Below are 548397 nucleotides of genomic sequence, written 5' to 3' on the forward strand. Positions count from 1 at the left end.
CAATATTCAAATGGCCTGCTTTCTGCCACTTATCATCCCTAGAATGAGCCAACCTTTTACCCCTCAACACCAGCTGCTGTTCCTCTCATGGAAGCAGAATGACTCAATACAAAAAAAGCCTTAAGACTTGAACAAGGAAGAACAATGCCTATCTTTGTGCTGAAAGACAAACTTGCATCCACCAGAAAAAGCAGTTTTGTAATTCTCTCACACTTGACTTTGAATTATTAGCACTTCTATTGGATACTTTCTCTTAGAGAAGACATGATATGTTTGGCTGACAGAAGCCACAACAATGACAACTCAAGCCCTATGAGTTAATGTGCATTTTTGATAAATATCTCACCTAATACTCAAATATCAATCTTTGAATATATTCATCTCCCTATGTACAAAGTGCTTTAAACAGTGTTCGATCCTTTGAAGAGCAGATTTTGTCTGAAGTTGGGACAAAATAAGTGAATTAGACTTACGTAATACATCTCATATTATAAGCAAACAGGCTTTAGAAAGGCAAATTCACCAATCATTCCAGTCGATAACGTTAAGAATGTAAATAGCCATTTCGAAGCCGCTGTGAGGTTTTTGAGCATCTAAAATACTGCCAATTCTACTAAACCTTTAGAATCCACCCCTCTGATCCCAAGCCTTGTTCTACTGGCCTGAAACTTTGCCTTGCTCCCTCTGCAATTTGGAGAAAATAATGCAAATATTGGATTTTTAGGTGTTCTATGCTCCTGACCTTGCCACATAAGGTCAAAGGGCAAAACCAGCTCCACTAAAAGAAATAAAACCAACAGAAAAAGACAGTCCCCATCATCATTAGGACTGGCAGCGCTGCATTAAGGCTATGAACAAGCATAGAGAGGGTTGTAGCTAGCTAAGCAGCTATGGTAAGTACAACACGACAACCATGCCACTAGCCTTTTCACAGTGGCATCTAGGAACACATCCTGGTCATTCTCTAGTCAGACCACAAGCCCCCTCTTACTAAGTCAGACTGTTGTCCTCTCTAGAATGGGTTAGGCAGTTTGGCACAAGGGGGAAGGGGGATAGATTTTGGTCTGCAGCTTTGTTATATCAATGATGAGTCAATTAGCGGTATCCTATCCTCTAACATCGCCGGAGCACAAGTGCAACTTTATAGAAATGTCATATTCACAGTCTACTGACCCATATTATGTGGATGCCTTTATTCAAAGCAATGTCCATGACTGACATATTTCACCATGTCTGTGCTAGATAAAAGCCAGTGCCATACTGTGGACCACTCCATACCGCAGCAACACTAAAACCATTAGCAAATGCCCCAAATAAAGTCTGAACTCAAATTCTGATGCAAAATGAATGGTTACACGCAATACTTTAGTTTTTTTCAATCTTTTTTTCACTCTTCTCGTGACACAAAAGTGCTTTGCTCATTGTGATGTCATCACTTCATTATCCAGTGAGGTGTCTAAGTTAAGGTCTCATTGACCCAATACATAAGAATACCTGGGTTTTTATTTTGTATGTCAAAATACAGTCAATATTTTAACCCACATCTGCATCATCCCAGGACACAAATTTGAGATGGATGCAATCATTAGCTCCGGTGAGTTGATTTGTAGATAAGAGTATTGTATATTGTAGATTTTTGCTAAAATTCCACATAAACATAATCTGATAAACCCATTTTCTCATTGGTTGGATGGTATTAACCAAAGGTCCTCTGACAGCTATGGAACATATGGAGCAGACAAAGGCTTGTCTCCACACTGTGAAAGAAGAGTAAGATAACGTCCTCCTCAGCATTAGGTCAGGTGTCCTACATGCCCCTTGAACCGTTGTTCCTTCACAATACCCCATCTACTTCCCTCTAGCATACACCTGTTGAATTGATTTGGTGTTGCCACTCATGTGAGCTTCACACCACCCCTCTTACTCAAAGCAGCACTTATTGTCGCCAAGACAACAATGAGCTTTTCTGTCCTGCCAACAAAAACACACTGTACTTGTTCTGAATCTGTTATACAGTAGGTGGTAGTGGTCGTACAGTACACTGGTGATATTCACTGATATATAACTAACATCTGAGGCAATTCATAGTTATCACCACCAGATGTCCCACAAACCCCTATTGAATCTGTCAGTAGATCTATGAGAATGAAATATCTAATTATTTCAATGAGTAAATCATATTATATTTACTCTTTCTCTCTCTGGTCACTGACTTAAAATGAAGGGCATCAACCAGCTATATCTGTAGACTCTAAAGGAATTTTGCAAACTATCTTTGTATCAAATAGTACACAACTTTCACAACATACATACATACATTACATATACCTCTACATGTAAAATAATATACCATGTTCCATCCTTATTTTAGTACACTACTCATGGATATTTTGTTCAGTTGACTGTGAAGCTAATGGAATGATGGCAATAGAATGATTCCCAAACCTTAAAAAACACTTTCGATACGTTGGTCACTGGGAGAGATTTTGCACCATTTCCTGGGTACAACAAGCGTGAAACTAGAAAAACGATAGAAAAAGGGGCTACACACGTCACAGTATCTGGACTCCTTAAATGATGGCACTCTATAATGTGAAGAACATGTTTTCTCACCCATCATTTGTAATGATTACTGTACAGTATCTAGTGTGCATTGCAGCGTCTTTGAGATATGAACACTGTGAACGATTGTTTTGCCTTTATTGTCACCACTCATATTAATTATGTCTTATGAGCAACATAACTTTTTCTGTTAAAATTCGCTGACCATGCACTGTCACGGATACAGTGTTACAATAATGGTTTTGAAGCAGTATGCCATATTGGTTCTGTACAGGTGAGCAATGCACTGTCATGTTATTTTGAGTTTGCCTTTTTTTGAGAGCTTGATGCTATTTTTGAACGTTATTTTCTGTATTATTCCTCCCAGCAAGGCTTCAATGGTTTCCAAATGGATAGGCATCCTGATGCTAGGACTAGGCCAAGCAGGCCATGTGATTACACCACTATGTGGTTCTGCACTATACTGCTCAGACTAAATGTGTATATAGATACTAACTGTATTTCCAATATAGAGGATTATGGTGTAGATAGAAAGGGTCACATCCTCATTTTTTTAGTAAATTAAAATTCTGTTTGTTTTTTTATCATCTGCTGTTATGTTCCTACTTGCCTCTAGCATACACAGTCTGAATCCTTGTACCACAGAGTAAGCCCAGATAACCCCAGTTTCCATGTCGGCTGCCATTGTGCAGTCATAGAGGGAGCGAGATAGATAGAGACATAGATATAGAGAGAAGTGGCTGTACCATTGGTGGCCCCTGGAGGACGCTGTCACACAGTGATGTCCTCCTCCAGGGTTAATACTGATGCCCCCCCTCCATACACACACACAGGCAGGGAGGCAGGGACATCTGGGGCTGAGTCATCTACAGTAGGCACTTTTTCACCTTTTGGTCGCAGGACTTGTCCCTGGGATCTAAGAGCTTAAGAGCCCCTGCAGCCCCCAGCAATGGAATGATAACACACTCAAAGGGATTCTTCTACTGTTTCATTACTTGACCTTCCTTCCAAGTAAAGGGAAATGTTGCAAACAAGTTCTACAGTCTAAAACGCATGAGATATTCTAGATCAGGCTGGGGTATTTTGGCCTCCGGTGGCCCCCTACTTTTCACAACCTCTTTTCATGGGTGGTAATTTCAGTGCCTGTTCAGCTCTGATACTCAGACAGTTCCACCAGGTTCATCAGACAGTTAGCTAAGCACCTCTCTTCGTCTAACATGACGTAACACATTCATGTGTGTACAGTCAAGGCCCCACATGTCTTCATGACAGAGCTGAATAGAAACTTGAACTGGAATATCCCACCTGTGCCAGAGAGACCTCCTCTGCCCCCCTGGTATGGCACTGTCACAGGACTACCACAGGGTGGTGCTGTGCTCTGGCCCCCTCTAGAGGGCAGTATCATAGACTTCCTGCTGTAGGGCAGGGATAGGGTTGGGGGCGAGGTCCCGCTGCGGCAGCATGGGAGCAGGGGGGTGGTCCCACACAGGGTCTCTGATGGAGGGGGGTGTGAAAGGAGGTGGAGGTCCAGGGACCATAGGACTCTGGCCCCTCAGCTGTTCCCTAACATCCTGCTCTAGACTGGGAGGCACTACCAGCTGGTCCTCGGGGTCCTGCTGGGCAGGGGCAGTGAAGTAACCCGACTTCTTCTTAGGGGCCTCCACGGCTACCTCAATGAGGTTGTGGCTATCTTCCGGGGCCACCACGGAGCCGTTGGAGAGCTTCTTCCCAAAGAGGCTGCAGGTGGAGGGGGACTTCTTTAGGTCGGAGATCTCCCTGCCACACACAGCCAGCAGGCAGCCGTTAGTGGCTGACACCACCACGCTGTTCTGACGACGCATCTTTCCGTTGGGGTAGTCTGAGCGCGTCTTGTCCAGGTTGTGGTCCTTGGGGCTTGCGGCTGGCCCAGAACGGATCTGGAAAGCACAGCAGTGGATGTCCACCTCCACCTCCAGCTTGCTCCCGTTGGAGATGACTCCCTCTAGTGGAGCCTCGTCATCACTGTCCAGCCCGTTGTCAGACTGGTTACTGGAGAAGGTGGCACAGGAGGGCTGGCGCTGGAACAGGACTTGGTGGGGCCCCCCTACCCCAGCTGAGCCGGGTCCCGCGGGGGCACAGAGCGTGGCTGCAGGGTGGAGGCTACAGCGCCTCTCAGGTCGGGCCGTGGGGCCAGAGGGGTGCTCGTCAGAGGCCGTGGAGCCCGCCTCACTCCCCACCTCCGAGGCCGAAGTCTCGCTGTTGAACTCTGAGGCAATGCCACTGCTGGAGGAGGGTGTGGCCGGTTCCCCTGGGGGAGCAGTGACAGGGAGGGGTGTTGGAGGGGGTCCCCGGGGTTCAGTACCAGTATTACCATGAGGGGTCTCACAGGTACAGCTGTCCTCCCCGATGTGCAGGGATACCACCACCGCCCCCACATTGTCCCGGCAGCCGTAGCTCTGGGCCAGCGTGCAGAGCTTCTTGGCAGCTGCGCGGGGGTCCCTCACGGCCTGCACGGTGCACACGGCCTCCTGGTAGGACACCCTCTCAAACAGCGCCCGGTTCCCCAGGATCAGGAAGTCATCTTGGGAACACAGGGGCTCGGTGCGTACCCATGGCTTGGGCAGCACCCAGGGAGACAGATAAGAGCATCCCAGCAGGCGAGAGCAGCATGTCACTCCACTCACCTTGTTATCCTGCAACACAAAAACACAGGAGGGGACTCAGCTCTGCACTTTGAATACCTCTGAGCACAAGGCATCACATCAAACGTTAACTAACAAGTAGATCTTAATGAACACAAAGGCCCTCACAAAGACGTGCATTCACACACGCCTGACTCCCCACAGTACCTCAGTGATGATCGCCTTGCTGAGTTTGACCCTGTCCATCTCTTCGGTGCTCTGCTCCAGGCTGAAGACCTTGGAGAGGGGCAGAGGCTGGCCGTCTCGACACAGCACCGCCTGGCAGCTGCCCACGTTGGCCACCGTCAGGCTGAAGTAGCTGCCCAGCTCCGACGGCTCGTGGTGGATGTAGCAGAGCAGGGCAGATGCACCCAGCTTCTGACCAGCCATGCCCAGTTTCCTGCATCATACAACATAGAATGCAACTATCAGCACATGCCCTGCAATTAGCTAGCTTCTTTGTTAAATAAACATTAAAAGTAGACCATTATGAATATTCATTATGTTGGTATTTACAAAAGTTAATTACTAGCTAATGCAGTTGTGATTTAAGTTAATCAAATGTAAATGAACACGGGATAGTACAATTTTAGGCTTGTCTTCCCTAAGATGCAACAGTATTTCATAGCACGGGCGCAACTTTCATTGGGACGGCGGGGGACATGTCCCACCCACATTCTGAAATTGCATTTTTGTCCCCCCCAGTTTTATCTTTGGAATGTGATACAAAACGAAGCAACAGTGTGCTTTAGGACCATGCGGACGCCTGGAGCGGTCAGGTAGGTTGTTTGGAGTGTGTATCCAACTGGATAAAAAAAATAATAATAATAATAATGATGCCCCCCCCCCACTTCAAAAACCAAAGTTACGCCCCTGATTCATAGAATACTGAAATTTGCCTACATTTTACTTGTATTAGAGTAAAAGTGTCTGTGTATGCATGATGCTCATACCTGTGTGAGGTGAGGAAGGTGTTACTCATGTACACACTGTCCACACTGGAATGTAACAGCTCCTCCGACAGCACATCTCCCATGGTGCACTGCAGCAGACGAGGAACCTCCTCATTGCGGTCCCCGTCGAAGACGCCATAGGCCGCCTCAACACTATCCCCAAAGCGGTCCACTGCCAGCACAGACACACACAACCTGTCCCCAAGGAAGAGAAAACACTGTATGTATAGATAAGATAAACACAAAAAGTGTAAACAAAATGTGTTTACATTTTATGTGTGTAAATCCCGTTATACAATCTTGCTCATAAGCATACAATCTTGCTGAAATTCAAGCCAAACAGGAATAACTCATCTATACTTGAACACAGTGAGACAGAGCCCTATTCCTACGGAGGCAGCCGGGGCTGAGTGTTACCAGACACGGCCCCCTGTGACACTGTGGTGGTCATGACCCTGTGAGGCCCTGTTAGGGCAGCAGCCAGGCAAACTGGGCACCCATCAATGATGCAGGGGACACTGCTTTATACCCATTGTATCCACAGGAAGTATTAGGCTTCACCGTCTTCCCTACTATTTAACAAGATCCGCTGCCCAGGGGCCTAGATGCCAGCCCCAACAGACATTCACCCAGGCAGTGGAAGCTGTGCTGGGGCTGTACAGTTAGATAACTAAGTAACTCCTCCATACATGCATATGATAGCCCCGGGTAGGGTTTAAAATAGGATCCCAGCCAAGAGGCAAAGCAGAAAAGAAACAGGTTGATATGGACTATGAGAAGCACATCCTCTTCTCAGACCATTTAATGTAGTGCTGCTCACAGCGATTCCCTGAAAAAGGAAATGCTTCTTAAAGGTGCTCTCTAAAACCACACGTGATCGCATAATCCCATTTATACCCTCATCAGATTGTCATGAATTAGGGCTTCACTCAGGCAAAATACACTTTATGATGCTCTCTCGCATACATGCTCACTCACTGTCTCATAATGTAACTCTCTCCCTCAGCCCTCCTCCCTCCCTCCCTTCTGCTCACTTGTTCCTCTGTCCGCTCATCTCAGAGTAGCCGTGATTCCACAGGGTGGAGGAGCCCAGGGAGTCCCCGGCCATCATGGCTGGCTTCTGGTCCAGCTTCAGGGTGGTGATGTGACTGAGGAGAGAGACACAAAGAGATGGGGGCATTACCTCACCATGCACTGGGCCGAACCATAATTCACACTGTAGCACAGGTAATATTATTTATCTCATAGCTTATCCAAGTACACCAGCGGCCTGATACTATGCTGTGCAGTGTGACACTGTGGTCTCTGTGTGTCACCTGAACAGGTTGAGTGTTTTGTGCTCCAGCAAGAGACTGCTGTTGCCAGTCAGGTCCAGTTCGTGCAGGGTGGCCATTAGAGAGTCTGGCAGTAGGATCTCAGTCAGCTCATTACAGCTCAAGTCGACCAGCTACACACACACACAGGGTGGAGGGAGAAGATAACACACACTGTTACACGGTATAACATTGTAATAAAGACATACACATCTAAAAGACATATGCATAAACAAAACACAAACTAGGACTGACGCCATTTAGTCGATTGTTGGTTGACCGAGATTTCTTTAGTCTAACAGTGCACAAGACACCTGTCTCAGTGGACTAATCCATTGCGGAGGCCATGGGGATGGCACAGTCCATCACTCTAAGACATGTGATACTGAAATTGTATATGGTTATATTATGTACAAATAACGGTACAACACTAATAAATCGAATATTATTTAATAACAAATGCGCTTTCTCCCGCATTGGATACGGTCGCTGTCCGCGGTTCTGAAACATAACCTTCAGTGCGCCGTAGAATTGACGCCTTTCCCTATGTCGCTACGTGCATAAGAGCAAAGTTAACCAGCATATTGGGATTGAAAACAATGTGGCGGAGCCAGCAGAAGCAGAGACAAGGAAACAGCCCTTGCCTTAGCCTAATTGTCAAAAAACTATTTGAGGAGATAGGAAACCCCATCTTAACTGTAAAATGTCTTTACAAATCATCCATATGCACTGCCGTTCAAAAGTTTGGGGTCACTTAGAAATGTCCTTGTTTTTTAAAGAAAAGCTACTTTTTTAGCGACTCCGGGATGCTGGCCTTCTAGGCAGAGTTGCAAAGAAAAAGCCACATCTCAGACTGGCCAATAAAAATAAAAGATTGGCAAAAGGACACAGACACTGGCCAGCATCCCAGAGTCGCCTCTTCACTGTTGACGTTGAGACTGGTGTTTTGCAGGCACAATTTGATGAAGCTGCCAGTTGAGGACTTGTGAGGCGTCTGTTTCTCAAACTAGACACACTAATGTACTTGTCCTTTTGCTCAGTTGTGCACCGGGGCCTCCCACTCCTCTTTCTATTCCGTTAGAGCCAGTTTGCGCTGTTCTGTGAAGGGAGTAGTACACAGCGTTGTACGAGATCTTCAGTTTCTTGGCTATTTCTCGCATGGAATAGCCTTCGTTTCTCAGAACAAAAATAGACTGACGAGTTTCAGAAGAAAGTTCTTTGTTTCTGGCCATTTTGAGCCTGTAATCGAACCCACAAATGCTGATGCTTCAGATACTCAACTAGTCTAAAGGCCAGTTGTATTGCTTCTTTAATCAGAACAACAGTTTTCAGCTGTGCTAACATAATTGCAAAAGGGTTTTCTAATGATCAATTAGCCTTTTAAAATGATGAACTTGGATTAGCTAACACAACGTGCCATTGGAACACAGGAGTGATGGTTGCTGATAATGGGCCTATGTAGATATTCCATAATTTTTTTAATCAGCCGTTTCCAGCTACAATAGTCATTTACAACATTAACAAATGTCTACACTGTATTTCTGATCAATTTCATGTTATTTTAAATTGACAAAAAAGTTGCTTTTCTTTCAAAAGCAAGGACATTTCTAATTGACCCCAAACTTTTGAACGGTAGTGTATATCTACAGAAATAAGACAGATCCTGCTTCTGTTGCCTGTTTGAGTGTTTGTTTAATAGCCTACTGATTCCGTGAACACCAAGTCTCATGCAACAGCAAAATGTCAGATAAAGCAATTTCACAGATTCGTCTGTTTTTAATCTTTGCTATGCTGTAATTTAGGTTTTACAATTTTTGGGGGTTAGTACAGACCGGTATTACTTATAATGTATTTAGATTTGTTTACACTGTTCCAAACAGGCGGGAAAATGATATTGTAATCTAACAGCACCTGTTTGTCACACATAATATGCACCCAGCTCTCGCTCCTATACCCTCCTTTTCCTTGATCTCCTTCTTATTGTTACAATTATCATTATGAGCATCATTATAATAATAAGTAATGTCGTTATCATTAGTAGGCTTGGTATAGTATCCTTGTATAACCACCATCGCGCTGTAGGCCTAAGAGCGTGTCCTGTTTAGCATTAATACCGTAACTTACTTAGACCTATATTTCAATATATAGGCTACTGTACCAATCAATCAATCATCAATTCGTTCATGCCATCACACAGCATATGAGACATTCATGCTTTGAAATGCAATCAAGCATTTTAGTTTTAAAATTAAATAACAAAGGGGGCTTTGAATAATTAGCCTAAACAATAAATAAACCTCAATTCACAAATGCATGCAACTGATTTTAGTCTGCTGTAATAAAGGCTTTACCTATTTATTTATTTTCGTTAGAACAGACTCTGGTACACTTATTTAGTGTTTTTTACACTGTTCTAAATGGTCAGAAAAAATCTAATATTTTAATCTAAACAGCAACTGTTTGGCACACAACCAGTAAACATTCGCCTGTTTTGAGTTTCTTTTTCACATCCTCCACATCCATTTTGCTGTCATGTGTTACTGTGTTCAGAATTTGTTATAACCAATTTATTGATGTGATTATGATAGGGCCTGACCTATAGCCTATTGGTCACATGTGATGAATACATGTTTCACGTAAAGAGAGAAAGGTTGAAGGAATAGGGAATGTTTTTCCTAAACAAATTAGAGATCTCGGTAACAGAACTTTTCAGTCAGAAACAGGTAATGGCTGTAATTATGTTGCAGCTTCAGCATGGACAGCGCAATAAACACTTGCTGTGCTGGGGTGCCTTTTTGCTGCAGCAGGGAGGAGAGAGACAATGTGCACCAGTCACACAGGCACTCGCTGTCATTTCTTTTTTGACACAGTGTGACCATCGGGATCTTTGAGTCATTTGTGTCTTAATTATTTAATCAAACAGTGGGCTTAAAGCATCAGACAAGCTCAGTGCAAATGTAGTTGATTTTATTAGGGTGTGTCTGTCTATATATTGAAAAATACATTTCAATGTTTTACTCTCGGTCAACAAATATTTATTTTTTTTAGTCGGGGGCAGCCCTAATATAAACAGATATGAGTGAAACTGACCTTGATCTCTGGCAGGTTGAGGATCTCGGGGAACACACTGATGTGGTTGGAGTGTGCTATGAGGGTGTGTAGCCTCTTACAGCTGGACACAGTGGAGGGGATGGTCTTCAGCTTGTTGCCACTCAGATTCAGCTCCTCCAGCAGCTCCAGTTTACTCAGTTTACTGCACACACAGAGCAGTATAGAGATGTCTCCACCACAGAACAATGGCTCATATCAGATCTAGAGAATAGCTACAGTATATTAGGAGCAATAGAAAACATTTTATGTCTAGAGACGCAATCTCTAAAGTAGTGGTTAACCCCCTGTGTAGAATACGTCCACTGATTGAAGGCATTTCCATTCTTCATAGGTACTGTATGAAGGCAGTATAACTGGGTGTGGAGTTGGTTACCTGGCAGGGAAAGAGAGCAGCTGGTTGTAGGCCATGTGCAAGACTCTGAGGTTCTGGTGTCCCACCAGCAGGGCAGCGCAGTTCTCATTCAGTTTGTTCCCCGTCAGGTACAGTTCCTGGAGAGTGCTGAGGCTCTCCTCTGATTGGCTGCTGGGGGGAATTATCTCCAGGGCATTGGCTGACACGTTCAAGTACTTTAGGCTAGGAGGAGGAGCAGAGAGCGATGTATGTAAATAGGAAAGAACCCAGAATTAATTGCCAGTGATACAAGTGATGTAAATGTGTAATATCAAGTCAACATTAGATGATTTAGACAGAACTTCCTCTTAAAGCTGTTATGACAGAGGAGAGTTAAATGCTCTTGTTACCAACACTCAGGCCATACATTTCCTTTAACAAAACAGATTCAGATAAAGGATGACAGGGAGAAAATCAATAAGAATACATCTTCTAGTGGTGGCTCTTTTAAAACACTGAGAAACAAACGTTGTTGACCAATGAGGCACTTTACAGCCGTCACACTGGCGCTCGATGTCTCAGCATGGGAGACAGAGTAGAGTAGCCCAGGCCTAATGGGTGCCCAGGAAACAGTAGAGCGTCAGGCTGTTGGTGGAGGGGGGGGCTCACGTTACAGTCCGACTCTCTGACTGGTCCCCAGAGCCACACCCTCCAGAGCCTGGCAGACACAGCCCAGTGGACCCAGTCAGTCCACCTCTACTGGAGCAGCTAACCAGGGCCATCACATGTCTACGTGAAGTAAGACATCTCTTACAGACTGCAAACCAATTTAAGCTAGATACATCAACCACATCAAATATTTATACTATATTTCTACTGCATGATGTAAGGAGGATGTACTGTAGGGCAGTGTTTCCTTTCAATATGCCCGATCCTGTTTTGTCCTTTAATTGGTTGTTGTGGTTGAATAGAGGCACAGTGCCACTGCTGCTCCGGGGTTTAAAGCAGCAGCAGTAGCGTCCTCCGGCCCAGGGGAGACAGAGCATCAGCTGCAGCCTTCAAAACACCTGTCAGGAATGGAGAGAGAGGTAGAGAGAGGGAGAGAGAGGACAAACGCCAAAGAGAAGGGTAGGAGAGAGGGTGGTGTGAAGAGAGAGAGGAAGGGGGATTGACCCACTTTAAGGCCTTGTAGAAGAGGCTCTCCGGGAGCTCGCCTAGCTTGTTGTGCTGGAGGTCGAGTACTTCCAGGGGGACGTGGTCAAGTAGGTCAGGCAGTCTCTGGAGCCTATTGTTCCCAGCCAGCAGCTTCCTCAGACTCAGGCTGCTGAGCAGTCTAGCGGAGGGAGATGAAAAGAAAGAGAAAGAGCTAAAGAGAGAGAGAACATCTCCTGCTGTGAATTTGATCACTTCTGAAACTGGGGGAAATCTTGATGTACAGAAACTCCACAGCCAACAAATCCATCAACGTCTTTTTCAACTTGGCAGCCTAAAGATACCAACACAGCACAATTTACTCCAGAAAGAATAACAGAGGTCTCATCTGCAGCTACGCCGTCAAGACGAATATTATCTTGTTTGCGAATGCTTTGGTCTATTCAAATGCAAATATAGTTGTGTTAAAGGGTAACGTTAAATGATGGGTGCTTTGAGCAGAGTGCTCCAGCACTGTCATACTGAGATCACAGTCTGCTGACAGAAAGACGACAAGCTGTACGTTGGCTTCACACAGCCAATGAAATCCTCTCATCAGCTGACTGTCAACACATCTGCTGATGTTTTAGGCACAGTTATTTCTGGCCGGACATTGGCTAAATGATGCCCAATGTTAATCAGATTAACATGGTGCTCATTCTAATAATAATTGCAGAATGTTTAAAAGCCAAATCCGGATGATACGAGATGGACAGGTTAAACATATAGCACAACATGATGGACAAAGTAACGGCCTTTAATCTACCTTAACAAATATGCATGTTTAGAACATCTTTAGATGCATAACTAGATGAGTTGGAAGTGAGGAGTTTGAGAAGGACGAACTAGTCCTCGTAGGGAGACTAACCTGGCTGGTAGTTCAGACAGGAAGTTGTGTGTAACATCCAGCACCTCCACCTTCCTACTGTCACACACCCAGTCTGGAAGGTACTCCAGCAGGTTCCTTTTCACAGAGGTCACAGTCAACACAGTGGTCAGAGGAGATATGACCTTTTTACCTCCAACTGTACATATACAGTGCATTTGGAAAGTATTCAGACCCCTTGACTTTTTCCACATTTTGTTACGTTACAGCCTTATTCTAAAATGGATTAAATTGTTTTTTCCCCCTCATCAATCTGCACACAATACCCCATAAAGACAAAGCAAAAAACTGAAATATCACATTTACAAGTATTCAGACCTTTTACTCAGTACTTTGCTGAAGCACTTTTGGCAGCAATTACAGCCTCAAGTCTTAGGTATGACGCTACAAGCTTGGCACACCTGTATTTCCATTCTTCTCTGCAGATCCTCTCAAGCTCTGTCAGGTTGGGTGGGGAGTGTTGCTGCACAGCTATTTTCAGGTCTCTCCAGAGATGTTCGATCGGGTTCAAGTGTGGGCTCTGGCTGGGCCACTCAAGGACATTCATAGACTTATCCGAAGCCACTCCTGCGTTGCCTTGGCTGTGTGCTTAGTCCTGTTGGAAGGTGAACCTTCACCCCAGCCTGAGGTCCAGATTGCTCTGGAGCAGGTTTTCATCAAGGATCTCTCTGTACTTTGCTCTCCTCGATCTTGACTAGTGTCCAAGTCCCTGCCGCTGAAAAACATCCACACAGCATGATGCTGCCACCACGCTTCACCGTAGGGATGGTGCCAGGTTACCTCCAGACATGACGCTTGGCATTCAGGCCAAAAAATGTAATCTTGGTTTCATCAGACCAGAGAATCTTGTTTTTCATGGTCAGAGTCCTTTAGGTGCCTTTTGGCAAACTCCAAGCGGGCTGTCATGTGCCTTTTACTAAGCAGTGGCTTCCATCTGGCCACTCTATCATAAAGGCCTGATGGGTGGAGTGCTGCAGGGATGGTTGTCCTTCTGGAAGGTTCTCTCATCTCCACAGGGGAACTCCGGAGCACTTTCAGAGTGACCACTGGGTTCTTGGTCACCTCCCTGACCAAGGCCCTTCTCCCCCGATTACTCAGATTGGCTGGGCGGCCAGCTCTAGCAAGAGTCTTGGTGGTTCCAAACTTCTTCCATTTAAGAATGATGGAGGCCACTGTGTTCTTGGGGACCTTCAATGCTGCAGAAATGTTTTGGTACCCTTCCCCCTCGACACAATCCTGTCTCGGAGCTCTATCTACAATTCTTTCGACCTCATGGCTTGGTTTTTGCTCTGACATGCACTGTCAACTGTGGGACCTTATATAGACAGGTGTGTGCCTTTCCAAATCATGTCCAATCAATTGAATTTACCACAGGTGGACTCCAATCAAGTTGTAGAAACATCTCAAGAATGATCAATGGAAACAGGGTGCACCTGAGTTCAATTTCGAGTCTAATAGCAAAGGGTGTAAATAAGATATTAGTTTTTTATTTTATATACATTTACTAATATTTCTAAAAACCCGCTTTTGCTTTGTCATTATGGGGTATTGTATGTAGATTGATGAAGAAAATTGTTTTATTTAATCAATTTTAGAATAAGGCTGTAATGTAACCAAATGTGGAAAAGTGAAGAGGTCTGGATACGAATGCACTGTATATGAAAAAAGGTACCAATATACCAAGTTCATGATGAGAAGAATAATGTTGATGGATTAATAACATTATTAACACCTCTTCCTTACTGATTGAGAAACTGAGGCCCTGGCCACACAGCACTCACCGTGATAGGTCCATCTGTGTCAGCTGGTTGGGTACTGGGTAGATGTTGACTGTGGTCAGGCCTGTGGGTAGAGGAAAAGCAGTGATCAGCAGCCAAGCTAGTGATGGCTATATGCATTATGTAACAGTAACAGTGGTAGAGGGCCTGGAGAGACAGGGCCAGGGAGGGAGGTGCTACACTCACGGTTGCTGCTGGCGTGGAGTGTGCGCAGGGTGAAGCCACTCAGTGTTAGTGCCCTCAGCTGGTTTCTCTGACAGTGCAGGGTTTCCAGGCTGCAGATGGAGCTCAGGTCCAGGGTGGCCAAGTGGTTGTCCCTCAGGTCTAGCTGGGTCACCTGCTTCACTGCCTCCAGGGCCTCACTCTTCACCCAGCGTAGACCGTTCAGCCTGCTTACAGTACACAGCATTAACACCCAGGCCTCATACGATACACAGCATTAACACCCAGGCCTCATACGGTACACAGCATTAACACCCAGGCCTCATACGGTACACAGTATTAACACCCAGGCCTCATACGGTACACAGTATTAACACCCAGGCCTCATACGGTACACAGTATTAACACCCAGGCCTCATACGGTACACAGCATTAACACCCAGGCCTCATACGGTACACAGCATTAACACCCAGGCCTCATACGGTACACAGCATTAACACCCAGGCCTCATACGGTACACAGCATGAACAACAAGGCCTCATACAGTACACAGTATTAACACCCAGGCCTCATACGGTACACAGTATTAACACCCAGGCCTCATACGGTACACAGCATTAACACCCAGGCCTCATACGGTACACAGCATTAACACCCAGGCCTCATACGGTACACAGCATTAACACCCAGGCCTCATACGGTACACAGCATTAACACCCAGGCGTCATACGGTACACAGCATTAACACCCAGGCCTCATACGGTACACAGCATTAACACCCAGGCGTCATACGGTACACAGCATTAACACCCAGGCCTCATACGGTACACAGCATTAACACCCAGGCCTCATACGGTACACAGCATTAACACCCAGGCCTCATACGGTACACAGCATTAACACCCAGGCCTCATACGGTACACAGCATTAACACCCAGGGGTCATACGGTACACAGCATTAACACCCAGGCCTCATACGGTACACAGCATTAACACCCAGGCCTCATACGGTACACAGCATTAACACCCAGGCCTCATACGGTACACAGCATAAACAACAAGGCCTCATACGGTACACAGCATGAACAACAAGGCCTCATACGGTACACAGCATTAACACCCAGGCCTCATACGGTACACAGCATGAACAACAAGGCCTCATACAGTACACAGTATTAACACCCAGGCCTCATACGGTACACAGCATTAACACCCAGGCCTCATACGGTACACAGTATTAACAACAAGGCCTCATACGGTACACAGCATTAACACCCAGGCCTCATACGGTACACAGCATTAACACCCAGGCCTCATACGGTACACAGCATTAACACCCAGGCCTCATACGGTACACAGCATTAACACCCAGGCCTCATACGGTACACAGCATTAACACCCAGGCCTCATACGGTACACAGCATTAACACCCAGGCCTCATACGGTACACAGCATTAACACCCAGGCCTCATACGGTACACAGTATTAACAACAAGGCCTCATACAGTACACAGTATTAACAACAAGGCCTCATACGGTACACAGCATTAACACCCAGGCCTCATACGGTACACAGCATTAACACCCAGGCCTCATACGGTACACAGCATTAACAACAAGGCCTCATACAGTACACAGTATTAACACCCAGGCCTCATACGGTACACAGCATTAACACCCAGGCCTCATACGGTACACAGTATTAACAACAAGGCCTCATACGGTACACAGCATTAACACCCAGGCCTCATACAGTACGTAAGCGAAAATCAACAAGGGGCTATGCATTCACGACGTGGAAGGTGTGTTCCAACACGATGCGCTAGCGGAGTGGAACTGACCTTTCAAGGAGTTGCATTTTCCAGAGAATACAGAGCCCCAAGTTGATTATCCCTTTTATACCATAATAATACTATGATTTAACACATTTACCACTAGAAGTGTTAATTTAACAATGTCAATAATGTTTTCAATTTGACTTTGCTTTCAAAAGCAGCTCAAACATAGAACATGTAAGAATTATAGCCATTGAATTCTACCCTGCTGATATACCGTGCGTTATAGGGAAATAATGCACACTCTAGAAGGCCCTTCAAGCCAGTCAGAAATTAGTATTCAACAATACCATGGTATAAACAGCATTATTAACTGGGTGATTCGAGCCCTGATTGCTGATTGGTTGACAGCGGTGGTATACCACGGGTATGAGAAAATATGTATTTTTACTGCTTTAATTACGATCGTAACCAGTTTATAATAGTAATAAGGCACCTCGGGATGTGTGGTATATGGCCAATATACCACGGCTAAGGGCTGTATCCAATGAGTCGTGCCTAAGAACAGCCCTTAGCCGTAGTATATTGGCCATATACCACACCCCCTCTGACCTTATTGCTTAATTAACACACAGGCCTCATACACATAGAATTAAGATATTAACATCAACATGATGTTAAAGCACTGGCTTCAGACAAACAGAACACTGGGTTAGAATGCTGACAGCAGACATAGACACAAGACAGAACATAGTCAACAACTAGAAAACAAGTATTGGTGCTCCTCCTCCAAACCAGAGGCCAGTTCAGGTGAGGAGTGGAGAAAAGCATTAGTCCATCCATCCTCTTTGCCTGGCTGATGAGTTCCAGACTGCCCCTGTGTGTCTCCCTGATCTGATCTCACTCCGCAGTACCTCTACTCTCCCTTTTATGAGCCCAACTGGCCTCCTAATCCTGCAGGCACCCAGCCCCCATAAATCTAGCCCATCCCTCCACCCAATAACTAATTCTCAAGGTGAGGCAGAGAAAGAGAGAGGGTGCAAGAGAGGTAGAAAGATGGGAGGAAAGAGATGAATAATGACTAAACTTTAAAACAGTGACAGGGAATCAAGGGGGTGATACTGCAGGTTTTTAGGGGATCAACCTCACTATCAATGGCTGCATCAGAGCTGGATAGAGAGATGAGAAAGGCATTTTATATGAAAATGGCTAGGTGAGGCAGGGTCAGGCATCGTGGTGTGGGGCATTTGGGGGGGGGGGGGGGGGGGGGGGGGGGGGGCATTGAACTGCTGCTGCCAACTCTGAGATTTACTAACAGGGGAGCTCTTATTACCATTGTGTATTGATCCTGCATTATGCATGCTGTGACTGATGAGTAGTGTGTATACTGAGGGATGAGGGAGGGAGAGAGTGAGAAAGAGACAGCGAGCGAGAAATAGGAATAGAAAGAAAGACGCAAAGAGTACAGACTGGTCTAGTTCCTCACCGCAGGTCGATGTTCTTGAGGTGGCTCATTCTGGCAAGGATCCCCAGCTCCAGGGTCTCCACCCTGTTCCCAGCCATGGCTAGCCTGTCCATGCCACTCAGCCTATCCAGCACACCAGGGATGTGGGGGAAGTTGTTGAAGGAAAGCCCCAGGCTGCTGAGCTGGGCTAGGCCGCCAAGCTCTTCAGGAAGGAAGCTCAACTGATTCCCATCCAGAGACAGGGTCTGCAGACTGGGGGACAGAAACAGACATATGCATTTCTTTCATCTGTTTTCTGAGGATACACAACTGTTTGGCATTCCATAATGAGAGGTGAAAACGTCAGTGTTTGTATATTTGAAAATCATGCTGCAGTAAGTGAGCTGAGAGCATGAAAACTGGCCTGATTTTAAAGCTTTTATTTAATCTCATTGCATAACAACAAACAGCTGAACTTAATGCATTGGTTCAATAAAAAATAAAAAACACACACACACACAGCTATAACATGATCAATAATGATTCATTGCTAAGAGGAGCATGTGGGCTCATGTGGCCAGAAAGGGGCTAATGTGAAGAGGCGAGCAGCGGGGCGAGTGGAGTGTACTGCACCCAGCAGCACAAAATGTCCAACCCAACATCCAGTACATAGAGGAACTGATACTCATACTCATATTGACCACCATGGAATTACACCCTACCTAACACAGCTAGAGTGGGAATATTAGAATGTACTCTATACCAAACTGAAAAGATACAGTTGAAGTCGGAAGTTTACATACACATTAGACAAATACATTTAAACAATTCCTGACATTTAATCCTAGTAAACATTCCCTGTCTTAGGTCAGTTAGGATCACCACTTTATTTTAAGAATGTGAAATTTCAGAATAATAGTAGAGAGAATGATTTATTTCAGCTTTTATTTCTTTCATCACATTCCCAGTGGGTCAGAAGATTACATACACTCAATTAGTATTTGGTAGCATTGCAACGGAACGACTTGATTAGTGTAGTGTTAGCTAGCTACATAGTTGTCTTTGCTGTCTTTGTATCTAAGATAATTGTGTAGTTTAGACTAATTCGGTTAGCTAGCCAGCTATTTTCGTCCTTTTAACGTAACGTAGTCAACACTGCTAGCTAGCCAGCTAGCCACCGAATAGCAACACTGTAGAAACTATTACATTCAACGGATCAACGGAACGACTTGATTAGTGTAGTGTTAGCTAGCTACATAGTTGTCCTTGCTGTCTTTGTATCTAAGATAATTGTGTAGTCTAGAGTACTATCGGTTAGCTAGCCAGCTATTTTCGTCCGCCGCGCTGCCGTTCTCCTACCTAGTCAACACTGCTAGCTAGCCAACTTCTACCGAATAGCAGCACTGTAGAAACTATTACATTACAACGGAACGATTTGATTAGTGTAGTGTTAGCTAGCTACATAGTTGTCTTTGCTGTCCTTGTATCTAAGACAATTGTGTAGTTTAGACGAATTATCTAGCCAGTTACCGAGGTTACCTAGCTAGCTATCGAGGTTACCTAGCCAGCTACACTCTCAAACAAAGTCAACAACGCAGCCACTGCTAGCTAGCCTACTTCAGCAGTACTGTATCATTTTAATCATTTTGGTCAATAAGATTTCTGCAACGTAAGCTTAACTTTCTGAACATTCGAGACGTGTAGTCCACTTGTCATTCCAATCTCCTTTGCATTAGCGTAGCCTCTTCTGTAGCCTGTCAACTATGTGTCTGTCTATCCCTGTTCTCTCCTCTCTGCACAGACCATACAAACGCTTCACACCGCGTGGCCGCGGCCACCCTAACCTGGTGGTCCCAGCGCGCACGACCCACGTGGAGTTCCAGGTCTCCGGCAGCCTCTGGAACTGCCGATCTGCGGCCAACAAGGCAGAGTTCATCTCAGCCTATGCTTCCCTCCAGTCCCTCGACTTCTTGGCACTGACGGAAACATGGATCACCACAGATAACACTGCTACTCCTACTGCTCTCTCCTCGTCTGCCCACGTGTTCTCGCACACCCCGAGAGCTTCTGGTCAGCGGGGTGGTGGCACCGGGATCCTCATCTCTCCCAAGTGGTCATTCTCCCTTTCTCCCCTTACCCATCTGTCTATCGCCTCCTTTGAATTCCATGCTGTCACAGTTACCAGCCCTTTCAAGCTTAACATCCTTATCATTTATCGCCCTCCAGGTTCCCTCGGAGAGTTCATCAATGAGCTTGATGCCTTGATAAGCTCCTTTCCTGAGGACGGCTCACCTCTCACAGTTCTGGGTGACTTTAACCTCCCCACGTCTACCTTTGACTCATTCCTCTCTGCCTCCTTCTTTCCACTCCTCTCCTCTTTTGACCTCACCCTCTCACCTCCCCCCCCTACTCACAAGGCAGGCAATACGCTGGACCTCATCTTTACTAGATGCTGTTCTTCCACTAACCTCATTGCAACTCCCCTCCAAGTCTCCGACCACTACCTTGTATCCTTTTCCCTCTCGCTCTCATCCAACACTTCCCACACTGCCCCTACTCGGATGGTATCGCGCCGTCCCAACCTTCGCTCTCTCTCCCCCGCTACTCTCTCCTCTTCCATCCTATCATCTCTTCCCTCTGCTCAAACCTTCTCCAACCTATCTCCTGATTCTGCCTCCTCAACCCTCCTCTCCTCCCTTTCTGCATCCTTTGACTCTCTATGTCCCCTATCCTCCAGGCCGGCTCGGTCCTCCCCTCCTGCTCCGTGGCTCGACGACTCATTGCGAGCTCACAGAACAGGGCTCCGGGCAGCCGAGCGGAAATGGAGGAAAACTCGCCTCCCTGCGGACCTGGCATCCTTTCACTCCCTCCTCTCTACATTTTCCTCTTCTGTCTCTGCTGCTAAAGCCACTTTCTACCACTCTAAATTCCAAGCATCTGCCTCTAACCCTAGGAAGCTCTTTGCCACCTTCTCCTCCCTCCTGAATCCTCCTCCCCCTCCCCCCCCCCCCCTCCTCCCTCTCTGCAGATGACTTCGTCAACCATTTTGAAAAGAAGGTCGACGACATCCGATCCTCGTTTGCTAAGTCAAACGACACCGCTGGTTCTGCTCACACTGACCTCTTTCTCCCCTCTCTCTCCAGATGAAATCTTGCGTCTTGTGACGGCCGGCCGCCCAACAACCTGCCCGCTTGACCCTATCCCCTCCTCTCTTCTCCAGACCATTTCCGGAGACCTTCTCCCTTAACTCACCTCGCTCATCAACTCATCCTTGACCGCTGGCTACGTCCCTTCCGTCTTCAAGAGAGCGAGAGTTGCACCCCTTCTGAAAAAACCTACACTCGATCCCTCCGATGTCAACAACTACAGACCAGTATCCCTTCTTTCTTTTCTCTCCAAAACTCTCGAACGTGCCGTCCTTGGCCAGCTCTCCTGCTATCTCTCTCAGAATGACCTTCTTGATCCAAATCAGTCAGGTTTCAAGACTAGTCATTCAACTGAGACTGCTCTTCTCTGTATCACGGAGGCGCTCCGCACTGCTAAAGCTAACTCTCTCTCCTCTGCTCTCATCCTCCTAGACCTATCGGCTGCCTTCGATACTGTGAACCATCAGATCCTCCTCTCCACCCTCTCCGAGTTGGGCATCTCCGGCGCGGCCCACGCTTGGATTGCGTCCTACCTGACAGGTCGCTCCTACCAGGTGGCGTGGCGAGAATCTGTCTCCTCACCACGTGCTCTCACCACTGGTGTCCCCCAGGGCTCTGTTCTAGGCCCTCTCCTATTCTCGCTATACACCAAGTCACTTGGCTCTGTCATAACCTCACATGGTCTCTCCTATCATTGCTATGCAGACGACACACAATTAATCTTCTCCTTTCCCCCTTCTGATGACCAGGTGGTGAATCGCATCTCTGCATGTCTGGCAGACATATCAGTGTGGATGACGGATCACCACCTCAAGCTGAACCTCGGCAAGACGGAGCTGCTCTTCCTCCCGGGGAAGGACTGCCCGTTCCATGATCTCGCCATCACGGTTGACAACTCCATTGTGTCCTCCTCCCAGAGCGCTAAGAACCTTGGCGTGATCCTGGACAACACCCTGTCGTTCTCAACTAACATCAAGGCGGTGGCCCGTTCCTGTAGGTTCATGCTCTACAACATCCGCAGAGTACGACCCTGCCTCACACAGGAAGCGGCGCAGGTCCTAATCCAGGCACTTGTCATCTCCCGCCTGGATTACTGCAACTCGCTGTTGGCTGGGCTCCCTGCCTGTGCCATTAAACCCCTACAACTCATCCAGAACGCCGCAGCCCGTCTGGTGTTCAACCTTCCCAAGTTCTCTCACGTCACCCCGCTCCTCCGCTCTCTCCACTGGCTTCCAGTTGAAGCTCGCATCCGCTACAAGACCATGGTGCTTGCCTACGGAGCTGTGAGGGGAACGGCACCTCAGTACCTTCAGGCTCTGATCAGGCCCTACACCCAAACAAGGGCACTGCGTTCATCCACCTCTGGCCTGCTCGCCTCCCTACCACTGAGGAAGTACAGTTCCCGCTCAGCCCAGTCAAAACTGTTCGCTGCTCTGGCACCCCAATGGTGGAACAAACTCCCTCACGACGCCAGGACAGCGGAGTCAATCACCACCTTCCGGAGACACCTGAAACCCCACCTCTTTAAGGAATACCTAGGATAGGATAAAGTAATCCTTCTGACCCCCCCCCCCCCCCCCCCTTAAAAGAGTTAGATGCACTATTGTAAAGTGGCTGTTCCACTGGATGTCATAAGGTGAATGCACCAATTTGTAAGTCGCTCTGGATAAGAGCGTCTGCTAAATGACTTAAATGTAAATGTAAATTGCCATTAAATTGTTTAACTTGGGTCAAACATTTTGGGTAGCCTTCCACAAGCTTCTCACAATAAGTTGGGTGAATTTTGGCCCATTCCTCCTGACAGAGCTGGTGTAACTGAGTCAGGTTTGTAGGCCTCCTTGCTCACACATACTTTTTCAGTTCTGCCCACAAATTGTCTATGGGATTGAGGTCAGGGCTCTGTGATGGCCACACCAATACCTTGACTTTGTTGTCCTTAAGCTATTTTGCCACAACTTTGGAAGTATGCTTGGGGTCATTGTCCATTTGGAAGACGCATTTGCGACCAAGCTTTTAACTTCCTGACTGACGTCTTGAGATGTTGCTTCAATATATCCACATAATTTCTCGCCATGATGCAATCTCTTTTGTGAAGTGCACTAGTCCCTCCTGCAGCAAAGCACCCCCACAACATGATGCTGCCACCCCCATGCTTCACGGTTGGGATGGTGTTCTTCGGCTTGCAAGCCTCCCCCTTTGTCCTCCAAACATAACGATGGTCATTATGGCCAAACAGTTCTATTTTTGTTTCATCAGACCAGAGGACATTTCTCCAAAAAGTACAATCTTTGTCCCCATGTGCAGTTGCAAACTGTAGTCTGGCTTTTTTTATGGCGGATTTGGAGCAGTGGCTTCTTCCTTGCTGAGCGGCTTTCAGGTTATGTTGATATATGACTCGTTTTACTGTGGATATAGATACTTTTGTGCCTATTTCCTCCAGCATCTTCACATGGTCCTTTGCTGTTGTTCTGGGATTGATTTGCACTTTTCGCACCAAAGTACGTTCATCTCTAGGAGACAGAACGCGTCTCCTTCCTGAGCGGTATGACAGCTGAGTGGTCCCATGGTGTTTATACTTGCGTATTATTGTTTGGACAGATGAATGTGGTACCTTCAGGCGTTTGGAAATTGCTCCCAAGGATGAACCAGACTTGGAGGTCTTTTTTTCCCCTGAGGTCTTCTCTGAGGTCTGATTTCTTTTGATTTTCCCATGATGTCAAGCAAAGAGGCACTGAGTTTGAAGGTAGGCCTTGAAATACATCCACAGGTCACCTCCAATTGACTCAAATTATGTAAATTAGCCTATCAGAAGCTTCTAAAGCCATGACATCATTTTCTGGAATTTTCCAAACTGTTTAATGCACAGTAAACTTAGTGTAGGTAAACTTCTGACCCACTGGAATTGTGATACAGTGAATTACAAGTGAAATAATCTGTCTGTAAACAATTGTTGGAAAGATGACTTGTGTCATGCACAAAGTAGATGTCCTAACCGATTTAACAAACTATAGTTTTGGCAACAAGAAATTTGTGGACTGGTTGAAAAACTAGTTTTAATGACTCCAACCTAAGTGTATGTAAACTTCCGACTTCAACTGTATATTTTTGGCGGACTGATATAGGGTGTATATGTGTGACTGTCTTACCTCTGGAGGTTGCCTATCTGTGCGGGGACAGTGTTCATGCCGTTACAGGAGAGGTTGAGCTCTGTCAGGGTGAGGATCTCACAGACAGACTCTGGAAACACTCCCAGGCGGTTATGTGAAAGGTTCAGGCTCTTCAGCTGGGAAAACCTGTGGAGAAGGAGAGGGTTTGAAAGACTGGACCTGGCTTTTCTGACATGTTCATTGAATGACCAAATAGAAATATTTTCTTCTTGTTGCAAAGCTTTGCTTGTTGCGACAAGTCTGATTATACAAATATATGTATTTTGTGGGCTCATTGTGTTGGTTCAGGTTGTCTCGTTCATCTTAATCGCTCCATTGGAATTTGTGTCCTCGTTACTACGGGCTGCTGACATTTTACATTTTCGCATCGAGTCCTCTTCATGGACCGGTGGGTATCATATCCTTATCAAACCAAAATCCCATCTCTCACACACACACAGACAAAGTAGCAATACAAGCATTTTAGTGAATGAAGTGATGCAGAACGGATGGGGGATGGAGGTGGCCGTTGTGAGTCACAACACATGTTGGAGCACAGACCACATCCGAGAAGAACCTCCCCACCCCCTCCTCCCCCCCTCAGGCTCCATCAGCCTCCCTCACTCTCCTAGCCCTGCTCTGACTCTAAATATACAGATAAAGGGAGTGACAGGAACACACAGAGAGAGAGACACAGACAGACAAGACACAGAGAGAGAGAGAGATGGAGTGATGTGTACATTTTATTCCTCTCAGCTACCCGGCACAGTAGATCCTCTAGAATGTGTTCTTTCCACAGCCCTTCACACACGTACACCACTTATTCCATCTCGGCCCTTCCTGTAATGCTTGCCATACAACAGGAAGTACTACAGAGGGTAGTAGATCATTAACATTTAATATAATTCTCTCTTTTGAGAATGCTAGCTTGTTCAAATATGCTCCAGTTGTACCATAGGAGTGGACATTGAGCTAAGCGCCCCTCCACCCTCCCACAAGGTGATATGCAGGCTGAACCACTGTCTCTGAGCAGACCACAAACGACAGATATACAGTCAGAAGAACTTATCAGCACCGACTAGACCATAAAACAAGATCTGTGATAAACAACGTACATACTTGTAGAACATCATATGACATGCTTACATAATGCATTTGGGTAAAACGGTCAGACTTTGTTGTAACATTACCACACATTGCATTGTAACAGTGAGGACAAGTTGATCTGTCGACGGATTAGGATTTAGTATTGAGGTAAGGGTGTTACTGGGCAGGTTGAGTTGGGAGATTTGGCAGGATTGGTATTGGGCTACAGGTTTTGCTTGGCATGTTTGGACTTCGTATTAGGTAGGGTTTTCCTGAGTAAAGTGTGTCAGTGGTTGGGTGCTGCCCTGCCTGGTGAGAGAGTGTATTTACCTGGGGAGGTTGAGCAGTCCTCCGGGGCCCTGCAGGGACATGAAGTTGTGTCGGAGGTTGAGGTGGGTGAGGTCCTGGCTGTAGAACAGGTACTCTGGCACCTCCTCCAGACTGTAGCATGACAGATCCACCAGGCTGATGGTCTGAGAAACCACCTGCAAACACAGGACATGTCCCTTTACTGTTTCCTGCTCCCAAATAGTTTTTTTAATGAAGCTTAGTGATAATAGAACAAGGTTTTGACCAGAAACCACCTGCATGGAGCAAATGAGGTTTGCACACAAACACACACAGAGTAACGGGCAACTTTAATTAAAAAAGGTTGAGTCGGTTCAATAATGATTCGATCACAGAAGGGAAGTTGGAGTCATACGCTGTCTTCAGCATTACAGAACGATTTATGGAGCATTATAAATAAAGGAATACTGATAAGGTCATGTTGTGAGTCCATAACAAAACAGGATGTTCACACAGCTCTAGTGTTGTGGTCAAGTAGAGTTGGCAGCATGAGCTCCACAGAGGTGTGTGGTACTTAATCATGATCCTCACAGTAAGTGCTGTGTATATCCAGGGGTGGAAGTAGATTTCATTTCTTCCCAGAACGGGACCTTCTATGTGTGCAAGTGCTTTTAAAATTGTTTATAGTCCTAATCATAGAATTACATAGAATCCCTATTCATTTAATAGGATCTCTATGGGTCTATAATAGTAAAGATTTGTCGTTTAACTTTCAAAATGTATAAGCTTACCTTTTAATGTGGCATACACACAGTCATGATGTTTTCATCTGATTGTCAAACAATTACTTCAAAAGGCTAATGTACAGTAGGCTACCTGCACACTTTACTCTGGGATGGTGTAATCATTTTTTGGAAGGGGGGTGTGGAAATAAATTGTTTAAGCCTCATTTAGATCTTTTTCTGCTTATAATTTCCTACATTTGGTCGGCTACTTGTAAGCCACGGTGTCTATAATTAGATACATGCAGCTTCTCGTCAATAGTTGATGCTTGCCTAGAAGACTAAATAAAGACTTGCTCACCAGAATGATGTCATAAATCATCAACAATCTACACTGAACAAAAATATATACGCAACATGTAAAGTGTTGGTCCCATGTTTCATAAGTTGAAATAAAAGATCCCATAAATGTTCCATACGCACAAATAGCGTATTTCTTTCAAATGTTATGCACAAATTTGTTTACATCCCTGTTAGTGAGCATTTTATCCTTTGTCAAGATAATCCATCCACCTGACAGGTGTGGCATATCAAGAAGCTGATTGGACAGCATGATCATTACACAGGTGCACGTTGTGGTGGGGACAATAAAAGGCAACTTTAAAATGTGCAGTTTTGTCACACAACACAATGCCACAGATGTCTCAAGTTGAGGGAGCGTGCAATTGCAGGAATGTCCACCAGAGAATTGAATGTTAATTTCTCTACTATAAGCCGCCTCCACCATCATTGCAGAGAATTTGGCAGTACATCCTACTGGCCTCAACTGCAGACCACGTGTAACCATGCCAGCTCAGGACCTCCACATCTGGCTTCTTCACCTGCGGGATCATCAGATCGTCAACAAAATCTTTGAAAATAATTGAAAAGCTGTGAAAACGATCCAACATGTTTCTGAGAATATTTCAATTAGTCTTTGATGGATATTTTATGTGGTTGAAAATGGAATACTTTCAGCTTCTACGTCGCTGATAGAAATTGCACTTTTCGGCAACACAGCACGGTCCCTAAACGCTAGAGGTCGACCGATTAATCGACATGGCCGATTAATGAGGGCCGATTTCAAGTTTTCATAACAATCGGTAATCGGCATTTTTGGACGCCGATTACATTGCATTCTACGAGGAAACTGCGTGGCAGGCTGACCACCTTTTACGCGAGTGCAGCAACAAGCCATGGTAAGTTGCTAGGTAGCATTAAACGTATCTTATAACAACAACAACAAAAACATTCTTCACATAATCACTAGTTAACTAAACATGGTTGATGATATTACTAGGTTAACTAGCTTGTCCTGCGTTGCAAAAAATCAATGCGGTGCCTGTTAATTTATCATCGAATCACAGCCTACTTCGCCAAACGGGGGATGATTTAAGCGCATTCACGGAAACAAGCACAATCGTTGCACGAATGTACCTAACCGTAAACATCAATGCCTTTCTTAAAATCAATACACGGAAGTATATATTTTTTTAAACCTGCATATTTAGTTAAGAAATTCATGTTAGCCGGCAATATTAACTAGGGAAATTGTGTCACTTATCTTGCGTTCATTGCACGCAGAGTCAGGGTATATGCAACATTTTGAGCCGCCTGGCTCGTTGCAAACCAATTTGCCAGAATTACACATAATTATGACATAACATTGGTTGTGCAATGTAACAGCAATATTTAGACTTAGGGTTGCCACCCGTTCGATAAAATATGGAACGGTTCCGTACTTCACTGAAAGAATAAACGTTTTGTTTTTCGAAATGATAGTTTCCGGATTTGACCATATTAATGACCAAAGGCTCACATATCGGTGTTTATTATATTATAATTAAGTCTATGATTCGATATTTGATAGAGCAGTCTGACTGAGTGGTGGAAGGCGGCAGCAGGCTCAAAATTTACTCCGTTTTGCCAGCAGCTCTTAGCAATGCTTGAATCACAGCGCTGTTTATGATTTCAAGCCTATCAACTCCTGAGATTAGGCTGGTAATACTAAAGTGCCTATAAGAACATCCAATAGTCAAAGGTATATTAAATACAAATGGTATAGAGAGAAATAGTCGACGCGTCATAATTCCTATAATAACTACAACCTAAAACTTCTTAACTGGGAATAGAAGAACTGGGAATATTGAACCACCAGCTTTCATATGTTCTTGTGTTCTGAGCCAGGAACCAAAAAGTTAGCTTTTTTTACATGGAACATATTGCGCTTTTACTTTCTTCTCTAACACTGTGTTTCTGTGTGTGTATATATATATACACACACATACATATACATACATACATACATATACATATATATTTTTGAAAATCGGCTCTTTTTGGTCCTCCAATAATCGGTATCAGCGTTGAAAAATCATAATCGGTCGACCTCTACTATACACGCATTTGAATCATATTTTGCCACTCCTGTTCGAGACAAAAATGTACATTTGGTCTATAATTTTACTGCGAGGAACACTTAATTCTGCAGGAGTTAACATTATAGTAGGCTACATATGAAGCCTACATTCAGTGTCCAGACTTCTGTTACTATTCCAACTATCATTCGGGCATCCATACAGTGTACTGTGCAACCGCCATTTGATAAATGCCAAGAGACATCAGTTACAAAACACAAAAGTCTTACGAATGGCATTCTGTGATTGTCCTTCATTAGGCCTACAAGTCTTGTAACCTGAATTGATGTGTACACTCTGTCTGTGCGCGTCTCGGTCTTGGCCACTCATCTCTGCCTTGGCAAAATTTCAGTGCTATCGTCGAACCAAACGGCACTATTCCACACCTCTTCAAGTTTATTCGCAAATCTTTCACATGACTAATGATAAATAGTCTAATAGGCTACAGTTTTCTTGGAATCTGTTTTAATTATTATGACAGGCTCATGTTTTACCGGTACGGTGAACCCTTACTATTTATTTTGCCAGGACTCCGTACTGGACCACTCTGGCTTACTTTCACCCCTGACTATATCTGATTTTAGTCTAGATGTTTTGCATTGTTCAACACTCCCTGTCCCGCCACCGCTTTTCATTGGCTATGCTCATACAGTCATTGGTCACTTATCTACATGTGCAGAATGCAGCTGAACAGCATTTCCTTCAGCTCTGAAAAGATAGACTGTATAGTTGTCAGCACAGGGAGGACACTGTCTGTCTGGGGGTTGTAGTTTAATACATTTCTCAGTCTGAAAACATGCTCGCTTCAATCCACCACAGGACTGCATACTGTGCAACACCCCAGAAAATAGATTGGTTGCTCAGCAGAGCATGTCGTCACATTGCTTTTAGGGATAAACAAACACAAAATCTTAGAGTACTCATCAGCTAGCTTTTAAAAAGGCCATCAAGCGCTGGTCAGAGAGAGACAGATGAAGACAGTTGAGAGAGAAGGAGAGAAAGAAAGAGAGTTTTGGGGAAATGAGAGAGAATAGAAATTGAAATAGACAGAGAGAAAGGCTGGGGAAGTGACCTGCATGTTGACTGGCCTGAGAGAGGAGAGCAGCCTGTGGGGTAGAGGCTAGCTAGGCAGCAGTGGGAGCCCTTGATGCCCAGTGTGTGTGGCTGTGGAAGATGACCCCCTCCTCCCTGTATGCATTCAGACAGCCTCCAAGCCTTTCTGTCTGGGAGGAACTGGGCACGCCACAAGGCCACTCACCAGGCTCAGCTACTCACATACAGGCCACTGTCAGAGCAAGGAGCCATTAGCCAGCCAGCACAGCCCCCATCACAACAACCCCCCTCCCCGATTCAGAAACACACACACACACTAAAACAAGGGCTTGATTGTGTCCAGCCTGGCATGAGGATTGCCCCAAATCCACCATCTCATCCACCCTTCCTCTAATTCTTCTCCCCGCATCTCTCTCTGCCCCTCCAGTTCTCTCAATCTCAATTCTCCCCTCCATCTCAAGCACCAACTCTCTCTGCTCCTCCATACCTCTCTATCCTCCCCTCCATCTCAGGCACCACCTCTCTGCTTCTCCATACCTGTCTTCTCTCTCACTCCTACATCTCTCTCTATTTCTCCCTCTGTCTTCTTCAGCCTGCCCTCCCCTCTCTCTGTCTTCATCTCCAGCCAATCATGTCGCCATAGGAACATCTGATGTCTAACTCTCCTAAACTGCTCCCGTAGTAACAGGGCCATTCCAGCGCAGTGATCTGCACCACGGTGGTTGGTTGGTTGGTTGGTTGGTTGGTTGGTTGGTTGGTTGGTTGGTTGGTTGGTTGGTTGGTTGGTAGGTCGGTAGGTAGGTCGGTAGGTAGGTCGGTAGGTTGGTAGGTAGGTAGGTAGGTAGTGAGGAGAGAGAGAGAGCTGGAGAGAGAGGGAGAGAAAGCTCCTTGACTTAGCATGGATCTACTACTAATTGGATTTTCATTTTCAGTTGCCTTTTTTTCTCCACGGCTCATTGTGTGTCTGCTCTGCCTGGAGGCATTCACAGAGCTCGTTAGGGCCCAGTAAGGGGCTGGGACACAATGGCCATTAATTCAGAAATTAGAGGCACAGCAAGAGGAGCAGAGCAGCCAGGGAGGGACAGAGAAAGGGGCTGAGGATACTAACTTCATATAGTTGTACTGAGACCCATGTGCAAGCACACAGACAGTACACACAGACACAATCAATGACCCATGCACCCTCCTAGCCAGTTGTTTAATCAAAGCCAGACACTGCTGGTCCTCTGTCGTCGCTGCAGAGCCAATCACCGAGGTCACCTGTGTTCCACAGCAGGACTATGATTGAATGACAGACCAGGTAGTGGGCACTCTGTAACTCTGCCCTCTCAGCATACTGCACACTGATTCCCAGCCCAGAGGAACCAACCAGGACCACCCCTCACTGTGTTTCCTGACAGAGACCTTGCAAAATTGATCAGAGAAAACATACACAAAGCTTTGGCACACAGATTGTCCTACATATCAACTCTGACAGGTAAACACACTTACTTTTGAAGCCTGCCGATGCCACCTCTGATAGTCTGCCAGTGTGTCGAAGTTAACAAAGTATGTCTGGGCCTGAGGTCCGGCTGAGCTGAACATCAGACAGTGTTGTCTTCTCTTCACCTCCTCCACCTGAATGTACAAAACAGAGATGTTGAGGAGGACAGACACATCCACTGATGTTCCAATGTTCCCAAGAAACTACTATAAGGCATTATGGTGCCTACTGGCTCCATCCATATAAGGCAGAGACACATGTGCTTAAGTGTGCCTGAATGTGCATGTCTATGGCTGCATTTACACAGGCAGCACAATTCAGATTTGTTTTAAACAAATTGGTTGTTTGACCAATCATATCAGCTCTTTTGCCAATAATTGGGCAAAATATCAGAATTGAGCTATCTGTGTAAACACAGTGTGTATTTACGCCGTTCTCATTGTGCTGTACAGTGCATCCCCTCTGTCCGTCTGTCAGTCCCAGCTGTGTTGTTGTATCTGTGATCTGCTGTTGTCTCTGTCTCTCTTTGACCCCTGGGGAATGTATGGGTTTGGAAAACAACATCTCTCCAACCCCTGACCTCTAACCCCTCACCTTTCCCCCCACCAGGGGCAGGATGTGCATCTTCCCCGTCAGGCTGTCTTTGACGGAGGCCACAATCAGACAGGTGCCACACAGGAGGACCTGGCGCTCTGCCCACTTGTGCAGCTGGGTCTTCCCCTTCCTGACGCTGAACACGCCCGTCAGCAGGGTTCGCTCCTGCTGGTCTGCGTTCATTGGACACTCTGGGGAGGAGAGGGGTTAGTTAAAGAACATGGTCACATACACTGCATTCAGAAAGTATTCAGACCCCTTGACTTTTCCCACATTTTGTTACGTTACAGCCTTATTCTAAAATGTATAAAATTGTCTTCCTCATTCATCTACACACAATTCCCCATACTGACAAAATTAAAACAGGTTTAGAAATGTTTGCAAATGTATTCAAAAGACAAAACAGAAATACCTTATTTACATAAGTATTCAGACCCTTTGCTATGAGACTCGAAATTGGGCTCAGGTGCATCCTGTTTCCATTGATCATCATTGAGATCTTTCTACAACTGTATTGGAGTCCACCTGTGGTAAATTCAATTGATTGGACATGATTTGGAAAGGCACACACCTGTCTAGATAAGGTCCCACAGTTGACAGTGCATGTCAGAGCAAAAACCACAAGGTAGAAGGAATTGTAGATAGAGCTCCGAGACAGGATTGTGTCGAGGGGGAAGGGTACCAAAACATTACTGCTGCATTGAATGTCCCCAAGAACACAGTGGCCTCCATCATTCTTAAATGGAAGAAGCTTGGAACCACCAAGACTCTTCCTAGAGCAGGCTGCCTGGCCAAACTGAGCCACCAGGGGAGAAGGGCCTTGGTCAAGGAGATCCTTGATGAAAACCTGGACCAGAGTGCCCAGGACCTCAGACTGGGGCGAAGGTTCACCTTCCAACAGGACAACAACCCTAAGCACACAGCCAAGAAAAGGCAGAAGTGGCTTCTGTACAAGTCCCTGAATGTCCTTCTGGCCCAGTCAGAACCCAGACTTGAACCCGATTGAACATTTCTGACACTCCCCATCCAACCTGACAGAGCTTGAGAGGATCTGGAGACAAGAATGGGAGAAACTCCCCAAATACCGGTGTGCTAAGCTTGTAGCCTCATACCCAAGAAGACTTGAGACAGTAATCACTGCCAACGGTGCTTCAACAAAGTACTGAGTAAAGGGTCTGAATACTTATGTAAATGTGGTATTTCAGTTTTTTTTTCAATTATACATTTGCAAAAATGTCTAAATACGTGTTCTTGCTTTGTCATTATGGGGTATTGTGTGCAGATTGATGAGGGGGGAAAAAAATTCTATCGATTTTAGAATAAGGCTGTAACGTAACAAAATGTGGAAAATGTCAAGGGGTCTGAATACTTTCCGAATACACTGTATCACACACACACTGTACGTACACAGTGCACATACATCCCACCCACACCCTGTACACAAACATTACGTTAATACCATATGTTCTCAAAAGGGGTAGTGTTATCAAGAGACAAAGACAAGGAGAGGGCTAGACGCTGCCAGAACATGAAGTCACACTGATATCAACAGGTCCCGATGATGTCACCTATGCATTAGTCAATGAATAGGACATCTCTTCCTGGAAGTGTTCTTATGTCAGCAGATCAGCCCAGCCTATAGTCTCATTATCCTCCACATAGAGAGCTGATATCTCTAGAGCATGCTTAACATCTGCTATGACACACTGTAATAACGTATCAAAACCCATTTATTCGCTGGATGGAATCTAAAGATAGTTTGAAGGCTTTATAATCTATGGCTCATCCATGGTAGAGATCAAAGGTGTGAGTGTCACTCCCTCTAACATCTGATCAGAGATCACTGGGCTCTGCATGTCTAGGCTGCTGACAAGGTTGATCAAAACACAAGGTGATACAGGTGAGCATTCATTGGCCCAACTCGAGGTGTCCCTAGCTTTTAATCAGTCTCCCCTTATCATTAACACACACACAACTTTGCGATTGTTCTCAGAGATGCTCTAACCCAGATGCATCAGTCAGGTTGATGAATGAGTCAGGCTTTTGTCACATTAAAACCCTCGTTCAATCTAATTATGTAGCAGGGAGGTAAGGATAGTGTTGCAGCCTGAGTATGCTGCTTCTGAAGGACACAAACAGCAGGCCTCACTCCCTCTGCTCCGCCAGGCCTCAAGTACACTCAGGTTAAAGGCTGGTCAAATAAGCACAAAGGGCACACAACAGCTTTTTTTTCTCCTCTGTTTTCAATTTCCCTTGAAATAACAAGGTCTGCGTTTTTCTTAAAACCACCTCATTGTCTCCAACTCCCAGAGGCAGGCAGACATGTCCTCGCTCTCTGCCCTTTTCTTCTCTTTCACGTCTAAGGAGTGGCGGCCAGGGATCAAAATGAAGTCAGGCTGCTTGACTTTGTGCTGTCTGGAAAACCCATAATGAACAAGACAATGGCATTTGACAGCAAAACTGGGCCGCTGGCGCTGGCTGGGGATCAATAGAGGTTTCTGATCCCCGGGCTTCCCCTCTGTGCTGGAATTGTGGTACTCTGGTCCTCTTCTCTCTGACAAAGGCCCTAGGGGCCAAGGGCAGCCAGCCTTAGAAGGAGAGGGAGAGGGAAAGAGCAATCGAGAGGGAAAGAGGGATAGAGAGAGAGGGGGGAGAGCTGCATCATTGTCCTCTTTGTGTCTGTGTCAGTGAGGGTGAAGGAGGCTGACCTGTCAAAGACAGACTTGTAGCCCTGTAGGTGCTCCACATACAGCCAGGAAGACACGGGCAGACAGGACGCTCTCTCCCACTGGCCCCACAGCAAATCCACTACAAACAGCCACATTCCTCCCTCATCCACACACTCATCCCATTCTATCCCCCAATGAACTGCTGGTTACCAGCCCCCTCCCCATAAATCTCTTTCTCACTTTCATATCTCGCCTTCCAACTGAATTAAACACCTAATAATCACCTCCCTTTTCTTTCCACCTCTCTGTGAAATGATCCAAGAACACAGCATGCCAATACAGCACGTCAATACAATCTCAGACTACTGACTCAGAGTCCCACTGAGCATTCTCACCTCCAACATCACACACAGGAAAAACACTGCCTCATTATTATAAATAGTGTTGACTCTGGTGCAGTGGGTTGTGAGAGAGGGAATGGTTGATATTGTGTTTGTAGCTAGCGCACAGTGATGACCCAAGTTGGAACAACCCCCAGAAACACTACAGATGTAAGCCCTCTCTGAACAATGGAGCCAGAGGGCCAGACTGAAAACGCCGCTTCTAACTAGAGTTAGTGTTTTCTACAGCAATAAGAGGAAAGTGAAAGTCACTCAATATTTGGGGGTTTGATTGCATTTTGAGAGATGGCAGCAGAATGTAGCTCAATGACAATACAGTGCTATTTTAAACAAACCGTAGCCCTAAAAAGCCCTTCAAATCAAATCTACTTCGAGATCTTCTGACTATTATGCAAGATGTCAACAAGCGTTTCTAAATTGGACATCCCCCTGGACTCGACTCCAAATCTGAGGAGCAGGCCTCTGCACAGAGCAGCATCAAGCTGAAAAAATTTAACACACAGAGACACTTAGCTGTGCTCTGCTCTCCCTGCTCTGGCCAAGGAAAAAGGCCACCCCCATTAACATGGTTGTGTGTAAATACCCACAGCCTATACTGCTGCATTGCTACAGGGTGTTGGAAAGTACGTACTTTATCATCTCATGCTATCAGAATGACGGGGAATACAAGATCATACTTCAGCAATAAGGCCTGAGGGGGGGTGGCATATGGCCAATATACCACAGCTAAGGGCTGTTTTAAAGCGCCACGCAACACAGAGTGCCTGGATACAGCCCTTAGCTGTGGTATATTGGCCATATATCACAACCCCCTGAGGTGCCTTATTGCTATTATAAACTGGTTAACAACTTAATTAGAGCAGTAAAAATAAATGTTTGGTCATACCCATGGTATGCGGTCTGATATACCACGGCTGTCAGCCAATCAGAATTCAGGGCTCGAACTACCCAGTTTATAATTGATAATATAGGCTAATGGCATTCGCAGTATCTCAGATGTGGTCTCATCACCAATGGTACGCAATTACCACACAACTTTTCCCCCCTGTTGCATTAGGCTCTAATGTACAACAATTTACAGCAGTCAGCACAGCTCAAACACCCAGCCAACAGACCTGAAACATTCACAAAAACATACTCTTTAAGATTCTTTGTTCATTCTTTAATGAAAGACAACTCCACTGTTTGCAGTGTGCCCGGGATAGCGAGAACACTAACACTTCAACTTCCTCTCCCAACACAACAATAACACTTTCTGACAATCACTCTCTCATTCAATCACAATGAAAACAAGTCTCAGCCATTCACGGCAAACTGCTGCACCCAAAACAAACACGCATGCTTTCCCACCATGTCAGAGTTGCCAGGGAAACGATGAGTAACTTGGAATCAAAGTCTGCTCCAGCCTAGTACATCTGCACCATCTACACTCCCCTGCATATTTATTTGAATATTGAAGCAAAAACTTTAAGTTTGGCTCTATACTCTTGCATTTTGGATTTGAGATCACATTTTTCATTTGAGGCAACAGTACAGAATGTTACCTTTTATTTTAGGGTATTTTCATACAGATCTGTTTTACTGTTTAGAAATTAAAGCAATCTATGTGTCTAGTCCCCTCATTTGAAGGTGTCATAAGTATTTGGAAAAATGTACTTGTGTATTAAAGTAGTCAGTCAAAAGCTTAGTATTTGGTCCCATATTCCTAGCACGCAATGACAGCATCACGCTAGATACGATACAATCTTGTTGGATGCATTTTTAGTTTTCATTCTGTTACAGATTATGTTGCTCCCAATAGAAATCAATGGTAAATAATGTATTGTGTCATTTTGGAGTCTCTTTTATTGTAAATAAGAACAACATATGTTTCTAAACACTTCTACATTTAATGTGGATGCTACCATGATTACAGATAATCATGAATGAATCGGGAATAATGATGAGTGAGAAAGTTAAAAGGCACAAAGATCATACCCCCAAGACATGCTAATCTCTCATCATTACCATTAACAGGGGAGATTAGCATTTGAGGGGTATGAGCCAAATTAAAAGTTTTAGCTTCAGTATAGAGCCAAATTAAAAGTTTTAGCTTCACTGTCCAAATAAATACAGGTATGTCGGGGAGTGTATAATTACCCCTTCACCCCTGAGCAGCAGTCAGCCACTCCCACACCAGTGATTTATGATATGGACCAATCTCATTGGTCATAAAATGTGTACAGGTCTGGCAGAGCGGCAGATGTTGTTTAACTCTGTTCTCGCTCCCTCTTTCTCTGTTCTCTGTTCAATAGCAGCAGGGTGGGAGTCCTCGGCAGCAGGGGTAGAGAGAGGACATGCCTAATCACTAAACCTAGTCCCACTTCCGCTGCTCAGTCACTGCCAAGCCACAGGGACAGAGTAACAAATCACAGTGCATGTCCTGGGTGAACCCCCCTCACACCCCTGCCCTCTGTCCCTCAGCTCTAATGTCCCTGTCTCCTGTTGACGGTAGTCTTGGCGACAGTGGTCAAGTCTTTCTTCAACAGTCACCAGATGGGCAGGGGAGTGAGGTAGGTCAAACTGTCCCCTGTGGCATTGAAACTACCGTACAGAGACACAGAGTAAGAGAGAGAGCGAGAGTCAAAGGAGGTGGCAATGGGCCAAGTGCATTCTGTAGACCCAACACTCGTACATCAACTTTCCCTATGGAGTATCAGCACCTGAGAATCCCCCAAACCAGACTACGTTTCAGCTGTCAGCCAGACATGACTCCAGACAGCCCCGTCCGTCCATCCAGACTGAACAACTGCCTTGATGTTCTGTCTCCAACAGGGAGAACTAGAAGAATATTGCATAGATTAGGTTAGTTTGCAGTGGGGGGCCAGTGGAGGCAGAAACAGGTTTACTGCAGCCCAGGATCAGAACAGCAGGTCATTTTTGGCAATAACATCAAATCAGAGCCGCGCAGGCCCCCTCCGTGACCTATTCTTACTGTGAGAAATGCAATTCATAAAGTCCTTAAGCTTGCTTCCATACTAGGGAAATAAAATAAAATGAAAACTGCTTCAGCAGAATAATGCAGACAAGTCAGACAGAACTATGGGACAGTGGCAGTGCTTACTGGATACTGAACAATGGGAAGGTAGAAAGTCCAGCTAGCATCTTTCCGATATGCACATCTTCCCCATCCCTCTATGGTTCAGCAATAGGATGGAGGGGTAATTTCCCAATAAAGATTGCATTGAAATAGACCAATCTAAACTGACAGGATCCCATCCACCTCCGAGACACCCAGCTCTTTAAGCCACAGATTTGCATGACTCAAGGCTGAGGAGCCAGTGTCGGACCCTGGAAAATCTCTAGCAGTTGATTGCTGACTCACATCTAGAATCTGCATATAATATTGAGAAGAGAAGGTAGAGAGATGCAGAGACGCTGCTCGGGGGGTGGGGGGGTCATGTCTCATGAGTAGGAGCACTCTTCCTCTCCCCCTGGTTGTGCCATCCCTCTCCTACCCCCTCCTCCTCTCCCTCCCTCTGTTATTCAGTTCATCAGTTAGTGACACCAGGAAGTAGTGTACTGTAATCCTGCTCCGTCTGCTCTCTGCTGACCTGTCCCTCCAGGCACTGACCATTACAGATGGGTCAGTATGTAATAGGGGCCCAGCAGACCCCTGTGTGAGCAGCAGCCCAGTGGGCTCTATGGCCTGGCTGCTGGACCCCCTACGGTTTGCTCTGGCCCCTGTGTGAGCAGCAGCCCAGTGGGCTCTATGGCCTGGCTGCTGGACCCCCTACGGTTTGCTCTGGCCCCTGTGTGAGCAGCAGCCCAGTGGGCTCTATGGCCTGGCTGCTGGACCCCCTACGGTTTGCTCTGGCCCCTGTGTGAGCAGCAGCCCAGTGGGCTCTATGGCCTGGCTGCTGGACCCCCTACGGTTTGCTCTGGCCCCTGTGTGAGCAGCAGCCCAGTGGGCTCTATGGCCTGGCTGCTGGACCCCCTACGGTTTGCTCTGGCCCCTGTGTGAGCAGCAGCCCAGTGAGCTCTATGGCCTGGCTGCTGGACCCCCTACAGTTTGCTCTGGCCCCTGTGTGAGCAGCAGCCCAGTGGGCTCTATGGCCTGGCTGCTGGACCCCCTACGGTTTGCTCTGGCCCCTGTGTGAGCAGCAGCCCAGTGGGCTCTATGGCCTGGCTGCTGGACCCCCTACGGTTTGCTCTGGCCCCTGTGTGAGCAGCAGCCCAGTGGGCTCTATGGCCTGGCTGCTGGACCCACTACGGTTTGCTCTGGCCCCTGTGTGAGCAGCAGCCCAGTGGGCTCTATGGCCTGGCTGCTGGACCCCCTACGGTTTGCTCTGGCCCCTGTGTGAGCAGCAGCCCAGTGGGCTCTATGGCCTGGCTGCTGGACCCACTACGGTTTGCTCTGGCCCCTGTGTGAGCAGCAGCCCAGTGGGCTCTATGGCCTGGCTGCTGGACCCCCTACGGTTTGCTCTGGCCCCTGTGTGAGCAGCAGCCCAATGGGCTCTATGGCCTGGCTGCTGGACCCACTACGGTTTGCTCTGGCCCCTGTGTGAGCAGCAGCCCAGTGGGCTCTATTGCCTGGCTGCTGGACCCCCTACGGTTTGCTCTGGCCCCTGTGTGAGCAGCAGCCCAATGGGCTCTATGGCCTGGCTGCTGGACCCCCTACGGTTTGCTCTGGCCCCTGTGTGAGCAGCAGCCCAGTGGGCTCTATGGCCTGGCTGCTGGACCCCCTACGGTTTGCTCTGGCCCCTGTGTGAGCAGCAGCCCAATGGGCTCTATGGCCTGGCTGCTGGACCCCCTACGGTTTGCTCTGGCCCCTGTGTGAGCAGCAGCCCAGTGGGCTCTATTGCCTGGCTGCTGGACCCCCTACGGTTTGCTCTGGCCCCTGTGTGAGCAGCAGCCCAGTGGGCTCTATGGCCTGGCTGTTGGACCCCCTACGGTTTGCTCTGGCCCCTGTGTGAGCAGCAGCCCAGTGGGCTCTATGGCCTGGCTGCTGGACCCCCTACGGTTTGCTCTGGCCCCTGTGTGAGCAGCAGCCCAGTGGGCTCTATGGCCTGGCTGCTGGACCCCCTACGGTTTGCTCTGGCCCCTGTGTGAGCAGCAGCCCAGTGGGCTCTATGGCCTGGCTGCTGGACCCCCTACGGTTTGCTCTGGCCCCTGTGTGAGCAGCAGCCCAGTGGGCTCTATGGCCTGGCTGCTGGACCCACTACGGTTTGCTCTGGCCCCTGTGTGAGCAGCAGCCCAGTGGGCTCTATGGCCTGGCTGCTGGACCCCCTACGGTTTGCTCTGGCCCCTGTGTGAGCAGCAGCCCAGTGGGCTCTATGGCCTGGCTGCTGGACCCCCTACGGTTTGCTCTGGCCCCTGTGTGAGCAGCAGCCCAGTGGGCTCTATGGCCTGGCTGCTGGACCCCCTACGGTTTGCTCTGGCCCCTGTGTGAGCAGCAGCCCAGTGGGCTCTATGGCCTGGCTGCTGGACCCCCTACGGTTTGCTCTGGCCCCTGTGTGAGCAGCAGCCCAGTGGGCTCTATGGCCTGGCTGCTGGACCCCCTACGGTTTGCTCTGGCCCCTGTCAGCGCAGCTTAGTGCTTCAATGCTGTTTACTTCGTTTTCATTGGCATTTTCTGATAAGATCCTGGCAGATCAATAACTCATTAGTTGACAAACTTGGTCAGCCCTCATATGATTAACTCCCCTCTGCTGAGACACTAAGGCTCCCAGGCTGGATGTGAGCTCCAGAGCTCCGCAGCAGAACCAGGTACGGACCGGCCGAGGTGAAGCCAGACCCAGTGGACCAGTGCCAGGACTCACATGCCCCCTCAGAGCTGCAGCTGTACGCCATCCCCCAGGTCTCTGGAGCGCTGTTTTCATAGAGAGTGCTTTATTAAGTCAGCATTTATTCATGTTTACTCCCCCCTCCATGTTTGTTTTCATCTCATTGGAGCGCCACAGCAGGCTGTTGTGAGTGGGCAACAGGGCTGTGGTTCGGGGGGGTTCGGAGGTTAGATTCCTGTACAAATAGAGCCGTGTGTATTTTAATAACTCACACAATGTTCCCTTATCAACACCTCTCTGACATGGAAAGAGAGAAGGAAGTCATAAACCTGTGCTTAGCAAAACCCTTCAACACCTCTGCAGTGTGAATACCAACACATTTTAGAAAGGTGCGCACAGCTCTTGCACAGGCATGTACACCAACATACAGCACAGTGAACGCAGGATTCATGGTCACACCTTAATAGAAACACACTTAATTACGTATAAAGCTGAACTATTTAAGAGTGGTAAGTGCTTTGTCATGTGTCAACTGATCACCCTTATTCCACCCTTTATATAGAATGGCATATGCTTATAACAACTGATTTGTGAAGCCTTTATGCAGGCCTTAGAAAGGGTTTACAAAGACATCATTAAGTATCAACATACTGACAAACCCTTCCTATGATGGCTGTACTGTTTACAGCTGCGGCAGAGATCCCCTCATCAGCTCAATCAGGAGGTTAGGTTACCCCTGACAACGGCTGTCAGGCACCTGAGAAAGAGCTATGTACAGCACAGGGTTGTTATGGAGTTCTCCAACTAACACAGCCCATCTATTTCATCACCACTGTGTGGGTGGAGAGCTCTTTAACAACCCTTTAGATGTGTGGGTGGAGAGCCTTGTTACCCCATGACTGTATGGGTTGAGACATTTTACCATAGTTCTGTATGAGAGTCCTCATCTGATCCAATCCAGCCACCCTGCTAGCCTAGATAGGTTGCCAGGGTACCAGTGTTCCCTGTGTTTTCCCACAAGCAGCTAATAAAAGGTGAGGGAGATCTCTCACAGGGCTTGGCCAACCTCCGGGCCACAGGTCTGCTCTGCTCAATAACACCACGGCACAGCACAGCCAGCTCTCACAGGACTGGGCCGAGCAGCGGAGAGACCAGCGCTGTTCTGTTCCCACTGTAGCCTACACACCGTGACTGAGAATGAGGTCTGCAATGTGCTGGAGAGCCGACAGCAAGACAGAGTTACAGCACTGAGAACCAACCAGACAGACAAGAGGGGCATGCTTTATTCTCAATACAAAATGCACATACACTTTAACTATAGTTTTAGTCTATTTTAGCACATAGTGACAGTACATGCACTGAAACAGCCTGAGTATGTTCAGAAGGATTTCTCTGGGAAGTATCGCGAGGCTGTGTGGTGAATACCTGAGCATGTGCAGTCAGTGGATGGGGAGGGAGTGGCTCTTTCACCACGTGTGCGTGTGACAGTGTAAGAGAAGGCTTTGCCAGCCAGAGATTGTGTCACGCTTTCTTCCCCTCGCGCTCTAGTTCCCTCTAGTTTTCGTTCTCTCTCTCTTTCATTCTCACTGTCTCTCACCACAGCATGGGCGCGGCCACAGCCCCAGCCAGTCAGACAGTGACACTGACTTAGCAACACAGTGCTAGGCCCAGCCAGTCTCAACCTGGTTATTAATAGGACAGGCATTACAGAACATCAGGTCCCCGCTCCTCTTCCCCTTACAGCAAAGCCTATCAGGACTGATAAGAGGATCATTAGACCTGCCACTACCACACAGGATCACAAAGAGGGAGGAGTGTGAGACTCGAGGTGTGTGAGAGAGACTGACAATGATATGGACACATCACACGATTGTAAATACATCTTCCTCGTCCCCCTAAGGGGACCAGTGTGTTAAAATGAACCAGCATGCCACATCCATCCTGTATCTGGTGCCATACATCACAGTGACTCAAGGATAGTTAGTTACTGTTGGGGCTGTGACAGAGCGGTGACGCTGCCAGCCAGGCCCACAGGTTGACGTTTATTGTCATGAGTCTTGTCCTGGGGGCTAAACTGAGCAATTTCCCCTTAGTTTGGCCAGCTGCAAAGTCAAAATTGACTATATTGAAGAATTCATGAAACAAAAATGTGATTTTTGGTCTTAAATAAAGGTTAATAAAAAATGATCTAGGCAAGTCAGTTAAGAACAAATTCTTATTTTCAATGACGGCCTAGGAACAGTGGGTTAACTGCCTTGTTCAGGGGCAGAAAGACAGATTTTTACCTTGTCAGCTCAGAGATTAGATCTAGCAACCTTTCGGTTACTGGCCCGATACTCTAACCACTGTTCCTAGGCCGTCATTGTAAATAATAATTTGTTCTTAACTGACTTGCCTAGTTAAATAAAGGTTAAAAAAAAAACACGAAGAGTTTGGTTTTCGACTAGCCACGTGCTAGAGTTATCGGCAGGCAGACGAGCAGTATTCATTGTTGTAGTACGGATGAAGCCTGAGCTGGAATGGAAAGCTAACTGAAGCTGGCTACCTTCAGAAAACCCTGAGTGGATCTAGCTTGCTTCGTAGTTTACCACTCTGGCCCTGATAAACCAGCCTGATTCTTTTTAAAGTACTAGACAGATTGAGACTAGCTGGGTGCTGAAGCTGAGTGTCTTCACTCAGGTGTTAAAGTATAGAGAGGCGCAGACAGAGAAAGCATAATCTTTTAAGTGGAGAACATGAATTCTTCTAAGTACAAAATACTGCTCCACAATCTCTGACAGACCGATCCGCCAGCACGATCAGAGGTGTGTCTTGCTGCCAGTATGAAAGCTAAAGTACAACAAGCCCAGGCCGCTTGGCTCCTGCAAACAGACAGACAGTATACAGACCCAGACACAGAGATACAATATTAACAGATATGCATAGTTTCCTTGCCTATTGAGGTTTCTAGCATGATAATACGAGAAAGAGTACAATTTTTCCCCCAAAGTTACAAAGACTGTTATATGCATAAAAAGGTTACGCAAAAATAAACCCCAATCCAGGTGAGTGAAGCCTACTTCATTAAGTCAGGGTAGCGCTAACAGCCCTGCAGTTGGGAGAGTAGTGGAAAGACACACACGTCATCACAAACACACCGACACACACACTATGGACCAGAAAAACAAGACCAACAGAGCCAGGTCCATTGACAGGGCTCCAGGCCTGGTTCCAGCAGAACAGGCTGAGTCCAGTCAGAACCCAGTGAAGGAGAGCCTTGACAGGCCCCCTGGGTCACTACTCACCACTGTAGAAGCGGATCATGCAGCTGAGGTCCGAGTTGGCCGCCTCTCTCTGAACCCGCAGAGGGTCCTGGTAGCCTATAGCAGCCAGGTAGTCATACACCATGTGGAGAGGGCGCTCAGAGGGGTCCAGCCTCCTACAGTGACAGAAATAGAAACCGTCAGGATATACGCCAATCACAATCAATACCCTTAACAGGCACCCAGATTCTCCTCGACACGTATAATTAAATTTGTACATCTTTGCCTCCACGCTTGGAATCCAACCAAAGGGGAATAGTTCTTCAACCATTTCTGGCACACATTTGCATGCGCGCAAGCACACACACTCACACACAAGCAGAGACATTCCAAGCCATCATTCCCTGTGTTATGACAGGTAAGGTCCAGAGGACAGCTGTCATGCCAATCAGCAGCGCTGGACACAGGTGTTTCACTTTCAGACTTGGGGAATTGCTGAGGCTCCTCTATCAAAACATTTACAGAGTCCGACTCCGTGCCGGATGTCAATCAAGCAGAGAGAGAAACTATCTCCGCACAGGTATCAGGTCCAAAGTTTGTAGTCAGATATGGAGGAAGAGCATCCTTAATCATATGAGGCACCTGCTAATGACCAACATGCACTCTAATAACAATAGCCTCTAAATAATGCGTCTGAATGGTATGGTGATGTGATGGAACCCCTTTCTTTTAATGTTCTGTGTGAGTCCTCTGCCTTATTGCCCTAATGAAATCATCAGCTCATTCCATGGCTAATCCTGTTAAGGGCCTCTCATGCTGCTATCAAACATGAGGTCTGCTGTGCCCGCAATCTGTGACCCCCAGCCTGTCACTGGCAATGGCACGCCTTCAACAACACCGCTGATCTGCACCTGAACACACCAAGGATATCTGCTACAGAACCACCGTGAAGACATTACAGCCAGAACCACTGTGAACCACTCAATAAAATGTGTGAGGGTATTTTTCACAATGACCCACTGTCTATGGAAGCCCCAGCTTTGCCCAATAATTCATAATATGCTGTAAATAAATAAGCCTCAGATTTGACAACTCTTTGTGGCATACAGTGTGTGATTGTGTTGCTTATTCTAACGCATCTGTAACGCAGGTCAAATAATGTTGAATTCTTATCGTTGCTAGTGAGATTCCAGTAACCAATCATATTATACTATTGATATGTTTAAATTGACAGCTATTACAATTCAGCTGTCAGAAGCTGTATGACGAGCAGTTTATTTTGAGCCAATCAAAACTAAATACTCTTAGTCCCTTTCCTAACCTCACGTTATAACACCAGTTGGCACCAACAAAAAAAAGTTAAATAAATAAAAGAGCTAGAGCTTCACGTAACGTGAAAAGCTACCGCCATTCGATGGAAGAAAAACGAAGTTTCAAATTGTTGAGAAGTTGTATAAAACTTCACTAAAAAAAGCGAGAACTGGATATTAACACTAATTTATCTATACATACGTGCTGTGAAGGGATTGAGGGAAAGATTGGCGCCAGGATTTGGTGAGTTCTCAAAAGGATAACAAGCTGATAGCGATTAGGCTAGCTAAGCTAATTCTAGCATTTTGTGCGTGTTCATACTGAACCAAGCATACGCACAAGCCGTTAACATTTAGGCTGGCTCAGTTATCGATCAATTGAAATAGCAAACGTTAGTGATCATGCATGGCAAACTATTTTAGTTTTCATACTTTTATAAAATGTGACTAAATAGCATCAATTTTGGTACACATATGTTTTAGATTACTTTATAAGAAATTACGTGTAGGTGTAAAGACTAGTACTTTTCATTTGCCCGGGCTAGTTATTGTTCAGTCCACATGAACTATAGTGATCTATAGTGCTATAGTTAGTGTAAAGCACTTTGACTAAGTTTTATTTTCTTATTCCTGAAAGAGATTAAAGCTAAGCACTATATTAATGGTTATATGAAAAGGTACTCATGGTATATATATATTGTGGGATCCTGTTTGTAAAACAGGTCAGGTTTTTTGAGTATGGATTCAGTTCTACCAAGGATGCCTGAACCCAGGACATCAATAACATTTGCATGCAAAGATTTATTTTCCTTGGAAAACACTCAATTTACACTGCCATACTACAGTGTGTTAGGATTTTTCTTACAAGGCATCATTCATTGCATTGGGATTGTTATAAGCACATGCTACACTTAAACACCTTTCAGTGTTTTTTTTGGCACAGTCACTCACATTCTATTCCATGTCATAGTGGTTTATTAGTCAGTATTTGTGAATTGAGTGGATTCATGTTTATTGTATTGCTATTGAACTTTGAAATCAGAGAGACCCTCGGATTAAGACAGAGTTGGGTGCACCCTAGTAAACTATAGGCAGGATATATGGCCGATATCTATTGTACCATTGATGTTCTTCAATATTTACGCAAGGTGATACGTTTTTTTTGGTAAGTATTCTTATTTACAAGCCAGCATTCTTTTCCTAAATGATTCAGTAGTCTGGTTTTCATTTCCCCCTACTGCTCCAGTAGCAAACCTAACTGGTCCATTACAGTTTAATCTTAAACAGTAGCCCATAGTGTTAAGCAATTGTTACACATGACCACTTTAGAAGAAGTCATCATTGGCTCTCTCCATACATTCTAAGAGAGAGACCCACCCTAGTCGGTAACGCCTGATAGCTAACTTCCAGCGCAGGTCCTCTATGTACTGTAGTTTATGATTACCATGACGCTAAGGCAGAAGTGACTAGTTTCCAGCCACAGCCCTTGTCACACCAGGGCGATGGTGAGGTGACACAGCGTCTGGTGGCTGCTGTGGCACTTCCTTGCCCACACTCCCTCTGCCAGCGGGGTCTAACAATCAGGATCATGTCTGCTGGTCACACACAGTCGTGGCCCCAGCACCTCACACAGGATTTAGACAGAACCCTGGCAGGCTCGGAGGGATGACTGTCAGTACAGGACTGCCTGTAGACCATTCACACAAGCTCTGAAAGCATGTACATTTATTCACAAATCCACTCGCCTCGTGGCCACGAGTACAGGAGGCTCTAAAATCTACAGTCGCTTAATCTCTCAAAAGACACAAAAGCTCCTTTCCTTCATTTGGGTAGCTAGATACTTTTCCTCAATTTGTTGTGTATATGTGGGTGTTTAGACATTATCCAGAATTTTGGTGAAGTATATATCTATTTTAAACCTAGCGCTTTGCGCAAGATGTGTCAAAGTGTAGTTCACACATGCATAATCTATGAGCAGAATTACTGTTTACCTCAATTATCTACAAAATCCCTAGTTTGAAAGGGATTTTACTGGAAGCTGTGCAGCGCCATTTTCCCTAAATTGTCCCCCACGTATGGCCAGCCCCCTAGCAATTAGAGTTTCAGCCAATGAGCTTTAGTTCCTCTGCATTTGAGTGACAGCTAGCAAGATGCACACAGCAGAGAGAGCGAGAAATAACGTGATGCACACATCTACACATTTTCTGGGACCATTTTTGGCTTCTAAGTGCTACTTTCAGAACTACTGGCTAAAAAGTATACAAAGTACCGGAAAAACTCTTACTATGGGCCTTGAAATTGTAATAACAAGAATACAACAAACACTAATAATAAAATCAAAAGGTACATGAAATGACTCAGTGTTGACACTTCCACCAGGCAGCACAGTTATCCAACAGTCTTCAGGGTGTGGGAGGAGACAAAATGGCACTACTGAGATAAATCTGACATTGTATCACCTGTATGTGAAATGACTTCGATCAGAGTTCCCTTAAGGAGAGAGAGGAGAAGCCTAGGTGGTTACAGAACCAAACCTGAGAGGTTTTCAGGCTCAAATAAGAAAGAAAGAGACATGCCTGTGCTGATCCAGTCTTTTCAGAAAAGCACTTTACCAGCATAGTGCTAAACTGCCAGTGCATATCCAGCTGTATTAATAGAATGTAGAAATGTAATTCACGTGGTAGAGGGCTCCAGCTGGTAAAATCAATATCATAGGGGGAGGTAAAGAGCATCCTACAGCAAGGTGTGTAATTCACTACAAATCTCAGTCATGTAATACCTTGTTTTTCTTCTGCACAACACTGAACCACATGACCCATTTAGTGCATCCTGCTGAGCGTTTAAACAAAAATAGTCTTAGAGGGAGTGAAAAGCATTCCCTTGCCTGGCCTGACCAAAAAAAGCCAAGAGGAGAGCAAGTGGGTGTAACCAGATTATAGCCTGTGTCAGAGGCATCATCATGAGGAGTGAAAATGTAAAAGTGCTGTCATAAACAGCTGTCAAGTCACTGTCCGTGTCAGAATACCCGTACTTGCGTTTCTAAATAGTAGGCGATTTGGATTTGGTATGCGAAACAAATGTTTTATAGTATGTGCATTTTCGAAAATGTTGTATGCTTTAAATGCCAGGATGTCATTCTCATTTTGGCTTTTCATCTAGTAGAATTCGCTGCACACTATTGAGGAAGAGAATGGTCTTTCGAGACTCACATGTGTTTGACAACAGCTGATAATCAGGTGAGGGGACGTGCTGTATCAAAATGAACGAATAGCGGTAATCAATGCAATTGTGCATTAGATGACACATTCTAATTAGAAGGAGCCTAATATACTGATATTTGTTGTTTACTGCATTCTTTTTTTTACTAAACAATACGTTCTAAATAGCATGTAGTACGATTATTACACAGGATGCAGTTTAAGTAAGTAGTAGGCAAGACAGATTTTGGACACGGCCACCGGAACGTGCAGAATTGTGGGCCACATAGGTCAGTCAAAGTCTAGATCTATGAGCCTGCTCCTGTTCTAGACAAGCAGCATAGTTCTCATAAGCACTCAAGAAAACAGAGTACAAACCTGGCACAATGTGTAAAAATAGAATGGAGGAGTCGGCAGTGCCAGAATGAGGTAATTTGTAACTACAACAGTATGAAAAGGTTTGAGACTGATGTAGCTTTGAGACTAGGTGAATAAAGCACAAAGAAGTGATATTGAACATGAATGGGATTGTTTAGAATTGGAATTTAACACTGTAGCAATAAATAGAACCAATGACACTATGAGAATGCCATCTAACATATTCAAGAGTTGTGAACATAACACCGTGGTACTAGACGTGAGTGTCAGTGGGAGAGGAGAGTTGTAAAGGTGAGTATTACCTGAGCAGGTCTCCATGGAGCTGCAGGTATAGTCCCTCTACTTCTCTCTGGGCACACAGCTCCTCCACCGTGGTAGTGGTGGAGCATAGCACCAGCCGCAGGTCTGCCTGGAGGGTGGAGGAGGCCTGTGGGCCCGAGGCTGGGGGCTGGGGGTCAACTGTTCCCCCGTACAGACACACACAGCCTCGCTGGGCATCCCCCTTCAGCCAATCCCGCTCCCGCGATCCAAAGCGGGTCTTCCTGGTAACACAGCCTCTGCTCCCATTCCTCTTCATGTTCCGCTGGAGAAACAAACATTAGCTGAAAAGACTGCCACCACCGATACACTGTAAATGTATTGGGCGTGTAAAAGAAGACAAGTTGTCTTGCAGCAGCCTTGCTCTGAATCAAGGATATCTCAAGCTGCATCATGTTCCAACACATCCAGAGGACAAATTCAATTAAGTCAATTTGTCAGGTTGGCAAAACAAAGTTCATTTAACATTTAACATTTACGTCATTTAGCAGACGCTCTTATCCAGAGCGACTTACAAATTGGAAAGTTCATACATATTCATCCTGGTCCCCCCGTGGGAAATGAACCCACAACCCTGGCGTTGCAAGCGCCATGCTCTACCAACTGAGCCACACGGGACCGACGGGAAGTTCAAATGAGATTACCTGCAAAAAGCTCATGGGCATTGGTGAACTTAAAACGGGGTCCTTGCTAAATCTGTGAGCCCAACTCTGAATGACGTGTGCAGCGTGTGTCAGAATCACTGGCCTTATTTTCAAATCTGGAGAAGCTCGGAACAAATATTTACACAGGGCAAGAATGGCACTGTGTGAACTGGACCCTGGCTTTTGAGACTGGTGACCAGGCATTAGGTCATTAGTCAGACACTGATGAAGTCATCCTCCCACGATGCCCTGCATTCCCACAGCTGCCCGGCACAGGCAGGCAGCTGCTGGCATCCACACTACACTGCACCGCAGCACACACACACACACACACAACAGAGGAGACAGCAGGGCCCCGAGCCGCAGCTCTTCAGCACGGCAGCTCCAAAGACACACACAACAGGCCTCAATGTGCAATGACAACACACACAGCTCAATGGGTGACAGGCAACATATGCACACACTCTCTCCCAAAAGCAGAGAACCTCACTATGTGCAATGACAACATATACATCAATGGCGACAGGCAACAAAGGCACACACCACAGGTCTCTCTATGTGAGTCTACAAGACGGGCAAACTCATTCACAGAGAGGCTGCCACGACCCTGAGCATCGACAATTTCCCAGACAGTCATTGCCCTCATTTCACTCCATCACCCCTACAACCATCCAAGGCCAGAGGGCAAAGAAAATCTGTCAAATAAAGCTCCAACGACTCAGTGATCAGAAGATCAATTAACAAACCATGTTCTGAGATGTCAAACAGGGATAAACATCAGTGCATTCATTAAGTATTCAGACCCCTTGACTTTCCACATTTTGTTATGTTACAGCCTTATTCTAAAACACAGCCTCATCAATCTACACACACAAATACCCCATAATCACAAAACAGGTTTAGAATTTTTTGCACCATATTTACATAACATTCAGACCCTTTGCTATGAGATTTGAAATTGAGCTCAGGTGCATCCTGTTTCCACTGATCATCCTTGAGATGTTTCTACAACTTGATTGGAGTCCACCTGTGGTAAATTAAATTGTTTGAACATGATTTGGAAAGGCACACGTGTCTATATAAGGTCCCACAGTTGACAGTGAATGTCAGAGCAAAAACCAAGCCATGAGGTCGAAAGAATTGTCCAGCTCTGAGACAGGATTGTGTCGAGGCACAGATCTGGAGAAGGGTACAAAAAAAATGTATGCAGCATTGAAGGTCCCCAAGAACACAGTGGCCTTCATCATTCTTAAATGGAAGAAGTTTGAAACCCCCTAGAGTTGACTCTTCCTAGAGCTGGCCACCCGGCCAAACTGAGCAATCGGGGGAGAAGGGCCTTGGTCAAGGAGGTGACCAAGAACCCGATGGAAACTCTGAAAGTGCTCCAGAGTTCCCCTGTGGAGATGGGAGAACCTTCCAGAAGGCCAACCATCTCTGCAGCACTCCACCAAATCAGGCATTTATGGTAGAGTGGCCAGACAGAAGCAACTCCTCAGTAAAAAGGCACAACAGCCCACTTGGAGTTTGCCAAAAAGGCACCTAAAGGACTCAGACCATGAGAAACAAGATTCTCTGGTCTGATGAAACCAAGATTGAACTCTTTGGCCTGAATACCAAGCGTCACGTCTGGAGGAAATCAGGCACCGCTCATCACCTGGCCAATACCATCCTTACGGTGAAGTATGGTGGTGGTAGCATCATGCTGTGGGGATTTTTCAGTGTCAGGACCAAGGGAAATAGGAACAGAGCAAAGTACAGAGATCCTTGATGAAAACCTGCTCCAAAGCGCTCAGGACCTCAGATTGGGGCAAAGGTTCACCTTCCAACAGGACAATGACCCTAAGCACACAGCCAAGACAACGCAGGAGTGGCTTTGGGACAAGTCACTGAATGTCCTTGAGTGGCCCAGCCAGAGCCCGGACTTGAACCCGAGTAAAGGGTCTGAATACTTAAGTAAAATGTAATATTCCCGATTTTTATTTTTGGTAAATTTGCCAACATTTACCCTGTTTTTGCTTTGTCATTAAGGGGGTATTGTGTGTGGATTGAGGGAAATAAACTATTTAATCCATTTTAGAATAAAGCTGTAATGCAACAATTTAAAAAAAAGTCAAGGGGTCTGAATACTTTCAGAATGCACTGTACCTGAATTTGTCCAATAGAAACTCATTTGCAACTGTTGGACTAAAGATTACACCCTAGATCAGCTAAATGCAGGCAAGAGTGTGCAAGGCGGTTTTGAATGTGTAGCGGTCACCTTGATTACTAAAAAGAATCTCGACAGGTGCACCTGCCGTGTAAACTTTCATTCATAGGCTAGTTTAACGAACCTCATGATGAGTAGGTACAGGGAAAGTATCATGGAGTAGCCTAAACCTATTGAGGTTACATTGAGCTGGGTGAATAAAATATGAATGACAGTCAACCAATATGCTGTAATAGAAATAAGGCCATGCTCATGAAAAACAATTATCATCCTCTATCATCATAATGGCACCAACCGCCACTGATGTGTATAAACTCACCACTCATTGGTTTAAATCTTGGTTGGTTGAATACACGGCTACTGTTAGTTGCAGCAGCAGCCATTCATGATTCAATGAACATAAAATGTAATGGTCCTTCCAATGAAGTTGTCTTTTCGATATTTATTATTAGTGCAATTGTAACTGGAATGTGTCATTCTCCATGACAATATCACATGAGAGATTGGTGAGATAAGCAGTCTATCCATAGAAGCATGGATGAGTTTCATGTCAGCCTATGAAATTTATTTTCTAAATTATTATGCATGGGGATAATTGGCACAAGCCATTATGATTTATGTAAATGGGCCTAATGGGTTCATGAGTGACATAATGGCGGAAGAACAGCACACGAATGAGTAAGGAAACAGTTAATCACATGTCTTGTCAATTGTGCTTGCTCACTGAGGGCTCGAAACTACTGAACAATCTCAGTCCAAGATTTCGATGGGGCCTACCGGTGGTCCGTTAGCCTATGCAAAACCGAGTCAATAGGCTATTTAAGAATTTCAATGTGGTTTTTATCCAATGACAAACATGTAGCCTAAATGGCGAAACACATTGAAAAGTTTACAAACGTTACTCTATCCATAATAGCTTAAGCTATTCATTTTCAGCAATAAACAGCAAGTTAAATCGTGTTTTGACATGTTCTGATCTATAGCCTAGGCTATACTGTTGTCATATTTGCAAATGATACACAACAGCAAATATAGTATGAAACATTTACAGTAGGATAGACTAACAGCTTAGCACGACAATATGTAGCAACATCTCGAACGACTGCCTACTGTAACAGTTCAGTCAAATGTTTTTGTTACAATCTAGAAAGAGCTACAGTGAAAGGAAGCTGCTGGCGATATGGTTCGATACATTGTTGCACTCAACGCTATACTTTCAAAGCCAACATAATTATCACTATATAAGAGAACATCAATGATGCTCAAACTGGATGACGCGTGAGTATAATTTCACACGCACTTCGGCCCTGTTAGAACCGGGAACTGTGCGATTGTAGTATTTTGATAAACCTTCAAATTTGACCTGCTTGATAGTTACCTTTAGAACGCGTATCCCCGTTCCGACACGGTTTCCTGTACCATTGCGGTCGCCACGACCTGGAGCTTGATTAGATCCCGCTTCGTAAACCAGTGTGTCCGTACAACCCCTGCTATCTTCGACACCACCTTTTTTTCGCTCCATGACGGTGCCATTGACCGTGCCCGGTATATTATCTTCTTCCTTCATTTGCATGTGTATATTTAACTACAAAACCCCCAAAAGAACGTGGAACATGACTGGTAAATTCCAATACATGCGGCAGCTGAAAAATACCATTCTCGTTCGGTGCGACGCCATAACGACTCTGAACCTCACCGCTGTCAGATAGACCCAATCAATAAACATTAGAGAGGCAGGGTAACATATTATTCATAAGGCACTGCCCATTTCAGAGTCGAGGCGTACTGAATTATTCATTAGGTTTCCTATACACCTATTACACGTGTGCTTTACCGCATTAACTGTCTTGCGATTTTGATTTAATGCACTCAATGTACAGTCGTGGCCAAAAGTTTTGAGAATGACACAAATATTAATTTCCACAACGTTTGCTGCTTCAGTGTCTTTAGATATTTTTGTCAGATGTTACTATGGAAAACTGAAGTATAATTACAAGCATTTCATAAGTGTCAAAGGCTTTTATTGACAATTACATGAAGTTAATGCAAAGAGTCAGTGTTGACCCTTCTTTTTCAAGACCTCTGCAATTCGCCCTGGCATGCTGTCAATTAACTTCTGGGCCACATCCTGACTGATGGCAGCCCATTCTTGCATAATCAATGCTTGGAGTTTGTCAGAATTTGTGGGTTTTTGTTTGTCCACCCGCCTCTTGAGGATTGACCACAAGTTCTCAATGGGATTAAGGTATGGGGAGTTTCCTGGCCATGGACCCAAAATATTGGTGTTTTGTTCCCTGAGCCACTTAGTTATCACTTTTGCCTTATGGCAAGGTGCGCCATCATGCTGGAAAAGGCATTGTTCATCACCAAACTGTTTCTGGATGGTTGGGAGAAGTTGCTCTCGGGGATGTGTTGGTTCCATTCTTTATTCATGGCTGTGTTCTTAGGCCAAATTGTGAGTGAGCCCACTCCCTTGGCTGAGAAGCAACCCCACACATGAATGGTCTCAGGATGCTTTACTGTTGGCATGACACAGGACTGATGGTAGCGCTCACCTTGTCTTCTCCGGACAAGTTTTTTCCCATATGCCCCAAACAATCGGAAAGGGGATTCATCAGAGAAAATGACTTTGCCCCAGTCCTCAGCAGTCCAATCCATGTACCTTTTGCAGAATATCAGTCTGTCCCTGATGTTTTTCCTGGAGAGAAGTGGCTTCTTTGCTGCCCTTCTTGACACCAGGCCATCCTCCAAAAGTCTTCACCTCACTGTGCGTGCAGATGCACTCACACCTGCCTGCTGCCATTCCTGAGCAAGCTCTGTACTGGTGGTGCCCCGATCCCGCAGCTGAATCAACTTTAGGAGACGGTCCTGGCACTTGCTGGACTTTCTTGGGCGCCCTGAAGCCTTCTTCACAACAATTGAACCGCTCTCCTTGAAGTTCTTGATGATCCGATAAATGGTTGATTTAGGTGCAATCTTACTGGCAGCAATATCCTTGCCTGTGAAGCCCTCTTTGTGCAAAGCAATGATGACGGCACATGTTTCCTTGCAGGTAACCATGGTTGACAGAGGAAGAACATGATTCCAAGCACCACCCTCCTTTTGAAGCTTCCAGTCTGTTATTCAATCTCAATCAGCATGACAGAGTGATCTCCAGCCTTGTCCTTGTCAACACTCACACCTGTGTTAACGAGAGAATCACTGACATGTCAGCTGGTCCTTTTGTGACAGGGCTGAAATGCAGTGAAAATGTTTTTTGGGGATTCAGTTCATTTGCATGGCAAAGAGGGACTTTGCAATTAACTGCAATTCATCTGATCACTCTTCATAACATTCTGGAGTATATGCAAATTGCCATCATACAAACTGAGGCAGCAGACTGAAAATTAATATTTGTGTCATTCTCAATTTTTGGCCACGACTGTAGGCGATTTCTTATAATTGCCCTAGAGGCTTATGATACTTACATTTTGAAAAATGGTATATCTTTACATAAGCACTCATCAAATTATTCCTCATAGGGAATCAGAGCAGCCAATATCCCATTTCATTATGGTCTAAATTGGAACAAGTAGATTAATGACAAAAATACCCTGTTAAAAAGGCATGTCAAGATATGTCAATAAGGCAGGCCTGGGCTAGGGGTATGTGGTTAAATAAAGGCTAAAGGTTAAATAAAAATAAAATGTTTAAAAAAAAGGGGGGGTGAATGAGGTAACCAAGGCACTCATGTCTCTTCAGGGTCATGGAAAAGCAGTATAGGGGGTGGGTCTGAAACAGCAAATTCAGCCAGGTATCTTTCAAGCACCACTTGCCTGTTGCTTCATGACTTCTCCCTTGAGTTGTCCTCTTGAGTACTGAACTTATAGCAATGTCCAGCCAATGGGTTCATCAGCAGACATCAATATACCACAACTGTAAAAGCAAACAGATGTGTTCAAGTGGTGCATGAGAGAATCCTGTCACTTCCATTCCACCTGGATCACTGTTAATTGACTCCCATGACTTGGCTTCTTCCACTACTGTAGTTTGTTTGGCTCACAGAAAATCAATACTCAACTACCTGCCCACACAGAGGTACTTTTAACAGCTTGGACTTGATAATGTTCCTCAAAAGCAAATCAAGAATCACTGACCTAAGAAACTACTCCCGTGGAAACAGATACTGGAACTTTGATCGAAATTCTCCTTGTTTGTACGCTGCTCCAACCTCACTGTGACTCAATCTAGTTTAGTAGGACAAGTAGCCTATGTATACTGAAACATGTCAGATAGGCTATGTTAAGCTGAAAACATCTGTGTAGGCCTGTTCTAAATCAGTTATGTAGGTGAACCCCATTTGTAACTATACTAAACAAAAATAAATGCAACACGCAACAATTTCAAAGATTTTACAGAGTTATAGTTCATAAAAGGAAAATCAGTCAATTTAAATAAATTCATTAGGCTCTAATCTATGGGTTTCACATGACTGGGAACACAGATATGCATCTGTTGGTCACAGATACCTTAAAAAAATGTAGGGGCGTGGATCAGAAAACCAGTCAGTATCTGGTGTGACCACCATTTGCCTCATGCAGTGCGACATCTCCTTCGCATAGAGTTGATCAGGCTGTTGATTGTACCTGTGGAATGTTGTCACACTCATCTTCACTGGCTCTGTGAAGTTTCTGGATATTGGCGGAAACTGGAACACACTGATCCAGAACATCCCAAACATCAATGGGTGTCATGTCTGGTGAGTGTGCAGGCCATGGAAGAACTGAGACATTTTCAGCATCCAGGAATTGTGTACAGATCCATGTGACATGTGGCTGTGCATTATGCTGAAACATGAGGTGATGGCAGCAGATTAATGGCACGACAATGGGCCTCAGGATCTCGTCACCTCTGTCCATTCAAATGGTCATTGATAAAATGCAATTGTGTTCGTTGTGTGTAGCTTATGCCCGCCCATACCATAACCCCACCGCCATCATGGGGCACTCTGTTCACAACGATGAGATCAGCAAACCACTCGCCCACACGACGCCATACACGTGGTCTGCGGTTGTGAGGCCGGTTGGACGTACTGCCAAATTCTCTAAAACGGCGTTGGAGGCGGCTTATGGTAGAGAAATGAACATTGAATTATCCGGCAACACCTCTGGTGGGCATTCCTGCAGTCAGCATGCCAATTGCACTCCCAAAGAGTTGACAAATTAATGATTCTGGTCAACAATTTTGTTTGACTTTTTATTTATACCCTTGATCATCATTTCCTCCAACCCAAAGACAATAATACACAGCATAAGTCTAAAATATCCCATGTATTTTACAGCCTCTCAGCTTTAATCATCATTATTCATATTTTCAGTCCATTCACACCCACTTTGAAGACATGGGACTCTGATTCAGTTCAAAATGTTAAACCTGTCTGGAAAAGTGAATTTCAAAAAATGTTTTTTTCCTCCCCATCTCAAATCAGATATGTTGTATAGTCGGGATAAATCTGAGGGTTACATATAGATTCTCTTTCAAAAGTACAATGGACGCGTTATGATTTCACAGGGAAAGTGATAATAGTGGCTAAAGTCAGATGCGCCTTCAAACCGCTTTACACACAGAATTCACCTGGCCAAATATAGAAGTAAAAAACAATTACATCCGAATGAGTGGTGTGCACTTTAAACTTCCCCCCCAAAATAAAAATACCCTCAACATTTTCAAATGTACAACCCAACAAGGTGGTGTGTTGAATTTGTTGAAAATATTTGAACTTTTCTTGCATTTCAAAGAGGATTACATAAAGAGTAGAAATGACACTATTTACATTGGCTCTCACATGCAGCTCAGAAGTTGTGAATTGAAATCATTGCAGCCAATTTCATGTCCTACCAGGTGACTGTAGCAAGACATGCCAACACTCTCAGAGATATTTACACACACGTATACTGGCTGATTACACAAACTAAACACATCAAAAGCTGCTCAGACCTCTGAGGGGTTCTTTCCTTTACAAATGTCCTATTTAAGATGCAGTGTCCAAACCAATGGGATTTCACCTTCATAAGCATTTCTCCTTTAAAACTATATGGGGGCACTGTATCCTTAAAAGCGTTAACTGGTCAAACATGATTGACACAGGGTCATGCTGACGGAATCGAACCGATTAAAAACAAAACATTCAAGACAAGATACAAGTATGAGATGTCTTTCCCTTCCCTATAGCCTTATATATCTTGACCAGCTCCCCCTTGTGGAAATGAGCTCACAGCACAGCTAACATGCAGCTTTAGCTCAGTGTTATAGTTGTGTCATATCACAAGGACAGGTTAAGCAGCACTGCATTAAGATCACAGGTCTTCTGAAAAAAATGTAGACACCAAAAGGCCATACACACAGCAGAGAGATCAGCCTCACACTTCAGTCCTGATTTTAGAATTGGATTTCAATAAATAGAAAGGATCACATTTCATCTTAGAGAGCCTGAACATCATCTACCCCGCTGGCCGGTTCCTTGTAACAGAACCAGGCCTATTCTCTGCTCTCTCTACAAACCAGTCCATAAGACGGGTTCCTTAATGCAGTCATCAGGAGCGATGAACAGACTCAGTAATAGAGTGGATGATGACAGGCAGCCAAGAGCACCTTGTATCTGTCAACCCCAAGAGAGGACAAGCACCTAACTACTTAATGAATCATATACACCACACAGATTAAACCTCTCATAACACTCAGGATATTCAATCTCCACCTTACAATAAAAGGTATGTGCAACAGCATCACAAGGGTAAAAAAAGAAGAAGACCTCAACACTTCAGAGAAACTCTGGGCCCATTCTCATGTCTCTGAAATCCAATACAATTAACGTGGGGAGGTGAGATGCCAGATGGATGGGGAGAGAATCTATAGGACCGGAGAAAAAACAGAATGACCTGCGAATAGGAGACTTAAAAAGGGGTCCAACAATGAGAATCGCTCTCTTAGAAGGACCATGTGCACTGTAGGTAGGTCATCCATCCATTAATTAGCTTGCATGTCTGACAACATACATTTTCTCCAATTACTTTTGCTGGGAAAGAAAAAAAACGATAAAGCACATTACATACCAAAGGAGGCATTACAGCATCTTAGCAAGAGGCCTACTCTTAAGGAGCATATGAAAACAGATTAGGCCTTTGAGGACCACGAATACCGACAAGGTGCCACCTCGGTCACTGTGCAGCACTGTGCTCAGCTCACAGACCTCTCAGTAGTACAGTACATCACTCACAGACAAAACCAGTTCTGCCCAACCAAACCATAAGAGGACATTAAGAAACCAACAGCCTACTCACCCACTAAATCATCAGAAAATAGAAGATACGTCCAAACTTCAAGAATATGATGAGAATGCAGCTCATTTGCATCGTTTCCAGATGATTATTTTTTACATATATGTATACAATTATATCCTTAGCTAATCTGCATCAGTCTTCAAATGGGGTTTTATTTCATTTGATCATCTTTTGTTGTTTCGGTTTACAATAATATACAATGTACAGGCAGCCGATTATATCTTTTGCGATGACTGATGAAATAGGGAAGTCTTTTCTTTAGACCATATTGTTGACTAAGATCTATTCAGACAATATACACCGTGAGTAATTGGAAGTCTTAGAAAATAGTTGGTATCTAAAAAAAAGGGATGAAAGAAAAGATATTTGACAAATCTTAAAAGCCCTCAATATATACAGAAAAAGCCAATATAGCATTGTCAAAACAGAAAAAAAGTTAACTGATAGAATTAAATCATTTTCTCCATATATACACATTGCGCAAAAATATTTCCAAAGCTTATTTCCAAAGCTAATAGCATCTCCGATTTGGTCACAAATGTTTGATAGTGTAGCATAGTGAATATCAATAAGCATATAGTGCGATTGAACATCTGAAGGTCTAAACACATACAGCATCATGGGGCAGCTAAGCGTGTTAGTAATGAGATGTCCTACAGGTGCCCACTTGATTGCAGATCATACAGAAGACTAAATACAGCTATCCAGGTACTGTACTGTTGATAGTTAACAGGAAGAGAAAACATTGTGAGGTATTCAGGTTAATGTTTCCGACAGCTTGGTCGGGATTCTGATTTGGAGAAGTATGACAGCCAAGGAATCACACCAAGCTACACTGATATCCGACTACATCATTTCCACTCTAAATGCCAGAAAATCAGAGTGAGATGTCTCTAAAATCAAAGGTCACATTCTTCTTCGACTCCTTCCATCCAGCCTGTCCGTCTTGCCTGCTCTCTAGTCAGGATATTACCCACAATAAGCACTCCCTGACACTCAAACCCTCTTCACACAGATCAGATGAGACCAGTTTAGGGACTTCCCATCTAGTTATGTCAAAAGGCACATCATTTTGATATCGGGCAATAACGTTTAAGTCAAATCACTGCAAAAAAAACAAAATCATAATACCACAAAAATAGTGCCAACAAAATGGCCAGCGCCCTCAAAGAGAGCCACAGAAAAAGACTGCAAAGAAAAAGCATTCAGTGCATATAACTACATTCAAAATAGACTTAATGTACATACGTAAGTGTCATCTCTAGGCTGGCTATGTCCAGCCAGGTTAATAGTCTAAAAAGAGACAGACGTTTTGACGTCCCAAAGCTGTGAATCTTACATTTTAGGCTGTTTGTTCAGTTGCGTGGAAGATTCAAATACTTACAAAGTTAATATTCAATGAATCTCTGTTTAAGGATTTGCCTATAACTAAGATGTGTCTCAGACCCGCACTGATATACAATATCCATATTGCTTCAATAACCTCAGCTTGATCTAAGCAATTAATTGTTGAATTTAACAAGATGGCTTGAATAAACTGTAAATAGTGCCCATCTATGTGAGAAAAACAGTGCTATACAGGGCAGTCAAACAAAGCAGAAATGTCCATCCTCTAGATTCCACCTCAGAAAATAAACTTTTTCAAGATAGCGGCGTACTATGGTTACCAAACTGCTGACAAAACTAAAGAAAATGGAACCATACTGTGTGTTTACCAGTCCATGACAAACAAACACACTCCAGCCTTCAAAATATGCACTTTATCCATTTACAGTATCTCAACCCTGCTGAGAGGCCTCTCTGGCCAACCAAGGTGAATGGGATTCAAACAACTCTCAAACTGACTTCAACAGAGAAAACTGATGGAATTCAAAACGACTCCACACATCTTTTGCCTTCTAAATCACTCATGAGATAGAGGGTCAAATTAAGTTTCCCCCAAAATTAATGAGTGCTCTGGGTCTTTAAAACCTTTCTGCTGCCAAAGTTAATGGATATAAAAGAGGGGAAAAGTCATCATGTGAATGTTTGTATAATCTCAGTTACCCCAGAACTAAAATCTCACTAATTTGGTCAGCTGCGTGATGTAGTTGTGGGACCATACGTATTAGAAATTGGGAGTTCCCGTATTAGAAAGCCCCCCCACTTCCACCAACTTCCCCACACAAGCGAAGCAGTCAAAGTTCAAGCACCGCCTTCGGCCAATCCTGATACATCCAAATAATCAGTGACAAACTGATCCTACGCATTCCATCCCGACAGATTCTTCGGTTTACACCCAGAATCTGTTCACCAGAGATTAACCTTTGTATTGCAACTGAAGACCTTGCATTTGAAGCATAGAGCTGGAGATCTTTATAACAGAATGTGTTATAGTCACTTTGGAGACCAAACTAGATTAAATACTGAGAGCCGAAGTACTCCAAGTTTCCAAACCCAATTGGGAAAGTGGTGAATGGACAGTGTGCAAATTTCATAGAGTTAATTAAGTTGCATCTCATTCAGGCTTGAAAATAGAAAAAAAAATACCCATGTTAAATTCCTGTAAGATTAAAAACATGAAACAAAAGAAAAAACAGACTGCTTAAACAAGTGCATAGCCAACAGCTATTTTCTATGGTGGCTTAGAGGGGTGGGCATACCACAGAGAGTGCAATGTGGGCGTACGTGCATTGAGAGGGCGAGGAGATGGAAATAGTGGCAACTGCAAAGCAGACAGATTGAGGTGAAACCAATCAAGGAAAAGAAGGGTGAGTAAATGTATATGTTTTCACATATTTCTGGTGATGTCTATCGTCGTTGTTGTGGTTGTCGTCATCATGGTCTTCATACCATCTTTTTTTTGTGTGTTTGACATTCCGCTGCTTCCCATGCAACCCCAGGGCAGCAGTCTGCAGTGATGTCACAGATGGATCAGTCGGGGTAAAGGGGGGGAGGGGAGAATCTTTCCCATAGTTCCCTTGGCGGGGTCTTTAAGAGCGAGAGGGCACAGTCATCATTGCCAGGACTGAGGAGGAAAGTTGTTGACCTCGGCCAGGTCTTGGACAGGTGAGCCTTTGTGGGTGTACGTCAGCTTGACCCTCATGCGGAGTTGTTGCTGTAAATCATGAGAAAGACATGTTTATTAAAGCAATATGAACTACTCAATGTAGAGCTGAACTCTATAGGAGCCCTCTGCACTAAATTCCTCTGATAGCACCAATAGATCAGGAAACTGAATAAGAATGTGAGGAAGATGAGGACAGACAGGAACATCTCTTACCTTCTGTGGGTTGAGAACTCTGATGACCTGTGTGACGCTTCCCTGGTTGAGTGCTGGGACAATATTACTGCTAGGGGACAAGAGCTGCAGCTGGAATGTCTGAAGGAGAGGAACACAGAGCTTAAAAGACTGCTCCTGCCAAGTCTGCTTCGTAGGACATGCGCCTGCATATTCCCAACGTTCACTAAGCTGTACATTGCTACAAAGGTCAATCATAGAACCACACATATATTTTGTAATATTACATAGTTATACAAAATGTGACTGTCAAGTCATGGCTCACCTTTGGTACTGCAGCCTGGAAAACAAACTCTGTCATGTCAGCCTCGGTGGTGTTGGTGGCGTGGATAGTGATGACTGCTATGTTCGGGTTCGGGTTGGTCCTCTCAAAGGTTAACTCTATTTTCAAGCCATTCTTGCTATACGCTGTCATGGGGGGAATAGCTAAAGACAAGAACGCACAAGTCAATACAATTCAGAGTGAAAAAGTAGTACCAAACATAACCCCCAAAAAACATTGTATGAACTTGTATAAGGTTGCATTGTTTTGAAAGGGATACATAGGGACACAGAGTACTCCACATACAACACCCGTTCTGCCAGTCACATTCTGTTAAAGGTCCCCAAAGTACACACATCCCTGGGTCGCTCCTCTTTTCAGTTCACTGCAGCTAGCGACTGGAAAGAGCTGCAACAAACACTCAAACTGGACAGTTTTATCTCAATCTCTTCATTCAAAGACTCAATCATGGACACTCTTACTGACAGTTGTGGCTGCTTTGTGTGACATATTGTTGTCTCTACCTTCTTGACCTTTGTGCTGTTGACTGTGCCCAATGTTTGTACCATGATTTGGGCTGCAACCATGTTGTGTTGCTATCATGTTGTTGTTATGCTGTGTTGCTACTATGCTGTGTTGTCATGTGATGCTGGCTTGCTATGTTGTTGTCTCTCTTGTTGTGATGTTTGTTTTGTCCTATGTTTATATTGTAAATAAAATTTCTTTAAATCCCAGGCCCCCTCATCCCCACAGGAGGCCTTTTGCTAGGCCGTCATTGTAAATAAGAATTTCTTCTTAACTGACTTGCCTAGTAAAATAATAAATCAAATTTAAAAAATAAACATGGGGGGAGAGGGGTTTGGATCAAATGACAAATTTGAAAGCTTCCCTGATGAGCGCTAGCTCTCACCTGCTGAAGTATCATTAAACAGGGGCTGTGAGGAGAGGCCATCCAGGAGGAAGGGGGGCTGGGAGATGGGCACAGAGGGGGCAGGAGCTGGATCACCTAGGGAGGGGGACAACAACACAGGGGGTTCCAACAGGGTACAGGGAACCACACACAGACATAAGTGATACCACTAGTGATAGTTCACAAGACAAGTTGATTCCTGACCAAGTCAAGCAGGATGTGGAGTGACTAATGTGGTTTCTTGATGAAGGAAGGTACAGGGCAGGTGAAAGAGAGAATGGGTGAAAGAGAAAATAAGAAACCAATCAAGTTGCCCTAACCAAGGACCACGGTTGGTCCACCTGTGCTTTGGGCTGGAGGGAAATAAAAGGAGAGAGAGATAGAGACTGTGGTCCTACCAGACAGTGAGAGGTCCCCCAGTAGGTCGAGCAGCTCTCCTCCAGCCGAGGCAGGCTTGGTGGGCAGGGTGGTTTGGATCACAGGCACCACATCATTACCTCCCAGCAGGTCTAACAAGTCATTAGCCTGGAACAGAAGAGAAACTAAATCATAAAGCACATGTAGACTGAACCTGTAATACAAGGCGGATTTGCAGATTAAACCTGTAATACAGGGAGGTTTTGCAGATTAAACCTGTAATACAGAGAGGATTTGGACAAAACATCAGTGCTCTGAATAACATCTCATTTACGCTTTGTTTTAAAACATGGTAAAATATTTATAACTCAAAAAAGGAAAATGTAGACTACTTTATATAATCTATAGATTGACATGCCCAGCAGTTTAATTTTCCTACCAGCAGGGGTCCTTGTTTGACCAGTTTGTAAAAGCATTAGCAGACTTACTCTGATTTGTGGACTTTCACCACATGAATAGAAATTAAAAAACTTAAAGAATGTGCGTGAGTGTACGTGTATTCGTGCGTTTTAAAGAGCTTAAGGGATCGACTCAATCTGTATCGCTGAAGATCTGCGCTACAGCGCAAACTACATTTTACAAAATGTTCCCGCACCAGCAAAGACCGCATTCACGGTAAAAGCTGCTACATTTGTCATCTCAAACAGGAATTACCTTTACATTTCATTTGCGTATAACGCTGAACTTCAGTGATTCGGATTGAATCAGATGTTGATCCACTGATTCAGCTACACATCGTCTGTGACAGAAAACCTCCCAGCAATGGTTAGTACAGATATGTCATGTGACCTTGCCCTCACCTGGTTGGCTGGCTGGGTGACTAGGGGCAGGTGTTTTGTGTCAGGCATCGAGGCCTCTGTCTCCCCATTGGTCTGCACGATCTCTGTAGGGCCGTTGGAGGCCGTTTTCTCCATGATGGGCATTCGCTCCAGTAAGGCAGGCCTTTAGAGAATGAGAGAGGGGGGGGGGGGGGGGGGGGGGAATAGGTACATTTCCTTGACTTAATGGTAACTAAACAAGGGGAAGCACCAATCATTTCTACAGAAAAGTGCTTGTAATGAATGGGAATACATTTTGGAGCATACTCACCTCATGTGATCATATTTCTTGAAAAGTGCATTGTACTCCACAGCTCTCTGTTGCAGCTCCACGTCGATGCTGCTGCCGTATATTGACACCACCTTCTTGATTCGGCTGGAGATTAAGACAAAAATGTTAACCTTGAGTGTGCGTCCTTCCATTCATTTCAGAGCTAAGGGGGGGGGGGGGGGGGGGGAATCATCATAACCTGTTGGATATTCTCTCTGCTCAACACAGATGGACTTACTTGACACTGCTGAAGCGAGTAGACAGCTTCATGATGGCAGTGAGGGAGTAACCACGGGTTACAGGAGCGGACAAGTTGGACACAAGAAGACCTTCCAAAACATCCAGGACTTCATCCTCTGTCACCTGTTGCAAACAAAATGGGAGAAAATATATACACTTCAACTTGAGGTCGGCAGTGCACGTAGACGTGTTGTGTGTAACGTTCTAGATGAAATAGTTGAGGTGATTGAGTGCTTGAGGGGGTCTACCTGGATGGGCTCCTCCTCCTCACACTGTCCAGATACCAGCAGGTCTCCATACTCCCCTATACACCAGGATGACACCTGGACCAGTGGTTGCTATGGCAGACAAACGCTTATACTTCAGAAAGATCAGATTCACTGTAACCAGTCCTCCTCAGAGAGGAAGGGAAACATCCACACACTGTTTGCTACTTCCAAATGTGATCTTTAGTGATCCAATAACGTTTCAATCAACATATTCATTGTCAGGTTCCTCTTATTTGCCTGGTTACTGGGCTGTTTCAATGTGTGTTTTCCCCTTATCATACAAGGCGTGTGTATGACCAGAGATGTCTCGGACCTGTGAGATGTCATCCAGCAGGGCTTTGTAGAGTCTCTGCACCGTGTAGGCATGCATCTCCACACTGTTGGTGATGAGCTGGATGAGGTTGGGGACAGAGTCGTCTCGGACATAGCTCCCCGCCTGGACACAAAAAGGTGTTGTTAAAAATAAAAAAAACATCTCAAAATGGATAATGAGGCAGATGATAATTTTGTATAGGGTCAGCAACAAAAACACTTTCAAGACTAGACACCAAGTGTCTAAGATGGTAAAAAGCAGCTGTTGTCAGATATGATGAGATCATCATTTGCAGTTCAGTCGATGGATCACTCAAGGATTCGTCACTCAACAGTCAAGCATATTTATTTCTTTTACCATCATCTGTGCAGAGAAAAGTATTTGATGAAATTATACATATACCGTTGTCAGGACTCTCATGATGGTGTCAATGTGCCATCTTTTTGAAGGCGCATACCTGTGAAACAGAACACGCATCAGTCACCTCTGCATTACACTGAGTGGAGGATCATATAACCATGAACTGAAAAAAGTTGGACTGAGGTTTACGCTGTCAGAAAATATATGGTTTCAACAATGTCATGCTCTGACGATGGATCACTCATTTTTTCATCACACAGCATTTTAGTAAGTAAGCCACACACATTAACCGGAGGATGCAGAAACAATAGTTAATCATTGGAGGTGCTTGAGGCCACTGGCTGTAATCTATTCTCTAAGCCTACATTCCTAATGCAAGTAAACTGAGGCATTCCGTCAGGATCTGTGTGAACAGCCCACATGCAAAAACGACTGCTGCCATGGCTTCATGCAATCACTACTAATCCTTCTATTACTTCTCGAACCACTACTACAACTGCTGAGCAACGGCCAATAAACAAAATGAGGTGGTAAAGACCTACAAGCCACGGGATAATGTTGAGAACGGTTTCACATGGTGCAACTGCTTAATGTTGCTATGGAACTAGCAAGAGCCTTCTGATTGGCAAAGACTGATCTCTACGGATCTTCCAGCTCTAACTGGACCAAACCCGAGCCTTACTTCTCTGCAGCCAGGAAGACTCCGGACGCACAGTCCGCTTTGAATTCTGGGTCACAGGAGTCCAGGAAGTAGAGCAGCTCCTTCATCATGCCTCGGATGTTATTCCCATTCACCAGGGCGAAGCTCAGCTCCATCGCACGCCTAGCGAGGAGAATGGGAGGACGATAAGACAAGGAAATCTCTACATCTTCTGCAAGTAAGGGTCAGAAATGTATGTACAGTGACTAGCAGTGTTTTATGTACTAATGTCTATACTGTATGTCACTCATGTTCTCCTCATTTAGGTGTAGGTCTCACCTCTTGATGGACACATCCAGGTCTTTTAGACAGTCCACAATGGTGCTCCGATGCCTCTGCACTGCATTGTGGTCCGTCTGTACAGTCTTAAGTAGGGACGTCAGTGCCACATATCTTGAGGGTGGACAAAAAGACACCATAAAAGTGTTATATTACCTGGGACTTTGATGACCTATGTTCAGATCATTCAATGAATTAGTTCCCCAAGTGTGTTACTTACCTAATATTTTTGTCATTGTTGAGAAGGAAGCGTCCCAGTATGTTGATGGCCAACACCCTCAATCCACTTTCTGATTTGATGTCCATTATGGTCAGTACTGTCTCGTAGAGGATTGCATTGCCTACATTTTTACTGGTCTCGGTGTTGGTTGCCACCTACAAGGGCGAAGAAACCATTAGTCTGATTGTAAGGCCATATCTCTAGGGCAGTAAGCCTCGAGTACTATTGATTAACCTATATTCTCACCTGTGCAAGAATGTCATTCATTGCTTCACTTGAGTCATCATCACTCCTGCCCAGAATTCGCAAGAGTCTCAATATCCGCACCTGCAATGAGGTCAAGGGGCATCACTGACTGGCCTAGCCAAGTTGGTTACAGAAGATAAAATTATTTGAACTAAACACAAGGTTAAAGGTCTCACCTGCAGGAAGGGGTCACTGATGCCAGACACGTCATGCTCAGGAGAGTAACCAGACATGATCAGGTTCTTCAGGATTCTCACCAGCTGTGGAACCAACTACAAAAGACCAACAACAGGAGAGGGGTACCATCAAGGGTCAAGGTCTTTATTTCTAAGGAATCAGTGTCCAACCTTGTTAGTGAAATAACTTGACAAAGTATTTTGTAGAATGTGCAGTTATTCTTTACATTCTCTTGATTTAATCGTCAATGTAACTTACATTTCTGGGTTATGGTAATCAAGACAGCATTGATTGTATGAAAACATTCAGTTAGGATGTTGAGTTTTAAAAAGCTAATCGAACTGTGATGTCACATTCAATCACATCTGGATGAAATTTAACCCGAATCATAATTCTTACCAGGAATGCTAGGCAAGAATATTCATATACAATTTGCACCAATACGAATATATTTTTCTGAAATATATATTTGTACGCATACAGACACATACCCCCCTTTTAACAGACATAAAACCATCAGTGTCTAGTGAAAACACCTGAGGTGATCAATTGAAAACAGATCCATCATGTTGTTTTCAACATACGGTGATCAAACGAGTTACACATTAGGTTGATGATGACACATTGACAATAGTGAGAGTCTAAGATGTCTAAGAAACATTTTTAAAATCCTGTCATGATATCAAAAAGAGAACACCAACATATGACCGCTGTAAAAGTCTAAATCAAAAAGACAAAAAGGAACTTTACGGAACACAGATTTGATTACATCTACAGTGACCGTGTGATTACTAGTAACAGCATGCACCAGCTATGAAACCAGAATGTACTCTTACCTTCTCATTCTAACACAATGCAGGAATTGTAACAAAGACAAATGACAGAAAAAATATGAGATAGATGTTAGGGAAGATTCACTTTTAGAGAGCTCAAAGTCATGTTCTGATCATGAACATGAGGGGTGGGAGACTGGCTCAAGGTTGTTATGGCTAAGGGAAAGCGGTACAGAGCCACTAGAAATACAGCGAGGAAATAAGCGAGGCAAGGAGATACGATTGAGACATAGGCCTACTATGAATGTAGAGCAAACCTTAAGGGGAAATGTAATCCAAGGATTCAAAAGGCAAAATATGTTTGAAGTATATCCAAAACAGTCATAGTGAAAGGGAAATGAGTACTAAGAGAGAATGAAATGTAGAGTGAGCTTAGGGCAAATGCTTAATTAACTCCCTAAAGATTTGATGACGTGTTACGCTGTTACCCAAAAACTCTTGATAGCAGTAATTTCACTAATTAGATTGTGGCTAGCCATACCTTTCTGAAGTGTAAGAGCATGTCAGGACTTCTTTCACACATTTCAGTGAGGAGGACAACAGAAGTATGGAGAACACCTTACGGAGACAAAGAGAAACTTGTTGTTTGAATAAAGGTCAACAAACAGCATCCCCGATGGACAGTAGAAGCTCACAAAATTTGCACAGATTTCCTTGCCAATTCCCTGGGAGTCAATGTCACAGCATTGTTAATAAAATAAGGAACATAGTCTATGGGGAAGCTGTTTGCTGGTTCCGTTGTGGTGGTTTATAATCTGGATTCTCACTCTTAGTAAGTGTCAGTTTAACGTCATTAAGCCCAAATTTAGCACTACAAAGACAACTACGGGTATGTATCTAGCATCAACTTACCCTCCCCAAATCCTTACCTTGACCATTGAGGGGAAAAACACAAAACTGAACTTACAGTTTCTATGGGCAACTTAATCTATCAAACTCGTTTAGAAACATATTCGTAGCAATAACGTTGGTTCTGACAAGAGCATCACTTTATAAAGCTGTCAGAACATCAGCCATTGTACTATGACAACCATCAGTGTCTAGTGAAAACACCTGAGGTGATCAATTGAAAACTGAAGGACGCAGCAGCCCCACAGCTCATCAGGAAACAGTCATTAATCCAGCTCTGTTCACTGAAGGACATTTCAACTGTATAGAGGGCACCAGTCCAATTTTCCCTTTGAAGGACACAGCATCCCCATTTTATCTGTGAGTGACCAAACCCAATGCTCTCTGTGCAGGACATAGTTGCCCCCAGCCCCCGGTTGTCTCACCGTGGTTCTTCTCGCTCAGCAGGTTTTTTGTGGCTGGGAGGAACATCTCCATCAGCTCTGGGACTTTCCTGATGACGTGGACCGCACACAACGCCGCCTGGGGAGAAAATTCAAATGTTTTCCAAAGTGCTCAACTATGACATGCTAACACAGACCTGCCAACCTTAAATAATTTTTATGAGTACGACTTTACCGAGGCAACACCCACACTGCTCAAATCATAAGAAAATGCACTTTTTAGTTGTTGTGCCTAACAACGATTTTGTCAGAAGACCGTCTCAGTAGGAATGTTAGGCTATAGACTTATGGGTACTTGGCTGCTCTTCAGTATCTAACCAGAAATGCATTGACATTTCTGGGGGGAGTATAGGGGAGATCTGGAGGGGGTCAGTCAACTTCCCGCTCAGAAAGTTGGAGCATTTTGCATTTTTGAAAAACCTTTAACTGCCATTTCCTGAACAAAAATATAAAATGCAACATATAAAGTAGAGGTCGACCGATTATGATTTTTCAATGCCGATACTGATTATTGGAGGACAAAAAAAGCCGATACCGATTAATCGGCCGATTTATTATTAAAAAAATTATAATTAAAATATCACACACACACACATTTTTGTAATAATGACAATTGCAACAATACTGAATTAACAATGAACACTTTTATTTTAACTTAATATAATACATAAATACACATACGCACACAGCTCTAAAGTGACAATGATACTGAAGAGTCTGCTTAGGAGACAAATACTCTCAACTGTTTGAATAAAAATAGACTTTAAGTTACCTGTGATGAATGTTGAAAACAAAAACTTTAATTTCTATATGCAGGAAATCCTATTTTAATAATGGGCATGGTAAGAATTGACAACCAAAGTGCGAGTCATAATTCCCATGACACCTAGCAAAATCTGAAAAGCGGTTCCTTCATTTATTCCATAGGATATTTTTAGATTCACTTAAAATAAGGTCTGTGTTTCGTGTAGGCTTACATCACCGTGCCAATTTTATAACTGTGTAGATATCCATAGGACAAGGTAACTCTGATCAGTATTGGCTAAATATAAGCGAAGATAAAAAAAATTGTAGAGTGGATTTATGAAAATATGTTGACAAACGTTTCCTTATCCTAGTGAGATTTACACGGGTATCAAAACGTCGAGGCGGTTTAAGCCTGCACGAAACACAGACCTTATTTGAAGTAGATCAAGACATTCTCTATGGAAGACATGAACGGTAAAATAACGAAGGAACCCCTTTCAAATTCAGCCGCAAGTTATTACAGGAATTATAACACGTCGACTATTTCTCTCTAAACCATATACCTTTGACTAATCCGGAAACTATCACCTCGAAAACAAAACGTTTATTCCGTTCCGTATTTTATCTAACGGGTGGCATCCATGAGTCTAAATATTCCTGTTACATTGCACAACCTTCAATGTTATGTCATAATTACGTAAAGTTCTGGCAAATTAGTTCGCAAAGAGCCAGGCGGCCCAAACTGTTGCATATACCCTGACTCTGCGTGCAATGAACCCAAGAGAAATGACACAATTTCACCTGGTTAATATTGCCTGCTAACCTGGATTTCTTTTAGCTAAATATGCAGGTTAAAATATATACTTGTGTATTGATTTTAAGAAAGGCATTGATGTTTATGGTTAAGTACACATTGGAGCAATGACAGTCATTGATTGATTGTTTTTTATAAGATAAGTTTAATGCTGGCTAGCAACTTACCTTAGCTTACTGCATTCGCTAACAGGCAGGCTCCTCGTGGAGTGCAATGTAATCAATGCAAGATTGGATCCCCCGAGCTGACAAGGTTAAAAATCTGTCGTTCTGCCTCGTTCCTAGGTTGTCATTGAAAATAAGAATGTGTTCTTAACTGACTTGCCTAGTTAAATAAAGATTAAATAAAGGCGTAAAAAAAAATATATATAATTTAAAAAAAAATCGGCACCCAAAAATACCGATTTCCGATTGTTATGAAAACTTGAAATTGGCCCCGATTAAATCGGCCATTCCGATTAATCGGTCGACCTCTAATATAAAGTGCAGGTCCCATGATCTGAAATTAAAACGTTCCATATGCACAAAAAGCTTATTTCTCTCAAATATTCTGCACAAATTTGTTTACATCCCTGTTAGTGAGCATTTCTCCTTTGTCAATATAATCTATCCACCTGACAGGTGAAGCATATCAAGAAGCTAATTAAACAGCATGATCATTACACAGGTGCACCTTGTGCCGGGGACAATGAAAGGCCACTCTAAAATGTGCAGTTGTGTCACAACAATGCCACAGACGTCTCAAGTTTTTGAAGGCGCATGCAAATGGCAGGAATGTCCACCAGAGCTTTTGCCAGAGAATTTTATGTTAATTTCTCTACCATAAGCCACCTCCGTCGTTTTAGAGAATTTGGCAGTACATCCAACCAGCCTCACAACCACAGACCAAGTGTAACCATGACACCGCCACATCCGGCTTCTTCACCTGCGGGATCGTCTGAGACCAGTCACCCGGACAGCTAATGAAACTGAGGAGTATTTCTGTCTGTAATAAAGCCCTTTTGTGGGGAAAAACATATTCTGATTGGCTGGGCCTAGCTCCCTAGTGGGTGGGCCTATGCCCTCCCATGGCTGTGCCCCTGCCCAGAGCACAGTCACATTTTTCTAGGTTACATTTAGGGGTTTTTGATTATTCTAATTAATAGGTGTCTTTATGTGGATAGTCTAGTAAAAATGTAAACTGGCTCCTTAAATTTTGTTTGGGGAGAACATTTAGAATAAGAGAATAATTAAATTACTGGATATAATGTAGTGGTCTAGCTTACTGTAGGCTATTTGGAATATGAAACAACTGAACAAGGTCTATATCAGCTTGTTTCAGATCTCCATCCTTGACCTAATCCATCAAGGTCTGACTACTAGGCTACCATTCATCAACATGCCTTGTCATTGGTGAACTGATTATTATCACAACATTACCTACTGTTGACATACAGCTGGATCAAGAGGCCAGATCAACAACTGATTAAATCAACATAGGCCTACTAATCTTAAGACAGTCTAATATAACTTTCTGTGAAGGAGGGTATTAGCGGAACAGCTCTCTCTGCCATGTCTGTTGACTAAACACTGTAGCTAACTACATTTGTCTTCGTGTAGAAGGAGCTAACTACGAAATAGTGGTTGTGTGCTTGACTAACACATACAACATTGGAAAATGTATTCGCCGAATAGTTCGTTCTCCATTTTCCCTACCCTTTTTTGTTACACATCAGCGATATCAACGGACAAAGTGGAGAGCTGCCATTCAGCTCGAGGGAGGAAAATAGTAGACTACTACAACTACGGGGGGCGGGCCGGAGTGGAGAGCTTGAGATTTTTTCTCTTCGCCCAAGTCCTGATTGGCTCAGCTCCAACTTCAGACGGTTGTACCAATAGAAGCGTATTTTGGGGTACTTCTTCGTACCAGCATACTTTGACCTCAAATTGTGTGCATGTTACGTAAAACGAGTGCAGGTTGGCAGGTCTGCTAACGAACTTTAAACTGATCACCTGACTAACACTTCTTTGTAAAGAGTGAATGTGGGCTAGGTGAGAATGAGGTACCTTTTTCCTCAGGTAGGAGTTGGATGTTTTGAGCAGCTTCTCCACCTCTCCAGCCAGGTCTCGACACATCTCTGAGGAGCCCATGCAGCCCAGAGTGCACAAGGCCAGGCCCTGGACATACTGTGTGCTGTGATTCAGATCACTGAGGAAGGACAGGGGGAAGAATGAGTGGATAGCAGATAATATAACTTTATTTATATAGCGTATAAAGTAAAAGTGCTTCACATCATAAAATAAAAGTACTAACAAAGAAATATAGACAGGAGGAAGGAGAATGAAAAAAGATAACTAATTAAAATCATACATTAAAAGCATCTTTATAAAAGTGTGTCTTCAAAAGGGATTTAAAAACAGGCACTGAATCTTCAAGCCTGATCTCTGGCAGACAATTCCAAAGTCTAAGGTTCTTAATGGCAAATGCCTTTTGTTTTCAACCTAAACTTTGGAATGTGGCTGTATCCCCGTTCATAGGGAGATAATAGATCAGAAACATAGGATGGCGCTGATAGGTAGAAGAGAAAGAGGAAAGAAAAAAATATAAGAAACAGGAAGAGGTAGGTAAAATGGACGACGAAGGATAGAGCGGGGTTTACAGGAAAGAAGAAAAATGTGCACGAGAGCAAGAGATTGAGAAAAAGATGCAACAGCTGGTCCGGCAGGTTATGGGGCTGTTTCCGTATCCAACATCAGAAGCACACGCTGCTGGCGAGAGCACCACTCATGAGTAACATTTCTGGCAGTAACAGAACACTGGTGTTGGTGCACATCACCACCTCCTGCAGCACAGCTCTTATCTCTACTCCCACACTACAAATCAGCAGCTGTTCCTGTCAGGATAGTGTGTTTGAGCCAATGCGGTTTTGGCCTGCCTTACTTCTTGATGCAGTTTGTCATTAGTAGATGGACGTCCTGCCTCTCGTCCAACAGTAACATGGCTCCCAAGTACCCTATCCGTTTGTCAGTGAACTTCTGGGACGCAATCAACTTCAGGCACTCCAGCTGGAAAACAAAACTCATCAAATCAAATTCTATTTGTCACATACTTACAAGCCCTTAACCAACAATGCTTTAAGCAGTTAAGAAAAAAAATACAAATAAGTGTTAAGTAAAAAATTTAAAATAAAAGTAACAAATAATTAAAATAGCAGCAGTAAAATAACAAGCGAGGCTATATACAGGGGGCACCGGTACAGAGTCAATGTGCGGGGGCACCGGTTAGTCAAGGTAATATGTACATGTAGGTAGAGTTAAAGTGACTATGCATAGATAATAAACAGAGTAGCAGCAGCGTAAAAGAGGGGTCTGGGTAGCCCTTTGATTAGCTGTTCAGGAGTCTTATGGCTTGGGGGTAGAAGCTGTTAAGAAGCCTTTTGGACCTCGACTTGGCACTCTGGTACCGCTTGCCGTGAGGTAGCAGAGAGAACAGTCTATGACTGGGGTAGCTGGAGTCCTTGACAACTTTTAGGGCCTTCCTCTGACACCGCCTGATATAGAGGTCCTGGATGGCAGGAAGCTTGGCCCCGGTGATGTACTGGGCCGTACGCACTACCCTCTGTAGTGCCTTGCAGTCGGAGGCCGAGCAGTTGCCATACCAGCCATTGATGCAACCAGTCAGGATGCTCTCGATGGTGCAGCTGTAGAACCTTTTGAGGATCTGAGAACCCATGCCAAATCTTTTCAGTCTCCTGAGGGGGAATAGGCTTTGCCATGCCCTCTTCATGACTGTCTTAGTGTGTTTGGACCATGATAGTTTGTTGGTGATGTGGACACCAAGGAACTTGAAGCTCTCAACCTGTGGGGGCGTGCTCCATTCTCCTTTTCCTGTAGTTCACAATTTGTCTTGATCATGTTGAGGGAGAGGTTGTTGTCCTGGCACCACACGACCAGGTCTCTGACCTCCTCCCTATAGGCTGTCTCATCGTTGTCGGTGATCAGCCCTACCACTGTTGTGTCCTCGGCAAACTCGATGGTGTTGGAGTCGTGCCTGGCCATGCAGTCATGAGTGAACAGGGAGCACAGGAAGGGACTGAGCACGCACCCCTGATGAGCCCCTGTGTTGAGGATCAGCGTGGCGGATGTGCTGTTCCCTACCCTTAACACCTGGGGCAGCCCGTCAGGAAGTCTAGGATCCAGTTGCTGAGGGAGGCGTTTAGTCCCAGAGTCCTTAGCTTAGTGATGAGCTTTGAGGGCACTATGGTGTTAAACGCTGAGCTGTAGTCATCCGTTCACAAAACTGCGCTCTTCAGCGAGAGACACATTCACTGCCAGAAACAACAAGACATTAGGTTAATAAATTAAGAACAGTGTTCTTTTTAAACATACCTGCCCAAAGTGCGCTGGGTAGCCCAGCATGTGCATGTAGAGTAGCTTAGCCACATTTCTACAGCGGTAAGTGTTGTCTTCCTCTCTGAAGGACGAGCGTATAGCAGCACACTCTTTCTGGATCATCTCACGCTCCTCTGCCTGGGTCCGAGCCGTCCGGATGGTCCGGATCAGCTCCCGCAGTCTGATCGGCGCTGGCATCCTCTGGAAAACACGGAGAAACTAAACATTTGGCACAGGTGGCCTTACTGCAAAGTCATATTCTAATCTGACAGCCGATAGGTGAAAGTATGTCATTATGAAAGTATGGGGGGGAAAATGACAATAACATGAGTAACTTATTTGTTTCTCCAACATTTGTATTGCTTAAGGCATTACTACAGCCGTAAATAGAGGACAAATCCATTAACACGAATGAAAGAAAAATGTCTGGGGTGATGGTGGGTCCACAGAGTGTCTGTTTGTATGCATTTCTGAGTTAAAGTGCATGTAGATGGGGGGCTAGTAAAATCACCTGACCACCACTTCTGTCTAGCTCATTATGGTTATCATTATGAAGCCATGGGTGCTCATTCATTCTATAAGATAAATGCATACTCCTGTAATGGTATTTTTTGGTAGCCTATGTAATGAAAAACATTTGAATAGCAAATTAGCATTGTTCTGTGAGTACAGCCTCAAATGTGACAAGGAAGTGGAGAATTCCTTGCTCAGAAGCTTGTGAAGAGAACACTAAGGTTTCAAACCAGTGGAGGGTGATTAAATATTGAAGGGGCACATGCTTGGTGATGAGATTACATTCTCCAGTATTTACCTGCAGCCACACAGAGGAATAACAATAGGAGCACAGTGCCCCATTTCTAAAACACCAGCCAGGTACAGACCTGGCAAACACAAGAGAACTCACAGTACCGTGCCTCTATGATGTTACTAATGTACTCCCATTCTAACAAGAACGCTGCTCCATGAGAGGATGCAATCAGAATTAAATGATTAGACACAAGCATATAATCTCACCCCATTAATGATACAGTGGGGAGAACAAGTATTGGATACACTGCCGATTTTGCAGGTTTTCCTACTTACAAAGCATGTAGAGGTCTGTAATTTTTATCATAGGTACACTTCAACTGTGAGAGACGGAATCTAAAACAAAAATCCAGAAAATCACATTGTATGATTTTTAAGTAATTCATTTGCATTTTATTGCATGACATAAGTATTTGATACATCAGAAAAGCAGAACTTAATATTTGGTACAGAAACATTTGTTTGCAATTACAGAGATCATACGTTTCCTGTAGTTCTTGACCAGGTTTGCACACACTGCAGCAGGGATTTTGGCCCACTCCTCCATACAGACCTTCTCCAGATCCTTCAGGTTTCGGGGCTGTCGCTGGGCAATACGGACTTTCAGCTCCCTCCAGAGATTTTCAATTGGGTTCAGGTCTGGAGACTGGCTAGGCCACTCCAGGACCTTGAGATGTTTCTTACGGAGCCACTCCTTAGTTGCCCTGGCTGTGTGTTTCGGGTCGTTGTCATGCTGGAAGACCCAGTCACGACCCATCTTCAATGCTCTTACTGAGGGAAGGAGGTTGTTGGCCAAGATCTCGCGATACATGGCCCCATCCATCCTCCCCTCAATACGGTGCAGTCGTCCTGTCCCCTTTGCAGAAAAGCATCCCCAAAGAATGATGTTTCCACCTCCATGCTTCACGGTTGGGATGGTGTTCTTGGGGTTGTACTCATCCTTCTTCCTCCAAACACGGCGAGTGGAGTTTAGACCAAAAAGCTCTATTTTTGTCTCATCAGACCACATGACCTTCTTCCATTCCTCCTCTGGATCATCCAGATGGTCATTGGCAAACTTCAGACGGGCCTGGACATGTGCTGGCTTGAGCAGGGGGACCTTGCGTGCGCTGCAGGATTTTAATCCATGATGGCGTAGTGTGTTACTAATGGTTTTCTTTGAGACTGTGGTCCCAGCTCTCTTCAGGTCATTGACCAGGTCCTGCCGTGCAGTTCTAGGCTGATCCCTCACCTTCCTCATGATCATTGATGCCCCACGAGGTGAGATCTTGCATGGAGCCCCAGACCGAGGATGATTGACCGTCATCTTGAACTTCTTCCATTTTCTAATAATTGCGCCAACAGTTGTTACCTTCTCACCAAGCTGCTTGCCTATTGTCCTGTAGCCCATCCCAGCCTTGTGCAGGTCTACAATTTTATCCCTGATGTCCTTACACAGCTCTCTGGTCTTGGCCATTGTGGAGAGGTTGGAGTCTGTTTGATTGAGTGTGTGGACAGGTGTCTTTTATACAGGTAACGAGTTCAAACAGGTGCAGTTAATACAGGTAATGAGTGGAGAACAGGAGGGCTTCTTAAAGAAAAACAAACAGGTCTGTGAGAGCCGGAATTCTTACTGGTTGGTAGGTGATCAAATACTTATGTCATGCAATAAAAAGCAAATTAATTACTTAAAAATCATACAATGTGATTTTCTGGATTTTTGTTTTAGATTCTGTCTCTCACAGTTGAAGTGTACCTATGATAAAAATGACAGACCTTTACATGCTTTGTAAGTAGGAAAACCTGCAAAAATCGGCAGTGTATCAAATACTTGTTCTCCCCACTGTATGTGTCTGACTCAGAGATAGAGGGATTGGATTTGTTTTTATAGGTAGGCGGCAAGATGTTAATGACAAATACACTGTACTACTTCCCATTTGATAAGTAGACTTCCTGTGTTGTATAACATTCACCACAGAGGCCAGCAAGGTACAGCAGGTTGACCACCTAGTCTGTATGTGCACACAACTACCACAATCCAGTGGCCTCTGGTCAAGAAGAGGAAGCCTGCATGTTGGATCTATACACTAGTTGACTAAAATCGGTCTCATGCCCATTTCAGAGGATCAAATATACAAACAGGTAAATGAGACCATGACTAAGTCAAGAGCACAGTATGAAGACAGGTTAAAACTGCTTCTCCCCGATCACACTTGTAGGCGATGTCATGGAAAATTTGGCTAGCTAAATTTGGCTAGCTAAGCTCACGCGTAGAAACACGTCATCGGGTCTAACGGTCATCTCTCTAACGGTCATCTCGCACCGAACTGCGTAGTTTTTGACGAAAATGTAAATGTGTCAGTTTGTCACTTTCACGAGGTTGAAGTAATAACATGTTCAACTACTTAGGACATTTTTTATAATCTAGGATGCCTTTAGACTTCGAGAAAATTAACAACCAAGGAAGAATTTCACTTCCCTTATTGAATTCTCAAACCACGGCCTGGTCTGTTTGTTCCGTTCTGCAAGCGTTCCCGAAGTCTCGCGATGTTGCGCCTCTGGGTTTAGAAACTCTGCGTTAAAACCCTGCAGGAATTCGTTGGGTAAATGGTGCATGAGCACTGAGCTGCATCACAATCCTTCATGAATTGTCTGCTAGTGAGGATGAGCCCAGCGGTGGTGTGAGAGCAATCCGGAAACACAGAGGAAGGATTGCTCTCTTGGCAGTTAAGAGATAGTGACAAAATTGCTCAATAGGCTTTTAGCTTTAAAGATTCAGTAGAGAAAGAAGTAACAAACTGGCACAATCAGAGCCATGGATATGCGGTCTCCCTTGAGGGGAAACTACGAATGTGTAATAACTACACATGAAACACAGATGCCAAGTCATATGATGTGACTCTTACGACAAAAGACCAACAGATCTCGGCATTCCAAAGGAACGTCGTCATTGGGTGTGCTAAACAAACTCTACTTCCTGCTTTCAGAAACCCCTATAGCAATGACACGTTTGACTTTCAACACCTGAGTTAAAGCAATTAACACTGCGGCCTACCCTCTAGTGTGGTACATTCAGAAAGTGTACACTTACAGTACTACAGCCAGACACAGCAGAGTGACAGAGGATGTAAGAGAAACCCTGGGCAGGCTGAACAAAGTCAAGGGCCTGGCACCAGCAGTGGGTCTGGAGGAGGCCTTGTTTATTGCAGTGAAGGGCCTGGTGAGAGGGGTGTGTGTTAATGCACCACCGCCACAACAGGGGATCCATCACACGCACTATGCCAGGAACAAACAGGGAAAGTTATTACCGCTGGCTCCTGCATGCAGAAAATAGGTGTTTTATGGCTTCCCATCTCAAAAGAAGCAGGGCTCTTATCTGTTAGCATGGATAATGTAATTAAGCAGTTACAGCAAGAGGGATGACAGTAATTAGTTGCTGAACAAAGCTATTTTCTGCATCTAGCCGCCTCAGAGCTGACGCTGTTACTGAAAAAAGAATGCACAGAGCAGAGACCCTCTTAGAACTAGGGAAAATATAAAGGCTGTACACACAAAAAGGTCCAACAGATTACAGACAATCCAATAATAACACCAGTTATGTTATCACATCAAAGACTTTTTCCAAAACCAGGGTATACGGTATTACCGTTAGTGCACACAAATGGTTATATTTCTTTAAAAAATATACACTGCTCAAAAAAATAAAGGGAACACTTAAACAACACAATGTAACTCCAAGTCAATCACACTTCTGTGAAATCAAACTGTCCACTTAGGAAGCAACACTGATTGACAATACATTTCACATGCTGTTGTGCAAATGGAATAGACAAAAGGTGGAAATTATAGGCAATTAGCAAGACACCCCCAATAAAGGAGTGATTCTGCAGGTGGTGACCACAGACCACTTCTCATTCCTATGCTTCCTGGCTGATGTTTTGGTCACTTTTGAATGCTGGCGGTGCTCTCACTCTAGTGGTAGCATGAGGCGGAGTCTACAACCCACACAAGTGGCTCAGGTAGTGCAGCTCATCCAGGATGGCACATCAATGCGAGCTGTGGCAAGAAGGTTTGCTGTGTCTGTCAGCGTAGTGTCCAGAGCATGGAGGCGCTACCAGGAGACAGGCCAGTACATCAGGAGACGTGGAGGAGGCCGTAGGAGGGCAACAACCCAGCAGCAGGACCGCTACCTCCGCCTTTGTGCAAGGAGGAGCACTGCCAGAGCCCTGCAAAATGACCTCCAGCAGGCCACAAATGTGCATGTGTCTGCTCAAACGGTCAGAAACAGACTCCATGAGGGTGGTATGAGGGCCCGACGTCCACAGGTGGGGGTTGTGCTTACAGCCCAACACCGTGCAGGACGTTTGGCATTTGCCAGAGAACACCAAGATTGGCAAATTCGCCACTGGCGCCCTGTGCTCTTCACAGATGAAAGCACATGAGCACGTGACAGACGTGACAGAGTCTGGAGACGCCGTGGAGAACGTTCTGCTGCCTGCAACATCCCCCAGCATGACCGGTTTGGCGGTGGGTCAGTCATGGTGTGGGGTGGCATTTCTTTGTGGGGCCGCACAGCCCTCCATGTGCTCGCCAGAGGTAGCTTGACTGCCATTAGGTACCGAGATGAGATCCTCAGAGCCCTTGTGAGACCATATGCTGACACATGCACATTTGTGGCCTGCTGGAGGTCATTTTGCAGGGCTCTGGCAGTGCTCCTCCTGCTCAAAGGCGGAGGTAGCGGTCCTGCTGCTGGGTTGTTGCCCTCCTACGGCCTCCTCCACGTCTCCTGATGTACTGGCCTGTCTCCTGGTAGCGCCTCCATGCTCTGGACACTACGCTGACAGACACAGCAAACCTTCTTGCCACAGCTCGCATTGATGTGCCATCCTGGATGAGCTGCACTACCTGAGCCACTTGTGTGGGTTGTAGACTCCGTCTCATGCTACCACTAGAGTGAGAGCACCGCCAGCATTCAAAAGTGACCAAAACATCAGCCAGGAAGCATAGGAACTGAGAAGTGGTCTGTGGTCACCACCTGCAGAATCACTCCTTTATTGGGGGTGTCTTGCTAATTGCCTATAATTTCCACCTTTTGTCTATTCCATTTGCACAACAGCATGTGAAATGTATTGTCAATCAGTGTTGCTTCCTAAGTGGACAGTTTGATTTCACAGAAGTGTGATTGACTTGGAGTTACATTGTGTTGTTTAAGTGTTCCCTTTATTTTTTTGAGCAGTGTATATATATATTTAGGCAACATGGATCTTAATCCAGGAGGGAATTGATTGTCTCTGCTGTAACCAACAAGCATTATCTTGACATCTAGCCCCTTAGAAAACCAAATGCATAGCTGGGGCCCTGAGCTGGATATAATTATCTAAGATGTGCCAAATTTAAGTTAACTTACACTCACCGGCAGGTTTATTACGTACACCAATCCAGAACAGCCTGAATTCTTTGGGGTATTCTACAAGGTGTCAAACGTTCCACAGGGATGTTGGTCCATGCTAACGCGATGGCATCACGCAGATGCTGCAGATTGGACGGCGGTCCAGTCATGCTGCGTACAGCCCGTTCCATCTCATCCCAAACATGCTCTATTGGGTTGAGGTCTGGGGACTGTGCAGGCCACTCAAGTAAACTAAACTTGCAGTCATGTTCCAGGCAATGTTTTTCCAGTCATCAATTGTCCAGTGTTGGTGATCGTTTGCCCACTGGATCCACTTCTTGTTTTTAGCGTATAGGAGTGGAACACGGTGTAGTCGTCTGCTGAAATTGCCCATCCGCGACGAGGATCAACCAGTTATGCTTTCCGAGATGCCGTTCTGAACACCACAATTGTACTGCGCTGCTATTTGTTCGTTTGTGGCCTGCCTGTTAGCCTGCATGATTCTTGCCATTCTCCTTCGACTTCTCTCATCAACAAGCGGTTTTACCCCACAGGACTGCCGCTGACTGGATGTTTTTTTGTTTGTCACACCATTCTCGGTAAACCCTAGACACTGCCTTGCGTGAAAAGCCCAGGAGGGCAGCTGTTCTGAGATACTGGATCGGGCGCGCCTGGCACCGACGATCACACAACGCTCAAGTCACTTGTTTTGCCCATTCTAACGTTCAATCGAACAGTAACTGAATGCCTCGATGCCTGCTTTATATAGGAAGCCACGGCCATGTGACTCACTGTCTGTAGGATCGATCCATTTTCGGGAACAGGGTGGTTCTCGTTCTCATTGAGAAAAAACGACAGTTGATTAACACATCTGAACAAAGTGGACAGGCTAGCAAACTGTCCAAACAGCTAGAGATGGACAGAAGGGTGTGTTCATAACAATTCAACTGTCCTACCTTGTTAACTAGCAAATAGATCCAATTTGGCTAAACTTCAAATAGAAATTAGCTGGCTACTCACTGGCACGTGAGCTTGCGCTTGAGAGATTGTTTATTTTCTATAATGCTTGCTACAAGAAGTGTCATTATTAGTGATTTGTGCATTATAATTGGTTCAAGTTCAATTTGTAAAAATAATAATAAAAAAGGGCATTTTCATAGACTTGAAAGCCAGTTTACTGATTATTGCAAAAAAGCAGGTTAAACTATTGTTACAAAATAATTAGTGGGTCTTGTGGTTGTGGAAGGCTTAAATGTAGCCTAGGTAACTTCACAAGCCCTCAATTCATTAGATTATTGCTGACTGTTTGACCTTTAATTGTATAGCAAAGCTTATTTAGATTAAAAAAACATATATTTTTAAATTGAGATATACACACACAAAAGCATGTGGACACCCCTTCAAATTAGAGGATTCGGCTATTTCAAGCACACACGTTGCTGACAGGTGTATAAAATCAAGCACGCAGCCTGCAATCTCCTAGAAAACATTGGCAGTAGAATGGCCTGTACTGAAAAGCTCAGTGACTTTCAACATGGAAACATCATAAGCTGCCACCTTTCCAACAAGTCAGTTTGTAAAATGTTCTGCTCTGCTAGACTGCGCCGGTCAACTGTAAGTGCTGTTATTGCGAAGTGGAAATGTCTAGGAGTATCAACGGCTCAGCCGCAAAGTGGTAGGCCACACAAGCTCACAGAATGGGACACGTATCACATAAAAATCATCTGTCCTCAGTTGCAACACTCACTACCGAGTTCCAAACTGCTACTGGAAGCAACATCAGCATAATAACTGTTTATCGGGAGCTTCATGAAGTGGGTTTCCATGGCCGAGCAGCCACAAGGCTAAGATCACCATGCGCAATGGTTTCATAACAATCGGTAATCAGCATTTTTGGACGCCGATTATATTGCAATCCACGAGGAGACTGCGTGGCAGGCTGACCACCTGTTAAGCTAGTGCAGCCAGCGAGGAGCCATGGTAAGTTGCTCGCTAGCATTAAACTTATCTTATAAAAAAACAATCAATGTTAACATAATCACTAGTTAACTACACATGGTTGATGATATTGCTAGTTTAACAAGCTTGTCCTGCATTGCATCAATGTGGTGCCTGAAATTGTTTCACTTCTCTTGCGTTCATTGTAAGCAGAGTCAGGGTATATGCAGCAGTTTGGGTCGCCTGGCTCGTTGCAAACTGTGTAAAGACTATTTCTTCCTAACAAAGACCATAATTCATTTGCCAGACTTTTACATAATTATGACATAACATTGAAGGTTGTGCAATGTAACAGCAATATTTAGACTTAGGGTTGCCACCCGTTCGATAAAATACGGAACGGTTCCGTATTTCACTGAAAGAATAAACGTTTTGTTTTCTAAATGATAATTTCCAGATTTGACCATATTAATGACCAAAGGCTCGTATTTCTGTGTTTATTATAATTATGTCTCTGATTTGATGTAGCAGTCTGACTGAGCGGTGGTAGGCAGCAGCAGGCTCGTAAACATGAATTCAAACAGCACTTTCCTGCATTTGCCAGCAGCTCTTCACAATATTTGAAGCACAGCGCTGTTTATGACTTCAAGCCTATCAACTCCCGAGATTAGGCTGGCAATACTAAAGTGCCTATAAGAACATCCAATAGTCAAAGGTCTATGAAATACAAATGGTATAGAGAGAAGTAGTTCTATAATAACTACAACCTAAAACTTCTTAACTGGGAATATTGAAGACTCATGTTAAAAGGAACCCCCAGCTTCATATGTTCTCATGTTCTGAGCAAGGAACTAAAACGTTAGCTTTTTTTTTTTACATGGCACATATTGCACATTTACTTCCTTCTCCAACACTGTGTTTTTGCATTATTTAAACCAAATTGAACATATTTCATTACTTATTTGAGACTAAGTAGATTTTATTTATGTATTATATTAAGTTAAAATAAAAGTGTTCATTGTTCATTCAGTATTGTTGCAATTGTCATTATTACAAATATATATAAATATTTAATTTAAAAAAAATAAAACGTCCGATTAATCGGTATCGGCTTCTTTTGGTCCTCCAATAATCGGTATCGGCTTTTTTTGGCCCTCCAATAAATCGGTATCGGCGTTGAAAAATCATAATCGGTCGACCTCTAGTGTAAAGCTCACTGCTATTGGACTCTGGAGAAGTGGAAACATGTTCTCTGGAGTAATGAATCACGCTTCATCATCTGGCAGTCCGACGGACGAATCTGGGTTTCGCGGATGCCAGAACGCTACCTGCCCCAATGCATAGTGCCAATTGTAAAGTTTGGCGGAGGAGGAACAATGGATGGAGGAACAATGGGCTAGGCCCCTCAGTTCCATCGAATTGAAATATTAACGCAACAGCATACAATGACATTCTAGACGATTCTGTGCTTCCAACTTTGTGGCAACAGTTTGGGGAAGGCCCTTTCCTGTTCCAGCATGACAATGCCCCCATGCACAAAGCGAGTTCCATACAGAAATGGTTTGTCGAGATCATGTGGAAGAACTTGACTGGCCTGCAGAGAGCCCTAACCTCAACCCCATCGAACATCTTTGGGATGAATTGGAACGCCGAGTGCGAGCCAGGCCTAATCGCCCAACATCAGTGCCTGACCTCACTTATGCTCGTGGCTGAATGGAAGCAAGTCCCCACAGCAATGTTCCAACAACTAGTGGAAAGCCTTCCCAGAAGAGTGGAGGCTATTATAGCAGCAAAAGGGGGACCAACTCCATGTTAATGCCCATGATTTTGAAATGAGATGTTTGACGAGCAGGTGTCCACATACCTTTGGTAATATAGTGTACATTGTGAATAGCCCATATGTTTGTAAAAAAAAAAAAAAAAAATTTAGGCCGTATTTCCCAGACCTACCGTGGAGTTTGGAGGAAATTAAATGGAACAAGGAAGGTGCAGAAAAAGGAACATAGTTGCATGAGCCAGTATGTTGATAATGTAAGAATTCAGTGATCAAAGTGCAATGGAAGGTCAGTGCACATTACAAAAGAGCAGGGGGACTCGGACTTCCTCCTTTCCATTAAAATTGAAACTGGGCAGCATAGATGAGATCCCATGGTAAATCGTACATGGCTTAGAGGTGTTCTTCTTAGGCACAATGCATTAGCAACCTCCGTCGCTACCCTGGTAGCACAAGAAAGTACAATTAACTGCAACAAGTAATTCACACCCTATAGTCCAGCAATCTGTTTAAATGCATGAATCATGACAACACACATTCAGCACCTAGGCTTAATGACTCGAGCAAAACAAATGCTTATATTTCCTGTGACTGACAAGTAACCAAAGCCCCAATCAGCCTCTGTGCTCATAAGTGTGCGCACACAACAGATATGGAAAATCCAGTCTGCTAGACTAACAAAGACTTTGAGGAAATTTTGGTTCTACTACAACGTTGCAATAGCTTTTATAGGCACACATTCTTTTATTAATTACAACATGAAAGACATAACTTTTTCTTTATTATGTCCCCAAAATCTGGCACAAAAGATGCATTTGGTCTCGACAGAAAGGACGGGTTGAGCACAATAGATGGATTAGGAAGACCATAGGTGGAGAAAGTTTGCACTTGCTGAACTGTTGGGCAGCTACCACCAAAGAAGCACTCACCAACATCCGCTTTGCTCAGCCTCACTTACTCTCCCAGGACAAAAACAGTACTGTTCAGCTGTATGGCCACGCTACAGATTTTAGTCCCGCTATATTTCACAGGAGCTTGGACAGCCAACACTGTCATTTGGTCAAGCCAAGTGACGTAAACATTGCTGTCAAATGGAATGACTGAGGTGAGGCATTATCCTGATCAATTAGAGGGGGTGGATCTCAAACACCCCTGAACTTATTCCTGTCCCAGTTGAATTAGGCCCTTGTCCTCCACATGCATACTGATGCATTTGATCATGCTACTTAAGACTGCTTTGGGAACAAATTGGGCATAAAGGAAGAAATAATAATGATATATTGAATGTTATCAACACCCTCATATAGCCACAGAAGGGATCATATCTGACACCAGCTGTGGCAGATTTCCTGAGCAAATGGAATTGCCCATTCCTCTCCTGAGACTCTAGAAGATACACAAGCCTGCTGAGCCTAGCAACCAGTGGTAAGAGAAAACAACCTCAACACACGGTTGAGTCCACTGGGGACATAGGCTATTCTATTTCCAATGTCCAGACTCCAGAGACAACGCACTCCATCAATGAGGCTCTTTCCAATTGAGAACCCCGACGCTATACAATAATACAGCAACTGTATAGGACTATGTGCCACAATTTACTTCCTCCTTACCCAAAGTTATGCAGATGAAGTTCATTAAGCTACAGAAACAATTCAAAGCCACCATTGTAGAGGAAGCGCTCCTTTCAACACAATATCCCAGCATATTGTTCTCTTTGACACTCATTTTGCTGTCACTGCTCAGCCAAGCTCTCACCGGGATATTTAATTGGTAGTGTTACAGCAGGCTGCTACCTCCATTCCAACCTAAAAACAATTCTGCAAGTAGTATGACAGTACATTTATACAAAACATTGACCTACATGGTTTAGCCAAGTATTGGCCTACCAATAAAAGTGTGTACTGTCAGAAAGCCTTCATTGAATAGGCTGAAAATGCAGGTAAAACATGGGCACTTGTCAGCTGGTTTAATGCAAATACAAAGAACATGCAATGAAAAAGCAAGTCGATCTGAGTATATGACACTGATGTTGACTTCAGGAGAATCGACTGACCGAAGAGGTGGCAAAAGGGAAACAGGAAATCACAATTCAAAAGGAGTCAAATATTTTAAGAACTTTCTACACAGATGCAAGCAAGCTCAAATAAAAAACCCAATGGCTGTACTAAATAGCCTAAGTGAAGCAGGTGGCATAATAACCCACTAATTTAAAAAGTCTGAGGATGGCACAACTTAAGAAATTAGAGGTTTGCTACAACTAGCTAACACACTTGAGAATTGACACTTGTCGAGGTGTGTAAACAACTTACATAATAACGTTAGTATATTAACATTCAATGTAACTTCCCTACACAACCAGTATGTGAGTATTGTAGCTAGCTAGTTAACGTTAAGTAGCAACAATACCATAGTAGATAGCTAGTTTAAGTAACGTTATTAACCTTAAATTCATTGCAACCACGTAGAAACAGTCAAAGCTAACGTTACAACAGTTACACCCAAGCTAGGTATAACACACATCGTATTTGAAGCGTGGGTATACGTTACAGTTCAACTTGAACACATCAAGGTATTGCGCTAACTAAGTTAACATTAGCTAGTTACTTAGCTAACATAATTGGCTAGCTACAGTAGTTAGCTAGGTAACTTCCACGTCGGTACATATCTACATTCTGCATACCAAGTAGCTGGCTAGCCAGTAGCGTTAGCTGGGTAGGGTGGTTAGCTTGCTACGGTAGATCACAAGCCCACAGAAAGATAGTTAAATTGCTAGTCATCTTTTGAACGCAATACTTTACGAACCTTTAACCACACCTGTCAAATATATTATGCATTGTCACGTTACCACTAGTTAGCATTGGCACTAACAAGCTAGCAATCTAACGTCCGAGCAGAGGCCATTTCAGGGCGAACATGGCACAATTACAGCCTAATTTCTCAGACATAAGTAAACCCTTTTAGCAAGTGAACATATAGTGCATAGCTAGATAGCTACGCAATCGCGAAGAGGCCTTCATCGCACTGACTTAGCTAGCAAGTTAGCTAGCTAGCTAGTAGGATTAGTTAACTACATAGCTGCCTTTCCTACATACCTGCCGGTACATCTCGTTTGAGTAACACAGCAAATAACCAAATGCAATATTGACATACATTGAAGGCGTATAAGCAAGTAAAAGTTAAGTATAAAAACAGATTTCTAAGGTTAAAGATCGCACAAGTACAGATCAGGTAAGCATACCAGCTAGCCGACAACAGGCTAACGCTTCTCTGAAAGACAACCCCCCACCGTACACTGGCTGGTTAGCTCAGCCTCACTTCCGATCCTCTGTAGCACCAACATGGATTATTGTCACCGCGGTTTAAGACAGTCGTGCTGATTTGTCAGCTATAATCAAATAAACAAATATGTTTAACTGACGTAGTTGTATAAAGTTATACTCACTAGCCGTATTGATACCAGAAAATAGCTGGAATCTTCTCTATTTGCGACGGAGGTAGGAACAGACCAGACATTCAAAATGGTGGCTCTCCTAGCCTCGACACTTCTACCGCAGGCGGAGGGTTACACCGAAAAACACAAAACTTCAACGTTTGTGGAATGAGAAAGAAACGAAGACCTCAAACAGGCGAGCGTGCAAATTATTTGCAGAACTCTCAATTGGCTAGCAAATCCACCAGCTTCGACACTGCTATGTGATATTTGATTGAGTAACATGGGTTGCTGGTATGTATGTAAGCATTACGGTAATACGAACATGTTTATTTAACCACTGCAATAATGCTATAGCTACTAGTAACTAGCTAAATAACCCCTTATAGCTAGCTAACATATGCATGCCCTTCTAGCTACACTTGTGAGCCGTTTAGAGATACTAATGCACGTTTCGAGTATTGTAATTATACCACGCCACAATCTGATTATGTTTATTGGCTGGTGTTCTACCTAGCTATGTAGCTATTTGATGTATCGTATTTAGATGTGTCCGAAATGTGCGGATGAGTAATAATGTGTCTATAAACGTCGTGCTGCGGTTCGCACACCTCACCTCGTGGCAATCAGTGATGACGTCAACCTGTAATGTTATGACATTTGTAATTTTGTGAGGTTCGTTGACTCCATCTAGTGTACTTTACAGACAATGCCGCACTAAGTTCAACCAGGACATGCGCTTCATAGCATCTTTATACTTTAAAAAATATATTATACATTTATTTCCGCCATCTGAAAATATACTGTATAGAAACAACTGGAGCGGTTTTTCAACCAGCGTCACCAGGTTTCGGACCAACAAGCACACTACTACATGTGCTATAAAGGTCCAGTACACTCCCATACTTGGAGGCACTATATTCCCCTTCTTCCGAAAGTATCCCATGCACAAACCAGAATGTGAACAGTGAAAACGTCCATTAAAGGCCAGAAAAAACATGGGTTTCCCACTGCTGGTACCAGTATGTGTTGCTGCCCTAATCCAACACCTAGCAACCTCATCAAAAGAGTCGGGACTACCACTCCGACTTCACTACACTGGTGTCAGAAATGGGATGGCCCCTGATTGTGCCTGTGCCCCAAGGGTGCAGGGAACTAGAGAAGTGCGAGCCGGACACCTCGAAGGAAGGTGGTAATGTGTAGCGACCTTAAGATTCTGATCTCTTAGTGTAAAAGCTAATGTGTTTAACAGTCGCAAACACCCGGCTTCAAACCCTGCCAGTTGTGACTTCCCTCTGATTTCTCCAAAATAAGAGCGAACAGCTGGAGCACGTTTTGAACCAGCAATGCTGTGGTTATGGGGTGAATCGAGTGCAGTACCACCTGTACCATAAAGGTCTAGACCTCTTGGTAGAGGCTGTAGTGTGCAACGTGCCACGTACAACAGGTAGGCTATGTGACTGTAATGTTGGAGAGCAGACTGAATTTTGCAACCATGTCATTGAATCAGTTGGTATAAATTGTTTTGTTACTTTTGGGGGGCTTTGTGAATATAGGCCTATTTCAAATTCACAATATTAAAATTGTCAGTGTGTTTTAAAATTACCTAACATACAGCCTAAAATCCTTAAAAAATATGCAATATTTAAATATTATAATACATGAAATGAGGAGAGAAAGAAGTAGGCTCAATGTATTATTGTGTGCATTGTTGACGGTAGTCCACTGCTCCTATGTCATCACACGTTATCTACCCTCAAATGTTTTGAACATCCCACAATGCATTGCTGTGCGCATGTTGTGATCATAGATATCAGCTGTGCCTGTGGGATGAAAATTAAGACCATATGAAGGTCAGAGATGCAGTCCGAGATTGTTTGCTATGATGGATGACGAGGAGGAGACTTGGCTGACAATTGTGGCACGTATTGGGAGCATGGAGTGGCCAGAGATAGCCAGACTACTAAATTGGGCTAAGGAACAGAAGATGGGCTATCAGTGCATGTTCTGCAAGCAGCACTGCAGATGAAGCCATGGCATGAGCGTGGTGAACGGTTAGACGTGGTTATGGAGGAGGAAGAGCCGAGTGCAGTGGGAAGATGTGTGTTGAGGAAGAATGGCACCAAGTACAAACCGTATTCTGCTGTGTCTGATGGCTCAGAAAGTGAACCCAAGGATGAATTACCTGTGGTGGCATGTGAGGTGAAGACCTCCGATCCTTGCTCCGATGGTCATGCAAAGGAAGATTCTGGCCCAGTGGGAGTGAGATTTTTTGAGAAAGTGGATCCTGCCTTTTGGCTGATCCATGTGTAGTCTCAGGCTGGGTAGAAAATAAGTTGGGTAATGTTAAATCGGTGAAGATATTATCGGTGGGGAAAAACGGTCAATTGTGGGGGTGCCTGTGTTGCTGGGGATCAGAAGTGCCTGGTGCGAGAGAGACAGGCTGAAGTTGCCAGGGTCAAAGTAGAACAGAAGGTGTCACGCTGAGGCAGGGAAGAGCGTAGAGGATGATGGATCAAGGGTGAGTAGTAGGCTTAGGCCAATACAGAGTGATTTGAATTTGTGCTTCAGTAAGGTTGGCTTCTTAGCATTCATTGCCATGGTTATCAATTTGTACCGCAGAAATGGAATGTAAATCACAGAAGTTAGATGTTGTGGTGGCAGTACTTGGGTGTATAAGGTTTTACTGCGGAAGAGATACAAGGTGTGTTGAACCAGAGTCCGGTCCTCCCAGGCCGTCGGACTGGTGTAGGATCAGTTAGGGTCAAAGTAGTGGAATGAGGTGGTGATTATTATATATATATTTTTTTTAATTAAATAGGTGTAGGGTTAGTTGGTGGTGCATTTTTTTTCTTCCTTTCTCCAATTTTTTTGTGTTACAAAAATTGACATGATGACCACACACTACCGCACAGTAGGTGGCAGCATGCACAAACAAAATGTGCGAACTTCATTATACCGAAGAAGAAGAAGCTGTGCCTGTGTATCGCTGCAGTGCATTGGCAAAGCGACAGCAACGCAGGATTGTAGCTGCTCGGGGCTGCTGAGCAAATACCATCTCAGGCCGGGTTGGATAGGACCCTATCGCAGTTTCTATCATTTGAAAATTATATATAGATCGACTGGAGAGTGTTTTAAATTTAAGTGGATCAGATTGTAACCAAGCCATTTGGGCTTATTTAAACATTTTATATAGGCTATTTGTTTTGTATTCATTTAAATGACCTCGACTCTCACCAATGGTGTAAGCTGTGTTCATCTCTACATGGGTAAACAATTTTGATCATCGGGTATTTTGTTATTTATTTTAAATCATTTTTTAAGTGATATTGTTGTACTCTCGAAAGGGAGTCCCTTTACGGAATACAGCTGGATTGCATAGGGGAATCTTCCAAATCTGTCTGGGCTAGGAGGAGATTCGATTTTTTTCCAACCGGGAGTGGGGGATAATATGTCCAGGCGAAAACAGAACAACCCCTTCAAAGTTAATTGTAGGTATCTCAGGTATTGTAAATGCCATTTTTACTTGTTGAAAAGTAGTGAGGAGGATCATTTCCATCCCTCTAACTAGACAATTGTTTTCGCCACCGTTGCAATTGTGAACTGTAAGACAATGTGTCAATCACCATCGTTGATACAAGCGCCTGATACAATGTTTTAGTTCAACCTATGTGGCGCGTAGACGTCAACATTTTTATAATTTTGATGATACATTGAATCACCGCGCGTGACACCGACGACTGTCTGTATCTTCGAACCAAAAAAATGATCATGAACCATTATTAGGCTACTAATACTATGATATTAATATTTGTATGGAGATGACAACCTCACAATTGCATGCGCAGGTCGTTTTCTCTAAGGGAAACAATTCAGATAGTTATTTCCATGTGTTTACCGGCGCTTATATTGGTGGTTTTTAATTACATTCTTTGTTTGAGGCAACATGAAAACCTGCTGTGGCATGCTTTTTTCAACTCTTGTTTTGAGAGTACGATATAGCCTACCAATGTAAATGAAAATAAATAATGTTAGTCTTGAGATTTGGACAGATTTCACCCTTCTTGGTCTCAGAATCCATTTAAGATGTTGTCCCTCATATAATGTCAGTTTAAACTAGGTACAACATGCTTTTGCGTTGACTGTACTTTCTGTTTCTCTGGATAAGCTCTCACATTGACATCTCAGATTCAGATACAGAACCAGTACAGCCAGTGGAGAATAGCAATGTCGGTCATACTACTAGCATTGTCAATGCCTGGGGCCAAAATAAGAGACCATATATATATATATTTTAAATGGAAAGGTGCACTGCTTGGTTTCTGTAATCAGAGCCCATTAAACACGTTTCGTTAATCTATTTTTACGTTTCTGTTCCATAAGTGCTGTTGTGTCTCTGTCATAGTCACCAGCTTAGGGGAGGGTGTTTTTAAGTGTCACTGACTACTTTGGCTATCTGCAAGAAACATTCCTCCAATTCCAATGGGAGACTACTCCAGAGCAGGTATAGTCTAGGTACTACAGGTTTGGTAGCTGTGTAGTTGCCTGACAAACATTTCTACTGATGGTGATGTCCTTTTCCTATGCATGCTAAAAGGTCAAACTGAGTGCATGATGAATTGGCCTGCTGATCCTTCACAGTGTAGGCTACTGGATGCCTGAGGACGCATAAGTCCACCCAAGGGGATCGAACCCAACAATACAGTGAGGTGACCATGTAGCCTTTAGGGTCCTTTTCTAAACATAGGCGAGGCTAGTTTGTTTAAATATGGTGTAGAAATACGTATTGTTCTAATGGCCTCAATAATCCCTATATGCTAACAACATCTGTCACGGGAAACAGTAACACAGTAAGGATGCATGATGTGCTGATAGACGTATTGGTCCATAGAACTCTGTTGTTCAAACACAGTATAGTAAAACAACAACATACATTATCAATCTTAAGGCGTTTTTTGGGGGGCTTCTAAAGTGACGTCTCCAAGCTTCACGTACAACTTCTGACTGATAGTTATGAAATAACAACAGTCTTTTTTTATTACCCTCAGAATGAACAAGACTTTTGCACTTTCCTATGACCACAGTTGGTCCAAGACAAATTCACACACACACATACCACATAGGTTATAAAATGATAATAGGCCATTTTTTTAACCCACCATCTAATTAAATATTATAATAATCCTTAAAAGTGGTGTGTGTGTGTCCTGAACTGATGTGAAATGTCCCTCAATGTAGAGCAAACTTTACCAGCATGGGAAAACTAATCAGCTAGCCTGTCTGAGCCAATCATGGCTGGGGTAGAGGGAAAGCATAGCAGGGGAAACAGCAGCTCTGTTAGAAGTCTCATTAGCCCTGAAAGGGTTAGTGACGATAAACAGGTCTGTTTTGATAGCATGCGTTCAGGTTGTATCAGAATAGTCTTCATTGTGGATCTATAATGTATCATCTTCACAACACACATGCTTGAGGAAGCCATACAGATGGGTCATTTTGTGTTGATTTGTCTGAGAGCAGAGTTGGGTCATTTCAGACACTTCACTGGGGAGGAGGGCTCCACAGAGAGGGAGGGATTCTGGAGAAAAGGGGTGATGGCGGTTTCCTCCGTCTTGCCTTAATTAAATACCAGGCCGCCAATTAGGCGAAGTGAGAAATGATCTGGGAGTCTGGGATTATCTGATGTCTGTGTTTCACCATTCCCATGGTCCTGAACACCACAGTGCCTGTACATGGATGGAAGGCAGGGGCCCCAGCACTTCCTAGAGATTCAGACAGTATTTTGTGTGTGTGTGTGGCATCTGTCTGTGTGTGTTGGAGCAGAGGGTGGGTAAAAAAGAGGGGAGCTTGAATTCAACAGGAGCCCCATTGCTTAGTGTTTGAGTAGAGTTTTGGCATTCTCTCTTTTGTCTGTTTTGTTTTGTCCCCCTTTCCTCCTCCTCTCTCCCTCTGTGTCTGTTGGCTGATGAGTTTGTCTTTGTCTGGATTCAGTCAGACACTGCGTCACCTCCTGCCTACAGACACGCAGACTCAGAGATAACATCAGAGTGGCAGAGACATGGGGAGGGAGGGCGGGTGGGAGAAGAGAGACAGATGTACAGACAGAGCCTAGCAGTGGGGGATGGGTAGCTCTCACATCAATCATTGGCTGTGTGCCGTGGAGCCAGTCTGTAGCAGTTCATAGTTCAACAATCAGACCCACTCTACCAATGCTAATGAGTGCCTGAATCACTATGGGAAATGTGCCCAAACTATTTTCACATACTATACTCCGCTAAAAAGTTAATGCAGGAATGACAGCCCTGTGAAGATTAGAGGGGAGTTTTTTTTTAATGATATATTTTATTCCTCAACCCTCTCGCACACAGACCATGCTCCTCAGTGGTGTGTTACTCCAGGATTAGAACAGAGGCTGTAATTACCTCTGCCAGCCTCAGGTAACTGAGTGGAAAGACTGGACAGGAAGGGGAGGGGCAATTCTTTGCATTCAGAAGCAGAGGGTGATAACTGGAGGGCTATGGAACCTAAACTGTTGCAGTTTAAATATATTTTTCCCTTCGAGAGATATTAAAATGATCAAAATAAAACCTCCCGTTAACATATACTGATGACAGGAATGAGTGTACTGTCACTAACAACTGGAGAGGTCCTGTGCTCCCATTCCAACCGTGTCAAGCTTGGGTGTAGATCGGAGGGGAATTGGGATACTAATGCAATGAGCAGAGATGCTGTAAAATGCTGAGCGCCATGTGAGGGGTTTAAGCAGATACATATGGGCTCCTTGGTATGAGGCATTGGCCTCCCCCTCAGAGCTGCTGGTATGGATATAGAACAGTCAGAGCTGCGTATGAGCAGGGAGGACAGAGGGTGAGCCAGGCTGTGCAGTGTGTGGGTGGTACTGAGAGAGGGAGATACAGTGCCTTGCAGGCTGCTAGTGGAAAGGAGTGCAGGCTGCTTCCCCCTGGGACTGCAGCATGCCTGGATAAGCGTGTATGTTCGTTCTGCTTCTGTGAAAATTGGGGTCTGGTTGTGTGTGAGTACATGTGTCAATGTGCGCTTCTGCGATGTGTTGATGCAGCATTATATTGGCATGTCAGTGAATATGAAAGCATCCATGTCAACTGCATATAGGCTAGGTGAATGATTGTGTTTAAAGGTTTAGGCCTTTCATGTATTCTATGTTGTGTTTGTATAACCGTCTTGTGCTAGTGTATTATAGCAGCTATGATGGGTTTATGTGTGTAGCTACGACTCCTTTAATGCTGGATAGGCTTGCTATTCTAATCTGAAGCACTTTCTTCAGTATGCTAAGTGTGGTAGATTGCTTGGATTTTGTGGCTAGTCAGCACCTACACCAGGTAACTGAAGTGCAGGCTACACACCAGGCTCTCTGGTGTTTATGCCCTCCATGTTAAATATTACAGGTCTGTGCTCTAGAAATGTCTTCCCCTGACTTCATGATCACGCTCCGCCTTGCACTACTGACCTGTCAATCTTCTGTTCCAGGGCTGTCATTCCTATGCCTAGCACGTTTTACCTCCAAGGCTTTGTCTACTGGCTGTATTTTCCTGCATTGTCTTGTAATATATCAACTGTCTTTTTATACACACCTGACTCAAATTAATATATATTTGTTTTTATGTCATTGAGGATTGCCTCAATCAAGATTACGATGGGAAAGTGACCGCCCATTTTGCCTCGGTTCCTCGATCTTCCGGTTTTTGAATGGGCTTTAAGATTATACAACCAAATTCCCAAATGCTGTCATTTAAGATATACAATTATATTCTTATTTGTGTATTTAATTTACTTCTACCTGACCTTTTAAGATGTTCAATTGCATCCTGTTTGCGTGTGTGTTGCGTTTCAAGAACATAAGAAAAACTAAAGTCGACATGTAGTGGTCACACTTTCCCATCCTAGCCACTCTTATTTTTGAACGTTGCTATGGGCACAGCCAAACAACGGAAGTGATGGATTCGACTTCCGCTTTACTTCTCTACTGCAGCTCGCCGGTGGCAAATTTGCCAATGTCAATTATTTGAAGGAGACATTTTATAGTGTACAGTATAAAAGTTAAGTAAACGAGTACATAAGTGTAATTTTACATGGATTTCATCCACGTTCTCCATTAGCTAGACCTACTAGGCTAGTTCTGTTGTGATAATAACGTTAGTTGTGTTGTCAGAGTTAAGGGCCAGGCACAAAGCCAATAACTATAATGATAAACTATAGGCTACATAACTATAACACGTTGGTGAGCATCCACACTAGAGGAAAGTTCTTATTGTTCTGAAGTCCTACACCTGTCAATCAACTGATTAACGCAGCCTACTGCACGCTGTCTATTAATAAGGTGACCATGAGTTCTCTAACCACAGATACTGGTTCAGACCAGTGCTTTCAGGGTGTGTTCATTGTCATAGTGACAACTGCAAATAATACGTCAATGTAGGCCTAATGTAAAACAATATAATAACTCCTACTGTATTTAAATGTAGCATTTCAACAACAAACGCCATATTGCCTGCATATCTATTACACCATTGCTCAAGTAGTTTGCAAGTGACTTCCATTTTTCTAATGGTTATCAATTTCTTTGGGTCTTATTTTTCACTGTGCTCATCTCTCTGTCCTGTGCAACTATTTGCAATGCAACAGTGTTATCATAATAAGTGGCCAAAAGTAATCACACCAATGCACTTTCTCTCCTCAACAATCTGCAGGTACTGCAGGATTTTGTTCCAACTAGGCACCACACCTGACCAGCTGAGCTAATTGATCAGTTCAATGTTTGTCTAAATTCAACACACCTGATCCTCCAGGTCAATTAAATAATAAACATGAAGTAACTGCGGCACTCCAGGACCAGTGTTGTCTACCCCTGCTATAGCCTGTTGTGAATGGGAACAGCTGGAAAGAGAGGCTGGTAATGTGTAGCTGACGTAACTTCGGTGGAAGTCGTGACAGTAATAAGCTAAATATTAGCTAGATATTAGCTAGATATTAGTGCTATAAGCTAAATATTTACCAGTCAAAGTGCAAGAAAAAAAGTGTTACTGTTATCATTTGAGTGCACAGTTATTGTCCATGTGATGTAGGCTAATTTGAATAACACCTCAAACGTCCGATTTTGTAAAAAGATAACTGCATATGGTTATGCCTGGTTATGCAACCATTTGGATCAGTTTGGGACTATTCTCAACAGTTAAGAAGGTCCAGAAAGGTACATAAGCAGGCCACTCGTGTGTTCTGTCAGGATGTAGCCCAGTGTTAAGCTAGGCCTACTATAGGAAAATATGGGCTTCTCCTTTCCAACTCCCTGCCCGTTCTTAATGCTGTAGCCTATTTTACATTCCGCAAGCATGCATCTCTCTAATAGGCTATTAGTAGGCTAAAGAAAATAAGTCGAAATAAGTGTCCAACAAGCTTTTGTAGTATGGCTCTTTCTGGGACCCCACAAGATGTAAGAGGAAGAGACCCCAGGTGCGTAATTGCGCAACAGACAGACAGTCTACATCCCATGCCTGTCTCCTAAATTAGAAGCGTATGCATATTAACCCGTAATTCATAAGCTCAATGTTAGGCTTAATACTGCAGTGAATATATACAGTCAATTTACAAAAGGAAAAACAAGTTTATCAGATAAGGAAATCATAGGTAGTCTACACTGTGCTATTGAGGCTGCGCTGAGTGCTCTCCCTCCCAGTCCTCTGGTACCAGCTGGAAAAGCTACCCTATTTGTTTTTTTAGGGACAATAAATGTATCCTACCTAGGCTACAACAACACAATGTAATGAAGAATTGTATTGTTTTCAATTGAGTACATAACCTCTAGTCTAGGCTGTAGGCTATTCACTGTAGTTTGTCATTTGAGTAATGCTCAAAAGCCTAGCGTTTTTAATGTTCATTTAGAAATGGCTGCATCTAGCTTGCCTGATTGGCAACCATTTGAACCATTTGGATCAGTTATGGGTTTTTACTCAGCTGTTAGCCTACAAGGTCCAGGCACATTAGCAGGCCAGTAATATGGTGTATTTCGTTCAGGATTTATCAGCGAAAAGAAACATGCTAATGCAGGGATTTCTAGTGGCTCGAATATGAATTATGATAAGGAAGTTGTTTCTGCATTTGGCTTCCGTGTTTTAAGTGTTTGAAAATCAGGTGGATTTGCCTAGAGTTAAATTGGGCCACCCCTCCCTCGGATGGTCTTATCATCTCCCTGTGACTCCTCTGTTCACAGGGCCCTTCCACAGCACCGGCTTTGCAGGCCCCCTCCACACTATTAACATGGATGGCAGGGACGATTTCATTGAGGACACCGAATGCCACAGCAACAATTCCCAACAGGACAGCATTTCAGGTAGGCATTTAGGGCATTTCCCTGACCCTAATGTGACATACTCTCTGTAGGGGGTGTCGTGAGAGAATATGACTAGCTCTGTGTTCTGTTGTCTGTCTATATTGATAGGGCTGTGTTTGCCTCCATAGAAGACAGTGATAGCGACCTGGACAACCACGACTCATCCTCCAACACCTCAGCTGACGACCACATGACCTCCACCAAGAGAACACACCACAGGGGAGTTAAAGAAGTGAGTGTCACTGTCAGGGTTACCCATGGAGGGGTGTTCTCTCCTCCTAGCACTGTGTGGTCACTGAGTGCGGGCCTGCCTGGTTGCTGATTCACACATGCACTTCCTTCCTGATTTGTGTTCTACAGATCTCAGGGTCATCTGGCCCTCTAGACTTATGTGGAAAGGTTATTGCCCCACCCCGCACTGTCCATTTCCAGAATTATGTTATTCAATAATCCTACAGAAAGAGATGCAGCACAAGAATACGTCTGAATACATTGCGTTTGTAAATTGTAAACTGGCGATTCACAGAATATCCTCACACTTTCAGACCCCAGAAACAGAAAGCATCTCAGGTTGTGTGGTGTGATTCACACCCATAGCAGAGTCATACAGTGTGTCATAGTGACAGTCAATTAGTCACTGGGGGCCTGAGGGTAATTCTCTCTCATACTCTCAACCACACACACACAGAACCTTATGACCTACCACTCAGGATTCTTGCTCCCAGGACCAGCCATAGAGGTACTGTAGAGAGGATGAGCATATCCACCCTTTAGATGTACACATTAAATCCTCTTCTAATATTTACCCTACATTCTCAGTGTAGGCAGAACCACCATTACATAACTTACTGTATTATTACACAATCATTAGCATACATATTACGGATGAAGCAGATCTGTATGGTAGCTCCACATAGCATCCACAGTATCTGGGTGTACAGTAGTACTGATGCCTCTGTGTTTCTCAGGAGAGCGAGGAGGGGGCCGACCTGATGAACAGCTGTGTGTGTCCTCTGTGCACCCTGGAGTTCAGCAGCCCCGAGCAGCTCATCACACACGTCTACCAGGTGAGGACAGTACAGTACCAGACAGCCCACCATGGCACCAAGTATTCAGACGGGGCCAAAGCCTCCTTGGCTTCAGCGGTTGGATCAGGGGGATAATGGGCTAGGGGTAGACAATTACCTTTAAACCTCCTATGAGCTACTGTCATCACCACCCTGAAGAGGGAAGGATAATTCTGATCCAGTCATGTGATCAGTCTCTGGGTTATGTGTCAAACCTAAGGTTTGGATGTTTCAACTTGTTTTAAGTTATCAGTGTCTAACTGAGCCAGAATTACACGTTTACCACCAAACCACTTCCTCCTTCCATTCGTGTTCTTTCTCACATGATGGTGGAGTGTTAACCACATACGTTTATGCCACAATTGTAGATATGAGTATTCTTAGATATGCACTGTTGGGGTTTGTCCTCACTTTTAGGTTGCTTATAAAATACACTGACAAACAAAGAGAACCATTGTGCTTTACCTAATTAAATAACTATAACTCTGTCTGTCTGTGTGGAGCAGCACACATCGTTGATGGGCAGCAGTAAGAACTACGTGTGCCCAGTGTGTGGGCGCACGCTCAGCTCGCCAGGCTCCCTGGGGCGCCACCTTCTCATCCACTCTGAGGACCGCCTCTCCAACTGTGCTGTGTGTGGGACACGCTTCACCAACACCAACAACTTCAACAGGTCTGTGCCTCCTCCACCACTGTAACTGACAATTAACCTGTAAGTCTATGTCGTTGTTTTTTGTTTTTGTTTTTTGTTTACGTGTTTGCTATGCAGGGGAAATGATAAGACAAGCGGAACTATGTGACTAAGAACTGTTGTAACGGAGATTATTATCGTAGCAACACACCGTTGGAGTGAAGGCAATCCCACGCTGTGTTAGCTAAGTTTTCATGTCTTCGGGTATAGTTCGTAAAGGTTGAATTGTGTATGTTAGGAACGTTATAATAATTAACGTTATAATAATTAAGGATGAAGCGTGAATTCATGCCAGGAATAATAAGTGTGAAGTTTTTGATTTCCTCCCTTCTGTAATAAGCAGCCAATGAGGTATTTTTCCTTTATTCATGTGTTTAATCTGATACTGTTATAGCTCCGGCTAAACTGTTTATGTATGTAAGCACTTCAGAGTTATATAAAGCTAATAAGTCACTCGTAAGACAAGAAAGTTGTAAGAGTCTGCTTAACCCTATTTTCATTTATTTTATAGTTCTCACGGAAGGTGATAATTCTGACTAAAACTACAGAATAAAGCCGCCAGTTAAGATCAAGGAACGGTTGTGCTCGTGGTTACTGGAGGGAGCTACAACCACTACTACCTAATTTCAGTCCTATACCCTAGTATAGTGCTTCAGCCTTTCACACACACAATGACATGGGTTATCTACAGAGTTTAGAGAGTTAGGCTGTCTGTCTGAGCTAGCCTGTAACAGCTGTGTCCTGTAACTACTCACATCTCTGCCCCCCTACACAGGGAGAAGCTCAGAGAGGTCCTGAACACAGGCAGCAGTATGGAATGCAGCAGCGGAGATGAGAACTGTTCCATGTCCCGGTCTCTCTCCAGCAGCCCCATGGGCAACCCCGGTCATGGCCTGGGACACGGCCACGGGCCCGGCCACAACCAAGGACACAACCCTGGCCGTGGCACAGGCCACATCCCGGGACACAGCCACGGCCCGGCATACAACCCCGGCCACAACCAAGGACATGGACATGGCCCAGGACACAACCATGGCCAAGGTCTCGGACACCTCCCAGGCCACCCACTCCCCTCACTGCACCACAGCCTCCTCTCTTCACCCCCCTCCTTCCCTGACACCCTCAGCCCCTCACCAGGCCTACCCCTGCTGCCAGACATCCTGAGCCCCATGCCTGTGCACCCGGCCGGAGTGCTGCTGGTGTGCAACAGCTGTGTGGCCTACCAGCAGCTGGTGGACGCCCAGTCTCCCATGAGGAAGTGGGCCATGCGCAGGAAGAACGAGCCGGTGGAGGCACGCATGCACCGTCTAGAGCGCGAGCGCTCCGCCAAGAAGACCAAGCGGGAGCACGAGTCGCCCGAGGAGCGGGAGCTGCGACGACTTCGGGACCGCGAAGCCAAGCGGATGCAGAGGCTGCAGGAGACAGAGGAGCAACGGACACGGAGGCTTCTGCGCGACAGGGAGGCCATGCGGATGAAGAGGGCCAACGAGACGCCAGATAAGAGGCAGACCAGGCTGATCCGTGAGAGAGAGGCCAAGAGACTGAAACGGCGGCTAGAGAAGATTGACCCCTCCCTGAGAGGTCAGATAGAGCATGATCCAGCTGCTATGGCTGCCCTGACGGCAGACATGAGCCTGTTCCAGTTCCCCTGCCCCATGCCTGTCCCCTCTCTGGACAACAGCCTCTTCATGAAGCTGCCCTAGCAGGACCAGGTCACTGGGGGCAGCACACTGGGCCACTAACAGTTACAATGACCTCTCCACTACGCCTATGGGTTGAGAAGGCCACAGATGGAACCATTCCATGCTGGTTGAAATTCCAGCAGCTTCTGTGTCCAACAACTTGATACCCGAACTCCTGTGTCAACAAATAACATTAATTTATTACAGACTAGCAGGAAATAAGAGCAGATTCAAGAATGTTTCACTAAATGGTAGGTATTGATAAAGCATGTTGTAAAGAGATTTGATCTGTTTTGGGGGCTAGCAGACTTTGACTTACCAGCCCATTGTGACAGGAGCAGTTACACCCTTCCATATTTTGCACATGGACCTTCAGTGATGGGAATGAGTCACATAGCCAATAGCTCTCCCCTCGCCTCTGGTCCCTTCTGCTAGCAAAGTCGCTGGAGTTTACCGGTAGCTACACCTCTCTCACACGCTGCCAACGTGGGTCTCTGCTCTGGCTAGCTCATATCCACCCAATCAACTACCTCAGTAAGGGCTGAGGCCGAGCCCTCTGTGGCCTACGTTCTGACTCCAAGCGTCTTTACACGTACACTACAGAAGAGAATGCGGGTTGTTTCCTTAGTTTGAGGGTGTGTTTATATCTTTAGGACGTATTCACAGCTCACCGGGAGAATATTCAACAGGACAGAACATTCAGTAAGACATAGTCCGAAATGTACGGTATAAAACGGGAACGATAGAAAACGGACCTGTCGTATACATCACATTTCTATCCGCTATGCTCTGAATATGCTGTACTATTTAATGAGCCCTGTTTTGAGCAACATTATCCTCCATTCCAGCACATTCTCTTCAACTCAAAATATACTGCCACTACTGTAGGTCTCTTTGCCTTTTATTAGTCACATTGACCTTCCTCAATCTGTTTTTCCCTCGTACCTTCAACACTCATAACCTTTGCCAAGTAGTTGGTAATAATTTCCTTTTTACTTTATGTATCTTCTGTTGCATTGACATTTTTGGCTCATCAAACCACAATCCTTGCTGCTGTTACTGTTCTGTACATGTTAGTTACCTCTAGGACATTTAGGACTCAACATGTGAACTGAGAGTGCTAATTTACTAGCATTTTTCTAAATGCCCCAAATTGTCATATTTCCTTCCTAACCAACGTATTGAAATATGCTCATACAGTTGAAGTCGGAAGTTTACATACTTAGGTTGGAGTCATTACAACTAGTTTTTCAACCACTCCACAAATTACTTGTTAACAAACTATAGTTCTGGCAAGTCGGTTAGGACATCTACTTTGTGCATGACACAAGTCATTTTTCCCCAAAAAAATTACAGACAGCTTATTTCACTTAGAATTCTGTATCACAATTCCAGTGGGTCAGAAGTTTACATACACTAAGTTGACTGTGCCTTTAAACGGCTTGGAAAATTCCAGAAAATTATGTCATGGTTTTAGACGCTTCTGATAGACTAATTTACATAATTTGAGACAATTGGAGGTGTACCTGTGGATGTATTTCAAGGCCTACCTTCAAACTCAGTGCCTCTTTGCTTGACATCATGGGGAAATCGGCCAAGACCGCAGAAAGAAAAAAAATCCACAAGTCTGGTTCATCCTTGGGAGCAATTTCCAAACACATGAAGGTACCACATTCATCTATACAAACAATAGTACACCAGTATAAACACCACGGGGCCACGCAGCCGTCATACCGTTCAGGAAGGAGACACTTTCTGTCTCCTAGAGATGAACGTACTTTGGTGCGAAAAGTGCAAATCAATCCCAGAACAACAGCAAAGGACCTTGTGAAGATGCTGGAGGAAACGCGTACAAAAGTATCTATATCCACAGTAAAACGAGGCCTATATCGACATAACCTGGAAGGCCGCTCAGCAAGGAAGAAGCCACTGCTCCAAAACCGCCATAAAAAAGCCAGACTACAGTTTGCAATTGCACATGGGGACAAAGATCATACTTTTTGGAGAAATGTCCCCTGGTCTGATGAAACAAAAATATAACTGTTTGGCAATAATGACCATCATTATGTTCGGAGGGAAAAGGGGGAGGCTTGTAAGCTGAACTCCATCCCAACCGTGAAGCATGGGGGTGGCAGCATCATGTTGTGAGGGTGCTTTGCTGCAGGAGGGACTGGTGCACTTCACAAAATAGATGGCATCATGAGGCAGGAAAATTATGTGGATATATTGAAGCAACATCTCAAGACATCAGTCAGGAAGTTAAAGCTTGGTCGCAAATGGGTCTTCCAAATGGGCAATGACCCCAAGCATACTTCCAAAGTTGTGGCAAAATGGCTTAAGGACAACAAAGTCAAGGTATTGGAATGGCCATCACAAAGCCCTGACCTCACTATAGAAAATTTGTGGGCAGAACTGAAAAAGCGTGTGCGAGCAAGGAGGCCTACAAACCTGACTCAGTTACACCAGCTCTGTCAGGAAGAAATGGGCCAAAATTCACCCAACTTATTGTGGGAAGCTTGTGGAAGGCTACCCGAAACATTTGACCCAAGTTAAACAATTTAAAGGCAATGCTACCAAATACTATTTGAGTGCATGTAGACGTCTAACCCACTGGGAATGTGATGAAAGAAATAAAAGCTGAAATAAATAATTCCCTCTATTATTCTGACATTTCACATTAAAATAAATTGGTGATCCTAACTGACCTAAGACAGGGAATTGTTACGAGGATTAAATGTCAGGAATTGTGAAAACTGAGTTTAAATGTATTTGGCTAAGGTGTATGTAAACTTCTGACTTCAACTGCTTGTGTCAGGGTAAAAGCTATATTTTGAATAACTAATCTTTGCATTTTTCCAGTGATCTCACTTTGCAGAGTTCCACTCTCCAATGAGCATGTTCTAGACTCATTATTAAACCCGTTGACCCTCGACCAGTTGGGAGAGATCTCTGGTCTTATGTTTCATTGACCTCATTCCAATTGATATTTATGCAACATGTGAATATATATTTTGTTTTAAAAAATTGGGGGATATTTTTTTTGTTTGGTATATAATAGATGAAAGTACACATTTTGCCATGTTTGGTTCTATACTGTATGTATTTGTTTTTTCCTTCTCTTTGGTCATATGTTCTCAATTTCTTGCCAAAGGTTACCTCCGATACGCAATGTTTCACAACTGAGCTCTGCAGACACATATTGACAATGTTACAGTACATGATTCGTTTTCTGGAGTATTCCTTAAGATGGGAACTAAGACCGGTTCTCAGTTTGAGCCACTACCAGGCTAAAGCCCACAACAGAATAGCATCCCGCTCAACAGGGAAAAGCTATTATATTCTAATTGTCCTTAAGAGTGTAGGAGCGGTTCAAACCTCTATGCAACAGTGCTGTTTATTCCAAGGGAAATTTGACTATTAAAACTATGCAGAGTGCAGGAAAAAACAAATGGACTCAAATGTATGGAATTGTGCAACTCAGGCGATGCAACTCAGTGAGGCCTCTTTGGCCATAGATTCAGCGCCCTGGTCCATGAACTTCTTTTCAGCAGGGTCATATCACTATCCTAATTTAAGATACACAGAGAGCAGAGCCATGCTCACGACAAAGTTGTCACACACGGTCATTATCTTTGCTACAAAATCTGTACCAACATTTCTGCCAAGTACTGAACGTATGGACACCTTTTCAATAATGAATACTGGGTATTCTGACTGATTTGAACTGGCAGCTGATATCATCCTCACACAGTGGAATAATGCAATGGAAAATGTGGAGTACGCTCTTCTCTGACATTAAAATACTACAAAAGGAAATTGTATCAACAGTTTCCCAGGTTCTGTTTGTGCTTTTGAACAGCACTGTCTAAAGCTCTGCCTAGCGTGACAGTCTGGATTAGGTTAACACTGCATGTCGTGAAACTGCATTTGTCCTAGAATGGTTCAATATGAGCTTGTATTCTACTGTTATTCTATGCCTGCCTGTTTTTGTTCAATTTAATTGAAAGATGTTCTTTGAACTTTGGCCTTTTTACTAGTCTATCAGGATATTCTCTTGATGTCCATGTTTACAAAGGAAATCCTTTTAAGAAGGCCAAAATCAATGAGGGTAAACAAAAGTGAAAAACAGAACACTTTATGCTCGTTCTGTTGTCACTGCTCAGAACGGTACTTTTACGGCAGCCGTTCTGCTACTGGATTAACAGATGTACAGATCATGTTGAAAGCAGGAATAGAATGTGGAAATAAACATTGACTTTGACACCTGCACTGTGTAGTAATCTGTCTCTTCTCTTTCAGTTCACCCTACACACCAGTCAGCAAATAAAGCATGCCACTCAAATGGACTGGCTCTCTCCAGGCCACAATGGCCTCTCTATTCATGGCAGACACAGTGTCATAAAACTCTATAACACCTACACAGAGTAGTGCTATCCAATGCTAACTCTGGGGTGTGAACAGAGCAGGAACATGGAATGAAAATATCACTGGTGTACTGTAGTTAAACAACTCTATAGTTCATTCAGACATGATCCTGAAACTCAAGTTTGACCTCTGTGGTAATTAAATCATTGATAACACAAAGCTGCAGATGAGATGGTTTATGACCCTGGAACTAGCTCCAGAACCCACATATCACTTCTCCATGTGGACCAGTCAAAGAAGAGACCAAATAAAACACAACTCTGGACATAGGGTAATAGTAAGTATATATATATATATATATATTATTGTGTTTACTTAACAAACATGATAAATGCAATGTCTCCAAGAAGTTAGCTGTAACAATAAAAATACAATATCTTTGTGTCCTTAAGTACATAGAATTAAAACAGCAAAACAAAAACAAAACAGCCTTAAGTAGTTCACAGCGGTACAAATATACAGTACAAATCTATTTTATTCAAAAAGGGTACAAATAAAAAAAACGCAAACAAAATAGTTATTAATGCTTTGTAAAGTTCAGATAGGTGTAGGGTACTGTATTCTAAGGGAGCACTTTGGGTAGACAACTAAGGCTTTTGATAAGAATCAATACATATTGGTACGGCCATACGATATTAAAACTCACTATACAAAAGTTTATACAACCTGGATTATATTTGAGGATTGAATATTACATATACATCATTGCATATATTTTGCAGATTTTATACTTTTAAAAAAGGATGCCGTTTCTTTTAAAACTGGTCAAATGTCACGTAAAAAGCAGTAACTTTAGTGCCAAAATACAAATGTCAAATCTGAAAATACACAACTCCATTAAAACTTTTAACCATTCCCATCTTCCTGATTTAATTCTGCATCTCTAGTGCCTGGCGACAACACCATCCCATCCAGTCTATTTACCTCAGTCATACAAGATCAGACCAACAGGGCTACTTTATACAAGGGTCATAAAGCCTTTTTCCATAATCACAAAACAAAAACAGACCATACAGTTACCAATAAAGGAAAGTTGTCACTGGTTTGAAAAGCCTCACATTCTCTCCCATGTAGATCAGACAGGACCAGAACTAAAATACATTGAGCACAACCTCACCTTCAGGGACCTACTCCCAACGTCCACTCACATTAACAACAGAGGGTGGTGCGTGTGTTTAAAAAAAAGAAGAAAAGAAACAGCGAGTCAGTTACTGGTCCAGCTTTCAAGCAGTGCTAGGGACTCACTCTTACATGATCCCTCACTGTAACCTATCCCTATCCAGAGATACAATCCATCTCCAAATGCCTTTCTGCTTATGAATAAAACACCGGGAGAGTGCCAAGAGTGAACTGATCCACCTTTGCAGCTACAGAAAAACAGGGAAACTGTGTCACTTATAAGCATCATTCCATTAACACATTGTACAAAGCAGATCTTAAGGCGTTATTGACAAGCTTGATAATAGCCACATAAAACATTATCTCTACAAACATGCACAACAGTCAAGTGATTGTTTCATTGGGTTTTGTGTTGTTTAGCGCTAATAATTAAAAACTTCAATTAACTAACCGTTAATTTTATAATACTATAAAGGATGGCAAATTAGTGCAATTTTCTTTCTTGAATAAAATTGTAATAAGAAGAGTGAGGTCAAAAACGTACAGGTCAAATGTTTCCCCTTTCTTACGATGGTTAGAGTCAAGAGAAGAACCTAGAAAACTGCTGAAGTAGCACTTTCACGCTCCAAGCAGAAGTCCGAGAACGATGCTAGTCTGAGTGTAACAGAGGGCGTGCTGCTAATGTGCCTGTCCACTTGACTGTCTGCTGAGAGTCAGAGTGGTCATACAGCCACTACCACATACTGTGTTCAAGACAGAGAGGAAGAGGTAAAGAAACAGGAGGCACTGCTTGCACCTAGAATGGTTGTCCCAGACCACAATACTGAGTTTGATACACATGTTGTGTGGCATGGCAAAGGGAGGAGAGGTGGTAAGACACAGAAGTGCTGTTTGTGCATGTGAGGAGTTCTGTTCCATGATATTTTACTGCAGTAAGAATATCTGGAGGAAAGAGTGATGAGCAGTGGGGTGTTCCAGCAAGCAGGATCCTTACCATAGCCAGTTAACTTTGATAAGCAGCCAAATAAATCTCTTAATTTTCATTGAGAAAACTAAACCTGAATATGGATTGTTGGTTGTCAAGTCAATTATACCATTACAAATTTCAAGTTCATAATTCTCGAAAAAAAATGCTGTTATTTACATTTTTTGGGGGACCGTTAGCTGGCTAACTCATTGATCCTGCTTTCTGGAAGAGCCCCCAGGGAGGTGGGACATGAGATGCAACCCATTCACAAAACATTTGACAACAGTGCACAGACACAGGCAGGCTGTTGACATCGTTCTTTTTCAGAGCATCTGCACTCTCCACACCATCTCCTATAAAATGTGAGACAGGCCCAGCTGAGAGCCCTTGGTAAGGCAGTACATTTTGGAGAGTAAAAGTTCACCAAAGAGAAGACTCTGACCCTACAGGGCTGAATACACACCTTAACATTCATACCATATCTAAACAAGGTATTGCTACACGTGACCAAGAGAGATCATAAGGCCAAAATCTAACTGGATATCCATGCACATAATTTGAATTTCAGCACAAATCCATAGATGTCAATGACAGATTTACATCAATTTGAGTTACACATGCATACCTATCTCTGGTCATGATTTGGCCCGTACTGCCTGGCAGCGGAAGGTGGAGGTCATAGGCTGAGCTGACTGGAACAAAACACTGTGCTGAACTTAGGTTAGTGACAACTAAGGGTCTGAACAAAAACTTAACCTGACAAAATAAATCCACTATATTCAGACACCCAAGAGTGGGCACTGATAAGCAATAGTACTCAGATAAATCAGTGTACAATGACTGCATCAGCCACCTTCTTATATACATTACAAACCTGTCCTACCCCGTAGTAGGTACACTTTGACACTGAAGAGCAGAATACTTCAGAGTTTACTGCATAGCACATGCTTATACTACATGACGTTTTCAGGTATTCTGTGTAACTGTATTGCTTATAGCAAAAAACATTTTAACAAACGTAATCACTGTAAAAAATAAATGAATAAGTATTGAGCGGTTTATGGCTAAATGTCTACTGCTCCACTGTGTAAAATCATCCAGCTCATCTCTGTATGGCATTTGACCACTACCGTATTTAAAAACATTTATATTTCAACAAAATTTCAGATTGGTTGTCATGACGGTATCAAATGGTATGTGACTCTGCCCTGATCAGGCCTAACGGACCTCCCCTCTCCTTGTTGTCGAAGACAGTCAGAGGTTTTATCCTCAGTGAACCGTGAGTCCCTGGGGGCTCCACTCAACAGAAATGTTCCAGAGGCAGTAGGGTGGTGGGGTTGGAAGGGGTGTATGAACTAGATTTGACACAGCCATCTATAAATAGCGTGGATGAGGGACTCCAGTCCATTAGAAGGCATTGGGTGTCACCACACACAATCACCAGTCTTCACCTCAGAGCTCAAAGCCCAGGATACAGGTACAGACAGGCCAGTAGATAGATGCTCTAACACACAGTTAGCTTCTCACACAGTATTAGTGAGCCTGGGATATTAATGCTTGGATCTGTGTTGGAGCACATCTTGTGACACAGGTGATATCAAAACAAATACACATCATTTACAGACAGGACTACCGGTTCAGAAGTGACCAGAAACATTAAAACTAGACAAAACTGACGTGAAATGTCTTTCTGACAAGAGCATTAATAGTAAAGACATTTTAGAATAAAAAATAACTGGAATTACTATAAGCTAATGGGAATATCTGGCTGCTTTATGGAATGACATATCAAACTAAATGTCTGGCTGCTTTATGGAATGACATATCAAACTAAATGTCTGGCTGCTTTATGGAATGACATATCAAACTAAATGTCTGGCTGCTTTATGAAATGACATATCAAACTAAATGTCTGGCTGCTTTATGAAATGACATATCAAACTTAATGTCTGGCTGCTTTATGGAATGACATATCAAACTTAATGTCTGGCTGCTTTATGGAATGACATATCAAACTTAATGTCTGGCTGCTTTATGGAATGACATATCAAACTAAATGTCTGGCTGCTTTATGGAATGACATATCAAACTAAATGTCTGGCTGCTTTATGGAATGACATATCAAACTAAATTTCTGGTTGCTTTATGGAATGACATATCAAACTAAATGTCTGGCTGCTTTATGGAATGACATATCAAACTAAATGTCTGGCTGCTTTATGGAATGACATATCAAACTAAATGTCTGGCTGCTTTATGGAATGACATATCAAACTTAATGTCTGGCTGCTTTATGAAATGACATATCAAACTAAATGTCTGGCTGCTTTATGGAATGACATATCAAACTAAATGTCTGGCTGCTTTATGGAATGACATATCAAACTAAATGTCTGGCTGCTTTATGGAATGACATAAACTAAATGTCTGAGTGATTTTTACATCTGCTCTAATTGCACTTCATCTTGATTTTATCCACTTGAAGTTTCTGTGACTAAAATCTGTGTCCGAAAAAGGAAACTGCAGCATTTTGTCTTGGCTAATTTGTAAACAGTGTCAACCATGCAAGTTAGCTTCTCTATTGCCAAAACTACCTTAAGAATACTGTAAAAAAATGTAATAACTACAAAAACATTTGTAATTCCCATTACAAGGTCAGTGTGAATCAACAGGTGAAGTTTTCTATGTGCAATACAAGACAATCTTAAGGTCCACTGGAAATAATATTGCCATGGACAAAATAAAACAATTCTACATAAACCATATAGGGTAACCATATAAAACCATATAAGGTAACCATATAAAACCATATAGGGTAACCATATAAAACCATATAGGGTAACCATATAAAACCATATAGGGTAACCACATAAAACCATATAGGGTAACCATATAAAACCATATAGGGTAACCATATAAAACCATATAGGGTAACCATATAAAACCATATAGGGTAACCATATAAAACCATATAGGGTAACCATATAGGGTAACCATATAAAACCATATAGGGTAACCACATAAAACCATATAGGGTAACCATATAGGGAAACTATATAAAACCATATAGGGTAACCATATAAAACCATATAGGGAAACTATATAAAACCATATAGGGTAACCATATAAAACCATATAGGGTAACCATATAAAACCATATAGGGTAACCATATAAAACCATATAGGGTAACCATATAAAACCATATAGGGTAACCATATAAAACCATATAGGGTAACCACATAAAACCATATAGGGTAACCATATAGGGAAACTATATAAAACCATATAGGGTAACCATATAAAACCATATAGGGAAACTATATAAAACCATATAGGGTAACCATATAGGAAAACCATATAGGGTAACTATATAAAACCATATAGGGTAACCATATAGGGTAACTATATAAAACCATATAGGGTAACCATATAGGAAAACCATATAGGGTAACCATATAGGGTAACTATATAAAACCATATAGGGTAACCATATAGGGTAACTATATAAAACCATATAGGGTAACCATATAGGAAAACCATATAGGGTAACCATATAGGGTAACTATATAAAACCATATAGGGTAACCATATAGGGTAACTATATAAAACCATATAGGGTAACCATATAGGGTAACTATATAAAACCATATAAAACACTATCAGTGAGGATCAGAGCCCGAACCACCAGTCCATCAAAAATGAGACTATTCTCTCCAGAAGAAATGCCTGGTTTTTGAAAACAAATTATTTTCAAAAGGCATGCTTTGATTGTGAATCTGTAATAACCATACAAAGAACAAAACATTTCAGAGCCAAATTGTGCATCACCTTTGAAAAGCAGGAACGTTTCAGGTCAGGGTTAAAGATAGTATTAGGTCTGATACGCAAGCTGTATATTTATATAAAAACAATAACAAAATACACAGAAAACCCCAAATAAACAGGAACGCCACTATTGCTTTGATTTTGGTAACTGAGCAAGGATTGACTGGTCTCATATACCCATTTCACACCGTCGTGTATGCTGACCTGGCCAGATAACATATCTAGTGCCATCCTGCTTTTAAACGAGCAGAGGCACATAGTTAGCTAGCCATGAACAACCTAAACCAGGCTGGAAAATGGCAGGCTAACCTTAAACCAATTATATTCACTGGAAAGCAAGCCAAAAGATCCCCCCCAGTTTGTGTTGAGACAATAGTGTGAAATAGGTATGAAGCAGGGCCAACTCCATCCCCTCCAACACACACAGGGCTCCCCTCATAGGCCCAGGGGCTGCTGCACTGAAAGAGATTCTATGGTTGCCAACATGGCTCTATGGGGGCGGGGGTCCCACTCTTTGGCCCTCACCGTCCACGACGGGCTGCGGCCTGAGCAGGCCAGTTGCCTGCAGCCAGTACTGCTCCATGCAGGCTTCATTCCTACAGGTGACAGTAGTGGAGCAGCCCGTGCCTCCAGTAGTGGTACCTACTAATACAACGACAGTAAACAGTCACCAGTCAGGCAGAGGAATGCTGAGCGGTATAGCAGGCAGGGAGGGCTGCATTCGGGAAGATGAGTGTTGTTTTGTCTTGTGGTCACTCTGATAATCACTATGATACTGGAATGCATGATCTCTTTTGGTTTCTTTCGAAAGGAAAACTGACATGTAACCGTGGCACAAAGTGGGGTTGGGGTGTAAAATGAAAAACGGGGAAGCGTGGTTGGTGCCTTACGAAAGGAGTGAGCGGTTTCCTAGGTTCTGATTGGTTGATTGAAGGAGCTGATTGAAAGACCTCTAAGGCTGCCTGCCCTCCTCTCAGACCCTCTCTCAGCAGACTGGGCCCTACGAGGAGAGGCAGGGAGATGAGGGAGAGTGTCTGTGCCTTAGTAGAAGTCCTCTGCTCCTACTAGAGAAGCACACTAATTGACAATGACACGTCAAGAGTCTGCATCAAGAGAACCAACATCATTAGAGGGAAAAGCATCTATGTGCCGATGCCAGCAATTCAGCACCGCAAGTGTGCCTTTAGTCTTTTCTTCTTTTTGGGAGAACGCTTTTGAAGGTAACAGACCAAAATAGAAATGTGGGGGGAGACAGAGCATAATAGGATAGCTATGTTCTTGTCACTGTGTCAGACCCTGTTGTCTGTCTACTATATTCTCCCCAGTCTTGGGTTTCCAGAGGAGATAGTTTGGTCAAAAAGAGAAAGTCCAGTGAATGCGATCACCTCTGATAAGGATGGTTCTGAGGGGTTGGTTCACCTCTGATAAGGATGGTTCTGAGGGGTTGGTTCACCTCTGATAAGGATGGTTCTGAGGGGTTGGTTCACCTCTGATAAGGATGGTTCTGAGGGGTTGGTTCACCTCTGATAAGGATGGTTCTGAGGGGTTGGTTCACCTCTGATAAGGATGGTTCTGAGGGGTTGGTTCACCTCTGATAAGGATGGTTCTGAGGGTTGGTTCACCTCTGATAAGGATGGTACTGAGAGGTTGGTAGGGCGGAAGGAAGATGCAGTCTGAAGACTTTGGTAGGTGATTCACCAGCTACATACACTCCCTGCTTCTGCATCCGCTCCCTGTCAGCCTGGGAGAGCAGAGACCCAATCTCCTGATCACTGGACCAGGAGCTGTCCTGAATGACTGACAGGCAAATAGAGCGGACCTGACCAGACTCCAGACCAGGTAGTTCCCCTGAAAACAAAGAACTTGTAATCTTATTATGTGTGCAAAATATCAAACATTCAGAGGCTACACTCTTTTTCCCCTTTCCCCCTCTCTGATGCTTTCACTCCTCTGACAGTCTCTTCTGTGGTGTGGACTGCCATGGTTGGTGCTACTTCCCAGCATTAGAGCGCCCCTCGATGGACAGTTTGACCTCCTGTGGGATGAAGGAGGGTCGAGAGGAGCCGGAGGGGCACAGCTGAGGGTGCGCCCCTTCCTCTACCTTCATGTATCTCTGAAGGCCGGGGGCAGACCAGCGCCTCTGAGACGCGCTCGACACTGTCGACACCACTCCCACCCCCGCCCCTGGACGAGCAGAACCCTCTGTGTGCAAATAGTAACTGCTCTGGCTCCTAGTGTGCTCTGCTGAAGTCCTATTTGGTCTGGTGGGCATCTCACTCTGCCCAACACCCCCTAGTTGCATGGGCTCCTCTTTATCCCCCCTCTCCCTCTCTCTGTGGACACGTTCCATCCTGAAGTGAGGCTGTGGCCTGGGCTGCTGGGGGGCAGGGGGCCCCATGGGCTGGCCGATGGCCCCTGATGTGGAGTTGACTTTGGTGGAAGTCCTGGCTTGGGTCTGCTGCTGCTGCTGCTGTTGCTGCAGGGGCTGTTTCTGTCGCTGGGGCGGCTGCTGCAGAGTGATGGACACACACACGTCTCCTACCTGCAGGTGGTGGCAGGCCAGGCCATAGAGCTGGGCCGTGCGCTCTGGGCTGCAGGAGGACCAGCCCTGCCCAAACACAAAGAAGGGGTGTTCCGGGGGCACATCAATGGTCACCTTGCTCTGCTGCTCGCCCACTGTGAAGTGCAGCGCCACCAGGCCGGGTCTCTGCTGGCTGGTCCTGATGTCCACCACCATGCTGGAGTCGATCTTCAGCCCCCCGCTCACCTCAGCACTCCGCACAAAATCCTGAGTCTGCAGGTCCTCCACGCGCTTCAGCTCCCCCGTGGCCAGCTGGATGATGGCCCCCTTCATGAAATGGGAGGGATTGGAGGGGGCAGGGGTGGGCGCCGGGGCCAAGGCCTGCGTGAGGGCTGCCGCGAATGGGACAGAAATAGGCTGCTGCTCCACGGCGGCCAGTTCCACCACAGCCCTGTCTGGGAGGCACACTCTGGCTGGAGACTCAGAGGCTTTAGAGTAGGTGGTGGGGGAGGCCATGGTGACAGCAGAGGTGTCGTCATTGGTCTGGCTGGGGTAGTGCTGGGGTGGCTGTTGATGTTGGTGATAGTCTAAGGGGACCAGGACTGTCTGTCCATTGGCCAAGATGACCGCGTGGCCTGGCTGCCCTGCCTGCTGTTGATGGGCCGTCACCCTGGGGTCTCCATACACCGCAGGGTGGATCGCGTATGCTGTCCGGCCAGCACTCTCCCCTGCCTCCCCATGAGCCTCTCTGCCTCTCTGGGAGCCCTGGGATAGGTTCAGGGGACCAAAGGACACCTCTTTGCGCCCTCCACTCACACCTTGGACAGGAGAGGCTAGGCGACCAACAACCTGCTGAACCTTGAGGATGACAAAAGATACATCTTAACACATTTCAATCAACCTTTTTATCTTTAAAATGTAAAAAATTGTGTCTGAGAAAAAGGAAAAAAGACTGAAGTTTTGTCCTCCTGTACCTCCTCTCAACCACCATTATTAAGCATCAGAAAGCAGTGGTTTCCTATCAACTCTAGTCGAGACCACAAACCAGAGCATTTTTAGTCTTTCCTTGAAGCAGCAGGCAGTGTGTGGATGTGACTGGTTGCCCAATGATCAGCACACCCTCAAGTAATAAAGGAAGGAAGTGGAGGGGAACATGGATATTGTGCAACTGTCACAGCAGACACTATAAAAAGTAAAGTGCACTAAATAAAGTCAGAATTTTGGACAATTCAAAATCAAATCAAAACTCTCCTTATTCGAAAACAATTTGAAAATAAAACATTTATTTAAAATAAATAAATGCGTGTAAGTTACTACAACAAAACCTCAAGTCTTACCTCCAGGTCAGTGTCTGGGGTGCTGCGCTGCCCAGGCGAAGCCCTCTCGTCCAGCCTGCGGCTCTTCAAGCTTCTGTCCTGTGCGTGCTCCAGTGCTGCAGAGGCAGATGCTGCCTGCAGCAGCCTTGCATTCCTGGCATTGTAGACTGAGTCCTGGAGCATCTCCCTGGCTGCCTGCTCCCTCTCCCCCCCATTCACCTCCCTATCCCTGTCTGTCTCCTGCTCCCTGCTGTAGGGGTCCCTGGGGGCAGGCGCAGCCCTGGTGCCCTGAGGGTGGTAAAAGACAGGCACTCCCCGAGGACTGAGCTCTGCGGCGGGCAGCGGGCCCAGGTGCTGCTGGTGCTGGGCAGCCTGTTCCGAGGTCAGCATCAGCGGGACCCCTCCGGACGACCCCACTTTGGCAAAGGCATGGGCAGATACATGGGCCTGGGTAGGAGGGGAGACCAACCCCTCCTGTATGACTGACTGGTAGGGGACCAGGTGGGGCTGGGAGAGGGCAACTGAGGGGGAGATCAGGGTGCTGGGAACAAAGCCAGGGGGGACTGCATAAGGGACTGCACCGTATGGAGAGACAAACTGGAAAGAGGAGTGGGGGATCTGGGCATAGCCTAGAGGGGGATAGGAGATACCTGGATGATGCTGTAGGAGAGATGAGGGGACAGTGTAAGCTGGAGAGATATGGCTTAACACTGGGTGTAGACTGGTCTGGGAGTAGGAGACAGAGGGGAGAGCCACCCTATAGAGCATGCTGTACTGGTCAACAGGCAGCCCTTGGAGGCCCTCAGCACTCTCTACTCCATAGTGTAGACCAGGCTGAGCATGCAGCCACTCCTCTGCTGTGCCACCTCCCTGAGTGTCACCACCGACCCCTGAGCTCTGAGTGGAGGGCACTTCCTCCCCCCCTCCCCCACCACCACCCCCTCCCACTCCACTGCCTGCCCCTCCTCCCGCACTACTACAACTGGTGCTGTTGTTGAGATCCCTCTTCTTGGGAGGCAGGCACTCCTGATTGCGCTCGTGACCCGGCTTCATGGCGGTGTCGTGTGGTCTTGTCTGGGCGTGAAAGGTTCTTTACTGTGCAACACGGGGAGTGGAGCCTGTTGGCCAGGCAGTCAGCACCACAGGAACCAGCTCTGAGAACCTGCAGCTGACCTCGTCCACCGCTTCACCTAGAAACACAGAGAGAGACAGTGTGACCAGCCGCCAGACGACCCCAAGGATTCACCTTAACATACTACATCAACACATACTAGACCCACGTCACAAGCCAGGCTTAGAGTGCCAAGATGTTTGAGAGTGTGTTTTCAGACCTAGACACAGGAGATCTACAAAAAGATGGACACAAACAAACAGAATTTCAGTTAAAGATGCACTATGCAGAAATCGCTCCGCAATTTACTGATTGCTAAAATTCTAATAGTTCGCCTGATTTCAGTTTGGTGACAAAACAAGCAAGTATAGTATAGAGAATCATTGTACCTTCTAAACTGCTTTGAAGTATATTTTCCATAACCAAAAATATTGTATATTCAGCTGTTTGAAGCTGGTGTACAAAACCTAAAGTAAAAGATGCAAAAACAACACTTAAGGGACAAATAGAAATAGCGCACATAGAACACATCTACTGCTTCTTAGACTTGCTTTCAATCAGAATGACAGATCTATAAACACACGTCTATGTGAATTTGGTCAGGTCGCCCAAAAAGCTACATATTGCAGCTTTTAACTCTGGATATTATTTCCTTGAATAATTAGGCCTATTTGCCATCATGTGACGACAGGAGGTGAGAAAACCAACAGCCCCATAAAGATCAGGCACACACTTCAACTCATTTATGGTCTATGCCATATTGCTTTCTCCCCATGGCAACAAGTTATGTTACAGGCTGAACTGTATGACATAGTGAATCACAGCACAAGAGGGAGAGTGAGTAAGAGAGTAATGGAGAGACTTCTCTACACCTCAGCTGCTGCAACCAGAAATGCTTTCAGATTATTCAGAACCATTTTTTTCAGCTAGCCTAATTATATTGTCTTGTCCCATGACACGGTTGTGTCTTTTCTCCACAGTCAATTGGATTATTAGTAGGAATCTAGGCGAGGGAAACGTAAGGGTGAAGACAGATGAGACTGTTAAACACCTACACAACAAACCCTCTTCCACCCACACACATCCTCCCTTTCTTTATAAAACCTTATATAAACGTGTTAAATGACCCACATTCATATCACATGCCTCACTTTCCATGTGAAGAGGAGCGCAGGACACTTGATATTTTCAGAAATCTAGTGCCAACATTTCCCCCAATATAACCAATCTTTGACATGTCCATGAAGAAATTAGCGTTATTCGCTACAGTAGGCCTATTTGGTGAAGGATGCTGTTGTCATCTTCTTTGAATAGGAGCAATGGTCTCAAGGCATAGATCATGTTGTCATTCGCAATGTAAAACATTGGACAAACTGCACTATAACTTAACATGTTCACATCTGATATTAAATTGATTAAGCTCTCTTGATAGTTCTATAGCTAAAACTGAAATTTGAGTTGGGATGGGAGTAAAGAGTAGCAATCTAGTTGGGTGTTTCCTCATGTCATTCAAACAAGCTTGAGAATACTCATACTGGCTACAAAACATGATCAAATAATTGGATGACAATTACCTACTGTTGTGGGCATAGTTAGAAAAGTAAACTTTCGTGGGATGAAAATAATAGTGAAGTGAGAAGGCCAGGCAACGTCAGAATTTATGGCTTGACATCAGCGAACACTAGTAATGGCTAGCTAGCTAGCTGGATAGCCATTTATCACCTGTTATTATCGGTCAAATATTGTATCTCCAGACGCCACGACTTCCTGTCTTCTCGTGCACTTACCTCCAAATATCATTGTGGATATGCCTCGACTGCCTTAAGCTTTCGGAATAGTTAATATGATAAAGAAATATGGATGAAATCAGGGCTGATTAGTCGAGCCCATTTCGGAGGCCAGCAGACGAAAACCCAGTGGCGCTCCTAGATGACGTCAGACATAGTAAATTCGATTTCCTGGATGATTTTGAGGCATATAAATCCGATCATTTTCATAAATTTGAGCTTCATAGCCAATAAAAAAATACGCATGTTTACCTTCTGCTAGGAATACTTGATTTGCCATTTCCCCCCCGAATGTCTGCATGCACAATTATCTATTTCCCTTTAGAACACACATTGCCTTGTTCCTCTCTAAATGGCAATCCTCAGGCAATAAAAAAAGGTGGTATTTTAGCCATTATGGGTATCTCCTTGAGATTCTTTAGGAGGTGCTTGAATTATGAATGCAGTCATTTCTCAGATTTACAGTACCGGTATATTATTGTGACGTGTTGTTTTTGCAATTTTCCCGGTTGATGCTCCGAATTTACAGCAGGGGGTGCCGGTGGCATGCTTATTGATATACGTTACAGTGTGTACAGTAGCTTTGCATTTTCTTATCCATACACTGACTGTAGTATGATCTGGTTTGAATGTAATCAGACCTGCATATAACATGGTTAATATATTAATTTGAATATCATGTGAATATTTTCAGTTTCCCTCATAAATCTGTGTTGCAGACATTGCTAATCGTCTCATTTTGACAGCTTTGCAATCCAGCCCAGTCACAAGCGTTGCAGCCATTTTATTGGGTGTCTGTGAAATACTGAGTACAAGATTTTTCACACATATCTCCCCCCCATAACAAAAAACAATGACAACTTCAAAAATTGTTAGCATTTTTATTTGCTCTAAGTTCCTTAACATTGAAATTTGGCCTTACAGCTGTGATCCCCTGTGGTCAGAGTGTTGACAGTGCTTTTGCACTTCAGAACCCTCAATTTTCCAACAAGTGTTCTGCAAGCATTAAATGTGTATCTCCAAACTTGACCTAACACATTGACACTCCACAGAGCAAAGGTACAACATAACATTAATCCCAACATGGTACTTCAGATCAAGCACTTACATTTGGCTTCCAGATGCAGCTTTTGAAGTACTCAGTCTCTCCTAATGTCATTACTCTCGGTGTAACAACATGCATAGTAGAATAAGTGATAGAAGTGAACCGGTACATTGAACACAGTAAGTAACCCAAATTTCCATCTAAAAAGGAATTTCCTACATTCCTGTTTTAGACCATTTGCATAACTGAATAAATATGTGCACTGTTGATCAATATCAAATTGTGTCAAATGAAGAGCACAATTGTTATACAATAACAGTGCTGAGTGCACCAATGGTGTGAATTAGTGGTAAACTAAAACAAGGGCTGTGCATTCATGGAATATAAACTAAAAGTAGGGGCTAAAAATCAGTAAGTACCATAATTAGAAAATAGTCAAATAAGTAATTTCAAGCAATAAAACTGTACATTATTTGCCAATATTATTTTCACCTTCTCAGAATTCAAACAACCATCACCATTACCAGTAGTTATTTCATACAGCTTTACTTCATATTTGGGATTTGTCTTGTTAATATCAGGGGAAGGAGCAATGAGGGCTCATTAGAGAAAAGAGATTCCAACTGTTTACATGTCTCCACTTCAAACCCACTCTGAAACACATCACCTGACTATGGTGAATAGACATGCCGATTGTCTGAGCATCAGTTCAGGCGGCATCCAGCCATAAGCAGCATCAGTTCAGGCTGTGTGGGTGTACAGTAATGATAGGACAGGTATCCAGCCTGCCCAGCAGTTCTTTACTGCCCACAGCTCCAAATCATACATGTCCAGAAACTAATGCATTTCAATGACAAAGCCATCAAGGGAAAAGTTGATTGATGAATGTCCACAAATGTATTGTCTCGAACGGTGAAGACATTTTCCAGTGCCAGTTCCCTGGCATTTTATTGGTGTGTTGTGTGATTGAAGATAATTTCCTGCAAGAAGGCCTAATAGTAAATACCCCTGTCTGTCCTTCTCCTTTCACTATTCATGATTTGGTTATTATTCATTCTAGAAATAATGCAGTACCTTACCAGAAGGTCTCTAGAAATACAACTAAACTATATTAAGTGATACAAATAAAGCGATAAGTGTCTACCACAGATTTAACTCCTCCTCATAACTCCTTTTTTCCTTCGCAAAGTGTCATCAGCACTACATCAATGTCACTACAAAATCATATTCCACTAACATTCTTCTACGTACTCAACTGAATCTAAAACTAGAAAGTGAAACTGGAAATCAAAATTGACTTCCTACAGAGAGCAACCCTGGCAAACCCCTGAAGAAATGTGCGATTTAAGCAAAGATGAATAATCTTGTGCAAAAACAAACAGCTACATCACCACATTCAACTGAGCTAGCCTCTGGCCTCTAGCATGATAGGACATCCCTTCTGGACTCTAAGCACTGATTTGAGTGAGAACTTTAGCCACGGGACCTTAGAGTGCCTCATTGGCCAGAGTTTCAGTGGAGAGCCATATCTTTGCCCCGTTCAGGAACTTGCTGAGAGGAGTGCCCAGGATGCTGCGGCGGCACATGTTCCCCACGGGAGAAAAGGGGAAGGAGGAGCTGAGGTACTCTGGAGTTGAAGAGGGCTCGTGGGTGGAACCGGCCTTAAAGTACATCCTGCTGTGGTCTGATGGGGGGGCGCTGGGGTTGGAGGTCGGGGTGCTGCCCCCCTTGTACTGGCGTAGCTGGCTCTGCAGCTTCTCTACCTCATCAGCCAGCTGGGAGAGCTTGTGGTATGCGGTTACAGGGCCGCCCTTGGGGATGCTGGCTTCAGGGACCCAGCGCAGGAAGTAGAGCCTCCACAGGGCCAGGTGTGAAGGCAGGAGCTGGGGGATGAGCATCCCCTGTAGGTCTGCGGGCCGGGAGACCCAGTCCCTGAAGAAGCGCTCTGTTGGGCTCTCCACCACTTCTCTGATCTGGGAGAAGTCTGGTTTGAGCCGCGGCACCAGGGAGTTCCGCCTGGTCAGGGTGAGGCTGTCATGGCCGTCCATCAGAATGTTCCTCAGGGAAGAGGGCATCCCTCGGAGTGTAGAACTGTAGTTTTTCTGGACGAGAAAGGAACACACACTCATTTACAAGTTATTTCATTTAGAATTTACATACATGTAGATGGTGTTGATTTTACTTTGATGGACATGACATTTTGATCTTCATGAATTCAGGTTATTTCCAGGCATCTGGGACTGTCCCTGGATAGTCTTGCATAGCTATTCTTGCAAAGCTCCCTAATTTACTCATCTAGAATTTAATTGTACTTATCCTGTTAAGGGGTAGTTGACAACTCTCTTTCATTGTATTCATTTGCATTCTCAAACAAAGAGAGCAAACTGACCTTGGTGCGTCTGAAGGACTTCACTGTTCCATTCTGAACACAGGTGGCACCTTTTCCAACATACATGGGGTTGTTGAAGAGGGCCTGGTCTTTGGGGGTGAACTGCTGTGACCAGTCCCAGACAGGGGGGAAACGCAGGGCCTTCTCCTCCCCCAGAGGGATGCACTTACTCTTAGCAAAATCCTGTGGAGTAGGACAGTTAAGGTTACTAATACTGCACACAGCTGCACACAGATGCGTTGACGGAGTTGAATACAACCGCAACTATGTTGTTGAGGGGGAACCTCCTGTGTTTGTGGCTTTTTGTGTGTGTGAGCTCCTCACCATGCTGTTCTCAGTGCGCTGCTGGGGACAGTTGAAGAGGAAGGTGCTGAAGACAGGGATCCACATGCTGTCACTGAGCACAGTCAGGTATGTCTCAGTGAACTCAAAGGCTGCTGGGTACTGATTTATAATCTGCCACACACAGTCCAGGAACAGCTGGAACAGAGGAGACTGAGGGGATGGAGGAGAGGAAGAGGGGGAAAGGTAGAGAATATTGGGATTAAGGGCGGCAGGTAGTCTAGCGATTAAAACCGTTCGGCCAGTAATCAAAAGGTTGCTGGTTTGACTCCCTGAGCCGATTAGATGAACAATCTGTTGATGTGCCCTTGAGCATGGCACTTATCCTGAGCGACTTACAGGAACAATTAAGGTTAAGAGTGTTTGCTAAATGACTAAAATCCCTGGGCACAAAAACAATGACAACATTTCAAAGTACATCTCCATGTCAAGTATGCAAATAGACTAAGCCTACCTCCTCTTTGTCATTCTTCTTCAAATGGTTGCACCGGTCGAGGAAGCGATGGCCAGCCATCACCCACTCCTTCTGCACCAGGCTCTGGAAGCCAGTGAGGCTACGGAAGTGAGGGTCCAGCATCAGTTGTACCAGAGAGGACACCACACAGCTCAGGTCCCTGTCTTCTTCCTCTGGAGAGAGAAGAGAGGCGAAAGAGAGAAGAGAGAAAGAAAAGAAGAGAGAAATACAGGTCAGACAGACAGACAGACAAACAGAGGGGGAACTATACTTATACAGGAAACAGACAACTAAAGGACAAAACCATGTATTTCGTTACCTTGCAGAATGACAGACACATGTTTTCCCTCCAGCAAGTAGACTACCTCGGCTGAATGCTTCAGGAAGGTCCTGGAGCCAGGAATATGAAAGGATACAGTTGACTTTACTCTAGGTACAAATATGTAACATTTACACATACATCTTAAGTACGACATTCATTAACTCTGACCAAAAGTTGAGTCCAACCAAAATGATCCTATACTTGTTCATGAAATATTACCACTATTAAAAAATGTAAATAAAAGGACTAATATATATACCAGATGGTAGAGAGAGAACCAGCAGGAGCGTCTGTCAATGCTAGTACTTTTCTAAATGAAACTTCATGCAGGACAGGACAGCGGCAATGCCAGTGCAAACAGCATGGTGAGCCAACCTGCAGGGCCAGTGGCGTCTAAATATTTGTACATACCTGACATACTCCAGCCATCGAGAGCTTTCCATGGACGACAGCCACTTCTCCTCAGACTCCTCAAAGGGCTCTGCACACAAACAAACACACAGTCAAACATCCCAAGAGCTTTCAGAATCCCTAAGAGCAGCAATAAAAGCCTAAGAACAACAAAGTGCCTTCATAAAAAAATGAATTAATTAAGCAACAAATAGATCACAACATTAATTTGATTGATTGATATCAATTCCTCCGACTTACCGATGACACAGATCTGCCGCACTTTGACAAAGGCAGCCTGGATGTCCTGGATGTTGGGCAGGTTCTTGTCCAGGTCGGACTTGAGGACGTCACTGCGCTGTGGGTGGCTCTTTGTTATGGCACTACAGATCCTACCACAGCACAGAGCAGGAAAAGACTGTTGGAAATGGTCTTAACAGCACTACTTATTTGACAAGCAGTTTATTTACTTCTCTTTGGTACTGCGAGTCTGGACAGAATAGTTTGGCAATCTCACTTGTCAGTTATGCCAAAATAACAAATCACAGTGCTGACATAATCACACTATTTGAAAGGAAATTGAAAACAGATGATTGTAGTAAACAATATGAAAACGTCAACAAATATAAATGGATTCATTGATATTCTATTCAGTCTTATTATACCTCTGGTCCAGCTTCCTCTGCTGCAGTGGGTCACTGATGCTGGCCATGCGCACCAGGGCACTCCCGTTGGGGTGATTCCAGCACCACAACTAAGGGAAACACACACAAACACATACCACCGTGTCATGTTTCAGCAGTCACACACAAACAGTCCCCCTTGTTCTCTCACTTACAAACACTCACATATGCTCAAATGCATAGTCACTCCTCTCAAAGCACTTAACAAATCAGAGTCACTAATACTTGATAGAAACAGTCGGTCTAGGGAATTCTGTCTAAAACAGCAAGAAAGGCTTTTATTAAGCAAAAGCTGTTGTTTTTTGGGATGAAAGAGGCTGGCCACTCACAGGTATGCGGTGAGCAGTGAAAAAACATAAGTACTGCTTCAGGTCTTGATCCGCCAGGGACACTGGGACCACAAAGTACTCTGGGAGACTGGACAGAGAAATATAAGAGGGAAATATGCATAACAGAGATTTGATGTCACTGAGTCGTGCGTCATATTAGCCACAGCAGATTCTGAATGGTTCACCACAATATGAAAATAAATAACTCAAAATCTGTGGCAGCAAGTGAAGCAATTACTACATTTCCATCTCCACAAAGATTATATTATATAAAGTGTCAATGGAAGCCATTACCTAAGTGTGTTACATAAAGTATTACCATTCTGCCTGATGATGATTATGACACTAATGAGCTATGTTAATCATAATCCAAATTTAGAAAATGAGCTCAAGGCCTGCAGTAACCCTCCCTCCCCCTCATCCCCACTCCTCTAAACTATGTGGGCCCCACCTGGATGAGACGATGTAGCCCTCGTTGATGGAGCACACCCTCCACTCTGCTGCACCTGTTCTCTTGATCTCTCTGTCCCATTCAGAGGGCCGGTCAAACAGGGGCATCTGCAGTCCTCCTCCGGGATCTACGCCATTAACTCGCTCCCCTGCACATGTAGCAGTGAGTTCTTGCTAATTAAAGACACACACCTGCTTGCTGTATTTCCTTCAACTCAAAGATTGCAACAATTGTAAATATCTGTTGATGCCCCGGTGTTCCAACGAAACTCAATTGATCACATTGTTCTGTTAACAGTGTATTCGGCATGTTTTCCTTTAGGTTTCTCACATGTCAAGACATGTACAGTGGGGATGCTATTGATAGCTAGAACAGTTTGGCAGGCCACAGGGAATAAGGGTGTGTCAAAGCCTTTTCACTCAGAACCAGATGATTAAGCAATGTACTGTATACTTACCCAGGGATCCATAGTATTGCTTCCCTACGTACTCGAAGCCAAACAGCAGCTGGGGATCAGCGGGCTGGGAGTAGTGAGCGATGGCCAGGCAAACCTTAAATCAAAGGGTGGGGCAAACAGATGACTTCAAAAAGGAAGGAACTGAATAGGTCCAGGCAAATATACAGTACATACAGTGCCTTTGGAAATATTCAGACCCCTTGACTTTTTCCACATTTTGTTACGTTACAGCCTTATTCTAAAATGGAAAACATTCATATTTTTTCCTCAGCAATCTACATACAAACCCCATAATGACAAAGTAAAACAGGTTTAGATTTCTTCGCAAATGTATTAAAAATAAGAGAGAAATATATATATTTTTTAATTTGCTAAGATTTCTAAAAACGTGTTTTTGCTTTGTCATTATGGGGTATTGTGTTAACTACCTGTAGCTCAGGCCCTGAAGAAAGAATATGCATATTCTTGGTACCATTTGAAAGGAAACACTTTGAAGTTTATGGAAATGTGAAAGGAATGTAGTAGAATATAACAACACAATAGATCTGGTAAAGATAATACAAAGAAAAAAACAACCATTATTTTGTATTTTTTTGTACAATCATCTTTGAAATGCAAGAGAAAGGCCATAATGTATTATTCCAGCCCAGGTTCAATTTTGATTTTGGCCACTTGATGGCATCAGTGTATGTGCAAAGTTTTAGACTGACCCAGTGAACCATTGCATATATGTTCAAAATGTTGTATCAAGACTGCCCAAATGTGCCTAATTTGTTTATTAATAACTTTTCATGTTCAAAATTGTGCACTCTCCTCAAACAATAGCATGGTATTCTTTCACTGTAATAGCTACCGTATATTGGACAGAGCAGTTAGATTAACAAGAATGTAAGCTTTCTGCCAATATCAGATATGTCTATGTCCTGGGAAATGTTCTTGTTACTTACAACCTCATGCTAATCGCATTAGCCTACGTTAGCTCAACCGTCCCACACCGATCCCGGAGAAGTTTTAAGATTGTTGAGGGGGAAAAAAACAATTTAATACATTTTAGAATAAGGCTGTAACATTACATAAAATGTGGAAAAAGTCAAGGGGTCTGAATACTTTCCGAATGCACTGTAGGGCCTAGTTATACGAGCCTGGAAGTTTTCCTTTGCTGCTTTTTGACTGTAACACCAGAGTATATGCCTTTATATTATACTAGGGAAATTGTTTCCATAGCTAAGGCTGGCAATGAGGACTAGTGAAGAGCAGAATAAACAACCTCTGAAGAATCAAAACTGTTGCTTTGTGAGGTGTTAAAGTTCATTGTAAACCATTGTTATGTAAATGCAGGATGAAAAGTAGCAGTGGCCTGGCTTTGGCCCCAGGTGAGAGCAGATCTGCCGGAGCCATGGCCCAATGAGACATGGGTGCCGGCACACATAGATGGAAATAGAAAAGTCTTAAGACTTTTGGGTAAAACACTGTGGTAAATCCTGTATGGAAATGCACCACTTGTCAGGTCAGGGAGTCTGGAAAATCTGCTGGCCCCAACAATACAATCTAAGGGAGATGGTCTGCTAGAATCTTTAAGATGTGACGGCAGATAATTCTGTACTGTGAATGGACAGGTTTCAGTGACTCCATAGGATATGCGGTCCCATTTCAATGAGTTGTGTCTTTGAAATGCACTTTGAGGCACGTTCTGGCTGCCTCGGAGTCTGCTGACCACGGCCAGAGTGTTTTTCTGTTCACCTTTTACAGGAGTTGTTTTTATTCATTTGGAGGTGATGCTTTTATTGGCTAAAGACTCAGGAACCTGCTTGGCAACTTTCAATAACACTTCAAGCTGTGCCTTGGCTACAAGGGGCCTCTACCTTTACTACAAGATCCCACCATTTAAAAAGCAGAATGTATTATTTAGCCCAGACATTCTCAACTGCTGAGGCACTAAGTCATGTTTTCTGCACCTTGAAGGGTAGATAGTATTCCTGTGTGAGAGTACTATGAAAAGTCAAATAGATTGTCAACCTTGAATTTGACCATTAATAAAAATACAAGTAATTTCACCACGTGCTGTATTTCATTTTAAGTGAGTGACGAAGACATTCATTTATGTCTCACTATTTCTAATAAAAGGCAAACGTTGAAAAGCAAGGGCAAACATTTGAAAGACTTCAACCATTGAACCATACTCATGTATTTGTAAGTGTGCCTTGGGACTATCTGGGTAGCTAAGTTGCACCAAGTATTCAGACTTAAGCGTGGCAGCCAGGATTTCATTTAAGTGAAACCTAGGAAAGCAAAACTTAGCAGAAGGCCTATTTCTATTGGGATAGAGGGCTGAGTCTGGCGTTTGGAGCTTTCCATCAGTGGCAGTTGCATAGAATTACACAATGCTGTCCATTCATTGGAGGAGCTGCGACCAAAATACAGGGCACAAGGAAGGAACTTGTGTTCATGTATGTATGTATGTATGTATGTATGTATGTATGTATGTGTGTGTGTGCCTCTGTGTATATTTGAGAGACTGCTCCCAACTCTGTAAATTCCTTTGGTATAATAAGCTATTATAGAATGGCTTCATTCCATATGTCACAAACAAAAACAAGGATCAAGCCCTGGTTTAGCTCCCCACAGTAATTACACTGTGTGTCCCCATATAGAAATAGGCACAGTGAGTGCAGTTAAATCCCACTCTGTACCATTCCAATACTTACAGCGGAAACACCCATTCATAAAAAACACCATGTGTAATCAGAAACAACCAGGAGTTAGCATTGGACTTCAAAACAGCTGTCATAACAGTGCCCAAGACACAACAAATCAAATTGTCATGGGTTACCAAACCCCTCCCCCCCCCAAAAAAAATTAAAAGGCCCTGGAAGGCAGAGTAGCCAGGCAATGTTAATAGTTACTTCTTAGTTCAATATCTTTCAGGTGTGTGTTGAAGCGCTTCAAGCGCTAGCTCCCCCTTTCTCTGACAAACTGCTCCCATGTGGCATGCACCATGCGCTCTGGCTGGAGATCTAAGGTCACGTGTGTACATAGAAGCAGGCTGTCTGGAAGATATGAGGTCTGCGGTCTCCCTGCCACAGCCATGCAGAGGTCTCAGGGCTGCTGCTAAGAACACTTGGAGGCCTTACTCCACATAACACAGAATTCACTTTTGGACCAGAACCTGGGGTGCAACAGCATCTGTGTTTGCAGAGTGATCAGAAACTAGAGGGCTGAATGGATGTTTTGTTCCCTGGTTGTTTTTTGTGGTGACTTTAAAACCTCTCTATCCGGCTTCATATGTTCCAAGGGGCTTGCAGGTTATATCCAGGGTGGCTCCTTCTCCTTCCTACCCGGTTCCTTCTCCCCCCTACCCGGTTCCTTCTCTCCCCTACCCTGCTCCCTTCTCTTCCCTACCCTACCCTGCTCCCTTCTCTCCCCTACCCTACCCTGCTCCCTTCTCTTCCCTACCCTACCCTGCTCCCTTCTCTTCCCTACCCTACCCTGCTCCCTTCTCTTCCCTACCCTACCCTGCTCCCTTCTCTCCCCTACCCTGCTCCCTTCTCTCCCCTACCCGGCTCCCTTCTCTCCCCTACCCGGCTCCCTTCTCTCCCCTACCCTGCTCCCTTCTCTCCCCTACCCTGCTCCCTTCTCTCCCCTACCCTGCTCCCTTCTCTCCCCTACCCTGCTCCCTTCTCTCCCCTACCCGGCTCCCTTCTCTCCCCTACCCGGCTCCCTTCTCTCCCCTACCCGGCTCCCTCTTACCCGGCTCCCTCCTACCCGGCTCCCTTCTCCCTCCTACCCGGCTCCCTTCTCCCTCCTACCCGGCTCCTTCTCACTGCACACAGCATCACATTGTCTAGCATGAGCTCAACAGGCCCACAGGGCTCGGTAACACTGTATACAGACTTAATTTTTTTATATTGTGTTATTGACTGTACGCTTGTTTATTCCATGTGTAACTCTGTTTTGTTGTTTGTGTCACACTGCTTTGCTTTATCTCGGGCAGGTCGCGGTTGTAAATGAGAACTTGTTCTCAACTAGCCTACCTGGTTAAATAAAGGTGAAATAAAAATAAAAACTCCAGGTGAATGCTCTTACCAGGCCTGTTTGTTGGCTTTGCTGTCAGAAATAGAAGAGGGGAGAAGAGGAGTGGAGAGGGGAGGAAAGGCACAGAAAGGAGGATACAGGGCAGCCTACATCGCCCCAGAAGGGCCTCCTCAGTGTGTTTGTCAATGGGGTTACCATACACATACAGGCCTGTTTGGTTTTCTGGGAGAGGACATAGCACACATGGCATTTCTACTCATCCAAAATAAAGGATTAACTAGTGTCATTGCCAGCATGTTTGCTCTCATACTCACATAATGGGACTTAACGCTGATAATCATGTAGGCTAGCAAGAGATGATTAAAAAAATAGTTAAATCTGACAGTGGCAGTCTTTTGGAAACAGCTATACTGACAGCAGAGGCATTCCATTCCACAGTGAATTACCAGTGAAATCCTCTTAGAAACTAATCCCCTGTAGTGGTGAGGCAGAGTTGAGTTGGAGGATTACCATGCTAGATGGCTGGTATTTAGCATCAGGTTCAATTCAAGAGTCAAAACCATGTAAAATGTATATAGTGTTTATACATCAAAAGTGTCCATTTTGTTCAGAAAGCTTATATCGCAAACCTTTTTGGCGCTTTGAGGCCCAGCCTCGTCGAAGCGGAACCTGATGATTCGGAAGTCCTTGCAGTAAAGGATGAGCTCGGTGGGATTAAACTTCAGCTTCTGGTTGGAACACAGAACCTTCTGCTTTCCCTTAGCATCGTTCACTGAGAGGAACAAAGACAAAACAAAGACCAGTGCTTATTAGGGCTAATGGATATGCAGATAGTAACAGTAGTAGCCTGGTCCCAGGTCTGCAGGCCTAATGTTTTTGAGAGGAGTTGGGCTAAAGCACATACAGTACAGATCTGGGACAACACTAGTATAGTGTGGTGTAATGTACATGTGGGCAGCTGAGTGACCAAAGATTCCACGGAAAAAATGATTATCTATGTCATCACAGAGCTTCAGAGAAATTCAACCAAGTAAGAAACTGAAATTGATCCACAAGACATCAGCTGTCTAAAAACAAATGAGGAACCTCATTCTTCATGTTCAGATGTCCCTTTATGTGATAATACTCTAAATATACAGAATAATCTTCTTCAGAGGTTCCTCGAGTATTACATATGGTAAAACATTTTCCACAAGATTTAACTGTTTATTTCACCCTCTGAAATATACTGAACAGAATTATAAACGCAACATGTAAAGTGTTGGTCCCATGTTTCATGAGCTGAAATAAAATATCCTAGAAATGTTTCATATGCACAAAAAGCTTATTTCTCTCAAACGTTGTACACACATTTGTTTACATCCCTATTAGGAGCATTTCTCCTTTGCCAAGATAATCCATCCACCTTATCATCCACCTTATAGGTGTGGCATATCAAGAAGCTAATTAAACAGCAAGATCATTACACAGGTGCACCTTGTGCTGGGGACAATAAAAGAACACTCTAAAATGTGCAGTTGTCACACAACACAATGCCACAGATGTCTCAAGTTGACAGTGTGTGCAATTGGCATGCTGACTGTAGTAATGTTGTCGTGTTAAATTACTTAATTAGACATACTATGCTGTTTTGACTTACATAATTGTTCATTGTTATATGATAGTGTTTTTTTCCCCTGATGCAGGCTTGTTGTCTTGTGAGACAGTTATAAGTCTGGGTGTGCAGATAAGAGCTGGGTGCGACCGCAGTATGTGACATCCCGTTTGTACTATTTGTAGAAACTCCTCTGTATGGAAACTTGCAGGAAAGAACAGACAATGGTGGCAACGTCAGCTATCTACAGAGACAAACTAAACGCCTTTTATACACTATGTTCCCCACCCCTGTTTGCACACATCTAACTACCACAAAAACAAAGAGGTTGAACTTTTCTATAAAAGCTGAGAGCCAACTCTGTTCGTAGAGCTTTCAACTCTGACTATTCTTAGTGATGGTTGATTGCTTCATTTTTGCAAATCATATAATAAAATAGTTGTTTGAAAGAATCTGCAGTCTCTCTTCCTCTGACAATTTGGCGACAAGGATGGGATGGCTAACTCCGCTTGCTGATTGCTCCCGAGGAGACCGAGGTTGCGTTAGACATGGCAGGGAGCCCCACACTCCGACTAAGCAGAGCAGAAAAGGGACCCGCTCGGACCGGCAGGGAGCGTCAGTGAGTGGATACGTCATTCAGAACAGACAAAATAAATGTATTGAGTATGTATGTAGTATGCTTATTGGTCTTAAGATACAAATTCATTGATTTGACAAATGTTAAGAAAATGTTGAGCAATGTTATAAAGTAACGACTTCAAATAAGTGGTATAGTCGTTGTGCGTTCTCAATGGTCATTGTTAATTCTGGCTATTGTTGCCAGCAGCACAGTTACAGTCACCAACACTTTGGATAACCAGCCCTGCTAGGGTGAGTAAAACAGTCAGAGTGAGGTGTTCTCTTATTTGTGTCTGGAAGTAGCTAGCTACTTTACTATTTATATTTTTGACAACTTTTACTTCACTACATTCCTAAACAAAAGTATGTACTTTTTACTCCTTACCTTTTCCCTGACACCCAAAAGTACTCGTTACATTTTGAATGCTTAGCAGGACAAGAAAATGGTCTAATTCACACGCTTATCAAGAAAACATCCCTGGTCATCCCTACTGCCTCTGATCTGGCAGACTCACTAAACACATGCTTTATTTGTAAATGATGTCTAAGTGTTGAACATGCCACTGGCTATCTGTAAATAAATAAAAAACAAGAAGATGGTGCTGTCTGGTTTGCTTAATATAAGGAATTTGAAATGATTCATACTTAAGTATATTTTATCAATTACATTTACTTTTGATAGTTAAGTATATTGAAAACCAAATACTTTTAGACTTTTACTAAAGTAGGATTTTACAGGGTGACTTTCTCTTTTACTTGAGTCATTTTCTATTAAGGTATCTTTACTTATCCTCAAGTATGACAATTGGGAACTTTTTCCACCACTGGTGAAATCCATAGATTAGGGCCAAATTTATTTATTTCAATTCACTGATTTCTTCATATGAACTGTAACTTAGTAAAATCTTGAAATTGTTGCATGTTGCATTTATATTTTTGTTCAGTATATAATGATCTTAGAACCAGAAGGGGATTATTTGCATGTTTCCATGGCACACCAGGAATCTAGTCTTGGCCTGTGTACCACCACCTGCACACACCTTCACTACCTTACCAGACAAGGATAAGACCAATGCCTCGTCTCGGTTTGTGGTGGGTGGAGCGTTGGGTCAGTGTTTTTGCCAAGCTACGGCTCTCATAAAGGACCTTTGTTGAGGGCGTACTGAGTAGAAAACATTGCTTCGTGCTCTATCAGCTCAGCACAACAGCCCCACGCTCCCAGCCATGTCAGCAGAGAGCGAGGCTATGAGTTACACAAACAAGGTTAATCCGGAACAGGCTTTTCAGCCAGGGCCCTCTGTCTGGGCTATGACCTCATCTATGGAGATACTAAAAATGGATCCGTGACCAGGGAGAGCAGGCAGGCAGTCACCAAAACTGGTTAAAGTAAATGGTGTGTGTCAAAAATCAGCCTGGTATCAGCCTAAACACAGAATCTGGGGTCAGCCAGATGGGACGTGATTGGATCTGAGAGATCCGACTGGTCCCTCAGCCATCAGAAAAAATCCATTAATGGGGATTTCAAAGGAGGAGAGCACAACCTGTCCATTGTGCATTCATAGTTCAACAGCTGGGTGTAGATGAAGCATTACAGCTGCAGCGGTCCAAGAAGTGTGGGGGGTCTTACAAAATCCACTATATCGGTCATAAAGACAGAATCGTGGGGGGCAATGCGTTTCATAGGTAATTTATTTTACACAGGCTATATAAAAAAAAAAACATTACCTGTCAGGAACCTAAACTGCTCTTTATTTCTGGACTAAAGGGACTGCCAGTGTCATATGAGTAGGCTACTTTCCACTGAGAGTTATATTCTGGTGGAGATTGCCGTTTGAGTTTGTTTACGATCTCGTCACCATGGTTAGCATAATAGCACATGGTCTTACCTGTCACCACTTGCTCCACACACGCCAGGGGAACATCGTGCTCTCCAAGCAGACGGTTGGCAACCTGGAACCTCTGAGAGAACAACACAGAGATCAACATGGTGAGGAGAGGAGGTACCTGGGGAAAAAGCACACAATAGTTCCAGGGAGACCAGAGGTTTTAACTGGAGCAGAGTGGGACTGCACCACATGTTATCAACAGCTGAGAGGAAAACATTTGAACCATCTGGAAATGCTCTGCCAGGAACACTGATGATGATACTGTCGTTTTTGTATTTCAGTGAAATATAATGATTAACATGGAATCAGCTGATGAATGGAGATCATTGACAACTTTAGAGCAAATGTGTGAATCTAAAAGTTACCCCATTTGCACTGAAAGGCAAATCCACAATTCTGCCATCAATGAGGACCATTAAGATCAAGGCTGATTTCCAAGAGCAGTGCAATCCTTCCACGAGTTCGATAAACTTTTGTTTTTCAAGTAAACAGATCTGGGATGACTCACTTAAGTTGTTTAAGAGGTGAAGGCATCAAAATATGCTGAACACAAAACAGGTGGTCTAAAAGCACAGGGTGGGAAGTTACATAAAACATCTGACACTGGAAGAAAGACACCAGTGTCCTACAAACCTTTTTGTTGATGGGTATTTCACAACAGACAACAGGCCTATCCTACATGCTGCTTATCATGTGACAACCTTGACCACACTTTCTCCAATAAACTCAGGTGTGATCATGTAGGGCCAATCCCCCGGGACACAGATTAAGACTAGTCTTGGACTAAAAATACATTTTAATGGAGATTGTCTCGGATTAATCCGTGTCTGGGTAACTGGCCCATAGAGCTACAGTCATTTTTGGGAGAGAGGCACACATCATGTACCACAGGAGGTTGGTGGCACTTTAATTACGGAGGACGGGCTCGTGGTAATGGCTGGAGCGGAATCAGTGAAATGGTATCAAAAACATCAAACACACGGTTTCCATGTGTCTGATGCCATTCCATTCTCGCCGTTCCAGTCATTATTATGAGCCGTCCTCCCCTCAGCAGCCTCCACTGGAGTGCACTCACATTGAAAATATACCTGCTTGGGGAGGGCATCATGGGTGATGAAGGAAACCTTGAAGTTGGTGCATATCAGCTTCCCCCACAGGTCACCATGGCTGCTATCTGCTCCGATGCACTTCCTCACAAAGCTCACTTCGTTCACCACAATCTCCCCTGAGGATGACAAACAGGAAGTAACATGAACCATGACATTTAGGTTTCAAAGAAAGGAGGTAGAAAACATAGTCCTAAAAGGGACAGAAATTGAAGGTGTGAGTGTTAACCACAAAGTTATTTTAAGTCTTACAGCGATGAAACAAAACCTGGGCTGATGGCTGAGTAATATGACATGAATGAAGCTTGGGAAAATGTGCTATGGAAGTGGAATGATCACATACTGAGATGTCTATCTCCTAGTCTCATTCAGGATTCTGCCATCCAGCCAGAGGCATCCTGTTACGCTGCTGGAGAGTGATCTGTGCATTTCTCCTCTCAGGCCCTCGAATTGGCTCTAATGATCCCACATTCCAGTCTGAGGCATTGGGTCAGGGTGATGGAAATACCTGTCAAAGAATAGCTAGAACGCATCATGACAGAGGAGGTCAACACAACACTCTCTGTTGCCTAACCTATAGGCCTAGTAGCCCGTTGTGACCTCTACTCTTTAACCCCTCTTTGGTTCCAGTAGCACCTCAGGACAAAACACAAACACCCACAGCCTGACAACAACCTGGTGTCTGAACCAAAGAGGGTTCCCTCCATTTACAGGACTTTCCTCTCCTCCTCACAAACAGATGTTTTTAATTACCTCCATAGCCCAGATGCAGGCTCCAAGAGGTATTTATTTTTCAATATAAAAAAGAGCCCATGATGAGTCACATACACTGCTGACTGTTTCTACTCCAGGATCCTTCTCTCTCTCTGGCCATTCAGCGGGAGTTCACAGACTCAGCACATGCACTACGGGCTTGCCAGGAAAACCCCATGAGCCAGAGAATGGGGATCAGGTGGGCCTAGCTGTCCTCCTCCTGGGAAAACGATCTGCCATTAAGAGAACTGAGAGCTCAGCATAAACTTTTAACTGAGCCCAGCCTCAAACGGACAGAGACCGCTTTGGTTAGTAAGGCTGCTTGATGGATCGAGGTCCTCCTCTCAAGTTTTACATCCAGATCAAAACCCCTCTTCATCAAAGACCGGTCTACCCAATCCTAAACTAGGCCTTAACTTTCTAGACTAAACCATTCATGTTGTTTTTATTGATGTTGCCGTTTCCTGTGTCACTGAACAGGGACCTAAGAGGTCTGACAGTAATTAGCTCTCAAACTCGCTGGCAACATTGAAGGACATGAATGTTTATGACGAACCATTGTCTCTCTCTTAAACACTTCAAATCTAAACAATGACAAGTTCAATGAATGCAGCTGCTACCTTTGCATAGTGCAAAATTCCTGACATTTCATGACAGATTAAGCATGAATTTACCATTGCATGAAGTGAAGACCTAAAGTAGTAGACACTGTAAGATAGACTAGATCATGAATGCAGTGCAGTGGTGATTCCCTCTCGTTTTATATCGTGGCAGTATGGTTGAGTGACACTGCAGCATCGCTAGACTATAACAGCTGGAGCTGCTTTGCAGAGGGTTACCGTAGGCCAGGCAGCGAACAGCCAAGGAGAACCAGGCCCAGCACTGTAAACAGGATCATCACGTCAAAATGACAGTTTTTCCCTCAGAGTCAGCATGAGTTTAACCCATTCAGCCCAGCTGTAATCTGTCACTTTCTATTTAGCTGGTTTCTTTTGATACAATCGTTCAGATTATACACTGCATTTTCTATGAGAAAATTAGAGCCTGACCGTATATTGAAATTAGAGCCTGACCATGCAATCAAAATAGAGCCTGAACGTGCATTCAAATTAGAGCCTGACCGTACATTGAAATTAGAGCCTGACCGTATATTGAAATTAGAGCCTGACCGTACATTGAAATTAGAGCCTGACCGTACATTGAAATTAGAGCCTGACCGTACATTGAAATTAGAGCCTGACCGTACATTCAAAATAGAGCCTGACCGTACATTCAAAATAGAGCCTGACCGTACATTCAAAATAGAGCCTGACCGTACATTGAAATTAGAGCCTGCCCGAACATTCAATATAGAGCCTGACCGTACATTCAAAATAGAGATTGACCGTACATTTACAGTTGAAGTCGGAAGTTGACATACACTTAGGTTGGAGTCATTAAAACTCGTTTTTCAACCACTCCACAAATTTCTTGTTAACAAACTATAGTTTGGGCAAGTCGGTTAGGACATCCACTTTGTGCATGACACAAGTAATTTTTCCAACAATTGTTTACAGACAGATTATTTCACTTATAATTCACTGTTTCACAATTCCAGTGGGTCAGGAGTTTACATACACTAAGTTGACTGTGCCTTTAAACAGCTTGGAAAATTCCAGAAGATTATGTCATGGCTTTAGAATCTTCTGAGAGGCTAATTGACATAATTTGAGTCAATTGGAGGTGTACCTGTGGATGTATTTCAAGGCCTACCTTCAAACTCAGTGCCTCTTTGCTTGACATAAAGGGAAAATCAAAAGAAATCAGCCAAGACCTCAGAAAAAAAATTGTAGAGCTCCACAAGTCTGGTTCATCCTTGGGAACAATTTCCAAACGCCTGAAGGTACCACGTTCATCTGTACTAACAATAATATGCAAGTATAAACGCCATGGGACCACGCAGCCGTCATACCGCTCAGGAAGGAGACACTTTCTGTCTCCTAGAGATGAACGTACTTTGGTGCGAAAAGTGCAAATCAATCGCAGAACAACAGCAAAGGACCTTGTGAAGATGCTGGAGGAAATAGGCACAAAAGTATCTATATCCACAGTAAAACGAGTCCTATATCGACATAACCTGAAACGCCGCTCAGCAAGGAAGAAGCCACTGCTTCAAAACCGCCAGACAAAAGCCAGACTACGGTTTGCAACTGCACATGGGAACAAAGACCGTGCTTTTTGGAGAAATTTCCTATGGTCTGATGAAACAAAAATAGAACTGTTTGGCCATAATGACCATCGTTATGTTTGGAGAAAAAGGGGGATGCTTGCAAGCCGAAGAACACCATCCCAACCGTGAAGCACGGGGGTGGCAGCTTCATGTTGTGGGGGTGCTTTGCTGCAGGAGGGACTGGTGCACTTCACATAATAGATGGCATCATGAGGAAGGAAAATTATGTGGATATGTTGAAGCAACATCTCAAGACATCAGTCAGGAAATTAAAGCTTGGTTGCAAATGGATCTTCCAAATGGACAATGACCCCAAGCATACTTCTGAAGTTGTGGCAAAATGGCATATGAACAACAAAGTCAAGGTATTGGAGTGGCCATCACAAAGCCCTGACCTCAATCATATAGAAAATGTGTGGGCAAAACTGAAAAAGCGTGTGCGAGCAAGGAGGCCTACAAACCTGACTCAGTTACACCAGTTCTGTCAGGAGGAATGGGCCAAAATTCACCCAACTCATTGTGGGAAGCTTGTGGAAGACTACCCGAAACGTTTGACCCAAGTTAAACAATTTAATGGCAATGCTACCAAATACTAATTGAGTGTATGTAAACTTCTGACCCACTGGGAATGTGATGAAAGAAATAAACGCTGAAATAAATCCTTCTCTCTACTATTATTCTGACATTTCACATTCTTAAAATAAAGTGGTGATCCTAACTGACCTAAGACAGGGAATTTTACTAGGATTAAATGTCAGGAATTGTGAAAAACTGAGTTTAAATGTATTTGGCTAAGGTGTATGTAAACTTCCGACTTCAACTGTATATACACATGGAGTACATGGTGCAATGAAATGCTGACTTGCAGGTGATTCTTGCACTGTGAAGGCTACTCCTTGTAGATGACGAATAAACAAACGTGAACATGTTACTTATGAATTACGCCCAAGGCTAGGCCTATTTGTTCTTGCCTGTATTCCATGTTAAACATTGTTTACAAGCTACATTATATCACCCATGTCACTGCATCACAAGTTGTTTAACGTATGCACAAGAATGTAACAATAACACTTTATGGCCTGTGAGTCTTATTGAAGATGAAGAGTGGGTAGAGTAGGGTGGAGATCTACTGTTATGTTTCACAGCATGGATTAAGATCAGACAAGGAACAGAGAGAGAGACTGAAGAAATAGGTTGTCACTCTTTAATTGCTTCCAAAGCTGGGTCTAATAATCTGCTGGCTTGATGAGTTAACAACTCTTTTGTTGTTGACAAAAGTATAGTACTGCCTGGACTGCAACTCTGCCAGTAAGTAACCTGGGTTACCACAACATCTAACAAACAGTACTGTGGTCATGTCATCAACCGCCTACATCATAGCACTCTCTGTTTATCACAGAGTTGGCTACTTTCAGTGCCTATTCAGATAAATGTCAGTTGGCCAAGGTCATGGTCTATCATGTGAACTGAGGTAACACAGATTCAGAACAATCACAAGGCCTATCCTGTGTGTGATTGTCATGTCAAAAACATGTATATCATGTAATCATACTGGAGGAAACAAACACTTCCTTGGAGCAGGTTCTCCTTTTTGACGAAGTCCACAAAAACCTAAATCAAATAGGGCTATTCATGTGATCACACCTGCCAACTGACCCACCCTGGCTTTGCTTCCTGGGGTTTTGTAGCTTTCAAAGCAGGCCAAATGTGTTTGTGTGCAGCACCTAGCAGACCAGAACACAGTTTGGACATCTGGTGGCGAGGAACAGGCTCAGAGACCCAACATGGTCTCTGTATACAGTGATTATCACAATCCTCTGAGTCACACAAGACTAGGGAGAAATACCTCAGTCACAACACAAAGATGGCAGTTAAAGGGACAGATATGCTTCAGCGATCCACCTGTACAATAGTAGAGTACAGTGCGCCAGTAACACCATCACATTGCTGATGGATAGCGACAGGACACGTCATTTTGAGAAACTCATGACTTTGCCCATATTAGCCTAGCTTGTGTGATTAACGGAGCAGAACTCATGTGCTGACAAACTAAGTGGTGAAGAGAGACTGAGGACAGTAGGAGAATGTGGGCCAGAGAGGTGAGAATGTGCTTGGGAGTACAGAGAGTTAGCTTTGCCTCATGCAAACACCACTGCCAGTGGAGAGGCCTCAGCTCACATTCTCCTACTGGGAAAACAACAGTGGGACATCTATTACAGTACCTGTCTAACTATCATTACAGATGCCTACAGTTCAGATGAACATGTGTCATAAAGGTGACAGTGTGTCAGCAAGGAGCCTAAACAAAACAGTCAATGTTGGTCATCTATGTTTGGACACCCCCACACACACTCCAGAAACACAGGTCACATACAAAGAGAGAGAGAGAGTGTGGGGGGTGAGAGAACTAGGCCTAGAGGAGGAGAAAAATAAAAACATTCAGAGAGAAGAGGGAGAAACCCAACCAGACAGTTCACTAATTAGAGGTGGGCAGCCAGCAAAGGATCCAGCCAGGGATGAAGAGAGAATCTGAGGAGGACAGAGAGATAAACAGAGAGCTACAAAAATTAAGGGAGGAGGACAGATGAACAGAGAGAGAGGGGAAGATAGAAGAGAGAGGAGGACAGTTGAGATGATTTGTTGAGATGAGTTAGCCCCACTGTGGTCCTCTGTCTGGTCAGTTTGGTGTGGACTTGAATGGATCATTCAAACAGAGACCCCTTTGAATGGGTCATATTCAAGTCGCACAGCAACACTACCGAGGAGCTGGGAGGCCCACAAATAAAGCCCAAGTCTATCCATTCAGGGCCACCCTCAGAGCCATGAACTAAAGATCAGAACATAGACCATAGTGTAAAATCAAACCTGAGATTCAATGTAGGCTAAACTGTTCATAGTCCAGTTGAGGGAGAGGAGGTGACTATCGTATTTTGTAAAGCAAGGCCAGGTGGCACTGCATGAGTGCATCATGTTTACTTTCACTGCCAGCATTCATTGAAACACACTGGCAGAACCCAACAATAACAATAGCTAAACCTCCAGCCAAGGAACAACCGGTATCCCTCTATAAAACATACCAGCGTCTTAAAATAAGCAGCTGAAATAGATGAGGGTAAAACTATACAACCAAAGCAAGGCTACACAGGGTGACAGTTTTACTCACATATGCGCCTAAATATTGCCGTGCAATGTAAAAAAAAAAAAATATGAAGGATTCTAGTTTTATTACATCAAATATTAGTCATTGTGCTCCTAAATGTATTTGTGTATGCAAACATTTTCCAATTTAAGTCAGTGTAGAGCCCTGCAAAGCAGAGAAAATAGAAATAAAGTGCAAGAGGGAAATTTTGTTATTATTTCAGCAGCGTAAGTAAAACCAGGCAAGGCGCATCTATTTTAGAATGAAGGAAGGTCCATCCTCTGTTGCTTAATTATAAGGAGTGAACGCCTCAAAGGGAAATTCATCCAACAGCACAACCTCTGATTCACAACTTGTCCTCAGACTCAGATATAGACCTAATGACACTTCAAGGTTATACGGTCAAGTGTTTCTCAATCTTGCTCCATTATATCAGTGAGTTCCGCCCCCATAACAGCCATGAATGAACCTAAATGCTTAAGAATGTTGTTGGCTTTTTTGCAACAATAGTTTATGGGGGGGCAACATGAATTGAGTGGAGGGTCATAGCCCCTCCCTGTACACAGATTGATGACTGTTTTTTTGACACATGAATAGACTTTTCATTATTTACATTCTCTTTAAATTATCTTAATACACTGGAGCAAAATGTAATATGGAGAGGTTGGGTGTCAGTTTAGCTCACACACAAACACTGCCAACTTAATGGAAAAAAGTAATCAAACCTGAGGCCCTGCCACGCATTAAAAATTCTAAGTTGCAAAGAAAAACACACAAAAGGTGAGAAATAGTTTTCAGTGACTGACGCTCTGTGAACAGGAAATACCCTTGTGAATCTCTTATTGTAAACTCCTTAAAACAGTCATTAACCATCCTCTCTGAGCTGGGATTTGACTGCAAAATAAGGAGGCATATCTGAACCAGCCCATTGTTAACTAAGGCTAAATTATGCAGAGTTAGTTGCAGTGATGAAAAGGGGGCCAGGCAGGCACTGCATTGTCATGGTGACTTGAGACAGCCCAGAGAAAATAGACTTTCAGTTGGATGAGATTACCACAGCCTAATGATGCGACAATAAGGGATGCCAAATGTCTGTGGGGAAAACCACAAGTCAGGTGCACTGACAGACAACACATTCAAAACAAGAAATTACATTTAGCTGAAGAGATATGGGAGTTTTCACTGGCTGGTCATTAAAATATCAGTCATCTTCTACCTTAGCATGAGAAGAAAGACTATAGCTGGATGAGGTCAGCCTTTACTGGTTATTTTTCAGGAGCGGGATATTTTGATGGGTGGTTTAATTTATGTAGCCTCTACATACTCATAACATAGTTGTTAGTTACAAATAGAACAGTCAGAAACAACAAGCTAGCTGTGGCAGAGGGAACTGTAAACTCACCTGGAAGTAACTTGGCCTCTAACTTCTTGATAGGTGGCTGTGGAGTTTTTTTCAGATCAGTCTGCATGAAATATAAAACAGAGACAGTTTGTTAGTCTATAATAAACAACCTAAATGATGCACAACATATAGCTAGTGAATTGAACAAGTAATCCTAGCTAGCTAACTACTCAGTAATAGCAAGTAACTGTTAGTATACCGAGGACAGAACTTTGCTAGTCAACTAAGGTTACTCACCTGTACAGGCAGAAGGTAGGATTTAAAGGTTGGTTTCAAGGGCTTCACAGAAAACATTATTAATAGCTTAAGTCCAATAACTAAAGATGATTAATGGATACTTCCAAGATTTCATTGAGAAAATAATGTCAAACGTTAACTAACTTGTACCTTGGCTAGCACAATAACAACAGCTAAAAAATAAACTGCTGAAAATGTGAAGTAGTCAACAATACAGTCCATTTTTCGAGATATATTTCCCCATTTGGATCAGGCCGGGATAGCTTGCTGGGTACCTCCTTTCGTTTCGTGTCAACACAGATGCTGTTCTGGCGAGCTCTGGTTGTCCTCCTCGTGAACAAGTTACTAGTAGCCAGCTAGCCTTGTAGTTAGCTGCTAGCAAGCAACTTCTACTTCGTCAAACAACCTAGCTAGCTTTAGCTAACTAGCAAGCATTACATTCGCAAAACTTTGCGAACGCCTAGCTGCAGACCGTGAGTTAATTCACTAATTTACTGGAGAAGAACTCCACAACGTAAACCCTGCAGGCATACATCAGTGATAACTTTCGTATTTAGCTAACAGCATTATATCCAAGGCTTTGCTATCCTTTTTGCTATGGACACAACGGCCATGTTTACATTCGGGAGGAGACAGACAGGGGAGGAGCATCGGTCTATGTTGCACCCCCAAGCACAGATCTGGGACCAGCTGTAACTGACTCCTGTTCAGATTTAAGATACAAAACGGTGAAAAAATAAATGTAAGGGCTTTTGACCTACAACGGAGTGTAGGGAGGGCCCCAGAAAGTGCTATATCTTACTCTCTTGATTCCTCAAGCATCGTCTAGTCCATTCATTTATGTCTATTTAAGACACATTTTGATTTGATTAATCATGTTTAGTATACACTATCGCCTATTGATATTGCAATGATTGAGTACAATGGACCCCCCCCCCCAAAAAAAAAAAATCACGTACATTTTATTTCTGCAATGTTTATTCAATGTTACAAAATAATTAGGTAATCACACATATGACACAATAGAGAAACAGTAAGCACAACTGTAGGACTGAGCACTAGCACCATCTAGTGGAAACGTTCAGTAGAGCATGAATGAACACAAAAACATTAAATTAAAAAAGAAAGTGAATCCTCCTTTTCTCTTTAATGTAACTTAATTTTTGTGATCTAAGTTTTTATTGAGTCACATAACCTGTACAATCAATAAGAATCACAATTGTTTTTTTAACCAACACTCAACCCCTCCCACCCGCCATGAAAGACCAATCATGAAAACATTATCTTTACCTCACTTTATCTACATCATATGAGTAACTATTGGCTGCTAGTAACTCATACTTTCGCTCCAATCCTGAGGGGGCAGGTGGATGATGTCTGAGTGGCCTGGGGGTCAAAGGCCTCATACTCAGTATTGAGCATGACTACAGAATATGGCTCGACATCAACAGCAGCATGTTCTTCAGCTCCGTTCTGTGTATTCACAGGATCTCTCACTTCAGTCAGCTTCAGAAGTGAGAAGAGCCCCTCATCCTCTCCTCTGCCCTCAGCATATGGGGAGCCTACACCCAGAAAGAGGAAGCAGTGGGGTTAGATGGGTTTGAAAATCTGTCAGTACTGCAAATTCCTTTTACGGAAATAATATGCCAACTTACAGTCTGAGTTAAGTGTCTTCTCTCCATCTTGTTCTCTGCAATGATTAAATAAAGTATTTATTATTATAAAATTCCATATCAGCAACATGTAATTAATTAATGGCTATCAGAAATGTTATTTTCAAATAATGAAATACCTTTTCATTCTCAGAGTGTGAGATTCTGCTGGAGGAAGAAAGAAACAGAAAGCCCATGTCAATAACATTATATGATTTTTTTTTTTTTTTAAATACATACCTGATGATAGAGCATACAGTATGTGGGTTTTTACTCACCTTGCGAAATCTTGGTATTTTTCATCATGACAATGACAGTAACAAACAGGCAGGAGAAGAACAAGGCTCCCACTACATACAGTGGTATGTAAGGATCCCCTTTTAATAAAACAAAGCATTCAGAATGAAGATCAATTAGGTATTATTCATGATCATTTTATGTATTAGTAATAACAATATACTGTGACTCACCAGGAGTATATAACGGGGCTGTGTCATTCCTGTTGGTGTGGTTGTTGAATTCTCCATTCACAGTGACTGTGACATTAGTTATTACCTTCCAGTGCCCTTTACTATTCTTAAGCACCTGTAAGGCACAAACATACTGTCCGCTGTCTGAATATGTGGCATTGCTGATCTTAAGGTTATGAAAGATAGGGTTTGTTAGGGGAATAGATGAAGTATTTGACCTTCGTTTCAGTAGGGCCTCATCAATGAGACAATGGTGGTCATATAATTCTACATGACTATCATAAGAATAAGAATAAAGACATGTGCTACTGTTGCCACTGATGGTTTTGATCCAATACACTGAAAATGGAAAGCTAGAGTAATCTTTGGCTACTGTGAAACTACATGCCAGGTTGACTGATTCTCCATGCTGTTTGGTAACAGACGTTTTAGTTTCCACACCAGGGCAGCATATCACCACTACAGAAACAGAACATAATTTGATGTTAAATATTTTCATAAACAGATATATGTCTATATACAATATATTGTACAGTATACTGTAATGTGAGTTGTATATCATTTAGAAATTGTGAAAGTTAGGAAATGTGAACTTACTCTCTGGTTCAACAAATGCCACAATAAATGATTCCACCTGATCTTTTGAAGGTTTAAAGGGGAATAAGAATCGATCATTTGATGGAAAGTTATGAAAACATGCAAAGAATCCAGTGACGTGTTCCTCCAATTTGATATTTAAACATTGTTTGATACTGTTTATGCAGGGTTTTTTTTCTAGTTCAAATGCTGTACGATTGCACATCAAATCTCGGTCACATTTCTTGTCATTGTCACAAAGACTGCAATTAAAAGTGCAATCCACTATGTTGTCTTCATCTAGATCAAGTTGCCAAATTCTCTCTTCACATTGTAGGGATATAGCTTCCTCTTTCTCTTGATAATTTAGATAAGTGTTCCCTTTGAGAGAGAAAAAGGTTTCCAAAGTTAGAATCAAGCTCCTCGATTGTACACTCACAAACCCTATTATTCAAGTCTTAAACTGTTGATAAAAATAGTTACCGACCTTGACATTTTCCTACGAGAGTCATCACCATGAAGATAAATAACATATCCATGATCATTGAACTGAGATTACAAATCTGTTTTGTTGCTGATTCACAGAATGAGGAAACAGAGCAGAATATCACAGGAAGGAAGAATGAACAGAGGGTGTTTGTGGTGTTTGTATGATATACAGTTGATGTTGAAAGTTTAAATACACTTAGGTTGGAGTCATTAAAACTCGTTTTTCAACCACTCCACAATTTTCTTGTTAACAAACTACAGTTTTGGCAAGTGGGTTAGGACATCTACTTTGTGAATGACACAAGTCATTTTTCCAACAATTGTTTACAGACAGATTATTTCACTTATAACTCACTGTTTCACAATTCCAGTGGGTCAGGAGTTTACATACACTAAGTTGACTGTGCCTTTAAACAGCTTGGAAAATTCCAGAAAACAATGTCATGGCTTTAGAAGCTTCTGATAGGCTAATTGACATAATTGAGTCAATTGGAGGTGTACCTGTGGATGTATTTCAAGGCCTACCTTCAAACGCAGTGCCTCTTTGCTTGACATCATGGGAAAATCAAAAGAAGTCAGCCAAGACCACGCAGCCGTCATACCGCTCAGGAAGGAGACGAGTTCTGTCTCCTAGAGATGAACGTACTTTGGTGCGAAAAGTGCAATTCAATCCCAGAACAGCAGCAAAGGACCTTGTGAAGATGCTGGAGGAAACAGGTACAAAAGTATCTATATCCACAGTAAAACGAGTCCTACATCGACATAACCTGAAAGGCCGCTCAGCAAGGAAGAAGCCACTGCTCCAAAACCGCCATAAAAAAGCCAGACTACGGTTTGCAACTGCACATGGGGAAAAATATCGTACTTTTTGGAGAAATGTCCTCTGGTCTGATGAAACAAAAATAGAACTGTTTGGCCTTAATGACCATTGTTATCTTAGGAGGAAAAAGGGGGAGGCTAGCAAACCGAAGAACACCATCCCAAACGTGAAGCACGGGGTTGGCAGCATCCTGTTGTGGGGGTGCTTTGCTGCAGGAGGGACTGGTGCACTTCACAAAATAGATGGCATCATGAGGGTGGAAAATTATGTGGATATAGTGAAGCAACATCTCAAGACATCAGTCAGGAAGTTGAAGCTTGGTCGCAAATGGGTCTTCCAAATGGACAATGACCCCAAGCATAAAGAATTGCTTAAGGACAACAAAGTCAAGGTATTGGAGTGACCATCACAAAACCCTGACCTCAATACTTTAGAAAATTTGTGGGCAAAACTGAAAAAGCGTGTGCGAGCAAGGAGGCCTACAAACCTGACTCAGTTACACCAGTTCTGTCAGGAGGAATGGGCCAAAATTCACCCAACTCATTGTGGGAAGCTTGTGGAAGACTACCCGAAACGTTTGACCCAAGTTAAACAATTTAATGGCAATGCTACCAAATACTAATTGAGTGTATGTAAACTTCTGACCCACTGGGAATGTGATGAAAGAAATAAACGCTGAAATAAATCCTCCTCTCTACTATTATTCTGACATTTCACATTCTTAAAATAAAGTGGTGATCCTAACTGACCTAAGACAGGGAATTTTACTAGGATTAAATGTCAGGAATTGTGAAAAACTGAGTTTAAATGTATTTGGCTAAGGTGAATGTAAACTTCCGACTTCAACTGTATATACACATGGAGTACACGGTGCAATGAAATGCTGACTTGCAGGTGATTCTTGCACTGTGAAGGCTACTCCTTGTATATGACGAATAAACAAACGTGAACATGTTACTTATGAATTACGCCCAAGGCTAGGCCTATTTGTTCTTGCCTGTATTCCATGTTAAACATTGTTTACAAGCTACATTATATCACCCATGTCACAAGTTATTTAACGTATGCACAAGAATGTAACAATAAAACTTTATGGCCTGTGAGTCTTATTGAAGATGAGGAGTGGGTAGAGTAGGGTGGAGTTCTACTGTTATGTTTCACAGCATGGATTAAGATCAGACAAGGAACAGAGAGAGAGACTGAAGAAATAGGTTTTTGCTCTTTAATTGTGGGACCAGTCAGCAACCGCCCACCATCACCCCCATCCATCACTACTGTGTTTACTTCCAAAGCTGGGTCTAATAATCTGCTGGCTTGATGAGTTAACTCTTTTGTGGAGACAGAATGCTGACAGGTCTGACAAAAGTACAGTACTGCCTGGACTACAACTCTGCCAGTAAGTAACCTGGGTTACCACAACATCTAACAGTACTGTGGTCATGTCATCAACCGCTTACATCATAGCACTCTCTGTTAATCACAGAGTTGGCTACTTTCAGTGCCTTTTCAGATAAATGTCAGTTGGCCAAGGTCATGGTCTATCATGTGACCAGAGGTAACACAGATTCAGAACAATCACAAGGCCTATCCTGTGTGTGATTGGCATGTCAAAAACATGTATATCATGTAATCATACTGGAGGAAACAAACCCTTCCTAGGATGAGGTTCTCCTTTTTGAATAAGTCCACAAAAACCTAAATCAAATAGGGCTATTCATGTGATCACACCTGCCAACTGACACAGCCTGGCTTTGCTTCCTGGGGTTTTGTAGCTTTCAAAGCAGGCCACCTGTGTTTGTGTGCAGCACCTAGCAGACCAGATCACAGTTTGGACATCTGGTGGCGAGGGACAGGCTCAGAGACCCAACATGGTCTCTGTATACAGTGATTATCACAATCCTCTGAGTCACACAAGACTAGGGAGAAATGCCTCAGTCACAACACAAAGATGGCAGTTAAAGGGACAGATATGCTTCAGCGATCCACCTGTACAATAGTAGAGTACAGTGCGCCAGTAACACCATCACATTGCTGATGGATAGCGACAGGACACGTCATTTTGAGAAACTCATGACTTTGCCCATATTAGCCTAGCTTGTGTGATTAACGGAGCAGAACTCATGTGCTGACAAACTAAGTGGTGAAGAGAGACTGAGGACAGTAGGAGAATGTGGGCCAGAGAGGTGAGAATGTGCTTGGGAGTACAGAGAGTTAGCTTTGCCTCATGCAAACACCACTGCCAGTGGAGAGGCCTCAGCTCACATTCTCCTACTGGGAAAACAACAGCGGGACATCTATTACAGTACCTGTCTAACTATCATTACAGATGCCTACAGTTCAGATGAACGTGTGTCATAAAGGTGACAGTGTGTCAGCAAGGAGCCTAAACAAAACAGTCAATGTTGGTCATCTATGTTTGGACACCCACACACACACTCCAGAAACACAAGTCACATACAAAGAGAGAGAGAGAGTAAGAGAGAGAGAGAGTGTGGGGGGTGAGAGAACTAGGCCTAGAGGAGGAGAAAAATAAAAACATTCGGAGAGAAGAGGGAGAAACCCAACCAGACAGTTCACTAATTAGAGGTGGGCAGCCAGCAAAGGATCCAGCCAGGGATGAAGAGAGAATCTGAGGAGGACAGAGAGATAAACAGAGAGCTACAGAAATTAAGGGAGGAGGACAGATGAACAGAGAGAGAGGGGGAGATAGAAGAGAGAGGAGGACAGTTGAGATGATTTGTTGAGATGAGTTAGCCCCACTGTGGTCCTCTGTCTGGTCAGTTTGGTGTGGACTTGAATGGATCATTCAAACAGAGACCCCTTTGAATGGGTCATATTCAAGTCGCATAGCAACACTACCGAGGAGCTGGGAGGCCCACAAATAAAGCCCAAGTCTATCCATTCAGGGCCACCCTCAGAGCCATGAACTAAAGATCAGAACATAGACCATAGTGTAAAATCAAACCTGAGATTCAATGTAGGCTAAACTGTTCATAGTCCAGTTGAGGGAGAGGAGGTGACTATCGTATTTTGTAAAGCAAGGCCAGGTGGCACTGCATGAGTGCATCATGTTTACTTTCACTGCCAGCATTCATTGAAACACACTGGCAGAACCCAGCAATAACAATAGCTAAACCTCCAGCCAAGGAACAACCGGTATCCCTCTATAAAATAAACCAGCGTCTTAAAACAATCAGCTGAAATAGATGAGGGTAAAACTATACAACCAAAGCAAGGCTACACAGGGTGACAGTTTTACTCACATATGCGCATAAATATTGCTGTGCAAAGTAAAAAAAAATGAAGGATTCTAGTTTTATTAGATAAAAAATTAGTCATTGTGCTCCTAAATGTATTTGTGTACGCAAACATTTTCCAATTTAAGTCAGTGTAAAGCCCTGCAAAGCAGAGAAAATAGCAATAAAGTGCAAGAGGGAGGTTTTGTTATTATTTCAGCAGCGTTAAGTTTAACCAGGCAAGGCGCATCTATTTTAGAATGAAGGAAAGTCCATCCTCTGTTGCTTAATTATAAGGAGTGAACGCCTCAAAGGGAAATTCGTCCCACAGCACAACCTCTGATTCACAACTTGTCCTCAGACTCAGATATAGACCTAATGACACTTCAAGGTTATACGGTCAAGTGTTTCTCAATCTTGCTCCATTATATCAGTGAGCTTCCGCCTCCATAACAGCCATGAATGAACCGAAATGCTTAAGAATGTTGTTGGCTTTTTTGCAACAATAGTTTATGGGGGGGCAACATGAATTGAGTGGAGGGTCATGGCCCCTCCCTGTACACAGATTGATGAGTGGTGAGTAGACACATAAATAGACTTTTCATTATTTACATTCTCTTTAAATGTCTCCTTGTTTATCTTAATACACTGGAGCAAAATGTAATATGGAGAGGTTGGGTGTCAGTTTAGCTCACACACAAACACTGCCAACTTAATGGGAAAAAAGTAAACAACCCTAAGGCCCTGCCACGCATTAAAAATTCAAAGTTGCAGAGAAAAACACACAAAAGGCGAGAAATAGTTTTCAGTGAATGGTGCTCTGTGAACAGGAAATACCCTTGTGAATCTCTTATTGTAACCTCCTTAAGACAGTCATTAACCAACTCGCATCCTCTCTGAGCTGGGATTTGACTAAAAAATCAGGAGGCATATCTGAACCAGCCCATTGTTAACTAAGGCTAAATTATGCACAGTTAGTTGCAGTGATGAAAAGGGGGCCAGGCAGGCACTGCATTGTCATGGTGACTTGAGACAGCCCAGAGCGAACAGACTTTCAGTTGGATGAGATTACCACAGCCTAATGATGCGACAATAAGGGATGCCAAAGACCTGTGGGGAAAACCACAAGTCAGGTCCACTGACAGACAACACATTCAAAACAAGAAATTACATTTAGCTGAAGAGATATGGGAGTTTTCACTGGCTGGTCATTGAAATACTTAGCATGAGAAGAAAGACTATAGCTGGATGAGGTCAGCCTTTACTGGTTATTTTTCAGGAGCGGGATATTTTGATGGGTGGTTTAATTTATGTAGCCCCTACATACTCATAACATAGTTGTTATTTACAAATAGAACAGTCAGAAACAACAAGCTAGCTGTGGCAGAGGGAACTGTAAACTCACCTGGAAGTAACTTGGCCTTTCCCCATTTGGATCAGGCCGGGATAGCTTGCTGGGTATCTCCTTTCGTTTCGTGTCAACACAGCTGCTGTGCTGTGCCGGCGAGCTCTGGTTGTCCTCCTCGCGAGCAAGTTACTAGTAACCAGCTAGCCTTGTAGTTAGCTGCTAGCAAGCAACTTTTACTTCGTCAAACAACCTAGCTAGCTACAACCTAGCTAGCTTTAGCTAACTAGCAAGCATTCCATTCGCATAACTTTGTGAACGCCTAGCTGCAGACCGTGAGTTAATTCGCTAATTTACTGGAGAAGAACTCCACAACGTAAACCCTGCTGGCATACAGCAGTGATAACTTTCGTATTTAGCTAGCTAGCAGCATTCTATCCAAGGCTTTGCTATCCTTGTTGCTATGGACACAACGGCCATGTTTACATTCGGGAGGAGACAGACAGGGGAGGAGCATCGGTCTATGTTGCACCCCCAAGCACAGATCTGGGACCAGCTGTAACTGACTCCTGTTCAGATTTAAGATAAAAAACGGAGTAAAAATAAATTTAAGGGCTTTTGACCTACAACGGAGGGTAGGGAGGGCCCCAGAAAGTGCTATATCTTACTCTCTTGATTCCTCAAGCATCGTTTGGTCCATTAATGTATGTCTATTTACGACTAATTTTGATTTGATTAATCATGTTTAGTATATACTATCGCCTATTGATAATCCAATTGATATTTCAATGATTAAGTACCATGGACCCCACCCCCCCCCCCCCCCCCCAAAAAAAAATCACGTTCATTTTATTTCTGCAATGTTTATTCAATGTTACAAAATAATTAGATAATCACACATATTACACAATATCAGAGAAACAGTAAGCACAACTGTAGGACTGAGCACTACCACCATCTAGTGGAAACGTTCAGTAGAGCACGAATGAACACAAAAACATTCAATTAAAAAAGAAAGTGAATCCTCCTTTTCTCTTTAATGTAACTTAATTTTTGTGATCTAAGTTTTTATTGAGTCACATAACCTGTACAATCAATAAGAATCACAAATGTTTTTTTAACCAACACTCAACCCCTCCCACCCGCCATGAAAGACCAATCATGAAAACATTATCTTTAGCTCACTTTATCTACATCATATGAGTAACTATTGGCTGCTAGTAAACTCATACTTTCACTCCAATCCTGAGGGGGCAGGTGGATGATGTCTGAGTGGCCTGGGGGTCAAAGGCCTTGTACATGACTACAGAATAGGGATCAACAGCAACAGCAGCATGTTCTTCAGCTCCGTTCTGTGCAGTCACAGGATCTCTCACTTCAGTCAGCTTCAGAAGTGAGAAGAGCCCCTCATCCTCTCCTCTGCCCTCAGCATATGGGGAGCCTACACCCAGAAAGAGGAAGCAGTGGGGTTAGATGGGTTTGAAAATCTGTCAGTACTAGAAATTCCTTTTACGGAAATAATATGCCAACTTACAGTCTGAGTTAAGTGTCTCCTCTCCATCTTGTTCTCTGCAATGATTAAATAAAGTATTTATTATTATAAAATTCCATATCAGCAACATGTAATTAATTAATGGCTATCGGAAATGTTCTTTTCAAATAATGAAATACCTTTTCATTCTCAGAGTGTGAGATTCTGCTGGAGGAAGAAAGAAACAGAAAGCCCATGTCAATAACATTATATGATTTTTTTTTTAAATACATACCTGATGATAGAGCATACAGTATGTGGGTTTTTACTCACCTTGCGAAATCTTGGTATTTTTCATCATGACAATGACAGTAACAAACAGGCAGGAGAAGAACAAGGCTCCCACTACATACAGTGGTATGTAAGGATCCCCTTTTAATAAAACACAAAGCATTCAGAATGAAGATCAATTAGGTATTATTCATGATCATTTTATGTATTAGTAACAACAATATACTGTGACTCACCAGGAGTATATAACGGGGCTGTGTCATTCCTGTTGGTGTGGTTGTTGAATTCTCCATTCACAGTGACTGTGACATTAGTTATTACCTTCCAGTGCCCTTTTCTATTCTTAAGCACCTGTAAGGCACAAACATACTGTCCGCTGTCTCAATATGTGGCATTGCTGATCTTAAGGTTATGAAAGATAGGGTATGTTAGGGGTTTAGATGCAGTATTTGACCTTCGTTTCAGCATTGCCTCATCAATGAGACAATGGTGGTCATATAATTCTACATGACTATCATAAGAATAAGAATAAAGACATGTGCTACTGTTGCCACTGATGGTTTTGATCCAATACACTGAAAATGGAAAGCTCGAGTAATCTTTGGCTACTGTGAAATTACGTGCAAGGTTGACTGATTCTCCATGCTGTTTGGTAACAGACGTTTTAGTTTCCACACCAGGGCAGCATATCACCACTACAGAAACAGAACATAATTTGATGTTAAATATTTTCATAAACAGATATATGTCTATATACAATATATTGTACAGTATACTGTAATGTGGGTTGTATATCATTTAGAAATTGTGAAAGTTAGGAAATGTGAACTTACCCTCTGGTTCAACAAATGCCACAATAAATGATTCCACCTGATCTTTTGAAGGTTTAAAGGGGAATAAGTATTGGTCATTTGATGGAAAGGTATCACAGTGACGTGTTTCTCCAATTTCATATTTAAACAATGTTTGATACTGTTTTTGCAGGGGGGTTTTTCTAGTTCAAATGCTGTAATATTGCACATCAAATCTCGGTCACATTTCTTGTCATTGTCACAAAGACTGCAATTAAAAGTGCAATCCACTATGTTGTCTTCATCTAGATCAAGTTGCCAAATTCTCTCTTCGCATTGTAGGGATATAGCTTCCTCTTTCTCTTGATAATTTAGATAAGTGTTCCCTTTGAGAGAGAAAAAGGTTTCCAAAGTTAGAATCAAGCTCCTCGATTGTACACTCACAAACCCTATTATTCAAGTCTTAAACTGTTGATAAAAATAGTTACCGACCTTGACATTTTCCTACGAGAGTCATCACCATGAAGATAGATAGCATATCCATGATCATTTAACTTAGATTACAAAGCTGTTTTGTTCCTGATTCACAGAATGAGGAAACAGAGCAGAATATCACAGGAAGGAATTAATGAAAAGAGGATGTTTGTGGTGTGTGTATGATATACACTATATTAACAAAAGTATGTGTACACCTGCTCATCGAAAATCTCAAACAACATAACAAAATCATGGCCATTAATATGGAGTTGGTCACCCCTTTGCTGCTACAACAGCCTCCACTCTTCTCGGAAGGCTTTCCACTAGATCTTGGAACATTGCTGCAGGGACTTGCTTCCATTCTGCTGCTCTTTAATTACTTGTTATTTTTATTTTATTTCTTATTTTTATCAATTTTTTACTTAACATGTATTTTTCTTACAACTGCATTGTTGGTTAAGGCCTTGTAAGTTAGCATTTCACTGTAAGGTCTACAAATACAATTTGATTTGAAGAGGTCAGGCACTGATGTTGGCGATTAGGCCTGGCTCGCAGTCGGTGTTCCAATTCATCCCAACTGTTTTCGATGGGGTTGAGGTCAGGGCTCTGTGCAGGCCAGTCAAGTTCTTCCACACTGATCTCGACAAATAATTTCTGTATGGACCCTCTGTTTTCCGTTAGACAGGTAACTCTTTATCCACAATATAGCAGGTGGTGTAAAGCCAAAACACATACGTTTTTCCAGCAGCAGACTATGATCGATAATGTCAATAGCCGCACTGAAGTCTAAAAAAACATCCCCCACAATATTTGTATCATCAATATCTCTCTGCCAATCAGCAGTCATTTGTGTAAGTGCTGTGCTTGTTGAATGTCCTTTCCTATAAGCATGCTAAACGTTTGTTGTCAATTTGTTTACTGTAAAATTGCATTGTATCTGATCAAACATATTTGTTTCCAAAAGTTTACTAAGGGTTGGTAACAGGCTGATTGGTCGGCTATTTGAGCCAGTAAAGGGGGCTTTGCTATTCTTAGGTAGCGGAATGACTTTTGCTTCCCTCCAAGCCTGGGGGCACACACATTCTAGTAGGCTTAAATTGAAAATATGGCAAATAGGAGTGGCAATATTGTCCGCTAGTATCCTCAGTAATTTTCCATCCAAGTTGTCAGACCTCGGTGGCTTGTCATTGTTGATAGACAACAACAATTTTTTCACCTCTTCCACACTCACATTATGGAACTCAAAATCACAATGCTTGTCTTTCATAATTTGGTCAGATATACTTGGATGTGTAGTGTCAGCGTTTGTTGCTGGCATGTCATGGCTACATTTGCAAAATATTGCCAATGAAAAAATCATTAAAGTAGTTGGCAATATTAGTTGGTTTTGTGATGAATGAGCCATCTGATTCAATGAATTATGAGTTTTCTTTTTTCCACAAAATGTAATTTAAGGTGCACCAAAGCTTTTTACTATCATTCTTTATTTCATTTATCTTTGTTTCATTGTGTAGTTTCTTCTTTTTATTCAGTTTAGTCACATGATTTCTCAATTTGCAATACATTTGCCAATCGGTTGTGCAGCCAGACTTATTTGCCATTCCTTTTGCCTCATCCCTCTCAACCATACCATTTTTCAATTCCTCATCAATCCACAGGGATTTAACAGTTTTTACAGTCATTTTCTTAATGGGTCCATGCTTATTAGTAACTGGAATAAGCAATTTCATAGATGTGTCAAGTGCAGTGTCTGTTTGCTCCTCATTACACACCACGGACCAACAAATATTCTTTACATACACAACATAGGAATCACTACAAAACTTATTGTATGACCTCTTATACACTATATTAGGCCCAGCATTTGGATCTTTGGTTTTCCTAGATATGGCTACTATATTGTGCTCATTACATCCAATGGATCCGGATACTGCTTTAATAAATGGAACACTAGTCACTTTAATAATTCCACTTTAAGAATGTTTACATATCTCGCATTATTCATCTCATATATATATACTGAATACTGTATCCTTCAGTATCCATTCTTTACTATCTATTGCATCTTAGCCGCTCTGTCACTGCTCATCCATATATTTTGTACTTATATATTCTCATCCCATTCCTTTACTAGATTGTGTGTATTAGGTTTTGTGGAATTGTTAGATATTACCTGTTAGATACTGCTGCAATGTCAGATCTAGAAGCATAAGCATTTCGCTACACTCGTAATTGTAACGGCTGTCCTCCTCCTCTTCGGAAGAAGAGGAGGAGTAGGGATTGGACCAAAGCGCAGCGTATGTTGAATACATAATGATTTATTAAATCCAGACGAAATACGATAAACACTTGAAATGATACCAAAATAACAAAACGACGTAGACAGACCTGAACATGGAACTTACATAAATACACGAAGAACTCACGAACAGGAACAGACTACAAACAAACGATACAGTCCCGTGTGGTAACAAATACGGACACAGGAGACAACCACCCACAAACAAACAGTGTGAACAGCCTACCTTTATATGGTTCTCAATCAGAGGAAACGTCAAACACCTGTCCCTGATTGAGAACCATATAAGGTTAATTACCACTGACCTAAACATAGAAACACAAAACATAGAATGCCCACCCCAACTCACGCCCTGACCAACTAAACACATACAAAAACAAGAGAAAACAGGTCAGGAACGTGACAGTAATAACATCTGCTAGTCATATGTATGTGACCAATAAAATTGTATTTTATTTTATTTTATTTGAAGCAAATTTCTGCAGCATTAGTAAAGATATGATCAATAAATGTTAATTATTTAATTCCTGTGCTGTTGGTAACTACCCTGGTTGGTTGACTGATAAGTCACTGGTTACAGTTTGAAGCTTTTTCTTGAGTGGGCAGCTTGATGAAAACCAGTCAATATTTAAATCACCTAGAAAATATACCTCTCTGTTGATATCACATACATTACAAAGCATTTCACACATGTTATCCAGATACTGACTATTAGCACTTGGTGGTCTATAGCAGCTTCCCACCAGAATGGTGTTCAGGTGAGGCAGATGAAGCATATTACTTCAACAATATTTAACATGAGATTCTCTCTAATCTTTACAGGAATGTGGTTCTGAATATAAACAGCAACATCTCCAACATTGGAATTTCTATATTTTCTGTAAATGTTATAACCTTGTATTGCTACCACTGTATCATCAAAGGTATTTTCTAAGTGAGTTTCAGATATAGTCAGAATATGAATTTCATCTGCTATTAGCAAATTATTGACTTCATGAACCTTGTTTCTTAAGCTACATTATGTTACCGTGGGCTATTTTGAGCACTTTTCTTCTGCGATGCTTACTTGTTTTTATTGCTTTACTGGAAAGCTTAGCAGCAGCAACTGTGGGCCCTGTCTATATAAGGTCCCACAGTTGACAGTGCATGTCAGAGCAAAAACCAAGCCATGAGGTCGAAGGAATTTGCAGCAGAGCTCTGAGACAGGATTATGTCGAGGCACAGATCTGGGGAAGGGTACCAAAAAATGTCTGCAGCATTGAAGGTCCCCAAGAACACAGTGGCCTCCATCATTATTAAGAGCCCAATGGTCACTCTGACAGAGCTCTAGAGTTCCTCTGTGGAGATGGGAGAAACTTCCAGAAGGACAACCATCTCTGCAGTACTCCACCAATCAGGCCTTTATGGTAGAGTGACCAGACGGAAGCCACTCCTCAGTAAAAGGCACATGACAATATTCTCTGGTCTGATGAATTATCTATATTTTTTTTCATTTAACCTTTTGGGGTTAAATTAGAAAAAAGAAAAAAAAATGTGGTATTGTGTGTAGATTGATGAGGGGAAAAACAACAATTTAATACATTTTAGAATAAGGCTGTAAGATAGCAAAATATGGAAAAAGTCAAGGGGTCTAAATACTTTCCGAAGGCACTGTATAGTGTATGTCAGTGTGGTACAGTTTAGAGAACTCCCAACTATTTTGCTGTTCTTTACATTTAATTGAAAAAGAAACTAGTTTTTGAAGAGTTCATACTACACATATTTATGCATGACGTCTCAAAATTCGGCCCATTATAATAATCTGCATAGGAATATTCATATCTATATGATTACTTACTACTCCAATGTGCTGCAGATATGACTAAAACATTTGTTATTGGACGTTAAATAGAAGTAATTCAAAGTATCTCAAGGTAAGTAAGGAAAAAATCTAAATCACCCTTTCCCCAGTGATCCTTTTGCAGCCTGAAGTTCCTCTCTGGCCAATGTTTGTGTTTAGAGCTTTTGCCCTGCAGATGTCCCTACTTACCTGTTTTTACTGGCTTTGCCGTGCATCTGTAACTCTTCATCAACGATTAATGTTCATATTATATTTTAACCATTATTAGACTCTCCAAATCTTTGAATATCAAAATTACATTTTTCTCACACACACATACACCACTGGTGCAGCACACACCCCTGCTGCCCGAGCAAGGCGGGGTCCCACAAGCCTTTGGATTGGGGTGCCCCCGGAGCGCGGACCCCCAGATAACAAACATATGAACATCTCATAAACCTCATGGACAAATGTGTAGAATACAAGGAAATTAGCTCCAAAACAGTAACATTTTCTCTTAGCCTCATGGCAAAATTTGTAAAATAGCAAGAGATTAGTTATAAAACTGCACATTTTTCTCTCTGCCTCATGGCAAAAAGAAAAAGGTTTGTTTCATACTTTATTTGGATAATTCCAAGTAGATGGTTTGTGAATGTTCAATTTCATTTTAGTCAATGCTCAAGGGCACCTCAGCAGATTTGTTTCCTCGTCGGCTCAGGGATTCGAACCAGCAATCTTTCAGTTCCTGGACCAACCACTAAGCTACCTGCCACCCACAATAACTTTCAACAACATTTCAACTAACTATCCACTAACCTTAACCTTTATCCTAACCCTAAACTTAACCCTAGCCATAACCCTAACCCTAACGCTTAGCCTAAACCTTATTCTAAAACTAACCCAAACTGCAACCTTAGCAAGCACTTGCTTACCAACATATACAGTAGTTTTTTGATAGTATGACCATCTGTAGATCATCTATTTGGGACTATCCAAATAAGGTGTGGCCAAATTATTGTTATTTTGGTTGGGGTGTCTTGCTCGAACTGCGCTATGCCACTGACATACACACACACACACGTTCTACAGATGTTTGAAATCAAATCAGTTGGTGTTCATGGCAGCAGCATAACCTGATACAGATTGTCATGGGCAGCATGCAAGCCCTGCATGCCATTGTTAGGCCTGTCAGACAGGTTACAACTACATTACACCCACAGGTTACATCTGCTCCCTCCCTGCCTCACTCCACATCCAAACTGTGCCCAGTTAAAGATCTGGTGCACAGGAGATGTCATCATTTGTGTGTGCTACATATTGGTGACAGTAGATGTGGTGAGCTGACACATGATGGAGTTGGAGTTGACAGAGTTGACTTGTCAAAACATTACAGATATCCAATCAACCAAATTACATTTTGAATTTGGCTGTGAGAAACAGATTTTTTGCAATCGTATATATATACATATATATATAATTTTTGTTTTAATTTAACCTTTATTTGACTAGGCAAGTCAGTTAAGAACAAATTCTTATTTACTATGACGGCCTACAAGGCCAAACCCAGACGACACTGGGCCAGTTCTGCACCGCCCTATGGGACTCCCAATCACGGCCGGTTGTGATACAGCCTGGGTGAACTCTTTCTATATTTGACACAGTGAACAATGAGTGCTTTGTCTTCATCCCACTACTCCAGATATTTGTGATCACACAGTTGTTTACATCTGTCACATGAGACATTTTTAAATGTAATACTGTAACATTCATTCACATGGTTGTTATTTGGGTTATGTTAATTACAGTGCCTTTAGAAAGTATTCACACCCCTTGACTTTTCCCACATTTTGTTGTGTTATAGCCTGAATTTAAAATGGATTAAATTAAGAATTTATTTGTCACTGGCCTACACACAATACCCCATAATGTCAAAGTGGAATTATGTGTTTTACATTTTTTACAAACAAATTCAAAATGAAAAGCTGAAACACCTTGAGTCAATAAGTATTTAACCCCTTTGTCATGGCAAGCCTAAATAATTTCAGGAGGAAAAATGTGCATGGACTCTAATAAATTGCATGTGCAATAATAGCGTTTCAAAAAATGTAATGACTACCTCATCTCTGTATCCCACACATACAATTATCTGTAAAGTCCCCCAGTCGAGCAGTGAATTTCAAACACAAATTCAACCAAAAAGATAAAAAATATATATTTGTAAAAGCTATCACAGGAGTGATCTAAAAGTATCATAAAGTGTATAATGCTTGTACAATATGGTCCTCTTTCGGAATAAATTATTATTAAATTCAAAGCTCTTATTTGTCTGATTTGATTGCGCAACACTTTCTACCCACAGCAAATGCGTTCTCCAACGAGCCCAAAATCATCTGGTGGGATTCCCTCTGGAGTGACGCGTCCAGATCCCGCTCCTATTGGCTGAGGGCTAAAGACGAATTTTCCATTTATGGATTGTTTGGTTAGGCTGCTCAGTCAACAGCCTCGAAGTTTAACTTCACGGCTCAAACATACTGCAGCATTCGGAGCCTGAGTTTAGTTCCTGTGCCGATCCACTTTTAGACAAAGCTACAGTATGGACAGAGCAACCAGGTCCTGAGGAGAATCCGTGCGTTCCTGCTTGGAAGGCATCTGGGATCCTATTGTTTATTTGGAATTTGTCTTACTGCAAAAACAACAACGTTTTACAGTTTTTAGTACTAGACGACTACTGAGACAGCCCCTGTTCAATACGGAATACAAGGATATATTGTTACTGTCTGGGGAAGGAGAGAAAATGGTAAGATAACTTATCTGTTACAGACTGTTTTTTTGGATAATCATGTCATATGGCTATGAAGGAACACGATAATGTATATTGTTGAAAGGGATGTGACAATTCTTATAGATTCTTAAATATACAGAGATCTAATGGATTCGTGACACTATGACGTAAAATTTCCATCACATGTCATAACATTGTTATAAATCTCAAGATCAGCATATTCCTATTGCACAGTATCAATACTGTCAATACAAGGGGACAATGTAATTTTATGAAATATAATCTTATGTTTTAGCCTAATGACCATATCATTTTTATGAATTGTGAAAAAAGGTCGGTATTGCATCCTGTATATTGTCACCAGACTATTTGGAGAAATGTTTAGTTTAACTTGGTTAGTCGTTCAACAAGGTCATGTTGTCATGTGTCATAGCCTACTGAGGGGCTGCAAGGGTCATTTTTAGAGGCTGTTGTGAAGTTGCCTATTATTGTAACCAATAGCCATTATGTTTTTAATTGCCATAGAGAATAATAACATAGCTGGATGTATGAGTGCCTACTTCACAGAATTATATATTTTTAAGTAGACAGGAATTGCAATCATGTTAGGTTTTGTTTTGCTACAGTGTAAAGTTCAATTCAAAGAACAACATGGACTAAATGCGTATTCTAGTCTCCTTTATGCCATCAATCCAATCTAGCAGGTTGTATGGAATGTTGATAAGAATGCAACAACAATCCAATCCACTATTTTCCCTCTCCTATTTGGGGAGTAGCCTACCTGCCATATGTTTATGATAAAAGTTCTCTCTCTCAAACTCTCTCTCTCACCCTCCTTCTCTAACTGAGCAGGATTTTGTATGAGGACGAGAGATATAGTAAACCATTAAACATTGAACCAATAAAATGTTTTGGACAACAGTGTGTATCGGATACCAAAGCCTTAGTGAGACATGCTAAAGATAACTGGATCATGGATCTCTTGAGATCTAGGTCTGCCCTGTTCGTTGTTAAACTTGTTTGTTTACTCTCTGTGATACAGGTGGGTCACACTGCTCACAACTAAGTCACTATGTCAATATGGAAGTAAACATCTCCTTTTTAACTTTCATCTCACTTACTTACCATATAATTATACATCTGTAGGGGGGGGGGGGGGTGTTGTAAAAGAAAGGGCGCTTGCAGATACAGTCACTATAGCAACCACCTATTTTGACAGACATGCAGCTCCCACTTCCTAGGTATAGTGTTGGTGCGTGAGGTACGGCCCTACTTTGAATAATACAGGTTGGTCATGGAAGAGGAGACAGAGAGCAGCGCGTGTGTTATCCACATGGAGACCGGTTTCTCCTGCTTACTGAATGTCATCCCAGCAGCTTAAGCGTACCGGTGAGCGTTATGGAGAAAGTTGTCCCTGTTGCATGGCCTCTTCCTTTGTGTTTAGACCACAGTTCATGAGGCCATTGCCATTGTGGCAGATATCCCAATGTGGATATCTGCTCAAATACTGTTTATTGAATCCAACAGGTCAACTGCAGTATTACATGATCTTTAAAGGCAGAGGTTGGGTCTAATCAATGTTGTATATTTTCTTTTGTTTGATTTAATTAAATAAGATTTTTTTTACATTTTGTATCATTTGTTCCGCTTGAATTGCCCAAATTCACTGAAGGATGTTGCTTGGCTTGTAATGTACTGTACACTTACTGTACAAAACATTTAGGAATACCAGCTCTTTCCATGACATAGACTGACCAGGTGAAAGCTATGATCCCTTATTGATGTCACTTGTTAAATCCACTTCAATCAGTGTAGATGAAGGGGAGGAGACGGGTTAAAAGAAGGATTTTTAAGCCATGAGACAACTGAGACATGGATTGTGTACGTGTGTCATTCAGAGGGTGAATGGGCAAGACAAAAGAGCCTTTGAACAGGTTATGGTAGTAGGTGCCAGGCGCAGCGCTGCTGGGTTTTTCACGCTCAACAGTTTCCCGTGTGTATCAAGAATTGTCCACCACCCAAAGGACATCCAGCCAACTTGACACAACTGTGTGGAGCATTGGAGTCAACATGGGCCAGCATCCATGTCGAATGCTTTCAACATCTTGTGATGTCCATGCCCCGGCGAATTGAGACTGTTCTGAGAGCAAAAGGGGGGGGCAACTCAATATTAGGAAGGTGTTCCTAATATTTTGTACACTGTGTGTATTCTGACGTTACCAACCCTGCCCTATGTCCATATATTGTCTCTCTAGAACAGGTCAACCCTGTTATGCAGTCTCACTGCTCTGCTCCCAGTGCACAGTGTATGGATCCTGTAGATCTAAGAAGGAATCCAAGGAACAAACCTTTACATAATACATACTCAGTAGCACATAACTGAGCTCTATACCTTAGCTAACAGTCAAACTGAGAACATAAAGTATTTTCATGTTATATCAGGACAATGAGGTATGATTATAGGAGATTTAACGGAACTATTTTACTTGAGCTTCCATTGGGGTAAATCCATATAAATTGAATAACTTTTTGACAGCCTCCCTTTTGATTTAAACAAAACTTTCCATACATGTTTGCCCATGGAAGAAGTGCTCAGAATGCAACTTTTTGCACCTGAATGCCAAAACCTTCAGGAGATAGAGCTGCTCAGATTTGACCATTTTGCATACCCCACCATACCATGAGACATCATGTCTTCATTACTGGAAAAGATAAATGGTTGAGTTTGATATCATTTACAAACAGGGTTGTGAAACTATTTGATAGTTTCTTAGACTCTACTTTACATCATCTGAGGTTTTTGTGCTATGCCCGCCATCGGTTGAGACACAACATGCTCTTGAATACAGAGTGGGTGTCATTTCAATCATGGAAATATCAACCCTATCCCTTCAGACCACTGCAATTTAACTGGTACACTGTTGAAATTTGAATTTACATTGTAAATTCTAATTACTACCACAAAGAGGACCTCCGGTCCACCCACCGTCCAGTGTCAATTTAAATGGTCATGTCTGTTCTATTATCTATATTTCTATGATTTCAAACTTCAATAGGTTTCCTATGGAGGATTATTGACAGTAGAATTTAAAACAGATTATTTCCATTCAAGTTAACGTTGTCTGATTTGTGGACCTCCAACCATTTTTGTGGTACAATTAAAATTTTCAAATGGTATTCCCATTTTAGTACATTTATCAGCCAAAACATGACACCCACCCTGTATTCAAGAGCATGTTGTGTGTCTCAACTGATGGCGGGCACAACACAAAAACCTCAAATTATGTTAAATAGGGTCTAAGTACAACATCCAAATATATATGTTTTTAAATTGACTTTTAAGGTAAAAAAATAAATTATAAAACTGTTTGACCACTCTGTTTGCAAGCTTTTAAATTTAATCAACCGTTTATCTTCTCCAGTGATGAAGACATGGATATCTCATGGTATGGTGGGGTATGCAAAAAATATCGACTTTGAGCACCTTTATGGAAGCACTCTTTATCTCTTTCTGACCACTTCTACAGTGGGCAAATATGTATGGAAGGTTTAGTTCAAATCAAAAGGGTTGCTGTCAAAATTGATTGAATTGAAATGGATTTACCCATTGTCCTCCTATACGAGGTACCAAAAAATGCATGCATTTACATTGCTTGATGACTGGACGACTACCTCTCTGTAGGCTCATAGTGGTTTTAAAAACATTCTTTCTCCTTCTGTAGTAGATTCCAATGAATGAACCCAGATATGAGGATAGATAGATTCAGCATGCTGTGCACACACCATCTAAATGAGCCAGCATTAGACAACTTTTAGCCTTGAGGCACAATCTGACTCACTTCAGAGGTAATATTCTGCAGTGAACCCACTGCAGAATAATGCCGGCCTTTGATATTCCCCTGGTTCTGCTGAAGTTGGAGATATTCCTATTTAGGCTAGCGCTTGTGGGCGGTTCCCTGGCATGGGTGCTGAATTGCATGCTGAATGACCAGAAGGAAATGGAGTGGTGTCCTTCTTGTGAGGTAGCTTTAATGACAGTAGAACATATATAGATCCCTTCATCAGTGACAGATTTATTGAGCATAATATTCAGTAAGCAGAGAATGGTAAGGTTGAGTTCAAAACAATATCAAACTGTTGGACACAACTGAATGTATCCTTTCAATGAACCAGGTGGAATACATTTAATACGTCTTGCATCTTAACATTTTGCACCACTGGAAAAATTGGACATGAAAGGAGCAATTGTTTTTCCAGGTTTTCTCCAAAAGTAGGTTGCTGTTTTGCGTACAAGATCATAGCACGTCATCTGGATGTGTCAGAACCTGGGCTCGTCAAAAACAGACTTTCTGTCAAATAATAAACCTTCCCCAGATATTCTCCTCTCTTTGGTCTGATGTCAGAGATAAAGAATGAACGTAATGCACCAATGCGAAACACAATGCAGTTACTCGGTGCAAAACTCTTCCTTTTTGAAAGGCTTTTTGGGGCCACATTGAGCGAACTCTAATATTTGGCTTGTGTGGAGAGAAGCAGTCTGTCACTCTGACTGTCTGGAGCACCAGACGGTAGCATCACTCATAGGCCCCACTGCCAGATGCTGAATACTAGGTCAGTATGACAGCATATGTTTTTTATCAGCCTTTCTTGCAGGGAGGTGAATGCTCAGTAACATCGCTCCATTTCAAAGCCTGCGCTCCATTTTCCACCATTTGAGACCTTCTCTAGAACATGGCGAACACCCCTTCTGTAGAACTAGGGAACTTGTTAAATTTGTTCACAGAGGTCCAGTAAACCTACACTCTCCTCTTTATCAATCCCACACATATTGGTCTTTGTTACAAAACTCCATCTTCATGTTCGTGGCGTTCCGTAAGCCATCACACAGGTTCTAAGTTCCGACTTACTGACTTCCAGAACAGATGGCAGAATCAGACTGGATCAATGCTCTGCCATTGTCCTCTGGAAGATGTAGAATCAGATTTATTCATGGGTGTTATTCATGGTCTGGGCTATACTATTCTGATAATGTTCTCACAGAAGCTCCCCTGAAGGATATTTACTCATTAGTTGTAACCCCTTGTGGTTTGTTTGTGCAAAATGAAAAGTTAAAAGGACGAATTAAACATAAAATGAGCATTGCTTTAATTTAACTTTTTATTGAAGGTTTAACATTTTCATTAGTTTTATGAAGAGCTGATGTTGACCTTTCTGTCTTCAAACAGATATGCTGTCTGATGTCATGCCACATCCTGCCATGTCTTTTAAAGTGCATCACATTAGAGGATACCACTTCATGGTGTCCATTCATGATGCCTTTAACACAGCAACTTCCTCTGTTTGGCACTTACTTAGTATTCCTCAGTAGTTGAGCATGGTGGCAGTTTGTTCTCCAAACCAAAACCCCATTGTTCTTTACTGACAAGTAAATGTTCCCTTTGTGCAAACTAATAGCACCTGCTAACTGTGGCCATTGATGCCTTTATAATGTAGGGTTACCTGTCAGTCTAGTGGTTTTGGAGCAAGCAAAAATATAGAGGATTCTCCTTTTTAGATCCAATTGTATACCCATTTTCTGCCTCACCTTTGTTTAATGAACGTTTCCATAAAAATAAAAAAAATTCTGCTTTCCTCAGTCGGTTAAGTGATGGCACAGTGATAAGGCAGGCCTTTGATATTCTTTGAAATCTGAAACATATCCCTCAGCAACCTGGGCCAGCTGTGAATGTGGTGGTCAGGTGAGGAACAGCCAGCTGCATTTTCCCCTCTGTAAAGTGATCTGGGTCTGTGTGTCCCGGCCAGCTCACTGTCAGCTCCCCTCTTCTCTTCTGGCTTGCCCAGGTTTCCTGCTGCCCAGCCCTTGGTACAGCACACTGTTTGTGAGCCTGGCTCTCGCACCACTACCCACAGGACTGGGAGCCCAGCAGGCCTCTACCCTCACTGGGGCTGCAACCCAATTGAGAGCACAGTCTGTTCTCACAGCGAATGTCTCCCATTACCCCAGTGAGGGATGGGGAGGACTGTGCCAGGCTGCTCTTTGGTCCCATGCAGTGGAGGCCACTTTTGGTCAGACTTCTAGGCTGATGTGATATCTTCTCTCTCACAGACAATACCCACCTGTTCCAGTCTGGCCAACAATTAAACAGCTGCTATGTTTTATAAAGGTGTCATGTGTAGTAAATGGAAACTCATGTTTTTCCTTGAAGTATATAGGTTTGACGTATTTTAGGCAATTTCATGCTGTGAGACAAAGATTTCACAACATTTGTCACTATAATTTTCATATTTTCCAAACGTAGTTACCATGATATCAGCCCCATTGGGCACAGCTGGAGTCTTCTGTCTGCCTCTGGATATTTTCTGTCTTGTCTGTGGATCTGAGCTGAAGTGACAGGGTTATGTTTGCTCACTAGCATACAGACAAACATGCCCTGAATTCCATGGGTGATGCCTGCGTTCCAGTAAAAGGATAGCTCATCTCCCAGGTCTATCAAACTCTTTCCTGGGTGCACAGATTAATCATCAGTCGCATGTCAATGTTTATGTCACTTTAGTGTTACTGGTGCATAACTGTAATAATTCTTATTATAAACTGAGTGGTTCGAGTCCTGAATGCTAATTGGCTGACAGATGTGGTATATTAGGCCCTATACTACAGGTATTTAAAAAAAAAAAAAACATTTACTGCTCTATTTACGTTGGTAACCAGTTTCTAATAGCATTAAGGCACCTTGGGGGTTTGTGATATATGGCCAATAAACCACGGCTAAGGGCTGTATCCAGGCACTCCGCGTTGCTTAGTGTTTAGGAACAGCCCTTAGCCGTGGTATATTGGCCATATACCACACCCCCTCAGGCCTTATTGCTAAATAATAAACAAGTAGCACCACAGTGAGAGACAAGTACACCTTTTTTGTAATTTTCAACAGATATCCACTGTCTACAGTCTCCCACACTAAGGAGGTGAAACTCTGTTCAGCAACAAATAAGTAATAAAGTCCTATATAAAGCTTCTATTTGCATGTGTTTTCTCACCCGTTAGGACAGCTGTGGAGATGGAAAAATGTCATGCTCTGCCAAGAGCTGAGTTCCCTCTATCTGTTCAGCTTGTTTCCTTCCCACTGTCGCATTATGTCAAAAGATCATAGGCCTCTGATTCAGCGTTTGGGCTCCAGCACTGCCCCATGGAGACTTTATCAACCCATCTCAGTCTGTCACCGTGCCCTAGGTCACCATTGTTATCACCCTGCGTCACTTCTCAGATTAAGTCTAATGGCTCATTATGGCTTTCCTATAATCATCAATTAGCATACTATTGTGCCACACAATTTCCCACTGTATTGTGCCAGTAATACCCATAATCTCATTAGCTACACGACCAGTCAAACGTTTGGACACACCTACTCATTCCAGGGTTTTTCTTTATTTTTACTATTTTCTACATTGTAGAATAATAGTGAAGACATCAAAACTATGAAATAACACATATGGAATCATGTAAGATGTAAGATGGCGCCGAAGAACATGGCTGACGTTTTACATTCTCCAAACCAACCAGTTATCTTTTTTGTTGCGTTTTGTGTAACTTATTTTTTAACTTATTGTATACATAATGTTGCTGCTACCGTCTCTTACGACCGAAAATAACTTTTGGACATCAGAAAAGCGATTACTCAACACGGACTGGAAGAAACTTTTTCCTTTAACGAGTCCGACGAGAAGGATATCCTGCTTTCACTGGAAAAGGCCCAGATCCATGCCTTTTGCGTGAAGAATAGACGCCGGAAAAGGGGACGCAGATCGGGGATCCTTCTGAGAAGCCAGAGGTGACCGAGTAAACTCCCAATGCCTTCCATTCTCCTTGCTAACGTGCAATCATTAGAAAATAAAATTGATGACCTATTACTAAGATTATCCTACCAATGGGACATTAAAAACTGTAACATCTTATGTTTCACCAAGATGTGGTTGAACGAAGAAACAGACAATATAGAGCTGGCGGGATTTTCCATGCAAAGGCAGAACAGAGACGTTACCTCTGGTAAGACGAGTGGTGGGGGTGTGTGTCTTTTTGTCAATAACAGCTGGTGCGTGATGTCTAATATTAAAGAAGTCTCGAGGTATTGCGCGCCTGAGGTAGAGTACCTTATGATAAGTTGTCGACCACACTATCTACCAAGAGTTCTCATCTGTATTATTCTTGGCCGTCTATTTACCACCACAAAGCGAAGCTGGCACTAAGACTGCTCTCAACCAACCATAAACAAAGAAGAAAATGCTCACCCAGAAGCGGCGCTCCAAGTGGCTGGGGACTTTAATGCAGGCAAACTTAAATCAGTTTTACCAATTTTTACCAGCATGTCACATGTGCAACCAGGGGGGAAACATTCCTAGACCACCTTTACTCCACACACAGAAAGGCATACAAAACTCTCCCCCGCCCTCCATTTGGCAAATCTGACCATAATTATATCCTCCTGATTCCTGCTTACAAGCAAAAACTAAAGCAGGAAGTACCAGTGACTTGATCAATACGGAAGTGGTCAGATGACGCGGATGCTACACTACAGGACTGTTTTGCTAGCACAGACTGGAATATGTTCCGGGATTCATCCAATGGCATTGAGGAATACACCACCTCAGTCATTGGCTCAATCAATAAGTGCATTGATGACGTCGTCCCCACAATGACAGTACGTACATATCCCAACCAGAAGCCATGGATTACAGGCAAAATCCGCATTGAGCTAAAGGCTAGAGCTGCCGCTTTCAAGGAGTGGGAGACTAATCCGGATGCTTATAAGAAATCCCGCTATGCCCTCAGACGAACCACCAAACAAGCAAAGTGTCAATACAGGATTAAGATTGAATATTACTACACCGGCTCTGACGCTCGTCGGATGTGGCAGGGCTTGAAAACTATTACGGACTACAAAGGGATACCCAGACGCGAGATGCCCAGTGACGCGAGCCTACCAGACGAGCTAAATGCCTTTTATGCTTGCTTTGAGGCAAGCAACACTGAAGCATGCACGAGAGCACCAGCTGTTCTGGATGACTGTGTGATAACGCTCTCGGTAGCCGATGTGAACAAAACCTTTAAACAGACCAACATTCACAAAGCCGCTGGCCAGATGGATTACCAGGACGTGTACTCAAAGCATGCGCGGACCAACTGTCAAGTGTCTTCACTGACATTTTCAACCTCTCCCTGACCGAGTCTGTAATACCTAAATGTTTCAAGCAGACCACCATAGTCCCTGTGCCCAAGGAAGCGAAGGTAACCTGCCTAAATGATTACCGCCCCGTGGCACTCACGTTGGTAGCCATGAAGTGCTTTGAAAGGCTGGTCATGGCTCACATCAACAGCATCCTCCCAGACACCCTAGACCCACTCCAATTCGCATACCACCCCAACAGATCCACAGATGACGCAATCTCAATCGCACTCCAACCGCCCTTTCTCACCTGGACAAAAGGAACACCTATGTGAGAATGCTGTTCATCGACTACAGCTCAGCGTTCAACACCATAGTGCCCACAAAGCTCATCACTAAGCTAAGGACTCTGGGACTAAACACCTCCCTCTGCAACTGGATCCTGGAGTTCCTGACGGGCCGCCCCCAGGTGGTATGAGTAGGCAACAATACGTCTGCCACGCTGATCCTTAACACTGGGGCCCCTCAGGGGTGTGCACTTAGTCCCCTCCTGTATTCCCTGTTCCCCCTCAACTGCGTAGCCAAACACGACTCCAACACCATCATTTAAGTTTGCTGACGACACAACAGTGGTAGGCCTGATCACCGACAACGATGAGTCGGTCTATAGGGAGGTCAGAGAACTAGCAGTGTGATGCCAGGACAACAACCTCTCCCTCAATGTGAGCAAGACAAAGGAGTTGATCGTGGACTACAGGAAAAGCCAGGCCGAACAGGCCCCCATTAACATCGCTCCATAGTGGAGCGAGTCGAGAGTTTCAAGTTCCTTGGTGTCTACATCACCAACAAACTATCATGGTCCAAACATACCAAGACAATTGTGAAGAGGGCACGATAAAACCTTTTCCCCCTCAGAAGACGGAAAAGATTTGGCATGGGTCCCCAGATCTTCAAAAGATTCTACAGCTGCATCATCGAGAGCATCCTGACCGGTTGCATCACCGCCTGGTATGGCAACTGCTCGACATCTGACCATAAGTCGCTACAGAAGGTAGTGGGTACGGCCCAGTACATCACTGGGGCCAAGCTTCCTGCCATCCAGGACCTATATAATAGGCGGTGTCAGAGGAAAGCCCATAACATTGTCAGAGACTCCAGTCACCCAAGTCATAGACTGTTTTCTCTGCTACCGCACGGCAAGTGGTACCGGAGCGCCAAGTCTAGGACCAAAAGGCTCCTCAACAGCTTCAGCTTCTGCCCCCAAGCCATTAGACTGCTGAACAATTCATAAAAATCGCCACTGCTGCTGCTGCTACTCGCTGTTTGTTTGTTACCTATGCATAGTCACTTCGACCCCACCTACATGTACAGATTACCTCAACTAGCCTGTACCCCTGCACACTGACTCGGTACCGGTGCCCCCTGTATATAGCCTCATTATTGTTATTCTTATTGTGTTACTTTTTATTATTACTTTTTATTTTAGCCTACTTGGTAAATATTTTCTTCTTCTTGAACTGCACTGTTGGCATTTCACGGTAAAGACTACAATTCTTGTATTCGGCGCATGTGGCAAATAAAGTTTGATTTGATGTAGTAACCAAAAAAGTGTTAAATAAAAAATAAATGTTATATTTGAGATTATTCAAAATAGCCACCCTTTGCCTTGATGACAGCTTTGCACACTCTTGGCATTCTCTCAACCAGCTTCATGAGGTAGTCACCTGGAATGCATTTAAATTAACAGGTGTGCCTTGTTAAAAGTTCATTTGTGTAATATCTTTCCTTCTTAATGCGTTTGAGCGTCAGAGGAGACTGCGTGAATCAGCCCTTCATGGTCAAATTGCTGCAAAGAAACCACTACTAAAGGACACCAATAAGAAGAAGAGACTTGCTTGGGCCAAGAAACACGAGCAATGGACATTAGACCGGTGGAAATCTGTTCTTTTGGTCCATATTTGAGATTTCTGGTTCCAATCGCCGTGTCTTTGTGAGACGCAGAGTAGATGCACGAATGATCTCTGCATGTGTGGTTCCCACCATGAAGCATGGAGGAGGAGGTGTGATGGTGTGGGGGTGCTTTGCTGGTGACACTGTCTGTGATTTATTTAGAATTCAAGGCACACTTACCCAGCATGGCTACCACAGCATTCTACAGCGATACGCCATCCCATCTGGTTTGCGCTTAGTCCCATTATCATTTGTTTTTCAACAGGACAATGACCCCAAACACACCTCCAGGCGGTGTAAGGGCTATTTGACCAAGAAGGAGAGTGATGGAGCACTGCATCAGATGACCTGGCCTCCACAATCACCAATTGAGATAGTTTGGGATGAGTTGGACCGCAGAGTGAAGGAAAAGCAGCCAACAAGTGCTCAGCATATGTGGGAACTCCTTCAAGACAGTTGGAAAAGCATTCCTCATGAAGCTGGTTGAGAGAATACCAAGAGTGTGCAAAGCTGTCATCAAGGCAAAGGATGGCTAATTTGAAGATTTTAAAATGTAAAATATATTTTGATTTGTTTAACACTTTTGGTTACTACATGATTCCATATGTGTTATTTCATAGTTTTGATGTCTTCACTATTATTCTACAATGTCGAACATAGTAAAAATAAAGAAAAACCCTTGAAAGAGTAGGTGTGTCCAAGCTTTTTACTAGTACAGTATGTATGTATGTATGAATGGATGGATGGATTAACTGTACATATCACTGAACCAAACATCAACTGTAACCCTCAATGAAAGGGTGTGATGTAGCTCTGCAATCAATTAGCAATTCTATAGTGACCAACAAAATATAAGATTAATGTCAGAGAATCTAGAGAATGTCAGCTGGAAATAATTGAAACTGTGCTATATTGTTCCCTTCAAAGCTGGAGAGGACTACAAACAGCCTACTGCAACATCTATCATTTTTATTCTTCTCACATTTTAACTGCACAAACTCTTTGGAATAAGATTTTAAACGAGAAATGTATCAAGTATTGCAGTGAAATCTGGTGTGTGAACATTTGCTTTGTGACAGTGAAGCTGATTGTGATTCATTCAAGGTTATCTTTGTGGAATGTAAATGTTTGTCATTGGATTCATTGTGTATATTCAGAACAGTATGTCATGCTGTATTTGGGACAATTTTTCAAGGTGTGTGTGTGTCTGTAGCAGGGACTGAGTTTGAGCTCTCTTCCATTAAATTTTTAGAGCTGGTCAGCTGCTTGGACTGTTCAGACACAAAGTAAGTCAGTGACAAAACTAAGTATTCCAAAATAAGTATTTTATTTTGATCTCTCTGGGCATGCGGTGTGGAAACACAGTGACAGACAGCAGCCTCATACCCAGTCCCAGACAGACTGTAAATGCATGGGTGTGTAGAGTAAAGGTCTGTGCCAGTGTTCTGTTGGGTAGGCCAGGTTATTACCAGTGTTCTGTTGGGTAGGCCAGGTTATTACCAGTGTTCTGTTGGGTAGGCCAGGTTATTACCAGTGTTTTGTTGGGTAGGCCAGGTTATTAGGCCATACTTGGGGAGGGTGGAATGCTTTCTGGCGAGAGGTCGTTGTTGATGACTTCCTGAGTGTTTAACGTCAGCTCAGATGGGAGTTGTGCTGCTCTTGGTCGTCAGCCAGCACCCATTTCCCGGAGCGCCTGGGCGTAAGATGCTCTAACCGGCATCGTTAGTCTGCCTGTTTTCTATGCCATCAGGAGTACACACAGCCCTTCATCTCTCTGATGCTACCTTCCTGGGAGCCATGCCAGATATGATCATTTAGGATAAATTATCACCCAATCTGGCTCTACTGTTCCTAGGACATTCCTAGGACATCCTAGGACATGTTCAATCTTTTTATTCAGTCCAAAAATAGATGGCAGAAAGAGAGTTTTAGTTCTTGCTAGTGTTTAATCAAGCTCCCACACGTCTGGCTTTGATTAACTTCTCGGTTATGCTTCCCTTTTGTGGGCTGCTAATATCTCTTAAAAGCTGTTGTATATTTGTATGAATCTGTCAAACTTTGTTTAGGCAGGGCAGTTTTATGGCAGGCTGTAATTTATGCGCTCTAGTAGTGGACTTACTGTACAGTTGGCACCTAGTATCCTCTCTGTATAAGTACACAGCGGCAGCAAGGCCCAAAAAACAAATATTGACTTGTATAGAAGCTCACCTCTGTCGGACAGCTTATCACACAACTGATGTTATTGACACAGGCGGTTTATGTGTCTTTGTGTCCTCTTAGTGAAATGAATGTGTTCTCTGCTGTTGCCCTTTTGGACTGATCGCTATGTCAGGCATCTGTTTGCCCCCCTGAAAGGACTGGTTCATAAGCAGAGGAATGAACTTGGTGGAGCCAAAGGAGGAAAATAACCCATACATCCAATGTATAAACTGGGCCCTTATTCTATTTATACCATGAACAAGCACAAGGCATGCTTTTCTACACACCCAGCCAGCCACACCCCTTATGACGAGGTTCTCTTTCACATTTATTTCTGACGTGTCGCACCACCACCACTGCCTGTATCCCTCCTGTTCTGTCACTGTCGAAGTTATCTCTCTTACTCTCCATTGCGGTGATTAAAATTCCAGGCGCTGAAAGCACTCAACGTGTCTTAGAGAATATACATCCACCTCTCTTTGCTCCAGCCACACAATTCAACAGTGTCTGACCTTCACATACCTATCCCACAGTAACTTGAGGCACTCTGGGCTCATTTCAGCCATGTTATGCCACAGTAGTACTGTGCCCAGGACCCAGACAGTTTTGGTACACATTGTAAAAACAACTCCTGCTGCATTGATGTGTTTTCCAGTGAGTGGCCTTCCCTCTTCCCCTTCTCCCATTCAGGAGTTCTCCTGTCTAGTCCTGGGAGGTCCTATGTCATATATCTGTTTTAAATGGGCCAATTAGTCCAGTCCATAACCCATGACTGCTGCTGGGCTAAAGCCTCACTAATTCAGAGGGTTTTCTGTTTATGGCAATTGACTCTCCTCCTGGCAACAGTCTCATCACAAGAGGAGATACCAAACTTCTTACTGATGCAGAAGGTGTCTTAGACCCTGAAGATGGAGTGTTTACCATGTCATGAAAGATTTATAGAGTTGATTTCTAAAGGTCTATCTTCAAGATACCCAGTGGATATTGAAGGGTGCATTGGATTTATGAGAAGTGGTTGGCTCCTGACTAGCAGGTGATTTCACAGCTTAGAAGCAGTATTTGGTATAATCCTTCAGTCATAGGGGTTTTCTTTTGAGAAAACATCATTTAGAGTGGTAATTTATACTATAAAAACACGTTGCTAACTGGCAGTGTTGTAGCTTGACGTTTTATTCCAATACTGACTCCTAGAGAGTGCTACCCATATCCCTTATGAATGAGTATGAATGTCAGACCACCCAGATGTGTTCCACAGTAAAGGGATATTGAATGACCGTATAGCAGGGGTCCCCAATTACATTCAGCTGTGGGACGATTTATCCTTGAGTGGATGGTCGGCAAGAATCCCAAACAGTATTTGACAAAAACAAAAAGATTTCAAACCTTTATTATATTGGGATAAAATCACATATGCCTCTCTATTTATGCGAAGGAAAACTTGGGAACAGATTTCCTAAATTTAAATGACGTTCAGCTGATTTCCTGGTGATTTTACAGTATTTTATGTCCAACAACAATTTTATTTTTTATTTTCTGCAAAGAGAACTTGGGGGGGACAAATAAAATCATCCAGCGGCTGAATTTGGCCCGCGGGCTGCCTATTAGGGAACTCTGCAGTATGGCATTACTTGTTGGGAATGGGAGGGTATCCCTACAGGTGTCACACCTCACACAATGGCATTTTCTTATCAGCCATGTTTACAGGAGTTAATTGAGGTCTACCTGATTTTACAGGGAGTGAATGTTGTTGCCACAGCAATGTTAAGCAGTGACATGGGACCCACTTAGGTCTAGTTCAGGGAATTCTATGTGTGGCACGCATCCACCCGTTAATGTATGGCAAGCTGAAAAAGAAGGAGGGAAGGTTCTCTTTGACAGAGAGAGCAAACCGCCATACAAAAACTGAGACCAGGGAGATATTGTCTTTGCAAAAATATATAATTTCTATTATTGTCGCTGGACATTTGCAAGAATTCCCTTCCTATTCGAGGGCTCCTAGCTGGAAGCTGTGTGACTGAAACCTGAGACTGGTCTGGACAAATAGCAGCCGCTGTGTGGCACAGAAAATCATTGGTACAAATGAGAGCCCGCTGCAAATGGTTTGTTTGCATTCAAGCAGCAAGAAAAATAGTGTGGCTGTTCTTAAAAGAGTAGGCCTACCCATGGCGACATCTAGCTTTTTTAAGTCTTTCTAAGTTCCACCCTATACCATAGCATGTGATATTACATTTAATTATTATTTTTGTGTGGCTTGAAGTGGGTCTTAACATAAACATTGTCATGTATTTAAGGGGGAATTATAAACTGTAGGTGTATTCTCATGAAATATGACATTTCACATGAGTTTCCATGGATCAGTACATAGGAGGAGAGGTTTCAAAAGAGAAGTTCCTCTATCTCAGCTTACACCTCTCCTTATCTCTCTGTTTGTTCTCCCTGGGGAGGACACAGGCACCCAGCTATACAGCCCTACCTAGCCCTGCCCAGCCCAGCCCTACCTAGCCCTGCCCAGCCCAGTCCTACCTAGCCCTGCCCAGCCCAGCCCTACCTAGCCCTGCCCAGCCCAGCCCTACCTAGCCCTGCCCAGCCCTACCTAGCCCAGCCCAGCCCTACCTAGCCCTGCCCAGCTCTACCTAGCCCAGCCCAGCCCTACCTAGCCCTGCCCAGCCCAGTTCTACCTAGCCCAGCCCTACCTAGCCCTGCCCAGCCCTACCTAGCCCAGCCCAGCCCTACCTAGCCCTGCCCAGCCCAGTCCTACCTAGCCCTGCCCAGACCAGCCCTACCTAGCCCAGCCCAGCCCTACCTAGCCCTGCCCAGCCCAGCCCTACCTAGCCCTGCCCAGCCCAGCCCTACCTAGCCCAGCCCTACCTAGCCCTGCCCAGCCCAGCCCTACATAGCCCTGCCCAGCCCTACCTAGCCCTGCCCTACCTAGCCCAGCCCAGCCCTACCTAGCCCAGCCCTACCTAGCCCTGCCCTACCTAGCCCAGCCCTACCTAGCCCAGCCCTACCTAGCCCTGCCCAGCCCAGTCCTACCCAGCCCTACCTAGCCCAGCCCTACGTAGCCCAGCCCAGCCCAGCCTTACCTAGCCCCTGCCCTGCCCAGCCCTACCTAGCCCTGCCCAGCCCCACCTAGCCCAGCCCAGCCCTACCTAGCCCTGCCCAGCCCAGTCTTACCTAGCCCTGCCCAGCCCAGCCCTACCTAGCCCTGCCCAGCCCAGCCCTACCTAGCCCAGCCCTACCTAGCCCTGCCCTGCCCTGCCCTGCCCAGCCCTACCTAGCCCAGCCCTACCTAGCCCAGCCCAGCCCTACCTAGCCCTGCCCAGCCCAGCCCTACCTAGCCCTGCCCAGCCCTACCTAGCCCAGCCCAGCCCTACCTAGCCCAGCCCTACCTAGCCCAGCCCAGCCCTACCTAGCCCTGCCCTGCAGGCTACAGCTCTCTCCAGTTCACACTACCCTCAGCTACCATCTAGAGTTGATTTAGTACAATTATGTAACAAATTCTTAGAAAAATAGGGCCTCTTTTCACTTTACGTAAAAGCTTATTCAACGTGTACGTCAGCCCTGGCCCAGATAAACAGTATAAGAACTTAGACAGTTAAGGAGTATTGTTGGTTTTCTCTGCATTATTGATGTTGGTATGTCTTTTCTAAGCAGGTGACTTCAGGGTAAGCTGCACAGCAGAATGAGAGAAGCACTGCAGCCTGGATTCTCATGTCTATCACCTATACCTAATAGATATAGACCAAACCTGGGGCGGCAGGTAGCCTAGTGGTTAGAGTGTTGGACTAGTAACCAACAGGTTGCAAGATCAAATCCCCGAGCTGACAAGGTAAAGATCTGTCGTTCTGCCCCTGAACAAGGCAGTTAACCCACTGTTCCTAGGCCGTCATTGTAAATAAGAATTTGTTCTTAACTGACTTGCCTAGTTAAATAAAGGTTAAAAAAATGCATGTTTCCAGGTGTTAATGTCTCCCAGACAAACACTGAACTGACTCTAATCGGTGTAAGTCACCTTTTCATGCCCATGAGCTTTGGTAGCGGGTTCCACTGGCTCTGGGTATTTTCATTCATGGGTAGTTATGGCTGCCAGGCTAAGAGACCCAGACAGGGTCAGAAATGTTTTTACTTATTGACGCGAGACAACTATTAGTCCAAGTCTGGGTAGTGTTCTTAGGCTTGGCATGGATGTCTCCTCTACTGGCATGGTGCTGAGCAGTGGTGAAGCTGGCTCCCCGTTGGCTGTACCCTGGGTGTTGCTGCCACTTAGACAGCAGGCGCTGCCATGGTGACCATGGTCCAGTCTGGGTCCAGATCCAGCTGAGGAAGAGGCTGCTGTCTAGGGTGCTCTGTGACCCTAATGAATATCCCATCCCATGGAGAAGCTGTGCATGGCAACAGCCCCATGATGCTGCTTATTGTTACTTCTCTTTTCTCATCTTGAAATACCCCGGATGATGATTCAGACTGTTCAGACTACTGTCTTTAATATTAGAGACACCACAGTATTCTCAATCATCATCCAGGGTTTTTCAACCTCTCTCTTTGATTGCTTTGTTTTCTCCTCTTGACTTGTGGAAGGTTTACTCTCTGTCAGCACTCTGTTCCTGGCACTGCTCTGAAATGAGTGGTTTTTAAAAGTGCAGATTCAGCAGTTAATCCAGAGCAGTGATAGAGTCCAGGTGGAAGCACTGCTTATTGTTGGCCTTGATTTAGTTCTATTTAGTTTATGTCAGTTAAAGGGGCAATCCGGAGTTGAAATAATAACAAAGCGCCCCTGTTTCGGTAAAACGTTGAGAGATGGGGCTGGAGACACCACTCTCAAATTCATAGGCCGAGCTATCAACATTATAGTTTTAACCATGTTTTGAGGCTATATGGTGTTTGTTTACATTTACTTTGTTTACAAACATTGAAGTAAAACAAGCTGATATCTTGGGTTCTGAAGGGGTACGACAGTTTAAGCTCATGAGGCATTTATAAGTTATATTCTTCAAGAATCAATTAGTACGCACCAAAGATGGATGTTACAACTGCAAAGGTCATAGCTGATGTATGGCTGTGTGACCTGGCTGTGACCCGGGGTCATGGAGACAGGAAGTACTAACTGACATCATGCCTTCCAATGCTAGATATAGTGTGGTTGGTGTGGAGGATCACAGAGTATTTTCTTCAAGGTTTGGGGTGGTTGGGGGATTGGGATTTTTTAATCAACAAAATGCATGATGGCATTTCATACTGTAAGACTTAGTATATGTGCATCTATCCAAAGCTTCTCAAAACGGTTTAAATGAAATCAAAAATATTTGATAAAATCATAATCCTTCTCTGGGGAGGGCAACCTGACTCAGAACGGAGCTGCTTTCAGAAATCAGGTCAACTGAACTGCTACATGGTAGCACATGTATGCACTTATCCAACACTGAGTAAAACCCTTGCATGAACAAAATACATGTGTAGCCTGATCCTGGCCACATCCCAAGCTATATCCACCAAGATACCAGCATTTTAGTACAGTTTAGCTATGGGGCATTTCCCATGTAGTTCAAGACGGTACATGCAAACCGGCTTTGGACACTGCAGCTGGGTTTGTGTCTTAGTGAGGTTTACTGTAGACATCTGTCAAGACCTGACCTTAGAGAGCCTTTTTATTTCTCTATTTGGTTAGGTCGGGGTGTGAATTGGGTGGGCATTCTAGTTTTTATATTTCTTTGTTGGCCGGGTATGGTTCCCAATCAGAGGCAGCTGTCTATCGTTGTCTCTGATTGGGGATCATACTTAGGCAGCCTTTTTTCCACCTTTAGTTTTGTGGGATCTTGTCTATGTCTAGTTGCCTGCGAGCACTACATAGCTTCACGTTTCGTTGCTCTTTGTTATTTTTGTTTGTGAGTTTCATCGGAAATAAACATGTGGAACTCTATGCACGCTGCGCCTTGGTCCGCTCATTTCAACGAACGTGACAACATCCAATAGCCTCTGTCTTCATCAGGACCAAGAGGCTCTCTCCTGCAGTTTGCACTGAAGACCATCACTTCATTAACAAACCCTATCTTAATCTGTTGATGACAGCCCTGAGTCTTTGCTTGGTCTTGGCCAAACCACAACATGCTGGGCAGCTCAGCCTGCAAGGCAGCTGTGGGAGGGAGGGAGGGAGGGAGGGAGGGAGGGAGGGAGGGAGGGAGGGAGGGAGGGAGGGAGGGAGGGAGGGAGGGAGGGAGGAGGCTGCTGCACATAAGTCTTTTTATTGCTTTGTAATATGATATCACACAGTTATTCAATTTATCTTTTCAGTTGACAAAGACTGTGAAAGACATATTTGAAGATGTTTCAAATGTCATATTTTCATGTTTCAAATCTTCAAACAATCAAATAACACTGTTGTAGTCATGAATAATCTAGGCTAGTAAAAGATAATCATATTTATCGAATGGAGGAGAGTTTATCTCATAGATTGTTACTGGAAAGAGATCCAGTTCTGTAGTAGAGTGCAGCACCCAGAAAGTGGTCTTCTTAACACATGGTGGGCTCTGTGTCAAATCCAAGGTTGGAAAAGGAGAACAGAGTAAAAGTGTGGAATGGGGGGGAAAAGTGCCGCCTGTTGTACTGAATCAAACCCAGCCATTTCCTGAGTTCAGCTCTGCTCGGCACTCTCCATATATGGTAATGGTATTTGCATGGAAAAAAGCCTGGCATTATGAATCTGGGGTTGGTGCAGATATTCCTCAAATGCTGTCGGGATAACTTTAAGGAAAAGGTCTGGTCCCAAACCTGGGAGACTTTAAGGAGTTGATTGTTATTTCAGAGAGAGAATGTTATTTCAGAGAGAGAGTGAGATCAAGTAATGAATCAGGTTAATCCTAGATCTCTTTGGACAGAGGTCACAATCATACTTCCTGGGATCAAGGTTGTTTTGGCATCTGTGAAACACATAATATGTGACTGGAACTGTACAGAAGCAAAGATCATTAGTTATGACTGATGCTCTGTAGTATGCTGTTACTAAGGGCGGTCTGTGTGTAGAAGGTGGTTGTTAAGATGTACTCAGAGGGAAGTCAGTGCTGGTTCCATGGTGATGTTATTATTGGTAGCTCCCAGTCCAATCTGTCTCCTAAGGGACTGTATGCTCTCCGACCTTCAGCACGGACTGACTCACCTCAACTTTTCCACTAACCTGGGGAATCACTTACCAGAGAGAACAGCATCCTGCTCTAGGCCAGATCTCAGTCAAAACACATAGGTAGGTTTCAACCAGAGCCATACATCAGCAGTTTATGGCACAGCATCCAACAAGCAGTCACAATGATTGGCTTTATAACCACTGTCATCACTAAGCCATTATACATTCTTATCAATGTTTATAAACTATTTTGTTGGTGCGTATTGATGAAAGTTATTAGAAAATCTCAATGTACCCAATGTTCTCCTCTAACCCCCATGGAAAATACTCTGAACTTTTGGCTCCTGTGTTTCCGGCATACGTCCTCTCCCTCTTCAAGTAGAACATTATCATTCCCAACAAAGCAGCAACAGGATAAATATAGCACTCTAAATAGCCTAATGTGGTACTTCATTTTCATTTGTGGATGTAGGGTTGTGTCCTACAGCATACATGGTGCTGGCTTTAATAACATTTGCCTGGGGTTGGTCTATAGATCTGGGCTGTTTTATGCATATGTGTGGTGGACCCAACTGCAACATCTGTAGTAGATTCCAAGCACAATGCAGTTAATGTCATTGCCACTGCATTAGAGCATGACAATGAGATGAAGCTGATGTGTTGGATTTCAGATGAGTATGGAAATATAACAGAGAAGCTCAGTATAATATTATTATATGTTATTGATCAACTAGTCCTTTTGTTCTGAATGTTTATGATAGCTGCCAGGAGACTGTACTGTTTCTCCTGTGTAAAGGGCTCTGTGAACCTCTGACTTGGCTCATGCTTTATCAAGAGTCTGTCTGAGTAGTCTCACATACATATTTTGATTGTGATGTAGTCAAACATGGAAATACAGTATAACAAATCAGCTGTCTGTGACCAGGTGAAAAAACCTCTCCAAGCCAAACCTTCATATCATAATCGCTATACACAGCCTAAATCGTTGTCACCATATTAGCTAACGTCATAGTCAACATAGCTACTAGAACTATCGCGTTAATAAACCTTCTACAATCATGCAATACAGTCAGTCAGCAAGCAGTTTAGCAGTTACACCAGTGGGCCTTGGAGGTAAAAAAATTATAAAACCAGAAGTTTACCTTGACTTGGAAGCAGGGCCTAAAATTAACACCCGCCACGTGCCAAATGCGGGTAGATTTAGGCATTGGTGGGTAAGATGTCTATTTCACCAATTACAAAAAAATTATTTGATCTATTTTAGAATAAGGCTGTAACGTAACAAAATGTGGAAAAAGGGAAGGGGTCTGAATACTTTCCGAATGCGCTGTATATCTTCAAATTCCTGAGACACCAATTTCCCAGTGTCCCATCAATATTCTTGTAACGCCCTGGGCGTCGGGGGGTGTGAAATCAGACGCAGGAACAGCAGAGCTTCAATATGTTGTTTCTTTAATGCCCAACTGGCAAACAAAATGTCCAACACGGACTTACTGGGTGTCATACACAACTGTCCCAAAACACGGGAGACAAACCCAGTCCACAATACATATGTCCACTCCCGAAATCCAAAGCTACAAATGAACAATCCCGCACAAAGAAGCGTACGGGCTGGCTGACTAATAAAGCCACACTAATTCCCAACTACCTGAACACAGGTGATACAAATTAACACATAAGGGAGGGGGAGGAAAAAGAGTCAGTGGCAGCTAGTAGGCCGGTGACGACGACCGCCGAGCGCCACCCGAACGGGAAGGAGAGCCTGCCTCGGTTGAAGTCGTGACAGTACCCCCCTCTGACGCGCGGCTCCCGCAGCGCGCCGACACCGGCCTCGAGGTCGACCCGGAGGACGAGGCGCAGGGCGATCCGGATGGAGGCGATGGAAATCCCTTAACATAGATGGATCCAAAATGTCCTCCACCGGTACCCAGCACCTCTCCTCCGGACCGTACCCCTCCCAGTCCACGAGGTACTGCAGGCCCCTCACCCGGCGTCTCGAGTCCAGAATGGCCCGTATCGTGTACGCCGGGGACCCCTCGATGTCCAGAGGGGGGGAGGGACCTCCGGCACCTCACCGTCCTGCAGGGGACCAGCTACCACCGGCCTGAGGAGAGACACATGAAACGAGGGGTTAATACGATAATAGGAAGGGAGTTTTAATCGATAACACACCTCGTTTATTCTCCTCAGGACTTTGAAGGGCCCTACACACTGCGGCCCCAGCTTCCGGCAGGGCAAGCGGAGGGGTAGGTTTCGGGTCGAGAGCCAGACCCTTTCCCCCGGTACAAACACGGGGGCCTCACTGCGGTGGCATTTAGACCTCTATAATCAATACACGGACGCAAACCTCCCTCCTTTTTCTTCACAAAAAAGAAACTCGAGGAGACGGGTGAGATGGAGGGCCGAATGTACCCCTGTCCCAGAGACTCCGCGACATATGTCTCCATAGCCAACGTCTCCTCTTGGGACAAAGGGTACACGTGACTCTTGGGAAGCGCAGCGTTAACCTGGAGATCTATCGCACAATCCCTGCCCGGTCGATGTGGTGGTAATTTCGTCGCTTTCTTTTTACAGAAAGCGATTGCCAAATCGGCATACTCGGGGGGAATGCGCACCGTGGAACCCTGGTCTGGACTCTCCACCGACGTGGCACCAATGGAAACTCCCAGACACCTTCCAGAACACTCCTCTGACCACCCCTGGAGAACCCCCTGTCTCCACGAAATATTGGGATTGTGCCGGGCCAACCAGGGAATACCCAGCACCACTGGAAACGCAGGCGAATCAATAATATAGAGACTGATACGTTCCCTATGATTCCCCTGCGTCACCATGTCCAGGGGAACTGTGGCCTCCCTGACCACCCCTGACCCTAATGGCCGGCTATCTAGGGAGTGCACGGGAAAGGGAGAATCTATCGGCACAAGCGGAACGCCCAACTTACGGGCGAGTCCGCGATCCATAAAGTTCCCAGCTGCACCTGAATCGACTAGTGCCCTATGCTGGGAAGAGGGGGAAAAATAAAGAAAAAAAATTGAGACAAACATGTGACCAACAGGGGGTTCTGAGTGAGTTTGGTGCTGACTCACCTGGGGTGATCGAGAAGCGTTCCGCCTGACATCTCGACTCCCAGACAGACCCCCCCAGCACCGATCGGCCGTGTGTCCTCTCCGACCACAGCTGGTGCAGGGGGAGCCTCCTCCTCCGATACCCCTAGGCGCGGCCCCTCCCAACTCCATCGGGATGGGAGCCGGGGCGCTGGGTGGTGGAACGCACAGGACCCTCTCCGAACGCCCGCGGGAAGCCAGCAGATTATCCAGTCGGATGGACATGTCGATAAGCTCATCCAGAGAAAGAGCGATGTCCCGACACGCTAGCTCCCTGCGGACGTCCTCCCGGAGACTACACCGGTAGTGGTCAATAAGGGCCCTGTCGTTCCACCCTGATCCCGCGGCCAAGGTCCGGAACTCCAGCGCGAAATCCTGTGCGCTCCTCTTCTCCTGCCTGAGATGGAATAGTCTCTCACCCGCCGCTCGGCCCTCTGGGGGGTGGTCAAACACGGCACGAAAACGACGGGTAAACTCCGGGTAGTGCTCCTTCGCTGAGTCCGGGCCATTCCAGACTGCGTTGGCCCACTCCAGAGCACGACCCGTTAGGCAGGAGACGAGGACACTCACCCTCTCCGCTCCCGAGGGAGTGGGGTGAACAGTGGCCAGGTATAGCTCCAGTTGGAGTAAGAACCCCTGGCACCCTGCCGCCGCTCCATCATAATCCCTCGGGAGCGTAAGACGGAGCGCACTGGAGCCGGGGGATGGAGAGTCCTGAGGGGGGGGAGCCGAAGGTGGAGAGAGGAGCCCACTCCTCTCCCATCGCTCCATTCTCTCCATCATTTGGTCCATGGCTGATCCGATCCGATGGAGGACGGTGGTGTGGTGGAGAACCCGTTCCTCCATCGATGGGAGAGGGTTGGCTGCTGCTCCTGCTGACTCCATTTTAGAGGTGCGGGATTCTGTAACGCCCTGGGCGTCGGGGGGGTGTGAAATCAGACGCAGGAACAGCAGAGCTTCAATATGTTGTTTCTTTAATGCCCAACTGGCAAACAAAATGTCCAACACGGACTTACTGGGTGTCATACACAACTGTCCCAAAACACGGGAGACAAACCCAGTCCACAATACATATGTCCACTCCCGAAATCCAAAGCTACAAATGAACAATCCCGCACAAAGAAGCGTACGGGCTGGCTGACTAATAAAGCCACACTAATTCCCAACTACCTGAACACAGGTGATACAAATTAACACATAAGGGAGGGGGAGGAAAAAGAGTCAGTGGCAGCTAGTAGGCCGGTGACGACGACCGCCGAGCGCCACCCGAACGGGAAGGAGAGCCTGCCTCGGTTGAAGTCGTGACAATTCTCTTCATTCACACATCTCCATTGAGGTGTTTATGAGCTCCCAGGGTATGGAATCACATGTAATGCACCCTGCTTAGCGCGCCAATGAGAGGAGAAATCAGCCTTTTCTTCTTCTGTTTTAAAAAAAGTAGTAAAACATGATAATGGGAACCGTCTGGAAAATTAATGGAGCAGTAATTTATGTCTTGGCTCCTGAGTGAAAATGCACATAGAAATAGTCTGAGAAGCTATTAACATTACTCACTATGTTCCATGCTAAGAGTGAGTCTGTAAAGAGAGGTTGTGGTATTTATTTTGTTGGTGTAAGAAAATTGAGCCACCCCTGAGAACGTTAAGGGTTCATTTGAGCAGTCTCTCTGCTTGACTTTGTACAAGTCAATTACTGAAAGTTACCATGGATTTCCATTGGTGTATTAAATCTACTGTGGTGTTACTTTATTTTCCTGTAATTTCACCATGGTTTTGCTCTGTGTTGCTTTGAGAAAGTACATCTTAGTGCAACTGTGCTTTTTGTCTTCAACCACAAATTGCCATTTAACAAGTGATTGTCACTTGTTATTCAGCAGCATTCAGTCTGTTGTAGCCTATGGAATCTGAAATATGGAGGTGTTGCTGCCATCTAATCTATGCACAAGCCCTTTCCAATCTGAACCGCTTCAAAAGTTTAAACAAAGCATTCCAGAACCAGGAAGAAAAAACAGGCGTAGAAATACAAATCGTTCAGCTGTACAGTATGTAAAGCTGCACTCCAGTTGAAAGGTAAACTAAAATAGAATAGGGGGGGTTAAAATGCTCTTTCTCAGTAGAATCAGGAGGCAAACAAAGTGTTAAATGGCATTGAGATGTGTCCAGTGTTGACTAATGTTCTGGATCTGGTCTGTGGCTTTGATTGGTTCTCCATCCAGGAGAATAAGACTCACTCCTCACAGCACATTGTAATCCTTTCCCCAGTAGCCAGATGACATTGACTCACAGCACATGATGAATGACCTAAGCTTTCTGGAGACCCGCTCTCAGAAAACAAAATCTAACTGGAACGGAGGTAGGAGAGGAAGAGAGAGGGAGGTAAAGGGAAAGGTCTGACAGCAGTCAGAACACAACATCAAAGAGCCAACATCAAAGAGCCAACAACACACTGAAAGCACTTTTGGGAATCCTGACCTTGCACCTATTAGAAGTTTAAAAAAAAATCAAAACTCTGCATGGGTGAAAATGAGTTACTCAGGGGAAAGCAAAGCCCAAGTTCATTTCAGTTGTTGGACAGTTTTCTGCTAAAAGTTTTGACTGCCTACTCTAGTACTCTCACCAAATGTGATGATTTCAGTCCCAGGTAAAGGTAAGCTTCTGCTAATGAAGTTTCTATGAGATTATAGGACCATGATTTTTTTTTCCTGGTCAGGTCACGCGGTCAGGGAAAAATATTATTCTGTCCTTTATAGTTTGATGCGGCTGCAAGCAGTCTGAAGGCACTAGTGGTCTGAAGGCACTAACAGATGTGTATTGTGTTCTGTGTGTTCCAGGGGAGTCGGGGCCATTACCGGTACCACTGGCAGAGCCACAATGTCAAGCAGAGTGGAGTGGACGACATGGTGCTCCTCTCCAAGATCAACGAGGACGCCATTGTGGATAACCTCAAGAAGAGATACATGGACGACTACATCTTTGTATCCTTCACATTCACACACAGTTCACACCTCGATGAAGAATGGCTAAGCCCTGCCGTAGACACACTCCCACTGTTCCCAGAATAGCTGAGTGACCATTCACAGTGCTGTAATAACTCAGATTAATGATCTAGTGTTTGAGGCTCCAGACACTGGGCTACTCCCACCATGTATCACCAGTGGAGAGGGGGTGACGGGCCTCTGCGCCCCTATCTGGACCCCTGACTTCAGCTTCCTTCAGCTTCCTTCTCCTCCAGGCTGGAATGGATCTTAATCAGGTTTACTCTGGTTTAATCTCACCATGCAGCAATATGGAAAGAGGAGGGGGGGGGGGGGGGGGGGGGGGGTGCTGAGAAATGTACAGTATGCCTTGCACAGTGAATGTGAGCAGTGCAGCTACTTTCCTACAACAGTAATGGTTTTGGTGTGGCTGTGCTGAGAGCATTCAGGGCCAGATCTGTAAATGCCCCAGGCCTGTAGGCCTATACAATCCCTAAGAAGAGTATTCAGCTTCACTCTTACAGACCTCAAGAATATATTGAGGTTTAAAGTTTTGTTCTTGTGCCCATATAATGTATCCAAGTAGCGTTGAAATGTTTGAGTCTCTGAATGACCCTTTTGATGGAAGATGTTGAACGTTCTCGAAGGAGCTCATTAATTAAAACCTCATCTGTGTCCTGGCAGTCTTTAGGATTATAGAGTTGAGCGGATGCTGGCCGTTTTAGATTGAAAACTCTGAGTCAATCCTCTGATTGTGGTCAGAAAATAGCATCAACACAGAGTGTTCCAGCCAGTGGCGTACTGGAGCTGGGGTCACTGCAGGGCGCCCTCAATACCAGCTTTATGTGCCGGGAGCTGCTTTGGGCTGCAGGGCCAAAACCTCACATCACTACACTGCTGGGCTGTTCACTCTGATGTGTGAACACTGTGTCTTTACAAGGCTTGTGTCCAATCACCACACACTCCAGTACTACCACACAGATGCACATTGCAATGACGTCATGGGCCCAATTACTCACAGTTAGGTCATTTTTCTCCATCTACTCCAAGAGAGACTCCGTCAAGATTTATAAATGTGTTCTGAAACTGCATTGTCTTAAAGCGTAAAATGAGTGGAGGGTTGTCATTGGTGCTCAATGCAGATGACTAGTGAGCTCTGGGAATTCTTAGTGTTCTTTTTTCCTTTGACCATGTGAGTCACTGGGACCTGAACAGTTGATATTACTGGTACTTATGTGTCATTAGTATGACCCTTAACCCATAACCTCTACAGACTTACATTGGCCCTGTGCTCATCTCTGTTAATCCGTTCAAGCAGATGCCATACTTTGGGGACAAGGAAGTGGAGATGTATCAGGGCGCGGTGAGCAGCCTTTTCTCTTTCGACAGGAGTATGAGACAGGGTACCAAAAGGTTTTTCTATTTGGTAGAAAATACAACTCTGCTATCAATGTATTCAACTTGTATCCTAATTGTTTGCACAACGTCACCTCATACCTCATAGCAGCTAAGAGTAATTGTACTTGGAAAAGTTAAGATAAGTCATGTTTTTAGGATGATGTTATCAGTAGAAAGAACAAAGTTTTAAATGAACTGGGTTAGGTGTGCTTCAAATACTTTTTCCAGCAGCACCCCTCAGTTGGAGCAGATTTAGAAACGTGCATTACCCATTGAAAAGGCCTGGCAATACCTTCAGTACAGCCTGTTCAAGTCTGTATTATTTAAAGTGTTCTTGGCCAGCGTACTGAAAGTGGCCTTGGCTGCCAAATCGGACGTTAACTATGCTTGATAAAAACAGTTAGCCCTCTGACTTTATTACTTCATTACATGAATTACTCCTAATTCCTTACAGTCTTGCCCTTACAGTCAGTTTTCCACTTAGGACCAAGAAAATGGACCCACCCAGTTTTTTTAATGAGATATGCTTAGATCATGATCTCTGTTGAACCCCCAGGCCCAGTATGAGAACCCTCCTCACATCTACGCCCTGGCAGACAACATGTACAGAAACATGATGATCGACAGGGAGAACCAGTGTGTCATCATCAGGTGAGTCTGCCTGCCTGCTTTTCTCGTTATTATGTCTCAGGCACCTCCCCTCCCTTTCAATGTTTGTGTATGGGGAGAAAGGGTGACAACTGACAACCATAACAACAGAGCTGGTATGTGGGAAATGCCTGTGAATGAGGCAGAAGTCGAGAGGCAGAGAGGGGTAGGAGGAGACTGCATGGTGACACAGGTGGAAGAGTGCTGCTGTTGAATGTGATGATAATAGATAGGAAGGGAACCAACAGGATCCACCACCTGACTGGGAGGAGTGCTGCTGAATGACAGTGCCCTTCTCAGTCTGGGTTCTTCAACCAGTCTTAATCCACCCTCCATATATCACAGCCTGCTGGGAAAGGAAAACTGGGAAAATACACCTTCAAGTCTAAAAAAAATGGCCTCAAGTCTCTTTTCTTGTGTCAGCTGGTTGATTTCAGAAAATATTCTCAGGATGTAGAATGAAAACAAAACACAGCGTCTATTTATGCATTAGCTTCCTGCTTTTATAAAACAGGAATTGCACCTGCATAGTACTTTGTTGCCCATGCATGGGTCCTCTCTCACGGTACAGGAAGGGGGAGGGACTGTTCCTCTGCTGTTATGGATTGAGAGTGGATGAGTAGTGACAATTAACACATTTGGGAGTATACTGTATAATACACATGGATACGGATTATTCGCCTCAGACAGACAGAGGATCACAAGATTGTTTGAAAATGTAATGGACTCTTTGGCTATGCTCCAAATATAGCTTCCTTTCCTCTTTAGACCACTCAGCTGAAAAGACTTGACAGTTGAAAGCAATATGATTGAACCAAACCAAAGTCGGTCTTACCAAGCAGTGGTCAAGGAGGAAATGTAAAATAGCCTAACTGGCCATTAAAATGTGTTTGGTCACAGCCCTGGATTCCTGGAAGCTAGTGGTAGTCCAGAGATCCTTCCCTAGTGTTGTGAAGCCTATAGTGGGTAACATGACTGTACAATGGGTTCCCATGGGAGGAGGCCTCCCAAGGGAAAAGTGTTGTCTCATAGTTGAGGCTTTATGTTGTGGGCCAGTCACCTGAGGCCCGGGGCTTGGACGGTTACTGTAGTGCTTACCTCATGGCGAATGGCCCCTGGTTCAGCACTTTCCTCCCGTTGTTTAGACAGCTGCCAGTACAGATTCCCACATGAAAGGAATGGAAGTGGATTTGTGATGCACCAGATCAGCAAACAAAGCCCTCCATGAAATTGCTGTCCAGGCAGTGTGGTCAGCACTGTACTGTGTTGGACCTTTTTCTTTCCCACTTATTAAAGAAGTCATTCAACATGACATGAGTCATCTGACGTGGTCAAGTGGTGTTGACTGGGCTTTCTGTCAGGGCAATAAAGGGCAATAAAGATGTAGAGTATTATTATAAAATAGTTTTACATTTTTTATTAACTAACTCCCTGAGTGGTTAAAACACAAATGATGCCATCATTTCATATATAGAAGTGCTTGCGCTTCTACAAACACTGACGCTGCAATATTTCGAATCACATAGCACCATTTGTGTTGTGCACAGTTTTTGCCGTCCTTTCTTATCAAGGCTCTGGCCAGTGAGTTTACAGCTCTATCCCGGAAAGGGTGGCCTGAAATGTAGTGTCTAATGACACACTATACTCTACCCTCTGCTCATATAACAGTTTTCTTCTGCTTATTAATGTTACCCTCATACTGAGTAGAGTTATTCCTTTGGGTTTAGTTCTGTAGGGAAGTGTATTTTCTCCTCCATTGATATGACATGCTTGGTAATGGGTCATTGTTTCATGGGAACAATGACATGGGAAATGGAGAATCCATCTAAGTTTTACAGTTTGTCACTGTTAATGGATGGACCCTTCAGTTGCAGGAAATTATGCTATCCAACAAGTTGAAATTAAGCCATACTTCAGTCACACCTTCAGTACTACACTGTGTGTGTCTGTGTCTGTGTGTGTGTGTGTGTGTGTGTGTGTGTGTGTGTGTGTGTGTGTGTGTGTGTGTGTGTGTGTGTGTGTGTGTGTGTGTGTGTGTGTGTGTGTGTGTGTCCGCCCGCCCACTTGTGTCATACGGTAGTGGCTTGGGAACACAATGTGCCTAATCATACAAATATGCATAACTGGTATCCATCGTCCCACATCATACTCAGCATGCATTCCATTTCACTCATAGCTGATGTCTGTAATGATCACTTCAGGTGCTTTCTTTGTCAAGCTGAGCTGTGAGTGACATCAGTGAGCCCAGTGATTCAGCGCTGAATGTAGTACTTTACAGTAAGCCGTCTATAACGACATGACTCTCCTTCTGTCCTTGTTTGGCCAATAAATGGGAGAGGAAGTCAACAATGTGTTAAGCATCTGCGTGCTGTGTAATTACAACAATGGGCGCACCCCTCAGGAGGGTAAAAATAGGATGTGATTCAAACTCCAGCCCCTAGCCTGCTCCAGCTGAAAAGAACATGCCCATAAGTCCACCGTGTGCAGATGGGTTCCCTTAATGGTTAAGGTCCTACAAATGCTTATTGGCAAAGATTAGAGGGAACATTGGATCACATTTGGTCACTAGTCAGTGTACTGACTGTATTTTGAGTGCATTGTAGTGACCACTATATCTAGAATGATTATAGTTGTTTTGGTTTTGAATAGCTGTGTAGCAAGCTAGACTGAATACTATAGAGGAGCAGAGTCTAGTATCGGCCTACGGGAGATGAATAAGCATATAGAGTTGCTTTGATGACTTCTTATGGCGTCCTCTAACGGTCTGCAGCTGGGTCGTCTCAGAAGGGCATTACCGACATGACTCCCCTTCAAAAATGAAATAAAAAAACAGACTCCTGTCATCCACTGCCAAACCACATATGTCTAAATAAGTATGACCCTGGTGAAGTGAAAGGACAGGAGGAAAAATGCAAGGAGAGGTTGAGGAAAGAGAAGGAAGAAAATAAACTGGGCAAATGTGACAAAACAGGATTAGTGTTATTAGCCCCTTCTAGAGTGGGAGGTTTACTGCTGAGATGAGTCTGATTTTGGTTGGCATAAACCACAGAGAAGGAGAGCTGAGTGAATATAGGAAGTGGAGTCTCTGTGGACAGGAAGTCAAGAAATGGCATTTCACCTGGTAATTCTGGATGTTTGAAAAAAGTTGCTTTGAAGTGAAGGGTTTGGCTCAGCTGGGAGAATTAGAGGAAGAGCATTTTGACTGGCTCAACTTCTGTTCCTACATCGCACATTAAAGAGAAGAGAAAAGAGGCATGGGTCAAATCGAGAAATCCCCTCCTTCAATAGTAGGCCACCTTCATGCTAATTGGGGATAAGAAGAGACAATAATGGAGCTTTTTGGTAAACCCTTACTGACCCTCTTAAAACCAGGCTTAGAGGAGATTTTCATGGAGTGTTTTTAACATGCTACTGTCTGGTACCATAAATCTACAACTGCTTTTTCAGCTTCGCAGTTCAGTTGAATTTCCACAGAGAAAGTGTATACTCTCATTTACTTGTTATTTCCAGAATTGTGATGTCCTCTTGAATAACAAGGCAAGGCAAGCAGAGTAATTACATCATCTGGTTACTGACAGCCATTAACTGTCAACTGATACAGTTGACAACAACGTGGGCATCCTTGAATTGTACATTGTGTTTCAGAGGACTGCCCTGTTATATGCACCATTCTGACCTTTCTACTTTGTGTTTCAGTGGAGAGAGTGGTGCAGGGAAGACTGTAGCAGCCAAATACATCATGGGCTACATCTCCAGAGTATCCGGAGGAGGACCCAAAGTGCAGGTGAGCCCAGAGAAGCTACTTCCATTTTACACCGTAAAACACCGCTCAATTACAGTTGTGAAAATGTGATTAATCTCAGACGATCACACACACATCCACTGTCATTTACAATGTACCTTATGAGGTCAGTCCATCCTAATGACCGGTTGCTGCTTCCTGTCTAAACCTCCCTTTTCCGCACCACCCAAACCATCTCCTGCCATCCCTCCCTCCCTCCAATCTCCCATTATCATTATCAGTCCATCATCAGCCCATCCAACCCCCAAATACCCTTCTTCCCAACCCCCCCCCCAGCAGCCATCTGGCCCCTACACTACTCAGCAGATGTCCTGTCCACAAGCCACCCCTCTCCACCAGCCTCCCTGGTATTATTGGCCCACTGAAAAGGGCTTGGAATTTCCAGTCTGTAGGAATATAAGCTGGATCACAAGATGCTTCCACTCAGACGCAATTGTGATGGTATTCATTTTTTCAGTCTGATTAGTACATTGCTTTTTCCACACTGGAATTATTGTAGTTTAGTCAAGGTTTCAAGTTCAAAGCTAATGTTAGCTATCATGCTCTCAGTGAGTCATGTGGAAAAGGGTGTATGACTAATTACTGTACATTTTCAATGTAAAAAGGGTTCGGAAAATATTCAGACATTTTGTTACGTTACAGCCTTTTTCTGAAATGGATTCAATTGTTTTTTTTCTCATCAATCTACATAATACCCCATAATGACAAAGCAAAAACAGGTTTTTAGATTTCCTTTGCAAATGTATTACAAATAAAAAGGATTACATTTACATAAGTATTCAGACCCTTTACTCAGTACTTTGTTGAAGCACCTTTGACAGCGATTACAGTCTTCTTGGGTATGACGCTACAAGCTTGGTGCCTGGTTTCCTCCAGAAGTGACGCTTGGCAATCAGGCCAAAGAGTTCAATCTTGGTTTCATCAGACCAGAGAATCTTATTTCTCATGGTCTGAGAGTCTTTAGATGCCTCTTGGCAAACTCCAAGCGGGCTGTCGTGCTTTTTACTGAGGATTGGCTTCCGTCTGGCCACTCTACCATAAAGGCCTGATTGGTGGAGTGCTGCAGAGATGGTTGTCCTGCTGTAAGGTTCTCCCACCTCCACAGAGGGACTCTGGAGCTCTTTCAGAGTGACCATTGGGCTTTTGGTCACCTCCTTGACCTCCTGGCCCTTCTCCCCCAATTGTTCAGTTTGGCCAGGCGGCCAGCTCTAGGAAGAGTCTTGGTGGTTCCAAACTTCTTCCATTTAAGAATGATGGAGGCCACTGTGTTCTTGGGGAACTTCAATGCTGCAGAAATTTTAAGGTAACCTTCCCCAGATCTGTGCCTCGACACAATCTTGTCTCGGAGCTCTACGGGCAATTCCTTCGACCTCATGGCTTGGTTTTTGCTCTGACATGCACTGTCAACTGTGGGACCTTATATAGACCAGTGTGTGCCTTTCTAAATCATGTCCAATCAATTGAATTTACCACAGTTGGACTCCAGTCAAGTTGTAGAAACATCTCAAGGATGATCAATGGAAACAGGAGGCACCGGAGCTCAATTTTGAGTCTCATAGCAAAGGGTCTGAATACTTATGGAAATAAGGTATTTCTGTTTTTTATATTTGCAAACAAAACTTGTTTTCACTTTGTCATTATGGGGTATTGTGTGTAGATTGATGAGGGGGGGGAAATTATTTAATCCATTTTAGAATAACGTAACAAAATGGGGAAAAGGTGAAGGGTTCTGAATACTTTTTGAATGTACTGTACATGGTTCTGCATTGTTACTGGCTATGAGTCTTATGTGCCTTGCATCTTTTAAATCATTTTAAGATGTACTGAAAAGTGTGCTTGTAACGTTTGTTAAAGAATGTATTTAAAATAAGTCTATGTGCGGTCTATGTAGTATATTACAGAAATTGCCCTTGGAATTTCTATTGTTTTATTGAATAAGGTCTCCATTGTGTTGGAAACCCCCTACCTCTCTCAATACCCTTCCTGCCCCGTTGAGCTTTGTCAATCCCTCTGCCCACATGTCTCATTCACATGGTCTCCCCAACTCCTGTGTGCTTGTGGTAAGTGTAAGTGCCTGTGGTGTGTGTGTGTGTATGGGGGGGGGGGGGTAATGTTTTGTGAGTGACTGTCACTTCACTACCCCTGTCAAACACTCAAACAGACAGACTGAACAGCAAAGTAGTTGTCTCTGATTATCGTCACCCTATATCGGTTTCTGACTGCAGGATGCATATCAGATTACCATGCCGCTGAATCATATGCATGCAAATCGATGTGACAGACACAGCATGTGTTTTTAACCTGGAAATTGTAAGTGTTTTGAAGTCTCACGTGGCTCTCACAGAGCGGTTTGATTAGTTACATAAATATGTAAGGTTTAACTGAGCCCTGGGGTAAGTACAAAAAGCTGTTACACTAGAACCGCCATGCCACTAAAGTTTTTTTTCTTCATAGAGGACAATAGTTCAGGGACGCAAAAGGATTCCAAGAAATGCTACCACTCCACTTAATTATTCAATAATAGAGAGAATAATAGTTTGGTCTCCACGATGCTGTGCTGATTTAAAACTCATGGGCTCCTGATATGCAGATGGCTCATGGGAAAGATAATGTGCTCCAGACGCTATGAGAGCGGAGCGACGGTGGAAGACGGTGACGGTGCATGTTGATCTGCCAGCAGGGATGTGGATAACTGCAGAGTGTAGTAGTCTCTCCCTACCCACTGCCTCTATACCCTACCTGTCACACTAAAACGAGCCTACTGTCTGTCTGCTCCCTCACAGCACGTCAAAGACATCATCCTCCAGTCCAACCCCCTCCTGGAGGCCTTCGGGAACGCCAAGACAGTGAGGAACAACAACTCCAGCAGATTTGTAAGGGTCCCACGTCTTTCCAAATCTCTTTTTTTTATTAGCGGAATGGGGGCGCCTAACATCATATGGTTGGCACTGTGTTCTGCCCTGGAATGATTTGAAGGTGCTTTGCGGTCGTTTCCGGAACCAAAGCAAACACAAGGACGTCCAGTGAAAATAGAGAAGAGAAAAAAAGGAGATAGTGAATTACAGTGTGCTCCTCTTTTTATAAGCTGTGTTACTGCCTTCTCCTGTCTCCTCTTGGCTGGGGCTGCTAGCCTCGTGTGGCCTGGTTAACCAGGGCTGTGGGGACACACTGTCCAGAAAGAGTGGGCACTCCACTGCCAGTAAAGATGCACATAGAAAAACACATACTATACTTTAAAGACAGTTAGTTAGCTTGGAAAGAGGTTTTAAAGGCAGTCTTTAGTGCCCTCTAAAGCCAGTTTATCTACTTACAGCATTCACAACAGAGCTTAGTGGTAAGTATTGTATTCAGGTTGACAGACAAGGCAGTACTGTCTCTGTTCTTAGTTTTCCTGGTTTAGTTTGGGAAAAGTAAATGAGGTTTGACACATGGTCTGAGAAATGGTTGAGGAAGTCTCCCTGTAGGAATAGTGTCTCAGTGTCTCAGTGCACTTTGGGGCTTCAGACTGGCTGGGAATGGGATAGACATTACAGAGGACAGACCTGTCTGGAGGAAAGAGGGAAAGGGCGAGGGAGAGAGCGAGAGAAAGGGGTTAAACTTTAGTACACACATACCACTGGGTTGCAGGTGTGCACCCAAAGTACAACTCATGTGATGGTTGTTATTTCCTGCTCGGAGAGGTCTGGGTTTTAGCTTAAGCGAGGCCTGCGCTGATACTAAAGCGCCACACTCTCCTCCTTCAGGGGAAATACTTTGAGATCCAGTTCAGCTCCGGCGGCGAGCCAGATGGAGGGAAAATCTCCAACTTCCTGTTGGAGAAATCGCGCGTCGTCATGAGGAATCCTGGAGAGAGGAGCTTCCATATATTCTATCAGGTGAGGGACTCCAGTAACATGGTGTGTTTTTATCATTTTCCTGTTTAATAAGAGTGTTTATGGACATTTTAGAACTGGGGAAATGTGTACAGGAATTGGCTCACAGTGTCCATGAGTGAAATTCAGCATTCAGGACACTAACAGTAACAAGTGCCATTTGGCTCCTGAAAGCAGGTCAGGTTGTTCTCACTGTGTACCACTTGAGGTCTCTGGAAGAGAGGCAGCGGTCAAACACCCATGATGCAACTTTCTTGACACATGAAAGGAGAATAAAGCATATGACTCTAAATTGGGTGTAAAACGTGTGGTGCTGATCACTTAATGAGCATGTGTATATGGTGCTGCCTGTCTAAAAGACGTCTGACATGTAGAAATGTGAGGAAAGACAATGTGAGTTCACAGGTTGAAAGCTCCTGTAGACCTTTGAGTCTAGAATTACTATATACAGGTTCTTACTTAACAGAAGTGTAATCATCTAACACTGTCTTCTGTTTGTGCAGTTGATAGAGGGAGCCACTGGAGAACAGAAGAGCAGCCTCGGAATCACAAGCCTAGATTACTACAATTACCTCAATCAGTCTGGATCCTACAAAGTGGATGACATCAACGACAAAAGCGATTTTCAGGAAACTATGGTACGTTTACTTTCTTTCCATTGTGACGATTCTCTCTCTCTCTCTGCCTTTCTTTCTCTTCTTCTCCGTCTGTCTTCCATTCTCCTCTGTTGTTTTCATTTTGTACCCTGTACTCCACCTGTTTTTGTTTTACCAGTGAAACCACAACAGGAGTAATTAGAGGACATGGTTTAGGTACCACAGCAGTAAGTAAACACACGTTTCATCCCTGGGTTCATGTCTCCTGTTCTGTCTCTGTCCTCTACCAGCATGCCATGGAGGTGATTGGCATCTCAGGGGAGGACCGTGGGCTGGTGCTGCAGATTGTAGCCGGAGTCCTGCACCTTGGGAACATCAACTTCAGGGAAGCAGGGAACTACGCCGCCGTTGAGAGCGAGGAGTGTACGTACCAACCCTTGTAACTTTGTTTATGTAGAGGGCTAGGTAGAGCTTGTTGCTTGCACCAATCCAGTCCTTTCACATCTGTGAGGGGAGTCAACAGGGTGTGGGAAGGGAGAAAATGGTCAGGTTGAAATGCAGTTAGACTGTCTCTGTCTCTTCACTCCCCAAAGCTTCATTGTGTTAATGCAGGGCTGCAGCCAAGCTCCAGGCCACGCTGAATTACCAGAGAAAATAAAAAACAATTTTCAAGGTCTGGGCACATTACATCACAGACTAAAATTACTCAGAGAAACGCAGCCTCTTCCTGCCCCACTCCTACTCTTCCCCCGCCCCTCTCTTCCCCTTCCTCCCTCCCACCCTCCTCTACTTCCTTGCCCACCTCACAGCCACCCATCCAGGCTGAATGATGCAATGTATCCCCTCTGGTTATCCAGGGTACAAAGCGGCGTTGTGTAGAGTCTCTGCGTTTCCTCTTCCCCCCTATATCACTTCCAGTCTGACTGCAATGTGTTTCACATATCAAGACCCCTGGTTCCCCATATAAAACCACACCAACACAAGTCTGCATAAACATCTGCTCACGCTCAGCCAAACAAATCCCTGCCTCAGATCCACTAGAAAGAACACTCCCTTGTACTGTACATATAAACCTCTAACCATCCATCAGACTGGTATGGATCATTATTTTGGGTATAGATGAACTGGCTGCTCGTCATTGATACTATCTATATCCTCTTTGAGGGAGAGTGCATTGGCAGGCTACAATAGGAGATGCAGCATGGTCCTGAGGATAGACTTGGCCTGTGCTGTGGTATGGAGTACAGTCAGTCACACCCTCATTTCCCAAACGGGGGCTATTTGATCCGTCTGATGCATTCTCAGACACCGTCAGATCCAGAGACTGAGATCAGTTTCCTTCTGGGGGAAGTGACTCAGTGTAATGAGGCAGGGAGGGGCTCTCAGGAGAGTCCTAATGGCCCTCCGAATGCTCAGGCCTCTGCTAGGAGAACCCAGTTGTTGTGGCTGTGGCAGGGAGGAGGGAGCAATGAGTCATCACCAGACTTGATTGCATCCCGTTTTGTTGTTGAACCCTTTATTTAGTTAGATCCAACGTATTCAGAATGTACTGGTGTTTTGTTTCATGAGGAGAGTGTGTGCCACACATCTGTCTGTCTCTTTCTTCATTCTCTCTCGTCTCTCTCTCTGCAGTCCTGGCCTTCCCTGCTTTTCTGCTGGGGATTGACCAGAAGCGGCTGAAGGAGAAGTTGACCAGCAGGAAGATGGACAGCAAGTGGGGCAGTTCTATGGAGTCCATCGATGTGACACTGAATGTGGAGCAGGCGTGTTACACACGGGACGCCCTGTCCAAGGCCCTGCACTCACGTGTTTTTGACTTCCTAGTAGAGGTATGAATGGACACTCCTTCTCCATGACCTGTTGACCTTTAGAATAATACCCGGTCCTCTCCCTTCATAAATGGCCAAATGTAACAAAGCATTTGCTTTCTGTTTCAGTCCATCAACAAAGCCATTGTGAAGGTTCATCAAGAATTTAATATTGGCGTGTTGGATATCTATGGATTTGAAATATTCCAAGTAAGTTTTCTGTAGATTTTCCCTTTTATGTTTTGTGATTTACATATGGAAATCATAGCAGAAGGTGATACATGGTCACTACATCTCAGTAATCATAGTAAAGTTTGGGTAGTTAAACAGCTTAAAGACAGAGGATCAGACCGATTTTGTAAAGTGTCTGGATTATGTCCCATCTCTTGATTGGGACAGCATTCTTTAATGGACCTTTCTAATCTGATTAGCTGTTTGTTTGGGTTGCATTATTGGGGGTCTCACTGATGCCCCCCAAAAAGGACTGGCCTTGATTAAATAATGAAACGGGACAGCTTCAGTGTCGTAGCGTGGCTACAGTCTCAAACCATGATGTACCTGTCCTCTGATACCTAACATGAGCTAATGTAAAGCTGTAAGTTTAGATAGCATACAACTGTTATCTAAACAGTGGTTGGGTCCGTCCACAGTCCTTATGTTAATACACAGGCCTATTACTAAACAAAGCACAGAGAAAATAAACCTCCTGTGTTAGTGCTCAGACGACCTGAGATGGGATATATTGGGTTTCTTTAGATAAAACATTAGTCTCAGGTCCCAGGTCTATTGTGGTGTAAAGTATTGTGGAGATGTTTTCCTCCAGCCATGCCAGGCTGACTGGTAGATATCCTCGTCTCATAAACAGGGCCCATTCAGGAAGCCCAGAGGAGTTCCCCAGCTCTCTGTGTCCATACGGATGACTTCACTCTCACAGCCTCTCTGGTTTATCACTAACACACCATCTCTTTCTGTGTAGAAAAATGGCTTTGAGCAGTTCTGCATCAACTTTGTGAATGAGAAACTGCAGCAGATCTTCATTGAGCTCACACTTAAAGCTGAGCAGGTAATGTTTTGGGCTTTTTCACTCATTGTTCTCACACCTTTTCACCAGCAGAAGCTACTTGTCTCATGTTTAAGTAGAGAATCATCGTCAGACCAATCACTCTCCTCCCCCCTCTCTCTCTAGGAGGAGTATGTACAAGAAGGCATCCGGTGGACTCCTATTGAATACTTTAACAACAAGATTGTCTGCGATCTCATTGAGAGCAAACTGGTAAGCAGAGTCCCCAGTGCCCACTATTAATTTAATGCATACCTTGAAGTCACATATATAAATGGGATAACAGGAAACAGTTGTGAAACTACTTTAGATAGATCTGTAGTTTGTTATGCCTGCCATCTTAATGCTCCAAATAAGAGCAAACACTCTGCCAATTGAGTCACAGTAGGGCCACTGAAGCCTCCCCACTCTTCCCATGACCGGCAGTCTAACATCCTCAAACGTGCCGACTTGCCTCTTAATTTGATTTATCCGTCCCGCTGAGAGGCTTAATCCATGAAATCCACAACAAGGGCGACCCTTAAACAAGCTGAGATCTGAGGCAGCCAAGCAGGGAGTCTGTGTCCAGTCTCTGACTCCTCTGTTTTAGACCAAGCCCAGTTGGCTACATCTGTGACTGGCAACTTTACCAGAGCTTCATTTACACTAGTGACAGAAACCTGTGTTCTCTGTTTGTGACTTTGCCACAACTAAAGAGCCAGAGACACTGCAACTACTGTCCCTAGTTAAGGCCACTGGCCGCCGTGTCCATGGACACAGCGTGGAGCCAGATAGGGTAGCAGCTGTGTGTGTGTGTGTGTTGTGATGACATCATTCAGTGTGTGGATGTGTGATGTTCTGGGATGCAACGCGGTAGCTAATTGTAAATTGGCTCTGCTGTTATGCTTTGAGCTGGTGGAGTACACAACGAATACTGTAACCCATGTTTATCACTTTAGTCTATCCATGACATTGACATTACATGTATTTATGTGGAATTCAGAAAGAGTGTCTAGTGTGTGGAGAAAGTTGGCATTGTCAGTTATAATCAAGATGGTCATGGGGGATATGTTAATGTTTTAGATCTGATGTGTCGTGGCTGAGGTTATTCTCTCTGCTCATCTCTTTGGTTCTCCTCCCAGAACCCCCCTGGCATCATGAGCATCCTGGATGACGTGTGTGCCACCATGCACGCGGTGGGCGAGGGGGCAGACCAGACCATGCTGCAGAAGCTGAGGGTGGCCATCAACTCCCATGAACACTTCAACAGCTGGAACCAAGGTTTCATCATCCACCACTACGCTGGCAAGGTCTGCAACACTGCAGTATACCTCTCTTCTCCTCTCCTTATCCCTCTCTCCTCTCATCTCTCGTCTCTCTCCCTATCTTTCTCTCATTCTGTCTTTCACACTGTTGTGCTCTTTCTTCTTCTCATGTCATCTCTTTCTCTTTTTCCAGTCCTTTTCTCACTCTTTCTCCATTTTTCTCACCCTTTCATTCTCATGGTTTGTGCTGTGTGCTTCAGATGTGTTTGGGTCTCAGCCTGGTACACTCTGCATGCCACAAGTCCTAATGAACCATGTCATAATGGCTTGGAGGGGTTCTGGTCCTAAGTCATCATGGCTTAGAACATTCCTACAGTACCAGCCCAGACTATAGTGGCTATACCAATGATCTATACACACTCTATGTATATGAAGCTGTAGTTGGGAAGCAAGCTTAAAAATGCAACATTGGTGGTCTTGCAGAGAACCTGTCGTCAATCGTTTCTCTTTTGTCAATGAATTCTTTGTTGTTGCTCTTAACATTCTCTGTTAATTTTGATAGTGCACCTGGACTGAGCAGAGGGTACTAACTGCTATCTGAATGGGTTAACTGTGTGCTATGATCGTCACTAACCCTCTAACATCTCTCCTCCAGGTGTCCTACGACGCAGAGGGCTTCTGTGAGAGGAACCGTGACGTCCTCTTCAGTGACCTCATCGAGTTGATGCAAAGCAGTGAAATGTAAGTCACTCATCACTTATGCAAGCATTAGAGAGCATATGCAGCTAGCTGTTCTTTCTGAGACCGGTTCCTGGGCCTCCTTTGAGCCACCAGTGGCCATCTGTGCAAACAGCCTCCACAGCCTCTAAAGCCCTTTTGTGTGTAGCCTGCAGGGGGCCCTGCACGGTGGGCCATGCCAAGACCCCAAAACCCAATTCAGATACGTGATCTCAGACCCCCCCCCCCCCCCCCCCACCCCCACACACACACACTTATAGACACACAGACACAAATGTGTGGAGGGAAAGGAGCCTCATTCCTTAGCGCAGCAGGCCTGCTAAGAGAAGAAAGAAAATATCATTATAGTCAGCTGGACATTGTTAGTGTGCTGCTGGTCCATCTGCACACACAAAGCCCACTGATCCTCCCTTATGTCCACATGGCCTTGATTAAAAAGTTTAAGACCAGACAAATACTCATGCAGGGAAAGATGGTAGCCCTCATGTGTAAACGTTTGCACATTCTGTGTCCTGACAGTCCCTGTATTTGTTTTTACTTGACTAGTATGTTGGTCAACAACAAATAAATAATTCCTTAAGCAGTAGATTTCTTGAACTTGAACCTTGTTGTTATTTACAACAGGTTTATTTGAGGACTGCAAAATGAGCACTTTGAGCACTTCAAGTGATAAACAGAAATGTTGAGATCAGAACTGTTCTTGAGGTTCTGGAATGCTGGCAACTATGTGCTACATTCTGACCAGCACACATCCATCATGGGTTTAGAGACCATGTTGTGAGTGAGGACATTCTGAGTGTAGCATGATTAAAAGGAATGAGTATAAATAAAATACCATATTTGCTGGTATAACTTTCCAGTCACAGTGCAATAAAAATTCAAATTTTTGAGGATGTAAAAGTCACAGTTTGGCAGGAGAGCAGCTAAAAACCACAGTTATTCAAACTTCAGCTCAGTTCCCTGAAGCTAAACAACAATGTGAGCTGAGTCACTGGCAGCCAGCTCAGAGATTCCACAGACCTGAGTTTGCTGCTTCTAAGAAAACTAAAGTGGAGAACAGTCTTAGCCTGGTCTTCTATATACGTTGCCAATGTTGTCTATCAGTCCTTATTACACCCTGGTTCTCCTCTACAGAGCTTTCATCAGGGCCCTGTTTCCAGATAACCTCAACGCCGAAAAGAAAGGCCGGCCGACGACAGCGGGCAGTAAAATCAAGGTGTGTTGAGCAGCTATGAGACGTGTGTTTGTACGCCGTACATCAGTGACATGGGTGTATCTATGGGCCACGCGCCTACCTGACCTTATCACTCTCTGTCAGGTGCAAATCCAGAGCTTGCGGATGAAAAGCTCATTCACTCCAGTGTTGTTTTAGTGTCGTCGCTGTGTTCTAGCGATGACAGCTTTAATCAGGGTTCAGGTTCTCTCTCTGACACCCATCAGTATCTTTCAAGCACAAAGATACCACCTTGTAATCAGTCTCGTCGGTGCTGTGTCCCTGAACACTACAGCTTGGAGTACAAACAGTGATTCAACAACAACATGTAGATACAGTTGGTATGTTTTAAACACAAACTATTCTTCATCCTCTCCCTCCTCCTCTTCTTCCTCCTCCTTCTCCGTTCAGAAACAAGCGAATGACCTGGTCCAGACGCTGATGAAGTGCACCCCTCACTACATCCGCTGCATCAAACCCAACGAGACCAAGAAGCCCAAGGACTGGGAGGAGAGCCGGTGAGTGTTTGAACACTGAAATGTCAGGGAACAGCAAAATACATAGTCTTTGAAATGTGTGTCAAACTAAACCGTTTTTTATTACATCATTTACAGTCCGTTCTGGAGATTGCCAATTGATATTGAGCAGGATATCCCATTACTCAACTCAATGTTGTTAGGTCTGCTTGGTGAATCACTCACTGGTATTGTATTTCCCTGTTCTGGCCTCTTTAAGACTGCGTGATGGAGGAAGTCTCTGAGACACTCTTACACTAACTCCCTCTGTTTTTCCTTCCCGCTCTTTCTTCCCTGGCTGGGTACGAGATGTACTGATGCAGGGTGCTGTGTTGTTTGGGCCTAATGGCCTTCCTTTTGTGAGCAGCAGTGAGCTGGGCTCGGGCTCAGGCTGGACTGCCTAATTAGCACCGGAACTGCTGTTTTCACAGGAAGCCTGGGTGCATAAAGAGATTCTTTAGTTCCTTACAGTATCCTTAGTGTTGGAAAATATAAATTATTTTATAGCCCCACCATGAGGTTCATTATAAAATATAATTGATCTATTTAGATTTACTTTAGAAATGGAGGTAGATGCTGACAGATGAACGTCTTCACTGCTATATCTTTGTGGTGAAGGGTTGGTTGAGGCATCTGACCAACCTTCTTCATACATCCCAGCCAGACTGACCCTGTATTCCCCTTTCTCTCTTCTTTCTTCAGGGTAAAGCACCAAGTGGAGTACCTGGGCCTGAAGGAGAACATCAGGGTGAGGCGCGCTGGCTATGCCTACCGCAGACTCTTCAGGAAGTTCCTCAACAGGTAAGGCCCTTCCTTCTGGGGGAGAGTGGCATAAAGGAATGAATGAATTCTACACTTTCAGTGTAAATCAAATCAAATTGTATTGGTCACATACACGTGTTTAGCAGATGTTATTGTGGGTGTAGCGAAATGCTTGTGCTTCTAGTTCTGACAGTGCAGCAATATCTAACAAGTAATATCTAACAATTTCACAACATATACCCAATACACACAAATCTAAGTAAAGGAATGGAATTAAGAATATATATATGTATGAGTCACTTTCGTGTGATACGATCTGCCCTGTCCTCCCAGAATGACAGTGGTTGGTTTTGTACGCTCCTATCCCAGTCGGCAGTACAGGGTAAGGCGGTCTCTCTCTCATCTCTCTCAGGAAAAGGACACAGGGTCGGCATTTGCAGGCAATCAGGAAGTGCTCACTTTGCTAATGTTCTGGTTGGCAGGCTCGAAGGAACAGGCTGTGTGCTGAGCCTCCTGATGAGAACCACTGCTATAGAACACAGGGAGAGCTCAGGGCTTCTGTTGTAGGCTTTACTGTTTCATACACATACTATATAAGAGTCATTGTGAAAAAGCACGGCTGAGTTTAGAGTTTGGTTATTGTATTAGACTTGTGGTGAATGTATTTTCTTAATGGCCCCAGACCTCTTTCTTCACCCTTGCATCATATAGGACAGAGATAGCAAGAGTATACCGCTCCTTTACACCTGGCATAGGCCTTACATTGCTCACTCACTTAATCCCGCGCAAATGCTGCAACAACATGTCCAAAATTCTAAATGAGGGTTTGGTTGTGGATTTTTCTCTCAATCTCCCTCTCTCCTCTTTGTCTTCATCTAATTATCTCTCTCTCCCCCTCATTATGTTCCTCAGGTATGCCATCCTGACTAAGGAGTCGTGGCCTACATGGCGTGGAGATGAGAAGCAGGGTGTTCTTCATCTCCTACGTGCAGTCAACATGGACCAGGACCAGTTCCAGCTTGGACACACAAAGGTCTTCATCAAAGCACCTGAGTCGGTAAGACCACCCCTCTCTGACCTGCCTACATACATTTAGACCACCCCTCTCTGACCTGCCTACATACATTTAGACCACACCTCTCTGTACCACCAACCTGCCTTCATCCAATGAAAATGCCACCTACCTAACGTTCTTCTAACAGGTTAGAACAGGCGTATAATTAGATCTCTCATAGGCTACAGGCTGCCATGGTGTTGTTGATATGTGCGTTGGCATGCAATAATTCTGTTGTCAGGGAGAGAAATCCAAGACTCAAGAGTTTTTAGACTGAACACCATAAAAGATTGTAGTATTCAGGAACATGTCAGTATATCTGTGATTGGGGAGCAGGAAGGAGGGGGTTAGACCCAGCTCTGGTGCCCACGTCAGAGCTGTTGAGTCAACACTACACTGGAACTCCTACACCAGTGCGAGTCTGTGGTCAAGGAGGTGGTGGGACATTGGAGGGTGTTTTTTCCACCGTAACTGCACTTTTCCCCACTGCTCCAATGAAAGCCGTGCTTGTGGCTAGCCCGTGAGATCACTTATTGACATCTGTACACACATACATGAAGATACATTACATAGTCCTGAATCAGGCCTTGTGTGATTCCAGCAGCAGACTGCCAAGTTCCCCTTCCCCCACATTGCCCTCCTGAGCCCATGCGACTGAGGTGTGATTATGAAACACAAATATCCCACAGGGGCGGACCCTGCGATTACCCAGCTGCCAGACTTCTCAAAACAAACCTCCCTCTGATAAGACGCTGACACAAAGTCATTAGTTCATGGCTAAAGCATTTTTTTTCTCTTCATGCTATTAGATGACATAGTTTGAGTCCATGCCAAGAGTAGAATCACTCTCTCTTCAGAGTAGACTGTCTCACAAGGTGCTAATGGTTAGCCCTGTGAGACACTGTCAGAGGTGTGACACTGTCAGGTGCTGCTCAGAGTTAAAGGTCTGGATGGCTTAAACACACTCCCAGCCAAAACACTGGCTCCACAGTCTCTTTAACAGTCATCTCCTTCCTTTCATAGTTATTCTTATCCTCACATTGTTTTTTTCCCCCATTTTATTTTATTTTTTAAAATTTTACCCCCTTTTCTCCCCAATTTCGTGGTATCCAATTGTTAGTAATTACTATCTTGTCTCATCGCTACAACTCCCGTACGGGCTTGGGAGAGACGAAGGTCGAAAGCCATGCGTCCTCCGAAACACAACCCAACCAAGCCGCACTGCTTCTTAACACAGCGCGCCTCCAACCCGGAAGCCAGCTGCACCAATGTGTCGGAGGAAACACCGTGCACCTGGCTACCTTGGTTAGCACGCACTGCACCTGGCCCGCCACAGGAGTCACAGATGCGCGATGACACAAGGATATCCCTACCGGCAAACCCTCCCTAACCCGGACGACGCTAGGCCAATTGTGCGTCGCCCCACGGACCTCCCGGTCGCGGCCGGCTGCGACAGAGCCTGGGCGCGAACCCAGAGTCTCTGGTGGCGAGCTAGCACTGCGATGCAGTGCCCTAGACCACTGCGCCACCCGGGAGGCCCCCCCCATTTTATTTTAACATGTATAAAACATTAATTTCGTTAAATCAATCATACATTTTGTTCTATTATGAACTTACTTATGAACTACTCATACTTGTTTTTATTTTTTTTTATTCTTAAACTTAACACTTTTGATCGATATTGTTATTTACTACATTGTTGATGAGCGTTGAGGAGTGTGTGCATGTCACCAATAAACTTGGATTTGATTTGACATTCAGATCTAGTTTGAATGTGTTTAGTAACTAAAGGGTAATTTGATGTAAAGTGATAGGACATGACCGAGCCTGTGTGGCCTGTTACAGGGGTGTGGGAGTGCCAGGGCTGCATTGGGCACGTGTGATTGGGCATGATGTTTAGTCTGGGACAGGGGTGGGGAGATTTGATGCTGGGTGTCTGGGGGGCCATCAGGAAATGAGAGGGAGGTAGCTGAGCCAGGGTGGGCTTAGGACTTGATGGCAGACCCACCCATAGTACTGTTACTATCTGGGCGCATGGGTCTGGACATTGGAGAAAATAGCGTATTAGGCAATGCTCGTTTCAGGTTCCAAACAGTCCACCTTTCGCTTTGGAGAGAACATTATAGTGTTATGCTATTATATACTCATAGGAATCTGAAAAAAACCTGACAACTTGGAATTGTGTTTGTATATTCAGATTTCTTCAGGCATTAACAATATGTCTGTACAGTCATCCCTGTCATTGTATTTGGGTGTGTCTACACTGAGGTATGCCCAGTATGTTTTGCTGTCACAGGTTGTTCAGGTATAAATGTTTTCATATCTGTGCCTCTCTCTACAGCTCTTCCTGTTGGAGGAGACAAGGGAACGTAAGTTTGACAGCCATGCCAGGGCCATCCAGAAAGCCTGGCGCAAGTATGTGGCCCGCAAGAAGTACGTTCAGATGAGGGAGGAAGGTGAGTGACAATCATGTTTTGAAAAAAACTAAATAGCCTAATCATCATGACTAATATTACAACTTAGATGTCAAATAGTATCAAGGTTCTGGTCTAATGCTTCTGAAAATGAACTGAATTGAGACTGTATGTATGCATTCTTGTCTGACTGCCTGTCCCTGTGTGTCCGTCCCCAGCCTCTGACCTGCTGGTGAACAGGAAGGATCGGAGGAGACACAGCCTCAACAGGAACTTTGTAGGGGACTACCTGGGTATGGACGACAGGCCTGAGCTACGACAGTTCCTGGCCAAGAGGGAAAAGATTGACTTCGCTGACAAAGTCACAAAATACGACCGTCGCTTCAAAGTGGGTGTCTTGAGCAGCAGAATTCTCTGCTTGTTTCTGATATTGTTAGTCCAATGACCATTTGTCTCCTCTCTGTCCATATGTGTTTCCAGGGCATTAAGAGAGACTTGATCCTGACCCCGAAGTGTATGTACCTGATTGGGAGAGAAAAGGTGAAGCAGGGCCCTGAGAAAGGTCAGGTGACCGAGGTACTGAAGAGGCGGATTGATGTGGAGAAGATCCTGGCTGTGTCTCTCAGGTAAGACCCAGATATTATGACCCAGGTCCTAGGCGCCAGGAGAGGCTGGCAGGGTCTGCCTAGTCCCATACTGACTGTTTAGTGTTTATTCCCCTTAGGCAGTAAGAACACACAGGACCAGCAGACTCAAGGCCTCGCAAAGTCAGCTAGTTAAAGTGCAACACTTTTCACCAGCTGTCACAAATAGATGCACAATGTACTGTACATAGAGACTATTGGTCTTGTCAGTGATGTCATCCAAACGCTTGTACATTCATGGTATCAGGGTTTCTGTATTTTCAAGTACAAAAGATACTACTCACTGGGTCTCAATAAGAAACTTGATAAACAGCTCAGGAATCAGCCCCCCATTACACATGAGATTGTTCTGTCAGCTCACAGAAACCCACCATGTTAAGCTACAGCTATCTGCAGAAATGTAAAAGCTACAAAGTCTGGATGTACGATCACTCAAGTCCCCATGTTCCTTTACATGTCACACATGGGGTATTGCAAACATGGACGAGATTCAAACCTCTTGTATATGTCTGCTCCTGTGTGTGTGGGTGTGTAAAGGCTATTTGAATACACATTCTCAACACAACTACATAGTACGCTTCAGAGTAATTATTTTATTCTGCCTTTATTTTACCAGGCAGGTCAATTAAGAAGAAATTCTTATTTACAATGATGGCCATTTTGTTTTGTTAAAGTCACCAGTAAAGACAAATAATACTGACAGCATCAGCCCAGAGGTCAGGTCAGGTCAATTATTACGACCCACATTACTCTGTGACCCACTAAGCTTTACATTTGCATATAACCAGTGAGGAAAAAAGAAAGAACAAGAACTTGACTGGTCAAAGCCGTGTTTAACACTCAACTAGATTATGAGTGTAACTGTAGGACTTGTATTATCATATAGCTTGTTGTTCAGTACTTCTATATCTGTTTGAATGTTGCACATGACATTGTAGAAGACTTTGTAGAGGCACAGACGTGGCTTTTGAGTCTGTGTGATTGAGTGGGGGGTTGTGGGTAATATGAACCAGGTGGTGCTGGGAGGGAAAGCAGGCATTGTAAAAAGCTCATTGGAGAAGACTTTAGTTCATTGGGGGGAAACAGTGCATCGCTGTGTGAGTTGCAGGAACAGGTTTCCCTTTCTCCTTAGTTACCTGCTGCGTTGTTTCTCGCTGGTTATATGCAAATGTCAAGCTTAGTGGGTCATGAAGTAATGTGGGTTGTAATAATTGACCTGACCTGACCTCTGGGCTGATGCTGTCAGTATTATTTGTCTTTACTGGTGACTTCAACAAAACAAATGGCTGTCATCGTAAATAAGAATTTGTTCTTAATTGACCTGCCTGGTAAAATAAAATAATTCATCTGGAGCGTTTGGCGTTTACATGCAGATGTACTATGTTTTGTGACAATAGAATCGAATGTCGAATTCACAATCGCTCTCCTCCAACATATCAGTTCAAACTTCAAATCAAACTTAATTAATATCTGTCACATTACAGTGCATGTCACAAAGTTGCTCCCCAGTCCCAACTGATTGGTCTGTCCCTCAGCACGATGCAGGACGACCTGCTGATTCTGCATGAGCAGGAGTATGACAGCCTGCTGGAGTGCACCTTTAAGACCGAGTTCATCAGCCTGCTGGCCCGCAGGTTCGAGGAGAGGACCCAGAGGAAGCTGCCGCTCAAGTTTGGCACCACGTACGTGCTGTAAACACAAACATGCCTTTAAACAGACAATGGGATATATGGGTGGAGTGGAAGTAGACAAAGCTTTGGTCAACATTATTTACAATACTCTGGGGTTGTTCTGGAAATACTGCTTTTGATTTGGTACTGAGATAACGGATGACATTTCTCTGGCAGTTTCCAGTGGATGGTTTGAGTCAGTGGTTGTAAGGGAGATCTCTCTGCTCTGTCTCTCAGACTGGAGCTGAAGCTGAAGAAGGAGAACTGGGGTTTCCTGAGTGGAGGCGGCTCCAGACAGGTGATGTTTGTCCAGGGCCAGGGGGACGTGGCTGTCACAAAGCCCTCCAGTAAGACGCTGCAGGTCAGCATTGGAGCCGGTCTGCCCAAGAACACACGTGAGTATTACAGGAGTAGTGTGTACCATCCCTCCACATCAGGATTCAATCGACATGGTGTTTTCTTAGTGTTGTCTGAAACATGCTGTTTACTGACTTAGAGTCCCCTTTGTAGGTCCCACCAAGAAGAGCTTCACTCAGAGTCGCTCCAGCGTGTCCAGAACCCATCAGAACACTCCCACACGGGCTGCCCCTGGGCCTCCAGGTAGAATAATCATTAGCTGATGTAGGCCCTCACCCCTGTACATAATAAAGCAGTTAGCAACACTTGATGACAACCATCTTCCTCTTTGTCACAGTTTCCCATCAGAATGGTGGTCCGAAAAACACCAACCACATGGCCAATCAGAGGAACACCTCACAGCATTCCAATCAGAGGCCTCCGTCAACAGGCAATGGGTCCCGCCCCTTCCTGCCCAACAACGTCATTCTGAAGGAGAGAGGCAGCAACCATCCTAAGCCCAACCAGCCAAACCTGGACTGTTTGAAGGTCCCTGACCAGGGGGCGGCAGGGTGAGTACTGGCACCAACAGCCCTGATTACCTCCCAATACAGAGCTCTAAGGACTGATAACTATAATGACTTACTATACAGATATGTTTGCTCTTACAAAAACATGTAAATACTGAGGATGAGTATGGTGTGTAACATGGTGTGTATGAGGGTGTGTTTGTGTCAGTATGGTGCAGTGTTGTTTCAGTGCGCACACACACACACACACACACACACACACACACACACACACACACACACACACACACACACACACACACACACACACACACACACACACACACACACACACACACACACACACACACACACACACACACACACACACACACACACAGAGTCCTGCTGTAACTTGGATGATGTATTCCTTTATAGTAACGGAGGCGCCTGGACAGCTTCGAATGGAGGAATGTGAGTCAGTGTTTGCGGTGTGTTGGGTGATGGTTCAGGCCTTAGCCAAGCCAGGCGCAGCTCACTGGCATGATGTGTATATCTCTCCCTGGCTCTCCTGTAGCTAGATGCTCTCCTTCTTGCTTGTAGACATCTCTCTAACAGAAGGCAAAACCTATCATCTGATTGGATGAAACTACTGGAAAAAGTCGGAGCCCAGTAACATGCTGTCAATCATTCTGTTGTTGAAGAGTTATTTTGCTCCAGAATTATACCTTCAAAGGCATGATATGGATTCCTGATATGGAATCTATTGTCATATAATATCGCTAGATCCCACTGCTTGCAAATTACTGGGCTTGCTTTTTTCTCCCAAAATCGGGTCTGGTGTCAGTTAACATGGAAAACCTCCATTGGGTACGTCTCAATGGTTTTGAGATATCCTGGATACATATCTTGGGGAAGCAAGACATTACTTTTTTATTGGTGATTCCTTTGGTGTGATAGTTCGCTTATTGGTTGACTTCGTGAAGGGGTTGTGTGTGTTTTTTTCATTTTTCATCTCTAGCCTTCTCAAGTTAATTCACTGTATTTACAAATAACTTTCCAGTGTTTTACACTCCATAATACCATGTGGTGATTTCCAATGAGACTTACCCCCACACCATGGGGTTACCAGTGTTTTATGCTAACGTGAGCTCTAGTGTTGTGTTTCCACAATAACTAGTCTTTAGTATGACACTAAAGACTTGTGGTGCGCATAATCAACCATCTTTGCATCTTTCAAAACTGTTGCTTTATGAGAAGGTGTTAAAGTTCACTGTTAGACATTGTTATGTACTGTAAGTACCAGCTGAAAAGTACCCAGGGTCTTGCCTCGGCTCCAAGTCAGAGCAGGTCCGCCGGAGCCATGGCCCAGTGAGACACGGGTGCCGGCCCGCGTAAATGGAAACAGAAAAGAGCCTTCTGGGTAAAACACTGGGGTAAATCCTAATTGGAAAGGCACCAATAGTGTTGTACATAGTTGTACTGAGACAAATATATGGGATGGCTCGCCATCTTGTGGTGGAACTGTGCATATCAAATTCTATTTAGTCAGGTGTCTTTGAAAGAAACAATGGAGTAAGCACAAACCAATCCAATAATAACTACCACACAAACTCACATGGTATGTTCTTTCATCCCAATATTGATAACTTCACATCCTTTGCTAAAGCCACACAATCACCAGCTTTCCTAATGACTGACTGTAGTGTTCTAGTCAGCCAGTAGAATAGTGTCACACTAATGAAGGATAGGAGACTTTTCTTTGATATCTAAGGCTCGCTCCTGTTGTCTTTCTCTTTATTCCTCAGTGTCCAAAGACAGTCGGTCAGTAGACCACCACCAGGAGGGGGGCGACCCAAACCTGCCCCCAAACCCAAGCCCCAGGTGCCCCAGTGCAGAGCCCTTTATGCCTATGATGCTCAGGACACAGATGAGCTCAGCTTCAATGCAGACGACGTCATCGACATCATCAAGGAAGGTAATACATAGGAGGCAGAAATCACATCATCGCACAAAGGGAAAATTATTGGATTTTGTTTGGTGGGGGGTGCATAAAACATTTGCACTTTAACGCTTTCACACTTTTAAAAAATTTAACACTTTGGACTTTAGTCCCATTGTAAGCAAAGTCTTCTTTCTTGATCAGATGCTTCTGGCTGGTGGACGGGGAGGCTACGGGCAAAGCAAGGCCTGTTCCCCAACAACTACGTCAGCAAGATCTAGGCGCTGCATGAATAACAGCTGACTGTCAATCACCAGGAGAGAAGTACACACCTCTACTGACTGAAGGGAGGAGATAGAGCTACCAAACAAAACAGAGATTTTGTGAGAGAAGAGAGAAACCAACATTTTTTTCCACCACTCCTGTATTGTAGCCTTCTTCTGGATGTAACTTCCTGTTATTCTGGACAGACGAGTGTCAGGCTTGCAATGAAGTTCTATTTTTATGAGGATCTGAGGGCAATACTTTATTGTCCAGGGGCAAATCGCTACACAATCCCTGTGAGCACTGAACAAATATTTATTGTATTTATATAGCTTTCTACATTCTCCCTCCCTATCTTTTTCACTTCGCTATGGTTATAAGGTGATATTGTGGATGCATATAAATGATATGCATGATATGTGGAACCAGGTTGTAATTACATTTTTCATATTTCTCATTTTGGAAATGAAAGGGTTTTAAAATGAATTCTGGGTTGTTTCCAAGAAGCCACTGTCTGTTTAAACAATTATCTGAAAGGGGATTTGTGCTGCTAAGCTGAATTTAGATGTATTGGCTATAAAAATATGTTGACAAGACATTTACATAAAATGGACATTTTAATAGTTCATTGCACTGTGATTTTATAACTTCGGCAATGCATTTCACCAGAAAAAACAATGATCAAATGGGTTTGATAACCAAGTGCTCAAAACATTGCCAATTGTTATTGGTCAGCTAAACAAATGCAATCACTTGTGGGAAAAGGAAATGCAGTGTAACTTTCAATAGGTAAGTCTTCAGGAATCCCCTGCTCTTATTTCCAAAACGCGAGTGATATCCCTAGAACTCTTGGGCCACAGTGTACTGTACTCTGTGGTTTATAAGCACTTTATCAGTAGCTACAGGTATTAACTTGGACAGACTGGTCACTTCTGCCACAACTAGTAATTCTTGGATATTTTGAAAGGTTGCCAAACTAGAGATGGGCCTAGTTACTGGAGAATAATTTGTTTACATAACGCTACAATTCTAGGTATACTGTATGTATATCTTGACATTTAGGAATTATGTCAATACTGTGTTAAATTTCACTTAATTTAAATTGTATTTTCTACTCAATTCTGCTTTTATTACATTTGTGCACAGTATGGGTCATTAGACGGGGGGGTTGTTCTTTCAGGTGAAAGCAAAGAATTCCATTGACCTCGTTTTCTTGCTGGTTTCGCATTCTCCATTTATGAAAATCATTAAGGGCTGGTTTCAATCCATATCACGGAAGTAGCTTGGAAGAGCCGTGTTAAAAATATAATTTCCGATTGAAGCGTTTACCGTGAATGTAGTCTAATTGCGCTGCAGCAGATCTTCAGCACTATGGATTGAATAGAGCCCTAATATATATATATTTTTACAGGCATAGTTGTGGTCCTGTATGGTGGAAAATACATTTGTGCATTATGGCAAATGAGTCTTAACATGTACTAATGTAGTTACTGTGCTTTTCATGCAATTAAAGACGTTAGTGATTTTTGCACGCTCAACCCGGCCTCTTTCTCATCCTGCCCTAGCTGGACAGGAAATACTACTTCCCCATAGCTTGGTCCTAGATGTTTGTAGCTTTACCAGTTGGTCAATAAGCGTTGGCGAGACTACATGTTAACTGCAACATCCCAGGGTAGCTTGATGAAAGGTGCAGCTGTTTGTTCAGGAACGCAGGGCTGTAAAACCCTACAGTATAGTCAATAAACTTTAAATGAAATACAGTAATTATGGTAGAGGTAAAGTTACATGTCTTAATGAAATGGCTGGCCCATAACGTTATTGTAGCACAACTATTAGTTGTGTATGAAATGCATTATACTCCTGTTCACATTTGGAGTGTTAACACTTTGACTACAGGTGGTGTTTCACTCTTTGATACTCCATTAAGAATAAAATTTAAACTAGGGTGTGGCTTTGGATTTTAATGACTATTCAACATTGACTTACCAAATAATGGATACACAGCTATGTTTAAGCATACACTCAAAATGCATCTAGACAATATTTAAGATGGTTCAAAACTTTTATTTGTACAAATTTAAATATTTACACGTACTTAAAAGCAGCAGTCTAAAAAGGCTCTCACAATAGATTCTTAAAGACAAAAAACTAGTTAAAAAATAAAGTGCAGCAGATTAAGAATCAGTCCGTAATCACATGACATCATGGTTTATGTTCTGGGAGCAGAGCAGCAGCCATGTCATTTACAACTGCAGACTTCAGCTGAGGGATGAGGCTGATCCTCATTAGCCTGCTGCTTGCATACTTATTCTTGACAGCCTGGAACACAAGTTAGTCAATGGTTATGGTTCTTTCCAAGATCTGGCATGTAATCATATTACCCAAATCCAATGGTTTAAGATTAAAATCACTAGAGCAAGGTCAAGCTCAGACAACTTACCTGAAGCTTTGTTCGCCCTTCATTGACAGAGACAACATTTTTGGCGATGTGCTGTATGATTGGCTTGAGGTGGTTCTCATTATAGGTAGAGTAATGCTCCTGCGTTGGAGTCTGCACAAGAAGCATAACCAATAGTAAAAGAATTGACCATATGTTGCTAGCACCAAATCAGTTTGAATGTAATCTATGATAATCTGAGTGGACACATCCCATAAACATCCCAATAATTGCCAGGAGAGCAGCTTACCCAGTTGAGCTCATCAAGCAGCAGCTGGGAGAGGCACAAGGCTGCAGCAGCAATCTCAGAAGGATGGTAGTGCACCATGTCATAGTCAAGGAGGGTCAGTTCCATGAGGTATTTGGCTAGTGTGTGCTTCTCAACATCAGCCTGAAAACACAACCACTGGTTAAGTCACTGCATGCAAGTAATAATGTAACCTTCTGGTAACCCGTCGGTTGTTGATTGCTTTTCCACCTCTAACAATTAAATAATTGCAGTTCATGTTGATAGGCAATTTCAAAAACTACACCAGTAAAGGAAAAACTATGAAAACATACATGTCATTGAATAACCTACATTGCCAGCCTTGGAGGCTCTCCTGAGGAAGTGTAGGGGTAGAGGCCGTCCAAGCTCAAAGTTCAGACTCTGCAGAATCAGCTGTTCCATCTCCCGAATATGGGCCTTGGTGAATGCATTGTCTGTGATGTAAACGAAATCTCCAATCTCCGGGGAATACATCTCTTCATACTTGGATGCCAACAACATGGCAGTCACGCCAACCAGCTGGAGCTTCTTGCGGCCGATAGTTTGCACCTTGATAGAGAGGGGTTATAAAAAAAGTGAACAAAGGGATATACAATTCTAACCTTTTTTTTTAAACGAGGCTTACCTGAAGAAAGCGATCTAGGATGGCCACAGTCAAATAAAGAGTCTCCTGCAGTAGCTGGAACCTGGAATGCACCTGAATCAGCCAGTCAATCAGGAGAGCGCGCATGCGTCCATTGATCTCATAGCCATTCATGTACTTGGGCCGGACAGACTGCTGGGTCTGTTGAGAGAGGAAGACATCAAGATAGACAGTGAGACCAGTACAAAATATTTAACGAGTCAGCACCATGTTAGCCTAGAGAGAAAGCACAAGTTACCTCAAGGCGCTGCAAATATCCATAGATGTCCTTTATATATTCAGAGCACAGTTGTGGCATGTCTGAATCCCCTTCGTCAATGTCTTCTACAGCAAGTAGAGCTACTGAGAACGCCTGACACAATTCCTCTTCTTTCATGGACACGTTAGCAGACTCTCCAGACTGAGGAACTTGAGGCACTGGGGAACGTTGAGGCCGAACAGCTGCTGGCTGGTCTTTTTGGTTCATAGATTGTTTGGTTGAAGCCTTAGCAGCAACAGTCTTCTGTATAAAGTATAGAGAGGCATGTTTGAGAACGATCTGGGTGAGTAACTAGTGAAATCAGACAGACAATGGACCAAATATTACCGTGCAAGACAACATACCTTGGACAGCACCGCTTTGCTGGCATTAGGAAAGTTGGACAACTCTCCAAGCACAGCCCTTCTTACTCCAGCTACGTTTGCTTTTCCCATTAGTGCTGGGTTGTCTGCGTTCCTTAACTGTTTAAGACAAAATGACCCGTCAAACCAACCATGTGAACACAAATTATAACTAATCAAAAAGTTTGGCATCGCTTGCTAGCTAACACAGCAAAGAAATTGCCTACTAACGTCGTCAGTTAATGACAAAACGTTCAATTTAACCGTGCCACATTACACTAGGTAACTTACCTAACTAGATGTTCAGGCAGGTTAAATAACTCAATTTTAGGCATTGTAGTTGTTTAACTACTAGATAACTTGGCTAGTTAAACAAAAAATAGCAAGCTGAAAGCAGAAAACTACGCAAGCCGTATTACTTTAACAAACACAAGTAACGTTAGCTGTGAGTAACATGCACACAAACAAATTAGCTAGTCCATATTGTAAAAACTCACCGCAGCACGAACTTCTAATGACGACATCTTCACACTTTGTTAAAAACACGGCAGTTAGACAGCCAGCTATAATGTGCAAAACGCCGCTTTTAGTTCTGTTATTTGCTCGCTATCTCCACAGACACAAGGCCCAAGTAAACAAGTCTCAACGAACAATTCCACAGTCATTCAAATACCGCTCTGTTGATTCTAATTGGATACCGCTTCATAGAATGCACCTCTTTCATTGGTTGCCAAAGAGAAACCACGAATGACGTCGCACAATCAGAACGGATCTCATTTCTTTTCCTCTTTTTTTCCAACAACAAATCAATACAGAAAGTACACGGGGGAACACAAGTTTACATAAATAAGATACAAAGGACAATTGGGCGAGGGGGTACAATATCACATTACACAAGGACCTTAAGGGACATACATACACTTATAATTCTAACAGCTTTTTTGTTGGTAGAGTATTTAATTGTCTTAAAATATAGTACCATTTTTTTTTTGTAAGGTAAGACAATGTGGTGTTTTGTTTGTAAATGTATATTTGTGAATATGAAATTTGGCCAAAATAATAATTAAATGAATTACATAAAATTGTTTCAACTTATATCTATCTTAGGTAAAGAATCCAAGCAGTACATCTCTCCACAATAGTGTAAAATCTTCATAAATGTATATATTGCTGATAAATTCACTTGGCCAAAATAACATATATTTTATGAATTGACCAAAATGCTAATCTTGGCTACTCTTGGCTAAACACTACACTTGGTTTTCACTGATTGATGAGTAGTAATAAGTAAGGGGAATATTCATAAAATCTACATAGAATGCATAAAATAAGTTTTTTATTCTTGCTGCAGGCTCTTTGGATACATGGATGGATACTTCAGTTAATCTTTACTTAATGATTCGCCATAAGGACTACAGATTATAAACAGTTTATACGCAGGAGCTGAATAGGCATTTTACTGCTATATCACATCTACAGTGCCTTCAAAAAGCATTCATACCCATTGACTTACTCCACATTTTGTTGTGTTACAGCCTGAATTCCAAATGGATTAAACAGAGACTTTTTTTCTCACCTTATCATCTAGAGAAAACATGTTTTCATATTTTTTTGCTAGTTTTTTTGTACATGAAATACATAAACATCTAATTTACATAAGTATTCACACCCTGTCAATACATGTTACAATCACCTTTGGGAGCCTTGAAGGCAGCAATTACGGAGTCATTCTAGGTAAGTCTCTAAGAGCCTTGCACAACTGGATTGTACAATATTTGCCCATATTTTTTAAAGAAATTCTTCAAGCTTTGTCAAATTGGTTGTTGATCAATGATAGAAAACCATTTTTAAATCTTGCCATAGATTTTCAAGCAGAATTAAGTCAAAACTGTGACTTGGCCAATCAGGAACATGTACCGTCTAATTTGTAAGCAACTGTGTTTAAGGTTATTGTCCTGCTGAAAGGTGAATTAATCTCCCAGTGTCTGGTGGAAAGCAGACTGAACGAGGCTTTCCTGTAGGATTTTGCCAGTGCTTAGCTTCATACCAATTCTTTTTTATCCTGAAAAACTCCCCATTCCTTAACGATTACAAGCATACCCATAACATAATTCAGCCACCACTATGCTTGAAAATGTGGAGTGGAACTCAGTAATGTGTTGTATGTGAATATTTTTTATTCTGTAGTCTTCCTTTTCACTCTGTCAATTAGGTTAGTATTGTGGAGTAACTACATTCTTGATCCATCCTGTTTTCTCCTATCACAGCCATTAAACCCTGTAACTTTTTTAGTCACCATAGGTTTCATGGTGAAATCCATGAGCGGTTTCCTTACTCTCCGGGAACTAAGTTAGGTAGGACGCCTGTATCTCTGTAGTGACTAGGTGTATTGATACACCATCCAAAGTGTAATTAATATCTTCACCATGGGCAATGGGATATTCAATGTCTGCTCTTTAAAAAAAATGTAATCTACCAATAGGTGCCCTTCTTAGCGAGGCATTGGAAAACCTCCCTGCTCTTTGTGTTTGAAATTCACTGCTTAAATGAGGGCCCTTACATATCATTGTATGTGTGGGGTACAGAGATGAGGTAGTCATTCAAAAATCATATTAAACACTATTATTGCACACAGAGTCCATACATCTTGTGACTTAAGCACATTTTCACTCCTGAACTTGAGGCTTGCCATAACAAAAAGGTTGAATACGTATTGACTCATGACATTTCAGCTTTTCATTTTTAATTAGTAAAAAAAAAAATGAATTCCACTAACATTATGGGGTATTGAGTATAGGCCACTGACAAAAAAAAATCAAAATGTAATCAATTTTAAATTCAAGCTGGAACACAAAAGTTGGAAAAAGTCTAGGGGTGTGAATACCAATGTTACCAATATTTTTTGTTGATAGTAGATCCCTCAACGTGCAGTTGTGAAATATGGACCAACATGCATAGGTGAATGGTAAGACACAAATAAACAGACACAGGAAAGAGTTCTAACTTTATTAATATTATTTTAAAACTAATATAAATCCCATGGAATATCATCCTGGTGCCATTAAGTCTATGAATGCATGGATACCTGCCATAAGTACTGCATTCCAACACTCCATTCAAAATTATTATTTTTTTCCAAAACTCAGCAATCAGAGTGGAAATACATGGCCTCAGCGCACTCTCTTTACAACACTCCTGTCTGTTCTCTCCTGTGCAAGTATATGCAAGTTAGCAAGTCGAGAATAATATTAGTGTTATCTTTTCAATGGCAGCAAAGAGAGATTGCTGCTGCACAGCTACAGAGAGAGAGAGGGAGAGTGTGGGTAAGAACAATGATCTGGGTTGTAAGAATAATCAGCTACTTATTTATTATTCTGAGCTGAGCGCTGTGTATTTCCCTCTGAAAAAAGAAACGGGGATAAACCAATGCCATTCCCAGTTCCAAACAACAGATATCCCCAGGTTGCAGGCTCATGTGAAACTGGTTGCATCTGTGGGCCTGAGATCCCCTTATAGAACCCAGTTTTCCATCTGGGGCCTGTCTGAGGGAGGAATCCAAACAGAACACAGAGACTGTATCATCAGCAGACCTCAACAATCATTCCATTGAAAAAGAAGGTGGTGCAGGAGAGGTGTAAGACACGCATGTGCATTTTCTGGGAGGTGAGGTGAAGTTTGAGTTTATTCCCACTCTAGAAATACTGGGTGAACACAAATACAGCAGCTGATCAGGTTAACATGATTTTTTCCTAATTAAGGAATGTCTTGATTTACCTTCTTAGAAACGAAACATCTTCCACTAGCAAACCACATTGTCTAAACATAAACTAATCAATACAATGATTGGTAAAATGAGTCCTGCAATGTTTTTAAATGGAGGTTGACATTCTACTCCAGTAAAGCAAGGCATTAGGTATATAGAAATGCTTCTTTACTTGAGCAGCTATCCTCACCTGCAAGTTGTTAGGCCATGAGAAGCCCACAATACATGTGCAAAGAAATGCATTGCGAGGAGCCATGCAAAAAATAAAACAAATAAAAATAAAATATGACACGAGGAAACAATCAAAAGCTACATAAAAGCTTTATAAATACAATAACATTTTAAATCCTTAATGGAGATGTCAATTCTAGCAGTATTGTACTGTGTGATAGCTGGCACTCTAGGCTCAACACTTTTTTAGCCTGATGTTTTTATTTTCTCATAGTGGATCTGCGCAGGTAATTCATGCCCTCTTTGGTTGACTGCAGTTCTGAAGAAAAATTCAAACAATAAACAACAATGAAAGAAAATTCCAACAAAGAGTTGTTAGAAAAACAGCATCAACTCTCAACGGCAGACAACTGCGCCTCGATATCCACTCTGCAGATGGGGCACTTCTTATTGGTGAGGAGCCATTGGTCCACACACAGTTGATGGAAGAGATGCATACAAGGTAGGCGTCTGTGGAAGAGAGAATATATTGTTAGACAGACTTTGAATTTCATCTTCATAATGAAAAGATCTGGTAAAGTTGGAATGAAATGACAATGAATACAATTAGTTTAATTTGGTTTGTTGAAAGATAGAACATTTACATTCACACATTACAGTTCTTACATTACACCAACAGAGGGCAGAAACTCACTTGATCACATGAGCACATATGTTGAGCTCCAGAAATGTCCTCTGAGACCAGTCATTTTCAGACACTCAAAGGATTGAGTTTTCTGCTGATTACTATATTTGGGTGTTGAGAAAATCTCCACGGCATATCAAGAGAAAATGTGGGAAAGGAGTGGTCGTTCTCACACAAAAACAGCCCCGCATTAAAACACACGCTACAGTATAACTGTACCTGACGTCCTCCCCTTCCTCCAGTATTGACAGACAGATGGTGCATTTCTCCTCTGTGTCTTCGTCTGCCCCCTCATCTTCTTCTTGCTTACCATGCAGCTTTCTCTGTTAATGGAAACATTGGAAAACACCATTATAGATACACAGCACCAAAAACAAAGTTCCCACAAAGACAACTCTTATTCACATTATAAAGACGTATTAAACAGGGAAGGCTGAGACCATTTTATGAGGGTTACCGTCAAACACGATAAATGTATTCAGGGTTCACAGGCTGTAAACATTACAGGTACAGACCAACTTGCGAATAAACTATCCTTTATGACTGATAGAGAGCTTACTGTATACAGTACAAGCATTATGAGGGTGAACACATATCCCTATGAGGACAGAGATAACGGTCATTTTGTCCTGGCTACAAAACATGTCATCCCTATGGATCAAGGTAATATGGATTTGAAAAATATATATTTAAATAAATATTCCAAAAAAACCTATCAAATGTTTCTACTGCCGAATCCCCTTGCCCCCAACACTACTACCATTAACAACTATAAATGAGCAGAGACATGTTTCCAAATTGAATTTGTTCGTTTTTTTCTCACCGAGTCAGAGGTTGCGTGCATATTTTTCCCAATAGTTGCCCATGCTTCAGGGGTTAACTGTTCGTCAATGTCTCGCTCAGTCTCCAACACCTTCTGTATTGGGCAGCAGGTTATTAGGTTACTTATTTAAATACATTTGGAAAACTAGATGGAATCTTTCCCTACAATGTTTTCTAAAGGCTGAAACTTTGGTTGAAAGGGACACTTTCTAGTTTCTACAGCATCTGACTTAACGATAGCAATACATTCATATTTTGAAAGGAGCACAAAATAACCACCGAGTGTGCACTCTGTCCCAGAATAAAATCTTGTGCAGACATGCACAAAATACATCACATCAAACTACATTAAATAGGATATGTTCTGAAACACACACACACACTTTTTTTTATAGGAGTGCTCTCACCTTTTTGTACTTGTGTGGGTAAGTGCACCTCTCTATGGTTCCCTGAGAGGCCCCTCGGTTCACAGTCCCCAATCTCTCCTCTAAATGCAGCAGATCCTGAGGAAAAGGGCAGGAAAACAACCCAACGTGAGACTGAGCCAACTCAGTTCCACACAGCTCATAAGCCACAGCCATAACACGCTCTTAGCGCCTTCATAACTAATTACCAGGGCCAGGAGTGTTTCCTCACCACCTGACCTGAGCAGGAAAAACTCCAGGCCCTAGTTACTAGCTCTTTACTAATCGAGTGTCACCTCATAAGTTCGTCCAAATCCAGTCATTCTGGATGAGATGTAGCGAATGTGCGGGTAGGTTACTTCAGACATGCCAGTGTGCTGTGAGGGAGGCAAAACAATTCCATGGAAATATGTTCACTTCAGTGGAGTACAGTCATTTGTTTCTGTGGGCTACAGTTCATGAAGCACATATAGCTATAGTATTATCAATTAAGTCTGCTGACACTGCTCGACATGGGTATAAATTCCAGCTAGCATTGAGAAAAACTGCATTTTTGATAACCGCAGAAGGTTCACAATTTCATATTTTCGGACATTGTGCATTAACTTTTAACATCTTTTCAAAGAGGCATCCATTGATTTCAGGCAACTGGTTATGTTGAATATGCACTTGAAATGCCTTACGGGCCACCATTAATTGCCAACGCATTATTCATGTGGCCCAACAAACCATCCTTGAAAAAACAGATGTTATAAATAGAGGACTAGCATCATTCATCTAAGCCATACTTCTCATGTATTCTAACGTAGGCACGTGTGCTTAGAGTGAGGGTGCCAGTCGTGCACTCACCATGAAGGGGATGGGGAAGTGGTGCAGTCTTGGGGGAGGGTGGTAGTGGGGCAGGTGAGGGTGCAGGTGTCCTGAAGGATATGGCGCCACGGTCACTCCAGCCTCGATACCCAGCTCCCTACAGAAGAGAACCAGACCAACAACAGTCCTCATCAACTCATACATTGACATCACAGATGCCATTTCAACAGTAAAGATGACTGACTATATCCTTAGTGCACAACAGGCCACAAATACGTTGGTTAAAAAAAAAATCTCTTGGCCCTACACACAAGGCATTGGCCCTCAACTGCTCTAAATGGTACTGACCACGCAGTCCTCTGCTCAGGTTGGCGTGGGTGGGACGACATGGTCTGGGGCACGTGGATGTGGTGGCCATGGCCGTAGTTGGGGTGCATTCTGTGGGGGTGTGGAGGGGGGCGCTCATGTGCTCGTCTGGAGACAGAAAGAGAGGTTTATCAGAAACACAAGAGGGAAAATACCATAATATTGTCCCTGTAATCAGACAATTGGATGCTACGGTCTGTGTTTGCAGTTGTGTTGCTCCCATCAGACGGGTTGGACAAAGGCTACACTCACGTGGGGTGTTGCATCATCCTGCGTCTCTGAACCTCCATCCTCTGCAGCATCTCGTGCTGGTGCAGCCTCTGCACAGAGGTCCCCAGCGCGGGCATGTGGTGCTGCAGGGCCTGGTGCTCCGCGGGCAGGTGTTGGGGGGCACTGGAGCCTGTGAGGTGGTGGGCAGGCAGAGGGGCAGGGGGGGGCGGGGGCACGGCGTGGCCAGGGGGGTGGGAAGGCAGGGGCGTGTGGAAGGGATGGACGGGGTGGGGGATGACGTAGTCACCCTGTGGAGTGGGCTGAGGAGGGGGAGGAGGGTTACCATGGGAATGGGGGCAGGTGTTAGAGGGCTGGTGGTGCAGGGAGCGTGCCAGGGGGGCGTCTGGGTGTCAGAGAGAGTGAGAATGGTGGGAGAAAGTTGATAAGTAGTTAGTAACACCTTACCAGATCGCCTTTAAGTCCCCTTCCTAATGATGACACCTGATCATCATCATCAGTTATGACTCTCCTCACTGAAACATGCTGCCTGGCTGCTCCCTGTGCTGAGCAGGTCTCCCACCTGAGACCCCGTACAGACCCAGACCCTCTGTCTCTGTCCCTGTCTCCCTCCCTGTCTCCCTCCCTGTCTCCCTACTGCAGAGAGAAGGTGGCCGGAGCAGGAATGACTGTCTGACGTGACTGAGTGTAGGGACTAGACAGGTGCGCCAACAGTTCCAATTATCCCTCTAAATATGGCCCCACCAGGGAGCCTCGCCACACTCCTTCTCATTCCACACAGATCTATTCTGAGGAGAATCAGCAATTAACAGGGCCTGTTTGGTAGCACACCCGCAGCACTTAGCACATTAAACATCAGGTGTTTCTCTTAATTACTATTAGCACTGGGTTTCAAGAGTGCCGTTGTCGGCATAATCTTTCAAGGTCTGGTGGTAATAGTTACTGTATATATCCTAAAGGCTCACGTGTTTAGTACAGTAGTATGCAGGTTCTGCATGGGAATAACACACTATAGTTACTACTGCAGCATTTCATATTCCTATCAAATCAACACTTAAACAATAGAAACCACACACAAATCTAACCACAAAATAACTTCACCCCCCAAAATAAAAGGCCATCTCCCTTTTGGTGCAGATGTAGCTCTACTCACAGGAGGGGTGCATGAAGTGCCTGCAGGTGGATAGCTGTGGCTGTGGCTGAGGCTGGGCCACCATGGCTGAGCTGAAGGAGTCCACCACTGTGCTGGGCTGGCTGGGCCCTGGCCCCGTTGCATTCTGGGAGTTATAGGCAGCGGGCCGCGACGTGGAGCCTGGACAGCACGGGTCAAAGGCTGATGTTCCATGGAAACTACCGGCCCCGCTGCTCCGCAAGCCACTGTTGCTCAGGTCCACTGGCAGAGTCTGCTTGGGAGGGGAGAGACAGAGATAGGAGGGTTGGAGAGGAATGAAAAGGAAAGAATGTAGGTGAGAGATACAGGGAGGGGAGGTATGGAGAGAGTAGAACCAGGCTATGATGTTATGGTGCTCCTGTCTGACTTTGATCTCTGTAGTGACCGAATATATAACTAACCAGCAAAACACTAAACTAAAACCACAGGGCTTCATGGTCCAGCCAGCACAAAGCACAAGATACAAGTACAAGACAATGGGCTTCACAGTTTAGACTGCAGTAAACCGTCTGAGAAAATTCAATCTAAGTGATGGAGTTTCAAATCATAGTAGCAGCCCTCCCTCGTTGAATTATTCAAATAAATAATAATATTTAGACTGATGCATAAAACATGACTTATTCACCTTATTCAGGCAGCATGTCTCCTTTCTCTGAGCTGTAGCTGAGGGCGGTACCTATATGTAGGCCAAGCCCATCAAAGGGCACAGCATTTTGCCTCACCCATGCAACTACTTCCTCCTTTTCATGGTAGAGACCTGACGGCCCAGTTTTGAATACTTGCCCCAGCCCTGCATGAATTATGTAGGAATCAGAGAGTATCAAGACAGAGACGGAGGTCTATGGAGGGAGCCCCTAACCTGACCTGCAGACACAGCCCTCTCAACCCCAACCCAACTCATTACACTTTAACCACACACTGCTCCACTTTGATGGTAAATAATACAATTCAGCAGCTCCTAACAATTAGCAGAATTTAAATTATTCAGCGGTGAATCTGGCTTCAAGGGAGGCTGCCAGCTAGATCCTTTGTAACGTTTTTGTTAAGATACCAGTTATTTGTCTGTTTCAGTTCCTATTCTGTTTTTTCCTTCTTAAGCCTTTTTAATCACCTTGAATATGATTCATTGGCAGATATTGATGGAGCCGTTTGTTTAGATACAAAGACTTAGTCAAAGATACATTTGAATGCGATGGTGACATCTGCCAGGGAGAACATGGCTTGCATGGTTTACTAAAACTATAAATTATTTCTAATTTATCTCCAGCTATTGTAGGAGGAAAGGGCAGCCTTTTATCTCATCAGATTCTATTAATTTAGCCTACTTTTATAGATTTTGGGCAAGAAAGAAAATATGATCAAATACTTTCATGACTTAAAAAAATCTCATTTTAATAATGAAATATATTTATAAAATGTTACTGCTATAAGAAATGCATAAATTCTCTGGTCGATATATTAAAGTTGGGGAAACCTCCAATGCTACAACGTAAAAAACAACAGGGCATCTGAGCATCAACACTCAGGCCTACCTGGTCGTGGTATTGGGTGGAGCTGCTGCTGCTGACCCCTCCCCCTCTGCATGGTGCAGGTAGGGCAGTGGGCCTCTCTAGGGGGCAGCTGGGCTCAGGAAAGGGCAGAGTGGGTGGAGGTGGGTGCTGAGGCACATGGTGATGGTGGTGGTGGAAGTGGTGGGCGTGGCTGTGCTGCTGGGAGCCCGGCTGCTGGGAGGGCTGGGCCTGCAGGCAGCTGGAATGGCCCAGGGTCATGTGACCAGGGGAGGGCCCTCCGCAGGGGGAGTGCTGCGGGCAGCAGGAGGGTAACCTGGGCATGGCCGTGCTCCCACTCTCTCCTGCCACGCCGGACGATCCTCTTCTGCTCTCATCTGATAGAAAGATGGAAAACACATTTAAGCTTCAATCATTATTCATAGATGACCCACAGGGAAGATTACTAAACTTATAAAAGGCACACAAGGTTGACATCACTCTTTCTGGAGAGTCTATGGTCTGTCTTACCCTCTGTGCCTGCGGTACCCCTTGGCCCCTGTGCCAGCGTGCTGTCTGGGGCTGGGCCTTGACCAGGGCAGCTGGTGGAGGGGCCCGGAGCATCGTGGGGCTCTGAGGTAGAGGTATGATGAGAGGAGGATGAAGAGGAGGAGCTGACAGTCTGAGGGTGAATGCTGTCAGAGGTGGATGGCACGACAGAGAGATCTGAGGTAGGGAAAAGAGACAGGTAAACAGATTTAATAGGTGGGAATTCATTACATAGCACACATATCCATATGTTTGTGTGTGTGTGTGTGTGTGTGTGTGTGTGTGTGTGTGTGTGTGTGTGTGTAGCAGGGTTTCCGTTAGGAAAATGTGGCGCCGGACATTTGACCGGCAGCATTTTAATTTACTGGACATCTGAGACATTTACCGGACCCATATGCATTGGGTGCATAACCTATTAGGGCATCCACCCACAGTGATTTCTGTCATTCTGAGCACCAACAGAACACGCAAGTCAAGGACGCAATGATGTGCCGTCCTTCTTACCAAATTCTGATTTGCACTTTAAAGAGGTTAGAATAACTGTCCACATCTACTTTTCATCAGCCAACGAACAGCAAAATCACTAGCCTGTCAATCTACTATCCTCCACAGTAGAACAGTTGACCTAGTCTATTGGTCAGCTTGTGGAGAAAGAAATAACCTATTCCAAACACTCTGGGATAGTTGAGGGACGAGAGAGTCCAAATTCATACAACCAGTAATGCCTAGGCTACATAAAACAAACGTTAAAAAGCAATGAGTCTGATGCAACAGATCAGAACGTTTAGCTTAAAATGTTGATCAACTATTATATGCGCACAATGCAGAAAGCTACGCGCGCGTGAATGTTCGTTCCATAACCCAATTAGCGGGAAAACACTTGTCAAAAGGGCACTGCACACGTGATTGTGGAAATTTAGAAAGAGGGGAGATGTAATATGCAACAACTAGCATGGGTTGCTAATATGACTAGGATTGTGCCTTGGAATACTGGACAATTAAAGAAAGTTGATATAAAATAATTGCCTCCACGGATATGGTCTGATTTTGGCTCGTCTACTTTGAAGCAAGGTAAGACATGCCTCATATGTAGTAAAACGTTCAGGTTTCAAACCATTAAGTATATGTTTTCAAAATGCATACGGCCTCCAGCTAATTGCAAAGTGGTGTGTGACGCGCTGAGGAAGCCTGACTTGTGTTGTCTATGTATTTACTGTTAGAGACGCTGTAGCAGCAGCTCTCGCGCTCTGACAGATTCTCCACTCAAAGGCTCTGTGTCTGTATGCTGTAGGCTTGTGATAAATAAGATATGCCTACATAACGAATATACACAGAGTGAACAAAACATGCTCTTTCCATGACAGACTGGCCAGGTGAATCCAGGTGAAAACTATGTCGTCGCTTGTTAAATCCACTTCAAATCAGTGTAGATAAAGGGGAGGAGACAGGTTAAAGAAGGATTTTTAAGCCTTAAGACATGTGTGCCATTCAGAAGGTGAATGTGCAAGACAAAATATTTAAGTGCCTTTGTATGGGGTATAGTAGGAGCCAGGCGCACCGGTTTGTGTCAAGAACCGCAACGCTGATGATGGGTTTTTCACGATCAAAAGTTTCCCGTGTGCATCAAGAATGGTCCACCATGCAAAAGACATCAGGGCCAACTTGACAACTGTGGGAAGCATTGGAGTGAACATGGGCCAGCATCACTGTGGAACGCTTTCGACACCTTCTAGAGTCCATGCCCCGACGAATTAAGGCTGTTCTGAGGGCAAAAGGGGGTGCAACTGAATATTAAGGTGTTCCTACTGTTTTGGATACTCAGTGTAAGCCTACTATACACACAGCAATTTAATCTGCTCTCCATTTATTTATTAAAAAAATCGGCCAAAAGCTGGCTATTACCGGCTAACGGAAACCCTGATGTGTAGACTGGCTGCAGTGCCTTGGCAGCCAGGGAGAAGAAGAGACCTCATTAGCATTCCACAGTGTGCGCTCCATCTGCTTTTCATAGTCACAAATTAATTTCTCCTCCTCCTCCAAAGAAATGCAAATGCACTCATATCTCACACTGCTCTGTTATTCTGTTATCAGTCACACGGTGCGAGACCATAAAGAGAATGCACCAAATTTGACTTTTAAGTCACATTAATGCTTTGGTCTGGTTTGCTAATGCCTCAGGTTAGAGGGCAAACTGGTCTGGGAAAACATAGCCATTAGCCAGAGATATGCAGGATGTTGGAATGGTAAAGCCATTACAAAAACAGTCAGTCCACACCTGATATATTAAAATAATAATAAATAGAATTTCTAATGTGATTTTCATTTAAATAAATAAAAACAATGAACAACTAGACAGGGAAACTGAAACAAAGAACCCATTTTTAAAAGGTGTATATGCAATGGCTTGGGCTATCATGAATGTATGAACTGAAATGGAGTAGGCCTATACATCTGGTGAGAATAACGTACGTATATAAATTGGGGATTATTAAATACACAGCTCTTCAATGGACTTTGTAATTCAATGTAGGCTATACTCATCAGGAGTCAGCTGTATATCCCCTAAATCCAGAGTGAAACACTTTACCCACAAAAGCTTTAATACTGCCAGGTGCATTTCATTCCTTGTGCCTAATGCCTCCACATTTACAATGAAGAGCATGCTTCTGGCTACTGCTCCAGTGGCAGGCATCACTGTGACATTTTATCATGTTACAAACATGATAGGATTGACAGTATGAAACGACATGCATCAGAAATGCATTGGGTTGATGTGTAAAAGCCAACCAATGAAAGAGCAGTCGCTCTCAGGGGCACGGTCGCTATTAATATCCCTCCATTTGACGAAAAGATACAGATGAATCATTATTAAAACAGTGTTCGCTTACGGGAACATTTCAAATTGAATTGTGATGACAGGACAATTCTTATTCAAGTTAGCGACAGCCACTCGCTCGCAAGTTTAGAGAGATGTGTGGAAGAAGCTAGCTAATCCTATTAAACAATAGAGTGTGAATGAGAGTATTTAATTTGACATGTAATATTTCCCAACTCCCTAGCAGTGTTGAGCTGGATCATGTAAGAAAGCATTAGACTCATCAAAATCCACATTCATATGCTGTGCGACAGTCCGGCTATTGTATGCAGCATCTATGAAAAAGCTGTTCCCCAATGTAATTGATTTTTACACATATAATCACCAGATCTATTTTCTTTCTGCCTCAAGAGTAAACTTGCTTCTCTGTATCCGTGTGTGTGTGTGTGTGTGTGTGTGTGTGTGTGTGTGTGTGTGAGAAAAAGAGTGTAAGAAACACACACAGAGAGAGAGTGTATGTGCAACCCATTGTATGTTGTTCATATAAAAATGACTGTCCTTCTTAAGAGGACAAATACCTCAGAGGACTACTGTAAACTCGCCTTTGTGTTGAAAGACGAATGAGCCTAGTTTTGAAAGAAAAGACAGTGGAAAAACAGAGGCCTAAGTCTAGGACCTCTATGTGACTGTTACATCATATAGTTCATCTCAGAGTGGTATTGCGGGTCGGCACGTTCTCATGCTCACCATCCTCATCCACTGTGAGGTCCACCACCTCCCCGGCGCTCTGGCGCAGAGGCTGGATGACGGTAGAGAGGCGGTGGCGGCCGCGGGGCTCCTGCGGCCGGTTCTGGGAGCAGCTGGGGCCCCAGTACATCCTGCCATGGCCCCCCACCGAGCGAGGCCTGTGGACACAAACACACAGCCAGTTAGATAGGAAGGAGAGGAGAGGAGGGTAAACAGCCAGATTACACAAGGCTTCAGTTTTCAGACTGACTGGGACCACACTGATAATGCCAGGTTTTCTGGACCCTGGGCTACGGTATTGTAACAATTCTATGATATATTGCTGACCACACAGCCCTCTCACTGGAGACCGGTGGTCAGTGGATGAGACCCAGTCCATAGGACTTCATGGAGAAGTGATAAAATCCAGACAATTCAGCCCAATTTTCCTCCCGAAGCAAATCTCTTGCTTTCCCAGCCTGATCGTCCTTTAAATAAATATATGAACAACAGTTCATTTTATGATGTCATTTATCATGTAGTAAAAGGGAAAGTTGAAGCGTTGTCATTTGGAGGCAGGGGACTGTCCACAGTGCATTTTCTGTGTGTCGAGTCCAAATCAGCTCACTCTGGGAGCTGCTGGAACGCCTGGCTGGAATGTAAATAAGAGCCAGCTGACGTGAGTGCTAGCGCTGCAGCTAATTCATAAAGACAGTCTACACACAGCCGTGCGCATGAGAGAGACACACAGCTGTGCAAACCTTTGAGAACCACACAGAAAGATCATGTTTGTATCACACACATGGTTTCATCCACCACACCCACTAAACTCCAAAACAACCTTGTGGAAAACACATTTCAACACACAGAGACACCTCTACCTCATTTAGCCTCATCAACCACACATATTTGCTCAAGTCATAACCATTGTGCATCATTGACTGCGCTCTTTCCTCTCTCCCTTTCCCAGTCTTCCTCTCTCCCCATCTCACTGCCTCACTCGTTCTTCCTGCCTTTCTCTCTCTCTCGTGTGATGTGGGAGTCCAGAGGGTGTCAGTGTGCCGTAAAGCAGTATGAGAGGGGGGAGCCTAGGGGATAGAATGCCTGCCGTAAAGCAGCCTGTCATGGAGACATGGAGAGATGAGGCTGAGGAATAGAGAGAGAGAGCAGTGAACCAGGCCTGAGGGCCGAGACCAGGCTGAGGGAAGGGGAGAGCCAAGAGCAGAGAGACCCCTGCTCCTCTCAACAAATGGCTGCTGCTGGAACCTCTACACCACAGGTTGCATCATTAAAACAATAAGATTACAGACAAGCATGGTGGGCTGCTGCTATTCCAGTGAGACCAGTGTGTGTGTGTGTGTCCCCACTCACACTCCGTCTTCTCACACCACTCAGCAGAGGAAATGCCATTCTAAGGAAGGCAACAAAAACCTATTAGTGCAACTTCTGATGTTGGCAATGCAGAAAAGAGGACGAAAAGCCTCCATGGCATGTCCCATAGGGCAGTTCACACACACACACACACACACACACACACACACACACACACACACACACACACACACACACACACACACACACACACACACACACACACACACACGGAGCAGTGAAGGTGGTACACACAGAGAGCCAGTACAGGAGGTGTGGCTTGATTGCACTAATTGGCACCTGCTCCTCCTTTCTCCCACCTCGGGGCCCAGGGAGCAGGCTAGCCCACCAGGGACAAGCACCTAATTACCCACAACATAGACCTGGGATTATTTTGTAAATACCTGTTTACCACCGTGGCCTCTGAGGGGTGGAGGCGAGGGGAAAACAGAACACAGTAAACATGAACACTGTGGGAACTGGGGGCTTGGCAGGACCACGGTTTTGCCATCTCCACGCGCACTCTGCCAAATGCCTGAGGGCTTAGAGAGGGCTCGACAGTGGGGTAATGTGGGGCTAACTGCAAGGATGGGATCTATGGACTGTGTACAAACTGGGCTATGGTACTGGGGGGGGGGGACAGAAGTGCAAGCTGCATGTTCTGCACCAAAATCCAAAGCCTCCACTGATACTGAATATGGCACGCATGCACTCACTCCCTCTATCCCAACCATTGGCCTCTCTGCACTGTAAACAAATGATCTTTCAGCGGAAAACCGTCACTGCCAACCCTGTCCAACTTTTTAGAGTACCAGACGCGCGGCAAATTGGAGATTCATGTGCTTAGACAAACATTATGGATCACACCTGGTTCAGTTCAGTCCTCTGAAAAGGTATTTACAAAACATAAAAGATTCATACTGATAAGAACTGAACATATCAAATAAATACATGTTTGGTGGAATTAGCACAGATTGTCTGTATGTTTATTCCATTTCATGTACAGTATAGAATGGAGATAATTATCTATAACGTTTTTCTTAGCACATGCCCCCAAGTTTAGTCTCTATAGTAGAGGAATGCTTGTCAACTCTCAAACAGGGCCAATCACTAGGGCCAGCTCACAAGTACTGGCTTTTTAGACACGATTCCTAATCAACACTAAAAGCAAAATCATTTTGTAAACATAAAAACAAATTATCTCAAATCTAGTGCAAAGGCATTTTAGAAGCATTGCCTCTATAGCTAATACCGGACACTCATTCACTCTTCATCGCACAGTCTTCTAAACTCCCGACTCCATTTAATTCCAAGATGTTTATATCTATTTTTGATTATACTTTTGGTGACGTGGATCATAATTACAGTCTATCAGGTTGCGTGATCCTCGTAATGTTACGTGGAAAATACAACTAATGGGACGCAGAATTAAATGTATATCACACTCGCACAAATGCGACCAGTTATTTTTCGTATTTGCATTTCTTTCACTAGCAAATGAACTGCTGGCACTTTAGAGCACACTGAATGTCCATCTTATGTTCGCTAACGTTAGCTTGAAACAATTAGTGTTTACCTTTCCACAACACACGGAGTGGAAAAAGGATTTGTCCATGTGTTTTACGTACAGCTGACAGTCGGCAAACTCAGCATCACAACAAACAGGAGGGGCAGACACGTGGTAGCGTCCAATAATGATCTATTCATCTCCAGGTACGTTGACACAAACTCTGTACATGTATGTGTGTTGCAGCTCGAGAATCAGGATGTTAGATTTACTCAGTGGATTCATTTTTGTTTTAAATGTAAAAAAGTATAATATGAAAAATACCAAATCAGGCCCTATTCATTTATGCGTACTGTGTACATGGACAGAGAATTGCATAGTTGGTACGCAAAATGCGTGCATGTTGGCAGGTCTGCATTACTCATCCTGGTGCCCTTTGACCTCTACACCCAGTACTCCTTGCTACACTTCCCCCTTCAAACGGCCCTTCTCTGCATTCTCCTGCAAGCCAGGGCATCTCTGGGAGGTGCAGGCAGAGATGGGGAGATAAAACACACACACGTAACTAGCTACACTCTGTTCATTCACTTCCCGGAAATACCTAGGGAGAATATGGTCAACCTAGCATGAAGAGAGAGGGAGAGAAGGAAGATAGAGGGAGAGAGAGAGAGAACCATGGGAGGGAGGGAGATCAAGGGAGAGAGATAGATAGAGAGCCAAGGGAGTGAGGGATATCTACAGGGAGAGAGAGAGGGAGCGATACAGCAAAAGAGTAGAGGGAGGGAGGAAGTGTGATAGAGCAAGTGAGGGTGCGCCAGAGAGAGGAGGGAGATGGAGAGAGGGGGCTGGGGTGAGGGAGAGCAATGCTTATGTAAACCCATCTGTATCACACTCCAAATATTTACAAGTTCTCAGAAAAAGACAGCCTTCTATTTCTTAGAGGGCCCTTACTGATCTCTTCTCTCCTTACTGATCTATTCTCCCCTTACTGATCTATTCTCTTCTCCCCTTACTGATCTATTCTCTTCTCCCCTTACTGATCTATTCTCTTCTCCCCTTACTGATCTATTCTCTTCTCCCCTTACTGATCTATTCTCTTCTCCCCTTACTGATCTATTCTCTTCTCCCCTTACTGATCTATTCTCTTCTCCCCTTACTGATCTATTCTCTTCTCCCCTTACTGATCTATTCTCTTCTCCCCTTACTGATCTATTCTCTTCTCCCCTTACTGATCTATTCTCCCCTTACTGATCTATTCTCCCCTTACTGATCTATTCTCTTCTCCCCTTACTGATCTATTCTCCCCTTACTGATCTATTCTCCCCTTACTGATCTATTCTCTTCTCCCCTTACTGATCTATTCTCTTCTCCCCTTACTGATCTATTCTCTTCTCCCCTTACTGATCTATTCTCCCCTTACTGATCTATTCTCTTCTCCCCTTACTGATCTATTCTCCCCTTACTGATCTATTCTCCCCTTACTGATCTATTCTCTTCTCCCCTTACTGATCTATTCTCCCCTTACTGATCTATTCTCCCCTTACTGATCTATTCTCTTCTCCCCTTACTGATCTATTCTCCCCTTACTGATCTATTCTCTTCTCCCCTTACTGATCTATTCTCCCCTTACTGATCTATTCTCCCCTTACTGATCTATTCTCTTCTCCCCTTACTGATCTATTCTCCCCTTACTGATCTATTCTCTTCTCCCCTTACTGATCTCTTCTCTTCTCCCCTTACTGATCTCTTCTCTTCTCCCCTTACTGATCTCTTCTCTTCTCCCCTTACTGATCTCTTCTCTTCTCCCCTTACTGATCTATTCTCCCCTTACTGATCTATTCTCTTCTCCCCTTACTGATCTATTCTCCCCTTACTGATCTCTTCTCTTCTCCCCTTACTGATCTCTTCTCTTCTCCCCTTACTGATCTCTTCTCTTCTCCCCTTACTGATCTCTTCTCTTCTCCCCTTACTGATCTCTTCTCTTCTCCCCTTACTGATCTCTTCTCCCCTTACTGATCTCTTCTCCCCTTACTGATCTCTTCTCTTCTCCCCTTACTGATCTCTTCTCTTCTCCCCTTACTGATCTATTCTCTTCTCCCCTTACTGATCTATTCTCCCCTTACTGATCTCTTCTCTTCTCCCCTTACTGATCTATTCTCCCCTTACTGATCTCTTCTCTTCTCCCCTTACTGATCTCTTCTCCCCTTACTGATCTCTTCTCTTCTCCCCTTACTGATCTCTTCTCTTCTCCCCTTACTGATCTATTCTCCCCTTACTGATCTATTCTCTTCTCCCCTTACTGATCTATTCTCCCCTTACTGATCTATTCTCTTCTCCCCTTACTGATCTATTCTCCCCTTACTGATCTCTTCTCTTCTCCCCTTACTGATCTATTCTCCCCTTACTGATCTATTCTCTTCTCCCCTTACTGATCTATTCTCCCCTTACTGATCTATTCTCTTCTCCCCTTACTGATCTATTCTCCCCTTACTGATCTATTCTCCCCTTACTGATCTATTCTCTTCTCCCCTTACTGATCTATTCTCCCCTTACTGATCTATTCTCTTCTCCCCTTACTGATCTCTTCTCTTCTCCCCTTACTGATCTCTTCTCTTCTCCCCTTACTGATCTATTCTCCCCTTACTGATCTATTCTCTTCTCCCCTTACTGATCTATTCTCCCCTTACTGATCTCTTCTCTTCTCCCCTTACTGATCTCTTCTCTTCTCCCCTTACTGATCTCTTCTCTTCTCCCCTTACTGATCTCTTCTCTTCTCCCCTTACTGATCTCTTCTCCCCTTACTGATCTCTTCTCCCCTTACTGATCTCTTCTCTTCTCCCCTTACTGATCTCTTCTCTTCTCCCCTTACTGATCTCTTCTCTTCTCCCCTTACTGATCTCTTCTCTTCTCCCCTTACTGATCTATTCTCCCCTTACTGATCTCTTCTCTTCTCCCCTTACTGATCTATTCTCCCCTTACTGATCTATTCTCTTCTCCCCTTACTGATCTATTCTCCCCTTACTGATCTCTTCTCTTCTCCCCTTACTGATCTATTCTCCCCTTACTGATCTCTTCTCTTCTCCCCTTACTGATCTCTTCTCCCCTTACTGATCTCTTCTCTTCTCCCCTTACTGATCTCTTCTCTTCTCCCCTTACTGATCTATTCTCCCCTTACTGATCTATTCTCTTCTCCCCTTACTGATCTATTCTCCCCTTACTGATCTATTCTCTTCTCCCCTTACTGATCTATTCTCCCCTTACTGATCTCTTCTCTTCTCCCCTTACTGATCTATTCTCCCCTTACTGATCTATTCTCTTCTCCCCTTACTGATCTATTCTCCCCTTACTGATCTATTCTCTTCTCCCCTTACTGATCTATTCTCTTCTCCCCTTACTGATCTCTTCTCCCCTTACTGATCTATTCTCCCCTTACTGATCTCTTCTCTTCTCCCCTTACTGATCTATTCTCCCCTTACTGATCTATTCTCCCCTTACTGATCTATTCTCTTCTCCCCTTACTGATCTATTCTCCCCTTACTGATCTATTCTCTTCTCCCCTTACTGATCTCTTCTCTTCTCCCCTTACTGATCTCTTCTCTTCTCCCCTTACTGATCTCTTCTCTTCTCCCCTTACTGATCTATTCTCCCCTTACTGATCTCTTCTCTTCTCCCCTTACTGATCTATTCTCCCCTTACTGATCTCTTCTCTTCTCCCCTTACTGATCTCTTCTCTTCTCCCCTTACTGATCTCTTCTCTTCTCCCCTTACTGATCTCTTCTCTTCTCCCCTTACTGATCTCTTCTCCCCTTACTGATCTCTTCTCCCCTTACTGATCTCTTCTCCCCTTACTGATCTCTTCTCTTCTCCCCTTACTGATCTCTTCTCTTCTCCCCTTACTGATCTATTCTCCCCTTACTGATCTCTTCTCTTCTCCCCTTACTGATCTATTCTCCCCTTACTGATCTATTCTCTTCTCCCCTTACTGATCTATTCTCCCCTTACTGATCTCTTCTCTTCTCCCCTTACTGATCTCTTCTCCCCTTACTGATCTCTTCTCTTCTCCCCTTACTGATCTCTTCTCCCCTTACTGATCTCTTCTCTTCTCCCCTTACTGATCTCTTCTCTTCTCCCCTTACTGATCTATTCTCCCCTTACTGATCTATTCTCTTCTCCCCTTACTGATCTATTCTCCCCTTACTGATCTATTCTCTTCTCCCCTTACTGATCTATTCTCCCCTTACTGATCTATTCTCTTCTCCCCTTACTGATCTATTCTCCCCTTACTGATCTATTCTCTTCTCCCCTTACTGATCTATTCTCCCCTTACTGATCTATTCTCTTCTCCCCTTACTGATCTCTTCTCCCCTTACTGATCTCTTCTCCCCTTACTGATCTCTTCTCTTCTCCCCTTACTGATCTATTCTCCCCTTACTGATCTATTCTCCCCTTACTGATCTATTCTCTTCTCCCCTTACTGATCTATTCTCTTCTCCCCTTACTGATCTATTCTCCCCTTACTGATCTCTTCTCTTCTCCCCTTACTGATCTCTTCTCTTCTCCCCTTACTGATCTCTTCTCTTCTCCCCTTACTGATCTCTTCTCTTCTCCCCTTACTGATCTCTTCTCTTCTCCCCTTACTGATCTATTCTCTTCTCCCCTTACTGATCTATTCTCCCCTTACTGATCTATTCTCCCCTTACTGATCTATTCTCCCCTTACTGATCTATTCTCCCCTTACTGATCTATTCTCCCCTTACTGATCTATTCTCCCCTTACTGATCTATTCTCTTCTCCCCTTACTGATCTATTCTCTTCTCCCCTTACTGATCTAATCTCCCCTTACTGATCTAATCTCCCCTTACTGATCTATTCTCCCCTTACTGATCTATTCTCCCCTTACTGATCTATTCTCCCCTTACTGATCTCTTCTCCCCTTACTGATCTCTTCTCCCCTTACTGATCTCTTCTCTTCTCCCCTTACTGATCTCTTCTCTTCTCCCCTTACTGATCTCTTCTCTTCTCCCCTTACTGATCTCTTCTCCCCTTACTGATCTCTTCTCCCCTTACTGATCTCTTCTCCCCTTACTGATCTCTTCTCCCCTTACTGATCTCTTCTCCCCTTACTGATCTCTTCCCCCCATGAATATTTCTGAAAAGGCCAGGCACGTTTAGCATTATCAACTCCTGGATAACGCCGTTTAAAATAAGTCACAGTGCACAACCTGAATAAATCTACAGAGGAGCACTGTCAGGGAACAATCAATCACGGGCAAGCTAATCGTGTGTCTGTGGGACAGAGGGAACATGGAAGAAATTAACAGGGCCACTAAAGCTCCAGTCAGTCAAGCCAAGTGGGTGAAATTCTCCATTGGGGTTCCAGACCTGCAGAATGGGCTCAGTGAGATGGTGAGCCCAGAGAGAGTGGTCAGATGAGCTGGCCTCTGGAAGAGGGGCTTGGCTTCACTGCTAAAAACAACCGGAGGCATGTGGCCTGCTCCCCAGTGCAGCTCTTCTCTGGGTACGCTATGCACTATGCAGAGCTATGGAGAGACCCTATCTGGCCCCCTGCTATTCTACTCCACAGCAGCCTGAACTGGTCTCTAAACCTGTTCTTTAACGGCTCGTCCACACAAATCAACAGTATGTTATTACTCTTCTTGTTCCTGCTCTGGTTCCTCTTGCGCGCGCACACACACACACACACACACACCACACACACACACACACAAAGGCCTGACTTTGGACCCAGGTCATTCATTTTCCTGAGATGTGAAGACTTGATGCTATTAACCCCCCCCTGCCTAGAAACCCCCCCGGTTTTCCCCCACTCCCCGCATTCCACTCACAGCACATACACACAGAGGACTGGGAGCCTGGAGATGAGTCACGTCAACGGTCAGAGCCTGAGAGAGGGAGCACCACTAACTGACCTTAGGTTTCACACAGAGGGTCCCATTCTGGGAACAGCCAGACACTACTCAACACTTCATTGCACTGCCCTACATACAGAACAAATATCCTACATCTAAAAACCTACCCTTGAAAACAACATGATCACGTTCCTTGCAGTCAGTAAATGTATTATATGATAGATACTGTAGGTCAATATGGGATAATATCATAGGACTAACTGGTCAGATATGGAGTTGCCTATTTTAGGGTTGTTTGTAGAGTGTGGAGGGGGCTCCTCTCATCCTGATAATAATGGGAAGTGATGCCACATGACTGGTCATACCAGAGAGACAGAGGCTTCTAGAACCTTCCTGGCCCCAACGGGCCTGTTTAGACAGAACACTCCATGACATGGCTGTGTACCTCCTCTCTAGCCATCATTGAGGAGGCCATATTTGGCTGATTATCTTCCTGAAAGCATAATGACCGGGAATAACAAAACATAAGCTTATGGCTAACAATGCTAGCATGCTATGGATTACATTAGTAAGGAGCATAATTACACAAGGTGGATTAGCTAGCTAGTAAACAGTATACAGCGCCAGGAACCAACCAATCCCCTAACATGCAAATGAATGACACGGCCTCATTAAGTTTGCATTTATGTAGCCAGCTGAGTATTTACTGAAGCAAATTAGTGATTCATTCAAGGACACAGCAGCTGGGAGGCTAACCTGGGATTACTAGCAGTCTCCATCTCCTCTCCAGTCAGCCATCCATCACCCAGATCAATAAGCTTTACTACCTGACTGCCACCCTGAACATCTGCATGTCATTCAGATGAAATAGAAAAAACATGAAAATGCACTGGGCTCATTGGGCTGGCCACTCCTGATATCTTTAGACCTATGGTATGCTTTGTGCACATCTAGAGATTGGTGACAGGCACAGGGTAGAGATAATTTGCCTATTCAGTAAACCTGCACAATGTTACTTGTTGAAGTATTTTTAAGTGTCAGAACAGTGTTTTGACCTGCAATGGGATAAAAAGGATACATAAAATCACCTATGTAGGTTTATTTTGTTTACTTTACTCCCGAGATACCGAGCCTTTACATACAAGCAGGAGTGACCTGTCATTCAGGGCTGTTTTGAGCTCCATCTGTTTTGCTTTTTTGTTGTTGCCTGTTTTGCATGTTATTCTGGCATTAATACGTGTCACATATCAGTTCACAAACAATGAAAAAACTAAAATATAATTGAGTTAATAAACCTGCATACAAAGTTGGTCTCTTTTTTGCTTTCTTGAGTAAGGCAGCTCCAAAATGCAGGCGTTTCAGCCTAGCTCAGTGGTTTCTGTGGTGGGGCAGCCAGCGGAAAATACGGAGCGAAGGGGTTGGTAGTGTTCTCGAGTTGCGCCGTGATTGGCTCAGTGTTCTGTCACGCATGGGGAAACTAGATACAAATAATAATAATAATTTAACTAGGCAAGTTAGTTAAGAACAAATTCTTATTTACAATGACAGCCTACATCCCTGCAAAATCTACGGGTAGAGCATGAAAATTCAAGCCCCTTAGGTGCTGCCATAGAATTACATTAGAAGTGTCCATCCAAGAAGGCTTAAGGTCATTGGCCACAGATAAAATGACTTTAAATCACGTTATAGGTACAGTAGCTTGGATTGGAGTGATCATGTCAACATCTTACTTTCAAAATCTTAGCTAGCAGTCATCATCATGAATCAGTCGACAATCTACTGGCAATTCCTTTTCAATCCCTGTCATATGAAGATAAATAATAAAAAAAGAAATTATAAATAAAACGTATCGGTGCTCATCGGCCATTGGACATAAACATTACACAACAAGTTGGAAATCGCAAATTGCCGTGCTCAAAACAGCTGGGAACTCTGAACAGGGAAATCTCAGACTTCAGTGAGTTCAAGACAATTGGGAACTCGGAAGAAAACGAGCTCCGACTGGGAAAATAAGTTTTGAATGGTCATCCAACTCGCAATTGCAAGTTGGGAACTCGGGCCTATTTCTAGAGCTCCGACGTCATCATGATTCGCCCTTGTTAATTTCAGAGTTCCCAGTTGTCTTGAAAGCACCATAAATCCAGAGAATGCCAGACTGATGAGAGTTTGATGCCAAAATTTGCCCACGAAAGACAGCCGCGCCACCTTCCTGTTCAAGTGAGCACAGTACAACAAGGTGAGTCCAAAGATATCTTGTATGCTGCTGCATAAATGTAACATGCCAGGGAGATATGTATCCTGTAGCTAAGAAAGTAATATTAAGAGTATGTTGTGTAGTAAGCTGTTAGTAGCCCACGTGCCTCACCCTAATAAATGTAATCTATTTTCACCTCTTAAATTTTGCCTACTGTTCTGACTTGGTGGTGCCTATAACCTGTTTTAGAGAAATGCAATCATAGAATATTGTAAGAGCTTTCATTGTCTGCCTATATGCCCCTTTATTTATCCTACAGTTCTGACTTGGTGTACAGGGAGAATACCGTAAGAACAGCCCATTTCAAAAGTGCTAAACAAATAGTAATATTGAAAACGTCTGTCCTAACTTGCTCATTAGTGTCTTAATCAAAATAACGCATTACCTCATCCGCACGTCGTCCCCTTACGCCATAGTTTGTACATCTCAATTGTCAGTAGTAAGCACATTTCTTTAAGCAAGTCAGCCATATCAGCTATGTTTTTTTAAAGTCAGTAAATTAGGCTGAATAAACTGTTTTGCTGCCCGACAAGGCTCCGCTGATAGCCAAGTGTAGCAGTGGTAAGGTGTTGGGACAGCTTTATGTACAGTGCATTTGTAAAGTATTCAGACCCCTCAACTTTTTCCACATTTTGTTACGTTAAACTTATTCAAAAAAGTATTAAAAAAAGAATCCTCATCACACAATACCCAATAATAACTAAACAAAAACACTTAAAAAAAAATAATCTTGCAAATGTATATAAAAAAATATCACGTTTACATAAGTATTCAGACACTTTACTCAGAACTTTGTTGAAGCACCTTTGGCAGCAATTACATCCTTGAGTCTTCTTGGGTATGACGCTACAAGCTTGACCCACCTGTATTTGGGGAGATTCTCCCATTCTCTGCAGATCCTCTCAAGCTCTATCACATTGGATGGGGAGCGTCGCTGCACGGCTATTTTCAGGCCTCTCCAGAGATGTTCGATCAGGTTCAAGTCCGGGCTCTGGACATTCAGAGACTTGTCCCAAAGCTACTCCTGCATTGTCTTGGCTGTGAGCTTAGGGTTGTTGTCCTGTTGGAAGGTAAACCTTTGCCCCAGTCTGAAGTCCTGAGCACTCTGGAGCAGGTTTCGCCATAGGGATCGTGGCAGGTTTCCTCCAGACATGCTGCTTGGCATTCAGGCCAAAGAGTTCAATATTGGTTTCATCAGACCGGGAATCTTGTTTCTCATAGTCTGAGAGTCCTTTAGGTGCCTTTTGGCAAACTCCAAGTGGGCTGTCATGTGCCTTTTACTGAGGAGTGGCTTCCGTCTGGCCACTCTACCATAAAGGCTTGATTGGTGGAGTGCTCCGGAGATGGTTGTCCTTCTGGAAGGTTCTCCCATCTCCACAGAGGAACTCAGGAGCTCTGTCAAAGTGACCATCAGGTTTTTGGTCACCTCCCCGATCAAACCCTCCAATCAATTAAATTTACCACAGGTGGAATCCAATCAAGTTGTAGAAACATCTCAAGGATGATCAATGGAAATAAGATGCACCTGAACTCAATTTTGGCTCTCATAGCAAAGGGTCTGAATACTTATGTAAATAAGGCATCTGTTTTTTTTATTTTTAATACATTTGCAAAAAATTCTAAAAACCTGTTTTCGCTTTGTCATTGAGGTATTGTGCGTATATTAATAAAAAAAATGTTGAATAGATTTTAGAATAAGTCTAACGTAACATTTGGAAAAAGTAAAAGGGTCTGAATACTTTCCCAAAAGCACTGTAGGCACTAACAGTTTGTGGGCACCGTTTGTCACCGTTATAGTGCAATAAATGTATTGTTTAGTGTTGTGGCATGTACAAAAGTTTTCTACAAGATAAACGCTACAGTAACTGAAACTGACCATTTGAATGCTGGAACAGAATTTCTGCTGGAATTCTGCTCATTTGTCTCACAAGAGACAAGGCATATCACAAACAGAGAGCAATTCATTTGGGTTGACAGAGTGACTTTGCTGGCAGGAGTGAAATTCATAGGCCTTGCTATTTCTGGCAGCAGAGGGTGAGATAATGGAATCAAGCTGGTGTAAATGATTCTCAGTGCTATGCACCAAGACACCTCAATAACAATTAAAGGAGAGGGGTTCAAGGAGAGAAAGACGAGGGGAGACAACTAGAAAAAAACTCAGAGAGGAACACCACTATAACAGCACCGATATACTGTAGCATAGGGCTCTCACACTGGCACTGCTGTAAAATCCCAATGCATGAGATCAACTCTTCTCAGGTCAAGGCAGAGATCATTTTCAAGAGGACATCCCACATGAGTCAGATAGAGAAATCATGTAGGCCTAGGTCTATGTGGAAAGACTACACACTGGGTACCCACTTCACAAAGCCTGCCAAAAGCCCTGGTAACCTGTAACCAGCTGGCATTTATTTCCAATGTTTTAGTAATCATATCGGTTCAGGAGAGCGTGCCGCGAGAAGAAAAGCAAATCCACCTGGATCTAATGTCCTGGTTCTCTAGATCAGAGACTGTACCAGAGAGACTGAACCTGCAGTTCCCTGACAGGGGCATCAGAGGTAACTGGACCTGGATCAGAGTGAACTGAGGGTCAGATGAGAATGCCCTGGGGGGAGAGAGGGTCTCTCGTTAGATTGTTGATGGAGGATGGGGAGAGAGCTTGTGTATTACTGTATGGCAGCCTTGCCCTTGAAGACAGCGATAGCAACAGCTGGGAGAGCGGTGGAATGCCAGTGCAATGCTGCAGCCTGCCAGCTTCACGGCCAATCCCAGATGAGCATTATCTCCCCTGCCACAGCGATACCAGCAACTTCTCCATAGGGGCCAAATAGCACTCCAAGAGCCGACACTGCATTTTTGAGGTATCCTGGAAAAACACTACCCCAGCCCAATGTGGCAGTCTCAGTAAATGTTATGACACTTGATGAGAAGCCAGTGCTCAGCGAGCCTCTATTAGACACACCAAAGTTGACTGTGATTATATCGACAGAGCCACGTGGATAAAGTACTGTCAATACTGCAGGGCCAGGCTGTCTCAGGACACAAACGAAGGCCGGTGCCATTTAGATTGCTTTCACAGCTTAAAGATGGGGGGAAATATTGAGGTGGATGTTTTTACTCCCGAGAGAGAGAATTTCACAGCCAAAGTACTTTACCATGTCACTTCATTCGATTTTCCACTGTGGTTCATTAGCTCTGTACAGCGTTGATCTCCTCAGAGAGGAGACAGGGGAAGGTGCTCACCTGAAGCCATCTCCCACGTTGACTATCTCCACCTCGCTGTCGGTGGAGGTGACGTTGATCTCCTCGCTGGCTGGGACAGGGGGTGCTGGGGTCGCCTCGATCACCACCACGTCTTCATCCAGAGAACCTGGAACACAACAGTCAAATCAAATTGTATTAAATGACTTGCGCCGAATACAACTGGTGTAGACTATATAGTGAAATGCTTGCTTACGAACCTTTCCATTTGATGCAGACTAAAATATATATGTACATTTTTTAACTAACACAAGAGGAATAAAATAAAATACACAAGAATGGAACTATATACAGGGAGTACCAGTACCAGATCAATGTGCAGGGGTACGAGGTACTTGAGGTAGATACACTACAAATACAGAAGTATGTGGACACCCCTTCAAATTAGTGGATTCAGCTATTTCAGCCACACCTGATGCTAACAGGTGTATAAAATCGAGCACACAGCCATGCAATATTTTTATTTATTTATTTAACAAGGCAAGTCAGTAAAGAAGAAATTCTTATTTTACGCCGCTCTATGGGACTTCCAATCACGGCTGGTTGTGATACAGCCTGGAATTGAATCAGGGTCTGTAGTGACGCCTCTAGCATTGAGATGCAGTGCCTTAGACTACTGCGCCACTCGGGAGCCAAAAGCTTAGTGACTTTCAATGTGGCACCATCATAGGATAACACCTTTCCAACAAATCAGTTCGTCAAATTTCTGCCCTGCTAGAGCTGCCCCAGTCAACTGTAAGTGCTGTTATTGTGAAGTGGAAACGTCTATGAGAAACAATGGCTCAACCACTAAGTGGTAGGCCACACAAGCTCACAGAACAGAATAGCAGAGTGCTTGAAGCACGTAAAAATAGTCTGTCCTCGGTTGCAACACTCACTACTGAGTTCCAAACTGCCTCTGGAAGCAACATCCGCACAAGAACTGTTCGTCGAGAGCTTCATGAAATGGGTTTCCATGGTCAAGCAGCCGCACACAAACCTAAGATCACCATGCGCAATGCCAAGCGTCGGCTGGAGTGGTGTACAGCTCGCTGCCATTGAACTTTGGAGCAGTGGAAAGGCGTTCTCTGGAGTAATGAATCACGCTTCACCATCTAGCAGTCCGACAGACGAATCTGGCTACGGCGAATGCCAGGAGTACGCTACCTGCCTGAATGCATAGTGCCAACTGTAAAGTTTGGTGGAGGAGGAATAAAGGTCTGGGGCTGTTTCACGGTGTGGGCTAGGCCCCTTAGTTCCAGTGAAGGGAAATATTAACGCTACAGCATACAATGACATTCTAGACGATTCTGTGCTTCCAACTTTGTGGCAACAGTTTGGGGAAGGCCCTTTCCTGTTTCAGCATGACAATGCCCCCGTGCACAATGCGAGGTCCATACAGGAATGGTTTGTCGAGATCGGTGTGGAGGAACTTGACTGGTCTGCACAGAGCTCTGACCTCAACCCCGTCGAACACCTTTGGGATGAATTGGAACGCCGACTGTGAGCCAGGCCTAATCGCCCAACATCAGTGCACGACCTCACAAATGTTGGTGGCTGAATGGAAGCAAGTCCATGCAGCAATGTTCCAACATCTAGTAGAAAGCCTTCCCAGGAGAGTGGAGGCTGTTATTAAGCAGCAAAGGGGGGGACCAACTCCACATTAATGCCCATGATTTTGAAATGAGATGTTCAACGAGCCGGTGTCCACATACTTTTGGTAATGTAGTATATGTACATGAAGGCAGGGTAAAGTGACTAGGCATCCGAATAGATAAGAGTATACTGAGGAGAGAGACATCCAGCAATTTGTAAGTCCTGATGTAAACATTGTTGAACTGATAATGATCATATAAAGTAGCTGGAAAAGTAGCCGGAAATTCACTTTACGTAAATAAAATTGCATCCTTTTTAGTATGCAGTTAATTCCAGAGAGGTTATACTATACATGTCTGTTGCTGTATATAGCAGGCTCTGTTGCTAAGATGGCTGGTTGACAACACATCAGCTCATGTGTGTTACGCAGCAACATAAACAACCTCCACCAGCATCTTCTGGTGGTTCTTCCTCACCAGGGAAGAAACACACCCAAAGCTAAATAGGAGTATCAGTATCAGTATAAATGAATAGTGATTGTGGTGTGGGTGTGCAGGCTAACAGTCTGTGTACTGGGCCTGTGTGAAATGTAGGTCAGTAAATGCTGCTCTGCTCTCCACTGTCTGCAGGATTTGCAGTGCAATCTCTGCATCTGCACTCTGATTGGTCCCCTGTCTAGTATCTCTCATTCCAGCCATGCCTGACCTGGCCTCACTGTCAGGAAGAGTGTGCCCAGGGTGTGTTCAATACACTTAACAACACAACCAGGAAGGCAAGAGGCTTGTTTTTGTCACACCACCCCAAACAGCTAGTTCTAAATGTGGTCCTTATACTCACTGTCTGTTTGATCTACAGACATATTTTAACAGATTTAAAATTACAGATCAAAAACGAAATTCATTCTAGTCCACTGTGTATTATTACTATACTGAAATGATTGTAACATTAGGTTCAACTGTGCCATGTGTTGTTTGTGTGCGTCTGTGCAGTGAGCAGTGGCTTGTTGCTCTAGTGAACATCAGCACTCCCCTGAGTGAGTTCTATTGCACTGGTCCACTGGGTGCTGCTGCTTAGCACCCTCTCCTAGCCTAGCTACCTCTCTCCCTCATGAAACATGCTGCTCTACACAAACACTTCCTGGTTCAGGGAATGTAAATAAGAAGACTATATGCCCTCACATCTAACAATGGCAGATGTGACTATTGACATTGACAAATAAGAGAAATGTCCTGGCAGCTAGCTTTGAATAGATATTTATTTCAGTGTGTAGTGTCTGCATTCTCCATTTTGCAGTTGAGAAAAGGCAGATTGTGACCTCAGGGTTGTTTGCAGCTTGGCATAACACACAGTATGGACAGTTGCAGATAGAAATGTAATGTATAGAACTGTTATGATTTTCGTACCCTACTGCAGGGCATATGTCTATATTGTGACATGAATACAGGAATTACAGTACTAAAACACTCCTGTCATGTCCATGTATTTAAAGTCTGACGAATGGCCTCTGGCCAATAGAGATCTATCTCTACCGACTGCCTCCTCTCCTCTCCTCTCCTCTCCTCTCCTCTCCTCTCCTCTCCTCTCCTCTCCTCTCCTCTCCTCTCCTCTCCTCTCCTCTCCTCTCCTCTCCTCTCAACAATGGCATAGTTTCTCCTCTGAGAGCCCTTGTTGTTAGCAAGCTACAGTGGGGCTTAGTGCTTGAGTCAGTCCTCTCCACCCACCTACTTCCCATAGCAAAGACAGAGAGGCAGCCTCGCCCCATGGCCCCCTCGATCCTTCCCCAGGGCCACTGAGTGGAAACACTATTACAGCTTAGCTACATGAAGACATTCAACTGAGAGAGGTGAAAGAGGGTAGGGCAGGAACGGAAAATTAAGAGTTCCTTGAAAAATGGCGTTCTTTGGCGAGTGTTGTAGCGGTGCAGCTTGGGAAACAGCAGGTGGTTGTCAGAGGCGTGCTGTGCTGCTCTACCCTGCTGTACTGTGGTGTGTTGTGGGAGGAGAAGCTGGGTGCATAAACCCAGACACCTGCAGCTCAGACAGAGGAAGAGGCCTGGTTTCTGGGCTGCCAGGTTTGGAGCTCCGGGTAGCGGTGCGAGGTCAGTTAGCCCCCATCAGCAGTACCTACCCACCTTGCGTGCAAAGTCTATTTTCCACTGGTATTCACAGGTCAGGGTGACTCAGCGGTGTGATAGAGAGGAGCCAGTGAGTGACCTCGGTAAAACAAAGAGAATGTGCTACATAATAATGACCGTGTGCAAGACTGAGATATGTGGGAGGGAAGCTCCTATTGCTACTCAACAGGAAATTCAAAATGTGCATATATAGTCTGAAACTTGAAATGTGTGTGTGCCGGGCCATTCTATAGCACCTTTTATAGACAGCGATGCACGCCCTCATTTGGATGTCTCAAAGTGAAACACATACATTAGAGCTCCATCAAAGCATGTATATTCATGGTAACTGGCCTCAGAGGTTCCTAAAGAGGCATATGAATATGAGAGGAAAAACCTGAAATGTCTCTTGAACATAGCCCTCTTTGATTCAGGCAATGTAAATTCATAAACATCCTAACAGGCTTGGCCATGGCCCAGGGGTCATATTCCAGCAAACCCTTGGGCTTAACTTCTATGTGTGTATTCTACTGCACAAGAGCTATGTTCAAAAGAATGGAAAATGCTGGACTTTTCACCGCCTCTACCCGTGGCACCTACGAAGCTGCACAGAGCTCAAACACTGTGGACAGAATAAAAAAAGTGTAAAAACTGATTCTTCAATACCCACAGATACACCCACAGAGATGGTCGCCTCGCTTCGAGTCCTTAGGAAACTATGTAGTATTTTCTTTTTAAATGACTATCGCCACCCATAGCACTCACTTCTGTCATCATGACGTGCTTTGAGAGACTAGTCAAGGATCATATCACCTCCACCTTACCTGCCCCCCTAGACCCACTTCAGTTTGCATACCGCCCCAATAGGTCCACAGACGATGCAATCGCCATCACACTGCCCTATCCCAACTGGACAAGAGGAATACCTATGTAAGAATGCTGTTCATTGACTACAGCACAGCATTCAACACCATAGTACCCTCCAAGCTCATCATTAAACTTGAGGCCCTGGGTCTCAACCCCACACTGTGCAATTGGGTCCTGGACTTTGATGGGCCACCCCCAGGTGGTGAAGGTAGAAAACAACATCTCCACTTCGCTGATCCTCAACACTGGAGCCCCACAAGGGTGCGTTCTCAGCCCCCTCCTGTACTCCCTGTTCACCCAGGACTGCGCGGCCAAGCACGCCTCCAACTCAATCATCAAGTTTGCAGACGACACAACAGTAGTGGGCTTGATTACCAACAACGGTGAGACAGCCTACAGGGAGGTGGTGAGGGAACTCGTTAGTGTGGCGTCAGGAAAATCAACCTCTCACTCAACGTCAACAAAACAAAGGATATGATCGTGGACGTCAGGAAACAGCAGAGGGAGCACCTCACTATCCACATCGACGGGACAGTAGTGGAGAAGGTGGAAAGTTTTAAGTTCCTTGACGTACAGATCACGGACAAACTGAAATGGTCCACCCACACAAACAGCGTGGTGAAGGCGGCACAACAGCGCCTCTTCAACCTCAGGAGGCTGAAGAAATTTGGCTTGTCACCAAAAACACTCAAACTTTTACAGATGCACAATTGAGAGCATCCTGTCGGGCTGTATCATCGCCTGGTATGGCAAGTGCACCGCCCTCAACCGCAAGGCTCTCCGGAGGGTGGTGCGGTCTGCACAACGCATCACCGGGGGCAAACTACCTGCCCTCCAGGACACCTTCAGCACCCGATGTCACAAGAAGGCCAAAAAGATAATCAAGAACAACAACCACCCGAGCCACTATCTGTTCACACCGCTATCATCCAGAAGGCGAGGTCAGTACAGGTGCATCAAAGCTGGGACCGAGAGACCGAAAAATAAATAACATCTCAAGGCCATCAGATTGTTAAACAGCCATCACTAACACAGAGAGGCTGCTGCCTACAAACAGACTCAAATCAGTAGCCACTTTAATAAATGAATCACTAGTCACTTAAAAAAAATTACACTTTAATAATGTTTACATATCTTACATTACTCACCTCATATGTATATACTGTATTTTATACCATCTATTGCATCTTGCCTACGCCGCCTGGCCATCGCTCATCCATATATTTATGTATATATTCTTATTCCATCCCTTTACATTTGTGTGTATTAGGTAGTTGTGAAATTGTTAGATTACTTGTTAGATATTACTGAACTGTCTGAACTATAAGCACAAGCATTTCACTACACTCGCATTAACATCTGCTAACCATGTGTATGTGACCAATAAAATTTGATACACCCACAGATACACCCACACCCATCCTAGTCATGTGATATTGTGCTTTGTTCATAAAATAGCCTAGCTTTGACTGAGCTAATTCATCAATCAATATTTAGGCAGCTTTTCTCATTGCTGTTGAGCACACAGAGCGGGGAAGGTCAGGCACAAACCAAACTAGGCTCAGGGATTAAAATGGTCTCTTCCACGATCAGAGGAGGAATGTATCTTTTACTAGAGCTTCATTTTGATAATTTTCTCTGAATAAAGTAACATTTTACTGGAGTCATGTGTTTGAGAGTGTAACAAGCATTCGGTTGATGTTCACTTCCAAATCAAGTGTCTTTCCAAATAATGGGGGAGAGGGAGACCGTAAACAACACACAGTTCTGGCTAGAGTGAAAGTGCTGCCAGCCTGGTGAAAGAAATCCAAATTCTGAGTGTCTTCAAATAGCCCTGGTAGGACATCTTTCAGCAAGAAGGAACAAAAACATTGTAATGGTTGCTTGGCCCCCAGGCTACACATCTCATTTCCAGAGAACAACACCACAGAGGCCAAATATATTCCCCCCAATACAGTTACAGTGAGACTGAATAAAACTGTAGGAATAGGCTGTGTACACACTAAATGTATATTCTGAAGGCCATTCATGCATTCCTTTGCTCAGTCTTTTCTCTGAGGCAAAACATATGGAATTGATCTCAGTTCTGAGCAAAGCGGATTCACCGAAATTAGCTTGCATTAGATTCATTTGACATGAATGAATTTGACAACACATTTCTGGGGTGTGATGCAACAGACTTGGACTAATGTGGACAAAAGTACGAGATGTTTAGCTCTGCAACATCAGGAAGTCCATGACCTCCCCACCCCACCCCCACTCCATACTAACAAGGCCTGCAAAGCAGACAGCTGGGAAACAGAGCAGTTGGACAGGAGTGAACGGTGCTACGGGTGGAGTCTATCTGTGATTCAACTCTGGCTGGCTGGCTAACAGTGAGCGACTCCTTTGCCTGTGATCTTTTTATTTATTTTTTATTTTACCTTTATTTAACTAGGCAAGTCAGTTAAGAAGAAATTCTTATTTTCAATGACGGCCTAGGAACAGTGGGTTAACTGCCTTGTTCAGGGGCAGAACGACAGATTTCTACCTTGTCAGCTCGGAGATTCGATCTTGCAACCTTTCGGTTACAAGTCCAATGCTCTAACCACTAGGCTACCTGCCGCCCCGATCTGTTTTGTGGGGTGACAGGTAGACTAGTGGTTAAGAGCATTGGGCCAGTAACCGAAAGATCGCTGGTTCGAATCCCCGAGCCTAAGTGAAAAATCTGTCAGTGCCCTCGAGCAAGGCACTTAACCCTAATTGCGCCTGTAAGTCGCTCTGAATACGAGCATCTGCTAAATCACTAAAATGTAAAAATGTAATGATCAGTACAATTTACCCTGGTCAGTGCAGCTTCATGTCATACGTCATTGCAAGCTCAGTGTCAAAGGAGTGAGGAAGATTTTTCTCTCTATGGGGATTGTGTGTGTGTTTTTTTCTCACAAAATGCCAGCTATTGTTGTTGTGGGGGCGGGGGTGCTCATTCTGGAAGTGGGTTATTCTTTTGAATCGTAGATGGAGCAGACCTTTACTGACAAGTTGCTGAAATACCAGTCCCTTGTGTCACGTCTGAACAGCCTTGGCTATCATTGCAAACGTTGTATGTGCTCTCTGCTATGTACATAGGCTGACAGTATGTGGGCTTCAGATTGCAGACCTGCGTAGGACAAAGGCAAAGCAGCTAGCGAGGTACTGCTCTGTGTCAGCTGTCATGGGCAGCGGGGCTGTATGGAGAAGAATGTGCTTCTGTATCCATAAATGTCCATATATACATGACATATTAAATGTTTGAATCCTTCGACTGTAATGTGTAATTCAAATAATATTATTTAAAATATATGTGTGTGTTTGCGCAAGAGAAAAGGTCCGAAGCACACACCAGAGTGCATAAGGAGGGTGAGTTTACCTGTGGCCACAGCTGCGCTGCTTGGCTGGCTGCTGCTGCTGCCATCTACATACAGCTCATCCTCTGCCTCTGTGGACGAGGGTGAGGATGACTCGCTGGTCAGCTCCTCACTGGAGCTGCTGGTGCTGTGGAGCAGCGCGTACTTCCTGCGAGCGATTACCTCCCGCTTCTTCCTCTGGAGAAGAAGGCGCTCTTTCTGCTTCTGAGTCCGCTGGATGCCGCCGGGCCCAGGCTTCACAAACCGCTTCCTATGCAGTGACCGCCGCCCGCTCAGACACGGCCGCTTCAGCAGCACCGGCTCCACCTCCGACCGTGCCCACTTATGAGAGCGGCTTCCCCGAGTCCGACCCAGAATGGTGCGCAGACCCACCCCTGTCCCGCCCCCTGTGGTGGAGACCGGCGCCTGCTGTGGGGGCTGCGGTCCCCCTGCTGCTCCTGTCCCTCCAGCCTCAACCTCTTCCTCTGAGCTCAGAGTGTCTGAATCCCCGAAGCGCAGGCTGGAGGAGGGAGAGGAGGCACAGTCACTGAATGAGGACTCTGGGTTGCGTTCGTCCTCGCTGCGGCGCTCCAAGAGATCTGGCTGGTGGCGCTGAAGGGGAAGAGAGCCCTCACTGACACGACCCTCCTTCAGGGAGCAGTCCGAAGGCCCTGGCTGTTGGCTCTTGCGCTTTTTGCGTCCGGGCAGGCCCCTGTCTGGGTCTCTGCGGGCCCCTATGTCCCTCAGGGGCCGGTGCCTGGTCTCAGCACACAGTGGTGCAAACTCGCTGCCTGCCTTGCCGATCACCTCCATGTTGGCAGGGAAGCTCTTGGCTGTCTCCATGGGCTCTGGGTTGGCCAGCGGACCCTTCAGGTGCTCCTGTCTGCCCTGGGCCTCAGAGGGCACCTCGCTCTTCATGCTGCCTGGTCCACGCAGACGCAATGCCAACTAAACTTCCACTAGCTCCTATAGGTCCATTGGCGGGCCCGCAACTAACCTAGTTCTGTGAAACAAGAGAAGATAAACGTTAGACACGCTGAAAAATAATGATTGCACTTTGTTAATGGAGGCAATTTATAAAACAGAAAGATGGGCTAAATGTATTATGATAATAATTACATGCTGTGGTAATATAGAGGCGCTCGCTATCTCGTCGTGTACGAGGAGAAAAGCAAAAACAGTGCACCATGGTTTGTTTGTGAGAGCAAATTAATTGAGCCCTTGGGCTGAGTCAGTTGTGTAGCATTTGTTGTATTATCCACTCTTGGCAGTGCATGACTCAGACTGGGTGGTAATCTGGGACTAATCTCAGTATGTTCGCTAGGCTTGATGCTGTAATGAAGGAAACTGATAAGCAAAGTAAGGTCATGCAGCCTGGCAATATGGAAAAGGTGGAAACAAACACTGGAGCATATCTTTTACCAGCTCAATTCTATATTGTAGAGTGATAAAACCATGGAAAGGCTGCGTGGGGAGATTAGGAGACATTTTCATAATGGCATTACCGGAACAGAATTGACTGGAGAACTCACTTATCTATAGCTTCAGAAGGTACCAGGCTACAAGCAACCAATGCTAAGCTAAATCCCTTTGATATAGATCTTGTAAATAAAAACAAGCATGCTGGCATCAAAACACTAGCCTAGCGCAAACTCTTACCAAGATGGAAGATTCTAGGCCTTCATATAGGCCTAATCGCACCGCTTTCCTCCTATCCATCCACCCTCACCATTTATCATGCTTTCCCTCTCCATCCCTCACCATTTATCTCACATCCTCCTTTCCTAAAATTGTCTAATCTAATCACACCGTTTCTACTTCAAAATTAGCCTTTCAGCAAGGGTAGGACAGAGTAAAATGTATTCTGCTTCAATGCAGTCACCTCAAGTCCTTTGAATTATGAAAGCAGCCATCTGTTTAAAAAGGCATGTTGGCTCAGTTCATTAGCCTACTTCTTAGTGTGGTATAACGTGCACACACAGCTGGCAGTGTGGTGTTGTTCTATACTTGATCCACCAGTAAACACCTCAAAACTGAGATTCAGAATAAAATCCTACTTTATGAGATGTGTTTTATTTATAAGACACAAGTGAGCTGAATTGGACATTGTTAGCTATTCTTTAGAAGCCTTATAATGGTTGGCCTAATGAAGCCGTACTGATTAAACAGTAATGTGTGAAGACATACTAATTGCCATTCTCCAGCCTGCAATATCCTGTGTATTGACACAAGGCTCAGTATGAAAACAATGAACTCTATGGTATAAAGCCTTGTTCACACTACAGGCCTTAATGCTCAAATCTGTTTTGTTTTTCAAAACCGCTTTGGAATACTGACTGTCCAAACAGCAAGTTACAAGTAATCAAATTGGATGTGTGGGAGTTTAGTCAAAAATTATTTAGCTGACATGGCTACGCTAGTTGTCATTGTAACGACAGGTGTGGGCGCAGTAGTGTAGGCTGATAGAAAGCAGGAGCACCACCAATCACTCAGAAGTTATGAAGCAAGCTAAGGTGACAACAATGGCTGTCATGGACGTTTCCCAGTCGCTAAAAAATGTATAAATGCATCATGTAATAAGACATTAAGCCTCGAGGATAAGATGAGCCAACTTTCAAAACGAGTCCTTTTTGGCTAGCCACAGCAGTCAACTAGCTAGCCGTTTAGCTTTCTAGCACATTCACTAGTTTGTGTGTGTGGTAGGGGCATTTATTTATAATAATGACAATTACAACAATACTGAATGAACAACGAACACTTTTAATTTAACTTAATATACATTACATAAAAATCTATTTAGTCTCCAAAAAATTATGAAACGTGTTCAATTTGGTTTAAATAATGCAAAAACACAGTGTTGGAGAAGAAAGTAAAAGTGCAATATGTGCCATTTAAAAAAGCTAACGTTTTAGTTCCTTACTCAGAACATACAGTTGAAGTCGGAAGTTTACATACACCTTAGCCAAATACATTTAAACTCAGTTCTTCACAATTCCAGACATTTAATCAGAGTAAAAATTACCTGTCTTAGGTCAGTTAGGATCACCATTTTATTTTAAGAATGTGAAATGTCAGAATTAGAGTAGAGAAAATTATTTCAGCTGTTATTTCTTTCATCACATTCCCAGTGGGTCAGAAGTTTACATACACTCAATTAGTATTTGGTAGCATTGCCATTAAATTGTTTAACTTGGGTCAAACATTTCAGGTAGCCTTCCACAAGCTTCCCACAATAAGTTGGGTGAATTTTGGCCCACTCCTCCTGACAGAGCTGATGTAACAGTCAGGTTGTAGACCTCCTTGCTCACACACGCTTTTTCAGTTCTGCCCACAAATGTTCTATAGGATTGAGGTCAGGGCTTTGTGATGGTTACTCCAATACCTAGACTTTGTTGTCCTTAAGCCATATTTTATTGTCATTGTCCATTTGGAAGACCCATTTGCGACCAAGCTTCAACTTCCTGACTGATGTCTTGAGATGTTGCTTCAATATATCCACATAATTTTCCTCCCTCATGATGCCATCTATTTTGTGAAGTGCACCAGTCCCTCCTGCAGCAAAGCACCCCCACAACATGATGCTGCCACTCCCGTGCTTCACGGTTTGGATGGTGTTCTTCGGCTTGCAAACATCCCCCTTTTTCCTCCAAACATAGCAATGGTCATTATGGCCAAACAGTTCTATTTGTTTCATCAGACCAGAGGACATTTCTCCAAAAAGTACAATCTTTGTCCCCATGTGCAGTTGCAAACCGTAGTCTGGCTTTTGTCTGGCGGTTTTGAAGCAGTGGCTTATTCCTTGCTGAGTGGCCTTTCAGGTTATGTCGATATAGGACTCGTTTTACTGTGGATATAGATACTTTTGTACCCGTTTCCTCCAGCATCTTCACATGGTCCTCTGCTGTTGTTCTGGGATTGACTTGCACTTTTCGCACCAAAGTACGTTCATCTCTAGGAGACAGAACGTGTCGCCTTCCTGAGCGGTATGACGGCTGCACGGTCCCATGGTGTTTATACTTGCAAACTATTGTTTGTACGAATGAATGTGGTACCATCAGGTGTTTGGAAATTGCTCCCAAGGATGAACCAGACTTGAGATCTACAAAAAAAAATCTGAGGTCTTGGCTGATTTCTTTTGATTTTCCCATGATGTTAAGCAAAGAGGCACTAAGTTTGAAGGTAGGCCTTGAAATACATCCACAGTTACACCTCCAATAGATTCAAATGATGTCAATTAGCCTATCAGAAGCTTCTAAAGCCATGACATAATTTTCTGGGATTTTCCAAGTAGTTTAAAAGGCACAGTCAACTTAGTGTATGTAAACTTCTGACCCACTGGAATTGTGATGCAATGAATTATAAGTGAAATAATCTGTCTGTAAACAATTCTTGGGAAAATGACTTGTGTCATGCACAAAGTAGATGTCCTAACCGACTTGCCAAAACTATAGTTTGTTAACAAGAAATTGTGGAGAGGATGAAAAACGAGTTAATGACTCCAACCTAAGTGTATGTAAACGTCTGACTTCAACTGTATGAAAGCTGGTGGTTCCTTTTAACATGAGTCTTCAATATTCCCAGTTAAGAAGTTTTAGGTTGTAGTTATTATTTGGACTACTTCTCTCTATATCATTTGTATTGACTATTGGATGTTCTTGTAGGCACTTTAGTATTGCCAGCCTAATCTCGGGAGTTGATAGGCTTGAAGTCATAAACAGCGTTGTGCTTCAAGCATTGCGAAGTGCTGCTGGCAAACGGAGGAAAGTGCGGTTTGAATGAATGCTTACGAGCCTGCTGCTGCCTACCACCGCTCAGACAGACTGCTCTATCAAATCATAGACTTAATTATAATAAACACACAGAAATACGAGCCTTAGGTCATTAATATGGTCAAATCCGGAAACTATCAATTCGAAAACAAAATATTTATTCTTTCAGTGAAATACGGAACCGTTACGTATTTTATCGAATGGGTGGCAACCCTCAGTCTAAATATTGCTGTTACATTGCACAACCAATGTTATGTCATAATTATGTAAAATTCTGGTAAATTAGTTACGGTCTTTGTTAGGAAGAAATGATCTTCACACAGTTCGCAACGAGCCAGGCGACCCAAACTGCTGCATATACCCTGACTCTGCTTACAATGAACGCAAGAGAAGTGAAACAATTTCAGGCACCGCATTGATGCAACGCAGGACAAGCTAGTTAACCTAGTAATATCATCAACCATGTGTAGTTAACTAGTGAATGTTAAGATGTATTGTTTTTTTATAAGATAAGTTTAATGCTAGCTAGCAACTTACCATGACTCCTTGCTGCCTGCACTTGCGTAACAGGTGTTCAGCCTGCCACGCAGTCTCCTCGTGGATTGCAATATAATCGGCATCCAAAAATGCAGATTACCGATTGTTATGAAAACTTTAAAAATCGGCCCTAATTAAATTGGCCAGTCCGATTAAACCGGTCGACCTCTAGTGTGTGGTTGTCAAACTAACATGTTCTATCTAATCTAACTGTCAGAGTAGCTAGCAAGCAACAAGATATGCCAAATAGCAGTCTAAAAACCAGTTGAGGGCAAATAAATCAGATTTGACCCTTCAGACAAGTCGCAAGGCCAGGAATCAGATTTGTATCTGCTTTCAAACCATGTAGGGTGGTTTCAAATGTGGCTTGTAATATCAGATTCCATGTCCTTTTTGGCTGTTCAGACTGCAGGAAAAGGACATTTGCATCAGATATGCAAAAAAAAAGAGAAGGGATTTGAGTAACTTCAAACTGCCAATGTGAACACGGCTTTAGTGGCATAGGCTCTAGGAATGCACACATTATTGTAAGTGAAGGTTCTGTTCTGTCTAATCATCAAACACATGAATTTACTGTTAGTCGGGCCCTATAAAATCCGCGATGCGGAGAATGATGGCGGAATCACCGAATCCAGACATTAAAACGGAATTCAACAATATTCAAAAACATATTGAACTTCGTAGGGATTCAAGTAAATGTACTGAAAAGTAATACATTTGCCTAAGTTTATCATAAGACACGAACAGAATGCATCAGTGATTTGTATTTCCTGCAACTTTCTGAAGAGGCAATGAGAATGCCCGTCTGTGTGAGGTGCGAGAGTCTGCCAGTTTGTGTAGCCGTTAGCGATGATGCTAATTCAAACCTGTCTTCTGATGGAAAAGCTCTCCCAAACTTTCTCAATTAATGTTAACTACAAAGTAGCCTATGCTTACCTGCCAGAATGATATCGTGAGTATTTGTTTAGCAAACTCTACCATCATGTCTGCTATAATAACAGCATTCTCTTGCTAGCTGCTCACTTGAATTAAAGTGTAACTACACTCCAAAATATAAATATCTTAGATTCTTCCCAGACCTAAAGAATTGTCTCCTGGTGTGGTTTAAGCATTTTTGTGGACTTAGAAAAACAACAAAATTGGATGTTCTATTAAAACGTGTTGTCTTGAGAGCGAAAACCAAACAAAAACAGGAACATTTCAGAAACCTGGGAAAACAATGAGAGAGAAACGAATTGGGCAAAAATGTAAACAGATTTTATAGGGCTCTACGGTAGCACATCTCAGGCAAAGAGAAATTAAAGCACCCAGCAACAGTGGTCAGTTGAATTCCATTCGTTGACCCTGAGATCTTGATGTTACACAACACCACACGACGTGAGCATGCAGCACTATTAGCTTATTTAGTGATCATAAAGTGTGTTAAAATCTGCACCAGGAAAGTAGTGCAGAGTGTAATTTGGTGTGTGAGCATACACTAGAATGCAAACCGACTGGGTGCCTGGGGTGGAAGCCACTTCCCCCACCCATTGTTTGGACAAGAGTGATTCTAGAGTTATGGATGTTACATTTTCATGGAAAACCACACATTTAAAATGTCTCACAGAATGGACAAAATATAAATTAAAAGTTTGATGTGTTTGTCTATAGTACCCTTTTGGGGGAGTGTATACAATATTGGCATGTTGGTTTCACTTTAAAAGGACAACATGACTTTCTCAGGTTGACATGCCGCTGGAATTCTCCATATGCATATTAAACCCCATTAGTAGGTAGAAGCCTGCAGGAAACATAAGGATTGTGTGGGTGCTTGTCTTCAAACAGCAGCTGAACCCTGAGCGGGTCAATCACTAGGGATCATCACAGTAGGTAGGTAAGCATTCAAATCCTGCATTTACCAAATATAAACTGAGCAGACCTTCCAGCCAAAGAAAGCACAGGTTAGTGTAGAAACCCTGCCATGTAGGCAGGCTGAGGACTGAAGTCAGATTTAATGCCGGTAGGGCTGGAATCCAAACTGACAAGTTTCCTCACGAATCCTCCACAGCTCGAGGATTCGTGTAGCCCTGAGTTGACTACCATTAAAACACGATATCCACCTCACAAACTAGACAACAGGAGAAGGTATCTGGCCAGGAGCCCTCAATGTGTAGCCTCGCCTACTAAAGCAAACTAACATTGACAGTAGCACTGAACAAATACCTGATACAGTATTCATGAAAACACTCATGTATCATGTCTGTGTTTCCATCTCATGAGCAAAGAGAAAATAGAAGATGCCGCAGGTGGAGACTTCTGGGAACTGGGGCGTTCTGAGATGCCCCCTCCCTGGGTTCCGATGTATAACTGCTGCCAGGGAACCAAAGCCCCAAACCACGATCCTCTGGGGCTCCCCCTGTGAGCCACTGATGAGCTCCTGTGCCACAGAGCAAGCAGTGCATGACACTCAGCAACACAGCAGCCTCAGTGGACAGCCACCTTGGCAATCAATCCCCCCTGGCACCAAGGTGGAGACATTTCAGAGGAGAGGGCGTTTATGGGTAACTGCTTCAATTCATTCCTTGAGGAGCACAATGCAGACCTATCTTGAGCTTCACAGTACACAGTTTCAGCAATGGCTACAGAAAAACCAAATCTACCACCTACGCAAGGACACACATAAATTATTAACCTATCCCAAACCTTTACCTAATTTAGCTTTTACTATTTTTAGTGCAGGTTTGTCAATGTGTTCTGTGCAAGGTGTGACTCAAATTGTGAGGTGTATCAGAACTCATTATGCAGTAACTCTACCAGTCAATAATTGTAGAAAACGCCACAGCAGTGCAATGAACTGCAGAACAGGAAGTTACACATTCTTGTCTCTACAAAAGGTAGCCAACATGTTAGCCAAGAAACAAAAAGCGCACAGCTTTGATTAAGCAGGCACAGTACTTCATACATTGCCGCTATGACATGCCCTTCTGAGAAGCTAATATGTCATCCTCATCACAATCACAGGGATTCTTCTATCTAATGTCGTATGACGCAACCAGCACTGCTAACATTGACAGCATTACATACTGCAAAGGTGACGGAAATCCCCTAATGCACTGACAAGAACGGCCATTTGTATAAACTAATTTTTGCATTCAAAGAAGGAACACCTAGACAACCTTTGAGTGATTAAGCATCGGTTTCCTATTAGCGTATGGTACTATAGGACTAGATCCTTGATAATTTTAGGAAATGGCAGAACACCGTTAGAATTATATGAGCTAGAAATAAACTTAATTGTAGCTACACACATTCCCTTGTAACTATGGCAGCTTCTAAAACCCACTGGATGCCTTATTGCAGAGCAGTGGCACAGTTATAGAATGATAATAGTGTGGCCCATTTCAGCATTCCCCCTCAGCATGGTTTTTGTTTTTTTGTCAGTTTTCGTTTGACTTGATAAAAACAGTGATATGACTGTTCATCAGAAGTAATCACGTCTGTTCTGCCCACAGAATTGTAGTAGTATTGAAATAGTCCTACATCATGGCACTATTATCTCAAGCCTGTATTTGAGATGTCCAAGCTTTTTCTTATAATAGCTCGCATAATTTCAGTTTGTGACAAAATAAGCAAGTATAGTGTAGAGAATCATTGTACCATCTAAACCGGTGAAATATATGTTCCATAACCAAACATCTCGTATTTTCAGCTCCTTGAAGCTGGTGTACAAAACCGAAAGTAAAAGACGCAAAAACGAACTTTAATAACGTAAGCATAGAAATAGAACATAGAACAGAGCTACCGCTTCCAATGCCCCGTTTCCACTGGCACTTGAAATTTGGTCCAGATTCGACCTGGGTCGAGGGAAACCCGGGCCAGCGCAGCCTAATTTCACAACTGGCGCCAGCTCGATTCGAATTCGGGTTGGTGACGCCATTACTATGCAACCACCAAGCGGTTCACTGCTGGATGCGGATACGTTTAGCTAGCTTGTCTGGGCTTGTTGCTGTTAGCTAGCACATGGACAAGCAGTACTGCAGTAGCTATACATAACACAAATTACCATAATAGCTGGGTCCTTTATTCATTATTACACTACACAAACTTTTATGAGAACTGTCAGCCCTCAAATGCTAGCTACCTAACCTTAGCTAGCAAATCAGAGTAGAAACAAGCTAGATAACGTAAGCTAGCAGGAGTTTTTGCTAGCCAGGTCGTATTGAAAGCTAGCTAGCTAATAGCCAATACCATGGGAAGCAAGGTAGGAATTATTAGTTATGCTAACAACGACGCCAACAAGCTAAATACATGGTTGGCTGGCACGAGTATAGGGTAACGTTTGTTACAGCATGGTGAGGGTGAATTAAATTATTCAACATCTTGTTCGCAAGCAACATCAGCGAAGCCAGCTGCAGTCACATATTGGCTACCTAGCAACATGACATAATTTATCATTTCTGGGGGGTGGAAATGCAATTTGAGCTAGCCCACCAAGGCCAGGCCAGCCTGGGTTGACTTCAAAGTGCCAATGGAAACGGGGATTTAGTGTTTCTTTCAATGAGAATGACAGATCTGTAACTCATATTTCTATGTGAAATTGTTCGGGTTGCCCAACAAGTTACATATTGCAGCTTTAAATCAATCCATTGATGTGTTATTGTTCTTCAAATTGTGACTATGAGATGGGTTGTCTTCTATCATAGATAGAGTGGCATCAACGCAAAAGTAATGGCATCAACATCGTGAACACAAACCAAAACATGTAATGAGGGAAGAATTATTGGTGCTTCTTATACTGGAACAGTACAGAGAATTTAGGGCAGGATAATTAACGATTGACTGGTCCCAAGTGTACACATCAAGTTTCCTAACAATAAGTCATTCGGTTGACAATGTTCTCCTTCATGCGATTAAAAAAATAATAAAATAATCATTGACAGTATTTGCCTAATGTTTTCTGGCTTGTACTAGGCCTCAATCTGAGATATTTCCTCATTTTGGTATATGGCTCTTTAGGTACGTAACCATACTAATTGTACAAGCCTGTCTATGTATTTAATCTTTATACATAATGCATCAAGATTACAACCAAAGCCATACCATAATTCAAATGACCGCTGCAAATGTCTTCAGCATTTAGTTTTCTTCTCTAGCAATATTAACGTAAATCAACAAACCTAACACGCTACCAGGCTGATTTGACAGCGCAGTTCCATTACTTGAAAAGAATGTGATGAACATTCATCATCATCCTCCTCTCTGATGTGTCTGCCACAGATACAAAACATTTTGATGTTGCCTAACGTTATCCAGCACTAGTAAGCTAACGTTTAATTTAGTCAGTTATACGTGTAATTGTCTTATTTGGTTAACTTAACGTTCTCTACTTGGGTTACGTCCGAGTTCATCGTAAAATGTAATAAAGAAATGGTTATAGCTACATGGCCTTGGCTAACTAGTTTACTTAGTTAGCAAGATGGAAGAGCTGCAAAGCTTCACAATCAAATGTTGGGTTTCTAATGAACTCGCTGATAAGATCATATTTGCTAATAACAAATGTAGCTATCTATCTAACTCGTTAACGTTAGCTAGCCAACCCCAAAATGGCTCACAACAAGACATTTTAGCTACTACCGTACCACGCTAACATTAACTACTGAATCTTCAGAGCAAACAATAGCTTGCTAGTTAGCTACAGTACGCTGGCTACTGTCTGGTCGTGTTAGCCAGCTAACGTTGAGAGAAAAACAAAGACAGTTATCTAGCTAGCTATATTGACTCAACACATACCTGTACTCTCTTGAAAGTGGGCTTCTGTGTTATTTCGTGGCTCCCTTTGAATTGCATATGTCCTGGAACTTAAATAAGGGACACAAGTAAATCGCGATCGAACGACAGTCACCGGGTAGTGAAACTGACAACAGGAACAAAATCGAAGTGGGCCCGTGGCAATACCAACGTCGTTACAAATCAGCGCCTGGCTAAAGACCCGAGAGAAAAATACTTGATATTTTTCTTGGCTCTATGTGGCATATTAACACGCTACGCAATACATACTGTTTTTTCTACGATAAAACACACATTCTATTTGCCATCAGGGCCCTCGATGAAGTCCCCATTCCTGCCTCTTCGAGGCGACCACTGTTGTTTACCCAGGTCGACTCGTCCGTTTACTCTCGCTGGCACCTAGGTTGGGTTGCTGGACTTGAGTGAAGCTAGCCACAATAAGGATTAGCCACAAAGGTGCCTGGTATTTGCGATTCGCCTTCAAAATAAATGTCCCCCATTGAAACACGCAAATGGATACAAATAGTGGAATAATGCCATATTTGGAATATATCCTGCTAAACAAGGCTGGACTGTTGTTCATTAAATCTAACAAAAGACAACTAGTTAATTTGACCAAAACAAATTGAAGTCGCACTGTGAATGTATTCGATTTCAGAACTGCGTTGGTGACATTCGTAAATGCCCTGTACAGCCTTATCTATTGATGTTGGGTCCATGAAATGGAGTATCAGTGTAACGGATGTGAAATGGCTAGCTAGTTAGCGGGTACGCGCTACTAGCGTTTCAATCAGTTACGTCACTTGCTCTGAAACCAGAAGTAGTGTTGCCCCTTGCTCTGCAGGGGCCGCGGCCTTTGTGGAGCGATGAGTAACGATGCTTCGTGGGCGACCGTTGTTGATTTGTGCAGAGGGTCCCTGGTTCGCGCCCGGGTCGGGTCGGGGCGAGGGGACGCCATAAAGTTATACTGTTACATTGGTGCCGTGACCCGGATCACTGGTTGCTGCGGAAAAGGAGGAGGTTGAAAGGGGGGTGAGTGTAACGGATGTGAAATGGCTAGCTAGTTAGCGGGTACGCACTACTAGCGTTTCAATCAGTTACGTCACTTGCTCTGAAACCTAGAAGTAGTGTTGCCCCTTGCTCTGCAGGGGCCGCGGCCTTTGTGGAGCGATGGGTAACGATGCTTCGTGGGCGACCGTTGTTGATGTGTGCAGAGGGTCCCTGGTTCGCGCCCGGGTCGGGGCGAGGGGACGCCATAAAGTTATACTGTTACATCAGCCTACTCGTGACACCCACAGAACACAACTGTGAAGAGTCTACACAAATATGAGTGTTTTAGCACTTATTGCGGGACTTTGACACCGGTGTGAACTGACACACATAAGCTCACCAGTCAACCTACTCTGTGTATTTACATTCATATTGAAATGTACAGCCTTACCCATGGATCTTGGGTCCATGAAATTCTACGTCGCAAATATTTCTGTAAACTCTTCAGCGTTGTGTTCTGTGGGTGTCACTGAGTAGGCTGATACCCCATTTCATGGAGCCAAGAGCCATAGTTAAGGCTATAAATCAAATCAAACTTTGTCACATGCACCGAATATTTTTTTCATTTTTTAAATTTAACTAGGCAAGTCAGTTAAGAACAAATTCTTATGTACAATGACGGCCTACCGGGGAACAGTGGGTTAACTGCCTTGTTCAGTGGCAGAAAGACAGATTTTTTACCTTGTCAGCTCGGGGTTTCGATCCAATACAACAAGTGTAGACTTTACCGTGAAATGCTTACTTACAAGCCCTTAACCAACAGTGCAGCTCAAGAAGAGTTTAGAAAATATTTACCAAATAAACGAAAGTAAAAAATAATAAAAAGTAACACAATAACATAACAATAACGAGGCTATATACAGGGGGTACCGAGTCAGTGTGCAGGGGTACAGGTTAGAGATCATTTGTACATGTAGGTAGGGGTGAAGTGACTGCATAGATAATAAACAGAGTAGCAGCAGTGTACAAAACAAATGGGGGGGCAATGTAATAGTCCTGTAGCCATTTGATTAGTTCTTCAGCAGTCTTATGGCTTGGGGGTAGAAGCTGTTAAGGAGCCTTTTGGTCCTAGACTTGGCACTCTGGCACCGCTTGCCGTGCGGTAGCAGAGAAAACTGTCTATGACTTGGGTGACTGGAGTCTCTGACAATTTTATGGGCTTTCCTCTGACACCACCTATTATATAGGTCCTGGATTGCAGGAAGCTTGGCCCCAGTGATGTACTGGGCCGTACGCACTACCCTCTGTCGAGCCTTAAGGTCAGATGCCGAGCAGTTGCCATACCAGGCGGTGATGCAACCGGTCAGGATGCTCTCGATGGTGCAGCTGTAGAATTTTTTGAAGAACTGGGGACCCATGCCAAATCTTTTCAGTCTCGAGGGGGAAAAAGTTTTGTCGTGCCCTCTTCACTACTGTCTTGGTGTGTTTGGACCATGATAGATCGTTGGTGATGTGGACACCAAGGAACTTGAAACTCTCGACCCGCTCCAGTACAGCCCCGTTGATGTTATTGGGGGCCTGTTCGGCCCACCTTTTCCTGTAGTCCACGATCAGCTCCTTTGTCTTGCTCACACTGTACATTGCAATATGCATGTCAATACGCACAATAGGCTGGTTACCTATTGATCTTGGGTCCATGAACTGGGGTATCAGCCTAGTCGTGACACCCACAGAACACAACTCTGAAAAGTTTACACAAATATTAGCGTTGTTGTTCTTCTTGTGGGACTTTAACTGTGGGATATCACCTCACTATCCAGCCTATTGTGCGTATTGACATGCATATTGCAATGTACAGTGGGGGGGGGGATTTCCCACAGTCAAAGTCTTGCAATTAAAGCTACGACGCTAATATTTGTGTGAACTCTTCACAGTTGTGTTCTGTGGGTGTCACTGAGTAGGCTGATACCCCATTGCATGGACCCAAGATGATGATGATCCATAGGCCCAGTCAAAACTGTTCGCTGCTCTGGCACCCCAATGGTGGAACAAACTCCCTCACGACGCCAGGACAGCGGAGTCAATCACCACCTTCCGGAGACACCTGAAACCCCACCTCTTTAAGGAATACCTAGCATAGGATAAAGCAATCCTTCTGACCCCCCCCCCCCCCCCCCCCCTTAAAAGATTTAGATGCACTATTGTAAAGTGGCTGTTCCACTGGATGTCATAAGGTGAATGCACCAATTTGTAAGTCTGCTAAATGACTTAAATGTAATGTAAATGTAATGTAAGGGAATACATAGCAATATGAATGTCAATACAGAGTAGGTTGACTGGTGATCAAAATCCCGGTATATATAGATATTGGTGATAGTGCACAATAGCTACGTCAATATTGCGAGCCGTGAGGAGTAATGGCGGCTGGTAGAGCTTTTTGAGTTGACGCGACAAATTCAAGATAGAAGAACCATTTAAACCGTTTGCTATTACAGCGGATGAAGGTGCGGGAAAAGCGTGGAGATGTGGGAATGGACAGCAAGGAAGAAAGAAAGCAGTTGAGTGTAGAGGGAAGCTGTGTGGTGAGGAAGACTGGCATCAAGTACAAAAAGAAAAAAACGCAACCGGTAGCAAAACATTTTTACTTGACGAGTGAGGATGAATTACCTGCGTCTCAATGATTGAGTCTCTGACGTGATCGTCCTGTCCGGGTTGACGCCCCCCTCGGGTTCGTGCCGTGGGGGAGATCTTCGTGGGCTATACTCAGCCTTGTCTCAGGGTACTAAGTTGGTGGTTGAAGATATCCCTCTAGTGGTGTGAGGGCTGTGCTTTGGCAAAGTGGGTGGGGTTATATCCTGCCTGGTTGGCCCTGTCCGGGGGTATAGTCGGACAGGGCCACAGTGTCTCCCGACCCCTCCTGTCTCAGCCTCCAGTAATTATGCTGCAATAGTTTGTGTCGGGGGGCTAGGGTCAGTCTGTTATATCTGGAGTATTTCTCCTGTCTTATCCGATGTCCTGTGTGAATTTAAGTATGCTCCCTCTAATTCTCTTTCTCTCTTCTCTCGGAGGACCTGAGCCATAGGACCAAGCCTCAGGACTAACTGGCCTGATGACTCCTTGCTGTCCCCAGTCCACCTGGTCATGCTGCTGCTCCAGTTTCAACTGTTCTGCCTGCGGCTATGGAACCCTGACCTGTTCGCCGGACGTGCTATCTTGCCCCGGACCTGCTGTTTTCAACTCTTTCTCTCTATCGCACCTGCTTTCTCTAACTCTGAATGATCGACTATGAAAAGCCAACTGACATTTACTACTGAAGTGCTGACCTGTTGCACCCTCTACAACTACTGTGATTATTATTATTTGACCCTGCTGGTCATCTATGAACGTTTAAACATCTTGGCCATGTACTGTTATAATCTCCACCCGGCACAGCCAGAAGAGGACTGGCCACCCCTCAGAGCATGGTTCCTCTCTATGTTTCTTCCTAGGTTCCTGCCTTTCTAGGGAGTTTTTCCTAGCCACCGTGCTTCTACATCTGCATTGCTTGCTGTTTGGGGTTTTAGGCCGGGTTTCTGTATAGCACTTTGGCCTAAAGAGCAGGAACCCAGACTTCACCAAATAAATCAGAAATACAGACAGTGTCATCCTGCAAGAAACATGGTCCCATCTACCAAATTACCAGCTGTTACACAGAGATCAGACGTAACCAACTCTATTAAATTAATCAAAGCAGTAACATTTTACATTTGGCTAGAAATTCTAAAGGAAATTATCTCAACAGAGTAAAATGTCCTCCTGTGTGCTACCTATATCCATGAAGACAGCTTCTCCATCCTAGAGGGAGAGGTCAATCATTTCCAGGCCCTGGACACATGCTAGTCTGTGGTAACCTAAATGCCTGAACTGGACAAGAACCTGACATTCTCAGCACACAGGGGGACAGACACCTACCTGAAGGTGACAGTATTCCCTCCCAAATATGCACCCATAGACACAACTACGACAAAACAACCAACAAAAATGGGTCACAAGTCTTGTAGCTCTGTTGCACGCTGGGTCTGTACATAGTCAATGGTAGGCTTCAAGGGGACTCCTACACTAGGTACACCTACAGCTCATCCCTTGGCTGTAGTACTTTAGATTACTTTATCACAAACCTCAACCTAGAGTCTCAGTCAGACCAATGAGCGTTCACAGTCAGACCAATGACACCCCTATCAGATCAAATCAACATCACAGCCTACTTGAACAGAATAATTGAACAGAATAATAATCATGAGGTATCAAAGCCAACCAAACTGCATACTGTTAAGAAGATGGAAGGAAAGAAGAAACCTACCACAAAACTATTGGGCAACAACAAATCCAATCCCATTAAGACATCTTCATGGACAAAACATTTCACTGCAATAGTGAAGCTATAAACTTGACAGTAGAAAGCCTAAACGGTATATTTTACCTTTCATTTTCTCTATCAAGTCTAAAAGTGTCAAGCAGACAACCTAAGAAAATTAACAACAATGACAAATGGTTTGATGAAGAATGCAAAACCCTAAGAAACACATTGAGAAACATATCCAACCAAAAGCACAGAGATCCAGAAAACCACAGCAGAATTAGGACGTTACCCGCTAGTTGTCAAAATCCAGAAAAGAGCTGTTAAATTCTACAACCACCTAAAAGGAAGCAATGCCCACACATTCCACCACAAAGCCCTCACCTAATGAGAGATTAACCCAGAGAAGAGTCCCCTCAGCCAGCTGGTTCTGTTCACAAACACAAACAGACCCCACAGAGCCCCTGGACCACAACACAATTAGACCCAATCAAAAAAGATAACTATTTGACACACTGGAAAGAATCAACAAAAATCCGTTCTATATTCTTACTATAACTATTTGCACATTGCTAAAACACTGTACATAGCTGATAATATATAGTAACACTTGAAATCACAGGAGGTTGGTGGCACCTTAATTAGGGAGGATGGGCTCGTGGTAATGACTGGAGCGGCATAGGTGGAACACTATCAAATACATCAAACACACGGTTTGATGCCATTCCATTTGCTCTGTTCCAGCCATTATTATGAGCCGTCCTCCCCTCAACAGCCTCCACTGTGAAATGTCTTTATCTTTTTAAAACCTTTTTGAATGCAATATTTACTGTTAAATTGGAATCTTTTTTTGTTGTTGTTTTGTGTCTTCTCACTTTTGTTTATTTTACTTGCTTTGGCAATGGAAATGCATGTTTCCCATGCCAATAAAGCCCATTTGAATCGAAATGATAGGAATAACATGGGTTTCAGTAAGGTTGGGTTCTTAGCATTCATATCCATGGTTATCAACTGTATCGCAGAAATGGAACGTGAATCACAGAAAATATATGTTGGCGTGGCAACTGCAGAGAAGTACTTGGGTGTACAATATGTTGTTGCAGAGGACAAGGTGTGTTGAAAGATAGGGTCCAGTCCTCCCAGGCTGCCAGCCTGGTGTAGGATCAGATAGGGCCAAGTAGTGGAATAGGGGTGAGGTTTTAATGGGTGTAGGGTTAGTTGGTACAGTGATTTTTCTTCCCCTTTGTGTCACAAAGTGTAATGAATTTGCACTCAAGAACAGTAGGTAGAAACAAAGGGCTATATAAGAGAAATAGATGAATAAGGTGGCGGCATGCACTTTAAACGTTTGTTTGCGGACCGCCATGATATCATAGAAGAAGAAGATCGATTAATAATCAGGCCGTGACCAGCCTCCCACTCCAGTACAGTAGGTGGCAGTGTATGCATATTTCAGTTGGAAGCGATCCGCCAATACACATTTTGAGAATAACTTTGGGGTCATTGCGTGAGCATGCGTGCTTCCCTTCTGCACACACAAGTTTACAACAACACATCCAACAAGGTAAAATGGCGTCGGGTGCCATTTCAACGGAGTCAAAGAAAATAACAGATTTACGAGTTATAGATCTCAAATCTGAACTCAAGCGAAGGAATTTAGATGTCACAGGTGTGAAGAATGTTCTAATTGCCAGGCTGAAACAGGTAACGAACTCAATTTATTTGTACTTGGCGAACGCAAAGCTAACGACCACTAGGCTAGCTAATGTTAGCTACCAAACAGTTGTACGAATTTGATTGATTGAGGCCGTCCTCAACTGCTGCCAGCTAGATAGCTTAGCTATCCAATTTGTTATGGGATGAATGTGTATCTATGTACAGCTTGGTATTTTCATAGTTGCTAACTAACGTTACTGTTGGATGGTGTCTTGTTTTCCAACTGCGATACTGCGTGCACGCGGCCTGTCTTTGCAGCGTCAGGTTGACATGGTAGCCCACGGTCCTGCATCGATGCAGTCGATGTGGGGGCGTTGCTAACTAATGTTAGCTGGCCATGACATCTATCGCATATATGTCTCCTTTTAGAAAATTAGGTTGCTTTAGGCCCACATCACATCCACACACACATTTCGCAAAATACCTTGATCAGAGTTAACGTTTATAATTCAAATGAAAAATCTAATTTTATTTTTTAAGAACAATAAGAGTTTAGTTTATTTTGTAAATATCTTATCTTAAGTAATTTTTTTATACATATAAATCACTATAATCTGACTTGACAGGAGACGTTGATATGGCGAATCTCATTTAAACCCAGGAAGCAGCCATTCATCAGTTTCTCAAATTGAATCCTGTCAAAATACGTTAGTTACTCATTAAATAAGCCGGTATATAGGTTTCCACTAGATAGCACAGCCATAAAGTCAAAATAGTCTATCATAAATGATATGATCGTGCTGTTTGTATTGAATGTCACTGTCTGTCAACTTGATTACTCAATTTTCTCTGATCCTGTGCACCTATGTTGTAAACTTTCATTCATAGGCTAGGTTGTAGCAACCTCATGATGGATATAGGGAATATTCAGGTATTATGTAGTAGCCTAAACATATCGATGTTACATTGAGCTGGGTGAATGGAATATGAATGACAGTCATAAAATATGCTGTAATAGAAATAAGTCCATGCTCATAATTTGTTGTTGTTGCCCTCCATCACTTTAAATGCACCGACCACCACTGATTTAAGTTTAGGCGTAAGGTTAGCAGTGTGGTTAGGGTTAGCTGCTAGGTTTAAAATCAGATTTTAAGACATTATATTGTAGAAATAGGTGGGGTTTATGACTTTGAGCCTGGGGTAACTAGTGACAACCTGGTATGTAGGCCTAAACAATGCCTCTTCGGCAGCTCCAATGTATTGAGCTGTTCTGTTGTAGACTTCCGACCTGTTCATAGCAGTAAGGTTAGTGCTATCAGCGATCCTTGTGACGTGAGTGATATACATTGGAGGTGCAGAATAGGCATTTTTTTCAGTTGCTTGTACATTTTTATTTAGACCTTTTTTGGACGTACATCCTGGCCATGCTGGCAGTAAATGACGATAGTTGCTATTCAAAACTCCATATTTGGTGAGTAATGAACGTATTTTAACTTGATGAGTCCCACCGTAACGCCTGTGTGCGTTTTGGACTTCGAACCCCTTTTAAACGTAGTGTGTTTGAAATACGTACTTCTGTGTGATTAAGGGGGGCTGAGCTAAAGCGGTGTTTGAGGCAAGGGCGGATCCCGAAGGGGCCCAGGACTGGGTCTTTTTACTAAAATGTCTGTGGAGTCCGAATGGTTTGAGCTACAAACTATAATCTTTAAAAAGGTGAGACTCCATGTTTTGCTCTATGACGCTCACAAGCTACATAAGAGTCGTTAGAAGGGTAAGGTTTACTTCTACCTAGAAGAGCGTAGTGACATGGTTTCTATAATACTGTAATAAGCTCACATAGTTGTTGTCACTGACTAGTTGGATATTCATATCACAGTGAGCAAACAATTTCTGTACTTACAGCATTCATATAAATTCATTTTCATCAGGTTTATGCTTTGGCGGACCAATTTTTTCTCTCGAGGTTTGTCAATGAAACTCATGAATGCAACTGTTTTATGTCAAATTGTTTTGTGTTCTACTTGTTGTCCTGAAAAGAAAATGGTCAAACACTTCATTGTGAGGCTAAATATAAGGGCGGGACATGCAGCTAAATTAATGTCAGATAAATGACTAGTAATTACAATAGTGTTTTAATTTTTTAAAATCTTTATTATACTTTCTCAGGCCATTGAGGAGGAAGGTGGAGATCCAGAGACCATTGAAATTCCACTCCCAGCAGACACGCCTAATAGAAAAAAAGCTAAAGGTAATTTGACATTCCTAATATTTTTTAATTACTGTTCAATATTTCTGTTTCCAATTTGGATGATATGACTCCATTACTTCTTTAGGAAAGAAAGTGGACTCTGACACTGACAATCCAATGGAAGATGAATCCTTCTCCAAGGAAGATGAATCCTTCTCCAAGGAAGATGAATCCTTCTCCAAGGAAGATGAATCCTTCTCCAAGGAAGATGAATCCTTCTCCAAGGAAGATGAATCTCCTACCAAGGAAGATGAATCTCCTACCAAGGAAGATGAATCTCCTACCAAGGAAGATGAATCTCCTACCAAGGAAGATGAATCTCCTACCAAGGAAGATGAATCTGCTACCAAGGAAGAGGAATCTGCTACCAAGGAAGAGGAATCTGCTACCAAGGAAGAGGAATCTGCTACCAAGGAAAACAAATATTTTTCCAAGGTGAGTGTCACATGAATATGTTTACGTTTGTGGTATGTTTGTGTTTACCCCACTCTCACGGTAGACTAGAGATCATTAGGTTACCATACCCAGATCAGATATTGTTTTTAAAATTAAATGCTGGTATTCAGATCGGTTAACCCTGTTTAACTTCTTATGGCTGCAGCCCGAGGCCGCCCACAATATGACAACAGCCAGCTCAAGTGCAGGGCGCGAAATTCAAAAGATATTTTTTTTAAATATTTAACTTTCACACATTAACAAGTCCAATACAGCATATGAAAGGTACACATCTTGTGAATCCAGCCAACATGTCCGATTTTTTAAATGTTTTACAGCGAAAACAGCACGTATATTTATGTTAGCTCACCACCAAATACAAAAAAGGACAGACATTTTTCACAGCACAGGTAGCATGCACAAAGCCAACCTAACTAACCAAGAGCCAACCAAACTAACCAAGAAACAACTTCATCAGATGACAGTCTTATAACATGTTATTCAATAAATCTATGTTTTGTTCGAAAAATGTGCATATTTCAGGTATAAATCATAGTTTACATTGCAGCTACAATCAGAAATTGCACCGAAAGCAGACAGAATAATTACAGACACCAACGCCAAATACCTAAATACTCAAATACTCAACATTTCTGAAAAATACATAGTGTACAGCAAATGAAAGACAGGCATCTTGTGATTCCAGCCAATATTTCCGATTTATTAAGTGTTTTACAGCGAAAACACAATATAGCGTTATATTAGCTTACCACAATAGCCAAAAACACAAGCCATTTCCCAGCAGTAAAAGTTAGCGATCGTAACAAACCAGTAAAAGATATATAATTTTTGACTAACCTTGATATTCTTCATCAGATGACAGTCCTATAACATCAGGTTATACATACACTTATGTTTTGTTCGAAAATGTGCATATTTAGAGCTGAAATCAGTGGTTATACATTGTGCTATCGTAGCTACTTTTTCCCACAACGTCCGGATATTTTTCTGACACTTTTTCTGACACACATATTCTGACCAAATAGCTATTCATAAACATAACTAAAAAATACATGTTGTATAGGAAATGATAGATCCATTAGTTCTTAATGAAATCGCCGTGTTAGAATTCTAAAAATAACTTCATTACGACATCCAGCTTCGGTATAGCTAGAGTACCCAAAAGAGTACCCAAAAGCTGGGCGCCGACGACTAGTTCACATGTACGACAGATATATGAAATAGCATCATAAAATGTTTCCTACTTTTGCTGATCTTTCATCAGAATGTTGGACAAGGGGTCCTTTGTCAAGACCAATCGTTGTTTGGATTTAGAACGGCCTCTTTCCCTCTCGATTTAGCAAGCACACTAGCCAAGTGGCACGAATCTCTCCATGTCAACAAACGGAAGAGAACGGAACACGGCAAAACTCCCGAAAAAATTTCAATAATCTAATAAAACTATATTGAAAAAACATACTTTACGATGATATGGTCACATGTATCAAATAAAATCAAAGCCGGAGATATTAGTCGCCTATAACGAAAGCTTTTCATAAGGCAAATCCAGGTGCCTCCTCGCGCTCTTCAGAAAACAGGAAATGGGTGACACGTCATACAAAGAGCTTGTATTCCACTTCAGACCAAGATAAACACTCAATTTCTTCTCTCACCGCCTCTTGACATCCAGGGGAAGGTGTATGAAGTGCATGTATACTAATACGTATCATGCCCATTTATAGGCAGGAAGTAGAACAGAGCCTCGATTTCAGACTTTCCACTTCCTGGTCAGGAAGTTTGTGCCAAATGAGTTCTGTTTTACTCACAGATATAATTCAAACGGTTTTAGAAACTAGAGAGTGTTTTCTATCCAATAGTAATAATAATATGCATATTGTACGAGCAAGAATTGAGTACGAGGCCGTTTGAAATGGGCACCTTTTATCTGGCTACTCAATACTGCCCCTGCAGCCCAAACAGGTTAAGTAAGGCATTAGACTGACACTATCTTTATATGTGTATTTACCTTTCACGTTCGTCTATTTCAGGAGGGAGACGAGGATGACGTTGAAGAAGGTATGTTTGTGCCCACACCCTATTGAATTGATTACTTTTTGTGGGGGGGGATTTGCAGGTAGCCCCCTTTGCGTGAAGGTAAGAATCTGCTATGCCCCCTCCTTTATGCCTTCCATTTATTTTGTCTGCTGGCTGGATACCCAGCCAGCCATCTATCCAGGACTCATTGTTCATGAATACAACATAGAAGGGACATCCTGTTTGTGGAGGACTTGCTTCTTTTTGTCACAGTACTTTTTTTGAGGATGGGATGTTACCTACTCTTCCAGGCCTGAGATGCAAGAGGGCTCCATCAACCATACAGACTGCATAGTACATTCCCTCAAGATAAAAAGCTCAGGAATCAACAAGCTTCTTTAAGGTGAGGGAAAGGTTTGCACTGAAGAAGGCAAGCTGAGTTAGAGGGAGTTCCAGTGTGTGCTGATGATACCATGGGGGACTCCTGCCCATCGGGGCCCATCCTCCTGTAGCACCCCAACTGCACTACAGATGTCTCAGGCGGAGAGAAGAAATCATCGCTGAGAATGCTCAAAGACCAACCAGGACATGATGTACAGACTAGAGGACACATTTGCTAAGGACTTGAGCCAGTCACTACAGTCACAAGGACGATTAAAGATGACATCAATTTTTTTGTCAACCATCCCAAGTCACTTAAGACAGACTTTTATGCGGGAAAGAAGACATGGGAGATGACCATAAAGACTATGATGGGAGAGCCCTGGGCAGTAGAACGGCCATAAAATGAGACTGAATTTGACATCTATGGCTTTGGGCACAGATTATTTTTTTGGTTACGAAAGAAGTTGGACAGATGGCCTTTTCCTTTCATTTGAACAAATGCCCTCTCTTCAAACTGATGAACGGGACTGGAGCTCCTAATGACAGGAGCATTGAAGAGTAACTTCACTGTACAGTACACATAACTGTAAGGATCGCAAAAGAAGTATTGGTGGTGAAAATGACATGAAGATTATTGATCCGCACCATCATTTTTCAATGAGGAATGTATGTTTTGTGTGTTCCTGTGGTCTTCTACCCTTCGATGACCACTAATACTAAACTTGCTTTCTATTCTACTTCCTAGGTCAAGTAACAGACATGTCAATGTTAAACATTGTGTTTTTTTTGCCATGTTTTATCCTTATTAAATCCCTCAGATATAACTGATACAGATGATGGTACTCGCGAAAATTCTAAACCTCCACCCAGTGAGGACGGCCTCCCAGAAACCGAGGTTGAGGCAGAAGCCGAGGCGGAGGCCGAACAAGTGGAGGAGATCGAAACTGAAGTTGCCGTCTCCGCTAAAGAAGACGAGGACGATAACATATCCGTCACACTCCAGAATGAAGATGCCATCACGCTGGATGTTGATGGTGATGACCTCCTGGAAACAGGTAAACATGTGAAACTTCCAGATTCAGAGGCAGACAAGGGCTGTGACGAGCCAGAGGCCTCTGCTGAGATGAGCCCCAAGGATGCCATGAAGATGGAAGTGGAAGGCCATAAAGATGGTAAGAAGGATGACGGGACGAAGGTTGACTCCTCTAAGAAGGAAAGCAGAGAGGCCTCGAAGAAAGCTGAAATGGGAGACAAAGACAAGGATTCTGGGAAGAAAGGCCCCTCGTCTACTGGGGCATCAGGTCAAGGAAAGAGGTTTGTCTTTCTAGCTATGTCAGTTCTTTAAGATACTACTACCAAGTTCCAGCTCACTGTGAACGCAGCATTGTGGGTAGCCTCAAGATTTTTTTTGCTTTTTTTCCTAATGAGAAATGTTCATTGATGTACCTAATGAGCCTCCCATTTGTTGCTTTCATTTGGTTGTTTTTCTGAAGTTGGGTAATTTGTGTCATTAACCAGGAGCTGAAAACAGATGTTACTTTCACCTTTCCAGCACGTTTGCCTTTTCCAGTTCCCACGTAGGGCTTTTTAAAAGGGCAGTAGTCCCTGTGATGTCAGTTTGTCAGAAACATATGAAATGATTCGCTGTGAAGTCGAACGCAATACTGAAGATTTCATTGGTCCAGGGAGTAAATTGGCTGAGAACATGACCCATGTCACCCGTGGAAAAGCAATGAAAAAGGCCATTATGGGAGTTTTGTCCAAATGCAAGCCTTGCCCGTGGGGATAAAAAAAAAAAATGCATCAAAACAAAGTGTTTCTTAAAAAATAAAAAAGGTTTGCCCTGGTCTACGTCATATTCCGCAGGGGCTTTCATATACGGGCACTCATCTCTTGTTTCTTTTTATTTGTTGTTAAATCTGCTTTGTAGTTCTTCAAAGGACAGAGATGGAAAGGCCACAAAAGATGACAAAGGTAAGCATTTTACAGATACATTTCTCAAGTCGTCACTACTAATGATCAGACGATGGGCAAGCATTGGCCTTTATGTAGTGTATGTAAGCAATGTGCAGTATTGACTGGACAGCCAAAATGGCATATTCTCAAGTGTCAGAACAAACAGAATTGATCAGTACCGCTGGTGTAATCTGCGTATTACCCAGTTTTCTTCACATATCTAAAAAGTAAATTTCTTTGGCATTTTAAAGGTGTCTGAAATGATTTAATTTAGTCAAAAGCACCTGCATTTTAACATTTAATGTATGTAACATTAGGCTGTTGTAGATTAGTTTGTACAATGTGTAGACATGTAAAAGCCTCTACAGTGCATGTATGTTTTGAAACGACCCTATTTCAGGAAGTATCAGCAGTAGTAGTGCAAGCAGCTCCACTCGAAATATATGGGTGAGCGGCCTGTCCTCCAACACCAAAGCAGCTGATTTGAAAAACCTTTTTGGCAAATATGGGAAGGTAAGCCTAGAGCTTAAAACATCCATAAACTGTTTATTGTGGTGGGGTACTTGGGTTTGATGTTTCTTACTGTATGGTTGTCATGGTTTTGCTTTGACTTAATGGAAACAATTTACTGGTTTACTAGGGGAAAGGGGGATACCTAGTCAGTTGTACAACTGAATGCATTCAACTGAAATGTCTTCCGCATTTAACCCAACCCCTCTACAAGCAACATGTAGTTGCTCCGCCCCTAAACAAATTCCTGTCGCCACAGGTTTTCAGTGCCAAAGTGGTTACTAATGCTCGCAGTCCTGGAGCCAAATGTTATGGCTTGGTGACAATGTCTTCCAGTGCAGAGGTGGGAAGGTGCATCTCCCACCTGGACCGCACAGAACTCCACGGCCAGCAGATATCTGTTGAAAGGGTAAGCTGACAAACAGTTGTTTTGCACATTGTTCAGCTAGAATGTTGAGAGCACGATTACAATTTTACAGTACAGAATCTTTTCTCTGACTTCTATCTTTTGTGATGTCATAAAACCTCCAGAACTCTTGACGATTCTAAGATTCCATTTTGAGAGTTTTTTTTTGTTGCAAAACAACATTGGCTGACATTCTCTTCTGAGCCATTGAGCCAACATGCGCTCTGTAATTTTCATTGTAGGGAGAAACAAGGTTCAAGGTCCTTTTGTTCCTCAATTAATTTAAATTCCATTGCTTCAGAATTGTGACGGAGCCTTTAAATACTGTGACGGAGTATTTGTTGTCTTTTTAGGTTAAAAGTGATCCCTTCAAGAAAGAACCTTCAAAGAAGGAATCAGATGACAAAACCAGCTCCAGCAAATCGAGTGACAAACGTAGTGCGTTGACAAACAAGACTAGCACTAGCAAGTATGTGAGGAAGAAACACAAAATCTGTCTTTTTCAGAAGGGGGACATTTGAAAGAAATGTTCATTTCTGTTTCTGTTCTTTTTTCCCAACTGAAGAACCCAGCCATCCTCCAAAAAAGAAGAGAAGAAGTCCGACAAGCCATCAGACAAAGACGGCAAGGATTCATCCAAGAAGCAGGAGTCTAAAAGCACAACATCCAGCTCAGGCCCAGATGCCTCCAAGAAAGATGATAAAAAGCATGGTGGAAGTATGTATGCTCCTTCTCAGGTTTTTTATGTATTGTGTTGTAGTGTAGTAAAAATTAAAACCTCTGTCCTGTTTTGTGTAGGGACCAAGAGCCCTGGCAAGATGGTGGTAATTGATCATGCCAAAGGAGACCTGAACAAAGTGAGACCACCATTCAGGAGGGGGAGATTTGACAAGCCGGGTTTCACCACCAACAACAACATGATGCAGCGGAGACCCAGATATTTCATGCCTCCCGAAGAGGTTTGTCGCAGTTTTTTTCCCTATCTGACAAAGTTTGATCATGGAACTTTCTTTTTCAATGTTCACCTCTACATGCTTGTCTTTCCTAGATGGAGATGAATAGAGTTAGAGTTTTCCCCAACAAGGGAGGCAGCAAAGACATCCTCCCCTTTGAGAAGATGAAAGAGCAGAGGTTGCGCGAGCGTATGGTCCGGCTGGAGCGCGTCCGCAGGGCTGTGGAGCTTCGCAGGTCAGCCTGAAACAAACTCCTACTCTAATTGTTGTACTCTGTAGTACTGTGATGATGCTGGGTACTAATGTTTCTGTGACTTACTGTCCCGTCAGGCGGCGTGAGATAGCGGAGCGGGAACGCCGGGAGCGTGAGCGTATCAGTCTGATTAGGGAGCGGGAGGAGAGGGAGAACCTGCTCCGGGAACGTCAGAGGCTTGAGGTGGAGAGGCAGAAACTGGAGAGGGAGCGCATGGAGAGGGAAAGGCTGGAGAGGGAAAGGATCCGCATAGAGCAGGTGCTTGGACTCAAATCATTAAGGATGTTTAGTCAACTAGGCTGTACCTTAGTTGATTGTTGTAAAAACGACAGGAGTAAGGTGAGTTGTTTACTCATTGTTCATCCTGGTGATCTGTCAACAGCTCCCAGGAGCATTTTGAGCAAACCATTTAGTGGATTGATAATGTAATGCTGACGTTATCTCGCTGTGATGCAGGAGCGGCGTAAAGAGGCGGAGCGTATGGCTCGTGAGCGGGAGGAGCTGAGGAGGCAGCAGGAGCAGCTCCGCTACGAGCAGGAGAAGAGAAACAACCTGAAGAGAGGCCGCGATGTGGACCACAGGTACACAAGGCCACACCGTAGTTGGGGATGGGATGTTTGTCTGGGGTTTGTTCTGTGTAGTTGAGGCTCTGATCGTGGACAACCAGCTTCCACCATTATGTCCATGACGTTGCAGGATAGGTTACAGTACTGCTTTGTCGTTGTCCCTGCACACAGACTTGTCTCCCATACTATCCTGGTATGTCTGCATGCTACGGCAGACAGGGATGCTTGGTCTCAGACATGACCAGCAGATGTCAATTTGACCATCAACTGAAAAGTGAAAGATACAATTTGGTATCATATCTGACCAAGCTCAAAAAGTGGTATTCCACACCAGTTTACTTGTCGCGCAGTTAAAGCATATTCTCCATTGAATGTTTCAGCCGGAGGGATGATCCCTACTGGAATGGAAACAAGAAGATCCAGCCAGAGTCTGAGGGCCGTGTCAACCAGGGCTCGGACTACAACCGCCAGCAGAACCGCTTTACTGAGTTCAGCCCCCGGGAGAGAGGCAGAGGCCTCCCCGAGGCTGCAGCCGTGGAGCCCAACACCATTGAGAGGTAGGCCCTATTATTTATAAGTGCTTTTTGTAAATAAAGCAACCTGGACCTAAAACGGCAAAGAGCAAGCTACACACAGCCCACATAGCAGTTTAGCATGTCTATCCCCCTCCAGTAACATTCAGCTCTTGACAGAATCTGACAATCCATTTTGGGTGTGGGGGGTTTTCAGACGTAACCGCTTCAACAGTGAGCCTGAGGCCAAGAAGTCCCGCCCCGCTGCTCGCAGGGACAGCTCTGGGTTTGAGCGCTACACCAAGAACTTTGAGACTGTCCGCAGGGCCGAGCCTCCTCCAACTCCACGCGCAGACATCCGTGACACAGACCGCAGAGAGATCCGTGACAGGGATGAGCGCCGGGCCGCGCCCATGCCTGAGCGCCGGGCCGCGCCCATGCCTGAGCGCCGGGCCGCGCCCATGCCTGAGCGCCCAGCAAGGGGCAGAGCACCCATGCCTGGCATGTCTCATACCGGCCGCTCCCCCAGAGGCACCGGGCACGCTGGTCATGCTACTCATACTGGGCATGCAGGATGGAAGAATGACGGCGGCATGAGTGCACCTAAGGGGGACATACGGTGAGAATGGATGGATGCCTAGTGTGCTTGTTTGATTAAAGTTGTAGACAATGGCCTTTTGTTGTTATCCGTGTGGTAATAATCATGTCTCTGTGGTTATGTAGTGGAGCTGTGCGTACCGGAGGTATGCGGCCAGAGCGTTCGGGCAGAGATGGCCAGGGGCCTGCTCTCAGAGGAGGCTCCTCAGCCAGCCGAGGAAGATCCAACTTCAGTGGCCGGGATGGAGGAAGACCCATGGTCATGGCAGACCAGGTCAGCACCTCACAAATCCCCCATAGCTAAATCTACACATTCAATACCCTCCATTTCCTCTATTTTAGTTACATTTCAGATGGGGAATTCATAACTACAATCTCCCCTGTTCTCTACCCAGCATTTCAGCTCTGGCCGCCAGGTGGTGGTGGAGCGGCATGGCCGGGACCAGCCGGCCCCCAGGAAGGAGTGGCATGGTGGGGCTGGATCCCAGGGAGGGGGCTTCCCAGACAGCCGCAGGATGGGAGACAGCCGTGGCAGCATGATGGCCCCACACTCAAGGTATTCACTGCCGTTGCATTAAGACTGTACTTCTCCCTGTTATGGTTAAACTCAAATATACTAATTGATCAACATTTAAATAAAATATTATTTATGGGGGAAAATATATTTGTTCATGATATTATGAATAGGAGAGGTGGAGTTATGTCACGTGCAGTTAACACAAATATGTGGAATTGTTAGCTCTATATAGAATTACAACCAACTGATTGGTGCATTACTGCAAAAATGGAGGAGGCAAGTGGAAGGGGGAGAAGGGGAGCTTGTTTGTCTGGCCTTTTATTAAAGAGCAAAATTGGAGAAAGAGAATTGTCATGAATAGAAAAATATACCAGTTTTATTTGAGGACCAAAATGTTGACCATGGTACCATACAGGTTGCAAAATACTTGAAGAGATTTCCAGTGTGCTGATTCCATGGCATATGGTTTTTAAACTGATACACAAAACAACGCTTGCCTCAAAATGTAGTTTTTCTATTTAAATTATTATACAATATTCTTGCCAACAAAAGAATAATGTTATGTATATGGGGCATACAACCATGTCAGCTATGCAGATTTTGCTGCAAAAAGACAATTTGACCACTTATTCTGGTATTGCTCCTGTGTAGCCTGTTTCTGGTCACAGGTTCAGGAGTGGTTAAACAGTCATAACATTGTTCCAAAATGAGCCCTACAAATAGCACTGTTGGGTGATCAGGAAAGCTGTAATCAATCAACAAAATATTTATTTTTTATTCACATCTGTTGATAATATCCCATTTAGAAAGGTTTGAGAATCTGTGTAAAACATCACAGAACAGTTGAAAAGGAATTGGCACAAGGAAATCAAGAGCAGGTGGTCTATGGAGATAGGTGGGATGGGCTGAGAGAAGCCGAGGGGTGGATTTAATTTGTAATAGTTGTGACTGAAATGAATATATATCATGTGTACTGGACTTGTCTGAGCACTATGAATTAGGCTTGGGTGGTATCCATATTTCCATACCGTCATTTTGCCATGCCGGGATATACCGTAATACACCGTAATACCTACACTGAACAAAAGGAGCACTATTTTCAAACCCCACTGGATCTTCTGTAATTTGAAGGTTAGCAATGCTAACAAGTAGATGTAAAATCCCATAGATAATGCTAACTAAATACTAAAGAGGACATTGTGTACAGTCTCTGACCTAAAGTATTTGCAGGACAGACAAACCAGCTCAAAGTTATACAAGTAACAAAAAAATGCTCCACAGTTTGCTGCATCCACAAAGCAAATATTAGCAAGGCTCTTGATCCAGGAGAGGATTCTCTGCTGTTACCAAGCAAAGCTTGATTTTGAAAGAAGCTAACCACTTAGCTAGATGGCTAAATAGCTACTAAATTAGCAAACCAAATCACAACTGTAGAGCATTTAGCACATTTTAGACAGTTAATAGGTATAAGATAACTAACTCGATCACCTGGCGTATGCTACACAAGTGAGTGACTTACAGGTAGCCTAGTGGTTAGTGTTGGACTAGTAACCGGAAGGTTGCAAGATCAAATTCCTCAGCTGACAAGGTAAAAATCTGTCTTTCTGCCCCTGAACAAGGCAGTTAACCCACTGTTCCTAGGCCGTCATTGAAAATAAGAATTTGTTCTTAACTGACTTGTCTAGTTAAATAAAGGTTAAAAAAATCAAGGCTCTGGTCTCTTGTTGTTGTGCTTATAAACAAACACCATGTGACTGAGGACTACCAGTAAACTTCATAATGACAAATTGTGACAATCCTTACTGATTGCACAAGTTGACTGCAGGTATTTATTTAAAGTAGCTACAAATATTCAAATTCAACAGTATTGGCGGTATATTTGGCTATTTCCGCCCAAGCAAACTATCAATCCAAGTGTAAAAAAACTCCAATGAATCCAAATGTGTGATATTATGTATAAAAAAAAAATATATATATATATACACATGGTACTTTTTTTATATGTAAAAATCTATTCTGGTAGAAGCCATGTTTGAGCTTCTATGTCTTTACTGTATGCTCCTTTAGGCAGAAATTTATTTTTGTTTCTCCAGCCACTCTTCGTCTGCAATGAACAGAATCGTGCAGATCACCAACAGTTCCATGTCCAGTGTTGGCGGATTCAAGCCCTTCAAAGGAGCACCCCGACGGTTCTAACTCTCCCCAGATCAGCTTCAGCTTATTTTTCAAAAATACATTTTTTTAAGTATTAAGTATATCTTTTGAGTATTGTGTTTTAAGAGGCTGGTTTCTAGCCATAAGGTTGATATAGAAATGTTTTGTTCTGTATAGGTTACCTCAATGTATGGTTTCCTAACAGTTGTGCTGTGACTTAAACCCTGTGCACATAATGTTCAACTTACCTTCAGAATAGAATTGTACAGCTTTAGTTATTTGTAACAAGTTTGATGTTAACTGCTCTTCCCCTAACTGAAACTCCATGTACCGTATGTAAAATGTAAGCAGATCAATGTATTCTTTAACCATCATTTTTAGTTATGCCCCTGGTGCTTCTGAAGGTTATTAAATGATACATCTTGCTCATTTTGTCTTCGCTCCTACATTTGACTCAAGTGCACATATACAAGACATCACACATTGAGTGGTTGTGAAAAGAGAACAAGTTTTTATTTTTTATTGTCCATGTACTTTAATAATCAGGCTGAATATCCCTCGTCTAAGGCATTTTGTTACAGAAGAAACACCATCTACATTTTGCAAAGGTACTGTGATAGGCTACATACATTATTTGGTCATATGTATATAGATAAACATTTGAACCTTCCAACACGAGGATTGACCTTTTTTGTGTGTGGTTAAACATAAGTGAAAATATTAACATAATACATAATTGAAATTATACTCTGCTAAATGTCATTAGTATGCATTTGTTGCATTCAGTATTATGCATCAGAATAACATAATTGCATTTAATCTCAACAGAACAAGTTAAATCAATATGGTGGATTGCGTTCATGTTCTGTGCTCCAGAATATCTGATTTTACACATTTCCCATATGAAACTACTACTAATACTTTTCTCCAATCTATACAGTATCAATGTCGAAATAGCCAACTTTTAAAATCCCTTCCCTCTAGATCAGGGGTGTCAAACTCATTCCACGGAGGGCCTAGTGTCTGCAGGTTTTTGGTTTTTCCTTTCAATAAAGCCCTAGACAACCAGGTGTGGGGAGTTCCTAACTAATTAGTGATGTTAATTCATCAATCAAGTACAAGGGAGGAGCGAAAACCCGCAGACACTCGGCCCCCCGTGGAATGAGTTTGACACCTGTGCTCTAGATGACCAGCCAGCGGCATTAGTGACATATTTTTGTGTGAAAAGCTACGCAAATGCTATTAAACAATTCTGGCCTTAGCAGATAAACGGGTGAACAGCTACCTGAAGTTCAAGTTGCATCAACTTTTATTGAAAAGGGCTACACAGTACTTAATGTACTTTTAGCCAAAACATTTAACCAGCCCTTTCATACCTTTGTCATAAAGAAACAATTGAGCATTTCATATTCAACTGACTGTTGGAAGAGCTACTGTTGTAGCAATTCTAGACAGTATTCCATTTTTACAAGGTACCCAAAGAACAAAAGCACTCTTGCACAATTTCTAATTCTGTATAAAATGAGGTATTTTCTCTTCTCTTAGGCTGTTTACACAGGCAGACCAATTCTGATCTTTTTTCTCACTAATTGGTCTTCAATCAGATCTGATGCGCTTGGAAAGAACATGCCTGTCCAAACACAGCCTTAGTAGTGCATATCAATGTAACAGTGCAAAACCAATTACAATGACTATATGTTCAAGGACTACCTTGTTAACAGACTATTGTTTGTACAGTATTTACCGCTCCAGCACTATAACAAGGCTTACACATATTCACTCGAGACATTCCACAAACAAAATCCTTATCAATTATTTTGAGGAACAACATTCAAGCTGAAACACATAAAACAATATCTAGATACTGGTAAATAATGCAATGTAATTTTTTTTTAAATGTGTGTGACGCATGTGTTTAACATCTTGTTGCTCCCCCAAAAACCTCAAAGTAATTAGATAAAGTGGCCCTCTGAGGTTCTCATCATAATACTCACTAGTTGCCTTTTGAACATCGTTACAAATGGGTTTAGGCCAGTATAATTCAAGCTGCAGTGTGACGGTAACTTTAAAATGGATGTTATTTTACAAAAGAAACAAGAATATGGATTGTGTCCCTGACACTCAAAGGGACGTGGTCCTTCGCCCATCCCCCATCACCCCAACCTTTCACAAAATCACTAGTCAATAATGACATACTGTAGCATACCATAAACAGGATGTACACGCTCGCTTCAACATAGATGTTTCTCTTTAAGTCCTGTCTATTCAGCCATATATTACTTTTTGGGTAGTCATTGTGAACATACAAGCAGCAGCAGTTTAATTCACTTTCGAAAAGCAGCCTTGAATTCCATTACAAGGGGCAAACCTATTCTAGTGTAAAGTCATAGTGAATTCCTTTGACTAGGTAGGCCTGAGAGAAGCTCAGAAACCCATCGTTATGCCATCCGTGAACATAACTAGCGATAATTATGCACAGCCTGATAATATGAAGTCGACCTAGTTAGATACCATGTGTTGAAATCATTTGTTACTGATACCTATACATGGTTACACATTTACATTACAACACATTCTCTTGAGGGAGTTACTACAAGGTATATTAAATACTTTACAATGGTATATATCAATCATTGCTGTTGCCAAGGCAGCTAATACACAAACAATTTACAAAAGACACTCAAGGATATGTCCCTTCAGAGAAGGCCTGAGAGTATTTCTGATGTCTAGTTTAAAATCTACAGATTGTCTCATTCTGGTAATACACCTGTTTCCGTTTATTCTTATAAAAGATATTGTAAATGTTGTAAGGCATTTTATATACAGAGTAAGTGTGGCCTCGTGAGGACCGTATAGACAGGCTGAGCTAACCCCAGTCCTCAAGTCCAGCCTGCAGATAAGCCTTACTACCGGTTTGTCAGGTAGCCTGCAGCCAGTAGCCAGGCAAAAATAAATACTAAGTACTGGACTTGTCCTTGAAGGCTGGGGTTGTCCATTTCTGGACAATGAGAACAAAATGTAACAACCAAAAATGGGAGACCCCTTAACTAGCAGCACTGCGAGGAGTCTCCCCTATAACTGTGTTTCTAGGTCTGACGTACAACACAAGGCTTGAGTCAAGGCATCCAGCTGGAATGTGTAGATAGAAAACAGTAAATCTCTCAGGAGGCAGTACCATAGTAGGACACTGGTGCAAACTACTAGCTAGCTCTGTCATAAATGTGCATTAGGTATGTACACAATGTATATAAATTTGTTTGAAAGTCAGATGATGTAGGAGAAGCACATGGATTCAAACATGGCTACATTAGAAAATCCTACTTCCATAACTCAACTAGGTCACGAGGCTTCCCATATCGACAACATCCCATATTGACAACATAACTGCCGGCAGATCTGTGTGACATTGGGCACTAAAGACTATTAGTGTGGGATACTATCACTCTTCCTCTGCAGCCAATAACCAATAACCAGCCAAGTCTCTCAGGGAGTGAGTGACAGAAGTCAAATTAGGTGCACCGTCCTGTGTTTCCATGGTTCTGTCTGTGTGATTGTCCAGACTCTACTGGATGTGAAGCATATACAGCAAATATGAGAAATGAAATACATGGCATATCTTTCAATCCAACTTCTCATATACATCGGAAAACATTCTTGTTGACGTTAGGTTATTTCCAAGTTGAAATTAAGAGCATAAATCAATGCAGCTAAGCATATCAGCCACACATACACACTGTAGACACCAATGCCACACACACACCAGAATTCAACACTGCCATACTCTGGTAAAGCCAATCTGGATAGGGCGAGTCTTAAATGGCAGATGAGGGTTGGTAGAGACAGCCCTTACCAGAGTATGGCACTGATTTACAGGCCTCTCAGGAAGAACAGGGATGTGGGTAGTGTTAGAGAGATATACAAAAGGCTTGTCACAACAGGGTCTTACATTCATTTCTAACCGGCAAAAACAAATGAATCCCTTTCAATTTAAGTATATACCAAAAGAAAATTGTTCTCTAAAATACTCTTACACACGCATACAAGCACACATGCAAACACACGCAAAAACACACGCAAAGTAGTAATTTGGCATCCATTAACGTGGCGAAGAGACAGGAGTGCTTAGATATTACACTCACTGATGTCACTATCACCTCATCTCTATCCCAATAAGACTCTGAACACACTCTTGATTATCTCCAATTGGAAGGAGCTAAATTACCCCCACCAACCAAAAGCTAGCAAACGAAGGTTGAGTTTTCAGTGAAAAGTCTAACGCTCAAAAACTGAACTGAATCAAAGCAGGCATATCTATACATATGTGCTGTAAAAAATAAAAATAAAATAGCTTATCAACTGCAATAATGAAAATGAATGAAAACGATTTCCTTGAAAAACGTTGGTGTCATGAGAGGAGATATTTCAGATTCTGAATTCTTTCCCTCCCAGCATCCTGTTTCTGGAATTGTTCTCATTTTGCTATAAAACCACCCCCATTAACCTTGACCCCAGATCACAAACACTGTGCGACTTGTAACAAAGTTTGGCCAACTGTACAAAAGATTAGTGGTAGTTGTCATAGCGTCCTTTCCTCTGTTGTCCGGGCCCACTGAGGGTAGAGGATGGCAGGCACCAGTGGCTTGGGAATGGCAACTCCTCAGTTTGTCTCATCGCTATCTCTCGCTTTCAAAAGTGGCTGTTCGTAGGCTGTCAGGTCAATGTGAAAAAAAATGCTGCCCCCCTCTTTCTCTATCACACAAACACACAACCATCCTATGTTACAATAGAACACATTTGTCTTTATCCTTGGGCTCTTTTTTGGGTTTGCGCTCCCCGGCAGAAGGCTGCTTCCCTGGGCTGGGCGTGGCTCCAGCTGCAGCTGATGATGATGATGCTGCTTCTGCTCTGTCTGCTTCGTCACTTCCCTCTGCTGGCTGCTGCACAACACAGACAGGATGGAACAGGAGTGTCAAGCATAATACCTACCTGTTGCTTATTCAAGCGGGTGAATAAGCAACATTATAAACTGGGTGGTTTGAGCCCTGAATGCTGATTAGCTGACAGCCGTAGTATATCAGACCGTATACCACGGCTATGACAAAACATGTATTTTTACTGCTCTAATTAAGTTGGTAACCAGTTTATAATAGCAATAAGGCACCTCGGGGGTTTGTGGTAAATGGCCAATATACCACGGCTAAGGGCTGTATCCAGGTACTCTGCTATGCGCCGTGCATAAGAACAGCCCAGAGCTGTATTTGAACATAGAGATACATTCAGATAGAACATGTATTGTGTACAACAGAATCATGTCAGCTATATATTTCATTTCTATCTGACTAAGCCCCTGACTGCTATATCTATATAAACTGACAACCCTTACCCTTTTTCTCATCCTCATTCCTTCTTTTTTCCTACACATCTTTCTCTCATCATATTCCTCATTCAATTCCACTCCTCGCATCTTCCCTCCCCCTTCTCACAAGTTCCCCTCCTGCTCAGAGGGGTTGGGTTAAATGCGGAAGACACATTTAAGTTGAAGGCATTCAGTTGTACAATTGACTAGGTATCCCCCTTTCCCTTTCCCTCCCTCCCTGGCTCCTCCCCCGACCTGCGCTTGTGCTGCGGCAGCCTGCTCCTGCTCCTGTTCCTGGTAGTACTGGGAGGCTCGTCGGTCCTCCTCCTCCTGCAGCTTCTTGGCCAGCTCCAGGTCACTGATGCCCTCGGGGAGCTGCTCCCACTGCAGGTCCTGACTCTGCTGCTCCTGCTGCAGCGACAACGCCATCAGGTAGTCCTGCATACAGAGAGGAGAGGGGGGGGGGGTAAAGAGAGAGAAAGAGAGAGAGAAAAAGAGAATAGAACCAGATCAATGAGTCTCACGTCATGGTGTTTACACTGTTACCAGAGTGATGTGCCACTGCCAAGTAAGCCTAGTTTAAGTAAGCCTAGTTGTAAGCTACAAAACACCACCCATTTTAAAGTCAGGGCTACACACCTCTTTCTTCATTCATAACCCTCATGTAGAGTGAAACCAAATATTTTCCTGAGTGCAGCATTAGACTGTCTTAATTGTCGGCTATGATATGACCTCTCAAGCATAAGAGTGTCTGGGTGGATGAGAGTGTGAGTAGAGATGACTCCTCCCCCCTCTCTGTATTGGGTGAGGTGGTGAATATGGACCCTGGCAGATGGACAAGCTGCAGGGCAGCCCTGCCACCAGGCCTAACGGGCCAGCCAATCAGCTGTCGTCTGCACAGGGGACACAAACCACATCATGCATTATTAAACAGCCAATCGAAGTGCAGCGTGATGCAGCGCAGTACATAGGGAGGCGCCACATGTCACGGTCATTTCCTGATCAGGCATTCAGACAGAGCAGATGAGCTTTGAACATATATTATTGAGGAACTTTCCCCCACTACTTCTCCAGAGTAGAGCTGAGTGCAGATGGAGCAGGCTAGGAAGCCACGGGGAAAACAGAGCCCAGATAGAGGGGATGTGTAATATTTACTGTACCCTTTATACAATCCACTCTGTTTTTATTTTATTTTACCATTATTTAACAAGGCAAATCAGTTAAGAACAAATTCGTATTTTCAATGACGGCCTAGGAACAGTGGGTTAACTGCCTTGTTCAGGGGCGACAACGACAGATTTTTACCTTGTCAGCTCAGGGATTCAATCTTGCAACCTTTCGGTTACTAGTCCAACGCTCTAACCACTAGGCTACCTGCTACCACAATCAGGTACACTCTGATTGTGACTCCCCCTGACCTAGTATTTTTGTAATGCTGCACTGTGACTGTGCACCTTGTTCTCCATGGTATACATCCTCTGCAAGAGATATGTGGTGCACCCAACAGTGCGAAATGGCTGCCATGAGTCAGCTAGATGGGTGTTCAGCATTGTTTGTCATTGCTCCCATTAATGAAGTGGAACTGGATCAGAGGGCCCAATTGGCGTAGTGGTCTGACCTGGTCTATCTGGTCCTGCTGTCCGCGGTACACCGTCTCTGGGTCTGACGGGGGTCGCAGGCGGAACTCAGAGTCACAGAAGTTGCCATCCCCGTCTACATTGTGCAGGCTCTCCCACACCACCTTCTCCTCCGTCAGGAAGCCCTGGTCTGTCACCAGGAGGTACAGCTGGCCCTGATCACACAGAGACACACATTATACATCTACACACTTTCACACTTGGGGTCATGGGTGCTACACACAGCTTGCTTCACTTGGCAAGCATGCTCACACACACACTCTCACACAGACAGGCCTGCTCAACTTCCCCTGCTACAGATAACAGGAAGAGCCTGTCCCAGCTGCAGTGATAAGTGGAGGGACCACAAGGCGGTTGAAACCATCGTAGATAGCATTAAGACTCGAGGTGCTGAATAGGTCCCCATCACGTGTCTACCATGCTCCTTGGGGCATTTGTATTTATGCCCTCACACCAGCTTCAGAACCCTGTGTACTGAGCATTAGATCACCTGGGCCTGGGATATGGGGAGATCTATTGGGAGGGGGAGGACAGGGAGAAGGGGAACGCACTAACAGTGCTCAGCTGTTAACAGATGGTTGAAAAGACTTGGATGAAAGAAAGTCCCCATGTGTCAACAACCTACAATACATAGAATGGGGTGATCTGATCCGGAAGCTAGCAATACATTTGAAATAAAGGTTTATCTGGGACTGAGTGATATGAATTCGGTAACATTATGCAATTAATTTATATAACACCCTTTCCCACTACTAAGAGGACAAGGCAGACTTAATTAACTTGTTTTTGTTCATAATGGATGGTGGTTTTGGGACGCTGTAGCAGAGGAAAGTAAGGAAGACCCATTCACAGTAAACAGTACTGCAAGGCCCCATTTGTCATAACCATGAAACAGTGGATATTGTCTCGTCAATGACTTGAGTGGTCATTCACCTTGAACTTGATCATGGTGCTGAAGTGGTTGTTCCTGAAGAACACACAGAGCTCTCCTTCCTGCACGGTGGACGTGAGCTCACACAGGCCGTGGTACGTCAGCTGGGTGGCCGTGCTGTGCAGAAACTGCTCGGCTACAAAGCCTGCAGGTAGAGAGAGAGGGAGAAAGAGAGAGAGGGAGGGAGAAGGCAAGAGATAGAGAGCGAGTCAGTGAGAGAGAGACAGACACACAAGACCGACAGGCTGACAAACAGACAAAGACTTAGGGACTGATATAGAGATATAAAGTGATGTACAGACGAACAAGGATAGACACACTGACCTATAGAATGAGACACAGAGAGAAAGAGAGCGAGATAGACAGAGTTGTATTGAGTGACACGAAGAGACAGGGGGATATTCTAACTAAGACGAGGAGACAACTAGACAGACCGTGGAGAAGCACTGGAGAGGAAACTGAGACACAGCTCTTCGCCACGCTAACTGACTCACTCTTTCGTTATTTGTTTATTTATGTGATGATGCTAAAATGTTTATTCTATTCTACTGAGCCTTTACTTTATGTTCGTATTCTTATATTTTATTCTTTCTTATTGTTGTTGCAGAACCTGCAAGTAAGCATTTCATTGGACGATGTATACCATGCGTATCCCGTATATACGACTAATAAAACTTAAACTTGATGCTAAAAGCATAAAACATTCAGCCCAGAAGAAAACGTGCCTATGACAGGAATACATCTGAACTGTCCTGGGTGAGCAATACGAGCAGCGTGAGAGAGGGAAGGGAATAGAGCTCAACTGAAGTCAGTCGTCCACAGGAATGTTTAGGCCAGGCCTCCGTTTATCTGCTCAGCGCAATAGGAGGAAATGTCGGCCTTATCAAGCAGCCTGGGATGTGTAGTGGAGAGGCAGCGAGAAAGAAAGCAAGCAACACATCCCCCCAGTCGGTCGGTCCACCCACCTTCCCCAGCCAGCTCACTGCTGGCCGACTGTTTGCAAGAGATTATCTTCTCCACCAGCTGGTTGTAGCTGCAGTTACCCACTGCCTTCACTGTGTCGCCCATCTGGAGGGAACATAAGAGGAGAGGGCATTCATCAACCATTGTTGTGTTCTATTATGCAGTGAAGAACAAGCGACAAGAGCATATTGTCATGTTTTCAAAAGAAAAATACTCAAGAGGAGCTGTACGCTAACCAGTCATTCTGAAGTAATTTCTTTCATAAATAATGTGTGGAGTTGGTTTATTGTCTATATGACAAACGGCTATAGAGTACCACAGTATGAGTTATAATACCCATAAAACCTAGTGGTCAAACAGGGAAATGGTTCCAATCGTTTTTCCACCATTAATTTTTCCCACAGGGGATTTTAGAAACACTTAAAATAAGGGCTGTGTTTCGTGTAGGCTTACCCTGGCGTGACGTTTTGATAACAGTGTAAATCTCTCTAGGACAAGGTGACTTTAAACAATATATTTGCCTGTATATCATAGCAATAGCTACATGGGTTAAAAAGGTAAACTTAGCGTTATGATGTTGCCATGAGCAGCAACGTAGTTACTGCAATGAGTGCGATGCAATACTTTGCTCTCACAGTCACACAGAGGATCTGGGCATGTGCACGGGTTTGCTTCACGCTGCTACAACGTGGTAACTACAGGACCAAAACAGCAGAGAAGTCCAGCCTCAGGCTTCAACGTTCTGAGTTATTGCGGATATTGACCCACTACTGCTGTTTTCTTTGTGCATTTATGTCAACTCGCTGAGTCTACTTTTAAAGGGGGCTGAGAGAGGGAAGGGTTCTCACCTGCAGGTCCACCAGCCAGCCGTGGTAGAGAGGGATGTCCAGCAGGTCAAAGACAATGCACTCTGGGGTGTACTCAAAGACCCGCACCCCTGTGAACTTCACGTTGACATCCAGCCCTGTCTGCAGCTTGTGCAGCACCGCCATGGCATCACTCATATTCTGGGGGACAACAAATAGAAAGTCATGTTCCTTTTCAAGGTCTTTAGCCAGGGATGTTAGTCTTTGTAGAATTCTTGTTAAGTATGGCATTGAAATAAGATTTGACATTGGAATAAATGTTGAGGACAGTGAACTAACCACTGTCACATACTACAGCAGTTACAGCTAGAAAAACAGCAGACTCACCCACAGAAACCTGCTAGTTTGTACTATCAGTTAAGTATACAAACTTTACAAATCAGAAAGTGTCCTGACCAAGGAACTTCCTGTCTACCGTACTCATCACTCCCTCCTGTCGTTCCCCCCTCAGACACACAAAAGACTAACAAGACCCGTCTGTAGCAATGCGCATGCCCCGCCCACCTGAGGATCTGTCTTTTTCAGCCATCTGTTTCCTGTGTTTGAGGGGTGCAAAATCCACGTGTAACTTAAATCTTTCTGAATTGATTGCTTTCACTTTACTTCTACGACTCCATCATACTTTTGCTTGTGCCTGTCTTTTTTATTCATTAACGTTACGACCGCGGAAATATTTGTAATGACCTGTCAAACACACTCCGGTAACGCCTGAAATGGGCTGAATGGAATACATTGTCTTTCCGTTGCATCTATAAGAACACTAAAGCTTCTTTTCGCGGATGTAACACATCTCAACACAAGAATGATCACTTTATTTTGATGGGTGTTCATTTTTTTGTGGAATTGAAAAAAGTTGTAATTTGCTACAGTTGAAATGTTGACAAATTAAATGCACTGAAATGAAAGCAACTTCTGAAAATGAACACTCGGATTATAGTGATATTATGTCTGAACTTGCAAACAATTCAAAGTATGTATAGATAGGTGTAATCTATAGCCAAGCGTGTTGATTTTTAATCCGAGGGTATCCTGCTATTGGCACAATTGTTGAATTATGCAACAGAATGTGACAACAGTCATTAATTAGGCAGTCTAGACAGCACAGGTGAGTGCAGGTAGACCGAGAGTCCAAGACAGAGGAAGTGTTTGTGGTTGCAGCCCTGTTCCACCCCTTTATGTTAATGTTTTCATTTATGCAAATACATCCATTGTATTTATGCAACTGTTTCAAGTACACATTTTCTTTATTTTAACATAAAATATAAAAGAAATACCTGACTTATATATACATATATATATCTATAAATAAAATGGTGAGTGCACCCCCCCCCAAAGAAATAAACACCTGAATTCCCAACAAAATCCCTGAATGCCATTCATTATTTTTCAGTGCCAGTAAAATGTTTTATGTGCTATAATTCAGTCAATCCTGATGGATAAAAAAAAATGATATAAAAGTTTGGAGTATCTTCATCTATTGTCCAACTGCTGCATTTATTAGAATTGTTTTCAAAACCTTTTAACAATTTTGATGACCGTTGCTTTGGTCTGTGTCACAGGGAGCCTCTGCAGCTGTCCCCACACCCCACACGCACAGAGAGGTGATAGTGGGTGACTTTGTGTGTATTTTCTCAATTTTCTAAGAGGATAACCTGTCAATAAGAGGGAAAATAAATTCCCAAAAGCAGGGAGATTCTCCAGCTTTCGCACTTAGCGGTGTGAGTCGTTGAAAAGCCTTTCGCTGGACGATCTGTGTGTGTGTGTGTGTGGGGGGGGGGGGGGGGGGGATTAGGACGCCTGTGGACAGTTGTGGGGAGGATTAGTATGGTTCATGTAACAGACCATGCAGCTGCTCCACTCCAAGGGAAGAGAGCTTCAGTCACATGACATCAGATGAACCCCCTGAGAGCTACTGATTAGCACCTCACTAAGCGGGGGACTTCATCCACTTCCACAGTGCTTTGCTTTGCTGTCTTAAAATTAGTGGATTCGGGTGTAGTGGAAACATTCTCTGGAGTGATGAATAATGCATCACCATCTGGCAGCCCGATAGACAAATCTGGGTTTTGCGGATGCCAGGAGAACTCTACCTGCCCCAATGCATAGTGCCAACTGTAAAGTTTGGTGGAGGAGGAATAATGGTCTGAATTTTTGGGGGGGTCATGTAGTCCATCATTGAGACACACAGCAAGGATTCTCTCTGCTTTATCCTCCATGTTTTCCTACTTGTATTCTTGAGGACAGGTGCTAAAGCACAAGTCAAACGTGAGTCAGCGCTGTATATACAAAATGTGCCTACAAGCAAAAAACACACACACTGACAAGTGCACACACAAACGTGTGGGCACTGCGTCTCTGTCTAGCGGGTGGCGAAGCTGGCAGCACAGTAAGAGATCAGGAACGTGCCCGCCCACTGCTCCCGCTCTGCCCAGTGCCCAACATGCTGCCTGCTCTGCACACCCACGCCCTCCTGCTGTGTGGCCAAGCCCTGCTCCACTCGGCTCCAGCCGCTCACAGTCTACAGATTATGACCTGACTACATCTAAGTAATGCCACCCTAACCACACTAATCATAAATTCTATGCTGAATATGGGATCCACACAGAGCCTGTGGTATTTGCATGTGATGATGTACAGTAGACTATTCCCTGGTCACTGGACAATGAAGGCCAGTATTCAATGGTTCCACTCCAGCTTTTACGGAAGAGGGAGACTGATTGGATAAACAGGCCGGCCTTCCTGTCACATGTTCCACTAGCAGGCTGGGAGCCAGATCAACATTTAATTCCCACAGCAGTCACACACACACACACGGCCACGCTCATCCGCCAGCTCAAACCAGCAGGTCTCTCTCTCTCTCACACATGCTCTGCTTCCACTTGGGACTGGTGAGTGACTCCAGACCTCCATCCGCTGGCAAATCAGGCTGATAGGACCACGAAGTTGACTGACAGACTGATTGACACACAGGCTTTGCTTCAGTTTTCATGTCAATGGCACACTGGACAGCTCCCCGAGTATTATGGAGATCTGGCACAAAACTTTATTAGGTAGTGTTAAAAAGAAAAACGCTATTGCAACCTCTTTGCAATAAGAAATTGAGACCAAAAGCTCAAGAGAAGTTCCAAGTGTTTAATACCAAGGATACAGTCAGCTGAGTGCACATATTTAGAAAGTTCACAAAACATCTTATCCTCTTCCCTCCTTTTTGTCACCACCCTCTTGTAGTTGTCACCTCCCCAGCTATACATTTTATGACCCCAATGAGTTTCCCTCTGGCTCCCCTGTGGAATGTCCATGGTCCTCTCTTTGTTTAGCCAGATGTCAGAATCCCACCTCGTCCATCTTCTGTTCTGGGCTTGACCCTGCTCTCTGATCCTAGGCAATTTCCTCTTCTCTGATTGGGTTATGGTTTCTAAATTAGCATACACACAGTTTCAGGACCTAAACTCCATTAATACTCACAGTAATCATTCACTAAACAGGATAAAAACTACAGTTTAACATGTTACAGTTTAATAGAATCCATCAGTAGCCCACGTTAGTTTAAGTCTGCATTTTAGTCTACAACTGTGCACTCTTAAAATCCACAATCATGTATATATACAGCAACACACTCCCATCCTGCTACATTATTTTTTAGGAGCATCTCCATCTCAATAAAATAGAACATTCTATATCGTATAACCATAAAAGCGCTGTCAAGTGAATTGTGCTACAGTGTGCAAACTCTCAGGAGTGCCCTTTATCATGGGAACATTACCAAGACCAGTCCTTGCGGAATAAATCTTTACTAATCGCTCCAGTTTCTGAGTTACTGTTTAACAACAGCCAAGCAATCGCTATTTTAATCCTCATATCCTCCGACAGATGATGTTTGATGTTTTGAACCCAGAATTTATAAATAGAACTCTGTTATGATGAACTCGTTCAACGCTCTTCAAAATCATAAAAGGAGCTTGACTATTCAAATATGCAGCAGACAATATCAAACAAAAAGTCAAGAACAAGATATATATATATATACACACATACATATACAGTTGGAATCGGAAGTTTACATACACCTTAGCCAAATACATTTAAACTCAGTTTTTCACAATTCCTAACATTTAATCCTAGTAAAAAGTCCCTGTCTTAGGTCACAGTTAGGAGCACCACTTTATTTTAAGAATGTGAAATGTCAGAATAATAGTAGAGAGAAGGATTTATTTCAGCTTTTATTTCTTTCATCACATTCCCAGTGGGTCAGTGGGTTTACATACACTCAATTAGTATTTGGTAGCATTGCCTTTACATTGTTTAACTTGGGTCAAACGTTTCAGGTAGCCTTTCACAAGCTTCCCACAATAAGTTGGGTGAATTTGGGCCCATTCCTCCTGACAGAGCTGGTGTAACTGAGTAAGGTTTGTAGGCCTCCTTGCTCGCACACGCTTTATCAGTTCTGCCCACAAATTTTCTATAGGTTCAAGGTCAGAGCTTTGTGATGGCCACACCAATACCTTGACTTTGTTGTCATTAAGCCATTTTGCCACAACTTTGGAAGTATGCTTGGGGTCATTGTCCATCTGGAAGACCCATTTGCGACCAAGCTTTAACTTCCTGACTGTCTTGAGATGTTGCTTCAATATATCCACATAATTTTCCTCCTTCATGATGCCATCCATTTTGTGAAGTGCACCAGTCCCTCCTGCAGCAAAGCACCCCCACAACATGATGCTGCCACCCCCGTGCTTCATGGTTGGGATGGTGTTTTTCGGCTAGCAAGCATCCCGCTTTTTCCTCCAAACATAACAATGGTCATTATGGCCAAACAGTTCTATTTTTGTTTCATCAGACCAAAGGACATTTCTCCAAAAAGGTACAATCTTTGTCTCCATGTGCAGTTGCAAACCGTAGTCTGGCTTTTTTATGGCGGTTTTGGAGCAGTGGCTTCTTCCTTGCTGAGCGGTCTTTCAGGTTATGTCGATATAAGACTCATTTTACTGTGGATATAGATACTTTTGTACCGGTTTCCTCCAGCATCTTCAAAAGGTCCTTTGCTGTTGTTCTGGGATTGATTTGCACTTTTCGCGCCAAAGTATTTTCATCTCTAGGAGACATAACGCGTCTCCTTCCTGAGCGGTATGCCGGCTGCGTGGTTCCATGGTGTTTATACTTGCGTACTATTGTTTGTACAGATGAATGTGGTACCTTCAAGCATTTGGAAATTGCTCCCAAGGATGAACCAGGCTTGTAGAGGTCTACCATTTTTTTCTGATTTCCCCATGATGTCAAGCAAAGAGGCACGGAGTTTGAAGGTATGCCTTGAAATACATCCACAGGTACACCTCCAATTGACTCAAATGATGTCAATTAGCCTATCAGAAGCTTCTCAAGCCATGACATGATTTTCTGGAATTTTCCAAGCTGTTTAAAGGCACAGTCAACTTAGTCACTAAGTGTCAAACTCTGGCCCGCGGGCCAAATTTGGCCCGCGGGGTAATTATATTTGGCCCGCGAGACAATACCAAATTACTACTAGAGCTGGCCCGCCGGTATTATACAGCGCATTCACCGCTAATACTACGAATCCCATAATGCTCTGCTGTTGTTTTCGCGCGCCAATCAGGACAGGACCCAGAAACGCCCTCTCCTCTGTGACAGTAGTCATAGCAACATAGACGCTACAACTGTCAGCGCGCTATCCCTTCCCAAAAAATGGCGAAAAGAAAGGCAGAAAACAGGAGCTTTCTGGACAAGTGGGAGGCAGAATATCTGTTTCCATATGTAAAAGACAAACCTGTTTGTCTTGTTTGTGGAGTCAACGTGGCTGTAAGTAAAGGAGTACAACATTAGACGACACTATGAAACGAAACACCATGACAAATACAAGGACCTGGACATGACTCAAAGGAGCCAGAAAGTAGAGGAGATGAAAAGAAGTTTGGTTTCACAACAGAATATGTTCAAAAAAGCCACATCACAAAGTGAGGCTGCTGTAAAGGCTAGTTATATAGTGGCAGCAGAGATCGCAAAATCAGCCCGGCCCTTTAATGAGGGAGAGTTCGTGAAAAAGTGCATGATGAAAGTTTGTGACCTCGTATGCCCAGAGAAAAAGCAAGCATTTTCAAACGTGAGCCTGAGCAGGAACACAGTAGCTGATCGCACATGTGATCTTGCCACCAATCTGTATGACCAGCTGATGGAAAAGGGAAAAGATTTCGTTGCGTTCTCCCTCGCTGTGGATGAGAGCTGCGACGCATCTGATACTGCTCAGCTGTCAGTCTTCATCCGTGGAGTGGACTCAAATCTGTGTGTTACGGAGGAGCTATTGGGATTCAAATCAATGCATGGCACAACCACAGGAAAGGAAATCTTTGAGGAGGTTTCCAAATGTGTAACTGAAATAAAGCTGCCGTGGGATAAACTCGTTGGATTAACGACAGATGGTGCGCCAGCGATGTGCGGTAAAAAGAGTGGACTGGTGGGCATGGTTCGGGAGAAGATGCGGGAAGAGAACTGTGCAGGTGAGCTAACTGTTTACCACTGCATCATACATCAGGAATCACTGTGTGCCAAAGCCCTAAAGATGGAACATGTTATGACCACAGTAACACAGGTAGTTAACTTTATAAGAGCCAAAGGTCTGAATCACCGGCAGGTAAAAAAATTTCTAGAGGAGTGTGGTTCGGAATACGCAGACGTGCCGTATCACACAGAGGTGAGATGGCTAAGCAGAGGAAAAGTACTGAACAGATGTTTCGAGCTGCGTGAGGAAATATGTCAATTCCTGGAAACCAAAGGGAAGGATACAGCAGAGCTCCGGGAGCAAAAGTTTCTGTGTGAGCTGGCCTTTCTCTGTGACATCTCGAGCCATCTCGATGCGCTGAACCTGCAGCTTCAGAGGCGGGGGCGCATCATCACAGACATGTACGCTGCAGTGAGGGCCTTTAAAACTAAACTGTGCCTGTGGGAGAATCAGATGCTGCAAGGAAACCCTTGCCATTTTCCCTGCTGCCAAACCATAAAAGCGCAGATCTCTACCGCCGTATTCCCATGCGCACAGTTTGCTGAAAAACTCAGTGTTCTCGCCGCTGAGTTTAGCCGGCGATTTGCCGACTTCGATGTCCAGAAATTTAGGTTTGAACTGCTTAGTAATCCCTTCGCAGTTGATGTGGAAAATGCACCAACCAACATCCAAATGGAGCTGATTGAACTCTAGTGCAACGACACGCTGAAGTCAAAGTATGATGCTGTGGGCGCCGCACAGTTTACACGGTTCATCCCTGACACAACGCCTCAGCTCCGCACCCAAGCTGCTCAGATGCTCTCCATGTTCGGCAGCACTTATCTATGCGAGCAACTTTTCTCCTCGATGAAGATGACCAAAACAACTCACAGGAGACGTCTGACTGATGAACACCTTCGCTCGATACTGAGGATTTCTTCAGCTCAGAGCCTGAGCCCAGACATTGATGAACTAGCATCCAAGAAGAGATGCCAGGTATCTGGCTTTGGCACATCAGATTAGATCAGTGTGCAATAATTAACGTTTTCTTTGTGCACTTTTTCTTGCTACAAGGCATGGGCTTGAATGGTTGATTGATTTATTATCATTTTATTTGTAAAATTATTAGCCAGTGGAAAAAGTTTATTTTGGTATTTAAATCAGAAGGCTGCAAATAGAAAAGAGGCATACGATTTTTATTTAAATTTTATTTATTTAATAAATGAATGCCATTGATGTGTTTTTTCATTTGAAATTCGATTTTGCATGTCTCCACTATTAAATTATATATTGTATGGTAATAAGCGATGCTTGTTCCATATTCAATGTTAAAGCAAAACTTGTTTGGGTCCATATTAAAAGGTTCATTTGTTCAATGTTGGCCCGCGACTTTGTTCAGGTTTTACATTTTGGCCCACTGGGTATTTGAGTTTGACACCCCTGACTTAGTGTATGTAAACTTCTGACCCACTGGAATTGTGATACAGAATTCTAAGTGAAATAATCTGTCTGTAATTTTTTTGGGGAAAAATGACTTGTGTCATGCACAAAGTAGATGTCCTAACCGACTTGCCAAAATTATAGTTTGTTAACAAGAAATTTGTGGAGTGGTTGAAAAACAAGTTAATGACTCCAACCTAACTGTATGTAAACTTCTGACTTCAACTGTATATATAAACTCGGCAAAAATAGAAATGTCCTCTCACTGTCAACTGCGTTTATTTTCAGCGAACTTTACATGTGCAAATATTTGTATGAACATAAGATTCAACAACTGAGACAAACTGAATAAGTTCCACAGACATGACTAACAGAAATGGAATAATGTGTCCCTGAACAAAGGGGGGGGTCAAAATCAAAAGTAACAGTAAGTATCTGGTGTGGCCACCAGCTGCATTAAGTACTGCAGTGCATCTCCTCTTCATGGACTGCACCAGATTTGCCAGTTCTTGCTGTGAGATGATACCCCACTCTTCCACCAAGGCACCTGCAAGTTCCCGGACATTTCTGGGGGGAAATGGCCCTAGTCCCCACGATCTGATCCAACAGGTCCCAGACGTGCTCAATGGGATTGAGATCCTGGCTCTATGCTGGCCATGGCAGAACACTGACATTCCTGTCTTGCAGGAAATCACACACAGAACAAGCACTATGGCTGGTGGCATTGTCATTCTGGAGGGTCATGTCAGGATGAGCCTGCAGGAAAGGTACCACATGAGGGAGGAGGATGTCTTCCCTGTAACGCACAGCGTTGAGATTACCTGCAATGACAACAAGCTCAGTCCGATGATGCTGTGACACACCGCCCCAGACCCTCCAACTCCAAATCGATCTCGCTCCAGAGTACAGTCCTCGGTGTAATGCTCATTCATTCGACAATAAACGTAAATCCAACCATCAGCGCTGATGAGACAAAACCGCGACTCGTCAGTAGAGCACTTTTTGCCAGTCCTGTCTGGTCCAAATCAAATGTTATTGGTCACATACACATGGTTAGCAGATGTTAATGTGAGTGTAGCGAAACGCTTGTGCTTCTAGTTCTGACCGTGCAGTAATATCTAACAAGTAATTTAACAATTTCACAACAACTACCTTATACACACACAAGTGTAAAGGAATGAATAAGAATATGTACATATAAATATATGGATGAGCGATGGCCATGCGGCATAGGCAAGATGCAGTAGATGGTATAGAGTACAGTATATACATATGAGATGAGTAATGCAGGGTGTGTAAACATTATATAAAGTGGCATTGTTTAAAGTGACTAGCGATACATTTATTACATCCAATTTTTAATTGTTAAAGTGGCTAGAGATTTGAGTCAGTATGTTGGCAGCAGCCACTCAATGTTAGTGATGGCTGTTTAACAGCGGTCCCAGCTTTGATGCACCTGTAATGACCTCGCCTTCTGGATGATAGCGGGGTAAACAGGCAGTGGCTCAGGTGGTTGTTGTCCTTGATGATCTTTTTGGCCTTCCTGTGACATCGGGTGGTGTAGGTGTCCTGGAGGGCAGGTAGTTTGCCCCCGGTGATGTGTTGTGCAGTCCTCACTACCCTCTGGAGAGCCTTACGGTTGTGGGCGGAGCAGTTGACGTACCAGGCGGTGATACAGCCCGACAGGATGCTGTCGATTGTGCATCTGTAAAAGTTTGTGAGTGTTTTCGGTGACAAGCTAAATTTCTTCAGCCTCCTGAGGTTGAAGAGGCGCTATTGCGCCTTCTTCACTGTCTGTGTGGGTGGACCATTTCAGTTTGTCAGTGATGTGTACGCAGAGGAACTTAAAACTTTCCACCTTCTCCACTACTGTCCCGTCGATGTGGATAGGGGGGGGTGCTCCCTCTGCTGTTTCCTTAAGTCCACGATCATCTCCTTTGTTTTGTTGACGTTGAGTGTGAGGTTGTTTTCCTGACACCACACTCCGAGGGCCCTTACCTCCTCCCTGTAGGCCGTCTCGTTGATTTTGGTAATCAAGCCGACCATTGTAGTGTCGTCTGCAAACTTGATGATTGAGTTGGAGGCCTGCACAGCCACGCAGTCATGGGTGAACAGGGAGTATAGGAGAGGGCGGAGAACGCACCCTTGTGGGGCCCCAGTGTTGAGGATCAGCGAGGTGGAGATGTTCTTTCCTACCCTCACCACCTGGGGGCGGCCTGTCAAAGTCCAGGACCCAGTTGCACAGGGCGGGGTCGAGACCCAGGGTCTCGAGCTTAATGACGAGTTTGGAGGGTACTATGGTGTTAAATGCTGAGCTGTAGTCGATGAACAGCATTCTTACATAGGTATTCCTCTTGTCCAGATGGGTTAGGGCAGTGTGATTGCGTCTTCTGTGTACCTATTGGGGCGGTGAGCAAATTGGAGTCGGTCTAGGGTGTCAGGTAGGGTGGAGGTGATATGATCCTTGACTAGTCTCTCAAAGCACTTCATGATGATGGAAGTGAGTGCTACGGGGCGATAGTCATTTAGCTCAGTTACCTTAGCTTTCTTGGGAACAGGAACAATGGTGGCCCTCTTGAAGCATGTGGGAACAGCAGACTGGGACAGGGATTGATTGAATATGTCCGTAAACACACCAAACCCACTGTCGTTTGTGCCCATAGGCGACGTTGTTGCCGGTGATGTCTGGTGAGGACCTGCCTTACAACAGGCCTACAAGCCCTCAGTCCAGCCTCTCGTAGCCTATTGCGGACAGTCTAAGCACTGATGGAGGGATTGTGCGTTCCTGGTATAACTCGGGCAGTTGTTGTTGCCATCCTGAACCTTTCCCGCAGGTGTGATGTTCAGATGTACCGATCCTGTGCAGGCGTTGTTACACGTGGTCTGCCACTGCGAGGACGATTAGCTGTCCGTCCTGTCTCCCTGTAGCGCTGTCTTAGGTGTCTCACAGTATGGACATTGCAATTTATTGCCCTGGCCACATCTGCAGTCCTCATGCCTCCGTTTCTTTTTTTGATGAGTTTATATATATATATATATATACACACACACTACCGTTCAAAAGTTTGGGGGCACTTTGAAATGTCCTTGTTTTTTAAAGAAAATCACATTTTTGGTCCATTAAAATAACATCAAATTGATCAGAAATACAGTGTAGACATTGTTAATGTTGTAAATGACTATTGTAGCTGGAAACGGCAGATTTTTTATGGAATATCTACATAGGCGTACAGAGGCCCATTATCAGCAACCATCACACCTGTGTTCCAATGGCACGTTGTCTTAGCTAATCCAAGTTTATCATTTTAAAAGGCTAATTGATCTTTAGAAAACCCTTTAGCAATTATGTTAGCACAGCTGAAAACTGTTGTGCTGATTAAAGCAGCAATAAAAATGGCCACCTTTTAACTAGTTGAGAATCTGGAGCATCAGCATTTGTGGGTTCGATTACAGGCTCAAAATGGCTGAAACTCGTCAGTCTATTCTTGTTCTGAGAAATGAAGGCTATTCCATGCGAGAAATTGCCAAGAAACTGAAGATCTCGTACAACGCTGTGTACTACTCCCTTCACAGAACAGCACAAACTTGCTCTAACCAGAATAGAAAGAGGAGTGGGAGGCCCCGGTGTACAACTGAGCAAGAGGACAAGTACATTAGAGTGTCTAATTTGAAAAACAGACGCCTCACAAGTCCTCAGCTGGCAGCTTCATTAAATAGTACCCGCAAAACACCAGTCTCAACATCAACAGTGAAGAGGCGACCCCAGGATGCTGGCCTTCTAGGCAGGAGCTTGGAGAGCTACGACTGTACGGCAGTCAGAACATTTTCCTTGGACAGTAATCGAGACTCTGGTATGTACACACGCACACATGACTGTTCTTCTCCCCGAGCGATGACGTCCGTGAAGAGAATAACATTCACAGATGTGCTGGTTCTTTGCCACAGCAGAGTGGAGAGAAGGAGGAGAGGAAGAAAGGCCATGCCCCACCCACATTCCAGGCAGCATGGATAGGGATGGGAGTGTGGATGGGAGTGGGAATGAGAAAGCCATCCCTGACAGGCCATGTGAACCACTCAGAGCCCCAGCACTGGCCTCGATCTGAACTCAGCCATGCATCCCTGAGCACCCTCCCACAGCGATGTGAAGAGACATGACCTGCCCCACATGACCATGTTGTGCCATAGGCCTGATAAGACGCGGCTTATGTAACCTATATAGGGGCTAAACGCAGCTCTAGGGCAGTGAGCTGTTTTTTATGTAACCTATATATGGGCTAAACGCAGCTCCAGGGCAGTGGGCTGTTTTTCCATATAACCATAATCATCATGCTGCTTATTTTCATCTTACATAAATATACATTCATTGGTCTTTCTGGAGATTCATTCCCAATGCAAATGTTGTGCAAATGCACATGACCGTATAAACACTCATCATCTTAACATTGCATCGTTGCCCATTAGAATATGATATATTTCTGGATAGAAGAGGACAGGAACTGCAGTCACTAAATGGCAGGCAGGGATATTTTAGGCTGGGAAGTGAGAACAAGTGATCCCCTTGGCGTGGTGCGAGTTAATAGTGTGATGCTGCTGCTTTACTTTTTGGCTGCTGCTCTGCCATCAGAGATCTAAGAGGGAGAGGGGGGTGCCCAACAGCCTAGAGCCTGCCTGCCTCATCCTGCATGCCTGTCTGATTCTCCAACATGAGCCACAGACAAACACAAAGAGAGATGGACCGGTAGACATGCGTATGATCAGTGAATAACTGCCCTTACTGATTGTGTTTAGGCAACAACAGTCCTTACCTGTTCATAGTTTAGCCGCTGGGCTTCTGAAATCTCTTTCGGCTTGGCATCGAGGATGTAGTCTCCTGCAGGGGAGAGAGAGTGAGGGAGAGAGAGAGGAGGAAGCAACATCAGAGAACCTGGGGATACAGGCCAAGTAAAGCAGCCACAGACACACAGGGGAGCTGAGAGGGAAAATATCATCAGGGTAGAGCCCTGCCCGCTCACCAGTGACATCACAGCCTGCTTACGTCAATCCCAAGTGAAGAGGTGATATTATCGACTATGTTCTGATTTCATAAGAAGTGTCTAATCCTCAGTGAGAAGGGGGATGTTGAGTGTTAAGCGCTGGCCAGCTGTTTTTCCAGGAAGGGCTCGGCCAGGCATGCGGGGTCAGTCAAGCCCTAGCCAGTGGGGAGCCGCTAGAAAGGTGTTAAGGGCTTAGTGTAGGACCTAGGAAGAGCAGCCACTGGGGCAGGCAGGGAGAGCCTTGTGAAGAGCCCTGTGGTGCTAATCACAGTGCACCTGTCATCCAACCATTAACATCGCACCCAACTCCACCCTCCCCTCTCTGAGCAACACATAGCGGCAGTGTCTAGCTGTCAAAAACATACCCACTTGCGAGATATTTTATGTTACAAGATAATGATTCTGAGACTTTTATATCTGAAAAACAAAAAAATAGGCCTACTTTTTCCTCATAACCCAACGATTGCTTTCTTACTTTAACAAAGTGAGCCAGTAGTCAGTGTGTTTGAGAGCCGGGGAGCTACTCTGATTCGATCTCCATATCCTCTCCTCAGACACAGGCTTCCTCAGCCCTGGCCATGAATGCACCCAGCTGAGGCCAGTCAACTGACTCGGACATTTCTATGCCCAGGGAACCCCCGGCCATACCCCCCCACCTCCCTCCGCCTGCCCCGTTCCCTGCCAGCTGACTGTAGACTGTGCCCTCCCTGCCTGGGCCTCTACTGCTGCTGTTGATGATTCACTGGCATGCTCCACAGAGTACTAAATCCCAACATCAACCAGTAGCCTCTTTAATACAACATACATCTCCTCCACTTCTGCCCCTATGGGCCTCACAGTAGTTTTTAATACAGCGTCTGAATCAGCCCACATTAAATGGGGCACTTTGTGAGCAGCTCTTTTTCACAAGCCATTATTTTTTGTCTGGGCATGAAACAATAACTGTGCGTAATGAAGTGCAATGGTGAGGCTAGGAGACAGGCCTATCTGCCTGTTCCTGGACATTACACAAGATGTATGTTTGACCAGGGACCAAACCATTCATTATGAGCTCTCAGCCACTAGCTGGAGTAAAGACAAAGCCGTCTCCACAAACACAGAGCCGCAATTTATGGGCACTTGTGAAAGAAGAGCGGAGACGGCTCAGAGGCATATCTGGAACGATACGTGCACACAGCCTGCATAACGCAGTTAAAGGTCGTTATTGTACAGAAGAGGGATGGCTACAACCATGAGCATTCCTCCGAGGAAATCTAACACGACACAGTCGGAAAAACAGACGTTACATGAAATGAAAACGCTGTGCTTCATTACCGTTTGTCACCTGTGATTTGCAGAAGGGTTGAAGTGCTCACTGAGTCAGGGTGCTCAAAAGAGACAGGGAATGTTTTTACACTGAACTTGGAATCAACCATGGGTATCTGTAGGAGCAGATGAGCAAGGTGCAGAGCTGCAGACAGAGGGAGCAATCAGGGAACTCCATCTGGGGCACAATGGGGGAGAGGGCCCTGAGTGGGTGGGAGAGGGGGTAAAGGCCTCTCTGTGGCTTCTTACTGGTATTGATCATAGAGCTATGGGGTTGGAGTGAGTTCTGTGTTCCATCAGACCCACACACTAGGCTACCTCTAAAATATCTAAAGATGAGCAACTGTGTGTCTCTCAATGTGCTAATGCTTTGGGTCAGTCTGAATGGTCTCCTCTCTCAGGGTTTCATGTCAGTTGACCAGCAGGGTACAGTTTACAGTTTGTTAGCCTCCTCTCTACTAAAAAAGTATTTGGAGAAGGTCAAATTAGATTTGCCTGGTCATAGTGTAGTCTGACAATGAAATGCACACACTGTAGATGATACTTTTTCTTCCAGCAAAATGAACCAAACTCTAATGCATGCAATTCAATTATAATTGATCAGTCATGGACACCAAGCGCTATGGACTCACAGAGGCAGATTCTGTGGGGAGGAAACACAAGGCTATCCCATTAACAGAGTTCAACAACAGACACAATTACTAATTCTAAATTACATTTTCCTAGCCAATGCATCCTAAAAATGTAACATCTAACCAAAAGGTAACAACATTATTGCATACAATCATTATTACCCCTGGTACAAAACACACTAATGAGAAGTGAATACAACATTTGAGTTAGGCCTAATGAAAAATACTTGAAGAGAAGCAGCAAACTGAGAACTGTAATGAATATTCGCATGACTGACATCAAAAATATATTTCTTGACAATGAAGAATCATCCCTCTGTTTCCCAATCACATTTTGCTGTTTACATTCTTGGTAGCTAACTAACTAATCTGTCCCCCAATGAAGCACGACAGTGTACACTGTAATTAAACCATGGTGAGAAATATCCTTAGCCATAAATTAACGAGTCTGTGTCTTGGCCCATAATGACTAATATAGATTAAATTAAAACCAGTTGAATCTGCTAATCACATGCAGAATGTAGGACAATGTACCACAAACAGTCAGGAGTCTTTTAGTGCAAACTGACCTCTATACCGAACTCCCAAATGATCATATGAAAGTAAACAACTCCCATGGCATGACTAATGTGGATACATTTCAGGACTTCTGGCGTCTCTCAGAACTCAGCAGCTGGTGACTCCATTTCTCTTATAGTTAGAGTTGTTATTGACGCCTAACAGTCATTATATGATGCATTTAGCTAGAACACACTCAAAACGGGACACTAGTCATAGAACCAGTCAAAGAATTATAGAGCTTGTAAAATTGAGGGCTTGGCTATAGTGACATATTTTTTTTCTCTATAGCTTAGATGAGAATGCCTTTAGTAACAGGACACCCCTGGTTCTTCATCATAACAGCACCCAGCTATGGAGGGAGGCAGTGGGGTCAGCGTGCCACGCAAGGAGAAAGAACACAGCTCCTGTTTCCCTGACATTAGCAGAGCTTGGTCCACAGGGATTCTTCAGTCCTCCTGGTCAGTCTATACTGGACCATACCACCTGACCTCACATGGGTATTAGCGATGCGCGGGTGAGCTGTTTGTTCATCCGCACCCGCTCACAATTGGTAATAATTCATCCGCAAGCGCTGATGAAAATCTGAGGCCCTCACCCGACCCTAACCCACAAATACAGAAAATGCGTTGTACAGACTGAGATGGAAACATTTTTAGATAGCCTAACAAAATGTCAGAAATTATAAGCAGAAACGTAGGCCTATGTTAGTCTATAATTAGATACAGGCAGCTTCTCTTCTGTAATTACTTCTTGTCCTAGAAGACTAAATAAACCTTTGCTTACCAGAATGTTAGAAATCAATAGTGTTAATGTTTCAATCTATACTGAACAAAAATATGTAAAGTGTTGGTCCCATGTTTCATGAGCTGAAATAAAAGATCCCAGAAATGTTCCATACGAACGAAAAGCTTATTTCCCTCAAATTAGTTTACATTCCTGTTAGTGATAATTTATCCTTTGCCAAGATAATCCATCCACCTGACAGGTATGGCATATCAAGAAGCTGAATAACAGCATGATAATTACACAGGTGAACCTTGTGCTGGGTACAATAAAAGGCCACTCTAAAATGTACAGTTTTGTCACACAACACTATGCTACAGCATGCAATTGGCATGCTGACTGCAGCAATGTCCACCAGAGCTGTTGCCAGAGAATGTAATGTTAATTGTCTCTACCATAAGCCACTTTCAACATTGTTTTACAGAATTTGGCAGTACGTCCAACCAGCCTCACAACCACAGACCACGTGTAACCACGCCTGCCCAGGACCTCCACATCCGGCTTCTCACCTGCGGGATCGTCTGAGACCAGCCACCCGGACAGCTGATGAAACTGAGGAGTATTTCTGTCTGTAATAAAGCCCTTTGTGGGGAAAAACTCATTCTGATTGGTTGGGCCTGGCTCCCATGTGGGCCTGCCCTCCCAGGCCCACCCATGGCTGCGCCCCTGCCTAGTCATGTGAAATCCATAGATTAGGGCCGAATGAACTTATTTCAATTGACTGATTCCCTTATATGAACTGTACCTCAGGAAAATGGTTGAAATTGTTGCATGTTGCGTTTATATTTTTGTTCAGTATAGTTGACATTGTTAAAATTGTTTTCTTTCCTCTTTCATCTCTGCTTCTCTCACACAGCAAATACGTTCTGGGACCAAGGAGAAAATTGAATGACTTAAAAAAACATGAAAGATTTTACGTGCAAAAATGTCCAAATGACATCAGTTTCACCGGTTAGGAAATTAAAACCTGTTAAAACAGCTCAACATGTTTTTGATAAGATCTCAGTCCGGCTTGGATGCATATTTTATGTGGTTTAAATAATAATAATAAAGATAAAGTGATGGCTTACACTTTCATGATGCTGATATAGATAGCACCGCCACCTTTATAGACTGTTCCTAACCGCACATTCATTCTCTCAAGATGCTGAAAGAAATAATAATTCTTAATTCTGCAGGAGTTAATATTATATTAGGCGATTGTGAGAGGTTATAGACCTACAGTCAATCAACATTTCAGTTAGGCTACCATTTAATTTAACCCATCTGAACAGTAGTTCCCTTGTTGTGCCATTTTGAATTCCCCGTCTTGAGACTGTGGAATCATCACACACGACATAGCAGTTCTAGCTATCATCCTTTTTTACCACTTCTCTACATTTTCCCCAAACATCAACTCTCCAGTTCGCAGATTTTCTATTATTGAATTAAACTCCGACATTGTCCTTTTTGCCTCATTGGATCGATTTGAACTTTTCTGCCCAAGTTCCCAAATGCATTTGGCAATTGCCGTGTATTTAGGTCGCTACAGTTAGTGTGTAGCCTAAGCTTTAGGGCCTAATGCCAGACAGAAAAAATGAAATGAAAACCTCAATGTAGTCTATAGATATGAATTGCACATTTATGGATTTGTTATGCATTGTTTTCTCTTTACTCACCTCGCCCGCCCTTCATCCATACAATATTTTATGACCCTAAACCCACCCACCACATCTGTGGGGACTCCAGGCATATAACTAATGGGTATACAAGTACATATGCACTCTTCTGAGTGCAGGTCTAGCAGCTAGGTGACGACCAGAATGCGTATAATGATCCAGGTACAGTATTGAATTTATTACAGAATCTTCCATTGTATTCACTGGCTAAAAATCAAGTGGAGGTTTTGTTATTTTAGAAGGAAAACTCCGGTAATATTGGCATATTGGTGATTTCACAGCAGCTATGCAATTACTGTGTGCCATTGCTTAAATCATAAGAAATCTATATTATATAGCAATTTATCCTAAAGCTAGGAGAGGCAGCAAATCCACAGTCTACTGAAGGGAGTTGAGGAAATGAGTATAATAAGACTGAAGGGCCAGGCAAGCAGTGAGGCAGGTCCTGTGATTATTCACACAGTAATGCCTTCTCAGGCAGTGGGACATAATTACAGCCCTCCAGTACTCTGTTATTAAGGTCACATTGCACTTCCCAGGCTAGTTTCTACTACAGCTCAATGCTCCACTGCACTGGTGTACTACAGTTACAGCCAGACTAGCAATTTGTGACATGGACCTTCCAGGCAGGTTCAAAACCAAAGAAAAATACAGTATTTCCCATTGCCTTTGAGCACTGTCAAGGTGGCTTGAATTTCTATCAGGCTTAAAAAAACAGGTCACAACTGTCCGTAAACTTAGAGAAATACTAGAGACCGGGAATAAACTGTACACTTCACCCTCCAGGAGGGCAACTAAAGAACAGGTCACTGATTTAAATGACACTTGGGTCTTTGGTTTCGTAAACAGATTCTCACTTATACTCACCAAGATATTCCATCAACTGTTCAGCAGTTATGATCTCCATCATTGGTGGCATCTTCACCTGTAATGGAACCACATATATTATTTAACAAACCAAACAATATGACTAAAGTTAGTCATGCCAATAGAACCTGGCTGACAGGAATCTCCCTCCCCCATGATTATGGTTCACAGTAAATCCACCCACACCTGGGAAGTGGAAAACTGTGTTTAAAGTCACCAGAAGCGCACTGTTAGCGGTTGCACAACTGTCAGCACACACACAGGCGTTTGAAGCAAAGAATTCTGTTTACAGTCACTTTCATGTCACCCATTTTCACAGTAGGTAGTGAAGTTTTAGGGAAGGTTTCAGACAGAGCTGCAGTTTAAGTTGTGAAGCCACATACTGAATCAAAATCTCCACTGCCTGCCAACCAACTGTCACTGACATTAAATAAACATTATCTTTATGATGTAAATTAAACCAGAGGCTTAAAAAATGACTAAATTGGAAGCTCTCAGAGACTACTTATAAGAGAGGGACTGAGCTGCCAAGGCAGCAGCATGGGGAAAATATATACAACTGGGTCTATGGTATAATTGGTCAATGTGACCTGTCAACAAACTCCATCATAAAATTACAATAATTGAGTATTAAGAGAAAATAAAGATGAATGCATACGAGTGGTATAATTTGAACTTTAACTTAAATTCTCCCCAAATGAAGGAATGTTATTTATGAATCTTCAACTTTTCATGGTATTCTATATTCTGGCAGGTGACAATAGCTTATTTTACTACTGATCATTCCATTTTTATTTTAAACTGATAATACAACAGATAGTGTAGTTATGATGACCAGTTTCAAATGTACTTCTCTATTAGTATTGACAAATAATATATGTGGAAATGTTCCAAATGGCATCCTGCACACCACATGTAAACTTGTCTCAGAGGTCTGGTTATGATGTCAGTCATTTACCTTCCATGCCAGCAATAGGACATTCATAATTGCCAGCAATGGGCATGGACCGTTCTCGTTCTGGGTAATGATAGGTGTGTTTTCCTCCTTCCACTTGATCCACTTGATATGGTATATGGACTGGCCAGCGCCCCGGTCCTTGGTGCAGGGGATCTTAGTTCCATCAGCCCCATACTCGCTCTGTAGTGTTATTGCCAGCCCCCTGTCCTCCAACCCTTCACTGTTGAGATCGAAACTGGGACAGGAGTTGAGGTTCGAGAAGGACTCAAGTGAGTCGGCGCTCCTAGATTCTGCCGCGATGCACGGGTCACTCCCACTCTGCAAACCCTCGCATATGGTTTTGTCAATCTTAACTCCACATTTGACGTTTCCCGTATTTGTTTTGTCCGAAAATAGGTGTGTCGGTTTTGCCAGTTTCACTGGTTCAACTGACTCACACCCCAACACCTCAGCTTCACCATCTGTAATCCTTGCCCCCATTGAGGAAGGCTCGCCATCCGTTTTATTGTTTACTAACTTTGAGGTGGCACCCTCGCTATTTCCTGTAGCCAGCTGCGTGCCATATCCCATCCCGTTACTCAAATGATCTCCAGATCCAGAGGACAATGTCTCCGACCAACCACTCGATTGAATGTTCTTCTCTTGCACCGGGAGAGACTCGATCATTTCTGCCATATCTAATTTCTCAACACTGGAGATAGCATTACTAGCAGTGCTAGGGGCACTACTGGAGCTAGTAGTACAACTAACCAAAGTACTGAGAGAACGCTCACTATTCTTGCACGTATCGGTCGCTCCCTTCATTCTGCCAACTGTTTTAATATCGCCCATTTCTCCTGCAATAGTAGCACATAGAGTACTTCCTCCAACATCTCGATGCAGGTTTGCATTTTTCTCCATTTCGATTTACACACTGTCGACAGCTTTTAGCTAGCTTAATTCCAGCTCCAGCCCCACAGACGCCATGACATCTCTGCCAGTGACGTCACTGTAGAAGAGCCCACAGAGTTCTGGAAGAATGCCTCTTCAGGCCAAGGAGAGGCAGTAGAGAATAACTGGAGATGCGAGTGCTGATTTTCATAATTTGGGTGTGCTGTGTACATTTTTAATCAGTTTGCAACAAATTACACATGCTTTCTCGGCATGGTTTCCTGTCATTTTTACATTAATATTAATTGGCCCCCACGATTAAATCGGGGAGGGGACTGTGGATCTGTCTCCATCCTTTCGTTTATATGTTCATTCATACCTTAATCACATGTGATTTTTCAGAAAGCACTGGGCCGATTTGGATGAAACTTGGGTGAATAATGAGTATTGCCATAGAGAGCAGGCATTTACAAAATTACTCTGATTGGCCAGATGGTGGCTATAATAAGAGATTGAAAATGCACATTTTGAAGGTCACGCTCCTCACCCTGTTTGACCTAAAGTCATGAAATTCGGTACATAGGCCCCTCTCCTCACAAGGAACACATTTGCATCAGGAACCCATAAGGACCGCCACGATGGATTTTTCGCAATTTAGAATTTTGTGAAAAACACTTAAATGCTACTCTGCTGGCACCGAATGGCCGATCTGCACAAAACTTTACATATGGCATTTATGGACAAAGGTCTCTTAATGCAATATTTTCCAGACTAGTACCGAAAACAACATGGCCACTATTGACCAATAAACTTTCACCTATGCATGGTCTGGCACATAAATGCATATACATCAGTCAAGGATATTCATATTGTAACACAATTTGTTGCACATGCTGCAAACACTGTCAAGACTCAACATATGCAAGAACATAGTGATGGGTCGTTCGCGAACGAGTCGGCTCTAAGAGCCGGCTCTTGTAGGTGAACGTTGGGAGCACGCTCGCACATCAGAAGAGCCGAATCTATTTATAAAAATATACAAAAAATTAAGTTATAAATAATCAAAAGATTTAAATTAATAGAATTAACTAATTCAAAGAATGAAAAAATAAATCAAATAATAAAGGCCTGAATTCTCAAGAGCACACACATTCGTTCTTAGTGTGTGACTGTGTGTGAGTTTGCTCGGCCCTCCCTCGCGCATCTTTGGTTCATTGGTTGACACTGCGTGTCTGATTGACAGGAACAACAGGTGAGGCTGTTAGTCTGAGCAGACAGAACGAATGTGAGTAAGGACAGCTGTGAAAACAACAGCTGGAAAATGAGTCGGAAGCACAGTAGCATTTGGATGCATTTTAATAATGTAGACAATGTTAGAGCACAGTGTAGAATTTGCCAAAACAAAATCTCATATAAAGATGGTTCTACGCACAACCTACACCGGCATATGCGAACTGTGCACCCAACTGTGAAGCTAGCTGTAGCGCAGCTTCAAGAAACTAGCGGGCCTGCTAGTGATAGTGGTGGAGCCAGCACCTCCACACGTGGAGATGTATCCACTCAGTCAAGTAGGCCTACTCCACGACACACAGCAACGCAGTCTTCTCTATGGACCAGTTTATGCCAATGTCTATGTCTAGCAAAACAAGGCCAAATTTATATTGCATTGGCTAAAATGATTGCCACCGATTTCCAGCCATTTTCGATTGTGGAGGACAGAGGTTTTAGAAATTATAGCAATACTCTAAATCCAATGTATGCAATTCCAAGCTGGAAAACCCTTTCAAAATCACTTATTCCACAACTTTACGAGAGCACACAGGCGTCAGTGCGGGAAAGAGTCCAAAAAGCTACTGCAGTTTGCCTTACCACTGACTGCTGGGCATCAAGGGTAACCACTTCTTACATGTCGGTTACATGTCACTTACTTGAAGATTTTTCGAAGTCTAGCTGTCTTCTGAACTGCTTTGAGTTCAGCGACAGACACACCTCAGAACTGTTGAGAGGAACTGAGGAACTGTTGAGAGTGGCCAGAGAATGGCAAGTATATGGAAAAGTGGTATGTTGTGTTAGCGACAATGCAGCTAACATAACCAAAGCCATGAAAATGTTTAAATGGATCCATCATCCATGTCTTGCCCACTCAATCAACCTGATTGTAAGAGATGCTCTGAAGGTGACGGACAAAGTGTGGACAAAGTGAAAGCATCTGTGGAATACTTCCACAGGAGCACAGTAGGTACTGAAAAACTAAAGTTTACACAAAGCCAGATGGGATTGCCTGAGCTGAGGCCTAAACAAGACTGCGCTACAAGGTGGAATTCAACATTTTATATGTTGAAGCGGTTTCTTGAGTCAAAGGATGCCATCATCGCTACCCTGGCCATTGTCAAGGTAGAGATGTGCACCTGTTGATGCTCTGACCCAAGAGGAATGGGAGGTGGTGGAGGCAGTGTGTAGAGTCCTGGAACCCTTTGAGCAGGTCACTGTGGACATCAGTGAAGAGAGGTACAGTAAACAGTTATTACTACATCATTATTTAATCCAGTATTATATATGTATATGAGCAGTAGATGAGAATGTAGTATCAGTAGACAAAACATGAACCTGAACTAATAAGTTACTGTTCTCTCTTTTCAGCTATGTGACAGCCTCAAAAGTGATACTCCTGTTTAAGGGTCTGCAGCGAATCACAGCCAGCCACCAGAGAGAAACAAATGTAACCACAGGACATGTGACAGTGTTGATGGACACCCTATGTTCATCAATGGACAGAAAGTTCCACAGAATGGAATATAATCACGTGATATCAGAAACCGCTGCACTTGACCCCAGGTTTAAGAAGTTAGCTTTCAGTGATGCCAGAGCGATTGATGAGACTCTTCAAAGAATAACCTCAGCAGCAGGGAGGGACAGCCCCAGCAGTCAGCTGGCTCAGGCACCAGGGCAACAGGAAGAAGAGGGAACAGATGGAGCAGAAGCACCAGCAGTAGTGCCACAAACGTCTGCTGTTTGGATGCTGTTTGACGAGAGAGCAACTGGGGATGCAGCACGAAGGAATCCCTCAGCAGATGCAATTTTATTTATTTTTATTTCACCTTTATTTAACCAGGTTGGCCAGTTGAGAATAAGTTCTCATTTACAACTGCGACCTGGCCAAGATAAAGCAAAGCAGTGCGACAAAAACAACAACACAGAGTTACACATAAACAAACGTACAGTCAATAACACAATAGAAAAATATTTTTACAGTGTGTGCAAATGTAGAAGAGTAGGGAGGTAAGGCAATAAATAGGCCATAGAGGCGAAATAATTACAATTTAGCATTAACACTGGAGTGATAGATGTGCAGATGATGATGTGCAAGTAGAGATACTGGGGTGCAAAAGAGCAAGAGGATAAGTAACAATATGGGGATGAGGTAGTTGGGTGTGCTATTTACAGATTGGCTGTGTACAGGTACAGTAAGCTGCTCTGACAGCTGATGCTTCAAGTTAGAGAAGGAGATATAAGACTCCAGCTTCAGTGATTTTTGAAATTCGTTCCAATCATTGGCAGCAGAGAACTGGAAGGAAAGGCGGCCAAAGGAATGCCATAATGGAGGTCCAATCCTATTTGGATCCTCTGAGCTGGTGGAAGAACAAGGCCTCTGTCTACCCACGGCTTACTAAAGTCATGACAGGGAGACTGCATAGCGGCCACATCCGTCCCCTCCTTTCTGAATGCAAATCTCTCATAAAAGCAAAATATGGTCAGCATTGCTGTGTGCTGCTGGTTATAACATGGCAATAAAGAAGAGAGAGAAAAGAGGGACCAGTTTAATGTTTTAAGTGGGATGCTGCAGTTTTGCACATTGTTATTTGTTTTTCTTTGATATGGTGCAATATTCTATTATTATGTTGTTCAGATTGTATTCATTTTGAATTGTTACATTTATATGCACGTTGTTTATATACATTAAAAAAGTTACACTTTAAATGCACATGTGTAATAGCATCCTTCTTTTTTACATTCATTTCAATTTGTGGGATGCTGCAGTTTTGCAAATTGTTATTTATTTTCTTTGATATGGTGCAATATTCTATTATGCTGTTCAGTTTGTATTTGTTTTGAATGGTTAGATTTATATGCACTTTGTTTATATACATTGAAAAGTTATATTTTAAATGCAAATGTTTAATAGCATTATTTTTCATAACAAACCAATGCATTTTTAAATACATTGTGGTTAAGGTAGAGTATGATTTAATTTAATAATTTAATTAGAATTGTTTTAACACCAATCATAGTCAATCTATCGCAAACTGTTTGACTTGAAAAAATACAAAACATATATTTTTTAAAGAGCCGTTTGGGAGCCAAAAGAGCCGGCTCTTTTTGGTGAGCTGAGCCGAACGAGCCGGCTCACTGAAAGAGCCGGGAATGCCCATCACTACAAGAACATTCATATCGACTAAACAGTGGTGCTAGTGTTTATCTCTTGATCTGTTTGACCCAGAGCGTTGAAATGTGGCACACATGCTCAGGGATGTGAGTCTAGCTAACCCACATGATATCTCAGACACCACTTGTCCGATTTTGACGAAACTTGGGTGAATGATGCGTCTTGCCATAGAGATCCAGCACTTAGAAAATTATACTGATTGGCCCAAGGGGGGCGCTATAGTAATCAACTGTACGTACGTTAGTCACACGCAACATCTCAGACACCACTTTGTATGAAACTTGGGCGAATGATGCGTCTTGCCATGTAGATCCGTCATTTACAATATTACATTGATTGGCCCAAGGGGGGTGCTGCATTATTCGTGGGGGATTACATGTTTACTGTACCTCATACCTCTGCATATTAATCTGGTACGGGTACTCCCTGTATATAACTCCATTCTTGTGTATTTTATTGTCCCCCACGATGAAATTGGGGAAGGGACTGTGGATCTGTCTCCATCTGTAAATTCCTATGCTCGTCAAACCCTATATCTCAGACAGCACTGGCCCGATTTTGACAAAACTTGGATTAACGATGCGTCTTGCCTTAGAGATCTGGCATTTACAAAATTATACCGATTGGCCCAATGCAGGAGTTTATAGTAATTAACTGAATTGAGTTAGTCACACACAATATCTCAATTGGCGCTGCATCATTCATGCGAATGACATATTTACTGTTGCCTTGTTAATTTATTTTCATTTTTATATGGATAGAATCCTAATGGCTGAAGTAATATTATCTTCACAAAATGTGTGTGTGTGTGCGTGCGTGTGTGCGTGCGTGCGTGCACAGGGAAGGAAGAGGTGCGTGGGTCTTCATCACCTTGTATCTGGTAGCAGCAGCAGACTGACAAGTTGTTATGAGGTTTCCAGTTCAGTCAGTGTAGTGGCTTTTTTTAGCCACACAGTGGCAGAAGCTACACAGTGAAAAGATCAACGCTGTATGTCTGATGTACAGTATGTCTTATGGGAAATAAGAGATACAATTTTTTTTGCAGTCAATAGTTGGTGTTACAAAGAGTGCGTTTTCGCTAACCCTAACCCTTTCCTAACCTTAACCTTAACCTAATTATTCTAACCTGCTACGTTAATTCTCCTAACCTGCTGTGTAAGTTATCCTAACCTGTTACAAAACAGTCACCTCTGGTTGTAGCTGTATGGAAGTGGCTTGTTTTTAGGGAATCTCAACAAAGACGATCAGTGCAGAGACAAATGCAGAGAACAAGCAAGTGCAGGGCAGGTGTAGGTAGCCAGGACATGTTATGCAGGCACATTCAACAAAGTCACAATGAATTCAACACAAATAGCTGTCTCTGAGCAGTGCAAATGCATGTGGGGCCACACACCACTATATCGATTTTTCATTGAATGTTTGAAAATGTTTCCCCCCAATACATTGACATTTCACGGTGGAATCTACTGTAGTGATGTACTGTATTCAATACTGAAATCGTATTCCATTAAGTCAGGGTACAGGGATATTTTTTAAAACTCTGTCCAAGACAAATGCATTATTGTCAATACATGATATTGTATTATACAAAGCCATGAGTACATGGAATTCCCTTCCATCTTATATAGCGCAAGTGAACAGCAAACCTGGTTTCAAAAACAAATAAAGCTACACATCACAGCACAACGCCTCTCCCCATGTGACCTACTTGTTGCTTGAATGTACTAACATGTATGTGCAACTGATAGATGTCAAGTATTTTGTCTGTAATGTCTTTTTCGTTATATGTCGGACCCCAGTAAGACTAGCTGTCGCCATTGGCGTTGTCTAATGGGATCCTAATAAAGAAAAAATATGAATTTGTAGGCTAACTTGATATTGAAAAGTGGCTTGGCTTGTCGCTGTTGAATTTATTGCACTTGAATTGTTGTTTTCAACAAATCTAAACGGCCCTATCAAATAAAAGCAAACAGGTTTTGTTGCGCTAGTGAGGTAGGAGGGACTAGTACTTGCCTGCGCCTGACGTAAGGCGGTTGGAGACAAGCGGTGAAAGGCGGTTGTGAAGGTACTGCCATAAACAGCGCGCAGACTGCGCCTTTAAGAAGTGCAAATCGAAAGAGTAAAGCATTCGCGGTGTCAATGTACTAACAATGAATTTAATCGATATGGTCTTGATACAATTCTTGCTGTTTAATGGCATATGGACCATTAAAGGTAAGTTTGGGCATTCTGATTTATACAGCAAGAAAAGTGTTTCATCGCTAGCTAGCTCGCTAATCGGATTGAGGAAATGGTAGCAAGCGAGCTAGGCTAGCAGCGTTAACGTTACCTAGCTGGGAGGGGTCCAGCTCCTGTTTTTTTTTTTTTTTTTTTTACATTTATGGTTCCGCTAGGACTTTATCGATAGCCTACGAGAGGTCCACCGAAGTGAAATAAGAATGTAACTGTGGAGGATATTTTTCTTAAGACATTGTCAACTATCTAGAATGTAATGTTTACTAAAAGTTATATAGTATCAACATACTAGTCCTCATCACTGCAGTTTCAGTCACGCACTGTTAGTTCTGAGAGTCTAGTACAGTGGTTCCCAAACGTGAAATGGGTTCCCCTGAGAAAGTGATCTTAACTTTTTTTTTGTCTTCAACTGGGTTTAGAATACAACTTGTTAGTGTCGACTAAGACCTCTTACGCTATTAGAATGTGCGTTCATAGTTCTGGACATCCGGCAGGACCTAAAATTGAGTAAATATGAACACACAGCATTAACTAACGTTGGGGGGTATACTTTTTCCAAATGGGGTCCTCTGTATATTCTAGTGTCAATTTAGGGTCTTGTGCAGTAAACGTTTGGGAACCCCTGGTCAAGTAGCAAGTTGATTTGTATAGATGTTTGCTGGCAAAGTGATTACATGCTAATGTACAGAATTTTCTAGCTATTTCGACAGAAAGGAAAAGGTGACATTGTGACACTGTAAATTACAATTGTCATTCTCATGATATGCCCACTCACTGACTTTTCTTTTTGTACTTTATATGTACACAGCCTAGCTAGATCTCTATGGCTCTGATGCAAACATTACTTGATTTATATGGTAGGCTACATGTAGTTAGTGATCTGTATTTTCATCATTCTAATTTGATTTAATTCAGCACTCAGACCTTCTGAAAACATGACACATATAGACAGGATGTCCCCTGTGATGTAGTAGCGTGCATTAGAATAGACTTTTACTGACCCATGTAGGCTATTTCATAAACATGGCATCAAATGTTTGACTTCATCATTATTCTTCGCCCTGTTAAGGTCCCACTCCATCTGGGTCTGACTACTGTGGAGTTGACTATACGCCTCATCTGTCTGACATCGAATGCATTTTTCATTTCCCTCTCCTGTTTGCCATGGGATAAAAGACATATGCCGTGTCTGTTTTTTACCTGCTCTGACGGTCTGTTTTTTTAGTGTGTGTGAACACAAAGTGAGTAATTGATCTGCCTGAAGCTGCTGTGGGCCTTGTGTTTCCCTGAGCCCCCTGAACATTGAGCTCCCCTGCAATTCCTAACTGGTGTCCTGTTTGTTCAATGATGGAAACAGAAACATTCCACTGCAGATGAAGTGTTGTTTCAGAGACGGCTAGGTCTGATTAAATTAACAGGACTTGGATTTTATTTGCTCCTCATAAATTGTTATTGTGTTGTCAAATCCCCATATTGAAATTACTAGTGCATAATTTATCATCCTAATTAATTATTTTGTTTGTTGATTCCACTTGAGAACTCTCATTAGCTCATAAAGTAGAATGAACCATATTTCATGGCTCTCCTCGGTGAGCTAATATTCCCACTCATTTGCATTAATTATGGGGGTTTGTTGACTCAGTTATGTTATTCATGATGGCCAAGTTTGAGCCTTTCATTTTCCTATTTGTCTTTTAGTACAGTAATGACTCCAATCCATACAAGGGACTGGGACATATGCTCAAATTCTAATACTGTAAAAGTACATCGTTCCTCCCTGTCTGAAACTGTCCTTATGGTGATGACTCTTCTCATGTGGTTTGATTGGTTCACCCAATGTTATGTTGGGTCAGATAGTCATTTTGCTGTCAGACTAATGGCAGAACTAAACAGAGCAGCAGCAGAGCTCTGTGTGAGGCACACGTTCCCTGGTATGTCCTTAAAAGCGTGTTTGCTGCCAACTGAGTGTGTGAATGGAGAGGATGCCGCCCAGAGTCCATGATGGTTCACCATGATGTTTGCTTTCTGTGGAAAAGAGGATATGAGCCAGACCCAGCACTGCCTTCTGTGACTGGAAATCAAATGTTTACTGAGGAAACAGTTCTCTTAGAGGACCACGACAATGTTCTTTCATAAACTAAGAAGATAAGTCCGCCAATGTCCACTCAACACAATTTTAAAAGCACAGATTTGTATTCAAAGGGAGAGTTTGAGGGCCTCCCGGGTGGCGCAGTGGTCTAAGTGTTAGCTGTGCCACCAGAGACTCTGGGTTCGAGCCCAGGCTCTGTCGCAGCCGGCCGCGACCAGGAGGCCCATGGGGCGGCGCACAATTGGCCCAGCGTCGTCCGGGTTAGGGAGGTTTTGGCCGGCAGGGATATCCTTGTCTCATCGCGCACTAGCGACTCTTGTGGCGGGCCGGGCGCAGTGCACGCTGACCAGGTCGCTAGGTGTACGGTGTTTCCTCCGACACATTGGTGCGGCTGGCTTCCGGGTTGGATGCTAGCTGTGTTAAGAAGCAGTGCGGCTTGGTTGGGTTGTGTTTCGGAGGACGCATGGCTCTCGACCTTTGCCTCTCCCGAGTCCGTACGGGAGTTGTAGCGATGAGACAAGACAGTAACTACTAACAATTGGATACCACGAAATTGGGGAGTAAAAGGGGGTAAAAAAAGAAAATGGAGAGTTTGGGATTAAATTGGTCACCACTATAGCAATTAATGTCCTCTAGGCTTAGGCTATATGCTCAGAGCCTCAGATCATTGTACACTGAGTGTACAAAACTTTAGGAACACCCTCCTAATATTGAGTTTGACTCTATAAGGTGTCGAAAGCATTCCACAGGGATGCTTCCCACAGTTGTCAAGTTGGCTGGAAGGCCTTTGGGTGGTGGACCATTCTTGATACACACGGGAAACAGTGAAAAACCCTTGACACATTCAAACCGGTGTGCCTGCACCTACTGCCATACCCCGGTCAAAGGCACTTAAATCCCTCTGAATGGTACACATACACAATCCTCCTCCCCTTCATCTACACTGAATGAAGTGGATTTAACAAGTGACATCAATAAGGGATCATAGCGTTCACCTAGGTTCACCTGGTCATTCTATGTCATGTAAAGAGCAGGTGTTCCTAATGTTTTGTACATTTTACTGGAAAGGCAAATTATGTTATCAGTATTTGGGTTTCAAAATCTATAATTCAATGCCAGATGCCACACGCAAATGAATAATGAATGTGAGATGTTGTCATAAAACCATAGACTTGATTCATGGGTGGATATTAATGATTTGTTAGGGTTTGTGGTAACAGATTCTTCCCTTTTGACTCAAATATGTTTCCAGGGTTGGAAATTAATTATTCATAGAGGGAAAGCAGGAGATCTGGCTAATCTGTTCTTGTTGAGAGAAACATTTTTAGGTGGTACTGATCCAAAAGCCATAATTTCTAAAGAGGAAGTAGAGTAGGCAACCATGTTAATTGACTAGGAACATCCCTATATTCCAACTGATCATATTCTCTTCACTTGTTGAGATGCTGTCTTTTCACTAGCGCTGTGGCACTACACACACCGGTTTCATTATCTTCCATTCTGCTGTTTCACACAGACATTACATGGGGTGTGTGACTTCCCTTGACATTTGAATGTATTGGACAGCATTTGATAAGATGTCAGCAAGACTCTGAGAGAGAGAGACTCTGGCGAAAGGCCTTGCTTGTATGTGGAGAATAAAACAGTGTTTTGGAGTCCTGTGCTTTGGTAATGCACAGTGGCTTGTTAGGGAGGCATAGCAAAGCCTTTCAGAATGTGGGGTTGTGGGAAAAATATGTAATCCTGGATTATATTTCCCCTCACATGTCCAAAGAACTTCAATGAGTTTCCACAATTGACATTGTTATATTAACACTTAATATTGTATTTTGTTAGTTTGAAGCATGCAGAGCAGCATTCTAGTATATTCACACTCAAAGGCAAATATTGACCATATTCAAGATGTGCAATGTCAGTGTCAGAAATGCAGAGGGCCTTTGTGCCCCTAGATTTTCCATATTTGCCCCTGAAAGCTCTTGACAGAAAAAGCTGCCCCAATCTTTTCCAAAACAAGTCAACAGGGGAAAAATATGCCTTTAACTTTAGATATTTTTTTTCTCCATTGGTATCACACTTCATACAGTATGTGTCCACAAAGGATTGTCCTTGACTCATCCAATCAGATAAAGTGCACTCTGCTGGCAGCTATCTCTTTCCCCCCAGCACTCCCCCATCTCACCCTCTTTGTTGTCAACATTCTTATTTTCGTTGCATTTTCCAAGTTGTGAAAATGCTAGTGTTCTTGTCTGGTGTATTGTCAACCAAGGTCAGAGATTGCTTAATTGGATTCCCCCTGTTCAAGGGCATCCTTTCCATGTTTCAGGTGTAGCCTAATGTTCAGGCTATAAACAAATAGGCCCCATGTACGAAATTCAGGGAAGTTTGTCTAGTGGTGACGTAGTATTGATACCCAAGGCAATACGACATTTCTTCACCTTAGGAGGAAATGTGAGTCACACAATCGTTTTCTTTGCTTCTCTAATTTAAGCCTCTGAATAAGCCATGATTAACCCACAGCTGCATTTTATCATGCTCTTACTGTAGTGCGTGTAGGGTTGGAAATGTCAATTTAAGACACTCCCGCTCTCAGCTGTAGTGTGTGTGTGTGTGGTGCTGCAGTAGTGTAAACACAGTGACATGATGGGCGGAGCTGTTTCCGTTCTGTTCCATCCCAGGGTGAGCAGACAGAGTAGTGTGTGTGCATCAACAACATGCACTGTAAGATTAATGGTTCATGACAGGAAATGGGTGCTTTGCTGTGTGTGTGTGTTTGAAAGGTTGAAAAACACAGGGAAATCAAATTGTATTGGTCACATATACTTGCAATAACATTGCTAACCATGTGTATCGACATGCTTATGCTTCTAGATCCGACAGTGCAGCAGTGTCTAACAGGTAATATCTAACAAATTCCACAACAAAACCTAATACACACAATCTAGTAAAGGAATGGGATGAGAATATAGCAAATCGATATGTATATCATTATGGTAGGAGACTATAACAGTTTTAAGTACCTCAATGGACCGGAAAGGTAATCACTCTACAAACTATCATCACCGTGCCCTTAAGGAAGTCACAAATATTTTGGACACATTAGAAATAGCGGATATTTGGAGACTAAAAAACCCCGACCTAGTGAGAGATACATGGAGATTTAATCAAGCTAGTCGTCTTGACTACTTGTCTCTTTCTCTCTTGCTTCAAAGGTTAAAAATGTTTTAATAAGAGACAGAATGCGATCGGATCATCATCTAATTGGCATTCACATAACTCCTATAGATTTTCCACGTGGACGGGGATATTGGAAATGTAATCAAAGTTTACTGGAGGACAACTTAGTTAAAAATAAGACAAAATAATTTATAACTGAATTTTTCCAGTATAATATAGGTTCAGCAAATCCCCTTATTGTTTGGGATACTTTTTTAAATGTACCTTCAGAGGTCATTCAATTTTCATCAATAATAAAAAAGCAGTTTCTGGCTAAAGAGACAAGACTAACAAGGGAAATCAATGAACTAATAGTACAGGTAGATAGCAATAAAAACAATACTACAGAGATAAAAAAACAAGTTAGAGGAAAAAGAACTTGAACTTATTCAAGAACGATCTAATATAATCTATGACAAAAATAAAGCAAACTGGATGAATATGGAAAAAAATGCACAAAATTCTTCCTGAATCTCCAATGCAGGAATGCTAACAAAGATAATTTGCAAAAACTCGTTACTGAAGACGGAGTCATCTCTGATTCTCCGAATTATATTTTAAAAACAGGAAGCTAATTATTTCAGGCAGATGTTCTTTTTTCCACCTCAACCTCTCCCACTGAATGAAAATTACAGTAAGGAATTCTTTCCAAATAATATAAAAATGTAAAATTAACAAATGTACTGAAAGATCAGCGCGAATGCCAAATTACAGAGGAAGAAGTTTGAGACTATTAAATCCTTTCAGTCTGGAAAACCCCCAGGGCTTGATAGCATACCGGTAGAGGAATATCAAGCCTTTTTTGATTGTTTTAATTACTTGTATAGAAATGGTAGTCTGTCAGGTACTCAGCAGGAAGGTCTGATTTTTCTCTTATTAAAACAAGACCCAGATGGCAAATAGACAGGGTCTTTATATCTAAAAAAAACTGGAGGCCCCTTACACTTCAATGTTGTGACGCAAAGATACTAGCGAAATGCTTAACACAATTACTGTTTCGCATACAAGCCAGTGAATTCTATGCGTTACAGCTGGATGAGTCAACAGACGTGGCGGGCCTGGCACAGCTCCTGCTATATGTCCATTACGTTTGTGGGGGTGAATTAAGAAAGACATCCTCTTCTGGAAACCAGGACAACAGGCGAGGATATTTTTAAAGTACTGGACAGCTTTGTGACATCAAATGGACTTTGGTGGTCAAGATGTGTTGGTATCTGTACTGATGGCGCAAAAGCCATGACAGGGAGACATAGTGGAGCGGTAACGCGCGTGCAAGCAGTTGCTCCCGACGCCACTTGGGTACACTGCAGCATCCACTGAGAGGCTCTTGCTGCCAAGGGAATGCCTGACGGCTTGAAAGACGTTTTGGACACTACAGTGAAAATGGTTAACTTTTGTTAAAGCAAGGCCCCTGAATTCTCGTGTATTTTCTGCACTATGCAATGATATGGGCAGCGACCATGTAACGCTTTTACAACATACAGAAGTGCGCTGGTTATCAAGAGGCAAAGTATTGACATGTTTTTTTGAATTGATAGACGAGCTTAAAGTTTTCTATACTGACCATAATTTTCACTTGTCTGACCGTTTGCATGATGACGTTTTTCACACGACTGGCCTATCTGGGTGATGTTTTTTCTCGCCTGAATGATCTGAATCTAGGATTACAGGGACTCTCCGCAACTATATTCAATGTGCGGGACAAAATTGAGGCTATGATTAAGAAGTTTGAGCTCTTCTCTGTCTGCATTAACAAGGACAACACACAGGTCTTTCCATCACTGTATGATTTTTTTGTTGTGTGCAAATTAATTTAAGTTTACGGATAATGTCAAATGTGATATAGCGAAGCACCTGAGGGAGTTGGGTGTGCAATTTACGCAGGTACTCTCCCGAAACGGATGACACAAACAGCTGGATTCGTTATCCCTTTCATGCCCTGCCTCCAGTCCACTTACAATATATGAACAAGAGAGCCTCATCGAAATTGCAATAAGCGGTTCTGTGAAAATTGAATTTATTCAGAAGCCACTGCCAGACTTCTGGATTGGGCTGCGCTCAGACTATCCTGCCTTGGCAAATCACGCTGTTAAGACACTGATGCCTTTTGCAAACACGTACCTATGTGAGAGTGGGTTCTCGACCCTCACTAGCATGAGAACTAAATACAGGCACAAACTATGTGGAAAATGATTTAAGACTGAGACTCTCTCCAGTATAACCCAACATTACAGAGTTACGTGCATTCTTTCAAGCACACCCTTCTCATTAACCTGTGGTGAGTTATTCACAATTTTTGATGAACAAATAAGGTTTTATATGTAAGATGGTTAAATAAAGAGAAAAATCATTGATTATTATTATTTGTGCCCTGGTCCTATAAGAGCTCTTTGTCACTTCCCACGAGCCAGGTTGTGACGACAAACTCACACTCATTCTTATGTTTAATAAATGTCTCGTACAATTTGTGTGTGTGTATGGCAGGCTTATAATGATGGCAAAAAACAATATTTGAGAATGCGCTGACCCTGGTGCTACGCAGCTGGAGGTTGAATGTTTGATGGGCTAGGGGACTATAAAAACTATGGGAACCGCTGTACTAGTCACATTAGGCCTAGGCCCTCTGAAGACAGCATCAAGCAACAATTCAGGAAACTGAAACATGTAGCCAAGCTTAAACAATCACGATTACCAGTGATGTTTTACTGACAGGGACCTACTTACCAGTCATTGCTTATCAGACTCACCACATTGGTTTGTTGAAGCACCGTTTCCTCTGTTGCTTTCTTTTGTAGAGAAACTGTGACATGGTTGGCTAGTTTGTTCATTCTGAGACTTGTGACATGGTGCCTGACATTTGTATTTCTATAATGACTGTGTTCTTACATTCCCTGTCAGTTTGTTTTTCTGGCTTTTTTCAGTGCATGGTTCTTCTACCGCTAGTGTTTTGACTTGCCAATCAGTTTCTTGAAAGACAATAGTAAACTAACATTGACCTGAAAATGGTTCCTACGTTTAAATCGTGTTCCAGTGTCAAATCACTATTCCTTTCACAGCGATATCTCTTTCAGCTGGGAGCTGTAAGCAGCATCACATTCAGTTCTGACTTCATTATCAGTAGGCTCTTTGTGTTAACAAGCAGACTACTAACTTGCCCTGCCTCTTGTTTCTTTGCTCTCTGCATCATATTCAAGTGGATGTTGAGCAGTAAGACTAGAATTTAGAAATCCACTCAAAACTGCAATGTTTTTAGGTGTGTGTGTGTGTGTGTGTGTGGGCCTAGTCTAGTTATACTTTTGTGCTGAACCCTCAGCACCTAGAAACATGCCTTCACATCACAATCTCCTTTGGCCTCTGACGTGACTGTCCACAGTAGGCTAACCTAGAATTATGTGCAGACATTGTGCTGTGTGGGCCATAAAAGCTGCTTCATAATTATTTTAGCATCACATGAGCAATGGACCCCACACCCTGTACAGTAATTCAGATGAACCTCTTCTAAGCATGCATGGAATGAGGAGGAACATTGTACCTAGCTACTAATGATGGGGGAAAAATACATAGTTACAATTAGTGATGCACCGATATGACATTCTTGACCGATATCCAATATTTTCCTTGCCAAAAGCGACCTTTTTAAGCATTCTAGTATAGTTAACACACACACGAACGCAGCGGTCTAAGGCACTGCATCTCAGTGCAAGAGGCGTCACTACAGTCCCTGGTTCGAATCCAGGCTCTATCACATCCGGCCGTGATTGGGAGTCCCATAGGGCGGCGCACAATTGGCCCAGCATCGCCCGGGTTTGGCTGGGGTAGGCCGTCATTTTAAATAAGAATTTGTTCTTAACTGACTTGCCTAGTTAAATAAAGGTTACACACACACACACACACACACTGAGCAAAACATTATTTTGTTGGCATTTATGTATGTCCCCATTTACCAGTAAAACATACTCAAAAACAATTTATTTAACTTACTTCCTGTGCTGTTTCGTTGTTAATTTCTTCAGTTTCATTCTCAACCAGGATTTCTATAGCACGCCGTTTGGGTCTTTGCGTGTCAAAAAAGTGACGTGTCAAATTAGCTTGTTGACCAATCAGGATCTGAATATGACTGCATGTCACAATTTAACAAGTTGTCTCGCGCACCTACAGTGCTGGTCATTCAAAAAAAGCTAGCTAACTCATGGATGTAAACAGTGTTCTTCCCCAAAAACATAGCAAACGACATCTGTTTCAGTAGCTATATAGTTAGCTAGCTAACTATATAGCTAGGTGTCATCTAAAATAACCCTAATTCATAAGACTGTTCTTATTTGATTGATGGTGGTTGGACCAATGTATGTGAAGCTAGCCACAATAAGGATTAGCCACAATAGTGGACTTTGCAGTTAGCCTTCAAAATAAAAGTATCATAATTCTACTATTTGCATTCATTTGCATCACTGTCAATGACATACTTTTATTTTGAAGGCAAACCGCAAATTCCACTTGTGCCTAATCCTTATTGTGTCTAGCTTCACAACACACAACCCGGTCTGGTCGAGCCTCACTAGGCAGATGAAGCTAGCTGGCTGCTTATAACTTTAGCTTTGGGCAACAGGGTTAAGTAGCTGGCCAGCTATTTATTTTCATGAACTGAAGTTCAATTTCAATAGGCGAACAACAAGTGGCAACCTAGCTAATACTTACTCACAAGGATTCCTAAATCATTGCTAATAATAACGAAAATGACTGCAGTTTCTACTGGTCATTGTTTTCAGGCTGGTTGTATTGGTGCTAGCTAGGTACCAAGCTAAAGCTAGCTACCCCAGAAGTTGCGGTTGAACAAATGATGCTTTATTACCAACGCAGTATTGTAAACACATTGTTCGTGGCCGGTGTTTGCAGACTTCTTTGTACAGCTTTGAAAGTGCTACTGTATATTTTTTGACACGCAAAGACCTAAACGGCTTTCCATAGTATGCATGTATGTATGTTGTGACGCTATCAATGTGTATCTCCGGTAGGGCAACATCTGAAAAATAGCGCACTTGGTAGTGTGTACTGGTGCTCGATCAGTCGGCGAAAGCCAACATCACCCACGACAAAGGACAGTTGATTGTCAAGGGCAATGAATTCCATTATCTTGGCTTTAATGGATTTTGGCTTTGAGTCTCGCTGAAATGTTCTTACTCTTTCAAATGACTGCTCGACTTGTTCACTGCTCGATCCACACAGCAGACATTGTGGGCTAGGTTAGGGATGCTGTTTTGCACGAGTAACGCAACATTTTACGTGGCGTCATTACGTCATGTACCTACGTTATATAGGTATGCACGGCAGCTTTGACATCGGTTTTTAACATTGGCGTTAAACTAGACATCGGGCCCCTACCCATGTTGGCATTTTTAGCTAATATCGGCCGATATATCGCGCACCCCTAGTTACAATTGTGTTTTGTTTTGCTACTGCAGGCAGCGTTAGCTAGAGATAGTCGGCTGTACCTGTGCCAAAACTCTGGCATTTTTCATCTTATAGCTTGTTCTCGATCTTTAAAAAAGAATGGTGAGCCAACATGTTTTCAGCACTTTTATTTCCCTGACTGATCAAAACTGATTTTCTCGTATCTCTGCAGCAGACATATAGTGAGCAATATGTTTGGAACATGAAATCACAATAAAATTGCAGTATAGAATCACAATGCATATCGTATCGGCACCTAAGTATTGTGCTAATATCATATTGTGTGGTCCTTGGCAATTCCCAGCCCTACTAGCTACATCATGCTTTGGTATTTCGGACCCCTCCCTTGACAATTGCCCATACAGCACTGCGGCTCCCAGACCCAACACAAAAGCGTATTTGTCGAAAAACATCTACTGCCACCACTGCCCATCGGATTAGTAGCTCCTCAGTGGTCAAAGGCTGCAGCTAGCCACATGGACTAGTGGACATGGCATTGGTCCACACCACAATGCCATGTTTCCACCCCTCAGTAGTCAATGGCTGGATGTCTTGTCAGGGATGTAGGCTAGTGATTTACCCATCACTCAGTGTTGTTGTATGGTGCAATAGCAACCAGGAGAACAAGTGGTGGCGCCCTGAGCCCTCTTGTCTGTCAAACAACTTACCTTTTCCCAGCATGTTAATGTATGTGGAGGGTGAGTCATCATGACCCAAGCTGTTTCCACTTCCTCTGTTACTGTCAAGGGGTTCTATCTTTCAAGCTTGGCACCTCCGTGAGTGAGGATGAAGACTTCACTGAAATACTATTGACTAAGCCTACAGTATGAAGCCCACATGCACCACTTGTCATTGACTGCTCTGGCAATTTGGGCTAGCAGGTGCATTCCAGCAATATACAAATAAGGAGTAGCCAACATTTTCTCTTGCAAATAGTGTTAGTCCTCCTAGTCCTTTACCCTGCCAACTAATTCAAAGTCAGTGACTGCTTGCAAAACTTTTCAAATGGATTGACTAGGCAAACAAAAATATTGTATTGGCAAGGCATAGGCCTATATTGTTTCTCGATTTGAATATTCCAGAGGGTTTTACATTAACTTTTTGTGGCTGCTAGATAAGGGAGGAAATGATGTTAATAAATGACTTGCTAATTATACCTGTTATTATTTTTTTATGTCATGAAAACACTTCCTTATGCTGGCATATTCAGCTCTGGGGTCACAGTCCTCACATGCCCATCCCATCCTCCGGACAGTGACCCTACACACATGTGGTTTGATACGGAAAGGAAAGTAACAGTTAGTCGTACATTCCTCCCAATGTTTTTTTTTCAATGAAAACATCCATGAATCCACTGGAGTCGTATGTGGTCTGACAGCTGAAGGGACCGTGGTGTGCCTGCCATACTCTATCTCTAACCAACAGCCTCTGAGTTGACCTTTAACCCTGTTGATTCCGTTCATCCTGCTGCAGCTTTGGCTGCTGTAGGCTGGGCTAGAGTGGGTTTGTACATAACAGGCTAAATATTTCCCTTTTTAGGACAGATGTTTAACAACTGATGATAAAATGAGTATCACTTGAAGGCATATCCCCTGAAACTGTACATGTACTAATAGAGGGCAAAAGATGTCCCATTGTCATGAAGTTTTAAGATATCTTCTTTTTCTTCTTTTTTGTAAATGTGAATAAATCTTGTTGCAACATCAGTTCTTAGAAACGTTCAGTGTTGCAATTACTAGGGCTGTGATGATACCAGTATCACAATATTTTTCCCATGGCAAAAATGGAAACACGAAGCAGACAACCTCTTTGGTCTTTTAACAATCTGCTGTATTTAAGTTGTGTGCTATAGCTTGGAAATTAAATAAATGTGACTCTGAATGACAACATAATGATGTTTTGTTTCCAACATTGGGGCTGTTTTCCTAAAGAAGTTAAATCCGCTTCATGTTTTGTTTACTTGCCACGATACTAACATGTATCGCCATACTGGTATCATCTTGGCCTGAGCAAATATTAAAACGAGGACTAACCTTGTTTTTTAACCAAACATTTCAATTAACTAAAGGCTGTTTTGCATGATAGTGTTGTCAATATTTAATGTGTATCACTTCTTAGAAATACCAGCCCTTGCCAAATTGAACCATATACAATGAGATGTCTTTTTAGTAAAATAATTGGATTTCTCTCTTGTCTATTCTGCTTTATTCCACTGGTGTTGCATGTTAATAGGCTGTGTTGGACAATGCATAGGAGATGTCATGCTCATGTATGGGGGTTGATGGAGGCAATCTGAGCGTGTTTTGTTTTCATACAAGGCCCCTCTGTTTCCTGATTTGATTAATCTTCTAACCTTGTTCTCACATTAAAAAGCCCACCAGCTCATGTGTTTCTGTCCATCAGTGTGCCACGGTCTAGATTGCCCACTGTCATTAGTCTATTTGTTGGGGGGAGGGCTAAGAAAAGCTAGTGTAAATCTCGGAATACTTTCTCCCTGACTCGTTCATGAACATGTCATGGCAGGCCGGGTGTGGCCCCTGCTTGTTGAATAGTTTACGCCTACACACTGGGGCCACCATGACAATAGTCTGTCTCTGTGTCTGTCTGTGGGACCATTACCCCAGCAGCACTGTATGAGCTCCTCTCTTTAGGTAATTATTCCCAGAGCTGTGAAGCACGGAGTGTCCCCTTCATATCAAACACAGCATTAGCTGATGACCATACATTTCTTAATGGTGTTTTAAAATAGCTTCTCAGGTAGTAGTCTAACACATCAACAGCTGTGAGAATCTCTGAAAGGAACCAGTCAAGTCAGTCAATTTCTTTTGAATATGCTTTTTGTGTGGCGACTTCGTAGTCTCCTTGCTTATGATGTTATAGATGGGTTGGTTGTTCAGCTACAAAACCAGCGCGCGGTCAACTATGGGGAAAGACAGACCAGGGTTGGCTTAGATTATTAACAGCATGTGAACTATATTTAGTCTCCAATGTGTAATGAAAACAAGCTCATTGTGCAAATGTATTTGTTGTCTCTCAAATACATCGTTACAGTTTGTTTGTTAGCTAGCTAGTGAATTTGAGCCATATTAGCATAGATGTGACATCAGTAAAAACACCTCAAAACAAGACATGGTATCAAGATAAAACTTGCTGAAACAAACCACCTATGATTCCCCACATGGCAGCTTCTTGTCATTGTTGCTAGCTATCTGGCCATCCAGAATCACAACAACATGGCCTTCTGCCCCATTGAAGCATGCGCATTGTTTTCATGACTGTCAGCTAACCAGTATACAGCCAGCTAGCAGGTGGACTGCTTAAACAGCAACTTATTTGACTCCTATCCTCAGGTGTGTTCGACTGTTGGTATCTGACCTAGCCTTTGTTGACTAGGAGTGGACCAATGATAAGGCTTGATGGATATGCTGTTCTGTGTGGCGGTGAGTCTCGCGCTCCAGCTGTGTGTGTGTAAGCCTAAGCCTGTTTAGCGTGGCTACCACGCTTCGTGGTAGAGAGTTGAGCCGCTGCCCTGGTGTCACTATGAGAGCCAGTCCCTTACTGGCCGTGCTCTGTCTTCATTACCCAGAGTTGTGTGGAGGCACACTGCCAGAGCGTGCTCTTTAGCATCTCAGTGTCACAGCGCTTTAATGAAATTGATGGCCTATGTCTAAATCTGAGCCTGTCTTTATGCAGCTGAGTTCTCTCCTCTCAGGATTATGCTTTGCCTCCACAGTTCTCTCCACCGTCACACTTAGCCGTACTCTTGACTTGCAAACTGAGGGCTTCATCAGCGGAGAGCTTGGAGACTGGGTTGATTTGCTCATTTACTAGGCCTGGGACTGTCTGGGAGACATTCATACCTGCCTCGGCTCTCACCAACCTCTTGTTTTAACGTTAAGCATTTGTTTTTTCACAAAAGTGGCAACAGCTTACTTTTTTTGTATTTTTTTGACATATCCCTCCTTTTTAAGGATACGCTTTTTTCCCCCCAGTTTATTCATCTAATCTCCTCAGATCTACTTCTAGTCTACAGATGCACTCTGGAGGTAAAAGGTAAATTAAATATGGATGAAGTATTATTCTCCCCAGATGGAATGGTCTGCTGTCAATGCTCTCCCTTCATAGAAAAGCATTGTTCCTTTGCCACACTGTTGTGCACTTAAAAAAAGTGTTTTTGTGTTCGTCTAGCAGATGTGATTTCTTTTATAAATTTTTTCCTCCCTCATTTCTTGAGCCCTTTTCAAATTCAAATGTTTAAACGCTCTCAACTCTAATAGTACACAGCTGTCAGGGAAGAGGCTGTATTTTCCACTTCGGCAGGATCCTAAGGAGCCCCTCAGTGTGAATGAAGTGGGATCATGTTCCCACCAATGGGCAGCTCTGGAGACACCAGACTGGACCTACTGTCCGGACTGACTAGTGAGAGGAGCAGTTTGACCATTTGCCCAGTGTTGCCAAGCTGTCTGGGCAGAGGAATATTCTCAGCTAGCATCAGCCAGTATAGTAGACAGTCTCAATAAGGCTCTAACACTGCAACCAGCCAGCATAGCATCAGTCAGCCAACAGCTGAGCTACATCTGAGCAGGGGCCAGTGTGCTGTTCCTATGGGACTAGCTTTAATTTTAACCTGAAAAAGAACTGAATGAATAAGTGATGGCTGCTTCCATCCCGTGCTGATTGCTAAAAGTGTGACTTGCATCTAAAAGCTCTTTAAAAGCGTCCTGTTTCTACATCAATGTCCCCTCGCTCTCCTGTAATGTAACAGGGTGACAGACGCCCAGGAGAGAGAGAGTAGCCTCGTGTGGAATTGCGATGCTTGTCAGTGTCCCACTCTTAATGAGCAGCGTTTATCCCCTAGCCAGAACTAGATAAGTGGAGAGTTTTATCACAGCCGAGCAGGTGGAAGCAGGGGCCGCGCCGCTGCTGCCTCCGGGAGAAAACTCCATCTAACGCTGCTGATGACTACAAAGTTTTTAGTGATTTCTCCTTTCTTTACTCTGTGCAGGTTTGCTTTGTGCAAACTGTGAATGAGTATTCCTCATTCATTTCAACCACAATCACTGTAAGGAGAATTCTAAAGAACTGGAAACATCTAGCTTCTGATCTAGGCTATATGCCTATAGGCTAAACATACACATAGGTAGTACAACAGTTGGAGTGCACCAAGTCTTTGCCATGCCTTATGAGCAACCTTGACAATCTAGAAAGTAAACTCCCTTAGCTCAGAGTGGAAGATGGCTTTTTGGTCTAATGGTATGGTTCACTCTGGAGTAGGGCTGTCCTCGACTTTAAAAAAACCTGTGACAAATTAACTTGAAATGGGCCATGTTTACTGGTTGCTCAGGAGGTAAAGGAGAAGTCAGATGTGTGGAATAAATGTGACTAGTTGTTGAAAATACTGGAGATCAAGAAAAAGAAGGTAAGGAGCAAGTGCTACGTGCATATATGTGCCAAACAGGTGCTGTATAGATGACTAGAATTTCTGTGAATGTTTGGAACAATGTAAACAAAATAAATGTGTACCAGTCATTTTTTTTAAAAGCCTTTTTTACAGCAGTCGACTAAATTGGGTCAGCCGTACTCTGGAGTGTGGTGTACTGCAGACCGGGTTTTGATAACAGTCGGTTAGTAATGGTGGTACTCCTCAGCTTTATTGAAAAGTATGTAAGCCTTTTTCATGTCTTAGTCATGACAGACTTTCAGCATGCTTATAGAGAAGACCACTCAACATGTACTGCACTGACACAAATGATTGGTGGAAATAAATTGATAAGTTTGTCAAATCAAATTTTATTGGTCACATACATATGGTTAGCAGATGTTATTGCGAGTGTAGCAAAGTGATTGTGCTTCTAGTTCCAACAGTGAAGTAATATCTAACCAAGTAATCTAGCAACTACCTAATACACACATCTAAGTATAGGAATGGAATAAAGAATATATACATATACATGTATGGATGAGCAATGACCAAGCGGCATAGGCAAGATGCAATAGATTGTATGAAATACAGTATATACATATGAGATGAATAATGCAAGATATGTAAACATTAGTGGCATTATTAAAGTGACTAGTGATCAATTTGTTAAAGTGGCCAATGATTTGAAGTCTGTATGTAGGCAGCAACCACTCTGTGTTAGTGATGGCTGTTTAACAGTCTGATGGCTTTGAGATTGAAAAACAGCTTCTGTCTCTCGGTCCCAGCTTTGATGCACCTGTACTGACCTCGCCTTCTGGATGGAAGCGGGGTGAACAGGTAGTGGCTCGGGTGGTTGTCCTTGGTGATCTTTTTGGCCTTCCTGTGACATCGGGTGCTGTAGGTGTCCTGTAGGGCAGGTAGTTTGCCCCAGGTGATCTGTTGTGCAGACCGCACCACACTCTGGAGAGCCCTGCGTTTGTGGGCGGCGCAGTTGACGTACCAGGTGGTGATACAGCCCGACAGGATGCTCTCAATTGTGCTTCTGTAAAAGTTTGAGTGTTTTTGGTGACAGGCCAAATTTCTTCAGCCTCCTGAGGTTGTTCTTCACCACACTGTCTGTGTGGGTGGACCATTTCAGTTTGTCCGTGATCTGTACGTCAAGGAACTTAAAACTTTCCACCTTCTCCACTACTGTCCCGTCGATGTGGATAGAGGGGTGCTCCCTCTGCTGTTTCCTGAAGTCCACGGTCATCTCTTTTTTTTTTTTCTTTTTTTTTCCCCCCCACCTTTATTTAACCAGGTAGCCCAGTTGAGAACAAGTTTGTTTTGTTGATGTTGAGTGTGAGGTTGTTTTCCTGACACCACACAATCGAGTTCCCTCACCACCTCCCTATAGGCTGTCTCGTTGTTGTTGGTAATCAAGCCTACTACTGTTGTGTCGTCTGCAAACTTGATTGAGTTGGAGGCGTGCATGGCCACGCAGTCATGGGTGAACAGGGAGTACAGGAGGGGGCTGAGAACGCACCCTTGTGGGGACACAGTGTTGAGGGTCAGCGAAGTGGAGATGTTGTTTCCTACCTTCACCACCTGGGGGCTGCCCGTCAGGAAGTCTAGGACCCAATTGCACAGGGCGTGGTTGAGACCCAGGGCCTCAAGCTTAATGATGAGCTTGGAGGGTATTATGGTGTTGAATGCTGAGCTGTAGTCAATGAACAGTAGCATTCTTACATAGGTATTCCTTTGTCCAGATGGGATAGGGCCATGTGATGGCGATTGCATCGTCTGTGGACCTATTGGGGGCGGTATGCAAATTGAAGTGGGTCTAGGGTGACAGGTAAGGTGGAGGTGACATGATCCTTGACTAGTCTCTCAAAGCATTTGTGACAGTTGTGAGTGCTACGGGCAATAGTCATTTAGATCAGTTAATTTTGCCGCCTTGTGTACAGGAACAATGGTGGCCTTCTTGAAGCATGTGGGGACAGCAGTCTGGGATAGGGAGAGATTGAATATGTCCGTAACCACACCAGCCAGCTGGTCTGAGCATGCTCTGAGGACGCAGCTAGGGATGCTCTCTGGGCCGGCAGCCTTGCGAGGGTTAACACTTTTAAATGTCTTACTCACGTCGGCCACGGAGAAGGAGAGCCCACAGTCTTTGGTAGCGGGCCGTGTCGGTGACACTGTATTATCCTCAAAGCGGGCAAAGATTGTGTTTAGTTTGTCTGGAAGCAAGACGTCTGTGCCCGTGACGTGGCTGGTTTTCTTTTTGTAGTATGTGATTGTCTGTAGAACCTACCACGTACGTGTATTGTCTGAGCCGTTGAATTGCGACTCCACTTTGTCTCTATACTGACATTTCGCTTGTTTAATTGCCTTGCGGAGGGAATAACTACACTGTTTGTGTTCGGCCATATTCACAGTCACCTTTCCATGGTTGAATGCAGTGGTTCACGCGTTCAGTTTTGCGCGTATGCCGCCATCTATACATGGTTTCTGGCTAGGGTATGTTTTAATAGTCACAGTGGGTACAACATCTCCTATGCACTTCCTTATGTACTGATTATTCAGTGAGTGAGTTTATAAGTCAATATTATTCTCTGAGGCTACCCGGAACAAAAGGAAACTAAACCTTTTTTTTTCTTCTATGTACTGTAGAAGACAGCTGTAATTTGAACTGTGGGAAACAGACTAGAGAAAGTCAGCCTGAGAATTGGTAATGAGTGTGAACCCTCAAAGGTGGTTAAGCATAGATTAAAAAAAAAAAAATATATATATATAACCTTAACTAGGCAAGTCAGTTAAGAACATATTCTTATTTACAATGACAGCCTACCAGAGAACAGTGGGAGGAACAACATATTTTTACCTTGTCAGCTCGGGGATTCGATTACTTTCGGTTACTGGCCCAATGTTCTAACCACTAGGCTGCCTAGATTAGTAACTTGATTTGATTTATTAGGATCCCCATTAGCCGATGCCAATGGTGACAGCTAGTCTTACTGGGGACCGACATATAATGAAAAATAAGTTACAAAAGACTTCACAATTGACATACATTTTTAAGAACATTAACATGCAGTGTGTGTGTGTGCGCATTATCAGTTCCCCATACATGTCAGTACATACACAACAAGTAGGTCACATGGGGGCGATGTAGTAATAGGGTTGCAAAGGGTCAGGAACTTTCTGATGCCTGGAACCCCTGCTAGGAGCTGGAAATGATGACAATGGTGTTTGTGTCAGATAATAAAGTGGTCTGAGTCAGCAGGAGGCAGAGTAAAGGGTGTCTAGCTATCTGCTCTTGATGGGAATCACTCTAGGTCCCTATGATGGGAAGGGGAGTGGGGATATCATTGGCAGCACACTGCAGTCTTGTGCTTATCATCTACTCAACTTGTGGAAGGTGTTATTTTCCCCTCCAGCATTTCAATACTGTAAATATCTAACACACACTCAAAGAATGCATTCAAAATGTGTTTGCGGTAGCCAATTGTTTCAATTGCATGTTTTTACTATTGCTGCAGCAGTTTTAGATGGGAAGGGAAAAGTGAATATATAGCAAATATTTAGCTGAAAATAACCATTGGGTCTCTGTAGTATCTTGTGGGTGTCCTTCACAAGTGAAGATATTCTTAGTCCCAAAAACAGTGCTTGAGGAAGTAACATCTTTATCCAAGGAAGGATGAAATGGATAACACGCTCACGCCTACATGTTAAAGTGTAGGTGATAGGCTGTAGCCAATGCACATAGGCTGTCATGTCCAGACCAATGCTGACATAAGGGAGGCCCCTGAAAATGTAGCTAAACTTTAATGACTTTTAATTGTGTGTGCTAAACGCCAGTCATGTTTGGCAAATATAATATAGGATCATTAATAGCTATTGGCTTGATTCTGACATACTTCAGGCACTGTTCCTTCAGATAGGAGAGAAGTGCTTGTTGCACACTGCAACATCACCTACCTTGCAATCTAATTGGATGCAGTCAACATTTTGTAACTATTTTACCATAAACTTAATTGTTTAAAATATGGAAGTTATTTTTTTTATTTTATGAAGCATGTCTTACTGTGTTCTGGCCATAGGGATGTTACGGGGTTTCGTTTAACACGTCCTCATGCCATTGAAACCTGTTTCGCATGTTCTCAACTTTCTTTCCTTGTCCAGCAGCCAAAGTCACAATCCTAGTCATATTAACAAACCATGCTTGTTGTGTCTTTAGATCTTACCTCTTTCTAAATTCATATTTTCATTTCTGTCATGTGAAACCGCTAGCATTTGCACTTTGAGAACGGTGTTTTCCCTCGAATTGCATTTTGGAAAATTTGCGCCAATAGCCTACTGCCATGTGTGACTTGCGCTTATAATGAATGTGAAGAAATAAACTATTAGCGTATCAACATTTTTAATCTATACATTCTGACCTGTTGCATCAGCCTAATTTCTTTTAAACGTTTTTTTGATGTATAATGGTTGTATTAAATTGGGCTCTATCGCGTCCCAGAGTACGTTTTGGAATACTTATTTATTGCACAGGACAAGCTGACCAATAGAATAGGTGAACTTTTCTACCCATGGTGGATAGTAGATTGACATAGGCTAGTGATTTTGCTGTTCTTAATTCATTCTTGTTGGCTGACGAACAGTAAATGTGGACAGTTCTTCTAACATCTTCAATATGCGCCTCGGAATTTGATAAGAGGGACGCGCGCAGCAGCATGCCTATTGTGTGTCTTCACTAGGTAGCGTACTTTGGAGTTGCAATGCCTGAGAGAAGGACCCGATCACGTGACGTTCATTGGTTAATAAGAATTTAGATATCTGAGCGAGCCATGTGAGTGAGAGGTGCTTCGGAGCACGGTGATTAGCAGCCGGAAGAAGGGAATTTATAATCATTATATTCAGCCCAAAGGCACAACGGTCACTTTTGCAGCTAGGGTTAGGGGCATGACGGCCACACAAGGGGGCATCGACGGCCTGATTGTCAGCAAACTTGATGATGGAGTTGGTGTCGTGTAAAGCGAACGTATGAATTAGGCTTTTATATTTTTTTGCTTCCCCCCCCCAGTACATCAAATTAAAATGCTCTGGGGATTTAAAATGTATTTAAAAAAATAAATAATATCCCACGAAATTTAGAGGGAAACAAAAAATATTCTCTGAAGTTTGACAAATGGCCATTTTTCTGTGTTGGCGGAGTTTCTCTGCAGTAATGTGTTTCTGAGAGCAGGGGGAGGGAAGATGAGGCTGGGGATTGGATCACATCAGTGTAGAGATGCCTGGAACCCCTGCTAGGAGCTGGAAATGATGAGAATGGTGTTTGTGTCAGATAATAAAGTGGTCTGAGTCAGCAGGAGGCAGAGTAAAGGGTGTCTAGCTAGCTGCTCTTGATGGGAATCACTCTAGGTCCCTATGATGGGAAGGGGAGTGGGGATATCATTGGCAGCACACTGCAGTCTTGTGCTTATCATCTACTCAACTTGTGGAAGGTGTTTCCCCCCCCCCCCCCCCCCAGCATTTCAACACTGTAAATATCTAACACACACTCAAAGAATGCATTCAAAATGTGTTTGCGGTAGCCAATTGTTTCAATTGATTGTTTTTACCATTGCTGCAGCAGTTTTAGATGGGAAGGGAAAAGTGAATATAGCCAATATTAAGCTGAAAATAACCATTGGGCCTCTATAGTTTTGTACTATCTTATTGGCGCAAGTGTCCTTCAAAAGTGCAACTGTTCTTAGTTCCAAAAATAGTGCTTGAGGAAGTAACATCTTTGTCCAAGGAAGGATGAAATGGAAAACACACACACAGTAAGTCTAAATCAATGGTGAGAATGAGAGAAATACACACAGCCTGCTGTTGTATTATTCATAACATACTTGTGAATCTAGGGAAGGCTAAAGCTTTCATAATGAGGGATTATGTGTCATGGTCTCGGGTTAAAAATAATTCCTTAGACGTTTTGAGGTAGTGCTGTTCTGAAGTTTTGTCACTGCACCCCATGCCGATCAGGAATGAGATGTTTTGACATTTTAATTGGCCATTTAAAGCCTGTTTTCACCTCGGTTCCTGCAGGTCAGTATGGAAACCCTCTGAACAAGTACATCCGCCACTATGAGGGCCTGTCCTACGACACCGAGGCCCTGCACAGCAACCACCAGAGAGCCAAGAGGGCCGTCTCCCACGAGGACAAGGTCCTGCAGCTTGACTTCCACGCACATGGAAGGTACGTCACACTCTTTAGTCTACTGTACATTAAAAGTTCATAAGAGATCTAGCGTTAGCCTGGTTGCCAAATCTGTAGTGCTTTAGCCAACTCATCAGATTTTTTTGTTGTCATGCCATTAATTGACCAATTATTGAATGACATGACAATGTCAGTCAGAGGAGTTGGATAGAATAGGAACAGATCTGGCTTCTGCTTTCCAGGTAAGTTGAGCGTCACTCCCAACTCAACAAACGTGTCGATGCTCGTAGTAAATAACTGACCTGTGACGTGTTTTCCTGCATGAGCAAAAGCTTTTTTCAAGGGAGGAATCGCCCAAGGAAGTCTGTGGGGTTTTGGATTACAGGAATATCTTAACATCCTGACCGCTGGAATCTTGTGAGAAAACATTGTATTTCCCACACTGGCTGGGACATTGAGAGCAGTGTGGTAGTCTGGCTTGGCATTGTACACCAGCGTGGTGCAGGGATAGCCTACTGGAAGACAGAGGGTGTTCTCTGGTAACCAGGCCTAAAGTGTTATATCAGCCTACAGCAAGCTACTACTTCTCACAGGCCCCCACCTATTCCTACCAAACGTTTAGTATTCTGTCCTAGGCTGACTCTGTGCCTGTCTGTATGTGGGATGAGTTGATGGTTATTGGGTTATTAAATCCAGACGATTGTAGTCTCCAGCTATCTCTGTCCTTGACTGATATGATCACCAAGGAGTTTTTCCAAATCACATCTCGGCAAAACACAAACCTAGAGGTTAATATGAAGAGATAGAAAAGATGTGCATACAGCTAAGAGAAGAGCTGCTGTCTGGTTTTTGGTTAATCCAAAATGCTTTGTTTGGGGAATGGGGGAAACACTTACATAATCTGCTGTTTCTATTTCAGATGGTAGATAGGTGGTAACATGGACTGCCAGTCCCAAAATCAGTAAGACTGTCTCTTAACTAAGATGACCTTCACCCTCCCAACAGGGCAAAATCCTCTCTGTCCTCCTCTGACAGTACACAAACCGTCAGTACAGGACTGTGTATTTATTCTGCCAGTTCTGTCCTCCTCCTCTCCTCTTTGTCACGGGAGCGGAGTCCTGACCTTTGTGTGGATTCACTCCCAGTGAAGGGAAGGGGGTATCGTCCTCTTGTGTAACAGACACCAGCAGCACCTCAGGCGGAGGCAGGCAGAGCAGACTGTAGAGTAGAGGTTCTTTTGGGAGCTGCAATACAGCTAGACCTATCTGTTAAAGAGTTGTTTACAGAAACTATCTCTGCTATAGTGTTACCTACCTTCTAATCCCAAAGCTACTGGGCAGAGGACTCTTGTCACTTAGGCTACCATGTTTCTTTAGAAGATATGGTTTTTGTGCATGTACAAAATCATGTGCATGTCACTTTCCTGTCAAATGATAATATTCATGTCAGTTTTAACCCATCCCCCGGCTTAAATCACGTCAGTCCTATTTTGTTCAAGTAGACTCTAGTTTCTCTTTCATAATGGCACCATTTTATGTTTTGGAAACATTTACTTTGGGTGATCACTAGAGGTCGACCGATTTTAATCGACATGGCCGATTTAATGAGGGCCGATTTTCAAGTTTTCATAACAGTCGGTAATCGGCATTTTTGGATGCCGATTACATTGCATTCCACGAGGAAACTGTGTGGCAGGCTGAACACCTGTTACGTGAGTGCAGCAAGGAGCAATGCTAAGTTGCTAGCTAGCATTAAACTTATCTTATAAAAACAATCAATCTTAACATATTCACTAGTTAACTACACATGGTTGATATTAGTAGGTTAACTAGCTTGCCCTGCGTTGCATACAGCCTACTTCGCCAAACGGGTGATGATTTAACAAAAGCACAATCGTTTTACGAATGTACCTAACCATAAACATCAATGCCTTTCTTAAAATCAATACACGGAAGTATATATTTTTAAACCTGCATATTTAGTTAAAAGAAATTCATGTTAGCAGGCAATATTAACAAGGCAATTTGTGTCACTTCTGTTCATTGCACGCAGAGTCAGTGTATATGCAACAGTTTGGGCCGCCTGGCTCGTTGCGAACTGTTTGAAGACCGTAATTAATTTGCCAGAATTTTACATAATTATGACATAACATTTGAAGGTTGTGCAGTGTAACAGCAATATTTAGACTTAGGGTTGCCACCCATTCCATCAAATATGGAACGGTTCCGTATTTCACTGAAAGAATAAACCTTTTTGTTTTCTAAATGAGTTTCCGGATTTGACCATATTAATGACCAAAGGCTTGTATTTCTGTGTTTATTATAATTAAGTCTATGATTTGATGTAGCAGTCTGACTGAGTGGTGGTAGGCAGCAGCAGGCACGTAAGCATTCATTCAAACTTTACTGCGTTTGCCAGCAGCTCTTAGCAATCCTTGAAGCCCAGCGCTGTTTATCAACTCCTGAGATTAGGCTGGCAATACTAAAGTGCCTATTAGAACATCCAATAGTCAAAGGTATATGAAATACAAATGGTATAGAGAGAAATAGTCGACGCATCATAATAACTACAACCTAAAACTTCTTAACTGGGAATATTGAAGAACTGGGAATATTGAAACACCAGCTTTCATATGTTCTGAGCAAGGAACTTAAACGTTAGCTTTTTTACATGGCACATATTGCACTTTTACTTTTCTCCAACACTGTTTTTGCAAATATTTAAACCAAATTGAGCATGTTTCATTATAAATTTGAGATTAAATATATTTTATTTATGAATTATATTAAGTTAAAATCAGTGTTCATTCAGTATTGTTGTAATTGTCATTATTACAAATATATTTATATTTAATCGGTCGACCTCTAGTGATAACACAGCTTAGAGTTTCTGCTATCTGTATTTCCAGCTAGCAGGTTTGTGGTCTCCCAGGGATGGTGAGAACAGGCTGCAGCGGTCACTTCCTGGTTCAGTCTGTTTCAGAGGACCGTTTCATTCACTGCTTGTTCTGGAGATAGCCCTGCAGGTGTTCACATTGTCTCCCAGTAGCTACACCAGATGGGTGGAATGGGCTAGTATGTCAGTTAGCAGTCACAAAACACTGCCTCTCTGTGTAGAGCAGAGTTCATAATTACCCAGTGCCTCTGGACATGAAGGGGAACATGCAGCTTTTCTGGAGCCGGCTCGTCTTGTACACCTCCCACCCTTCGCTGTGCCTCGGACGAGCTTATCACCAACCAACACTTTCAACCTGGGACACATGCACACTCTACTTGCAAATGTACATCCATATACGTGTACACACACACAATGAAACACAGTTTCTCATTGTGTGTGATCCCAGTGTGGTTGTGTCACTGTCCCAGCTATTAGAAAAGGTGTTTCACCCTCTGTCTCATTCTCTCTCTCTCTCTCCTTCTCCGTGGCCTGCTGTGTGTGTGTGTGAAAGGGTGTTGTGAGACCTAAAAATAATCTATCCCAGGAGCCCTCCTTTCTTCACCACTGTCTTCTGAAGGTTTTGTGTGGGGGACTGATCAGAATACCCCCTACTGTACTGCTTACACTCTGCGTCAAAACATTATTAGCCCTATGGAAACAGCAGGAGCTGCTTGTGTGGGAGGCAGTCACAGCTAACGTTAACTTCATGTGAACGTTTTCCTCAGCCATGTCTTTTCTGCAAGCCCTTTGCTCTCTGCTGGAATGTCTTCACCAGTTTTCTGTCTCATCCTGGAGTGTAGTGTGATACATCAAGGGGTTTAACAGGCCAGGTGAGTGTCTGTTGTGAAGAAAAACGATTGAGAGGATGGTGTAAAACAGTACACGTCTTTATTCATTCACCCTTTTTGGGCAGCATCTAACTTTTCCCTGAATTACCGGCATTCCAATAATGGTAGTGGAATGATTGAATGTTTGGATTGGATAGTTCTGAGGTATTTTCAGATCTCCGTTCCAGCCGTTGAGCACCGCCCTTATGACTGAGAACATGTGACGAGAGAGTAACGTCTGAGCTAGGGCGACACCAAGGGCGGCATTCAGCCTCCGTACCCCACCCCCAATGTTTTTCTATCTAGCACGAGCTGGAGGGAGTTTCTACCAAATGTACTTAAATTGACTTATACCAGTCTGTTTCTTTTCACATCCAGTGTGAACGAGTGCAGACTTGTGGTAGAAGGGTTAAGAATCAGACTGCCCAGCTGATATTGACTTCTGTAAGCGAAGACTGAACTGTTTACTGTTTCCTCCTCCCTGTGTGACCTGTGTATTGTGTTGAGCATGCAGTCTTACTCCGCCTCCGTCACAGCCAAGGCAGGGGTGTCTGATTATGAGGCTCTTCACAGAAAAGCCGTTTTGTATGCCCACACTCACATCACTACCACTCCCCTCCTCCCACTGCAACACTAAGAGCAGCTAGATCAAGGTACCCGATAGGGCAATTACTGAGGCTTTGTACAGTGTAGGATCACATGCCAGGGTACAGTACAGTATACACCAAGGGTTCAGTGCCAGGGGAGAGACTAAGGGAATTAGTGGGTACCGGCTTCTCTCTTAGAAGAGATTTCACCTCACTAGGACACATGGGATCAAATAAAGGTTCCTAGCTAACTGAAGCAAAAAAACGCTACAGTAGAGCAGTCCTTTTAGTAAGGGGACAGGACAGCATGGTTCAGAGAGAGGCCTACACCTTTACGTCACCTCCCAAACAGTACACCCCAGTGGTCTGGTTCAGAGGGGAACCCCCTACATGAATTATTCCAGGGTGCCCGTTTGTTTGTGAGAGTAAGCGTGTGTTCAGCGTGATTGTCCTGCTCATCTATCTACCAACCCAAGACTGGGGTTAACATGTTAAGCTACATGCCACAGGTCAACTAACATGAACCCTGCCACTGTAATCTCAGCATACCACCCTGCATACCACTGCTGGCTTGCTTCTGAAGCTAAGCAGGGTTGGTCCTGGTCAGTCCCTGGATGGGAGACCAGATGCTGCTGGAAGTGGTGTTGGAGGGCCAGTAGGAGGCACTCTTTCCTCTGGTCTAAAATATCCCAATGCCCCAGGGCAGTGATTCGGGACACTGCCCTGTGTCGGGTGCTGTCTTTCGGATGGGATGTTAAACGGGTGTCCTGACTCTCTGAGGTCATTAAAGATCCCATGGGACTTATTGTAAGAGTAGGGGTGTTAACCCCGGTGTCCTAGCTAAATTCCCAATCTGGCCCTCAAACCATCATGGTCACCTAATAATCCCCAGTTTATAATTGGCTCATTCATCCTCCTCTCCCCTGTAAATATTCCCCAGATCGTTGCTGTAAATGAGAATGTGTTCTCAGTCAACTTACCTGGTAAAATAACTGATCAATACATTTAAAAAACAATCTCTCTAAGGTGAGTTTGGCCTTCCAGTGAACTGCCTGCCATGACTGGATTGGCCAGAAGTATGGACGATTCTGCTGCTGCGTATATAGCCTGTAGTGTTTTGTAGGTGTGGGTTCTCATTTATGTGTTTGTCTTCGGGCCTATACCTGTCTGTGTGATAATGCATTATCTCATGCCTGGTTAGTTTGGAGTCTTTCCTTCATCCAGTTCCCCAGTCTGTCTCGGGGGTTTGGAGGACAGGAGATAAGGGAGTGTGAAAGTTAGTCCCACTGACTGGCGGTCTGATTGTGGGCTTGAGGCTGTGCTGAATACAGAGAGGCCAGCTGTATGACTGTCAGACGCTCAGTCAGGCACTGAATCATTTATCAGTCAGCTGCTACCCTTAGTCTAACTGCACCTCTATTGGTTATAAAAACCTCCTCTACCACTGTGAAACACAGCCCTGTTTAATCATGGACGCCGGTGTGTGTACGTGTACTGTTTGTGTGTGTACTGTTTGTGTGTTTTTCATAGCCTTGGCTGTTGAAAAACCAGTTTCTCTGCCCTTGGAAGAATGTTTCATGGAGCACTAATGATGTCAGAGCAACCTAGACAGAGAGTGGCAGAGATGGAACGCAGCGCTACGCCGGCCCCAGCCACAGCTACCCACAATGCTCTATGGCTCCCATGAGCCCTCTGCGAGGTCAGACTGTTGAGGAGAGCTTGGTGCTTGATCAAGAACAAGCATTTATCTCTCTCAGGTGGACCTTCAGTGCACAGATAGTGGTACTTAGTACTGGTCCTCTCAGCCCACACCGTCTCCCAGCGCCTTGTTACTTCAGAACTAATCAGGAAGTTGTTCAGATCTTTCCTGAGAACCAGCAGCAGGAAGGAAGATCTGTTCTGTATTCAGTCGTTTTCTTTCTTTATTTTCTAGATGTTTAGTTTCTAGGTCGAAACCCCCTGTGACCATTTAGTCAGTGAAGTTCTGTGTTGGTATGATAACAATTTGATGGGAAGACTCAAAGTGGCTCTTAAACATTAACACAGTCAAACACTTAAAATGAGTCTGTTTAGGGTTTAACGTTAACGCTTGACAAGTAAAAACACACATCACAATATCAAACAATTACTCAGCAGAATTGGATCAGTGTCTTCCGGATGCGATGTTTTGCACACTGTTCTCTCAATTTCTGCAGAGCTCATCGGAGGGGATTGTATTGCGTTGGCACTCCCACAAATGGCGGACACGCAATTGATGAACGGGTGCGTTAATAAACCAATCCTGCATACAATCTGACACCGTGGGAGAGCTGGGATTGCCCTCTTCATCATTGGCCATGTAATTCTGACGACATAAAAAAATATTATAGTAAGACTATTCTAACAAACTCACATATTGTCAGTAGAAACCTGAATATTTTAGCCTTTCAAGGTTATGGATAAACATGCCTTAATTAGTTACCTTGCTTTGGAGTAGCCTACCTTAGCCATTTGTTCGCTGATTCATTGAATGAGGGAATTATTTTATAAAGACAAAGTATTTAATTGTAATGTTGCAATATGTTATAGGCTACTGAAGGCGTCCGCATGCTTCCCGTTCGGAACAGTTCATGCATATATTATGACGTTTGTTAGTTTTGGTCTTCGGCAAGGTTTTTTCTGGCTGTTCATGCACACACAAACATCTTGATGCAAGCCGAAGTCTACGCCCCTTCGTCTGTGATTGGTCAACAGTATTGATTCTTCAATTTAAGTGTTTGTTGTCACTTAGACAACTCGTTTTCATGCACATTTTTCACTTGAGAAATACTGCACCAAACATCTTAGATGTAAAATTGCAAGACTAAGATCTCCTTGGCAAAAGCATAAAAATGGATCTTTGATTAAGTCTGATTATTTTGTGGAAGTGTATACTGCCTACGGCGTCTCACGCTGGACAAACAGTATTATTGACGCTTTTTCCCCCCTAGTTTTTCAAGTGAAGGTCTTTTAAGGTTGTATGCAGGACACGTGTTTGGTTCGCCTAGCTGCCAGCCAAACTGAGGCAGGCAGAAGCCTTAAGGGTGGTCAACTATCCTCCAGGAGAGTCTTAAAGGGGCAGTGTTGTATTTTGAGAAAGAAGACAATAGGCAGAGTGTATCCTTGCCTAATATATTTTTGTCTGATTCTATATGGTAATGATAATGTATTTTTTGTAAATTGGTTCCTTGCATCATATAATGATGTAAAAATTGTGTTACAGACCATATTTTATTTTTCTCTTAAACTTTCGGACAAGTAAAAAAATTGTCCTACTTGTCCAAAGGACACGTGGCTTAAAAAGTTAATGTTAAGCCCTGCTGTTTGTAAATGTAAGCAATATTATTTTTAAGTGGATAAATCACAAATATTTTTATTCTTTAATCAACAAAATTGCAAGCCTATACTTTTGAGAGTTTGAAAAAGCACAAATTTGGCAAGCCTTTGTAAATAAGCGCTTTCATTATCCGGTGTTGCTCTACATGCAAAAAGTTTCTGAACTTAGATGACATTCATCTGTTGTTGACAGTTGTTACTGATGTTTCTACAAGACAGGCTTTGTAGTGCTTCTTGACTACCTGTAAAACTAGCTCTGCTAAACATTGAGGGGAAATGGTTTCACATAACGGTGCAGAAAACTCCCGTATGTTTCACCAAGAGGGTTAAGACCAGCTTTCACAACTCAGATCCTCACTTTCACTGGGGTGGAGAGATTATTATCATGGGTCAATTGAATGTCTCTCTCTCTCTCGCTTTGTCCCCCCTGTCTTCTACATATCTACACTATGCCCTCTACACACTCTATCATGGTCTCTCCTTCCTTCCCTCCCTCCCTCTCTCTCACCCATCCCTGGGAGGCTGCAGGGTGCAGACAGCCATGGTCCCTGTGAGACCTCTGACAGTCTCCTGAAATCCTGGAGGATTGTCACTGCTACATTGGATTAGAGTTTCAGCAGTCTGAGAGCCTCCCTCTTATGGAGTTGCAGTCTGAGGTTATCCCAGTTGGCAGCAGCTGAGGGCAGGCAGGCTGGCCGTGTGTTGGATTGGGTCTCTGGTACCCAGCGGCCCAGCACTTATCCCTGGTTTGATCACACACTCCTAGGGTTTATGGGTGTCTGATCCCACCTAGCTCTGCTCCATCGATGACACCAAGTTCAAACGGATAAACCTGAACAGTGTAATTGCATCTGCTCTTTATCAGTGTAGTTTGTCTAAAGGCCAGTGATCCATGAGACCTGGGAGTCATGGGAACGATGGTGTGGAGGGAGACCGTGGTGGTGTTGGAGCTCATGCTACTATCCTGCACTATGTAGAGATGTACACTTATTTTATTTTTTTTAATAACATTTCACCCCAGGTTTTATCACTGTGTGAACTGAGTCATCAACATTGCACTGACAACTATCATAGTAGTTTCAATTCTTACTGCTGTTCAGGTAAGGCTTCCCTGTAAAACCCTCTTCAGTAATACTAAAGATATTTTCTCCAGCTTGCCGTGTTCATCCTTGTGAAAGAACCGTGGTTGATGCCTGGCAAAAAGGTCTGTCTAGTCATGAGGAAATGGCTCAAATGATGAGGCCATATTGATTTGTTATAGTGCCCATTAATAATCAGCTGGCTGCCGCATACGTCAGCGCAAGCACAGGAGCTGTAGTCACAGCCCTGGGACTCTAGCCAAACACCTTCCAGTCGTCATGAGACGGTTCGGCCCCTTTGCTGTAGCGGCTGTCTACTGTATCAACATCCCCTTCATGAGGCAGAGGGAGCTGAAATACGGCATCCCAGTGACCAATGGGAACTGGTTAGGAGAGTCCGTCACCGCTGCTAAGTCAGGCATCATCCAGGTGGTGGAGTCCACGATTGGCATGGCTGTGCCCCCTGTGGTAATGAAAACACCTGGGGAAGAAAGCCCTTCATGAAGCGGTTCCCAGTCCTAAACGCTTCAGTACAGGTGGGACTGGTGGGTCTGTGCTTGGTGTTTGCCACTCCTCTGTGCTGTGCCCTGTTCCCACATATGAGTTCTATGGCAGTGAGCAGCCTGGAGCCAGATCTTCAGGAGAAGATACGACAGAGCAGTCCGTACACGTCTCCTGTCTTCTTCAACAAAGGCCTTTAGGACCACACAATAACATGCACACCACAGACCAGCACCCTCTGCTGGCTGGACCCCTCTACTGCAGCTCAGTGGGAGCAACTGAAAGGCAAAGAGAATATTATACAGTATTTGTTCTAGGCTTTTGGATTTGATTAGGGAGAGGTGACGGTGAGGGGTGCGTTTCAGTACTACCATTAAAGTTTTTCTCATTGTAGATGAAGGAAAGAAGACAAGGGGAGGAAGCTACTTTGAAGTAGTGAGACACAGCCAAGGCGATAGTAGTGTGACAGACGGTTATCTTACACTGCTATGACAAACGGACAATGGTTTGATTTGGGTTAGTTTTTAGTGTGTTTATCGTCCATGGGGTTTTGGGATGTGGGTGTTTAATTACTGACTGCTTTGAATGTTACTGAATGACAAATCTTCTCAAATCACCCCAAACTAGATACATTTCACCCCTCGTATTTGACCACAGAGATTTATTTTTCTCCCAAAAGTGTGTTTATTTCCCTTGTGTTTGAGTTCATACACTTTGAGCTGTGTGCACTGAAACCATTCAATAGTTTAATTTAATCTGCTAGATAGATATCCACAGTTGGCTCAACTGTAGTCTGTAGTACAGGCAGTAAAATAAAACAGTTGGTTTATGAGCACAATATAGACTGACCTGCTATTAAATCCCTTTTTTGGGTCTACCAGTACCAGGGTTATTGATATATTATTTGTTTTATTTACCCCTTTTTCTCCAATTGGTAGTTAGTTTTGTCTCATCGCTGCAACTCCCGTACGAACTCGGGACAAGCGAAGGTCGAGAGCCGTGCGTCCTCCGAAACACAACCCAGCCAAGCCGCACTGCTTCTTGACACAAAGCCTGCTTAACCCGGAAGCCAGCTGCACCAATGTGTCAGAGGAAACACTGTACACCTGGCGTCAGTATCAGCGTGCATTGCGCCCGGCCAGCCACAGGAGTCGCTAGTGTGCGATGGGACTAGAACATGCCCCATGTGTCAGAGGAATGGGTCTCCCGGTCGCCATGGGTCTCCCATGGGTCTCCCATGGGTCTCCCGGTCGCAGGCCAACTGCGACAGAGCCTGGACTCGAACCAGGATCTCTAGTGGCACAGCTAGCACTGCAATACAGTGCCTTAGACCACTGCGCCACTCGGGAGGCCCAGGGTTTTGTTTTTCATTGCAAAACGTTTTTGCTACAGTGTGCCCTAATCAACATTACCCACTTGACTAGCACAGCTTCCCGCTCTCTCCACTGCCATTGGAAGCGTACTTACACACACACACACACACACTGTCCCACCAGATAACCTTATCAACTAATTTCATCTTAGTGCACAGGGTAACCCTGTGCGTTTTTTGTAATCTTTTTGTGTTACCAAGAAAACCTTTTTAGATTTAATGACACTGCATGGGCACTCATAACTGATTTCAGTAAGCACATTCCTAGTAGCATTGATGACGATGATATGCCAGAAAGCTTATCCTGTGTAGGACAGGATCTAGGCCTAATGTTTCAGCCCCATATCAAGACCTTGTGGCTTAGAGCGTTGGGCCAGTAACCGAAAGGTTGCTGTTTCAAATCCCCGGGCCGAATAGGTGAAAACACACAACCCTAATCTCCTTTAAATCGTTCTGGATGAAAGCATCTGGGTGTGCCAGAGGGAATAACAAGCAGTAAATCTAACCTCCGATTATCTCTGGAGGGCTGCTGGGTGAATACACAGGTGCTCTCCTTCTCTCTCTCTCACGCTCTGTAGATCTCTCTTTCTCTCTCTCTCTCTCCCTCCCTCTCTCTCTCATTTCTCTCTCATTTCTCTCTCCCTCTCTCAGCCCTTCCCACCCTGACTCTCTCTACACAAACTCTCACATAAAATCCTGTATAGTGTGCTAAGTCTCTGAGTAGCTCAGGAAGAATTACCTCTCCTATCCAGGGTCCCCTCACATATTTTACCTGGTCTGCTGTAACAGACAGGGCAGGTTGGAGAGGCCCACCACAGGGTTGACTGACTGACTGAAACCAGGGGCAGGTGGGAGAAGATGTATATGGTGGATGCTAAGGGATTCCGTTGGCTTCAACTGAGTCAGTCATAGCAGAAACTAGGCAGACAATGAGAAGCTAGTTTTGAGGCATTTCAGTCCACATGTAGCCTAATCATCACACAATTAGATGACAGGCTCAGGCTAGATGTTGAGGCTGACCCCACCGGGCTGTCAAGTGTTCCTGCCTGATCTCCAATCATTGTGACATGGTGGACGGCCCGCCACTTCAGCTTTAAAGGAGAACTGCCAGCCAGGGAGATTGCGTAGGACAGACGGGCACACACAGCGGGAAGTAGGGTGACAGTTTGGTCAGTGTTCGTAACAGGAATAACAAGGTGTGTGTTGCGTCAGTGGCTGTGTCCCCAAATGTCAGTGCTCATGTCAGACTCAAGGAGGGGGTGTGTGATGAACAGATAATGGAGGATTAGTGAGGCTGCATTGCAGGGGGATTATGGGAAGGTGACGGGTCTGTAAACACATCATGGCCAATGAAATCAAACACTTCTGCATTTGGAAGGAAATTATCCTGTACCTTGCTTTGTCAACTGTTTTGAGTACAGTGTGGATTACAAATAGGTTGTAGTGAATCAAAGATACACAGAAATGTGTGTTCCTCTCTGTAGATATATAGACAGCCACTTCAGTGATGTAATCAGTAAGTGACTCATTTTGTGTGGGCTGGAGTGCAGCGGCCCATGTGAGAGTCATGTCTGGCAAATGGAATGTCTCTAGGATTGTTGGGAAGGAGCCTATAGTGAACAGAACAACTCAAGTCTTCTGGGACGTGACTGGGTCATATGCAGCTCATGTGGTGCTAGGTCGCCCCTTCAGAATTTGAGAGCGTGCTTGGAGAGCAGGCGCATGAGGAGGGAATGCAACAAACACACTGTACGCTCATACAGCCTTTACTTATACCATGCTTGAGAGGCAGGCGTTATTATTATCCCTATGGGAATCCTTCAGTGTAGTGATTAGCCTGTTCAGTGAAGTGAGTTTGGTGTCCACTCTTATCACAGGGTGGGGCCTGCAGTATAGAGGTCTGGGTGGGACTGATTTCTTCATCCCGCCCGCACCCGCAGCTTTTCATACCTGTACCCACCCCCTCCCGCTGGTTTTCTGTCCGACTCCCACCCAACCACAGTCCTGCAATGTTATTTTAGGTGTAGGCTATTTGGCGCAGATCGCTTGCCCGCCATGGTCCCAGCAATTTTGCGCCCTATAGGCAATATCAAAATGCCCAAAAATAACCTACGAAATAAGTAACATTTCCAGAGATTCTCACATTCTCCATTATGTTAGGCTATCAGTATTACTGGGCTATATCAGCCAATAGGCTAGACTTAGTTTGAAGAGAGCAGAGTTGGAGAGAGAGCAGACACTTGCACATTCTATTGAGCTACGTTTACCCTTGTGCTTTGCTGGGGGGGAAATGACATCCATTGTGGTATGGGTCAGATTGACCCGCACCGTTTAAACACACTCAAGACAAAGAATCAAGTAAAAACAGCCCAACTTTATTTTGTCTTGTCAGACCTTTCAGAAAGAAGAAATACAATAACATTTCATTTCAAAAACTCTATATTTAAAAACCAGTTGTTAAACATTTCCTTTCTCACAAACAAGCAGAGGTCTGCTGCTCTCGCACTGAGAAGGAGAAGCTTGGGAAGTCTCCTTTTCACCCAAACATAACTATAAAAGTGCAACCAGAACCAGTCAAAACAAAAATACTGTACTTTTTCAAATTTAACTAGGCAAGTCAGTTAGGAACAAATTCTTATTTGCAATGAGAGCCTAACCCGGATGACGCTGGGCCAATTGTGCACCGCCCTATGGGACTCCCAATACCGGCCGGTCTGTAGTGACACCTCTAGCACTGAGATGCAGTGCCTTAGACTGCTGCGCCACTCAAAGACACTTGTTTATTTTGGACCTGTGCAAATATCTGTATAGATGAAAGCCTCTGGGTCAAAATGACCCACAACATCATGTTTGTATACAAAATCTATAACGACATTCCACAACACGTCAGTGTGTCCACATTTTGAAGTTAGGTTCATGACCCTAAATGAGGAAAAGTAATTTAATTTCATGGAGAAAAAGTGGAAATGGGTCAAATTGACCCGCAACATAATAGGTTTAATAGCCTACCTTTTAGGAGCGGACAATTTTCAGACCGAGACCAATATGGGTGATCAATATTTATTTTGAGGCAGTGTAGTAAACTATAGCTTAATTCAATTTCAGAAGTTCATTTCCTTGGAAAGAGAAGTGCCCCGTGCCTCTCCGCCCATGGATAGGCTACAGCCTACTCTAATTGAGACCACACGCGCACCTGATCGCACACATATGGCTACTGAACTTAAAGCAGCAAGAATGATGATAGCTGACACTTGCACTTTCTCTTGAGCTACGTTTTGCATAGAAGATGTAGCCTACCTTTTTTATAGGAGCGTGACGATTTGCCGGCAGAGACAAATAAATGGGTAATCAATATTTATTGAAAACGGAAAGGTGCAACGCTCACTCAACATGGTTTTCTCATTGTGCCCTTTCCTTTTCAAGTCGTTTTTTTTTTATTGCTCTTCAACTCACGTTGGTTGAGCTCCCTCCACTTATTTCCATGATCAATATTTATATACAGACACTGTAGTAAACTATAGCCTAATCATATATCTTTCTTTGAAAGATAACTGCCCCATGATTCTCTGCCCATTCATAGGCAGTCTACTCTATTTCATTGAGACCAAATATTGTAGGCGCTTGATCTTGGATGCCATCTAGGAGAGGAGAGAGAGGCTATTGAACTTGGAAGTAGCGAATTCTGAGATTGTGTGTGAATAATGCAACAGAGGTGCTTTTAATACAATAGGTAGGCTAACGGATACAAAGCAGAAAGACGACCGTTTTCAAATAATCTGGGGGCGGAAAAAAAAAATTCATCCCAAAGCTCGCTCCCGCTTGCATCATGAAAAATGCAGACCCATGCCACAATGATCCCTGTCGGGAAGTGCAGCCCTCTACCGCAGTACTTTACCTACCTCTGCTCTGAATAATGTGTGGTTTGAAATGACATACTGCCTGTACTGCTGCATATTTTATTTGGTTTTAAATCAGCCATGCTCAACCTGAGGTAGTTGGCTGGCTGGGGATCAAAGCAAGGAGAGAAATATGAGGGAAATGTTTTGTTTTTTTAGATGAATCCCGCTTTTCATTGTTCATAGTGTTTAATGTTCTTCTCTATTGTAGTAGGCTATAACTAGTCTTTATTAGACACACCCACTCTGACAAGGTGGACAGTAGTCAGCAGTGGTTTGATCTGTGGAGTTGATCTGCTGTCCTCCTACTGTGTTTATACAAGCATGCCTTTAGGCTCCGTTTACTGTATACATTTTTAAAAATCATTCTCGCTTCCCTGATCAATCTGATTTTGAGGATTATGCAAGTAAATACATAGGCTAATTCCTGCCAATGGCCTAGTATTTTGCTATTGGCCGGATGTGTGCCACGTTATAACGGTCAGCCGGAAATTTAGACCAAGTAGATCCTAATTTGATTTATCAGCTTGATCTATCACCAGTAGCCTATAGCCTGAACACAGCCTTGGATAGCCATCAGACACCATGTGAGAGATGCAATGTTGATGAACTGCAGTGACCCAGATCTGTCCCATGGAGTAGGGCTCTATAATCAGACTTGACTGTCATGTGCCTGTTTCCTTTTTAGTCCCATTTTAGTTAATGTGCTGATAAGACTCCACTGGGCAAGTAGAGACATGTATCATGGTTGGAGCGAGAAGGTTTTTGTTGGGCTTTTGAAAGAATGGGGCTGTTAGCCTGTCGTGTTGAGAGAAGCACAGGTGTTTACATGGTGCAACTATATGATCAACCCTCTCAATCTCTGGAGTCTGGTACTGGAAATTGTCATAAATGTAGTTTTCTGTTTACCTGAGCAGGGAATGAACCGTCAGTTTTTAGGTCTACTTGTTTCCTCTGGAGAAGTAGGAATGTATTTTAATAATGTATAAACTCATTAGGGACTATTTGGAAGTCTCTAATACACCTAGTTTTCACTTTCTGTAAGACAGGCAGATGGTGTCAGAATTATTTTTGTGTTACTTATAGCACTATTTCCATTATATAAAGACTTGCCGGTCACATCACCTCTATACTCCTGGAGTGCTGACAAAAGCTGAGGTGTTAGAATTTACTTTGAGATGTGGTGCTAGCACCAGACATTTTTATGGAGGAGATGACGGGTCGCTTGTTTTTATTCTATATTCAAATGCCGTATCTGCTCAGATTCTTCATAATGAAACTTTATGCACTTCCTGTTACCTTCTGACTGAGATATACAGATTGTTCTCCAGAGCTCAGGATTACACAAACTCTGTCTATGAATAATACAGAGATGTATTCCATTCAGTGACGAGTAGAGGGAAGAATGGCTATATTTGAAATGGGAGCACACTGCACTCTGGGAAGCAGTAAGCCGTCTCCAGTGTTCGGGTTGCAATTAATCAGGATGTTTAAAGCATGAGCTGAGTGGCTATGGAGCTCTGAGCTCTAAATTATATGATTAACCCACAGACATTTGGGTGTTTGATGTTTCATTGAGGTACGTTTGGGACGTTGGGAGTATATTAGAGGAATTAATGCCATCTTGAATTGAGAAGATAATTTCTTGTCAAAAGTCAGATCCTTCACAGCCGCCCTACAGACTCCTGTTAATGAGTTTTTATAGAGGTTTATCATCTTGCCACGCTTGAACTCATAACATCATGAACATCAGGCTTGAAACAAATGCATCAGTAATTTGTTTTTATGTTCCCATCGCTGTTCCAGACATATTGTGGCCTGATTCCTCTTTCCCTATTCTTCTTCTCTTCTGTTGTGCTTGTGTACCCCACCATACGGTCCCCCTGCCTCGGTTTCATCTGTTCTGCATTGTATCATCCCCTCCTTCACTCACCTCTGCCTTTTTAAACAACTTTCACAAGTTCAAAATGACATTTCTACTGGTTAAGGGTGTCCCTGCAGCAAGGTCTCTCTCAATTTCATTCTCCATATCCACCACTCCCTCACTCACATTCCCTCTCTGTGCCCGATTCATGTTTTTGCCCACTGATGTGTAGTATTTCACGATAACGTCTTTGGTTAGCGTTTCTCTCAAAGGCGATGGTTAAACACAGAGACTCCATGTTTGTCCTATGTGTCTGTCATCTCAGAGAAGCGGAGCTGAAAGGGACTGGTACTGACTAAGCATCTCAGCTCGATATGGTGAGCTTCAGGAACTATTCTAACTGCTGAAACCTCTCTGGAAGCATGTTTGAAGTAACAGTCACAGCCTACACTGTTGTTGCCATTGGCAGGGATCAGAGTCTCGGCTTTGGTCTACACATGTCCTGTTGATATTTTGCTGTGTTCTGTTTGTTCCGGTCATCTGGTGAACCCTAGCTCAGAGCCTGCTGTGCGATTTAAAGATCACATTCTGTCCCCCACATCCACATAGAGACTGGGATAAACAAATCTCTACTGGAACCTGCAGCAGGATTGGAGTGGTTCAAATGATTCTGGAGTTGAGTAGTGTTTCATTTAGCCACACAGACATGTGAATACACAACACTGCCTTTTACTCAAATTCTCTGTATAATTCTCTCTCACCTCTGCTTTACAATGTCTGATCTGATATGGAATCCATGAATAGCCTAAGTGTACAAAACATTAGGAACCCCTACCTAATATTGAGTTGCACCCCCCTTTGCCCTTAGAACAGCCTCAATTCTTCGGGGCATGGACTATAAGGTGTCGAAAGCGTTCCACAGTGAGTCCATGTTACCGCAGAAACAGACTAAACCGCACGTATGCCCGCCAATCCCGTTTTTCAGTCAGCTGTTCTTCCCCAAAAAATTAACATCACATTTTTTTCTACAGATACGACTGTTATTTTCATGACAATAGTCATCCATAACCGTCGGTTATACGTTTTGTGCCAGCCCTACTCATCTGTAACTTTCATAACAGTTATTTCATTACACTCTCCAGCCCTGTTTCAGGCAGCATCTGATTGCTGTGGCTCACTGAAGCTGAGAGAAATGGAGCGCAACCCCCTTTAAATAGTCTGACGGATCATTTCACACCAACATCCCCCGGCACCTGAGTTTCAGAAAGGAAGCAGCCTAGATAGAGCTGTTGTTTTTGTTGGTGTACCAGGACTATAGTATTTACCGGCACCCATCTCCACTCACACTTCTAACAAGTCTGTCTGAGACTGGAGAAAGGAGGGGATGTTCTGTAACTCACTGACACGCGGAGAGGAGGTGTAGGAAGAGAGAACATGAAGGGAGATGTTATTAATATTGCAGCTGGTCAGGTTGCTGGTGATACGCTTGTGGAGAGAAAGGCCTTGTGTTTGGCTAACCTCCTTAAGAGGGTTTAATGAGAAAGTGGCTGCTAGAGGTCAGAGAGACAGGCTGATCTACACGTCCACAGACCGGTTAGGTGGGAGAAACAGGGAGGCTGGTTGGTGGGACTTTGATAAACTCAGAGGACCTTGATGTCCAGGATCTTCACAAAGCACAGGAAGGGGAGGGGACAATGTTTTTCCACGGCAACAGGATCCATTAGAGGCATTCTCTATCGACAGCGGGGAGGATCAGAGCAGAATTTAACCAGAGTGTATCCTGCCAGCCCAGAAGTTAAGCCAGGAGAGATAGTAACACAAACACTTGCTCACCACACACTCTCTCATCACAAGCTGCTAGGCTGGAAAGTTACATGCAGTGTGACCTGCTGTGTGCCAAACCTTCTGGGTGTCAGTGGAGGCGGAGTGACCACCTGTCCCTGACTGCCTCACGGTAGACCATCCCCCTAGCCTGCCTGGCACCCACGTACGCATGCACGTACGCCAGCCAGCGATACTGCTCAGGTGAGGAAGGAGTTGTGTAATATGTGGATCTGTTCAGTTCCTTATAACGTTCCTCCAGTGTGGTGATTTACTTCGCCTGACATTATAGGGACGTTACTGGGATCATCTTGCTCTCTCCTCCTTTCATTCCCTAACACACACTCCCTTCCCCCCTCACCATCACCACGGTCCCCCCTACTCCCCCCTCCTAGTGCAGAGATTTGCTGCATTAACTCCAGTCATATGACTATGAAGTCATGTTGCTGGAAATAGTTTTGTAATAAATTTGTGGCTTTTCAGTTTTTATTTAAAAAGGGTTGATTTTAGATTTTTTTTATTCTGTGGGGCAAGGTGCATGATAATACTCCTATGGGCATAATTACATTGTATAAGAATTTCTATTTCATAGAGACAGAAGGCATGAGGATGCATTCATTTAGTGGGATTATTAGAGTTGAATGTCCTGAGTACATCATAATTAGATTGTTTTGGTTCCAGTAACTGACTGGGATCCTGCTGTACAGTGTGTGTGATGATGATGGAGGGAGGGAGGGTAGTCTATACCCTGTGGTTCTACTGAGCAGTGGCACTGACTGACTGACACAATGGGATGCTGCCCAGTCTGAAAGCCAGACTGCGCTCAAGAAGGTGTATTACTGTGTTGATAATGTAGTCCTCGGGAAACCAGAAATGGGGTAATTTCAGTCATTCACAGTCACTGCACTTCATCACATCTCTATCAGTATCTCCCCTGCCTGCCTGTCAGATAGAAACAGATCCATTTTCCTGCTCCACAATGTAACACTGATAGTCTGTCTTTTACCAGCAGAATGCTTCAGTATAGCTGTAGATATAGCCTAGCTGTTTTCCCTGGCCCTTTATTTGAGATGTTGTAACAGTCATTGTCAGTTCATGCACAGACCTGCTACAGCATTCTGTGGCCATAGATGCAGATCCATGGCCTATGCACGGTTTTGAGGGGAACAGCCCTAACCCATGAGAGTATGTTAAATCTTTCTTGGAAGTAGAGGGTTGACTCATCTCTCACACCCTCCTGGCGCCCCACCGCTCTGCAGCCCCCACCCCTTCTCTCCCTGTATTCAGTATGCCTGTGTGCTCTGTCTGGTTGCTGAGGCTGGCAGTAAAGGCTCACTACACACACAGCTGTCCTCTTTGCCATCATTACCACTCTAAAAATACTGCTTCACAATTTAGAAAACAAATTTCCAAAAATCTGGCTAATTTGGTGCAGCCATGCTCTGGTGGCCATCCGTCTGCTTGGGTGTGTGCTGAGTAGGGAATCTGGAGACCAATACTTGGCTGTACTGTAGGGCATGTTCTACCAGTGGTGCACAGTGCTGAAGAAAAACATCCTATAGAATATAGTACCTACAGTGGTACAGGTTGCAAAGTGTCACATATAGTCGACGTTCTGCGGTCAACCCGCCTGTGCTTTCTCTCCTGAATAGATTAGAGAAGGGGCGGAAATGAAATACACCTGTCCCTGTGCCACTGCTTGTTTGATTACACTGTGGAGTGTGTCTCCGGTTGGTGTGCCAAGGTTAAGTGTTGTGTGGTAATTGAGTGTGTTCTCCCAGTGGGTGCTGGTGGTGGAGGTGGCTGTCTGTCTAATGGCTGGCTGAGTCACTCAGTAACAGACATTAGCATAATGCTTTGCTCTCTGAAGGGTCTCAAACAGAGAGGGCCAACCGCTTCACCTGTCAAACATCGCCGTCTCATTTTGGACTGTATATTGTCTGTCTGTGTGTTAAGAGAGACCGTTTTTGGCACAAAGTCAGTTAGGCTAAACTCTGTGTTGATGGTAGTTATTGGTCTAATCAAGTAGTGTTCTAAGTGCTGGACTGAAAGGAAATGAAAGCAACCTCAGGCTGCTCCATCTGACAGCACTTTATGGACGTACATGTGTTTAACTCTCTTCCCCCATACATTCTGTTGTTATGGTGGTCTCAAGTACCACTATCATAAGGCAGGCTGCATCTTCTTGCAGTAAGGCTGACTCCATTTAGTCGACTTCTCGATTGTTTGATCGATAGGCTGTTGGTCGACCAAGATTTCTTTAGTCCAACAGTTGCAAAAACCTATTTATTTTTTCATGGTGTACAAGACTCCTGTCTGATTTGCACCTGTCTGAGTGGACTAATCCATTGTGGAGGCCGTGGGGATGGAACAGTTCTTCACTCTAAGACGTGCAACTGAAATTGTATATGGTTAAGGACAATGGTGCAATACTAATAAAAATAAGATTATTTTTTAACACATGCGTGTTCTCCCACGTTTGACACCGGTTGCTGACCGCGGTTCTGAAACATCAGTATGCTGTGGAATTGATGCCTTTTCCTAGACCATGTTATGTGCATAATAGCAAAGTTAACCTTATATTGGTGTTGAGAACAATGCGGCGGAGGCAGCAGCGGAGTTAGGAGACGAGAAAACAGCCCTTGATTATCGAAGAAAAGTGAGGAGAGGGGAAACCCCAATTTAATTAGGTCTATAATCAATAGCATAACTGTTATGTGCCTGGCTTTATAAATCATCCATATACACTACCAGTCAAAGGTTTGGACAGACATATATTCATTCAAGGGTTTTTCTTTATTTTTACAATTTTCTACATTGTAGAATAATAGTGACGACATCAAAACGATGAAATGACACATGGAATTATGTAGTAACCAAAAAAGTGTTAAACAAATCTAAATATATTTGAGATTCTTCAAATTAGCCACCCTTTGCCTTGATCACCACTTTGCAGACTCTTGGCATTCTCTCAACCAGCTTCATGAGGTAGTCACCTGGAATGCATTTCAAAAGTTAATTTGTGGAATTTCTTTCCTTCTTAATGCGTTTGAGCCAATCAGTTGTGTTGTGACAAGGTAGGGGTGGTATACAGAGAGCCCTAATTGGTAAAAGACCAAGTCCATAGTAATGCAAGAACAGCTCAAATAAGCCAAGAGAAATGACAGGCCATTATTACTTTAATACGGAAAATGTCAAGAAATTTGAAAGTTTCTTTGTGCAGTCGCAAAAACCATCAAGCGCTATGATGAAACTGGCTCTCATGAAGACCGCCACACGAAAGGAAGACCCAAGTTCATTACAGTTACCAGCCTCAGAAATTGCAGCCCAAATAAATGCTTCAGAGTTCAAGTAACAGACGCATCTCAACACCAACTGTTCAAAGGAGATTGTGTGAATCAGGCCTTCATGGTCAAATTGCTGCAAAGAAACCACTACTAAAGGACACCAATAAGAAGAGGAGACGTGCTTGGGCCAAGAAACACAAGCAATGGCCATTAGACCGGTGGAAATCTGTGCTTTTTGTCTGAGTCAAAATTTGAGATTTTTGGTTCCAACCGCCGGTCTTTTGTGAGACGCAGAGTAGGTGAACGGATGATCTCCACAGGTGTGGTTCCAACCGTGAAGCATGGAGGTGTGGGGGTGCTTTGCTGGTGACACTGTCTGTGATTTATTTAGAGTTTAAGGCACACTTTTAACCAGCATGGCTACCACAGCATTCTGCAGCGATACTCCATCCCATCTGTTTTGCGCTTATTGGGACTATCATTTGTTTTTCAACAGGGAAATGACCCAAGACACCTCCGGGATATGTAAGGGCTATTCGACCAAGAAGGAGAGCGATTGAGTGCTGCTTGAGATGACCTGGCCTCCATAATCACCTGACCTCAATCCAATTGCGATGGTTTGGGAAGAGTTGGACTGCATAGTGAAGGAAAAGCCGCCAACAAGTGCTCAGCATAAGTGGGAACTCCTTCAAGACTGTTGCGAAAGCATTCCAGGTGAAGCTGGTTGAGAGAATGTCAAGAGTGTGCAAAGCGGTCATCCAGGCAAAGGGTGGCTACTTTGAAGAATCTAAAAATGTTTTGGTTACGACAGAATTACATATTTGTTATATAGTTTTGATGTCTTCACTTATTCTACAATATCGAAAATAGCAAAAATAAAGAACCCTTGAATGAGTAGGTGTGTCCAAAATTTCGACTGGTACTGTATATCTACAGAAATATGATAGATCCTGCTTCTATGCCTGTTTGAGTGTTTGTTTTAATAGCCTACTGACATTATTTCGGTTTTTAAAAAATCACAAATTCGACTGTTTTGAAACTTTGCTGTGCTGTAATAAAGGCTTTATACTTTTTTTTCTTGTTAGAACATCCTCTTTTATTACTTATAGTTAATTCAGTGTTAACACTGTTCCAAATAGTCAGAAATTATATTTATAATTAATAACCCTCCTTTTTCTTGATCTCCTCCTTCTTAATTATTATTATTATAATAAGTAATGTCATTATCATTAGTAGGCTTAGTATAGCAGACTTGTATAACCACCATCGAGCTGTAGGCCTAAAAGTGCACCCTTTTTTAATCTTAATACCGCAACTTACTTTGGCCTATATTTCAATACTTTTATATAGGTGACTGTATCAATCATTCATTCATGTCATCACGAGTCATTCATGATTTGAAATACAATCAAGCATTTTCATTTTAAAACAAAGCAAACCTTGAATAATTAGCGTTAACAATAAATAAACCGTTCCATTTCAGCAATTGCATTCTCAAATGCATGCGGCTGTTTTTAGTCTTTGCTGTAATAAAGGCTTTACAAAAAAAATTATAACATTAACGTACTCTCTGGTACGCTTTTTTGTTTAGTGTTTACTTTGTTCCAAATTGTCAGAAAGCTATAGTCATCTAACAGCACCTGTTTGGCACACATGAGCAAGCACTGGGTGCATATTCTTACGTTCTGTTTCTTTATTTCCAGTATTTTCCACAACTAGTCATATTTATTCCACACGTCGGACTTCCCCTCTACCTCTTGAGCAACCAGTAAACGTTCCCCCATTTCAAGTTTGTCACGTCTTCTGCATCCATTTTGCTGTTACATGTGTTCGGAGTATGTTATAACCAATTTATTGATGTGTTTATAACATGCTACAGGTCAGGCCATTTTGGTCATGTGCATGTGATGAATACATGTGTCACGTAAAGAGAGCAAGGGTTGAGGGAATGGGGAATGTTTTTCCTAAACAAATTAGGGATTTCCATAACTTTACAGTCAGAAATGAATGTAATTACGTTGCAGCTTTAGCAGCACGATAAACAATAATGTTCTGTGGTGGTCGCTGCAGCAGCGAGGAGAGAGCGACAACAGGTGCTAAGTCACACAGTCACTTGCTGTAAAAAAATAAAATAATAACACAGCGCAGCAAGTCTGAGCCTGGCACAATCAAATCAATTGCGGTCAGACTCCCTCTATTTGTGTCTTTTTATATTATTTCATCAAACAATGGGCTTAAAGAGCGGGACAAGCTCACTGCATATAGTTGATTTGATTTAAAATACATGGGATGTGTCTATAAATGTAAAAATACACGTTTTAACTTTTGAAAAATTTGGTTGATAACAGACTCTCGGTCGACAAAGATATTTTTTTTTTGTGGTGGGTACAGCCCTACTAAGCAGTAACTAAGACTGTCTTAGGGTGTGGTTTAGGGGAAGTGGTTATGAGTCAAGAGTGTGTTTGAATGACAAAAACAAACATTCCTGAATTTGATTGTTGGCAATATTGTGTGACTCACTAACTGTGAATGTCAACAGATTAGTCTATACATATTCTTTGACAGGCCTAGACAGTAGTCACAAGATATGATATTTCAGTTTTATATATATATATATATATATATATATATATATATATATATGCAATCTTTCTTCCCTTTCACTCCTATTGTTGCCAGCGTTGTGTGTGTGAATCACGTCATCCTCTCCTGACTGGGTTAGTTGTGTAACCAACCATGTGTCTACTAACACCCCATCAGCCCGGAGGGGAGTCTTAATCAGAGAGCTGCTCTGGGCAGGGATGCCCACGTCAATTACAGCTGCCATTTGTTACCCAGTGAGAGGGCCTGGGCCTCCCTCTGTTATCAACAAAGCAAATTAGGAGGGCCGTTGTTGTGAAGTGCTGTAGCTGTGATTAACCTGAGATGGCCAGCTGTTCTTTCTTAGTTCAGGATGTACAGAGGGGAAATGGTCAGTAGTTTTTTATTTGTCTTGTTCTCAGTGTTTACAAATCCAAAGCGAGAAATATGATGAGACATTTTCACTGTCCAATCGTTGCAGTCTCAATGGGTTACTTTTATTCACTAAAGATGCATGTTGTCAAATATGTGAGATTTTCCCCAAATGTTGTTCCCCATGTCATTATTGGGAAATACAATGTGTAACCTTTTTATTTAGCTAGGCAAGTCCGTTAATAACAAATTCTTATTTACAATGATGGCCTACACTGGCCAAACCAGGACGATGCTGGGTCAATTGTGCGCCGCCCTATGGGACTACCAATCACGGCCGGTTGTGATTAGGGTTGCAAAGGGTCGGAAACTTTCCGGTAAATTTCCAGAAATTTTCCATGGGATGTTAAGCCCTGGAATTTTAAGGAATTTTGCTTAAATTCATCAAAAATTATCTTAACAGTGAACCTTTTTTTGTGGAATACACAAGGCAATTCTAGGTCTTGTGGCATATTTTCGTTAAACTATCCCCAATTCAATGGAATTGCAACCCTCTGCCTGCACAGTGCATTCTTCCATCACGTGCAATGCACTCTTCCATCACATGTAGAGCTGATTCTCAAGATCTTGCACACTAATGAGATGCTATTGAGCCCACACTACTACACTGTCTAAGCCAAGGACTACATGCTTTCTGATAAGTTTTGATTACAATACTGGGTGGGGTGAATATATTTTATATGACATACATTTTTTTTGTTAACTAGTAAATAGTAGCCTACAGAAAAGTGTGTTTTTAAATCATTTCTAACTTGTTAACAATTTCTGCTAGTTTTTTGCTACCATGTGGGTTTTAGCTTGCTTGAGCCTGCTAACTGAGGAGTGTTAATTCTCCTGTTTCCATACGTTTCATTTTAAAACATTTATCTTACAAAGGAGTAGTTTAATCTAACTACTTAACTATTTATCTGTACATGGAATTGTATGTGTTTTAATTTTAAATCTTTACAGGAAAATGCTTCGGGCACTATCGACATGTGCAGACATTTCACTGCAGCTAATGTAGAAGGAAAGGCTGAGTACATTTGCAAATACTGTGCCAAATCATATGTGAAGAATGCAACAAAGATGCAGAATCATCTGGCCAAGTGCATAACGTTCCCTCATCGCTCACAACAAGCAACCTCTGACAAAAGTCCCTCTACTTCTATTTGAGGTGAAAATGATGAATCGGACACCTTATCGATAGCAATAGCTCATGGTCCTCCTGGAATCAGAAGTGTTTTTTTTGTTGACTCAATGGAGGAATGGAGTCAGAGAAATGCTGATGAATGTCTTGCTTGAGCTGTGTATGCAGCTGGTTCACCTCTGCTCACAGGCAATGTGTATTGGAAGAGATTTCTGAATGTTCTTCGCCCAGCATACACCCCTCCAACCAGACATGCTTTATCTACTCATTTGCTGGATGCAGAGTTCAACAGAGTTCAAGTGAAGATTAAGCAAATCATAGAAAGCAGACTGTATTGCAAACATCTCTGATGGGTGGTCGAATGTTCGTGGGCAAGGAATAATTAACTACATCTCCACCCCTCAACCAGTATTCTACAAAAGCACAGACACAAGGGACAACAGACACACCGGTCTCTACATTGCAGATGAGCTGAACGCAGTCGTCAATGACCTTGTACCACAGACGGTATTTTCACTGGTGACAGACAATGCTGCGAACATGAAGGCTGCTTGGTCTAAAGTGGAGGCGTCCTACCCTCACATCACACCCATTGGCTGTGCTGTTCATGCATTGAATCTGCTCCTCAAGGACATCACGGTACTGAAAACAATGGATACACTCTACAGGCGAGCCAAGGAAATGGTTAGGTATGTGAAGGGTCATCAAGTTATAGCAGCAACGTGAGAAGAATAAGAGCACCACATTGAAGCTACCCAGCAACACTTGTGGGGTGGTGGTGTCATCATGTTCGACAGTCTCCTGGAGGGGAAGAAGTCTCCAAGAAATGGCCATATCACAGTCTGCCGATATGGACAGCCCAATGAAGAGGATCCTATCCTCCTGGATGTATTTTGGGAGCGCGTGGTAAGCAGACTGAAACTTATAGCACTAGACGTTGCACGGATTGAGAGAGACAATGCATCCTGTCTGCTGTTCAGACTGCTTGCAGATGTGAGAGAAGAAATCCGTACTGCCCTGCCCACTTTACTGTTGCTCCAAGCAGAGGAAACTGCACTTCTGAAATGCATCAAAAAGCGTGTAGACTTCTGCCTGAAGCCCATACACGCCGCAGCATACATTTTGGACCCCAAGTATGCTGGCAAGGGCATCCTGTCTGGTGCAGAGATCAACAAGGCCTATGGCGTCATCACTACCGTGTCTCGCCCCCTTGGCCTGTATGAGGGCAAGGTTCTTGGCAGCCTGGCGAAGTACACTTCCAAGCAAGGGCTTTGGGATGGAGATGCAATATGGCAGTCGTGCCAACATATCTCATCAGCCACCTGGTGGAAGGGACTTTGTGGAGCTGAGGCTCTTTACCCTGTTGCCTCCATCAGCCTCCAAATTCCACCAACATCAGCCGCCTCAGAGCACAACTGGTCCTTGTTTGGGAACACACATACCAAAGCACGCAACAGGCTGAACAATACAAGTGTTGAAAAATTGGTGGCCATCCAGGCAAATTTGAGGTCTTTTTGAGCCTGACGACAAGCTGTCCTCAACAAGGTTGGAAAGTGACAGGGAAGATGAGGCCTCAGTCTGATGTTCAAGAGGTGGACATTGAGGAGGTCCAGGGAGAAGACATGGAAGACAACCAAAGCTTTAGTTTCTAGACTATCATTTTACAGATGTATGTTGAAAACATTTTTGGGAGATGCGATAGATCATTGGGGATTGTTCAATATTCCCTTTATTTTGTTGTTCAGTGAAATCATCCCATGTGAAGAGTCAACTCATTTAATTAAAGTTCAATTCGTAAGTAAATTGTTTCTATTTCTATTGGAAGGATTTAATAATTTGCAATTATGTCAAAGGTTTATGTTTCTGTCTTCATATGGTAAATATATCCACTGCAACAAACATCTACAGTCGTGGCCAAAAGTTTTGAGAATAACACAAATATTAATTTCCACAAAGTTTGCTGCTTCAGTGTCTTTAGATATTTTTGTCAGATGTTACTCTGCAATACTGAAGTATAATTACAAGCATTTCATACGTGTCAAAGGCTTTTCTTGACAATTACATGAAGTTGATGCAGAGAGTCAATATTCGCAGTGTTGACCCTTCTTTTTCAAGACCTCTTCAATCTACCCTGGCATACTGTCAATTAACTTCTGGGCCACATCCTGACTGATGGCAGCCCATTCTTGCATAATCAATGCTTGGAGTTTGTCAGAATTTGTGGGTTTTTGTTTGTCCACCCGCCTCTTGAGGATTGACCACAAGTTCTCAATGGGATTAAGGTATGGGGAGTTTCCTGGCCATGGACCCAAAATATTGGTGTTTTGTTCCCTGAGCCACTTAGTTATCACTTTTGCCTTATGGCAAGGTGCGCCATCATGCTGGAAAAGGCATTGTTCATCACCAAACTGTTTCTGGATGGTTGGGAGAAGTTGCTCTCGGAGGATGTGTTGGTACCATTCTTTATTCATGGGTGTGTTCTTAGGCAAAATTGTGAGTGAGCCCACTCCCTAGGCTGAGAAGCAACCCCACACATGAATGGTCTCAGGATGCTTTGCTGTTGGCATGACACAGGACTGATGTTAGCACTCACCTTGTCTTCTCCGGACAAGTTTTTTTTCCAGATGCCCCAAACAATGGGAAAGGGGATTTATCAGAGAAAATGACTTTACCCCAGTCTTCAGCAGTCCAATCCCTGTTCCTTTTGCAGAATATCAGTTTGTCCCTGATGTTTTTCCTGGAGAGAAGTGGCTTCTTTGCTGCCCTTCTTTACACCAGGCCATCCTCCAAAAGTCTTCGCCTCACTGTGCGTGCAGATGCACTCACACCTGCCTGCTGCCATTCCTGAGCAAGCTCTGTACTGGTGGTGCCCCGATCCCGCAGCTGAATCAAATTTAGGAGACGGTCCTGGCACTTGCTGGACTTTCTTGGGCGCCCTGAAGCCTTCTTCACAACATTTGAACCACTCTCCTTTTAGTTCTTGATGATCCGATAAATGGTTGATTTAGGTGCAATCTTACTGGCAGCAATATCCTTGCCTGTGAAGCCCTCTTTGTGCAAAGCAATGATGACGGCACATGTTTCCTTGCAGGTAACCATGGTTGACAGAGGAAGAACATGATTCCAAGCACCACCCTCCTTTTGAAGCTTCCAGTCTGTTATTCAATCTCAATCAGCATGACAGAGTGATCTCCAGCCTTGTCCTCGTCAACACTCACACCTGTGTTAACGAGAGAATCACTGACATGTCAGCTGGTCCTTTTGTGGCAGGGCTGAAATGCAGTGGAAATGTTTTTGGGGGATTTAGTTCATTTGCATGGCAAAGAGGGATTTTGCAATTAATTGCAATTCATTTGATCCCTCTTCATAACATTCTGGAGTATATGCAAATTGCCATCATACAAACTGAGGCAGCAGACTTTGAAAATAATTAATATTTGTGTCATTCTCAACTTTTGGCCACGACTGTACATTTAAATGGTATTCATATTAATTTGCATATTTCTGTTAATTCCTGTTAATTCCCACGATAAGTTTCCACCTCTGAATATTCCCCAAAATGTGCAACCCTAGTTGCCTGGATTCGAACCAGGGTGTCTGTAGTGACGCCTCTAGCACTGAGATGCAGTGCCTTAGACCGCTGCGACACTGGGGAGCTCAAATACAATCCTGTATGCATTCACTTCATTTGTTGACACAGTCAATAGGCTCATCTTTATGGACTCACACAGATGTAACCTATGAGTCTGTTCCATTTCATATCCTATTCACATGGATTAAGAGCCAGGATATTAATATTATGATTCATGACTCATCCTGAATAATGGTTGTTGAAACAGAGCAATAATGTCTCACATAAGGCCTTCCCACACTCTATGTGCGATGTAAAAAATGTTGAAATCAAACTTGCCAGATTTTATGATTTGCTTCAGTTCTGTCGTCACATTCTGCGATTGGCTTGCGAGGCTGTGTCAGCCTGCAGCTGTATTTTTGATCTGTGCATGTGCCAGCACCAGCAGCACAAGCCTCACTCTGTTTATGCGGGAATGAAGTGAGTTTGGTAAAAATGTAAGTATGCGTCATAGAAATAGTTTTCACATACAAACTTCATATGTCCTAAACTTCCCCAAAATAACGTGGTCGCTGTGAGAGAATGTTTATTTTGATTAGGGATTTTGTTTATTTATCAAAATCCCATCAAGTAGCCTTATATATTTTATTTATTTATTATTATATTATTTTGTTCCTATGTCATGTAATCAAGATATTAGAGAAATTGTTCTTCTTGCAAAGCATGTAAACGTTTAAGTCAAACGTATATTAAACTGACTATTCAAAAGTCATATTATTGTGTGGCTGATTGTAACACCAGTCACACAAAACGATAAAGACTAAATTTCTGCCACTGTGAGAACTTTGTCGGAGCCTACGACCCATACACATGAAAACCAGTAGATAGTGCTGACGTCATCCACATATTCCTATGGAAAACTCCTGATGGCGCATGAAGTGGAAAGTATTTGAAATGCACCATGGGGCTGAATGGCACCAAAACATCGCTAAGGATCATGTTGAAAGTGGCCGTAACTGGCAAAGAATCATGGTCGGTAGTCCATTTTTATCCGGCTCGAGTCAACCTTAATGTCTATGGCATGATGGCGCGAGCCTCCTCGTAGCCTGCCAGCCCGTGATTGGTGACAGCATGGAGTTCTGTGTGACGACAAGTTTTGTCAGAACTTTAAAGTAATTCATATGGGATCGAACATAATCATAATATACACAATTTAATATACACAATTTTGCTATGACCGAACGTAGTGGTACTTAATCGGCAGACCTAGACCCTGTCACACTGAAGGAGCCAAGACGTCCGACAGTCATTTACAACCTAAGAATTTGCCCACGACATGGATATTTTGTCTGGGAAAGCAAAATGGTGGCATAAAACAGCTAAATTCCTATAGTCTGTGCAGGACTTTGGCTACCTTTCTACTCTAATCAAACCCTATGGCTATATCACAACCGGCCGTGATTGGTAGGCCCATAGGGCGGCACACAATTGGCCCAGTGTCATCCGGGTTTGGCCGGTGTAGGCCGTCATTGTAAATAAGAATTTGTTCTTAACTGGCTTGCCTAGTTAAAAAATATTGAGTAATGATTTACTTGACCTGTGTTTTGATAAGAGACTGGTGTGATTCTCTGAAGGTCCCAGCCCAGGCATCTGAGTCATCAGGACTTTATTGGAAATATTCTTCCTGAACAATAGACTTGTGCTGCTGAACTATCTAAAGAATTTGCCCATCCATTTAAGATGTTTCTCAAATAACAACCACTTTCTATTGTCTCCACCGAGAGAAGTTGATGAAGGCCCTATATGTCTATTTATTTAACCTTTATTTTCATTTGCTGTGAGCCTATGTCAAATGAAATGTCTTACAGCCAAGTAGTCTGTCAGTGTTGGGAGACACTGGGTTTGGCGTCGTTACTTGCCCTAATCTTTCTCCTGTCATTCTGGCTGCATAGATCTTTACTGAACCATGAGCAGGAATGTTGGAGGTACTAAACGGGGTGTGCGTAGTGTAGTAATGTATTTTCATGTTCCTCTCTTGCAGGCATTTCAATCTGCGGATGAAGAGGGACACCAGCCTGTTCTCTCCAGACCTCAAGGTAGAGGTATCAGGAGTGGAGGTGCACTACGACCCCTCCCACATTTACACTGGAGAAATCTTTGGTAAGTCCAGCAATTATTTCTGGAACGGCAAAGTCCTTGTGCACACAGACACAATTACGATAGTTACCAGGGAAACGCTTCCCGCATCCAATTTGATTATTTGCTTTTGCGTTGATCTGTGGTGTGTGGGTGTGCGCCAGTGTGTTGTTGTGGGTTTGGTAGCGTTGGCGGGCTGGAGTTGTGCTTTTGAACGTTGTTAATGGATATCATTCTCCACTCTGTCTGTGTGTGCGTATACGTTTGGAGAATGTGTTAGTCACGTTCCAGCCTCACATCCTCAGGATCCTCCCCATGCCCGCAGCAGAGCTCACATGTAACACAAGGGAAAACAAGGCCAAGGTGTGTCTGTCCGGTCATGTGACGTGGTGTGTTTGTGTGAAGCTCTCAGATCCCAGAGGGCTCATCTCCACTCCCACCTCATCATTCTCAGATGCTGTCATCTCTCTTCTCCTCTGCTGAACAGACTGTAATTCAAATCAGACTCCACTGGAGCAGCACTTCTCATCTCTATCAAATGGAAATCTTGAGATCTGTTTCCTTTTAGAGAAGCAGCACTGTGTCGTTCCAAGGACGACGATGTTGTAGCCTATTTCTCAGATGTGATTTGTAATGCAATGGAAAGGTTTATCCAGACAAAAAATCCAGCAAGCTTTTTCTTGTCAATAATAAAAGTGGACATTCAAAGGTGGAATTTAGATTAAGTCAGAATAACTGTGCATTTACCGCACTGATATATTCATTTATTTGCACAATTTCAGAATCAGAAATCTAAACGTTGTACTTCTGTAGTTGTGCTCTGCTGTGAAGGCCATACTATTTGTGTCACCTTTAATATCTCTCAAAGTGTTTAAAAAAAAAGATTATTAATTTATATATTTATTTTTTTTAACCCCTTTTCCCTCCAATTTTCATGATATCCAATTGGTCGTTACAGTCTTGTCCCATCGCTGCAACTTCCCTACGGACTCGGGAGAAGTGAAGGTCGAGAGCCATGCGTTCTCCCCGAAACACGACCCTGCCAAGCCGCACTGCTTATTTTTAAAACCTCCTTTTCTCCTGTTTTTCAGACATTTTAACATGTCTGCTAAGATCCTATTACAGTGATGTCATAAAAGCCCCACTCATTTGCTGTGCACTAGCTAAGTTTCCATCCAATTGGAATATTTCATGCAAATATTCAAAAATCTGGATGAAGAAAATGTGCACATTTTCCCACCAGTGGTGTGTTTCCACCAAACTTACTTGTTGCAGATAAAAATCTGTGAATTTTAAGTTTTCATGTACCAAATAAAAATCAAAAGTTCAATGTAGTGATGCACCAATATTACATTTTTACCCTATACCGATATCCGATATTTTCCTTGCCAAAAAAACAGATACCTATAACCGATATTTCAAATTTTAGCGGCCTTTTAAGCATTCTAGTACAGTTAAATAGTTAACACACACACATGGATGCAGCGGTCTAAGGCACTGCATCTCAGTGCAAGAGGCGTCACTACAGTCTCTCGTTCGAATCCAGGCTCTATCACATCCGGCTGTGATTGGGAGTCCCATAGTGCGGTGCATAATTGGCCCAGCATCGCCCGGGTTTGGCTGGGGTAGGCCGTCATTGTAAATAAGAATTTGTTTTTAACTGACTTGCCTAGTTAAATAAAGGTTACACACACTGACCAAAATGGTATTTTATTGGGGTTTACGTATGTCCCCATTACCAGTCAAACATAATCAAAACCTATTTCTTTCACTTACTTGCTGTGCTGTTATGATGTTCATTTGTTTAAGCGTTTCATTTTCAACCAGGATTTATATGGAACGCCGTTTGGGTCTTTGCGTGTCAAAAAAGATACACGTCAAAAGATAACACTACGTGACGTGTCAAATAACACTACGTGACGTGTCAAATAACACTATTTGACGTGTCAAATAACACAACATAATCCGTTTCAATAGCTGTAGTTAGCTAGCTAACTAATAGCTGTAGTTAGCTAGCTAATCTAAAATAACCCTAATTTATAAGACTGTTCTTATTTGATTATTGGTGGTCAGACCCATCTGTGAAGCTAGCCACAATATTGGACTTTGCGGTTAGCCTTCAAAATAAAAGTATGGCATAATTCTATTTGCATTCATTTGCATCACTGTCAATGACATACTTTTATTTTGAAGGCAAACCGCAAATTCCACTTGTGCCTAATCCTTATTGTGGCTAGCTTCACAACACATTACCCGGTCCGGTCGAGCCTCACTAGACAGATGAGGCTAGCTGGCTGCTTATAACGTTAGCTTTGGGCAACAGGGTTAAGTAGCTGGCTAGCTATTTGTTTTCATGAACTGAAGTTCAATTTCAATAGGCGAACAACAAGTGGCAACCTAGCTAATACTTACTCACAAGGATTCCTAAATCCTTGCTAAGAATAATTAAAATGGTCATTGTTTTCAGGCTGGTTGTAATTAGTGCTAGCTAGGTACCATGTTAACGCTAGCTACCCCAGAAGTTGCGGTCAAACAAATTATGCTTTATTACCAACTCTGTTCGTGGCCAGTGTTTGCTTGTTTGCAGACTTTTTTTTAACATATTTGACAGTGCTACTGTATCTTTTTTGACACGCAAAGACCCAAACGGCGTTCCATAGTATGTATGTTGTGAAGCTAATAGCACTGATGCTATTACTGTCTAAGTCCGGTAGGGCAACATCTGAAAAATAGCGCACTTAGTAGTGTGTACCGGTGTTCGACCAGTCGGCGAAAGCCAACTTCACCCACGACGGAGAACGGTTGATTGTCAAGGGCAGTGAATTCCATTATCTTGGCTTTAATGGATTTCGGATTTGAGTCTCGCTGAAATGTTCTTACTCTTTCAAATGACTGCTCGACTTGTTCATTGCTCGATCCACACAGCAGACATTGTGGGCTAGGTTAGGGATGCTGTGTTGCACGAGTAACGCAACATTTTTACGTGGCGTCATGTACCTATGTTATATAGGTATGCACGGCAGCTTTGACATCGGTTTTTAACATCGGTGTTAAACAAGACCTCCGCCTATACCGATGTTGGCATTGTTAGCTAATATCTTCCGATATGTTCACCGACTATATCGCGCATCCCTAGTTCAATGTGTTTCCAGTGCATTTTCAACTCTAGCGATCGTTTTGTCACAAACTGGTGCGATAAAAGGTAAATGTGCCTACTCTGGTCTCGCAGATGGTCTACAATGCGGGTAGGCAAGTCCACATGATGAGATGATTAAGAATAAGAGCTAGAATTTTTATTGTCAAGCATCGATCATCATGTCACCAGAATAAGACCCTCGATATTTATTGGAAAGGAGCATCAAACTCATCACTGGTGCCCTTTCACCACGCTGTGAAGTTCATTAGCAGCCTAATAAACTGCATGGTTTCCCAAGTCGTAGTGGGAGGACCACACACCATATCATCGCGTGCCACCAAGCTTACTTCTATATGATGGTTATTATATCAATATTTGCGCATAATGGTGTTTCTACTGCCATTTCGTGCATAATTAATTTTAGACATAAAGATCCCACCTGTCGAACAAACGCATGATCTGTAGGCATTTATAAACTTGTATCGAAACTTCCAGTTTCCATCACAGCTGTTGTGATTTTTTAAATATACACGGTATGCCTTTACTCGCATAAAAACTGTGGATGGAAACGTGGTTACTGATAACTTGAATTGCCAAACTCACTCTGGCTTACTTAGGGAATAATTAGAATAGTCAGAAGATGATGTTTATGTTTACCGAGGCCTTGATGTATGACAGAGAACCTTAGGCTTTGCAAAATCAAATCTAAAACCTTGCTCTCCCCCCCCATTCTTTTTGTATGTGGACAGTTTCCATACAAGAGATGAAACGCTGCAAGGAACACGTAATATTGTCCTCAAAGACCATGTTCCCCAAGCTTTATGAGCTTTTTGGCAGTTGCTAATCTTCAGAGAAATAGTGGTCGGGTAATCATCACGCTTCAGCAAGCAAGGCCGCTTGCCAAAGGCATAATTGCTTCAATAACAAAGTGTTACAAAAATGTAATACTCTAGAATACTGCAATTAGGGATAAAGATTGCACTCAGAGTTGAATTGCAGTAAGTGGCAACATCTTTCTCTTCTCAACCCTTTTCTGTCCTATACAGTGCCTTCCGAAAGTGTTCATATCCTTTGACTTATTCCACGTTTTGTTGTGTTCCAGCCTGAATCAAAAATGTATTAAATACACACAATGACCAAGTGAAAACATGTTTTTTGAAAATTTTGCAAATGTATTAAATGAAATGCAAACATTTCACATCCCTGAGTCAATACATCTAATAATCACCTTTTGGCAGCGTTTACAGCTGGGAGTCTTAAAGAGCTTTTGGATTGTACAATATTTGCACGTTATTTGGTTTAGAATTCTTCGAACTCTGTCAAATTGGTTGTTGATCTTTGCTAGACAGCCATTTTCAAGTCTTGCCGTAGATTCTCAAGTCAAGTCTGTGACTAGGCCACTCAAGAACATTCAAGGTAGTGTTGGTAAGAAAACTCCAGTGTATATTTGGTCTTGTGTGAATTTGTCTCCCAGTGTTTATTGGGAAGCGGACTGAACCAGGATTTTCTCTAGGATTTTGCCTGTGCTTAGCTCTATCCCCTTTCTTTTTATCCTAAATAACTCCCTAGTCCTTGCCGATGACCAGCGTACCAATAACATGATGCAGCCACCACCATGCTTGAAAATATATAGAGTGGTACTCAGTGATGTGTCGTGTTGGATTTTCCCCAAACGCTTTGTATTCAGGACATAAAGTTAATTTCTTTGCCACGTTGTTTGCAGTTTTACTTTATTGCCTTATTGTAAACATGTTTTGGAATATTTGTATTCTGTACAGGCTTCCTTCTTTTCACTCTCATTTAGGTTAGTGTTGTAGAGTAACTAAAATGTTGTTGATCCATCCTCAGTTTTCACCTATCACAGCCATTGAACTTGAACTGTTTTAATGTCACCATTGGCCTCATAGTGAAATGCCTGAGTGGTTTCCTTACTCTCCGGCAACTGAGTAAGGAAGGATGCCTGTATCTTTTGTAGTGGCTTGGTGTATTGCTACTAGCGATGCACCGATATTACATTTTTGGCCGATTTAATGATATCCTATATTTTCCCTTGGGGAAAAAATGAAACCGATATTAAACATTTTTGTGGACTTAACTTTTTAACTGTACTATAATGCTTAACACACACATGGACACAGCGGTCTACGGCACTGCATCTCAGTGCAAGAGATATCGCTACAGTCTCTCGTTCGAATCCAGGCTGTATCACATCCGGCCGTGATTGGGAGTCCCATAGGGCAGCGCACAATTGGCCCAGCATCGTCCGGGTTTGGCTGAGGTAGGCCGTCATTGTAAAAAAGAATTTGTTCTTTAACGGACTTGCCTAGTTAAATAAAGGTTGCACACGCACACACACACACTCTGACCAAAAAGTTATTTTGTTGGCATTTACGAATATCCCCATTACCCGTAAAACATAATCAAAACCTATTTATTTCACTTACTTGCTGTGCTGTTTCGTTGTTCATTTGTTTAGTCATTTCATTTTCTTCCAGGATTTCATCATACATGTCAAGCAGTGAAGTTTCAGCTCTGTCTGCCCGTGGCCTCTCTTCCTCGGTGCGCACTGTCACTGTGTCCGTTTCCATCTTGACCAGCTGTGTATGTAACATTTCACGTAAACCCTGTTTCTTGTCTGCATCGAAGTATCGGTTCTTGTACATTGCATCGAGCATGGTGGCGACATATAGTAAAGAGAGAATGCCTGTTAAGCAGGCGTTTCAATGCCATGACAGAGGGTATCACGTCTGCTGCAGGCGCAGTTGATGAGCTTATTTCTCGAGTCAGTTGTTCGAATGGAGCTAGTTAGTGGGTTCATGTTTCAAACATGTTCTCAAATGCCATTGAAATGGCAGCAGCGGTATGACAACCAGCACATTCATGAGCATGAAATACGACTTTCCTCAGTACGAAATCCTCGACGACCCACTGTGCTGTCAGACTCAGCATGCTCATGGGACTGATATCCCTGGTCTGAATGTCAGTCATGAAGCTAATAGCAGTGACGCTATTACTGCCACTACTCCAGTAGGGCAACATCTGAAAAATAGATCACTTGGTAGTGTGTACTGGTGCTTGACCAGTCGACGAAAGCCAACATCACCCACGACAGAGAACGGTTGATTGTTAAGGGCAGTGAATTCCATTATCTTGGCTTTAATGGATTTCGGCTTTGAGTTGTCTCGCTGAAATGTTCTTACTCTTTCAATTGAGTGCTCGATCCACACAGCAGACATTGTGTGGGCTAGGTTAGGAATGCTGTGTTGCACGTGTAGCGCCAAATTTTACGTGCCATTATTACGTCATGTACCAACGTTTATATAGGTATGCACGGTTGCTTTAACATCGGTTTTTAACATCGGTTTTTAACATCGGCGTTAAACTAGACATCGGCCTATACCGATGTTGGCATTGTTAGCTAATATCGTCAAATTCCAATATGTTCACCGATATATTATCTTGGCTTTTATGGATTTCGCTTTGAGTTCTCTTGCTGAAATTGTCTTACTCTTTCAAATGACTGCTCAACTTGTTTTTTTATTTTTAGGCCAGTAGAGAACAGGTTGTCATTTACAACTGCGACCTGGCCAAGATAAAGCAAAGCAGTGCGACACAAACAACAGAGTTACACATAAACAAACGTACAGTCAATAACACAATAGAAAAATCTATGTACAGTGTGTACAAATGTAGTAAGGTTAGGGAGGTAAGGCAAAAAATAGGCCATAGTCAAGAAATAATTACAATTTAACACTGGAGTGATAGATGTGTTGATGATGATGTGCAAGTAGAGATACTGGGGTGCGCTATTTACAAATGGGCTGTGTACAGGTACAGTGATCGGTAAGCTGCTCTGACAGCTGATGCTTAAAGTTAGTGAGGGAGATATAAGTCTCCAGCTTCAGTCATTTTTGCAGTTCGTGCCAGTCATTGGCAGCATAGAACTGGAAGGAAAGGCGGCCAAAGCAGGTGTTGGCTTTAGGGATGACCAGAGAAATATACCTGCTGTATACCTGCGTGCTACGTGTGGGTGTTGCTATGGTGACCAGTGAGCTGAGATAAGGTGGGGCTTTACCTAGCAAAGACTTATAGATGACCTGGAGCCAGTGGGTTTGGCGACGAATATGAAGCGAGGGCCAGCCAACGAGAGCATACAGGTCGCGGTGGTGGGTAGTATATGAGGCTTTGGTGACAAAACAGATGGCACTGTGATAGACTACATCCAGTTTGCTGAGTAGAGTGTTGGAGGCTATTTTGTAAATGACATTGCTGAAGTCATGGATCGGTAGGATAGTCAGTTTTACGAGGGTATGTTTGGCAGCATGAGTGAAGGAGGCTTTGTTGTGAATTAGGAAGCCGATTCTAGATTTAATTTTGGATTGGAGATGCTTAATGTGAGTCTGGAAGGAGAGTTTACAGTCTAACCAGACACCTAGGTATTTGTAGTTGTCCACATATTCTAGGTCAGAACTGTCCAGAGTAGTGATGCTAGTCGGGCGGGAGGGTGCGGGCAGCAATCGGTTGAAGAGCATGCATTTAGTTTTACTTGCATTTAAGAGCAGTTGGAGGACACGGAAGGAGTGTTGTATGACATTGAAGCTTGTTTTGGAGGTTTGTTAACAGTGTCCAAGGAAGGGCCAGATGTATACAGAATGGTGTCTCTGCATAGAGGTGGATCAGAGAATCACCAGCAGCAAGAGCGACATCATTGATATATACAGAGAAAAGAGTCGGCCCGAGAATTGAACCCTGTGGCACCCCCATAGACTGCCAGAGGTCTGGACAACAGACCCTCCGATTTGACATACTGAACTCTATCGGAGAAGTAGTTGGTGAACAAGGCGAGGCAATCATTTGAGAAACCAAGGCTATTGAGTCTGCCGATAAGAATGTGGTGATTGACGGAGTCGAAAGCCTTGGCCAGGTCGACGGAAACGGCTGCACAGTACTGTCTTTTATCTATGGCGGTTATGATATCATTTAGGACCTTGAGCGTGGCTGAGGTGCACCCATGACCAGCTCGGAAACCAGATTGCATAGTGGAGAATGTACGTGGGATTCGAAATGGTCGGTGAACTTCTTATGGCTGCAATCCCGGTAACGGGATCGATATGACAACAGCCAGTGAAAGTGCAGGGCGCCAAATTCAAACAACAAAAATCTCATAATTAAAATTCCTCAAACATACATGTATCTTTTTTATTTATTTTTTATTTTTATAAATTTTACCCCCTTTTCTCCCCAATTTTCGTGGTATCTAATCGCTAGTAATTACTATCTTGTCTCATCGCTACAACTCCCGTACGGGCTCGGGAGAGACGAAGGTCGAAAGTCATGCGTCCTCCGAAGCACAACCCAACCAAGCCGCACTGCTTCTTAACACAGCGCGCCTCCAACCCGGAAGCCAGCCGCACCAATGTGTCGGAGGAAACACCGTGCACCCGCCCCTTGGTTAGCGCGCACTGCGCCCGGCCCGCCACAGGAGTCGCTGGAGCGCGATGAGACAAGGATATCCCTACCGGCCAAACCCTCCCTAACCCGGACGACGCTAGGCCAATTGTGCGTCGCCCCACGGACCCCCCGGTCGCGGCCGGCTGCGACAGAGCCTGGGCGCGAACCCAGAGACTCTGGTGGCACAGCTAGCGCTGCGATGCAGTGCCCTAGACCACTGCGTCACCCGGGAGGCCCCAAAACATACATGTTTCTTATACCATTTTAAAGGTAATCTTGTTGTTAATCCCACCAAAGTGTCCGATTTCAAATAGGCTTTACAGCGAAAGCACCAAAAACAATTATGTTAGGTCACCACCAAGTCACAGAAAAATTCAGCCATTTTTCACGCCAAAGAGAGGAGTCACAAAAAGCACAAATAGAGATAAAATGTATCACTAACCTTTGATGATCTTCATCAGATGACACTCATAGGACTTCATGTTACACAACATGTATGTTTTGTTTGATAAAGTTCATATTAATATAAAAAAAATCTGAGTTTACATTGGCGCGTTACGTTCACTAGTTCCAAAAACATCCAGTGATTTTGCATAGCCACATCAATTTTACAGAAATACTCATCATAAATGTTGATGAAAATACAATTGTTACACATGGAATTATAGATATACCTCTCCTTAATGCAACCGCTGTGTCAGATTTTAAAAAACTTTACGGAAAAAGCAAACCATGCAATAATCTGAGAACGGCGCTCAGGAAAAAAATATAATTATCCGCCATGTTGGAGTCAACAGAAATCAGAAATAACATTATAAATATTCCCTTACCTTTTGATGATCTTCATCAGAATGCACTCCCAGGAATCCTAGTTCCACAATAAATGTTAGATTTGTTCGATAATGTCCATTATTTATGTCCAAGTAGCTACTTTTGTTAGGGCGTTTAATACACAAATCCAAACGCTCGTGCAGGTCCAGCCGAACGTTGGACGAAAAGTTAAAAAAGTTATATTACAGGTCGTAGAAACATTTCAAACTAAGTATAGAATCAATCTCTAGGATGTTTTTATCATAAATCTTCAATAACGTTCCAACTGGAGAATTCCATTGTCTGTAGAGAAGCCATGGAACGCAGGTCGCTATCATATGAAATGCGCGACCTGGCTTTCTGCCAGACCTCTGACTCAAAGAGCTCTCATCCGGCCCCACATCACAGTAGCAGCCTCATTCAAGTTTCTAAAGACGGTTGACATCTAGTGGAAGCCTTAGGAAGTGCAACATAACCAATATCCCACTGTGTATTCAATAGGGGCTGGGTTGAAAATCGACCAACCTCAGATTTCCCACTTCCTGTTTGGATTTCTTCTCAGGTTTTTGCCTGCCATATGAGTTATGTTATACTCACAGACATCATTCAAACAGTTTTAGAAACTTCAGAGTGTTTTCTATCCAATACTAATAATAATATGCATATATTAGCAACTGGAACTGAGGAGCAGGCCGTTTACTCTGGGCACCTTTCATCCAAGCTACTCAATACTGCCCCTGCAGCCATAAGAAGTTAACTTGGCTTTTGAAGACTTTGGAAAGGCAGGGCAGGATGGATATAGGTCTGTAACAGTTTGGGTCTAGAGTGTCTCCCCCTTTGTAGAGGGAGATGACTGCGGCAGGATCTCAGACGATACGAAAGAGGTTGAACAGGCTAGTAATAGGGGTTGCAACAATTTCGGTGGATCATTTTAGAGAGAGAGGGTCCAGATTGTCAACCCAGCTGATTTGTAGGGAACCAGATTTTGCCGCTCTTTCAGAAAATCAGCTATCTGGATTTGGGTGAAGGAGAAGTGCGGGGCGGGGGCTTGGGCAAGTTGCTGTGGGGGATGCAGAGCTGTTGGTAGGGGTAGCCAGGTAGAAAGCATGGCCAGCTGTAGAAAAATGCTTATTGAAATTCTCGATTATCGTAGATTTATCAGTGGTGACAGTGTTTCCCAGCCTCAGTGCAGTGGGCAGCTGGGAGGAGGTGCTCTTATTCTCCATGGACTTTAGTGTCCCAGAACTTTTTGGAATTAGTGCAACAGGATGCAAATTTCTGTTAGGAAAACTAAGGCTAGCTTTTTCAAACTGACTGTGTATATTGGTTCCTGACTTCACTGAAAAGTTGCATATCGCGGGGGATATTCGATGCTAATGCAGTATGCCACAGGATGTTTTTGTGCTGGTCAAGGGCAGTCCAGTCTGGAGTGAACCAAGGGCTATATCTGTTCTTAGTTCAAATTTTTTTGAATGGGGCATGCTTATTTAAGATTGTGAGGAAAGCAATTTTTTAAAGAACAACCAAGCATCCTCTACTGACGGGATGAGGTCAATATCTTTCCAGGATACCCGGGCCAGGTCGATTAGAAAGGCCTGCTCGCAGAAGTGTTTTAGGGAGCGTTTGACAGTGATGAGGGCTGGTCGTTTGACCGCGGACCCATTTCGGACGCAGGCAATGAGGCAGTGATCGCTGAGATCCTGGTTGAAGACAGCAGAGGTGTATTTTGAGGGCAGGTTGGTCAGGATGGTATCTATGAGGGTGCCCATGTTTACAGATTTAGGGTTGTACCTGGTAGGTTCCTTGATAATTTGTGTGAGATTGAGGGCATCTAGCTTAGATTGTAGGACGGTCGGGGTGCTAAACATATCCCAGTTTAGGTCACCTAACAGTATGAACTCTGAAGATCAATGGGGGGGAGATCAATTCACATATGGTGTCCAGGGCACAGCTGGTAGCTGACGGCAACAATAACAAGCGGCAACAGTGAGAGACTTATTTCTGGAAAGGTAGATTTTTAAAAGTAGATGCTCGAACTGTTTTGGCACAGACCTGGATAGTATGACAGAACTCTACAGGCTATCTCTGCAGTAGATTGTAACTTTGCCCCATTTGGCAGTTGTATCTTGACGGAAAATGTTGTAGTTGGGTATGGAAACCTCAGAATTTTTGGTGGCCTTCCTAAACCATGATTCAGACACGGCTAGGACATCAGGGTTGGCGGAGTGTGCTAAAGCAGTGAGTAAAACAAATTTAGGGAGGAGGCTTCTGATGTTAACATGCATGAAACCAAGGCTTTTACGGTTACAGAAGTCAACAAATGAGAGCGCCTGGGGAATAGGCATGATGGCCTGGGTTAACCTCTACATCGCCAGAGGAACAGAGGAGTAGAATAAGGGTACGGGTAAGGCTATAAGAACTGGTCGTCTAGTGCTTTGGGAACAGAGAATGAAAAGGGCAGATTTATGGGCGTGGTAGAATAGATTCAGGGCATAATGTACAGACAAGAGTATGGTAGGATGTGAGTACAGTGGGAGTAAACCTAGGCATTGAGTGACGATGAGAGCTTGCATCTCTGGAGACACCAGCTAAGCCAGGTGAGGTCTCCCCATGTGTGGGGTGTGTGATAAAAGAGCTATCTAAGGCATGTTGAGCTGGACTAGGGGCTCTACAGTGAAATCAAACAATAACTAACCGAAACAGCAGAAGACACTGCTTGTTCACTGCTCGAGCCACACAGCAGACATTGTGGGCTAGGTTAGGAATGCTGTGTTGCACGTGTAGCTTCTAAATTTTTTGTGGCGTCATTACGTCATGTACCTACGTTATATAAGTATGCACGTCAGCTTTGACATCGGTTTTGCACATCGGCATTAAACTAGACATCAGGCCGATGTCGATGTTGCCATTTTTAGCTAATATCGGCCGATTCTGATATCTTCACCGATACATCGTGTATCCCTAATTGATACACAATCCAAAGTGCAATTTAATAACTTTCACCATGCTGAAAGGGATATTCAATGTCTGCTTTTTTTATTTTTACCCATCTACTAATAGGTGCCCTTTGTGAGGCATTGGAAAACCTCCCTGGTCTTTGTGGTTAAATCTGTTTGAAATTCACTGCTTGATTGAGGGACCTTGCAGGGAGTTGTATGTGTGTGGTACAGAGATAAAGTAGTCGTTCAAAAATCATGTTTAACACTGTTATTGCACACATTTGGTTCATGCAACTTATTATGTGACTTGTTAAGCGTGTGTTTACTCCTGAACTTATTTAGGCTTGCCATAACAGAGGTTGAATACTTATTGACATCTCAGGTTTTCATTTTTAATTAATAAACAAACCTTTCTAAAAACTTAATTCCACTTTTACATTATGGGGTATTGTGTGTAGGCCAGTGACCCAAAAATATAAATTTAATCAAATTTAAATTCAGGCTGTAACTCAACCAAATGAGGAAAAGGTCCAGGGGTGTGAATGCTTTCTGAAGGCACTGTACATATCCGGCATTATGTGTTGTGTTAAATGCAGTTGCTCATCAGTTGGCCTCTGCCTGATAATCGAAGAACCATGAACTGGAGGTAAATAGGTCATATCCCAAGTCCCATTCTCCCTTGAGTCCCTTTCTCCTCCACCTGTAGCTAATAGCTGTCTGTACTGGGATGGGAGTAGAACCCAGCTGCTAGTGAAGTACTGTAAGCTAGTAGAGAGCCAGAGACCAGACCTCTCTATTATGTGTGATCAGATAGGCCTATACATTCATTTTCTCATTTGCCCCTCATAAAGACCAGCAGACTCCACTCTCCTTACTTTACATTAGCCCACTTAGCACTTTGGGGACCAGGCATTTTCATGAACTAAATTAGGTGGTTACCTTGGTCCCAGTCTAGTGGAATTCCCATAATTGGAGTGAAGCTGCTTGTATCTGGACTGCAGTAGGGTTTCTGATTAGGTACCGGGGTAAAGAATATTCAATTTCCACTGTCTATACGGCCACATTAACCCAGCTCTCATTAGTGTTGCGTGTTCTTTTCTCTCCTTCTCTGATATAAAAGTCTTGTCAGTTGCCCTTGGGAAGCGCCGTATTCTCCTGACTTAAACTAGGAATTATTAGTTCTCCCTTTGCTGAGGCTGTGAGGGTATCCGTGTCTGAGTTCTGAGCACTCCTTGGCACAATAATCAGACTTGATCCATATGTGCGCAGAGGATGGGTCTAAACCCCTCTGCACTGGCCTTTCATGCCCAGATGAAGGGCTTCCTCTCTGGGCAAATGAGCAGTGCCCAAGCTGTGCCTTCTGGAGATCAGAAGGGAGAATCTGTCCCTGAAATTATATCAAAAACCATAGGGCCCTCTTTAATGTTACCAAGTGCTGCCCAGTATAAAACAACAGATTAAATTGGTCCTCACTCTGATCTCCAAGCTGTCTGTGGGGAAAGTATTATTCATGTATTATTATGAAGAAAATGGGACAGCAGAAATGACACATGAAGTCATCTAAAGTGACAGTTATTACTGTCAATAAATGGTCTCAGCATAGCTCAACATTCCTTTCCCTAGTATCCTGCTAATTTTGTTTAGATGGAGGTAATCTAGTTTACAGTACAGTATTATTTTGAGCAAGCACCTCTGTTATTGACTGTGGTTTGCTATTACTCTAATCTAATATGTGCCTAATGTACAGCAGTAGCATTAATGGAAAGCACTTTGTTTTTCTCACTTTCAGTATCAAAACTGCTACAAATACCAGTTAGTGTCCCGTCCCAGTGTTTTCTGACGAACTGCATGGCTAGGGCCTGGAAAAACCAGAGAGGACTCTGGGCCCTTGGAACACAGACAGAGATTTAGGGAGAAAGAGCTGGATGCTCCATGGGACAGCTGTGTGTTCTGCTGCTCTCGTTATCTCCAGCAGGAGAGCAGAGCAGACGGCCCCCAGCGGGCCTACTGGGCCTCTTTCCTCTGGAAACACAAACCTAACTGGGGAGAGAGGCTGGCTGGTTGGCTGTGTTTCTCTGTCTACGTTAAACTGCAATGGTCCCTCAGGATAGCTATGAGACAAACGCTCCAACATTTTCACAACCAATACAGAACTGAAGAGAGACAGATAAAATGAAGTTGGGCTTCCCTATCCTGAGGAAAACAAGTCTTATTCTCTCCCTGATTTAGTTATCTTCTCCAATTGAGTTGCCAGTCATCTATGTCCTTTTCAATTATAGCCCTCCAGAGTGTGCTGTTTTTATAACACAGGTTTAATTGGGAGTGGGAGTTTTTCTTCCAACCTGCATAGCTGCTGATGGAAAAGGTTTTTCAAGACGCTTGCTCTTGACACACATGAAAACCATTCCTTTTTGTCGGCCAGACTTTCTCTGTTTGGTTCAAAGGCGGATGATGTTTAATAGACTCTGCTATGCCCTGACAGCATTTTGTTTTATTCCCTCTTACTCCCTTTATCCTTCTTTCTCACTGGTTCCTTGATTCTTCAAGCTTTAGTTGTGCCTTTTGCGTAAGAAACTATTCTTTGATTTTCCCTGACACTAACCAGTACAAGCTCTTATTACTAAGTCATTATTTGTCTGATTTGAAGGTCAGATGAGGGGAGCAGGGATGAGTCTTTATGATCCAGACAGACAGGGATATGCTGCGTCCCACCCTGACTCTGTCCAAGACGGTATTCCCACCAGGAACAGCTCACGGTCTACCATCTGCTCAATGTCTAGAGCTGTGTGTGTGTGTCCGCATTATGTTCTGTTTGTCAGCTTGCATTGGTCTGTATGTTTTGAGTGTTTCTCTCACACGTTGAGCATTGACTTTCTTCCTACCCCCAACTGAATAGAGTTGAGTTGACCACCCTTCCTGACCTAGTCTTTCTCCTCCAGGTGAGAAGGGCACTTTGACCCACGGCTCGGTGGTGAACGGCAGGTTTGAAGGCTTCATCCAGACCCACCAGGGCATGTACTACGTGGAGCCCTCGGAGAGGTACCTCAGAGACAAGGACGTGCCCTACCACTCAGTCATCTACCACGAGGGGGACATCAGTGAGTATACTTGATTCACTGCTCTCCTCTGCCAGTCACCCTGCAGGTCTGCTGAAGTAAATGGTGCCCACAGCACTAAAATGTTTTCTACCTATTAAATTAATGACAGCCATATTTTATAGACTTAAAGGACATGTTCTTTAATGCTTTTGCTATATTGATTCAGACAGTATTGCCCATACCGTATGACTCTGGGTGTGCGTATAAGTGTTGATCATTTTTTAGGGATATAGCTTTAGAAATTAGTTCATTATCCTATTCAGCAGTGTGAATACAATTTTGTTCCAAATAACACATATTTTGTGCAGGCAAAGATGGTTATTATTGGAAGCACAGTGGATGGCTTGTTAACACCACAGTATTGTCAGTGTTATTCGCTTTGAAAAGCCATTTTTTTCCGTCATGAGCATGAAATGGATTGAATTGGCTGTAGCAGCTCTAAATAGCTGTACCATGACTGTGCTCTTTTTAATTACAGTTGTGTTCAGCCACTGACAGCGGTGACTAATCCATGCTGGCTCGTCTGTACCAGCTTTTCTCTCTCCACCTCTGCTACACACACATCCCTCCCTATCATAGAGAACAGTAGGCGTCACACTGTGACAGGACAGGGACTTTAGATAGTGACACTGAAAGGCGATTCTCTGCTGTAGGTATTTCTTGAGAGCAATGATATGGACGATGATGGATGGATGAATGTGTGCCTAAATGGACTGAAGGATGGGGGGTGGGACAGGACAGGTTTCTCCAGGCTTGGAGGTAAGGTCTTAAAGGCTGTGGAGTGCATACTGAGGAGAGTGGAGGTCTACGGTTCAAATACAATGCAGAGCTGTCAGAGGAGAGGTCTATCCAAGGGGAGTTTACATTGGGCATTTAGCCAGGAATAAGGTCAAGTTAAGGTCATGTCAGATTAACTGTGGAATGAGCCAGAGGAAGGGGAGCTGAGGAAGGTTGCACTGGAACACTGTGGCAAGACACACACACACACACACACACACACACACACACACACACACACACACACACACACACACACACACACACACACACACACACACACACACGGTTAGGGTTAGGCTGAGCCCTGATGATTGATGTGGAGTCAGGATGAGACGTCAATCCCAGTGCCAGGGAGTGAGTCATCTTCCTTAGCAACCAGCCCACCAATTCTAGGTTGATCTGAGGTGTGGGTGTGGGCTAAGCTCTAGAGACCACACCCCGCTCTCATCCCAGTACAGGCCAGAGAGCAGCCACCTCAGGCAGGCAGGGAGGAAGCATCGTGGAGGCCCACCCTGTGTTACTTGGTCCTCTTTTCCTCAGATGGGTCTGATTCATAGCCAGCCTGCCTGTTGACACACAGGCACAACCAGCCCAGCATGAGCCTGCAATCAGAGAACCTTTCTCTCACGCTTCGTCTCCACAATGTAGGCCTGCTCTCTCTTTTTCCTTTCCCTTTTAATTTTCTATGTATGTATGAGGTGTCAAAGCTCTCACCCTCTATTCCTCCTCCCATCCCTCTTTCTTTCTGTCTGTTTATCTGAAGGTGTGAACAGAGCCTTTCTGTTCCTCTTCCCTTTCTGTCTCTCAGTGTCATCCAATAACAGGCTGTCATCTGAACCCCTCAATAGTACTGCAGGGCTTGGTGACTGCCACAGTACCGGATTTGAGGTAGTTATGCCCTACCTATTATTTGTGCTCTTCACATTTTTCTTCTTCTTTCCTTAGCAGATCATATTGCCTGAGACATTACATGAAGGGCCCCATTTCATATTTTTTCCTTCACTACTCTATGAAGCGAATGCCCCAAACAGAGAAGTTCTGTCAAGTCATGCTGCCGTGTGAAATCCGGTCATAGCACTGATGGCAGCTCTCCTATAAAGACACTCTTACCTCATTTGTGCCACTAGGCACCACTATGGGTTAACATGCTCCACACTGCCTCCTTGTGGTGCATCATATTTATATTTGCATAGTGTGTCATGTTATCAGCAGTATATTAACACATAGTTGAGTCATTTATTAATCTGACTTTGGCTACATTCCTATAACACAATGAAGTATCAAATCCATATTGGTACAAGGGGACTGAGTAAAGACAATCTTCCATTAGACCTGTTTGAGATCTTCATTCCATTTACGTTTTTGTCATTTAGCAGATGCTCTTACCCAGAGCGACTTACAGAAGCAATTAGGGTTAAGTGCCTTGCTGAAGGGCACATTGTCAGATTTTTCACCTTGTTGGGTCGGGGATTTGAACCAGCGACCTTTCGGTAACTGGCCCAAAGCTCTAACTGCTAGGCTACCTGCCGCCGCATTCCGTTCAATGTAACATTCAGGTTTCAGCAGTTGTTTTAGTCAAGCTGCTGTTCCTGGGAATGTGTCTTTATCAACCCATTAATGAGTCTCTCCTCACAGATATCCTGTCTGCATTTAGATGTTTTCAGACATCAAAGACACACTTCAAATGCACTTCAAACAGGTTCATTTTGCGGCAGAGGCTTTTTTCCTTGAAGAAACTGGCACCTAATTTTAGAATTCTCTTTCCTGTTGAAGCCGGGGTTGGTGAGCGAGAGGACAAATGGTGGAGGGATGGAATGAAGAATGAAAAGGCGTGACTGACTCTGACTCCCATTTCTGCCGGCTTTCACAACTTTGTCTTTCTTCGCTTCTTGTTCGCAAAGGCCTTTTGATTGGCATCTGAATGAGGGCATTCACTGCAGGGACAATGACAGCTTTCTATCTGGAAATAGAGAACACATTGTCAGGGCAGAACGTTTTGTTGTTCGGTCGGTCCAGTACAGAGCCATTCTCCTCAACTGACAACTGGGGACAGGTTGACCCTGAGCCCACTCTCTCCCCCTCCAACCGGTTGTCCTGACTGCCCACTAGTGGCGCTTTGTGGTGACTCATCATATGATATGCAAAGCAGAATGCAAATGAACTGCGGTCAGTCAATAGTGCTGTAAGTACGGCCAGGCTTTAAGGAACACCATCCTGACCATGCAGCACTTATCTTGACTTTGATTAAAAAAGCGAAATATAAAATAACGTGCCAAAATAATTCTTTTACCACTTTTCTGCCATCGAAGAGTGTGAATTAAAATGTCTGTTTGTCCAAATTTGTCTGAGGAGAGGAGGTTAGGAAGGTTGAGGGAATGTGAAACGCTGGCTGAGTGTAGTGTTTACTTGTATGTCGCAGAGCTGTGTGTATGTGTGTGCTTTTGTTCGGCTTGAGTTTGTGTTCTTTGGGACTGAGTGTGTTTTCCTCAAGTTTTGAGGTGTATTTGTCGGCACTGTGTTCTCATTACGGCGATGCGTGTTCTTTAGGACTGTGTTTGTGTTTCTGGGAGCTGAGTGTGTGTATGTTCCTTGAATTTCCTTGGGGAGAGTGTGTGTTCCTTTGCGCCGGTGTGTGATAAAAGGAGGTGATAGTGTTGCTGTCGCTGGCAGACAGTGTGACATGCCCGTTGGCTTGTGGCGGTGGCATTTCTGCTCCCGTCATGCAGGCTGGTGACCGACAGGTTAATTTGGGAGGCTTATAACAGTAGCTCTGCTGCACCATGTCCTCCCAGCACTGCCAGACTCAGCCTGAGGGCTTTGAGGACTAACCACTCACGAGGACTAAGTCTCACTCACAATACGTCTAAATGATGCCTGTAAGGACTTTGAAGAATAGGACTGTGTACTGAGTGTTATTTATGTCTTTGGAGTCCATTTAATATTATTTATAAAAAAAAAAAATCTTATCTTCTTGTAATATTATTTGTATTTTTTTCCCTCCACTTTTTTTCTCCCCAATTTCATGATATTCATTATGTCGTTATGATCTTATCTCATCGCTGCAACTCCCCAACGGGCTCGGGAAAGGCGAACGTCTAGTCATACGTCATCCGAACACGACCCACCATGCCGCACTGCTTCTTAACACCCGCTCGCTTAACCTGGAAGCCAGCCACACAAATGTGTCGGAGGAAACAACGTTCAACTGAAGTCAGCTTGCAGGCGCCCGGCCCACCACAAGGAGTTGCTAGAGCGCGATGAGCCAAACCCTCCCCTAACACAGACTACACTGGGCCAATTGTGTGCCTTCCTATGGGACTCCCGGTCACGGCTGGCTGTGACACAGCCTGGGATCGAACCCCAGGCTGTAGGGATGCCTCAATACTGCGATGCAGTGGCGTAGACTGCTACACCACTCGGGAAGCCATTTGGAGTCCATTTCTATGCCAGTATGTTGTGGTGGCTCTGGTTATGATGGATGTAAGAGTGCTGATTGTTGTAGACTAAATGAGATGCATACATGTACTGTAATTACATTATCCTAGTTGTAAGATTGATTGCTTGTGTTTACTGGTGTGTGTTTTTGTTGTGATTAGGGGGGCTTTTGCTATTGACTAGAGCAGTGGCATCGACTGTGTGTTGTGTACATTAGGGAAAAGATGCAGTGGAGAGAGGAGACCTCTATTGAAGCGTGCAGTCAGCGTTATTGACTCCATCTCACTGCTTGTTACTATCTGGGGATAACTTGGGGAGATAATAATATCTCTGCTAGGAACTGATCACAGAGCAGTCTGACCTGACCTTGTTTTATTATCAGCACATTGTACAGTAACGGCCTGATTGATTGATGGCATATGCATTCAGTTATTCTGTGTATTCAGGGTTGTTGAATTGCGGTGTATAGGTTAAAACATTCAAAGTGCTGATTGTGGGATTGTGTTGGCCTGTGTTTTGAAGTCCTGTCTCAGGTATCTGAAGCGGAGCCCAGGGGAGGGAGAGATGGCTCTGTTATCCCAGAGTCCTCATTAGTGACAGACACACACACACACACACACACACACACACACACACACACACACACACACACACACACACCGCATCTTCCTCCTCACCCTGCTTGCTCTGTTATGCTGCCCGCTGAGACAGCAACAGAGCTGTCAGGCCTGGTTGACACTGCACCATTCCCCAGGCCCAGAGAGCCCCGCCTTAGGCCCCTGAGTTCACCTCTCTCTGCCCAAACCCAAAACAGCATATCCATATGTTACTCTGCCTACCTCCGTCTCCTGCATAATAAGGGTCAGAAGTTTTCCATGGCCACGTAACCTAACCAGGGAAAAGTAACTGCCTGCCTCCCTGTGTGTCCTCCATACCTGTTCCCAACCCTGCGTCTTCGTCCTGGAACAAATGGCTTTGTTCTGTAGGGACTGACATCAGACAGAGATGGCAGAAGTAGTTTGCTGTGAATAGATAAAGCCAACAAGGGAAGAAGTAGAAAGCCCTGTGTTATTCTGTTGACTAAACACACAGCCGTAATTGGAGTTCATTAGCATTCACGCCTGCTGTGAAGGTAAAGAGTGTAGATTACAAAAAACCATTATAAGAGTTTTCAGATTTCCACAGGCAATTATGGCTCTTTGCTAAGAGTTCTGTGTCACTATGGTTTACTCATTTTCATTAGTGTTTCACTGTGCAGTTCTGTGTTCTGCATAGTGATCGCTGAGCTCATTCTACAGGGGAGCTCTGTACTATGGTGAGACTGCTTGTTTATTGGCTCATTTAGTAACAGGATGGTGATGACAGGGAGGGTGCTCTCCAACTTGCTTGCTGGCTGCTCTTCAATGGGTGACATCACACCAGAGTCAATAGATTTGAATTAGATGCGTTAATCAAAATGATGTTCCGTTTTATGAGGAAATTGGATCTGTGCACCTGCTTTAGACAGATGCCCGTGAACAAACTGTGTTCTTGATGATCACCATGTTAGCTGGGTTGTAATGTACCCAGCTCTGTGTCTGTTTTTACTGATTTGGTCCCATTGGGAATGCTCCAGCAGCCAGCCAGTCCACAGAGGGACACAGCACCACATGTTGTTCTGGGCAATGGCATTATTTGTCAGCAGAGGGCAAGGTCACGGTCACTGCTTAGATGTAGGTTTAAATCTGAACTCTGTGGCAAAATCTGTGGTATTTCAGACCGTCCTTTGACATGATCTGTGTTAGTAATTGTGAAGGTGTATTGCTGAATACTGGACTTTTCTGGATACTGTAGTTGCAAGTAGTAGTGTTGCTCCTTATTGAGCTGGTGTTTTTCAGAGCCTCTGGGAGAGGAAAGTAGAGGAAAGTCGAGCAGTGAGTGAGTAAGTGACATGTAATTTGGGAGGAAGACTGCTTTGTTATTCTCCAGCCTGGAGAAGGAGACGCCAGCGGTGAACAGAGACTCATTCTTTCAGTTAGCGTAGACAGTCTGTGTGTTAGGCCTTGTTACACACACACACACATACACACACACACACACAGAGAGAGAGAGACTGTGTTAGGCCTTGACAGACACGCCGAGAGCGAGAGATATTAACTACAGCTTCTTTCTGTCCTAATGAACAGTGACATATATTGCTCTGAAAGATATCTCCACCCTCAGAAGAATGTTGCTGCTAGGAATAGTAAGGTTATTATACTGGTACGTTTTAGAGGGCCTTGTATAGAGTAGATGAGGTTACGCTGGTACGTTTTAGAGGGCCTTGTATAGAGTAGATGAGGTTACGCTGGTACGTTTTAGAGGGCCTTGTATAGAGTAGATGAGGTTACGCTGGTACGTTTTAGAGGGCCTTGTATAGGGTAGATGAGGTTACACTGGTATGTTTTAGAGGGCCTTGTATAGAGTTGATGAGGTTACGCTGGTATGTTTTAGAGGGCCTTGTATAGAGTAGATGAGGTTACACTGGTATGTTTTAGAGGGCCTTGTATAGGGTAGATGAGGTTACACTGGTATGTTTTAGAGGGCCTTGTATAGAGTAGATGAGGTTACACTGGTATGTTTTAGAGGGCCTTGTATAGAGTAGATGAGGTTACACTGGTATGTTTTAGAGGGCCTTGTATAGAGTAGATGAGGTTACACTGGTATGTTTTAGAGGGCCTTGTATAGAGTAGATGAGGTTACACTGGTATGTTTTAGAGGGCCTTGTATAGAGTAGATGAGACCACACTGTGGCTGCTATTGTGTACAACCTTTTTCATTCCCATTCTAAACAGGTTTAGCCTGAAGCTGAGAGAACCAATATTACTGGTAATACGGTTGAGTTCATATTGATGGTTTCCTCTTCTCCTCCCAGATTACCCTCATAAGTATGGCTCAGAGGGAGGCTGTGCTGACCACTCAGTGTTTGAAAGAATGAAGAAGTACCAGGCCTCGGCTATGGAGGAGCCTCTCAAGGTGAGCTGATAATACCCCACTGTGAAACCAACCCTATAGCTATACAGCACTCACCAATACTGTACAACAACGTTCTGGACACAGTACTGGAGGACCATACAAACCACCTCACATCTTCTTGCTCCATGGTAAAATAACAGTTAGCATGATAAGGAAACATGGAAGTGATTAAGTCAAACTTGTTATTGGAGCTGTAACGAGAGCCAGATTCTTCTTATTGTTCCTGGGTTCTTATCCCTTTCAGCTCTGTGGAACATTGGATGACTGAGTAGAGTGATGTCACAGATCATCTGGCAGGGTGAGGAGTTAGTGTTCTCTCTTCCCAGGGATGAGTCAGACCAGACCAGGGGTGTGTCAGGAAATATTTCCCCATGTTCTGGAAGACCTCCCTTCAGAAGCCAGGGCCCTCTTTCTCCACATTTGAAGACATGGGATTTTTCCCTGACCAAAATGGCAGAAATCCTTACACATTCCTGTTAGTCACCTTCTCATGTCATTTCTTAGTCTTTTTTTTTCAACCTCCCGCTTCCCACTCTCAATCTATCTCCCCTATCTCTCTTCTTCCAGCTCCCCTCGTTCCACCTCACTCTCCCTCACATCCATCTCTCCCTCCTAGTTGACTAATGGTAGTCGTTCCTCTGGTTGTTGTCTCTGCAGTATCCCAGCAGTGTGGTGGAGGAAGAGGAGAGGTCCCATGGACATGGTCCGGTGATCCTGAGGAAGAAGAGAGCAGCTCAGATAGAGAAGAACACCTGCCAGCTCTTCATCCAGACTGACCACCTCTTCTTCAAGTACTACGGCACCAGAGAGGCTGTCATCGCACAGGTACTGAGGCTGTACACACACTAGGGCTGTCCCAGACGGGAAAAAAATATTGGTTGATCGAGAGTCATCTGTTCTTTCAACTATTCTATTGGTCTACATTTTAAAAGTGTATTTTTCCATATATAGACACACCCGAAGTGTTTTGAATAAAATTAACTATATGCACTGAGCTTGTCTGATGCTTTAAGCTCACTGTTTGATTAAATAAATAAGAAACACAAATGACTCAAGAAGGGAGCCCGATGGCCGTGCTGTGTTAAAATTAAATGACAGCGGGAGCCTGTGTGACTGGTGAGCGTTGTCTCGCTCTCCTCCCTGCTGCAGCAAACAGGCACCCCAGCACAGCAAGTGTTTATCGCCGCTGTCTGTGCCGAAGCTGCAACATAATTACAGCCATTTCCTGTCTTACTTGTTTCTGACTGAGGTTCTGTAACCGAAATACCTAATTTGTTTAGGAAAAACATCTCTTTACGTAAAACATGTATGCAGTGCATGCACTTGACCAACAGGGTCTGACCTATAACCTATCATAATCACATCAATATATTGGTTATAACAAACTCTGAACGCCATAACACGTGACAGCAAAATGGATGAGGAGGACATGTTTACTGGATGTTTACTGGTTGCGTAGGAGGGAAAAGGAAAGTCAGATGTGTGGAAGACATTTGACTTAGCCGTGGAAACTATTGAAGATAAAGATAAAGGAGGATATAGGAGCAAGCTCTGAATGAGTATTGTGTGGCAAACAGGTGCTGTTGGAGTACAATATTATACTTTCCCCCTGCCCGTTTGGAAGTGTAAACAACACTATCTAAAATAGAACAGACTCTGGTATTACTTATAACAAAAAAAATTGCAAAGCCTTTATTACAGCATAGCAAAGATTGAAAAACAGACGAATTTGTGTTGCAGTTGCGTGAGGCTTGGTGCTCACGCAATCAGTAGGCTATAAAACAAACACTCAAACTGTCAACAGAAGCAGGACCTGTCTTATTTCTGAAGATGTACATGGACGATTTATAAAGCCAGGCACGTTTAACAGTTAGGTTATTGGTTATAGACCTAATTAAGTTGATGCCCTGTTTCCTCACTCCGCTACTGCCTCCGTCGCATTGTTCTCAACACCATTATTATGCACATAGCAACATCTTTTTTTTCTTCTTTTTATTTCACCTTTATTTAACCAGGTAGGCCAGTTGAGAACAAGTTCTCATTTACAACTGCGAACTGGCCAAGATAAAGCAAAGCAGTGCGACACAAACAACACAGAGTTACACATGGAATAAACAAACATACAGTCAATAATACAATAGAAAAAAAGTCTATACAGTGTGTGCAAATAAGGGAGGTAAGGCAATAAATAGGCCATAGTGGCGAAATAATTACAATTTAGCAATTAAACACTGGAGTGATAGATGTGCAGAAGATGAGTGTGCAAGTACATACTGGGGTGCAAAGCAGAAAAAGAAATAACAGTATGGGGATGAGGTAGTTTGATGGGCTATATACAGATGGGCTATGTACAGGTGCAGTGATCTGTGAGCTGCTCTGACAGCTGGTGCTTAAAGCTAGTGAGGGAGATATGAGTCTCCAGCTTCAGTGATTTTTGCAGTTCGTTCCAGTCATTGGCAGCAGAGAACTGAAAGGAAAGGCGGCCGAAGGAGGAATTGGCTTTAGGGAAAGGCACCAATTCAATGGCTCACTGAAGATTAAGTTTCAGAACCGTGGACAGCGCCCGCTATCCATCACGGGAGAAAGCGCATTTATATAATATTATTTCATTTATCAGTGTTGCGCCATTATTCTTACATAGTATAGCCTTTTTACAATTTCAGTAGCATGTCTTAGAGTGGCTTCCGCAATGGATTAGTCCACTGAGACCGGTGCGAATCAGACCGGTGTCTTGTGCACCATTAATTATTTTTATCAATTTGCAACTGCTCGACTAATGAAATCTCGGTCGACTAACAGCCTATCGACCAAACAATCGACTAAATGGGGTCAGCCCTAATACACACACACTCTGAGTCATTCAGCGTGGGAAAACCAGGGCCTGCCCTTCAATTCCGCCAGAAGAAATGGATTACAAACAGAATAGTGTTTGTCTGTAGGTCTGATCAGTTGTTGTTGGCTTCCTTCCTTCAGCCAGCCCGCCCAGCATCGCAGACTTGTTCCTCCTGACTGAGTTCTATAGCCTAACAAATCAGATGCAGAGGAAATGCTGCCTTTCACAGGGGTCCAGTTAAAGGAGAGACTAGCTGATTAAAATGTCATTTCTGTGGACACTCACTCTCTCCATAGGTGAGATAAAGAAAAAAGGTTCAGTGTGATGAAGTAAATGTGTTCGTTAGGATTGTGGTTTAGCTCTGAGACTAGAGGCTTGTTTATAGGATGGGCTGGACAGTGTGGTGCAAATCTTCAACAGATTGATTTCAATAGGCTGAACGCAATGATTCTGTAGTTAGAGATATTATTCATGTGTTCATTGGTGGGGTAACAGACATGTCATGTCTTTAATGCCGTGCTATGATTTATCTGATGTTCTCTCTGCAGTGCAGAGAGAACATCAACACTTCTCATAATCTAATGGTGACTGTTCTATTCTCTAGATCTCCAGCCATGTAAAGGCCATTGACTCAATCTACCAGGGTACTGACTTCCTGGGCATCCGCAACATCAGCTTCATGGTCAAAAGGATCAGGGTGAGTTTGTGTTCAGGGTTGGGGGGTGTGTGGGTGGTGAGCACCACTATTTGTCTCACTCATCAGTATTCCACCACACTCCAAGACCTAATAAATCCTTAAAATCCTCAGGTGAACACCAGCTGCCATTTAAAGTAGGGAGCTCTGGGCCCCATTCCAAAATCAATTCAAAACAACTCTCACAAAAGGTTTCTCTGGGGCCAATGAGCTGGCAACTTTTTAAGTAGAATGATTTCTCTATCTGTCTAAAGCCTTTTCCCACTCTCTCTTCAAACACACATTAGCATAGTTACCTTTAGCAATGATTATAGGGATGTACAGTGGGGCAAAAAAGTATTTAGTCAGCCACCAATTGTGCAAGTTCTCCCACTTAAAAAGATGAGAGAGGCCTGTAATTTTCATCATAGGTACACTACAACTATGACAGACAAAATGAGGGGAAAAAATTCAGAAAATCACATTGTAGGATTTTTAATGAATTTATTTGCAAATTATGGTGGAAAATAAGTATTTGGTCAATAACAAAAGTTTATCTCAATACTTTATTATATACCCTTTGTTGGCAATGACAGAGGTCAAACGTTTTCTGTAAGTCTTCACAAGGTTTTCACACACTGTTGCTGGTATTTTGGCCCATTCCTCCATGCAGATCTCCTCTAGAGCAGTGATGTTTTGGGGCTGTTGCTGGGCAACACGGACTTTCAACTCCCTCCAAAGATTTTCTATGGGGTTGAGATCTGGAGACTGGCTAGGCCACTCCAGGACCTTGAAATGCTTCTTACGAAGCCACTCCTTCGTTGCCCGGGCGGTGTGTTTGGGATCATTGTCATGCTGAAAGACCCAGCCACGTTTCATCTTCAATGCCCTTGCTGATGGAAGGAGGTTTTCACTCAAAATCTCACGATACATGGCCCCATTCATTCTTTCCTTTACACGGATCAGTCGTCCTGGTCCCTTTGCAGAAAAACAGCCCCAAAGCATGATGTTTCCACCCCCATGCTTCACAGTAGGTATGGTGTTCTTTGGATGCAACTCAGCATTCTTTGTCCTCCAAACACGACGAGTTGAGTTTTTACCAAAAAGTTCTATTTTGGTGTCATATGGTCAGATGAAATTCTCCCAATCTTCTTCTGGATCATCCAAATGCTCTCTAGCAAACTTCAGGCGGGCCTGGACGTGTACTGGCTTAAGCAGGGGGACACGTCTGGCACTGCAGGATTTGAGTCCCTGGCGGCGTAGTGTGTTACTGATGGTAGGCTTTGTTACTTTGGTCCCAGCTCTCTGCAGGTCATTCACTAGGTCCCCCCGTGTGGTTCTGGGATTTTTGCCATTATCAGTGGTCTTGTATGTCTTCCCTTTCCTAATAATTGCTCCCACAGTTGATTTCTTCAAACCAAGCTGCTTACCTATTGCAGATTCAGTCTTCCCAGCCTGGTGCAGGTCTACAATTTTGTTTCTGGTGTCCTTTGACAGCTCTTTAGTCTTGGCCATAGTGGAGTTTGGAGTGTGACTGTTTGAGGTTGTGGACAGGTGTCTTTTATACTGATAACAAGTTCAAACAGGTGCCATTAATACAGGTAATGAGTGGAGGACAGAGGAGCCTCTTAAAGAAGAAGTTACAGGTCTGTGAGAGACAGAAATCTTGCTTGTTTGTAGGTGACCAAATACTTATTTTCCACCATAATTTGCAAATAAATTCATTAAAAATCCTACAATGTGATTTTCTGGAAATTTTTTTCTCATTTTGTCTGTCATAATTGAAGTGTACCTATGATGAAAATTACAGGCCTCTCTCATTTTTTTAAGTGGGAGAACTTGCACAATTGGTGGCTGACTAAATACTTTTTTGCCCCACTGTAGACACAGTGGCCTTTGTTTTGAAGTCTCTTCTCCAATACCCCAGAGACCTGTTACTGTAGGCCCTCCTAAAAAAGCTCCCGTCTGTTCCCCTGTCTTGTATGTGTGTCAAGGTTTCTGTTAGCCGGTAATAGCCTGCTTTTGGCCTATTTGTATTTTTTTTTAAATTGAAAGCCGATAAATAAAATTGCCGCCGGTCAATCCCATTTGTGAAATAATGCTTTTTAGCATTTATGTTAATACCAGTAGATGTAAATACATTTATCGGTCTATAGGTTACCGTAATTTGCTTAATTTAGTGGAATTAAATTGGCACTTGTGTACAGTATGTTAGTTTTTTTTATGGATACCTTATTTATCACAAGCCTACAGCATACAGACACAAAGCCTTTGAGTGGAAAAGCGCGAGAGCTGCTGCTACAGCGTCTCTAACAGTAAATACATAGACAACACAAGTCAGCCTTCATCAGCGCGTCACACACCACTTTGCAATGAGCTGGAGGCCGTATGCACTTCGAAAACATATACTTAATGGTTTGAAACCTGAACGTTTTAATACATATGAGGCATGTCTTACCTTGCTTCAAAGTAGACGAGCCAAAATCAGACCATATCCGTGGAGGCAATTATTTTATATCAACTTTCTTTAATTGTCCAGTATTCCAAGGCACAATCCTAGTCATATTAGCAACCCATGCTAGTTGTTGCATATTACATCTCCCCTCTTTCTAATGGATATTTTCATCTCGGTCACATGAAACTGGTGAGCTTTTTCCTGCTAATTGCATTATGGAAGAAACATTCACACGCAGCCTACTGCCTTGTGCGCATTGCTGCGTTTTATAATGTAAATAAATACGTTCCTCAACATTTTAAGCTAAAAGTTCTGATCTATTGCATCAGACTCATTGCTTTTTCTTTTTATTCTCTGTCCCAGAGTCTGTTTGGAATAGGCTATTTCTTTCTCCACAAGCCGGCCAACAGAATGGGTAACCTTTTCTACTATGAGGGGTAGTAGGTTGACAAAAGCTAGGGATTCTGCTGTTCGTCCCTGGTCTTGTTGGCTGAGGATCAGTACATGTTATTCTAACATCAGAATTCAGTAAGAAGGAACACACATTGTTGCATTCTTGACTTGCATGTTCTGTTAATATGAATTACCATGATCTAAATGTAATTTCTGTCATTCTGAGCACCATGGGTGGACGCCTTAATCAGGTTATGCACCCAATGCATATGGGTCCGGTAGATTTCTCAAATGTCCGATAAATTAAAATGCTGCTGGTCAAATGTCCGGTGCAATATTTTCCAAATGGAAACGCTGGTGTGTGTGTGTGTGTGTGTACATAAGTGTGTATGTGTGATTACCTACTCATGACCTATTCAATGAGCCCATTCCTCTCCATCTCTTCAGATAAACACGACCAGTGATGAGCGGGACATCACCAATCCGTTCCGCTTCGCTAACATCGGGGTGGAGAAGTTCCTGGAGCTCAACTCAGAACAGAACCATGATGACTATTGCCTGGCCTACGTCTTCAGTGACAGGGACTTTGACGACGGGGTGCTGGGCCTGGCCTGGGTCGGAGCTCCTGCAGGTACACACACACCAATTGAACTTGTGTACTGCACTCATTTGCATAAAGACTCTCAGGGTAGGAATTCAGTTGAGAATTAAAACAAGAAAACTGAGAATAGTGGACATTTATGCCTACTTAAAGAGTAGGAAGGTATAGCATCCAAGAAGTCATCCAAGTGACCAGTGGTCTGTGAGAGACTCCCTGGCTCCAGTATCTCTAATGGGATCGCTCCATTGTAAAGAGGAGAGGAAGCAAAAGCTGTGCTGCAGGTTCCCTGCTCTGCCCTCTGAGTACCTGCAATCTGCTGATGTTTATCAGAACACTCAATGAACCTCAGTATGTCCATTAACCCCAGCACACGCCCTCTGATAAGCTGCTCCATATGTCAGTGCAATATCCCTACTTTCTCTCTTTCTCCCCCCCCACCTCTCTCTCGTTCCACCAGCATGTCTGTAATTTAGGCCGAGGAGGACTGGATTTGCTAAGGCATCGTCTCCACGCTGTTTCCACTTGAAATGCATTTTTAAGTTGTTGAATTGTTGCTTACTCAGCATGTTTTGTGATTTCCGCTTTCTCCCTCCCTGGGTGTTTGTCAAAACTGCAGCGCTTTCCAAACAAGGTTCACTCAAGGACAAAGGAGCTGCATACAGAGTCCTTCTCCTGAAGGAAGTTCTTAGACGTTTGTAGAATGTGAAACAGTCCATGGAGATGATCACACACCTCTTTCTATAGCCTGCAGCTGGGTCTCCCTCTGGTCTCCACCAACCCCATAGTGTCAGTCAGTCAGTAGTGTGGACTGTGAGAAGGGAGAACTCAATGAGACAGCCACAGCACACAGACAGAAATGGCCCTGTCTCTCACACACACACACACAAGTAGGCCAAACAAGTACCTGCTCAACACCTCTGAATGAATTATTCACGCTAGAATAATATGAAGTTGAGTGTGACTGGAGCGCTGCGCTGTCCAGTGACCGGTGTGACCCAGAGCTCTCCAGTGACCGGGGTGACCCAGAGCTCTCCAGTGACCGGGGTGACCCAGAGCTCTCCAGTGACCGGGGTGACCCAGAGCTCTCCAGTGACCGGGGTGACCCAGAGCTCTCCAGTGGCCGGTGTGACCCAGAGCTCTCCAGTGGCCGGTGTGACCCAGAGCTCTCCAGTGGCCGGTGTGACCCAGAGCTCTCCAGTGACCGGGGTGACCCAGAGCTCTCCAGTGACCGGGGTGACCCAGAGCTCTCCAGTGACCGGGGTGACCCAGAGCTCTCCAGTGACCGGGGTGACCCAGAGCTCTCCAGTGACCGGGGTGACCCAGAGCTCTCCAGTGACCGGGGTGACCCAGAGCTCTCCAGTGACCGGGGTGACCCAGAGCTCTCCAGTGACCGGCTGTGACTGGTTCATTATATCCTCACAGTAATAATCAAGAGGTAGAGAGAGTGGACAGTACTGTAGTTGAACCCCACGTTCACATGTTACTGCTATAAGTTTCTTTCAATGAGCAGCAGCCCCAGAGGTCAGAGTTCAGGCTGTGTTTTCCTTAGTGAAGTTTAAATGAAGGGTCAGTGTCAGTTGGCCCAGGTATCGTCCACATATCTTGATTAACTTCTAACTCACAGAACCCAAGATGAAAAACAACAACAAACACTAGGAATCAATACAGGCAAATAAGCAATGTTCTAAGCAGGCTGAATCAATCTGGGTCTGTAGAGCTGTAGAGGGAAGCTGTGGGCTTGTAGAGAAGAGATCTGCCTTGAACGCTCCAGTGGCGTGGACTGACAACGGCTACTAGAGACACCAGTCAGGGCTGGGTAATGGTTTTCTTAATGGATTTGATCCATTACCACACTCATAAGTGGCTTCAATGGAGGCATTCCTCATACACGCACCACACACACACACACACACACACACACACAAATATGTGCCTATACTGTAAAGTGCTTTGGTTTCATGTCTCTGTGTGTCTAAAAGGCGCGGCCTCCTTATGACTAAGCACACAGGCTATTCTCAGATAAAGATGTCGCCACTGCCTGGTATTCCAGCAGAGCCCCAGTCCTCCTAGCCTGGCTGGTTAGAAAATAGAAATCCTCTAGTCCACAGTTGTAGGAGAGATTGGACCTTACTGCAACTGGGATTTCCACCACTCACTCACTCACTCACTCACTCACTCACTCACTCACTCACTCACTCACTCACTCACTCACTCACTCACTGTGATCTCAGACAGGGCAGTGTTGAGTGTATAGTGCATGGGGAGCCTCGAGGCAGACCGGTAATGTTCCAGCTGAATCTGATAGTATGGTAGGGTGGGACAGAACCTGTTCTGACTCAGCTCTGTCTGCCCTGCTCACTCCCACTATCTGAGCTGACTTTGAACTATTTCAACTATTCAATCAAAACCAGGTTTCCCAAATCGATTGAGAAAAATCTAGGTGTGTCAGTATGCTCCGCACTTGCACTTTACAACTAGCTGGCCATGTCTGTCGACGTGTGTGTTCCAGACAGTGCGTTTCTCTCTTTGAGAATGGGTAAGTGAGCAAGTTTTTAAATTGGCATTCTCAGCGACTGTGAAGCAGCGCCCTTCAGGTCCCCTGCTGTGCCCGAGCTGCCACTCTCCCCCTGCGGGCATATTCAGCACCACCTGGCTGCTCTGCCTCCTCTTCCTGCTGCTGTCTGTGTCTCTGTGTCTCACCTACACGGGTGACCACTGGGCCCAAATGCTCTCTGCTCCCCTACAATAAGCAAAGATCTCTGCTTATTCACTCCAGGCAGTGTATCAGGTTTAATTTACTCCAATAAGAGTGTTACATCATTTCACTGTCACTTGTGTCAGAGTTGGAAACAGTACATCCTCAATGCCATGGAAATCCTCACCATAGTCCTGTTAGTTTGTTGGGTGGGATACAGTGTGAAAGACAGAATCCTCCATGGTGTGTACTGTATGTAATCTTGATGAGTGGTTTTACTGTGTTCTTAGGGAGCTCCGGAGGTATCTGTGAGAAGAGTAAGTTGTACTCTGATGGGAAGAAGAAGTCTCTGAACACCGGCATCATCACGGTGCAGAACTACGCCTCCCACGTCCCCCCCAAGGTCTCCCACATCACCTTCGCACACGAGGTTGGACACAACTTTGGCTCTCCGGTGAGTATTCTGTCCTGGGCCTTGTCTGGTTCTAGTCTGGTCTTTTATCTCAGTGCACAGCTCTAACCAGATCATACTGCACATGCTAATCAGTTGTATATACTTGAATACCACTTTGTTGAGATACTCACCATAGGATCTCTCTTGGTTTAAAGTCCCAGTAGTGGAGGAGTCTATGTTAATGCCCTCCTGAGGGAGGAGAGGGATGCTCATTGGCTCCCTATGAACCTCTTCCCTATGGTTTGACAGCATGACTCTGGGACAGAGTGCACCCCAGGAGAGTCCAAGGCCCAGGAGAAGAAGGAGCAGGGGAACTACATCATGTACGCCCGGGCCACGTCAGGGGACAAGCTCAACAACAACAAGTTCTCCATCTGCAGCGTGAGGAACATCAGCCAGGTCCTGGAGAAGAAGAGGGGCAACTGCTTTGTGGGTAAGTGCCGTCTTTCTGAGGCTGTGTGTGTGTGTCCGCACATGCACCTGCGGGCGTCCATCTTTGCATATGCAAAGGAAGTGTGGGTGCGCTTGTCATTGGAATGGACATCCAAGGTTATGTGTCCTCTACTGCATCTCATCACTCCTTCCTGTGTGTGTTTGTGCAGAGTCTGGCCAGCCCATCTGTGGTAATGGTCTGGTGGAGGCAGGGGAGCAGTGTGACTGTGGTTACAGTGACCAGTGTAAAGACGAGTGCTGCTACAACGCCAACGAGGCCGACGGCAACAAGTGCAAACTTAAGCCCGGCAAAATCTGTAGGTAAGTGGCCAATAATGTACTACAAAATGTTGTTGATTTTATGGTTAGTACTGTTGAAGTATTTATTGAATATAGTATTCAACTTGTTTCCGTTTCTGACTTAGTAAAAAGGAAGTTGAAGCTGACTTGGTGTGTGTTCTGTGTTGTCAGTCCCAGCCAGGGTCCGTGCTGTACACCTACGTGCAACTTCAAGGGCTCCAATGATAAGTGTAGGGAGGAGTCAGAGTGTGCTGAACAGGGCATGTGTAACGGAGGCACTGCCCAGTGCCCCACCTCTGAACCCAAGGCCAACTTCACCGCCTGCCATGGAGAGACACAAGTCTGCCTCAACGGGGTATGGTCTAGCTCTCTGACCAAACGTGTGTTGAAGTGCTTTAAATCATGACAATGGAGCATAGCTGACACTCACCCTGTTTTTCCCTTTCCCTCTCCACGTCTCTGTCGACCAGGGCTGCTCTGGCTCCATCTGTGAGAAGTATAGTCTGGAGGTGTGTACCTGTGCCAGTATTGAGGGAACAGACGAGACTGAGCTGTGCCACGTCTGCTGTCAGGAGAGAAGTAAGTGTCTGTTATTTACCTGTTACCACTATCATCGGCCCATTATTGACCATCCGTCCCAACATGACATGCATCTTAAACCACCAAGACCCTGCAAAGACTGGGACTGTCCTGTTAGCAGTGACCTCACAGTGGTGTTCCCCGTCTCCTCCCCCACCCTGCAGTGAAACCCGACACCTGCAGCAGCACGGGCTCCGAGAAGTGGGCCAGCTTCTTCAGCAAGAAGATCACCACGCTGCAGCCAGGCTCCCCCTGCAATGACTTCAAGGGTTACTGCGATGTGTTCATGAGGTGCCGGCTGGTGGACGCAGACGGCCCCCTGGCCAGGCTAAAGAAAGCCATCTTCAACGCAGAGCTCTACGAGAACATTGCAGAGTGGATAGTGGTTAGTGTCCCAGGCCCAGCCAATGTCCTAGTTGTACTGTAGTTACCTGTGTTGTTCAGAATATTAGTTCACCCTACTGCTGAAACTGTCACTCCCGTTGGCATTAAAACATTTTCAGGAGCTAAATACATCTCAATTTATAAAATGTTCTTACCAGTTTCAATATGAAAGTTGTCAGACACTGAAAAAATATGACTTTGCATAATCTGTGTTCCAGGCTCACTGGTGGGCAGTGTTGCTGATGGGCATTGCTCTCATCATGCTGATGGCTGGTTTCATCAAGATCTGCAGTGTCCACACACCCAGCAGCAACCCCAAACTGCCCCCACCCAAGCCACTGCCAGGTACGTTACTCCTCAACACTGGGGGGGGGGAACATATCTCCCCAGCTAGACTGAAGATGTGGGGGAAACAAAATATTCATAGTGTAGCATAGTATAGTGTAGCATAGTATAGTATAGCGTAGCATATGTGTTTGGAAGAAGTGTAACTCTGGTTCATTTTATGCAAGCAGGTATGTGTGTGAGTATTATGATGTTGAGAGCAGTGTGTTCGTGTCTCCCATGCAGGCACGTTGAAGAGGAGGAGACGGCAGCAATCGAATGGCCAGCAGCCCCAGCAGCAGCGCAACCAACGCCAGCCCAGAGAGAACTATCAGTTGGGTCAGATGAGACGTTAAGACACTGGGCCCCTCTTTGCCTTGGTTCTTCCTAGTGCCTACAGTGGGAACACTTCACTCCAAAGAGTTACCTGTACCATTCATTGCAACCACCCATCTGCAAAACTAACTGGCAACAGAACTGATTTCAATAGACAAGACGTACAGTTCCAGGACCTAACGGACTCACTCAACACCACTGCTCTGGGAGCCAGCCGAGCTGTCCTTCACACAGCTGTAAGCAGAAAATATTTTAGGAAAGCTCTTGGCAATGACGGGAAGAGAAAATGACTGATTTCTGTTGTTTTTTTTGTTTGTTTTTTAATGGAGTGCAGGGGAGAGCAGCAGCATTGTGGTAATGCAGCCTCTCCTCACCTCCTTTTTAGCGTCTTTCTTTCATCTGTTTTTCCTTTCTGAAGTGCTGCCCTCCTGAGCAGGAAAACAGGACTGCAGGTCACATGGGTTTTTGCTGCTATGCAATGCCAGGATGTGAGACATTGCAGCAGAAGAGACTAATTTGCCAATGTAATTATTATTTTGTAATCAAAACATGATAAGAAAAAATGCACAGGCTTTTATTTCCAAAGCATACATGTTCTTTCTGCGTGCAATTGTACAGGTATTGAGATATCGATTTTTTTCTTTGTATCATATGAAATCGATTGTTTTCCTGCTGTCTGATAAAGATTATTTACTGTTTTAATTCACTCTCTCAGGATTAATAAAACAAAAAACAGCCCTATCTGTCACATTTAGAAGCTGCTGTGGGGTGGATCAGAACAGACCTCGGTTATCAGAGCATGGAGGGAATGTAAACATAAAGCTGAATGTGATTAAAGCAGGGTATAGAGAGGCAACAGAGTTGTAGAGACTGTTGTGATATTTGGATGTGATATCGGATGATATCATTGGGCTGGTGGAAGGTGTCATTTTCAGACAGGTTTGCTTCTAGAGGTGCAGTTTGGGGATGCAACTGTAGCTTTTAAATTTTTTACTTAATTATGACATATTGTTCGCTTCAGCTATTTTTTTCTGACTCAATGCATTGATGTGAATCACTGAACCACTAAATACAGCAGATGTACCTTGTCTATTGATCATTCCATGTGAGGGATGGATGGAGAAAGGAGAGAATCTTCAATGCTTTAGCATACAAGGCTGTCCAAGGGCTGGCTGGTGCTACACCTCATGACTATGCCACTGAACGTGGTCACATCATATTCTTCAAGTCACAGGGCCTTGGCCAGAGCCTGCGAACACAGGCCAGGGTCCATGGGGGGCAATATTACAGAGGGCATCACAGACAGTCACTGTACTGGTCTGGACATGCTCTCACCTAGCTCGGCTGCCCTCACCAATGTTGTTACCTTAATAAAACGCACAGTCTTTAAGAGCTGACCTGGGAACAACTGAATGCCCTGTTACATACCAGTTTGAAGGCAGCTAGAGGAATCTTCTACACTTATGGCATGCATTAGGAATGTGATGAATGGTTTGCCAGATGAAGATCCTGGATGGCTTTAATGTGATTGTTTTTTTGTTTTTTTATTTTATTTTAGCAATTCAGATATTTGTATATGGGGGAATTGAATCGATAAAGTCCTACAATGGCTTAATGTCTGAGTGTCCAGCTATGCCAAGCTGTTACATATGAACTGAGATTGATAAGGCTACCAATTACCTCTAACTTTTCTCCCTTTGGCTATCATTTCCATGTCGTGTCTCTCCTATGATGCATATCTGTGTTGCATGTCCTGTCTCTCTCCCTAACCCCACATCTCTATTGGAAGTACATAGCTTTGCTCTGGGGATGATCTCCACCAAGAGACCTATATGTCATAGTCTGTGGTTTGTGTAAAGACATAAACAATGTGTCTGAATGGAGTTGAGTCTGATTCTCCTGAGCCCATTGCAACTCCACAGTCTGTCTGGAGGTCAGTGGGGTTTGTAATGTATTGCTGGCTCGGAGCCATGGAGACCAGGACAAAGGCAGGATATCCAAAGAGACTCTGTTTTTCAGCTTAGAGTGCTGAAGTCTCAGGAGGCTTGAGGAAACAGATTGCAAAAATGACACTGCTTGACTTCAGGTGTCTTTTAGAAGGTCAACTTGACTGACTGACTAGGGAGAGGAGAGGATGTGGGATAAATGTACTGTCCTGTTTGTTGTCCTGTCTTTGTGTGGCAGGTGTTGAAAGTCTTTCGAAGCCTGTTACCAAGGTCTCTCAAATGAGTTTATCAGAATGAACATAGACTAGTACTCAAGGTCAGGAGGTAACTCTAAGTCCTTTTATTTTTGATGACTTTGTTTATCCCATTTAAATGATGTGACTATATTGATATTTTATGACTGATTCTGGCCCATTATGCCTTATCAGGTAGGTAGACCCTAGGCAGTGTGTCCTGGAGCTTAAAGACAAGCAGGCCTCTTCACATATTTATGCCTTCATTGTTTCCTCCCAAAACTGGTCAATATTGAATGAGGAAAAATGGCTCGTCTATGTAGCCACATACAATGTCTACAAGAGAGCCTCTGAAATGGAAACAAAACTGATCTAACATGTCTTTCTCTGTTCTTTCTGTTTGGTGCTGGTGGGTATGGGTTTGTGCTGGATAATAAAATATTGTTTCTCATTACCTTTGGCATTTAGTAAGGCTCATCGGAGTGTGGTCATCTTACATTCATTCTTCTCATTGTGTTTTTATTCCTGTGGTAAGGTAATAGGTGGGTGTATACGGGGCGGTGCCTGGGATTTACATTTCTGTCTTTAATTTGTCTTGCTAAAAGTTTTGAGAAGAGCGTGCTCTGAAATGTAAACCGAGAGAATCCAGAATGGGAAAAGTCTAATACTGCTGTCTGATTTTAGAGTGTGCTGTGTTTTATACAGTATCTTCAATTTTCTTTACGATTTTTCTTTCTTGTTTCTGTTTCCCGTTCTACTCAAATTTAAACATTTTACTAAAATTGCTGAAAGTATTGTGCAAATGTTTTTGTTTTTTTTAACTACTTGAAATGCTTTAATAAAAATAGACTTGATCAAAAAATGTTCAGAGAATGGAAAAGAATGGCTGAGAAGTCATTCCATGGTTGGTTTGTTCATTGTCACTTTCAGTGGATGAGCAAAACAGAAGGCCCACTTCAAGATATCACACAGCTTGACTAGGCTATCGTCCAAGGAAATCAAGCTCATAAACTCAGAATAAAAAGAAAAGTTTTACATCTCGCTAAATCTGAGGGTGGTTTTAACCTCCCAGACTTGGAATTGTATCAACTCGCCACCCAAGGCTTTTACTTGAGACATTGTTAAATGCACTAAAAAGGAACCGTGGGTAATTATTGAAGATGTGCATGCTCACCCCCAGAATCTTTTCACATGTCTATTTTTCAAAGGATAAAGCTAAGAACATGAACAACTTCATAGTTAAGAACACTATAACGATATGGAAGAAAATGGAACGGATTCTACAAGAAACAATCTCACTAGCAAAAAAACAACCCTTGAATAGCTTTTCAGTATGTACTGATAATAACATGGAAAACTAAAAGGTATAGAAATCGTAAATTATTTGATAATAGGACATGTATTTCTATGACAGAATTAAAAATAAATTTTGCACTGACCGATGTAGAAATGGTCAAATGCATGCAATTTGTAAACTAATGTATTAAAAAGAGATCAAATTCTACAGCAGAAGGAGAGTCATATGTCTTAAGTGTAAAACTAACAATGGTTCAATAATCCATATCTTTTGGGAATGCAATACAGTCCAAAAGTAATGGGTGGAGTTAGAAAGTTGGCTGTCAGAAGTCTTAATGTAGATGTACTTTTTGGTTCATATTTCAAGACCTGTCATATGAGGGTGTAGTGAGATACCCAATGGGTTGGATGATAGTCTTCTCCTCAATTATTTTGAAATATACCAATTCTCCATCTTTAAGACAATAGAAAAATCATATGGTTCATTATCTAAATATATTAAAGAGCTGGTTCAGGCTGGGCAGGTGTGATGCCATTGATGTTCGTGTGCGTCTAAATGTTGTCTTTTGTATGTTAATGTTTTGTATTGTTAAAAAAAAAGGAAATCATGCTAATTTTCTTATATTGGCAGTGGTTTCTGTGGATGATTTAGTCTCTAGTTTGGATTGTTTAAAGTGATGGGGACATTTCTCAGCAGCATCCAATATAGGGGATAATATAATACTAACTCCCAAGGTTTTTTCCTTACAACTAATGACATATTTCTCATTATGTTGGAACACTGTTTTCTATATCACACAGCCCCAAGGTAGCCACAGCTCTAGTAAAATCGTAGACCCAGCTACCTTTGTACTTCCTCAGCACTGAGAGCAGAGGTAATTGCCTAAAGCCTCCCTGACACTGCTCTCTGCATTCTAATCTTCACAATGACTTCTCTCCATTTCTGCCACACCAGTTGTGTGCTGAAACTCCCAATCTTTGCCCCATGTTTATCTTGCCCAACAGTCACTTGAACATGTGAAATAGGGCTCTTCCTTCAGCATTAAATTGATTCCATTCATTGATTTATTTGATGATTTATCATGTCTCCTCTTACACTGAAAAGTTTGTGCAAATATATAGCTTTAGTGAGATGAACATGTATCATATCCCATGGGACTGTAGCAGAATTGGTAATCAAAATCAAGTACCCAGAAAGTGTGTCAAGTGTTTGTATATGCAGTTTGGGTTGATAATACAGTATTATAAAAGGCTGTAAAATAAGCAAGTGGATGTAATCAGGGTATCAGTATGCAAAGCTATGAGGGGCTATCGGCTATGTGAAATATAACCATGGTCCCTGTCTAATCAGTGTCCTGTTCTGCAGATTGGTCTTATGCCTGAACACTGCAGCCCATAAGGGGGCAGGCTGTCTGATTGGGGCCTGCTGCAGATGCACAGTTGCTTCATAGCACCGAGCTATCTCTGGGCCAAAGCTCTCTGGGGAAACCAGGGGGACAGTTTGTCCAGGATAGGATTTCATTTCCCTCAGACACAACTGGGACAGGGGGAGCAGTCCTGCTGTGTGCTGGGCCGTCTGATCCAGTCTGGTGTCAGACAAATAGCAGGGGTCTCATTAGAAAGGGAGAGGGAGGCCTGTGAATGAATCCTAGGGACAGAGGATGATGCTCAAACACTGTCGGCTCGACTGTAGTCTTTGCACCCAGTCTGCTTACCAAGGCTATGGCTGTTGTGTGGGGCTCAGTGTGTGAAAATACTGTGTGGCCAACAAAGTCTTGGGATGCTGCAAATGATTAATTTATCTCTGATGCAGTGTGCCCATCAATTTACATGCCTATTGGGAGTCAGTAAAAATTGAGATGGAAAAGGCTCCAATTAGATGTTAGGCATAACAGGACAAATGAAAAGTGGCCCCGGGGCAGAATATTTTTCCAACAGGCATTAGTATAGTTGGTGATAAAAAATAAAATGTATGAATATGACTTTGTGTACACAGGTTGTGAATCCTAATTTGTACAAAATATTATATTTAGAATTACTTCTTTGCAACCATTTGAAAATATCTGTATAACATTTGAATCTTAGTAAAAATTCATGATTGTCAAGATTTTTTAAAATAAATATTTTTATATAAATTAGGTTGGAAAACAGATACTGTTGTTGGAGAAAATTGAAATATTACAAACCAATGTTTTATTTAGTCAGTGTCTCAACTTACTTTTGAGAGTAAGAATAGTAGAATACACCAGGTGGTTGTGCATCAGCAGTTTTTAACTTATGTCAGTCACTTGATTGGCTGACAATTACCCATGTCAATTCTTAGCTGGCTAGACTAACTACCAATCTATATAAACTTGTAGTAATCGAATACCGACTGGGCATTCAGGGGACCCCCATTGATTTTGATAGTCATTCTCACTCATATTATCATGGCATAAGTCATGGCAAAATGTGTAGAATTGTAGGAAATTATTTTTTTAAATAGCAAAAATGTATCTCTGCCCTATAGCAAAATGGGTAGAATTGCATGAAATTAGGTGTGAAACTGCAAAAATATACATATCTGCCCCATGGCAAAATTTGTAGAATTGCATTACATTTGTTATAAAATGGCAACATTTTCTTTCTGGCCCATGGCACAATGTGTAGAACTGCAGGAAATTAACTGTAAAACATAACATTTCCTGTCAGCTGTCACTAAAATGTTTTGCGGTGAGGAGGGGAGACCCCAACCAAATCTTGTTTAGAGGCCCCAAAAAACTAGAGCCGGCCCTGCTGATCGAAGTATCCGACTCAAGACAAATGCGTTTTTCTTCTGCGCTGTTTTTGAGCATTTTCTTCACAGCGTACGAAGACATTCTCTTGCGATGACCGAATGTATATTCCATCACTTGTCTGGGCACAAAACGTCGTCCTAAAAACAGAGTTGTACATGATCAGGTGTGTTTCCGCCAGGGTAATTTCTGATGATGAAGCCTATTGTATTGTTCTGTAATAAAATTATTGGTTATACTTACCATAACAATAAAATTACCGTCCGTCGCCACGAAACTATATTTGACCAATGAGAGGAAACCTACGGTGGCTCTACTGACAAGCAGTGGGCTTGTGGCGCAATGGATAACGCGTCTGACTACGGATCAGAAGATTCTAGGTTCGACTCCTGGCAAGCTCGTGCATTTTGTCTATGTCTGAATGAAATTTGGAAATTAGCGATATCTTGTGAATTTGTGCAGAGTGTCTTTGCCGATATGCACCATAAATTTATAGCTCATATATACACCAGTAACGGTGATGCGGAATCAATGGGCGGATTCGATTATGCTGAGTCGCGGGGTTACCGGTCTGTGACACGTGACGTGAACGGGCAAAAGCGGTGAGGGAGGAGCGCCCATCTCAAATCGAACAGTAGTCGAGTCTACGCTGCTCGATCATGTTGTCAACAAGGCAGCATGGTGCGTCGTCCAGAAACATTCAACATAACTTTTCCATAAAATATATGTTCGAATTTTCTAAGGAGTTTTAATTGGGAAGGCAGATTCATAAAATAAAAAGCAATCACTTTTGCAGGTGAAAACACTGAATCCTACTCATTCCTCGATGTACTTAATTACATCACTTTTGTTTTGAGCCGACTTCGGCGTTGGTTTTGAACGGGGGTCACGCCAGGGAGGCAGTCCGATTCCAAATTTCACCCGGTGCAAAACACCCATAACCGGGCGCCTGGCCCAGATTAATGGAATCCCCTCAATGTCCGCAAATTTTATGCGACCAATGACCATAATAACCAATCATATTGCCGTCTGCTACCAAGTATCCAGAATTTACCAATCAGAGGGTAGTTATGGTGACTTGTCATTCAGTAGCGGGCCTGTGGGCCAATGGATAACGCGTCTGATTTAGGATCAGAAGATTATAGGTTCGGCGCCTAGCAAACTCGGTCATTTTGAGTGAGATTTGAAAATCAGCGACACTTTGTCAACGTGTGCTATCTGCAACATCAACAGTTCGGATTAGGCGGAATCAAAGTCCAAAACTGTAACATGCGTTGAAATTCAAAGTGAGGAGAAAAGTAGATCCACGATAGATAACTTTCATAATTCACACACCAGAGGGCGTCAATTGACATTGAAATAGTACTTTTCGGGAAATACTATACTGTAGGCCTCAAACAGACAAAAATGCTTGTACTGTGTGGTTCAGTATACTGCTGATATTGATCAACTCATAGTATACATGATTATTATGGTATTTTGTGGTGCTTGTTAGAAAGATTGATATTTATAGCACAGCATCTCAAGGGTGGAATGGATGCTGCACATGCAGTGGAGCCTATACAGCCTTGACCTTTAAGATTTATAATGTGCTCTTGAATTAATTTACAACGTAATATGACATGGAAATCCTGACAACTAAAACACAGCATCCAACAGCCTATAGGCTAACTGGTGCCTCTGTGATCACTCTCTCATGTAGCATACAGTGTATTTTCCATAACGGGGGCACTATGACAAGACTCCACTATGCCCCACAAGCCTGTCTCTGCCTGTGTATACCCATTAGGATTACGTGCCTTTCACTATCTATTTCATTATTTATTTATCTTTAATCTTGTTATATAACGAGGGCTGTCGTCAGCGTGCCTTATCACAATTAGTGTTACATAACCTTGCCATCCAGAGAAAGCTGAGCCCCTCTGGTAGTTCATAGCTGGGTGACTAACGAGCCAAACGGGCACGTTAGCATACAGAGCTCTCAGTGTCCCCCCCGCTCCCTTCTCACCTACCCACCCCCACACCCATTCCTCAACTAACTTTATTGATCTTTATTAATGCAATTCAATCTCACACCCTCCTTGCCCCCCAGAGAGATGGATACCCACCTATTTTGTGTCTCGCCTGCTTTGACACGGATTTTGCCCACGGTGAGCTTGGGCCTCATTCCCCCACTGCTCCAGGAGTTAAAGGTCTGCATCTTGCTCCACATATTGTTTACAACACTCCCCTCCCAGCGGAACTTCAGCATCACCAGGGTGATCAGAAAGGTGTATGTCTTATTGCCTGAGATCTCCTCGATGCTGAGAGAAAGAGAGAGAGGTTAGAGAGAAGTACATTCACCTTGATGCATTTCCTCAGGTTTTTTCCCAGGTTTCTTTCACACGTGGACTGCAAGTAATGAACCTGAAAAGCAGAAGGAGGGTTTGACTATTGCATTGTTATTTATTAGCTGAAACAGCTGTGCATGTGAAATAACCATAGTCTTGGGCAGCCTCTTTTATAAGGACATTCAGGGGTGGAGGTGAGGAAATACAATATTTTCATTCCCCTCCAGAAGTGTGACAGTAGGGAGGAAAAACCATGTGACTCTCTACTCTTAGTGTAGATGCACGTGAATCATTCATTAGGCGATATAGAGCAGAATGGGATCAAAATGTAGGTTGGCAGGGAGAGTGTTCCTTTGTGATGCACACACACATCAATTATTGATATCTCCCTCTCCATTTATAGTCCTATTTCATTCAGAGGTATGAGCTGTTTCCATGTACTTCCGTTACTGCTACCCTATGTTGTACAGGGGCAGAGTGAGAGCTGACTGGATGCAGTCTCTAGTGAAAGTCTACAGACCCCTTGTACAGTCTTCACATTTAGCTGACTTTAAATTCAATCTTAAAAGGGATTCAATTAGATAGATCTACACAATCTAATTCTAGAAAATCTTCTAAATTAGTAAAACAAAATTAAGATGTATCGATTGTCTTCACACCCCAAAGTTATTACTTGGTTGAAGCACCTTTGACAGCCGCTACAGCTGTGGATAAGTTTTAATAAGATTCAACCAACCTTGCACAGCTATGGCATCATATATATCCATAGTTATTTTGTAAAAATTGCTCAAGCTCAGTAAATTAGGATGGGAATCATTGATGGACAGAAATATTCAAACCTTGTCTCTGATTTTCAAGCAGATTTAAGTCAGGGCTGAGACTGGACCATTCAGGAACACTCAATATACACTGCTCAAAAGAATAAAGGGAACACTTAAACAACACAATGTAACTCCAAGTCAATCACACTTCTGTGAAATCAAATTGTCCACTTAGGAAGCAACACTGATTGACAATAAATTTCACATGCTGTTGTGCAAATGGAATAGACAAAAGGTGGAAATTATAGGCAATTAGCAAGACACCCCCAATAAAGGAGTGATTCTGCAGGTGGTGACCACAGACCACTTCTCATTCCTATGCTTCCTGGCTGATGTTTTGGTCACTTTTGAATGCTGGCGGTGCTCTCACTCTAGTGGTAGCATGAGACGGAGTCTACAACCCACACAAGTGGCTCAGGTAGTGCAGCTCATCCAGGATGGCACATCAATGCGAACTGTGGCAAGAAGGTTTGCTGTGTCTGTCAGCGTAGTGTCCAGAGCATGGAGGCGCTACCAGGAGACAGGCCAGTACATCAGGAGACGTGGAGGAGGCCGTAGGAGGGCAACAACCCAGCAGCAGGACCGCTACCTCCGCCTTTGAGCAGGAGGAGCACTGCCAGAGCCCTGCAAAATGACCTCCAGCAGGCCACAAATGTGCATGTGTCAGCATATGGTCTCACAAGGGCTCTGAGGATCTCATCTCGGTACCTAATGGCAGTCAGGCTACCTCTGGCGAGCACATGGAGGGCTGTGCGGCCCCACAAAGAAATGCCACCCCACACCATGACTGACCCACCGCCAAACCGGTCATGCTGGGGGATGTTGCAGGCAGCAGAACGTTCTCCACGGCGTCTCCAGACTCTGTCACGTCTGTCACATGTGCTCATGTGCTTTCATCTGTGAAGAGCACAGGGCGCCAGTGGCGAATTTGCCAATCTTGGTGTTCTCTGGCAAATGCCAAACGTCCTGCACGGTGTTGGGCTGTAAGCACAACCCCCACCTGTGGACGTCGGGCCCTTATACCACCCTCATGGAGTCTGTTTCTGACCGTTTGAGCAGACACATGCACATTTGTGGCCTGCTAGAGGTCATTTTGCAGGGCTCTGGCAGTGCTCCTCCTGCTCAAAGGCGGAGGTAGCGGTCCTGCTGCTGGGTTGTTGCCCTCCTACGGCCTCCTCCACGTCTCCTGATGTACTGGCCTGTCTCCTGGTAGCGCCTCCATGCTCTGGACACTATGCTGACAGACACAGCAAACCTTCTTGCCACAGTTCGCATTGATGTGCCATCCTGGATGAGCTGCACTACCTGAGCCACTTGTGTGGGTTGTAGACTCCGTCTCATGCTACCACTAGAGTGAGAGCACCGCCAGCATTCAAAAGTGACCAAAACATCAGCCAGGAAGCATAGGAACTGAGAAGTGGTCTGTGGTCACCACCTGCAGAATCACTCCTTTATTGGGGGTGTCTTGCTAATTGCCTATAATTTCCACCTTTTGTCTATTCCATTTGCACAACAGCATGTGAAATTTATTGTCAATCAGTGTTGCTTCCTAAGTGGACAATTTGATTTCACAGAAGTGTGATTGACTTGGAGTTACATTGTGTTGTTTAAGTGTTCCCATTATTTTTTTGAGCAGTGTATATTGGTATTTTGGTGAGTTTTTGGCATTAACATTTGTGTAATTATCTAGCTGAAAAATATAACTCTATCCCAGGGTTAGGTCTTCAGAAGACTACGGTGGGTTTTCCTCTAACTTTTTATCTGGGGTTGACTCCTTTCATATTTCCTTTGATCCTGACAAACTCCCAGTCCCTGCTGGTGACAAGCATACTCATAACATGATGCTGCCACCACAATACTTAACATTACAGAGGGTTTCACTCTGCGTTATGTTGTATTGGATTTGACCCAAGCCTGTAGTTTTTAATTTAGTTATTTTATTTGCAGTGTTGTGTTGCAGTATTACTTAACGGCCTTGTTGCAAACAGAATGGATGTTTTTAGTGGAATTTTTAACACAAGCTTCCTTCTTTTCACTTTGTCATACAGGCCAGTAATGTGGAGTGAATGCAATGTTGTTGATCCTCTGTATTTTCAAGTATTGTGGTGGCAGCATCATGTTATGGGTATGTTTGTCACCTGCAGGGACTGGGGAGTTTGTCAGGATCAAAAGATATATGAAAGGAGCAAAGCTCAGATAAAAAGTTAGCGGAAATCCTGTGTCAGTTTTCTGAATGTATAACATACAAATGTTACCCAAATGTTAATGCCAAAGACACACCAGAATGGCTTTTCTAGAGGTGTTGAGCGTTCCTGGTCCAATCTACATTCTAACTTAAATTTGCTTGAAAATCAGAGTCAAAGTTTAAATATTACTGTCCATCAATGATTCCCAACCAAATTTACTGAGCTTGAGCAATTTAATCAAAAACAATAGACATATGTTGCCCTAAGAGTTGTGCGAAGTTGGTAGAATCTTATTAAAAATTATTAACAGCTGTGATGGCTGGCAAAGGTGCTTCCACCAAGTATAACTCTGGGGTGTGAAGACATATACAATCAAGACATCTTCATTTTTTATAATATTTATTAATTTGGAAAATGTTCTTTAATATTCTTTCACTTTGAAAATGTGGAATAGGTCTGTAGGAAAAAAATCTAATTTAATCACTTTTTAGATTTAATTTTAAGGCAGAAAAATGTGAAGACTGCAAGAGGTGTGTAGACATTCACTTGGCACTGCATGTAGAGACTTGAACACTATAGCCCCAGTGTACTGTCTGTATGAAAACTCAGCTCATGTCAGGGCCTAGTGTGGTGTGATACTCACAAAGTGATGGGCATTTCAGGGCTGTCCTCCTTTGTCCCAGTGAGAGAGATGGTGAGAGTGGGCTCAGTCTTCTCTATCTGGTTGACAAATTGAATCCTGAACTGGTAGTGGTAGACTGCAGGGAGAATACGAGAGGAGAAGTCATGAAAGACGACATGGACAAGACATACCAAATATAAAAGTGCATAATATCTTCATCATCTCTAAACAATGTTTTGAAACTGAACCTATGTAGCTGCTCCAATATATACTACCATTCAAAAGTTTGTGGTCACTTAGAAATGTCCTTGTTTTTGAAATAAAAGCAAATTTTATGTCCATTAAAATAACATCAATTGATCAGAATTACAGTGTAGACATTGTTAATGTTGAAAATGACTATTGTAGCTGGAAACGGCTGATTTTTAATGGAATATCTACATAGGCGTACAGAGGCCCATTATCAGCAACCATCACTCCTGTGTTCCAATGGCACGTTGTGTTAGCTAATCCAAGTTTATCATTTTAAAAGGCTAATTGATCATTAGAAAACCCTTTTTCAATTATGTTAGCACATCTGAAAACTGTTGTGCTTATTAAAGCAGCAATTAAACTGGCCTTCTTTAGACTGTTGAGTATCTGGAGCATCAGCCTTTGTGGGTTTGATTACAGGCTCAAAAAAGGCAGAAACCAAGACCTTTCTACAGAAACTCGTCAGTCTATTCCATGCTATTCCATGCGAGAAATTGCCAAGAAACTGAAGATCTCGTACAACGCTGTGTACTAATCCCTTCACAGAACAGCGCAAACTGTCTCTAACCAGAATAGAAAGAGGAGTGGGAGGCTCCGGTGCACAACTGAGCAAGAGGACAAGTACATTAGTGTGTCTAGTTTGAGAAACAGATGCCTCACAAGTCCTCAACTGGCAGCTTCATTAAAAAGTATCCGCAAAACACCAGTCTCAACGTCAACAGTGAAGAGGCGACTCCGGGAAGCTGGCCTTCTAGGCAGAGTTGCAAAGAAAAGCCATATCTCAGACTGGCCAATAAAAATAAAAGATTAAGATTTACCAAAGAACACAGTCACTGGACAGATAACTCTGCCTAAGAAGCCCAGCGTCCCGGAGTCGCCTCTTCACTGTTGGCGTTGAGACTGGTGTTTTGCAGGTAGTATTTCATGTATTTAAAAAATTATGTTTTAAGCAAAATAGTGTTTTTTAGACAACTGCAAACTTCAAGGAGTAGGCCATTCAAGGAGTTGGTCTGATGGTGCCCTCTGGTGTCATCGGCCTCCCCCTTTCTTGAGGAAACAATAGAGGAGCAATAGAGAACAAAATACGAAAGGCCCACCCCCCCACTTTTGCCATGTCATGAGGATACCTGGACCACATATTAATATGTGCCTTTTGTTAAATTAATCAGGTGATAAATGAAGCGCATGATGGGAGGACACACACTGACCTACCACATACCTGCTGAACTATCACATTACATACACAGGGGTTGTCTCTCCTCTAGTTCTAATCATCCCGTCAGGTTGGTTCAGGACTTTCTGGTTCAGGCCCTGGAGAGGGAGTGGCATGTCTCCATGGTTACAGAGCCCCTCCCCCTGGTCATACACTCCTCCCCCAGAGACTAAATGCCTGTTGCCCTGAGATACAAGACACACACACACATTGCTACTGGCTACACCCCACCCACACACACACACCCTCGGATGATCACGAACACATAGACACTAGTGGACTTACTGGCAGACACACACATAACCTACGACTCAGAAGATGAGGGAAGGGAGAGAGACTGTAGCAGCCATGGTAAGGAGTGTGTAGGTGAGGGAGAGGTCAGTGTGTGTGAAGGTGAGGGAGAGGAGTGCATAGGTGTTGGGGAATACGTGCTGCGTCCTTCTCTACTGCCTCAGATGCAGATACTGAGAGAGGAGAGAGAATACAGAGAGAAAGAGGAGGTTCTGCATGGTGTGAGCGGCCTAGTCTTTCAGAGAGTTCACATCAGTCCCTGGTCCCCGCCTGCCTTCCATCAGCTCCTCGTCTGGGGAGCATGGCCCAAAGCCTCTCTGTCAATCCCTGACCTGCGGCAGAGTCTGGAGCGTCTGCTGACCCCCTACGGGCTTTCCCTGGCTGAGGAGCAGGGGTCTCTGTGGCTGGCGGCCGAGCCAATGGGCCGGCTAGGCCGGCTGTGGGCTGATGACCTCACTGATGACGTCAGTGTGCGTCTGAACCTTGACCTCCTGGCGTCACTGGTCTACTCAAATCAAACTTTATTTGCCACACTTTACCGTGAAATACTTATTTACAATCCCTTAACCTGTTTGGGCTGCAAGCCCTAAGTCGGGATCAATATGACAACAGCCACTTCAAGTGCAGGGCGCGAAATTCAAAATATATATATTTTTTAATATTTAACTTTCACACATTAACAAGTCCAATACAGCATATGAAAGGTACACATCTTGTGAATCAAGCCAACATGTCCGATTTTTAAAATGTTTTACAGGGAAGACAAAATATGTAAATCTATTAGCTAACCACGTTAGCAAAAGACACCACTTTTCTTACTCCATCAGTTTTTTACTCCATCAGTAGCTATCACAAATTCGGCCAAATAAAGAAATAAATAGCCACTAACCAAGAAACAACCTCATCAGATGACAGTCTGATAACATATTTATGTATAGCATATGTTTTGTTCGAAAAATTTGCATATTTCAGGTATAAATCATAGTTTACATTTCAGCTACAATCAGAAATTGCACCGAAAGCAGCCATAATATTTACAGACACCAACGTCAAATACCTAATTACTCATCATAAAACATTTCTGAAAAATACATAGTGTGCAGCAATTGAAAGACAGGCATCTTGTGATTCCAGACAATATTTCCGATTTATTAAATGTTTTACAGCGAAAACAAAATGTAGCGCTATATTAGCGTAGCCACAATAGCCAGAAACACTTGGGCGCCCACGACCAGTTGACATGCACGACAGATATATGAAATAACATCATAAATTGGGTCTTACTTTTGCTGATCTTTCATCAGAATGTTGAACAAGGTGTCCTTTGTGTAATAAATACCATTTAAAATAACACAAGCATATTGCTATTACGTTGTTATAACTAACTTCTTTCAAAACAGGGTTTCTCACAAACTCATAAGCAGATACTGAGACCCACACACACCCAAGGACAGAGGGCTGGCACAGACCTTTCATAAACACTGATAAGGCCGGAAAGGCCTTGATCAAAGGGGTGCCTGGGTCTGCATTTCACGAGATACTGAGACACACACACACCCAAGGACAGAGGGCTGACGTAAACCTTTCATAAACACTGATCAAAATAGGAACATCTACGCACACACAAAATCTCCTGTTTTAGCTGAACATTTGGAAACACAGAACTCTACTACCAGGCCCTGAAGGACGACACCCAGATCGACAGGACCAATCAGAAGACCAGACCTACTAGACTCAACCTACTTTCTGTGCTGTATAAAATGTCTATGCACTCTGTTATCTGGGCTCTGTCTGCAGGTTCCTTACGAGCTGAATGAACGAGTCCGTGCACGCTTGTATCAGATATCTTTACCTCTGAATAAAACTGCTTTTTATTATACGAATATCCACCCTGTCCAGAGTCTCTACTTCGTCTCAGTTCTCCAGTAAACTTGTGACATCAACAAATTGGTAGCAGAGGATGGTTTTCTTCTCTGAATTCGGTCCATAAAAGTTGATAGAGAAAAGAGACAAGTAAGAGACGGATCAGAAAGGAAGGGTGACCTGTCCGAAGGAGCAGCCGGGAATCCAGCTTGCCTCAGAAAACTGATCTAGACGGCCGTCAAAACAAAGGTAAGCAGTACCTGTTAAATCAAAAATCTGCATATTGTATATTAGGAAAATCCAAATTAAAGATCAGAAGTACTGAGGTTGAGTATGGGTTACTGTTAAATTTATGATAAATGTCTATTGTAAATGTAAAAGTAAACATGTAAAGATATCTGAGATATAGAGAGTCACATAGTCGGGTAGAAGCCGTGAGACTCAGAGTCACATAGTCGGGTAGAAGCCGTGAGACTCTAAAGTAATTAAAAAGAGATTCACATAGTCGGGTAGAAGCCGTGAGAATCCAAATAACTTATAGAGAGTCACATAGTCGGGTAGAAGCCGTGAGACTCAGATTCACACAGTCGGGTAGAAGCCGTGAGAATCTAAGTAAATGTGTGTTGTAAAAAGATTCACATAGTCGGGTAGAAGCCGTGAGAATCCAAGTAATTGTGTTATAATTGTAACTGACTTGATAAAAAGATTCAGATAGTCGGGTTGAGTGAGAATTCCGTGAGAATCCAAGTCTAGAAAAGGTTCCCCAGACTTAACGACATTTGATTGGTTAAAACACTTGGAAGTTACCTAGGGAGAATCAACAAAATAAAAATAAAAATACGAGTTCAGATAGCGGGCAATGGTTGACTTGGCACTTAACTAGATGCACTGTGAAGAACTTAACCTGCGATCAATGTATTAATGTTGTTATGTAATAAAATACAAATGTGGAAATGTTAATTTGAATGTTGTGTAAGATTGGCCTTTTCACGAGACTCACTAGTTGATAACTTTTGGGAGGACAGCTGAGTCTTCTTTTGGCCCGTGGTACAGCCGCCGAGCTGAAAACTGACTTGTATTTTTCCTCTATTGTGCTGTTGGTATTTCCATAATTCCTAAAATTGAATTGATAATTCTTTTAGAAGCGCTTGAGTTTGTTAATATATTGTTCCGGAAGGGCGATTCTGTCACCTTCTGGGAAAATATATAACAACTCGAAAAACTGAAAAACGATAATAACTATTGCAAAATAATTCTTAAAATTGAATTGATAATTATTTTAGAAGCGCTTGAGTTTGTTAATATATTGTTCTGGAAGGGCGATTCTGATACCTTCTGGGAAAATATATAACAACTCGAAAAACTGAAAAACGATAATAACTATTGCAAAATAATTCTTAAAATTGAATTGATAATTATTTTAGAAGCGCTTGAGTTTGTTAATATATTGTTCCGGAAGGGCGATTCTGATACCTTCTGGGAAAATATATAACAGCTCGAAAAACTGATTAACAGTAATAACTGCTGTAAATAATTCTTTGTGTACGAGTGTGGGGCACCAGAGATAAGTCAGTGTCAGCGCCGAGAATACATTGCTGGCCTCGGCCAGTGACGGGCTAAGTGCACTAAGATAGTCAAACCAGACATCTCTCAAATTTTTGCTAATATAGCCATGGCCGCCACTACCGTCCCAAAACTTAAGATAAATGAATTTTTAGACCAAAGAATCATGGGTTGGGGCAGTACCAACGGCAGGGAAAGATGCTAAGTCAGTCATTAGGTGGCTACAAACGGAACTCATACCTAGGTATGGTGTCCCACGACAAATCCGATCTCAGGGTCTCGTGTAACGCGCCAATCAAACTTTGAAGGCTAAGATAGCCAAGGTATGTGCAGGTTCGAAGTTGATATGGGTTGAAGCCCTGCCTCTGGGGTTGATGGCCATGAGAGCCTCTCCAGGGGCAGGCACCCATCTCTCTCCTCATGAGATAATGACTGGAAGAGTCATACCTGGTCCACCAAGAGAGGGAGGTCATATGCCCGCTCTTGATGTAAATATGTGAAAAAACTGACGGAACTTTCTGCAGCTCTCTCCAAACAGATTCACAAGGTCCGAGAGGGGGAGCTGCCAGGAGGCACGCCACCACTGAATGTAAAATGGTGACTGGGTGGGGGTTAAAGTCCACAAGAGAAAGTGGCTGGAACCCAGGTGGACTGAACTGTACGAAGTGAAGGAGGTTACTTCACACTCAGTTCAGGTCAAAGGTAAATCAGGCGCACCTTGGCACCACCTCACACATTGCACTCCAGCTCCAATTCCTTCCAGAACACTGACAGAAGTCAGAGCTGATTTGAGCGGCCTAAATTCGATTCCAAATGAAGATACTCCTGACTCAGGTGATGCGGCATCAAACTCCGCCTCCCCTGAAAAAGGAACCTCACCCAGTTAGAGGGACATTTCTCCCTCCCTGGGCAAGGCTAGGGATATCTGGCCCCTTATTTGTGATATTCCTCCACACACTCATAACTCTTAGAATAATATGGGGGTGGAGAGCTGTACAGAGAATGGACAGAAGATGGCAGTATTGCAGCACTCAACGGTCTCCCAGCAAACGGGGAGCCTGTTTGAATGCTGGTGACAGAGAAAAACTTAAAACCAATTCGGAGTAGAGAGAATACATTTAATAACTTATTTAGGTTAAATTTACAGACTAATGATATTATTGTTATGGATTGGCTGACATCCGATATAAATTTAGCGAAGTATATGGTAAGTTTACACTTTGGAATGGAGAAAGTTGAGAAGTTGATTTTACTTATACGATAGTTTTGCTGCTAAACTCAGTTGGAGTAACTAGATGTTTTGCCTAGAGGCATGAATAAGACAGTCATTTTTGGTATTATATTGGCTAGTTGCTGCGTTCTGAACACAGGTTGAGCGCTAGTAAACGCATATCTTTATTTGAACTATACTAATCTATTTGATAAAAGTACTAAACCTGTATATTTAACATTTGATAATGATTGGCAAATCCATATATTTAACCACAACTTTGAATTTAGCATTGGGTATTATAGGAGGAACGGGATACAATTTGTACTTTCCCCACCGGGTGTGGCCGTATTAAATTATGCTAGAGAAAATTGGTTGTGTCATTTAGAGGGAAAATGTGTACATTATAGCTTTGAGATACTTTTCAAAAGTTGCTGAAAGTTATTGGTTTTTGTTTAGGTAACACCAGAGAATTCGAACAATAAGTAAACGTATTCTAAACGTGATCTGTTTTCATTATGGGGAACAATGAACGACTCGCAACCTGGTATGGCTGGCAGGGAGTTTTTAAAGGGACAGTACACGTTTATCACAGTTGTGTTACAGGAAACATCGGGGAAATTTAAAACGAATGATTTAAGGGTATTATCATAATTATTAGGTTTTGTTTTTGTGGTAAACGTTTGGGTTAAGGGGTTTTCCGTGTTCCCAGAGACAAGATATCTTAAAAGAATACACTCATATTGGAATAGGAGTTTTACTTTCTGAGTTTTATTTAGGCAAGGGACTTTGAGAAGATAAAGGGTTCTTTTGGTATGTCTAGATATGGTATGGAACACGAATGTAGGTGTAACCTTTTTGACCTATTTTCGTTGCATTTTCCGGTGACTTGATCACTCACGGGGGAATGTAGTGAGAATAATGAATTTGTGTCATTTGGGATACTAGTTTTGAGGTAAATTGATTATAATAGAGTTTATAACTCTTGACCATAAGGTTAGCATTTGTTTTGGCCATTAGAAGATAGAGATAGGTTTATTAAGGTTATGTAAGGACTTTAGAGATTGACACTATAAGACATGTTGTTATTTTTAAATCCATGATTTCAGATAAAGTCAAAACAGTGAGACACTTAGTTAATATTGCAAAGGAACACATAGTTGTTATTGACTATTATTAGAAAAAGGCAGACAGATGGGTCTACCCCGCACTGTTGAGACTTTGAAGGTTTGAGAGCAGAGTGGGGAGGGGGTACTGTGAAATGAGCAAGGTAGGCTGTGAAATAAGATAGGACAGAAGGGGGTTAACACATATAAGCAGCACAGATACATTTTAAAGTAGATAAGTCACTTGACAGATAATTGGTAAAGGATAGATATGAATGGACACCCAAACTCAAGGGACAATTGGACATGTGGAAAATGAAAGGGACGTTATAATATACTAAGTCATTATTTAGAGTAGGTAAGGTTGATACCTGGCCAGAGCCAGGTATCAAACGGGGGAGGGGTACATTGTGGTCTAGGATAGGATGGGGCCTATTGGATAATAAACTTATTTAAAATTAAAAATTTCTAGCTAAAAAATAGGCATAGAAGTTAAATATATAATTAGATAGAACAAATGAGAAACTGTTTGTTAACCAAACCTGTATGTCCAAGATTTTATGCATTACAGGTGAATTAAAGGAGAAGGTGATTCACTCGACCTGGGGGCATATCGCACTTGGAGGGTGAGACACACTGACACTGCCGAATGATCACAGAGTTAAGGAGAAGAACCGTTGCTAATAGAGTTCGGGGGTCAACTCCTTAATGAAAATTCCCTGCCCCCGACCTTTCCTCACTGTGTACGTTCATAGAAGTGAAAGTGTTGCTTGATCTCTGGCTGATGATGTGTTCTCTGGGAGAGGATGGGGCTTTACAGGACTACTTGTAGTCCTGAGCTGTCTGTTTAGGATACGATGGGGATGATACCATCACAGTACTGCCAGAACCACCACCAGTTTCAACGGACCAGGGTTCAGCCGGCCTCCTCCACCACTTCAAGACCAAGTCCCACGCCATCACCTAAGCTCTCCAATCTGGTACAGGTAATAAATGTAAAAGACATCTCAGATAGTGACCAATTGGGGACTGAAACTGGTTATGAGGGAAGGGAGAATATGTGGTTGGCCTACAAAACACTTAATAGAAAGGACTGTGTCATATGTGGACATGCCAGACCTATTCTGGCTGCTCACCCATTTGCCCTAAGCAGTGGGAAGGTTGGATGTGCATATTGGAAAGTTTTTATTATAATAAGCCAAATTTAACCCTGTATAAAACTCTGAGTCTTGTGTTCCCAGAAGTCCCTCCCCAGAAGGCACCGTGGGGAGTTAAGGCATATGGGGGATATTACAGCTGTATCACTGGTACAGGTAGAGGTATGGACTATGGGAGGTTCCCTACTGCTGCCTGCATCACTAATGTCACTATTAACTAGAGGTGTTGCTGATGTATGGTGGATGTGTGGACCTGCCAGGCGGTTGACCCCATTTTGAAAGGAGATTGTCAGGGCACATGTGCTTTGGCCAGTCTGATAACACCATTGCCTATTATTGAGGTTACAGCTAACCAACTTCTGGGAGCTGCACATGACACAGAGGCTTGAGACCAACCCAGGAGACGGCAGAAACGTGACGCTCCTTGGTCCGAGGGTACAGATAACATTCACACCAACCTGTTGGGGGTCCCAATAGGGGTCCCCCACGAATTCCAGACATTAAACAGGAAAGATGGCCTGTGGCATCTGATGCCCATCATTGGCCCAGCTATTGTTGATGCTAAACAAAATGTCTGGATCAATTATATCTACTATAATTAATAATGATTTGTTAAATACACCCACACAGCACTTACAGGGATGGCTGAACAATTGGATGCTACCTCTCAAAACCAGTAGACACAATAGACTAACACTGGACATGATTCTGGCCAACCAGGGAGGTGTATGTAAAATGTTTGGAGAACAGTGTTGCACGTTTGTCCCTAACAATACTAGTCCGGATGGGAGCATTTCAAAAGCTCTGAGTAGGTTGGCAAGGTTATCAGTGGAGATGAAGGGTCTTGCAGGCGTGGAGGAGAGTGGACTGGTCCCTTGGCTGGGTGGTTGGTTTGGTAAGTACACTGCAATGATGATTACTGGATTTCTGACACTAGTTGTTGTTTTTCATTTCTGTGTTGCCTGTATCATGCCTTATTTGAAGAAATCTGTTACAGATGTGGCAAGGGCCTCTGGTATGATGCCGTTGCTTGATGCTCCAGTTGGAGAGGCTGATACGAAATCAAGCTTCCGCAGGAGAGTGGGCCTGACAGAGGAGGACCCTTGGTTTGCTGTAGTTGATGTTGTCGAATGAATAAAAAGTGATGTTTGTCCTCCCTGTTGTGAAGGTTTGAAGTTCCCGGGTGGCGACGAGCCCACCTGGTACAGGTTGTATAGAGGGATGGACCTAAGGGTTTAACATATTCTCGTTTTTTGGTTACTAATGTGTGATTGGCCACTCCAGGTGTAGTTATTGGAGTGGTCTCCTTTTTGGTCCTTGCTCATTTACGACTCAACTTACATTGATGCTATTGGTGTCCCTAGGGGGTGCCAGATGAATATAAACTGGTGGACAAAGTGGCAGCTGGGCTTGAATCTTCTGTTTGTTGGTGGTGCACAGTTAATAAAAATGTGGACCGAATCAATTACATTCATTTTAATGTTCAGAAACTAGGAAATTGGACTCAACAAGGCTCCGAGGCGGTCCATGGCCAATTGGAAGCTACTTCCCTGATGGCATTCCAAAATAGAATCGCGGTGGATATGTTGTTGGCTGAACGCGGAGGTGTTTGTGCCATGTTCGGGGAGCAATGTTGTACTTTCATTCCCAATAACACAGCAACTGATGGTAGTCTTACTGTTGCCCTAGAGGGTCTTCGTACTCTTAATGGGAAAATGAAGAGCCACTCAGGAGTGAATACCTCAATGTGGGACTCTTGGATGGATGCGTTTGGTAAATATAAGATGCTTGTTTCCTCCATACTGGTATCTATATCTGTCTTCGCTGCGATACTGGTGCTTTGTGGATGCTGCTGCATTCCATGTATTCGAACGCTGACCACTAGGATCATAACTACTGCTATTGATCCCAACCAGGCAGAGAAGGGACAGATGTTTCCTCTGCTTGCCCTGGAGGATGCTGAGCCAGGCTATTTGACTGATGACTAATTCAACGCCATTTATAGCTTTTGTCACGTCTCTGGTGAGACGTGAAGAGGGGGAATTAAAACTTTATCTTCTGATAAAGTTTGCCCTATTCTGCCATTTATAGCTTTTGTCACGTCTCTTGTGAGACGTGAAGAGGGGGAATCAAAACTTTATCTTCTGATAAAGTTTACTCTATTTTTGCCATTTATAGCTTTTGTCCTAGCTTTTGTCACGTCTCTTATGAGACGTGAAGAGGGGGATTTGTAATAAATACCATTTAAAATAACACAAGCATATTGCTATTACGTTGTTATAACTAACTTCTTTCAAAACAGGGTTTCTCACAAACTCATAAGCAGATACTGAGACCCACACACACCCAAGGACAGAGGGCTGGCACAGACCTTTCATAAACACTGATAAGGCCGGAAAGGCCTTGATCAAAGGGGTGCCTGGGTCTGCATTTCACGAGATACTGAGACACACACACACCCAAGGACAGAGGGCTGACGTAAACCTTTCATAAACACTGATCAAAATAGGAACATCTACGCACACACAAAATCTCCTGTTTTAGCTGAACATTTGGAAACACAGAACTCTACTACCAGGCCCTGAAGGACGACACCCAGATCGACAGGACCAATCAGAAGACCAGACCTACTAGACTCAACCTACTTTCTGTGCTGTATAAAATGTCTATGCACTCTGTTATCTGGGCTTCTTTCTGCAGGTTCCTTACGAGCTGAATGAACGAGTCCGTGCACGCTTGTATCAGATATCTTTACCTCTGAATAAATTGCTTTTTATTATACGAATATCCACCCTGTCCAGAGTCTCTACTTCGTCTCAGTTCTCCAGTAAACTTGTGACATCAACATTTGTCCAGATGAGTCGTTGTTTGGATTCAGAATGGCAAATTTCCCTCTCCATTTAGCATGGGCACTAGCCGAGTGGCACTGATCTCTCCAACGTAAACACAGTCAGAGAACGCAACACGGCAAAACTCCCGAAAGAATTTCAATAATCTGATTAAACTATATTGAAAAAACATACATTACGATGATATGGTCACATGTATCAAAGAAAATCCGAGCCGGAGATAGTTGTCATCCATTACGGCAGCAAAACAGAAGGCAATCGCACTTCCAAGTCGCGCGCCTCAGAGTACCGGAAGTGGACGGTCACGTCAAAGAAATAGCTTTTATTCCACCCCAGACCAAGATAAACATAAATTTCTTCTCTCACATCATCTTGACACCCAGAGGAAGGCGTATGGAGTGTACGTAGACTCCTACGTGTCATGACCATGTATAGGCAGGAAGTTGAATAGAGCATATATTTCTGACATTCTACTTCCTGGTCAGGGAAAGTGCTGCCAAAGGAGTTCTGTTTCACTCAGAGAAATAATTCCAACGGTTTTAGAAACTAGAGAGTGTTTTCTATCCAATAATAATAATAATATCCATATTGTACGAGCAAGAATTGAGTACGAGGCCGTTTGAAATGGGCACGATTTCACTGGCTACTCAATACTATCCCTTGCAGCCATAAGAAGTTTTAACCAACAGTGCAGCTCAAGAAGAAGAAAATATTTACTAAGTAGGCTAAAATAAAAAGTAATAATAAAAAGTAACAGAATAAGAATAACAATAACGAGGCTATATACAGGGGGCATCGGTACCGAGTCAGTGTGCAGGGGTACAGGCTAGTTGAGGTAATCTGTACATGTAGGTGGGGGCAAAGTGACTATGCATAGGTAACGAACAAACAGCGAGCAGCAGCAGTGTACAAGGGGTGCAATGTTCAGCAGTATAATGGTACTCCCTCACTGACTTGCCCCTGCTCTGGTCACCTGACCCCCACTTCCAACCATTCCATCCCTTCTCCCTGTTTCCACAGAGCTTTGTTTATGACATCAGCTTCTGGGCGGGGCCAGACAGGCAGGAGGCCGAGTTTCATGCTCTTGACTAGAGGCCAGTAGAGAGACGGTAGAGAATGTTACACTCATAGACACCTACACACCCTACACACACACCTACACACACCCTGACATAACACACACCTACACACCCTACACACACTGACACACCACCCAACACACACACCTACACACAGACCAACACACACCCTGACACACACCAGCTACTGTTACAGACTCACCTACTGCTCACACACACATGCCTTCTGACACACACGCGCACTCAAACTCCACACATACCTGCAAAGCCTGCTGTCCACACGCATGCATCTCACCTTCAGGTAGTGTCTGTCTGTGTATGTGAGAGAGATGAGTGCAGTGTTGTAATATGCTGTAGCAACACTTTCCAGACACTGAAGCTAGTGGTTGGTGTCAGGATGGTGTTGATGTCAGGATGGTGTTGATGTCAGGATGGTGTTGGTGTCAGGATGGTGTTGGTGTCAGGATGGTGTTGGTGTCAGGATGGTGTTGATGTCAGGATGGTGTTGGTGTCAGGATGGTGTTGGTGTCAGGATAGGGTTGGTGTCATGATGGTGTTGGTGTCAGGATGGTGTTGGTGTCAGGATGGTGTTGATGTCAGGATGGTGTTGGTGTCAGGATGGTGTTGGTGTCAGGATGGTGTTGGTGTCAGGATAGGGTTGGTGTCATGATGGTGTTGGTGTCAGGATGGTGTTGATGTCAGGATAGGGTTGGTGTCATGATGGTGTTGGTGTCAGGATGGTGTTGATGTCATGATGGTGTTGGTGTCATGATGGTGTTGGTGTCAGGATGGTGTTGGTGTCAGGATGGTGTTGTTGTCAGGATGGTGTTGGTGTCAGGATGGTGTTGGTGTCAGGGTAGTGTTGGTGTCAGGATGGTGTTGGTATCAGGATGGTGTTGGTGTCAGGATAGTGTTGGTGTCAGGATGGTGTTGGTGTCAGGATGGTGTTGGTGTCAGGATGGTGTTGGTGTCAGGAGGTTGTTGGTGTCAGGATGGTGTTGGTGTCAGGATAGTGTTGGTGTCAGGATGGTGTTGGTATCAGGATGGTGTTGGTGTCAGGATAGTGTTGGTGTCAGGATGGTGTTGGTGTCAGGATGGTGTTGGTGTCAGGATGTTGTTGGTGTTAGGATGGTGTTGGTGTCAGGATGGTGTTGGTGTCAGGATGGTGTTGTTGTCAGGATGGTGTTGATGTCAGGATGGTGTTGGTGTCAGGATAGTGTTGGTGTCAGGATAGTGTTGGTGTCAGGGTGGTGTTGGTGTCAGGATGGTGTTGTTGTCAGGATGGTGTTGGTGTCAGGATGGTGTTGGTGTCAGGATAGTGTTGGTGTCAGGATGTTGTTGATATCAGGATGGTGTTGGTGTCAGGATGGTGTTGATGTCGGCAGCAGATAGCCTAGTGGTTAGAGCGTTGGGCCAGTAACCGAAAGGTTGCTGGATAAAATCCCTGAGCTGACAAGGTAAACATCTGTTGTTCTGCTACTGAACAAGGCAGTTAACCCACTCTTTCCCCAGTAGGCCTTCATTGTAAATAATAATTTGTTCTTAACTGACTTGCCTAGTTAAAAAAAGGTTAGAAAAGTGAAAAGGAGACTGGGATAGGACTTTAATTGGCTTCAGAGGAGGAGAAGCTTTAAAGTGGCTGTTATTGGCTGTGCTCCACAGCAGATTAAGTCTTTTTCAATAAAGCCACAGTCTCAGATTTCTAAGCTCCTGTCACGACAACCTTACCAAAGTTCCACAGACAGTACCTCATCATATCAATCAATCAAGTGTATTTTATAAATCCCTTTTTACATCAGCAGCTTTCACAAAGTGCTTCTACAGATATCAAAAACTGTCCCCTTGAGCTGAAATAGACCCTAGACCCTTATTTCCTAGTGAGACCTTGTCATGGCATATATTGATCAAAGTGTGTCCCAACTAATATGGTCTTTGCGTCAAACTAATATGGTCTTTGCGTCAAACTAATATGGTCTTTGCGTCAAACTAATATGGTCTTTGCATCAAACAATGTAACATGCCTACAATTCCCTGCTTGTCTCTTCCCATGAGACTTTATGGTGTTATTGACCATGGACTCGTGTTCCAGAAAGCTCTTATGCAAAATGTTATTCCTGGTTCTACAGTACAGTAGAATGCCATGAAGTTAACATGTATTACTCTAGGCTCCTGCCTGTGCCAACTACACGCTTTCCTGCTTGTTCAATTCTGACATTCTACACTATTTCCTAATTACATGGAAGAGTGGGTTTTGTCTGTAAGGGACATGGGACACCATTGTGTGCACTTACGTTTGTAGGGCATGTGAGAGCGGGTCTTGTGGTAGAGCTTCTTGCTGGCGGCACTGCGCACCCTCCTGACGTTATAGCCCAGTGTGTTGCATTTGTTCTTGCGGCAGTCCAGGCAGGTACCCTTCTCAAAGGCGTTGTCATCACTGCATCTGTAGGCCATGATCTGCTTGTCTTTGTTCAGAAGGGAGTCGATGAACAGGTAGACTGAACGCTCATGGGCACATTTCACTGTCTGCTCAAAACCTAGGAGAGAAAGAGTGGAAATGTGAGTGGAATTTAAAAAGGGGGCAGGTAATAAGACTGTAACACATATGAATTGAGCATTCAAACTTTGGACTCAAATGTTCCCCTTTGTGATCAGGTCACTGCATCATTCTAGCCCTGGTTAAACTAAACTGGGACTGAGGCTATTCAGAACTGTATCTGTGCCAGCCTTCAATCTTTTCCTCTCCTCAGAATACAGACTACGCCTTAACAAGATCCTGATTATACTTTTTAGTTGGTCATTATTTGGGGATTCATTATCCCTGAAACAGATCTGTCATAATGTCCTGTCACTTCTCTGGGTAAAAAGGCCTGTCAACCTCTTTATGTCTGTGCGCTGACTGATCTGAGACCTGTCTTCAGGCCTGCTTCTCCTGAGGAGATCTCATCATAGCCTGGAGGCAGAATGCACAGTGGACAGACAGGGCTGAGGGAGATGTATTTGGCTAATTAACTCATGAGGATGACAGATAATGTGCTTCTGTCTTTCATGTAAGAAAAAAAAACGTTTTTGATTGAATCCCCCGAAATCCCACTACCACTTATTTCTGACTATTGGGAATTCTATTCATATTCAGCAGAGCAGCGTGAATATAAGATGAGGCACTGCTTTCACACGATACTGCCTTATTATTTTAGTTTGTGCTTCTGCAAGGTAAATGGTAATGGTTTACTTTGATCAAAAATAGCTCTTCTCCTTAATATACCCTACCAATATTTTTCTATATGCCAAATGACTCTTCCCTCCCCACTCCACCACTGTGACAGACTCACCATTGATTCCATGCAAGGCGATATGTTCCATTAAGCTCTGGAAAGGGTGGCATTCTGGTTGGAAGTCACCCCCGTTGGGGTAGAAGTGAACATGTGCCACAGGCTGCTTGATGCCCACACTCAGCCCCATGCGTTCTTGAGTGTAGGTGTGGATGGCATCCACAAATAGGGCATCATCAGGGGACAGTCTGTCTGATGCTGCCATGCCCTCAAACAGGGGACCTGCTGGATCCAGACCTGGACAAAGAAACACAAAGGATCTCAGGCTTTTCACCAGAGTGCCATTAGACTTGGATACTTCTATAAGAATTGTACTCTAATGCATTATTTAGCCAGGAAATGGTGTGACAAAATATTTACAGAGAGTAGAAAACCTCACCAGTAATTCGTCCAATCTTTCCACGTCCTCCCAGGTAGCTTCCAGCAAATCCAGAGACGTGAGCACCAAGACTGTATCCAATCAACTTTCTCTGCAGGTGTAACAGTATAACTTTAAACCGTCCCCTCGCCCCGACACGGGCGCAAACCAGGGACCTTCTGTACACATCAACAACGGTCGCCCACAAAGCATAGTTACCCATCGCGCCACAAAGGCCGCGGCCCTTGCAGAGCAAGGGGCAACACTACTTCTAGCACTACTTCTAGGTTTCAGAGCAAGTGACATAACTGATTGAAACGCTAGTAGCGCGTACCCGCTAACTAGCTAGCCATTTCACATCCGTTACACTCACCCCCCTTTCAACCTCCTCCTTTTCCGCAGCAACCAGTAATCCGGGTCAACAGCATCAATGTAACAGTATAACTTTAGTACGTACCCTCGCCCCGACACGGGCGCGAACCAGGGACCCTCTGCACACATCAACAACGGTCGCCCACGAAGCATCGTTACCCATCGCTCCACAAAGGCCACGGCCCTTGCAGAGCAAGGGGCAACACTACTTCTAGCACTACTTCTAGGTTTCAGAGCAAGTGACGTAGCTGATTGAAACGCTAGTAGCGCGTACCCGCTAACTAGCTAGCCATTTCACATCCGTTACACAGGAAACAGGTAAAACTCCTGACACACAAAGATCGTTATTATTTTAGTGTTGATGTGAAAAGGAGGTGATGATGTGACATTATCGTCTTTTGTAGAAGACATATTATATCTCCTAAAGAGGTTGTCTTCTCATTTCTGTCACACAAACAGTACTTTGCTATGACAGTCTTTGTTGAACACATTGAACACTTTCCTGACTCTCACCTGCAGCCACTGTAGCAGGAATGCTATGTCCTTCCCCACTGCCCTAGTGTTCTGGGCTGCGTTAGGGTAGTTCATATTGGCCTGTAAAAGCCAGTCAGTAACGATCACATTGACTGGTCTTCAGAGCAGAAGCAAGAACGGGCACCCAGCTCTCCATCAGAGCATTTATCTTGGAAAAAGAGAAACGGGTTTTAATCTCATTTGAAGGGTTGCAAAGGGAGGGTATCTTACTGGAATCCTTCTAAGTTTACCAGTAAACTCACAGAATTTTGATAACTTTCAAGGTTTTTGGGGGAATTTTATCAGATGACATCTAGTGGCCTTTTTGGGTTCTCCAGATCATCACACGTGTACGTAATTATTTCTGGCCCTCTACGTGGCCTCATCACATGTCAAATATATAAAAAATAATCAAATAACATAGTTTTGAAATAAAAAATAGAATGACAAAGCTGTTAAACTTTATCATAAATATAAACCATCAACTTAGTGAATACCATTGGTGTTTAATATGAGGGTTTCAGCATGAAATATCCTTTTATTTATTTTTTTACACACTTGTATTTATTTTAATATGTCAATACGTATTTTGTCACCAAACTTGTAGCAGTTGTGAAAAAAGTAAATCGTTGGAAGAGTTGCAGAGGTAATTGAAAATAATGCCATTGCTGATTAGTTGCTTTTCTTAATTTTATTTCTTAACATTTTTATCTTGAACCATAACCACTAGAAACTCATGGATAATATGGACACAGACATAAAAAATGTATTCTATATACAGTTCTATATACAGAAGTCGGAAGTTTACACCTTAGCCAAATACATTTAAACTCAGTTTTTCACAATTCCTGACAATTAATCCTCGTAAAAAATTCCCTGTCTTAGGATCACCACTTTATTTTAAGAATGTGAAATGTCAGAATAATAGTAGAGAGAATTATTTATTTCAGTTTTTATTTCTTTCATCACATTCCCAGTGGGTCAGAAGTTTACATACACTCAAATTAGTATTTGGTAGCATTGCCTTTACATTGTTTAACTTGGGTCAAACGTTTCGGGTAGCCTTCCACGAGCTTCCCACAATAAGTTGGGTGAATTTTGGCCCATTCCTCCTGACAGAGCTGGTGTAACTGAGTCAGGTTTGTAGGCCTCCTTGCTCGCACACGCTTTTTCAGTTCTGCCCACACATTTTCCATAGGATTGAGGTTAGGGCTTTGTGGTGGCCACACCAATACCATGACTTTGTTGTCCTTAAGCCATTTTACCACAACTTTGGAAGTATGCTTGGGGTCATTGTCTATTTGGAAGACCCATTTGCGACCAAGCTTTAACTTCCTGACTGATGTCTTGAGATGTTACTTCAATATATCCACATAATTTTCCTGCCTCATGATGCCATCTATTTTGTGAAGTGCACCAGTCCCTCCTGCAGCAAAGCACCCCCACAACACGATGCTGCCACCCCCGTGCTTCATGGTTGTGATGGTGTTCTTCGGCTTGCAAGCCTCCCCTTTTTCCTTCAAACATAACAATGGTCATTATGGCCAAACAGTTCTATTTTTGTTTCATCAGACCAGAGGACATTTCTCCAAAAAGTACAATATTTGTCCCCATGTGCAGTTGCAAACCGTAGTCTGGCTTTTTTTATGGCGGTTTTGGAGCAGTGGCTTCTTCCTTGCTGAGCGATATAGGACTCGTTTTACTGTGGATACAGATTATTTTGTACCCGTTTCTTCCAGCATCTTCACAAGGTCCTTTGCTGTTGTTCTGGGATTGATTTGCACTTTTCGCACCAAAGTACGTTCATGTCTAGGAGACAGAATGTGTCTCCTTCCTGAGCGGTATGACGGCTGCGTGATCCCATGGTGTTTATACTTGCATACTATTGTTTGGACAGATGAACGTGGTACCTTCAGGCATTTGGAAATTGCTCCCAAGAATGAACCAGACTTGTGGAGGTCTACAATTTTTTTCTGAGGTCTTGGCTGATTTCTTTTGATTTTTCCATGATGTCAAGCAAAGAGGCACTGAGTTTGAAGGTAGCCCTTGAAATACATCCACAGGTACACCTTCAATTGACTCAAATTATGTCAATTAGCCTATCAGAAGCTTCTAAATCCATCATTTTCTGGAATTTTCCAAGCTGTTTAAAGGCACAGTTAACTTTGTGTATGTAAACTTCTGACCCACTGGAATTGTGATAAGTGAAATAATCTGTCTGTAAACAATTATTGGAAAAATTACTTGTGTCATGCACAAAGTAGATGTCCTAACCGACTTGCCAAACTATAGTTTGTTAACAAGAAATTTGTGGAGTGGTTGAAAAACAAGTTTTAATGACTCCAACCTAAGTGTATGTAAACTTCCGACTTCAACTATATGAATACATTTCTAGAAGTTATTCAAGTATAAATTACAAAAGTTAACACGTCTGCCACGCTGATCCTTAACACTGGGGCCCCACAGGGGTGTGTACTTAGTCCCCTCCTGTATTCCCTGTCCACCTACTACTGCGTGGTCAAACACGACTCCAACACCATCATTAAGTTTGCTGACGACACCACAGTGGTACGCCTGATCACCAACAATGATGAGATGGCCTATAGGGAGGAGGTCAGAGAACTGGCAGTGTGGTGCCAGGACAACGACCTCTCCCTCAATGTGAGCAATTTACATTGACGACCCCCCCCCCCCCCCCCGTACACTGCTGCTCCTCGCTGTTTGTTTGTTATCTATGCATAGTCACTTTGCCCCCACCTACATGTACAGATTACCTCAACTAGCCTGTACCCCTGCACACTGACTCAGTACCAATTCCTCTTGTATATAGCCTTGTTATTGTTATTCTTATTGTGTTACTTTTTATTACTACTTTTTATTTTAGCCTACTTGGTAAATATTTTCTTCTTCTTGAACTGCATTGTTGGTTAAGTGCTTGTAAGTAAGCATTTCACGGTAAAGTCTACACTTGTTGTATTTGGCGCATGTGGCAAATAAAGTTTGATTTGATTTGATATATTACCTGTTCATTACCAAAATTATAGAAGATTCCGGTAACTTTTCACCTGTAGCTTTGCAACCCTACTCATTTGGCTCACATTTTGTTGTAAGGGACCATACAAATCTATATAACTTCATTCCCCCAACTTACTACAGTTTCCATCAGATTACCGGCCTGCATCTGAAGTGCAGAGCAACAACTGAGTAAAATAAGAAGACCTGCCACCATATTATATCTGGCCCTCCACTGTATATCATTTTGTGCATCTACCATCCATTAGTGATTTGTTTTACATAGGAGCTAATGGCCATGTTGTGTACGTGTCATCACTAGTTGAGCCAGGAGGAGAGGAGAGAACAGGTCGTACCGACCATCCGTGGGTGATGATGATGAGAGGAGGACTGCTGTTGAAACCACAGGAGGTCTGAGTATGAGGTCTGAAAGCCTCCACCGTGCACCAGTCCTCCATGTCTTTAGCACCATCAGAGTAGAGCTTGAAGACTGTGCTGGTAATGTGAGGCATCTTCATTCTCAGGACAGGCTTTGGGTCCACTACAAATGTAAACAAAATACAAACATGGTCAATGCAGAGTAATAATAGAGTAAAAATGTATAATGTTTTAGGATTTTATATTTGACAATAATGTGTTTTGAAGTACAACAGCAGATTATTGTGTATAGAGTGGTAGAACAAGCATTTTCATGCATGTGCATTTCAGAAATACCTGATTATTGAACAGCACAGGGTTCAAACTCATTGATTTAGGAATTGATTCCCCTGTCCACTCAACCTCTGCACTGATTTTTTGTTCTGGTAAGTGTTAATTTGTGACTAGAGTCTGTGTATTCCTTGTCTAGTTTGACCATGAGTGGACACTAGACTAGAGACACTTCCCAATATACAGTATAACTTTGTGTGGTGATGCTGTAATCCAGCTTTCATTTGTAATTGCAAGAAATATGAGTTGGGAAACAGCCCTTAGAGATGTTAGATTTTTTTTGTTCATACAACTGACTGTATTTTTTGTATATTTTATATTAATATTAATCTTTTATACCTATTTTTTAAATATTTGTTTGTTTTATTTTCGCCAAACTCTCCCTCCACATTGTTGTCACTTCAGCCACAACAATGATAGTATTGTAGTAGATCCTTCACAACAGTAATATATTTTACATCTAACTAGCACTGTTTGTATCTTCATTCTCAGAATTGGTCATTTCACAGTCACTATTTCAACCCAAATATGAGAGTTATTACTTGAACAACGTGCACTTGGGCATTCAGAAAATAAGCACAGCCCCTATAAATAGATATTAACCAATTGAATTAATCTCTGGTGGTTTAAATATACCCTAAATCAAATCAAATTGTATTGGTCACATACACGTGTTTAGCAGATGTTATTGCTGGTGTGGCAGAAAATGCTTGTGCTTCTAGTTCCGACAGTGCAGCAACATCTGCTAAGCACAAGTAATATCTAACAATTTCACAACATTAGATGACTAATAGGGGGCACTGTATTGAAGCCACCATGCATCTTGGCACTCCCCCACCACAGTAAAATAATATTTTGGAAGCTATTGCATTTATTAATATTAATATCTACATTCGTTTTTTGCCACATCTATTCTAATACATACATAACACATCTATTCTAATACATACATAACACATCTATTCTAATACATACATAACACATCTATTCTAATACATACATAACACATCTATTCTAATACATACATAACACATCTATTATAATACATACATAACACATCTATTATAATACATACATAACACATCTATTCTAATACATACATAACACATCTATTCTAATACATACATAACACATCTATTCTAATACATACATAACACATCTATTCTATTACATACATAACACATCTATTCTAATACATACATAACTCATCTATTCTAATACATACATAACACATCTATTCTAATGCATACATAACACATCTATTCTAATACATACATAACACATCTATTCTAATACATACATAACACATCTATTCTAATACATACATAACACATCTATTCTAATACATACATAACACATCTATTCTAATACATACATAACACATATATTCTAATAGTTTGAAATTACATTATGTGACCTAAACAAAATAATCTAAAATGAAAAAATATATAAAACATAAAACATTTTCCTTAAAGTATAATTTCTTTAGATTACTAACGTTACTGTCCCCACTACAACAAAAATACTTCAATACGTGTCATTTTGTCCTTGAAACATGTCATTTAAATACTGTAGAATTCCATTCATTCCTATGGAGGACTGCTCCTACTGGGGAGTGTCAACATGGCCAACCGGTGGCTTCAAAGCCTCTCAATGGCCAATACACAGCATCAGCAATCCAGGGTTTATATACATCAATTGTTTCCACCCAGGGGCAGCAAATATATTTAAGTACCTCTTTGTATTTTATAAAGTATGGCCTGTAGTCTTTATAGTAAGGCTTAAACATATTTTTGATTAACACCCAACCCAGGATTGAAGTTCCTTATAAGTGACAAATCAGACACTCACCTGTTACACTTCCCTTGATTCTCCTGGCATCACCCATGTGATAAGTGAGCAGCAGGCAGCACAGGACTCTGAGCACCTGTACCAGAGCCATGGTGTCGACACAGACTCCCAGGTAATCCTACATACACACACACTTCAGGTGGAGAGCACAGCAGCTGAATAAGGCTAATAGAAGAGGGGAGTTGGAATTATTTAAGCAGAGTGTGAGCTGGAGGTGAGACCCTTACTGAAGACATGTGCAGGGGGTGATTCATGAAGTTAGGGTTGGCTTGAGAAGAGAGTAAAGAACACTTTGTACTCAGAGTAGGAAAAAGTAGGAGCAGGGGCACCTGGGAAAGGGAGACAAGTCAGGTCCTGATTGGCTGTCGTCAGATGTGTTATGTATGTATTAGAATAGATGTGTTATGGTGGGTGGAAGAATGGGCTGATTGTCAGACGGTTTTGTAGCAGAAAGCAAAGATCCTGGATGAACCCAAGCTTTTGTTAGTGTTAACCATGCCTGTTAGTGTTAACCATGCCTGTTAGTGTTAACCGTGCCTGTTAGTGTTTCCTCAGTTTACTGGAACCTTCTGGAAAAAATGTCTTCATTTGTCAGTTCTATCTCATCCTCCATTGTCTTAGTTTGAATCAATATCTCTTCAACAAAAGGGATTAAAGCACTAACAATCTTAGTTCTACTATTTCAACTTCTGTTTGCTTTGTGTCTGTGCTTATCTAAATCACTATGGTTATGGTTATGCATACATCAGTTATGCTAGTGGCTGAGTTCTTCAAAAGTAATTTAGAACACCATACAGCAAAAAAACAACAACATAATACTTAAAGTATCTGTTCCGGGTCTAAAATCTGCCGAATTGCCAAAATGGTATCAGTTTCAAAGAAATCATACTGACAATCATATATTTTGCCTGTTCCACTTTACAATGTACTCTGTCTCAACTTACCTGAGTATTTACCTCAGTATTTGTAGAATTCTGGAAGTTGGGCTCATGGTGTACTTTATTCTGCTTTGTCTTGGTCCAATTTGTCTTGGTCCAATGCCAGTACACATCCCACTGGGCACAAACTGGTTGAATCAACTTTGTTCCAACGTCATTTGTGAAGTGGAATCTGTGTAAAATGTATTGGATTTGCAAAAAGTAATCAACCGTTGTTTTGAGGGTGAAATTTCAACCAAACGATTATGTCATCATGTTAATACTTAAGATGTGTCTTCAACTTGATTGAAGTCTACCTGTGGTAAATTCAATTGATTGGACATGGTTTGGAAAGGCACACACCTGTCTATATAAGGTCCCACAGTTGACAGTGCATGTCAGAGCAAAAACCAAGCCATGAGACAACTATCTCTGCAGCACTCCACCAATCAGTCCTTTATAATAGAGTTGCCAGATGGAAGCCACTCTTAAGCAAAAGGCAAATGACAGCCCGCTTGGAGTTTACCAAAAGGCACCTAAAGGACTCTCAGATCATGAGAAATAGATCCCTACGGTGAAGCATGGTGGTGGCAGCATCATACTGTGGGGATGTTTTTCAACTGCAGGAACTGGGAGACTAGTCAGGGTTATGGGAAAGATGAACGGAGTAAAGTATAGAGAGATCCTTGATGAGGAGCGCTCTAGAGTGCTCTGGACCTCAGACTGGGGTGAAGGTTCACCCTCCAACAGGACAACGACCCTAAGCACACAGCCAAGACAACACAGGAGTGGCTTCGGGACAAGTCTCTGAATGTGCTTGAGTGGCCCAGCCAGAGCCCGGACTTGAACCCAAATGAACATCTCTGGCGAGTCCTGAAAATAGCTGTACAGCAACGCTCCCCATCCAACCTGACAGAGCTTGAGAGGATCTGCAGAGAAGAATGAAACTCTCCAAATACAGGTGTGCCAAGCTTGTAGTGTTATACCTAAGAAGACGCAAAGCTAATCGCTGCCAAAGGTGCTTCAACAAAGTACTGAGTAAAGGGTCTGAATACTTATGTAAATGTAATATTAATGTATTTATTTTTTATAAATTTGTAAACATTTCTAAAAACCTGTTTTTGCTTTATCACTATGGGGTATTGTGTGTAGATTGATGATGGGAAAAAAACGATTGAATACATTTTAGAATAAGGCTGTAACGTAACAAAATGTGGAAAAAGTCAAGGGGTGTGAATACTTTCCGAATGCACTGTAGGCCTAGAGTTTCAAGCTTTGGTTGATTTCCGAATTACTTAAGTTAATAATGTTGGATTCATGTCTCATCTCAACCAAACATCAAAGTTTAAAGAAAATGACTAAATCAAACTTTATTTAATGTGCAATTAAAAAAAAGGCTGATTTCATTTAGTCCTATTCTTTAACTTAGATTTTTGGTTGAGATGGAGACGTGAATCCAACACGTGGTTGTACTTAGTGATCGTGACCGGTTTTCTGGCCTGTTATTTTTAGGATTGCATACGGGTAATATTGAATACCTTCCAGTTACTACCAATGCACTTATACCAGTGCTAGTGGAACACAGTGGTTAGTGATAGTTTCTCATTGAATGTGTGTTACTTCCCTTAATCAGTAGACCATTAATAATGTGGATTGATTGATCAAGGCAGACTATGAAAGAAATACACATCAAATATTTATTTTTGTAAAATCTACATTAGTTGTATAAATTACAAAATTACCTTCACAAAGAAGTAACTTTTATCAAATAGCATCTGAGAAAAATTGTGTGAGTAAAAGTGCCTTTTATCTTTTTTTAAGCCAAGTGAAGCAACAAAAAAACATTGTACTCCTCCAAAGGTTGAATCTCAGGAGAATCAAGCTAGCATCATGTAGTCATCCAAAGTACAAAGTACAAAAAACTAACTACAATAAGAAACTACAGCAACTAAACCACTAAGTAACAAAGGTGTAAAATAATAGAGAAAATCATTTCTAAAGAGCTATATTTTTCCCTACGAATTATATCTGGTTCAGTAGTAAGCCACATACAGGTTATAAAATGCTATGTGTTTCATTGGTGAGGGCTCTTCTGGGAATAGGGAACTAGTGTTCCTCTGCCCACCCATGTTCCTCTGCCCACCCATGGCTAAATAACATCACTAGGATGGAAGGACTTGGTTAATTGGAGTGTTTTTGTCTGAGTTGAAGGGCTCTATTCTTGGAAGTTGTACTGCTGTTATTGTCCAGTTCACTATTGGTCATAGTGTCGGAGTTCCTCAGTGGTTAAATCCTAGTCGCATCATTGGAGGAATAACGTAATGATTACGATAAACAAACAGTTTTTATACATTCCCATATGGCCATTGGCCAGTGGGGTAAACTATCTCTCATTGGACTCTTCATACAGTATATTGTTTATTAAAACATGTCCATGCTAGGTACTGTAGATAGTAGGCTTCCCTACTCATGCTAGGTACTGTAGATACTAGGCTTCCCTACTCATGCTAGGTACTGTAGATACTAGGCTTCCCTACTCATGCTTCCATGAAAATGTGTGCACATGACAGCAGGAACGTTATATAAGAGGAAATAAAAGTCAGATAAAAAATAATTTAGAAGTGATCCCGTGTCACGATACACAGTTCTGTGCTCAACGAGAGAGAGAGTACAAACAGAACGGTGCGAGGCTCATTTCACACACATTAAGGCTGTTTTTTCTGCACTCTAAAAAATAATAGCTAGCAAAAAAGACTATGAGCATTTCAAAGCACAAATACATAGATGTGTGTTAGCTATAGCACACATGCAGTGATGAGGCTGTGTGTCGCAGCAGGCAGAGGGATTCATACAACTGTAACAAATAGATGGATGAAGTGAAGCAGAAGATGGAAGACACTCCAGAGAGCATACCATTAAACTAGCTCAATGACAAAAAAATATACACTTCCTTCCTTCCATCACAGAAACTGTTCCTGGCTATTTTCTATGTTGTTAATAACATTTACCATCACCTCTGCCTGAAAGATAGGAAATAATGAGACGGTTTCAAACTTGGCAAATTCCTCCTGCAATGAAAAATAGCCCTGTACAAGAAATGCAATATAAATTATTAAAAATCACTGTACTCAGGAACTATCCTCAGAGTAGAATGGACAGTCTGAACACCTGATGATGATGTCATGGGCTAGTAAACATGCCTGAGATCTCAGCTTGTGATTGTGAATTTAACATTACATACGTGTTTGCGTTTTTTATGTTTTGGCTCATTTGGCATTCTTTCAGCAGACCTGTCCATGAGAGTGCAGAGACTGAGACCTGACCTCAGGTCCCTTAGACAGAGGAAATGACTCTAGTGCAAGCAGAGAAGGTTGTGTCAAGTGTGGCCTCATTGAGGTGAATGTTTAGCCTGTTGAGGGTTAAAGGGGTAGGAAGCTGCCAAGCCTCAGTACCATTGGGGCTCATGGCCTCTCTGTCTAACTCAGGGTGACCATCTCATATTTGTCCTTGACGTTGTTCTCCCCCTGTTTCTCAGGCTCGGCATGGTGCAGCTCGATGAACAGGAAGTAAACGGCGGCCCCCACCACTCCTCCCACCATGGGCCCCGCTACTGGGATCCACCACCAGCAGCCTCCAGCACTGCACAGACAACAGGGGTTCAGGAGTTTACATTTGACTTTGTAGTGAGTAAGTTAAAATAAACATTTAAAACCAAATACACTGGGTCTACAAAACATTAGGAACACCTGCTCTTTCCATGACATAGACTGACTAGGTGAATCCAGGTGAAAGCTATGATCCCTTATAATGTCACTTGTTAAATCCACTTCAATCAGTGTAGATGAAGGAGAAGAGACAGGTTAAAGAAGGATTTTTCAGGGAGGTCCATGGGGCGACGCACAATTGGCCTAGCGTCGTCCGGGTTAGGGAGGGTTTGGCCGGTAGGGATATCCTTGTCTCATCGCGCACTAGCGACTCCTGTGGCGGGCCGGGCGCAGTGCGCGCTGACCAGGTCGCTAGGTGTACGGTGTTTCCTCCGACACATTGGTGCGGCTGGCTTCCAGGTTGGATGCGCACTGTGTTAAGAAGCAGTGCGGCTTGGTTGGGTTGTGTTTCGGAGGACGCATGGCTCTCGACCTTTGTTTCTCCCGAGCCCGTACGGGAGTTGTAGCGATGAGACAAGACAGTAACTACTAACAATTGGATACCACGAAATTGGGGAGAAAAAGGGGGTAAAAAAATAGGGAATAAAATAAGGATTTTTAAGCCTTGAGAAAACAGGGTTTGTGTATGTGTGCCATTCAGAGGGTGAATGGGCAAGACAAAATATTTAAGTGTCTTTGAACGGGGTATGGTAGTAGGTGCCAGGTGCACCAGTTTGAGTGTGTCAAGAACTGCAACGCTGCTGGGTTTTCATGCTCAACAGTTTCCCATGTGTATCAAGAATGGTCCACCACCCAAAGGACATCCAACCAAGTTAACACAACTGTGGGAAGCATTGTAGTCAACATGGGCAAGCATCCCTGTGTAACGCTTTCGACACCTTGTAGAGTCCATGCCCCGACGAGGGGGTACAACTCAATAATGTTTTGTACACTATCTACTGTGTAAATAGTGGTCACCCGCGTTAAAGAGACAGTGCAGTCAAAAACATGATTTACCAGTTTTTTTTAATGATATCTCCACACTATGAGGTTGAAATAACACTCTGAAATTGTGAAAATTATTATAATGCCCTTTAAGAGTAAGAGCTTATTGAACAAATGCTTGGAGTTTCAGCCTGTTCAGGTGGGATGGAGTTTTTGGCCGACAGCATTAAATCATAATCTGATCTAATTATTCGGACCAATGACCAGTTGTCTTGTACTTGCATATGTATCCTCCTAATTTGAAGGGGTAAGCAGGGATGATCCTATCCGCCAATCAGGGATGTGTATGAAAATATATTTACATTTGTATCAACACGTCCACACAATCAGACAGCATAAATCGATAGCAAAAGGAGGCTCAGGGTAATAAATTATAAAAAATATATTTGCTGTTATTTTCATGAAATAAACACACAGTCACTTATTAGACATACAGTGATGATTTAAAACTAAATTGAAAAAGACTGCATGGGGCTTTAAAGCAACCCAGGAACGTAACATGGTCTTGGGTACGCTACTGTACATTACACAGGAGGTTGGTGGCACCTTAATTGGGGAGAATGGGCTTGTGGTAATGGCTGGAGTGGAATCAGTGGAATGGTATCAAATACATCAAACATGGACCATTCCATTTGCTCTGTTCCAGCCATTATTATGAGCCGTCCTCCCCTCAGCAGCCTCCACTGGTACATTGGGAGCAGATTCCACTACTACCTTTTGTTTATTTATACAGTAAGACTCCCTGGATAGGCTCCCTCTAATCTCCACCTCTCACTACTCTACTCTCTCTCTTAATCTGCCTGCTAGTCTATTGATCCAACTATACATAAAGTTGATCTGTTCCCACTCCCCACCAATCCGTTTCTATAAATGCCTAATTCTAATTGTGCTTTACAAATTTGCTAGTTATCTTAATAGCGGGTAATAGTCAAACTCCAATCTAAACAGCTCTCTGCTACTGTAGCCTATGTAGTACATGTCCTGATTCTGTCCTGAACTGAGCGCTTGATCACCTCAGGGCAACTCCCTGATAGAGATTAGCCTCCCTCTGCTAGTACTGACTGGTTGGATCCTGTGGGCGAAAGGGACTGAATTACCAGCACTAACGTGACAAGGCCCAGGTAGGAAAATAGACAGTGTCTGAACAGGCTGTGTTTAGCTGCTAAACTACCAGGGGGTGGATGCAGACTACAGGACTGGTGGATTAGGGTGTGTAATCTATGGGCAGAGCCAGGTTGACTAACCATATCCCATGATTAGGCCTGATGACGGACAGACACACTGGGTCACACGATGTGGTCTCATGGACATGGCACCCTGCCAGCTCTTCCTACTGATGTCAAAGGAAAGTGCCACTGTACCTGGTCCTATTGCTTTCAGTTTCCTTACAGAGATTCAGTGGATGTAATGTATGGTGGATGGAATATACACTTTAAATCCTACTATCACCCTTAGACATCTCTATCTTAACATTGTGATTACAGCTGTGTGTGCTGCTAAAATGTCTGAGATATAAGGGATGTATTTAAACCTATATTTCAAACGGACAGATTACGTCAAATTTGACAGTATGATGTAAATCTCAGGGCCGCAGGTTTATGTGCGCATTAGAGAGAACTAATCTTAAATGTATACGTATATGGATAATCTCATATAGACATAGGATCTTAATTTGAGTCAGTTTGCTACAGAAGGAAAGGAATCCTGCAGCAACAGGAAATTATAACTCATGGACATTTTTGTAGGGGTTCATACATGTTTCGAAATATGGGCGTAATACAGTCTTTAATCTCAAAGTGGAAATTACAAACTTTAAAAACCTTTTTAAACTTCAAATACACTACAAGTTTTAAATGTCCTGCATTGCAGGAGAGTTCTCCTACAACAGGGTGATCAAATGAAGATTCTACATCTGTATGCGAAACATCTGGTAAGATGTAGTGTGAACCAGGGTATAAAGTAGAGGGTCAAATACTGTATGTCAACGTTTCCCACCCCAGTAGGGTACCCCCAACCATTGCACACAATTGTTCTATTCCAGCTCCAGCACTCCTGAGTCAGCTTGTGATTTAACCAACCAGCCCCTTGAATCAGGTGTACTGTGCTAGTGCTAGAATAGAACAAATATGTGCAAACATGGGCTCCCCAAAGTGCAGGTTGGGAAACTGTTGACTGTGGCCATTAGATCAGACAGCGCCATCTACTGAAGAGAAGTCTATAGTGCACTGGCAGCGAGGTCCCTCATATTTTAATAAAAAAAAGAAAAAAAAGTAACCTTTATTTAACCAGGTAGGCCAATTGAGAACAAGTTCTCATTTACAACTGCGAACTGGCCAAGATAAAGCAAAGCAGTGCGACAAAAACAACAACACATAGTTACTCATAAACAAACGTACAGTCAATAACACAATAGAAAAATATATGTACAGTGTGTGCAAATGTAGAAGAGTAGGGAGATAAGGCAATAAATAGGCCATGGAGGCGAAATAATTACAATTTAGCATTAACACTGGAGTGATAAATGTGCAGATGATCATGTGCAAGTAGAGATACTGGGGTGCAAAAGAGCAAGAGGATAAGTAACAATATGGGGATGAGGTAGTTGGGTGTGCTATTTACAGATTGGCTGTGTACAGGCACAGTAAGCTGCTCTGACAGCTGATGCTTAAAGTTAGAGAAGGAGATATACGATTTTTACAATTTGTTCCAGTCATTGGCAGCAGAGAACTGTAAGGAAAGGCGGCCAAAGAAAGTGTTGGCTTTTGGGGTGACCAGTGAAATATACCTGCTGGAGCTCGTGCTAAGGGTGGGTGTTGCTATGGTGACCAGTGAGCTGAGATAAGGCAGGGCTTTACCTAGCATAGACTTATAGATGACCTGGAGCCAGTGGGTTTGGCGACGAATATGTAGTGAGGGCCAGCCAACGAGAGCATACAGGTCGCAGTAGTGGGTAGTATATGGGGCTTTGGTGACAAAACGGATGGCACTGTGATAGACTACATCCAGTTTGCTGAGTAGAGTGTTGGAGGCTATTTTGTAAATGACATCGCCAAAGTCAAGGATCGGTAGGATAGTCAGTTTTACGAGGGTATGTTTGGCAGCATGAGTGAAGGAGGCTTTGTTGCGAAATAGGAAGCCGATTCTAGATTTAATTTTGGATTGGAAATGTTTAAGGTGAGTCTGGAAGGAGAGTTTACAGTCTAACCAGACACTTAGAATATATGGACAACTACAAATACCTAAGTCAGAACCGTCCAGAGTAGTGATCCTAGTCGGGCGGGAGGGTGCGGGCAGCAATTGGTTGAAGAGCATGCACTTAGTTTTACTTGCATTTAAAAGCTGTTAGAGGCCTCGGAAGTACCAGGGACCCAAAGTACCAGGGACAGCTTTGACGAGTGACGGCAGAGAGAGGGAGTCTGCCTCTGCCAGTATTACACACAATGGTGCCATTTTTCTGTTATATGGAATATTTATGTGCGGAGAAAGAATCTTACTCTGCCCACTCACATCTCCATATCCTTCACGTTTATCTTACGCAACTCTTCTTTAGCCCAGCTCTCATTGTTAAATAACTGCTTGTGAATTGCTTCCCCCAGATTTCTCTGGGTACTATGGAAGTTTGCATGGCAAAGTACAGACATTGTAACTAATGACATTTTTCTGTTATACGAAGCATGGAATATTTATGTGCGGAGAAATAATCTTACTCTGCCCGCTCACATCTCCAAGCCTTTTTGAAAATGCAGGAGATACAAGAGGTTGCTAAAATATTGATTACGATTGTCAGAAGAGCAGAGATAGAGCGATAGAGCTGCATACTCCTGCTCTTCCTGAAGGAGAGAAGGAGGCCAGGCCACTGGTATTCACTCCCATGTTTCTCACACAGCGTGCCTAACTCCCAGCCACTGCTGGGGAGGAGGACTGAAAAGCAGAATAATGTGCCTGCATCTCCACTTGGCACAACCCAGATCAGAGAGGGGCTTTCCTGTCACACACACACATACTCTGTTTCTGCGTCTTTATGAATCTTTCAATGTTCTACTGTAAAGTGAGCATGGGCTGTTTGATTTTTTTGGAGAAGAAAGCACATTTTCAATTTCAAAGGGTTTCAGGGCAAAAGGCATCTAACAATGTTTGTGAAATTCTACTGTGCTTATGGATGCCATCCAGCTCTCATTTGTGGGACTTGTCTTTTCTCTAGTATAAGCATTGTTGGAAATTACCGGAACACCTCCATGCCCCATCCGGCCACAGCAGTGAAGAGCCTTGGGCCCAGGTCTCTGGCAGGGTTGATGGGATAGCCACAGTTGAGTCCCATGGACACTCCGATGGCCATGATGATCAGGCCAATGCACAGTGGCTCCATCCCTTTAGGAGCTCCAATGTTCTTCCCATCAATAATGGCCAGAATGCATAGGATCAAGGCAGCTGTTCCTATCACCTGGAGACAAGGCATCAACCATGAGTTTGAGATAGCAATGATCAAAACAGATAATTGACAGACATACAGATGTAAGATCTTAATTTGAACCAGTTTGCTACAGCAGGAAAATAATCCTGCAGCATCAGGAAATGTGAATTATTATGTAGATTATAATTAAAGGGATAGTTTTCCCAAATGACAAAATTACATATTGGTTTACTCAACCTGTAAGCAGTCTAAGAACAAGGTATGACAGCAGTCCATGCATTGGTTTAGATTCTCTGGCAGTGGCTGGCATTGTTTCCAAATGCTAACAGCCTTTTTAAACAATGAATACACTGCAAATTTGCATTTCCTGCAGTGCAGAACAATTCATAGCAACAAAAGAGTGATCAAATTAAATTCCTACATCTGTATTCAGTATATTCATCATCACTACAAAATGAACAATCTGTAGCTACTGCTCATGCTGTCACTGTAATGCCTCCGCCAATATAGAAAAGACAGCCTCTCATAATAGCATAACAGTGGTATTCCTTGTAGCTTTTTATGTAATGGTAGATGATAATAGGAGTTTGATACCAGACAGTGACAGGGGGAGAATTGCTTGTTGTTATGGTCTGGGTTTTATAATGACTGTCTGTGGCCAGCAGGACTAATTTGCTGTGATGACCTGTGGCCTTCACTTCTTTTGCCTAAGCCTATAATGGGGCTTCCCCTTTCCCCTGGATGAAGGATAGATGAGGCAGCTTTGAAGTCTTTTGAACAGTATCCATATGGTTATATATTAGGAGCAAACCATATTTTGGGCTAAAAATACTCAACTATTGCATTTATTACTGTTCATAGAGGGGAAACAACTGCTTGAATGTTTGCTTCTATTAGCCAGTTAATTGTTAACTGCCTTCTTCAGGGGCAGAACGACAGATTTTTACAGTGTCAGCTCGGGGATTCAATATAGCAACCTTTCGGTTACTGGCCCAATGCTCTAACCACTAGGCTAACACACACACACTGTCACGGTCGTCGTATGGTGGAAGAGAGGAGGACCAAAGCGCAGCGTGGTTAGAATACATTCTTCTATTTATTGAAGACGAAAAACGAAGAACACTATACAAACTAATCAAAACAATAAACGACGAACGTGAAGCTATATAAACAATGTGCTAACATGCAACATAGACATACAGAATCACCCACCAACCAAGGACCAAGCAGCGTGGTATCGGGCAGCAGCGATCGCAGGACTCCTGGACCTGGGAGGAGATTCTGGATGGGAAAGGACCCTGGTCACAGGCTGGGGAATATCGCCGTCCCAAAGCAGAGCTGGAGGCAGCGAAAGCTGAGCGGCGGCGATATGAGGAGGCAGCACGGCAGCGCAACAGGTACGAGAGGCATCCCCACATTTTTTGGGGAGGGGGCACACGGGGAGTGTGGCTAAGCCAGGTAGCAGACCTGAGCTCACTCCTCGTGCTTATTATAAGCAGCGCGTTACTGGTCAGGCACCGTGTTATGCGGTTAAGTGCACGGTGTCGCCAGTACGTGCCCATAGCCCGGTGCGCTATAGGGCAGCCCCCCGAAAGTGTCATGCGAGTGTGGGCATCCAGCCAGGGCGTATTGTGCCTGCTCAGCGTGTCTGGTCTCCGGTACGCCGTTTCGGTCCAGGTTATCCTGCGCCGGCTCTGCGTGCTGTGTCTCCGGGGCGCTGGGAGGGTGCAGTGCGTCCTATGCCTGCGCTCCGCTCGTGCCGGGCAAATGCTTTGAAAGGCTGGTCATGGCTCACATCAACAACATCATCCCAGACACCCTTGACTCACTCCAATTCGCATACCGCCCCAACAGATCCACAGATGATGCAATCTCTATTGCTCTCCACACTGCCCTCTCCCACCTGGACAAGAGGAACATCTATGTGAGAATGCTGTTCAATGACTACAGCTCAGCATTCAACACCATAGTGCCCTCAAGCTCATTACTAAGCTAAGGACCAACTGGATCCTGGACTTCCAGACGGTTGACACCAGGTGGTAAGGGTAGGCAACAACACATCCGCCACGCTGACCCTCAACACGAGGGTCAGAGACCTGGCAGTGTGGTGCCAGGACAACAAACTCTGCTTCCACGTCAGCAAGACTAAGGAGCAAATCATGAACTACAGGAAACAGAGGGCCGAGCATGCTCCCATTCACATTGACGGGGCTGTAGTGGAGTGAGTCGAGACCTTTAAGTTAATCAGTGTCCATATCACTAAGGATCTATCATGGTCCACACACACCAACACTCCTCTCCTCTTCCCCTTCAGGAGGCTGAAAAGATTTGGCATGGGCCCTCAGATAGAGAGCATCTTGAATGGCTGCATCACCTCTTGGTATGGCAACTGCTTTGCATCAAACCACAAGGCGTTACAGAGGGTAGTGCGTGCAGCCCAGTACATCACTAGGGCCGAGCTCCCTGCCATCCAGGACCTCTATAGCAGACGGTGTCAGAAGAAGGCCCTGAAAAATGTAAAAAACTCCAAACACCCAAGTCATAGACTGTTCTCTCTGCTACTGCATGGCAAGCGGTACCGATGCACCAAGTCTGGAACCAACAGGACCCTGAACAGTTTCTACCCCCAAGCCATAAGACTGCTAAATAGTTCGTTAAACAGTTAACCAAATAGCTACCCAGACGATCTGCATTGACCCTTTTTGCACTAACCTTTTTGACTCATGACATCTGCTGCTGCTACTGTTTATTATATATCTTGTTGCTTAGTCACTTTATTCCTAGCTATATGTACATATCTACCTCAATTACCTCATACCCATCGACTCGGTACTGGTACCCCATGTATATAGCCAAGTTATCGTTACTCATTGTGTATTTATTCTTACTTTTATTATGTGTTATTACTTTCCTATTATTTCTCTATTTTCTCTCTCTCTGCATTGTTGGGAAGGCTTAGTTACTTACATGCACATGACTGATCTAAATGCATTCGGGGGACCGAGGGGCGCAGTGCTCTAAGGCGTAACTACAGACCTGGGTTCAATCCCGGGCTGTATCACAACCGCCCGTGATCGGGAGTCCCATAGGGCGGTGCACAATTGACCCAGCGTCGTCCAATTTAGGGTTAGTTTGGCCGGGGTAGGCCGTCATTGTAAATAAAAATGTGTTTTTAACTGACTTGCCTGGTTAAATCAAATAAAAAATGTGCACATTCACTTATATTCATACTATTACACATGTACTGGCATGTTCTAGCTCAGGGACTTCAAACATAATTCAGGGTGTGTGCCTGTGCGGCTCATATCATTCAGTAACAAAGAGTATTAGGATATGGTTAGATAACCATTGATGGTGCATCTCTCACCTGGTCTACGAATCCTCCAAGGACTGAGATGTGCTTGGCAGGGTAGGATGCCCATATATTAGCTGTGGCATTGACGCCAGTAACTTGCATAACTCCTCCTGTGTGTTCCATTAAGGCATCTATGGAAAAGAGAATAATAAATTAGCCATTGAGTTTCCCAATAATGTTAGTGTTAGTAATAACCTATAATGTTCCCACTCCAATAATGATCAATACCTTTCCATTCAAATATCACACTGGCTAAATGCTATGAATATGGGTTCCATTTAATCAGGATGATGATGATTATGATGATGGTGATGGACATGATGACAGTAACACCTACCATAATACAACCCATAGACAGCACAAGATCCAGCGAAGGCACCCAGGAACTGTGCTGCCACGTAGACAGGGAACTTCTTTATAGGCAGCTTGCCCAGGACCACCATGGCCAGAGAGACTGCTGGGTTCACATGAGCCCCTGGAACAAAGGTCAAAACTGGAATTGAAAACAAGGTTCAAGCTTATGTAGAAAGTCTGAGACACATTCATTTGTAACCACTATCCTTATCTAGTGGATTCAGTCATAGACACAATTACGGCACAACACTAGGCGGACCCAAAGCGGAGACTGAGGCTCTGGGTGACCTCAGCGGGGCAACACTGCTGGGGGTTTCAGAGCGCCCCAAACACTAATCCCCAGCCCTGTTCACTAACTGTGGCCACAACAGCCGGCTGAAACATCCGATCGGAATTGGGTCTGACAATCTGCCTAAATCTGCTTAAGACTCGCGCAAACCGCATGTCGTTGGAATGACCCGGCCATGACACACCTCCGCTAACAAGGGTGCTGGTTTACTCTGCCTGTAAATCAGCATCGCCGACATATGAGTGAAAAGGAGCGGGGGGAAACAGAAGTGTGTTGTGTTCCACTTGGAGAGGCTGGCTGGGAAGGCTGGAAAGCAGAGTGCCCCGCCCCCCTCCACACTAGAGACCCCGTAAAGCTCATTAGTCCAATACCTGTGATCATCATCAGAGATGTCACCTAACAGTGTGAAGGCTTCTCATCCACACATGGGCCCCAGGGTTGAATGGCCCAATCATGCAGTAAAGATTCATATACTGTAGCCTACTACACACTTCAACAAGAATAGCACACATACTGTAGTACTGCTCTACTGCAGCTATATACCGTCTCCATCATTACCCACTGAACCAGGATCTAGATCCTCTGTGTCAGAGTGATCAGCTAGTCTGTAATGAAGCAAAGAGGGTTGGAGACGAGAGTCTTGTTCTACAGTTCCATTCTTCCTCAGTTCCATTATTCCTCCATACCTGTATGCTCTCGTTGGCTGGCCCTCGCTTCATATTCGTCGCCAAACCCACTGGCTTCAGGTCATCTAGAAGTCTTTGCTAGGTAAAGCCCCGCCTTATCTCAGCTCACTGGTCACCATAGCTGCACCCACCCATAGCACATGCGCCAGCAGGTATATTTCACTGGTCACCCCCAAAGCCAATTCCTCCTTTGGCCGCCTTTCCTTCCAATTCTCTGCTGCCAATGACTGGGACGAACTGCAAAAAACATTGAAGCTGGAGACTCATATCTCCCTCACTAACTTTAAGCATCAGCTGTCAGAGCAGCTTACAGATTATTGCACCTGTACACAGCCCCTCTGTAAATAGCCCACCCAACTACCTCATCCCCATATTGTTTGTTTTTTTGCTCCTTTGCACGCCAGTATCTCTACTTGCACATTCGTCTTCTGCACATCTATCACTCCTGTCACGGCCATCAAAGGAAGTGGACCAAAGCACAGCGTGGTGAGCGTACATTATCCTTTTATTATAGAAAATGACGCCAACAAAACAACAAACGAAGAAAACAACGGTGAAGCTCACGAGGGCTAAGTGCCACAAACACAAGTCAACTTCCCACACAGAAAGGAGGGAAAAGGGCTACCTAAGTATGGTTCCCAATCAGAGACAACGATAGACAGCTGTCCCTGATTGAGAACCATACCCAGCCAAAACATAGAAACACAAAATCATAGAAAACAAAACATAGAATGCCCACCCCAAATCACACCCTGACCAAACCAAATAGAGATATAAAAAGGCTCTCTAAGGTCAGGGCGTGACAACTCCATTGTTTAATTGCTCAATTGTAATTATTTTGGCACGATGGCTTATTTACTGCCTGCCTTACCTCCCTAATCTTCCTTCATTTGCACACACTGTATATAGACTTTTGTATTGTGTTATTGACTGTACGTTTGTTTATTCCATGTGTAACTCTGTGTTGTTGTTTGTGTCGCACTACTTTGCTTTATCTTGGCCAGGTCGCAGTTGTAAATGAGAACTTGTTCTCAACTGGCCTACCTGGTTAAATAAAGGTTAAATAAAAAAAAATAAAAAAAATATTTGTTGCTCAAGGAAGCTCCTCCAAACATGGCATAAATGTTGGCTTCCCAACACTCTGGTCTGATCTGCTGTAGCTGTAAACCAGGCATTGAGGATGAGGGGTGGTCCTGGGTTGAGTTTTAGAGATACAGCACAAAGGCTAAGCTCACACTCTGCCAACATTGGATTTTCTCAGATGAAAGCACATTGAGTATGGCTCATATAACACTCATATTAGCTCATATGCTACAGTGTTCATATTATCCTGGGGGTGGGCATTAAAAGCTCTAATCACGTCGTTGCTCTTTTATGTCCCAATTGTGATGGAAATTACCACGGAAATTTCAAATTACATCTCATCATCCCCCATTACGTAAAGCCTCGCTGAGACATAATGAAACCCTTGATTGATGATTAAAAACCGCTCTCCACCTTGCTCAGCAAGCTCACCTAAGGCAGCGTGACATTTAAAAAGTGATTCCCCCTAATGTTATCCCTCTGTGTCATTGTTGCTGCCGAAGCGAGAGGGAGAGGGCTCTCCTCGCTTTAATCTCTATGGAATGTACCCAATAAAGTCCTCCTGGACATGAGGACACACAACTCCAGCCTTGTAAATCTAGCCGGCACACTTCATCCTCTGACACCAAGAAGCAGCCAGGTATTAGGAATGGGTAATCGAGCTATTACATATTTCTTCCATTTCCTCTGTGCCTCTCCCCCAGTTAGGGTAATACTAAATGGTACCCACGTTGAGTCCAGACTGCTATGGAATACTAACATGATGTTCTCTGTATCATTTTGCCATGTTGCTGAGTCTCTAGTGATGACCTAGGTCTCCACAGTCCATTTCTGTTACTGTATGTGGACTTTTCCCCAGGACACAAGTTAGGGTGAAGCACACAGGAGAGTGTTAGTGATCCATGACTGTACTCTTTACTTTCTCTCCTGTGATCTACAGTTGAAGTCGGAAGTTTACATACACTTAGGTTGGAGTCATTAAAACTCGTTTTTCAACCACTCCACAAATTTCTTGTTAACAAACTATAGTTTTGGCAAGTCGGTTAGGACATCTACTTTGTGAATGACACCAGTAATTCTTCCAACAATTGTTTACAGACAGATTATTTCACTTATAATTCACTGTATCACAATTCCAGTGGGTCAGAAGTTTAGACTGTGGCGTTCTGCATTAGCATCGAACAGCCCCCGTGATATGCAACTTTTCAGGGAAGTTAGGAACAAATATACACAGGCAGTTAGGAAAGCTAAGGCTAGCTTTTTCAAGCAGAAATTTGCATCCTGTAGCACAAACTCAAAAAAGTTCTGGGACACTGTAAAGTCCATGGAGAATAAGAGCACCTCCTCCCAGCTGCCCACTGCACTGAGGCTAGGGAAACACTGTTACCACCGATAAATCCACAATAATTGAGAATTTCAATAAGCATTTTTCTACGGCTGGCCATGCTTTCCACCTGGCTAACCCTACCCCAGTCAACAGCCCTGCGCTCCCCCCAGCAACTTGCCCAAACCTCCCCCACTTCTCCTTCACCCAAATCCATATAGCTGATGTTCTGAAAGAGCTGCAAAATCTGGACCCCTACAAATCAGCCGGGCTAGACAATCTGGAGCCTCTCTTTCTAAAATGATCTGCCGAAATTGTTGCAACCCCTATTACTAGCCTGTTCAACCTCTCTTTCGTATCGTCTGAGATTCCCAGAGATTGGAAAGCTGCCGCGGTCATCCCCCTCTTCAAAGGGGGAGACACTCTAGACCCAAACTGCTACAGACCTATATCTATCCTACCCTGTCTTTCTAAGGTCTTTGAAAGCCAAGTTAACAAACAGATTACAGACCATTTCGAATCTCACCGTACATTCTCTGCTATGCAATCTGGTTTCCGAGCTGATCATGGGTGCACCTCAGCCACGCTCAAGGTCCTAAACGATATCATAACCGCCATCAATAAGAGACATTACTGTGCAGCCGTATTCATCGACCTGGCCAAGGCTTCCGACTCGGTCAATCACAACATTCTTATTGGCAGACTCAACAGCCTTGGTTTCTCAAATGATTGCCTCGCCTGGTTCACCAACTACTTCTCCGATAGAGTTCAGTATGTCAAATCGGAGGGTCTGTTGTCCAGACCTCTGGCAGGCTCTATGGGGGTGCCACAGGGTTCAATTCTCGGGCCGACTCTCTTCTCTGTATACATTAATGATGTCGCTTTTGCTGCTGGTGATTCTTTGATCCACCTCTACGCAGACGACACCATTCTGTATACATCTGGCCCTTCTCTAGACACTGTGTTAACTAACCTCCAGATGAGCTTCAAAGCCATACAACTCTCCTTCCGAGGCCTCCATCTGCTCTTAAATGCAAGTAAAACTAAATGCATGCTCTTCAACCGATCGCTGCCCGCACCTGCCCGCCCGTCCAGCATCACTACTCTGGACGGTTCTGACTTAGAATATGTGGACAACTACAAATACCTAAGTGTCTGGTTAGACTGTAAACTCTCCTTCCAGACTCACATTAAACATTTCCAATCCAAAATTAAATCTAGAATTGGCTTCCTATTTCACAACAAAGCATCCTTCACTCATGCTGCCAAACATACCCTCGTAAAACTGACCATCCTACCGATCCTCAACTTCGGCAATGTCATTTACAAAATAGCCTCCAACACTCTACTCAACAAATTGGATGCAATCTATCACAGTGCCATCCGTTTTGTCACCAAAGCCCCATATACTACCCACCACTGCGACCTGTATGCTCTCGTTGGCTGGCCCTCACTTCATACTCGTCGCCAAACCCACTGGCTCCAGGTCATCTACAAGTCTCTGCTAGGTAAAGCCCCACCTTATCTCAGCTCACTGGTCACCATAGCAGCACCCACCCTTAGCACGTGCTCCAGCAGGTATATCTCACTGGTCACCCCCAAAGCCAATTCTTCCTTTGGCCGCCTCTCCTTCCAGTTTTCTGCTGCCAATGACTGGAACGAACTGCAAAAATCTCTGAAGCTGGAGACTCATACCTCCCTCACTAGCTTTAAGCACCAGCTGTCAGAGCAGCTCACAGATCACTGCACCTGTACATAGCTCATCTGTAAATAGCCCATCCAGTCTACCTCATCCCCATACTGTATTTATTTATTTATCTTGCTCCTTTGCACCACAGTATCTCTACTTGCACATTCATCTTCTGCACATCCTACCATTCCAGTGTTTAATTGCTTTATTGCAATTACTTCGCCACCATGGCCTATTTATTGCCTTACCTCTCTTCTCCTACCTCATTTGCACATGCTGTATATAGATTTTTCAACTGTATTATTGATTGTATGTTTGTTTATTCCATGTGTAACTCTGTGTTGTTGTATGTGTCGCACTGCTTTGCTTTATCTTGGCCAGGTCGCAGTTGCAAATGAGAACTTGTTCTCAACTAGCCTTCCTGGTTAAATAAAGGTGAAATAAAAAAATAAAAAATAAACATACACTAAGTTGACTGTGCCTTTAAACAGCTTGGAAAATTCCAGAAAATGATGTCATGCCTTTAGAAGCTTCTGATAGGCTAATTGACATAATTTGAGTCAATAGGAGGTGTACATGTGGATGTATTTCAAGGCCTACCTTCAAACGCAGTGCATCTTTGCTTGACATTATGGGAAAATAAAAAGAAATCAGCCAAGACCTCAGAAAAAAATTGTAGACGTCCACAAGTCTGGTTCATCCTTGGGAGCAATTTCCAAATGCCTGAAGGTACCACGTCCATCTGTCCAAACAATAGTACGCAAGTATAAACACCATGGGACCACGCAGCCGTCATACCGCTCAGGAAGGAGACGCGTTCTGTCTCCTAGAGATGAACGTACTTTGGTGCGAAAAGTGCAAATCAATCCCAGAACAACAGGAAAGGACCTTGTGAAGATGCTGTAGAAAACAGTTACAAAAGTATCTATATCCACAGTAAAACGAGTCCTATATCGACATAACCTGAAAGGCCACTCAGCAAGGAATAAGCCATTGCTCCTAAACCGCCATAAAAAAGCCGGACTACGGTTTGCAATTGCACATGGGGACAAAGATCATACTTTTTGGAGAAATGTCCTCTGGTCTGATGAAACAAAAATAGAACTGTTTGGCCATAATGACCATCTTTATGTTTGGAGGAAAAAGGGGGAGGCTTGCAAGCTGAAGAACACCATCCCAACCGTGAAGCACGGGGGTGGCAGCATCATGTTGTGGGGGTGCTTTGCTGCAGGAGGGACTGGTGCACTTCACAAAATAGATGGCATCATGAGGCAGGAAAATTATGTGGATATATTGATGCAACATCTCAAGACATCAGTCAGGAAGTTAAAGCTTGGTCGCAAATGCATCTTCCAAATGGACAATGACCCCAAACATACTTCCAAAATGGCTTAAGGACAACAAAGTCAAGGTATTGGAGTGGCCATCAAAAAGCCCTGACCTCAATCCTATTGAACATTTGTGGGTAGAACTGAAAAAGCGTGTGCGAGCAAGGAGGCCTACAAACCTGACTCAGTTACACCAGCTCTGTCAGGAGGAATGGGCCAAAATTCACCCAACCTATTGTGGGAAGCTTGTGGAAGACTACCTGAAACATTTGACCCAAGTTAAAGAATTTAAAGGCAATGCTACCAAATACTAATTGAGTGTTTGTAACCTTCTGACCCACTGGGAATGTGATGAAAGTAATTAAAGCTGAAATATATCATTCTCTCTACTATTATTTTGACATTTGACATTCTTAAAATAAAATGGTGATCCTAACTGACCCAAGACAGCAAATTTTTACTAGGATTAAATGTCAGGAATTGTGAAAAACTTTGTTTAAATGTATTTGGCTAAGGTGTATGTAAACTTCCGACTTCAACTGTACCTGACAACAGGGATGGACATCATCTCCCCCATTTTTCAAACAATGAACAGGTGAACATGTGGATGTGAGGACATCCATGGAGCCATAACACACAGTTACCCAGACATGTGGGAAGTACATGTTGTCCTTTAATAAGAGTTTAGTACCTGAGAGCAAAGAGAGCCAGACATCCATGGTCAAAGTTCATGGCAAAGTAAAGCCGTTTCATCAAAGACAAACAACCATTGGTGACCTTTGAGTCCTGCTCACATATTTTACACAAAACCCTTTTTAATATGAAGATCCTTTAATTGGTCAATTCCACAAAATTTGACTTCTGCTTTTAACCCCTCTGAGACACACATGAGCAGGTTTTTGGAGAGGTGCAGGGGGCTGCCACACTGGGCACCCAGGGAGCTGTTGTTGTGGGGGGTTAAGTGCCTTGCTCAAGGGCAACGGTACACTCTTTAAAAAAAACGTGCTATCTAGAACCTTAAAGGGTTCTTCGGTTGTCCCCATAGGAGAACCCATTGAATAACTTGTTTTGGCCTTTGTACAGAGGGTATAATGACATAAAAAGATATATACAAAAGAGGATATAATGACATAAAAAAGGCCTGACCTATAAAGTGAGGTGCTGACCAACTGAAAAGTCTCAACACTAAACACACTTGTTGTGTTGCAACTTCAATCATACTGCAAAATCAACTTTTTGGGGTGTTAGAAAACTGTATGCTGGCTATGTGCAGAGTGGACTGTAGAAATGGATGTTGTGAATCAAAAGTTATGTAAAGGAGGCATGGTATTCACCTGACACTCCCCCAGCCACGTAGACGGCCATCATCACCCCCAGAGTGAAGCCGATGTGGATGGTCAGGGGTTCTCCCAGAGCTCCCTTACTCAGCACTGTCTGGGCCACCGAGCCACATCCAAAGAGCTGGGACAGAGACAGAGACAAAAAACAAAAGCAAAAACATGTTGGCAGGAGGAAGAAAGAGTCGTTTTTTTTTTACATTTCTAATTATGCACAAAAGACTAGTCCTTTTGTTCTACAGCCTTCATTTCTAATTAGATGGCCTTTTAGATCAGTGCGTTCCCCCTGAACCCTGTAAGAAGAATGCCATAGAAGATGTCCCATTTGAAGCATGGGAAATTATCATTAATCCTTTCATTTTTTTTATTAGAAGGACAAGTAAATCAAAACAAAAGTGTTGAAATAATGATTTTGTCCAAAAATAGCTGCTTCTGTTGTGAGGAGTGGATTAGTCCATTTATGTTGTGCCGTTGATCAGGATGACCACTGACTCACTGAGCCCACTGAGACTGAGCCTCAGTAAGCCCAGCCACTGAGCTGTACCACTCAGACAGACAGGACAGGACGGGGAGGTGAACCTAGAGGGGACAGGTGGAAGGCAAAAGACAGGTCAGCTTATTAAGGACCCCTGCAGATTTCACCTCAGTAAACAGTGTTTCCCTCCAAGCTTGGTGATGATGGGGAAATGTGTGTATTTTTACCGCAGTAATAATGCAGAGAGAAAGAGTGTGTATGTCTGTTAAGGGGAAAAATGAACAGTGAATTGGACCAGGTGGTCTATCTTATGCTAATGGTTTCTCTGTATTCAGGGTAATATAAATCTATTCTCATTCTATATAAAATCACTGAATTCATTGGCAAGAAGATTGCAATTGATAGGGGGGGTATGCTTTAAAAATGTATTAAATATTGATGCTATCATATGATGATTTTTAGCCTTGTTCATCAAATAATTAAACTTTGCGGAAATATAATGGTGTGCAGTAGGCTACATAAATTGGGTCTATTTATTCACAGATTAGATACATTCTAAAGAAACATGAATGTCAAATCCCTGTGATGATCATACATCATATGGAATGGTGCATGGTGCATGGTGCATGGTGCATGGTGCATGGTGAATGGTGCATGCCAGTAAAGGTTTATTGTATTTGATCATGTTTTTCTTTATGGCTGAAAACACCAAGCATCCCATTAATTCTCCCCCTCATATCCCCCACCTGTCAAACTTGCCATTACAACATTCTCTAGATGTCTTAATTGTCTCCCAAGGACTTTCTCATATCAGAATTATGGATGAGCACATCAAAGAGAAGCCACATTATCAGGATATATTAGTCAGCACCTAAACATGTCAAAACATGATATCCCTGTTGACAGATCAAGTCCCCTGAGAACAATTTTGACACCTTATTACCATATTGTTGCAGCTTTAAAGCAGGCTATTAAATGACAGTCAGGTGATGAGGGATAGTGTCCATGTACTTACTATTAATACGAATATCCCCAGAAATTCTGCCAGGAACTCTTTGATGATGTCCTTCCTCAGGGCACATTGCTCCTTCATTTTTCTTTTGCCCTCGAGTTCCATATTTCCCGCGGACATCTGATGTCTCAGTCTTGTCAGGACAGACAGTTGATAAGTAGTGTGAGTGTGAGCGTGAGCTTGAGCATGGGCGTCTCTCCGGTAGTTTAGGACGTAGCCCCTCCTCCCCTTAGTAGCCTACTACACGTGTATTTTGTACACTCGACAGACGTGACCTGTTAATCTTTTTTCTTCCTTGAAACTGTCCCCCATAACCACCGCTACCGCCAGGGGTGCACTCGTTGGATCTAAGTGCTTTATTGGTCAATAAGTGTTTGATTGGTCAATATTGACTCCAATGGTCAGCAGTTGACTGAATGTGGACAGTGCGCATTTATACGCGCGAATTGTAGACAGTGTGTGCTTTTACTCATAACTTGTCTATTTTCGATCAACAAAGTAATTCTTTCAAGTTGTAATTATATGGTTGATAACACTGGGCACAAACTGGTTGAATCAACGTTTTAACGTAATTGTGGTGTGGAATCTATGTGGAAAATACATTGGATTTAAAAAAAAAAAAAAAAGTAAATAACCTAAACTGTTGTTTTGAGGGTGGAATTTCAACCACAGGATTTTGCAATCATTGTAACGGATTTTCAACATAGACAAACATTGTATTATATATGTTGAATTTGTACATTTGAAACAAAGTCAGATCTTCAAAGTTATAACCACTATTATAAACAAACTATAGGCTGAGCAGCACTTCCTACTGGAGAGTTGATCTATCTACAGCTATTCATTTCGTCTCCAATACTGGGTTTTAACCAAGCCCATTTTAGCGTTGATATTTGTCACTGACTACTAACAATGTGCTATTGTGAGAATGATTATTGAGCGATCTCTTAATAACTCAATTCACTGTTGCTATCGAAATCATTCCAAAGAGTAGGTTTCACAGAGTTAAACAGCTATTATTTCAATTCAACTCAGGGTTAAACTTAAAATAGACAATACATATAGGCTTATGGTTTCAAACTTTGGTTGATTTCAAATGTAATCTTCAAGTTAATATCAACATATTCTCTCCTTCTCTCTTTCTTTCTCTCTCTCGGAGGAACTGAGCCCTAGGACCATACGTCAGGACTACCGGGCATGATGACTCCTTGCTGTTCCCAGGCCACCTGGCCTTGCTGCTGTCCCAGTTTCAACTGTTCTGCCTGCGGTTATGGAACCCCTACCTGTCTCAGACCTGCTGTTTTCAACTCTTAATGATCGGCTATGAAAAGCCAACTGACATTTATTCCTGATTATTATTTGACCATGCTTGTCATTTATGAACATTTTGAACATCTTGGCCATGTTCTGTTATAATCTCCACCCGGCACAGCCAGAAGAGGACTGGCCACCCCTCATAGCCTGGTTCCTCTCTAGGTTTCTTCCTAGGTTTTGGCCTTTCTAGGGAGTTTTTCCTAGCCACCGTGCTTCTACACCTGCATTGCTTGCTGTTTGGGGTTTTAGGCTGGGTTTCTGTACAACACTTCGAGATATTAGCTGATGTACGAAGGGCTATATAAAATAAACTTGATTGATTGATTGATTTGAAGGAGATGTATCTTCTGCTTGGATAGTTCCATCTGTGCCACTGACTTAGTCTGGCTTTAATTTCAGTTTGTCTACAAATGAAGATATGTTGGATTCACGTCTCCATCTCAACCAAATGTTAAAGAATAGGACTAAATTAAATCAAACTTTATTTCAAGTGCATTTAAAGTTTGATTTGATTAGATTTAGTCATATTCTTTAACTTAGATTTTTGGTTGAGATGGAGATATGAATCCAACATATCTTCATTTGTAGACAAACTGGAATTAAAGCCAGACTAAGTCAGTGGTACAGAGGGAACTACCGTATCCAAACAGAAGATAATTCCTTCAAATGTTGATATCAGGTTGCTTTGACAACCAAACTCAGTTCAATATCACTTTTGAAATACAATGAATAAACAGTCTATTAACTTGTACACAAGTTAAAAAATGATATATTGGATTCATATCTCCAACTAAACCAAAAATAAAAGTTAAAGAAGGTGTTAAAGCCAGTGGCTCAGATGGAGCTATGCAAGCAGTAGATACATCTCCATTACATGTTGATTTTTGGTTGCATTGTCAACACAATTCAATATGACTTTTGTAGTACAGTAAATAGACTAATGTTAAGGCTGTCTTACATACAAATGTAACATTCAACCTTAAAATGAGTAACACATCCATGGCCACATTTTGAGGTAACTATAACTATAAATGTCTTCTTATGTAATCATATAATGCTGCATAGGTGATCACAGGTCTGTGAAGATCTTCACAATTGCTGTAATACTCTGCACAATTTCTCGAACGTCATTGATCACTTGCACTATGTACTTTAATGTAATCTCAACTGCAATCCATCAAGGTAATTTGGTTCTGCTATTAGATGAAGCACAGTGATAACACATTAATCTCTTGTACAAACCAAAAATCAGACATTGTTTTTGCATTGGAATTTGGTGTTGATTTTAGATGGTTGAAAGCCTAATGATAACACATTGGAAATTCAACAATCTTTTTGCGGTCTTTTTGAGTGGGTGAATTGTAATCTCATGAATCAATGTCTAAACCAAATATTTCGCAATTATCCACGTTGAAATGACATGGTGTGCCCAGTGGGATGTTGAGCATAAAACTATGTGGATTTTGAGGGAATGCCATGGAATAGCAGTAGCCTAGCCTGTATGATAATGTCACTCACTTGGCTATACATATGTGTTGTTAACTATTCATGTCTTATCATATTGACCCATTTTAATTTCATGAATCCATTTGATGTTAATGAGAATATTGTGTAGAGCCAACCACTGTCCTCTTCTGAGAGTGTTGGGTTAGGGTTAGGCACTTAACTCTAGGCACTTATCAACAAACTCTCACCGTCTCATGTCAGAATTAGACATTCATCCATGTTTCTCAAACATCACATTTTGAAGTTGTTCCAAATGTCCAGTTTCGAAGTGTTTAAGGTTAAGTTTAGGCATTAACTCAGAATGTTTGTTAGGGTTAAGTTTAGGCATTAACTCAGAATGTTTGTTAGGGTTAAGTTTAGGCATTAACTCAGAATGTTTGTTAGGGTTAAGTTTAGGCATTAACTCAGAATGTTTGTTAGGGTTAAGTTTAGGCATCAACTCCGAATTCTTAAGGTTAGGCACTAACTCCAAATGGTTAAAGTAACTGTAAAGGTTTGGGGTAGGCTTAAAAAATATATATCAAAACAACTCTCTATAGCTGGATTCGAACATGCAACCTTTGAAACCAGTCACAGATGCTTACGAAACCTGATTGAAGGTAACATCGCTCACTGTTGCCCCTAGTGGCCGTTTTCCACGTCATCTCCCAACATCCTCAGATGGATGGATGTTGAATACTGACTTGAATCACGGGTGACCTGTCTGCACTTATATCAGGGGTGACTGCCTGCACGTATACCTGATACCTTCCTTCAAACACCTGTAGAGCAATGCTATTCAGATAATTCAATAGCCATTTATTTCATAGGGAATATAAATCCCCTCGAGGCTTTTGACCTTTAAAACATTGGTATCATATAGGCTACCTTCTGATCAATCAAGTTGCCACCAAATGAAATGGTAACTAGGATCAGAGGGTGGCATGTTACTGTATTAGACCCAGTTCGAGTTGATGTTTTGTCCAACAGAGGGAGCTCAATGAACAGATAATGAGTGGAGTGGTAGCAGGGAAGTGACACTGTCTACATGTATGTCTTATCTTCTGCTCCCTGTAGTCTTTTAAAAGGAGAGGCGACAGGTAGAGGATGGGATGTTTTGGTTGCATTAATCAATGTCACTTTTTCGTCTTTGTCGTCTTTGATGTGAAACAGACACTTTAGGAGTGTCGCCCATGCTGTGAAAAAAGGGAGCTGTGGTGATGGAGAAAAAGCACCACTGCGGGGTATTTCCAAATTATACAACTCCGTCCACTTTTTTTTATTCTGTCAGCCGCTTCTTGGATTGTCAATATATTCAAGGCATGTGGAAAGCCACATGTCACAGTAAGAATTTATCTTCTCCACTAGATAGATGTCCAACAACAGTAACCTATAGACTATGTTATAGATGTTCATCAATAAGTAGCCATTAGGTTGGAATAAATAAATAAAAAGTGGGATTATCCAATATGTTATTGCTAAAAAAAAGCTATCAAGAACATTGTATTTTAAGAGAATGAAATTCTACATTTAGGCCTTGTGGATTTCCTAGTAGGCTTCCTTATTAAATAATTTCATGTAGCAGGTAGATGTATTATCAAAACATGGAATCACATGAGAGAGTTCAAATAAACTCACCCAACCAACATTATAAAGTATATACCTTATATTTTAGGACGTAGGCCTAAATCTCCGTGATGAGAGATTACTCATGCCGGTATAAGAGCTTTGCTTCCGATCACTCAATTTATTGATACATTTAAAATGTTTAAAAAAGTTTGACCCAATAGCAATAATGCGATGTCAATCATTTTTGGTTTTATTAGTTAACTATTTTAGGCCAAAATTGTTATAGGCCTTTCTTGAGATGTGAGCAATTGCCTAGTAGGCCTACCATCACTCCCGAGGTGTAAATATCCGTGTAATTCCTTTTATTTTTGAGACATTGCTTGAGCCGACTTAAATCGTTCAAATGTGTATTGGGAAGTTTGAAGTGAATGCTAACAGGGAATTATCACCACAGGAGAGATGCCTCTCATCAACAGACTAGGAAATAATAGTGATAGCTTTAAATCCACACTAAATAACATCTTAAGACCTTGTGGGGATGGTGTAACAGGCGAGTTGATGAAATATGTGGCAAACGGACCTTATTCATAGACATCACACTTAAATATGACAAGTGTAGCTAAAGAATAAATACATTATGTCATTCGGGTTTGTTCTAAGTAGTCCAGCATCAGGATTAATTCGTATGCTTCTTATCACCTTTAATGGAAATAAGGTCACTGATATTTCATTAATAGATTGAAGTGTTAGCTACATAATAATTATCCGGGTACTTAAATACTCTACATTTGCCTATTATAGACCCATATCTGGAGAGAAAAAAGTTCAGAATCTCTCTTTCACACAAGTTTCATATAAAGAAGGTTCGTTTACTTAAAGGTGCACGGTGGAGTCTTTACAGCTCAAGTCTGTGCATGTTGTTTTTATTAAATAGTCGTTTAAGGAATTGCTTTCACACTTGCCATTTACCAAGGTGTTTAATTATCTCGTAAATACCACAAGCACCACTTCTTCAATTATAACATCTTACTCTGGTCCCATTTTGTATTAGTGTATTCATTATAATATCTTAAATGTAAGTCAGTGTGTTTAAACTGGGTCTATCTATTCAATACAGATATCATGTCGATTTCAATGCGTTTCCTTTTGACTTATAACGAGAGACATTGTGATAAGTACTTTCCCTCCCCAACATGGATGGCTGGGTTCGTTTATGTAAATTAAGCTAGATTTTAATTCTATCAGGAGGACGGCCCTGTTCTCTACCCAATAAAAATGGACCGCGGCTGACACCTGGTTATAAACACAGGAAGGATTCCAAAGTCCTAATCAGAAATCAGTAGAAAAAAACGAAGACGCATCTGCAACAGACACACGGAGGCAGGCGCGATGACATCCAGTAAAATCGAACTCCCTGGTGAAGTGAAGACCGACGCCGATGCCGCTGCGCTCATGGCATCTCTCCAGCTGATGCCCTCGCCGGTGCCCAACGCGGATATCAAGTACACCAAGGTCTGTGAAACAACTTAAACTTTTACTCCGAGTCACATATTATGTTCAATGTATCATATCTCTTCTCGTATGCAGAATATTTCCCCTAAAAAGGTATTTGTCTGTAGAGGATAGATAGCGCACCATTTTCAAAGTGTGGAACTGCCCAATTCAGGCAATGCCTTTCCCCACAGTACAGGTGATTGAGTCAGGTTTAAAATGTTCATTCAAGTTCTGGATTTACCGTTGTAAAATTTGTTTCAGATCTTTGCTCACATTCATTGCTCAACTCAACTCATAGCATAGTATATAGCTCATCAACATGTGGCGTACAGTATGTGTGAAACTTTTCTAAAAGTTATCACATACGGCCACATCGAGTGTCATCTCCAAGGCATGATTGAATGATTAACAGTGTTGCCAACATAATTATATTGCACAGGTGGTTTTTATTTCACTTTTATATTCACCATGACTCAAGTAGTCTATATGTCATCTGCAGTGGCTACAATGAATAGTATTTATCACAGGTGACAGCAGTCATTTAGTAAAGGTCAGCATTTTTTCAGATAGAATGTTGTCATTACGCAATTCTGTCCAGATAGAATTAACGTCCCTTAACCTACCGTTATGTGATTAATAATAATCGCATGTTATTAACTATTTATTGATTAGAAACATGATTCCCAGGTATCTTATATCACTTGCATAACATTTGAAAAATTACCGTGTTGCTGTGATGAGTGTCGATTCATTCACACCTGTAATTTCAAAAGACGGTTGAATTGAAAATATTCACTTTGGAAGATATTTTTGTTGTTGCAAAAATCCATGGTTTGGTCTGATATACATTTTATAGCCATATTATAATATTTTATGTTAAGTGTGCTTTTTTCGTTTCAAAATATGTATTTAAACTAATTTTATTCAACCTCCTCATAAAATGAGGAGGGTTTTGGTTTCTTTGCCTGTTGTAATAAGCAATTTAACTAGTTTCAGAACGCCTTAGGCATGTTGTAAATTCTATTAATTTCACTGTGATTCCGAATAAGTTATTAGATTCACGGAATGAATTGCAAAGTCTTGGTGCTCTAGTCCATTATTGTCCTTAGAAGTCCGCATGACTCTTCAAGAACACTCAATGAAATGTGAAGACCTATTTCAATTACAAGTCTAATATTTCCTACATATTTTATTTTCATGTGTACACTATAGCTTATAAATTGTATTTGAATGGTATTTCAATGTATTTTTTGTGCGGTTACACTTGTGGTTGGTTATTATGGGCTCTGTGGGCGTTTAATTAGGCCTACACAGCAACAGCAGGAATCAGACTCCAAGGGCGTCCTCTGAAAGTGTCATATTTTTTGTCATTATTTTTAACACATTTTATGCTTGCATTTTGAGGATTACATTAATTCGAATAATATAGGCCCTGTGATGTCAGTATAGGCTATTTCTAAACTCCCCTTTATTTAATGCTGGTATACACTTAATCAAATCACTAGGACCTAACTGTAGAGTCACCATCCGAACATGTATAATATGTGGATGTTTGTCTGTTTGCTGTAGCATGGTCGCTTCTGCAGTTTGAAATTCACTGCTTTTATTGCCATGAGTGTGAGTAAAGGGCACTTCTTATTGAGGAGAGCTCCATAACAGCGCAATATGTAAGTACAGTGTTATAATCAGTGTTAGCCTCACACCTCGTTGTTGTAAGTTCAAAGGGCACTTCGCTGAGGCAACAAGCAACTTACAGTGGTCTACTCGCCATAAGAGGAGAGCTGGTTTAGCATGCCTGCCTTATGTGCACAATCATGCTATCAGCTCTCCGTCCCTCTCTCCCTCTCTCTACCTCCCTAATGCTTAGTATTATTTAAAAGAATGCACGCAAATGGTGGAATGTATAGGAGAACCTTTAGGGAGCGCAGGCCTTGGTGAATTAACCCCCAGGAATTTGAATCATCCAGTCCCTGTTGGTTTGGTGGACATGGGGGGCAGGAGATCACTGATTTATGGCCACCCCTGACGCAGGCGCTCCTCTCCTCACACCCTGTTCATGTTCTATCCACCCCACCGCCTGCCTGCCAGGGGGAGAATGAACACTGCGAGCAGAGTCTATAGCTAGGAGAGAGCTGGCCGTCAGGACTGTGGGCGCATGCTCTCTGTGTAGCCCTACGCATTCTTTCACTCCTTGTAGGCTAGTTGTGTGATGTGCCTCTGCCTTTTGCAGCCAGACGTCCAGTAGAGAGCTGAGAATGAACATGCTTATAACGCAGCTCCTTACACTCCAGGTTAGAATTGTTTCCTTGGTCTCACATGAGTTTGAGTATGTTGATGTTTTTTCTACTTACTGTTAAACATGATCATTGATAAGTGAATATGAATACACTTTGAGATAGTCACCATGACTGGGCATGCATTTTTTTCAGTCAACAGTTTTGTTTTACACACGAAGGTTACCAATAGTGTGTCCCTGAAGATATGCCCATAGTATGTTTAGCACCAACAGTGACTGTAGAGAGGTGTGAGATAGAGAGGTGTCATCGCCATAGACGTTTTGCCCCTTGTCCCTTTCACTGAGCCATGAACTGTTTGCCGTCAAAGAGACATTTGTGTGAACGTGTCAGTTAAGCTATCTCCCTCCCTGCGTGGGATTGTGCAGATCAGTGAAACTTTGCAAGGTCTGCTCAGGTCTCCCTTTGCTTTGTTATAAAAAAAATCACACATTTTCACACCCCCGCTCTCCTGTAGCTACAGCCGTAAAAAGAGGGTGCTTGGGTCTCGGTTCCTCCATCCACCCTACCCCCACTTCACCATAGCTTGTGGCCTGAAACCAGCTGGGTTGTAAGACACCAAGCTAGTATAAAAACATAGCATTTGAATGGTCACAGGAGAGTCGGCTTTAGAGCTCTCCGTCTGTGAGGTAGTCCACAGGGCTGATAGCGCCACGAAGGAAGCCATAAATTAACCTACCCTGATGGGCATTTATTGATGATTTTAGCTTTTTGCAGAGCGGGGAGAGAGAGGAGAAGGATCAACTGTGTGGTGTATAGTTAATGAATGGAGACAGAGCCAGTGTTCTCAGGGTTTTAGTGAGTGATTTCTCTGGCCCGGGTGGCTTCTCACACCGCTCAATGATTAGGAGTCGTTAAACCAGACACCTAGAAGAATAAATCTTTAGAGATGGAGGGAAGGAGCATTTCTGGCACATTCTCCTTCAAGTTGTTGAGAGAGACACCTGGAAATGCAAAGTTGAGTTCACAAAATGTGTTTGAATTGATACTTAGTGTGTATGACACTGAATAATGTTTGAACGGCCAAGGTTATAGACATTTTTTCTCTCATTGTTTACTATAAAACTGTTATGCAGGGATTCCTCATTGTCAGCAGGACATAAGTAACTGAAGTTAATGGTAATTGGAGTCACCATAGCACGGTTGTAGTTTAGTGTACTAATACAGATGTAGGATCTTGATTTGAGAAAATTATAATTATAATTCATGGACATTTTTGTAGGGATTGATCAATTTTTCTTGAGGGAAAATCAAGTCGAACATTTCAAAGTGGATATTACAAACTTCAGAAGCCTTTCAAAACCTCAAATACACCACAAGTTTTACATTTTCTGCATTGCAGTTCTCCTGCAATAGGGTGCTCAAATTAAGATCCTACACCTATAAACATACATAGACTGTGGGGAATGAGGACTGTAAATCAGTGAATCCTGGCAGAGGAATTTGGACCGTAATTATATATAGCTTCCCATTAAATAGCTTCCCAATATAAATAATGGCTTTTATTTTCCAGATTGGCTTAAATTAACTCATTGTGCAATTGCTGACACTTTTGGCCCTAATAGGAACCTATAACCTGTCTATTGAAGCGAGGAAGAGTTTTGTAAACTAATCTGTGAGGAGAGGTCCAGTCAGTCAGTCAGTGTGGATGAATGGAAGAGGCCCCATCAATCCGTCACTGATTGAGATAGTACAGATGAAGGCTGGGGCTCCCCAATGCTAGGTGCTGTCCACTGGGCTGTAAATTATGGGCCTGTCTCACAGTGTGGGTCAGTGCCCTGCCTTGCCAAAGCCTGACCTGCACTTCTGGAGTTTTTCACTTCAAAACCACCATCTTACTGCGATGAACATCAAACAAACCCCAAGGTAGAGGATACTGGGAGCCTGAATGATTTATCACAACTAGCACAGCGAGTGTTCTCTTTTTCTTCTTCTCTCTCTCTCTCTCCGATTCCCTCTCTTTCTCGTTTCACACTCTCCCCCTTCTTTCTCTCAGACGCACAGTCACAAACGTAGTTATACACATCCCTGGTTGTGACAGGGTGAGCTTGCGGTACCATGAATATGTCCGTCGGTGTGAAATGGCTGTTTGTGCAGTGAGTGTAAATTATCATCTGAGCAGAGGCGTCAACATTGCGTCGCCTGTCTCTTAATCACTCTTTAAGGAAGTCCGGTGACAGGGAGGTTATCCCATTAACTTCTATACCTTAAGTCTACAGGCCGGTTGACATGGGACATGTAAATCCTTATGGTGTCATTGTGAAAAACTGCTGGCTCCATAAATCCTCTGATATCCATAAAAAAACTCTCCCCTCTAGAGAGTCTTAGATACACAGAGAGCAGAAGTCTGCCAGACATGAAGTCATAGTCACCAGGCCCCAGTCACCCCTTATCACTAGTGGATCACTGTAGTTATATTCTACCCAGATTACATTTATTTGTGTTATTTCTCCCACTGACAGAATGTAGTGGAAGCATAGAATATTAGATTCTTACATCAATGTAATAATTTGATCATTTGAACCCTTAGAAAAGTATGGTTAAGTCTTTCAGTCTTAAAGGCTTATGCTCTTTATGAAAATCTGGGATTTGATATCCACAATATTATTTTATGAAATTAGGCTATTTCTTTAACACAGATATTTATTTAATTAGGATAAATGTTATGTTTGAAATCTGCGCAGATGATACAGCTGATTGAAAGACAAACTCAGTGTACCTCAGTGAAAGTGTCAATCTCAGACTCTGTAGACATTGGCACCACATGGCTGCTTAGAAGAGGCTGTGCTGCCCAACTCCAACTCCCGCATCTTCCATCCATTTGAACAAATGACAATTCATATTCAAACACAGTTTCCTATTGAATTTCTGTTTCTCGCATTAAGGAGTGAAGGGGAAAAGATTCAACTTTCTCACCACACACACAGTCAAGACAAAGATGTTTGCCAGTCGGTGACAGCGGGGTCGTCCCCTCCACAAACAGGAGAGCAGGGTGGCATTGTCTCCGGGTGTGTGAATGGAAAACATGAAAGTTCTTTGGTGTCAGGAGGACTGGGGAAAAAACACCAACTGGGCTCCAGTTTCACATACCCCCCCCTCGCTTGAAACAGTAGTAATTATAAATGTATTGAAACAGATCCAGAAAACAGAACGGAAATAGAGGTCCTGTGATAGGAAAGGATATGAAACTTCCTGTGCAGACAAAAGCTGCAGGTGCCCTGATCGGGATCCGTCTGGCTGTGGAATCTTGGCCTGTTGTGTATAAACATATATGTATGTTTTTTACTCTCTCCTGCCTCCCGAAAATGGACGAGAAATGAGTCCCATTAAATATTCCTTAAGCGTGTGAGCCATGAGAAGACGCTAGAGGCCAAACAGATGTTTTGCTGGCTGCAGTGAGTACTTTGGCATCCCCTGCCTGCCCTCACTCCCTAGTGCAGTTGTGGAGCAGCCTCCAGAGAGAGCACAGTGGCAGATGAGAAATGGATCAGCAGGACTGCGCCTTGACTTCACTGAACTGACGGAACATTACTCTTTAGTTTCTCAATGTCTGCTGATTGCACATGTATTCCCAGGGGACTCCCCTGTATATCTACCTTTTGCTTGGTCGAGATGATAACCACCTTGTCCCATTGCATTGAGAGCATGTTGTAGATAAGCAGAGCATATTTTCTTGTTGAAATTTTGTGCCCTTTATAGTGAATAATAGAGCCACGCTGACGTGATCAGAAACTTGTATTCTGTAGCCCTTATGTTCATCGTTGGCTTCATGCGCGCATGTCTCATCATTTCATCAGCCAAACAGACAAGTACTGTCAGCACTGTGAGATTGACAGTTTTAACAGAAAAACATGGGGGTTGCTAAATGTTTGCAGCTGTCCTGTGGCCCATGCATAAAGTGTTGACCTATCTGCAGACTGTCCAGTTCCCATCCACGCCAGGCAGCTCTCTCTCTCTGTGTTGTAGGAGGATCAGATGTCACGGCTGCACCGGGAGCACAAACTCTGCCAACTTTCTGTAATACCAAAATGGCCTGCGTGTTGACCAAATAATGAGAAACCACACAGCTTGAAGCAGTTCCTTGTAAACACAAATCGATTGATTTCATTCAGTGTAAAGGTTCTATGCAGTTTAGCAGTCGTCTTCATGTTGGTGTACTGTGAGAGGTCTGGATCCCACCACTTGTTTTCTTTCCTAGTTGCACAATACACACAACATATAGCTTTCCCATGTCAGTTATCATCTTAAAACAGGCTTTGGGACTGACATACAGTACCAGTCAAAAGTTTGGACACACCTACTCATTCAAGGGTTTTTCTTTATTTTCACTATTTTCTACATTGTAGAATAATAGTGAAAACATCAAAACTATGAAATAACCCATATGGAATCATGTAGTAACCAAAAAAGTGTTAAACAAATCAAAATATATTTTAGATTCTTTAAAGTAGGCACCCTTTGCATTGATGACAGCTTTGCACACTCTTGGTATTCTCTCAACCAGCTTCACCTGGAATGCTTTTCCAACAGTCTTAAAGGAGTTCCCACATATGCTGTGCACTTGTTGGCTGCTTTTCCTTCACTGTGCGGTCCAACTCATCCCAAACCATCTCAATTGGGTGGAGGTCGGGTGATTGTGGAGGCCAGGTCATCTGATGCAGCACTCCATAACTCTCCTTCTTGATCAAACAGCCCTTACACAGCCTGGAGGTGTGTTGGGTCATTGTCCTGTTGAAAAACACATGATAGTCCCACTGAGCGCAAACCAGATGGGATGGAGTATCGCTGCAGAATGCTGTGGTAGCCATGCTGGCTAAGTGTGCCTTGACAGTGTCACGAGTAAAACACCCCCACACCATCACACCTCCTCCTCCATGCTTCACGGTGGGAACCACACATGCGGAGATCATCCGTTCACCTACTCTGCGTCTCACAAAGACACTGCGGTTGGAACCAAAAATCTCAAATTTGGATTCATCAGACCAAAGGACAGATTTCCACTGGTCTAATGTCCATTGCTTGTGTTTCTTGGCCCAAGCAAGTGTCTTTTTCTTATTGGTGTCCTTTAGTAGTAGTTTCTTTGCAGCAAATCAACCATGAAGGCCTGATTCACAGTCTCCTCTGAACAGTTGATGTTGAGATGTGTCTGTTACTTGAACTCTGTGAAGCATTTATTTGGGCTGCAATTTCTGAGGCAGGTAACTCTGCAGCAGAGGTAACTCTGGGTCTTCTTTCCTGTGGCAGTCCTCATGAGAGCCAGTTTCATCATAGCACTTGATGTTTTTTTGCGACTGCACTTGAAGAAACTTTCAAAGTTCTTGAAATGTTCCATATTGACTGACCTTCATGTCTTTAAGTAATGATGGACTGTCATTTCTCTTTACTTATCTGAGCTGTTCTTGCCGTAATATGGACTTGGTCTTTTACCAAATAGGGCTATCTTCTGTATATTATCCCTACCTTGTCACAACACAACTGATTGGCTCAAAGAGATTCCACAAATTAATTTTTAACAAGGCACACCTGTTAATTGAAATGCATTCCAGGTGACTACCTCATGAATCAGGTTGAGTAAATGCCAAGAGTGTGCAAAGCTGTCTTTTCTTTTATTCAATTTGCTAGACTTGATTGGGGCTAAGACATGGTCAATTTATTTATAATGGCTCATTATCAAATGCAGTGAGTACTTATATGGGAATAATGATTTCTATACAAATGAAACCGCCATGTGTGGTGAGAGCAAGGACACCACGGGGGGATGGGAAAACCAAAAAGAAAACACACATCATTTCAAAATTTGCACTTTTGCACTTGAGTTTCCATCTTAGTTTTTTTCCCTTCGTTTCTAAATGAACCTAAAAGCAATTTTAAGAAACGTTGAGAGTTGATTTAGTGTGCAGCCTTGTCGTCTTAATCAACTCTCTGAATGGGACGAGACAAAAGTCTAACAGCCCCCTGAGCCCCGAGAGGGCCCCCTGAGCCCCGAGAGGGCCCCCTGAGCCCCGAGAGGGCCGAGCCAAACGGTGGCTGATGGTTGTCCTTTCCTAGCCATGATTTAGATGGTGGCCTGGTCCACTGTTCCCCTGTTTTATCCCCTCTCCTTCGGCGGTGCCTTGTGAGAGGGGTTACGCCGTGCATAAAGCTACCCACGGACTGCATTCTTGCTCAGACTGTCAGGGCTTTCAGGGGGCTCCCCTGATTTAGGGCGTTCCACTACAGTGGCCCCTATAAATTTTAAAACTAATTCCGTGCTCTATAGGGCTTTCTGTTTTTGTAGCAGGCCCTCAGCTCCTCGTCGTCACTGACACTTTTATGAAGTGCTCTTAATGAGAGTCAGATTAAAGGTGGCCCCCGATGGAAGGCGCCTGAGAACACTTGGTTTGGATGGGCTGGGAGAGAACTCACTGACAAGGCTGGGCTGTGGCTGGGAGAGAACTCACTGAGAAGGTTGAGCTGTGGCCGGGAGAGAGCCCACTAATAAAGACTGGGTTGTGGATGGGAGAGAGCCCACTGGGGGCCTGTGTTGATTCTGCTGTCTGAAATGGCTGTGGGCCCACTTTGTGTGCTGTGCTTAGATGTGTTGGACGAGGACCCTCAGTGGGCCTGTTTCTATCTGTTGTGTGTGTGAGGAAGTGTTCAGGGCAGGCTAATGCAGATTCATTGAAGTGTTATACAAGGCTGTATGGTATGGCCCACAGAGTGGTACAGGCAGATACCGAACACCTAAAACACTCAAACATGAGTTATTCATGTACAAGGTTCTTCTTGTAAAGCAGCCAACTGCAGGAGAGAGTGAGTGGAAGGGAGTGAGAGTGATGTCTGTGTGCTGAGTCTTCAATGGTTTCCAAGCGCGCTGGCATTTTATACCTGCCCTAAAGTAAACACTCCTCACAGTTTACAGCCAATTAAATTGTACTTAAGCCTCTAAGTTTACGTTGGTAACCATGTTGTAGAGCTAGAGAGGCCTGGGCCAGCGGGACACTTGAACCCTGCTTTCAGTTCTGCTCTCAGTGTATCTTTTCTCCCTCTCAAATAAAAGTATGGTAAGAGCAGATGTGTATACAGGATGATTTAAGCCAGCAGATGTTTTCTTAACACCCCATCTATCAGACAGACTGACATCAATTAAAAACAGTGTCTGGGGAGGCGCTGTGATAGACCCAAACATGTCAATAAGCCAACGGGACTGAGACATCTTCTATTTACCTTACTCTTACATAAGACATCCGTCACATTTATATGATCAAATCACACCAGTTTGTTAGGGGGCTTTTAAAATAAAGCTCAGATGACTGTTATTAAACATATTCACTCAGGCCAATTCCTTGAGATATGTCTCATTTCTGTTATTTGTCTAAACATTTATTTTTCTTTGGGTCTTTATCGAGCTTGAAAAGAGTCCGTTTGGAATCCCAGGTGGTTGTTTAACGGACGGCTTGCTTTAACGCATCTCAGAAACCAAGTGTGGCCCGTGTTTTATGATCTCATAAACGAGCAGCGATGTTGTGAAACGTGTGTCTCTCTGTGTGTGTGTGTGTGTATATGTGTATGTGTGTGTGTGTGTGTGCGCGCACGTACGTGTGTGTGTGTGAGAGATTGAGGGGGTGTCTAGTGTCTGATAGGGATTTATCTCTCCCCCACTCTTTGTCTGGATGTTGGAGTACTCCCCAGAGAGCCATGCCGGGCAGGCAGGAATCTCTGTCCACATTTCCACAGATTCTTCCCTTTACCTCCTTCCCTCCCTCCCTCCCTGCCCGCCTGCCTCCCTCCCTCCCTTACACAAGAACTGAGACGCACTGGTAGGAGCCAGGCTCACTCTCACTAGACTGTTTTATCAGGAACTACAATTAGTTACTGAATAGATTATTGGTTTAGTTGCGCCACGGTAACAAAACAATACATTTTTATTGAATAATATAACACACAATGCCAATGATTCACTTTGGACATCAACCTTCCAATTATGCTCCCTCTCAAACTGATCCCAATAATCAAATCATAAAACACATAATGTTTTTTAACAGCACATTTCTTATTTGATCAGATAAATACTTCTGTCTTGATTGAGAATTTGTGTGTTGAGAAAACTGCACAACTAAAATGTTATACCAGGGCCCCCGTGCCTCAGAGCAGGAATGGCTGAATAGTGTCTGGAGAGAAACAGAGCTGCTGCTAGAACCAGATTTTCCCTCTCACATGGGCCTCTCCATCCTGTGCACTGAACGCTGCATCTTTTCTCCCTTCAGATTTTCATCAACAATGAGTGGCAAGACTCTGTGAGCGGAAAGACCTTCCCAGTCTACAACCCCGCCAGCGGAGAGAAGATCTGTGAGGTCCAAGAAGCAGAGAAGGTATTGTAGAAAATAAAAACAAATCTGTAGTTTCTGCATTCCCCATATCTTATATTTTCAGAAATGAAAACACAGGTATTTTCCCTTGGAGTGTTTGAGAATTAGATGTTTGTTATACAGAGCTACGCTTGAGTTTTCCACACGTGTTTCCTACCACCTCTGCCCTGGCATCCCCTCCTTCATGCATTGTCCATGTGTGAGTTATGTGTCCAAAAAATAAGGAAAGCAAATGGGTTGAGAGTTTAGTCTAATGTGGTTTGGTTCTCTGGCTCGGCAGTTCCTCCTCTCCTTCCCTAAATCAGCACCTCTGTGTGGAATAACTGAAGCAGAACAAGCCTTAAACATGCTAATGGAAGATCCATTAAGTATCATTCGGAATAGACAGACACATTTTATTTGTCTCAGTGGAGGTGGAGAAACACCTGTTAACTGGATAAGGTTCTATCATTAAACTGTGTACTGGATACGGTTTCTCTGTTTCTCTACCTCAGGCTGATTCAATCATTAAACTGTTTCTCTTCTACAGGCTGATGTGGACAAGGCGGTGCAGGCGGCCCGGCTGGCCTTCACCCTTGGTTCAGTGTGGCGGAGGATGGATGCGTCAGAAAGGGGTAGACTGCTGGCTAAACTGGCTGACCTGGTGGAGAGGGACAGTGCCTATCTAGCAGTGAGTTTACCACAGTGCTCAAAGTCCAGATCCCGGACTTCTTCGTTTTAGCAACATGCTCAAAGAAATATACACTAATACAGTGCCTTAGGAACATTTTCAGATCCCTTGACTTTTTTCACATTTTGCTACGTTACAGCCTTATTCTAAAATTGATTAAATAAATAAAAAAACCTTAGCAATCTACACACAATACGCCATAATGACAAAGCAGAAACAGGTTTAGAGAAATTTTTGCTAATTTAAAAATAATCATAATTTATATATATTTACATGTATTCAGACCCTTTGCTATGAGACTCGAAATTGAACTCAGGTGAATCCTGTTTCCATTGATCATCATTGAGATGTTTCTACAACTTGATTGGAGTCCACCTGTGGTAAATTCAATTGATTGGACATGATTTGGAAAAGCACACACCTGTCTATATAAGGTCCCATAGTTGACAGTGCATGTCAGAGCAAAAACCAAGCCATGAGGTCGAAGAAATTGTCCGTACATCCCCGAGACAGAATTTTGTCGAGGCTCAGATCTGGGGAAGGGTACCAAAACATTTCTGTAGCATTGAAGGTCCCCAAGAACACAGTGGCCTCCATCATTCTTAATTGGAAGAAGTTTGGAAGCACCAAGACTCTTCCTAGAGCTGGCCGCCTGGCCAAACTGAGCAATTGGGGGAGAAGGACCTTGGTCAGGGAGGTGACCAAGAACCCGATGGTCATTCTGACAGAGCTCTAGAGTTCCTCTGTAGAGATTGGAGAACCTCTGAATGTCCTTGAGTGGCCCAGCCAGAGCCCAGACTTGAATGCAATCGAACATCTCTGGAGAGACCTGAAAATAGCTGTGCAGCAATGCTCCCCATCCAACCTGACAGAGCTTGAGAGGATCTGCAGAGAAGAATGGGAGAAACTCCCCAAATAAAGGTGTGCCAAGCTTGTAGCGTCATACCCAAGAAGACTCGAGGCTGTAATTGCTGACAAAGGTGCTTCAACAAAGTACTGAGTAAGGGGTCTGAATATTTATGTAAATTTGCAAACATTTCTAAAAACCTGTTTTTGGTTTGACATTATGGGGTATTGTGTGGCGTGAGTTGGGGTGGGCATTCTATGTTTTGTAGTCTAGGTTTTGTATTTCTGTGTTTGGCCTGGTATGGTTCTCAATCAGAGGCAGCTGTCGATCGTTGTCTCTGATTGAGAATCATACTTAGGTAGCCTGTTTTCCCACTATGGGTTGTGGGTAGTTGTTTTCTGTGTCTGTGTTTTTTCCATACAGAACTGTTTCAGTCTCGTTCATTCTCTTTTGTTGTTTTGTCATTCAGTGTTCATGTTCAGTTGGATTTCATTAAAATGGACACTTACCACGCTGCACATTGGTCCGATCTTTCATACTCGTCATTAGACGAGGACGAGTACCGTTACAATGCCACCTTTCCAACAAGTCAGTTCGTCAACTTTCTTACCTGCTAGAGCTACCGCAGTCAACTGTAGGTGCTGTTATTGTGAAGTGGAAACCTCTAAAAGCAACAACGGCTCAGCCGCGAAGTCGTAGGCCACACAAGCTCACAGAATGCAACCGCTGAGTGCTGAAGCTTGTAGCGAGTAAAAATCGTCAGTCCTCGTTTGCAACACTCACTGCCGAGTTCTGAACTGCCTCTGGAAGCAACGTCAACACAATAACTGTTCGTCGGGAACTTCATGAAGTGGTTTTCCATGGCCAAGCAGCCGCACACAAGCCTAAAATCACCATGCGCAATGCCTAGTGTCTGCTGGAGTGGTGTAAAGCTCACCGCCATTGGACTCTGGAGCAGTGGAAACGCGTTCTCTGGAGTGATGAATCAAGCTCCACCATCCGGCAGTCCAACGGACAAATCTGGGTTTGGCGGATGCCAGGGGAACGCTACCTGCCCCAATGCATAGTGCCAACTGTAACATTTGGTGGATGAGGAATAATGGTCTGGGGTTGTTTTTCATGGTTCAGGCTATGCCCCTTAGTTCCATTGAAGGGAAATATTAACTCTACAGCATACAATGAGATTCTACATGATTCTGTGTTTCCAACTTGGTGGCAACAGTTTGGGGAAGGCTCTTCCTGTTTCAGTATGACAATGTCCCCGTGCACAAAGCGAGGTCCATGCAGAAATAGTTTGTCAAGATTCGTGCGGAAGAACTTGACTGACCTGCACAGAGTCCTGACCTCAACCCCATCGAACACCTTTGGGATGAATTGGAACGTCGACTGCGAGCCAGGTCAAATAGTCCAACACCCAACCTCACTAATGCTCTTGTGGCTGAATGGAAGCAAGTCTCGGCAGCAATGCTCCAACATCTAGTGGAAAGCCTTCCACGAAGAGTGGAGGCTGTTGTAGCAGCAAAGGGGGGAGTAACTCCATATTAATGGCCATGTAATGTACCACGGAAGATCAGAGAAGGATCTTCATAATACCAGACCCCCTTAAAATATAAATGTGTCAATGTTTTACTGTAAATATTAATAATAATAACTTGTATCTTTTAGGCACCTTTCTAGACATCCTATGTCACTTTACATTAACATAGATGTTTTCAATTTAAAGCATATGCTTCCAATAATTAATGTTTAAAAAAAGATTTAAAACAAACGTATTGTGAAAGAGAGATGTCAAAACAAGGGGACTGTTTTAAAAGATGCCGGAAAAAAGCACTACGTTTTTGCCCATGTGGTTATAATAGTGTTAAATCAACCTAATAAGCCTAAGACTTAAAGGATGATTTATAACTTATAGGCACTGTAGCATTATGTTATTTTAGTATCACGTTTCCCCCCGGAGATAATGTTCAGACCCACTGTTTCTTGGAAAAAACAAAAAGACAGATTGTGTTTTAATATATATTTCTCTCCAGACTATAGAATCCATGGACAGTGGGAAGCCTTTCCTGCCCACCCTGTTTGTGGACCTCCAGGGAACCATAAAGACGCTCAGATACTATGCTGGATACGCAGACAAGATCCATGGAACGTCCATTCCAATGGGTAAGTCTATTCCAACTCAGGCTTCCTGACTGTGGGTTATGTAGCGAAAAGCACATTGAATTCTTATTCTCTTCAATTTCAACGAACTAGAACCCAGGCAGAATGTTACAGGTCAGAGGTATGTGGTGGATGCCAGTGCCAGGTGAAGATTACTAGTTAGCTAGCAGCAGATAAGCGGAGCACCAGGCTTCTCTCTGGGGGCCTGCGGGACAGGAGATGAGCTGTGCTGAGGGCACAGAGGTGATGTGAGGGTAAACATGGCTGCTCCCTGGCCAGTTGTAAATCTGAGCCTTAATGGTCGCCCTCCTGTTGAGACTGCCACCAGTGGAGCCCAGTGACAGGACTAAAGAGCGAGGGCCACTGGCTGTTCTGCCTAATTTAGCCGTTTGAAAACGCCGCGACGGGGAGTCTATAGGAGTTAGGACAGCCACTCCGCAGCTCTCTCATAGAGCAGCCATTAGCTGGGCGAGGGGTTGGGTGGTGTTGGGGTAGTAGTTGGTTCTCAGGGACCCACCTGAGGACCAGATGGGGTCTGGTCATTGAGGGCCTGGCATTAGGGAGCCTATATAAGTCATCCACACTCTTTTAACAGGCATGTTAAGTCATTGTTTAGTAGCCAAGAAAACAGAGGACCTAAGAAAGCAGTACTAGTACTGACAACCTCCTGAGACTAGCACTGTGGTCTGGTTGGTCTTCAAGCCCCTCCTGTGTTTCTTCACCAAACCCAGCCAGTCCTCAGCTAGTTCAGAATTTGGCTTGAGCACTATTCCAATGTGCAGCAGTGTTACAGAACAAACAAACAGACCTGTTTCTGTGGCCTGGATGATGTTGAGATGTCAGCGATGTTCTTATCTTGGCCACCAGGGAAGATGAAGCACTTGGCCAGTCCACCCTTGGGCTATAGTTCCAGGTCCAAGCTCCTCCTCCTCCTCTCTGGAGCAATGTTTCATCAGCTGATCAGCCTTAGCCATCCTGTTCTCATGAACATCACATAACTCTATTGTAATAAACACTGTTCAGTTTTCTACCACTAAATAGCGATTGTTATTACTACTGTTGTAGGGAACGAATAAACATGGCACACCCTCAACGAGTATCTTCCTTTACTCTGGTAATGTAAGAGGAATGAAACTCTCCTTCCAACTTAACACCCACTGCTTTCTCCTGACTTTAAACAGAGTCACACGTATCATTTTGCTCAATGTAGCGTAACAAAAGAATGGTACTGTGTGATGTATTGCCTTTTTAGATCAAGATGAATTGTGTTGGTAAAAAGCACAACAAGGACACCTGGGGTTTTAATGTGTCATCCGGTCACTGCTCTGCTAATGTCTCATACATGCTCATTTCCCAAACCCAGCTAGAGCAGAGGATAGTAACGAGCCTTGTTCTTGTGTGCTCCTCTACAGATGGAGACTATCTTACGTTCACTAGACACGAGCCCATAGGAGTGTGTGGACAGATCATCCCTGTGAGTGTGCCAGTTTGTTTTCTATTCAGATGGCTAGTCTCAGAGGACAAATCAAACAGTCACTCTCCCACATCTGCAAAGCTTCCCACTCAATATTAAGAGAGAGGTGGATAGAAGGAAAGGTGTTGGGATGGTGGTGGTTGTGAGGTCTGGGACAGTCAGCCCATTTGTTAAAACATATTGTGCAGGTTCCTGGAAGTCTCTGACGTGCTTATCAGTGAGTGTATATTTGGGTAAATCTGTTGGCAGGCTGAGAAAGAGACTGTCAGGTCAGTATAAGCTCAGAGAGAGAGAGGGGAGGAGGAAGGGGGAGAGAGAGAAAGAGGGGGGGGGGGCACTATGAAAGAGACAAGGGATAGGAGGACAGAAGTAAGAACAGAGCATTGATTGTGCAAGAGCTTGAGGAAGCGTGTGTGGGTCTGTGCTGAGGCCTACTGGGGTTCAGTGTAAAGTAGAAATAACACCAGCCTGCGCAGTACCATGACACGTTCTAAGTACTGCACATGTTGCAATTTCCTTGTTTTCTCAGTGATGTGGGAAGAGAATAGATAGGGCGAGAGAACATTTCCTGTCATGACTATGTTGGGCAAGTGAAAGTGAGAGTCTATGAGTGAGTAAGCGACGGAATGTGTGGGAGAGCAGGGAAAGCAGTGATGAGTTATTGAGTATGAGTGAGCGCCCTTTGTCAGGAGTCTGATGTCCTGTGTGTGTGGGGGGTGTTTGTGTCTACAGTGGAACTTCCCACTGATGATGACTGCGTGGAAGCTAGGTCCAGCGCTGGCCTGTGGGAACACGGTGGTCCTGAAGCCTGCTGAGCAGACCCCCCTCACCTGCCTGTACATCGGATCTCTGGTCAAAGAGGTACAGTACAGCACAATCACCACAGTAACCCAATCCTTAGAGCCTCTTTATCCACATCCTCCATGTCTTCTCTCTGTGTTCGGCCTCTCCCCTTCTCTGAGACAGTGTGTCTCTCTCGCCTCTTGTCTTTTTGATGTTCTGTCCATTCTCTCTGGTCTGCTGGTAGGGAGGTTGGGTTGGGTCCGGATTCCCCCACACTGCCTGTGGTTTTGCTTGGCTCTCCTGTCCTCTCCTCTAAAGCTTGTTTCCTCTCATATTGTTTTGACAGGCCGGGTTTCCACCGGGAGTCGTCAATATTTTGCCAGGATTCGGGCCAACGGCAGGAGCTGCAATTGCTTCGCACATGGGCATAGACAAAGTTGCTTTCACAGGATCAACTGAGGTAATTTCCCTGAACAAAACGATTGACGGATAATTCACTGTCCCTATTGCTTTCTTTAGTGACACAGTGACCAACATGTGCAGAGCAGCAGAGATGGAGGGCTGTGTAATTAGGGGACATTGGGTTCCTGTATTGAAGTCTAAATGACAAACAAACGGGGGCTTACATAAGCTGCATGCCCTGTCATTACTTCTCACCACAGGGGGATCAGAGGTGAGCAGTCTGCTGCTGGACTTTACCACACACACAGACACACTAATGTACACATACACACGCACACACGTACACACGTACACACTGTACACTATACACTGTACACTACACACACACACCATAGACATACTGTACATATACTGACGTACATAGACCAGTCACAGACAAACTGGTTCATAAGTGTCCCAGCCAGTGTAATGACAACCTGCTACTGTACCTTACAGACATTGAGTTGTCTATCAGGTCCCTAGGAAAAACAGCCGCCTTCATAGTGGAAAAATGTTGATGGAAAACTAGGAATGATCAAGGGCACACCGTGTTAGGCAGTGAGCATTAGGAGATGTTGTGGTTGGAATGCATTCCTCCGTCTTGTGTGATCAGTCAGAATGACAGCCAACTCCATTCATGTATATCATTTTGTAAACATCTGTTATTGCTAACCACAAATGTACCCCTTCAGGCAGTAAGAGCACGTACAGTAATCTTAACATAATTATGAAGCGCCATAAATCGATGGATTTTATATGTTTTGAAATGACCTGTGTATATTTCACGTGTATCTGTCGTAAATGAAACAGGGTTTTGTAGTGTTTAGAGAAGCCCTAGAGTTTATAGTGTCTTTGCTTTGACTCTGGGGATCTGTTTGGAGAGAAAGGGAGGAGAGTGACTGTTTGTGTGTGGTATTGAGCACCCACCAACACTGCTACGCATGTGCAGACATAATAGATTGCTCTTGGTGATAAGGGGACAAACAGAAACACTGTAACCAAAGCAAACTCACATACTATGGAGAAAAATATTTATTTAAATTGTGTAGTTGAATCAAATCCAGACCTTTATTGAGAATATACAGGATTTGTTCATTTGTATATATTTTTTTACATCAATGTTGCAACATCTCTGTCAAGCACTGTAAGGATGACAAAGACTCAGATGTCCAAATAATCTGAACGGTTATTAATGAGAACCTGAATGCAGTAATAAAGTTAATGAGAGTGAATAGGGTTTCAATTGATCTTCAGAGTCCATTCATGCAGCCCGAACTTAAGTCATTTGATCAATGCTCCATTACCTAACCAATGAACATCCACAGGGCTTTCTCCACCATCACTTTACATGCTACCAGGCAGCACACACATACGAGCCTTCCTCTTTTGTTTTTTACCATCGGCGGTTCCAGAACATTTCCCCAAAAAGTGGCCAGTTGTCTTTAACTGCTTTCTCTGTTGTTTCCTGTGATCTGGAGTCAATTACAGAGTGGATGAAGCGCTGCTGTGAGAGAATGTAGATGCCCAGACTGTGAGTCACCTTGGGTTTCAGTCACACCGGGCGAGAGGGGACAGTGGACACAGCATCCTCTGAGAGGCTGGAGGGGGTAGAGGGGTAGAGGGGGTGGATGGGTAGAGGCTTGTAGGGGGGGGGGGGTGTTTTCAGGTGGCCATTGCGTCAGTGGTGCCTCATCCTTGTTCTCACACACACTCAGGGCTGTGACTCTCCACAGTAGCGGCCCAAGTGGGAGCCAGCCCAGCGTGTCTCCTTTGCACTTCAGTGAATGCACGCTAACGTCATGTTAGTCAGCACCCCTTGAGCCTTTAGGGAGCGTGCTGCCTGCCTGCCGCCTGCCTGCCAGAGGAAGGTTTGTCCTGCTGTCCCTATCACACAGCTGCTCTACCACTCCAACCAGAACACTCAGCAGGCTGCCCTGCTCATTTCCTAACACAGAATAATGCAGTCTGGCAATATTGGGAAAGGGAGACATTCCAGTGCTAAGCATTGTTCGTGCGAAGAGATGAGGCATCATTCTTTTGAGAAATAATGTTGGGGTCAATACAATACATCAGTATAATAAGAGCAGCTGGGCAGACTCAAATACTTGCAAGGGATTCATTTTCACAGAGCTCACGCCATGCATTACTAGAGAACCACTGTTTTTACACGTCTCCACTGTGTGAGTCTGGAGGGAGACGGGGAAGGGCTGTGGAATTCAGCCGTATTTGGATAATGGTGAGCAGCACTTTTGATGAGGGGGAAATTGTGAACAGAGAAGTCGAAAGGAAAGCTCTTGCTGCTATTTGATAAACACTCCCAACTCCTCAGATCATCCTCAGCATTCAGCGCTTCCAGCCAGGGCAGTGTAGGCCCACGTCGCACCAAACAGGCACCACTTTACAACTTTTCACAGTTAGGTACTTCAATTTGCCACAAGCCCAGGCTGCTGCTGCCACCCACACAACCTGTGGTTGCTTCTTCCTGCGCTTGATTAAACAAGAGATGCTGTTCGCTGCTGAAACATCACTTTATTTTCCTGCTGAAGCCTCCCAGAACCTGTAATAGATATTTTGGCTGTGTGTTTGGCACACTCGTGTTTCAGCTGGCCCAGTGGTGCGTCCCTTGTTTTGGGCCTAACCAACTTGCTAAGCTATTTAATGGCTGCATCCATTTAGTGATCCGGCCACAGGTCTGCTTGTGTCTGCGTGAGTAAACTAAACCCAAGCCCTGGTTCCTCCCCAGGTCGGCAAGCTGATCCAAGAAGCAGCTGGGAAGAGTAATTTGAAGAGAGTAACGCTGGAGCTAGGAGGAAAGAATCCCAACATTATTTTTGCAGACGCTGATTGTAAGTTTGACGACACTTTTATTAGTTCCTCCCGTTTCCCCATAGGTGGTCGTCCAGATGGACGCAGGGGTTCCCTATGTGGCATTGCCTGATTTGAAAATGGGGTCGCGAGAGAAACGATGATATAAAATATGCGCTAGATTGGAGTTGTAATAAACAGAGCCATTTCATTTTTTTTCCCCAAAAAATTTTCCTAAAATTTGGCTCGATCTTTTGAACCTTTTAAGCAGCCAAAAAATATTATGAGCCCGTCACTGTTTCCCTCTGCAATGCCCACAAGCCGTGCAGGACTCATTAGAACAGAGTGGACAAGACCAGGCAATAAATCAGACTGGGGGGAAAAGAACATCATCAATGATGATGATCTTCTCTACACAGAAGATCATACAAAATGAATGCCTGATGATCTTCTGAACTTTTCAATATCTTTCTAATGCATTTCAGTAACTTTAAACCATACTTCCTTCAGATTGAAATACTGTCAAAAGCACTGTCAGACTGATTTGTAATAGACTGTCACAGCCCCAAGTAAAAAAGTTAACATTGGCCATTGATTTTTTTAAGATGCAAAAATATTTTGATGTCAAAATGGGGTCACAGGACAAAAGTTTGGGAACCCCTGCCTTAAAGACATTGTCTTGATAGAGGGTCGAGGGGGAATATTTACAATGTTTTGTCCAATAATTTAGTCTGACATGCAAAATGAGACAGCGGATATGTCCACATGGAGTGAGAGCGCTGGCATCTTCAAAAGCTTCCGCTGGGCTTCACAGGGCTGTGAAAACCAACGGATGGATGGCTCTCATGTTAGCTCTAAGTGTCTCACAGAACTGGGGATGCCGGGGCTTTCAAATGCTTTCAGCAGCCGCGAGAGGGGCTCCCAAGGCCCGTAAATCAGGGGAATGGAACCTGCCGCGGCCGCCTGCATCAGCCCGAGACCCATAAATCACTAGGCTCCGTTAACCCCTTGCGTGCCACGGCAGGGGCCTGTCTCTCAGGTGTCAGATAGCAAATGCACAGCACAGAGAATAGCTGCACAGTGGTAGAAAACATTCTGACCATGATTGGAAAATACATTTTGTGCGTTTGTAGTGTATGTGCCTTAATGATATTCACTTTTAATTAATGTAATTTATAAGAACCATATGGAATTTCATCAACATTTTTCAATATGTTATAATATTCTACCACATACCGCTAAAATTAACTGTATACTGAGCCCCCCTCTTCCTCTTCTTCCTCTTCCTCAGTGGATCTAGCTGTGGAGCAGGCCCACCAGGGAGTGTTCTTCAATGCAGGCCAGTGCTGCACTGCAGGCTCTCGTATCTTCGTGGAAGAGCCCATCTATGAGGAGTTTGTGCGCAGGAGTGTGGAGAGGGCCAAGAGGAGGACAGTAGGAAGCCCCTTCGATCCCACCACGGAGCAGGGTCCACAGGTGAGGATAGAGGGCCATAGACCCTGCAAAGGAAGGAGGAGTCAAACAATACCCTCTATGACAAAACATATCAGCTATCGACTCAATATGTGCATGACCAAATATAATGTATTTGATTTACTGTATGATAAATATACTCCTTTGGCTTTCCTTCTTGTTTCCTCCTTTTTCTATCTTCTTTCTCCTCTCCTCTCCTCCCTCTCCCCATCTCTCTCTTAATCCAGATCAGCCAGGAGCAGCAGAGCCGCGTGCTGGAGTTTATTCAAAGTGGCATCAGTGAGGGAGCCAGGCTGGAATGTGGAGGCAAAGCCCTGGGCCTGAAAGGATTCTTCATCGAGCCCACTGTCTTCTCCAATGTCAAAGATGACATGCGCATCGCAAAAGAGGAGGTACTGACTGGTACACTGAATGACTGATACTGAATGACTGACTAAAACTCCCAGTATGACTGAAACACAGTATGACTTTCCATGCCCTATGATTTTACGGAAGGTGGTTTCCAAATAAGTTAAAATGTCTATTAATGGCCTCGCCCCCCACATACTTAATGGTGTGACTAAGCAAGGATGTCACCATGGAATGTTTCAACATGTCATCTTACACATACTGCTGACTGTCCACTCCAGATCTTTGGACCAGTTCAGCAGATCATGAAGTTCAAGACTATTGATGAGGTGATTGAAAGGGCCAACAACACAGAGTACGGCCTGGTGGCAGCTGTGTTCACCAGCGATATCACCAAAGCCATGACCATCTCCACAGCCATGCAGGCTGGCACCGTCTGGTAAGACCCTCTCATCGTCATAGCGATCTATGTGTCCCTGGTTAACCCCATAGATTGCATAAAAGGTTGACTCATATTACTGTATCTTTTTAAATGATAGCTCATACAGTATTCAACTACACTCCCCTCAGCATGCTCTTCATTTAACCAGTCTTGACAGCATTACCATTCAACATGATTATTAAACAATGCAGAAAAATCAAAAGCTGATGTTTGATGTATGTTTTGTGTATTTAGGATAAACTGTTTCAATGCCCTGAGCACGCAGTGTCCATTTGGAGGATATAAAATGTCTGGCAACGGGCGTGAATTGTAAGTATTCTTTTCTGGTTCCTAGCCCACTGTCTGAAAGTGCGTGACTAAAGCCAAGCAAGTATTCCTGTAAACTGTGTGTTTACAATAGAGAAAAGTTTGGTTGCAAAATATTCCAAAATGAAGCTTTGTACACAATAAGCTTGCTACAGTTCATTAGAAATCTGTTTCAACTGACATTGTGTGTGTTTGTTTGCAGGGGGGATTGTGGCCTGAAGGAATACTCAGAGGTGAAGACCATCACCATAAAGATCTCAGCCAAGAACTCCTAAGGCGGCCGACCACACCTAGTGGAGGAAGACTTCCTCTGAGGCGCACCACTGACCCTCTGGGTGTCTGTCTGTGGTGGTAAAACACACTGATCATCCCAACTAGCCATGACCATGGGCAACTAACTCTATTGGCTGTGAACTCCCTGCCCACTCCTCTCCCTCACCTCCCATGGGCAGTCCTCACATCAACATCAGCTGTCTCCATCAGCCCGGTGTACACCGGCGGTCTCAAGTTCACACCAAACCTCTACTCCACCTACTGCCATCACCCACCTCCTCCACTAACCACACTAAAGCACTTGGAGAGACGATGGGAGAGGCTACTCTGTTCACGTCCCCCCCAAACCCCCCTAACCCCCAGGAGTTGGACACTCACAGACTTAAGCACCGCACCTCCATCCCTGCTTTGCCCCATGTCAGCTAATCATTGTAGCGTGTTGGGAGGCAGTGTGATCGTGTTGTGGGGTATCATTGTCAAACCTCATACTGTATGTTATTATGTGTCATTGCTTTGTGTCATTGCTTTGATTTGCCAGGTAACATTCATGGAAGCATATCAGCTCATTCTAAGACCACTGAAGCTCTCAACCTCAGAAATGAATGGATGAGTCCATTGAAACTGTTAATTAGAATTTTTAATTGTTGATATCTAATTGTTCATGTTTTTATTTGAACTTTTACCACTTAACACTGTATGTCAACGTATGACCAATGTAAACGTGAAAACAAAAATGGTTAACCTCTTAAAACATTTTAGTCATACCTGCTAAGAAGAGGAGTAATGTATTTTAATCATAATGTACGTTTCTTATTGATGTCCATTTATGTTCATGTTTATACAATTATGTACTATGAAATTATAAGATATAAAAATGGACCATAGCTTTTTTTAGTAAAAAAAGTTTTTTTCTCTCAAAAACCTGGCTCGGCTGTGTTTGTTTCAATGCCATGGGAAGTAATATATTGTGCAGTCACTTGCATCAAAGCTCAGTTTCCACATTCATGCCTCAGCTATCTCAGCTTTGACATATTGCTCAGATATTTCATGAGGTCGCACAATTTACAGTTCCGTTCTGGCCAGAGATCTGAGGAGGGCAGACAGGGCGGGCCCCAAGTCTCGTTTCATATTTAACTATCAGCAAGACGAAGACGAGGCTGCTGTTGTAACTCATGGTGAAAAACAAGAGGAGTTTACTCTCTTAACGAGGCATCTGGTGCAAGCATTATGTTATGTCTGAGGAGGAAGACACTAAACTGCAACTGCAGTAACAGAGTTAACAGAGATGCTCTTCTGGTGATTATTACAATGTCCTGAATAATAGTGTTTATCTTAACATTCATTCCATGAAAGACAATTGTATCTTTCTACAGTACGTAGGCCTGAGGATAAAACACAAACAATAACAGGCCAATACATCTGGTAGGTCCCTCCATGCAGCTCCTGCACAAGAGCATTATAAACACTTTGCTCTCTGGACACATATACATTTGCAAACAGATTTGCTATTTGATATGCCAAAGACCCAATGAAAATAAGAGATCTAGGGCCAAGGGACCAATGAAAGAGATTAAGAATCAGAGTGTGTGCGAGAGGCCGCCTTGGAGGAGAGGAGTTGTGCAGATGTGAGCACCCTTCGCTGAAGCCTTCCCTTGGCAATTGTCTTTTGAAATGTCAGGGTGGATTTTCCCACAATCCTTTTGCCTGTCGGTATCTGTAGTCATTCCAAAGGGATGATGAAAAAGTGATTGTCTTATTACGGCACTCTGTTAGCTCAACGGGGAACGTCAGAGCAGGCCAGGGACACACAGACATAACCTCCAGTTAAGGACATCAGCTTGGAAACAAACCACACTAACAGGGACGTTCAACCTGCTGTTCAGACAGCTCCTTATCTCTCAAGCACCACGTTTTGGACGTCTGTCATCCCTCACATAGTAGAGAAGATATTCCTTTTATCAACTTCAACAAAGTGCTCACATACCTAATCAATCCATTTCTGTCTCAGTGTTTGTCTCAGAGTTTGCTTCAGGATGGTCCTCTTCTATTTCTGTCCTCCTGAAAGGTTGTTTTTTGTTTTCAGCCCAGGCCTCTACTGTGCCATGGTATGCTTTAGCTTTAGTGAGATGGATTGCGGCACTGTGTGTGTAATGAACACTCACGAAGGAGGGAGGACTGTATGCGTAGAGCTAAGAGATTGCAGGAAAGGTCTGATCCTTCTCACTAGAATGTTGTGCAACAGTTTCTATACAAGCATTTCACTCCAGCAGAGAATGAGCCAAAGCTCAGTGAACAATCACTTCTCCAAAGCCTCATGTTTCCCTCTCCAAATTAAATGGGTACAAGTTCATGTGAATACACAGAATTTAATTGTTATGAATGGGAAAGTGGTATGATACAGGTAGCGCTAATTACATAAAACCTCTGCAGTAGGGAAACATCTTTTCCACAGGCATATTGAAGATAGACATACTCCATGTGGACAATTTTTTGTGTGCACTGTAAAAACATACCAAAACATCAAAATAGAGGCCACAACGCCCCACAGACCTACAATAGAAAGCATATACAGTTGAGGTCGGAAGTTTACATACACTTAGGTTGGAGTCATTAAAACTCGCTTTTCAACGACTCCACAAATTTCTTGTTAACAAACTATAGGTCTGGCAAGTCAGTTAGGACATCTACTTTCTGCATGACACAAGTCATTTTTCCAACAATTGTTAACAGACAGATTATTTCACTTATAATTCACTGTGTCACAATTCCAGTGGGTCAGAAGTTTACATACACTAAGTTGACTGTGCCTTTAAACAAGCCTGGAAAATTCCAGAAAATGATGTCATGGCTTTAGAAGCTTCTGATAGGCTAATTGACATCATTTGAGTCAATTGGAGGTGTACCTGTGGATGTATTTCAAGGTCTACCTTCAAACCCAGTGCCTCTTTGCTTGACATCATGGGAAAATGAAAAGAAATCAGCCAAGACCTCTGAAAAAAATTGTAGACCCTCCACAACTCTGGTTCATCCTTGGGAGCAATTTCAAAACACCTGAAGGTACCACGTTCATCTGTCCAAAAAATTGTATGCAAGTATAAACACCATGGGACCACGTCATACCGCTCAGGAAGGAGACGTGTTCTGTCTCCTAGAGATGAACGTACTTTGGTGCGAAAAGTGCAAATCAATCCCAGAACAACAGCAAAGGACCTTGTGAAGATGCTGGAAGAAACAGGTACAAAAGTTTCTAAATCTACAGTAAAACAAGTCCTATATTGACATAACCTGAAAGGCCGCTCAGCAAGGAAGAAGCCACTGCTCCTAAACCGCCATAAAAAAAGCCAGACTACGGTTTGCAACTGCACATGGGGACAAAGATCGTACTTTTTGGAGAAATGTCCTCTGGTCTGATGAAACAAAAATAGAACTGTTTGGTCATAATGACCATCGTTATGTTTGGAGGAAAAAGGGGGAGGCTTGCAAGCCGAAGAACACCATCCCAACCTTGAAGCACGGGGATGCTGGCATCATGTTGTGGGGGTGCTTTGCTGCAGGAGGGACTGGAGCACTTCACAAAATAGATGGCATCATGAGGGAGGAAAATTATGTGGATATATTGAAGCAACATCTCAAGACATCAGTCAGGAAGTTAAAGCTTGGTCGCAAATGCATCTTCCAAATGGACAATGACACCAAGCATACTTCCAAAGTTGTGGCAAAATGGCTTAAGGACAACAAAGTCAAGGTATTGGAGTGGCCATCACAAGTCCTGACCTCAATTTTATAGAACATTTGTGGACAGAACTGAAAAAGTGTGTGCGAGCAAGGAGGCCTACAAACCTGACCCAGTTACACCAGCTTTGTCAGGAGGAATGGGCCAAAATTCACCCAATGTCACGATTTCCGCCGAAGTTGGTCCCTCTCCTTGTTCGGGCGGCGTTCGGTGGTCGACGTCACCGACCTTCTAGCCATCGCCGATCCACTTTTCATTTTCCATTGGTTTTGTCTTGTCTTCCATCACACCTGGTTCCAATTCCATCAATTACATGTTGTGTATTTAACCCTCTGTTCCCCCCCATGTCCTTGTCTGTAATTGTTTCTTGTAGTGCTTATGCTGGTATTTACTGGGTTTTGTTTGACCCATTTCATGTATTGTTCTGTTGACGGTGGTTTATGTTTATTAAACGACACTGTTGTAAAATCAGTTTTCGCTCTCCTGCACCTGACTTCTCTCCCGCCAGTACGCACCTCAGTACACCCAACTTATTGTGGGAAGCTTGTGGAAGGCTACCTGAAATGTTTGACCCAAGTTAAACAATTTAAAGGCAATGCTACCAAATACTAATTGAGTGTATGTTAACTTCTGACCCACTGGGAATGTGATGAAAGAAATAAAAGCTGAAATAAATCATTCTCTCTACTATTATTCTGACATTTCACATTCTTAAAATAAAGTGGTGATCCTAACTGACCTAAGACAGGGAATTCTTACTCTGATTAAATGTCTGGAATTGTGAAAAACTGAGTTTAAATGTATTTGGCTAAGGTGTATGTAAACTTCTGACTTCAACTGTACATGTTTAGAACAACACATTTTACAAATTTGTAAAAGCAACAAAAAAAACATGTACTAAAAGCTTGCTTAAAACTGAGACGGCACTGTGATACCTTGTCAAGAATAGATCTTCATGATGAATGAATCAGTGACACCAGAAGTCTAATATGTAACATAAAATACATTTTCCATTAAGAAGTGTTATCCTCAAAGATTGGTCAAGGCTTTATGGGACAGACAATGTACAGGTTGATTTAAGCGCTGTCTTGGAATCACTCCAAGGTGATGATCCTATATCCATCAGGACCTGAATCCCCATATGAATGAACCGCTCTATGTATTTATTGGAAATAGCACTTATGGTGTCTGATAAGTATCATTCACTAACCATTACCCTTTGCTCCTTAAACTGATTTATGAAAACCATTTGCATATAACCTTAACATATATTGAATAGGGTGAAGGATTCAATATTGCTGTGAAAACTCTTAAATTCAACCAACGAGACATACTTTCCAAAGAATTAAATTACTTAAATGATCTATGGATCATTTACGTGGTTTGCCAAATAGATTCTGAGACGAATGCAATGTGTCATTTAAGCCGTAAGAACCTAAATGAGAATGTGACATTGCAGTCTTAAATGTTGTCATTTATCTTCATTAAGCTTAGAGGAGACCTTACCCATGCCTGAGCTCGAGCACTTTCTTGTCCATAGTGATGGGACAGAGAAGTTAACAACTAATGGACAGAGATCAGAAGAAACTTTACCACTTTGTCCCTCTAGGGGGAGACACCTATTTCAATACCACTGCCTTCCTTGGGTCTCAATACAGATCAGGCCTGGCCTAATACCATAGCAATTAAATGCAACATCGGCCATGACATATCTATCTCTACTAACAGTTTACATTTTCTTTATGCATTTGGTAATTTGACGAGTACATTCGTCATTGGCCATCATGCTCATTAAAGGCTCAATGCAGCCATTTTTACATCAATATCAAATCATTTTTGGGTAAGAATTAAGTACCTTACTGTAATAGATTTCCATTAAAATTGTCCCAATTTTTTTTTTTTAGCAAAAACCTATTTCTCGAGCAAGATTTTTGCTAAGACTGTCTGGGGGTGGTTTGAGTGGGGAGGGTGGAAATGAAAACTAGCTGTTTTGGGAGAAAGGTGGGAGAAAGGTTTAGAACTCTATTTTTTATTGGTCTATAAACCGATGTCACCATGGAAAGCCGAAACTCCCGCCCATGCAAACCTGCTGATTAGAAGGTCCTGTGTAGATTGTATTTTCAACCAGCAACTATTAAGAAATAATATTTTTTTCCCACACGTTTACAGTGTTACTGTTGTTTCATCAGCTGTTGTGCAATATGTTATAAAACAGTAGAAACAGATTTTTTTTATTGCACTGGGCCTTTAAATAATTGCAATAAAGTGTTTTTTTTATTTGGCATAAGAAACTGCATTACCTTGTGCCAATGATATGATAGATTATATGTAATTACATAATTAGGCATATGGTGACTCATGTCAATTGTTGAAAAAGTTTCCATAATGATGACTCCAGAACAAACTGATGAAATATTTCATAATTTCATGATGCTCTAACTTCTAACAGTTACAGGATTTCCCAAACTCAGGTCGGTCTCATCCAGCTGGTTATGGGGGTCTGACCCTGGTTCATCATACAGGTGTGCCAATGCTGACTTCATCACTCAAATAAATAGGGCAGGGCAATTCAATTACAGTCCTGGAGGGGTGAAACACTAATTATGTTTCTACCGGGCAGATACTTGTTCTCACCTGCTGTCCTAGGTCAAATTAGTTCCTGAGTAGAGGGGAAGAATGATCAGAGATAGGGTGTAAACTAGGTCTACACACACTTTATTAATATCAAGTCTCCCTCTTGGCTAAACGCTCACAGGGTAGCCTAGTTAATCCAAAGATAATAGATTGAACTTGTGCTGGCAGAAACCACAAGACCTGTCTGTGCTCTCCAACTCCCTCCAACATAAACGGTTTGCCTAATACCAATACTGGTAAGCTGCTTCCCTACCGCAGCTGCTTTTCTCATCTAAGTGACCACGACAGGTAGCAAAGCAACCGTAAATCATGGCAGAATTGCGCACCTGGAACGGAGGTTTTGATTCCTCATCTGTGGATTCTATTGACATGCCACTGGACAGGAGTGGAGATAAAGTTTGGTTAGATTGAAATGTGACCATTTTACTAGCTGATTTGACACACTGTAAGAGCACATTCTATCCTCTTCCATGGTTCATGTTTCTGCTGTAATGTTTTGTACATAGTGTAAGATCAAAGTGTTCTCATACAGTAGACTTAAATCACTGCTCCTACAAGTACAAGGAAATGTGCACTGTAGACAACGAAGATATAGGCAAACGTACCATCTCAGCTTTGGTATTTCATTTCAGGACACTCATATTGGTATATACAGTTGAAATCGGAAGTTTACATACACCTTAGCCAAATACATTTAAACTCAGTTTTTCACAATTCCTGAAATTTAATCCTCGCAAAAATTCCCTTTCTTAGGCCAGATAGGATCCCCACTTTATTTTAAGAATTTGAAATGTCAGAATAATAGTAAAGAGAATGATTTAGTTCAGCTTTTATTTCTTTCATCACATTCACAGTGGGTCAGAAGTTTACATACACTCAATTAGTATTTGGTAGCATTGCCTTTACATTGTTTAACTTGGGTCAAATGTTTCGGGTAGCCTTCCACAAGCTTCCCACAATAAGTTGGGTGAATTTTGGCCCATTCCTCCTGACAGAGCTGGTGTAACTGAATCAGGTTTGTAGGTTTCCTTGCTCGCACACACTTTTTCAGTTCTGCCCACAAATTTTCTATAGGATTGGGGTTAGGGCTTTGTGATGGCCACTCCAATACCTTGACTTTGTTGTCCTTAAGCCATTTTTCCACAACTTTGGAAGTATGCTTGGTGTCATTGTCCATTTGGAAGACGCATTTGCGGCCAAGCTTCAACTTCCTGACTGATGTCTTGAGATGTTGCTTCAATATATCCACATCATTTTCCTGCCTCATGATACCATCTATTTTGTGAAGTGCACCAGTCCCTCCTGCAGCAAACCACCCCCACAACATGATGCTGCAACCCCCATGCTTCAAGGTTGGGATGGTGTTCTTCGGCTTGCAAGCCTCCCCCTTTTTCCTCCAAACATAACGATGGTCATTATGGCCAAACAGTTCTATTTTTGTTTCATCAGACCAGAGGACATTTCTCCAAAAAGTATGATCTTTGTCCCCATGTGCAGTTGCAAACCGTAGTCTGCCTTTTTTATGGCGGTTTTGGAGCAGCGGCTTCTTCCTTGTTGAGCGGCCTTTCAGGTTATGTTGATATAGGAATCGTTTTACTGTGGATATAGATACTTTTGTACCTGTTTCCTCCAGCATCTTCACAAGGTCCTTTGCTATTGTTCTGGGATTGATTTGGACTTTTCGCACCAAAGTACATTCATCTCTATGAGACAGAACGCGTCTCCTTCCTGAGCGGTATGACGGCTGCGTGCTCCCATGGTGTTTATACTAGCGTACTATTGTTTGTACAGATGAATGTGGTACCTTCAAGCGTTTGGAAATTGCTCCCAAGGATGAACCAGACTTGTGGAGGTCTACAATTCTTTTTCTGAGGTCTTGGCTGATTTCTTTTGATTTTCCCATGATGTCAAGCAAAGAGGCACTGATTTTGAAGGTAGGCCTAACCGACTTGCCAAAACTGTAGTTTGTTAACAAGACATTTGTGGAGTGGTTGAAAAATGAGTTTTAATGACTCCAACCTAAGTGTATGTAAACTTCCGACTTCAACTGTATCTGGAACACTCAAATGATCTTCCCTTTGATAGACTAGAAAAGTGTTGATTTTTCATTAGAGATGATGAAAGGCCAACGTTAAGGTATAAATTAAATTAATTTAATCCATTCAGTCATTTGTCTCCATTTCATCCCTCTACAATCTTCCATTTATGTAGGACATTTTCACAGGATGTTCCTTTTTGAAAAGCTGTTATCTCAAACCCCCTAGTGACGACAATTACTCAATGATAATAAATTACAGCTCATAATCAGATATGCCAAAGGAAGCAAACCGGGACATCTTACTTTTTTAAGGAAAGAAAGGGGGAAGAGAGAAAGGAAAGTATTTAAGTCAATCTGGGTCTCTGCCAGTTTGACTGTAACCTTTGCTCTCTTGGTTTGGGAGTTAGCTAGTTTCCTCTTTCCTCTGACATCACTCCGGGATCCACACAATAATAATATGACCCCAATTGCATGACATTACTGCTTCCTTAAATGCACATGGGGGAACTGTGTTAAAAATCCCTCACAACTGCAGGCTGACTGCAGTTCCCAGCAAGCACCAGCTGCACAGCTGGTGTCCATGGGAGAGGCAGAGCGGATACACAGATTCCAGTCTGTTATGGACGAGGGAAAAACATTTCATTGGGCAGGAGTTCTCATACTGTACATTGGCAGCCTACATATATAGGCTACATCCCTGCTATTATTATGACAGAGGCAGCTCCAATATCTCTTTCACATACTCACATACTCACATGACACTTACATATTTACATCATATTTACACAACATGTGCTGTATCTATGATAAAGTGCAGGTAGTTCCTAATGTACTCATGGGGAAGTGTTTAGGGCTGGACATCTATTGATACATTGCAACCTTTCAATTTGACCTGGGGAAGAGTAAAAAGTGATATACAATTCATTTTAAGCACTGTAGTAGTAGTGGCAGTCTACCTACTGTGATGTGGACCCTGTATTGGTATTAATTACTATATTACCATCATTTATGAGGAAGCACTACCTTCAAATTATTCAAACATAAGAGGGAATTCTGGTTTATTTACAAGCCAAATGGATTTAACTATGACAAAATTGTACCCATTCTGTGCCAGCTTGATAAATTAAAAACCCCATTATCTTAGCATCCAGGCTCCAGTCCACACAGCAATAAACCTTAGTGAGGTCTCTTAAACTCCTGTGTCTAGTATATCGAACCCCCTGGAGAGTCTGGTTCTGAAATTTAAAGCAAATTGCTGTTTGAAATCAGTGCTTTTTTCTCCAAGCCTCAGATCTTAATTTGTTGTTGTAGCCTATTTTAGAAATATGAGCCAACTGCTAAAGCGCACACAAAAAGGGGCAGAAAAAAATGCACCTTGTGTGATTTTTTTTAATGCAAGCCAGATGTGAGCAAGAAGCATGGAAACAGGTGATGATAGCATTACGCTAGGATTGCGCACAGATGGAAAAGGGCTTGAACCTATTCCTGTCTCGCTGTTGGGGTCATAAATAAATATTTTTTTGTCTCTTTCTGATGAAATGATTTCTATATGAATTGGGCCAGACCAACTCTTGGTGTTGTGTAAACGTGGAGGGCCAAAGGGCTGCTCTCAGGGCTAAAGTATTTTCACAGGCAAGACAAATAATTCATTTAGAGTTTTTTTGAGAATGCGATTTAGTATTACATAGAGAATCAGCACATCCATGTGAAGCGATACCTCGCAAATTGGGAGATCCACATCGCTTCAGAATGAAGGAGCTGAAGATTAGCTCATCTAGCCAAGGCCTAACAGATATGGAATGACATCATCGCTGGCGCTATTGCCTCATATTTGGGTGTACGTGCATGCCATATTTGTGTGTGTGTGTGTTTGTGTGTGTGTGTGTACGTGCATGCGTGTGTTGGTGTGTAAGTGCACGCTGCTATCCCACTTGGTACAAACTGGTTGAATCAACGTTGTTTCAACATAATTTGCCAATGTATTGTGACGTGGAAAATACATTGGATTTGAAAAAAGTAATCAACGTAAACTGCTGTTTTGAGGGTGAAATTTCAACCACAGGTTAATGTCATCATTGCAACCAATTTTCAATATAGACAAACCTGGTATAAAATATGTTTAATTTGTACCTTTGAAACAATGTCAGATCTTCAACATTATATCCACTATAAAAAACTAAATAATTGGCTGGGCAGCACCTCAAACTGGAGATTTGATCTATCTACAACTATTAATTTGTTCTCCCATCCAGGGTTTTAACCAACCCATTTTTTATATTTGTCACTGGCTACTACCAATTTGCTAACGTGAGAATGATTATTGAGAGATCTCTTAACTAAATATATTTACTGTTGCTATAAAAGTAATTCCAAAGGGTAGGTTCAACAGAGCAAATGAAATGTAACCATACTCTATAAGTCATATATCATCATTTATACTATTTAGGCCTATATAGCATTTGCAAAGTCATTAACAGTTCCCAGGAGTCACGTGTATCCCCTGTCACAGTGGAGATGGCGGTTATGGAAACATATGTCTCCGAATCCCTGCATCAGGGGTACATTCGGTCCTCCACTTCACCCGCCTCCTTGAGTTTCTTTTTTGTGAAGAAGAAGGAGGGAGGTCTGCGCCCGTGTATTGACAACCGAGGCCTAAATCAGATCACTGGTACAGTTACCTGCTACCTCTTATCGCCACTGCGATCGAGTCAATGCACGGGACGCGCTTCTTCACCAAACTAGATCTCAGGAGGGCTTACAACCTGGTGCATATCCGGGAGGAAGAGGAGTGGAAGACGGCGTTCAGTATGACCTCAGGGCATTATGAGTACCTCGTCATGCCGTACGCGTTGATGAATGCTCCATCAGTCTTCCAAGCCTTTGTAGACGAGATTTTCAGGGACCTGCACGGGCAGGGTGTAGTGGTGTATATTGATGACATTCTGATATACTCTGCTACACGCGCCGAGCATGTGTCCCTGGTGCGCAGGGTGCTTGGTCGACTGTTGGAGCATGACCTGTACGTCAAGGCTGAGAAATGCCTGTTCTTCCAACAGTCCATCTCCTTCCTAGGGTACCGCATTTCCACCTCAGGGGTGGAGATGGAGAGTGACCGCATTTCAGCCGTGTGTAATTGGCCGACTCCCACCACGGTAAAGGAGGTGCTGTCACGACTTCCACCGAAGGTGGCTCCTCTCCCTGTTCGGGCGGCGCTCGGCGGTCGTCGTCGCCGGTCTACTAGCTGCCACCGATCCCTTTTCTTTTTCGTTTGGTTTTGTCTGTCTTGTGTTCACCTGTGTCTAGTTTAGGTTAATCAGTGGGGTATTTAATCTCGCCCTACCCGCTAGGTTTTGTGCGGGATTGTTTGTATATCTGTCGTTGGTTTGGGTTGCGTTTTGTTTTGCTCTGTTAAACAAGTGTTTTCACGGGACTGTTTTCCCGCACGTTAATTTAGTCAGAGGAGTGTGTTCCTCCGTGTTCTACTGGACTGCGTTCCTGTTTATTAGTGGCTGCTGTTGTGGTCCAGTGTCTGTTCTGTTGATGGACTTGTAATAAAACGCCTTCTCGAAATTCTTACTCTCCTGCGCCTGACTCCACACCCACCTCTCCTAGGGAGAATCTGACAGAATCCCGCACCCGAAAATCATGGAGTCAGCAGGAGCGGACGCGCCCTCCCCGTCCATGGAGGAGCGTGTCCTCCAGCATGCAGCCATTCTACACCGTCTGGGGACGGCTATGGATCAAGTGATGGCGAGAATGGAGAGATGGGAGAGGAGCGGCCTCTCTACCTCATCTTCAGCCACTCTCCAGCCTGCACCACCACCTTCTCCGGCGGCGTCCAGGCCCCAGCGGGATTCGGCTCGCGCTCCCGAAGGAGTACGATGGGACGGCTGCCGGGTGCAAGGGGTTCCTGCTCCAGCTAGAGCTTTACCTGGCGACCGTTCACCCGACTCCCTCGGGAGAGGAGAGTGTCAACGTCCTCGTCTCCTGCCTTTCGGGCAAATCCCTGGAGTGGGCCAACGCGGTCTGGGAGGGTCCAGACTCGGCGAGGGACCATTACCCAGAGTTCACCCGTGTTCGACCACCCACCGGAGGGCAGAGCGGCGGGTGAACGTCTGTTTCATCTGAGGCAGGAAACGAGGAGCGCACAGGATTTCGCGCTGGAGTTTCGGACCCTGGCCGCCGGCGCGGGGTGGAATGACAGGCCCCTGATGGACCACTATAGGTGCAGCCTGCGAGAGGACGTCCGCAGGAAGCTAGCTTGTCGAGACACCACCCTCACTCTGGACCAACTGATAGACATGTCCATCAGGCTGGACAACTTGCTGGCTGCTCGCGGGCGTCCAGATCGGGTTCTGTTCGTTCCACCCCCCAGCTCTCCCGCTCCGACACCCATGGAGTTAGGGGGTGCTGCAGCTAGGGCGACCGGAGGAGGAACCTCCTCCTGCACCAGTTGTGGTCGGAGAGGGCACACTGCTGACCGGTGCTGGAGGAACTCGTCTGGGAGTCGAGAAAGCAGGCAGAGCACTGCTCGGACACCTCAGATGAGTCAGCACCAGGCTCACCTAGAGCTCCCTGTTGGTCATATGTATGTGTTGATTTCCTTTCCTGCGTTTTCCCTTCATTCCCAGCATAAGGCGCTAGTAGATTCAGGCGCAGCGGGGAGTTTTATGGATCGCAGGTTCGCGCTTAAGTTAGGGATTCCCTTGGTTCAGATGGACCAACCCTTCCCCGTGCACGCCCTAGATAGTCGACCATTAGGGTCAGGGCTGGTCAGGGAGGCCACGGTTCCACTGGACATGGTGACGCAGGGGGGTCATGAGGAGCGGATTAGTCTCTTCCTCATTGATTCTCCTGCATTTCCAGTGGTGCTGGGGATTCCCTGGTTGGCTTATCTCAATCCCAACATTTTGTGGAAACAGGGGGCTCTTAAGGGGTGGTCAGAGTAGTGCTCAGGTAGGTGTATGGGAGTTTCCATCGGTGCGACGACGGTGGAGAGTCCGGACCAAGTCTCCACCGTCCGCATTCCCCCCGAATATGCCGATTTGGCTATCGCTTTCTGTAAAAAGAGGGCGACCCAATTACCACCTCATCGACGAGGCGATTGTGCGACAAACCTCCAGGTGAACGCCGCACTTCCCAGGAGTCACGTGTATCCCCTGTCACAGCAGGAGACGGTGGCTATGGAGACATATGTCACCGAATCTCTGGGACAGGGGTACATTCGGCCCTCCACGTCACCCGCCTCCTCGAGTTTCTTTTTTGTGAAGAAGAAGGAGGGAGGTCTGGTTCCGTGCATTGACTATAGAGGTCTAAATTCCATCACAGCGGGGTTCAGTTACCCGCTACCTCTCATCGCCACGGTGGTGGAGTCATTTCACGGAGCACGCTTCTTCACAAAACTGGATCTCAGGACCGCGTATAACTTGGTGCGTATCCGGGAGGGAGATGAGTAGAAGACCGCGTTTAGTACCACATCTGGCCATTATGAGTACCTCGTCATGCGGTATGGGTTGAAAAATTCTCCAGCCGTTTTCCAATCCTTTGTAGGCGAGATTCTCAGGGACCTGCGCGGGCAGGGTGTGGTGGTTTACATCGATGACATTCTGATCTATTTCGCCACACGCGCCGTGCATGTGTCTCTGGTGCGCAGGGTACTTGGGCGACTGTTGGAGCATGACCTGTACGTCAAGGCCGAGAAATGTGTGTTCTCCAAACAAGCCGTCTCTTTCCTGGGGTATCGCATTTCCACATCTGGGGTGGTGATGGAGTGTGACCGCATTGCCAATTACTCCCGGAGGTTTATCCGGGGTTTTGGGCAGGTGGCTGCTCCCATTACCTCACTGCTGAAGGGGGGGCCGGTGCATTTGCGGTGGTCGGCGGAGGCGGAGGCGGACAGAGCTTTTGGTCGTCTGAAAGCTTTGTTTACCGATGCTCCCGTGTTGGCGCATCCGGACCCCTCTTTGGCATTCATAGTGGAGGTGGACGCGTCCGAGGCTGGTGTTGGAGCCGTGCTATCACAGCGCTCGGGCACGCCCCTGAAGCTTCGCTCCTGCGCTTTCTTTTCGAGGAAGCTCAGTACGGCGGAGCGAATCTATGATGTGGGGGACTGGGAGGTGCTGGCTGTGGTAAAAGCTCTGAAGGTGTGGAGACATTGGCTTGAGGGGGCGCAACACTCTTTTCTCATCTAGAATGACCACCGTAATCTGGAGTACATCCGTGCGGCGAGGAGACTGAATCCTCGTCAGGCAAGGTGGGCCATGTTTTTCACCCGTTTTGTTTTCACCCTTTCGTACAGACCAGGTTCCCAGAACGTGAAGGCAGACGAACTGTCCCGGCTGTATGACACAGAGGAGCAGCCCATGGATCCCACCCCCATACTCCTGGCCTCCTGCCTGGTGGTACCGGTAGTGTGGGAGCTGGACGCGGACATTGACCAGGCGTTACGTGTAGAGCCCGCTCCCCTCCAGTGTCCCGCTAGGCGTCTGTACATTCTGTCTGCTGTCCGTGACCGGCTGATCTATTGGGCCCACACGTCACCTTCGTCTAGTCATCCAGGCATCGGTCGGACGGTGCGCTGTCTGAGTGGGAAGTACTGGTGGCCCACTTTGGCTAAGGACGTGAGGGTTTATGTTTCCTCTTGCTCGGTGTGAGCGCGTTTAAGGCTCCTAGGCACCTGCCCAGAGGTAAGTTACACCCTTTACCCCTTTCCACAACGGCCATGGTCGCACCTGTCGATCGATTTCCTGACCGATCTCCCCCCATCACAGGAAAACACCATAATCCTGGTTGTTGTGAATCGTTTCTCTAAGTCCTGCCGTCTCCTTCCTCTGCCCGGTCTCCCTACAGCCCTACAGACTGCAGAGGCCTTATTTAGGCACGTCTTCCGGCACTATGGGGTGCCTGAGGATGTAGTGTCTGATCGGGGTCCCCAGTTCACTTCGAGGGTCTGGAGGGTGTTCATGGAACGTCTGGGTGTCTCGATCAGCCTTACCTCGGGTTTTCACCCTGAAAGTAAGGGCAGTTGGAGAGAGTTAACAAGGATGTGGGTAGGTTTCTGCGGTCTTATTGCCAGGACCGGCCAGGGGAGTGGGCGGCGTTCGTGCCCTGGGCAGAGATTGCCCATAACTCGCTTCGCCACTCCTCCACTAACCTCTCCCCCTTCCAGTGCGTACTGGGTTACCAGCCGGTTCTGGCTCCTTGGCATCAGAGTCAGACCGAAGCTCCTGCGGTGGATGACTGGTTCCGGCGCGCGGAGGAGACATGGGACGCCGCCCATATTCACCTTCAGCGCGCTGTGCTGTGCCAGAAAGCCAGCGCAGACCGTCACCGCAGTGAGGCCCCGGTGTTCGCACCGGGGGACCGGGTCTGGCTCTCGACCCGAAACCTTCCCCTCCGCCTGCCCTGCCGGAAACTGGGTCTGCGGTTTGTGGGGTCGTTCAAAGTCCTGAGAAGACTGAACGAGGTGTGTTACAGGTTACAGCTTTCCCCCCCCGATTACCGTATTAACCCCTCGTTCCATGTGTCTCTCCTCAGGCCGGTGGTGGCTGGTCCGCTCCAGGAGTCTGAGGTGCGGGAGGTTCCTCCACCCCCTCTGGACATAGAGGGGGCCCCGGCGTACACCGTTCGCTCCATACTGGAATCGAGGCGTCGGGAGGGCCTTCAATACCTCATGGAGTGGGAGGGGTACGGTCAGGAGGAGAGATGCTGGGTTCCTGTGGAGGACGTGTTTGACCCTTCAATGCTGCGGGAGTTCCACCGTCTCTGTCCGGACCGCCCTGCACCTCGCCCTCCGGGTCGTCCCCGAGCCCGGTGTCGGCGCGCTGCTGGAGCCGCGAGTCAACTGTCACGACTTCCGCTGAAGTCGGTTCCTCTCCTTGTTCGGGCGGCGTTCGGAGGTCGACATCACCGGTTTTCTAGCCATAGCTGATCCACCTTTCATTTTTTTATTTGTCTTGTCTTGTTTTCCTACACACCTGGTTTCAATTCCCTCAGTATTAGACGTGTATATAACCCTCTGTTCCCCCCCCATGTCTGTGTGTGGAATTGTTTGTTGTTTCGTGTATGTGCACGCTAGACTGGTTTGCGCTGGGTTATGTCAACCCATATTGTGTTTAGTGTTCTTAGTGCCATGTGTTTTGTTCACCGAAATAAAAGGCTGCTTTGGCTACCCAACTTCTGCTCTCCTGCGCCTGAATCCCTTACAGCCAGTTACGCATACCTAACATTGAGCCCTATTCTTTAACTTTGATTCTTGGTTGAGATGGAGACATGAATCCAACACATACATTATTCATTTGTAGACAAACTGGAATTTGTTGACAACAAAACACAATTCAATATCGCTGGCCACATTTTGAGGTTAGCCTACTGTAACTATAAATGGCTTCTTATGTCATCATAGAAGCGAGCATGTTCAAGATAGCACGCAAAGGTCGTAGGTCTGTGGAGATTTTCACAATTGCTTTAATAATCTGTGCAGAATCTTGAAAAGCATTGATCACTTGCAATATGTACTTTTAATGTAATCTCAACTACAATCCAGGTAATTTGGTTGTGCTATTAGCTGAAGCACAGTGATAACACATTAAGTTGTATAAATACAATTTATCTGCCATTGTATTCCATTTGAACTTTGTTGTGCTTTTAAAATGGTTGATAGCGCAGTGATAAGACATTTAGATGACAACTAAACCAGGAATTTGGTTGACTAAACATTGGAATTTGGTTAAGCCTTTAGATGGTTGAAAGCATAGTAATAACACATATGGAATTCAAGAAACTTCTGCCTGTCTTTTTGAGTGGGTAAATAAAGGTTGAAATATCATTGATCAACGTCTCAACCAAATATTACCATAATTTCCATGTTGAAACGACTTGGTGTGCCCAGTGGGATGTTTATGTTAGCATTAAACAAGGTAGTTTTATTTTGACTCCTTGGTATATCCACTCTCCACAGAGACCTTTTCTCCTTCCTCAGTCATGCGGTTCCTGCTTCACCAGGGGAGATGAGTTCAGCCAGTCAGTCTTCCTGATTCATAGTGCGGGTCTACAGGAGACAGGTCTGCTTCACGTCAGGTGAAATGACTGGTGGGAAGGGAGTGTCTCCAGCAATCAGCCTTGATGAGGCAGCCAGTGGACCTGTCCTGTGAGACAGAGGAAAGCCACTGTACGTGTCAGACTGGCTGCAAATGCGGATGGACACAGAGCAGACCTCTGCATTAAGGCAGGCTGGCCACCCCTGAGAGATGGGTATTTAGCCAGGAATTATGCATCTCACAGGACTGGGGGAGTCAACGGGAATGTCCCCCTCAACCCCAAAACTTGTGGAATGTTCATCTCGTGACCTCATCTCATGAGTTAAACGTTTGCATGCACAGCCTCTGAGAAACATGAACAGAACATAAGCAGGGAAATAAAGAAAACAGCTCAATGTAACATTGTCATTTACTTAATCAGGGTGTTCACTTTGAGTCATAAGAACGTATGGTTTCAGAAGTCGTAAAAAACATTGTTCATTGTTTTAAAAAGACTTACAGCAAAGATATTTACAGTGAAGTGACACCTCCCAGGCAGGGCAGGCTATCCCTGGAGCTACCACAAGAGAGCACAGCTGGCCGGCCACCCGGCCCCATGCATCCATCCCCTCTCGCAGCACAGCACTACCTTCCTGCTGTCACAGTCACACACAGGTTTAAAAGCCCTGGCTTTGAACACAGAGCCAGGCACAGGGAAAGTGACAAGCAGAAACCCCCCAAAGACAGACAGCCGTCCAAATGGGGCCACCCTGTCCCCTCCATTGGCAAATTGCTGGCCAGCTAGCCATTTGGGAGAGTGGTCGTTCACGTCGATCGACTCATAAGAAAGCGACACATTGGCTCAGTGTGGTGCCACTGGACTACGTGACAAATAGGGAGCTCCTAAATCATTACATTACAGTGTGAAATGACTGATTGGCACAGCAGACGGCCTGATCCAGGGAGAGTTAAAGATGCTCTCTGTTTTAGATCTCACCCGTTCTGTAACATGTTTATGCAGCTGGATAATTTTATTGGACCAATTGAATTAAGTTGTGATAATTGAGCTGAAGTACCATGCTCAAGGTGCACTAGCAGTACCCCACCTGTCAGGGTGCTGGGCTCTAGTGGGTGTTGCGTCACATTCTTATTCAGTCTATATTAAACTATCAGTGTACTTAAACTTACAATTAAAATGGCTATATTTATAGAGGCTGTATTAAAAGCTGAGCATTCTACATAGTGGTTCAATTGGGCCGAAGCAAACCCACAGGACAAAACTGGCTGAATCAACGTTGTTTCCACGTCATAAAAAAAAATACAAAATCTATGTGATGACATTGAATCAACTTGGAAGACGGACTGAATTTACAAAAAGTCATCAACGCCAGGGAATTTTTTCCAAAGACATGGTGACATTTATTTTTTCTTCCACATTGAATTCATGTTAGTTGACACCTTGACCAAATGTAAATCAAAACTAGACATTGAACTGAAGTCTCTGCCCAGTGGGAACCTTACTGTTACATTAACCCTAACCCTAGCTTCATGTCCAAACCCCAGCTCAACCCTAACCCTAACCCTAGCTTCATGTCCAAACCCCAACCCTAACCCTAGCTTCATGTCCAAACTCCAACCCTAACCCTAACCCTAACCCTAGCTTCATGTCCAAACCCCAGCTCAACCCTAACCCTAACCCTAGCTTCATGTCCAAACCCCAGCTCAACCCTAACCCTAGCTTCATGTCCAAACCCCAGCTCAACCCTAATCCTAGCCCTAGCTTCATGTCCAAACCCCGGCTCAACCCTAACCCTAACCCTAGCTTCATGTCCAAACCCTGGCTCAACCCTAATCCTAGCCCGAGCTTCATGTCCAAACCCCGGCTCAACCCTAACCCTAACCCTAGCTTCATGTCCAAACCCCAACCCTAACCCTAACCCTAGCTTCATGTCCAAACCCCAACCCTAACCCTAACCCTAGCTTCATGTCCAAACCCCAGCTCAACCCTAACCCTAACCCTAGCTTCATGTCCAAACCCTGGCTCAACCCTAATCCTAGCCCTAGCTTCATGTCCAAACCCCGGCTCAACCCTAACCCTAACCCTAGCTTCATGTCCAAACCCTGGCTCAACCCTAACCCTAGCTTCATGTCCAAACCCCAACTCAACCCTAACCCTAACCCTAGCTTCATGTCCAAACCCTGGCTCAACCCTAATCCTAGCCCTAGCTTCATGTCCAAACCCCGGCTCAACCCTAACCCTAACCCTAGCTTCATGTCCAAACCCTGGCTCAACCCTAACCCTAACCCTAGCTTCATGTCCAAACCCCGGCTCAACCCTAACCCTAACCCTAGCTTCATTTCCCAACCCTGGCTCAACCCTAACCCTAGTTTCTTGTCCAAACTCTGGCTCAACCCTAAACCTAACCCTAGCTGAATCTCCATTGCTTGGCCTATACCATTGAGACTCGAGGACAGACATGTTATTTAGATATTGAACATTCCCTCATTCTGAAACTGTAAATTAGGAGCTACTAGCGCTGTAAAGCTTAGTGGCAGTCTGCACGAGAGGATCAACTCATTTCCTTTACCATGCAGCACAGCACAGTGTGAGGAGAACACAATTCACATCTTAATAGATCAAGGGCTTCTCTTTGTCCCTGCAGCCACACAGCCTCTGTGACTCACAATGGCGTCAGCGAGGATGTTGGGCTGGCGTGACACTTGACTGGAGAGCACAGCTGACCACCTGACCTCCCACTGGTGCCTGGGGAACACACACACAGCTGCCTAAAAACCACAAATTGTGCCTCTTCCCCCCTAGTGACAGCAGATGCACTTGTGTGTTCATTAAATCCCCACCCATTCTATATTTAAGGAGTATTGTTCTGTTTTGATGCACACCGGGCATACACACACACAAACACATCTTAAATATATAGACATAAGTTTTTGTATCAATTCCCAGTTCATTGTTTTTTCCAAAATAGCTTTTGGAATAAGAGATCTATTTACTCATCCACTCACTCAACCATCCCTCCATTTATCGCTCCATTTATCCCTCCTTCGTATCTATCTGCACGCCTGTCTGACTTACATAGTTTCATAATTACTGTATATCTTTTACTTCCAAGTCTTACTCTTAACATTAAAATAGTTGTGAAACAAAAAGGAGATGCATTGTTGGACAGATATACTGTAGCAAGGGATTTAGATTGAGTAGATTGGATTTGAATGTTATGGCAATATTCTGGCAACTTAATGGAATTTTACATCAAAGCTGTTTATATATTCGGGACTTAAGATTTACGGCGCTGTCTTTCAACCATTTCCCCCCAGAAAATACAGCTGCAAAGCTATAAAAACCAGAGGAAATTGGATTTGACAGTGTTTTTCATTCTCTCATCCCCCCAAAATAACATTACCTCTGATTTCCCATCTCTGACAACCGATGAGAGGAGGAGGGCAAAAGCTACGTTTACAACTGCAGATCCTCATTTGGAAAGGTGGCCAAGACAAGATAGAGAAAAAAAATAAACAGTCGCTGGCTGTGGCCATTCTTCAGCGAGTGCTAGAATGTCCCAGCCCTCCAACCACTGGGATGGAGAGTCTTGGTTAGTGATGACAACTGATCTCTTCCCTCTGCAGGCACTCTCCTTTGACGAAGCCCAGCACATCTCTCTACTACTGGACAGAGCAATCAACCCCCTCTCTCTGTATCACATGCACAAGTGCACACCCAGCGCACGCACACACACACCTACTACACTGTGGGCCATTTGTGTTGTTAAGTGTGTGCTAAATGCTACAAGGTGATTATCAGGAGGGGCAACTAATTGCCCCCTGTCCTGTAAGAACACCTTGTCTGTTGTGACTTTCACAGTCCTCCTTGAACTTCAGTGGAGAGGCCTCACTGTGCTGAGAGTTCCCAAGCCCTGTCAGTGAGCCTCAATACAGGCAACAGACATCAAATTAAATATTTTGGACTGAGAATATAAACAATAAAAATATGATACTTTTTTATCATTGTATCTTGGAGACAGCTGAGCTCCAAGTCATTATTGGGGAATGTTTGCTTTCACAACTTTGCCTTGATACAAATCATGCAACATTTCACTGCTTTGTGAACATTGTGAACATTAGGTCTTTTTACAAATCCTGTCCAGAGTATGACAGAGCCTCCCCTTCCTAATAATGGAGGAGGAGAACAGGGCTGAAGGGATGAACATATTTCCATGATGCACTGTGGTCACTTCTTATCGATAATGTAATGATCAAGGTTATTATAGTTTGTGTCTTTATGTTAGTTTTTATTTCTATTCGTTTTAGATTTTGGGGGGAAATTCAATTCAGTTTCAGTTAGTTTCCCGACTTGATTTACTAGTTTTTATTCAATTTTTGTTTGATAAAACATTTATATTTTGTTTTTATAATATTCAGTGTCAGTTTTAGTGTTATGGACATAAAGTAGCCTAAGCATTGGAGGCTAGGAACCTTTTAGCTAGGGATAGCTAGTAGTCTCTCGTTAGCTAGTGATAGCTAGTAGTCTCCTGTTAGCTAGTGATTGCTAGCAGTCTCCTGTTAGCTAGTGTTATCAATTAGTCTCGGAAATCCCAAGCCTAGAGCATCAAATAAATAAAATAAAATGTTATTTGTCACATGCTTTGTAAGAAAACGGTGTAGACTAACAGTGAAATGCTTACTAATGGGTCATTTTCCAACAATGTAGAGTTAAAGATAAAGTTTGAAATAGTAACACGAGGACTAAATACACAGTGGATAACAAATAACAATAACAAGTAAATAATAACATGGCTATATACATGGAGTACCTGAGCCCTAGGACCATTCTCTCGGAGGACCTGAGCCCTAGGACCATGCGTCAGGACTACCGGGCATGATGACTCCTTGCTGTCCCCAGTCCACCTGGCCTTGCTGCTGTTCCAGTTTCAACTGTTCTGCCTGCGGTTATGGAACCCTGACCTGTCCACCGGACGTGCTACCTGTCCCAGACCTGCTGTTTTCAACTCTTAATGATCGGCTATGAAAAGCCAACTGACATTTATTCCTGATTATTATTTGACCATGCTTGTCATTTATGAACATTTTGAACATCTTGGCCATGTTCTGTTATAATCTCCACCCGGCACAGACAGAAGAGGACTGGCCACCCCTCATAGCCTGGTTCCTCTCTAGGTTTCTTCCTAGGTTTTGGCCTTTCTAGGGAGTTTTTCCTAGCCACCGTGCTTCTACACCTGCATTGCTTGCTGTTTGGGGTTTTAGGCTGGGTTTCTGTACAGCACTTCGAGATATTAGCTGATGTACGAAGGGCTATATAAAATAAACTTGATTTGAGTACCGGTACCGATGTGCAGGGGTATGAGTTAATAGAGGTAGCTACAGTTGAAGTCGGAAGTTTACATACACCTTAACCAAATACATTTAAACTCAGTTTTTCACAATTCCTGACATTTAATCCTAGTAAAAATTCCCTGTCTTAGGTCAGTTAGGATCACCACTTTATTTTAAGAATGTGAAATATCAGAATAATAGTAGAGAGAATGATTTATTTCAGCTTTAATTTCTTTCATCACATTCCCAGTGGGTCAGAAGTTTATATACAATCAATTAGTATTTGGTAGCATTGCCTTTAAATTGTTTAACTTGGGTCAAACATTTCAGGTAGCCTTCCACAAGCTTCCCACAATAAGTTGGATGAATTTTGGCCCATTCCTCCTTACAGAGCTGGTGTAACTGAGTCAGGTTTGTAAGGTCTCCTTGCTCGCACACGCTTTTTCAGTTCTGCCCACACATTTTCTATAGGATTGAGGTCAGGGCTTTGTGATGGTCACTCCAATACCTTGACTTTGTTGTCCTTGTCCTTTGGAAGTATGCTTGGGGTCATTGTCCATTTGGAAGATGCATTTGCGACCAACTTCCTGACTGATGTCTTGAGATGTTGCTTCAATATATCCACATAATTTTCCTGCCTCATGATGCCATCTATTTTGTGAAGTGCACCAGTCCCTCCTGCAGCAAAGCACCCCCACAACATGATGCTGCCACCCCCGTGCTTCACGGTTGGGATGGTGTTCTTCAGCTTGCAAGCGTCCCCCTTTTTCCTCCAAACATAAAGATGGTCATTATGGCCAAACAGTCCTATTTTTGTTTCATCAGACGAGAGGACATTTCTCCAAAAAGTACGATCTTTGTCCTCATGTGTTACGGCAGATTTCCTCCTCTTCGTCAGAAGAGGAGGTGTAGGGATCGGACCAAAACGCAGAGTGGAAAGTGTCCATGTTTTATTAACAATTAAACTGAACACTAAACGAAACCAAAATAGCAAAAGAGAATCTAACCGACAAACAGTCCCGTGTGGCACAACTACATACACGGAAGACAAACACCCACAAACCACACGTGAAACCCCGGCTGCCTAAGTATGATTCTCAATCAGGGACAACGATTGACAGCTGCCTCTGATTGAGAATCATACCAGGCCGAACACAAAAAACCCAACATAGAAAACACACATAGACAACCCACCCCAACTCACGCCCTGACCATACTAAATAAATACAAAATAAGGGAAAATAAGGTCAGGAACGTGACATCATGTGCAGTTGCAAACCGTAGTCTGGCTTTTTATGGCGGTTTTGGAGCAGTGGCTTCTTCCTTGCTGAACGGCCTTTCAGGTTAGGTCGATATAGGACTTGTTTTACTGTGGAGATAGATACTTTTGTACCCGTTTCCTCCAGCATCTTCACAAAGTCCTTTGCTGTTGTTTTGATTTTCCCATGATGTCAAGCAAAGAGGCACTGAGTTTGAAGGTAGGCCTTGAAATACATCCACAGGTACACCTCCAATTGACTCAAATTATGTCAATTATCCTATCAGAAGCTTCTAAAGCCATGACATCCTTTTCTGGAATGTTCCATGCTGTTTAAAGGCACAGTCAACTTAGTGTATGTAATAATCTGTCTGTAAACAATTGTTGGAAAAATTACTTGTGTCATGCACAAAGTAGATGTCCTGACCAACTTGCCAAAACTATAGAAATTTGTGGAGTGGTTGAAAAACGATTTTTAATGACTCCAACCTAAGTGTATGTAAACTTCCGACTTTAACTGTATGAACATATAAGAGGGAGTAAAGTGACTAGGCAACAGGATAGATACAGTGCCTTCAGAAAGTATTCACACCCCTTGACTTCTTCTACATTTTGTTGTGTTACAGCTTGAATTTAAAATTGATTAAATTTAGAGTTTATGTCACTGCCCTACACACAATACCCCATAATGTCGAAGTGGAATTATTTTTTATTTATTTTTTTCATTTTTAAGTTTTCTTGTTTTTCAATCAACCAACAAAATACATTCCACATTCACAGATATGACAGACTTAAAATAAATGTAAAAAAATAAATAATAATAGTATATAAAAGAAATATATATTTTTTTATAATAATACAATTTTTAAAATAAATATATATATATATATTATATATACATACACATACACACACATATATATATACACACACATATACATACACACAAAGAATAATTATTAAAAAATAAAAATATATATAAAACTTGCAACAGCACTATCAAGGTTCTTATTAGCTATTTTCAGCCTTAGCTGAGACGATGAGCAAATAATTCGTTTTTAGATTTTACAGCACCTTACACAACATGTATCTGCTCATTTCCCTAATCACCCCATTCACTCTGTCTAATTTGAAATATAGTTGAGTAGTGGAGACCAGAGTCTATCAAACTTGGGCTATCTCTTGCGGAGGTCATAAGTGAGCTTTTCAAGAGGGAGAAAGTCAACAATCTGGTCAATCCACATTTTAAATGTAGGAGAGGTACTAGAGGCCCACAATAGAAGAATACATTTCTTAGCAAAGTATGTAATAGTCATAAGCAAATTTTCTCAGTCAGGATCAAGAACAAAGTCCTGCTGGGCATTAAGAAGATAGATACACGGGGTCATATCAAACTGTACATCTAGTATTTTCTGTGCAGCAGTATGTATAGATTGCCAAAATCTGGCAATCTCTCTACAGCTCCAAAATACATGCATGTAGGTTCCACTTTCAGAGGTACATCTTTTACAGTTAGGAGAAATGTCTGTTTTCATTCTATGGAGTCTCAAAGGAGTGTAATAAAATGTGTACAAAAATGTGTAATTAGATTCTTTCATTTTTACATTAGTAGAGGAGCAGGATACCCTGTCGCAAACCTCCGCCCATAACTCATCACTGATATTCAGACCAAGGTCCTTTTCCCAGATTATTTTCAAAGGAGTAAAGGAGGAGCCTCCAGAAAGGAATCTATAGATATACGATTTTTTTTGCCTTTAATGGATTGTGCTGTGACAAGAAGGGTTTCAACTTAATTCAACTGAGTTCTAAACCTCCTCTTGGAAGTAAATGAGGAAATGGCATGTCTAATTTGAAGATATTTTTAAAAAATGGGATCTTGGCACATTGAATTCACTGCAGAGCTCTTGAAAGGATTTCAGTGTAGTGGTTTTCTGATGAAATAGGTCTGAAAAGGTCCTGATTGCTAGAGTATGCTAAAGATTAAAGTTGGCATCCCTCAGGGCTTTTGGCAAGTCTGGGTTGCCTACTATAGGCGAGTGAGAACAAATTTTGGAGGAAATGCCCAGGTATTTCTTACAGTCCCTCCACGCTAGTAGGGTGCTGTAAATCACAAAGGTTTTGGCTATGTTGCCCACTTCACTAAAGTTATTAATGAATATAATTGAGCTTAGGAGCAATGAACCACAGGATTGGGCATCTATCTGAATCCACGTTGACTCTTGTCTGTTTGTGATCCATGTTAGCATGTTGCTCATTTGGGCAGACCAGTAGTACAATTGAAGGGAGGGAAGGGCAAGACCACCCTTAGATTCAGGTTTCGATAGAGTGGAGAACTTGATCCTAGGTTTTTATTGCCCCATATAAATTTGGTGATGCTTTGGTTAGTTGTTTTGAAAAAGGAAACTGGGAGATAACATGGGAGCATCTGAAATAAATAGTTCAGTCTAGGGAGGATGTTCATACGGATTACATTAATTCTTCCGACTAAGCTAATTGGGAGGGAGATCCAGGTTTGGAGATCGTTCTTGATTCGATCCAGGAGTGGAAGATCATTTTCCTTGAAAAGGCTATTCAGATCTGGTGTTATGAAGATCCCAAGGTATTGAAACCCCTGTGTCTCCCATTGGAATGGACATAGTGTCTTCATAGAGCTGGTGAGTGTAGTATTGAGAGGGCAGACAGTGGATTTGTTAAAATGTATCTTATAACCTGAAAACCTGCCATACTGAGCAATTGTGTCTAAAATGGGAGGGATTTCTCAATGTTTAATATGTAGAGCAAGACATAATCCGCTTAGAGCGAAATCTTGTGCTGCAGGCCGCCTGCAGAAACACCCATAATACTTGGATTGCTCCTTATCAACTCTGCCAGAGGTCTCCGCCCCCAACAAGTAGAGCAGGGGGGACAGCGAGCACCCTTGTCTTGTGCCCCGTCCCAAAGGGAATCTGTCAGAGTTCAGTCCGTTCGTAGTCACCATGGCATTTGGATGAGAGTATAGTGATTTGATCCATTTAATAAAGTTTGGGCCCATATTGAACTTTTTCTACGACTGAGAACAGAAAGCTCCACTCCATCCTGTCGAACGCCTTCTCAGCATCCAGTGAAGCCAGCAGGACAGGGGTCTTCTGTGCGTTTACTTGATCAATAATATCAAAAAGACGGCGAATGTTATCAGAAGAGTATCTGTCTCTAATAAATCCAGTTTGGTCCGCTTTTATTATTTTGGGAAGAAGAGTGTTTAGTCTTTTGGCGAGCAATTTGGTAATTATTTTGGAGTGGAGCTGTGTGCATTGAGTCTGGGAGAACTCCGTTTTTGCAAAAATCCTCCAGCATTGGTATGAAAATGGGGCTAAACTGGGGCCCAAAAGCTTTGTAGAATTCTCTGGGGAATCCATCTGGGCCTGGGGACTTATTAGGTGGCATGGAGGTAATTGCCTCCAGGATCTCCTCAGGAGTGAAGGGGGAGTTGAGATCTTGGTCGGTCTCTGATAGTTTAGGTAGCGAGATTCCCTCTAGGAAGGAGTGGAGTTCTGCCTCCGTGTGTTTTCTCTCAGAGGTATATAGTTTGCAGTAAAAATCATGAAAAGTTAAATGTATCTGTCAGGATTTGGCCAGGATTGTTCAGGTTTTGGTCACTAGATGCCCCCATTGCGCCTTTTTTGAACCTTTTGTTTTTTCCTTGTTCTAATTATTATTTGCACCTGTGTGTCATTTCCTTTTAGGTATTTAAACCCTGTGTGTTCCTCAGTTCTTTGCTCAGTGTTTGTATGTTAGCACCCAGCCCCAGCCATGCTGTGAACTTATATTTCTCTTGTTGGATTTTCCAGAGGTACTCTGGTTTTGTTCTTGTTTATTTTTGATTAGTCTTTTGAGGTTTGTTTTTTCCTTGCTGTTCTTACCACTTTGTGGATTTTCTTTGTATTTTGGAGGATATCCATTTTTTCTCTTGGCTTTACTTTTGACGTTGTGGATTTATATTTTTGCCTTAAGATCTTTTACTTTGATTAAACCACCGTCTCTAGTACTGCTGTGTCTGCCTCATCTTCTGGGTTCTGCCGACTATTAGTGACTGTTTCTCACACCGGGTCCTGACAGTATCTTTTTGGGATCATATGTGACCTCGTCCTCTGCTGTTCGGATAGCCATGATTGTACGCTCTGACTGCTCTTTTTTAAATGGGTAAGCAAGCAATCTACTAGGCCTATTGCTATACTCATGGTATTTCTGTTTAGTAAAGAAAACTTATTTTTTTAATCTCCCGAGTATAGTCCAAATTCAGTTTGGCTTTGGCTGCTTTAAGTTGACTCCAGGAGGTGCTGTCTGGGGATTGTTTATATACTTTTTCACAGCGTTCCAGCTCCCTCTCAAGATCTAGCCTGTGTGCTTCCATTGCTTTTTTCTTAGAGGAAGCATATGCAATTAGATGACCTCTTAGTGTGGCTTTGGCAGCGTCCCACATTGTGGCCGGAGAAACAGGAGAATCTTTGTTGTCTTGTGTGTAGTTGTCTATCCATGTAGTTACCAATTTATGGAACGCTTCATTTGATAACATGGAGGTGTTGAATTTCCAGCTCTTTGACCTCGTGATGTTTTTGCAAAGGTCAAAGCGGAGGTGGACAAAGGCGTGATCTGAAAGTGCTATGGGTCCGATTGTACACGTGGCTGAATTTATGAAACTCTTTGGGATAAAAATGTAATCTATACGGGAGTAGGTGTTATGGACATTAGAGTAGTATGTATTGTCCATAGATGAGCTATTAGTCTCTCTCCAGATATCTATCAGTCCCATCTCTTTAGTAAGAGAGTTCAACATCTTTGCAGATCTGGGATTTGTGGTGGGGACTTGAGATGATTTGTCTAGGGTTGGTTTAAGGGTACTATTAAAATCTCCGGCCACCACGCCAAAGGAAACACAATGCTCATTGAACAGGGTTATAATTTTTGACATGAAAGCAGGAGTATCTGTGTTAGGGGCGTATATGTTTAAGATAGTAATTGGTTGTCCATACAGTGACCCAGTTATCAAAATAAATCTCCCCTCCGGATCAGATATGTTTTTGTCAATTATGATTGGAACATTCATATGGATAAGTATGGCTGTACCTCTACTGTTTGTTTTGAAAGATGAGAAATACACTTGTCCCACCCAAGCTCTGCGGAGTTTGGCATGTTCAGCATCACAGAGGTGTGTCTCTTGTAATAGCGCGATGTCTGCTTTTTCCTTTTTTAGAGCACATAGTATATTTTTTTGTTTTATTGCATGACCTAGACCACGGCAGCTTCATGTCAATAGATTTAAGGTACTAGTCATCGTCATCGAACAGTAATCGAACTTTACTGCAAGTCATCTCTGGGTAAAGGTGGATAATAGTTACAGCTGCGTTCACATAAAAGGAAAATAAATGGTGTACATAAAATAACAATCTCTGAACACCCCAGCCGAGTTCCCAAACAACTCGACATATCCCGTTGGATCTATTACCCCCCCGCTCAGTCTCAATTCTGTGTTCCGAAAAAAAACAAAAAATGGGAACAGTTAGCAACGCACAACGTCTCCCCCTCCCCACCAAAGAAATGCCTCATCCTCTCCTCTCCGCCCCGCATTGAGTAAATGCCAACGTAGCCCCCGTCCAGACCACATTAAAAGAGGGAGAAAATAAAATCAATAGCCCAGCCTACATATACCTCCCCAAGGGACATAGGGAACCACAAGTAATAATAGCAACAACAAAAAAAGGTAAATAAAAGTAGGCTGAAACGTTAGTAGGTCTAGGTTAGGCTATAGAGCCTATCCCTCTCAGCTAAAGGAAAATAAATATATATTAGACGGCTATAATGACATTTAGCAGGGCGGGTGGGTCTTTGGATGTCGGCTATATGTTGTCTTACCTCCTTTAGTAATGACAGTAATCGCATTTAGTCATTGGTCCATTTCTCATTGACCAGGATTGTCTTTCAAAAAACGTTTTGCCTCTTCGGGAGTTTTGAAGTGTCGCAGGGCTCCTTGGTGAAGAATCCTGAGCTCGTTTGGGTATTTGAATCCCCTAAAGATGCCTCGGTCAATGGAGTATTTCTTCACCTCGTCAAACTCTCGGCGCTTTCGGCGTATTCCAGCTGACAGGTCCTGGTGTAAAGTGAGTTTGGTGTTTCCCACTGTAATGGTGTTGATTTCGCCGCCTGTAGGACTCATTCCTTGTCGGTGAATCTCAGGAAACGTATGGTGATTGGGCGCGGTGGTTGTCTGGCTGCTGGTGGGGGCCTCAGTGCTCAGTGAGCTCTCTCAAGTTCTATGGGCCTGTCGGTGGACATGTGGAGCCACTCGGGAAGTTTGTCTTGCAGGTAGCGGATCAGTGGTATGTTTCCCTCTTCTTTTTCGCCCAGATTTAATAGAACACAATTATTACTACCTGTTTTCCAGGTCCTCTGTTTTCTCTTCCAGATGCTCTATTTTCTTTTTACCATATGCTATTGTTTCCATGGCATCTGACAATAAGTTTTCCATGGATAGGATTCGCCCCTCTGCCTCGTCCAGGCGCCCCGCGTTTATGGTTATCTTGTTGTTGATGTCAGGCAAAGCATTTTCCAGCATTGTCACCTTGCCCCCTATCGCATTGAGCTGAGAGTTAATGGCATCTAATTTAATGTTGAGTTCTGTACGTTGGGATCTCAACTCAGAAAGGATGTCTTCGACAGAGTGCGAGGTTGGCATTCGTTGGGCCTCGGGGGGAACACGTCCTCTTGCTCCTGGCTAATGGCGCTAGCTTTTTCTGGAGCTAGCTGCTTCTTGGAGGCTTTAACCGTCGCTAATGCTCGAGTCCGGGTAAAATTGTCACCTGTAATGTCACCTTTTGTAGCCGCCATGACTTTTTGACTAAAGCTAAAGGAGTTTAAACTTGAAGTGGAGGTAAGATTAGGAATTGGAAACTACTTGTGCGGAGCTCTTAGTTCATGCGGCCATCTCGTTCAAGGGTCACGTGATCCCCCCGGAATTATGTTTTTAGACATTTTTACAAATTAATAAAAAATGAACAGCTGAAATGTCTTGAGTCAATAAGTATTCAACGCCTTTGTTATGGCAAGCCTAAATAATTTCAGGAGTAAATATTAGCTTAACAAGACACATAATAAGTTGCATGGACTGACTCTGTGTCCAATAATAGTGTTTAACATTATTTTTTAATGACCACCTCATCTCTGTACACACCACACATCCAATTATCTATAAGGTCCCTCAATTGAGCAGTGAGTTTCAAAAACAAATTCAACCACAAAGACGAGGGAGAAGGGTAAAAAACAAGCTGAATATCCCTTTGTGCATGGTGAAGTTATTAATTACACTTTGGTTGGTGTATCAATACACCCAGTCATTACAAAGATATATGTGCCCTTCTTAAATCAGTTGCCGGAGAGGAAGGAAACTGCTCAGGGATTTCACCATGAGGCCAATGGTGACTTTAAAACAGTGGTAGGAGAAAACTGAGGATGGATCAACAACATTGTAGCTACTCCACAATACTAACATAAATGACAGAGTGAAAAGAAGGAAGCTTGTATAAAATAAAAATATTCCAAAACATGTATCCTGTTTGCAAAGCACTAAAGTAAAACTGCAAAACATTTGGCAAAAAAATTAACTTTATGTCCTGAATACAAAGGGTTATGTTTGGCGCAAATCCAACACAACACATCACTGAGTACCACATCATAATTTCAAGCATGGTGGTGGCTTCATCATGTTATGGGTATGCTTGTCATCGACAAGGACTAGGGAGTTTTTTAGGATAAAAAAAACCTGGTTCAGTTTGCTTTCCAACAGACACTGGGAGACAAATTCATCTTTCAGCAGGACAATAACCTAAAACACAAGACCAAATATACAGTGGAGTTGCTTACCAAGACAATGTTGAATGTTCCTGAATGGCCTAGTTACAGTTTTGACTTAAATCGGCTTGAGAATCTATGGCAAGACATGAAAATCTTGAAAAGCTTGAACAATTATTTTTAGAATAATGTGCAAATATTGTACAATCCAGGTGTGCAAAGCTCTTAGAAACTTACCCAGAAAGATGGCTGTACATTGCTGCCAAAGGTGATTCTAACATGTATTGACTCAGGGGTGTGAATACTTATATGAATGAGATATTTCTCATTTGTGTGTGTGTGTGAGTGAGTGTAAGTGTGTGTGGCATCAGTATACATGTGTGCGCATGTTATTTGTGTGTGGTTGTATGTAGTGTGTGTGCGTGTGTTGGGGTGTCAGTGTAAGTATCTGTGAGTGTGTGGGTATGGGTGTGTGTGGACCATGTTAATTCCTTAGTGATGTGGACACCGAGGAACTTGAAGCTCTCGACCCGCTCCACTGCAGCCCGATCAATGGGGATAGGGGCGTGCTCGCCCCTCCGCTTCCTGTAGTCCACGATCAGCTCCCTTGTCTTGCTGACATTGAGGTAGAGGTTGTTGTCCTGACACCACACTGACAAGTTTCTGACCACCTCCCTATAGGTTGCCTCATCATTGTCAGTGATCAGTCCTACTACCATCGTGTCATCAGCAAACTTGATGATGGTGTTATAGTCATGTACGGCCATGCAGTCGTGGGTGAACATAGAGTACAGGAGGGGACTAAGCACACACCCCTGAGCAGCCCCGTGTTGATGGTCAGCATAGCGGATGTGTTGCTGCTTACCCTCACCGCCTGGGGGCGGTCCATCAGGAAGTCTAGGATCCAGTTGCAGAGGGAGGGGTTCAGTCACAGGGTCCCGAGCTTGGTGATGAGCTTGGAGGGGACTATGGTGTTGAATGCTGAGCTGTAGTCAATGAACAGCATTCTGACATATGTATTTCTCTTGTCCAGGTGGTTAACGGCAGTGTGGAGTGCAATAGAGATTACGTCATCTGTGAATCTGTTGGGGAACTATGCGAATTGGAGTGGGTCCAGTGGGTCTGGGATGATGGTATTGATGTGAACCATGACCAGGCTTTCAGCATTAGGTCTGGGGAGGATGTCAGATTCTCTTGGACATTTAGAAAAACTTCTGGGGAGGGTCCTCTTCAGACAGACAACTCTGCCAACAAATCATAAATTTGAGTAGGCGGGCCAAGCCTGAAAAATCTAACTCTTTCCATAGCCTGTAGGTAGACATCTCAGAACGTCCCGATTCGAAACAGTTTTCTGGCAAAATCTTTGCTGTGGTTTATGCTAGGGCAACAAGCGGATAAGGTGGTGATGTCACCGGATAAGGCAATGACGGTCTTTACTGTTCTGACTTTTCCTCTCTGTCCCAACTGACGCAGGTACTGTACTTGTACAGATGTGTATGCTGAAACATTGGTACATTGTGGGAGGCAACCCATCTGTCTAGAAAGATAGATAGTGATAGTGATGCACAAGTTATGCCCATTTGAAACATCACCTACTTCTGGCAGCATTTACCTGCCAGATTCAGAAGCTTGAAAACACAATTGGGGAAAAAAAGTTTAGAAGAGAAAAAACTACAACTGAACATAATGTTTATTTTATTTTATTTTGGAGTCAAAGATAGTTTCAGTATAGTTTAGTTTTGAAAGAGGTTTCTTAATTATTTTATTTCAGTTTACTAAATTGTTTTTTCATGATTCCTGCAACATCTGTAGTAAACCTAACAGGTTGGCCATCCAACGTAACTACATATCCAATCCCTTGGTCGTATATTATATATTTCATTTAATTATTGTATGATAACCTTACATAGCACACTGGGTAGAAAAGGAAGACTGATTATTTATCTTTTTCCGTCTTGCCTAATATGTGTGAACCCATTAGTGAGTCCGGTGCATGGGAGTTTGTGCTTGTGGCTCCAGCTGAAAAGAGTGCCAAAATACTCAGGTTTTTTAAATGTCCATTTATTCAGATTTGCCAGCGTTGTTTTCCTCTTTAGGTCTCTTAGAGACTGGTTTTACACTGTCTACACGCATTACTTCTATAGCCGGTTGAAGGCTGATCCTGTCACCCACATTTTGTATGCAGCTGGGCCACCCAGTCTGGACGTGCCTCGCGCATGTCATCCCTCTGTGTGGTCCTCACAAAAGAGAAACAGATAGACGGAGGGAAATGTAGGGAAGTGCCAACTAAGAGGGAGATGTTTCAAAATCTGACACTGTCATTTCTGGGCAAGGAGGGGAGGGGAAAGGAAGGGAAGGAAAAGGACAGAAGAAAAAATACAATAAAGCATAGGAAGAGACAGAATGTGTTGTGAGTCATGCCATGGGAGGAAAGAACAAAGTTGGAAGGGTAGTGTGAGAGGTGACAGAGGAGGAGTGAATTAAAGCATCCAATTGGATTTGCAGGGAAATAACTCTATATTATAGTAGGTACCTGTTGGTAGGCCTGGATATATGCGAGAGGCAAAGTCTGCAATGCTGTCATGAAGGCAAAGGGTGTCTACTTTGAAGAATCTAAAATCTAAAATATATTTTGATTTGTTTAACACTTTTTTGGTTACTACATGATTCCATATGTGTTATTTCATAGTTTTGATGTATTCACTATTATTCTACAATGTAGAAAATAGTACAAATAAAGAAAAACCCTTGAATGAGTAGGCGTGTCAAAACGTTTGACTGGTACTGTATATATATTGAACTATGCTTCCCTCCTGGAGCTGATAGTATGAGAGCCATTGAAACCATGGATCCCAAATTAGAGCAGTAAGATTATTATACTGGAGTATATTATAGCTTTTAATAAGGGCAAACTCCCATTTCCTATTTGTAGAGTAAACACAGGTGATATCATTTACAGACATTTTTACTTTTTTAACCATCACATACAGGAGATGGGGATCATGTTTTGCAATAAAAACACAAGTAATGTAGACTATAAATACCATAAACCAGTTCGGATCTTCAAATGTGGGTTTGTGAAAATTCATCATAAAGAGCACAAAATCCCCCTTCATTAGGTTTATTTGTGGCTTGCTGGATGGAGAGAAGAGAAAGGCCTTTTCCGGAGCACATGGTACAGATCCAGTGCCCTGAAGGTGTTGTGTCAGTGAAACACAGGCAGCTGGGAGAGATTAATAAACGGCCGTGCATCGTAAATACTGCTGTGCTCCAGTGATTTATGCCACATCAGACAGTGGAGGGATGGGGAGATAAGGGCAGCACAGAGACAAACGTTCTGTTCCAGCGTGGGAGGGAGGGGGACACATCTCCCCACCCTCCATCTGATGCGAGCTTGTGCTGTGCCAAAGGTATCTGAGGCTGGAGAGACTTGATGAGGAATCTGGGAGTCACAGAGAGGAGAGGGGCATAAGAATACCCAACGCAGGTTTTTCTGCTATCATATGGGTGTGTAACCTCGCATCCAAAGAGACTGCAAACTAACTTAGTCAGTCAAGCAAAAATGTTTCTTGAATCAGTCACTCGTATACGTGCCATCGGATCACAGGTGATAAAGCACAGAAATACTGGTCTATATTTGATTAGACAGCTGTGTCTGTGTTTAGTTTTTTACTGCGATACAGTTTTTCCCTACCTCTAAATCAGTAGTTTCCTATCTGGAATCAATCATATACACATAAGATAGCCTCCAAAATTACCAGTTGACTTGCTTCATGAAAAGCCAAAGGGTGCGAGTATTTACACTCACACAGATGGGAGTGATTTGTTGATATCCAAACTAATATATAATGTCTTGTTTTACCAGGGTTTGCAGAATGTTGCGGTCACAGAGGGGAGGAAAGGGTGAAACATAGCGCTCTCTGGCCAACAGGAGAGGAAGAAGGTAGTTAGAATCAGGTATTTTGGCTCTGCTGATCTTCCTCTGGGGAGGAAGGAGGTTTCCATGGCCAGAAAATGTAAGACATGTAAAACAGGATCTACAAACCAGTAACCTACTCCAGGTTGACTCTCCACCCCAGTGGGCACAAACTGGTTGAATCAACGTTGTTTCGAAGTAATTTGTCAACGTATTGTGACGTGGAAAATACATTGGATTTGGAAAAAGTCATTAATGTGATTGCTTTGAAGGTGAAAATTTCAACCACTGGATTATGTCATAATGGTAACCAAATTTCAACATAGATCAACCTTGTATAAAATATGTTGAATTTGTACCTTTAAAATAACCTCAGTGTTAAATCCAATATCAGAAGAAACTAAAACAATAGGCACTTTCTACTGGAGAATTGATCTATCTACAGCTAACCTTTGATCTCCCATACAGGGTTTTAAACAAGCCCAACCCTGCTTAGCTTTGATATTTGTCAATGACTATTACCAATGGGCTTTTGAGAGATTGCCACTTAAAAATGGGTAGGTTTAAGAGAGCAAATGAAATGTGACCATTATTTTGTCACTCATATCATCAACAATGCTATTTAGCCCTACAGTATATAGCATTTGCCAAGTAATCAACAGCTATTGTTTCAATTCAACAAAAATAGGCAATACAATAGGCCTAGGGCAGGGTTCCCCAACTGGCAGCCAGAGGCCGAATTTGGCCCGTGAGTGATTTTATTTGCCCCCTCTCAATTGTTGGACATAAAAGACTGTAAAAACACCAGCAAATCAGCTACAAGTGATTTTAATTTTGGAAATCTGTTCTAAAGTATTCCCACGTATAATAGAGAGATATGTGACACCGTAAACCATCAGATCCTCCTCTCCACCCTCTCAGGGCTGGACATCTTAGGCTCTGCACATTCTTGGATCGCATCCTACTTGGCAGGCCGCTCCTGCCAGGTGACGTGGAGAGGATCTGTGTCTGCACCACGTAATCTCACTACTGGTGTCCCCCAGGGCTCGGTTCTAGCCCATCTCCGCTTCTCTCTATACACCAAGTCAGTCAGCTCCGTCATATCCTCACATGGTCTCTCCTATCATTGCAATCCGGATGACACTCAATTACTTTTCTCCTTCGACCATTCTGACACCCAGTTGGTGACACGCATCTCTGCGTGCCTGGCAGATATCTCAGCTTGGATGTTGGCCCACCACCTCAAGCTCAACCTTGACAAGAAAGAGCTGCTCTTCCTCCCAGGGAAGGCCTGCCCACTCCAATACCTTTACATCACTGTTGACAACTCCACAGTGTCCCCCTCCCAGAGTGCAAAGAACCTTGGCGTGGCCCTGGACACGATCTGTCCTCCTCTAAAATCACAGCAGTGACTTGCTCCTACAACATCCGTAGAGTACGATCCGACCTCACACAGGAAGCGGCGCAGGTACTACTAATCCAGGCACTTGTCATCTTCTGTCTGGACTACCGAAAGTCACTGTTGGCTATGCTCCCCGCTTGTGCCATCAAACCCCTGCAACTTATCCAGAACGCTGCAGCCCGCCTGGTGTTTAACCTTCCCAAATTCTCCTATGTCACCCTGCTCCTCTGCACACTCCACTGGCTTCCAGCTGAAGCTCACATCCACTACAAGACCATGGTACTTGCATACAGAGCAGCAAGAGGAACTACCCCTCCCTATCTTCAGGCTATGCTCAAACACTACACCTCAACCTGAGTATTCCGTTCTGCCACCTCTGGTCACTTGAGCTCCCGCTCAGCCCAGTCAAAGCTTTTCACTGTCCTGGCACCCCAATGGTGCAAACAGCTTCCCCCTGAAGCTAGGACACCAGAATCCATGCACATCTTCCAAAAACATTTGAAACTCTACCTCTTCAAAAAGTATCTTAAATAATCCCACAGCACCCCGCCCGAAAGGTATCTTCTGCTTGGATAGTTCCATCTGTGCCACTGATTTAGTCTGGCTTTATTTCCAGTTTGTCTACAAATGAATAATTGATATGTTGGATTCAGGTCTCCATCTCAACCAAAAATCTAAGTTAAAGAATAGAACTAAATCAAACTTTAGATTTTTGGTTGAGATTGAGAAGTGTATTCAACATATCAATTATTAATTTGTAGACAGACTAGAATTAGAGCCAGACTAAGTGGAACAGTGGAACAGATGGAACTATCCAAGCAGAAGATACATTACTTTCAAATGTTGATATTTGGTTACGTTAACAACCAAACACAATTCAATATCACTTTTGAAATACAATAAATAACCTATTAACTTGCTGACAACTTAACAAACTTTTTGGTTTATCAACCAAAAATAAAAGTTAAAGAGTGGGATTAAGTTATCAATATTTACAAATGTATAAATTTGGTAGATAGATTTTCATAATTTTGACCTCCCCACAGTTATAATTGTGTAAACTCTAACATAGCCAATTAGCTAGAAAGGTAACTTCAAACATATTTTTGGTAGTAGCAGCTGTTTAGCAAATGAAGCACAATGATAGCACAGGAATCTGTTGTATAAATAAACAAAATATCTGACATTGTATTCCCATTTGAACTTTAAAATATCTGACATTGTATTCCCATTTGAACTTTAAAATATCTGACATTGTATTCCCATTTGAACTTTAAAATATCTGACATTGTATTCCCATTTGAACTTTAAAATATCTGACATTGTATTCCCATTTGAACTTTGCTGTGCTTTTAAATGGTTGAAATGGTTGGGGCGGCAGGTAGCCTAGCAGTTAAGAGCGTTCGAATCCCCGAGCCGACTATGTGAAAATCTGCCGATGTGCCCTTGAGCAAGGCACTTAACCCTAATTGCTCCTGTAAATCGCTCTGGATAAGACCGTCTGCTAAATTAATTAAATATAATATAAAATGTTGAAAGCGCAGTGATAGACATTTGGGTGACAGCTAAATAAAAAATCTGACATTGTTTTTCCATTGGAATTTGGTTGTGCTTTTAGATTTTTGAAAGCATAAAGATAACACATTGACAATTCAACTAATTTTTGGTTGAATATAGGTTGTAATCTCAATGATCAACGTCTAAACCAAATATTACCCAAGTATCCACATTGAAATTATGTGTTGTGCCCAGTGGGACTTTTGGAGCTTAGCTAGAGGTAGACAGAGAGAGAGGAAGGAGATAGAGAAAGAGCTAGAGAGAGTTTGAGAGGAGAGAGACACTGGACCCTTGTGCCTTGTTAGTTGTTACTGTACCTGACAAAGGCAAAGGCCCATAAACAAATGGCAATTTGGAGCATTACAGCGGTAAAGGGGCTTTATCTTTTATACATGGTTTCATATACTCATCTCACATTATGGAATGTTCTGGATATGGGTACAATATCATTTTGGATCTGTGTACCTTTTATTTGCCAATGGGCCTTCCTCCCCACACAGACTGATGCCACTTCCACTCATCTCTCTCTCCCCTCTTTGGGAATTTGCGGTCATTTTGCAATCAGACCAACTTTAAATGTAGATACTTACAATAATCATCCCAAAGTAAAGTATACCAAACTATGAAAACATGAACATACTACAACCATGTGTGTTCGCTTCAGTCATACAGTACAGTTCACTGAGGTGCAGCCAAGGAGAATGATTAATGACTCATATTTTCAATTTTTTTGACTGAACATTATCAGATAATTGTGAGAAAATGGAAGGGTGTGGGTTAAACAAGGAAGAGTTGGCATGGCACAATGGATGAGAGCACTAAATATAGCTGCTGCAGGGAAGCGGCCAAGTGGGATACGGTACTGGTATATCCTGTTAAACTCAAACTGTCTGTGGTATTATCAGACCGACGGTCTGGGATCTTAAATCCATCCACCTTGTTGCCAAAACACAAAGGTGGAACACAAGCTGCTTGGCTGAGCCCTGTGAATCCGAGACCCTCGTCGGAGCGGATGGGGAAAGCGGACGAGGTGAATAATTGCTTTATGACAATGACATGGGTGATAATGAAAAGAAGATTTACGTAATCACAATAATCACAATGCTTCAGGGGTGATGTCATACAGAGCCCTTATGGTAGCAAACTTCTCGCTTACTGCACAGTATGGAGGCTGTGTTGCAGCGTCACACAAATACCCCAGTGTTTAGGTGGAAGACCTCATAGTTATAGCCAATTATTGCTTAATATTTGATTTATTTTGTCATTTGTACACCCAAGTTTTAACTGGCAAACCTCTTGTCAGTTGGAGAAAATACCAGATGACACTGAAGGTGCAGGCACCTTCCAGTGTCTCCTCCTAATACTTCAGAACTGTACACACAGCACAGAGCACTGGATATGAGTCAAACACATAGGATGGGGCCAGAAGGCTCATACCAGAGCCTGCTGGCCCCATCCTATGTGTTTGATGTCACTCGCAGGCCGTTCTCGCCCCTCCTCGCCACGGCCGCAGCAGTGGTGCAGGCAAGCTGAGTGGCGGCAGGATTTGTTTTTCTGTGCAGACTGCGAGGAGTCGGTTTAACGGTTAGGGATTATTATTTAACGGTACTCCACATGGAGCCCTGCATCCCCGCTCCTGAGAGAGAAAGGTGTTAATTCCATTTCTCAATGTGTTTTTAGTTTGCCCCATCGCTGACATGTTTCTCAGCTCTAATGGGCACCAGTGACGGACAGCCCAAAGCTCGCACCACGTTCGGTGGGAGAGAGTGTGCAATTATGTGGATGGAAAATGCAAGGCAATTACTGAATTGAGCAATCCTTATATTTATATAATGGCATCCACTACCATACCCTTCGGATAATATAAATAAATAGTGAGGTTAGTCAACAATGACATAGTAGAGCGTTTTGACATCATTATCAAATAACGGCGTTAACAAATAAGGCATGAAACGACTTAGCATACAGAGTGCTGTGGATGAAAACTGAGGGGCTCCTATTTAGCAACGGCAAACAAACAATTGCTTCATAGCTGTAGATCAAGTCAATCCTTTTAGTTTGGCATCAGTTCTCTCAGATGTTCTTTCAGTCTGCTGTCTGGCAAGGTGAAGGTAAGAGAGGAAGATTGGCTTTTACTTAACAGATCAGCAGTCCAACAATCCTCCCATCCACCCTGTGTGTAGTGGGACTGGACAGGGAGTACACTTTAAACTGAATGGGTGGACAACTTAATCTTCTTTCATCATAGAAGGCATGTGAACAGTCAGTATATCAGCTATACTGGCCAACAGACCACCATTCACATTTTTGAATTGCACAGCACACTAGAAAATACATTTGATTCAATGTAATAATCCATCAACTAACGATTACATGAGAATGCAAGTGTAAACCAGGCCCAAGTATGAAGGCATTCTGGGCCAGCAGCTGGGTGAGTTTCAGCAGCTAAGCTGTTCTGCTCTGGTCTGCTGAGATCCTGCTAATGACTATCCATGTGGACTCCATTTCCTTCCTGTCCCCATCCCGCCCACCTATTTATCCTGACACACACACACACACACCGAGAATGATAGTGAGAGATTTGTTGTTTTTCTCTCATATGCTTTTAAATGGCAGATAGGAGTTCCCAGTAGGTTAGAGGGCAACAAACTTCAAATGCCTGGACAACAACCGACAACAGTGCTTTCCCCGTCATTTGCTAGGAAAACACTTCCCGTCGTGGGCTCCCCGCCCCCAGCCTGCGTTCCCCCACTGTAAATCATGATGAAATGGCTTGCAGGTGTCAGGATTAAAGAATAGTCACACAGGACCTCCAGCCCCAGCTGGGTCCCTCCCTTTGCCAGGTCTTCTATTGCTATTTGTTTTTGTGAGATCCTCTTGTATAGTACCAGGGACCGGCACAGAGGAAGGCAGGGCCGGTTGGGGGACGGGGGGCTCTGGGCCTGTTCTGAGTTATGCACTCAGTTTGCCCAGTGAGTAAGAGAGCAGATGTCCCTCCTGCCCTCTCAGGGTGTTTAGCATACCTGCCTCCTCCAGTTAAACAACATAACCTTCACACATCTCTGGCTGTATGAGCCAACACCGGCCCCGTGCCAGAGGCTCTGGGATCAATAAATCCTCCTGTCAGCAGCCATGAGCAGCGAGCACAGAGAGAGGAGCTATGCAAAGAAGAGGATGCTTCAAAAATGTTACTTTATGTGACTGCGGTGTAAACCGTGGAAACTGTAAAACTGACAGCACAGTGCTAACAACACGCTCAAAGTATAAACCCAAATTAATGAACTTTAAAGCTATGTGTCTATATGCTGAGTGTATCCTTCTGATAGTTTCACTCAGGGGTGGACTGGCCATCTGGCATTTTTGGCAAATGCCAGATGTGCTGGTCCATTCTTAGCCTAGTGGGCCTGTCTAATTTGGCTTTTTTGCACAAAATGATAATTATCTGGCTAATAATGGGCTAATAATAGGCCACGTGGGGGGCCACGAGGAAAGAAAAATGGACAAAAAAATGGGCCGGTGTGTTAAAAATGCCAGATGATTTCTGGTCCCAGTCTGCCCCTGGTTAAACTCTTTGTTAAATCAACCAAGAAACAGAGAGAAAGGGAAGAAAAAGAGAGGACACAATTTTCTCTCTCGGATCTTTCTCTGAAGAACCTGGGTACCTGATTACCTGCTCTTTAAGTAGTTAAGTACCTCCCCTGTGTTGTGCTGACTAGGCTGTTGTGAGAGAAGAGTGAGTGGTTCTGCCAGCTCTGTTCCCCAGCTGAGGAGAAACCACAATATTAACCAAAAACAGCTTTGACAGTGTAGGAGCAGCCTCCATGGAGAGACGTGGTCCCTGGGAATTCCGAAGTGGTCCAGAAACCTCCTCACTGAAATTATCACTGACACATTGGTGAGTCTGCAGCTAAGAGCTGGACAGAATATGGAGATATGTTGATATATTGAGAGGGACTACTGAGTCCATTACTGTGAACCATCTATAATACTACACGCTGTAGCTATGGGCTATACTAGTCATTATCATACCCTATATCTTATGAAATGTCATATAATCTTTAGGTCTTTAACATCCTGCGAGTGCCAAAAGACAGTATTATATTGGATTGTACAATATGGTCTCTGAGAAGCATGCCATGTTAATATATAACTGCTTTAATCATTCTTAGAGATTTAAAGTAACACTGACTTCAAACCCCCCTCTAGCACAAAGCTGGAGGAAACTCAATGGTTTGGTGGGAAGTTGGGTTAGTTTACAAGTGCTTCAGTGAAAGGGGACCCCACAGAGCAGGCTTTATACAGCCAGCGTTATTTCACAGAACACAATCTCTTGGACCACTTGTACCCCCTTCTTGCTCTAAAGAGGAGAGACAGTCGGGGGGAGGGGGAAGAAGAAGGCTCTCATGTGGCTGATTTGATAATGACCGTTCTGTTGGGAGCGGATTGATAGACGCTGTCAGAGAAACATAAGAACTCTCGAGAGCGTTGTCAGGGGCCTGCGCGAGCCGAAAGCCATAAGAGACGTGTGTAGCTCCTGCCAAAGGATGTCCACCAGTCCCCATCCACTGCCAGACGGGAAGGGGAGACCCACTCAGGTTGAATGGAGCGAGCTGCTGCTCAGCAGCAGATGTAAGGGTGGATTGTTCCCAGTAGATATATTAATCCAGAAGGGTTTGAAGATTATGTTGTGTCGTTAAAGGTATTTCAATAATTGTCAGTTGACATATTTATTTTGTTGAAAGGAGGAAGAGGAAGAGACATCTCTCCGGAAGATAAAACAAACACTCCACCCTTGAGACCTCACAGTGTAACACCATCTGAGACTGTTGTTCCTGTGCAACATCTGAAACACACACTGTCTCTTCACACACAGAGACGGGAGATCAGTTGCTATGGTGGATGGCCTGTCTGTGTCTTACGAGGGCTCTATTTCTCTGGGAGCCCACTGTATATCTGCGAGAAGTGAAAACGATATGAGAGGGTGGATACTGCAGCCGTGGGGTGACTGACAGTACCTGCCCGCGTAGGCACCCCATGCAGCATGTAAAACATGTCAGAGAGGAGTGGAGCCCTCCCCTCCCATCTCATCTCTTTCCTTCCATCATCCCTTGCTCTGATCTGCTCTCCTCCTCCACACACTCTGCTTTCTATTAGACAGCACTGTGGCACCTGTAGGGGCTCAGGCAGAGAGGTACAGACACAACCATCTGCAGCTCTGTGAGCATTTGCCAGAGTGTGATACATTCTCCATTGGTCACGGTCCTCTGTGTAATTCTGCTTTGTTTTGTGCTGGCGAAGAACAAAGAGGAACAGGAAGACAAACAGCCTTTATGAATTTAGTTAAGTGGATGGGTGGATGACACTCCACCCTTCATACGATTGAATCATAGGGCCGCCCTCCATAACAGGAAGACAGCACTTTCTTTCTGCCCCCTTTACCTTTCCATTTCGTTCTGTGATTATGTCAGCAGAGATTGTTTATAGATAAAGGGCTAGTTATTCTGGATTTTAACCACATGTTTATGGGTGGAGAATTCCATGTAATCATTTCCCATAGGATTTTGTTTGTGAGCCATTTCTAGACGTATATATAACATACATCTCGAAACCCACCAATAAACAATGAATCCAATAACAACAGCAGGAGAGTTTTACTCACAGTTGCACTGTATGTACACTACATATATAAAGGTATGTGGACACACCTTCAAATTAGTGAATTCGGCTATTTCAGTCACACCCATTGTTGCCAGGTGTATATAATCTAGCACACAGCCATGCAATCTCCATAGACAAACATTGTCAGTAGAACATGCACAGAGCCCTGACCGCAACACCATCGAACACCTTTGGGATAAATTGGAACGCTGGCTGCGAGCCAGGCCTAATCGCCCAACATCAGTGCCCGACCTCACTAATGCTCTTGTGGCTGAATGGAAGCAAGTCCCCGCAGCAATGTTCCAATATCTAGTGGAAAGCCTTCCCAGTAGAGTGGAGGCTGTTATAGCAGCAAAGGGGGGGCCAACTCCATATTAATGCTCATTATTTTGGAATGAGATGTTCGACGAGCAGGTGGTCATGTAGTGTACGTATGTATGTATGTACACTACCGTTCAAAAGTTTGGGGTCACTTAGAAATGTCCGTGTTTAAGAAAGAAAATCTTTTTTTTTGTCCATTAAAATAACATCAAATTGATACAGAAATACAGTGTAGACATTGTTAATGTTGTAACTTCTTAGGGATAGCCCCGTTTTTTCCCATTTTCTCCTAAAATGACATACCCAAATCTAACTGCCTGTAGCTCAGGCCCTGAAGCAAGGATATGCATATTCTTGGTACCATTTGAAAGGAAACACTTTGAAGTTTGTGGAAATGTGAATTGAATGTAGGAGAATATAACACAATAGATCTGGTAGAAGATAATACAAAGAAAAAAACAACAGTTGTTTTTCTACCACCATCTTTGAAATGCAACAGAAAGGTCCCACATCTAGCCATCACTCTGGTTGTAATTCCAATGGTGACCACAAGATGGCAGCATGTACTTGTCCTCTTGCTCAGTTGTGCACCGGGGCCTCCCACTCCTCTTTCTATTCTGGTTAGAGCCAGTTTGCGCTGTTCTGTGAAGGGAGTAGTACACAGCGTTGTACGAGATCTTCAGATTCTTGGCAATTTCTCGCATGGAATTGCCTTCATTTCTCAGAACAAGAATAGACTGACAAGTTTCAGTAGAAAGTCCTTTGTTTTTGCCCGTTTTGAGCCTGTAATCGAACCCACAAATGCTGATGCCCAGATACTCACCTAGCCTAAAGAAGGCCAGTTTTATTGCTTCTTTAATCAGCACAACAGTTTTCAGCTGTGCTAACATAATTGCAAAAGGGTTTTCTAATGATCAATTAGCCTTTTAAAATGATAAACTTGGATTAGCTAACACAACGTGCCATTGGAACACAGGAGTGATGGTTGCTGATAATGGGCCTCTGTAGGCCTATGTAGATATTCCATTTAAAAAATCTGCCGTTTCCAGCTACAATAGTCATTTTCAACATTAACAATGTCTACACTGTATTTCTGATCAATCTGATGTTATTTTAATGGACAAAAAAGTTGCTTTTCTTTCAAAAACAAGGAAATGTCTAAGTGATCCCAAACTTTTGAACGGTAGTGTATACTGAATAAAAATAAAAATACCACATGTAAAGTGTTGGTCCCATGTTTTGTGAGCTGAATTAAAAGATCCCCGAAATGTTCCATATGCACAAAAAGCGTATTTCTCTCAAATGTAGTGCACAAGTTTGTTTACATCCCTGTTAGTGAGCATTTCTCCTTTACCAAGATAATCCATCCACCTGACAGGTGTGGGATATCAAGAAGCTGATTAAACAGCATGATCCTTACACAGGTGCACCTTGTGCTGGGAACAATAAAAGGCCACTCTAAAATCTGCAGTGTTGTCCCACAACACAATGCCACAGATGTCTCAAGTTTTGAGGGAGCATGCAATTGGCATACTGACTGCAGGAATGTCCTACAGAGCAGTTGCCAGAGAATTGAATGTTCATTTCTCTACCATAAGCCACCTACAACATCATTTTAGAGAATTTGGCATCACGTCCGACCGGCCTCACAACCACAGACCACGTGTAACCACGCCAGCCCAGGACCTCCACATCCGGCTTCTTCACCTGCGGGATCGTCTGAGAAGGGGGAGGGGGGTGCTGAGGAGTATTTCTGTCTGTAATAAAGCCCTTTTGTGGGCCTATGCCATTCCCAGGCCCACCCATGGTTGCTTCCCTGCCCAGTCATGTGAAACCCATAGATTAGAGCCTAATTTATTTATTTCAATTGACTGATTTCCTTCTATGAACTGTAACTTAGTAAAATCTTTGAAATTGTTGCATGTTGCATTTATATTTTTGTTCAGTATATGTTTGTATGTAACACTAGAGGAGGATGAGTGTGTAAGATTAATTTAAAATAAAATATCAGGAACAGGAGACTGATCCCTCTGACTGGGCCATGGATACGGGAGTCTATACTATCCTGTAACACACTCTCACACTGCACAGTCACATGGCCCATGTTCCTGAACATGATTAAGGTGGCCAATCCAGACTCTCTCACCATTAAAAAGGGATTGGATTTCATGAGAGTTTGACTAATAATAGAACCCAATCCTAATGACAATAGCAGCAGCCCAGGCTGTAAATGGATATGAAGCATTCCCAGTGCAGCGCAGTGAGAGCAGGGCCACACACTACAGTACCGCTCTCTCCTGTCACGACCAGTGGGAGGCTTCCTGACATTACACCCAGGCACATTATGTCTTTCCTCAGCCTCAACAACTTGTAGGAGATCTTGTGTGGCAGTCATATGAGGCACACAGGACCATTAAGAGGACCGTGAGAGACTACAAAAGGAGATATCAGACAGAGATGTAACACTCAGTCGTTCAGAAACTTGATCAGAAAAGTGCTGACTAAGCATCATTTGTGAATAATATTAACGCTGACAGCCTGGAGCAGCTTAAGATAATTAACGTTTGGAATTGGACAGTGTCTTCCTCCTCATTAAACAAAGATGTTTTCTTTTGGGGACAGAGAGATGGGACTGGAGTGATAAAAAATAGAGCGGGGCTTCCTGTTTTCCCTGACAGATGTAGTTCGTATCAAACTAACAAATAAATAAACAAGAAAACTGGAAAAAGACTCCCACTCGGTCTCCTCTGATGGATCACACCCTTCTGCAGCCGCCCCGCGGAGCCAGAACCATGCTGCAGACTCGGCACTCCAACACACTCCCTGCTGCAATCAAAACCACCAGGCCCCAGGGCTCAGAGCGAGCTTAGCGTGGACACAACATTACAGCATATAAACAAGCCTGCAGTTCCATATAGAGGCCCTGTAATTGTTATGAGCTGGGCTAAGGAGGATTGCCTCTTTTTTACTGCAGGGTTTTACTACTGTTGTAAGACACAGTGCCCAGATCAGAACTTTATTACACAATGCAGACTTCATAGAATACAAGACATTCTCAAAATGCATACAGTACAGAACCCCCCTCCACCTTCCCCAGCACCACCCCCTCATCTGTAGCCTACTCCATGACTGCAGTTTATGAGAGAGGAACTGTCCTTCAGATTTGATCTAAAACCCCTTTCTAAAACCCCTGCCCACATCCAACATTCACACCTGCAACATTAAAAAGAATGTGGGCAACAATATTTGACATTTCAGAGGTTGTATTTCATGACCCTTTAAATTAAGTTAGTGCTCTCAATTTGTAATGTCTGGCACCATTCCCTGATTTGCTGCTAATTTACACTCCTGGTGCTTGTCAATTGGTGCTTCACAAATCAAGAGACATGATTTCAGTTAAAAATAATGAAAATAATGAAAAACAGAATTACATTGTATTCATCACGCCTCTTTGCTGACAACTTTAGATTGACGTCACATATAAATGCCCCAGCCAAGAAGTTATTACTTAAAACTGGTATTTTGCATCTTGAATGCCATAACTGACATCATCCACAGTCATCAGAGCCTCATGACAACCTCTCTAATGCCATCTACCAGGCGACTAGCAAATATACAGAGACAACCAATGTTCTATCTGTCACTTTGAATGGAAACATGCTCACTTTTTACCACTATACGACACCACATGAATTAAGTAACGATGTTACACAACGTCAGAGTTAGCAGTCTCATGCACCAGGATACAGTAGAACTCCTCTAATAAGCCAGGCGGCTGGACTTGTGTAATGTGTTGGGAGATTACCACGTAACAT

The 548397-nt window shown here is 43.5% G+C and overlaps 15 protein-coding genes, 1 long non-coding RNA gene, 1 other non-coding gene and 1 pseudogene across 28 annotated transcripts; 7 read left to right on the forward strand and 11 right to left on the reverse strand.

Moving 5' to 3' along the window:
* Window positions 1-3590: 3590 nt before the first annotated feature.
* On the reverse strand, window positions 3591-53661 carry LOC120056142 (PH domain leucine-rich repeat-containing protein phosphatase 2-like). 2 transcript variants are annotated; one of them, XM_039004356.1, is made up of 20 exons: window positions 53650-53661; window positions 49406-49686; window positions 44261-44394; window positions 32142-32332; window positions 31556-31681; window positions 25876-26030; window positions 24460-24606; window positions 18210-18440; window positions 14972-15174; window positions 14789-14849; window positions 12990-13085; window positions 12108-12263; window positions 10973-11173; window positions 10579-10741; window positions 7492-7622; window positions 7210-7323; window positions 6176-6370; window positions 5391-5622; window positions 4679-5234; window positions 3591-4630 (listed from the first exon to the last, which is right to left on the reverse strand). In XM_039004356.1, the coding sequence occupies exons 2-20, from the start codon at window positions 49678-49680 to the stop codon at window positions 3951-3953; spliced, it is 4047 nt and encodes a 1348-aa protein (XP_038860284.1). In that variant the 5' UTR covers window positions 49681-49686; window positions 53650-53661; the 3' UTR covers window positions 3591-3950. The 2 variants fall into 2 exon arrangements, with proteins under 2 accessions (XP_038860284.1, XP_038860277.1); XM_039004349.1 differs by lacking the exons at window positions 10973-11173; window positions 53650-53661 and having other exon boundaries at window positions 49406-49680.
* Window positions 53662-57487: 3826 nt separating this feature from the next.
* LOC120047122 (AP-1 complex subunit gamma-1-like) lies at window positions 57488-89850 on the reverse strand. Its single transcript, XM_038992663.1, has 22 exons — window positions 89738-89850; window positions 76406-76609; window positions 74958-75082; window positions 74084-74225; window positions 70460-70556; window positions 69667-69743; window positions 68352-68447; window positions 68176-68256; window positions 67930-68084; window positions 67710-67823; window positions 67413-67553; window positions 66773-66827; window positions 66371-66493; window positions 66037-66126; window positions 65787-65911; window positions 65549-65653; window positions 65260-65401; window positions 64441-64567; window positions 64043-64138; window positions 63136-63296; window positions 62853-62951; window positions 57488-62687 (listed from the first exon to the last, which is right to left on the reverse strand). Exons 2-22 carry the CDS (start codon window positions 76604-76606, stop codon window positions 62586-62588), a joined length of 2454 nt encoding a protein of 817 aa, XP_038848591.1. The 5' UTR covers window positions 76607-76609; window positions 89738-89850; the 3' UTR covers window positions 57488-62585.
* A 10367-nt stretch (window positions 89851-100217) lies between these two features.
* On the forward strand, window positions 100218-104752 carry LOC120056154 (zinc finger protein 821-like). Its single transcript, XM_039004367.1, has 4 exons — window positions 100218-100317; window positions 101054-101152; window positions 101659-101825; window positions 102619-104752. The coding sequence occupies exons 1-4, from the start codon at window positions 100276-100278 to the stop codon at window positions 103544-103546; spliced, it is 1236 nt and encodes a 411-aa protein (XP_038860295.1). The 5' UTR covers window positions 100218-100275; the 3' UTR covers window positions 103547-104752.
* An 11042-nt stretch (window positions 104753-115794) lies between these two features.
* On the reverse strand, window positions 115795-118848 carry atxn1l (ataxin 1-like). Its single transcript, XM_038999526.1, has 3 exons — window positions 118677-118848; window positions 117721-118622; window positions 115795-117241 (listed from the first exon to the last, which is right to left on the reverse strand). Exons 1-3 carry the CDS (start codon window positions 118750-118752, stop codon window positions 115853-115855), a joined length of 2367 nt encoding a protein of 788 aa, XP_038855454.1. The 5' UTR covers window positions 118753-118848; the 3' UTR covers window positions 115795-115852.
* Window positions 118849-121468: 2620 nt separating this feature from the next.
* Window positions 121469-145061, reverse strand: LOC120047133 (myotubularin-related protein 10-like). Of its 3 annotated transcripts, XM_038992678.1 has the most exons (17): window positions 144436-144451; window positions 144199-144259; window positions 137039-137217; window positions 136678-136814; window positions 135590-135662; window positions 132121-132263; window positions 127460-127553; window positions 127003-127150; window positions 126552-126639; window positions 126205-126293; window positions 125801-125931; window positions 125561-125630; window positions 125147-125217; window positions 124828-125000; window positions 124356-124526; window positions 124032-124214; window positions 121469-123744 (listed from the first exon to the last, which is right to left on the reverse strand). In XM_038992678.1, exons 3-17 carry the CDS (start codon window positions 137061-137063, stop codon window positions 123130-123132), a joined length of 2211 nt encoding a protein of 736 aa, XP_038848606.1. In that variant the 5' UTR covers window positions 137064-137217; window positions 144199-144259; window positions 144436-144451; the 3' UTR covers window positions 121469-123129. The 3 variants fall into 3 exon arrangements, with proteins under 3 accessions (XP_038848606.1, XP_038848600.1, XP_038848613.1); XM_038992672.1 differs by lacking the exon at window positions 137039-137217 and having other exon boundaries at window positions 144436-145061; XM_038992685.1 differs by lacking the exons at window positions 137039-137217; window positions 144199-144259; window positions 144436-144451 and having other exon boundaries at window positions 136665-136808.
* A 346-nt stretch (window positions 145062-145407) lies between these two features.
* LOC120056163 lies at window positions 145408-147836 on the reverse strand. The gene is made up of 6 exons (XM_039004375.1): window positions 147155-147836; window positions 146558-147016; window positions 146366-146464; window positions 146228-146255; window positions 146091-146125; window positions 145408-145997 (listed from the first exon to the last, which is right to left on the reverse strand). Exons 1-6 carry the CDS (start codon window positions 147357-147359, stop codon window positions 145771-145773), a joined length of 1053 nt encoding a protein of 350 aa, XP_038860303.1. The 5' UTR covers window positions 147360-147836; the 3' UTR covers window positions 145408-145770.
* A 6858-nt stretch (window positions 147837-154694) lies between these two features.
* LOC120056171 lies at window positions 154695-155118 on the reverse strand. Its single transcript, XR_005477766.1, has 3 exons — window positions 155022-155118; window positions 154828-154926; window positions 154695-154722 (listed from the first exon to the last, which is right to left on the reverse strand). It is a non-coding gene; the product is annotated as an uncharacterized LOC120056171 (long non-coding RNA).
* Window positions 155119-162687: 7569 nt separating this feature from the next.
* LOC120047158 (unconventional myosin-Ie-like) lies at window positions 162688-217482 on the forward strand. Of its 2 annotated transcripts, XM_038992693.1 has the most exons (29): window positions 162688-162968; window positions 189312-189455; window positions 190729-190818; window positions 191410-191504; window positions 195198-195285; window positions 198087-198176; window positions 199047-199178; window positions 199679-199813; window positions 200062-200194; window positions 201404-201600; window positions 201709-201789; window positions 202556-202642; window positions 202766-202852; window positions 203761-203928; window positions 204539-204624; window positions 205756-205837; window positions 206246-206352; window positions 207052-207150; window positions 208024-208168; window positions 210507-210621; window positions 210798-210967; window positions 211060-211205; window positions 212759-212905; window positions 213131-213288; window positions 213404-213493; window positions 213588-213801; window positions 214177-214212; window positions 215547-215716; window positions 215885-217482. In XM_038992693.1, the coding sequence occupies exons 1-29, from the start codon at window positions 162966-162968 to the stop codon at window positions 215959-215961; spliced, it is 3372 nt and encodes a 1123-aa protein (XP_038848621.1). In that variant the 5' UTR covers window positions 162688-162965; the 3' UTR covers window positions 215962-217482. The 2 variants fall into 2 exon arrangements, with proteins under 2 accessions (XP_038848621.1, XP_038848627.1); XM_038992699.1 differs by lacking the exon at window positions 214177-214212.
* Window positions 217483-217987: 505 nt separating this feature from the next.
* Window positions 217988-220545, reverse strand: ccnb2 (cyclin B2). The gene is made up of 8 exons (XM_038992708.1): window positions 220390-220545; window positions 219896-220012; window positions 219531-219794; window positions 219275-219433; window positions 218962-219198; window positions 218632-218772; window positions 218385-218495; window positions 217988-218263 (listed from the first exon to the last, which is right to left on the reverse strand). The coding sequence occupies exons 1-8, from the start codon at window positions 220414-220416 to the stop codon at window positions 218147-218149; spliced, it is 1173 nt and encodes a 390-aa protein (XP_038848636.1). The 5' UTR covers window positions 220417-220545; the 3' UTR covers window positions 217988-218146.
* Window positions 220546-222884: 2339 nt separating this feature from the next.
* Window positions 222885-267566, reverse strand: LOC120047181 (E3 ubiquitin-protein ligase Arkadia-like). 6 transcript variants are annotated; one of them, XM_038992722.1, is made up of 15 exons: window positions 267148-267564; window positions 256096-257075; window positions 248135-248261; window positions 233911-234068; window positions 230331-230525; window positions 229845-230197; window positions 228295-228544; window positions 227166-227526; window positions 226896-227021; window positions 226587-226704; window positions 226034-226114; window positions 225741-225836; window positions 225335-225427; window positions 224731-224834; window positions 222885-224336 (listed from the first exon to the last, which is right to left on the reverse strand). In XM_038992722.1, the coding sequence occupies exons 2-15, from the start codon at window positions 256988-256990 to the stop codon at window positions 224216-224218; spliced, it is 3078 nt and encodes a 1025-aa protein (XP_038848650.1). In that variant the 5' UTR covers window positions 256991-257075; window positions 267148-267564; the 3' UTR covers window positions 222885-224215. The 6 variants fall into 6 exon arrangements, with proteins under 6 accessions (XP_038848650.1, XP_038848643.1, XP_038848665.1 ...); XM_038992715.1 differs by having other exon boundaries at window positions 228295-228547; XM_038992737.1 differs by lacking the exon at window positions 225335-225427 and having other exon boundaries at window positions 228295-228547; window positions 267148-267566.
* Window positions 267567-274006: 6440 nt separating this feature from the next.
* Window positions 274007-288080, forward strand: LOC120047225 (SAFB-like transcription modulator). Its single transcript, XM_038992757.1, has 19 exons — window positions 274007-274174; window positions 276293-276374; window positions 276460-276809; window positions 278858-278885; window positions 280046-280541; window positions 281158-281201; window positions 281584-281696; window positions 281953-282102; window positions 282453-282568; window positions 282665-282816; window positions 282898-283058; window positions 283148-283287; window positions 283383-283563; window positions 283762-283886; window positions 284252-284428; window positions 284601-285002; window positions 285107-285254; window positions 285376-285536; window positions 287591-288080. Exons 1-19 carry the CDS (start codon window positions 274040-274042, stop codon window positions 287691-287693), a joined length of 3264 nt encoding a protein of 1087 aa, XP_038848685.1. The 5' UTR covers window positions 274007-274039; the 3' UTR covers window positions 287694-288080.
* Window positions 288081-288139: 59 nt separating this feature from the next.
* On the reverse strand, window positions 288140-318112 carry LOC120047236 (ubiquitin carboxyl-terminal hydrolase MINDY-2-like). Of its 2 annotated transcripts, none has more exons than XM_038992775.1 (9): window positions 317132-318112; window positions 316174-316231; window positions 310140-310204; window positions 297387-297545; window positions 296541-296643; window positions 295578-295720; window positions 294626-294799; window positions 293263-293445; window positions 288140-292585 (listed from the first exon to the last, which is right to left on the reverse strand). In XM_038992775.1, the coding sequence occupies exons 1-9, from the start codon at window positions 318029-318031 to the stop codon at window positions 292430-292432; spliced, it is 1941 nt and encodes a 646-aa protein (XP_038848703.1). In that variant the 5' UTR covers window positions 318032-318112; the 3' UTR covers window positions 288140-292429. The 2 variants fall into 2 exon arrangements, with proteins under 2 accessions (XP_038848703.1, XP_038848696.1); XM_038992768.1 differs by having other exon boundaries at window positions 288140-292588.
* Window positions 318113-324493: 6381 nt separating this feature from the next.
* Window positions 324494-416558, forward strand: LOC120047253 (disintegrin and metalloproteinase domain-containing protein 10-like). The gene is made up of 16 exons (XM_038992785.1): window positions 324494-324659; window positions 346925-347075; window positions 378315-378433; window positions 393685-393843; window positions 400952-401052; window positions 401710-401877; window positions 404490-404582; window positions 407854-408037; window positions 410993-411156; window positions 411406-411589; window positions 411759-411909; window positions 412060-412243; window positions 412359-412467; window positions 412632-412852; window positions 413070-413196; window positions 413422-416558. Exons 1-16 carry the CDS (start codon window positions 324596-324598, stop codon window positions 413529-413531), a joined length of 2289 nt encoding a protein of 762 aa, XP_038848713.1. The 5' UTR covers window positions 324494-324595; the 3' UTR covers window positions 413532-416558.
* On the forward strand, window positions 353062-356521 carry LOC120057212 (annotated as a pseudogene).
* Window positions 416559-419162: 2604 nt separating the features above from the next.
* LOC120047264 (hepatic triacylglycerol lipase-like) lies at window positions 419163-449748 on the reverse strand. Its single transcript, XM_038992795.1, is given in 10 exon segments — window positions 419163-419900; window positions 421869-422063; window positions 425741-425855; window positions 440594-440836; window positions 441632-441868; window positions 442011-442101; window positions 442875-442986; window positions 442988-443043; window positions 446243-446427; window positions 448446-449748. Coding segments are annotated over 10 exon segments (1446 nt in total). The 5' UTR covers window positions 448537-449748; the 3' UTR covers window positions 419163-419779.
* Window positions 420089-420161, forward strand: trnar-acg. The gene has a single exon. It is a non-coding gene; the product is annotated as a tRNA-Arg (tRNA).
* A 1286-nt stretch (window positions 449749-451034) lies between the features above and the next one.
* On the reverse strand, window positions 451035-471607 carry LOC120047275 (aquaporin-9-like). Of its 2 annotated transcripts, none has more exons than XM_038992805.1 (6): window positions 471359-471607; window positions 469866-469992; window positions 462115-462252; window positions 461790-461908; window positions 458235-458452; window positions 451035-453001 (listed from the first exon to the last, which is right to left on the reverse strand). In XM_038992805.1, the coding sequence occupies exons 1-6, from the start codon at window positions 471473-471475 to the stop codon at window positions 452839-452841; spliced, it is 882 nt and encodes a 293-aa protein (XP_038848733.1). In that variant the 5' UTR covers window positions 471476-471607; the 3' UTR covers window positions 451035-452838. The 2 variants fall into 2 exon arrangements, with proteins under 2 accessions (XP_038848733.1, XP_038848739.1); XM_038992811.1 differs by having other exon boundaries at window positions 469866-470447; window positions 471359-471597.
* A 5466-nt stretch (window positions 471608-477073) lies between these two features.
* LOC120056176 (retinal dehydrogenase 2-like) lies at window positions 477074-500753 on the forward strand. The gene is made up of 13 exons (XM_039004396.1): window positions 477074-477235; window positions 487758-487862; window positions 488389-488529; window positions 491407-491536; window positions 492946-493007; window positions 493740-493868; window positions 494137-494250; window positions 496975-497077; window positions 498328-498512; window positions 498737-498901; window positions 499139-499296; window positions 499534-499608; window positions 499808-500753. Exons 1-13 carry the CDS (start codon window positions 477113-477115, stop codon window positions 499878-499880), a joined length of 1563 nt encoding a protein of 520 aa, XP_038860324.1. The 5' UTR covers window positions 477074-477112; the 3' UTR covers window positions 499881-500753.
* Window positions 500754-548397: the final 47644 nt, after the last annotated feature.

This window comes from Salvelinus namaycush, chromosome 1 (genome assembly GCF_016432855.1).
Source record: "Salvelinus namaycush isolate Seneca chromosome 1, SaNama_1.0, whole genome shotgun sequence".
In the NCBI taxonomy this organism is placed as follows: Eukaryota; Metazoa; Chordata; class Actinopteri; order Salmoniformes; family Salmonidae; genus Salvelinus; species Salvelinus namaycush.

Excerpts from the sequence above, each read along its gene's own strand:
- LOC120056142 (XM_039004356.1), bottom strand. The coding sequence starts at position 49,680 with ATGAAGAGGAATGGGAGCAGAGGCTGTGTTACCAGGAAGACCCGCTTT. Across the intron at positions 14,850-14,971 it reads ACTCCACGCCAGCAGCAACC|GCCTGACCACAGTCAACATC; the intron begins GTGAGTGTAGCA and ends CTCTACCCACAG. Across the intron at positions 5,235-5,390 it reads GCAAGGCGATCATCACTGAG|GATAACAAGGTGAGTGGAGT; the intron begins GTACTGTGGGGA and ends TTTGTGTTGCAG.
- LOC120047122 (XM_038992663.1), bottom strand. The coding sequence starts at position 76,606 with ATGCCAGCGCCGATCAGACTGCGGGAGCTGATCCGGACCATCCGGACG. Across the intron at positions 65,912-66,036 it reads AGGAGGAGGAGCCCATCCAG|GTGACAGAGGATGAAGTCCT; the intron begins GTAGACCCCCTC and ends TGTTTGCAACAG. Across the intron at positions 63,297-64,042 it reads GTTTAATGATACTTCAGCAG|CTATTCCCCCCATGACAGCG; the intron begins GTGAGAGCTAGC and ends TCTTGTCTTTAG.
- LOC120056154 (XM_039004367.1), top strand. The coding sequence starts at position 100,276 with ATGACCTCCACCAAGAGAACACACCACAGGGGAGTTAAAGAA. Across the intron at positions 101,153-101,658 it reads TCATCACACACGTCTACCAG|CACACATCGTTGATGGGCAG; the intron begins GTGAGGACAGTA and ends TGTGTGGAGCAG. Across the intron at positions 101,826-102,618 it reads AACACCAACAACTTCAACAG|GGAGAAGCTCAGAGAGGTCC; the intron begins GTCTGTGCCTCC and ends CCCCCTACACAG.
- atxn1l (XM_038999526.1), bottom strand. The coding sequence starts at position 118,752 with ATGAAGCCGGGTCACGAGCGCAATCAGGAGTGCCTGCCTCCCAAGAAG. Across the intron at positions 118,623-118,676 it reads CAACAACAGCACCAGTTGTA|GGGGGGAGGAAGTGCCCTCC; the intron begins GTAGTGCGGGAG and ends GTGGTGGGGGAG. Across the intron at positions 117,242-117,720 it reads CCCCAGACACTGACCTGGAG|GTTCAGCAGGTTGTTGGTCG; the intron begins GTAAGACTTGAG and ends GTCATCCTCAAG.
- LOC120047133 (XM_038992672.1), bottom strand. The coding sequence starts at position 144,492 with ATGTTTTCTGTGAAGCCCTTGAAACCAACCTTTAAATCCTACCTTCTG. Across the intron at positions 126,640-127,002 it reads GGCTACATCGTCTCATCCAG|TCTCCCAGAGTACTTTGTGG; the intron begins GTGGGGCCCACA and ends TTCTCTGTCCAG. Across the intron at positions 125,218-125,560 it reads CGATGGCTGGAGTATGTCAG|GACCTTCCTGAAGCATTCAG; the intron begins GTATGTACAAAT and ends TCCTGGCTCCAG.
- LOC120056163 (XM_039004375.1), bottom strand. The coding sequence starts at position 147,359 with ATGTGCAATCGTACAGCATTTGAACTAGAAAAAAAACCCTGCATAAAC. Across the intron at positions 146,465-146,557 it reads AGCCCCGTTATATACTCCTG|GGGATCCTTACATACCACTG; the intron begins GTGAGTCACAGT and ends TTTTATTAAAAG. Across the intron at positions 145,998-146,090 it reads GAAGACACTTAACTCAGACT|GCTCCCCATATGCTGAGGGC; the intron begins GTAAGTTGGCAT and ends TTCTGGGTGTAG.
- LOC120047158 (XM_038992693.1), top strand. Across the intron at positions 206,353-207,051 it reads AAGGACTGGGAGGAGAGCCG|GGTAAAGCACCAAGTGGAGT; the intron begins GTGAGTGTTTGA and ends TTCTTTCTTCAG. Across the intron at positions 215,717-215,884 it reads CATCGACATCATCAAGGAAG|ATGCTTCTGGCTGGTGGACG; the intron begins GTAATACATAGG and ends TTTCTTGATCAG.
- ccnb2 (XM_038992708.1), bottom strand. The coding sequence starts at position 220,416 with ATGTCGTCATTAGAAGTTCGTGCTGCG. Across the intron at positions 219,795-219,895 it reads GCAAAGCGGTGCTGTCCAAG|AAGACTGTTGCTGCTAAGGC; the intron begins GTATGTTGTCTT and ends TACTTTATACAG. Across the intron at positions 219,199-219,274 it reads TCCTAGATCGCTTTCTTCAG|GTGCAAACTATCGGCCGCAA; the intron begins GTAAGCCTCGTT and ends CTCTCTATCAAG.
- LOC120047181 (XM_038992715.1), bottom strand. The coding sequence starts at position 256,990 with ATGAAGAGCGAGGTGCCCTCTGAGGCCCAGGGCAGACAGGAGCACCTG. Across the intron at positions 230,526-233,910 it reads CCTCACAGTGGATGAGGATG|ATCTCTCTGTCGTGCCATCC; the intron begins GTGAGCATGAGA and ends TCCCTACCTCAG. Across the intron at positions 228,548-229,844 it reads CCACCCAATACCACGACCAG|CAGACTCTGCCAGTGGACCT; the intron begins GTAGGCCTGAGT and ends TCCCCTCCCAAG.
- LOC120047225 (XM_038992757.1), top strand. The coding sequence starts at position 274,040 with ATGGCGTCGGGTGCCATTTCAACGGAGTCAAAGAAAATAACAGATTTA. Across the intron at positions 281,697-281,952 it reads TTTTTGGCAAATATGGGAAG|GTTTTCAGTGCCAAAGTGGT; the intron begins GTAAGCCTAGAG and ends CTGTCGCCACAG. Across the intron at positions 285,255-285,375 it reads CCATGGTCATGGCAGACCAG|CATTTCAGCTCTGGCCGCCA; the intron begins GTCAGCACCTCA and ends TTCTCTACCCAG.
- LOC120047236 (XM_038992768.1), bottom strand. The coding sequence starts at position 318,031 with ATGGAGAAAAATGCAAACCTGCATCGAGATGTTGGAGGAAGTACTCTA. Across the intron at positions 297,546-310,139 it reads AGCGGCTAAACTATGAACAG|AATATGAGTGATGCCATGGC; the intron begins GTAAGGACTGTT and ends GTTGTCCCCCAG. Across the intron at positions 295,721-296,540 it reads CAGTGAGCTGGCTGGGGAAG|GCTTTGTAGCCGAGCAGTTT; the intron begins GTGGGTGGACCG and ends CTCTACCTGCAG.
- LOC120047253 (XM_038992785.1), top strand. The coding sequence starts at position 324,596 with ATGAATTTAATCGATATGGTCTTGATACAATTCTTGCTGTTTAATGGC. Across the intron at positions 378,434-393,684 it reads TTACACTGGAGAAATCTTTG|GTGAGAAGGGCACTTTGACC; the intron begins GTAAGTCCAGCA and ends TTTCTCCTCCAG. Across the intron at positions 401,878-404,489 it reads GAGAGGCTGTCATCGCACAG|ATCTCCAGCCATGTAAAGGC; the intron begins GTACTGAGGCTG and ends TCTATTCTCTAG.
- LOC120047275 (XM_038992805.1), bottom strand. The coding sequence starts at position 471,475 with ATGTCCGCGGGAAATATGGAACTCGAGGGCAAAAGAAAAATGAAGGAG. Across the intron at positions 461,909-462,114 it reads TGTCTATGGGTTGTATTATG|ATGCCTTAATGGAACACACA; the intron begins GTAGGTGTTACT and ends TCTTTTCCATAG. Across the intron at positions 458,453-461,789 it reads TTGGAGGATTCGTAGACCAG|GTGATAGGAACAGCTGCCTT; the intron begins GTGAGAGATGCA and ends CCTTGTCTCCAG.
- LOC120056176 (XM_039004396.1), top strand. The coding sequence starts at position 477,113 with ATGACATCCAGTAAAATCGAACTCCCTGGTGAAGTGAAGACCGACGCC. Across the intron at positions 491,537-492,945 it reads TGGAACGTCCATTCCAATGG|ATGGAGACTATCTTACGTTC; the intron begins GTAAGTCTATTC and ends GCTCCTCTACAG. Across the intron at positions 499,297-499,533 it reads ATGCAGGCTGGCACCGTCTG|GATAAACTGTTTCAATGCCC; the intron begins GTAAGACCCTCT and ends TTGTGTATTTAG.